At 36.7% G+C, this 576,716-nt stretch overlaps 1 protein-coding gene, 2 long non-coding RNA genes and 1 pseudogene across 6 annotated transcripts; 1 reads left to right on the top strand and 3 right to left on the bottom strand.

Annotated features, from left to right (window-relative positions):
* Positions 1-19,527: 19,527 nt before the first annotated feature.
* On the bottom strand, positions 19,528-36,185 carry LOC118144444 (uncharacterized). Its single transcript, XR_004729257.3, has 3 exons — positions 35,899-36,185; positions 33,575-33,655; positions 19,528-20,567 (listed from the first exon to the last, which is right to left on the bottom strand). It is a non-coding gene; the product is annotated as an uncharacterized LOC118144444 (long non-coding RNA).
* A 77-nt stretch (positions 36,186-36,262) lies between these two features.
* Positions 36,263-41,348, top strand: LOC118144445 (uncharacterized). The gene is made up of 4 exons (XR_004729258.3): positions 36,263-36,503; positions 38,466-38,568; positions 39,729-40,034; positions 41,100-41,348. It is a non-coding gene; the product is annotated as an uncharacterized LOC118144445 (long non-coding RNA).
* A 69,513-nt stretch (positions 41,349-110,861) lies between these two features.
* Positions 110,862-372,378, bottom strand: CPNE8 (copine 8). Of its 4 annotated transcripts, none has more exons than XM_002752370.6 (20): positions 372,224-372,378; positions 339,475-339,515; positions 338,030-338,076; positions 305,030-305,133; positions 295,928-295,967; positions 282,426-282,502; positions 240,721-240,784; positions 225,894-225,997; positions 221,013-221,117; positions 219,759-219,800; positions 189,569-189,644; positions 184,258-184,311; positions 183,188-183,249; positions 162,278-162,324; positions 153,179-153,360; positions 145,127-145,254; positions 137,227-137,329; positions 129,060-129,117; positions 120,558-120,631; positions 110,862-112,567 (listed from the first exon to the last, which is right to left on the bottom strand). In XM_002752370.6, the coding sequence occupies exons 1-20, from the start codon at positions 372,319-372,321 to the stop codon at positions 112,379-112,381; spliced, it is 1,695 nt and encodes a 564-aa protein (XP_002752416.1). In that variant the 5' UTR covers positions 372,322-372,378; the 3' UTR covers positions 110,862-112,378. The 4 variants fall into 4 exon arrangements, with proteins under 4 accessions (XP_002752416.1, XP_054094152.1, XP_035111726.1 ...); XM_054238177.2 differs by lacking the exon at positions 372,224-372,378 and adding an exon at positions 372,067-372,168; XM_035255835.3 differs by lacking the exon at positions 372,224-372,378 and adding an exon at positions 371,682-371,892.
* Positions 372,379-518,586: 146,208 nt separating this feature from the next.
* On the bottom strand, positions 518,587-521,399 carry LOC100389084 (cytoplasmic dynein 1 intermediate chain 2 pseudogene; annotated as a pseudogene).
* Positions 521,400-576,716: the final 55,317 nt, after the last annotated feature.

The raw sequence follows: 576,716 nt of genomic DNA, 5'->3' as shown, positions 1-576,716 counted from the left end.
ATATCTGATCATCCTGAACTGCCTTCAGCAGAAATACCCTTAGATCAGTTTGGCCAGCATTTCCCCTTATCCCTGGTGCTTCCTCTGAGTAATTTTTCATCTACCAAGTCTCAATCTTGCTCCTTGACTGTAAATTATCTTTTGTTGTTGTATTCGGAGCTGAGCCCAATCTCTCTTCCCTACTCCAAAACCTCAGGGTGGTAGTTCTTACACTTATTGTGATAATTCCCCTAAATAAAGACTGCCTTACTGTTCTGTAACAAGTGTCATTGAATATTTTTTCTTTAACATGACCACTTTTAATTAGAGATTGAGAAACTGAGAATTTAAGGTAGACTGGATTTTGACTTTACAGTCAATTAGAAGACTTTTGAGAGAAAAATAAGTACCTGCAAAGGCATTAAAAATCTTATAGAATAAGATGAACTAGCTATAGTGCTTTCCCGTGTTGAGAAGTATTGCATCCAGAAGGTTCAGAATCAAGCCATCTGGGTCCAAATCTTAAAGCTGCCATCTACTAGTAGTAAGTACGTTAGCACTTACTTTATACATAACAAATGCTTGGTCATGATTATATACATTAGGTTGTATTCCAGTTAATACATATTTGGCACCTGTAGCCTTATCTATAGCCATACCATAGCTGAGAAAAGAAGAGGCTGATACCATTCTTATAGACTGGGTGTGAGTAACTTGTTATATTTAAGGAGTTCTAGGAATAAGATGTCTTGTGAAGAGCAACATTTTAGTTGACTTGCCACAGAACTTGAGACCTCCATTTATAGAATTAATTCTTTAATATCAACATGCCATCCACAGTAGTTCTTCATTAAAATACAAATATTCCTTTGAGATAAAACACATTAAGGCAAATTGATTTTCCATTTGAAAGAGCTCACAGGTACCTAGAAACCCCATGTGGGAGTGAAAAAGAAAACAGATAAATTAGTAGGGGGAAGACTTGGTAACTTGACTGCCAAAATTTTTTCACAGATTAAAGTTTCTGGATTGTTACAATAGAGAAATCAATAAAAATTTTTTAGTTATAGCAATGCAGACAACAAATATGAAAATAAAAGAGCAGAAACAAACATAAATAAAATGAAAAGAAAAAGTAGGTGGAGATTAAATCAGAAAAACTATAACCAAGATCCATATATCTGTAGAAACAAAAGTGTATTTCTGACATTCTTCTATTTCATATTCATGTGAGAGTAACTAGAGTTTTTCAACATGTTTAGAAAGTATACCTGGTATGGTCTACCTCAAAGTATAGACTACATGATGTATGAAAACAAATCCATTTGAGAAGCATTGTAGGAATTCTGTCAAAAGATAAGACAGTCATATTCTAGAGTAACAGAACCAAGATATGTGAGACCCATGAGGCGTTATCTGCAGAAAATCAAAGCAAACAACAAACAAAACCAAATAAGACTTTCAAATATGATTCCTAAATCCCAAATATGTTCATGAAGTCCTTGCCTACTCCTATGTCCTGGATGGTTTTGCCTAGATTTCCTTCTAGGGTTTTTATGGTGCCAGGTCTTATGTTTAAGTCTTTAATCCAGCTGGAGTTAATTTTAGTGTAAGGTGTCAGGAAGGGGTCCAGTTTCTGCTTTCTACACATGGCTAGCCAGTTTTCCCAACACCATTTGTTGAACAGGGAGTCCTTTCCCCATTGCTTGTTTTTGTTAAGTTCATTCGACTTCTATAACAAAATATATGAGACTAGGTAATTTGTAAGCAAGATCAGTTTATTTCTCGCAATATTGGAAGCTGGGAAGTCCAAGACCAAGGTACCAGCATGTTCAGTCTCTAGTGAAGGCTGTTCTCTGCTTTCAAGATGATGCCTTCTTGCTGTGTCCTCTGGATGGAAGGAAATCTGTGTCTTCACATGGTGGAAGGAATAGAAAGGAAAAGGGGTAAACACTTCCCTCATACTTCTTTTGTAAAATCACTAGTCTTACTTATGAGGGTTCCAACTGAATGAATAATATCCGCAAAGCCCTATTCCTTAATAGTGTTGTATTAGGGGTTAAGTTTCAACGTGAACTTGAGAGGGGATATACACATTCAAATCATAGCACCAAGATACAAAGATGTATGAAACTGCAGGCATTGGTGTATAGCTAAATTGCTTCTCATGTGGATAAATTTATGAATCATTTATTGGTGGGTTAACAATCATATAATCTTGCTAATAATCAATTTGAAAACCATTTAAGAAATTATATTGATAGCCTATAATGCACATATAGTTTTCAGATTACAATGTATTGTGTCCAGTTTATGTCACTAAAATATTTCATGCATTGCTTATTTATTGCCAAACTTGTTATAAAACTATGTATATACCTTATCAAAATATCTAATGTAATAAATTGAGAATAATTAAGACAGTATTAACATTACACATAGGAATGCTAAATATAAAAGAGGAAAAAAATATACTTAAAACGGAAATCTCTGTTGCAATATTAGGCTATAATGTATGTAGTGTTTTTCTAAGACTTCAAAGAGAAATAAGTAAATGCCCATAGAAATGAAAAATGTTGAATCTAAGATTTTTTATTACTTTTAATGTTTAATTTTGAATGGTTAACTTATATTCATAGTTTGAAAACCAGAAAATGAAAGGCATTTTTTGCCTAACATTTTGTTACAAGTATTTTTCCAGGCCCCTAACACTTCATAAACATGTTTTTTAAATGATTCCAAAATGTAACATATACAGATGTGCATAATTTACTCAGTTGGTCAGGTGCAGTGGCTCATGCCTATAATCTCAGCACTTTGGGACACCACGTCAGGCAGATCACGAAGGTCAAAGGATGGAGACCAGCCTGGCCAACATGGTGAAACTCCGTCTCTACTAAAAATACAAAAATTAGCTGAGCGTGGTGTCATGCACCTGTAGTTCCAGCTACTCAGGAGGCTGACGCAGGAGAATCACTTGAACCTGGGAGGCAGAGGTTGCAGTGAGCCAAAATGCCGCTGCTGCACTGCATCCTGGGAACACAGTAAGACTCTGTCTCAAAAAAGAAAAAAATTTACTCAGTCATTATGGATTAGGTGTTCAGGTGGTTTCTAGTTTTTTATGTTCATAGCAACTCAGCTGATGAGCTCCTGTGCTTGAGATTTTCCTGTGGTTGGATTGCATAATAGTCTTATTTAGTTTATTTATTTCAATATGTTTTCAGGAAACAGGTGCTGTTTGATTACATGGCTAAGTTATTTAGTGGTGATTTCTGAGATTTTGGTGCACAAATCACCTGAGCAGTGTATAGTGTGACCCCACTGTGTAGTCTTTTCTCCCTCACTCTGCAGTTTCAGGATACAAAATTGATGTACATAAATCAGTAGCTCTGCTGTACACCAACAGCAACCAAGCTGAGAATCAAATCAAGAACTCAATCCCCTTTAAAATAATTGCAAAAAACAAAATAAAATACTTAGGAATATAGCTACCCAAGTTCTTTCTTTGAAAGACCTCTACAAGGAAAACTAAAAAACATGGCTGAAAGAAATAGTAGATGACACAAATAAATAGAAACACATCCCATGCTCATGGATGGGTAGAATCAATATTGTGAAAATGGTCATACTGCCGAAAGCAATATACAAATTCAATGCAATTCTCATCAAAATACCACTATTATTCTTCACAGAATGAGAAAAAACAATCTTAAAATTCATATGGAACCAAAAAGAGCCTGCATAGCCAAAGCAAAACTAAACAAAAAGAACAAATCTGGTGGTGTCACATTACCTGACTTCAGACTATAGTATGAGGCCATCATCACTGAAACAGCATGATAGTGGTATGAATTTAAGCACATAGTCCAATGAAACAGAATAGAGAACCCAGAAATAAAGCCAAACACAGCCAAAGATCTTCAACAATGCAAAATAAAAATATGAGGAACTAAGATTTTTAATAGTTCAAATTTGGTCTAATATTTTCATGGGAAAAGAACCTGTTCCAGGCTTGATCTAAGCAAAATCTCTCTGGCCTTAAAATGCCTTCAGAGAGAAGAAAAAATCTCTAGTTTCTCTCACCAGTTGAGCAGAAAGACAGACACTCCCATTCTACCACTGAAGAGCTCACACATGGAGCAATGGACCAGGCAAAGCAAGGCCTTGGAGAGGTGGAATACTTAGTGGCAGCTGAGGAATGAGTAATGGTGGTGCTCTATCAGGGAGAACCCTGGCAGAAATAACCAGCTTCCTTGAAAACAGTAATTAATAAGAGTAGGATGAAGAGTCTAGTTACAAAATTGAGAGTGGAGTTAAAAAAAAGCAATGGAACATGAAGCACACCAGGACTACCAATAGTAGGAAGTAGTAGCCCCAGGAAGGATACCTTTTTTCCCTTCCAGTGAATATTCTACCTAAAGTGAGCAGTATTCTGATGTTATAGATTAGTTTTGTCTGTTTTTGAACTTCATTTAAGTGGGATCATTCAGCATTTACTCTTCCATCTAGATTATTTCGCCAATGTTATGTGTAACAATAGTATTTTTTCTTTTTTATCAGTATGTAATATTTCAATGAATAAAATGCCATCATTTATTTAAAGCAGTGTTAAGAGGGAAATTTACAGCACTAAATGCCCACATGAGAAAGCTAGAAATATCTCAAATAATCACCCTAACATCACAGTTAAAAGAGCTAGAGAGGCAAGAGCAAACTAATCAAACAACTAGCAGAAGATAAAAAATAACTAAAATCGGATCAGAATTAAAGGAGACCCTCCAAAAACTCAATATATCCCAGAGACGGTTTTTTGAAAATGTTAGCAAAATAGACCACTAGCTAGAATAATAAAGAAAAGAGGATAATTAAATAGACATAATAAAATACAAACAAGGCAATATCACCGCTCACCCCACAGAAATAGAAAAGAATACTATAAACACCCGTATGCAATAAACCAGTAAATCTAGAAGAAATGGACAAATTCCTGGACACACACACACTCCCAAGACTAAACCAAGAGAAGTCAAATCCCTGAATAAACCAATAACAAATACTGAAATTGAGGCAGTAATTAATAGCCTACCAACAACAACAACAAAAGGCCAGTACCACAGATTCACAGTCAAATTCTACCAAAGGTAAAAAGAGAAGCTGGTACCATTCCTTCTGAAACTATTCCAAATAACTGAAAAGGAGGGACTTCTCCCTAACTCATTTTATGAACCCAGCACCATCCTTATACCAAAACGTGGCAGAGACACAATAAAAAAAGAAAATATTCAGACCTACATCCCTGATAAGTATCAATGTGAAAATCCTGAATAAAATACTGGCATACTGAATCCAGCAGCACATCAAAAAACTTATCCACTACAATCAAGTTGGCTTCATCCCTGGGATGCAAGGCTTAATCAACATACACAAATCAACAACATAATCTTTCTCATAAACAGAACCAAAGACAAAACCCACATGATTATCTCAACAGATGAAGAGAAGACCTTTGATAAAATTCAACGGCCCTTCATGTTAAAAACTTAATAAACTAGGTGTTGATGGAACATATCTCAAAATAATAAGAGCTATTTACGACAAAGCCATGGCCAATATCATGTTGAATGACCAAAAACTGGAATTATTCCCTTTGAAAACTGGCACAAGACAAGGACGCCATCTCTAACCACTCTTATTTAACATAGTGTTGGAAGTTCTGGCCAGCACAATTAGGCAAGAGAAAGAAATAAAGACTATTCAAATAGGAAGAGAGCAAGTCCAATTGTTTCTGTTTGTATACAACATAACTCTATATTTAGAAAACTTCATCATCTCAGCCTAAAAACTCCTTAAGCTGATAAGCAACTTCAGCAAAGTCTCAGGATACAAAATCAATGTGTAGAAATCACAAGCATTCCTATACACCAATAGCAGAGAAGCAGAGAGCCAAATCATGAATGAACTCCCAAACACAATTGCTACAAAGAGAATAAAATACCTAGGAATACAATTCAGAGAGAACTACAAACCACCACTCAAGGAAATTAGAAAGGATACACAAATGGAAAAACAGTCCATCCTTATCGATAGGAAGAATCAATATTGTGAAAATGGCCATACCTCCCAAAGTAATTCATAGATCCAATGCTATTTCCATCAAAGTACCACTGACATTCTTCACAAAATCAGAAGAAACTGTTTTAAATTTCATATGGAAACAAAGAAGACCCCATATAACCAAGACAATCCTAAGCAAAAAGAACAAAGCTGGAGGCATCATGCTATCTGACTTCAAACTATACTAGAAGGCTACAGTAACCAAACAGTGTGGTACTGGTACCAAAACAAGCATATAGACTGATGGAACAGAACAGAGACCTCAGAAATAACATCACACATATACAACCTTCTGATCTTCAACAAACCTGACAAAAACAAGCAATGGGGAAAGATTCTCCTATTTAATTAAGGGTTCTGGGAAAACTGGCTGACCATATGCAGAAAACTGAAACTGGACACCTTCCTTACACATTATACAAAAACTAACTCAAGATGGATTGAAGACTTAATTGAAAAACCTGAAACCATAAAAGCCTTAGAAGAAAACCTAGGCAATGCTATTCAGGACATATACACGGGCAAACACTTCATGACAAAAATGCCAAAAGCAATTGCAACAAAAGCCAAAATTGACAAATGGAATCTAATTAAAGAGCTTCTACACAGTAAAAGAAACTATCATCAAAGTGAACAAGCAACCTACAGAATAGGAGAAAATTTTTGCAATCTACCCTTCTGACAAATGTCTAATATCCAGAATTTACAATGAACTTAAACAAATTACAGGAAATAAACAACTCCCTCAAAAAGTAGGCAAATGACATGAGCAGACAATTCTCAAAAGAAGACATTTATGCAGCCAACAAACATCCATGTATGTACCTATGCAACAATCCTGCATGTTCTGCACTTGTACCCAGAACCTAAAGTGCAATAAAATATATATGTATATATACATATATATATATATACACATAAAGCTCATCATTAGTCATTAGAGAAATAGAAATCAAAACTACAAGATACCATCTCATGCCAGTCAGAATGGTGATTATTATAAGATCAAGAAACCCCAGATACTGGTGAGGCTGTGGAGCAATAGGAATGTTTTTACACTGTTGGTGGGTATGTAAATTAGTTCAACCATTGTGGAAGACAGTATGGCAATTTTTTAAGGATCTAGAACCAGAAATACCACTTGGCCCTACAATCCAATTACTGGGTATATACCCAAAGGAATATAAATCATTCTACTATAAAGATGATGCACACGTATATTTATTGTAGCACTATTTACAATAGCAAAGTGGTGGAACCAACCCAAATGTCCATTAATGATAGACTGGATAAAGAAAATGTGGTACATATACACAATTCAATACTATACAGCTATCATAAAAAAGAATGAGATTATCTCCTTTGCAGGGATATGGATGAAGCTGGATGCCATCATCCTCAGCAAACTAACACAGGAATAGAAAACCAAACTCCACATGTTCTCAGTCATAAATGGGAATTGAACAATGAGAAAACATGGACACAGGGAGGGGAACAACACAGGGAGGGCCTGTTGAGAGGTAGGGGCGAGGGGAGGGAACTTGGAGGAAGGGTCAGTAGGTGCAGCAAACCACTATGGCACACGTATACATATGTAACAAACCTGCACATTCTGCACATGTATCCTGGAACTTAAAGTAAAATTACAAAAAAGAAAAATATTTATACCCTCAAAGCAGAAAGAGAAAAAAATGAAAAGTGGACATAATTAGTAAGCTATTATCCTACATAAAAGAAAAGAGTAGGTATTATGAATAAAATAAAAAGAAGTAAAGAACATGTAAATAGGATGGTCAGTGAATGAAGCCTATGATTTAAAAGGGTTTGCCTCTTTGAATGGAGGACATACTAGAAAAGACTTAAAGGAAGTGAGGGAGTTAGCCATGTGTAACCAAACCATAGTCCATGCAGAAGAAACTTACCTTAGGCTGGAGTACCCCTGGCCATTATGAGAAACAATGGTGAGGCTAGTTGTGTGCCTAGCACAGAGTGAGTGTGGGTGAGAATGGCCACAGGGATCAGATAAAGTGCTCATAGGCTAATTGTGGTAGATTGAAACTTATCTTTGAGATAGGAATGCTATTTATACAAATAGCATTGAGTCTAAGCTGGAATTTTGGACTTGGTTTTACAAATAGAATGTGGCATAAGTGATGATATCTAAGTTCCAAAGCCTAGGTCAAGAGGCCTTTCTACTTTCATGTTTATACTCCTGAAAGAAGTAGGTATGAGGAAAAAAGTTATAAAGAAGTTTAGAAGGCCATATTAAGAAATGATCCTATTAGAGATTATCCTACTGGAAACCCCATGTAAAAAAGAACTGAGGCATCTGAGCCAGCGACCCTAGAGAACTGCTGTGGATGAACAAGACTATTCTGAAGTCATCAGCCCCAGTTGAATCCCAGACACGTGACTTCTTGCAGCCCCATGGGGCCCTCATGTGAGTCTGGCAGAAGACTAAAACCAGCTAAACTAGCCCAAATTAAAGAATTGTGAAGAAACATATGATTGCTGTTTTAAGCCACTAAATTTTGGGGTGGCTTGTTGCACAGCAATAGATAATAGGCATACCTGTGTAATTACTTTAGACTCTGAGTTTAAAGGGGCACATTTTACAGTTAGATTTAGGAGAATAATGCAGGATCTGACGTTGAGTTTGAAACAGTTATTCTGACTACTTCAAGAATAATAACTAGGGAGGGTCAGGCACATGCATGGGGAGTATTGTGGATGTTACTACAGGAGTTCAGGATAGAGATGGTAGCGAGTTGGATCAGAGTGGAGGAGAATGTTATTGTAGTAATCCAGGACGGAGACAGTGGTAACTTGGACCACAGTGGATAAGTGACAAATAGACATAGAATTTACATTTTGAAGGTAGATAAGATTTATAAAGGATTGTATGTTGGAAATTAGGGAAATGAGAAATCAAGGTTAACACAAAGATATTGGACTTCTCCAACTAAAAATAGTGACACTTATAGAGAACATATTATGATGCAAGTTATTTAAAAGGTGGAAAATATATTTGTGTATGCATGTATATGTTCCTATATTTGCAAAAATAGTATAAGGAAAAACAAAATACACAAGATGGCTAAAATGACTATGTACAGGGAATGAAGGAGAATTGGGTAAATGAGGAAAGGGAAGAAATCATGATTTCTTAGAGCATAGATTGTTTATCATTATGATTTTTGAATCTTCTACATGTAAAACTATTATAAAAATAAAATTAAAACAAGAGGAAAGTCAAGCAATCTTTTTACTTTTGAATGCCTATCGTGTGCCAGGAACTATGCTAAAGCACTTTGTATATGTAATCCATAGCCTCTCTGGCTTTCTCATTTTTAAATGGTGATGATATACGTATCTTGCAAAGCTGGCATATCTGATTGACAGATATTAGACATAACATATCTCAGAAAATGCCCAACATGGAGTAAGCAGTCAGTAATAGGTGGTTGCCATTACTATAGTTTAAGACTGTGGAACAAGTAAATGTTGGAATATAATTCAAACTAGACTTTTCTGATGATAAAGTCTCACTGTCTTTTATGAAAAGAACATAGGCAGAGGCGCTCCACAGTGCTCCATACAAAAGCGAACTGTTATGGGTGCCCTGTTGAACTGGCAAACTGAGACCTGAGAAAGCTGAACTTGAGACTGAACGGGACTTGGACAGTGAGCCAGTGCAGGAAATCCCAGGGACACAGCGTTTGGGGTAGCGCAGTGCAACAAACAAAACGGTGATTCCAAACGCTCCCAGTGAGGAGGTTCCCTTAAAGCGCAGCTCCGTGGGGAGGGGCATCCGCCATTACCAAGGCAATCAGCCCCTACTGAGGTACACACTCATTGCTGACACAGCCTGCCATTGCCAAGGCAACCTGGTACAACAGAGAGACTCCGCTGCAGGGCGTAGCCCATGGCAGCAGGGCGGAGACCACAGCAGAAGGGCAGAGCCTGCAGCAACAGGGCGAACCTCACACCAGCAGGGTGGAGCCTCGGCAGGCAAATAGTGACTAGACTGCCTCCTAGCTGGGTAGGACAGCAAAGCGGACACTCAAAAATAAAGCCCCAACCCCTTCAGAAAGAGCAGCTGGGAAAAAAAAGGGTTTTTTTTTTATGAGTTCTGTTGCAGCAGAATTAAACATAGCAGCCTAACAGCACTGAATGAACAATAGAGCTCACAGCTCAGCAATTGAGCTCCTATAAAGTACAGACTGTCTCCTCAAGCAGCTCCCTGACCCCTCTATATCCAAAAGACTGACATTTGGCAGGCATCATTCTAGGACAAAGATAACAGAAAAAGAAACTGGTAGCACCCCTCATTGTTCTGAAGCTGCTATAGGTGCACCCCAGACAAGCAGAGCCTGGAGTGGACCTCTGCAGTCGTACAGCGAAGGGGCTAGACTGGTAGAAGGAAAACCAAGTAACAGAAATACTTCATCATCAACAATCTGGGTGTCCATTCAGAGACCCAATCGAAAAGTCAGCAACTACACAATGACAGGTGGATAAATACACAAAGATGGGAAAAAACCAGCACAAAAAGGAGGAAAACACCCGAAACCAGAACACCTCACCTCCTAGAAAGGACCCTCACCAGCAAGGGAACAAAGCTGGATGGAGAATGACTGTGACAAAATGACGGAATTAGACTTCAGAAGGTGGATAATGAGAAACTTTTGTGAGCTAAAAGAACATGTATTAAATCAATGCAAAGAAACTAAGAACCTTGAAAAAAGATTTGAGGAAATGATAACAAGAATGGATAACTTTGAGAGGAATATGAATGAATTAAAGGAGATGAAAAACACAATATGAGAACTTTGCGAAACATGCACAAGTTTCAATAGCCGAATTGACCAAGCGGAAGAAAGAATATCAGAAGTCAAAGATCAACTCAATGAAATAAAACGAGAAACCAAGATCAGAAAAAAAAGCGCAAAAAGGAATGAACAAAGTCTCCAAGAAATGTGGAACTATGTGAAGAGACCTAACCTACATTTGATAGGTGTACCAGAATGTGACGAACAGAATGAATCCCAGCTGGAAAATACTATTCAGAACATTATCCAGGAAAATTCTCCCCACCTAGCAAGACAGGCCAACACTCAATTACAGGAAATACAGAGAACATCACAAAGATATTATGCAAGAAGAGCAACCCCAAGGCACATAATCGTCAGATTCAACAAGGTTGAAATAAAGGAGAAAATACTAAGAGCAGCCAGAGAGAAAGGTCGGGTTACCCACAAAGGAAAGCCCATCAGACTCACAGCAGATCTCTTGGCAGAAACTCTACAAGCCAGAAGAGAGTGGGGGCCAATATTCAACATCCTTAAAAAAAAGAATTTTCAACCCAGAATTTCATATCCAGCCAAACTGAGATTCAGAAGCGAAGAAAAAATAAAATTCTTTGCGAACACAGAGATTTTGTCACCACCAGGCCTGCTTTACAAGAGCTCCTAAAAGAGGTACTACACATACAAAGGAATAACCAGTACCAGCCCTTACAAAATCACACTAAACGCTAAAGAGCATCAACATAATGAAGAATCTACAACAACTAACGGGCAAAACAGCCAGCTAGCATCAAAATGGCAGTATCAAATTCACACATAACAATATTAACCCTAAATGTAAATGGACTAAATGCACCAATCAAAAGACAAAGACTGGCAAATTGGATAAAAATCCAAAACCCATCAGTGTGCTGTATCCAGGAAACCCATCTCACATGCAAGGATACACAAAGGCTCAAAATAAAGGGATGGAGGAAGATTTACCAAGCAAATGGACAGCAAAAAAAAGCAGGAGTTGCAATTCTCATCTCTGATAAAATAGACTTTAAAGCAACAAAGATCAAAAGAGACAAAGAAGGCCATTACATAATGGTAAAAGGATCGATACAACAAGAAGAGCTAACGATCCTAAACATATATGGACCCAATACAGGAGCACCCAGATACATAAGGCAAGTTTTAATGACTTACAAAGAGACTTAGACTCCCACACAATAATAGTGGGAGACTTCAACACTCCACTGTCAATATTAGACAGATCACCCAGACAGAAAATCAACAAGGATACCCAGGGCTTGAACTCAGACCTGGAGCAAGCAAACCTCATAGATATTTACAGAACTCTCCACCCCAAATGCACAGAATATACATTCTTCTCAGCACCACATCACACCTACTCTAAAATTGACCACATAATTGGAAGTAAAGCACTGCTCAGCAAATGCAAAACAACTGAAATCATAACAAACAGTCTCTCAGACCATAGTGCAATCAAGTTAGAACTCAGAATTCAGAAACCAACCCAGAACCGCACAGCTTCATGGAAACTGAACAATTGGCTCTTGAATGTTGACTGGATAAACAACGAAATGAAGGCAGAAATAAAGAAGTTCTTTGCAACCAATGAGAACGAAGACACAACATGCCAGAATCTCTGGGACACATTTAAAGCAGTCTCTAGAGGAAAGTATATAGCAATAAGTGCCCATATGAGAAGAATGGAGAGATCCAAAATTGACACCCTATTGTCAAAATTGAAAGAGTGAGAGGAGCAAGATCAAAAAAACTCAAAACCCATCAGAAGACATGAAATAACTAAGATCAGAGCTGAACTGAAGGAGATTGAGACACGAAAAAACCCTCCAAAAAAATCAATAAATCCAAGAGCTGGTTTTTTGAAAAGATCAACAAAATAGACAGACCACTAGCCAGACTGATTAAAAAGAAAAGAGAGAACAACCAAATAGATGCAGTAAAAAATGATAAAGGGGAAATCACCACAGATTCCACAGAAATTCAAACCATCATCAGAGAATATTACAAACAACTCTATACACATAAACTACTAAACCTGGAAGAAATGGATAAATTCCTGGACTCCTGTGTCCCAAGCCTAAACCAGGAGGAAGCTGAAACTATGAATAGACCAATAACAAGGTCAGAAGTCGAGGCAGCAATTAAGAGCCTACCACACAAAAAAAGCCAAGGTCCAGATGGGTTCACAGCCGAATTCTACCAGACACACAAAGAGGAGCTGGTACCATTACTTCTGAAACTATTCCAAATAATCCAAAAAGAAGGAATCCTTCCCAAATCATTCTAAGAGACCAATATCATCCTGATACCAAAACCTGGCAGATACCCAACAAGAAAAGAAAACATCAGGCCGATATCCATGATGAACATAGATGCAAAAATCTTTAATAAAATATTGGCAAGCCGATTGCAACAGCAAATCAAAAAACTTATCCATCATGATGAAGTAGGATTCATCCCGGCGATGCAAGGCTGGTTCAACATACGCAAGTCTATAAACGTAATTCACCACATAAACAGAACCAAAACAAAATCCACATGATTATCTCAATTGACACAGAGAAGGCATTGGACAAAATTCAACAGCCCTTTATGCTAAAAACCCTCAATAAACCCGGTATCAATGGAACATATCTCAAAGTAATAAAAGCTATTTATGACAAACCAACAGCCAATATCATACTTAATGGGCAAAAACTGGAAGCATTCCCTTTGAAATCCGGCATTAGACAAGGATGCCCTCTGTCACCACTCCTATTCAATATAGTACTGGAAGTTCTAGCCAGAGCAATCAGGCAAGAAAAAGAAATAAAGGGTATTCAAATAGGAAAGGTGGAAGCCAAATTGTCTCTATTTGCAGACGACATGGGAGTATACCTAGAAGACCCCATCGCTTCAGGCCAAAAATTCCTGAAACTGATAAGCAACTTCAGCAAAGTCTCAGGATATAAAATCAATGTGCAAAAATCACAAGCCTTCCTCTACACCAATAACAGACTTAAAGAGAGCCAAATCAAGAACGAACTGCCATTCACAATTGCTACAAAAAGAATAAAATACCTTGGAATACAACTCACAAGGAACGTAAGGGACTTCTTCAAGGAAAACTACAAACCACTGCTCAACGAAATCAGAGAGGACACAAACAGATGGAGAAACATTCCATGTTCATGGTTAGGAAGAATTAATATTGTGAATATGGCTATGCTGCCCAAAGTAATTTACAGAATCAATGCTATACCCATCAAGCTACCATTGACTTTCTTCACAGAACTGGAAAAAACCACCATGAACTTCATATGGAACCAAAAGATAGCCCGCATAGCCAAGTCAATTCTAAGCAAAAAGAACACAGTGGGGGGCATCACACTACCGGATTTCAAACTATACTACAAGGCTACAGTAATCAAAACAGCATGGTACTGGTACCAAAACAGAGATATAGACCAATAGAACAGAACAGAGGCATCAGAGGCAACACAACATATCTACAACCATACAATCTTTGATAAACCTGACAAAAACAAGCAATGAGGAAAGGATTCCCTGTTCAACAAATGGTGCTGGGAAAACTGGGTAGTCATGTGCAGAAAGCAGAAACTGGACCCCTTCCTGACACCTTACACCAAAATTAACTCTAGATGGATTAAAGACATAAACATAAGACCTGGCACAATAAAAACCCTAGAAGGAAATCTAGGCAAAACCATCCAGGACAGAGGAGTAGGCAAGGACTTCATGAACAAAACACCAAAAGCATTGGCAACAAAAGCCAAAATAGACAAATGGGACCTAATGAAACTCCACAGCTTCTGCACAGCAAAAGAAACAGTCTCTAGAGTGAATCGGCCACCAACAGAATGGGAAAAAATTTTTGCAGTCTACCCATCTGACAAAGGGCTGATATCCAGAATTTACAAAGAACTCAAACAGATTTACAGGAAAAAAACAAACAAGCCCATTCAAAAGTGGGCAAAGGATATGAAAAGACACTTTACGAAAGAAGACATATATGAGGCCAACAATCATATGAAAAAATGCTCATCATCACTGGTCATCAGAGAGATGCAAATCAAAACCACCTTGAGATACCATCTAACGCCAGTTAGAATGGCGATCATTAAAAAATCTGGAGACAACAGATGCTGGAGAGGATGTGGAGAAAAAGGAACACTTTTACACTGTTGGTGGGAGTGTAAATTAGTTCAACCATTGTGGAAGACAGTGTGGCGATTCCTCAAGGCCTTAGAAATAAAAATTCCATTTGACCCAGCAATCGCATTACTGGGTATATATCCAAAAAACTATAAATCGTTCTACTATAAGGACACATGCACACGAATGTTCATTGCAGCACTGTTTACAATAGCAAAGACCTGGAATCAACCCAAATGCCCATTGATGATAGACTGGATTGGGAAAATGTGGCACATATGCACCATGGAATATTATGCAGCAATCAGAAATGATGAGTTTGTGTCGTTTGTAGGGACATGGATGAATCTGGAGAACATCATTCTCAGCAAACTGACACAAGAACAGAAAATGAAACACTGCATATTCTAACTCATAGGCGGGCGATGAAAAATGAGAACACATGGATACAGGGGAGTACTAAGCACTGGGGTCTATTGGGGGGAAAAGTGGAGGGCCAGTGGGAAGGGGAGGTGGGGAGGGATAGCCTGGGGAGAAATGCCAAATGTGGGTGAAGGGGAGAAGGCAAACAAAACACACTGCCATGTGTGTACCTATGCAACTGTATTGCATGCTCTGCACATGTACCCCAAAACCTAAAATGCAATAAAAAAAAAAGAAAAGTAACATAACAGCTGATGTCTCTGATTTCACTATGCCAGGTGTGTGGGAGTGATGGAATATAGATATGTGGAATGTCAGTCCCAAGAGGACCAGGAATATTCTCAGAACAAATGTTTGGAGCAAACACAGAAGTGATCCAGACCTGAGACTTGCTGGGAGGTCAGTTATAAAGAGGGCAATGAGTTAGGACCCAGCCAAGTGCTCATGTACTAAGTACACACAAACACTGAAGTTTAAGTACAGACAAAAAGTCTGATACCAATCAAGCCAGCAGATCCTGGAGTCAGTGAAATTAAATCCTACTTTAGTATCCACCATAGCCAAATGTTTGCCTTCTCCTGAAACTGGAATCAATCCCCACATTATAGGAAGGCCAGGTTCTGTTCAAAAGTAAGTTTGTGAAGAAGGGGCATCTACTGAGCTAGAGTGCAGTTAAGGAGTAGAATCATCAGTTCCCAAACATTTTTTTAAAAATTGGACTTGACTAGGGGTCTTTGAGAAAGTGTCTTTCTCATTTATATTTTAAACAAATTGAGAAGTAAGACAAATGGCAGGTGGGAAGCTGAAGCATAACCTTGGTGAAGGTCAAGGTGAAGCACATGACATCCAGTGGCCTTTCTAACAGCAGATCCCAGAATCTGACAGACTGCTCACCCAAGTCAATTCTGTTACCACCAGCTCAGAGACAGAGCCTGGCCCCATGAAAAACAGAGCTTCTGTTTCCTATGAGCATTTCATTCCTTGTTAGCAGCTTGCACCCAAGAGGAAAACAGCCACAGTTAACCAAGTATCCTGGGTTTTCTTCCCGAATTTACCACTCACGTAAGTCCCCCCAGCTCCTCAGGAGTAGTGTCCACAAAAAGGCAAGAAGTATCCCCCAGGAAGCTCAAGCAGAAGAGGCTCCACTGGCTCCCAGATTTATTAGTAGTTCTTTTCAGGCGAGGCACACCTGGAGAAGAGATTTCAGTTCTCTTTGCTCATAGTTCTTCAAAAAGAAATCTATCAGATTTCAGAGCTAAATATATCTGTTGATGAGGTCAAATTTCCAATAAAGAAAAGTTTTCTGAAGCACTGACAGGGTGTTTGAGATAACTTGGCAGAACTAGATGCCATTTTTAGAAAAACAATTAAAACTACACTCATCTTTATGTTAAGCAAACAAAACTCCAGGCTTCCTCTCTCCAACATGGACAAGTGGGCAGCAAATACAAGCAGATACAAATGGAATCAAATCAAATATGGGGCATGGCAGTAACTGTCATAAAAGTAGGGGAAGTCAGATATTTATCCAATAAATATGTAGGAAGCACTTACCATGTGACAGGAACAATGCTGTGAATCATAAGAAACTGCATTTGTCCTGTGGGAGCTTATAGTCTTATGAGAGATATAGACAGGTAATCAGACAATTACTATGAAACCACATATACATTATTAGAAATGTGTAGGGTGCTTTGAAAGCAGGAAGGGGGCACCATATCTAGTCTTGGGGCTGGAGGAAAGGATTTCTGGAGAAGATTTTAAAGAACAAGCAGTTGTTTGTCAAGACAGAGGGGCCAGAGGGGAGGAGGTGACAGAGAAATACTAAATAGAGGAGACAACAAACTAGTCTGCAGTTCAGAGAGGATGGTGATTCCAGAGAAGTAAACAGAGTCAAAAATGGATAATAATGGAATATAGGATATAGTGTGTGTGTGTGTGTGTGTGTGTGTGTGTGTGTGTGTGTGTGTGTGTTTGTATGTGTGTGTGTTTTGGGTGGATGAGTAGAAAAGTGGAGGATAATTGATAAATAATAAATCTTGAGATTTAGATACTTGAATATATTAAATATATTTAAGATATGAATAATAAGAATATAGTTATATCATGAATATATGTTAAATATATATTCAAGTATATAAATGTATCAAAGGACAAAGTCATAAAGAGAACTGTAAGCCATGTTGGAATTAATTCCTAGAGCAAAGAGGGCAAATAAGCAGGTGCATGACAATATATCTGTTATCACATCTGTGCTTTTAAAATGTCAGTGGCTACAATGCGGAGCATGTAGGAATGACTGCCTTGAAGTATGTGATCATCACACTACTATCTTGTTTGTTTGTCTGCACTTGTTTGACATGCTGCTGTAGTAACTATTACAATTGGGGCTTACAAAAGGTGAGCCTTCTGTCCACTAATATGTGCACTCATGTGTCTTTGAGTTATAAAAGTCATTGCAATAATTTCTTCTCAACATGGAAGCCATAGACGTTGGACTTCCAGAGGAGAGTCTCCAGTTTTTCTAGATTTAGTCCCAGTCTCCAGCTTCCCTGCCCTCACCCTCTTTATTTTGACGTGGCACTTGTTCTCAGGTGTTAATTGAAATAAACATTCAAGATAGGACTGACATGACAGACATCATCTTGCCCTCAAAACCACATCTCATCTCTTCACCATGGCCCACTGCCCTTTCTTTGACCCATGCTTGTACAACTCAGTTCACTCTTCAGGTTTCAGCATAAATATTATTTCCCTAGGAAAGCATTTTCTGACCTCCTGCCCTAAACTATCTTAGATCGTTTTGTAACATGCTTTTATAATATTCCATAATTCTTTGAAATATTTACTTTACTTGTTCATTGTACATCTTCTCTGAGGGCAGAGGTTATAGCTTTCTAAGCCTAGCACATTGCTACCTAGCTGGTACTCAATAAATATTTGTTTACTGGGTAAATGACCTCTGTGACTAGAAAGACATGATACCTCATGTAACTAGAGCTTTGTTTTTAATGTCTCTCCAAAAGTCCCCTGGCATTCCAAGATATGCCTGAAATCCAGGGTGAACACATCATAAAGTCAAGGCTTTTGCTTTGTGAGGCTTTGAAAGTGGACAGAAGATTCATGTTGCATATCTCACAAAAGGCTTCCTTTCCAAAAGATCATATTATGATCAGGAAAGGTAGTCAACAAATCTACAAGAACATACTATCAAAAAAGTTGAAATTTTTGTTTGATTGCTTGCACTGGGGTAAATCGAGAAATTTTCAGGTAAACATGAAGAATCTGGGCAGCTAAGAAATGAGATAAGGAAAGGAAAACTACAATAAATGACTCCATCACCTCCACAGGTGTTGTTGAGGACCCAGCTGGGTGCTAGCCACTGGAAGAACTGGTGACTCACACCCTTCAGAAGCTCACAGTTTCTAACCTGTAGACCCATGGTTCTATTTTTTAAAAAAATACAGCTGCATTTACCTCTGCTGCTGCTGCTGCCAGTCCACCTTCTGGAATGAGAGGAGGATGTTTCTTTTTACCAAAGCGACAGAAATGCAGTGTTTCTTATCTGTTTATCTGCATGCTGTTTTTCTTATTAACTCCTCCAATAAATATTTATTAAATGTTCACTGTGGGACAATCTCTATGGTAAGTGAAATAAAGTAACAAGATATTGCTTCATTTCTATATCTTGTCCTCTTTCCTTTTCAACGAAGAAAAAGTAATGTCAACATAAATTCATATAAAAGAATAATATTCAATGTCCTGTGCTTTGCTTATCTTCTATTAATAGCGATCTGCCCAGCTGGACTTATTTTTGAACCCCTACTCTATGTCAGGTCTATGTAGTACAGGCACTACAGAAGAACAAAGAAGGAAATTTGTAAACCCTATCCTCCACGAACTTACAACACACTTGAAGAAAGACGATACAATCACTTAAAAAAGAAACCTTTATTCTTGTTCTTATTACTCATTTTTCTAAATCTGATCTAAAAACATTCATTTTCTCTCCAAGAAGCTAAGCAGGCAGTAACATCAAAGAAAATACTTTGCTTTAATATTCTCTTATTCTTCCTTGGTTACAATTTTTATTTCACTGGGTTTTTAGCACATACGAACCTAAACAAATAGTTTCCTTCACTAATCCTCTCTGCCTCTTTCAACTCTCCTACCTTCATTGATGCTGGTTTTGCAAGTACTGAAGACAATTTTTCTAGCAAGCTCTCATCACTGAATCATTCCAATTTTGATCTTTTGAGAGCAACTTGGATTTACAAATGTTTGTTAATCATGGTTTCAATTGAAAGGGAAGAGCTTCTGGTTTTTATTTCTTTGTAAGCTAAGGTTTCCCACTTTCATTTGGCTGCAGTCAGTTTCATAAACAAGACTTACTCATATTTATTATTTTGCTAAAATTAGCAGGATGTTCAGTCACGGGTGTTACCAGAGTCTTAGGGAATTGCACTTTTCACTTTAAGGCAGGATAGCTTTGTGATGGATGGCTCCCTGGGCTCTTTGACTCTGCTTTCTGCTGTTTCTTTCTCCAGCCCATTGCATGCTGCTGTTTGTCTTGCAAAATGTCTGACAACTGAGAGTGGAGATAAAGCACTTAGAGCTAGATGGAGCTGGGGAAAGAGAGAGAGAGTTCAAGTAGATCAACACGTTCCTTGAGATGCAACGAGCTGGTCCTAACTCATGTATCAGATCCTGTACCTAGATGACCTTATTTACTCCTCATTATAGCCATATGAAATAGATGCATGTTATAGATAAGAAACAGACTGGAGGAAGTGAAATATCCTGTTTTAAGTCTTGTGATTCCCAAGGTGCAGAGCCCAGTTTCAATTCCGGGTGAGTCTGGAATGGCCATCTGTCCTCTGTGTTCTCTTACAAGATGCTGCACCCCCATAGAGCCCTTGCCATGGAGGATTGCCACTGTCCTTTTCTTCTCTCTCAGTTAATCTCTGAACTCATAAAGAATGTGGATTCTGTCTTGTCCTCATCCCACGAATCTACTTCAATTCCTGGCACATCGTGGGTGCTCACTATTATCTGTGGACAGAAAAAAAAGAATGAATACATCTGTTTGCTTTGCCTTTCTCAAAGATTGTAACCATCACATATAATGATATATGGGAGACATTTGTAATAATGAAGTACTACATAAAGGTGTATGTTGACATGGGCATATCTTGTATCTTTATTACTAGGTTCTGTCTTTTGAAAAAAAATACTGTATTCTGCTGGTATTTGTGTCTTCTACATTGCCTAGCTGAATCTTAATAGTTGGAGACATTTAATAAATACTAATTGATTCAATAAATTTATGACAGTTTATAAAAGCAAGATATAAAAAGCACATGATTAGCTCTGTGTTTTTAAAAGATCACTGTAGCAAAAGGGAAAGATATTTGGAAGGAGGTAAACATAAAAATAATGGGGAAAACAATCAGAAGATACAGAAGATAAACTACAAAGTCTTAACCTCAAAACATGTCAAAAGGCATCAGTTGAAGCAATGTTCTCTTTATATATCTGTCTAATCTACCAAGATATAAAATTAAAATCTATAGGAATCAGAATAATCATTTATATGTGTGGCAGTATTGAACACTTTTCACATGGTCATCAGTAAATTTAGACCTTTTAAAAAATAAAATCTCTAAAAAGGAACGTGAAAACAATTTTCTCAAAATAGTTATTTTTGTTTCAAAGCTTTTGCAAAAAAAGTCTATCCTAATTAGCATTCAGTTTTGCAATAGTAAGTGGGAATGGCAGGTTGTACCTTTCCCTTTAGGATACAGCTCCTCTGGGACCTTCCCATCTGTTTCTGCTTTGGTTGGAGGCAATTTCTCTATTTCAATTTGTATATGGATTCTACCTCCATGTCATGTTTCACTTGCCCTGTATGCTAAGAAAATGCTAAATGTTAGAACTGAGAAATGAGATGCCATAATGGTAGTACTGCTTCTTGTGTTGTCATAATGTTCTAAATATTGAAGAAGAGGATCTAGCTAAAAATAATTTTCCAGGTATTGATGTCAGTGTTGCTATTAAAGCAGCAAAGTGCTTAAAATATCATTCCACAGTTGACAAACAGATCCACCGTATGGCTTCAGAATATCTTCTTGACTATGTAACAAGAAATATGGATGTTTTTTAATATTAAAGGATTTAATATTAAAAAACATTGTATGAATTTGTAAAACTGAAAAATATGCACAAATGCTCTAATTTTTGCTTAAAGATGTTTTGTCCTAAAGAAAAAAATTCTAGCATGAGTAAGATAAAATCTTAATGATGAATGTAAAAAAAAAAAAAAAGATTCACGTAATAAAGTTGGCGGGACATGAGGGGCAGGGATGAGATTTTCTTCTGTCTATCATATATTAATATCCATACATACCTGTATGTTTTGATATGAGAATAGTCATCTATCACAAAAAATATCTGCCACATGTGTGCTTGATATGAATTAATAATTTTTATTTTGTTTCATTTTGTTTTGTTCTTATTTTGTAAGTGATAGAAATAAAAAGGAGATCTATAATGAAAAAGCTGATTAAGAACATCTCAGCGTTCCTTGTCAATGTTGATGAGGTAACATTTTCATTTTATTGGAGGAAAACTGATGCTCAGAAGGCGGAGGTAATTGTCCAAAGTCACAAAGTATCAAAGCTGAGCATTAAATGTACATTTCGTGCCATCTTTTTTGTGACTCTTTATCCAACGTATTTTGCCTTTTGAGGGAGGCAGAGAAACACAGTAAAAATATCACTAGCCTAGAAGATGAAACAAACAAAACAAAACAACTGTGTTGAGGCTTGGTTTCCTCCCTGACTAAATGGATAACCTTGAGAAATGAATTTGAATTTTCAGAACCCCAGCTTCCTTGCATATGTAGAATGCCTACTGTGGCAAAGTACTCACTGATATATAACATCATTTTTAGATGGTGATTTTCTGCAAAAGGAATTCTAAATTTTCAAAACTCCAAGGCAACATCCTGTAATCATCAATACATAATTATAATACAGATGTAGAGATTTCTACAGTGTTTAAGTGCACGAGACTTCAGAAGAATGAAAGATCACTTATTTCTGTCTAATTTACACCCATTTACTCTTATTCTGAAGAAAAGCTTCCCTCATTTTAGTAAAAACTTGTGGATCAAAATATGCTAAAGATATGAAGGAGAAGTCTCCACTGGAAAATCCACAGAATCTCAAACTTAACATCCTCCAAAATAAACTTGTTATCTTTAAGCTTCTCTTCCTCCACTAATCTTCTAAAAAAATTTTTTTTTAACTAGAGAACTCAGTCATCTTTTATTTTTGCCTCTTCACTTCCCAATTTTAGCCACTCTTCTATCATACTATTTCTATTTCAGGAATTCCGTTTTAACCCTCTCTTACTCTAATAAGTACATAGTCCTCTAGACCATATGCCCTGTCACGCTTTTACCTATTTACTTCATGCCACAATGCACACTCTCTTTAGTTTATCCATGAACTTTTAAAGAGGTTCTTCTGGCTCTCACCCCTAATCATTTCCTCATCATTTTGTATTTCCCATTGTGCTCTATGACAAGTTAAAATCCAAACCCTTTCTCATGATCTAATGAACAGTTACCAATCAGATCGTATGAATTTTTCTGAACTTAGCTCCCCTGCCTTCATCAGCTCACCTTTCCTTTCTTTTCCCTCATCTCCTGAACAACTCTTGCTACATTTCTCATAATTCTTGAACTTCCATATTTTTCATGACTTATGCCTCAGCACATGCCCTCAATGTCCAGGAAGGTTTCCCTTTACTTTTCTGACCCATTATTCATTCTTTAACTTGAGCTATATCATTGTTTTTTTATCCCTTCTTTCTGTATTTGCCTTTTCTTGAGATGTAATTCACATAGGCAATTCATCATTTCAAAGTGTACACATAAGTGGTGTATTAGTGCCCCATTCTACAGGTGCCAATTTACTGTATTAGTTTATTTACATGCTGCTGATAAAGACATACCCAAGACTGGCAATTTACTAAGGAAAGAGGTTTAATGGAGGACTCACAGTTCCACATGGTTGGGGAAGCCTCACAATCATGACAGAATGCAAGGAGGAGCAAGTCACCAGTCTCTGTTCACAGCCAAACCATATCAAGTGATTTTTAGTAGAGTCATTAACTTCTGCAACCATCACCAGAATTTTATTTCAGAAAAATTTTATCACCCCAAAAAGAAACACCATACATACTAGCAGTTACTACCATTCAACTAGTCAGCTCTGGGCAATGACTAATTTACTTTCTGCCTCTATGAATTTGTCTATTTTGGATATTTTATGTAAATGGAATCAGTCCAAATACGGCCTTTGTGTCTAGCTTCTTTTACATAGCATAGCGTGTTCAAGGTTCATTCATGTTGTAGTATGTACTTCATTCCTTTTTGTGGCTGAATAATATTCATTGTATGGATATACAGCATTGTGTTTATTCCTTAATTGATCAACGTTTGTGTTATTTCCACTTTTTGGCTACTATGGATTATGCTTATTGTATTTATTTTCAAAGCATATTTAATTTGTGTTTTAACTATTACTATAAAGCTTCTAAAAAGCAGCTTTCTCAATTCTTGAGCCCCACTTTTTAAGAAAACCATTTTTAATTTTTAGGCCTTTCTTCAGATTTTGCATTCATTTTCAATGTAAGTTATTCATTTTCTTCAATTTTAGACAAATCTATTTATATTCTACCAGAGACAAGAAGAATTTAGGACTTTTCTGTCCTATCTATACTTTCTTCCTTTCTCTCCATATTCTTTAGAAAATTTATTTCAAAAGTTTCTGTTATTTCAATATCCAGCATATAAATTGCTATGTAAACATTGTTCACAGCTAACCTTACTGGATTTGCACATTATTTATGGCCATATAATGCTTACACTTAATGCAGATTATTATTACATATAAATGAATATGAGAGAGAGAGTGTGTGTGTGCATGTGTGTGTGTGCATAGCAAATATCTTGGTCTTTTTTTAGTCTAATGTCTGTAAAAATTTATAGCAGTTATATCAAAGCCTTCTTTTAATTAAAAAAACTAGTTTTCCTCTCTATAAGTTCTTTGAGCTTTGTCTTATCATGTGCCCTTCCTCTTACTATTTTTCTTAAAAACATAGTACTGATAATCAAAACAGATATATGGACCAATGGAACAGAACAGAGGCCTCAGAAATAATACCACACATCTACAACCATCTGATCTTTGACAAACCTGACAAAAACAAGCAATGGGGAAAGGATTCCCTATTTAAAAAATGGTGTTGGTAAAACCAGCTAGCCACATGACATGCAGAAAGCCAAAACTGGATCCCTTTCTTACGCCTTATAGAAAAATTAACTCAAGATGGATTAAAGGCTTAAATTAAGACCATAAAAACCATAAAAAAGAATCTAGGCAATAACATTCAGAACATAGGCACAGGCAAAGACTTCATGACTAAAACACTAAAAGCAATGATAACAAAAGCCAAACTTGACAAATGGGATCTAAATAAACTAAAGAGCCTCTGCACTGCAAAAGAAACTATCAGCAGAGTGAAAAGGCAACCTATATAAGGGGAGAAGATTTTTGCAATCTGTTTATCTGACAAAAGGCTAGGATCTAGAATCTATAAAGAACTTAAACATATTTATAAGAAAAAAAACAGCCCTATCAAAAAGTGGGTGAAGGATATGAACAGACATTTCTAAAAAGAAGACATTTATGTGACCAACAAACATGAAAAAAGCTTGTCATTACAGAAATGCAAATCAAAACCACATTGAGATATCTCTCATGCCAGTTAGAATGGCAATCATTAAAAAGTCAGGAAACAACAGATGCTGGAGAGGATGTGGAGAAATAGGAATGCTTTTACACTGTTGGTGGGAGTATACATTAGTTCAACCATTGTGGAAGACAGTGTGGCAATTCCTCCAGGATCTAGAACTAGAAATACCATTTGACCCAGCAATCCCATTAGTAGGTATATACCCAAGGGATTATACATTGTTCTACTATAAAGACACATGCACACATGTTTATTGCAGCACTGTTCACAATAGCAAAGACTTGGAACCAACTCAAATGCCCATCAGTGATAGACTGGATAAAGACAATGTGTCACATATATACCATGGAATACTATGCAGCCATAAAACAGGTGAATTCATGTTCTTTTCCAGAACATTGATGAAGCTGGAAACCATCATTCTCAGCAAACTAACATAAGAAAAGAAAACCAAATGCCTCATGTTCTCACTCATAAGTAGGAGTTGAACAATGAGAACACATGGACACAGGGAAGGGAATATCACACACCAGAGCCTGTTGGAGGATGGGGGCTAGAGGAGGGATAGCATTAGGAGAAACACCTAATATAGATGATGGGTTGATGGGGGCAGCCAACCACCATGGCACGTGTATACCTATGTAACAAAACTGCACGTTCTGCACATGTACCCCAGACTTAAAGTGTAATAAAAAATAAATTTAAAAAATTATATTCCAGTTTCATTGATGTATTCTCTTTCTCATATTATTTTTCCTATTAATTTTGGTATCATCTGTATTTCTAGAATTTTCTCAGATAATCTGTGGCTGTTCATTCATAACTTTCAGTGAAATAGAAGTCATAAGGTAATCTTTTTGGTTCTGTTTTTTTCTTGAGAACATCTCTCTTGAATAGTACCATATTGCAGCTATTGTCTTGACTGATTATTCTTTGTCTGATGCACTGCTATCATTATGGGAATTTTTGTGAGGGCTCTTTTGTATGCCATGTTTTTCAATTTTGGTTTACTTTATGGGAACAGACTGATAGTACATGCTAAAAAAGGGTTTGTGAGAGGTATCTGTTTGTCATATATACATACAAAAATAGCTTTATTCTTCATTCACAGTTGATGGATGGTTTAACTGGAAATAAAATTCTAGATTGAAAATTATTTTTTACAGAATTCTAAAAGCAATAATTCATCTTCTTTTAGCTTTCACCAATGCTATTATGAATTCCAAGGTCATCTTGATTGCAAATTTGTTTTATATTAACTACTTTTTCTATTTTTTAGAAGCCTGTAGCATTATCTGTCTCCAGCATTTGAAATTTCACCATTATGTATAGTAGGGTGAGCCTATTTTCACCAGTGTGTGTTGATAGACCCTTAAAATATGGAAAACATGCCCTTATTTTTTAGTGATTTTTTTCCTTAATTGCTTTCATAGGTCATATCGTCTAGGTTTCCTTTGCTCTCTCTTTTTGGAAGCCATATTGTTTAAATATGGGGCATCCTGGGTTAATTTTATAATTTAATTCTATTGAGATTTTCACTTCTAGATTTAATTTTTTAAATTCAAAAACAAAAAAGAGAAGAGAAAAGGAAAACACAGAAACAAAAACAAAAACCCAAAACAAATAACTTGAAAGGTAATGGACAAATGGTAATTGTCTCACTGTACCTGAGAAATCTGTTTAATAAGGATTGATAAAAGACATATCCAACTCAGCTGGTACTGAATAATCTCCCTCCCTCATTAGGAATCAGCAGTACCTGGTTTTTGAAAGGGTGAATTAAAGATGGAACTACTTTATTTCGTTAAAATTTTTGGAAACCATTAAATCTCCAGTTCATTCCCCATAAAATAACTCAAATGTTTCCAATTTTAGTGATTTGTTTCACAGTACAACTTAACCCAACTCTTCCAAGTTTCCTTTCTAGAATAGCCCCTGGTCTTTGTGTGGCTTGCTTCTACTTACTTCTTTTAGGCCGTAACTTTCATATTAGTGACTTCTCAGATGTCTGGCCATCCTTGGTTACATGCTCATAGTTAAGAATGTGGGACTGAAATGGTGTTTGTAAAGCTATTGAGTAATAAATGGTTTGGGCTTGTCAGCTATGTGCTTTATTGTAGGAAGATTAGACTGGACTGTTTATAAAATCTTGATGTCTGTATCTTTAATCCTTTTCTATTGGAATGATCGTATTACGTAAATAAGACTTTTTCAGTTTTTTATCTGCCAGGTGAAAGCATGGTTACCATTGCTCTGGCAAAAAAGTTGGAAAAATCTGTGGGTCTCAAAATCCAGTCTGTGCACACTCTTCTAATCCCACCATTTATGGTATAGAAAGTAGGACTTCTGTTGTTTGGTGTCACTAAGTCCAAAACAAATAGGAAACAAAAGGGCCTCTACCTTCTGCAGAAGAAAACTATTCAAGTGTTCTTCTGGATTGTGAGAAATATCTAGACTGTGAAGAGTTAGGGAAGAGATCTGACTGTTCAAGCATTTATTACATTTTTAAGTGATTCACCTTATTTACCCCCCTTCCCTTCATCGCCTCTCACAGTAAAACCTGGTCTTACTCATTTTCTGTTTTTAGGTAAATCTTTATGATTCTGCATAAACCATGCTGAATCTTAGCCTTATTAATCCCTATTAATGAGTCAACATTCTCAAATATGCTTGTCAATTACCATTTACCCATCTGTTTTCCTAGCTTCCAAATTTTTCTTGTGCTTTTTCTCCTTTCCTGTTTTCCCACTATCTATTGGTTTATTTTTCAAAAAATAGAATGTTTTTGTATTTATAGTGGGAGTTTGGTTTGGAGTAAAATTAGATTTGTGTCTTTTCAATCAGCCATTTTACACAGCAGTCTATAGGGCTTTCAATAGGGATTTTCAATGACAACTACCACTTTTCCAAGTAACTTTTTCTACCCCTCCCTTTCTCTTTTCATCAAAACAATGAACTACTTTTTGTCACTTTACATTAGTTTGCAATTTCTAGAATTGTATATGTATGGAGTCACACAACATTTACCCTTTTTGTCTACATTTCACTCAACATAATTATTTTGAGATCTATCCATGTAGTTGCCTATACCAATAGTGTGATCCTTTTTTATTGTAGAGTAGTATTCCACTGCATATTGAATACATATTCATTGAATACATTGAATTTCATTGTGGGAATATAATTATTTATATATTCGCCCATAGATGGACATTTCAGTTGTTTTGTTTTGGACCATTATAAAATAAAGCTACTATGAACATTCATGTATAAGTTTTTTACAGACATATGCTTTTATATCTTTTCTTTAATTATTTAGAAGTAGAATGCCTAGATCATATGTACATGTATGCTTCAGCTTTTTAAAACCACCAAACTGTTTCCTACAGTGGCTATATCATTTTAAATTTTCAACTTCAGTGCTTGAGGGTTCCAGCTCCTCTATATCCTGACCAAAAATTTTTATGGTCAATCCTTTAATTTTAGACATTCCAATTTGAGTGTAAGGGTATCACATGATTTAATCTACATTTCAGTAAAACCTAATGTTTTTGAGCATCTTTTCTTGTGCTGATTTGTCATTTTTATATTTTTAGTTATGTTTGTTCAAATACTTTGCTCATTTTTTATTGTTTATTATTTAAGAGCCCTTTATATATTCTGAGTACAAAATCTTTATTTTATATATATGATTTGCACCTATTTTCTTCTAGTCTATGGCTCTACTACTTCCGTAACTATAGAACAGTTGGCAAGCTACCAATCCCTCTAAGTTGCCTTATCTGTAAAATGAAGAAAATAATTTTTTAGGGATTAAGGATTAAGTATATTAAGTATTATTAAAATAAACATTATGGATGTTTATTAAGTGGTAGCTAGCATATTTATTTAATGCTCAGATACAAAAGTTAAAGCTATACATTTTTTATGACATATAGCTTTGGAAATATTACTAAGAGTATTTTATATTGTGCAATTCACCATTATTTTTGGTAGCACCAAGATGAAAAAAGCGACTCCAGTTAACCTTTGACAGGATGCTTTCTTGTCACTGAAAATGACTTTATGTTTTTTAAAAGAACTCTTTTAGATTTTTAAAATTATCTGTCTCATAGATCAGATAAGCAAAAAGAAATGGTTACATTATTCCTAGAATTTCTGCATATTCAGAGTCTAAATCTTGTAAAATACTTTTATAGTGAGAGCTATTGATGTCCACATTTTTCAACAAAACATTATGCCCTGTGCCACAAAGACTTTAATTAAATAGGCTTATTTAATTAAGTTAATTTAATTAATGATTGATTTGATTAAATTATTTAATTTAATAGATTTCCACAAAGCATTTATTATGAAAAATTTTAAAGATACAGAGAAATTCAAGGAATAGTAGAATGGAAAACTAGCTCTGCTCTCTACCCAGGATTAGTCATTGATAAATCACAACTGTTGCCTGGTTAACAGCAACTTTATAATAATATCAATTTTCAGTAAATTATAATTTTGGAAATGTCTGAAACAAAAAAGTGTTCATTTTTGAATCAAAGAAATACATTCTGTATATTGCAAGTATGTAACATGAGCACATTATATTTATGTGTTTACAGAGTTTATTTATATACCTTCATATTCATTTTTATGAGCATTTTTATCCAGAGATTTTCAACAATATTAAAAATCTGATGGACTGACATGTTAAATGGTAAGTTCTTATCACAACATAGAGCATGATGCAGAATATGGAAAAAACTAAGTTTTGAGGATCCAAATCTAACACAGTTTCCGTTTTCTTGGATCTTTCTGTCTTTCTGAGAGTCAGTGGAACCTCACATATACTGTTAAGGAGAAATTCAGACAACAAAAATTATAAGCCTAAACCTGGCCCAGATTTTGCTGTTTAACCTTAGGCATTGTTCTCATTCTCCTTTTTTGCAGTAGTTTTTACCATCTGCTATGAAAGGACTCTTGCTGCCTATGGTATTGGTTAAACAGAAAGTCATTAAAACTTTCTCCTATCTCCAGGATATCTGACAAAAAACCTACAAACTGCTACCATCACTTAGAAAAGATGTTGGAAAAAATGAAAATACAAGGTATTACTATTCCGGTTCAACAATGAGATACAGAAAATGTGTAAGCTCATGAAACAGCCTATTCTATAGAGGTTTTCAGGCTACCTGAATAGAACCAGATATGCTCAGGACTTGTAGAACTGACTGAAATGTAAGGAGTAGATCACTTTTCAAACAAAGTAAAATTAGATACAATATCTCTCATGAAGGAGAATGAGTCTGTCAGAATGGGGGAGCACTGCAGACCTATTTTCTGTAAAGGGTGTTTGCTTTTACAAACTGAAAACTAAAACCACCTTTCAGCATATAATTTTCAAAATAATGTGTTTTTTTTTTAAACAAGTGGAAGAAAAAAATCAATGTGTATTTATGGTCAAAAAATTCAATTAGGGATTATCAGCAGGCGAGCACCAACTTGTTTTCTGTCAGTGATCTGAGGGTTGATTTTTATTTTTGATTATATTTATGCCTTTAACTGCTTTTCATCCTCAGAATTTCTTTCTGCTTTTGATCTGAGAATTGACATCACAATAATCATTCTATTTATGTCAAGATGGCCCCATTTCTACATTGTCATCAAGTATCACTTGCCTTTTCTTTACAAGTGGCAGGTGGGAAAAAAATCTTCAACTGATCTCTGAAGAGAAGAATAATAGGCCATCAGTGAAAAAATGGAGTAACTCTCCCTGTGGATGTTTCAAGAGAATCTGTCAGGGAACTTTTACTTGTCGAAAGCAGTTTTTGGGTATAATTAGCTACTAGTTCCACCCCAGAATGTTTTTTCCTGCTTTTCTTATTGGAATTTAACTAACAGTTTACCTTTCCTAACTAAAACTCCTTATTGTTTAGTTCTTTAAACCACAGAATGATAGAGATGATTTGAGACTTAGACATTTTCTAGTGCTTTGTTCTATTTGTTCCATGAAGCTTTTTGTGGGGAGTAAGAGAGAGGACCTGGACCCCTTGTCCCCATTCTCTTCTCCTCTTAGTCTGTTTCTTGTTATTTATAGCAGAATACTAAAAATTGGGTAATTTACAAAGAAAAGGAACTTATTTCTCATGATTATGGACACTGGAAAGTCTAAGGTGTAGGGAGGGACTGCATCTGGTGTTGGCCTTTTTGCTGGTAAGGATGCTGTGTAGAGTCTCAAGGCTGCCCAGGGCATTATATGGCAAGGGGGTTGAGTGTGCTAGCTCTGGTCTCTCTGCCTCTTCTTATAAAGCCACCAGTCCCAGTCCCATGTTAACCCTGTAATCCATTTAGCCCTTTAATCCATGAATGGATTAATCCATACATGAATGCAGAACTCTCGAGACTCAGTTACCTCTGAAAGCCTCCATCTCTCAATACTGCCATATTAGGGATTAAATTTCAACATAGTTTTGTAGGGGAAAAACATTCAAACCAGAGTATCTTCCCTCTGATTAATATATTGGTTTATCTGTTTTGTTTTGTTTGAAGAGAGTTTTCCACTAAGATAGTTGTAAAAAGCCCACCCCATCCTCTGACTTTTCTGATTAGCCAACTAGAGACTTTAAAAATGGGTCAAAGCTTATCTAGTCAACACAGAGCTGGAGCCATAACTTAAACCTTCTCACTTCCAGTCAGCAGTTTTTCCACTATGCTGCATTGTCTCTATTTGGGTATGTGACATATATTGAGTCACCTTTGTTTTTCAGATTTTTTTTTTTTTTTTTTACTTTTCTAGGACCTTACTATTGTGAATTTCAGAAAACCCTCTTGAACTGACTTTAGGTGAAAAGAGAGATAATTTATTGGTGGAATTCAAGGGAATCCAAGGAGTAATTGAAAAACTAGAATCCAGGGAGTAATTGAACAACCAGACTAAAGAGGGAAAGAAGCCACTGGACTTCTGGAGCAGCTAGAACACAGGGTCTGAGTGCTGAGGGCTTTTCTCTGTTGTCTGACTTCCTCTCTGTTCCTTTTTTTCTTTTCTCTTTGCTATTCCCTCTACATACTGGAAAACCCCCTGGCCCCGTTTGGATTTCCAAATTACAAATTTCAACTTCAGCTAACAAGAGAGAAACTGGCGGGGGGCGGTGGCTCATGCCTGTAATCCCAGCACTTTGGGAGGCTGAGGCGGGTGGATCACGAGGTCAAGAGATCGAGACTATCCTGGTCAACATGGTGAAACCCCGTCTCTACTAAAAATACAAAAAATTAGCTGGGCATGGTGGCATGTGCCTGTAGTCCCAGCTACTTGGGAGGCTGAGGCAAGAGAATTGCCTGAACCCAGGAAGCAGAGGTTGTGGTGAGCCGAGATCGCGCCGTTGCACTCCAGGCTGGGTAACAAAAGCAAAACTCCGTCTCAAAAAAAAAAAATTAAACGAGAGAAACTGATCTAAATTAACTCTGCCTTTCCTAAGGCCAACATTGCCAGGAAAGAAAGCTACTTGGTAAGCATGGATTAGGTGGCAATTGCTGGCTGAATCAATTTGGCCAAAGAGAACATTTCCTTTGAAGATGGCTGCTCCCATCTTTATAGGAAACTAGCAGACGAAGGTTGTGAAGGAGGAGAAGCAACAATTCCCAGGAATATAAGGGTTTGGACCAAAAGAAGGCCCAGTTTAGTTAAAAAAATTTTTTTTTTTTTTACAGACAGAGTCTCACTACATTGCCTAGGCTGGTTTCAATCTCCTGAACTTAAGAAATTCTCTCAACTCAGCCTCCCAAATAGCTGGGATTACAGACATAGCCACTGCAACTAGCCTGAATGTTTATCTTAAGTTTTGCACACACACACATGCACACATACACAATGTGAATTTTTAAAAACCTTCAATAGTGCTTAAAAATTGACTTAACAGTTTTCATAAAAGTAGAGTGTAGTAATTTTCCTCAATATTTCTCTATGTATGTTCCATGTCTCTAACAAGAAACTAAAAGCACTTAAAGGTCTTTCTTTAAAGAAGAAAAATAAAGCAATATATCCCCCACAGTACTAAGAATAATGTTAGGTGATATAATCGGTGCTGATTTAATATATATTTAATTAAATAACATTAATAAGGAATTCAGTATTCATCTATTTCAAATAAATTATTTATTTGTTTACTGGCCCCATAATGATCTATCCAAATAAGAACTTTGTTCTATAGAAAGGTGATAGTAATAGTACAGTGTTGTGGGAACATACTTACTTTTATTTGAAATCCAGTCTTCAGGATGTCAACCACTAAATTGATACATGAATGTGATCAAGTCAGAGCCTGTTTCCTCATCTGTAAAATGAACCAAGTGATTTTAAAGTTTATTCCAGAAAAAAAGTGCTATTAAAGCCACAAAACATTATTGTATCAAAAGTAGTAAGTGTGTGCCATCTGTTCACACAACAACTAATGTTTCACCTCTATAGTTTTTGATCTAGATGTTTCAAGCTCCTCTTCTATTAATAGAATTTTCTGAGATTATAGTCGACCAAAAATTTAAGTAATGCTTTGTGATTTTCTATCCATTTAAATTGGTGGATCATAAATTGGAAGGGGACATAAAGATCAGACTCAGTTCCTTCCAAATGCAAGAGTCAATTCTAGGGCGTCCCTGAGAGGTGTTCTTGCAGACAGTGATCAGAGACCTGGCATGTAATTGATGTGCCGGTTCAAATGGTGGATAACTCTAATTGTTACAGACATTTTCTTTTACTGAGCTATAATCTGACTTCCTGTAATTACCTCTCATTGTTATTAATTCTGCTCCCTAGAGCAAAACAAAACAAGTCTTTTCGTTCTTCCACAAGACAGCCTTCAAATATTTGACAGTACTTTTTTCTGCCAACTAAATATTCCATTTCGTTCAACTGTTTGTTTGACCAGAATTTCATGTGGCTTTCTTCTGTATATAGTTGTTTGTCACACAGAATTTGTAACAAACCAGTGATGGGATCTCATCAGTGCGAGGAACAGGAGGGCTATTACCGTTTGGAAATTGGACGCAATATTCTAACAAGTGCAGCATGAGATGCCAATCACATCTAAGGGTGCTACTCCCTATTGTTGCATTATTGAAAACGAGAGGAGTAAGAATCCTCAGATTTTTATTAAATTAACTTTTATCATACTGTGTCTTTTGCCCTAGTAAGAATGAATGAATTACTTGTTTTGTTTTTGTTGTTTCTTTTTAAATCCAAATTTAAGACTACGTGTTTACCCCAGTTGAATGCTTGGTCACACTTGGTGCATGTGATAGCTATGTAGATTCTCAGCTTGGGAATAATAGTTGACTGACAGCTTCAGTCCTCCAATCCCCACATCTGGATCTACCAATTCATTTGCATAGTGGTCATGGTACTCCTGGGCTTTGCCCAGTAAATGACTGAACACAGTGGGAAGTACTAGTGCAAGCAACCCTGGCTCAAAAGCTACCCTCCCTCTGGCAAAAACTTTAAACTTTCCTCTAGTCTGAGACACTTCCTCCTTATTTCTTCCTTCCCCTTTCTTTATTAGGTATCAGGTTTATGGTGCATTCTAAAGGTGCTCTCTGCCTATTCCTGCTTCTTAATTTTTATCATTCACAGGTGTGTTTCCCAAGGAAATCCTCATAATCCAATTCCATTTGGCATTTGCTTTGCAAAGAACCTGAATTACACAGACAATACTAAGAGTGGTCCACGAAGCCTGCCAGTCAGATGAAATTTGGAGCCTGGCTCATTCACCACCTACTGTACAAAATGAAAGCCATTCTGACTGGTCAGGGGAATATAGCTGATTCTTGGCTCAGGGCAGCAGCTTGATTCCTGAAGAATTTCATGGATGGTGACCTCAGAAAATATCCACTATAGGAGAACACCACGAAGGATAGAAGAGAGAATATAGCCAAAAAGCACACTTGGGATTTGATGGGACACAGAGTTCCAGAGACTTCTCAGCTAAGACAGGTCAGGGCCCTGATCATGAGTCCTGAAAGATGGGACTGAAATAGCTTGATGATTGCCTCTGGAGATGTTGACTCTGCAAAACACACTAATCTTGCAAATGTTCTGAGGCATCTAATAAGAACTCCAATACCTCTCTTTAGTAACAGCTAGTATTTCTTCAAGCTGGAAGATTCTGCAGAGCCTCCATCCACCCCCACAAGTTGCCAATCCCCCAACATTTCCACATTCTCTCCTGGCTTCCACGCTTATAACTAAAACAAAATCTCAGCATAGCCTAACATACTGTGTGCTGCACCTGATTGAGGAAAAGGAGATTATATGCCCAAGGAACTGCAAGATTTAGGAAGATGTACCAGCAAGGATCCAGGAGAGGTCACAAACCCTAGTTTGAGTTTTAAGGGTGCTTAATCAAGGAGATAATAACACAAATCTGAATACAAAATTATTCATCTCATTGGGGTTATTTACTTGGTACACAAGAATTAACATCCTGGCAAAGATCCCAGGGGGTCCCAGAAGGCAAAGTCACTGCTAGATGGCTATTAGAAGCACAGAGAAAATAATAACTCAAACTGAGTAAAGTAGAAATACCTGAGTTGTACTTATAGCCAGCAGAGAAAGAAATAATAATAAAGCTGACAGCAAAGAGAACGTTGGGATAAATACATTATGTGAATCCAGGAGACTTTCAAGAGGATCATGGTCCATGAGAAGACTCAGAGAATAGGCATTCACCAGGCCGTCAGGAATGCACTGATGAGACTGCCACCAGAATCACTCAGAAGTTCAATGGTGACTGTCCTTTGTAAGCCAGACCTGAGAGTTGGTCACAGAGATCATTACTATCCATGTGGATGATAGGACCACAAAGTAATAGGGACCAGGTGGCAGTTCTTAACTGCCAAAAGCCAGAAGCCAGAAGCCATTATGACACAACAGTCACAATGATAAGCAAGGTAGGAGCAACTGTAAAAATGGAAGCAGCTCCTGGTAGGCCTCTTTGGGGTCTAGAAACAATATGGCCACACCAAGAATTACTTCTGTACCTCATATACCAGATGATATCAAAAGCTGCCAGCTTTGGGTGGTGCTCAAAGCATAACAGGGCTTCTCAGCAAGTCTATACTGTGGTGCAAACAGCCCTGCCACTTGGGTCATACAATCTGGAAGAGCCTATGGTGTTGGAAATATCAATGGTGAGAAAACGTGGTATTTGATTGATATCAATGACAATTCAAGTCCTTGTAATCCTGAAGCAAAGTCATGCCCACTAATCAAGGGACTGATAGGACAAGGGCTGGAAAATATGAGACAGGGTGGATAAGGAGGTCTGGTTAGAGGAATATGGATAGTAATACGGGGGTGAGCATAAAGTGTGACAATGCTTGTGTCTCTAAATGGGCTCTAAAGTTAGTGCCCCACAGAAAGCCTCTACCATTAAAGTGGCACAGAACATCCCACCAGACAAAATGAATCAGGCAACTGACATTAACCAGCTTCAAGGGACTGCATCTTTTGCCTCCAGCCCCAAATTTATATACTAACATTTTAACCTTCAGTGTGATAGTATTAGGAGGTGGGGCCTTTGGAAAGTAATTAAGTCATGAGTGGAGCCCTCATAACAGTATCAATGCGGTTATAAAAGGAACCACAGAGAGTTCTCTTGTCTTCTTTACTATGTGAGGATACCAAGAGAAAACAACTGTCTGCAAACCAGAAGATGGCCTTTATAGACCCCCAACCACTCTAATCTCAGACTTCCAGCTTTTAGAATTATGAAAAGTGTTTATTTTTAATAATCCTGTCTATAGTATTTTGTTACAGCAAGCCAAATAAAGATACCAGCATTAATCACTAGTCACCCCTACTACTGACATAATGAATACTAAAGTGGAATGGGGTCACAGTGATAGAGAAGTCTCTTATTGGCCCAACCATTCATTAGACACTCAAATACTAGAAAAATAACCAGTATGTGATCTATAGAAACAAATGGACTCTATATGAAGTGGTAACAAACTCCCACTACTGATATACCCACTGCTGCCTCTGAATTTCCAACCTGTCAGCAGCAGAGACCACTGCGGAACCCCCAATCTGATGCTACCTCAAAGACCCATGAGTCACTTGGTAATAAGCTGACTGCAATGGACTCCTTGTGATCTGGAAGAGCCAGAGGTTGTTCTTCAGAGACTGATTTATTCCAGATATGGATTTGCTTTTCTTGCCCCAAAAGTATCATCCAACAGTACTATGAAAGGGATTAAGGAATACCTAACTTATAAGTGGGAAATCTGTCCCAACATGGCATCAGAACAGCAAAGGATGTTCAGGGACAGGTCTGTAGTCATGGAATCCTGTGAGTATATCACATGCAATCAGGCAGCCAGCCTCATAGGCAAAGATAAAGTGCCACCTTAGAGAAATACTCGGAAAGGATGGGTTTCTCTCCTTCATGATGAAGTGTATATATTAAATCAGAAAACTTTACATTGCTCTGCTTCCCCTACCCCCACCCTCCCCTAGTAGAAAGAATATATGGATTCAGAAACGAAGAGGTGGAAGTAGGAGTGGCTTACTCTCCATCACTCCCAGTTCCTGTTTCTACAGTTCTGAGTTCTGCAGGGGTATAAGTCTTGGTCCCCTTTCTATAGCATCTTGCTAAATCATTACCAGGTAGTATGGTAAGGGTTCTTTTGAACCACAATCTGTTGCTGCTGCCAGGGTACTTTAAAATTTTTGACAAAAACTATCAGTTGAGAAGAGGTACCACCATCTTGACAGGAATATTTGACACTGATTATCAGGCAGAGGAAGGGCCACTTGTTCACAATAGAGGCAGGAGGGAATACGTGTGGAACTCAGGTGATTTCTGGAGCAATTTTAATGGTGAAAAGATGTACATAAATCACATCCTGAGAGAGGTGCCTCAGATAAGCCATCAATACCTGCTATGGTCACAGCTGAGGGTGAGTAAGTAACTGCAGTGATGGGGCAACAATTCATCTTACTAATCTCCTACTTGTAAGTGTCCCTTTTATAAAGAAGGAAGAACCCTCCTAATTCCCCAAAAAACCATGGAGGAGCTGCCCCTCGAATGGTCATAAACAAATAGATCTGTGCAAGGGATAGACTATAATGACATACGTGCTTTTCAGATCTTTCACTGTGGGAAGTAACTGCCACCCCTCTGGAAACAACTACTGCATTCTCATAAGGCTATACTTTCCCCACGCTGTTCCCAGCCAAAGACTGGACAAGGTGAGAGATACTAGTGCTGGCCTGTTTCTATGGACGCAGGTATCCTCTAACAGGTGACCTTGGTTTGAGGGCTGAAGTCCTGCCTAAAGCCTTTTTGGAAGTGGGCTACAGCCTGAGACCCTTCCTGCCTAATCTTCCATCCTTCTTCCTCTTTGTTCACAGCTGTTACATCTGCATTGCATTCTGAAGGTGCTTTTATTACTGCTTTCTCCTCTTTATTCTTCATAAATTTTCCCAACAAATTATCATGCATAGCTAGGAACCCAAGCCTATTCAATACATTATTTCAATTAAGTCATAGCAGTTTTTGCCATTAAAAGTAATAGTGAAAACCACACTTACATTTGCACCCATTTAATACATAAGACTATTTTGGATGACAACTCTCTTTTAAACCATATTAGCAAATCTTAATATCAATGCAAGTTGTTGGGAATGGCTCTTAACGCCTCTCTTGCAGTTTATATCACCACAGGGGTGATATTTCTTGTTATTGGCTGTAGGTTTTCAGCTGGTTGTAAATCCACTCAAGTGCCATGTCCTGCATTTATTTTATTTTTGCCCAGAAATATCCTAAGTGATTTGTTTAAAAATCTGGAGTCAAAATACAACCTATCTGTAATAGTCCCTTAACAAATCACTGAATTTATTAAAAGAAATGTGGTTAGTTTGGTATAAATTATTCCTTAGTTCACTAATGAGAAGTTCTGTTTATGACTGCATTCTTTCTACATCTTGTAAGTCATGAGTTGTTATATATATACATGTATATTTGCTTTATATTTTCGGTGCTGTGGGGGCTAGTCTTAGCTTATTAATGCTCAAATTCAGGAAGTCTCATAATTCCAAAAGGATAAAGGGTAGAAAGTCTCTCCTATATCTGTTCAGAGTCCATTATTTCCCTTCTCATGAAAAACCAGTTATTAATTTCTGTGTATTCTTCAATAGTAATTAAATGTGTGTCGATGCACAGACAATACACACACACACTCATACCTTGTTCTTTTTATTTATTAAAATTCTATATTTTGGGGAACTTTTCATATCAATATTTGTAAATGTTCCATACTAATTTTTATTATCAAATGGTCTTCTATTAGTTAAATATACCATACTTTATTTAACATATTTTATGTTAATGACATTTTTGTTTTGTCCAGTAATGGGATCTAATTGAACTAAAGAGCTCCTGCACAGCAAAAGAAACTACTCACAAAATGAACAGGCTACCTATAGAATGGGAGAAAATTTTTGCAATCTATCCATCTGACAAATATCCAGAATCTACAGAGAACTTAAACAAATTTCCAAGAAAAAAACCCCATCAAAGAGTGGGTGATGGACATGAACAGACACATCTCAAAAGAAGACATTTATGCAGCCAACAAACATGAAAAAAGAGCTCATCATCACTGCTCATTAGAAAAATGCAAATCAAAACCACAGTGATATACCATCTCACACTGGTAAGAATGGTGATCATTAAAAAGGCAACAACAGATGCTGGAGAGGATATGGAGAAATAGGAATGCTTTTACACTGCTGGTGGGAATGTAAATTAGTTCAAACATTATGGAAGACAGTTCCTCAAGGCTGTAGAACCAGAAATACCATTATTAAGAATTTTTAAAGAAAAAACCTTACATAAACATTATTTTGCATATGTAAGCTATATCTGTAGAAATTTGAAGTAGAACTGCTTTGTCATAAGTTTCACATTTGTAATTTTGATAGATATTGCCAAATTTCCCTTCATAGCAGTTGTGCCAATTCATGACACTTCCGCCAATGTAAGAGAAATCTTGTTTCCTTATACCTCTATGTTTGCAAGAACTTGCCAAACTTTTGAATCTTTATTTTGATAGGTAAAGTATTATACATCAATGTAGTTTTAATTTGCATTTTTCCATGTCGAAAAGTGTTCTTTTTTTATCAGATTGTAGCAACTTTTCATATTTTAAGAAAATTAGACCTTTATTTTTTATATAAACTATGAATATTTTTCCAGATTTTATGTATATTTTTTCATTTGTTGCACTTTTATGGCTTCAAAGTTTTTACTGGATTTTAGCAACTTTTCATATTTTAAGAAAATTAAATCTTTATTATTTATATAAACTATAAATATTTTTCCAGATTTTACATATAATTTTTCATTTGTTTGTATTAACATTTATTACACTTTCATGACTTCAAAGTATTGTGTCATAGAAAAAAAAATCTCTGTTCAGAGATTATAAAATAATTCTCCCACAGTTTAAAAAAAACTCTAATAGTTATATTTTGTACATTTAAATCATGAGCCCATTTGAAATTTTATTCATGTAAAGAATTGGGTATAAATCAAACTATTTTTTTTTTCTGGTAGTTATCCATATGTCCCAACATCATTCATTAAATAACATATTTTCATTTTATGATTTGATATACTGCTACCATATTAAATCCAATGTGTATATTCTTTTGTATTTTCTTCTGTTCCATTGACCTATTAATCAGAATGCTTGTGACATACTGTTTTAATTTTTCAGGATATAAAATATAACATAGAGGCAGAAAAAGATGGTGAAATGGAAGCCTCCACTGATCTTCCATTTCTGCCACACTGCAACCCCTGGCAAGGACACCAAGTTAGCAACTATGTACACAGATATCAGAGGTATTACTGTACTTTCTTCATGTCTAAGGAAGTCTAGGGCTAGCTTGGCTTTTTCATTGTTCATAAGTGATGCCAAAGAATACCATCATTATCTTGGAAGTTCAGCATATTTACCAGTATGTGCCTTCGTTAATTTTCTGGTAAATTTTCATGGAAAACAGTATGTTCCTTCAACACGTAATTCAAATTTTTGTTTATTTTAAAATTATATCTTTAAATATTTGTTTTGTTCAATCTTTCCATTAACTTTGTAAAAGAATAATTATGAGTATTTTAATATAGTTTGCTGATCTCTATAGATCTCTCTATTCTTTGCAAAAGAATAATTATGAGTATTTTAATATATTTTGCTTTTCTCTAATCCTTTTAAACTCTTCTATGATTTTCATTTCAGTTTGTCATCAATGTCTTTAATTGTTTTCTACAGTGTTTATTCTCATTGTGATCCTCAAAATTGATCCTGCTTTTTGTGATGGTTTTATATTTTTTCTTTTCACTTTTTCCAGTTATACCAACTTATTTTAATTTCCTGCTGTTATCATATCATTTTTCTCAAGTACTTATGCTTTTGTTTTATATACTTCTTTTATAGAATGTTTAAATTATTTCTGTATTTTAATAAGTAAAGTCTTGTCAAATGAAAATTTTTACTCTGTTCCATGAGGACATTTTTCCGTTGTGAGTTTGCTTACAGCTGCATGTAGCACTAAAACCCAAAAAGACTATAACACAAATAAAATTTATCCCCAATTCATGTACAAACACACAAAAAATCTTGGTAGCAGGTAGCCTCAAGCTGGTAAGTGTATCACAATATTAACTACGATCTTTCTGACTCACTGTATCGCCTTCTGGCTAGAAATTCAACTGTGGAGAATGAGGGAGGGAAGAAGGGACCATTTTTCCTTTCAAGTAATTCTACAAAAGTTTCACCTAACACTTCTGCTTATATATCTCTTTGACCCAAATTTACTCAAGGAGCCATGTGTATGTTTAAAGGAAATTGGGAGATGTAGTTTCTCAGCTAGATGGGTCGTGAAAACTATCAATTAGGATTCTGTTGCTCACAAAATGGATGAGATTAGGTTTAGGGGACAAGCATAGAAGTTGGAAAGCAACAGCTGCCACAATATCCTTCATCTTCATTTTCTTTTTCTGTTTATTCCACTACTCTGCCTTTTAAATTTATTCTTTATTTGGATACATTTTGTTGTTGTTGTTGTTGTTTTGTTTTTGTTGTCTATTTTTCTGATTTGGCTATTTCAGAATTTTCACCTGAGACAGGGGATACATCCAGTGACCATGATCTGCCTGAGAATTGCTTAGCTGTGAATTCTCTACAACCAACAAGAATAAGTAGCCATGGGTTTTTTCCCTGATAGAAAGACTACACTCTATCATGTTGCTCTTCATATTGTACACTGCGGACTTCGGTTTCACACTTCAGGTTAGGCCTCTTAGTTTAAAAATGGTTTTTTTGCTAGTTCTTGAAATCTACAGTCAAAGCCAGTTCTCCCAATGGGATCCTTGTTGCCTCCACTTTCTTTCAGGGGTCCACCTATTCTATTTCTGTTCATTTGAGCATCATTCCAGCTACTTGAGAATCTGGAGTTTGGGTTGACTTCTAGTTTTCCCCAAAAAATAGATTCTATTTATTTATTTGGGTTTTATAATTTTGTTTCCCTTCTTGATGGTTGTGCATGCTTTCCAGAAAGAGAATAATATTTTGTCACTATATTCAGATGAAGGCCCAAACCATTACTTTTCACAATCTATCCTATAATTGTTTTGTTACAGTGATATCAAGCATTTTCTTGACTTTGACAGTGACTTTGCCTATTTATTTACAGTTTACTGGGGCCATTTTAATTCTTCGTCATTTTCCAGCTTGTTGTTGTGACACTGTTGTTAACAACCAGTGAGGTTTTGCAGATTTGCTCAACGCCCCCTATGTTATTATCCATTAGAACCAGACATCTGAATTCATTAAAAACAGGTTTCCTCTCAATTTCTTGACTAACTTGGATTTCAACTTATGTTTTAAAATATTTGTTCCTTAAATTTTTTTCTGATGTTTCTCTTCTATTATAATATCTTTGCCAGAAAAAAAAGGGTAGAAGCAAGAAGAGAGAGGTCCTTCTTTCTTCCTGCCATCTATTAACACTGTTGTCTTCCTCATGCAGTACACTACTCCTGCCTGCGAAGAATAAAGAAGTACTGATTATAAAACAAAGACCTAGCTGCTGCTTCTTCTTCTTTTTTTTTTTTTTTTAATATTCTCACATTGTTTTCTAGGCACTCTTAAAATATACAGCTTGGAATCAGCGATCTTCCCTAAGTGCTTGTTTATTTTTAGTAAATGCAATAATGAGTATGGTGATTTAATATTTTGTACAGGGAATGAATTTCTCTCTTTAGCACAACATTCTTACCCTAGACCTTTACTTGCACAATCTTTATTATTCATTCTCTTTATCATACCTCCCACTGTCATCTAGTCTCTAACACGCTGGGATTCTTTCTGGACATCAGTGCCTTAAGACCCTAACTGAAACTATAATTCCTGGTACTAACCACATTTAAGTTTCTCTCTGCTACCTAAATTGGAGCTTCAGACTACTAATCTCTGAATCATTGATTTGTATCCCCATAAGGCTGTTATGTGGCTTAACTCATGTTGCTAACCAGCATCATTTTGGCTATCTTTTGCTTTAACTCAAAGCTTGCTAGTTTTATTCTCTTTTCATCCTTATTAAATCTTTAAATCTCAAAAAAAAAGAAAAAAACACGACCATTTCTTCAAAGACAGGCTTAGATGGAAACAAAAATGTAATAAAGCTTTACCTTATTTTAAATATATCTCTCAAAACATATCCGTGAGCATGTTTAGATCTCTTGTCTCATCATAGTGTTAAGAAAGGGAGAAGGAACGGCTACTCCCTCAACAAGGAGAGCAATACAGTGTGAAGGAAAGTCCTGACCAGACAGGAAGGAAAAGCAAAAAAGCCTGTTTCTTCTGACCAAGTAATTTGTGATAAGATGACAGAGACAGAGAGATGGGATACAGAAAAACCTGGGTCTCACTGCCTCTGCAGATATCAGCTTGTAAAGACATATCACATGTTCAATATGTTAGGGAGATGCCTAGGGAAGGGTGCTTTTCCCTAAATTCAGATACACAATTTCGTGTGGAAAGCTCTGCACCTCATAGTGTTCACTCAACATGAGGCAACTTCAGAAGCGTTTAGGCAGAGAGAGCTTCACTCTTGCACAACCGAGCCTTCCTCAGTTCCCCACAAGTCTGCAATTAGAGAAGGAAAACGAGTTGTGTTGGTGATGATCACTACTCCTATTCTAAAACCAGAATGAAGTAACATGTTTCCTGCTCAGATCAAAAAGCATTTCACCTGGCATTCCCCCTGACTTCCTGATTTTTTTTTTTCTATTATAAAATGTGAGTTCTACTCTGTTTTGTACTTCTGTTGTTTCAAATAACTCAGCAAATAATTCATTTCATTCTTGTCCTGATGAATTGCATTTATGTGCCACCTTCTCTAACTTATCAACAGCATGCTTAATTATGAGATTAAGACTCAAAATCATGTTACAAGTTTGTTTTTTTAGTTTCAACATTTAATAAGATCGTACAAAATACCAAAAAAAAAAAAAGCAAAGATCTCACCCACAGAGCTCAAAGATATTGTATTCCCTTTCAATTGGCGCTACCATTCACAGCTTTGGGACAGCAATGTTACCTCCTGATAAAAAGAATGGTTGTGGCGTCAGACACTTGAGTTTAAATTCTGGCTCCACTGCATCCTGTCTGGATCACCATGGACTAATTCCTTACTTTCTCTTATTCTCAGTTATTCTTTTCAAAAAAGACCATCTTCTTGAGATTGTTATGATACCTATTGCAATATTAATTGAAATAATGTACATAAAACCCTAGGAATATACTTGACACAGTTAGGATGCAGAAATATTAGCTCTTATTAACAGAGTATGAGTTGGTTTCTTAAACCCACAGTAGAGAAAAACAACTTTCATGAGCTATTGAAGAGGTATTCCACTGCTTCGTAAAACCCAGAACACAGCCAGTCCTCAGTATTTTAAATAATAGAACATGAATACATAGATTTGGCTTGTGAACCTTCATTTTAGAAAGAAAATAACTTTATGTACTGCCAAATTCACTTAAGTTCTTCTTTTATCACATTTATAAGAACTCAAAGAAATCCTCATGGCTTCATGTCCCCTGCTCTCCCATACTCATTGTTAAGAGGATATATATATATATATATACATACACACACACACACATATATACACTTGCTTTTGGGTAAACACTGCTTTGCCCTCACCCTTGCCCTGTCACTTATAAGCACTTACACACAAAATGGCTTGCCGTCACACAGGCACACCCACATTAGCAGTTTGAACAGCCACTGTGAAAGAGTGAATGGAAATTGGGGAGATTCTGGAGTCTCTCACATATGTATTACCAGGGAAACCATCTGTGTGTTAGCTCACAGTCAGGTTGGTATTATTTTCTGTCTTCAATTTTATATGAGGACAATAGAAGGAACTTAGCTCTCCGAAGCCTGCATCATGAACAATCATTAATTTTTAATTAAAAGAAATTATAAACTTCAATACAGGAATGCAAGTAATAGAAGTACAAGTAGATATTTCAGTACCAACCAAAATGTATTGTAATCCTTGATAAGAGTGCGTTTCAGATTTCTTGTGTGATAGCTAGATAGCTTACAGAGAGCAGAGAGCTCACATGACATCCAAGGGGGGCGTAACTGATTTCTTTTCATTTCTAAAGTGATTGTTACCACGAAGATACTTTTAGATGAGAAATCAAAAGTCAGCAGACTAGTTCTTACCCTGAATTCACCCCTTAATGTTTTGGAGTCTCTGTTACTGTAGTTTTAAAATGAGCATGAGGCTATTTTCTTTGTCTACCTCATAGGGTCATTCAGGATCTCTAGTTGGAAAATGGTTATGACATGCATTGCAAAACTGCTAAATTGCTGTATTAATATGTACATCTATGTAACTTTTAGGATAAAATTTCCCAATTTTATATTTAATTGAAAAATATAAATTATTTTTAAAAGAAATGCATTGAATATTTTAGCCCACATTTTAAAAATGAGAAAAAATTAAGTTATGGGGATGCCTAACACCAAAATTTTCCAACTTTGTGTCTAATGAAACTCTCCAGAACAGAGAGGATTAGGACCTAGAGACATAATAGTCTCCTACCTGTTTCTAATTCAGCTCTTTCCCTGCTGTGGATTATCCTAAATACTGCTAACAGATCATCCTAGCATTGCCTTAATCAATCACTTATGTTCTATATCTCTATGTTCTACCATGCCTACTTTTAACAAACCTTTATAATCTAATCCTAATCTATTAAACCTCACATCTCTTGGTTTTCAACATGTATTCTCTGTTCTTGCCAGTTACATTTTATCTTAGCCTAAACTAAAGTTGTAACCACTTCTACTCCCTTAATTATGAAATGTGCATTTTTTTTTAGTTTTTAGATTAATCACACATAGCAAATACTGTTCAACATTAGAAGGATCTTCAAAAACACTTGTTCAATTCTCTGCTACATTGGCAGCACCTGTTTTCTCAGAATCATTCCTGTTACTACATAATGTGAGGTTATTGTCAATTTGTCAATCAGTATTTTTTAAAAATAAAGATTCCAAAGTTAAAGAAATCTTCGTAGAATTAACACTATGAAATGACAAGATGTATTTTGACCCAAATTCATTGTACCACTGATAATATTCTTTTCTAGTGATATTTTAATCTTCCTGGATAAATAAGGAGTTCTTATTACAAATAACCCTGATGGCAATCATCTTTACTTGCCACATTAACATTTGTTGATAAAGACAATGTTTGTAAAGCTAAACAAAATAAGTTATTATAGAGTAATAGAAAGGATTTGAAATTGTACAAAAGCATGTGTTCAAGTCTTGGTTCTTTCTGTAACAAGATATTTATATTGCCTAGACATATTAATCTAACACTGGAATATATTAATTTTTTTCAGCTTTAGTATATGATACATGATACATATGTGAGGAAATACATGGTAAGCCACAAAATACTGTATGACACCTAGTACATGACCAACAAGTGGTGACAAGTTACTAAAAAGTCTTGAATGTCAAATTTTAATCTCTGAATTTTCATAACACCTGGGAGTATTTTCCTTTGTAGAGAAGACTGGCTCCATTTTTTAAATTCTGTAAAAATAATACAAACTCAGGGTTTTAAAAGATAAAACATAAAGCCCAACTGTTTAGTTCCTGACATCTCAGATAATTTGGAGGAAGGAACCATTTTAATAAACATATCCCATGGTAACTGCACATAAAATGTGTTCTTAGCAAGCCACAGTCATGTATTTTGTTTGTCATATTTCATATGCTTTGTATTTTTAGCTAAAGGCATCCTCAGTTAATGCTAATCTTGAGTTTCTTGAACTTTAATATTTGAGCACTCAAAATTCACCCCCACTAAGGAATTTACCAGATCAGCATACAACAGAAATACTCTCATAGCCAAGTGTTACTATGTTACCTATACCTGATGTATTAGTTTCTTATTTGCTACAATAACAAACAACCACAAATGTCATGGCTTAAAACAACCCAAATTTATTATATATCTTACAGCTCTATAGGTTTGAAGTTTGGCATAGATCTGACTGGGTTACAAAGTCTTAGCAGAGCTGTATTCATTCTGGAAGCTCTAAGGGTGAATCTATTCCATGTTTTTTCCAGCTTTCACTAGATATCTACATACCTTAGATTCTGGCTCCTTTCCTTCATTTTCAAAGCTGGCAACATAGCAACTCTTTCACCCACTTCCACGATCACATCGCTTTCTCTTACCCTTTCTTCTGCCTTCTTCTGCTTTCAAGACTCTTGTGATTACTTTGGGTCCACCCTGGATAGCCCAGGATAACCTCTCTATTTTAAGGTAGGTGTTTGGCAATTATAATTCCTCTACAACCTTAATTTTCTTTTGCTGCATAATCCAACATAATCAGTTTCTGAGGTTTTGGATACAAACATCTTCACAAGCCACTGCTCTATTTCACACAGTTGGTAATGGAAGTATGTTAGCTCCACCCATAAACAACATATGGCTTAAAGGACATCAGGTCAACACCTGTAATACAGGGCACCAGTAATATTAGGAAGATTCCCTTCTGGCCAGGTTCTGCAGCTTTAAGTATGAGCTAAATTGTTATCATATTCCTCTCCATATTTGCCACAAAAGGAAAGTTCTCTATCAAAAAGTATTTACCTTAGCCTTGTCACGTCCTTCTAAAAATATGCTCCCAAAGAATCTTTTTTAGGATCTTCATAGTATGGGTTTAAATTAACCCCCCCAAAAAATGTAGAAAGATTTTCACTGTTGCCTTAAATGATCCAGAAGTGGACCTGTAAGTTCTTTCTAACGCTAAGTAGGGCACAAGTGATCATGATTGTATTTTCCATCTTCTTGACAGAGAAGTAGTATTAAAATTATTATCAATTTCAAAAATTGTGTCGAAACCAGTCTTAATTTTTGTTTAAAAAATCAACCCTACTATATTCAATGGTGCTTGAAAAGATCAAAGAAGAAAAAAGGGAACCTTGGTGTCTGGAAAGAAACCACAAAAAGATTAACAGGGCCTTCATAAAATAAAATACCATATCTGAGAAATACTATTAAAAGAAAGTAATAATGAAGGCATAAATAGCGGTCCTTGGGAGAGTTCTAATATAGTTAACCTCCAGGGGCTGAGAGCTCAAAACAGTAGACTATGTTTGATCTGGGTTGGATAAAATTGGATTGACATAGAGCAGGCAGTCTCAAAGAAAAAAGGAAGATGTTAAGAAGCAGTTAATTTCTGTGTGCTAATATGCAGTCAAGAGCTGGAAAGATAATTTCCCAGGTATATACATTTTTAGTTAAAAAGTGCTTTGATATCTACTGGAAATAATAGCCACTTTGAGTTGAAATGTATTATTCATACCTATCTGTCCATTTAGTAATAGCTACCCAAGAAGTAAAGATAATTATTTTAAATAATAAAAATACCAACCATGTTTAGTAATTCTGTAATAATACAACTATACCATACTACTTCATGTTTCAAATTAACTGACATTGGCCCGATCATCCCTAAGTTTGAATAATTTGACATTAGTATGGACATTCATAAGAAAAACATGAAGCTTAATCATGTCTCCAGAGATAATGTACCATGAAGAACACAATTCAGTATAAATAATAAATACCTGCTTGCACATTTCAACAAAGCTGGGAACACAGTCACACTCCTACTAACTTAATTCAAGGTGTATTACTGCAGAAAAGAAGAACAAGAAACAGCCTTTGAAGCCACACATCCCAATGTCGTAAAACTTTGAAACATTGTTCAGATTAATGTAGTCATTCTAGCAAACCTCTAAACCCAGCGAGCTCCCCGGAAGACCTCTCCTCACTCCTTACCCAAGTGCTACCACCATAATGCTGACCCAAGTGTTACCTGTCGTTGCTTCTGGATACCTTTGCTTTGTCCCACACTGCTATCTTTTAGTGCCTTCTGCTTGTATCTTCAGTCTTTCCTTAATCTGTCTGTATCTTTCATTCATGCTTTCCAAAAGGAACAGAATTTGGGTGTTCAGTTGCTACATACAGCAAAGATGTTCTCTTTTGAGCAAAGCCCATTTCAAGAGCTTCTACTGTAAGCCTTTAGGTCCAATCCACTGCGTCCAGGGGGTAGACTCAAGTGGCACAAAACAAGTAAAAGTGAAAAGTAACCGCTTGTGGCTTTTTTCTTCTAACAGATGGTTAAAACATGGCAGAAACTCAGACAACTTTATCTTTTTTATAAATAACAAATATGCTATGAAATTTGGGGAATTGTAATAACCTCGAATTTTAGAATCCCTAGAATGATTACCCTTAACACTTAAGATTCACATCCTAACCAGGTGGAACCATGACACAATGTGAAGTGAAGTATGTGATTGGAGGGATATTATTAATTCACTAATCCATTATTGGGCATTTATTGAAATCTGAGTACTATTCTTTGTGCTGAGAATATAGTGATGTACTAGGCACATTTTCCAATCTAATGTAAGAGATGGCCCTTACAACTAAATAAATAATAATGTCAGATGTAGTAAGTGCTACTTTCATAAGCTGCCACCATCAAATATACCTAAGCCATCTTCATCTGTACTGTCATTCCTCCTGTTACCATGGATCAATGACTGATAGTACTACTGGACCAATTCTGCTTGTGCACTGGAGGCCACCCTCAACTCAAGGTTACTGCTACTGCAAGTCTCCCTTTGCTCTCCTGACTTATCAGTTCTCCCTCTCAGTTTGAGTATCTTCATCAGTATTAAAAGATGTTATTTCTTTTCCCCAGCTTATAGAAATATATCTTCTAATCCCACATCCCCTTTTAGCTACAGCCTAACTTCTGTGCTCCAATTTATGATAAAATTATTCCAAAGGTTTGTATATATTCACTTTCTAATTCCTCTTTTTTTCATTCTATCTTGCTATGCAGCCAAGCTATTTACCATTTCATGAAACTGTGCTTATGAGGGTCACCAGTGACCTCCATCTTGCCACCTTGTAGGGTCAATTTCAGTTTCCTTTTGTTTTCCTTATCACCAATATCTCTCATAATTGATTGCTTTCCCTCTAAAACAGTTTCTTCACTTTGCCTCTGGCACACAAACTTCTTTTGTTTCTTATACACTAGACCAACCACCTCTCTAGTTAAGATGAAGGATATCTCAGTTATTAGTGAGCCAACTAAATCTTTGTTTATATATTTACATATAGACTTAATTTTTCCCAGAATCACTATGATTTCAACCCCAAAGAAAAAAAGTACATGTGTATATAAACATAGATGAATCGTAAGGAGCTATCTAGACTTCACAAATGATTGTATAGGGAAAACATCAAAGATTTATAGCAGAGCCAAAACAAATATAAGTTTTTATTAGATAATTTGGTTTCCCCAAATCTCCATTTGCCCAGCCACATGAGCTTTATGTTTTTGTTTCTTTGGATTTACTTGTGTTTATTTTTACTCTTTCTCTTCCTCTCTTTACTCAATTCGTTTGTTTGCTCTTCCTTTTCCCTTGACTTCCTCCAAAACTAAAAATTCCGCTTCTCTATTAAGCAAATAAATCAAGTACTCTTGGCTTCTGCCTCCAAAACTTATATTGTTTTTAAAAAATATGAAATGAATCTGAAATTTATACTCATAGAAGATAGTGTACTAATCATATTTTGCTACTTGAACACATTTTCAGTGGCTCACAAGATTAGTTAGGCTTTCAGTATGCTGCCTATAGCAAGAGGATGCACAATAACAGTACTTTAAAGAAGGTATAATTTTTTTTCTTTTCTTATAAGAGAAATTTCTAATATTAATCCCAGACTGGTAGGGTCTGACATGGTTATAGTAAAAAATAATCTCCCAAATCTTATTGCTCTGCCATCCTTTCCTTGGTGCATGGTTCCCTTTACATGTTTCAACATGGTTACTCAAACTGAAGGCATCTGCATTTCAATCAGCAGAAAGGAGAAAGCCCCAAAAGAAAATTGTGACCTCTCTATCCCTCTTTAAGAATGCTTCCAAGAAATTGCACATACAACTTCTACTTAATACTATTTGCCAAAATTTCTTATTTTGCTACATAACAAGCTTCAAAGGAACTTGGAAAATTATTCTGGGCAATCTTGAGTCCAGTTAAAATCTGAAGTTATATTATCAAGAAAGAAAGGAAAGGTCTGGCACTATGGCTCACGTTTGTAATTCCAGCACTTTGGGAGGCTAAGGCAGGTGGATCATGAGGTCAGGAGTTTGAGACCAGCATGGCCAATATAGTGAAACTCCATCTCTACTAAAAATACAAAAAGTACCTGGGTGTGGTGGTGGGCGCCTGTAATCCCGGGTACTTGGGAGGCTGAGGCAGGAGAATCACTTGAACCCAAAAGGTAGAGGTTGTAGTAAGCCAAGATCATGCCAGTACACTCCAGCCTGGGTGACAGAGCTAGATTCCATCAAAAAAAAAAAAGAAAAAAGAAAGAAAGAAAGAAAGAAAGAAAGAAAGAAAGAAAGAAAGAAAGAAAGAAAGAAAGAAAGAAGACAGAGGAAGGAAAGAAAGAAGGAAGGAAGGAAAGAAAGAAAAAGAAAAAGAAAGAAAAAGAAAGAAGAAAGAGAAAGAAGAAAGAAAGAAAGGAAAGAAAAGAAAGAAAGAAAGAAAGAAAGAAAGAAAGAAAGAAGAAAGAAAGAAAGAAAGAAAGAAAGAAAGAAAGAAAGAAAGAAAGAAAGAAAGAAGATATTTGGGGATAATGAACTTACTCTCTGATCATTCACTATCTACCCACAATGGTTTATTAATATTTCCCTTAAAAATGAATGATTTCCTCCACAGGCAGTCTGGTGAATGAAATTTTCTGCAGCCTCTCTATTGCTATCCAGTTTATCTATCTATCCACCTATTCATTCATCTGTCAAGTTAGCTAACCCTTTATCAATTTTTTTTTTTTTTTTTGAGATGGAGTTTCGCTCTTGTTACCCAGTCTGGAGTGCAATGGCGCGATCTCGGCTCACCGCAACCTCCGCCTCCTGGGTTCAGGCAATTCTCCTGCCTCAGCCTCCTGAGTAGCTGGGATTACAGGCACGCGCCACCATGCCCAGCTAATTTTTTGTATTTTTAGTAGAGACGGGGTTTCACCATTTTGACCAGGATGGTCTCGATCTCTTGACCTCATGATCCACCCGCCTCGGCCTCCCAAAGTGCTGGGATTACAGGCTTGAGCCACCGCACAGGGCCCATTTATCAATTTTTAAACGACATCACTGCTTTCTGCTTTTTCTGAGCCAATTTAATTCTAAGATTTTTTTAAAATTATCTACAGCTGGCAACATTGTTTATAATTAATGTAAGAGCAATGTAAACATTAAAAGTGTAAGGAGTATTATAGTTGCTTGACACGTGGAATTAATTAACAAAGCTTTGAAATTGTGTGGCGAAAGCCATGGACTCTTTGTTGCTGTATAATGTGCCTGGTACTAGTCATATAAAGGCTTTTGATAAAGCCAAAGCAGTGCATATGAATCTGATGAAGAAGTATAAGAATATCTCATCAGTACAAGAACAGTTTCCTGATGAGTGGCATCTATTTGCAAAATTTCCACTTTTCAGCTGTGTAAAGAAATTGATTAATCTCCATTATTACTTACAAATTTCATATCTCTTTTTATTTGCATCAAAATATGAGTAATTGGAAGTACACTTCATGGCTTCAGAGTGTGAAAATTTTTCAAAAATTTGCAAGCAAGAGCTGAAAACTTTGTATCTTGCTCATTTGAAATAATAGATACATTGTTATAACTGGATTCCACACATGCTATAATTTTAAACCATAAAATATCAATATAAATGCTAAAGAATGAAGAATATGAGTGGTAATAGTCTGAGTTCAGACATTGAAAGTATTATTAACGGAAGCCTTAAAGTTACTAAAGCTGTTGGCAAGAAGTTGGACTGTTTTAGGGGTTATATCAAGGAGATATCCAGAATGAGGACAGGATGTCCTACACTGTAAGTGAAAACGTCAGAGTATTCAAAGTTGTGCCAGTCTGCACTCATGAGAAGAGGGGAAGAAAAGCTTTTTCAAGATTTCAAAGATTTATTTACCCAGGTATTTTACAAGGTAAGATTTTAACTAGCATACCTCTTTAGAAACTTTTATTATGAGCTGAAGACTAAGAATTAGTTTTAAAACATAATTCAGACATATAACAAATATAAACCCCAAAGAAATGTTAAGAAAATTCTATTTATACTGATTATTTAAATTACCATAAACACATTTTGCAAATTTATTTATAGTTATATAGATATTTGTTCATATACATATATAATCTGTTATATATAAATATATATATAATCTGTTACTTATATTTAGAAATAGATAACTGTTATTTATATAAGTATTGTTAAACTCTTTAATTTTATTTCCAATTAAATGCAATTATCATTTCTTGCTAATTAATTAGTAATATTTTGTAGTAATTAATTAGTAATTCATTTTGTAGTCTCTAACACCAGCTAAAAAGTATTTGAATTGTCTTTATGAAATAGAAGAGTTACCAATTCATAGTCTCCCTGTTCGCCCTTCTATTGATGATGTATGACACAACTGATATTAGCAAATAATTTGTCTTAAAACTTTGCATACAAGAAATTTTGCTTTTATAATTGATATGTAAGAATTCATTCTCTCTTCATTCTGCTGCAATTCTTTATTTAGTATTCCAGAGTAGGAGCTTCCAGTGATTGAACTAAATGAGAAGAGAATTTCTACTATCCTTTTGAATTCACTCCTTCCTAAAGAAAGAGATCCTTTTAATTGGAAAAGAATCAAGCATATAGAGTTCTATCATTCATCTTTTCCTTTTGGACTTGCTAGCCTCCATAAGTGCCATGTTTGGCTCAATTCCTGAGGCAATTTGATAAGTACAATGATATAATGACCCAAGACTTTTCTCTAGAAATATATCTGGGGGAATCTATTTTTCTCTCCCCCTCTACTATCTGATTTAATAGGTATAAGACAGCTGCCTTTAGTAGCCCCAAGATAGAGTATTGCTGTCACTAAGAAGCCTTACATGGCTCCATAACAAAACTACATTGGGTATGCCATTATTATTAGTATTGTTTTCTTTAGTAGCCAAATGCAGAATCAAAGACTTTAGGATCTACTCATAATTTATTTCTTATTTTATGTACATAATCACAAACATTTCCTTTCTCTCCCCTTTCCTTGCTAATTTATGAAAAAGCAATCCAGTAATGGTAAAAAAATTTTATTTCCCAGATTATAGGATATGAGGGTGTAATTGTGACAAATATAGAACAACTAAGCAAGAAACAAATAAAAGGCATTTAAATGAAAAAGAAGTAAAATTGCCCATTTGCTGATGATATGATTTTATATATAGAAAACCCTAAAGGTTCCATTATGACACTATCAGAATGAATGAACAAATTCAGTAAAGTTGCATGATACAAAATCAACATACAAAACTTCGTTGTATTTCTGTACACTAACAATCTGAAAACTACAAATTATTTATGTAAAAAAAGAAGATACAAATGGAAAGATATTCTGTGTTCACAGATAGGCAGATTTAATATTATTGAAATGTCCATACTCCCCAAAGTGATTTTCAGATTCAATGCAACCGCTATCAAAATTCCAATGGCATTTCTTACAGAAAGTTTTTTTTAAAAACTATTCTGAATTGATATGGAAACACAAAAGACCAGTAATAGCCAAATTAGGAATAAGAAATAAGTTGGAAGCCTCATATTTCCTATCTTAAAAACATATTACAGAGCTACAGTAATCCAAACAGTATGATCCTGGCACAAAGACAGACATATAGACCACTGGAACACAATAAGGAGCTCTGAAATAAACCCACACATATAAAGTCAACTGATCTCCAAAAAGAGTGCCAAGAATATATATTGGACATAGGATAATCTCTTCAACAAATGGTATTAGAAAACTGGATATCCACATACGAAAGAATGAAATTCAGTCCTTATTTTGCACCATACACAAATATCAACTCAAAATGGATTAAAAACTTAAACATAAGATCTTAACCTGTACAATTGCTTTTTAAAAGATGAAAACATTCATGACATTGGTCTTGGTAATGATTTCATAGATATGACACCAAAAGCACAGACAAAAGCACATAACCAAAAATAAACAAGTGGAACTTCATCAAACTAAAAATCTCTACACAGTGAATGGAAATGGAAGAAAATATATGCAAACTGTATGTCTCATAAGGGGTTAATTCATAAAATATATAAAAAATTTATACAACTCAATATCAAAAACACTAATAACCTGATTTTAAAATGGGCTAATAACTTGAATAAACCTTTCTCCAAAAAAAAAGAGACATATAAATGGCTAAAAGATGTATTTAAAAATGCTTAACATCAGCAGTCATCAGGGAAATGCAGATCAAACCACGATGAGCTATCACCTCACCTCTGCTAGGATGCCTATTTAAAAAGTCACATGGTAACAAGTATTGGCAAGAATGTGGAGAAATTGGAACACTTGAACCACTGTTAGTAGGACTGCAAATTGTGCAGCCACTATAGAATACAGTATGAAGATTTCCTCCAAAACATTAACAATAAAACTATCATATGATCCAGCAATTCAACTTCTGGCTATTTATCCAGAAAAATAAAAATGGGGATCCTGAAGAGATATTAACACTCCCATGTTACTTACAACACTATTATAGTAGCCAAGATGTAAGAATTATCTAAATTTCCATTGACAGATGAATAGATAAAAAAGATACAGTAGGATATTCATACAGTGGAATATGATGTAGCCTTAAAAAAAAGAAGGAAAATCTGTAATATGTGGCAATATAGATGAACTTTGAGAACATTATGGTTATTGAAATAAGCCACTCACAGAAGTGACACTTCTTGATTCCACCTACAAATAGTACCTAAAATAGTCAAGTTTTCTTTTTTTTCAGTTATACTTTAAATTCTGGTGTACATGTGCAGATCATGCAGGATTGTTACATAGGTATGCACATGCCATGGTGGTTTGCTGCCTCCATCCCCACTTCATCTACATTAGGTTTTTCTCCTACTGTTATCCCTCCCCAATAACCCCACCCCAGCTATCTCTCCCCTAGCTCTCCCACCGCCAACAGTCAAGTTCATATTATGAAAGTGTGGAATGGTTGTTGCCAGAGATGGGAGAAGAGAGAAATGGAGAGTTACTGATATGCTTTGTCTCTGTGTCCCCATCCAAACCTCATCTTGAATTGTACTCCCATAATTCCCAGGTGTTGGGGGAGGGACTCGGTGGGAGATAATTTGAATCATGGGAGTGATTTCCCCCATACTGTTCTTGTGGTAGTGAATAAGCTTCACAAGATTTGATGGTTTTATCAAGGGTTTCTGCTTTTGCATCTTCCTCATTTTCTCTTGCCACAGCCATGTAAGAAGTGTCTTTCACCTCCCACCATGATTCTGATACCTCCTCAGCCATGTGGAACTGTAAGTCCAATTAAACCACTTTCTTCCGAGTCTCAGGTATCTCTTCATCAGCAGCAAGAAAATGGACAAATACAGTTACTAATCAATTGACAGAAAGTTTCAGTTAAGCAAGATGAATAAGCTCCAGAGAGCTGCTGTTCACCATTTTGCCTGTAGTCAACAAAAATATACACTTAAAAATTGAAAAACGTAGGTCTCATTTAAAGTGTTCTTACTACAATAAAATAAAAATTTTAGAAATAAAATTATTGTGTAAAAAGTCGTGAACATCACTCCAATATAGACACAGAGATAGATATAATCTTTCTTATTGGGGATAATGTAAGTTACATGAGGGGTATAATGCATTATGTTAGGTAAGAAGGTTCATATACTTTTATATTTGTCATTCTTCATGTTAGAAACTTTATTGATAGAAATTTATATATGAATACTTACCTAAAAGGGAGTTGACTGTGTTATAAAGTGGAGCACATCCATTTACATTCTTTTTTATGTTTTCCTTTGCATAATTGGAGCTGGTTGACTAATCTTCCCTTACAAATGGAATTCTAGATGTGCTTTGGCTTTGCCAATGAGATTTACTCACCCAATATTGGGAAAGTAAAAAGGAGATGGAGACAGTCTTACTGTGGCTGCCATAAGTAAAGATCATGTTATGATAGCACAAGGGTGTGACTGCATGGGAGGCAGTCATGATGTCAGCAATAGTAGCAGAAGCACCAGTCATAGCTTCCTCACCTCTAGATGACAGCTACAGTTGTGATCTGGAAACCAAGCATCCTTGGTTGGTCTTGTCCAGACTTGCATTTCTTCTACTTTCTCGACAATTTTGTAAGCATCATTATCCATTCTATTCTACTTCTTTCTGCTTAAAACATTTAGTGTGCTTTCTGTTTCCTACATGTAACATTGCTGGATACACCAGGATAGCAGCTACTTGATACTGAAGAAGTCTTCACTCTAAAACTGTGGCTATGACACATTACAAGGTTTTGTGAGAATTAGACAATGTGTTAGAAATGAATATCCAATAAATAATTACTATTTTCACTAACACTTATTAACTGCTTGAATATAAAGTATGTGACCATTAGCTTTGTTTTATTGCCAGATCCAGGAGAATATTACAGACAACCATGTTTTTAGTGTTATAGTGTATTTTATAAATTATCATTAAACAGTTTTATGGTTCCCTGGAATATATTAAGAAGATATTCTCTTTGAGGTTTGTATAATATCTTCCCTTCCCTCTACATATTATGCAATCCTTCCAATTGAAAATCAGGTTAGAGAGATTATAATTTTTTCTGTTTTCACAGGGATTACTGTCCAACTATCCTTTGTTCACAAGAACATTTTGACTGAAAGAAAAAGAGATGAAAGCTATTATGTTATTCACATATTTGGAATTTCTCCCTCTGGTAATGTATGAGACATAGATTTGCCACATTAAATAAAATTGTAGTTGAATTTATGCTTTGATTGTGTGTGCTTGTGTGTGTGTCTTGGATTCCCGTAACAAGAGAATTTTTCTAAATACATTCTCTGCACTTTATTAAAATATAAAGTTGAAAAATATAGCTTCTTCCTCTTTAAAGTAACATTTTCTAAGGAATGGGATATCCACATTCCTCTGTAATAAAGTAAGAAATAAAGAACTCTCGCTGCATGCTGTTGTGACCTTTGACAAGTGTCATAGCTAACTGGTCTTAGCAGTGGCAGGATTTATTTCTTTCACAGAGGTTTGTGTTCTCCCAGGTGGAAATAATCGCTAAAAATAAATGCCTCAGGGTTTTTTCTTAGTGTTTGCTTTTTTTTTTATTGTGCTTACTCTCACTCTGAGCTGTTGATTTGTTGGCTGTCTCACCAAGTCTGAGTAAAAGCGTGAAGGAATATTTTGGGTGAGGTGAACTGTGACTACATCTAGACCTGCTGGTTCACAAATCCATCCACGTCAGTTTTATAAGCAGTCTACCAGAGGTTTCAAGAGCTTACTGGTAAATATGTTTATAATTCTCATTTCAGGGTGTTTTTTTCCTTTGCTCTTACTCTCTTAAAACCACTGATTCTTTAATTTCTGCAAATATTTAATTAAACTAATAATGTTGATTCATCTGAGCATCAGTAAAAATCTGGCGTGCTGTTCTTTAGTTGGAACACATACATTACTGATGAGACCTAGTGGAATCTACATGTCATGATCTACAGATGTATCTATGACTTAACTCACCCCACTATTTACAAAACCTGGTGTTGAAAGTCCCTGATATTTCTGTCATAGAAGTTATATTTTTAGAATCTAACAAAAATTCAAATGTACTACCATTGTTTACCCACAGCAAATACTTGGGTTTTTTGAATATTTATAGTTTCCATAGTGTGTTCATAAATATAAAACAGTAAATAGAATCCTATCTCTCATAAAACAGCCCTTTGAAAGTGAAGGGGAAATTAAGACACTCCCAGAGGAAATTCATTACCACTAGACTTGCCCTTCGATAAATGGTAAAGGGAGTCCTCCAGTTTTAAATAAAAGGACATTATTGTGATTCGTGAGTTTAGGAAAGGAAGAGAGCGCCTTCCGGTCCTAAGTCATTTAGCTCATCTTCTGGCTTTCTCTACTAACCGAGACGTGTGTGTGTGTGTGTGTGTGTGTGTGTGTGTGTGTGTGTGTTGAAAAGGAAAGACAAATGAAGGGAAGGGCAGAAGAGGGGAGAGGAAAAGAAGGGAGAGAAGAAATAGTATTGTAGCACTGCACTTAGTGGAAATGATTTATAATCATGTAATTATTTTAAGGACAAAAAAGGGAAGATATTAATCTGAACACTGAAGGGAAAATCTTGTAAAAAATCAACTTATTTGTCTCCCTCTTTCTATTACTTTTATTTTTATTAAGAATCAGCATTTTAGGAACTTATTTCAGATGCAGTAGAGTACATGAAACTTAAAATACTTGAGTGTGTGAGAAACATTGTTAATAAAAGTCAAATTGGTACACCTATCAAACATAGGTTAGGTCTCCTCACATAGTTCCACATTTCTTGGAGACTTTGTTCATTCCTTTTTGCGCTTTCTTATCTGATCTTGGTTTCTCATTTTATTTCATTGAGTTGATCTTCGACTTCTGATATTCTTTCTTCTGCTTGGTCAATTTGGCTGTTGAAACTTGTGCATGCTTCGCGAAGTTCTCGTATTGTGTTTTTCATCTCCTTTAATTCATTCATATTCCTCTCTAAGTTATCCATTCTTGTTATCATTTCATCGAATCTTTTTTCAAGGTTCTTAGTCTCTTTGTATTGATTTAAAACATGTTCTTTTAGCTCACAAAAGTTTCTCATTATCCACCTTCTGAAGTCTAATTCCGTCATTTCGTCACAGTCATTCTCCGTCCAGCTTTGTTCCCTTGCTGGTGAGGAGTTTTGGTCCTTTCTAGGAGGCAAGGTGTTCTGGTTTCGGGTGTTTTCCTCCTTTTTGCGCTGGTTTCTTCCCATCTTTGTGGATTTATCCACCTGTCATCTGTGTAGTTGCTGACTTTTCGGTTGGGACTCTGAGTGGACACCCAGATTGTTGATGATGAAGTAATTCTGTTACTTGGTTTTGATGAAGAGAATGAATCCAGCTGAAAAATACTCTTCAGGACATTATCCAGGAATATTTCCCCCACCTAGTAAGACAGGCCAACTCTCAAATGCAGGAAATACAGAGAACACCACAAAGATATTCCGCAGGAAGAGCAACCCCAAGGCACATAATCGTCAGATTCAACAAGGTTGAAATAAAGGAGAAAATACTAAGGGCAGCCAGAGAGAAAGGTCGGGTCACCCACAAAGGGAAGCCCATCAGACTCACAGCAGATCTCTCGGCAGAAACACTACAAGCCAGAACAGAGTGGGGGCCAATAGTCAACGTCCTTAAAGAAAAGAACTTTAAACCTAGAATTTCATATCCAGCCAAACTGAGCTTCATAAGTGAAGGAAAAATAAAATCCTTTGCAAACAAGCAAGTACTCAGAGATTTTTGTCACCACCAGGCCTGCTTTACAAGAGCTCCTGAAAGAGGCACTACATATAGAAAGGAACAACGAGTACCAGCCATTCCAAAATCACACTAAATGCTAAAGAGCATCAACATAATGAAGAATCTACAACAACTAACAGGCAAAACAGCCAGCTAGCATCAAAATGGCAGTATCAAATTCACACATAACAATATTAACCCTAAATGTAAATGGACTAAATGGACCAATAAAAGACACAGACTGGCAAATTGGCTAAAAATTCAAAACCCATCAGTGTGCTATATCCAGGAAACCCATCTCACATGCAAGGATACACAAAGGCTCAAAATAAAGGGATGGAGGAAGATTTACCAAGCAAATGGACAGCAAAAAAAAGCAGGAGTTGCAATTCTCATCTCTGATAAAATAGACTTTAAAGCAACAAAGATCAAAAGAGACAAAGAAGGCCATTACATAATGGTAAAAGGATCAATACAGCAAGAAGAGCTAACGATCCTAAACATATATGGACCCAATACAGGAGCACCCAGATACATAAGGCAAGTTTTAATGACTTACAAAGAGACTTAGACTCCCGCACAATAATAGTGGGAGACTTTAACACTCCACTGTCAATATTAGACAGATCAACCAGACAGAAAATCAACAAGGATATCCAGGGCTTGAACTCAGACCTGGAACAAGCAAACCTGATAGATATTTACAGAACTCTCCACCCCAAATCCACAGAATATACATTTTTCTCAGCATCACATCACACCTACTCTAAAATTGACCACATAATTGAAAGTAAAGCACTCCTCAGCAAATGCAAAACAACTGAAATCATAACAAACAGTCTCTCAGACCATAGTGCAATCAAGTTAGAACTCAGAATACAGAAACCAACCCAGAACCGCTCAGCTTCATGGAAACTGAACAACTGGCTCTTGAATGTTGACTGGATAAACAATGAAATGAAGGCATAAATAAAGAAGTACTTCTAAACCAATGAGTATGAAGACACAACATGCCAGAATCTCTGGGACACATTGAAAGCAGTCTCTAGAGGAAAACATATAGCAATAAGTGCCCATATGAGGAGAATGGAGAGATCCAAAATTGACACCCTATCGACAAAATTGAAAGAGCTAGAGGAGCAAGATCAAAAAAACTCAAAACCCAGCAGAAGACAAGAAATAACTAAGATCAGAGCTGCACTGAAGGAGATTGAGACACGAAAAACCCTCCAAAAAATCAATAAATCCAAGAGCTGGTTTTTTGAAAAGATCAACAAAATAGACAGACCAATAGCCAGATTGATTAAAAATAAAAGAGAGAACAACCAAATAGATGCAATAAAAAATGATAAAGGGGAAATCACCACAGATTCCACAGAAATTCAAACCATCATTAGAGAATATTACAAACAACTCTATGCACATAAACTAGTAAACCTGGAAGAAATTGATAAATTCCTGGACTCCTGCATCCTCCCAAGCCTAAACCAGGGGGAAGCTGAAACTATGAATAGACCAATAACAAGGTCAGAAGTCGAGGCAGCAATTAAGAGCCTACCACACAAAAAAAGCCCAGGTCCAGATGGGTTCACAGCCGAATTCTACCAGACACACAAAGAGGAGCTGGTACCATTACTTCTGAAACTATTCCAAATAATGCAAAAAGAGGGAATCCTTCCCAAATCATTTTATGATACCAATATCATCCTGATACCAAAACCCGGCAGAGACCCAACAAGAAAAGAGAACTTCAGGCCAATATCCATGATGAACATAGATGCAAAAATCTTCAGTAAAATATTGGCAAGCCGATTGCAACAGCAAATCAAAAAACTTATCCATCATGATGAAGTAGGATTCATCCCGGGGATGCAAGCCTAGTTCAACATACACAAGTCTATCAACGTAATTCACCACATAAACAGAACCAAAACAAAAACCACATGATTATCTCAATTGATACAGAGAAGGCATTCGACAAAATTCAACAGCCCTTTATGCTAAAAACCCTCAAGAAACCCGGTATCAATGGAACGTATCTCAAAGTAATAAAAGCTATCTATGACAAACCAACAGCTAATATCATACTGAATGGGCAAAAACTGGAAGCATTCCCTTTGAAATCTGGCACTAGACAAGGATGCCCTCTTTCACCACTCCTATTCAATATAGTACTGGAAGTTCTAGCCACAGCAATCAGGCAAGAAAAAGAAATAAAGGGTATTCAAATAGGAAAGGAGGAAGCCAAATTCTCTCTATTTGCAGAAGACATGATAGTATACCTAGAAGACCCCATCGCCTCAGCCCAAAAACTCCTGAAACTGATAAGCAACTTCAGCAAAGTCTCAGGATATAAAATCAATGTGCAAAAATCACAAGCATTCCTCTACACCAATAACAGGCTTAAGGAAAGCCAAATCAAGAGCGAACTGCCATTCACAATTGCTACAAAAAGAATAAAATACCTTGGAATACAACTCACAAGGAATGTAAGGAACCTCTTCAAGGGGAACTACAAACCACTGCTCAACAAAATAAGAGAGGACACAAACAGATGGAGAAACATTCCATGTTCATGGTTAGGAAGAATTAATATCGTGAAAATGGCTATACTGCCCAAAGTAATTTACAGAATCAATGCTATCCCCGTCAAGCTACCATTGACTTTCTTCACAGAAATGGAAAAAAACACTATGAACTTCATATGGAACCAAAAGAGAGCCCGCATAGCCAAGTCAATTCTAAGCAAAAAGAACACAGCGGGGGGCATCGCACTACCGGATTTCAAACTATACTATAAGGCTACAGTAATCAAAACAGCATGGTACTGATACCAAAGCAGAGATATAGACCAATGGAACAAAACAGAGGCATCGGAGGCAACACAACATATCTACAACCATACAATCTTTGATAAACCTGACAAAAAGAAGCAATGGGGAAAGGATTCCCTGTTTAACAATTGGTGTTGGGAAAACTGGCTAGCCATGTGCAGAAAGCAGAAACTGGACCCCTTCCTGACACCTTACACTAAAATTAACTCCAGAATGGATTAAAGACTTAACCATAAGACCTGGCACCATAAAAATCCTAGAAGGAAATCTAGGCAAAACCATCCAGGACATAGGAGTAGGCAAGGACTTTATGAAGAAAACACCAAAAGCATTGGCAACAAAAGCCAAAATAGACAAATGGGACCTAAGAAAACTCCACAGCTTCTGCACGGCAAAAGAAACCGTCTCTAGAGTGAATCGGCAACCAACAGAATGGGAAAAAATCTTTGCAGTTTACCCATCTGACAAAGGGCTGATATCCAGAATTTACAAAGAACTCAAACAGATTTACAGGAAAAAAACAAGCCCATTCAAAAATGGGCAGAGGATATGAACAGACACTTTACGAAAGAAGACATATATGAGGCCAACAATCATATGAAAAAATGCTCATCGTCACTGGTCATCAGAGAGATGCAAATCAAAACCACATTGAGATACCATCTAACGCCAGTTAGAATGGTGATCATTAAAAAATCTGGAGACAACAGATGCTGGAGAGGATGTGGAGAAAAAGGAATACTTTTACACTGTTGGTGGGAGTGTAAATTAGTTCAACCATTGTGGAAGACAGTGTGGCGATTCCTCAAGGCCTTAGAAATAGAAATTACATTTGACCCAGCAATCCCATTACTGGGTATATATTCAAAGGACTATAAATCGTTCTACTATAAGGACACATGCACACGAATGTTCATTGCAGCACTGTTTACAATAGCAAAGACCTGGAATCAACTCAAATGACCACTGATGATGGACTGGATTGGGAAAATGTGGCACATATACACCATGGAATATTATGCAGCAATCAGAAATGATGAGTTTGTGTCATTTGTAGGGACATGGATGAATCTGGAGAACATCATTCTCAGCAAGCTGACACAAGAACAGAAAATGAAACACCACATATTCTCACTCATAGGCGGGTGATGAAAAATGAGAACACATGGACCCAGGGAAGGGAGTACTAAACACTGGGTTCTATTGGGGGAAAAAGGGGAGAGCCAGCGGGGGTGGGAGCCAGGGAGGGATAGCCTGGGGAGAAATGCCAAATGGGTGAAGGGGACAAAAGAAGCAAAATACACTGCCATTGGTGTACCTATGCAACTGTCTTGCATGTTCTACACATGTACTCCAAAACCTAAAATGCAATAAAAAAATTTTAAAAAAATGAGTCAAATTGGAACAAAAGAAATGAATGGACACTAGACAGAAACTTGAAGCCATATGATGATATGAAGATCTTAGTAAAAGTAAATACGTGGGCAGTTATCAAAGCTAACATTACTTTAACTTTTGTTTATAACTCCACATTTTGTTTTCTATATAATTTATGAGATTGGTGTATTAAAAACCAATTACTAGTCCATATTTTTAGATATACAATATATAATGATATAATTTTGTGATATCAATAGCTGAAAGGGAATGCAGCTGGAGATGTATAGGAACATAATTTTTATAGGATTTTGAAGTTAAGCTTGTAAAAATTTAGAGTGCACTAACTTTAGGATTTTAAATATCATACCTATGATAAACACATAAAGTAGCTATAGAATACACAAGAGAAAATGAGAAGGTAACTATAATGCTTACTACAAAAAATTAACTAACAGAAAAGAAGTCAATAATACAGGAAATAAGGGGCAAAAGATATGGAGCATAGAGAAAACGAATAGCAAATAGAAGCAAGTTCTTTTTTTATCAGTAATTACTCTAAATGTAATTGGATTAAATTATCCTATCAAAGACAGAGATTGGCAGAATGGTAAAAAGAAAAAGAAAACAAAAAAAGCTATGCTGTCTGTAAGAGATTCACTCTAGATCCAAAGACACACATAGATTGAAGGTAAAGGTATAGAAAAAGATATTTCATGCAAACAATAATCAAAAGAGAGTAGAGATGGCCATACTATCAGGCAAAATGCATTTTAAAGAAAACTTATAGGAGACAAAGAAAATATTAAATATAATATATTAAATATATTAATAAAAGTTTTAGTAGAGCAAGAAGATATAATGATTATAAACATTCACATGCCTAATAACAAGTCATCAAAATGTAGAAAGCAAAAAGGAGCAGAATTAAAAGGAGAAAGAAATAGTTCTACAGTAATTGTTGGAGGCTTTAATGCCCTGCTCTCAATAATAGATCAACCAGACAGAAGATGCTAGGTTAAAAAAAAAACACAGAGAACATAAGAGAATAAAACTAGAATCTCTAATAGACACGTACAGAACCTTCTAAACAAAAACAAACAAACAAAATGCAAGTGTACGTGAGACATTCCTCAGGACAGACCATATGTTAGGCTGTAAATTAAGTAACAATAGATTTAAAAAGAGATATCATACAGTGTCTTCTACCATAGCAGAATGAAGTTAGAAATCAGTAACAGAGGAAAAACTAGAAAATACACATTTGTGAAAAATAATCAACACACTCTTAATATATGGATCAAAGAAATCACAAGATAAATTAGAAAATATGTGGAGATGAATGAAAATAAAAACACAACATACTAAAACTTATGGACCACAGTGAAAGCAGTACCAAAGGGGGAATTGATAGCAATAAAGGCTTACATTTCTAAAATATCTCAAATCAATAGCCTAGATGTAAAACTTCAGGAAAAATGAAAAGAAAACCAAACTAAATGTAAAGCTAGAAGGAAAGCAATTGCAAAGATCAGAGCAGAGATAAATAAAAGAGAGAACAGAAAAATGATAGAGAAAAATCAATAAAACCAAAATTGGTTCCTAATAGACATTAGTAAAACTAACAAACCTATTGCTAGGTTGACTAAGAAAAAGAGAGAAAGCTCAAATCAGTAATGAATGTGGAGATATGACTATGAATTCTATATAAATATAAAGAATTATGGGAGATAACTTTGTATATGAACAAATCAGATAAACTTAATGAAATGAACATATTCCTGAAAACATAAACCCTACAAAAACTGGGTAACAAAGAAATGGAAAATCTGAATAGACCTATAACTAGTAAGAAGACCTATAACTAATAAGGAGATTTAATCAGAAATCAAAAACTAAAAAGAAAAGCTCTAAATCAAATAGCTTCACTGTGTTTGTATCTCTTGTGCTGCTATAACATAATACCAGAGACTGGATAATTTACAAAGAACAGAAATTTGTCTTCTCACAGTTCTGGAGGCCAAGAAGTCCAAGATCAAGATGCTGGCATCCTGTGAGGGCCTTCTTGATGCCTCACAACCTAGCAGAAGACATCACATGGGCAAGAAGGAGAAAGGGGGCTGAATTCCCTCTTTTATAACAAACCTACTCCTATGATAAAAGCATTAATTAATTCATGAGGGTGGAGCCTTCATGACTTAAATGGCTCTTAAACGTCTCACTACCCAATACCCTACCCCAGGGATCAAGTTTCCAACCCATGAAGTTTGGGGGACATATTCAAACCATAGCATCTAACAAACATTTAAAGTACTAACATCAATCGTTCTCAAATTTTTCCAAAATTTGAAATGGAGGGAACACTTCCCAACTCATTCTGTGAGGTCAATATTGCCCTGATACCAAAGCCTTCAAAATAAGACACTAGAAGTTTTTTAAAAAAAGTCAAACCAATATCCCTGATGAACACTTATACAAAAATCCAAGTGAGGTTTATTTCTAGAATTCAAGGATGGTTCACTTTGGTACAAAAAGTGATTAATGTATCAACCACATTAACAGAATTAAGGATAAAAATATTTATAAAAAAGCCACAGTGAATATTATACTCAGTGTCCAATGGTGGGAAACCAAAATCTTTTCCTCTGAGATGAAGAATAGCCAAGGATGCCTATTCTCACCAGTTCTATTGTTCAACATGGTACTGGAATTCTAGCCAGAGCAATTCTGGAAAAAAAAAAAAAGTAAAACACACCTAAATTTGAAAGGAAACAAAAAAATCATCATTGTACATAGATGGTATGATCTTACATGTAGAATTCCCCAAGGATTACACAAGAAACCTATTAGAAATAATAAACAGGCCAGGCATAGTGGTTCATATCTGTAATCCCATCACGTTGGAGGGGCTGAGGTGGGCAGATCATCAGAGGTCAGGAGTTTAAGACCAGCCTGGCCAACATGGTGAAACTCCTCTACTAAAAAAAAAAAATACAAATATTATCTGGATGTGGTGGCAGACGCCTGTAATCCCAGCTACTAGGGAGGCTGAGGCAGGAATAATTGCTTGAACCCGGCAGGTGGAGGTTGCAGTGAGCCAAGATCATGCCACTGCACTACAGTCTGGGTGTCAGAGAGAGACTCTGTCTCAAATAAAAAAAAAAAGAAAAGAAAGAAAAAAAGATACGATAAACAAATACAGCAAATTAACAATACAAAATCCACATGCAAAAAAAGTTGAATGTCTATGCACTAATAGTAATTGGAGTCTTTAATGCCCTATTCTCAATAGATAGATCAATCAGACAGAAGATACGTTTAAAAATAATAGAGAACAGAATAAAATTAGTATCTCTTACAGACATATACAGAATAAGCAGTCCAAAAAAGAAATTAAGAAAATAATTACATCTACACGAGCATAAAAATAATAAAATAATTAGGATTTAACCTAATCCAGAAGGTTAAAGACTTGTACCCTAGTCTTGACTTTTCTGCAGAGCACAAATTCCAAGACCCCAGTGGTAGCCTGAAAGTGCAGATAGCAATAAACCCTACACACGCACCCATATATACGTATAAACTATGATTTTTTTTCTGTATGTACCTACTCACAATATAAATTAAACACAGTTAAGAGATTAACAATAATAATAAAACATAACAATTATAACACTATGCCAGCATCACTGCTCTTGCATCCTGAGGACATTATGAAGTAAAATAAGGATTACTTTAGTGCAAGCATTGCAATAATGCAGCACTCAGTCTGATAGCTACTAAGTGACTCATGGGCATGTAGTGTATACAGTGTGGATGCACTGGACAAGGGGATAATTCATATCACAGGCAGGACACAAGGATGACACAAGATTTCATTCTGCTACTCTGTAATTTAAAACTCATGAATAGTTTATTTATGAAATTTTTCATTTAATATTTTTGAACCTGTGTGATCTTGGGTAACTGAAATGGCAGAATGGTAAACCACCGAAAATGTGGGGACTACTGTATACTGAAAACTACAAAATGCTCCTGAAAGGAATGAAAAATGATAGATAGATAGATAGGTAGGTAGATAGATAGATAGATAGATAGATAGATAGATAGATAGATGCAATAAAATCCCATGTTTATGTATTGGAAGACAGTATTCTTAAGATATCAATACTATCCAAAGCGATCTATAAATTCAATGGATATCAGAATACCAATCCATAGAATACCAATGGTTCTGTGCATGTGGTGGCAAGGGACAGCAGGTGTGGTGTCCAGAGGCCATTTTCTGATTTCCCAGTCCACAGCAGCAGTGAGACAGGAAATGCTCCAGCCTTCTAGAGACCAGATCCTTCAGGTGTCTATTATAAATAGGTCCAGAGTTTACAGGAAAATATATTCCTGGGTTCTCTATTCTGTTCCATTGGTCTATGTGTCTGTTTTTGTACCAATACCATGCTGTTTTGGTTACTGTATCCCTGTAGCATAATTTGAAGTCAGGTAGTATGATTCCTCCAGCTTTGTTCTTTTTGCTTAGGATTGCCTCGGCTATTAGGGCTCTTTTTTCATTCCATATGAATTTTAAAATAGCTTTTTTCTCTAGTTCTGTAAATCATATCAATAATAGTTTAATAGGAATACCATTGAGTCTATAAATTGCTTTGAGCAGTATCAGCATTTTAATGATATTGATTCTTCCTATCCATACGCATGGAATGTTTTTATTATGTTTGTGCCGTATCTGGTTTCTTTGAGCAGTGTTTTGTAGTTTTCTTTGTAGAGAGCTTTCACCTCCCTGTTTTGACGGGAATGAGGCAGCAAACCTACAACTATCTGATCTTTGACAAATCTGACAAAAACAAGCAGTGGGGAAAGGATTCCCTATTCAATAGATAGTGCTGGGATACTGGGTAGCCATATGTAAAACATTGAAACTGGGCCCCTTCCTTAACTCATATACAAAAATTAACTCAAGCTGGATTAAAGACTTAAATGTAAAAGCCAGAACTGTAAAATCCCTGGAACACAACCTAGACAATACCATTCTGGACACAGGGCTGGGTAAAGATTTCAGTTGCAATGAAAGCAAAAATTGACTAATGGGATCTAATTAAACTGAAGAGCTTCTGCACAGCAAAAGAAACTGTCAACAGAGTGAACAGACAACCTACAGAAAGGGAGAAAAGTTTTACAAACTATGCTTCTGTTAAGAGTTTAATATCCAGCACCTATAAAGAACTTAAATATACAAGAAAAAAACATTAAAAAGTAGACAAACTACATAAATAGATACTTTTCCAAAGAAGACATGCATGCAGCCAACAATCATGTGAAAAATAGCTCAACATCATTGATATTTAGAGAAATGCAAATCAAAACCACAATGAGATAAGAACTCACACCAGTAGGATGGCTATTTTTAAAAAGTCAAAAAATAACAGATTCTGACAAGGTTGTGGAGAAAAAGGAATGCTTATATGCTGTTGGTGGAAGTGTAATAGTTCAATCATTGTGAGAAAAAGTGTAGTGATTCCTCAAAGATCTAAAAACAGAAATACCATTTGACCCAACAATCCCATTACTGGGAATATACCCCCCAAAATATAAATTGTTCTATTATTAAGGCACATGCATGTGTATGTTTACTGCAGCATTATTCACAATACCAAAGACATGGAATCAATTTAAATGCCTATCAATAATAGATTGGATAAAGAATAGTACATATACATCATGGAATACTATGTAGCCATAACAAGAACAAGGTCATGGCCTTTGCAGTAACATGCATGAAACTGGAGGCCATTATCTGTAGCAAGCAAATACAGGAACAGAAAAAGAAATATCACATGTTTTCACTTATAAGTGGGAACTAAATGATGAGAATGTAATGGCCACACAAAGGGGAACAACACACACTGGGGCTAAACAGAGGGTGGAGGGCTTAGGATAGAAGAAGGGAGAGAATCAGGAAAAATAATGACTACCAGGCTTAATACAACAAACCCCCACGACACAAATTTACCTATATAACAAATCTGTACATATACCCCCGAACTTAAAAGTTAAATTTAAAAAAGAAAAATGTAGTCCTAATGAATGGGAAAATGAGGCATCGTAGCAAAAAATTAAAACCATAAAAAATAGCCAGATAAAAATTCTAAATCTAAAAATATAATAAGTGAAGCAAAATTAATTAAACAGCTTAACAGCAAATTGGAGGAAGTAAAATAATCAGTGAAGGTCAATCATACAGAATTAAAAATATTAAATCTAGAGAACTGTGAGGAAAAAGATGGACGAAAAATGAAGAGAATCTCAGTGACCTATGTGATAGTATAATACAATTTAAGACATATGTAATTGGAGCTACAGATGTAAAGGAGAAACAGACGAGCAGAAAATTTACTTTAAAAATTTTATCTTTCTCTTTGAGATTTTTCAGTTTTAGTGAGATGCATACATATGAATGAATGTGTTTTCACTCATCAGGCATTTTTTTTTTTTTTTTTTTTTTTTTTTTTGAGACGGAGTTTTGCTCTTGTTACCCAGGCTGGAGTGCAATGGCGCGATCTCGGCTCACCGCAACCTCCACCTCCTGGGTTCAGGCAATTCTCCTGCCTCAGCCTCCTGAGTAGCTGGGATTACAGGCACGCGCCACCATGCCCAGCTAATTTTTTTGTGTGTGTGTGTATTTTTTTTTTTTTAGTAGAGACGGGGTTTCACCATGTTGACCAGGATGGTCTCGATCTCTTGACCTTGTGATCCACCCACCTCGGCCTCCCAAAGTGCTGGGATTACAGGCCTGAGCCACTGCCTCCGGCCCTCATCAGGCATTTTTAATGTCTTCAGTCTGAAAACTTATAATGTTATTTACTATTAGAAAATTATCAACTATTATCTTCCCTTGACTATGATCTTTCTAAACTTCTTTCTTACTAATTCTGGAATTCCTATTACTATATGTTAGACCTTCGTTTATTCTGTTTCATGTCTGTATTTTCATCTCTTTGTCCCACTATATAAATTACTAAATTGATTGTTTAACATATTACCCCTCTTTAGTTGAATTTACTGTTCTGTATAATCTGTCCTTTGTGTTTCTAATTTGACAATTATATTGTTATTCTTAGAGATTTGATTTGTCTCTGTTCCACATTTAGTCTTTTGTAATTCCCATACCTCTCTCAGTGTGGATTTTATTCCTTCTTGTATGTCTTTAAACTTTAAACAATTAACATTGTTAAACAATGTGAAACATTGACGTTCAATAGTCATATTTGTATTGTTCTTTTATTCCTAACTATTCATATTTTTTCAACATTTGTTGACTCATTTTACATGGTAATTAATTTTCCTGTGGAGTTTAAATTTTTTTATTATATCTCATCTTCAGTGAGGGCAGATTTATATGTGGAAGTCTTAGTTATTGTGGACCAATGTTAAATTATTAACTTCTGGTTCTCTACTACATGGGTGGTAAACATTCGAACCTCACAGCCTGTGATTTGAGATTAGAGTTTTCATTTCTTCAAGGTTATATTTTTTTTCCATTTATGGTTCTGAGCAATTGACATGATTCCTGATCTTTCTGGACCTGTGGATTTTCTAGTCCAGTTTTCATAGACATTGGAGCCAATAGTGACATCTATTTTCTTTTATTTGAAGAGGGTTTCATTCCAGCTAAATCTCTTGTGTGAAGCCAAAAGCACAGCTTTGTTCCAATATGAGTAACAATATCCTGATCTCTCAACTTTCATAACTCCAAGTCACTTCAGTAACAGCTAGAAGTTCTGTTTAACGATTCCCTTTCATTTGCAGCAATGAACAAATCCCTCCTCCCCTTTGATTTCTTTTCAGTGAGTTTGGCTATATAATTTTCTAATGTGTTGTTCCTGAGAATTCAGTAATTTTCCTCTCAAAGTGCAGTATTTTCAGGAGGAGTTTTTGTGGCAGTACAGAGCAGGATCATTTTTTCTGAGTTTGCCATATTTAACCTTCTTTTCATATTTAATAATTAGGATAGACATATTCCTACAACATTGATCTTTCATTGCTCCATTTTTATTGACTGCAGACTAACTATATTTGTATGTCCTAAATTATTCAAGTAAATCCCTACTTTGGGACATCTTGGTTGCTTCCATTTTTCCTCTCTCAAAGACCTTTCCTCATAACGAATATTGCATTATTTAGTTACCTTTTTTTAAGTATCCAGTAGAAAACAGTCAAGGGATGTTCACACACACACACACACACACACACACACACACAGATATTAGAATATTAAAAGTCAAGGCATAAACCACAATTACTTTTGCACCAACCTAATACTAACCAAGCCAAATAAAGCAGAAGGTTCTAGATAGTAACAATAGTCAAGGGAAGAGTTAATAAATAGGTAAGTACCAAAACTCCCATTCCCTATAGCAATGCTTTAGCTATCAAAAACCATTATTTGGGGCCAGGTGTGGTGGCTCACACCTGTAATCTCAACACTGGGAGGTCAAGGCAGGCAGATCACCTAAGGTCTTGAGTTCGAAACCAGCCTGGCCAACATGATAAAATCCTGTCTCTTCCAAAAACAGAAAAATTAGCTAGGTGTGGTGGCACACACCTGTAATTCCAGCTACTTGGGAAGCTGAGGCACGAGAACCACTTGAACATGGAAGGCAGGCGGAGGTTGCAGTAAGCTGAGATAGCTCCACTGCACTCCAGCCTGGATGACAGAGCAAGACTCTGTAATTAAAAAAATAAAAAGCTTTGTTTGTTTGTTTGTTGGAAATAATTTCTTGTGTGTGTGTGTGTGTTTACAGCAATGAATGGTCCATAAAATGAATCTTGTAATAAACCAGAACCAAATTCCTTGGCTGGGACTGTATTGCAGAATGAGACTGCTCATGCTCTCAGAAAAACATTAATGTCATTGGAGCAGATATTGCTTTCTCTATTTCATGCTGGCTGCTTTCTATTTTAAGATGTCTAGTGGAGGGTAACATATAGAATCTTGAGGAGCATCACTTTGTCAGTCTTTGAAAAGAATTAGTAATTGTGATTAGGGCACTTCAGCTGAAACTACTGCAAACTTGTTGGAACTAATCTTCCAAAGTGTTTCCAATAAGACGAATGCTGAAGTTGCTCATCAAAGCTAAGGCAATCTAGCATTCCTTAAAGAAGCCAGAGTCCTCTTCCGTCTCAGAAGAATTCTCTTTCCATTTTAGTTCCATTAAATTGAGTGGACACAGAGATATAACTTAAATATTCCAGAAAAGAAGCAAAATAAACTACTATAAAGTAAAAACACATGACATCAAACTAATTATATGGAAAAAAGCAACACACAAAACCTAAGGATACCATATATACAATTGTGAAAAGAGACAAGGGATGTTAAATTGGATTTCTGGCATGGTTTGACTATTTGTCCCCACCAAATCTCATGTTCAAATGTGATTCTCATTGTTGGAGGTGGGGCCTGGTGGTAGGTGATTGAATCATGAAGGCTGATTCCTCATGAAGGGCTCAGCATCATCCCCTTGGTGATAGTAAGTTCTCAGTTCACACTGAATCTAGTTGTTTAAAAGAATCAGAGATCGCCCCACTGTCTCTCTTGCTTCTACGCTCACTATGTGACAGGCTGGCTCTCCCTTGCCATCTGCCAAGATTATAAGCTTCCCAAGGCCCCCCACCAGAAGCAGACACAAGCACCATGCTTCCTATAAAGCCTGCAAACCTGTGAGCCAATTAAAGCTCTTTCTTTATAAATAACCCAGCTTCAGGTATTTATCATAATGCAAAAATGGACCAGTGTAATTCCTAAATCTAATTTTCATGGTTGATGACATTCACTGGAAACCAATTCCATCATTGTTACAACTAAGGTTTTCTTCGTAAATAGACAATAGAACTAAGGACTTAATAGCATTTTCTTTCTGCTCACTATGGAGAGCAGGTCTTCTAATACATTTTAAGTAGAAGATAATGTACCTATTTTCCATTCAAGTCTTATTTTTGCTCACATAGATAAGAAAAAGCTAAATTGCCTTCAACTCTCAATTGGTTAACTGATTGGATTGGCTTTTACTCCCACAAAATATTCTTTCTGCTCACTTTCAAGTTGACTTAGATCCCTATAGTGTTACATGAAATATAGCACTGCTAAATCCATGGTACAAATACAATCAAACAGAAGTGAGTGTTATAATTTTTGATTAGACAATAAAGGTCAGATAGGTTAAGTGAATTGCTTAAGTGACAGCCAGAACTATGAGGCTGTTCTCCCAGGTTATTCAGGAAAGTTCCCATGCAGGAGGTGAATTCTGACCCATACAGTAAGACATAATTTTAAAGGAAGAGCAGATCATTTAAAAAGAAGAAATAAAATTTCACATTTCTTCAGAATCCAGAATTGTTTTAAAGCATGATAAGCAGTGAAAAAAGGTACTTTCACCTGAGCAGAAAAAATAGCAAGAGAGACACCAAATATCTTCTCACCTGTTGATATGGTTTGGCTCATGTCCCTCTCCCAGATTTCATCTTGAATTGTAATCCCTATACCCTCTTGTCAAGGGTGGGACCAGGTGGAGGTAACTGGATCATGAGGGTGGTTTTCCCCATGCTGTTCTCATGATAATGAGTAAGTCTCACGAGATCTGATGTTTTATAAGTGTCTGGCATTTCCTCTGCTTGTACTCACTGTCTCCTGCTACCTTGTGAGGAAAGTATTTGCTTTTCCTTTGCCTTCTGCTATTGTTGTAAGTTTCCTGAGACCTCCCAGCCAGGAGTAACTGTGAGTTAATTAAACCTCTTTCCTTTGTAAGTTAGCCAGTCTCGGGTATTTTTTCATAACAGTGTGAGAACAGACTAATATACCTGCAAAATGTGAGTTTCAGAGAGTATCTTTGTACATTCCTAAGTATCAAATACATAAAATGTATTGGATATTAAACATTAAATAGAACTCATTTATTGGCACATTTGGAGGAAGTATCATGGAAATTATTATTTTTTGAACTATGTTGGAGATGTATTAAGTTATCATTGCTGCTACAACAAATTACCACCAACTTGAGGCTTAAAATACCACAAATTTACCATCATACATTTACGGGGGGTGGAAATCAAAGACAGGTCTTATACCATAACTGACCAGAAAGAAAACAAAAGGAAGGAGGGATTTGTTCATTGCTGTGAATGAAAGGGCTAAAATAGTAAGTTAGCAGAGCTATGTTTCTTTTGGGGGCTCTAGGGAAGAATTTATTTTCATGCCTTTAACAGCTTCTAGAAGCAATCTTGGTTCTTATTCCCTTTACCATCATCAAAACCTCAACATACTGCACATGGTGTGGCTCACATCTGTAATTCCAGCACTTTGGGAGGCCAAGATGGGAGGATTTCTTGAGCTCAAGAGTTTGAGATCAGCCTGGGCAACATGGCAAAACCCCATCTCTAGAAAAATATACAAAAAATTAGCCAGGCATTGGTGCCCCTATACCTGTCCTCTCAGCTACTCAGAGGTCTAAAGTAGGAGAATTGCCTGAGCCCAGGATGTCAAGGCTTCAGTGAGCCATAATTGTGCTGGTGCACTCAAGCCTGGGTAACAGAATGCTACCTTATCTCAAACAGAAAAAAAAATTAGCAGCATAAAATCTTCAAGTCTGTCTTTCTGACTTTGCTTCTATTGTCACATCTCCTTTTCTCATATAAAAACCCTGTCATTACATTGGACCCACCTGCATAATACATGATCTCCCCATCTCGAGACCGTTAAATTAACCACATCTGGAAAGTCCTGTTCCCACTTGAATAAGGTAGTATATTCAGTTACTTGGTGTGAGGACACAGATGTTTTGGGGGAGCCATTTTTCTGTCTACCACAGAAGAATATGAGAATAGAAAATTTGCATATGGAAAAAGGAGAGGGAAAAACATGCAGCCACCCATCCTTTATTAACATCAGATTTCTACGGGCAGTCATTGCAAAGACCTCCTTTTATCACAATCAAATAACTTTCTCATGAGCCTGTCTGGTAGCTGCTGCTGCTTGCTCTGAATGAAATTACTTGTTCAAAGTCCTCCGTGGGCTTTGGATCTGCTCCTGGAAGTTTCTTTGGATGCCATTCTTGGGAACTGCATACTTTGGGAACCCAGTTAATGTTAGATGTTTAAGGGCTAAGGGATGGTTTTAGGAATAAAACAGGCTATTTCAGGCTTTTTAAAAAAATTGAAACCGAGTCTTTCTCTGTCTTCCAGGCTGGAGTGCAGTGGCACAATCTTGGCTCACTGCAACCTCTGCCTCCCGGGTTCAAGCAATTCTCTGCCTCAGCCTCCTAAGTAGCTGGGATTATAGGCACCTGCCACCACACCTGGCTAAATTTTGTACTTTTAGTAGAATGGAGGTTTCACCGTCTTTGCCAGGATGGTCTTGAATTCTTGACCTCATGATCCACCTGCCTCAGCCTCCCAAAGTGCTGAGATTACAGGTGTGAGCCACAGCGCCCAGCCTCAGGTGTTTCTTTAGCAAAACAATTTTCTCACAAATATAATCATCTCTTTTCTTCAACTAATTTCACAGTTTCTGGCTAGTTCCATGTGTAAGTAACCAAACCCAAATTTCATTAGACATCCTTTATTAGCCTGGAACTTAGTCTTCTACTTACTGAGCTTGGAGCTCTGCCCATTCCCTCTTCTCTCATTTAAATTGAGGATAGCTTGAAGCCATCTAAAATCACAGGTGTGTGTAGGAAGGCAAAATCTTTAATTTGCTTTCGGTTTCTCCCATGTTTAGCAGAGAATTCCTAAAAGAAGCTACTTTAAAAATCAGCTTCATTCTTATCACCTACTAGTGCATTTGCAGCCATCATTTACAACTGTTTCAGTTTGGATACTATGGCTTGAAAATTTGTCCTCCCCAAAACTCATGTTGAAATTTGAATTGTCATTGTAACAATATTGAGAGCTGTGACTTTTCAGATGTGATTAAACTGTGAGGGAAATTAATGCCAGTATAAAACGGCAAGTTCAGCCCCTTTTAGCTTCTCTTTATTCTTCTGCTTCCCACCATATAATGACACAGCAAAAGTCCCTCACCAAATGTCAGCATCTTGATCTGAAACTTTCTAGACTCCAAAATTGTGAGGAAATAATTTTCTTTTCACTCTAAATTAGTAAGTCTCTGATGTTTTATTATAGCAGCACAAAATGGACTGAAACATTGGGGTACACAGTAGTTGGCTTTTTAACCATGTAAAGCCTCAGATTAGAGACTACCCATTAATTTAAATTCTGGCTACAGGTAGAAAGTGCCTATTTTAGCAGTTATATTTGCTCCATGCCCACTTTGTTGAAATCAGAATGAACCATCCAACACAGATGACATATTCTAAGTTTTTCCTGTTATTTGTCGTAATGCCGCAATCACAGTGGGTATATAAACTACCTTTAAGACATCAGTGGCAGCAGTTTAACTACATTTTTAAAAATATTGCCATAGTACAATAAGAGCCACTAGCTTAGCAGTTGGCAACCTCTGTGTCTTTGCTTCTTATATGATAAAAGCAATGTCAAATATTTTAGTTGTGTGGAGCACTCTAACTTGAGGTTAAATTTGTTTTCTTTAGAATTAAGATTATCTATGGTAATTAAAAATAAAAGTGACTTAGAATCAGGATTCTATTACAGCAAAAGGAGAGAGATCAAAAATGTCTACATTTACCCCTGGCTGTTGGGGGAAATTCTAAAAATATCCCACTATAAAATAGCCTAGAATTTACCTCCTGATAAAATTTATCTAGGATCAGGTCTGAACATTAGTACTAAAAACAAATATCAAAAACCTCACCATTGATTCAATTGTGTAGTCATCATAGAGAATCCCTGAATTTCTGTCATTATAGAAGATTTTGTTGAGGTATAACTAAACCCCTTAAAGGATGGATTGAGTTTGGGTTGGTAGATAATGGAATGATAGGATTGAAATTGGGAATTTCAGGTTGGGACCAGGAGAGTATCCATGTCTTTAATGTTTCCTTATGAAAAGCCATGAAAACCATTTATGGATTAAGGAAATATTGCTTCCCCAACATTCTGCTTCCCTCTTTGATGCTGTTTAGATTTTTGTTTTGTTTGTTTTCATTCTGATGGTTTACATACAGATTTCTCCTCTTTTGCTGGCCTTTTATGGAGCAGTCATCTGGACTTCTATATAACTTCTCCCCAAGCTTCTGCCTCAGTTCCTCATACTTCAGTTTTATATATGCATATGTTCAATTAAACCCAGCCAAATATCACAAACCTTTCTACTCAACCTAAGTTCCCATGACTCTACAACTACCACTCCATGTCCTAACTCCCACATCTAGCAAAATGGAATGGAATAGAAAAGGCTTTAACAAAAGCAAAAATCCAATACATAGTTTAAACTGCAGATTATAAGTTGGTTTCCAATTCTTTAGTCGACTTTATTTTTTTTAATATACATTTTGCTTCCAGTTTGTGGTCATCATTCTCCTAAGACATTATTTTACTTTATTTGTACTACCAATCTCCATACTTTTTAAAGGGTCAGCTCCAAATTCCACTTATCAATTAAGTAGTGCAGTACATGTAGATTAGGAGGATGCTGAAGTTGGCAGAGTAGCACCATAAATACACCTTCTAGTTCCCCGGTTGGTAATAAAAGCATCTGTTTATTAGATAGTCTTTGATTTAGGCTCAAAATGCCCCTACGACAACATTAGCTATTTTCTAGAAGTATTTGAATTTTGGTTAATACTTATTTCAAGTAACTTGGTCTCAGAATTACCTTTCTTTAGATTCAGGTCATTTTACATTTATTCTTTTAAAAATATGCTCTACATTAATTCTGAAATTTCTCCTCCAGAGCTTGGCCAAATTATTATGCTGATTGCATTCCCACTTCTTTATTTCCAAAGTGCACCAGGAAATTGTAGAGGTACAGCATAGTCTATGCTAGGTTTAGATTCATTTACTGCACTAATGAAAGGTTTAAGCCTTCGGTATTGGCAGCTTAGTAGCTCTCTCTGTGTATGTGCCTGAATTTTGTAGCATAAAGAAAATTTCTATCACTGGGGCTAAAGTCGTAATCAAAACAGTATTAGTAATCAAAATCAATGGCATTAATTTGTAAAGATTAAGATGCTCACATTTGCTGCTTCTCTTTCAATTGCCACCAGGGATGCAGTCAGTGAAGGAAACTTAATCAGAAAATATTATATTTTATAGGACCAATCAAACACAAAGATATCACATTCCAAATGCAAAAACTTCTAGAATATTTTATATATAGTGAAAATGATGTACAATTTAAATAAAAAGATCTTGCAGGTTAATTATAGAAGTGCTGAATACCAGGAATTATTAAAAAGCAAAACTATCAACTATTTGAACTTTCACGTGCATGTGTTATACCCATGAAGTCAGATTCTGATTTGTGACAGATAGGTGTTTACACTGTACACTCTGAGATTTGTATCCGCATAACAATTGGCCAAAGAAGATACAACTTCCTGTATTGTACTGGCTGAATTCATTCAAAACGTGTAGGAAAATATAATAGTGAAAGTCATAGAAGCAGAAGATACAATAATGGTTGTCAGGGGGTGAGGGGTGGGGGAAATAGAAAGTTGTTCAATGCTTATAAAGTTTTAGTTAGGATAGATGAATAGGTTCTAGAGGTCTGTACAACATAGTGCCTATATTAATAGCACAGATTTATGCACTTTAAATTTTGTTGAGAGAACTCATGTTAACTGTTGTCACCACAATACAAAAACAAAACAAAGGGACACAAGGAAACTTTGGGAGATGCTAGATATGTCTATTACCTTCATTGTGGTGATGGTATCCCGACAGTCTGCATATGGCCAAACTCTACATATTAAATATGTGCATTTTTGATAAATTATACTGCAATAATACCATTTATAAGAGTGTAGGAGACAGAGGCTCTGATGTAAGTCATATAATCACAAATGACAAATCTAGATACATGTTTGTATTTGCTTGTAGGTCTAATCTGCCATTTAAGAGTCTGAAACTTTAAAAAAGTAGTACATCTTTCATCTAGGGTCAGTTTCAACCTCTGCTATCTTTAACCTGATTTTTTAAAAAAAGAAATAAGAAATGGAAAAAAGGGAAAGTGTAATCATACATGATATTTGAGCATATTAAAATGCCACTTCAATTAAAGAAGATTCATACTGATATAGAGAAACACAGAGAAATTAGATAAAAGGAAACAGGCCCAAATATACTATATATAAAATTTGGCATATAAATGTCATTGGGAAAAGATAAAGTATTCAATAAATGTCGTTGTGACAAAGAGTTAACTAGTAAATAAACCTGGTTTCCTTTGTCATCTATTACAGCAAAATAAATTTCACATGCAACAAATATTCAAATGTTATAAACATAAAATTAAAGTACTAGAGAAATCAAAGGCAATGTTTGAGTGCATAAATTCCCTTCTACATGAAAGAAAGAAATCAAATTTACAAAGAAATAATTTATACTTCACATATTCTGTGTAGCCAAACATCATAAAGAAATAAAGTTTAACATCTAGAAAAATCACTTTTCAACATCTGTGAAGAAAGCACAGATTGTTTTCATATGTAAATACCTCTTCTAATTAACAACAGTTCATTAATTTCACCTCTAGAAACTTATCCTATGTATGCAAACATGAATGTACAAACTGACTTCATTGAAGCATTATCTGCTTCAATATTTTCATAGTCTGAAATCTAAATGCCAATTAATAGCACACAGTTTATTAAATTGTGATATAGCCAAACAGCCAAGAAAATATGGTATTGGTAAATAAATTATGGCTCTTCAGCAGGCAAATAAATTGTTTATTTCTGCATGTAGATAAGAGATGTCCAACATATTCATTAATGAAGGTAAGTTTCAGGGAAACAAGTAAAATTAAATGTTTGTAAAAGGGAAGGAGATTTCATATGCTTGTAAAAGAATAGATTTTGTAAAACAATATGAAAGAAACTGCAAATAGAGGTTATCTTCCGAAAAGTAACACAAAGAAAAGAGGTGGAGATGTACTGTGCACTTTAAACCTATCTGAACCAGTTGATTTTATTCAAGTGTTTTTAAAAAGGAATTGATAATCTCTTAGTGGCAAGCAAATACATTGAGATTTTCTGCAATTGCCTGATGCATGATGAAACAGTTTACTTAGATCCTGATTTCTTGGTGACCATTTTCTTTGGCTTTGGAATTGCTTTTAAGTTGCATCCATGAGGGCTGTTTTCATAGAGACTGATCATGACCTTTCCAATTTTATATTTTTATTAATAAGTGAAGTCCAGGCAAATAGCCTGAGATAAAGGTGACCAATCATTCTTCAAAAGGACAAATGCTTTCACCCCTAGTATTTAGTACAAGCCACCATTTGCCAAGCACATTATCACTGCCAAGGCTTTGCCTACTTAGCCAAACCAATAGCTGCTTTCTATCACACTGTTGGCTAACAGTGAGAATTGTCAAGTGTTAGTCCTGGAAAAGGCCATGAAAATAATTTAGTCCAGCCCTTACATCTGGTGCATTAGGAGTCCAAGATCTAGCAATTATCTGGTTACTCAGCTAGGTGAAACTAATATTTAGTTTTCTAACTCCTAGTTGAGTGTTTTTGACACTGGATACAATGGATTTGGAAATCCAATAATTTTCAAAGATGTATAGGGATACCTTTTTTGCTTCTTCCTTCTTTTGGTGTTTATTGACATGCTATCTGAGTGGTTTGGGTGGAATTTTAATTTTCAGATGATAACTTGTAACAGCTACACATGCCTTTTGCCTTCAGAACAACCCATGGATATCCATTTTTTCTGTCGGTGATTCTTTTGAAGCATAATGACTGATTCCAAGGACTCTAGATTTGCACAGTCTAAATTTAAATTCTAACTATATAATTTACCAGCTGTATAATATTAAGTGCATTCACTTCTTGGTATCTCTTTCCTCACATGTAAAATGGGAAAAATAATAATGCTTATTTTATTGGGTGCTGATGAGAAGTAAAATAATATTTAATATTAGGGTTAGAAAAGTGCCTGGCACATGGTAGGTATTCAATAAATACTAGCTATAACTACCACTAATGCTATTATTATTTCCTGGAATTATAATCCATTCTCTTATTGTTAGTGTATGATCCAAACTTTCCTTTAGATTCTTGAAATAACTGCCCCAAATTCTCCTCTAATCACAAGTTTCCTCTTTTTCATCATTTCCGCTGCTGCTAGCATTAACTTTATTTAATATTAAATCTGATATTGTTATTCTCCTTGCAAAACCTTTTAATAGCTCCCTATCATGCAGCTAAAATCTAAACTCTCTGTCAAGGCAAACAAGGCCATTTGTGTTTTGAATTAATAGGTCAGCATCAAATAATGGCCCTTCCCCATCTAATGCATAATAAAATTATAAAGCGGCAAGAGTAGTAGCTTGTTCCAGGTTTTCTATCTTGTTATAGTACAGCCTTTTGATGCTATGATCTTATGGCATTGCAATGTGGTCCTGTGTAAAAGTGGTACTGTATAAAATTGTCAAAGAAATTCACATTTTAGGTTCATAAGTTATTAAAATTATGTGTTTTTCATTTAATTCAGTGTTATTAGATTCAGTAGGTAGGTCTGGAAATACTGTACAGTAATGCTAGTATGATAACACATTTAGTTAGTTAAATGATACATTTTATAACCTCTTTTCACAGTGTAGCTGGCTAATGGTAGCACCAGAAACCCTTACCTGCTGCTCTAGTCATCTCTAGCCCAGAATTTCCTACTGTTTCACACCTTATAGGAGTGGCCTACTGGATATCTGCATATAGGGATATCACAAATATTTTAAACTTGACAGTGAAATATATATTTGACTTCCTTTATTCTCTGGCCAGCCGGTTCTCCCAACCAAAACCTGGAATACATTTGACATTCCTGCTTTTCATTCACTCCTAAAACCCAATCAGTCACAAATTCTTCCTTATTACTTTCAAAACTGTTCTGTCCCTTCCCTTCGAGCAATCATTACTTTCATCACTTCTTTGAGTTCTTATTATTTCTTGTCTAGATGATTACAACGACCTCCCTCCCAAATCTCTCTGCCTCTAGACTTACTCCACTTGAGTTCATGCTATGTACATAATCATTTTACGCCTGCTCAAGATCCCCAGTGGTCCTCCCATAAAGCTTCAGGGACAAAATTCAAATTCCTCAATCTAAGATGTAAAGTCTTTCATAAACGTTCTTCTGCCTACCTCTCTGGACTTAATCCTATTTCTTTAAATATGCCATTTTTTCCCATTCATATCCAAGTACTTGTATTTCCCCAAAAGCTGTGCTGTTTCATGACTGTACCAATTGTACTCTTAATCTCTTTGTCTGGAATGCCCATATCCTTTTCCTCTATTCTCTGTTCATTTGCTAAACTCCTTTCTACATATTTTAAAAATTAACTTCAGTGTCTATTTGTCTTTAGGAAGCCTTACATGACCTACAAGAATTAAAAGACCTTCTGCGCTCTATAAATCCTTCTTAAATTCCCACTTATAATAGACTTTCCTAAAATTATCAGCTTGCTTATTGCTATCACCCTCCTGAATGTGAGCTTCTTGAAGGCAGGAGCAACACGCTGTTTATCTTTGTATGCTGTGACGCATTTACACTGACTGTCATTTAGACTGTAAAGAAATCCAAAGGTCCTCATCACGGGGGCAGCAAGAGTTAGCAACTCTCAAAGGAAAGATAAGCAAGAGCATCCCTTCACTTTAGGGAGAATCCAGGTTTGATTATTTTAAGGAAGGTGTAATATTTCCTTGACACTTGTTTGCTTACAAAGACGCTCAACAAATACATTTTCAATGATTTCATGTATAAACAAATGTCAAGAATTAAGTTCTATTGGAAAAGCTTAAAATATCTCCCTACATAACAGGCCCTTCCCAGAATATGCATTTTCAGATTCTGCAGGTAGAAGGACATCCCAGAGGAATGGTACAATTCTAAATTTATGAAACTACAGACCAGGATCTGTTGTGTCCGTTAATAGGATGTGGATTCTGGTGATTCTAATTATCTACATGGGTGCCTCACTGGCTGCTGCATTTTCAATATTTCTCACAGATGATTGTGGTGAAAAATAGACACAATCTTCTACTGAAGCAAAGAAGGAAATAAGTATTTGTTTAGCAATAAACTACTGTTCTATAGAGGGTCTGCTTATTACATGTTTTTGTGCCTATCCTCTACAAAACCTAGAAGTTTAAAAATTTTTCTAATTAAACAGAGTTAAATGTATCCTATTTTTATTTATACAAGAGGCTTCATAAGGTAAGAGTGCTGCTATAGCAATTACCTAACCCTTGCTTTGGCACAGATAGTCACCTACGTGAAAGAGCAGAAAGAGCTTGCAACTGGGTATTCCACCATAGATTTTCTGTGATACTGGTACTGGTTGCAAAATGCTGTATCTCTTTACGTCTATAAATCCCCCATACTTAGAAAAATGAATGAGCTGTAGTTTTGACGGAATTTATTCACTTAAGGGAAAAAAAAGCAGTAGAGTTTGTGTTAAAATACTAACATAGATGTAATGTTCTATGACACTGACAAAAAAGTACTAGGGTCCTTTTATGTTGAGAATTTATAGTTTCCAAGTAAAAGTTGTTCAGAGCAGGTCCGGGTAAGTCAGACAAAATCTGTACTTTTCTTTCCACAGATTGTCTAGTTAATTCCTTTGTTATTTGCAATCTAATTATTCAAACAGTAATGACTGGGTATCACTGATATTTTTAAATAGATAGGTCAGGGGCCAGTTTTATGAACTTGTTGTTCTCTGTCACTTTTACTAGAAAGTAAGTTCCATGAGATCAGGGACATGCTTTTGTTGTTCACAGCTGAATCTTCCTTATCTTGTGCAGCTTCATGAACATACTGGTAATAGGTTCTTTTTAAATGTTTGACAAATGAACAAACAGCCTCTATTGAGATAGAAGATAGGAAAGTTAGGACAGTGAGAGTCAACCCATCTCATAGGATTAAACACTTAAGGCTTCATTACCTACTCAGCTCATCCAAAAGGTTAAATAGGCAATAGAATAAACAGAACATGCATAGACACTAATATCTGCACAGATGTGATTCTAGATATTTATCTTTATTTTCTAATATATTATGCAGTCCCAAACAGGGCAAGGTTGAATGAGTAGAATTTTAGTAGGATGTTTTACGAGTACTGGGCAGAATAGTCTGGAAAAATGTATTTAATCGGTAATCAGGAAGCAATGAGTATTTTATAACAATAATTTCTGATAAAACGTATTTAATTTAAAAGATATTTTAGCAGAGTTTGAGCAAAGGATGATTCACGAATTGGGCAGCCTCCCAAGCTAGAGTAGGCTCAGAGAAACTCCAGCCCAGCTGTATGATGGAAGAAGATATGTGGACAGAAAAAAGAAAATGATGTCCAGAATATGGAAATGAGGTACAGAAACAGCTGGATTGGTTATAGCTTGGTGTTTGCCTTATTTGAACATGGTTTGAACACTTGGTCCCCCTTGGCCAAAACTTGGTGATTGGCACAAGAGTGGGCTACAGTCTGTTTATACATCCATTTAGGTTATAGTTCACTATGTACAAAGAAAACTTTAAGCTAAACTTAAAATATGTAAGGAGGCCTCTTTAGGCTAAACTTGATCTAACAATTTTCCTCTTTTACTTACCCTCTCAAGTCTGAGGTATTGACCAAAAGTTTACTCATTGATGTCACTGTCACGATAAGAATGTAGTTATTTAGTCTTGAAACTCACTAGAAAATAGCAGGACAGTGGGTTTAGTAACACTTATGTCCCATGGAAAAATACATCGGGTATTACAGAGTTGTAGGGGATTGAAAACAGGCTGCTTGACTGAAGCAAATGGATTCTTTATGTAGTGAATTATTTAAGGTATTTGATTCTGAAGGGTTTGGTTCATGGGGCCTCTGGCTTAGGAGCATACTCCAAACTTTTCACGTAATTCTCCTGATGGCCATAGTAGTCTTCCTGGTGCACCAGATCCTCTCAAAGGTTTTAAATGTTTGCATGCAGCCATCTCTGGAATGTCAAATGGTCTTTCTTCAACTGGAATGGCAAGAGCTCAAGGAAATGTATAATATCGAGGGCACTGTAACCTATGAATGATGTGTTGAGACCAGAAATCCAAAATGATGGTAACAAGAGTGATGCTAAGGCTCTATGCTTTGGTCATACTCTCACCTAAAGTGAGAACATGACCAAAAGGGGAAAATTTTAAAAACAAAATTATGGGAGACCATTGTTTGGACTGAGCTTATGCGCCTGTCCCCAACAGACTAGACCAAACCAAAATGGAATCACTCATGCTAAATGCAACATAATCAAATAAGGCTTTAAGAAAACATATTTTAGAACAGACCAGCTTTTGTTTTTCTTCTGTAAACAGAAGATTCCAATATAGGGAGATACATTGTACTTTAAATCTTACAACAAAAGGGGTAGTCACTTTTGATATGTACTATGGCCTTTGATTGAGTAAGTCTTCACTGAACAACTACTGGGCATAAAGAAGAGTTCTAGGAGGAACAAGAGAGAGCATAAAAAATTACTCTCTACTGGCCCATTAAAGAGAGATTTTGTTCACGTTTCTTGGCTCACCTTTCTTGTCATACATTGAAAATGTTAATCATTTTCTTATTTAAAAATGTTAACTTTGTCTGGGATATTGAAGTGATGCAGCACTTGCTGAAGTCATCACAAAGCTTCACACATTATTGATTTCCATGATCAGGACATTATTAGATAAATCATCATATTTGGAACCCTTTCAAAGCAGAGACTGCGTGATATATGAAAATATGTTATAGCAAATTGAATTTTAAAGTAAAATGTTTTAAAGCAGGATTTTTTTCCATTGGTATTGGTTGTTAATGGAGGCTCTTAATAATCACATTCTCCATAGTTATTTATGAATAAGTCCTCTGGATGTGCAGATAAAATCAATGCCATTTGGCCATAAAGAAGGTAAATTTAATTGTTTTATTAAGTTCAGGACACTATATAAATTATGACAAGCCATCCAACCAACATGGATTCTGAACCTTGAATAAAATCATTTATTTTTTTAATTTTATAAGGGCTTTAAAAAGTCTAATCAGCTGGTATCAGACCTTGACTGGACTCTCTGGTTAAAAGGAAAAAAGGGGGATATTACAATGCAACATATTATAGCAGGGACCTTTAGAAACACTAACAAGGAACTTTGGGAGTACCTAATGGGATGTTGTTCCCTCCTCTCCAACAGAGAGAATAGAAAAAATATGTCACACTCAAGAAATTAAAAGATTGAGTCCATCACAGGCATCGAAAGTGGTATGTGTGTGTGTGTGTGTGTGTGTGTGTGTGTGGTGTGTGAGAAAGGGAATTAGTGAGGAGAGGTAGGATGCATAAATCTTAAAGCTGCAGATGTAAACTGAAACCTGCGTTGATAACACCTGCAGACTTTTTCATAAAAGCCACGGAAAACTAATGAATTTAATGAGGGAGAACCATGTGATCAGACTGTTAGAGATCTCTGGCTGTAGTGTAGACAGAGAAGTGCAGCCACTGACACAGAAGGAAGGGAAGTAAGTTAGGTTGCTGTCAGAGTGCTTTTGGAGATTTAAGTCAGAAATAATGATGGTTTCATACACGATGGTGCTAGTGGAAAATGAGAAAGTTGGTGGACTTGAGAGGTAGTTAAATACTAAAGAGACAGGATGGATTGTGTAACAGGATATGGGGAGAGAAAAGGTTTAAAAGTGACTTCTGGTTTCTGAATTGAACATGTGTATCACTATTTACAGAGCTAGTGATTATTTTCTTAATTTTGGCAATGAGAATAATTTGTTCTGACTCTAAAGTCCCAACTGGGCCTCATCAGGAATGAATTCAAAATGAACAAAGAAGCTTTAGAGTATGCTTTTGTCTATCTTGCAAGTCATTATTCCTGGATATAGGTACTTTGGAACAGTGCTAAGGTATGGCAAATAAATAATTTGGATTTTCAACAAACTATCCTGAGGCATGGTATGTGAAATGGTGGACTTGACTAAGGCAATTAAAAGACAAAGAACAAGGTAAGTTTTGGGGCGAGTGTTTCTATAAACAGTTTCTCATTTAATAGTGTATTTCCAACCTGTCTCAGGGGAATCCCTTAAGAAATTTATATCAATCGGATATTGAAGCACAGACAAATATGTATTGACTTTGCGTATCTAATGTTTTCAAATATCTTAGTATTTTAAGGAATAAAAACTATTGGTTTAACACATGGCTACTTCTGGTTCATTCAATAATTCTATGGTTTGGACATTGAGTTTAAATCTAAAATAGACATTTTCTGTAGCCTTTTAGGCAAAGAGTTGAGCTGAGAAGATGAGAAGGAAATTTGAGATCATTTTATTGGGGTCAGAATGATTATAGCTCTAAAGACATATGGAAAAATGCAGGTTTAGTTAATGCTATTAGAATTATTTTCTAAGACTTTAGGATGACTATTGGGATTTTCATTCCATAAAGTGGCAACTCCGTTCATTCAATTAACTGAGCCAAGCCCAACATATATTCCTTATTCATTTATTCATTTATCTGAAATCCATCCAGTATGAACAAATATTTAATAGCATCTGAGGTTTAGGGCTGGGCGCGGTGGCTCAAGCCTGTAATCCCAGCACTTTGAGAGGCCGAGGCAGGTGGATCATGAGGTCAAGAGAGCGAGACCGTCCTGGTCAACATGGTGAAACCCCGTCTCTACTAAAAATACAAAAAATTAGCTGGGCATGGTGGCACGTGCCTGTAATCCCAGCTACTAAGGAGGCTGAGGCAGGAGAATTGCCTGAATCCAGGAGGCGGAGGTTGCGGTGAGCCGAGATCGCGCCATTGCACTCCAGCCTGGGTAACAAGAGCGAAACTCCATCTCAAAAAAAAAAAAAAAGAAAGAAAAGAAAAGAATAGAATCTGAGGTTTAAAGCCAGATAATCATTGGTATTTCTTTGCAAGAAGCATTAGTGTTATTAGAGGGGAACAGCCACAAACTCAACAATGACATCACTGTATTGTAAATACTGTGATCAAGAAATACAAGAGAATGTAGAATAAAAACACCATGTTTTATTAATGAGTAAGTTTCAATTGGATGAAAGAAGTGAAGAGTGAGAAAGACAAATATGGAAAAATCTGTGGGCTCACAAGCAAGATGTCCAAGGGAACTATAGAAAGCTCCAAATGATGAAAACAAAGGTTGAGCAGGGATGCTGGTAAGAAACGAGCCTGAAGTCACATGCAGGACTTAGACATGTATTGAGAGACTAGTATGCAAGCAAAGGGGTTTTGATTTATCCTGAGAGCTGTGGAGAATTATTGAAGGAATTAAGCAAAGAGGCAACATAATCCCAATTGGCATAATATTACAGAAAGTTGGCAATTCAAACATGAACTGGCATTAACCAGTTTTGGGATATGGAGAGTTGTGCTGTTGAGAATCCAACAATATAATAACATGTGTAGGTTACATTTGATAAATGGCAAACCTTGACGAAAGTGAAGAGTATGCAAAGCACCAGCAGGAATCACTCTGACGGTGGAGCAGATCTATGCCAAAAAAAAAAAGAAAGAAAGAAAAGTCTTTGCAATGGAAAGACAAATGTAAATGGAAAACAGCCTGAGCTACATCCAAGGTTGTAATAAGTAGCTGAAGTAAATGGCTTGAAACTGATTTGGCCAGAAAGTGCTATTAGACTTTAATCCCCAGCAAATGCCCCATGATCTTCTTGTTAATCTCAGACATAGAGGGGGAAAAAATAACTGAATGTATATTGAGGTGTTCATGGGTCATTAAAATTTAATTGCTAGTATGGAACTCTTCCAGACACAATTATTTTCTACTGTAGCTGTCTTGTAACCCAAACACCTAAAGCAGGGAGGCTTTGGTTTCATATAATGTTTAGCTGAGAGATGATGAGACTTTTCAATTACCACGGAAGCGCTTACATATCAAAATGGGGCTGTCGTCTCTATAGGCCGTATGCTTACTCAAAAAATCCTCTAATTCCATGCATTTACTCAGGTAAGTTATAAAATGAAATATTTTGTGAAAAGATTCCCAAATAAAGATAGCTGGCAAAATTGGCTGAAACTGGATTAGAACAAAAAGGGAAATTTATTTAAAATTGTAAATTTCCTACCTTTCATTTATTTAATTTTTCTTTATCTCATTGCTTTTTATTTAAAAATAAATGAATACTTCTGCATTGTTTAGAAAACCAGTGAAAAATAACAATGACAAAGAACTGTGAAATTCCATTAATTAGCCAACATAGCAATACAGGGAAAATTATTACCAGGATTTGGCTGTGGACCAAGCAAGAATCCTGCCAAATTGTTATTTTGACACTCGTTTGCTTTATATCATATATTTGAACTTAAAAAAATGTTCACTAATCTTGTGAATTGCACTTTGTCCCCTAATTCTTTCTGCCCCTAAAATTAGGCTAGCATATGATTCTTTGCCAGAGTCCTGTGCAAATATCCTGGCCAATGCCTCTTTTTGCAAACTTTATCCTGTAGTTATTCAATAATAAGAGTAGTGGGTTAAAGAGGGAGTTTGTGTAAGCTGATGTGTGTTCCAGAAATTTGTTGACCAAAAGTTTGTTGTTGTAAGTGCCACAGAAGAGATCAGGAAGATGCAGCAAACCAAGCGAAGCATGTTTATAGAGCAAGCAGTGTTTTAAATTATCTGTAGTGATTGAGACTTCAGGTTAGAAAGGAAGTAATCCTTTTAGATTAATCTCTCCTAAAATGTTGGCTTCTATGGATTATAGCAGGCAATTTTTCCTCTGGATTTAGAATAAAAATTTATTGAAGTATAATTTATATGCCTTAAAATTCACCCATTGAAAGTGTAAACTTCATTGATTTTAGTAACTTGCAGAGTTTTGTAGCTATTGCCACAATCCAATTTTAGAAGGTCATGTTTTGTTAAGTCTATTATTTCACAAACATTTTAACATGTGTAAGACCATTAATAGTCTAGGCAGTCTGCCCCTAGGCTCAACTAATAGAGCATCATCTGGTTAATGGGTGGATTGAACCACTAAAGTCCAGTTGTTGGAGGTAATGTGGCATCTCCTTGAGGAAAATCATTCTGAAGAAAGAAGCTAGAAACAATTAGTTGTATCAAATAGCAACATACTGGTCAGCAGAGGGGACCCATGGTTCTATGTCCAACATGATGTTTATTATTAGAGATTTATTGCTTGTTCCATTCTTATATTGAATTCATGTCCAGTCACATTTTGCCTGATACATATTATTAGGCACTACATAGATATTTGTTGGCTAAAATATTTATCAAAAAATTAATTGACTTATATAAAGAGATAAATGGGTTTGAGACAATAAAAAGTAACACAATTTGATAAAATTTACTGCAACAGGACAAGGGGAAATTTTCATCCACTCTACAATAGGACTCTGAGTCCGTATGGTGTCTGACAATACCATTGACTGGTCACAGTATGAAATGAAACTATCCAAAGAGATGACGCTACCTATGGACATGGCTAAACCTAAAGAGACGGCTTGGTGAAGAATTGAAAGAGGAGATGTGAAGAGTGTGATATGGCATCTTCCTGAATGTGTCAATGTGATAGATGGATTTCAGGAACCCACAGGGCATGAGACCTCTCTCTCCTTCTTTACCTCCTGAGCCAGTCTTGTCTTTGTGCACTAGGCTCCTGCCACAGTCACCCTTTCTCTGATCTGCTCCCATGACAAAATGTTCCTTCATCAGGGTATTTTCCTAGCTACTCTCTCTTTAAGGAATGTTCTCTGAGCTCTTGAATGGCTGTTTGTCTTCAGATTTCAGCTGATTTCCTGATTGCCCAATCTAAAGTAAGCATCCAAAATATATTAGTCTGTTTCTCATGCTGCTCTGAAGAAATACCCAAGACTGTGTAATTTACAAACAAAAAAGCTTTGACTCACAGTTCCACATGGTTGGGAAAGTAGACATATAATCATGACAGAAGTCACCTCTTCACAAGGCAGTAGGGGAGAGAATGAGAACCAGCAGAGAAATGCCAGAACTTATAAAACCATTAGATCTCATGATAACTTACTCACTATCAAGAGATCAGTATGGGAAAAACTGCTCCCATGATGTAGCTGCCTTGCATGGGATCCCTCCCATGATGTGGAGATTATGGGATTTAAAATTCAAAATGCGATTTGGGTGGGGACACAGCCAAACCATATTACAAACATTTCCAATTATATGACTCAGTCTATTTTCTTCCTCATACTTATCAGTATACAATAACATTTTATTTATTTTTTATATGTTAGAAGAAACATAACTTGAGGGATATAGCAGAACAACTTTACATGAAAACTTTAAGGTTATTGATATGATTTGGCTCTGTCCTCACCCAAATCTCATCTTGAATTATAACTCCCACAATTCCCATGTGTTATGGGAGGGACCCAGTGGATGGTAATTGAATAATGGAAGTGTGCCTTTCCTGTGCTCTTCTTTTTTTTTTTAAATTTAATTTCTGGGGTACATGTGCAGAATGTGCAGGTTTTTATATACGTATACACATGCAATGGTGGTTTTCTGCATCTATCACCCCATCATCTACATTAGATATTTCTCCTAATGCTATCCCTCCCCAATCTCCTCACCACCTGCCGTCCCTCCCCTAGCTCCCCACACACCCAACAAGCCCCAGTGTGTGATGTTCCCTTCCCTGTGTCCATGTGTTCTTATTCAACATCCACTTATGAGTGAGAACATGTGGTGTTTGGTGTTTGGTTTTCTGTCTTGTGTCAGTTTGCTTAGAATTATGGTTTCCAGCTTCATGCATGTCCATGCAAAGGGCATGAACTCATCCCTCTTAATGGCTGCATAGTATTCCATGGTGTATATGTGCCACATTTTCCCTGTCCAGTCCATCATTGATGGACATTTAGGTTGGTTCCAAGTCTTTGCTATTGTGAACAGTGCTGCAATAAACATACTTGTGCATGGGTCTTTATAATAGAATGATTTATAATCCTTTGGGTATATACCCAGTATTGGGATTGCTGGGTCAAATGGAATTTCTATTTCTAGGTTCTTGAGGAATCGCCACACTGTCTTCCACAATGGTTGAACTAGTTTACACTCCCACCAACAGTGTAAAGGTGTTCCTATTTCTCCACATCCTCTCCAGGATCTGTTGTCTCCAGATTTTTTAATGATCACCATTCTAACTGACGTGAGATGGTATCTCAATATAATTTTGATTTGCATTTCTCTAATGACCAGTGATGATGAGCATTTTCTCATATATTTGTTGACCTCATATATGTCTTCTTTTGTAAAGTGTCTGTTCATATCCTTTGTCCACTTTTGAATGGGTTTGTTTGTTTGTTTCCTGTAAATCTGTTTTAGCTTTTTGTAGATTCTGGATATTAGCCCTTTGTAGATTCTGGATATTAGCCCTTTGTCAGATGGGTAGATGGCAAAAATTTTTTATGATTCTGTTGATTGCTGGTTCAGTCTAATGATAGTTTCTTCTTTTTTTTAAATTATAACTTCTGGGGTTAGCCCTCCCCAATCCACATACCTCCTGCTATCCCTCCTCTAGCCCCCCACCCCCTGACAAGACCCAGTTATGTTCCCCTCCCTGTGTCCATGTGTTCTCATTGTTCAACACTCACTTATGAATAAGAACATATGGTGTCTGGTTTTCTGTTGTTATGTCAGTTTGCTGAGAATGACGGTTTCCAGCTTCATCCATGTCCATGCAAAGGACATGAACTCATCCTTTTTTATGGCTGTATAGTATTCCATGGTGTATATGTATGGCACTTTATTCAGTCTATCATTGATGGGCAGTTGGGTTAGTTCCAAGTCTGTGCTATTGTAAGCAGTGCCACAATAAACATACACGTGCATGTGTTTTTGTAATAGAATGATTTATAGTCCTTTGGGTAAATACCCAGTAATAGGATTGCTGGGTTAAACAGTATTTCTATTTCTGGATCCTTAAGGAATTGCCACACTGTCTTCCACAATGGTTGAACTAATTTACACTCCCACGAACAGTGTAAAAGTGTTTCTATTTCTCCATATCCTTTCCAGCATCTGTTGTACCCGGATTTTTTAATGATTGCTGTTCTAACTGGCATGAGATGGGATCTCAATGTGGTTTTGATTTGTATTTCTCTAATGAACAGGGATGATGAGCATTTTTTTCAGATGTTTGTTGACTGCATAAATGTCTTCTTTTGAGAAGTGTCTGTTCAACCTTTGCCCACTTTTTGATGGGATTGTTTTTTTCTTGTAAATTTAAGTTCTTTGTAGATTCTGTTTATTAGCCCTTTGTCAAATTGCAAAAATTGTTTCCCATTCTGTTGGTTGCCGGTTCACTCTAAGGATAGTTTCTTTAGCTATGCAGAGGCTGTTAGTTTAATTAGATCCCATTTGTCTATTTTGGCTTTTGTTGCCATTGCTTTTGGTGTCCTTAAGTCCTTGCCCATGCCCCTGTGTCCTGAATGGTATTCCCTGGTTTTCTTCTAGGATTTTTTATGCTGTTAGGTATTATGTTTAAATCTTTAATTCATCTGGAGTTAGTTTTCATATAAGATGTAAGGAAGGGATCCAGTTTCCGCTTTCTGCATATGGCTAGCCAATTTTCCCAATACCATTCGTTAAATAGGAAATCCTTTCCCCATTGCTTGTTTTTGTCAGATTGGTCAAAGATCAGGCAGTTATAGATGTGCGTCATTATTTCTGAGGCCTCTGTTCTGTTCCATTGGTCTATATATCTGTTTTGGTACCAGTACCATGCTGTTTTGATTACTGTAGCCTCATAGTATAGTTTGAAGTCAGGTAACATCATGCCTCCAGCTTTGGTTTTTTGTTTGTTTTGTTTTTTGCTTAGGATTGGCTTTGCTATGTGGGCATTTTTTTGGTTTTATATAAATTTTAAGGCAGTTTTTTCCAATTCTGTGAAGTAAGTCAATGGTAGCTTGATGGGGATTGCATTTAATCTATAAATTACTTTAGGCAGCATGGCCATTTTCACAATATTGATTCTTCCTAACCATGAGCATGGAATGTTTTTCCATCTGTTTGTGTCCTCTCTTATTTCCTTGAGAAGTGGTTTGTAGTTCTCCTTGAAGAGGTCCTTCACATCCCTTGTTGTATTCCTAGTTATTTTATTCTCTTTGTAGTAATTGTGAATGAGCGTTCACTCATGATTTGGCTCTTTGTCTTTTATTGGTGTATAGGAATGCTTGTGATTTTTGCACATGGATTTTTTTTTTTTTATCCTGAGACTTTGCTGAAGTTTCTTATCAGCTTAAGGAAAGGTTGGGCTGAGATGATGGGGTCTTCTAAATGTACAATCATGTCATTTGCAAATTGAGACAGTTTGACTTTCTCTTTTCTGATTGAATACCCTTTATTTCTTTTTCTTGCTTGATTGCCCTGGCTAGAACTTCCAATACTATGTTGAATAAGAGTGGTGAGAGAGGGCATCCTTGTCTTGTGCCTGTTTTCAAAGAGAATGCTTTCAGTTTTTGCCCATTCAATATGATATTTGCTGTGGGTTTGTCATAAATAACTTTTATTATTTTGAGATACATTCTATCAATCCCGAGTTTATTGAGAGTTTTTAGCATAAAGGGCGGTTGAATTTTGTCAAAGGCCTTCTCTGCATCTATTGAGATAATCATGTGGTTTTTGTCTTTAGTTCTGTTTATGTGATGCATTATGTTTATAGAATTGCATATGTTGAACAAGCCTTGCACCCCAGGATGAAGCCAGCTTGATCCTGATGGTTAAGCTTTTTGATGTGCCATTGGATTCTCTTTGCCAGTATTTGATTGAGGAATTTTGCATCAATGTTCATCATGTATATTGGCCTGAAATTTTCTTTTTTAGTATTGTTTCTGCTAGGTTTTGGTATCGGGATGTTGATCCCATAAGATGAGTTAGGGAGAATTCTCTCTTTTTGTATTATTTGGAATAATTTCATAAGGGATGGTACCAGCTCCTCTTTATACCTCTGGTAGAGTTCTGCTGTGAACCTCTCTGGTTCTGAACTTTTTTTTTGTTGGTAGGCTATTAATTGCTGCCTCAGTTTCAGGCCTTGTTATTGGTATATTCAGGGATTCAACTTCCTCCTGGTTTAGTCTTGGAAGGGTGCAAGGGTCCAGGAATTTTTCAGTTTCTTCTAGAATTACTGGTTTATTTGTATAGAGATGTTTGCAGTAATCTCTGATTGGAGTTTGTATTTCTGTGGGATCAGTGGTGATATCCTCTTTATCATTTTTTATTGTGTCTATTTGATTCTTCTCTCTTTTCTTCTTTATTAATCTGGCTAGCAGTCAACCTATTTTTTTTTTTCCAAAAAACCAGCTCCTGGCTGTGTTGATTTTTTGAAGGGTTCTCTCTCTCTCTCTCTCTCTCTCTCTCTCTCTCTCTGTGTGTGTGTGTGTGTGTGTGTGTGTATCTCCTTCAGTTCTGCTCTGATCTTACTTATTTCTTGTCTTCTATGAGCTTTTGAATTTGTTTGATCTTGCTCCTGTAGTTCTTTTAATCATGACATTAGGGTGTCGATTTTAGATCTTTCCTCTTTTGTGGGCATTTGTGCTCCAGACACTGCTTTAAATGTGTCCCAGAGATTCTGGTGTGTTGTGTGTTCATTCTCATTGGTTTCAAAGAATGTTTTTATTACTGCCTTCATTTCATTATTTATGTAGTAGTTATTAATTAACAGGTTGTTCAGTTTCCATGTGGTTTTGAGTGACTTTCTTAATTCTGAGTTCTAATTTGATGGCACTGTGTTCTGAGAGACTGTTATGCTTTCCATTCTTTTGCATTTGCTGAGGAGTGATTTACTTCCAATTATGTGGTCAATTTTAGAATAAGTGCAATGTGCTGAGAAGAATGTACATTCTATAGATTTGGGGTGGAGAGTTTCTGTAGATGTCTATTAGGTCTGCTTGGTCCAGATCTGAGTTCAAGTCCTGAATTTCCTTGTTAATTTTCTGTCTCATTGATCTGTCTGGAATTGACAGTGAGGTGTTAAATTCTCCCACTATTATTGTGTGGGAGTCTAAGTCTCTTTGTAGGTAATGAAGAATTTGCCTTATGTATCTGTGTGCTCCTTATTGGGTGCATATATATTTTGCATAGTTAGCTCTTCTTGTTGCATTCATTCATTTACCATTATTTAATGCCATTCTTTGTCTCTTTACATCTTTGTTGGTTTAAATTCTGTTTAACCAGAGACTAGGATTGTAACCCCCAGGGTTGAAATGAAGGAAAAAATGCTAAGGGCAGCCATAGAAATAGATCAGGTTACCCACAAAGGGAAGCCCTTTATACTCACAGCAGATCTCTTGGCAGAAACCCTACAAGCTAGAAGAGAGTTGGGGCCAATATTCAACATCCTTAAGGAAAAGAATTTTCAACCCAGAAATTCTTATCTCATGTCTTTGCCCATGAGATGGCTGCTCTCCTTAATACAGCACACTAATGGGTCTTGACTCTTTATCCAATTTGCCAGTTTGCATCTTTTGATTGGGACATTTAGCCCATTTACATTTAAGGTTAATATTGTTAGGTGTGAATTTGATCCTGCCATTTTGATGCTAGCTGGTTGTTTTTCCTGTTAGTTGATACGGTTTCTTTATAGTGTTAATGGTCTTTACAATTTGCCATGTTTTTGTAGTGGCTGGTAATGGTTGTTCCTTTTCATGTAAGGCAGGCCTGGTGGTGATGAAATCTCTCAGCAGTTGCTTGTCCATAAAGGATTTTATTTCTCCTTCATTTATGAAGCTTAGTTTGGCTGGATATGAATTTCTGGGTTGCAAATTTTTTTCTTTAAGGATGTTGAATATTGGCCCCCACTCTCTTCTGGCTTATAGGGTTTCTGCCAAGAGATTTGTGAGTCTGATGGGCTTCCCTTTGTGGGTAACCCGACCTTTCTCTCTGGCTGCCCTTAGCATTTTTTTTTCATTTCAACCCTCATGAATCTGAAAATTGTGTGTCTTGGGTTGCTCTTCTCAAGGAATATCTTTGTGGTGTCTCTGTATTTCCTGAATTTGAATGTTGGCCTACCTTGCTAGATGAGGGAAGTTCACTTGGATAATATCCTCAAGAGTGATTTCAATGAGGTTTCATTCTCTCCATCACTTTCAGGTGCACCAATCAAATGTACATTAGGTCTTTTCACAATCCCATATTTCTTGGTGACTTTGTTCATTTCTTTTCACCTTTAATCTTGCCTTCTCATTTTATTTCATTGAGTTGATCTTCAATCTGTGATATCCTTTCTTCTGCTTGATCAATTCAGCTACTGAAACTTGTGTATGCTTCATGAAGTTCTCGTGCTGTGTTTTTCAGCTCCATCAAGTCATTTATGTTCTTCTTTATGCTGGTTATTCTAGTTAGCATTTATCTAACATTTTTTGAAGTTCTTAGCTTCCTTGCATTGGGTTAGAACATGCTCCTTAAGCTCAGAGAAGTTTGTTATTACCCACCTTCTGAAGTCTGACTCTGTCACTTTGTCAAACTTCTTCTCCATCCAGTTTTCCCTTGCTGGTGAAGAGTTTTGATCCCTTTGGTTTTTTTCAGCCTTTTGGCGCTGGTTTCTTGCCATCTTCATGGATTTATCTGCCTTTGGTCTTTGAAGTTGGTGACTTTTAGATGGGGTCTCTGAATGGACATCCTTTCTGTTGTATTGAAACTTTTCTTTCTGTTTGTTAGTTTTCTTTCTAACAATCAGGCCCCTTTGCTGCAGGTCTGCTGGAGTTTGCTGGAGGTCTATTCCAGACCCTGCTTGCCTGGGAATCACCCACAGGGGCTCTGTTGGAAATGCGGAGATTATCTGCCTTCTGCATCACTCTCACTGGGAACTGTGTGATTGTGAGGACTCCCTAGCCATGTGGCATTGTGCGTCAATTAAATGTCTTATAAGTTACTCAATCTCAGGCATGTCTTTATTAGCAGCATGAAAATAGACTAATACAGTTATACTACAAAAATGTGTTTCTATGACATCCTAGGAGGTCATTCAGTTCTCTTGCTAAATAGGTTTAGTAAGAGAAAAGACTTGCTATCCTTCAGGTCAATCCACTCAGTAGTTGAAGGATTCTAAGATTTTAAAAAAAAGCATTTCTTACATTGATACAAAATATACATTCTTACAACTCTACAACTAATTCTGATTTTTCCATCTAGAGTTGCGTAAAATCTACATACCATATTTATATATTAATTTTCCAATATTTGATGGAATATAGGTTATAGCAGTTTTGATCTTTAGGAATGAGAATATTTTCAGGTTCTGAAGGGATGGGTTCTTTTTTAAAAGCAGTAACAATAGTGTTTTTGTTTTTAAAATTTCAACTTCTTTTAGATTCACTGGTACATGTGTAGGTTTGTTACATAGGTATATTGCATAATGCTGAGGTTTGGGGTACAATTGAACCTGTCACCCAGGTGGTAAGCAGAGCACCCATTAGATAACTTCTCAACCCTGTTCTCCTCTCTCTTTTTTCTCTTTTGTAGTCCCCAGTATCTACTGTTCCCAGAAAGATGGTTTCTTGATAATTTATTAACATATCTAGGAAACAATAGCTAAATAAATAACCTTATAAGAGGAAGCATAAACAAGAATATACTGAAGTTACTAAAATGGTTAATTGGTACTTCATATTGCTTCATAACAATGGGGGGTAGAAGTCCTAGGCATAAGGCAGAGCAGATGCAAACTTAATGAGGTAGTGGCTGGCTGGTGTCTCGTAGGTAAAGGTCTTCATCCACTGAAAGAAGCCTATCAGCTATTCTCCTTAAACCTGTAATAATATTTAATGCCAAGAATATCTTTGTACTGGCTTGATTTTTTACATGGAGAAATGATTTTCATCATAAGACAGGGAAGAAACAGTCTCTGAGCTATTTGCAATACTGATTATGTCAAAAAAGGATCAGGTCATTGAAATCTCTGTTGAGCTTTAGGCTGTTCCTGGTAAAGTTAGAATGGGTGAAATATTGTAAAAGTTTCTTTTGGCTTGGCACAGTGTCTCAGACCTGTAATCTCAGCACTTTGGGAGGCGGAGTGGGTGGGTCTCTTGAGTACAGGAGTTCAAGACCAGTCTTGGCAACATGGCAAAACATCACCTCTATGGAAAAAATTTTAGAAGAAAAAATTAGCTGTGTACCTGTATTCTCAGCTACTTGGGAGACTGAGGTGAGAAGACTGCTTGATTCTGGGAGGCAGAAGTTGCAGTGAGCCAAGATCATGCCACTGCACTCCCGCCTGGGCGATAGACCCTGTCTAATTAAAAAAAAAAAAAATTTTTTTTTGAGTTAAGTTTTATGCACATGGTTCTGGTCCACTTTTATACTTTCTACCCAAGAGATGTTCAGTTCATTTTAACTTATATTTATCGAGTTCTAAATGTGTACTAGGCCATGTGTGCCTGTGGATAGTCAATACAGATTCAGTTCCTATCCTCAGGAAGCTCTCAACATGGTGAGGAAAACAGACGTGTAAATGGGAAATAAGCATGTTAGAAGCACATCTGTGGATGGGAGTAAACATGATTTGTTGTTTATCTGAAATTCAAATTTAACGGAACATGTGTTTTATCTGGTAAACCTAGGTGAACCATTATCACTACAGTTATTCCCAGTGGAGAGTATGACTTGTGGCAGAATCGTCCCCTAATAGCTTCAGAACTAAATAGATTCACCCAACAACGGCACAACTGTAGGCAAGCCTCCCCATTACAAATTTAAACCTGTTCACGGAGAAGCAAAAGTACAAACCCAAGTAAATGCTGCTACCCCAATATAAACCTTAGATACAAGGATAAGAAAAAGTAACAGGAGGTAGAGTTTAGCTATACTAATTTCAGACCAATAAGCTCTAAGGCAGTAAGTGTTTCTAGGTACATATTTAATAGCAGTGGATGTGTATTTTCTAATTAAAAGTCATGTACAACATTAGTCGTAAAGCTTTCTTCATAATATTCAAAGCAGAAAATCCAATGTGCATAAAAGGAGAAAAAAATTGTAATATATTAATACAAAGAAATATACAAAACTAAGAAAAAAACTTGCTATGTACAAGTACTTGGATAAATCTCACAAAATATTGAATGAAATAAGTCAGAAATTAGTACAAATTATATAATTCTATTTATATAAAATTTGAAAATAAGATAAAAAAAACCTACAGTGAGGAACATCAAAAAAGTTATTACTTTAAGGAGGAGTGTGTGATTATGGTGGGACAAAAGCAGGATGCCAGGGCGCTGATCATGTTGTATTTTTGATCTGTGAAATTGTTACATAGATATGTTTCTCTGCAGAAAGTCCTCAAGCAATGTGCTTATAATTTTTATACGTCTAAATATATTTTTTACTTCAATTAAAAAATTACATAAAATAAAGGAGGAAGATCTTATGCAGAGACACCTAAGCAGGACTTTGGAAGCGGTGTAGGAGTGAGAATGTGAAAGAGTTGGCATATGGAATGCACTAAGTATGAAACGGAATGGGGTATTTGTAGAACTCCATGCACCTTAATGCAATTTGCCTTTTCTGTGGTAAGGAGAAGTGAAAGGATAGGAAGCTGGAAATAAAGGTAATGACAACTCAATGTGTGCTTGAAGGTCATGTGTTTCAAGTGCATTTAATGACTCAACTCATTCTCTTAGCCTCAAGTTGCTTTTCAATCATGGCTGGCTTCCATACCAACTTCAACTTCCTTTTTGTAGATGGTATCTTACCTCAATCAGGTACTGCAGTTTTTATTTGTTTGTTTTTAACCTTTTCACCCTGGAAAGGCTCTATTGCCACAGAAACTCAAATGCTCTTTCCTCAAGCCTACACAAACAGCCCAGAAGTGCAGGCAACACTAACCAATAGGATACGGGAACCTAAAGATAAATACTTCCAGTTGGTCCTCATGGGAACAATTTTGAGAAAGGAACATTTATGCTCAGAAGTTGACAGGACAAGTAAGAGCTTTGTTAACCTTCAGTGGTGAGCTTGATAACCTACTCTTATAATGGATTTCCCTGCTTCCTCCCTCTCCGAAGTTCCTTACTCCTGCCCCAGGATATTGCTTTCTTAATAAACTACAGCACTCAAGTCTTGGTCTCAGGCTCTACTCTAAGAGAACACAAACTAAGCCTTGTGGATTCTATCTTGCAAGGTAGCAGAAACTCTAGTCGAGGGGGGCTACACAGAGACAGACAGCATAATGAACAACAAGGCAGGCCGGGGACCCCTGGGAGATTGTTTGGGTCTTTAAGTGTGCAGAGAAATCACCGTTGCTTCTCGGAAGCAATTAAAAAATAGGACAAAGAAGCCATGCATATGGAAGATGAAGCAGGAATTTTATTTCTGACAGAGGTTATATAGGAGAATGTGACTCATATATTTAGGCAGATGGGTTTCCTGTTAATCTGCCTCAATCAGACAGACTGACTCTCAATAGCCTTAGGGCGGTAAGACTTCCCCACTGCAAACAGTGTCCGCCCCTAGAGAGGCAGAGTAGAATGCTTATATACAGCCTGGGGAAAAAAAAAGGATTGTTCCAGTAATCAAGAGAATACAGGAAAGCTTTGTTGAAAAGTAGCATTTGAGCTGAGGCTTGGTGAGTGAGCAGTTTTGACAGGTGAAGACAGAAGGTTACATGCAAGATAGTGCTTTCTACGTGATTAAATGCTAAACCAACAATATTACTATACTGACAATTATAGAAAATAGATTATCTAACGGAGGATGCTGGTAGGATTTGGAGTGTTTATTCATTTCTTCTTAGAAAGTTAAATGGAATTCAGTCTTATCAACTAGTGGGTGGAATTTTGAGCTAAAATAACAATATGTAAGAACTACAGTCCTCCACATTCCTTTCCCACAGTCAAATTCATATTCATTATATCTTTCTCTTTTGTTGCTAAGCAGAGGATGTAAGAATATATTAAAAATCATAAATATCAGCACAGTAGGATATGCAAGTCAACGTGTCCTGCTGTGAACGCAGTAGCTAAGTTCTAACCTTCTGAATTCTTGTCCACATTCTGTGCAGGTCATCAATACTTCCTCCAGGATAAATTATCAGTATCAGAAAAGGCAGTACATGCTTGTAAAGCATTGTCATTTCTTCTGTACCTCTGCCCTTATTTATTATCTCCACATTTACTGATACCTACACATGTATGATGGTACATGCATAAGTGAAGGAATGTATTCACCCCCATACACATACATGCACAATCACAAACTTGGAAGTACACACAGACACAGCTAAAAGGCAAAGGTAAGGATTTAGAATACCTTTCTATTACCTAAATATAAATGATTCCATTTTTAAGGGAGAATGTGGGTCAACATATGCTTAAAAGAGTCTTTTATACTGTTTTGTTTTGCATTGTTTGGTTTAGCATGCTTAGTCAAAGAAAATTTCAGAGCTGACATAAGATCCTGGCATCTTGTGAATACTTCCTCTTCAGTCTGTCATGAGTCAAGACCAATAGGCTATCAGATTGTGTCAACGCTTTATTAATCTCTTCTCTCCTGCTGCTCTGAGCCTTTTGACCATTTTTCTGATAATTAGCCCTGAGAGCAGGTAGAGAGAAGCTGTTGATCTCTTTTTATTCAATTTCACGGTTCTGGTTTAGAAGGAGGGAAAAATAGATATGGGAAAAGTGAGGTTTGGTGCTGCTTTAAAATATTACAAGTCTTCTTAATCTTGATTCGCTGAAATTCAGTCTTAAAATATTAAAATACTGATAATGCAGCATTCTTAATAACCAATATTTTGATTCGATTCACTTTCTCAATTCAATTGATGACCTACTGAGAGCTAGGCCTTGGGTTATGTGTTAGAGACAGATGAGTGAACAAGACTTGCCTCCTCCTTGCTCTCCTCAAGTTCGTGGGCAAAACTGAAATACAGACAGCAAACCAGGAATTACAGATGTGATGAATGACAGGAGGATAAGCGCAGGGTACTGTGGGAATGCAGAACAAGGAGATTGAATCCAGTCCATGTGTAGTTTATAATGGAATCGTGTAAAGGGGAGATTTGACAAACAAGCAGCAGCTAACCAAGTAAAGGGAGTTTGAGTATTTGGGGCAGAGGTCATACAGTCAATCAAGTTCAATTACCTAATAAGAAACACTTGTTTTGTGTAGCCTTGGTATTATTTTCAGGCAAGTCATTAAAGAGAATAGAGAAAACACCTGCTGAGCATCTAGACCATCACTGTGTCCAGAAGCCCTCTTCTGAGTGACACAAGCCTGGGGACACATACAGATGGTCTCAAAGACCTTCACAGAACAGTGGGACTTTGGTATTTTCTCCCATCTTTCCCATATCCTACTGATTCTCAGGTGAAAAGAAATATGGTGAAAATACGAGACTGACTTAGAGTAATGGCTAAGCTAAGAATCTGCCTTGTAAAATAAGAAACAGATCTTGCTGCACAATCTATAAGAAGATACTCTATAGCTCAGTATATTGTTTATTTAATAACCTCCTCTCAGCTCACTAGTAAACAGCCAAGATGCCAGTTGTGCTTCAATTAAAGTTAACCTCCGTCCTTGAGAGAACTGTAGAAAGAGGGTGCTTTAAGGACCCTTGGGAATATCACCATATTATATGAATAGTAAAAATCAAGTTCGATATTTATGTGGTATTTTCCCAAAATTAGAATGCCAAGATGGAAACTCAGTTTTTTTTGACTCTCAGTAGATGACACATGGATGAGTCACACACCTTCCATTGAAGCTTCTAGCAATTTTATAACCAGCTTGTAGAAGATACCAAGCACATATATAACTTCATATTTGGGTTTCAAATTATTGATTGAAATGAGAAGATAGGCTGGGCACAATGGCTCATGCCTCTAATCCCAGCACTTTGGGAGGCCGAGGTAGGCAGATCATGAGGTCAGGAGATCAAAACCATCCTGGTCAACATGGTAAAACCCCATCTCTACTAAAAATTCAAAAATTAGCTGGGCGTGGTGGTGGGTGCCTGTAATCTTAGCTACTTGGGAGGCTGAGGCAGAAGAATTGCTGGAACCCGGGAGGTGGAGGTTGCAGTGAGCCAAGATCATGCCACTGTACTCCAGCCTGGGCAACAGAGTGAGACTCCAAATCAAAAAAAAAAAAAAAAATCCTCAGATAATAAATGAAAGATAAAAGGCATCTGTAATTCATCTTTCAAGACTGTGATCTAATGACCTATCTCAAGATTTGCAAACAGATGTCACAGATTATTTTTTTTTTAAGGGAGATGGGTTAGGTTCATATAATGCTTAGAGATTTAAAAGTTGATACTTGATGACCCAAAGTGGTTTCTAGTGATTGTCATTTCATTTTCTCAGGGATCGCCCACTTTCTTTGAAATCTGGTGAGGAATTGTCATCTAAAGTGTATGTCAAATTTGCCAATGTCTAAATTACAGCATATACCTTTTGCTATGGTTGAAAGTGATAGTGAAATAGTTTGGTGAATTTTAAGCAGATTCTGGTTTAAATACTGTTTTAAAGATTTGAAAGGTGCTTTGTGGCTGTGAGCATTATCTTGTAGAAATTCTAAGGGTTAACAAACTGGTTGTTCTCTGTCAAAATTACTGAATCAGTCTTATAGCTTCTTTTAATTCACATATTTAATAAGGAGAAGATCTTTGAAAAGGTAGGTATTTTAAAGCCAACATTAAGCATATTCCTTCCTTCATCCTTCCCCCTAATTTGTAAGGTCAATGATATCCACCCCTTTGACTGATAGCAAATCCCATCTGTATGAAATCAGCTTATCTAAATACATTAGGAATGCCCAGCAGGCCTGTTTCATGGAAATTAAATCAGTGGATAACTTTGTGGTGAGAAAATCATGAGGTCATGGCTACTATTGCTTCAAAACAAAATGAGCAAAGCTTTAGATCAGTTTGCTTTTGCTTTTTCCATAGACAGAGTTCAGTGTCATCTTCCTTTTAGAGTTTGACATTCAGAAAATCTCTAGAGCTCAGAAAATAAGAGCAAAGTTAGCTAGCTGTTGGGTTGGGGGGCGTGCACTGATGAAGTATGAGGTAAGCAATAACCCTGACGAGGTGTGAATATGTTGCCTCAAATACTGCTCAGAAGTTTGTGATATGAATTAGAACTATTATGTTCCATATTTTGCCTAAAGGTTAAGAAGTAGGATTCTATATAGTAAAATGGTAGCTGGAGGGGTGGATCATATCAATTTAAAGAAAAATAATTTTGTTACAGGCCACTCTGTGTTGGAAAAGTATTTCTATTTGGTATCTCCTTATTCCAGGTTATAAAACCTGAAATTTAGGAGGTGAGCATTGCTAGAATAATCATCTCTCAAGCATTATAAACATAGTTTAGGCAATCACTCATGAAAAAATCCTTGTGTTTGTTGCTTCTCTATTTCCCCTTTCATGTTTCCAAAGGAAGCTCATTAAAACGTGTATGTTCATGATATACCAAGTCTTCCCTTAACAAAATCATATCTTAGTAAAGTATCTGATGAAGAAATGTTTTTAGAAAAAAATTTGGTGCAAAGAATTATGTCAATGTTTTTAAAATGTGCTTATTCTTAAGATCCATGTATCTGATCTCTGCACATCCCTGTATTTTGTAAAATGAAAGGCTTTGCCTATTAAATGACGGTTAGCTATCAGTAGAGCAAATGGAGTGATACTTGGTGGGAAAGTAGGGTAAGGGGAACAGTCATGGTGGGGAGAAGAGGATGTTTTCCAGAACTGTGCTTATTCTAAGAAATAACAAGGAAATGTAAAGATACATTAAATCTCTGTATGCTTTAATGTCCTCTGGGTCATTTGGTGGTATACAGATTTCTGTGAGTAGTGGGATGTTTATAAAGACGGTGATGAAAACGGCAAGAAAATTTTCTTGGGAATTCAATAATGCATTGTTAAAAGATATACATGATTAATGCAAACAAAATTCTCATGAGGACATTCATGTCTCAATTCTCTGGACTTTACTGGCTATAATACATTTGTCATGGAATTGTATGTGAATACTCTTTCAATTTAATTTTAGTATAAATATGCTAGGGAATAGGAAAAAATGAAGTCAGAACCTGCTGTAAGCAGAAGTTATTTAAGAATAATCTCTGTAATGCAGTACTTCCCTACATTTCAAGACACACATTAAAAATAGGAATGTTTGTTAAAATATCCTGAGGTTAGTCAAAGGAGCTCCAGTTACCTGAGGCACTGTGTACCACCCCATACACTGATGAGAAAGCTCTGCGGATGTGTGACATTTTGCAAGTAATTTCCATTTTTTCCATTGTCATGAGGTAATACTCCACATGTACTCAAATGTATCTGATTTGTGCCAATCACAAAATTATTCTTTACTCTGAGTTTTTATGAAGAATCTGATCACTTTGTCTCAATTACAGATATATGTAACACAAAGGCATTAAATAACTAAAAAATTCACACAAGCTGAAAGAAAAAGCATGCTTTTCAGTGAAATCTTTGGCATTTCAGATCCCCTAAGAAATAACCACACCTATCTCATCCTTGTCAGAGGTCTTTATTTTCTAAGCTGATGATGACACAGTAATAAAAAGTACATGAGTCCATCTATTATCTTCCCTGAGCCTGAAGAACAAAATAACCTGTGCTCCAACCCTAATTCCGAATCCCTTCTCTTCCCACTTCACCACCACCAGAGTCATATCTACCTCTTCTTTTCTCTCAGTATTGCATGTTGGAAAAGATAATTTAAAAAGTAGTAACTGAGTCATCCAGTCCTCTTTAACTGCAGCAATTTCACTGGGAAGCTTTTAAAATGTACCTATATCCAGGGGCCATTAAATACTATTCTATAAGGATGGAGAGACAAGATACTCCAGATAAAGTAAAATAGTTTAGAAGTAATGTGAGGCAATTAATATGCTAAAATGCAGTACAAATATGAGCTCATAGAAGGTACTGATTACTGTTAGCACTGAAGTTTTGAAGAACAAGGTTCAGAGGAGTTGGGGCTTGAGTTGGAAAGGGCAAAGGATATTTTCAGGTGAAGACCAGAGGAAAGGGTCTAATGAAAGAATGAAGTATGAACACTGTAGACAGACTCCAGATAAACTCAAAGTGATTGTGGAAAAGAAATGAGGTAGGCCTGGTTAGTTTTAATATTCATTTGAGAAGCAATGGGAATGGGTATTATGTAACCGAGCAAAACCAGATGATGGAGGTACTGAAAATAACACCAGGAGTTCATTCTGGAATTCAAATGATAATTCAAGGCTTTCATTAGAGAGGGAAGAAATGGGATTAGAAAGATAGGATAGTGTCTAAAATCATTGGGGTTCCTGAGGGCACCACTTGAAGACTGACTTTTGCAGCAGGTTTAATGATTTGAGTCTATCACCCCTTCTCAGTACACACCTTTCTCATTGTTCATAACCTTAAATGTGAATATCCCTGATATCCAGTTTGTTTGTATAACTATTAGCATGTGTTTGCCTTTATGGAGCATGTCTGTGGAATTTTTTATTGCATAGCATCTAACAAAATGTAAGTGGTTATAACAAACATTTCCATTAATGAGCTCCTCTCTAGTTATATGGTCTTGAATAAACCACTTAATCCCCCCAATTTTGGTGTCTACATTTTTGTAATGAACACAAAAGATTTAAGTATTTTCTAATCTTACATGTATAATTATGTAAGTTTCTGATTATCATTCTCTGCCACATAAATGATAATATTTGTAAAGAGAAATTGTTTCATTCCTGGGCATTTACTCCCAGGAGTAAATGTTTGAGAAAACTATTATTTATACAAGCAATTGTACAACTTTTGTTTACTCTGGACAGTTCGAAAACATAACTGATGTTTGTCAAAAACATAACTGATGTTTGACAAGAAAAGAATATTGAACTTATTTATTTTTGTGTTTTTGGGTTGATCAATAGAGGTAAATTTTAAAATCTGTAGGTTAATACACTGTACTGGCATAAATATTTAAGATCAGTAAAGGAAACCATCAAACTCCATTGTAATTCATACATAAAATGTACAAAGCAAACAGTCATGATTTAAAGATTTTAATACATAATTAAAAATGGACAATTGAGTATTACATAGTTATGTAACATTGATACTGTTAGATACATGGATGTACATATTGTTCTTTCCAGTAAAATAGTTTCATGCTTATAAAAGTCATTCTAGGTCAACTTGGGACAAAGAAAACAATGTACAGTAGAAATAACCAAGTATTAAATAGGATATATAGGTAAGGAAAAAATATAAAGCAGTTACATACATACACACACATAAATAAATACACTTTTCTATTATTTGAAGGCAATTCACAATCATTTCCAGGAATTCTGTGAGAATTTAAGGCCATTTGTTCTAAAGAAATGCTTTTAGACACAACTTCACAAAACTGTAATTCTTATAAAAACTGTACATGCAAAAACTCTTTACAATTAACTGTGGACAGGCAGGTCAGTATATAGCAGTAGTTTATTTCACAAATGTGTTGTGCACTAAGTCACACAGTTGTATATATTTATTTAACTGGTAATTTCTCAAAAGACTTCCAGCCTGTGCACCCTGCGTGGCAACGTGGAATGGTGATAACCAGAAATCCCAATCAAGAGAGCCAGTATCCCTTTGAATTAAAATATCTAGACAAGGTATAATGGAATAAAAAGTTTAAAACATCTGTGACATGGTTCACAGTTAAATATTCTTGGTTTCAGTCTTTCTAAATCGCATTATTATCTAAGGATGCTACTTTTTACAAAGTATTTTCTGTGCATTTATAGATCACAATGTTTGACTTTTTGTAATTTCTCCTTAGTGTTATAAAACACAAACCAGCTGCAGTCTAAATTTAGAAACCAAACTCCATGAAAAATGCATGTCCAACCAGGAGACACATCTGCCAGGCTTAAACTCCCCAAACTCAGCAAACATTGCTGAGAAACTGATTATTAAGCAGATGTGGCTTCTTAAGACAATCCAGTTACTGAGAAATATAAAAGCATTTTTCCCTTCCCTTATTTGCAACTGTGTTTGTCCAGACAGTCATTCAAAGAGATATTGCTCTTGTGATTATAGCTATTGCAATTTAGAAGACAAAGGATTCAGTATTCAAAACTTTTATTCTTAAGAACAGTTATAAAAGTATTGAAATGTAAAAAGTAGTAACATGTAAACATTGATACAGAGACTGCTTCCCTATACATGTAGCAGTCAAAGACAATATTTGAGTTAAAAACATAGTTTGTGCTTTTTCCCAACAGTGCATTGGAAATTAGCTGTGTCTGTCCAAAAAAAAAAAAATTAGATAAGACATCCATACTCTGCTTCAAGCATTTAAACAATTTTTCTGTTGCTCATGCAACAACCATATTTACAGTTTTGGTTTAGGAAGAGAATTAATTTTGGATCCAAGAAAGCACATTAACCAGTACTGCTGAAACCAAACTGAGAAAAGTATCCCATTGCCTGGTTCATTACAGAGCACCAGGCACAAAGCATTAACTCAGCAGTTCTAACTGATGTGTAGTTGACATTAGCATTTGAGAGTGCAGTCATATTTGAGTCTGTAACACATGTGTAGGTGGGGTGTATGGGGGAGGCGCAGGTGATGGCTTGATTCCTCGGGCTCTCATATAGGAGAGAAACTGCTCAGGGATCTCAGCTAGGACATCTTTAGCCAATCTAGCCATGCTCAATATATGGTTTCCGCTTCTGTCAATATAATCCCTGAATGGCACAAACTAAAACAGAGATGACAAGTTACTTCACAGACTTTAGAGGCTGTGTAATAAACAGAAAAATCAGCACACATACACATTTGGTCACAGGAAAATAAGGGAATCTGAGAATAATAGGGAGATGAATATTATACATTTTAAAAAATATTCAATATACTACAAATAGCTATAAGTGGCTAAACTTATATATACTTTATCTCAAAAGGAATGCAATTGTTTCCTGTTTCTCCCCCGAGAACTCATGCCACTGAATCCTAACAGGCTCATTATGTTGCCAAATGTCTTCTGCAGTTTTGGGTTCTATACCTAGCCTGACTCCCAACAGGATGGAGCATTTAACCTCTTTGGGGCTTGGGTTCCTGTCAAATGGAGTTAATATAAGCCTACTTCAGGTTCTGATAAAAAAAAATACTACCTAATTCTGATTAAGAAACAAGTATTACCCAATTTAGGGTGAAAAATAATAGTGTACATTATTAAGGAGTCCTAAGTACATTAAGCATTTTAATTATCGCTACGACAAAAATCACATGGTCTATGAATATAGAATTCATACTGCTGATATTAATAGGAAACTGAAATATTCCATACATTGAGTTTTGTATCAGATGTTGATTTTTAAATATAATTTGGGAAGACAGAAAAAAAGACCTTGGCATAAAATTTGGGTATATTTCCTAGTGAATTATGTTGGTGCAAAAACTAATTGCAGTTTTGCAGTGGCAAAAACCGCAATTACTTTTGCACCACCTTTAATAAAAATGATTACTCTATCTTTATATGTGTAATTATGTGAGAGCCCTTATCAGCTCAACACCAAATGTTCCTGTAATAGATTGCCTAATTCCATTCTCATTTATAATGGTTATTTAAGTTAATAAACGCTGTGCTGTTTGAGGGCATTAGTTCAATTTTCTCTTAGGGACATAATGATGCTTGAAGTAACTCTGAAGTGATTGGAACTGTTAATGTTGTGATAATTTAAAAGTTAAAAGCACTGTAATGTTAAGTCTTCAGAGAAAAGGCATAGTGAAGATATTTTAATATGTTGAATAATAAGTTTTTTTGTTTAAAGTTATTCAATATGTGCCTTTGGAAAATAATTATTATTAGAAGACAGCATTTAAAATGGTCAAGTTGCTCCAGGTAAACTAAAAACATTTTTAAGAAATCAAAATGTCTTTTATGCAGTAAATGTAGTCTTTTAAAGGGAGAGAAGAAGATCATTCCTTTCTTTTAAAAATAAGACGCACTACAAGAAAGCATATGTATATGACTAAAATTTTACCTTATTTGTCTTTTTTTTTTTAAATGAATGAGAGGTTCTTATGTTGCCCAGGTTGGCTGGCCTCAAATGCACAGCTTTGCCTCCTCAAGCACCAGGACAACTGGCATGAGCCACTGCGGCCACCCCTTATTTGTCTTTACCCTGTTTCCAGGAGGAAAACTCAGAGCAGTTTTTATAAATAGGTATTTAAAAGGTGACATACCACTGCCTGGATTCACTGATTTTTTTGAAGGGTTTTTCTGTGTCTGTCTCCTTCAGTTCTACTCTGATCTTAGTTATTTCTTGTCTTCTGCTAGTTTTTGAATCTGTTTGAAGCTTCTCCTCTAGTCAGGCACAGAATGATGAATACCACGTGTTCTCACTCATATGTGCAAGCTTAAAATACTGATCTTATAAAAATAGGGAGTAGAACAGTGGTTACCATAGGCTGGGAAGGATAGGTGGGGAACGAGGGGTAAGGAGACTTTAGTTAATAGATACAAAATTATAGCTAGATAGAAATACATTCTATTGTTCTCTAGCACTGTAGGGTTACCATAGTTAATGATAATTTATTGCATCTTTTTGAATAGTTAGAAGACAGAATTTTGAATGTCCCCAGCAAAAAAAATAAATGTAGGCTGGGCATGCTGGCTCCTGCCTGTAATTCCAGTGCTCTGGGAGGCCAAGTCGGGCAGATCATGAGGTCAAGAGATCAAGACCATCCTGGCCAACATGGTGAAACCCCGTCCCTACTAAAAATACAATTAGCTGGGCATGGTGGCATGTGCCTGTAGTTACTCAGGAGGTTGAGACAGGAGAATAACTTGAACTGGGGAGAGGGAGATTGCAGTAAGCCAAGATCGTACCACTGCACTCCAGCCTGGTGAGAGTGAGACTCTGTCTCAAAATAATAAAATGTCTGAGATATGGGTATGCTTTCCCTGATTTGATAATTATACATGTAATGAAATATCACACTGTACCCTATAAATATGTATGTCAATAATAAAAATAAGGCTAATTGTACCTATTTCATTGCTTTTGTATTGAATAAGTTAAAACATAAAGTGCTTAAACAGTTCCATTTGTAATATGTATTATATATTAAAGCCATCATAGTCATCATTAATATTTCTATGCATTAATTTACACGTATAGTCAATATAAAACTATTTTGTTAGTAGTTTTCAATTTATATTCATATCAAACATTTAAATATAAGGAAGATTATTATCAATTTTATCTTTCAAATTTGAATACAGTATCAGTTAATCTAAAACATGAATTCCTGGAGTTTTGTTATTTTAAAACACGTGTTGTTTCACCTTTCCAGCAAGTCCTACAAGATATGCTGATTTTTTTTTTAATTGAGGTAAGTTGAATTTCACTTTTAAGAATTTTATGACACTCAGGAAGATCAAAGCTAAGGCTCATAATTATCACTGTTCTTACAATACACACAGTTATACTCATATTTTAAACATGTTTATAAATCCTCAATTTCAACCTAGGATGGGAGTATATATCACATTTAGCTTAGGTTTGTTAGGTGAACAGAGTCTGATATTCCATTTGGACATTAGGGGGCACTGCCCACAGGTTGAGAGCCACCGTCATAGGAAGTCACTGTTAATAACGGAGTATCCTGGATATACGTATCTGGATACTTTCATCCAGATATAAGCATCATCCCACACTTATATCTGGAGTAGGAAAATAAAAGTCACTAGCCTAAACTAAACCTTTCCAAGGGAACATTTACTTCTTCAGTCATGTCACAAGGTACTTTAAGAAAAAGACAAGTGACTTCATTTCCTTATTTATTTCAAATCTTAAAATTTTCATGACAAAAAAATGCCCTCTTTCTTGGAAGACTGTGCATATCCTTTTATCTTTACAGTTTTCCACTCAACTTCTTAGGCCATGCTGTTTATTAATTAGTCCTTCATTTCTGATTCCTGTAGCTGGGAACCTCTTGTACAAAATAATTCCCACACACTGGTGAATGTATGCTGGCCATAAGGTAACTTGGAGCCTTATAATGGTTAATAATGCTTAGTTTAGAAGAATAAATCAATTTTTACTTTGCACTAATTTTTCACATTCATATAAATACCAATAAATGCATTTCGTTCTATAGGAAATATGGTATACTTGTTAACTCTACATCTTTTTTTCAGCATCCACCCAGTATAAGGAAAATGTTCCACAGGGCTGCTCTAACTGCTTGCTTTGCCTATTTGTAAAAACAAATTTGAATTACTTTGGGCAAATGGGCTTTTAGTTGTTGCTCTGCTCAATTTTGCTTGATTGTTCCTACTGTGCAGAGCTCCATTAGTGATTTTCAAGTCTAAGCCCTCAAGGTTATTATTCTCCTTTTAATGGAAAATATGATTTAAATATAATTTTTAAGGAAATGATTGGCTGGCCAGAAGCTACATGCAGCCAGGTGGAATGGCACTGCATTATACACAATGGCCAATCCATAGCATAAACAAACAAATAGAAAGTCTTTATGTATACTGACTTAAGAAAATAAGTCACTTACGTTTAGAGTAACAACCATAGGAACTCATCCTGCTTACTATTTATACTATAGTGATCTGGAATTAAATGCTGAAGCAATGAGACTTAATCACATATAAAACTTAACTAACTTGTCATATGTTAGGGCACATCTATGAAATAATGACAAAACTTTCTTCCCACTGGACTGTGCCAACATACCGTACTGATAAAAATGCATTTATTGAGCAATTAGTAGTTGGGGCATCTTCTGATAGGAGATTTAGCACAATATGTCATTTAATATTCACAAGTATCTTATATACTTTGAGTTTACATAAGAGGAAACTGAAACTTAGAAAGTTTAACATATCCAGGATCAGCTCTGAGTATGTTAAACTATTTGAACTCAAATGGATATGACTTGAACGCATTAGCCACTTCAGTAATATAAAGAGTATAATAGATCTTAATCATTTTCATTAAAATTTCATTTTTTAGGACAGTGTGTTATAGGAATAACACTGGTTTTGGAACCAGAACACTATTGGAAATCTAGATCTACCAACTTACGACCTAAATAACTTTCCAAAAGTTATTTAATTTTGATATGAGACATCAATTTCCTTATCTGTAAATAATTATAAGACAATGACCAGTATTTTTAGGAAGATAGGAAATAGTATGGGAACAAAGTGAAAATTCATCCAGATGTGGCCAGTGAGGTCTTTGGAGAGGATTTTGTGACAGGCTAGATATTGAGAAATTGCAAAGTACAAGATTTCAATCAGCACAGATGAGGAGGAAGAGTATTCCAGGTAAAATGACAAGTGAAAATCAAAGCAAGAACCATGGAGACATGTGATGGGAAGTTAATTTGTTAAGATAAAGTACAGTGTGTTTGTCTGCTTCTGTCTGTACTTAGCTAAAGTAGAGGCTGGAGTCAGGTCATGGAGAATCTTAAATGTCATGTTTAGGTATTAGAATCAAAATTACACTGAATACATGTTAAGAATTTTAGAATCTGACATTTTAGGATTAAATCCTAGTCCACTTCTCATTAGCTGTGTGACTGGACAAGAGGTATTGAGCTAGATTCATTTCCTTTTTTATAAAATGCAGTAATCGAAGTAACTGTTACATGAATTAAGGACTGAGTGATATAGTGCTATAGCTCTTAGCCTGCCTAGCGCATGAAACACTAAAGAATTAAATATCATTATATGAAAATGCATTTAATAATAAAACCCCATCTACTACCCCTAACTTTCTGCTGAACCTCAGCTACCTACTATTATTTGCAACCTTACAGTTTTGTTTGTCCATTTGAGAAATCTGGAATTTCAACTGTGTTGTTTGTGTAAACTGGATTTGCTTCAAATAGTGGGAAATGGAAAGCAGAGACAAGGTGAGAGAGCCTAAAATAGACCCTATTTGGACAATTGGTTTACAGTTGTTTTCTGACCATGGGAAGATTGAAAATACTATCCTGCAGGTATACTTGCAACCCTACTATTCTAAATATTCAACAATGTTTTGCTCCTTTAAAAACTTTTTAGTGACTGGTAGAATCTGGAAAACTCTGATGGTGGAATGTTTAGCCTTATTCAAGGTTCTCACCTTACGCAATGTAAATGATCAATGTGATATGTAAAGGACTAACCACCATTTAGAAACTTCTCTATGAAATTAGAAAAAAGTATATCAAATTTCTAACTCAATGTAGGAATGAAAGTGAAAATGTCACTGTCATTCAGGGTGCTGCTAACTTCCTAGGGACATTTAAATTTCTTGTTCAGTAAATGTTAAGACCTCACTACTCCTCAGTTGGGCTTTATGTGGCAGAATCCCTTGAGTGTTCACCTGTAGCACCAGGCGTGTTCAAAATCTTTGGGATCCCAGCGTTACTTCATGGTGATAGACTGCTCTCAAGGATTGTGACTTTCAAAACAAAAACTGTGTAATTATACTAATATAGCTATGTTATTGATAAGTAACAAAGTACTTAATATCTGTGACTTCATCTGAGACTCACATCATGGGAGGAGCAAAGATGAAAGAATTTAGAGTCTACAGATAATGAAACAAAGACAAATTTTTTTACTTGTTAAAGATGGATGAGAGTGACAAAATTATAGTTTCATAGATCATTCAGGTCCTATCTCAATACTCTGTTCAATGTAGTGTATCATCTGTTGAGTGCTTAGTTTTGTGATCAAAGATAATTTTTATTTTATGAATGCATATAGGTTGTCACTAACATAATCTATTGGTTTTCTTAAAGGAAACCTTAATGATGTGAGCAATCTTAGCTACTTCCTAATGAAGAAATTAATACCAAGCTTCTCTTACACATCATTTAAATGGAACTATGAGATGTGAGGTTGCCTCTGCTAACCTGGTAAAAATGCATTAAAACAGCAACATAACACATTCTAAAGACTTCAAATTCATACTTCCATGGAATAATTTGATTTTTTTGAAACTGTGAACAGATATTATGGAGAGCTTTTAAATAAAGTGTAATTACTTAGATCTATAATTATACTGATGAGGTTAAGGTGAATAATCACGTGTCTAATTATGAAAAAAAAAAAACACATAATGAGCTTCTTAAACAAATGACCATATCACCAGGTTCTTTTTCTCAGCTGTTCTTAACCTAATCATTTATGTGAGTGTAATTTTTACTGTATCAAGTACTGTAGGTTAAAAAGCTTACTTCATAGTCAATTATCTTTTTAAAAAAAACTTATAAAAGTTTTTAAAAGTTAATTTTGCTGACTAATGAATAATATTTTTGATCTTTATCAAATTACTCTTTATATTATCACACCTAATGGATTATATTATTACTTCCTTAATTTATTTCAAGTATTTTTTTGTGGTTATTTTCTCTAAAAGTTCTATTTCAGGAATGTATTTTATATGTATTATCTCACTTAATCTTCAGAGTTCTATTTATTCCCCAAAACACTGAAATCTAGAAAGCTTATAAACTATCATAGTGGAAAAGTCAGAATTAGAACCAAATTCTGTATAATCCCTGAGAGAGCAGGAGCACTGTCATCTCAGACAAATGCTGCCACTCTAAGTTCCAGCTCCCTTTCTAGCCTCATGCATTTTAAGGAAATTACTTCTCTTCTAACTACAAGCAGAAAGAAAGAGCAGAGAGTTAAACACAGATAAGACATTTCAGGCACATAGGGAGAAAATCTCTTGGGTAACTGCCAAACTTAACTCTTATACAATGGACCCCAGAAAAACAGTGGGCCTTAAGAAGCACATTCTTTTTCCTTAAGGTGCAGTAAGGAAGCTAAAAGCAGATATGGGAGGTACACCTGCAGAAAGATGTATGGAAACAGACACACAACTCTCCCTCCACCTCCCAGACAAACACAACCAAGAGACACAGAAGTAGTCCAAGCCTCTAATAAATTCTCCCACCCTGAGTCCTTAAAAACTGTTAGTCTGTAAGTGAGTGTGGTTTCTGACCTAACTCAGCCAAAAGTCCCTCCCAGGTTTGAAATAAGCCTGTTGACTGTGGAGTCACCCTTGGTGTTTCTTTCCTTTCTTTAATTCTTACAATCCCAAATTATTTTCTCTTAACGACTGTATTATGGGTGAATATATGTTAATATTTAGGAAATTATATTAAAGTTCATTGTTTGCTCTCTTAAAATTTTGATAAAATGTGCTTAAATGGTACTGAGACCTTCTTCCTTTTCTGATCCAAAAAGATACACTTCATAGCTTTTTTTCCATTCTGACATCCTAAAAAATCTGGAAATCCTATGCAACTATTTAGTTCATTAATAGTTTGCTTTCAATTATAAATGTTAACTACATTTAATTATGGATTCTTTACATTCACTCCCAAAATAATAGGCTGTAGTTAAGTATTTTTCTTAATTGTAGCATTTTCTATATGTAGATATAGTTTTTTATGTATGACATATTTTAGAATCTATTTCCCTATTTTTTCTAACCATAATCTATGAGGAAAGTATGAAAATACATACAAAGTTTTTGGTACATTTTTACTAAACTTATTTACACTGAATATCTATCAGATTAAAATGGATTTAGTTTTTGATGAGACAAAAAAATAGATAAGCTTCATTTAAAAGTCTGTTATATTTCTACCTTCTAATTTTGTTAAAGTTCCCAATGATATTTTCTAGCAATAGTAAAGTAGGAAAAGGTTTAATTTCTTACCTGAACAATGTCTCTTTCAGCATATTTTCCTCTAGAGGAGACTCTTACATCATCTCCATCCAATTCAACCATTGCTGGAAGAGAAAATATAATCATTTATTCAGTACATTTTAGCCAAATACTGAAACAATGTGGACAATAAGGAAATCAATATCTATGAGGTAGCAAAACATCCTATGAAAAGACAGAAAGCATGTTGATCCCTTCATCTCTACATTCATTTCTCACACAAAACTTGACTAGGTGTATTTTACAGATAAAGAAAGTGAGCCAAGATCTTGTGTGACCCTTTGAAAGGTGAGCAGAGCCAGTCATTGTGAAACTGTCTCTGGGTCTCTCTCTGCATCCTACCAGTTCTAAACTTCTGGGTATATGCTTACATGACTGATTGATGGATTAACATCCCTTGCTCAAATTTTAACTTTTCTAGTTTAAGAAACTTGGCCTTAATAATCATAGAATTTTCAATTACATGTTCAATTTTATTTTCATTGAAACTATCACAAAGCTGTGTGCGCACACACAGACTGCCCAATTTTGTTTCTCTGCTCTTACATGCATTGGATAAAGTATGCTTTTTCTGAAGGATAATCGTTTTGTTAATTAAGAAATAATTTCAACATTTTCTAGATCAGCTGACATTTGGAAATGCTGCGATATAACAGGGCAGCTAGTGATACAGTAATGACATGCTGTAATTAAGAACTTTCCTATAGGTTATTAAGTTTTTAGTGAGAATTCTCTAAATAATTAATTACATGAGGAATACTAATTTGTGCTTAAAGTATAATTCTATTACTGATAATTTATTTTGTATACACTTGACATTCACCAGACTCCAGAGAGCCACTTAACAATAATAATTATGGCCTCATCACCTCTGTCCTCAGCCTCAATACAGCTCAGTCAGCATACAATCCTCTCTTCTTTATGCTTCTCTTCAGTGCTTAATGTATTTGGGCTAAAAACATTGTGTTCAATTTTACCTTCTCACACATGTTCATAAGTCAATGCTTGCCCTGAAATACTGCTAGTATTCATAATTAACAGAGAGCTACTCTTCAATAATTTGCCAAGATGTATAATCTATATACTTATGTAAAATAGGTATATTACTAATAAGATAATTATCTCAACACAAAAGCTATTTTTTAATCTCTCCCACTTCTGGGAGGTGTAAACATAATTCATTACTTACAATATTTTTAGTAATTCCTTTTAAATGTAAATTTGCCTTTACATTTTTCACATTACTTTGGGACATAAATATACACCAATGATAATATCCAGTGGTCACAGACACCTCTCCATTATTCTCTAATATGTTAATAACTTATAACAATTACCCTATACTTGTGCTAAAATGGGAAACAAGGATTAGATGATAATCTAGATCTCACGTTCCACAATTCTCTACAACCCCCATTGGTTTTTGTGAGTGCTTCGTTCCTGTTAATGAAGAAAAGGACAGCCATTCAGGCAATACTGTATTAGCATGAGGTCCTATAAATATCTCCCACTTTTCGGCATGTCCTTTGGTTTAGAACACCGTGTAAACAGCAAGAAATAGAGGCTATGCTTTTGAGAGCAAGAAGAGAGATGATGTGTAAGTGGTGGATGGGTCAGGTCTACTCCAGATTTGTAGACCATCTGGTCCTCAGGCATGTGGAGATTATGAACTCTTACCTCTTCCTGTAAAGGTGTATGAGAGACAGATCTGCATTTCTTTCTAGCCACAGAAGGCACAATGAAGTTAGAAACCCTTCATTTATCCCCTTTGTCTAACTCAGATAAAACCAAATAGTGAGATCCTGCTTTAATTTGACTTTTTGATTGCCTTTTAAGTATAAAGAAATCTTGACTTGAGAAATCTTTCTTCGTAATAAGGGTTCTTTTTTAGGAGTGGACAAAAAAGTCATTAGTATTTTTGTACTCATTATGTTCAAATATTCTCAGTAATTTACTTTGGGATGTAAATATGCACCAATGAGGAAAATTATGTAGTTTTTAAATGGTCTTAAAATACAGAGTTAAATTTAAATACTCAGTATTTTATTCTTATTTGCTCTACCTTCAAGGGACAGATGGCAAAATATTGTATTTCTTGCCCATGGAAACAATGTCTTTCAGGTTAAAAAATGTGCAGATGTTGGATTTATGTGGTTAGCTCAAGAAATCTGTGATATGGTTTGGCTCTGTGTCCCCACCCAAATCTCATCTCAAATTGTGATTCCCGTGGGTTGAGGGAGGGACCAGTAAGCACCACATGTTGAGGGAAGGAAGTGAATGGATTATAGGGGTTGTTCCCCCATGCTGTTCTTGTGTCAGTGAATGAATTCTCACAAGTTCTTATGGTTTTATAAATGGCAGTCTTTCCTTCCCTCTCACATGCTCTTTCTCTCACTCCTGCCACCATGTAAGATGTCTGTTTCCCCTTTCACCATGATTGTAAGCTTTCTGATGCCTCCCTAGTCACACAGAACTGAGTCAATTAAACATCTTTCCTTTATAAATCACCCAGTCTCAGGTATTTATAGCAGTTGAAAATGGACTAATACAATTTGCAAGTTGGATTTTGGTCAGTCAGTTTATATATGTGATACATACACTTACTCTAGAGTAGATTTGGAAGGGCCATGAAAGGCTCCTCTGATAGGAGAGCAGCAATTTGTCTAGTCAGAGATTTCTCTCTATTAAACATGGGTATTCTCTCCTTTTCTTTTTAGCCATGAAGGGATGTGTTTTGAAAGGAAAAAAAGAAAACTACTTTGGAGAAGCATCTATTGTCCCCAGGCAGAATAATCTACTTTTCTAGTACTGGACCTGGAAGTTTTTCTATGTCATTAAAATTTCCATCATGGTGAAAAAAGAAACTGGGTGTTATAGGAGTCTAATATCCTGTTCCTACATTTCCAGAAGAAAATTTCACTCTAATTTCTGGGAAGGCAACATCCCTTTTTATCTACAATCTCATTCACCTTTCTGCATGAAAAGAGGAACAATTTATAGGGTTACTAAGATTAGAAGAAATAACTGAGCTTGAATCACTCCCATTTGGTAGAGCATTATCCTGAGAATGAGTGTAATTTCTCTCTGGCATGCTTAATAGGCAAAACTCTGCCTCTATAAAGAGAAGACCAGGAGATAAGACAGATAATTTAATCTTCACGGGAAATAGTAATGAGAATGTGATTGTCCACACGTTAACCCAAAGTTCTCAAATTCCGCATTGGTAGTAATAAAGCTGACAGATTGATCAGAATGATTCTTGCATACATTTTTTTCCAGTTAGTTCAGGAACTGAGAAAGGGAAATGATGAATTATCATATCTTAAAAGCCTAACAAATTTACTGAGAACTAAAGAAAGGAAGAAAATAAATAGCTGTCGCTATTGGATGAGGGCAGCAGCCAAACAGCTGTGTCTGCTACTCTGTATAGAAATACACACCAGGAAGGGTCAGTGGCTTTGCATTTATGAATCAGGTGTTGGGACTCTCAAAAAAGGAGAATTGATTGAGGTTTACCATCTTCGAGGTGGTATGCCTAATGGTGGACTTCCATAGGAGTCTGAGAGACCTGACATATACCCATGAAAGATACATCCTTCAAAATTCCTGGACACTTACACATGCCCAAGACAAAACCAGGAAAAAGTTGAATCCCTGAATAGATGAGTAACAAGGACTGAAATTGAGGCAGCACGTAGTAGTTTACCAACCAAAAAAAGTCCAGGACCAGACAGGTTCACAGCCGAATTCTACCAGAGGTACAAAGAGGAGCTGGTACCATTCCTTCTGAAACTATTCCAAACAATACAAAAATAGGGAGTCTTCCCTAACTCATTTTATGAGGCCAACATCATCCTGATACCAAAACCTGGTAGAAACACAACTAAAGAAAATTTCAGGCCAATATCCATGATGAACATTGATGTGAAAATCCTCAATAAAATAATGGCAAAGCAAATCTAACGGCACATCATAATGTTTATCCATCACGATCAAGTTGGCTTCATCCCCAGGATGAAAGGCTAGCTCAATATACACAAATCTATAAATGTAGTCTATCACAAACAGAACCAAGACAAAAACCACATGATTATCTCAATAGACACAGAGAAGGCCTTTGACAATATTCAACAAACCTTCATGCTAAAAAACTCTCAACCAACTAGGTATTGATGGAACTTATCTCAAAATAATAAGAGTTATTTATGACAAACCCACAGCCAATATCATACTGAATAGCAAAAACTGGAAGCATTTCCTTTGAAAACTGGGACTAGACAAGGATGCCCTCTCTCACCACTCCTATTCAACACAGTATTGGAAGTTCTGGTGGTGGCAATCAGGCAAGATAAAGAAATAAATGTATTCAATTAGGAAAAGAGGAAGTCAACTTGTCTGTATTTGTAGACAACATGGTTGTATATTTAGGAGACTTAATGGTCCAGCCCAACATCTTATGCTGATAAGCAACTTTGGCAGTCTCAGGATACAAAATCAATGTGCAGAAATCACAAGCATTCCTATACACCAATAACAGACTAAAAGAGAGCCAAATCATGAGTGAACTCCTATTCACAATTATTACAAAGAATAAAATACCTAGGAATGCAACTAACAAGGGACATGAAGGACCTCTTCAAGTAGAACTACAAACCACTGCTCAAGGAAATAAGAGAGGACACAAACAGATTGAGAAACATTCCATGTTCATGGTAAGGAAGAATCAATATCATGAAAATGGCCATACTTTCAAAAGTAATTTATAGATTAAATATAGCATTTATCAAGCTACCATTGACTTGCTTCACAGAATTGGAAAAAATAACTGTAAATTTCATATACAACCAAAAAAGAGCCTGCATAGTGAAGACAATACTAGGCAAACAAACCACACACACACAAAAACAAAGCTGAAGGCATCATGCTACCTGACTTCAAACTATACTACAAGGGTACAGTAATCAAAACAGCATGGTACTGGTACCAAAACAGAGATAGAGACCAATGGAACAGAGGCCTCAGAAATAATGCCACATATCTGCAACCATCTGATCTTTGCCAAACCTGACAAAAACAAGCAATGAGAAAATGATTACCTATTTAACAAATGGTGCTGGGAAAACTGGCTAGCCATATGAAGAAAGCTGAAACTGGATCTCATCCTTACAACTTACCAAAAAAATTAACTCCAGATGTATTAATTAATGATTTAAACATAAGACCTAATACCATAAAAACCCCAGAAGAAAACCTAGGCAATACCATTCGGGACATAGGAATAGGAAGGACTTCATGACTAAAACACTGAAAGCAATGGCAACAAAAGCCAAAATAGACAAATGGGATCTAATTAAACCAAAGAGCTTCTGCACAGCAAAAGAAATTATCATTGCAGGCTGGGCGCAGTGGCTCACACCTGTAATTCCAGCACTCTGGCAGGCCGAGGTGGGTGGATCACGAGGTCAAGAGATCAAGACCATCTTGGTCAACATGGTGAAACTCCATCTCTGCTAAAACTACAAAAATTAGCTGGGCATGCACCTGCAGTCCCAGCTACTCAGGTGGCTGAGGCAGGAGAATTGGTTGAACCCAGGAGGTGGAGGTTTCAGTGAGCCAAGATTGCACCATTGCACTCCAGCCTTGGTGACAAGAGTGAAACTCCATCATCTCAAAAAAAAAAAAAAAAAAATCATTACCGTAAACTAGTAAACAGCAGCATGGGAAAGAAGTTTTGCTATCTACCCATCTGACAAAGGGCTAATATCCAGAATCTACAAAGAACTTAAACAAATTTACAAAAATAAAATAACCCCATCAAAAAGTGGGAGAAGGATATGAACAGACACTTCTCAAGAGAAGACATTTACACAGACAACAAACATATGAAAGAAAGCTCATCATCACTGGTCATTAGAGAAATGCAAATCAAAAGCACATTGAGATACCATCTCATGCCTGTTAGAACAGTGATCATTAAAAAATCTGGAGACAACAGATGCTGGAGGGGATATGGAGAAATGGGAATACTTTTACACTGTTGGTGGGAATGTAAATTAGTTCAACCATTGTGGAAGACAGTGTGGCAATTCCTCAAGGACTTAGAACTAGAAATTCCATTTGACCCAGCAATCCCATTACTGAGTCAAATAAATTTGGTTATAAACCCAAAGTATTATAAATCATTGTATTATAAAGACACATGCACATGTATGTTTATTGCAACACTGTTCACAATAGCAAAGACTTGAAACCAACCCAAATGCCCATCAATGATAGACTGAATAAAGACAATGTGTCACATATACACCATGGAATACTATGCAGCCATAAAAAAGGATGAGTTCATGTCCTTTGTAGGGACATGGATAAAGCTGGAAGCCATCATTCTCAGCAAACTGACAAAAGAACAGAAAACCAAACCCCACATGTTCTCACTCATAAGTGAGTGTTGAACAATGAGAACACATGGACACAGGGAGGGGAACATCACACACTGGGCCTTGCTGGTTGTGGGGGGATAGGGGAGGGATAGCATTAGGAGAAATACCTGAGGTAGACGACGGGGTGATAATGCAGCAAACCACCATGGCATGTATATACCTATGTAACAAACCTGCATGTTCTGCACATTTACCCCAGAACTTAAAGTATAATAAACAAAAAATAAGGATACATCTTTCAAAAGCAAAAACAAATAGTAGCCAAAGAAGAAAGCATGAGTTATTTTAGCCACCAATTGGTGAAGTTTGTGAATCACAGTCTATCACTAATTAATGCAGATTATCAAGTGCACAAAGCATTGACAGGAAAGGTATCTTAGCCTTCCTGTCCCCAGAAAGGTGTCTGAAATTCATGCCTGAAGTGTAACTCAAGTAGATGCAAATAGAGATAGAGAAAATATCAGCAGAATCAGTGTCAGTGAGGGATAAATGCCTTCTGCTTCTGAAACTCTAAGATTATAACGCTAGAAAGAATGACCAGCCAAGCACAGAATCTAGAGAATCCAGGGTCAGCAATACAACTTGCCTGTGGAGCTTTATCTGGGATGGACAGATCTGTATTATCCTTATTGAGGAGAGACTAGTGGTTAAATAAGTATCACCCCAGTGATAATTATATTCTAGGTAGCCACCGATGTGCCCAAGCTAACCAGTAACTTACCAAAGGTTGTTTCAAACATTCTAAAAGCATTCTCATTTCCAAAGCCTCAAGCTACATAAGCTGCCATTATTAATATTAAAATCACCTGAACCAGGTGAATATTACATGGCTGTGCACTTGCTATCCAGCACAGAGTTCTTTTTCAGTCTTGAATTTCATTTATTCAGAAAATATGTTTATAACTTGAAGAGTCAAAACATGGGTATATGAAAAGAGGAATTTACGTGTCTCCAGAAGAAGAAAAGATTGCAAGGGAAATAGTGTCGTTTCTTTTTTTGTTGTTAAAGGCTCTGTGAATTTTTGCTTTTTTTTTTTTTTTGAGACAGAGTTTCACTCTTCTTACCCAGGCTGGAGTGCAGTGGCGCGATCTCGGCTCACCACAACCTCCGCCTCCCGGGTTCAGGCAATTCTCCTGTCTCAGCCTCCTGAGTAGCTGGGATTACAGGCACATGCCACCATGCCCAGCTAATTTTTTGTATTTTTAGTAGAGACGGGGTTTCACCATGTTGACCAGGATGGTCTCGATCTCTCGACCTTGTGATCCACCCGCCTCGGCCTCCCAAAGTGCTGGGATTACAGGCGTGAGCCACCGTGCCCGGCCCGAATTTTTGCTTTTTTTTTTTTCTGTAATTGTACTTTAGGCTCTCTTAAAGGAATTTATCTGATGACTAGGAACACACTATCCTTTAAAAGGTTTACCCGGATCATGTGTTACACAAACGTTGCCTCTTAATTGGCATTTGAACAAGGCCTAAGCCTGAATAAAAACCTACCCAGTATGCCAATGCCGGTCAGCTCCATTTTCATTTTACTTTGCTGTTCCATATGATAAAACTTTTTCATTTATAAGGCTAATGTCTATCAATTAGCTAGGGCCAGAAAACCCATTAAAATAGCATATTATGCTTATGTTAACATTTCTTTTCACAACCTAATGATTTATTAATTTAGCATTCATCCTTGAAGGGTTTTAGTGAACCCAGAGTGTGTTGTGCCTTGGGAACAAAAACTCAATTTATCACTCTGTCAGTCTTAGGAAATATTATTTTGAGTACAAACTAGCTCTAATGAAATGGAAAGCTACATGTTGAAATCATCTATAAACTAGAGAGATAATATCCTAGTCAAAAGACAGGATCTTCTAATTGGCACACCTTAATAGACATAATCACAAGCTATCTATATATGTGTCTATGTATGGACACATGAACATTATATACAATCCCAAATACACAGTCACATCCTTCTACAGAGACAAGAATGGCAGAAACCTAAGAGCATGTCACATCAGATTAAATTCCCCAGAAGTATTATTAAAATTTTATTACTCACCATCAAATTCTGCTGGTCCAACACCTACTATAATTATTGACATTGGAAGTTTTGAGGCCTTCAAAGAGAATACACAATTAGATTTCAGTTAAGAAACTGAGTTCTTGGGGGAGGGGACTCAAGATGGCGCTGTGAGAACAACCCAGGATTGGAGCCCGCGTTGAATTCGCAAACGGTGAGTCAGTGCTGCATTTCCAGACTGATCTTTGTTGCCCACAGAACGGGGAAACTCCCAAGTATAAAAAGACACGGGACGCCAGGCAGTAGGTCTGCCTGGCGAAGCCGGCAGCCGGGGCGGCGGCGGCCGGCCCTACCCAGCAATCCCCACAGGGCGCGCTTGTCCGGGTGCCTTGTTGAACCGGCAACCTGAGACTTGAGAGGGCTGGACTTGAGACTGAACGAGACTTGCACAGTAGCCCAGCCCAGGGGATTGCAGGGACAAATCGCTTGGGATACCCAGTGGGACGAACAAAACCACGATTTCAAACTATCCCGGGCAGACGGTCCGAGACGCTCTGTGGGGGAGGGGCGTCCACCACTACGGAGGCAACCTGCCCCAACTGAGATACACGCCCACTGCTGACGCAGCCAGCCGTTGCCGAGGCAACCCGCCCCAACTGAGATACACGCCCACTGCTGACGCAGCCAGCCGTTGCCGAGGCAACCCGTCCCTACTGAGATACACGCCCACTGCTGACGCAGCCTGCCGTTGCTGAGGCAACACGCTACAACGAAGAGACTCCGCCGCAGGGCGTGGCGGAGACCACAGCAGAGCCGGCAGGAACAGCGCGAATCACACAACAGCAGGGCGGAGCCTCGGCAGCCAAACAGTGGCTAGTCTGCCTTCGAGCTGGGCAGGACACCTGATCGGACATCCAAAAATAAAGCCCAAACCCCTCAACACAGAGCATTTGAGAAAAAAAAAAAGGGTTGTTTAATGAGCTGTGTTGCAGCAGAATCAAACATAGCAGCCTAACAGCCCTGAATGAACAACAGAGTGCACAGCTCAGCAATTAAACCCCTATAAAGTACAAACTGTCTCCTCAAGCAGCTCCCTGACCCCTCTATATCCAAAAGACTGTCATTAGGCAGGCATCATTCTGGGACAAAGAGAGCAGAAAAAGAAACTGGTAGCATCCCTCGCTGTGCCACGGCTACTAGAGGTGCACCCCAGACAAGCAGGGTCTGGAGCGGACCTCAACAGTCGTACAGCGAAGGGGCTAGACTGGTAGAAGGAAAACCAAGCAACAGAAATACTTCATCATCAACATTCTGGGTGTCCACTCAGAGACCCAAACGAAAAGTCAGCAACTACGCAGACGACCAGCGGACAAATCCACAAAGATGGGAAGAAACCAGCGCAAAAAGGAGGAAAACACCCGAAACCAGAACACATCGCCTCCTAGAAAGGACCAAGACTCCTCACCAGCAAGGGAACAAAGCTGGACGGAGAATGACTGTGACGAAATGACGGAATTAGACTTCAGAAGATGGATAATGAGAAACTTTTGTGAGCTAAAAGATCATGTATTAAATCAATGCAAAGAAACTAAGAACCTTGAAAAAAGATTTGAAAAAAGATTCGAGGAAATGATAACAAGAATGGATACCTTAGAGAGGAATATGAATGAATTAAAGGAGCTGAAAAACACAATACGAGAACTTCGCGAAGCAAACGCAAGTTTCAATAGCCGAATTGACCAAGCAGAAGAAAGAATATCTGAAGTCGAAGACCAACTCAATGAAATAAAACGAGAAACCAAGATCAGAGAAAAAAGCGCAAAAAGGAATGAACAAAGTCTCCAAGAAATGTGGGACTATGTGAAAAGACCTAACCTACGTTTGATAGGTGTACCAGAAGGGGACGAAGAGAATGAATCCCAGCTGGAAAATACTCTTCAGGACATCATCCAGGAAAATTTCCCCCACCTAGCAAGACAAGCCAACACTCAATTGCAGGAAATACAGAGAACACCACAAAGATATTCCGCAAGAAGAGCAACCCCAAGGCACATAATCGTCAGATTCAACAGGGTTGAAATAAAGGAGAGAATACTAAGGGCAGCCAGAGAGAAAGGTCGGATCACCCACAAAGGGAAGCCCATCAGACTCACAGCAGATCTCTCGGCAGAAACACTACAAGCCAGAAGAGAGTGGGGGCCAATATTCAACATTCTTAAAGAAAAGAACTTTCAACCCAGAATTTCATATCCAGCCAAACTGAGCTTCAGAAGTGAAGGAAGAATAAAATCCTTTGCGAACAAGCAAGTACTCAGAGATTTTGTCACCACCAGGCCTGCTTTACAAGAGCTCCTAAAAGAGGCACTACACATAGAAAGGATCAATCAGTACCAGCCATTCCAAAATCGCACTGAATGCTAAAGAGCTTCAACATAATGAAGAATCTACAACAACTAACAGGCAAAACAGCCACTTAGAATCAAAATGGCAGTATCAAATTCACACATAACAATATTAACCCTAAATGTAAATGGACTAAATGCACCAATCAAAAGACACAGACTGGCAAATTGGATAAAAATCCAAAACCCATCAGTGTGCTGTATCCAGGAAACCCATCTCACATGCAAGGATACACAAAGGCTCAAAATAAAGGGATGGAGGAAGATTTACCAAGCTAATGGAAAGCAAAAAAAAGCAGGAGTTGCAATTCTCATCTCTGATAAAATAGACTTTAAAGCAACAAAGATCAAAAGAGACAAAGAAGGCCATTACATAATGGTAAAAGGATCGATACAACAAGAAGAGCTAACGATCCTAAACATATATGGACCCAACACAGGAGCACCCAGATACATAAGGCAAGTTCTTAATGACTTACAGAAGGACTTAGACTCCCACACAATAATAGTGGGAGACTTTAACACTCCACTGTCAATACTAGACAGATCAACCAGACAGAAAATCAACAAGGATACCCAGGGCTTGAACTCAGACCTGGAGCAAGCAAACCTGGTGGACATTTACAGAACTCTCCACCCCAAATCCACAGAATACACATTCTTCTCAGCACCACATCACACCTACTCTAAAATTGACCACATAATTGGAAGTAAAGCACTGCTCAACAAATGCAAAACAACTGAAATCATAACAAACAGCCTCTCAGACCATAGTGCAATCAAGTTAGAACTCAGAATTCAGAAACCGACCCAGAACCGCACAGCTTCATGGAAACTGAACAACTGGCTCTTGAATGTTGACTGGGTAAACAACGAAATGAAGGCAGAAATAAAGAAGTTCTTCGAAACCAATGAGAATGAAGACACAACGTGCCAGAACCTCTGGGACACATTTAAAGCAGTCTCTAGAGGAAAGTATATAGCAATAAGTGCCCATATGAGGAGAATGGAGAGATCCAAAATTGACACCCTATCGTCAAAATTGAAAGAGCTAGAGGAGCAAGATCAAAAAAACTCAAAACCCAGCAGAAGACAAGAAATTACTAAGATCAGAGCTGAGCTGAAGGAGATTGAGACACGAAAAACCCTTCAAAAAATCAATAAATCCAAGAGCTGGTTTTTTGAAAAGATCAACAAAATAGACAGACCACTAGCCAGATTGATTAAAAATAAAAGAGAGAACAACCAAATAGATGCAATAAAAAATGATAAAGGGGAAATCACCACAGATTCCACAGAAATTCAAACCATCATCAGAGAATATTACAAACAACTCTATGCACATAAACTAGTAAACCTGGAAGAAATGGATAAATTCCTGGACTCCTGTGTCCTCCCAAGCCTAAACCAGGAGGAAGCTGAAACTATGAATAGACCAATAACAAGGTCTGAAGTTGAGGCAGCAATTAAGAGCCTACCTCACAAAAAAAGCCCAGGTCCAGATGGGTTCACAGCCGAATTCTACCAGACACACAAGGAGGAGCTGGTACCATTCCTTCTAAAACTATTTCAAACAATCCAAAAAGAGGGAATCCTTCCCAAATCATTTTATGAGACCAACATCATCCTGATACCAAAACCCGGCAGAGACCCAACGAGAAAAGAAAACTTCAGGCCAATATCCATGATGAACATAGATGCAAAAATCTTCAATAAAATATTGGCAAGCCGATTGCAACAGCAAATCAAAAAACTTATTCATCATGATCAAGTAGGATTCATCCCAGGGATGCAAGGCTGGTTCAACATACGCAAGTCTATCAACGTAATTCACCACATAAACAGAACCAAAAACAAAAACCACATGATTATCTCAATTGACGCAGAGAAGGCATTTGACAAAATTCAACAGCCCTTTATGCTAAAAACCCTCAATAAACTCGGTATCGATGGAACGTATCTCAAAGTAATAAAAGCTATTTATGACAAACCAACAGCCAATATCATACTGAATGGGCAAAAACTGGAAGCATTCCCTTTGAAATCTGGTACTAGACAAGGATGCCCTCTCTCACCACTCCTATTCAATATAGTACTGGAAGTTCTAGCCAGAGCAATCAGGCAAGAAAAAGAAATAAAGGGTATTCAAATAGGAAAGGTGGAAGCCAAATTGTCTCTATTTGCAGACGACATGATAGTATACCTAGAAGACCCCATCGCCTCAGCCCAAAAACTCCTGAAACTGATAAACAACTTCAGCAAAGTCTCAGGATATAAAATCAATGTGCAAAAATCACAAGCATTCGTCTTCACCAATAACAGACTTAAAGAAAGCCAAATCAAGAGCGAACTGCCATTCGCAATTGCTACAAAAAGAATAAAATACCTTGGAATACAACTCACAAGGAACGTAAGGGACCTCTTCAAGGAGAACTACAAACCACTGCTCAACGAAATCAGAGAGGACACAAACAGATGGAGAAACATTCCATGTTCATGGTTAGGAAGAATTAATATCGTGAAAATGGCTATACTGCCCAAAGTAATTTACAGAATCAATGCTATCCCCATCAAGCTACCATTGACTTTCTTCACAGAACTGGAAAAAACCACCATGAACTTCATATGGAACCAAAAGAGAGCCCGCATAGCCAAGTCAATTCTAAGCAAAAAGAACACAGCGGGGGGCATCACACTACCGGATTTCAAACTATACTACAAGGCTACAGTAATCAAAACAGCATGGTACTGGTACCAAAACAGAGATATAGACCAATGGAACAAAACAGAGGCACCGGAGGCAACACAACATACATACAACTATACAATCTTTGATAAACCTGACAAAAACAAGCAATGGGGCAAGGATTCCATGTTTAACAAATGGTGTTGGGAAAACTGGCTAGCCATGTGCAGAAAGCAGAAACTGGACCCCTTCCTGACACCTTACACTAAAATTAACTCCAGATGGATTAAAGACTTAAACATAAGACCTGGCACCATAAAAACCCTAGAAGGAAATCTAGGCAAAACTATCCAGGACATAGGAGTAGGCAAGGACTTCATGAACAAAACACCAAGAGCATTGGCAACAAAAGCCAAAATAGACAAATGGGACCTAATGAAACTCCACAGCTTCTGCACGGCAAAAGAAACAGTCACTAGAGTGGATCGGCAACCAACAGAATGGGAAAAAATTTTCGCAGTCTACCCATCTGACAAAGGGCTGATATCCAGAATTTACAAACAACTCAAGCAGATTTACAGGAAAAAAACAAACAAGCCCATTCAAAAGTGGGCAAAGGATATGAACAGATACTTTACGAAAGAAGATATATATGAGGCCAACAATCATATGAAAAAATGCTCATCGTCACTGGTCATCAGAGAGATGCAAATCAAAACCACATTGAGATACCATCTCACGCCAGTTAGAATGGCGATCATTAAAAAATCTGGAGACAACAGATGCTGGAGAGGATGTGGAGAAAAAGGAACACTTTTACACTGTTGGTGGGAGTGTAAATTAGTTCAACCATTGTGGAAGACAGTGTGGCGATTCCTCAAGGCCTTAGAAATAGAAATTCCATTTGACCCAGCAATCCCATTACTGGGTATATATCCAAAAGACTATAAATCGTTCTACTATAAGGACACATGTACACGAATGTTCATTGCAGCACTGTTTACAATAGCAAAGACCTGGAATCAGCCCAAATGCCCATTGATGATAGACTGGATTGGAAAAATGTGGCACATATACACCATGGAATATTATGCAGCAATCAGAAATGATGAGTTTGTGTCGTTTGTAGGGACATGGATGAATCTGGAAAACATCATCCTCAGCAAACTGACACAAGAACAGAAAATGAAACACCGCATATTCTCACTCATAGGTGGGTGATGAAAAATGAGAACACATGGACACAGAAAGGGGAGTACTAAACACTGGGGTCTATTGGGGGGAAAAGGGGAGGGCCAGTGGGAGGGGGAGGTGGGGAGGGATAGCCTGGGGAGAAATGCCAAACGTGGGTGAAGGGGAGAAGAAAAGCAAAGCACACTGCCATGTGTGTACCTACGCAACTGTCTTGCATGCTCTGCTCATGTACCCCAAAACCTATAATCCAATAAAAAATTAAAAAAAAAAAAAATAAAATAAAATATAACTTTCCCACAAAAAAAAAAAAAAAAAAAAAAAAAAAAAAAAAGAAACTGAGTTCTTAAGAAAATAATTAGAGCATGCATGATAACTCACACTTGAAATCCCAGAACCTTGGGAGGCCAAAGAAGGAGGATTGCTTGAGGCCAGGAGTTTGAGACCAGCCTGAGCCACGTAGCAAGACCCCATCTATACCAAAAAAGAATTAGCCAGATGTGGTAGTGTGTGCCTGAGGTCCTAGCTACTTGAGTTTGAGGTGAGAGGATCACCTGGGCCTAGGAGTTCGAGGCTGCAGTGAGCTATGATCATGCCACTGCACTCCAGCCTGGGCAACAGGGTGAGATCCTGCCTGAAAAAAAAAAAAAAAATTGAAAAAGGAATAATAAGCAAATATAGCTGGAATTTTATTTAATATTTTTTCACAGATGTTCATTAAACTGTGAGCATAGTCAAAATGATTAATACAGAATAATATACTTGATTCCATTCTTATCCTTTCCAAACTCTCTGTACACATTAATCCTGAGGGACATTCTTCAGAGATGACCAGCCCTGGGTAAGATCAAATAAAAGGTAAGGAGCATCTACTTCCACTTGCTACTCTCAGAAAAAAACTTTCTAAGCTGGCTTTGGGTATCTTTGTCCTCTTTTCATGATTTTTCTCCTCCAAAAATCTTTCAGTTGCTAAAGGGGGAAAGTGGTGCCCTAATCTACCTCATTTATACCCAAAGTTAGAAAAAGCAATTTTCGCAGTGAGTGAACACAAATGATCATTACAGAAAGTCAGTAGTTTATGCACTAAATATCCTTGAGATTTTGAGGGAGACTAAATACTTCATGTTTTCTCCATAAAACATATCACATATCATCACTTAAATAATTTAATGGTAAGACCATGAGATAGATCCAGCAACAGACGCATAGAACGTTAAAACAAGCACATCTTTCTCTATGAAGGTCACTGAATCATGACTAATTATTTCTCAGGGCATCATGTCCTCTTAGTTAAGCCTAAATTACTAAGTCCATATTTTAAAGTGCATATTAATGCAATTCCTTCCTGCAGCCTATTTCATCAAATGTGCACTTCATGCCAAGCATTGCTAAACCTAGAGACTGGTGAGTAAAAACTATTACTTTACAGATTATCATCTAGTAAATACAGATTTTATAGATTAGTAAACAATCTAACCCTAAAAAACCAAACACACAATCAGGAATTATAATGAGCAGGATGGTTTTTTAATCAGTTACTATCCAGTTCTACAGAAACAGTAATTAGCTATTTTAGTTCTCCTCCAACTAGAATGCAAATGTTAAGAAATAATCTGTACAAATCACAAGATTGTATCCAAATAGATCAAACTAGCAGAAGTAAACACACCCATGCCTGTGAAAGTTATGCTATTACCATTTTTTTTTCTTTAGGCAAGATTTTTTTAACTCCAATAGTCATACCCCTTAGATTGATCCTCGTGGATCAATGGTACAGACGTATATGCATTGTCTGGATAAGGTTAAGGATGCAATCTGCTGCAAAGGTGTGGGGATTTTATTTAATTGTTAACTAAAATAGACTCTAGTCTCTAAGTAGTATCATGTTGTCTTGTAGCCTGCCCAATACTGAGTGACCCCTACTTACATTAACTATGGACTCCTTAGTCTGGGCCATATCTGAGATAACACCATCTGTAACAATCAGAAGCACAAAATACTGGGAGCCATCCTTTACAGAAGAAGCATATCTGAAAGGCAACAAAAAGGCAAGGAAAGTAAAACAGTTTTCTATATGCGATGGTTGGTTAATACAATTTGGAAAAGTTACCATTTTTTTTTTTAATTAAAGGCTTTGTTACTTTAAGGTATTGCCAGAATCACGTATGAGGGGTTCAACATATATATATTTTTTTAGACAGAGTCTAGCTCTGTCACCCAAGCTGGAATATAGTGGTGCAATCTCAGCTCACTGCAACCTGTGACTCCTGGGTTCAAGTGATTTTCCTGCCCCAGCCTCCTGAGTAGCTGAGATTACACACCCCTGCCACCAAGCCCAGCTAATTTTTGTCTCTTTATTAGAGACGGGGTTTCACTGTGTTGGCCAGACTGGTCTCGAACTCCTGACCTCATGTGATTTTCCTGCCCCAGCCTCCTGAGTAGCTGAGATTACACGCCTTTGCCACCAAGCCCAGCTAATTTTTGTATCTTTATTAGAGACGGGGTTTCACTGTGTTGGCCAGACTGGTCTCGAACTCCTGACCTCATGATCCACCCGCCTCAGCCTCCCATCCACCGTGCCTGGCCAAACATTTTAATCTCAATAAAATATTTGAACATGTTAGAAGTATATCTTATGCAAATTCTTAAATACACAATTATCTGAAATAACACACTAGAATAACTGCAATGTTAGTGCCTGCTGCTAAAAAAGCTATTGCTTTTATGGCACCTGTTCTACATGCTGGCACATCGTTGTATTTTGCAAGTAAATCTAAATTTTAAATCAATGTTGCACTACCATTTATTCTTCTAATTTAGCCTTTTAAAGTACTACCATGTCATCTAATTTAGTTTTTAATTTAAAAATATTATATATAATTAACATGCTGCAGAAATGGATGAAGTAAAAATTACAAGCTGGCCACACCTCAATCCTTTTTCTAGGACTCATTTGAATCTTTATATTATAAAGGCAGTGATGCTTGCTTCTTAAAAGAACTTGATGGGGAATCCTTTTATAGATTGCATAATTAAGTCTTATTATTAAAAGCCAGCTGTCTTTTTTGAAATATAGCCTATCTATAATTTATATTTTAATATTACTGATATATGTGAGAGAGAGGTTAACTTTGTCAGTGTAGTAGAATTCAAACACATTTCTTTTGCATTTCTTTGAAAGAAGTTTCTGGGATTGTTTTTGTAAAAGCTCATATCTAGTTGGCTCAGATTCGTGGAATAGTCTTTCAGCTCATTATTAGTTCATTAGAATAGAGAGGGCAAGAAAACAAGATAAACTGACTTAGGGATGTTTCATTTAAGTAGTTCAATTATTATTTACACAATGGGCTAAAACTTAACAATGAATAAAGGAATGCATTTAAAGATTTCAACCCAACGTAGCACAGCAAATTTTATGTTACCAAGTGTCACCCCAAACTACTTTTGACTGGGCAATGAAGTGATCACTGCAGGCACAAAGATAGATAGCTTTGTTATACTTTCTTTTGTGTCTTTACCTCTATAGCAGAGATAAAGAGCCTTAAAGATGTAGGGCATCAAAACACAGTGATCTGGAGTAAGATTATTCTGGTTAGAATTTTAGCTCCACCACAAATGACCCCTATGTATCTATTTTATCATCAGCAAAATGGAAATGGCACTACTGTCACCTCTTAGAGTTGTTGTGAAAATGAATAATCCACATTATAGCACTGAATATGTTGCTAAAGATAGATCATGGGCTCCACAAGATTTTACTGTTTTTATTTTATTATTAATTATGCAGATTGAATAAAGCATAATACAGGATTTAATCTGAAAACTAGTTATGAGAATTCCAAGATAAAAAGTTATTTCCTAAAAAATGAAAATTCATTTTGGATAGTGATCTGGCTGTAGAAAGTTCTCAATATCAGAAAAAACAGAAAAAAATTACAAATGGCCAAAAGGTAAAAAACGATAAATTCCCCTTAAAAACTGAAATGTGATAGCCTCAAAACAAGTAACTAATTAGGCATAGGAAGCAAAAAACTAATAGGAAATAATGAATACATTTAAATCAAATAAAGAAATATTTCATGATATCTGAAAAGATATTTGAAATTTTCATTGGTATATTAATTTTTGAAATATCAAACTGGTATACCAACAAATTTATTTCAAATTACTTAAAATTATGAAGAATTCTAGATGAATAGAAATTGTTTTTTACGTAAGTCTAGATGAATAGAAATTTTTTTTTACATAACAGGAATGTAAAAATGATTAACACCATACACAAGAGGAAAACAGACAAATCAGGGGTTGGTTAAAACCCCATTTTTCAAACTGTATTCCACAAAACCATTATTTTTAAAATATTTTTATATTTTGATTAATAATATTTAAACACAGTGTTATAGACATTATAGTATTAAGTTTAAATCTGGAAGGCCCTAAAATTCTTGCTCAGAATTTAAATTTGTTGTCGATATACAACATGATGGCAATGTATTTCTTTGTTTTGGTCAGAAGGATGATAATGCTTACGTGTCAATTAGACTGTAAATCCCACTTATTTAATCAAAGATTGTATATGTGGTTAATATCTACCATCAAATGCCTTTAAAGGAGCTTTATCCAATTAGTTGAAGGCCTTAAGAGCAAAAACTGGTTTCCCAGAAAAAAAGGAATACTGACATAAGACTGCAGTATGAAATCCTGAGTTTCCAATCTACCAACCTGTCCTATAAATTACATTCTTACTATCCCTTACAATTGCACAAGCCAATTCCCTAAAATATATCTCTATATCGTTATGTCCATGTCTATACATCTCCTACTGGTTCTGTTCTCTGGAGAACGCTGGCTGATATGGTAGGTGTTAATCACAATCACATTTCCACAGGTCATTAAGATGGGTTAAGCATTATCATTTAAAAGGGTCTTTAGGCCAGGCCCAGTGGCTCAAACCAGTAATCCCAGCACATAGGAGGCTGAGGCGGGTGGATCACTTGAGCTAGAAGTTGGAGACCAACCAGCCTGGCCAACATGATGAAACGCCATCTCTACTAAAAATACAAAAATTAGCTGGGCATGGCGGTACATGCCTGTAATCCCAGCTCTTCAGGAGGCTGAGGCACGAGAATTGCTTGATGGAGATCGCATCACTGCACTCTAGCCTGCGTGACAAAGACTGTCTCATAAACAAAAAAAGTTCTTTAATTTCCTATTATAACTTTGTTAACTAAAATGAACTTGGCCAGGCACAGTGGCTTATACCTATAATTCCAGCATTTTGGGAGGCCGAGGTAGGTGGATCACCTGATGTCAAGAGCTCAAGACGAGATTGGCCAACATGGCAAAACCCGTCTCTACTAAATATACAAAAATTGGCTGGGCATGGCGGCAGGCACCTGTAAGCCCAGCTACTTGGGAGGCTGAAGCATGAGAACTGCTTTTTGAACCCAGTAGGCAGCAATGCAGTGACCTGAGATCACACCACTGCATTCCAGCCTGGGCGACAGAGCAAACAAACAAAAAACCCTCATATAGTATTCAGATAATTTAATTAAACAAACAGGTACATATATCTCAGTATATCCAAAGTATTGTGGTTTATATTTGCATATGCATATACATGCATTTATATGAATAATTCACAAGGAATAATCGCTCCCTTCAGTGTGGAAAAGATCTACGTGTAACCACAGTAGTGTCAAATTAGTACTAGACATATGCAAGGAATGATATAGGCCAGAAGAAGCAGTGAATCTGTGACTGAACTGCAGTACATTTGGGAGAATGTGGAAATGAGGTTGGATATACTGGTTGAATATTGGATGTTCTAGCATGCAAGCTAAACCGTCTGCACTTAAATTTATGACAAGGCATCAACAGATGTTGAGTAGGATTTTACATCATTTGAAATGCTGTTCTCCAGACAGCTCTGGGAAAGGAGAACTGGAAAGGCAAGAAATCAGAAGCAGGGGCTGGAAAGCCTCAAAAAAGCATATAAAAGCTTCAATTTTGTAAATTTAATGCTTTGAGTCTTGTCTATTTTACACCATTGTTATCTCATTAATATTATCTAGCAAGTCAAACAGATCAGAGATAAATAGATATGAGTCCTAAAAATGAGTTTAAAACTGTTATTCTTAAGAAAAATAAGCATTCTTTAATGTGCTTATTTGCAGACAACATGACTGTATATTTAGAAGACCCCACTGTCTCAGCCCAAAATCTCCTTAAGCTGATAAGCAACTTCAGCAAAATTTCAGGATACAAAAATCAATGTACAAAAATCACAAGCATTTCTATACACTGATAGTAGACAAACAGCCAAATCATGAGTGAACTCCTATTCACAATTGCTACAAAGAGAAAACAATACCTAGGAATACAACTAACAAGGGATGTGAATGACCTCTTCAAGGAGAACTACAAACCACTGCTCAACAAAATAAGAGAGGACACAAACAGATGGAAAAACATTCCATGTTCATCCTTAGGAATAATCAATATCATGAAAATGGCCATACTTCCCAAAGTAATTTATAGATTCAATGCTATCCCCCTCAAGCTACCACTGACTTTCTTCAAATAATTGGAAAAAAACCACCTTAAATTTCATATGGAACCAAAAGAGAGCCCGCATAGCCAATCCTAAGAAAAACAAAACAAAACTGGAGTCATCACACTACCTGACTTCAAACTATACTACAAGGCTACAGTAATCAAAACAGCATGGTACTGGTAAGAAAACAGACACATAGCCCAATGGAACAGAACAGAGGCCTTGGAAATAACACCACACACCTACAACCATCTGATGTTTGATAAACTTGACAAAAACAAGCAATGGGGGAAGAATTCTCTATTTAATAAATGATGTTGGGAAAACTGGCTAGCCAAATGCAGAAAGCTTACACCTTATATAAAAATTAACTCAAGATGGATTAAAAACCTAAATGTAAGACAAAAAACCATAAGAACCCTAGAAGAAAACCTAGGCAATACCATTCAGGACATAGGCATGGGCAAAGACTCCATGACTAAAACACCAAAAGCAATAGCAACAAAAGCCAAAATAGACAAATGGGATCTAATTAAACTAAAGAGTTTCTGCACAGCAAAAGAAACTAACATCAAAGTGAACAGGCAAACTACAGAATGGGAGAAAATGTTTGCAATCTCCCCATCTGAAAAAGTAGTATTCAGAATCTACAAATAACTTAAACAAATTTACAAGAAAAAACCCCATCAAAAGTAGGCAAAGGATACGAACAGACACTTCTAGAAAGGAGACATTTATGCAGCCAACAAACATGAAAAACACCTCATCATCACTGGTCATTAGAGAAATGCAAATCAAAACCACAATGAGATACCATCTCACAGCAGTTAGAATGGGGATCATTAAAAAGTTAGGAGACAACAGATGCTGGAGAGGATGTGGAGAAATAGAAACGCTTTTACACTGTTGGTGGGAGTGTAAATTAGTTCAACCATTGTGAGAGACAGTGCGGTGATTCCTCAAGTATCTACAACTAGAAATACCATTTGACCCAGCAATCCCATTACTGGGTATATACCCAAAGGATTATAAATAGTTTTGTTATAAAGACACATGCACATGTATATTTATTGTGCCACTGTACACAATAGCAAAGATTTGGAACCAATCCAAATACCTATCAGTGATAGACTGGATAAAGAAAATGCAGCACATACACACCATGGAGTACTATGCAGCCATAAAAAAGTTGAGTTTATGTCCTTTGCAGGGAAATGGATGAATCTGGAAACCATAATTCTCAGCAAAGTAACAGAAGAACAGAAAACCAAACAAACACTGCATGTTCTCACTCATAAGTTGATGTTGAACAATCAGAACACATGGACACAGGGAGGGGAACATTATACATTGGGACCTGTTTTGGGTTGGGGGGCTAGGGGAGGGATAGCATTAGGAGAAATACCTAATGTAGGTGATGGGGTGATGGATGCAGCCAGCCACCGTGGCATGTGTATACCCATGTAACAAAACTGCACATTTTGCACATGTACCCTAAAACTTGAAGTATAATTTTAAAAAATAGATACATGGAACTTACTATTGTACTGGAAGGAAAAGACAACTCTTAAGCCATATCTTACTGCTTTTCTTAATTTTTCTTATGTAAAAAATAATAAAGAATTATTGGATCATGGCTAATTTTCAAGGAGTCTTAAAGGTTTTACTAGCAGGTGCTCCTATATTCAAGAACTTACAAAATGCTGTATAAGACATAAGAAATGTCATAGAACACTGTGGAGCATTTGGTTTGAAATGTATATAGAAATGCACCTAGAAATTTTATATCTAACATTTTAACTTTTATAATAGATATATACCAGGAAAAATTATGAAATTAGTTGGTAAGTACTGATAAGGGCCTTCCTAATAATAAGCATGAGTTCCCACAAAATAAGTCCTGTCATTTTTCTCTTTTTATAAAAAAGTGATCTCTATGGTAGTGTGGCAGTCAATTATAATTTATCTTGCATTAACATTGTATTATATTCTGCTATATTTGACTGCCATCAGTATATAGTATATATGACATTACTTACATAGGCTAGTATAATAAGCTAGGATATATCATGAGTGGATTATGAAATCAATTTTGGGGGTTAAGATTGCATTTTTAAAAAAGAGAAATAGAGAACAGGTGCCACAGAAATAAAGATAAAGTACCATTTCATGAATAACTTTTTTGAGGGGGTCATATATGTACAGGGTTAAGATGTATTAATACAATTCATATTTTAGTAGACATTGCAGATGAAAATGTCTAGAAAATTCAAGCCAAAGGGTGACACTCAGACAACAGTCATCAATGTATCACTGTCAACCTGAGTTGGAGTTCCACAGGGAAGCTGTACTGGGGTAAGCCCTGGGTGGAAGGGATATTTTAGCATTTTGTCTATGTCCCAGATAATGAAAAGTAGAGCACACTATAGTTGCCAGTAATATTCATTAGAGAAGGTGGTAAAGTACTAGAACCTTCAGAGAAGTGGGGTTTCACACTGTCTTTATGCTTGATAAACTTGAAAAAAAATCGGTATTTTGATGAGTTCTGGCTACATATTTGAAAGGATAAGAAATTTATAATTATCTCAAAGTAAGTTAGGGAGTCACAGGATTTACATAGGCCAAACTTTCTAGGGATTTAAAAAGTGTTTAATCCATTTATGTACTAATGAAAAAATAGTAAGTATATATAGATTTATTTTTTACATTTTAACATTTTCTTCAGAACATGTACTGGAGTCATAAGCATTATATTCTGGTCTCAGTACTATGTACTATATACAGGTAGAGCTCTGGGAATTTATAAAATTAGCGACTATATTAATTTCAGAAAGGTTAAAATAATGTGCCCTATATATCCCTGAAAGCTTCAAATAGTCATCCAATAGAATTCAGTCTCTTATTACTTCATGCTACTCATTGCGACTATGGAATGTGATATTAGAGATGAATGACTTACACAGCTGATCTCGCCATTGATCACGTTATTTTTCTCACAGATGCCTTTTCAAAGAAAACAGCATTTCCTTAGTTGAACAAAGATAGTTCCTAACATAACCCAGTATATGTTTCTTGAGATTTTAAGGTACTCTTCTCAGCAAAGTATCCCAATTGTTTGATAGAAACTCTAAGGTACATTTTTTTTCTTCACTTTCTTGGAGGCAAATTAAAAGAAAACAACTTTCATTTGTCAATTCATGCTAACAATAATGTTATGAGTTCACCATGGTCCAGTACATCAGAATAAACACCCTGTCTGCTCTCTACTTACCTTGCTACATGATTAATTACAGGAGCAAAGTTGGTGGGCCCATATAGTTGTACAGATTTCAGACTCCTGTAATAAGCTTCCATGACCCCTTCAATGCCATCACAGTAGGGATTCTGAGGGTTCCCATTCTGTAGAAATGTAGGCAAAAACAAAACCACAGTAAAAGAGAAAATCTCCATGAATATCAATTGAAAATGACAAGAGAATAATACATGTTGATACTCATACATATTTTTGGAAGAACATTCATTCATAAATTTACAATAGCAAAACAATACATTACGTGATCAACAACAGATTATGACATATTATGAAGATCATAACATATAATGTGCAATCATTAAAAATCTGTACTCTTAAAAAAATGGCAGCAGAAAATTTTAAATAATATTAAGAGAAGCTGACCACCACAACATTCTAAAATTAATAGTATCTTAATTTACACAGGTTTGTGTAGATGTGGAGATAAACATAGAGAAATCCTAAAAAGAAAACCTAAAACCTAAAACTAAAGTATTAATAGTGGGTACCTCTTGGTGGTTAGATAACTATTAACTTTCTTCGCATCCTCTAACCTGGTCTACGTTTTTCCAATTTTTATGCAGTAAACATGTATTAAAATTAGACAAATGCTGTCAATTCAAAGAGTTTAACCCAATAGCAGGAAAAATGTAAAATATCTGCCACATGAATATTTTCAGGCCACAATTCATAACTCCAAGTAGAGAAGGAGTCAGAGGGAATATAATTTGGTGCAGGAAACATCAAGACAAGGCAAAAGAAAAGGAATAAAAAAAAAATACTCAGGTCATTCAAGGGAAATGGAGCTTGCTGTTGCTGTTAAGAAGCTCTTATTCTGGGAACAGTGCCCAGAAAGGCAACTTTAACGGAACCTCTTATTCTGGGGACAGGACCTGGAAAGGCAACTTTAACCCTGTACACTTAGGCTGGCTTTTTCATACCTTAAATGCTCTGTCATTATTAGGTTTAATTCTCCTCGTCCAAATGATATAAATAACACAAATAAGACCATGTATTAGTTATCTATTGCTATGTAACAAATTACCCCCAAAGTTATACCCTCTGTATAGTGGCTTAAGACAATTAATATTTATTATCTCACACATTTTTGAAGTCTCAGAAATTCAGAAGCAGCTTAGGAGGGTGGTTCCTGAGCAGAATCTCTCATGCAGTTGCAGTGAAGATGCTGACCTGGGCTGCAGACATCTGAAAGCTTGACAGTGGACAGAAGGATCTATTTCCAAAAAGGCTCACTTACATGGCTGTTGGCAGGAGGCCAAATGGATGCTCCACAGGGCTGCTTGAGTATTCTCACAACACAGCAGCTAACTTTCCCCAGATTGAGTAATCCCAAGCAAAGAGCAAGGACAAAGCCCAATGCTTTTTATGAGCCAGTCTCTGAAGTTACACTCCATTACTCCTACTTTAATGCATTTGTTAGAATGAGTTACTGAATCTGTTCACACTTGAGAAAAAGGAGATACCCTCCACTTTTCGAAAGGGAATATCAAAATTATGTGTATATATATATTTTTAGGCACTAGTGATAGTAACTACATTTAAACATGGTTAGCAATAATTTTAGCATACATATTTTTACCTGAACAAGCAATTCTCCTGCGTCCGCCTCCTGAGTAGCAGGGACTACAGGCGCATGCCACAATGCCCAGCTAATTTTTGCATTTTTAATAGAGGCAGGGTTTCACCATGTTGCCCAGGATGATCTCCATTTCTTGACCTTGTGATCCACCCACCTTGGCCTCCCAAAGTGCTGGTTTTATACTAAAATATTTACATATATAACGTTCATAACCCTAAAAATGTAGGACTGCCATTAACCCCACTTTATAGATAAAGAAACTAAGGCAATGAGAACTTAGATACTGTGCCCAAAGTCACACAACACGACTAGGAGAGCTAATATTTGAACCAACGATCTAACTCCAGAGTTCAATTTCTTATGTACCACTATGCCACCAAATTATGAGACGCCAAGCTTTCTACAAGGCTGGAATCTTAGAAAACTGTTCCAAATGTTACCAACTATTTCTATTTTATCATTTGGTAGAGAGGGATTTATATCCATTTTTTTCTTTTAATTTTGTCTTTTCTTCAAACATTTTATTAACCATCATATTAAATAATCAAAGCCCTCTTTACATTATAAAACTGGTTGTATAACTTGGCTGAAAATAGCATGTAAAAGAAAAGTTTAACATTTAGCACAAAGCAGTTAATGTTTAGTTTTGATGTTAATCTGAGGTGGCCTATTTAACCTTCCTTTAAGGTTTTATGGTGCTCTTTTCCCTTGATAAGTTATGAAGCTAATTAAAATTAAAACTCATTACTGATTTTGGGCATATAAAAATGTATTATATATCTATCTTAAGGGAACAGTTACAAATTAGGGTAGTCCTGAGCTACTTTTATTTTTTAGCATGTTGATTGATGGTTTATATTTTGATGAAACTGTATGTTACCACTATTTGTCTGGAACTGAAACTACAAGGTCATCATTTTTCTCTTCTTTGATAGTGGAAAGGCAATCATTAGATGTTCTATTCAGCATCATAGAATGTTTAAAGCACTTATTTCTGAATTAGTCCTAATACTATAATAAGTTGCTCTATGGTTTCCTCATATGTCTTAGATGATAAGAATACCTTACAACATAAAATTATGCCTTCTTTTTAGTATATGCTCTGGATTATGTCAGGATTACTTTCAGTATTTTATGGCTACTAAATGAGATTTTCTTCTTAATGAGAAAGTTGTAATGAGTTATAAAAAGACTTTTAAGTCTGTTACTAGCACACACATTTATAGCAGCACAACTTGCAATTGCAAGAATATGAAACCAGCCTAAATACCCATCAACGAGTAAGTGGATAAAGAAAATTTGGAATGTACACACACACACACACACATTCTACTCAAACATAAAAAGGAAGAAAATAATGGATTCACAGCAACCTGGATAGAGTTGGAGACCATTATTCTAAGGGAAGTAACTCAGGAATGGAAAACCAAAGATTGTATGTTCTCACTTATAAGTGAGAGCTAAGTTATGGGGATGCAGAGGCATAAGAATGATATAATGAACTTGGAGACGAGGGGGAACGGTAGGAGGAGGGGGAAGGACAGAAGACCACATACCGGGTACAGAGTCCACTGCTCAGGTGATGGGTGCATCAGAATCTCAGAAATCACCACTAAAGAACTTACACATGTAAGCAAAAACCACCTGTTCCCCCAAAAGTATTGAAATACATAGATTTTTAAGTGTGTTTAAAAACTCATTTCTTGAAAATGTGATGCAGGAAATTAGTTATTGCTTGTTAAAACAAATTTGAATGAGTCCATTTGTGGCTCTGACACGAAAATAAAATATAAATTTTTTTAGTATGCACATTTAATTTTGTTGCTTATTAATGAAGACGACAATGGATGCCCTATTTCCTATTTCCTTCCTAATTAAACTTTCCATTTATAAAATAACACATGTTAACTTGTCGAACACATAGAAATCATAAAGATCTGACTTTAAAATGATCAATAATCTCACCAGACTCAAGTGGGGAGGGTGTCCAGCGCTCACCCATTCTTCCTCCCATTGAGCTCCCTCAGGGATTGTCCTGAGGGTGTGGATTCAGCATCATGCAAGAAGCCTGTCATCTCTGTTGCCGCCTGCTGCCTGCAGCCTGCGACACTTTTCAGCAGGGCTAACAAGCTGACAAAATACTGAAGAGAAGCTCTTAGGGGCTGTCGCTCCACTCTGAAATGTCACTGTTGCTTACTGTGGGGAAAAGCTGAGAGAGTTCTTCCTTTCATTCAAAAAACAAACACCTATTGAGCTTGTTTTATATATGGTACAGTGTTAAAGGCTTCTTGATTAAATTGCCGGTGTCTACTTGGAAAAAAATACATACACATAAATATTAAATTGCATACATTTGTATAAATAACAAAATAAGTGAAAAGGTATTTAGCAGGAGAAACCACTTGGACAGGTGTTAGCGTTTCTCTATGGGTCCATGTGGAAGACCTGCTTTTAAGGACCACTGGCCACAAGCTCATTAGAAATATACCAGAGCTCCGCATGACTGCATTTTCAGTTATAAGCCCAAAAAGAGTCTTCAAGAATTATAATGAGCGGAGAGCAATGACTCATTCTTTTCATAACCGTAAGTATTGGAATGGTAATATCAGGAAATTCTTCCTTTCCTCCCCCATTCTTTTTTCTTTTCCCATAGTGCGTTTCACATAAGAAGCTGAGGTATACTGAGACCCTTTCAACTGAGCAAAGCTCAAGTTTAACACCTGTGCTAGCCAAAACTTACACACTGGGGGGTATTTAAGTTCTTAAGAAGACTCTCTTGCTATCTAAAAGAATTATGTGAATTTGGTGAAATAAATAGGTTAATTTTAGTAAATATATACCACAAATTTGTACCATGGAAATACGAGGCTTTATTAACACCAGGTAGTTCATGAAAGGCCAGGCTGTCCTGAAACTGAACTTTTTGTATTTGCCTTTTTCAGTACCTGCAGATACATAGTGCAGTGATTTAGGACAAGCTTAGCACAGAATACTTCAGCAAGAATCAAATGCAATACTATCTAACTGAAGACCTACTTAACCATACCTGCCTTATTTATCCAACAAAACAGAAGTGCTTTGAAAAAAATTAGTCATTCGGTAATATTAAAGTTGAGGCATTATCATCAACATAATCATTGTTGTTTTAATCAGTTTGAAAGACTATTTTTCATAGATTAAAGGGGTATGATCTCTATCCCATAAATATTTGAATTGGGCTCAAGGAACAGATTATGGTATAAATAATAAATATATATCATTCCTTAGCAGTAGATACTTTTATAGGTTTGGTTACAAGGGGTAAATGTGGAGGTAGGAAAAGCAGAAAAAAGAAAAGTAGAGGAAGGGAAAAAGGAAAAAATACACACTAGCAGAAGAAGAAATGTACGGAAAGAAAATTAATCAACCTCTCATTTAGCTCAACACAATTATTCCTTTTCTTAGTCTTTAAAATAGCTCATGACCTTTTTCCTGAGGCTCTTTAGATTTAGAATCACATGAGTGATTTTCATGGTTTTATAAGTTTCTGGAGATTTTAATTTTCTAAGACACAACAAAGTCCCAACAGATACTCATTTTTATATGACGTTGGGAGTGCGGCATGTGGGCTATTTCATGGAAGAAAGAATTAAGCCCTCCAGCAACCTCTCTTGAAACTGTGTGGGTGATGAAATAGAAAAGAATAAACACAGAAATAACAATGTAATATTGCTCTTAAAACATATTTGAGAAAGATGAAATCTTACATAAAAGTACATATATCATGGTGTTAATATAAGCATGTATCCAAGAGGTGAGAGTACAGGTGCTTTTTTAAGATGTGTTTTAGCTGTAGTTAAGAGCATGAATTCTAAAATAATACTGACTTGGGTTCAAGTCCTGTCCTTTGGGATAATGGTCAACTTCTGAGCCTGAGTTGAGTTATATAACTGCTGGGAGCACTATTCTCAGCACAAGTAATGAGATTGGCAGTTTCTAGAGCAGTGCAATGTGTCAGCATGAAATATCTATCACATAGGAATTTTGTGAAGATTATATAACATAATGAGTATAAAGTGTGCAACTCAATACTCAGTAAATACTCAGGATTGAGTCAAATACTATTTCACTGAAAACCTACTCAACCCTTGTCTTACCTGAGAAAACAAAAGTGCTTTGAAAAATTTAAAGTAATATAATCATCAGGCAAGACTAAAGTTGAAACATTATCATAAACAACATAATCATTCTTATTTTCATCATTAATGTGGGAGACCATTTTTCATAGGTTTAAAGAAGTCTGACCTCTCTTAGTCTGTTTGTGCTATATGAGAATACCTGACATTCGGTAATTTATAAACAATAGAAACGTATGTCTCCCAGTTTTGGAGGCTAGAAGGTCCAAGATCAAGATGCCAGCAGGTTGAGTTGCCTGCTGAGAGCTGTGTCCTCAAAGGTGAGGAACGCTGTATTCTCACTTCGCAGAAATCAGGACAAGCTGAGTAAAGCTTCTTTTATAAGGGCCTTAATTTCATTCATGAGGGAGGAGCCCTCGCAGACCAACCAGCTCTTAAAGGCCTCACTGAATACTATTACATTAGCAGCACCTGAACTCTGGAAGGAACCATCAAAGCCACGGCAAAATCTATCCTATAAGTGTTTTAATTGGGCTCAAATATCAAATTAATGCCAGGCACAGTGGCTCAAACCTGTAATCCCAGCACTTTGGAAGGCTGAGGCGGATAGATCGCTTGAGCTAAGGAGTTTGAGATCAGCCCGGCCAACACACTGAAAACGCTGTCTCTATTAAAAATACAAAATTTAGCCAGGTATTATGCATGCCTGTAATTCTAGGTACTCAGGAAGCTGAGGCACGAGAATTGCTTGAACTGGGGAGGCAGAGTTGATCTCACCATTGCACTCCCGCCTGGGCAACAGAGCAAGCCTCTGTTGAAGAAAAGAAAATAAAAAAGAAAGAGGAAGGAAGGAAGGAAGAAGGAAGGGAGGGAGGGAGGAAGAAGAAGGAGGAGGAGGAGGTAGAAGAAGGAAGAGGAAGAAGGAGGAAGAAAGAGGAAGAAGAAGAAGAAAGGGGAGGAGGAGGAAGAAGAAGAAAGAAGAAAAAAGGAAGAAGAAGGAGAAGAGGAAGAAGAGGAGGAAGAGGAAGAAGAAAGAAGAAAGAAAGAAGGAGGAGGAGGAGAAGGAGAAAGTAAGGCACAAATACTTCCTTAACACTTGAGGAAGTGTTAAGGATAGGCTGAGTATCCCTCATCTGAAACCAGAGTTTTAGATTCTGAATTTCTTTTTTTGGATTTTAAAATATTTATATAATTACCGATTGACCTTCTGAAATCTGAATATCCAAAATCCAAATTGCTCTGATAAGCATTTCCTTTGAGCATCTTTTTCAGATTTTGGAGCATTTACTTTTCTGATTTGGGATGTTCGACCTGTGTATTTTTATTATAGGTTTGGTTACAAGGAATGAACATAGAGGTAGGAAAGGCAGCAAAGGAGAGAATTACAGAGGCAGAGAAACCTCATTGAGTTTAACACAATTATTTATTTTCTTAGCTTTTAAAAACAATGGTAGATTAAAGATAGCCATACATTCTTTGATACTCTTCCCATTGTGAAGTGAAGGTTAATTCTTCTACCTGGGATGGTCTTAGTAACTTGCTTGACCAATAGGATGTTGCAGAAATCACATTCTATGACTTCTAAGAATATGATATAAACATCCTTGGAGTTTCTGTCCCAGACTTTTAGAATACTCACCCTGGGAAAGCTGGCTGCTGCATAAGAAATCCTACTACAATGAGACCACCACACAATTATGAAGCCCTCTGTAACTACAGAGACAGGCTATATGTAAAGCAAGGGAGAGTTGTCTAGGCAACCCCAGCTTTTCAGCTGTTCCATCTCAGGCCCAAGACATGAATAAACATGAGCAAAGAAGTCATGTTAGGAGACATATCAGCCCCAGAAGACATAACATGGAGAAGATCTAAGGAATTCAACAGCCAGCCAGAACTAAGCTGAAAACTATGACCCCAGTCACCGATTCCAGGCATCTCTAGCCATTCAAATCACCTAAACTAAGACTCTAGATGATACAAAGCAAAAAAAAAAACGCTATCTCCCATTATATTCAGCTTGAATTCCTGAGCCACAAATCATAATAATAATAGAATGATATTGTTTTGTATCTCTTGTTTTAGGAAGGTTTGTTATGCAGCAATAGATAACCGAAATAGACCCCCTATTTGTAAACCAGGTGGGTGCACTTTAGGTAGATTTATGGCTAAGCTGTTTAGCTGTTCTTTTTCCCATTAAGCTCACACTCCAAAGTCAATTACTTACCAAAATTTAGCTACAGTCAGAAAAGCTTGCTATATAACTAAAGAATAAGCACCAAAGCCATATTAAAAGGTCTCCTTTTGATATATTCTTACCAAAGCAAATTCATGAGATATCCTTCCATCTGGAGGCAGTTTTGCACCAAAACCTAGAGCTGGAAACATTTTATCACTGTCATAATCTTGAACAATTTCTCCCACTGCTTTCAGCGCCATACCATAGGCATTCAGCTGGTAAGGATTCATGTAGTGGAGGGAAGTGGGCTGAGCAGGGTTGCCTGATGACAGAACACATATTTCAAGCATAAGCAATTAGGCTACATATATTTAACAAGATTTTTCTTGGTGTCTATTTCAGAATGAAATATTCAAAACTACGTTTTTCTGCGTATATCTACAGTGTGTCAAATTGTTTCTTTTTGGATGGATATTAACATAGAAATATTTGTTACATTACATTAGACATATAGAAAGTTCTAAGATATGCCAAAGCATATGCAGAATTTTTCAGAAATGACTTCAATGCCACAGGCTATTTTTGAGTTTTACTTCTGGAAGTATAAAAGTACTTTTGTTAATCTTATTTTGTTATAAACTTTACTTTTAAACAAAATCATGTGCCTTTAGCTTGAATCCTTATGCCTATGGCAAGATGACCCAATAGACGGATTTCAATAATTATGAAGGCTTTGTAATGTTTTATAACCAATATAAACTGAGTATTTGAGAAATAATTTAGCATTTAAAAAAGGGAAGCATAGTGATTTTCAAGGGCAGGCTGATTAAATATCTACATCTAAAAAATTCTTCACAATTTTCTAACGACATTAAGCTAAGAGCCAGAGGCCAGAGTCAAGTCTTGCAATTTTTATGGCAGCCTCTGTAAAATAAATCCTACCACTGTGTTTACCAGGAGGACAAAATGAGATTACATGTTTAAAATGATTACAAATAATAATGCACCATAGAATTGTAAGTTGAACTGCTACAGTTATTATGGTCTGGGTCATCCACAAGGTTCTTCTGAATGTCAAAAATCTTTATACTGTGTAGGATGCTGCATTTGAATAGTGATGAAATTAAGAGCAAGAGTAATGTATTAATATGTGCTACCACTCAAACACATTGAGATTCACATCAAGTTGCCCTAATTACCAGCAAAACGGCAGCCTGAAAGTCCATTTGGTTTCTTAAGTGAAAATGGAAAGTTAAATGAGACTTGTAACAGCACATAAAGCTCAATTTTACATTAAAGCACTGCCTGAAGAAGAAAAGCCTCAGGGCATAGTTTTTCTGATAAGGAAAAAAAAAAATAACAAAGAACCCTTAAGATCCAGAGAGAAACAAAATAAAGATCTCCCTTTAGGTTATTTGACAGGAAATTATACAGAGAATATTTTTGTCCTAAAAACAATTCATTGCACATTTAAAAAAAAAAAATTTATTTCCAAGAGTTAGCATTCCAGGGCTGGCTCCATATAATAAAATCGCTAAAAAATATCTTCTGACCACTATGGCCTTAATGTTCCCCTCAACTTGACTTAACTTTTAGAGTTTCTTCCTGGGCTGGGTGCTGTGGCTCATGCCTGTAATCCCAGCACTTTGGGAGGCTGAGACAGGTGGATCATGAGGTCAGGAGTTCAAGACCAGCCTGGCCAAGATGGTGAAACCCTGTCTATATTAAAAAAAAAAAAAGAAAGAAGAAAGAAAGAAAGAAAATTTCTTCCTGACTATAAGACCATGACCAGTCTTTTCTTAGACACTCAATTTAGAAAAGTTGCAATTGTAAATTCTTTCTCTGCCTCCTTTGAGATGTAAATCTTCTACAACCAAGGAATATCCTTCTCAAGGACACGGAGGCCATCCCTTTGAAATATAAACACCAAGAAAAACAGCAGCCCTATCTTCCAGTCTCCCTGAGAAGACAGAAGCCTAACTTCAATAAGCACCAATTAGCAAACAGAGATGGCCTAGGCACACAAACCAACCTCTGTGCTAATGTCCTCCAGGACTTTTCCGCAGCTCACCTCAGCAAGCACTAAGACTCCAGCCTTTTGTTTAGGAAGGGATGTGTTCAGTTTTTGTCCTTTATTGTAATAGTCTCGACTCCTTTGCAATGGTCTTAAATAAAGCCTTTCTTGCCTTTTTAAGTTGTCCAGTGTGAATTTTCTTTGACACTTCCTACTAAAGGAGGGACTTTGTCACTTGATCAAAAGGCCAGTGGAATCAGAGATAAAAAACATAATTACAAGACTAAATGGTTATTTAATACAAGTCTCATGCCTGCAATCCTAGCACTCTGGAAGGCTGAGGCAGGTGAGTAACTTAGGCTCAGGAGTTCATGACCAGCCTGGCCAACAAGGTGAAACCCTGCCTTTACAAAAAATACAAAAATTAGCTGGGTGTGATGGCATGTGCCTGTTGTCTCAGCTACTCGGGAAGCTGAGATATGGGAGGATTGCTTGAGCCCAGGAGGTCAAGGGTGCAGTGAACCCCTGATAGTGCCACTGTACTCCAGCCTGAGCAAAAGAGCAAGACCCTGTCTCAAACAAACACCTTCTCCAACTCTCCAACTCGCAACTACAGAAGAGTTTTAACCCAATGGTGATAATACGGTGAAGTTTTACTTCACTATGAAAACTATAAATAAAAAAATATTCTTAATACCACAAAACATTTAAACATTTGAACCTATCATGCATAGCTGGGCCCTTTGTACTCATACAACGATATCATCCATCTCTTTCCAGCATCCTCCTCTACACCAGTCTCTTCGTAGTACTTCTAATGATACTTTCCCTCCCACCTCTCTCTCTCAAGTTGCCATCCTGTCCTGAAATTTACATTCTTCTCAAACTTGTGTCTCACATAAACTAGACAACCCTCTTTGTTTATTCCAGCCCTCACTGTATTTTCTCTTATACTGTTATGGATCTTGTGTTCGGTACCAAAAAAATTGGCAATTTAAAGTATTGAGTCAACTCCTTGAGTCTGTGACAGTGTTTGTATTTCCTGTGTACCTGCCAAAATGCTGATAAACAACAAATTTGTAGGAGATTAATAACATTGGGGCCCAACTAATAGCAATAATAACATGGAACCTAACATGTATTGACCACTTTATGTCATATCTCACTTAATCCTTTCAACAAACTTACAATATGGGTACTTTTATTATACAAGCTTTTCAGATTAAATAACTTGCTTCAAATTATACAATAATAACTAGTAAAACTAGAATATGAATTTAGGCACTCAGCTTTTATAACCCTTTTAGCTATAACTCTTAAAGATTTTGTAATATTTTAAACTCAGAATATTATTGAAATTGTATCTGATTTTGCTTTAGAGATGTACTATGCCTTTGTAAAAAAAAAAAAACCCACAGTTTAATAGAATATTTTTAACAGTTTTTTGAGACATAATCATGTAAGTTACATATTAACCATTTGAAATATATAATTCAGCTGGGCATGGTGGCTCATACCTGTAATCCCAGCAGTTTAGGAGGCCAAGGTGGGTGGATGGCTTTGAGCTCAGGAGTTTGAGACCAGCCCGGGCAACATGGTGAAATCCCATCTTTACAAAAAGCACAAAAATTAGCCAGGAGCTGGTGACATGCACCTGTAGTCCCAGCTACTCTGAGCTGGGAGAATCCAGCTGAGGCTGGAGAATCACTTAAGCCCTGGAAGCAGCAGTTGCAGTGAGCTAAGATTGCTCCATTGCACTCCAACCTGGGCAACAGTGTGAGACCCCATCTCATAAAACAAAACAAAAAACAATTCAATGATTGTTAGTATATTCATAGTTATGTGCATTCATCACTATAGTGAATTTTAGAACATTTTCATCACCTCAAAAAGAAACCGTACCCACTAGTTACCACCCTATCCCTAAACAATGACTAATCAACTTTGTCTCCATTGATTTGTGTATTCTTGACTGTTCGTAAAAACATAATCACCTAATATGTGATCTTTTGTAACTAGCTGCTTTCACATAGCTTAAAGATCTCAACAATCATCTCTCTTGTAGCATGCATGTGTTAATGCTTTCTTTTTGTTGATTGCAGAATAGCATTCCATGGTATGGATATACCACCACATTTTCTTTATCATTTATCATTTGTTAGACATTTGGGTTGCTTCCACATTTGGGATATTATGCTGTTATATAGATTCATGTACAAATTTTTGTGTGACATTTGTTTTTATGTCTCTTCAGTATATATCTAGGAGTGACATTGCTGGGTGATATGGTAACTCTATGTTTAACAATTTGAGGAACTTAGTGAAGTGTTTTTCTAAAGTGATTGCACCATTTTACATTCCCATTGATAGAGTTTGGATGTTTGTCCCCTCCAAAACTCAATGTTGGTGATGGAGCCTGGTGGGAGGTGTTTAGATCATTGGGTAGGATCCCCCGTGAATGGCTTCATGCTGTCTTCATGGTAACAAAGGAATTCTCTCTCTCTCTGTTAGTTCATGTGAGAAGTGGTTGTTAAAAGAGCATGGTACCTCCTCTTCTCTCTCTCTTGCTCCCACCATGTGATGTGATGGCTGCCCCTTTGCTTTCCACCATGACTGAAGGATTCCTGGGCCTAGCCTGGTGCCATCTTTTTACAACCTGCAGAACTGTGAGCTAAATAAACCTACTTTCTTTATAAATTATCTGGCCTCAGGTATTCCTTTACAGCAATGCAAATGAACTAACTTACCCACGAACAATGTTATGAGAATTCTGATTTCCTCATATCCTCACCAGCCCTTGTTATTTGACTGTTTTATTATAGTCATCCTAGTGGGTATGAAATAATATCTCATTATAGTTTTGATTTCCATTTCCTGATGCCTAAATTTGCCAAGAATCATTTCACATGCTTATGGGCCACTTGTACATTCTTCTTTGGAGAATATCTATTTAGATCCTTTGCTCACTTTTAAAATTGGATTATTTTTATTGAATTATAAGTTATTTATATATTCTAGATTCAAGCCCCTCATGAGTGATATAATTTGCAAATATTTCTTTCATTCTCGGGGATGTCTTCATTTTCTTAACAGTGTCTTTTGAAGCATAAAAAGTTTTAATTTTGAAGTTCATTTTATCTATTTTGTTGTTGTTGCTCATGAGTTTGGTGTCATATTTAACAATCAACTGCCAAATCCTAAGTCAGGAAGATGCATCTTTATGTTTTCTTCTGAGAATTATATCACATTACGTCTTACATTTAAGTATGTGATCCACTTTAATGTTTGCATGCGAGGGAAAAGTCCAGCTTCATTCTCTTGCATGTGGCTATCCAGTTGTCCCAGCACCATTTGCTGACAAGACTAGTCTTCTCCCATTGCACTGTTTTGGTATTCTTCTTGAAATTAGTTGACGTTAGACACAGGGGTTTACTTCTGCAAATGTGTTTCAATTTTGTTGAGCTATATAACCCTCTTTAAGCCAGTGGGACACTGCCTTAATTACTGTTGTTTGTAGTAAAGTTTAACAGTGAGAAATGTGACTCTTCCCACTTCAATGTTGTTTTTCAAGTTTGCTTTGGCTCTTCTAGGTCCTTTGCAATTTCACATTAATTTAAATAGAAATTTTCTCCAAAAAATCCTTTCAGACTTTGATAAAGATTGCTTTAAATTAATCTCATATTAATTTATATAATTCATATTACATACATTCATATATTTCTTCCATAAAGTTCTTTCAGATTTTGATACAGATTGCTTTAAATCTGTAGATCAGTTTAGGAAACATTGCCACCTTAACAATGTGGAGTCTTCTAATCAATGAGCATGCTTGTTTTTCTCTTTATTTTGATATTTAATTTATTTCAACAATTTTTTTTTTTTCAGAAAATAGTTTGCACTTATTTTGTTTCAGAGTTTTTGGACTTTATGTTTTGTACTTCTTTTGTTTTCCATTTGTTTAACCATATTTGTTTATTTTATGAACAAGTATTCACAATTTCATAATCAGGATACTATAAAAAGATTTCCATAAAGAAGTTCTTAGTTCACCTAATTCATTAGTGCTAATCACTTTTTGTTAGTTTATTATGTGTACTTCTAATATTTATACATATGTTATATATTTATATTCCTATATAAAAGATGGCACACTGATAATTGATAACTCTGTTCGCTTCTTTGCTCTTTACATTTAACAATATATCTTAGAAGTCTTTCCATAGTAGTAGAAAGAAAGAGTCCATTTTCCTTCCTTCCCTCATTCCCTCCCTCCCTCTCTTCCTTCCTTCCCCCTTCTTTTCTTTTTGTGGCTGCACAGTGTTTCATTCTGTGGCTGAACCACAGTTTATTTCACCAGTACCCAGCTGATATACTCTATGAAGCTTTCTAAACTTTTTTTTTAACTTTTTACAAATTACTATAAATGACCTTATACACTATGGCATTTTCTGTGAGTGCAGGTAAATCTATATTATATATATTTCCAGAAGTAGAATTGCTAGTTAAATTTATTCATAAGGGTATTATTCCTTTTGATACTATGATAAAGGGAAGTGTTTTCTGAATTTCATTTTCTAATTGTTTCTTGGAAATGCATAAAAAAGAATTTTACATATTGATCTTCTATCCTACAAACTTGCTTATTTCTTGGATATGATAGATTTTCGGTGGATTTCTTAGGATTTTCTATATACAAGATCATGTCACCTGCAATAAGGATACTTTTATTTCTCCCTTTCTCATCTGGATATTTTGTATTTAGTTTTCTTCCCTGATAGCTTTGGCAACAACTTCCAGTATAATGTTGAAGAAGTGGGAGCATATATTTCTGTCTTGTTTTTCATCTCAGGAGGAAAATGTCAATGTTTTCACCATGAAGTAGGATGTTAGTTGTAGACTTTCCATAGATTCCCTCATCAGGTTAGGAAGTCTCCATTTCTAGTTTGTTGAGTGTTTTTAACATGAAGGTGGATTGGACTTTGTACAATTGCTTTTTCTGCATCAATTGAGATGATAGTGTGGTTTCTGTGTTTTCTTCTGTCAATAGGATGTTGATATGGTTTGGCTGTGTCCCCACCCAAATTTAATCTTGAATTGTAGCTCCTTTAATTTCCATGTGCCATGGGAGAGCCCCAGTGGGAGGTAATTGAATCATGGAGATGGGTCTTTCCCATGCTGTTCCCATGACAGTGAATAAGTCTCATGAGATCTAATGGTTTTATAAAGGGGATTTCCCTTGCAAATGCTCTCTTGTCTGCCACCATGTAAGACATGACTTTGCTCATCATTTACCTTCTGCCATGATTGTGAGGCCTCCCCAGCCATGTGGCACTGAGTCAATTAAACCCCTATTATTTAAAATTACCTAGTCTTGGATATATCTTTATTAATAGTATGAGAGAAGACTAATACAGGTGTGTTATATTATCTCATTTTAAAATATTAATAATACTCTCATTTCAACTACAAATCTTACTTTGTTAGGCATATAAATCTCTTGGTATGAAGATAATACAGACCTCATAAAATGAGCTGGGAAAGTAACCTTCTTCTTGTATATTTTGGAAGAGTTTGAGAAGAATTGGTATTAATTCTTTAAATATTTGGTAGAATTTACTAGTGAAGCTACCTGGCCTTAGGTTTAGATTAACCTTGTGGGTAGTCTTCTGAAAACCACTAATTCAACATTTTACTTGTTATAGGTCTACTCTGATTATCTGTTTCTTCTCAAATCAATGTCAGAAATGTTTGTCTTTTTATTGAATAAATTCTTGCTTACCTTAGTTGTTGTGCTAACATTCATCAGTGCACAAAATCTAGTATTTTAAAGCAATTGGATTTTAGGTATTATTTCTTTGTTTGCTTTATTTTGTTTTGTTTTTGAGATGGAGTCTTGCTCTGTTGACCAGTCTGCAGTGCAGTGGCACAATCTTGGCTCACTGCAACCTTCACCTCCTGGGTTCAAGTGATTTTCCTGCCTCAGCCTCCTGAGAAGGTAGGACTACAGGTGTGCACCACCACACTTCGCTAATTTTTGCATTTTTAGTAGAGATGGAGTTTCACCACGTTGGCCATGCTGGTCTCAAACTCCTGACGTCAAGTGATCTGGCTGCCTCCACCTCCCAAAGTGCTGGTATTACAGGTGTGAGCCATCATGCCTAGCCTTAACTATTATTTCTATGTGCTATATTATGCTGAATAAAATGAGTAAAAATCATTCATTGGAAGCCATAATGTTGGAAAATGAACGTGACATGCAGTGAAAGCTGAATTAGAGTCTGGTCTTATCTGTAGTTCTGATTCTAAAACTAACAAACCAAGTGTGTTTATTAGTAAAAGGATTCCCTGGATCTGTGTGTCCTTATTTGTATAAGAGGAGGGTTCAATTAAGTGATCTCTAAGGTGCTTTATTCCCTAAAATTTCTATTATTTTGTAAATGTGAATCATTGCAAGATAAAAAATGAAGTAAAAGGAATATAAAGTGATTTCCATAGACATAATAAGCCATTTGAAAGAAAAAATAGACAAATATAAACTAGCGGCAACTTCCGGTAAAAGTTACATAAGGAGGTTCACATTCTGATGTTACACAATAACTAAATTCAAATGATTGTCCTGTTTGAAATAAAATTGCATCAAAATAAAAGCCCACTATATTTTTTTCTTAAAAGCTTTAATATATAAATTATGAATATCTATACATGGACTGTTACATATCAGTCCCTCTGATTAGATATTAATATGTAAACATGAGTAATTATTAAAAATTACTAATTGATTAAAAGTTAACCAACTTTACAAAGAACAGATACTATTGAATTACATTTATATAAATTCATACATACAAAAGTACTATAAAATGAAGATTATAATTTGATATATTTCAGAATTATATACGAGAAAGAACAGCAGGTAGGAGAATGGGTCAGAGATATACAGCGGGCTTCAGTACATCTGAAATTTGTATTCTTTTAAGCACATGTAAAGCAATAATGATAGTATTTTAATATTTAACAAGTCTGACAGAGACTATTAGCATTTTTGTTATATTATTTCTAGTTTTTCGTATATTTGAACTATGTCATATTTAAAAAGTATGTATATTTTATATGCAAAATGTCAGAAATATGTAAATATATAAATAAAATCACCCTCATGAAAATATAAATTTATTTTTCATGTAATTGCTGATGATTTTTGTCTAGAGATAATCAAAACACTCACCGTTTGATGCTGTAAAATCAATAGCCACTGTGAAATTGATTTGTGTCCTAGAATATAAGTAAACAAGAATTGTTATTGATGAAATAATCTCATATCTGGAGTTTGTTTTCCTTTTGGGTTATATTTTTTAACATCACCAATTTTCTCAAATGTTAAGAGCGAATATATTACAGTACATATTGAATAGCATCGGATAGGCAGTTTTACATGGTAAGAACTTGGCAAAAATATATTTATAGTTACATATATTTATAGTCATATAAAATGAATTAGAGTCTGAGGAATAAAAGTAGCTACTACTTTGGAATACGATAACTAAGTAACTGACTCATAACAAAGCAGTCAAACTGCAAATAATTATTTTCCAGCCTCAATGCCATAATTTATTATTAATTTATCTGTATCCAAAATTGTTCTGTAGTAATTGTGAAATTAGCATTCCCCTTAAAAATGTTGCATTACTAAAATCATCTCTAATTATGTCATTTATTAAATTAATTCTTTTTGACAGTCCCCCAAACACAGGATTTTCTTCAGCATCCCTTCCTGATAAAACCCTCAAGAAGCTAGGCATCAAAGGAGCACTCCTCAAAATAATAAGGGCCATCTATGACAAATTCACAGCCAATATCATACTGAATGAGCAAAAACTGCAAACAGTCCCCTCGGGAAGTGGAATAAGTCAAGGACGCCCACTCTCACCACTCCTATTTCACATAGTACTAGAAAAGCTGGCCAGAGCAATCTGGCAAGAGAAAGAAATAAAAGGCATCCAAATGGGAAAATAAGTTAAACTATCTCTCTTCATGGACCATACGATTCTACACCTAGAAAACCTGAATACTCTACAAAAAGGCTCCCAAAACTGATAAACATATTCTGTAAAGTTTTAGGATACAAAATCATGTAGAAGAATCAGTAGCATATTTATACCCCAACAACATTCAAGCTGAGGGCCAAATGAAGAATGCAATCCCATTCACAAGAGCAGCACGCAAAAAATGAAATACCTGGGAATAAATCTAACCAAGGGAGTGAAAGATCTCTAAGCTTCTAGGAGAAGTGTAAAACACTGCCATAAGAGATAATAAAACATACAAAAGAAAAAACATTCCATACTCGTGAATTGGGAGAATCCAAGTAATTAAAATGGCCACACTCCCCAAAACAATCTAAAAATTCAATGATATTCTTATCTAAGTACTAATGTTATTTTTCACGGAATTGGAAAAACACTATTCTAAAGTTCATATGGAACCCAGAAAGAGTCTGAATAGTCAAAGCAATCTTAAGCAAAAAGAACAAAGCCAGAGGCATCACATTACCTGAATTTTTAGTATAATACTACAGTAACCTAAACAGCATAGTACTGGTACAAAAAAAGACACACAGACCAATGGAACAGAATAGAGAGCTGAGAAATAAAGCTGCACACCTAAAGATATCTGATAACTGACAAAAACGTTAACTAAAATAAGCAATGGGGAAATTTATTAAACAACATTTTATTGAATAACTTTTATTTAATAAATGGTGCTAGAATAGCTGACTGGCCACATGCAGAAGAATGAAACTTGACTCCTACCCTTCACCATATATAAAAATTATTAAATCAAGAAGGATTAAAGATTTAAGTATGAGACCTCAAACTGTAATTATGCTAAAAGGGATGGGGACTAGTTTTGCAAAAAACACCTATTGTTGTATAATAATGCCCCAATGATCCTGCTAGTTAAAAATAATTTTTGGCCATTAAAAAAAAAAAGAAAAGAAAATCTTGAAAACACTATTCTGGATTTTGGGCTTGGGAAAAAATTTGTAACTAAGTTCTCAAAAATAATTACAACAAAAACAAAAATTGACAAGTGGGACCTAATTAAACTGAAGAGCTTCTGCACAGCAAAAGAAACTAGCAATAGAGTGAACAGACAACCTAGAGAATAGGAAAAAATATTCACAAACTATGCATCTGACAAAGGTCTAATAGTCAGAATCTACAAAGAACTTCAAACAACCAACAAGCAAAAAAAAAAAAATCCAACTAAAAAATGGGCAAAGAACAGGACCCAGACAACTAGTTCAACCATTGTGGAAGACAGTGTGGCAATTCCTGAAGGACCTAGAAATAGAAATTCCATTTGACCCAGCAATCCCATTACTGGGTATATATCCAAAGGATTATAAATTATTCTACTATAAGGACACATGCACACGTATGTTCATTGTAGCACTGTTTACAATAGCAAAGACCTGGAATCAACCCAAATGCCCATCAGTGATAGACTGGACAGGGAAAATGTGGCACATATACACTATGGAATATTATGCAGCAATCAAAAATGATGAGTTTGTGTCCTTTGTAGGGACATGGATGAACCTGGAGAACATCATTCTCAGCAAACTGACACAAGAACAGAAAATGAAATACCGCATGTTCTCACTCATAGGCGGGTGTTGAACAATGAGAACACATGGACACAGGGAGGGGAGCACTACACACTGGGGTCTGTTGGGGAGAATAGGGGAGGGACAGTGGGGGGTGGGGAGTTGGGGAGAGATAGCATGGGCAGAAATGCCAGAAATAGGTGAAGGGGAGGAAGGCAGCAAATCACACTGCCACGTGTGTACCTATGGAACTATCTTGCATGTTCTTCACATGTACCCCAAAACCTAAAATGCAATAAAAAAAATAAAATATATAAAAAAGAGGACATACAACTAGCCAACATAAATGAAAAAATGCTCCACACCAGTAATCATCAGAAAAATGCAAATGACAAGCACAGTGAGATAACATCTCACTTTAGTCATAATGGCTATTACTAGAAAGTCAAAAAACAACAGATGTGGGCGAGGCTGTGGAAAAAAGGGAATGCTTATACACGATTGGTGAGAATGTAAACTAGTTCTAGCCACTGTAGAAAGCAGTTTGGAGATTTCTCAAAGAACTTAGAACTACCACTGAATCAAGCAATTCTATTATTGGGTATATACCCAAAAGAAAAGAAATCATTTTACCAAAAAGACACATGCACTCCATGTTCATCGCAGCATTATTCGAAATAGCAAAGACTTAGAGCCAACACAGGTGCTCGTCAACAGTGAATTGGATATAGGAAATGTTACACATACACCCCATGGAATACACATAGCCACAAATAAGAAGTCATACCCTTTGCAGCAACATGGATGTAGCTGGAGGCCAATATCCTAGGCAAATTAAATCAGGGACAGAAAGCAAATACCACATATTCTCCCTTAGAAGTGTGACCTAAACATTGGATATTCATGGACATAAAGATGTAAACAACAGACAATGCTAACTACTAGAGGAGAGAGGGAAGAAGGGTGGCAAGGGCTGAAAAATGAACTGTTGGGTACTGTGCTCAGTACCTGGGTTGATGGGATCATTTGTACCATTAACCTCATCATCACCCAATACACCCAGGTAACAAACAGGCACATGTAACTCTTGAATCTAAAATAAAAGTTGAAAAAGAAACACACGGGATTTTCTTTTGTTTTCTTCAGAAATGAAGTATTCCAGACACTAGTGTCCTATTGTTCACAGCATTTCTCTCTGCTTGTGTGTATGCGCATATGTGTGTGTGTGTGTTTGTGTGTGTGTATGTGTATTTACAGATATAGGTAAATACAGATATATAGAGATTGATAAAATATGTTACAAAATGCTCAACTTGCAGTGGGGTTACATCCTGATAAATAAACTGTAAGTTGAAAACATTATAGTCAAAAAATGCATTTAATATACCTAACCTAAGGAAAGTCATAGCTTACTCTAGGCGACCTTATTCTGCTCTGAACACTTCCATTAACCTAGAGTTGGGCAACACAGTACGCTGTAGAGTATCAGTTGTTTACCCAGTGATCCTGTGGCTGACAGGCAGCTCTGGCCACTGTTCAGCATCAGGAAAGAGCATCATACTGCTTTCTTTCTACTGAATGTGTATTGATTTTGCACCGCGGTAAAGAATAATCTTGTTGTAAGTTGGGGGCCATCTGTATACATATTTTTAAATTTCAGCACACAGTTGTTACCCAAAGTTATTTTACTGAATTAGTTTAGTTTCTTTTTCTTTTTTTTCTCCTGATGGAAACTACTGAGGTGGCATTCACATAAATAATTTGCTTTTGAATATATCTATGACTCTATATGTAATTCCACCTTTTTCTTACCAGAGAAAATGTAAAAGCACAAATACATAACAATTCTATAATTACTGTAACAACATGGAATCACATCTAATCTACAAAATATTTTTAATTAAAAAGTAAGTCATCTGAAAACGAGTACTGTGACTACTTTTTAGCAACAAGTTACTTTTGAAACACAGCACAATTGATTTAACACTTCAAAGTTTGGAACTACTGGATAAATAATGATGGAATTTAAATAGCGCAATCTGATTCTGGCACTACAGCATAGGGTTTCTTGCAGTTCTCAAAGTAAAAAGTTTAGGGATATTTTCTTCATTCTCCAAATATGCAGCCTGAAAAGACCTAAATACAATACAGGGACTGAATCAAATTCACACATTTTTTTTTCACCTACAGAAAAACAACCATTCATGCTTACATTTAACAAAAACTAGTATAGATTCCCTTTATATTAATAGTTATATGGTATTTTTTCCTCAAAGTAGAAATCAGGTTTATAGGCTAAGAATATAGGCTAACTTGGAGCATAACACATAACCACTATGAACCTAGGTGAGTACAAACTTTTAGAAAAAGAATATAGGAAGACTTCTGGGAGAACACTTTCAGATAAAAGCCCTTTTGAGGGACTGAAAATAACCATCAGCACACTGCTTCATCATGCTGTGCTAGCGAGAGAAGTGACTGTAATACATGGCAGTAAGGTAGATTAGAAAGGGTGTGGATTTTTAATCTGAATGAAGTGGATTTGAGTCCCAGCAACTCAGTTGGTGACCTTAGCCAAATTTCAGAACTCTTGGAGGGCAAGAGCCTGGCACATAGAAATGAAATGAGAACTGACAGGAAACAACATGAGCTATTACATATATATTTTTTTATTTTATACACATAATATATATACATATATATCACAATATAGTCACATTATATATATCACACATTATATATAATGTGAGGTTACATTGCTTGTACCAGCTAACCACACAAATAATTTTATAGAGAAGACACTATAATCCTCTTTTTGCAAAGAAGGAAATCTATGTCGACCACAAAGACCATAATCATAACCCCTATACTAATATGTTTCTCCAATTAAATATTTGCAAACTTCCTGGCTATAATAGGCACACAATAAAGGATACTAATTACTATGCTGCAAATCTAGAAAAAACACTAGACAGAGGTTCTTAATGATAAAAAGCATCTGGATATAATCTCATGCTTGGGCAAAATTTTCCTTCTATCAAGTATGTTATCAAATACATAAATAATAAAATAATCTGTACATATTCTTTTTTCTGTTATTTTATTCAAATAACATCTCATTAGGAATAAAAAATAACTTTGAGCTTTAAGAACATATGTTTTAGCTTATTATAAAGATCAATTTAGAAGTTCAGTTTTTGGTTCAATCTCTACACTGTAGGGAAAGACACCTCATTATCTTGATTCAACTCTCTCCCATAACAGTGTCGGCAGAATGCTTTCCACATACTGAAACCTCACTGTATTTACTGGGCAAATGGATGCATTTGTTTTAAGGTTGTTTCTAACTTGTTCTATCCAGGGTAGCTCAAGAGATGTAGCCTAACTGCCCACTTCTTAGAAGCATTAATTGCAGATACAAGACTTCATAGTCATAGATGCAAAGTTCCTCTCAAAGCCAAAGCTGTGCCTCCCAAAGCTACAAAGTAAAGTTATGGCTACTAACTAAAGAACCACACATAATAGTAAAAAAGAAGGAGACAGCAGAGGCCAGGCACAGTGTATCACACCTGTAAACACACAGTGTATCACCCAGCACTTTGAGAGGCTGAAGTGGGAGGATCACTTGAAGCCAGGAGTTCAAGACCAGCCTGGGCAACATACTGAGACCCAGTCTGTATGAAAAGTTTAAAAGAATAACTGGATGAGGTGGTACACACTTGTAGTCCCAGCTACTCAGGAGGCTGAGGCATGAGGATCTCCTCAGCCTAGAAATTTGAGGCTGCAGTGAGTTATACTTGCACTAAAGCACTCTAGCTTGTGCAACAAAGTGAGACTCTGTCTCTTAAAAAATAAAAAAGAGCAGATATTTAGAATTAAACTAACTTACTAAAACTCAATAGCCAAACTAAATTCCAAAACCATGTAGACTATGTACATAAGACATAATGAACTATAGAAAGGAAGAAAAGATAAGAAAAAGAGAGAGGAGACAAGGAAGGTAAGAAGGAAGAAAGGGTGAAGAAAGAAAGGAGGACCAAGAGTACTGTTGAAACCCAGGACACTCTAAGCCTAAGTATAAATGGTGGATGCATTCATTTAGCACTAAAAGATAAATAAGAGCATTTGGTAATTATGTTGCAACAGAGACACTCAATGAGGAAAGCAGAATCCTGATGCATATTCAGTGACTGATGACAAGATTTGATTAATTTTTTGTCTCATTCTCCATGTCAGAAAGAATCTCTCGCCTTTATTACTTTGAATTAGCTGTAGCATTCAGCCCAGAAAGAAAAAATTATGGCTTACTAAACAAAGCAGCTCATGGTAGCGATGGTCACTTGGCGTACTACCATACCATTGACATTTTTCTACTTAGAAAACTACAACTCAACAATGATTTCTGGAGCATCTTCCAATTTCCAAGCACTGTGCTATAGGATGAAGAAAAACAGGAGCAAATAAAGCATCCTTATTGTACTCACAGAGCAAAACGACAGCTTTATATTGTTAAAAAACAATGACAAAGATGGCACAGTATTTTATCAGTAAATTCAAAATCAATAGTATAACCTAAAACTCACCTGCACATTTACTGTGAATACCAGTTTATTCAATCTCATGATTCCTAGGAGTTTCCATTCATACTGTAATATATACTTATAAATCAAGTGTCACATTCTATGTATATAGGAAATATTAACTGATAAAAATTTTAAAGAAAGTTCCTAGCAATACTATAACCTCGAGCTATAAAACAGGTTTCTTGAAGACTTCAATGAATAATCTGTCATAAAAGTAAACCAAACAACATTTTAATCAGTAATGTTATTACCCCTTTTCATTTTCTAATATTGCTTGAAGCCTAGTATCAGAGGAAAAAACCAATCGTGTCAAAGTAAAAAAAAAAAAAATCAAATTTATACAAGATTACTCCTGACAGAATATTTATAAAACAATCACATTTAAATCCTAGAAACATTTTGTTTAGGATGTGTTACTTTAGCTGTCATTTTATGTTTCAGAAGCAGACCAGACAGCAGGATTTCATGAAATCCAGTTAGCAGCATTATATTTTGGAATATAAAAGTTATGCCTGCCAAATTACATGAGTTAGTACTAACATCTCATGAGACTTCCCAATACATATGTCCTAGTACTACTAAAATATGCACTTGGAAAATGTCCCTTTTACTCTGCCACATTTCCAAAAGCTGTGGATGACAGAAAAATCGAATGTCAAGATGAAAGTAATTTACTAGCACAGCAAAGATCCTAAGGAAACAAGTATGTATGTGTGTGTCAAAGAAAACTTGACACACACACACACACACACACACACATATATATATATATAGAGAGAGAAATACCATCTTAACATGTGTTTTCTACAGCTGTTATTATGAATTAATTACAGAGAACTAACAACTGTGAGGGGGGTGTGCAGAAGGCTTGTTTTCGTTTCTTCCCAATTTCAAATCCTGTTCACTTGAACAAACTGAACTTTGTAAATTATGAAATGAATTTCTTCCATTCCTCTTTAAATTAATCTTGACAAACAGATTCAGACCCACTAGCTGTTGGTATCTAGAACTTGTAAATGTAGTTGGGATGCTCACCCAACTATAATATTCCTTATATTTCTGCCATGCTGGTACCAGGACTAGGCTTCTGCCTTGATTTACCAATATGCATTCTAGTTCCCACTTTGGTTCTGGAACATGCCCTGAACCCCCAGTACACCTGCCTTAAACACTGTCATCCAACCTAGTCCTTCTTGACTTTCTCTCACTGTGGGCTAAACCTTGAGCCCTTTTCTGTCTTCTCTTTTTGCTTTTCTTAAAAGTGGTTGACCATGCACAGAGATGCCTGATTCCAAACTTCACTGCCTCTTCAAAATTCTGGCATCCCATGCCCATGAACTACTCAGTGAATTAACTGCCCTTGCCAAGTAAGATCTACTAGAATGAGGGCAGGTTTTGAGATGCACAAATGCAAATTTAGATATAAATACTTTCACTTATGATTCATGTGATCTTGAAAAAACTATTCAACCTTTCTGCAGCTCCCTTGTAAAGAATTATAAAACCTTCCTGGGATTGTTGTTGTGAGGACCATAAAAGCACCTGTCCTTTAGAAGGCCCATTAAGTAGCTGATTCCTTATTATCACGATTATTGATACTAGTTTTTCAGACCTGAGTATAGCATACTTCTTTGAATACTGAATTGTATAATTCTCATCAGATTTCTGGGTCTGGGTCATTGCTCAGTATCTGACCCTCCCATGTCAGTAAGATTTCCTTTCCTTCACACCCACTAATAAGGTCCCAAACTGCCCAACCCAAAACTGCAACATGAATTTATGATCTAACTTTATTAGGTGATATCTAGGTACTTCCTCAAACAAAATTACATTGCATGAAGTAATAATAAACTTTGACTTTTTGCCTTATTTTCTAACCTTTATTTCCTTCACACACTCTGGATTCCTGAGGGATCTGTGAAATGTCAAAAGTAAAAATAATAAAAAAACTGGAGACAAGTGATACAATTCCTCAATTCTTTATTCTTTCTCCTTACTGAATCCAGTTTTTACAAATTAATAAAACTTTCTACTTTCTCTAGACTTTGAAGACTGATTTCTATATATTTTTTCACACAGTAAGAGTACTCCAAGTACAACCTCATGAGGCTAGCTTATCTTCCTGCAAGTCAAGAACACCTTATCAAAAAGGTATGCAAACTTTCCAATCTTTTTTCTAACCAATAGTTAGAAAATATATGTGACATAATCAAAATACAAAAAAAAAAAAAAAAAAAAATCAACCCCAAACTGAAAATGTAAGCACTATCCATCAGAATCCTATTTAAAATGAGGTAGGTGCCAGAGAGGTAATGCCTGCCCAGCAGGAAGACAGTGAAGTCTTGGGTCGTATAGACTGGAGTTTGAATCCCAGCATCACCACTAGCTAGCTAGTTGTGACTCCTTGCAAAACTTTAAACTCGCTGGGCCCCAGTTTTCTCATATGACAGAGAGGTAACAACTATTTTGAAGGAGACTTCTAAATGTTAGAAATAAAACTCTAGAGTAACTGCATATAGCAAATACTCCATATTCTGGAGGACAAATTCCTTAAGCAACCCATGCCATTTTCTTCTGGTTCATACTAATCCTTTCCTCTGTTGGGTCAGAAAATTAACACAAATTTATTTTCCATTAGTCTTCCCCCTAATGTGGGTTAGTGATGTCTCAAGGGTGGGGGCAACAAAGATCCAACCAGTGCAGGGAATAGAGGGATACATTGTCTGCACAGAACTTAATAAATATAGTAAAATGTAACTTATGCATATGCAGCCTACATTTTAATATCACCATACACTAGCAGTTCTAAGCAATGTCAGTGATAAATGCTTTCCTACCCTACTATCACCTGCCCTTGGTAAGCTATTGTTATTTATGTATTTCTGTTTGTCCTGCTCCCAGCCCCAACCTTCTAATTGCCCACCACATTGAAACTATTTTAGAAATAGCAAAATGTGTTGTCTACAATAGAACAATTTCATAGAAATAGGTGATAAAATTTTGTTCCTACAAAAGTTTCTTAGTTTCAAAGAAAAGTGATATGTTTATAGAAGAAAATTATTAACATACCATCAGGAGGAAAAGATTTAAAGTTGTTTTTTGAGTATTAATAATAGTCTTGCAAAAATTCACTGCTGTTGCATCACTCAGTTCTTTCAGTTTTCACTGTGCATGGTTAAAAGTGCACACCATAATCAAGGAACGTAACTATGAAGCTGCGCAATACCAACAGAGTGTCAGTATTCGGCAATGTTAGTGCTAGTCCTAATGATGAGGCATTCCTGAAGAGTTTCCTATGATTTGAGATGGAGAGCTCTGAAAAAAAAAATTATCTGCAGCATAACATAAACTGGCAATGAAATCACAATCGTACAGTATGTAACTATACATCTCTAAGCTTTCCAAGTATACATTTTAAACATATAAAAATGAGATTCAAACCTTAACCGAATCAGTGTTTATGAGAGTCTTCTTCATATTCCTAAAAGTTTCTTTCCTAAATATTACTTTGGATGAGTTCAGTTTAGATATGATAATATTCCATGTGAATATATTTATAGAAGGCTGAATTGGGTTGTTTTTATTAGATTTATCCCTATTCAGCACTGCAGGGTTTAGCTTTCCACTGAATGATGAATGCAAAGCACTTGGGCGCCACAACAAGCAGCATTATAAAAAAATCCTAGACGTGTATATTCAGTTTCGAATAAGAAATTGGATTAAGGAAAAAGAAAACACTTTAGAGTGTTGCATGTTCTGGCAAGATGTGCTCCCTGAAGCAACATATCCAATGCAATGACATTTTTTTTTTTTTTTTAAGAAGAGGTCTCGCTCTGTTGCCAGGCTGGCTGGAGTACAGTGGCATAATCATGGCTCACAGCAGCCTCAACCTCCTGGGTTCAACAATCCCCACACCTTAGCCCATAGAGGAGCTGGGAGAACAGGCATGTGTCACCACACCCAACTATTATATTTTTTGATTTTTGTGGAGATGTGGTCACATTATATTGCCCAGGCTGGTCTTGCACTCCCGGGCTAAAAAGATCCACCTGCCTCAGTCTCTCAAAGGGCTGGGATTACAGGTGTGAGCCACAGTGCCCAGCCTGCCACCAATTATATAAAACTAAGTTAAATGTTCTACAGAATCTTTTCAATTGTTTCAAGTATGTTTAAGTTAAAAAAAAATAATCTGTATGGGGCTTGTTTTAAAGGAACTTACTGATATTCAACTAGCCTCTAAAATTAGCATATCAAGAAGCCCATTTTAGGCTTTAAGATTAGCTTATGATAGGTAGATAGCTCTTTTTAAAGGTTTTTCAAACAAGTTTTAGATTTAGGGTCGAGTTTGGGTTGGAACGAACATGATTGTCTGGAATGAAAGAAATATACTGGAGTTATCCTCAAATAGAAATAAATTACAAGAAAGTAACTTTTTCTGGCTTTTAAAATTTGAATACATATTTTTTTCTTCATCTCTCTCATAACTGGGGCAATTACTACAACAATATGATGACAAAATGAGCTTAGACATATTAGAACTTTGAGATTTTTCATAAAAGTAGCTAGCATTAATTGACGGTTAACTATACGAAATTTAGTTAACCCTCACAGCTACTCTATGAAATAGGCATTGTTATTTATATTTCTATTTCACAGAAATGAAAAAAGGTTATGCTAACGAGAGGCAGATCTAGGATTTGCACTGTACAATAAATGCCAGAACCCAAATTCTTGGCCACTACTGTACAATGTCTTAATTATCAGCAACCACTTCTTTGCAATTGGGCTGACTTTTCCCTATTTATTCCTTACCAAGTTTCTTCCCTAGAAGTTACTACCCATTCACTGTCTTTCCTGTTACCTTCTCTCACACTCCCTTTCATTTAAGATATGGAGAAAACAAGCAGTTTGTGCTTCTAATCTTGATTTTGCCTTTCTTCCAAGTAACTACAATGAAGATAGTAAGTTCAGGTGAGACAAATTCTGGTAGAGGCAATACAAAAGCATGTTCTTTTTCCAGAAAGCCTGGCATCTGCTTTACTTGATTGCTGTATGACTCATGGAGAGAGTAAAAGCCTAAATTGATAAAGTCTGAGAGAGACAGATGTGAGGGTTTCTATTCCAGTTTGTCAAAGTTTTATTGTTCATTATGTTTTAATTTTGCTAAAAAATCAGGGAGAAAAAAAGAGTGGAAAATCATGCTTCCAATGACTAATTACTCTGTATTCAATGGCCACTCTGTGTTCAGACCTATAAAAATATTTTAAAATTATGTCTCTTTGAATTAACAAATCATACAAATAAAAATTTAAATGACACCCAGGGAAATTTGTGTCAGCTCACGTGGACTGGTTGGATGAGAGTTTGGCCTTTCTTCAAAGGAAAAAAAGAGTCTGTAGACCTCCAAGTTTCTAACACACTCAATTTTCTGACAAAAGCATAGACCAGGATTTCATGTTGACATGAAATTCCAGTGGCTTAGCAGGGACTCACTGTGCAACAAACCTTAGGATCTGTTTTCCCCCTTCATCTGCCAATCAAAGAGATGTGGAAAACTTTATAGATATTTGTTCCTTAGTTATGGTGATGGGAAACCGGAGTTTCATAACACTTGAGAGACACAGAGGACTAAAAGGCAGAAGAACCAAATTGAAATGTATGATTCTGTCTTCAGATAACTTACAGTGTGAGCTACTGGGAATATGGAAATATATATTCTCCAAGTTTGCAAAAGTGAATTAACCCAATTCACAAATAATTATGATGCTACCTAAGAAATTATCTTAGATTTCATAACAGTATATAATTTGAAGTGAATTGGATATTGTCCTTATTAATGATAAAGTATTCAATGCCAAAAGTTAGAGATTATGAAACATTTTAAGTAGTCAATTGTGTTCAAATTTTAATATCTAAAATTACTTTTAATAAGTAAGAAGAAATAAATTAACTACAGGGATAAAAGTACAGAGTATGATTAAAAATGATGACACCAAGGTCAATAATCCAGAAGAGACTGTCAGTGTTTATTACATTATAACAAAGTTCCTTTATGAATATTCTTCTTCTGTTTAGAAAATAAAACTTTTTACTATTTCAAATCATACAATGTATCTCATACTCCAGAAAAAACACGGCACTGCTTATAAAAAAAAATCTAAAAATTAGGTTTGGATTTCAGGTAATATTTGCATAGAAATTGGATTTTGGCTGATTTAGTATGTATCTGTCTCACCTTCTCACTGTGCACCTGAATCCATAAATCTGTCTACTGCAGCTAAACATAATATTTTAGGGACTGAGACAATGAATGAAAAGTAACAAACTAACAATCTGGCTTCACAAACAATCGAGCTTGTATTTTCATGTAAATATCTGTATCAATAATAACTAAACTAGTGGCAGTGTATAATATTGCACACTAAAAACCAGGCCTAAAAAGAAGTTCCTTTGAAGGAAATGATATTAAAAGGCTAGTAAAACATTTTGTTTTAGTATTTAAATGTGTCTTTTCTTAACTCTGCATAATTTCTAATTGGATTCATGAGAAACAAAACAACTTAAAATTGTTATAATTTTATATTTCATTATTTTTTGTGAGAAAATAGAAGAGATAAAATTTCAGATTTTATCTGCTGCAATTTAGTTCTTTCTGTGAGTTTAACTATAAGTTTTGACTCAGCAAAATTGATAAACAATTCTTGACAGTTGCCTGTTTAACGCTTTCTCCATACCCATGCTCCCTTGCATCTGGCGTAAGAGAAATGTTTATAAAATTAATGTAAAGGCACAAAAAAAATCACAAAAGCTCAACTACATATTTTAAATGAACCAGAGCTAGCTAAAGAATCAATATAATTATTGTTAATGATATCTTACCTCATGATTTTTCACCTTTTTGATGACCTCAGGCTTTACTTGTCAATTCAGATTCAACATGAGCATAACCCAACAACGGAAAGGTTATGGCAAATAGTCCTCTAAATTGATGCAGGGACCGTTTAAACATATGCAAGTTAATCAATGTGATACCTCTCATAACCAGAATTTAGAAAAACACATAATCATCTAAATAGACGCAGAAAAGATGTTTAATGAAATCCAGCATGGCTTTATGATAAAAACCCTCAATAAAACAGGCATACAAAGGACTTATCTCAAAGTAATAAAAGCCATATATAACAAGCCCATAGCCAAAATCATAATGAATGGGGAAAAGTTGAAAGTATTCCCCCTGAGAACTTGATCAAGACATGAATGCCCACTTTCAGCACTTCTATTCAACATAGTACTGGAAGTCCTAGCCAGAGCAATCAGACAAGAGAAAGCCATAAAGGCATCCAAATTGGAAAAGAGGAAGGCAAACTGTGGCTGTTTGCCAATGATATAATTGTATATGTAGAAATCCTTAAAAACTTATCTAAAAAGCTCCGAGATCTGATAAATTCAGTAACGTCTCAGGTTACAAAATCAATGTACACAACTCAGTAGCACTGCTATTCACCAAGCTCAGAATCAAATCAAGAACTCAATCCCTTTTACAACAGCTGCAAAAAAGAAATAAAATACCTAGGAATATACTTCAGCAGGGAGGTAAAAGATCTCTACAAGGAAAACTACAAAATACTGCTGAAAGGAATCATAGATGACACAAACAAATGGAAACACATCCCATGCTCATGGATGAAAAGAATCAATATTGTGAAATGACCACACTGCGCAAAGCAATCTACAGACTCAAGTGCAATTCCCATCAATATCAGCATCATTCTTGATAGAACTAGTAAAAATCCTAAAAATCATATGCAACCAAAGAAAGAGCTCGCATCATTAAATAAACACTAAGTAAAAAGAAACAAATCTAGAAGCATCACATTACCTGACTTCAAATTATACCATAAGGCTATAATTACCAAAACAGTATGGTACTGGCAAAAAGTTGGCACATAGACCAAGGAACAGAATAGAGAACCCAGATATACAGCCAAATACAACTAACTGATCTTTAACAAAGCACACAAAAATAAAAACTAGGGAAAGAATACCCTATTCAAATAAATGATGCTGGGAAAACTGGCAAGCCACATGTAGAAAAATCAAACTGAATTTCCATTTCTCCCCTAATAGAAACATCAACTCAAGATGGATGAAAGATTTAAATTGAAGGCCTGAACCATAAGAATTCTAGAAGATAACATCAGAAAAACTCTCTGGGCATTGGCTTAGGCAAAGAATTCAAGACTAAGAACCCCAAACCAAATGCAACAAAAACAAAAATAAACAAATCAGACCTAATTAAACCAAAAAGCTTCTGCACAGCCAAAGAAATGATCAGCAGAGTCAACAGATAACCCACACAGTGGGAGAAAATATTCGCAAGCTACGCATCTGACAAAGGACAGGTGTCCAGAATGTATAAGGAACACCAACCAATCAGCAAGGAAAAAACAATGACCCCATCAAAAAGTGTGGAAAGGACATGAATAGACAATTCTCAAAAGAAGATATCCAAAAAGCCAGCAAACATATGAAGAAATGCTCAACATCACTAATTATCAGAGAAATTCAAATTAAAAGCACAATGAGATACTACCTTTTTCCTGCAAGAATGGCCATAATTTTAAAAAGTCAAAAAACAATAGATGTTGGCATGGATGTGGTGAAAAGACAACAATTTTACCCTGCTGGTGGGAATGCAAATTAGTGCAACTGCTATGGAAAACAGTATGGAAATGCCTTATAGAACTATAAGCAGAAATACCATTTGATCCGGCAATCCCACTACTGGGCATCTACCTAGAGGAAAAGACGTCATTACATGAAAAAAGCACTTGTACACACGTTTATGGCAGCACAATTTGCAATTACAAATATATGGAACCAACCTATGTGCCTATCAACCAACAAGTGAACAAAGAAAGTGTGGTATATACACACCACGGAATACTACTCAGTCGTTAAAAGAAACAAAACAATGTCTTTTACAGCAAATTGGGTAATGGTGGAGGCCATTATTCTAAGTAAAGTTACTCAGGAATGGAAAAGCAAACATCATATGTTTTCACTTATACATGGAAGGTAAGCTATGAGGATGCAAAGGCATAAGAGTGATACAATGAACTTTGGGGGACTTGAGGGGTGAAGGTTGGATGAGGGTGGTGAGGGATTAAAGATTACATATTGGGTACAGTGTATATTGCTTAGGTAATAAGTGCACTAAAATTTCATTGCCACTAAAGAACCTATCCATGTAACCAAAATCCACCTGTACCCCAACAAAACTATAAAGAAATAAGCCTTGAAGTCAGAAAAGAAAAAAGATCCCTGAGGCTGGGCGCGGTGGCTCACGAGGTGAAGAGATCGAGACCATCCTGGTAAACATGGTGAAACCCCGTCTCTACTAAAAATACAAAAACTTAGCTGGGCATGGTGGCACGTGCCTGTAATCCCAGCTACTCGGGAGGCTGAGGCAGGAGAATTGCTTGAACCCAGGAGGCAGAGGTTGCAGTGAGCCGAGATCAAGCCATTGCACTCCAGCCTGGGTAACAAGAGCGAAACTCCAACTCAAAAAAAAAAAAGATCCCTGAATTGATGATGCCACATTAAGGTAAGGGTAAGGACATTATAAACATCCTGCACAGATTTGGAAAGTATAAATTCTTAGAGTCTTTTAGAAATACAATTTATAAAATCTAACAAGTTGTGAAATACATATATCATTAAATCCAATAACATTATTTCTAGGAAGGGAATCTGCATACATGCTTGCATATCTATACACACATGCACTAATGAAGTGTACAAAATGCCATGTACCATGTATTTATATTGCAGCTTTGTTTATGATAAAAAATGGATGTAAGTAAAGCATGTATTAACGGGAAATTTTTTAATTAAATGATGTACAGTCACATAATGGAAAATGGTTTACAAAAAGGTAGTAGTGATGTACTAGAATATACACACAGTACATTTAATGAACAAAACATACAATGCAGTGTATTGCACATAATGTGATCCCACTATTATAAAAAATAATGAAAATAGCAGATGTTAGCTATTATCATACACAAATTACATCTGAGAGTAAGTTGATAGGCTGGGGTAAGCCTTTGGTAAAAATGCAAACTCTATCAGTGTGATAGAGTTAAGACTGTCATTGCTTAGGTACTGTAGAAACCCATCTGCTCTGGTTAGCCCTAAGAATTTTCAACAAGAGAATGAGAACAAACAATAAAAATGACTTACTGGTACCAGATTCTGAAAATGTTTCGTACTGGTAGACTCACACCCACATACTGCTAGATTTGCACTGATGACCAAATACATTAGACATCTCTTATATATACATATACATACTCTTCACATGCTTATACACCAAAAGACAAAAACCGAAAGCAATTGGTAACATTTCAATACCACAAATCAGTATTTCTATATGTAAAATATAACGAAATATACCAAGTACTTTCAAGTTATAAAGGTGCTTAGCGATGTCCATTTACTTACCTCATTTCTTTAACAACTATGGATGGCAGCAGCTACTCCAGAGAGCCTGCGACTGCCATCACGCTGGCTGCAGCAGGGAGGCATGGCCAGGGCTGCATGCTCCATGGAGTGTGTGGGAGTCACAGACAAGTGGGAGCCCAGCCTTTTCTGAGTTGGGGCAGGAGCTCCCCTGGTGCGCTGCAGCCATTCAAAACACAGCTACAGACCGGGGCCACCCAGGCCACACCTGCTCCATGGAGCAGGCAGGAGCTGCTGCCTCCCATTTCCCCACACAGCTGCAGTTGTGCAAACCATGGCTGCTCACTCAGGCATCCCTGCCCCCTTCTGAGCCCCTGCCCTCTCAGTCTCAGAAGTGCCTGCTCCCACTTCCTGGCTTCTTCCTGCTGTTGGCACCCACTCTGATCTTGCAGCAAAGTCGAGGCTGAGCCTGGGTGCCATGAACAGCAGCGGGAGACAGACAGATTCCTGAGCAGAAGGGGATGGATGCCTGTTGAGGATGGAGATGACCAGCAGCAGAGAGGAGCTACCCATTCTAGGGCCTCCTTTCTGCTGTGCACTTTAGAGACTCGCAGGGACATCAAGACTACCAGCTGCAGAAAGGAGCAACCCACAGCGGGGCCTCCTCTCTGCTAGGAGCTGGGGAGATAATGAGAGGGCCTGCCTGCAGAGAAGAGCAACCCATTCCAAGGCCTCCTATCTGTTGGGAGCTGGGAATTTGACAGGACAACCTGCCTGCAGAGAGGAACTTCCCACTCCAGGGTCTCCCCTTTGCTAGGAGCTAAACACTTGGGACACCCTGACTGCAAAAAGGAGGTACCCCTGTGGGTCTCCTGTGAGCCATTCTATTGCTCAATAAAACTCTTCATGTTGGCTCACCCTCCACTTCTCGGTGTACCTCATTAGTCCTGGTCACAGAAGAACTTGGGACCTGCCAAACGGCAAAGGTAAAAGAGCTATAACACAAACATGGCTGAAAAATGACCATTGTTCACCATGTTGCAGTCAAAGGAAAGAATAGCTGCAGCCCCATGGGAAACCCAGGCCTGGGAGCTCCCTCAACCAGGGCTGTGACTTCATCTTTGGGGTCCTGCAGTGTCCAGCATCTTCAAGCTGCTGGGTGCCACAGAATTCCTGGTGCCAGCCAGGGAAGCTGCTTGTGGTGTGTCTGGACCAGCCACAGCCTCACAGAGAGTTGGCACCTGTGCCAGCACCCAGAGCTGCCTGCCCTGCTTCAGTAGCCAGCACATCTTACTGCACGGTGGCTGGATCCCATGCTCACACAACCCTTGCCGCTCCATGCCTGATTTGCCCTTGGCAAGCGTGGGATCCAGGCTGGTAACATGAGAAAAGTGCAGCCTGCCAGGCCAAGTGGGTGGAATGAGCCCAGCAGGAACAAGAAAACTCAGGAAAAGGTGCCACCTGCCAGAGGTTTCAGGTCAGAAAAACAACACTCTAAAGATCCTGTAACACTATTACCTACAACTATTAAGGAATTTTTATAGAAATAAAATATATTTTTATGTCAAATTCAGCATTCTATTTTTCCATCTTCTAAAAATAAAAATAGGCACAGACACAGAAATACTAAGAGTTGGCAAACTTTTTTTCTATTTTGCACTTCTAACTTTATTGAAACAACCACTGTTGCTTCTGAGTCTGCAGCTACTCTGCATGTTGGATGTGCATATATAGCAAGGATTACTCATTTAAGTAGGTATTTTGTTTGTTGGTTTGCCTTGTTTCCTTAACTAAGAGCAATAAGAGGCAAGTTCCCTGGATTCTGTGAAGCTATCTTTGTTCCTTTGGCCCCCTCCCATTTGCTCATCCCTTTCTTCAGCCTGAGGACATTCTACCAGTGAGTCTGTATGGGTTGGGGGTGGGGGCACTTGCTGAATCATAATTAGGAAGAGGTTTATATGAGTAATATCTCTGTTTGTTATTCATCACAAAGTCACTAAACACATTCAAATTTGCTTCACTCCATTATTACATATGGAAAATACAAGGTGAAGGCAAACAGAATATGTAGACATTTTATACTGCAAGACAATGAATGCTTATTATAAATCTCTGGAGATGGTTTTGTCTGGCTCTGTGTCCCCACCCAGATCTCATCTCAAATTGCAATCCCCACAATGCCAATGTGTTGAGGGAGGGACCTGGTGGGAGGTGATTGGATTATGGGGGTGGCTTCCTTCATGCTGTTCTCATGTTAGTGAGTTCTCACGAGATCTGATGGTTTTATGTGTTTGACAGGTCCTCCTTCACAGGCACTCTCTTGCCTGCTGCCATGTAAGACATGCCTTGCTTCCCCTTGGCTGTCAGCCATCCACCATGATTATAACTCTCCTGAGTCCTTCTCAGACATGCTGAACTGTGAATAAATTAAACCTCTTCCCTTTATAAGTTACCCAGCCTCGGGTAGCTTCTTTATAGCATTGTGAGAACAGTGTAATACAGGGGATACTTGGTCAGGTTAAGAAAATGAAGAAATTGGTTAAAATGAGAGGGAAAATTGAAAAGACTTCCCTATTTATGACGGTATAAGAACTTACAATACACTACCAATACAGGATCTGTGTGGGTTTTGAAAAATTTCAAAAATGATTACAACTATTTTTTTTCCTGAAAAGTATTCCTATCTGAGAGCTCTGGGACCAAGTAAATGACTACACCATCTATTTCTGCATTCTGATTTAATGACAAGGTACATTCCTGTTATATTATTATTATTATTATTTAAGATGGAATCTTGCTCTGTTGTTAGGCTGGAGTGCAGTGGCGTGATCTCATCTCACTGCAACCTCCACCTCTTGGGTTCAAGTGATTCCCTGGCCTCAGGCTCCCAAGTAGCTGAGACTACAGGCATGTGCCACCATGCCTGGCTATTTTTTTGCATTTTAGCAGAGACGGGGGTTTCACTATGTTGGCCAGGATGGCCTTGATCTCCTGACCTTGTGATCTGCCCACCTCGGCCTCCCAAAGTGCTGAGATTACAGGTGTGAGCCACTGTGCCTGGCTCTCCTTTAATAATCTTAACCTAGTATACACATTTAAATCAAGCCCCAAGCTTTTCACCTACATTACACATAATAAATAGTGTATGTAAAGTTTCCTATATATTAGGCAAACAAAAACATCTTATTAAAGTACACATAATAACCTTATCTATAACTATCAATCATACAATAAAGTATTTTCTCTTGGTTAAAGAAAAGTTACAATTTTCCCCAGAAGTAGTAGCTCTAGGTAGGCAAGTTTTTTTCTTTATATCCGAAACAAAAATATTCTTTTTTTTCTTTTTTTTCAATAGGCTTGCCATCAAAATATAATAAAGGTGATTATTTCAGTTCCAGGTACCTCAAGGTAGTGCTTGTTATACACATTTAAAAGAAATGCCTAAACAACGAAGCAATTTCAGAGAATGACTTACCCTCCCTTAATGTAGTCAAGGAATGAAACTTCTGTTTCTACCAAGAAAGAGAGTAAAGTTACCTGAAACAGAAAAAGACAAAATTACCTTCTAGTTGTTTGTAACCCCAAATAGACTCTTCTCTATTAGGGAGAAAATCATATTTCTTTGCATTTTGAAAATCACTAAAGATGTTATTTTTTATTAACATCTGCTAGGACTGATTGTTCTTACATTTAAAATTATCTGAAGGAAAGGGACCAAAAAAAATTAACCAATGTCTTTCCATGACCAGTTTACTTCCTTTGAAGAACAGCATGAAAATTATCTACAAGGACATTGTGTTATTTCCCATTGTAGATAAAAGGAAAGATGAAAGGGAGTTAAAACCAAAAAACCAAAGTCAGTGAGCAAAGCTTCAAGAGGAAATGTGTGTTTTCAGTCATGTTTCTGTAACAAGCCCATCTAATATTTTAATTGTCTTGCTTTATAGAGATCTTTAAAAGAAAACAGAAAAAACTTAGATTTTGCTTCTCCCCAAAAAAACTTAACCTGAAGTAAAAACTCTGCAGTACATTTTTTCTTAAAGTATTGACTTTTTTACAATTGTTTGATATTTCCATCTTTCTACCCTTCTGCACTGATTTAGTACGTCATTCCCACAGAGTTGTCAATTATAATGACAACTTTTTTGAATGAGCACATACACATACCATGAAATGAGTCTTACTTATCAAGTACAGCCTGTAAAAAGTAAAGTATTTCTTACTTCCACTCATATTTTTTATGTCTCCCTGATTCACTCTACTCTGATTCCACTGAATGAAGGGTTCATAATACAACCTTCAGCCTCCCTCAGAGGCCTTGCAGCCCCTAGAAGAATCTATAAGAAGCCAAGTCACTATCTTGTATCAGGTATTCACTACAATCAGTCCCCTGGGAAGTTGATTTTTCTATTATGTTCCTTCATATTAAAACACTAAGTGGAACAGCTCAGATTTTCAATTGCTTCCAGTAGGATTAAAGATGACATAGATATATGTGTATTCATTTATTTTAATCTTTAAAAAATAACATAAAATTTGACTTACTGTTCCAGAATTAGTGTATTTTTTCTTTTTTCCTTTCTTTTTGGGATTCACCACCTTAAAAAGCAGACAAAACAATTGAAATGTGTTAGGGTTTATACTGACTTTTCAAACATTTGTAGTTCAACTTGTGGCCTTCACTTCTTAGGCATGTATTCATTAGCAAATGCTTTCAGCCTGACTTTGGACAGTCATTCAGCCAAAACTTCTCTGCACAGGTTAATAGTGACTATCTTTAAAAAAAAGTTTTATCTGTAATATTCTTCTCACCTGTACATATTGATTACCCTTAACTATGGTCACCTTCTTGATATGATAGAGACCTTTAACATCTAGTCCTAACTGATGAGTGCTTTATAGAAAAATGATGGGTTGTTAAAGTATATTCAAGTGACATAACTTTAAAAATTAGATTAAATACATGAACACAGCAAATCATCCAATGTGTGAATATTTAAAGGATCTATTGACCTAACTATTGCTTTATAATGATAGTAATTTCCACCAGTTACCAATGCTACATAGTAATTGGTAAATGTCTGGATTGTGGACATAAGATTGGCCTTTTGACTATTTGTTCACTGAGTTAATTCGATTGCACTTCTATATTTCATAAAACATTAGGGGATATTGGGAATATTAAGATGAGTAAGAAGACCTGCCAATCTAATAGGATAAATATAATACATAATTGCCTGAAGAGAGACTTCTTCAGATCATCTCAATCCGAAATATGGGGAAAGCATTTGACAGGGAAAGAAGATAAAATAATTTGTGAACAAGTATTAATTGAACCATAATTTATTACTTTAACTAGGGCTTCCATTGAAAAAAAAAATCAATAAATACACCATTCTAGAAAGAAGAAAAAACAACTGATCCAAGTTGGCCGGGGTAGAGAGCCCACACAACCAGGTCAGAAGTGAATCTGAAAACATAAGCTGAGGCCATGTTAAGATCCTTAATCCTGGGCCAGGGAGTTTGGGTGTTACTTAGTTGATGTTTAACAGGAGAATGATACAATAGGTCTACAGCAGCAGTCCCCAACCTTTTTGGCACCAGGGACTGGCTTCATGGAAGACAGTATTGAATATTTGGACAGGGCTGAGGAGGATGGTTTTGGGATGAAACTGCTACCTCAGATCGTCAGGCAGTAGATTCTCATAAGGAGCATACAGGAGGTAGAGCTCAGGCCCTAATGCTCCCTTGCTTGCAGCTCACTTTCTGCTGTGTGGCCCAGTCCCTACAAGTCCACAGGCCTGTACTAGTCTGTGTTCTGAGGGATGGGAACCCCTTGTCTACAGGATAGAGTTGTAAGGGGAGAAAATGGAGGCAACAGTTAGGGTCCTATTTTAAATAGTCTATGCAAGAAGTAATGAAGCATTAAATACGGCAGCCCCATTGAAAATTGCTTGCAGAGAAAAATTAAGACACCAGAATAACGTACATTTGGCAGGTTAAAGTAGAAAATCTAAAGAAGAAATGGTCATCCATCCCATGTATTACTTACTGTATATTTCAGAAAGCCCTAAATAAACACATTCTATAGGAAAACATGCATCAGTAAGGATGGTGGGTATCACCAGTAAGATCACACATTTTTCAGATAGTTCAGTGGTTAAGTTTGGAAAAGGTTGTTTGGAGGAAAAAGGTAATGTTTGATCTTGAGGTTTGAAGAATTACTCAATTCTTCCAGATAATTTGAGGAACACACAGCTCTCAACAATATATAGGAAACCAGTGAATAAAATTCATTCAATCAAAAGTTTGAAAATAAAGAGTTCAGTGATACACTTTTTTTGAAAAACTGTATTTCAGCATTTTTCTACCTAAAAATCATTCACCTAGCATTATGTCTTTGGTTTAGAAGAGGTTTTCCTAAATTTTAGGAGCCACTTTATAATTTCATAAGTATCTTTCAGTTCTTATTAGTCTTTTGCCTGTCAGCACATTATAATGTACTATTGTCACAGAAAAATTTTCTCAGATTATTTGGTTTTAAATTACATAATTAAATTTAATTACATAATTTTTTTGTTTAATCATGCAGGATTATTTCAATCACCAATAATACATCTGATATAACAATAATAAAGTTATGTAATATATAAATAAAGTAGCATTTGTCACTTCTAAACTGAATTATGGACTATTAAACTAACTTTAGAATGATGGAATAAAGTGCTCTGAAAAATTGTGTGTCCATAAAGACAATGAGAACATTAGCAAACATTGCCAAAATCAAATTTTTTCATGAATCTGGAAGTTAACAAAGGCTTGCAACAATCAATGATCACTCATTCAAGAAAAAGAGTAAATCTCACTATGTCATTTTAATTTTCTTTACTCTAGTCCTACTTTTCTCAGCTCTGTAATAGCACTGAAAACAGTCAGCTTAGCAACTACAGTAGCTGTGTAAACCAACAGTCTAAAAGCCACTGGAGGGGACAGAATGGGTATGAACTTCTTCAAAAAGTATCTGAGGTAATGAATGTGAAAATTACCCTGATCTGATCATTACACAATGTATATATATATTGAAACACCATACTGTACACCATTAATATTTACAATTATCATGTGTCAATTAAAAACATAACTTAGAAGAATGTGTTTTTATAGAGAACTGTCATTAACTGACCTATATGGAAGCTTTCTGGAAAAGCTCCATTCATAGGGCTTGGGCTTGTCATTAATTGACTTAAAGCCTGCTCAGAAGGAGAACCCCTATCTCCAGGACTTTTGTGAAAAGCAGTCAGCGGCAGGTTTTTAACAGCATACCTGCTGGAGGTGATGATTTAATGTGGGCCAAGTAAGAGTCTAACTCAAAAAACAAAAAGGAAGATCTAGGGAATGGGATGTTTATAGAGGGCTATTAAAAGCTCTGGGTTATTGCTGGAAATCTGGAAGGCCACAGCCTTTGAAGTGCTATACACCTGCCCAGGAAAGATCTACAGAATTCTCATCTCCATCCAACCTCAAGTCTCTACTCCAACAAGTGAAAGCTAAGTCAGGATTTGACATTGTTGGAGCACATAAGGAGTGCCCAAATGTACACAAATCTCTATCAAATCATCTGCTGATCACAAATCTAACCAAGCAAACACTTAAGTAACCCACACAACAGAAAGTAATGATTTTGTAGAATTTGTCCTTGAAAAATCACTAAACAAAGAGCAAAAAACGAAGACCTTGGAGAAGGTGGAGAATCTAATTTCCAATATAATCCATTATATTACTTAAAGTTTCCAGCATTCGACAACAACAAAAATATTTTCAAAGAAACAGGAAAGTATGGACCACACTTTTCTATACATAGAGAAAAGTAGTTGACAGAAATTGTTCCTGGGGACTTGCAGACATGCAAACAAAGTTTTTAAATCAGCCATTACAGATATATTGAAAGAAGGAAATCATGTCTAAACGATTAAGTATGAAACAATTCCTTACCAAATGAAAAATATAAAAAAATGGATCAAAATTATACAAAAAGGAACCAAACAGAAATTCTCAACTGGAAAAGTACAACTGCAATGAAAAATTCACCAGGAGGGTTCAACAGAATATTTGAGCTGGCAGGAGAAATAAGCGGTAATTTTGAAGATTTGTCAATTGAGATTTTCCTGCTTGAAAACAAAACAAAAAAAGGAAAAAAAAAAAAAACAGAGACTAAAAGAGCCATGGGACACCATTAAGCAGAAGAACACAAGGAGAATGGTAGTACCAAAAAGAGAGAGGAGAAAGAGAAAGTGGCAGAAATAATTATTTGAAGGACTAATGGCTGGAAATTTTTTCAGTTGCCTTGATAAACCTGAACCCCTTGCACAAGTACAGGTAATGAAGTTTACAATGTATTGGACCAGACTGTCCACTGAAACCCTAAAATTACTTGTACATAATTCATAATGGTCTCCTACATTTTCTTCAGACTGATCTCTTCTTTTGAAAATACGTATGTATAATAAGAAGACATTTATATTTGAAGTCATGGTCTTACAGGTATTTAGGGAGAAATAAACATTAAGCTTCCTTGTCATCTCATCAGATGTGGCACCAGTCTTGTCATTTAGCAAGCTTTATTGGACAAGGGAGTTGGAGACGGACTGAAACCAATGATGAGAAAATGGCATAAAAGCTAGAGAAAGTAAAAGTGGTTAATCTCTGGAGTATTATTTGTTGATCAGCAGAACTAGTGTGCACGTGCTGTTTTTCCTCAGCCTTGACACTAGGCAGACAAAATAGGTATGTATCTAATTACAACATGTCTTACATGACTTATTTCCTGTTTAGAGCCATAAAAATCTTTACATGAAAGACCCAGATAGATTGGTGCATTACTTTATCTTTGTCTCTGACTGAGAAATTTTACTGAACTGAGTTTGGCCCCTCTGTAATAATTTCATAGTGCAGTAAGTATACCACAATATAGAGCACATATCAATCTACACAAAACATATTTTATACAAAACATATTTTATATCTGTCTCTCCCATAAGACACTGAAATTTGTATTCATCTCTGTATCCCCAGGGCCTAACACAAAACATGAAATATAGAAACTACTTACTAAAATTTCTTATGAATGAATAAATGATGATGGAATAAAGTAATAGAAGGAGATTTCTTCACTCTCTACTTAATAGAGGCCGATTTTAACATCAACCTGGCAGAGAAGTATTACCATTCTTGATGAAACACTGAGATATTTTCTTTCAGTACCCACATATATTAAAATTATAGGAAATGTACAGATACCATACCTCAAGGAATAACAGTGCTAGAACATAGTATATGCTCAACAAATATCTGGTGAGTAACTGGCACAGTGGTTTTAGGCAGAAATAACTATAATGTGTCTGCTTTAACAACTTGGATTTATTTAATGACTGCATTTCCCTCAGTCTCCACCTCAACAGTAGTGAAGGTACTTAGATATATATGCAGACCACAGCTCATTTTATAATGACACATTGACACAATTAAAATGCCTAGTTTTCTTCTTTATTAAGAAGGGGTGGAAGAGGAAGTTGGTAGAAAGTCAAAACATAAAGGCTGAAGCTTAAGAAATAATAAACTCATATCCATATTTTTAAAGTAAAATGCTTTATACACAAGAATTAAAAACCAAAGACATTTAAATGTGACTTGAAGAAGTAATATCACTGAATCTAAAAATGCTCAACAACTTCAAAGATTCTGACACACACTGGCACTTAGTTAACCCTTGGCAATTACATTTTGAGGAATCCCTACTTTTGAAGCACAGATTTATTTATTCTAGAAAAAAACAACTGTAAAATAAAATGCCTCTTACCTCATATACGTTGAATTGTGATTGACCTCTAGAAAGTTCCCTATAGCTTGTTGTAAATTCCCCAATGAAATCATGACTAAAATTAAAGGAAAAAAGTTTTTAGAAAGGTTTAGTAATTATAAAAAATACTTGATATTATTATGAATATAACAATAACATAAGATATTTAAAAGGACTAATACATAATTACATTGTTCATTAATCTAAAATTATGTATACTGGACAATTATATTTTATTAATATTCAAATATTTATTCCACCAGTATTAACATTTCAAACACGTATACTAGTTTTAACAACTGATATCTCAAAACAGTTAAATCACCTGTTATTCAAACAATTAATTAGGATGAAAGTTAGAAACTATATTAATAAATTGATTATTGTCCATATCAATGGATATCTATTTTTAAAATATAATATTTAAAAAATCTTCAAAGTTTCCTATGGCCAGAGTGTATTAGGATGCTATTTTTAAAAAGCATAACACATTAACATGGATATTAGTCACTAAACTTTCTTTTCTATATTAATAGTTAATAAATATTTTATCAATCCCAACATGTTAATTCAGATTTCTTCACCTTAAAGTGATCATCACTACCTTCTCAGGTGCATTCTTGGTTTAGGTGAGGAGGGGTAAGGATTGAGTAAACATGTATTAGTTCTCACTAAAAAGCTTTTATCAACTAAGATTGACCTGTGCAACTACAAAAAACATGCTAAGCATTCGGCAGTTCAGAGCAGACTCTTGCTCTACTCCTTTGAGTTAATTTAATGGCCAATGCTAAGTTGAACATGTACTGCTGAGAAATAAGTGCAAACTACTGGTATTCAGTGCAACAGTGAAATGTACTATGTTAGAAAAAGATACAGACTGTAGGAGCTAAAGCAGTATAACAAAGATAAGAGATGTCACAGTAGCCATTTATATAATAGAATTTAAGTTCTGCCAATTTGTTTGGCAAATGCAAGCTATTCCACACCATAAAAATAATGTTCCCTCAAATCCCATCAGATTTAATATTTAGCCATGAATCGCTTAAAATCCATGAAACTTTCATGGACCTGGCAATCAGTAACAAGTAATACACAAGTTGTGTTTAACCAATAAAAATATCGATTGTTAAAGACAGGATATGGTGGGGTAAAAAAGCTAGCTGTCATTGATTTTAGTAGAGTTTTTATGGTAAAAAGAAATGTTTTTAAAGAACTTCTTTGAGATAAAACTCACTTAAGTATACAGTCCTCTATTCTCCCTAGAATCCCTACTATATATTAATATCTCATGGTATTTTATGTGAAACATTACTCTTTATATCTGTATCACCTTGACCTCTTCTAGATTTAAATTTCAGAAGCAGATTAGTATGAATACGTGAAAAGCAGAGAATTGTAGGCGGTGACATATTCCTATTTATGAACCCAGACTTTTAGAACTTGCTTTCAAGTTACCCAGAAAAAAAAATTCACAAAACAGCCCTTTAGTGTTACATAGTAATTTTGTAGTAGTACAATTCGTATAAAATCTGGTAATACTGGTTTAATCAGAACAAATAAAATAATTATCTTTGACCTTCAAAAGTTTAAGCTTATAGTCATGATTTATTTCACTGCAATTTTAAAATTCTCTGAGTTACGAAGGTTTTGTTTAGAATTCATCCTCCCCCATTCTTATGTAAGTTTCAGGTATCTTAATAACCATTGAGATAAAAGGTTCTGTTAGAGCACTTCAAACACAACCTTTCGATATCGATGGGTATAGAGGAGCCTTATATAAACAGGGCTCACCACAGCAGTGGTAGGAACCTAATATACAGGCCTTAAAAATGCCCGAATCACTTAAGCCCTTATGATCATTTTCTAACTGTGCCAAACTTACCCATGCTTGGTTCATTATTTCAATCCAATGTTCAACTCTTAATTGTTAACACTTAAATTCCTGCCACACTATGCTTATCAAAAACATTGCAGAAAGAAGTGATAATTCCCTGGTCTCAAGTAAATCGTTTCTCATCCATCTGGATAAAGTCAGTCTGACAGAATAACAAACCTAGACCCAATTGCAATGGTCAAGTTTACCAAACTACACATTGATATGCCTGTGTTGAAGTTATTGGGAAACTTTAAAAGTAGCAGTTCTCTGATATTTGGTTCTCTTTTGTTCTAGTTAAATTTGTAAGTCTCTACAGATTTGAGTAATGAACAATGGGTATAGGACAATCTCTTTGGTATCAGGACTAGGAATCTTGTGTGCTGCCCACATAAGCTTTCTGTTCTGAAAGGACCCTGTTTATCATGAAAGGGAGAGAGCTTTCTCCTCTGCATTAGTGGTTGGAGAGCTTACAGCTAAAGTCTCTAGCAAGACATGTCTTTGTGACATGCTGTCCCCTGCAGACTTTTCACATTTCTCCCCCTATATTATCCTTTGGTTTCAATGTCCCCAGCCAGTTTAGTTTACTCTCATAGCACAAGCATCTCTATAAGTTTTCTTGGATCCTTTTCAGAAGAAGATAGGTCATAAATAAATACAACAACGAATAAAATGTTAGTCCTGCTTTCTAAATCTTGTTCAAGATGATTATTTTGAATAAAACACTGAATTTACATGTCATGTAAATGCAATGCTATCTATGTATCGTAGAGGAGAACGTATGATCATATATTGCATTTCAGCCTCCAACACATTTCTGTAAGACTAAGAAAATATATTGTTGTATCCATTCAGCATCTAGAGAAGTAGATGATCCAGAAGTGAGGATTTGCCAAAAGTCATAAACATAAGGCAATATATGGAGATAACAATAAAATAGCCAGCCCTAGATATAAGATGTTTTGTCTCAAGAATATATCTGAAGAATCTGGGTTGATAAGTGGATAGATTCTCAGGCCAATTTTGTTACAGATCTCTTTTAATACATGGATATTTTTATAATTTTCAACCTTTATAACCTGTCTGACTTCAAACACTGTATGTTAAATCACAGGTAAGTACTCTGAAGAGAATATTAAAGGTATTTTTCACTGATTTTTATTATCTTTTACCCTATCATTAACTATTCCTAGATTTTGCTAAGATTAAAAAAATACAGTGTACACTGATATTTTATCTGTTCATGATGCTCAATACTATAATATTGAAACAACTGTCACTATCTTGAGAAACATGATGAAAAATACTTTGATAATAAATCACAAGCAATAATTTCCTTGTGATTCAATAACACTGTTTTGCTATTTCCTGTTAATTTAATTCTAACTAAAATAGTTACTCTATGTAATAAGTCCCAAGCTCTCTGACTGCATTTACAAAATAAAGTTTACTCCAGTGCCATTTATCTGGCTTTTGTCTGTTTACATCTTGATTTTTTCCCCTACCTTTTATTACATATATGTGTTATTTAAAGTCTGAGGGAATGAATTCAAGAGACATTTTCAGCAAATTGATTGCTACTATAGCTGGTAATTTGGCTTTAAAAGTCCTTAAGTGATTAAACTGTTGAATAAAATCTATTTATTATGATCATTTCTATGCTTCATTAATAGTGGGAAAATGGTCTAATGCATAGTCACATTTACACCTGAAACCTGTGGGACAGTCTATAAACTTATCCATTCTCCCCTACTTGTAGTGTATTACTCCCCTATATCACTTATCTTTTACTCTACAGCTCAGCTACGATCTCCTCCAAGAAGGCTTTTCTGCTTCATTCCCTTCTGTTTTGCTCTCAAAAACATAAAACAAGCAAATAACCGGTATCTCTCATCACACTTCCTATATTGTGTTAAACCCATCTATTCATGTATTGCCTTTCTTCACCTATGTTTTGAAAGCAAGAAAGGTGATAACTTCATCTCAGGATTCCCAGCATCCCCCTCCATACCCCGCTACACAATTGACACAGCTGAATGTTGCAAACATACTTAGGGCAATAGCACAGTCATGCTGTGATCTTACCTTGCCAGTGATATGAAAAACGTTGCCTCACATCAACTATATTCAGCCAAAAAGAATGGCACAGGTGCCAATCATAATAAACATATTAACCTTCTCTATCAGCTTAAAACAACTCTGGAAGTAATGCAGACAACTATGATTTTCCATGAAAATGCCCCCACATAATTACAACAAAGCTATATAAAAAAGAGAATATTGTCTTTTTTTGGCACATCTGAATATTTTCCTGAAGGCCGCCTGTCAATAGATAATGCTTATTTTCCTACATTTATCTTGTTTTGCATATAATGTGGACCATTGGCAAATACAAGCCTAACCCATCTCATCTGTTTCGCTACCACCATGTTGTCTTGAGTCAATCAGTCAACCTCGGGCTCCGTAAGCCTTTACCTCAAAATTGGAGGTAATGGCTACTTCCTATTTCAAACATCAACCCAGAGAATTCATTTGATTCTTTCTATGAAACGCATCTAATTTATCAAAAATACACTTCTAGAATACAATCTAATTATGAAGATATAATTCCAGACATTGATACATCTTGTCAATAAACAAGCTACAATCAAAATAATTTGTAAAGAAGTGATAGGCGTCCGAATGGATGTGTATTGTATCAAAATATTTTGGAGTCACATACACATGTGGCTTATATCACTCCCATGCAGGTATGTTTAACTCACAAGGACACATCTCTCTTTTGGAGTATACCACAGTGTGACATGTTTCAGGTATGTATTAAAGGATATCTCGGACTCAAGATGGCGCTATGAGAACAACCCAGGATTGGAGCTCGCATTGGATCCACAAACGGTGAGTCAGAGCTGCATTTCCAGACTGATCGTTGTTGCCCACAGAACGGGGAAACTCCCAAGTATAAAAAAGACACGGGACACCAGGCAGTAGGTCTTCCTGGCGAAGCCGGCAGCCGGGGTGGCGGCGGCCGGCCATACCCAGCAATCCCCACAGGGCGCGCTTGTCCGGGTGCCCTGTTGAACCGGCAACCTGAGACTTGAGAGGGCTGGACTTGAGACTGAACGAGACTTAGACAGTAGGCCAGCCCAGGGGATTGCAGGAACAGATCATTTGGGATACACAGTGGGACGAACAAAACCGCGATTTCAAACTATCCCGAGCAGACGGTCCAAGACGCTCTGTGGGGGAGGGGCGTCCACCACTACCGAGGAAACCCGCCCCAACTGAGATACACGCCCACGGCTGACGCAGCCAGCCGTTGCCGAGGCAACCTGTCCCTACTGAGATACACGCCCACTGCTGACGCAGCCTGCCCTTGCTGAGGCAACACGCTACAACAAAGAGACTCCGCCGCAGGGCGTGGCGGAGAGCACAGCAGAGCCTGCAGGAACAGGGCGAATCACACAACAGCAGGGCGGAGCCTCGGCAGCCAAACAGTGGCTAGTTAGCCTTCTAGCTGGGCAGGACACCTCATCGAACATCCAAAAATAAAGCCCAAACCCCTCAACACAGAGCATTTGAGAAAAAAAAAAAAAGGGTTTTTTAATGAGCTCTGTTGCAGCAGAATCAAACATAGCAGCCTAACAGCCCTGAATGAACAACAGAGCTCACAGCTCAGCAATTAAGCCCATATAAAGTACAAACTGTCTCCTCAAGCAGCTACCTGACCCCTCTATATCCAAAAGACTGACATTAGGCAGGCATCATCCTGGGACAAAGATAGCCGAAAAAGAAACTGGTAGCATCCCTTGCTGGTGCACCCCAGACAAGCAGGGTCTGGAGCGGACCTCAGCAGTCGTACAGTGAAGGGGCTAGACTGGTAGAAGGAAAACCAAGCAACAGAAATACTTCATCATCAACATTCTGGGTGTCCACTCAGAGACCCAATCGAAAAGTCAGCAACTACGCAGACGACCAGCGGACAAATCCACAAAGATGGGAAGAAACCAGCGCAAAAAGGAGGAAAACACCCGAAACCATAACACCTCGCCTCCTAGAAAGGACCAAATCTCCTCACCAGCAAGGGAACAAAGCTGGACGGAGAATGACTGTGACGAAATGACGGAATTAGACTTCAGAAGATGGAAAATGAGAAACTTTTGTGAGCTAAAAGATCATGTATTAAATCAATGCAAAGAAACTAAGAACCTTGAAAATAGATTTGAAAAAAGATTCGAGGAAATGATAACAAGAATGAATAACTTAGAGAGGAATATGAATGAATTAAAGGAGCTGAAAAACACAATACGAGAACTTCGCGAAGCAAACACAAGTTTCAATAGCCGAATTGACCAAGCAGAGGAAAGAATATCTGAAGTCGAAGACCAACTCAATGAAATAAAACGAGAAACCAAGATCAGAGAAAAAAGCGCAAAAAGGAATGAACAAAGTCTCCAAGAAATGTGGGACTATGTGAAAAGACCTAACCTACGTTTGATAGGTGTACCAGAAGGGGACGAAGAGAATGAATCCCAGCTGGAAAATACTCTTCAGGACATCATCCAGGAAAATTTCCCCCACCTAGCAAGACAGGCCAACACTCAATTGCAGGAAATACAGAGAACACCACAAAGATATTCCGCAAGAAGAGCAACCGCAAGGCACATAATCATCAGATTCAACAGGGCTGAAATAAAGGAGAGAATACTAAGGGCAGCCAGAGAGAAAGGTCGGGTCACCCACAAAGGGAAGCCCATCAGACTCACAGCAGATCTCTCAGCAGAAACACTACAAGCCAGAAGAGAGTGGGGGCCAATATTCAACATTCTTAAAGAAAAGATCTTTCAACCCAGAATTTCATATCCACCCAAACTGAGCTTCAGAAGTGAAGGAAAAATAAAATCCTTTGCGAACAAGCAAGTACTCAGAGATTTTGTCACCACCAGGCCTGCTTTACAAGAGCTCCTGAAAGAGGCACTACACATAGAAAGGATCAACCAGTACCAGCCATTCCAAAATCACACTGAATGCTAAAGAGCTTCAACATAATGAAGAATCTACAAGAACTAACAGGCAAAACAGCCACATAGCATCAAAATGGCAGTATCAAATTCACACATAACAATATTAACCCTAAATGTAAATGGACTAAATGCACAATCAAAAGACACAGACTGGCAAATTGGATAAAAATCCAAAACCCATCAGTGTGCTGTATCCAGGAAACCCATCTCACATGCAAGGATACACAAAGGCTCAAAATAAAGGGATGGAGGAAGATTTACCAAGCTAATGGAAAGCAAAAAAAAGCAGGAGTTGCAATTCTCATCTCTGATAAAATAGACTTTAAAGCAACAAAGATCAAAAGAGACAAAGAAGGCCATGACATAATGGTAAAAGGATCAATACAACAAGAAGAGCTAACGATCCTAAACATATATGGACCCAATGCAGGAGCACCCAGATACATAAGGCAAGTTCTTAATGACTTACAAAAGGACTTAGACTCCCACACAATAATAGTGGGAGACTTTAACACTCCACTGTCAATACTAGACAGATCAACCAGACAGAAAATCAACAAGGATATCCAGGGCTTGAACTCAGACCTGGAGCAAGCAAACCTGATAGACATTTACAGAACTCTCCACCCCAAATCCACAGAATACACATTCTTCTCAGCACCACATCACACCTACTCTAAAATTGACCACATAATTGGAAGTAAAGCACTGCTCAACAAATGCAAAACAACTGAAATCATAACAAACAGCCTCTCAGACCATAGTGCAATCAAGTTAGAACTCAGAATTCAGAAACCGACCCAGAACCGCACAGCTTCATGGAAACTGAACAACTGGCTCTTGAATGCTGACTGGGTAAACAACGAAATGAAGGCAGAAATAAAGAAGTTCTTCGAAACCAATGAGAATGAAGACACAACGTGCCAGAACCTCTGGGACACATTTAAAGCAGTCTCTAGAGGAAAGTATATAGCAATAAGTGCCCATATGAGGAGAATGGAGAGATCCAAAATTGACACCCTATCGTCAAAATTGAAAGAGCTAGAGGAGCAAGATCAAAAAGCTCAAAACCCAACAGAAGACAAGAAATAACTAAGATCAGAGCTGAGCTGAAGGAGATTGAGACACGAAAAACCCTTCAAAAAATCAATAAATCCAAGAGCTGGTTTTTTGAAAAGATAAACAAAATAGACAGACCACTAGCCAGATTGATTAAAAAGAAAAGAGAGAACAACCAAATAGATGCAATAAAAAATGATAAAGGGGAAGTCACCACAGATTCCACAGAAATTCAAAACCATCATCAGAGAATATTACAAACAACTCTATGCACATAAACTAGTAAACCTGGAAGAAATGGATAAATTCCTGGACTCCTGTGTCCTCCCAAGCCTAAACCAGGAGGAAGCTGAAACTATGAATAGACCAATAACAAGGTCTGAAGTTGAGGCAGCAATTAACAGCCTACCACACAAAAAAAGCCCAGGTCAAGACGGGTTCACAGCCGAATTCTACCAGACACACAAGGAGGAGCTGGTACCATTCCTTCTAAAACTATTTCAAACAATCCAAAAAGAGGGAATCCTTCCCAAATCATTTTATGAGACCAACATCATCCTGATACCAAAATCCGGCAGAGACCCAACGAGAAAAGAAAACTTCAGGCCAATATCCATGATAAACATAGATGCAAAAATCTTCAATAAAATATTGGCAAGCCGATTGCAACAGCAAATCAAAAAACTTATTCATCATGATCAAGTAGGATTCATCCCAGTGATGCAAGGCTGGTTCAACATACGCAAGTCTATCAACGTAATTCACCACATAAACAGAACCAAAACATTTTATGTTCATGGTTAGGAAGAATTAATATCGTGAAAATGGCTATACTGCCCAAAGTAATTTACAGAATCAACGCTATCCCCATCAAGCTACAATTGACTTTCTTCACAGAACTGGAAAAATCCACCATGAACTTCATATGGAACCAAAAGAGAGCCCGCATAGCCAAGTCAATTCTAAGCAAAAAGAACACAGCGGGGGGCATCACACTACCGGATTTCAAACTATACTACAAGGCTACAGTAATCAAAACAGCATGGTACTGGTACCAAAACAGAGATATAGACCAATGGAACAAAACAGAGGCACCGGAGGCAACACAACATACATACAACTATATAATCTTTGATAAACCTGACAAAAACAAGCAATGGGGCAAGGATTCCATGTTTAACAAATGGTGTTGGGAAAACTGGCTAGCCATGTGCAGAAAGCAGAAACTGGACCCCTTCCTGACACCTTACACTAAAATTAACTCTAGATGGATTAAAGACTTAAACATAAGACCTGGCACGATAAAAACCCTAGAAGGAAATCTAGGCAAAACTATCCAGGACATAGGAGTAGGCAAGGACTTCATGAACAAAACACCAAAAGCATTGGCAACAAAAGACAAAATAGACAAATGGGACCTAATGAAACTCCACAGCTTCTGCACGGCAAAAGAAACAGTCACTAGAGTGGATCGGCAACCAACAGAATGGGAAAAAATTTTCGCAGTCGACCCATCTGACAAAGGGCTGATATCCAGAATTTACAAAGAACTCAAACAGATTTACAGGAAGAAAACAAACAAGCCCATTCAAAAGTGGGCAAAGGACATGAACAGATACTTTATGAAAGAAGACATATATGAGGCCAACAATCATATGAAAAAATTCTCATCGTCACTGGTCATCAGAGAGATGCAAATCAAAACCACATTGAGATACCATCTCACACCAGTTAGAATGGCGATCATTAAAAAATCTGGAGACAACAGATGCTGGAGAGGATGTGGAGAAAAAGGAACACTTTTACACTGTTGGTGGGAGTGTAAATTAGTTCAACCATTGTGGAAGACAGTGTGGCGATTCCTCAAGGCCTTAGAAATAGAAATTCCATTTGACCCAGCAATCCCATTACTGGGTATATATCCAAAAGACTATAAATCGTTCTACTATAAGGACACATGTACACGAATGTTCATTGCAGCACTGTTTACAATAGCAAAGACCTGGAATCAACCCAAATGCCCATTGATAATAGACTGGATTGGAAAAATGTGGCACATATACACCATGCAATATTATGCAGCAATCAGAAATGATGAGTTTGTGTCGTTTGTAGGGACATGGATGAATCTGGAGAACATCATCCTCAGCAAACTGACACAAGAACAGAAAATGAAACACTGCATATTCTCACTCATAGGTGGGTGATGAAAAATGAGAACACATGGACATAGAAAGGGGAGTACTAAACACTGGGGTCTATTGGGGGGAAAAGGGGAGGGCCAGTGGGAGGGGGAGGTGGGGAGGGATAGCCTGGGGAGAAATGCCAAATGTGGGTGAAGGGGAGAAGGAAAGCAAAGCACACTGCCATGTGTGTACCTACGCAACTGTCTTGCATGCTCTGCTCATGTACCCCAAAACCTATAATCTAATAAAAAATTTAAAAAAAATAAATAAATAAAGGATATCTCAAATGAGGATTTATAAACAAATTGTATATGAAAGACAATTTATCTAATTTGGATGCTGAAGGGATTTTGGAACAAAAATTGGCATGATGGTTCTTATGGGAACAACACCCTCGGTTTTTGTCCCTCATTTGTACTATAGCGCAGTGATTTCCCATGTTTTCCTGTCTTGCAAATCTGTTCAAGTCCTGGAATGCACATCAAGATTTTTCAAAATAGCGAGTTTGAAAATGGAGCACTCACCAAAATGAAAGACCTTTTTGAATGAAATGTAGTTATGGAGACCTTAATTAAATGTATGGGTCTCAGTCATTTTTAATTTTAAACCTGTATTTGTGGTCAGAGAGCAGCAGAGTGTTTTAGAGGTGACCTAAACCAAGACTTTAATTCCATGATTACAAGTAAAATGCACCATGAGACTTGTGCTTTCCTACTATCACCACAAAAAGCCATCTTCATAGGTCCAGATAACAATTCAATAGCTCTCCCTAATTTTGCTAACTTTCTTTGCTTTTGTTCTAGGCAGTGTTGGACAAACTTTTCAGCATCTAAGAATGATTTCTTTACATGACAACATTAACAGCTTTCACTGATACTTAAAGTAGTTAAAACATCAACAAGATTAAGCCTTTTTATCCTTTTAACTTCTTCAAATCCTGATAATTTAGCTTATTACAAAGGTAATAAATATGACCTTTCAGCATTCCTAGATTATGAGCTGATCCATGTCTAAATCTGCAGAACTAGCATGATTTTTAATTAATTGCCCCAGTAAACACAAATTATAAGCATATTTTGACCAAAATAATTTTTTCTTCATAAAGTCGTGATTCATGTTTTTACTGTTAACAGTATAAATTATTATATATAAGATATATACCAATATTTTCAATGTAGAAGTGATCATTTATATCCAGCTTTGTTGACATTTTAAATCATTTTAAGAGGTTTACATTTTCTTTTTCTTTGTTTGTTTTAAATGAGATGGAGTCTCCCTCTGTCACCAGGCTGGAGTGCAATGGGGCAATATTGGCTCACTGCACCCTCCACCTCCTGGGTTCAAGTGATTCTCCTGCCTCAGCCTCCCAAGTAGCTGGGACTACAGGCATATGCTACCACACCCATCTAATTTTTGCATTTTTAGTAGAGATGGGGTTTCACCATGTTGGCCAGGATGGTTTGAACTCCTGACCTCGTGATCCACCCGCCTCGGCCTCCCAAAGTGCTGGGATTACAGGTGTGAGCCACCGCACCCAGCCGAGGTTTACATTACAATAGTACTCTGGGTCTCCAAGAAAGAAATAGGTGAAATCACTCTCAGAAATTAAAAGTACATCAGAAGAACTAGGCTAATTTTATCAGTCTTATCCACACCTGCTCATTAATCCATTTCTAATACAGATAGAATTTTTAAATGATATAAATATCTTTTTATTCATATATAATAAGTTCTATGCCCTGATGTGTATGTATGTGTGTGTAAAATAATATTACATTTCTATAATCCTAAATTTTAGTATGTTTAAATTTCATCTATTATGATTATTGAATATTCTATTAATTTGATGTTTATCTCTTTCTTATATCCACACAAAGATACACAAAGACTAGAACAAACTGTATTTTCTAAGATGAAGATATTTTTATTGTGGTTTACATTGGTATAGTAAGTGTATATGCCATAGTTAAGTATATGTTATTGATAGTGATTTATCACATTCAAGCCAAAATTTTATGCCTACTTAGTTATGCCAAATTATTTTTAAAAAACAGGATATAGACATATTTTAAAGTATATTTATAATTTTAGTTCATTTAAATTGCATGTGTATCTATTAGGCATAATTTAAATTTTAACTTGACATAAGGTATAACTTTTAAAATATAAATATCTTTAATTCTGTTTTTATTGCTTCTAACAAGCTGAATGCACCAGCAAATTGTCAAACAAAAGCTCCCCATTCAATTTAAAATTTGCCTATACAAATAGAAAGCATATGATAGTTAAGATAAAAAAAATTTTAATAGGAAATAACTTTTATCTAGCAATAATTTCACAAATTAATACATTAAAAAGTAGAATGGAGTTTTTTTATCCAGTTATGACCTTGGATACTTATCTAGAATTACATAAATTAGAAACTTTACTGTGATCATGACTGAGGTTAAAATCTTGTCCAGTTTCATGGTTTTTAAATTTTTATGTCCTTCTTGTCACATACTTTTTCTCTGTATATGATTAAATTCAGTTTTTAGCTTGAATGGTAATCTCTAGAAAAGGAAGTCTGCATGACTCAGTATCGTGTTTCAGAAGTTTAAATCATAAGCCAGTAAGTTATATATTTTTTTCACAGTAATGGGAATTAATAACAGTAATAACAATAATTACCATTATTATAAGCAAAACAAAAAATAGCAGATTATAAAATGACAACAAATTCAATGCTGAACAAAGACTGAGGTTAAAAAAAACTGTGCTACTAAATCTGTATTCTTGTATCTTTTTCTTTTTATGTCATTGGTCTATAGCTAAATAATTGCAATTTAAGGTAATCACTTACTTTTTCACATACTAATAACAGATACCTTTACTCAGGAACAAATATACACATATACTTCATTCATATGTAGGCAAAACAAATTAAATTTGTAGTTTGAAAAATTTTACTTTATGTAGCACAGCAATTCAATAAATTTTACTTTATGTAGCATATACTTTTAAAGCCTACTCATTTACATACTGGAATCATTCTGGGCCAGTGCTAAATATAGATTAGTACTTTTTATTTTAACTTTTTTCACTTGAATTTGCCTGAGTTAAGTAAAGTTCAACATAATCATCTCCCTAGATTTGATATTATATTGCTAGCTTTGTTTTTTCTCTGTCAGTCATCACTGCCACCATGTCACTGAAAGATAGTAATTTCATTTCACTTTCTCTCAATTTTTACAGAGATTAAGCCATAGGGAGTCCATAACTTTTTGAACTAAGGTTCATATTTTGATAAGAAAGCACAAAGAAAAAAAAATCTGCCAGGAATAGTACATACTCATTCTCTCTCTCTCCTGTATATACGTATATAACACAAAACCCCCAGCCTGAAGTAGCAAATGTTGGTAAGTTGTACTCTATAGTCCACTGCTACCCAAGGGTAGGGTCTTTTCAATGGCAAACAGTCCCTTCTTTGCCTCTAGCGTATCCTCTGCACTCTGTATTTCGGGACACCACTTCCCACAGTCGTGCCAGAGTTGCCAGCAGGCCTCATAAGTGTTCTAGCTCACTTGCCATTCTTGCTTGTGGAGCTGGTTACCAGTTTTCATGCTTTCTCTGGCCACTGGTCTCCATACTGTTCATTATCTTCCTGACAGACTGAGGGACTCCAAAAAACGGATCAACTGCAAAGGCTAAGTCACAAAGAGGAGGAGACTGAAGTAAATTTGCTATTGAAATTCTTTCAAACCTATGGGGGGAAATGTATTTTGGAGTCATGTATTTTGGAGAAATGTATTTTGACATCCTTTGGTCATGTCAGGGTTTTAGATTTAATAGACTTGCAAACCCCAAAAACATATGTCTACCCAGTATAAAGTTATATAAATTGTTCCTATTGTCATTTTCAATCAATCAATATGTGGAAATAATTTAGATAATTCAAGTCCCAAAATCACTCATCCCAGCTCCACCACATTGCCTAGAATATTTGCCTCACTCAAATAAGTAATTCACAAATTTTAATTTTATTTTGTGCTGTACAGACAAGGGATAGTTAGTAAAAAAATGTACATTATAAAATTTTAAAAGACCATCCCACCATATTGGTGAAATTTTGTATTTAGAGCTGACAGTGTACTGTAGTCTGTGACATAGATTTTATTTGGCAAATCAGGCCTTTCAGATTTGAAAGAATTTTCAGCCAGTGGGGGATTGTGTACTTATTTTAATACTAACTTAAAAGTAATAACTACTTATTACCATTCAGCACTTATAAAGCTGTCTTTAGATTCTTACATTATTACTCTTTTCACCTCTCAAAATTAAAATTTATTTTATTTTATTTTTTATTTTTGAGACAGGGTCTTGCTCTGTTGCCCAGACTGGAATGTTTGGCATGATCTTGGCTCACTGCAGCCTCCAACTCTCCAGTTCAAGGGATCCTCCCACTTCAGCCTCCCAAGTAGCTAGGTCCACAAGTGCATAGCACCATACCCAGATAATTTTTTGTCTTTTTTTTAGAGATGGGGCTTTGCCATGTCAGCCAGGCTGGTCTTGAACTCCTGGGCTCAAGAGATTGCCCACCTTGGCTTCCCAAAGTGCCTGGACTACAGGTGTTCCTGTCCCATGCCAAGCCTAAAATTACTTTCTTAAACTATTTATGGTGAAACAAATGTCTCAGATTTTGTGAGAGGCTTTAATAATTCCTTATATTTTTTTTTATGAAAATGCTTTTAACAATACAAATGTTCTCAAAACATTAATATATAAAAATACTACAGGTTCACCTCATAAAAAACTTTTTTGTTAGAAGTTTGCATATGTTATATACTTTTTTAACCAAATGAGGCTCCAGGAAACTATGAAGTAAAATTTCAGAATTAATGAGTTCCCCAGAGACATTAAATCTAAGGATTAAAGAAGTTGAGTGAACTGCTGCTTGGATGGTATAATATCCGTATGTGGAAACTCTTCCTTTTAAGTATGCATAGTAGGTAACTTGTTCCTAAAATACATTATAACAACCTTTAAATGTTCTATTAAAATGAAAGAAATATCCTTGCAGTCCTGCAAAAATAATGCCTGGCTGTCTGTTCTACCTTTGGGTTCTACTGACTTTGAGTTACTTAGTAGCCTTTCTAATAATTTTTTCACCCCCTTAAAACCATAAAATACATTTTCCTATTCACTTTTTAAAAGCTGATATAATTTATTAGGAAATAACAAAATTTTGTTTTGGTTTCTTTGAAGAAAAGTATCTTAGAAAATAATGCAGCCCTGATATTAATATATGCTAAAATTAATTTTAGAGATTAAAATTTACATTTTAATACATGTATTCCGATGGCTTGATTTATTTAGTCTCTACTATAATATATTGAGAACTAGTTTGTGCTCTGAAGTAGATATAATGAGATAAGGTAGACTCTACAATATTGTAGATTCTTTCTGTATATGTCATATTCTTTACCTTTAGGAAACATAACACTAGGGAAATGATTAGATAATAATGACTTCAAAGAGGCATTGTCAATGTGTGAAGACTTAAATATAAGGATATTTTTCTATAGATCTAAACATAAATCCCACTATGAATTCATTTAAAAACATAAACCATAGGAAGAATGCCATATCAGAAATATCTTCTCGTTTGCTATGTTTATTTTGTTCTATGTACAACGCAATGTAAAAGCAAAAATTGTAAGTTAACAAGTTTGCATCTCCATCCTAGAGTTGTAATCATAGTGTAATACAAGCAAAATCAGCAATATAAGTAGCACGATCCATAAACATTTTTTATGTTTATAATATTTTATTCCATGTATGCATCAATATAGAAATTTAGAATATTTGGCCTCTGAAGGAAAAGGTTGTCTAAATAATTCTAAAACACTTTTTAGCATAGCATATACAATACTAATTAATATATTTAATTTGTATTTAACTAATACACAATTTAACTGAAAATCTAAAACCTCACTTTGATATTCTTAAAGGACACTGTATCATAAATATCAATCATAGAATTATGATACTGAAAAAAATGCAAACTCTTCATGACCTTACTTGTTAGTCAGAAAGCATTTGCTATTTCCTCTTCCCGAATTTTAATGCCAAATAATGTTATTATCACCATTAAAAATGAACATGAAATAGATTTAGTAAGTAGAAGGAAATGGGTTAGTCTCTTAAATTTCTTTGATGATGTCAAAGTCTGTAAAATGCCAAAGATTTGATGTGGTGTTTGCTTTATATTAATATGTTCTAATTTTCAGTAGCATAAATCTTAATGTAGACTATATTATCTAGTTAAAATGATAATGCAAAAATGATTAAAAATATTTTGAAAGATCTTATGCCATGAAAAAAGTATGGCTTCCCTTTGTAATGATGTGAGATAATTGAGGCAATTACTTAGATCATGGAATTTTATATTTCCATGATCTATTTTAAATAAAACTATTTGAAGACTTTATTTTCCTTCTCTCATATGTTGACACAAATTAAAAATTATGAGTATCTAAAACTATGTGCACCTGCAGGCTGGAACTAAGAATACCATAGTTGAACTCCAGAGACTAAATTTTAAAAGAAAATACAAAATTCTTGATTTAGGGTGAAAACCAAACTTCAGGCCATGAAGTAATATTTAGGGTACATTAGGAGATATATAAAGTATTGCCAGTATACTGGAGAAGCATGTGTCAGTCATCCAGTCAAAAAAAAAAATTAAAAATAAGTAAAAGCAGCACCGAAATATATCTGAGTATTTATTAAAGCTAATTTTTTTTTGGCAGTGACAATATACTACAGGTCTTTATTTCTGCCAGATAAACAACCATAAATTTTCCATTCCAGGCAATGATTTGACTATAAGATGAATAAATAGCTAAACATATTTTTGTTTAAATTATCTCAGATTGTATCTATAATAGCATCAAACGCTAAAGGTTAAGAATCTGTGCTTTCAAGAAAAGATTCTGGACTTCTGAATATAAGAAGAAATATCCAATTTTCAGATAAAGGGAATCAGAGTAAAAACATAGGGAGGTCTTAGAAACATCTGTGTCTTAGAAAGCATGAACTAAATCTTACATAAGAAGGCACAATAGATTCAGGCTGGTGTAATCTGAAATATTTTCATTCCTCTGGCATGAAGTAATCACAGATTTCAGTATTGTCTGGATTGTAACTATCTGCTAGGTTTATATTTGGGAGTCTCTTCATCAAAATTAAAGAAAAGCTAACATTAGAATTTAAAATTCACCCATTCAATATCTAAGTCCATTATATCAACCCCTCTATCCCCCCAAACTGACAAGTTAGCAACTCCTTATTCTCCTATTCCCACCAATAATACTATACATGCTTCTTTGTCAACTACATTTAGAATCTGAGAATCGGGGTTTACATTGGTCTTCAATGAAAATAATGTAGCTGTTATACTATCCAACTTCATGTGATATGGAGAAATGAAAACTCAGAAATGTGAAATCTGAAGGCTCCACATTCTGAAGCCGTCACCTAAGTAAACTTGGGCAAGAAACTTAACCTCAATCCATTTATCCACAAAAGCACAAAGACCATAGGTTATGCAGGCCTATTAAGATTTTTGCAAGGTTCAAATGGAAAAATATGTAAAAAAGTACTTTGTAAACTGAAAAGCTCTACGCATATTCAAAGTGTAGTTTAGATGGCATTCCTAAAAATGGTTTTATTATTTTTCTTACCTTTGCTACCAACGAAATACAGGTTTTCATTACTCTCTTACTGACCTCCATAACTTCCAACTAGTCCTTGCACTTTTGTATCTGTCTGATTCCAGTTCATCCTACAGATATTTTCCCACATCTTTGGTCATGCTAAAATATACCTGACTCAGAGTCAAAAAGTTTCTCAAAGATTTCAAAATTTCAATGGGATTCAATCCATAATCCCCAATCTGTCTGCATTTCTATGTCTTTCTATGTCTGCATTTCTCATTAATTCCTTCTAATTCATTATAACCTACTCAGAACCACATGGCCAGAGCAGACCTCTTCACTCACAATATCCCTCCTTTTTTGATTCCTACACTCCTTTCAGATAAATCACATCATACTTTATCATGAACACCTCTGGGATACTTCAACACAGATGTGAACTATCCTTTCCTAAATTCCAGCATCACATTATGTCTCTTTCAGGAAACATCCATGCTCTGCCTGGTATTTTGTTCCTGGAATTTTATTGCACACTTTGCAGGAACATAACCTTCTTCAATTCATAGGCTGGATAGCAATTATTTTTAAATTCCCCTGCAGTAACTAGTATAGTGACCGATACTTAATAGATGTTCAGAAAACATTTGTTAAAACGTAACAGTTTAACCAAGTGAGGTTATTAAGTTTGTATGTTTGAGACAGAGTCTTCCTCTGTCTCCCAGGCTGGAGTGCAGTGGTGTGATCACAGCTCACTGCAGCCTGGACTCCGTGGGCTCAAGCGATCCTCCTACCTCAGCCTATCAAGTAGCCAGGACCACAGGGGTACATCACCATGGTGGGCTAATTAGACAAAATTATTTGTAGAGATAAGGTCTCATTATGTTACCCAGGCTGGTCTCAAACTCCTGGGATCAAGCAATTCTGCCTCAACCTCCCAAAGTGCTGGGATTACCTGCGTGAGCCACAGAACCCCATAGATTTTTTATTATGCTATTCGAGAGTGAATTTCTAGCAATGGCTCTTAATCCAAATCTGAGTCAGATGGACCTGGAGAGTTTTTTTTTTTTGTTTTTTTTTTTTTTCAAATACTCACAGACCACATCCTGAACATCCTGAAGCAGCATCTGGAGAAGTGATATTTCAATAAGAGCTCTCCAGGTGATTCTCATGCATACCTCCAGTTGAAACCACTAATTAAAGAGGCACACAATATATATTTCTGGCAACCAGTAAGACAATTTCAATATATTTTGCTCTTGATTACAAAAAGAGGTCAAAATATTCTATTTCACAGGATGGAGATGACAGCGTCATCACAGAGATATTCAAAATACTCTTCAATACAAACGAAGGTTAAAAAAAAAAACCTTTTGAACACAGATCAAAAATATTTTAGGATGTATATGGTTATTTTACCTGAAGTCACGAATATGCTTATCAATGAAGTATTTTATGCAGTAATTAGGTGGTCAAAAGGATAACCATGAATGGGGGAAAGAGTCAGGCTTTCACTTTTTTCCTTTGGAAACCTAAGTATGTTTCTCATGCATGTTATAATACAAATAACTATATTTTTCCAGACTAATTTTTTCTGAAGTTACAAATTATAAGGTAGACACTGTAAGATGATAGCAAAATTGACAATAACAGACAATGCTAAGGTGCTTCAGAGTTGAATGACTAAATATCATTTTGACACAAGTGTTGGTTTCTCAACATGATAGTGAGAACTTTGCTTTCTTTCTTTAAGAGACTGTTTTCGCTGAAATCATCTTCATAAGAAATCATTCATAAATGTTTTGATTAAAACAGAAACAAATATTTTCAGTTTAAGGACAAAAAATAACACACCTTAGAGATGGTAACAGGAATTTGAATCAAAATCATCGGCTGTAAAGCAGATACAGAGAATTTTTTATAGAGAATATAAAGTGCAATTAAAAGTTTACTCTTTGTTACTGCTTAACTTTAAAACAGGAACTAAACTCCTATATACAAAAAAATCATTGAATTTGCACAGGACTTAAATGGTCTTCATCTCCTGAACTAAAAAGATTGGAGTGTAATATATCTTAATTAAATGAATCATAATCCATAAAAAAAGGCTGGCTCTGGCAATGAAAAGGCCTCCCAGGATTCTGTTGCTTCACAGTGTGTTAGCCCCAACCTTGGCAACTTCCACATGGTGTTGACCCTGTAGGTGTACAGATGTCAAGAACTGAGGTTTGGGAACCTCTGCCTAGATTTCAAAAGATGTATGGAAACCCCTGGATGCCCAGGCAAAAGTTTGCTACTGGGGCAGGGCCCTCATGGGGAATCTCTGCTAGGGCAGTGCAGAAGGGAAATGTGGATTCTGGCTGCCACACAAAGTCCCTACTGGGGCACCTCCTAGTAGAGTTGTGAGATTGAGAAGCGGGCCATAGTCCTCCAGACCCCAGAATGGTAGATTCACTGACAGCTTGCACCGTACACCTGGAAACACAGCAGACACTCAAAGTCAGCTGGTGAAAGCAATCAGCAATGGGGCTATACCCTGCAAAGCTACGTGGAGTTGCCTAAGACCATGATGAACCCACCTCTGACAGCAGCGTGACCTGGATGTGGGACATCGAGTTAAAGGACATCATTTTGGAGCTTTAAGATTTGACTGCCCTGCTGGATTTTAGACTTGCATGGGGCCTGTAGCCCCTTTGTTTTGGCCAGTGTTTCCCTTTTGGAATGGCTGTATTTATCCAATGCCTGTACCTCCATTGTATCTAGGAAGTAATTAACTTGCTTTTGATTTTACAGGCTCATAGGCAGAAGAGACGTCCCTTGTCTCAGATGAGATTTTGGACTGTGGACTTTTGAGTTAATGCTGAAATTAGTTAAAATTTTGGGGGACTGTTGGGAAGGCAGGATTGGTTTTGAAATGTGAGGACATGGGATTTGGGAGAGGGCAGGAGTGGAATGATAGGGTTTGGCTGTATCCCACCCAAATTTCATCCTGAATTCCCATGTGTTGTGGGAGGGACCTGGTGGAAGATAACTGAATCATGGAGGCAGCTCTTTCCCATGTTGTTCTCATGATATGAATAGGTCTCATGCAATCTAATGGTTTTGAAAAACGGGAGTCTCCTTGCACGAGTTATCTCTTAGCCTGCTGCCATCCATGTAAGATGTGACTTGCTCCTTCTTGCCTTCCGCCATGATTGTGATGCTTCCCCAGCCACTCGGAACTATATGTCCTATTAAACCTCTTTCTTCTGCAAATTGCCCAGTCTCAGGTATGTCTTTATAAGCAGCATGAAAACAGATTAACACAGTAAATTCTCAGATATGGGCATTTTCTTACTGTACTGGATCTCTTTACACATGAAAGAAATCTTATTTTACTATGTATGTTGCAATTTATTTTTAATCATCTTTTGCCTTTTTATTGTATGATATTTTTACCTATAAAGCTTCATGTATTTAAATCTGTGGACTTCACATAGCAATTCTCAGCTTGAGTTGCTGTGGGATGTTGGGTTAGAAAGCTAGGAATTTTAATATTATATCATGCCGACAGGCCAAATTAAAAACTAGCACTTTCAGATAACTTGAGTTCATTTCAGTGATAGAGTTAATCCTAATTCAGCAATAGTGGCACTGGAGATAAAAAATTATTTATTTTGGAAAGTTGGATTTGTAACTCAGATGTTTCTGACAGACATTTATAAAACCTCAGGTTCACCCACTTGCCCTTATTCCAGAGCTTCTTATTTTGTGCAATTCACAATGGTCCCTTATAATGTCACTTTTTGCCATTTCTATTATTCATGCTCTCTTTAGTTCTGATTTGTTTTCTTTTTCCCCAGGCTGCATTGTAAAAACTTTTTTCTACCGCTATTCTCTTCTCTTTACTACTCTTTTATTTCAGTATCTGTTTACTTAAAAAAAAATCATGCTCAGTATTTTGTTGTATAAATTGCCCTGTTGCAAAATAAATTCAGCCTGGTAACAAATATTTATACTCTTTTCATAAACATCTGTGTTGATTCCATCTTTTTATGTCATAAAAGCTATAAACAATTACATAATTAACTTCAGGAAATTAATTCATTCATTCTAGTTACAATGGGGGCAACATTTAATTATTTATTTCTAACAGATGCAAGAGTTGGCAATTGATTGGATTTAATGGATGAGAGCGAGGACAGGGTTAATATGACTACAATCTTTCCAGTCTGCAAGGCTGGCATTATAGTAATGCCTAGGCCATACATTCAAGGGGTAATGCCTAGGCCTTACATTCAAGGGGTAAAGCCAAAGTAAATAAAAAAATACAAAGATATCTATCTACCCTCCCGTTGACAATTAGTCACTGCTCATCATTTCCTGTGTGCCTGGCTACTACCTCATCTTCCCAGAAACTTCCCCTGGGCTCCCTGGGCCACCACATAATCCAGCAATTAAAAGGCTGGCTCTGGTAATGAAAAGGCCTCCCAGGACTCTATTCCCATTGTACAGCTCCCATCTATTTTGATGGCAGATAAACATTTTCACTATCAACTCTGGTAATCTCACAACAGAATAAAACTTGAGAGAGGAAAGGCGGATTTAGTGGTGAAATTAATAACTCATTCAGGATCAAATATCAAGAAATATGCTCAATCTCTTCTTGGTAAACAAAGCGTTAACCCTAAAGGCCTCTTCTAGCCCTAAGATTCTAATATCACCTTATACCAGAATTAGAAATTAATTTATATTCCAAATTTGACTCATGACATTCTAATGGAGATGAATTTAAATAGTAACGTGATTAAAAATAAAAAATTATAATGTAAATGTATTTGATGATTTGAACTTGAGCATTCTCCTGTTGGTGAAAGTTATCTGTATTTAGATATGAAATAAAGCAGTAATTAATTTGCATGACAAGAAAGATGATAGATTCCTGAATATAAAATCTAAGATACCTGCAAATTGTGAAAACAAGACTAAGGAACTGACATCTCAATTAATTACTCACTATCTGAAGTTTCCCTAGAGAAATAAAAGCTGTAATATCATTTAAGGTAATTTCATAATTTAAAATAAAGGGGAAATAAGCTTTGATGGAAGACTGAGTGTTGATATAGATAGATATCAGAGCTGGCCAGTCGCATTGGCTCATGTACATAATCCTAGCGCTTTGGGAGGCCAAGACGGGTGGATCACTTGAGCTCAGGAGTTCAAGACAAGCCTGGTCAACATGGCGAAACCCTGTCTCTAACAAAAACACAAAAATTAGCCAGGCATAGTGGCAGATATCTGTAATCCCAGCTACTTAGGAGGCTGAGACAGGAGAATTGCTTGAATCTGGGAAGCGAGGTTACAGTGAGCCAAGGTCACGCCACTGCACTCCAGCCTGGGTAACAGAGTGAGACTCCATTTCAAAAAAAAAAAAAAAAAGAAAAAGAAAGATATCAGAGCAATTTTAAATCTTCTCTTCTGTAATACTAATGTAACATAGCAAGACTCTACTACATTAAATGCACTATAATCTACATTGTAAGGAATAATATGACAAAACTTAGTCCTCGATTTCAGGTAGTTTATAATTAAAGAAGTCTCCCCTGACCCTGACCCCTAATCCATGATTTTACTTTTTGGGGTTTCAGATGCCTGCTGTCAACCACAACCTCTAAATTAGGTGAGTACAGTACAATAAGATATTCTGAGAGATGACATTCACATAACTTTTATTACAGTATATTATAATTTTTCTATTTTATTATTGTTCATCTCTTACTGTGCCTAAAGTATAAACTAAACTTTATCATAAGTATGGATGTATAGGAAAAAACCAAGTATATAAAGGGTTCCATACTATTCACAGTTTCAGGAATCCACTGGAGGTACTGGAACATATTCCCCCACAGGTAAGAAAGGATTACTGTGATATGAAGGGCAAAGCAGAAACAAATAACTTCGAAATAAGTCGTAACGCTTTGGATGTGCTGATAAATATTCCAAAGTGGCAAAGTAAATACGCAGAGGAGGGGGATTAAATTACTTTCAATATATAAGGAAATCTTTCATACGAATGACAGCATTGAAATCAGACCTGAACAGAAAATCAACAGGCAAAATGATCGCAGAAGGACTTTCCAAATGGTGAGGCCAAGCATATATGTAGGATAAAACAGCACAGGACAAACACCAAAACCGCAGAGTGAAACTGGCTGGAGCAGCTCTTTCCAAAATCCTGCAAATATCTTCTAGTAAAGGGCTGCTATTAAATGTTTATATAATTTTTAAAAAAATGTTATTGAAAATGAGAAAAGGCCTTTTCCTTTGAAAAGGCAGGAGGCTGTAAAAAACACATTAAATAAAATTAAAATATTGTTGTATAAAGATTGAAATTTTTAGTTAACTCGTATCACCTGGCAAACAGCTGAACACATAGTAAGTGCTCAATAACAATTTCTTCATAAATTAAATAATTAATTTGGGGTCATAAATAAATGAAGATTTACAGAAGTTAAAAACTGATTAGCACTTCAGGTATATTAGATACATGTATAATTAAATCAGTCTTTCTTGAGAGCCAGAATTATAAAGTGCATGGTGACAAAAAAATTCACAAGCTACAGCTGAGAAAAATCATTACATATATTTTTAGCAGGTGGAAGAATAGATTGCCAATTAATCATATATAGATTATGAAATTCCATTTATCAACATTTTTAAGTTTCAAGAAGTGATATGTAAGAGAATAAGAAAAAGAGGCTGAATCTTGCCTATTAAATACAGGTCTAGGATATTCAGGATTAAATGCAAGCAAATTGCAGGTGACAGTTAAGGGAAGATTTCATAGAGGAAGTGAGGAAACAAAATGAGAAAAATATGAAAGATTTACAAATGTTTCTTCTACATGAGTTCTAATGTTTTAGACAACACACAATTACATTCTTAAGCACGAGGCAAGGAATCAGTTGGTCATGATGATGCATAATCCTGCATGAAAACATCAGATGCATTTATCAAATATTATCTTCAAAGGTAACAAGAGAAAATGACAATGTAAATATGGCATTTTGCAGACAAATGAAGTTTGCATTTAATTATAATAAATATCATTATTTGAAATGACTACATTTAATAAAATGCAGAGTGGTAAAAATGAAACTTTTACTCTCCCTGTTCACAAACGGGGATTTTATGATGGACAGTTCACTAACTTAGCCTTTTCATTTTTCTGGTAGGCAGCAATCTACTTGGTGGCCCTTTACAATCAGTCCCACATCACAACCATGTGGTACTAATGCAGCTCTCTTCCACTAATGCTCCCTGAATTTTGAGTTCAGCTACAATTTCAGCTGAAGAAACTTCAAGCAATTGAAGCTCTTCAAGTATACCGCCAATGATTGCTTTGCAACCAGGACAAGGCAGTTTCTCAGCACTTTAGCTCTTCAATTGTTAAAATGAGCTTTAAATATTCTTCCTTCACATCTTTTAAAGAAATAGTGATCTGCCTATCTCAAAAAAGAAAAAAAAGAAAGAAATAGTGAGAAGTATAGTAATGATTTTAGTATTATGGTTTAACTTGTTGAAAATTAAGTACATTTCAACTGATTATTAATACCAAGGTCAAGTCATGCCTCTGTAATTCTCAGACCCTTCTCAATGTGTTTCAATAAAAGAACAGATAACTATATTTCTTCTATCCTAGATTAGCTTGAGATACCTAATTTAACGCCAACTGGTTACATACTCTACAGCATGACCACGTTTTTGTATGCTTCATAGATTCACAAGGTGTATCCAACAATTAATTTCAGTTGATGAATTTAGCAAAAAAGGCTCTGCATTCTCATGCAAAAGGACACTAGTTCCTGAAGTTCCCAATCTGTGACTATTATTAGCACAATTGTCTGAAAGACTCCAGCTAGTAAAACAAAATGTGATTGTAAGCAAATAAAGCATTTTTCACTTTATTTTTTTTTACTTTTTTTTTAGATAGGTGTCACACTCTGTCACCCAGGCTAGAGTACAGTGGCATGATCATAGCTAAGTGAAGCCTCAACCTCCTGGGCTCAAGCTATCTTCCTGTGTCAGCTTCCCAATGTCAAGGACTATAGGCACATGCCACCATGCCCTGCTAATGTTTTTATTTTTTTTCATAGCATCTTGCTTTGTTACCCTGGCTGCCACTTTAATATTTGACTGACATATTCTCTCTAGATTGAAGAGCACACTGCCTTATTGGTTTTGTATGACTAAATTTATACACAAAATAATACAGATATCTGGGTAGCTCTTCCGCATTTTGTAAGGAGATGATTCCAGACTTCTATAAATGTAGACAAACATTTCATCTGATATAAAGTTACTTATGATGCATATTACATGGACTTCATTAAAATATATGTAGCACCATCCAATATGTCAGCCCCAAGCCACATGCTGCTATAACTTCAAATGTAGTTAGTATGAATTGAGATGTAAACCTAAAAGATATACTACATTTCAAACTTAGTATTTTTTAAAAGTAAAAATCTTTCTTAGTGGTTTTATATTAATTCTATATTAAAATGATAATATTCTGGAAACAGAATTAAATAAAATATATTACTATATTAATCTCACTGGTTTATTTTTTCTTTGTAATGTTATCACTAGAAAATTTAAAATTATATGTGCCTTGCATTATATTTCCATCAGACAATGTTAGTTCAAGCTGTCAACAACAACAAAAAAAATCCACTGAGCAAATTATGGTTTTTAATAAGAAGAATTAAAAGTTCTGGATCAACAAATAAAGTAAAAAATAACACATGAACAGGATTTAGGACAAATATCAATGATGACAGGAACACAAAAATAGGACACAGTCTCTGTTGATCATTATATCATGAAATATAATGAGTTCTATCATAGTCACTGATTTTGAAAAAAAAATCTACATTAGACAATTTTGTCTAATTAAAAAACATGTAAAAAGTATAATAACTGTGTTATTAGACTACACATAATCATAAGCATCATATCAATTTGTATAAATATCCACACAGTGATCATTATTATTTAATTATAAAATTAATTTCAGGATTTTATAAAACTGTTATGCATTATATTTTATTGGAGACTAATGTGCCTTTCAAGTTTCATACATAAGACATTATTAAACTGAAAGGGTTATCAAGAATTAATTTTTATGTTAATGTTGCTTTTTATATGGCATCTACAAAGTGATCATTTTGCTAACATTGAAAAAGGTTTCTTGGTGAAAATGGATTTTACAGAATTATACACTGAATTTTTTACATTAAAATATAGATCATTTTTGGAGTAATAAAAGAGCACTTTACTCAAACATTAAAAAGGTATTAAACTTACATTTACAAAATTACAATCCTTTCCCCTAATGATTCTACTAATCATATAATTCCTTTCCAAGGAATATTTAAATTTCACCAATATTTCCCCTTCCAATCCCATCTCTTTATTTTCAAATGGGCTTTAACTTTTGAACATGCTGTTAACAATGGTATTATAAAATGAGTATTTCAAAATAAATCAGAACATCCTACACCACCGCCAATCTTCCCCCCAAGCCATTGACGACCCAATGACAAAATATGCTTATAAAATCTCAATATCTAAATAGTTTCTTTGCTTCTAAATCTGATGTCTCAAAAGTGAATTACTATTTCTTGTTGAAAAATACTTTTCCTATCTAATGGCCCAAATCCTCTGTAAATAAACCCTGGCTTTCTCTTGCTATTCTTGCTCTTATTCTAGCTCTCATTCTCTTAATCTAAGCCAACTGTCTTTCACATATTGCTGGCCCTTTCAATGTCTATTAGGATTCTTTCAGAATCTGTAACAATGATTTCTTCCTACTTAACTTCTAGTTACATAAAAGCTGTTACCAAGAAATGCTTTATCCACTTTTCCAGGCAATATACAATTTCAGATAATAAAATAAATTATGTTAGATTGTTTCTTAAATTTTCCTTGTATTTTTCACAACTATCGCATTAGCAATTATCAGAGTATCACAGGGTAAGTTCGATGTCCAGGTTGAAGCCTTTCACTTAATGCCAGGAATTACAATGCTATAAAAACACAGTGCATTTGTCATGAAAATACTATTGGAAGTGACTGCCAGGGTTCAAGCCCTGGTTCCACCACTGATTAGTTTTATGACTTTAGGCAAGTTACTTCTTTGCCTCAGTTTCTTTATCTGCAAAAGGTAATTAAGGTAGTACCTATCATTTATTGTGAAAATTAAATAAGGAATAACATTAAAATTGCTTACAGAATACCTGGCATGCTAGAGACCTTCAATAAATCATATTAGGAATAGGAATACTCAGAGTCCTCAAAGTCAGAAAAAAAGATCATTAAATTCTAAGATAATTCTGATCAAAGCTACTCAAAATTCCTGTGGCTCAGAAGTAGATTGGAGACAACAGGAAAGTCACAGAAACTCACCATTTGAAGGAAGACAATATATTATCTATGTTTTCTGCAAATTTTGGATTTTTATGGATGCAGATAAAAACGAAATTTATACCCCCTATATATAAGTGGTTAAATTAAAACCATTTCCCAGAGTTTTAAACCATTTCCCATGTGCCCCCAAATCTAATTCTAATGTAGTACCACATACATTTCTGTTACGTTAGGATTAGACACAAGTTCTGTTTAGAAATGACTCCAAAAACAGTTTTTATATTTTCACACTGAAAATCAGTCAGATTTGTTTCAGCCTCAAGGATCTTGTGTTTATGTAAAATTAAATAAGCTCTGGCAGTGAGCTGCACTTTTTGTTTCTAAATGGGAAATGGGTTACTAGGGAAAAGCCATCACTTTTGCCTATTTGCAATGAAAATATAGAATAAGTTATAAGATACAGGGCATAAAGTCCTTTACTGAGATTGGCATTACTTCCTCTACTATTATTTTGAGCAACAAAACTCATTTTCTCAGTGAATCAAGTTTAATGAAGCAATGGAGCCTAAGTCCCTATGGAAAAATAGAAGGTTTTCTGTAAGAGTTCAGAATGCGCGTAGAACTAAATAATAAATTAACCAAATGAATACCTGGCAGAAATGTAAAGATTGGTAGCAAAGCATGGATTATTATGAAGTTATCTCTAAGAGAAAACTTCAAATCAGTGTTATAACTCTTTTGCATAATAATGTTTGGGATACAACCTAAAGATTGAGATCTTTGAGTCTTATATACTTACTTGGTAGCAGCTAAACTGTGGGATAATAATCTCCACTTCTCTCCCCAGCTTCTCTTTTTTTTTCTTAAAAAAAAAATACTATTTGCATCAAATTCCAGGACACTTCTGGCACCATGTGTGTGGGTAAGCTTACAGGCAAATATCATACACATGCCGGCATGTGGCTCTCCAATGAGAATCTTCCTGCTTATGCAGCAGACGGGATGAGAAGGGGCTGCCCCCTCAGCACAGGCCAGCCTTCTTGAACTTGTGCCTGTATTCCAAGAGTGTTCAGGTATCTAGAAATTTTTATCTCTTTGGTGTTGGTTGCTGGCTTGTACATAATGCAGAGAGAAAAGCATTACTTAGCTTTAACCTCATGTTCCAGCTCCATTTCTCAGTGAGCTACGGATTCGAGTTTAGGACATGCAACAAGTGAAAAATGAGAAGTACTCTCTGCTTTTCCATTTATCATTCTCCTTTGATATCTGCATATTCAGCCCTTTCAGGGAGCACCTAGAGAGGCAGTTGTCTAGGGCAAAATGGAATTTGAGCATTGTCGGGTCCCTCGGCTTAAGATCATTTTACAAACATCATCATACCATGTAGAACAGTAGAAACAAAATATGCTTAAAAAAGAAAAAGTAGTGTGTTTCCTCTCTTTACATCTTTAATACCTACTTTGATATGCAGAGGTCTACAGTGATTGCAGAGCTCTAAACAACTGTTTGGTCTGGCAATCCCCAGACACAATTCTCTTAAAGTTTTGTTGTGTGGTTTTTTTTTTGTCAGAGGTTGGTGGGGAATGTAATGCTTGCTTGTGTTCCCTAGAACAGTATGGAATATCAATGTTATAGAAATCTTTGGAGAGATTAGGAGATGCAGAAATTTGATACTCACTTCAGCTATAAAATTAGACATCCAGAATCATCAGATCCAAGTTGAAAATCTTTACTAGTTACGGGAAATAAGAAAAACCTCTATTTTCACCACGAGGTTGAAGAAAATACACTCATTCTTAAAATTTCATGTAAATGCATCAGTTACATTTAGAAAAACAAAACCAATATGTAATCTAAAAATTACAATGAAAAAAATGTGGTTATTTCAATGTGTGTGCCTCTTAAAGTATACCCAGTTCGAGAGTAAGAAGATAAGAAAAGTCTTACCTCCCATCTCGATCCCAGTCATACACCTCCACTTTGATTGTTCTGTACATGGAAAAAAACATATACTTAAAGTTATTTAGTAAGATCAAAATAAGGTATGGCCGAGAATTTAAAAATAAGTTGATTTTCTTAGATAAAATAGTGTATGCTCGTAGGTTTTACATATAAATTTGATGTTAATTTTGCTAATCTCATTACTACAATCCAATTCACATCTTAAAAGAGGCTTCTAAAATCTTCATTGATTACTTAAAGAGAGTAAGAAGAGTCTACAGGGGAAGCATGTGCAGTTTGATAGAGCTCCTAGAAGGGATGGTATGAACCCACTTCTCCACTCTTGAAAATCACTGTCTTAAAGCAGTGTTTCTCAAACTTGGCATAGATTGGAATCATATGGGGGTGCACTTGTGAAAACATGGATTATTGGACCCTTTCCTGGAGTTTCTGATTAAGTAGGTCTGGACTGAAGCCAGATAATCTGAATTTCTATGAGATCAGCAGGTGATGCTGACTGATGCTGCTAATCAGGAAGAACATTATGAGAACCACTTTCTTAGGAAAAAAAGAGTCCAGCTAAATATAGAAATGCTCTTGCTAAATGAATAGAATATAAAGTGACATTATAAATTTCAAAGTAAACTTAATAACATATTGCTAATCAATAGTTCCATGATAAAGGTTAATTAAATAGACTTTTTCTATCATACGTAACAAAATAAAGATTGGAATTTTTACTTTTTATTTGCCTTTCTTTTGGGATGGGTGAGGTTTTTATATTATAATCATACAATAAAGTTTCATAAGAAAAAAAAACTTTGATATTAAAGTCTTCAGGTATATTATGGGAAAATCCTCAGGACCACCCCAGGTAATTGTAAAACATTAAAATCTCCTGTGCTACAACTATGGAAATTTTGTGAGTTAGCAATCATTAGTTCTACCAAATAACATTTTCAAGAGTATTTCAGGGTTGATAATATATCTAAGCACAGTGTTGAAACTTTCGTGTTTCTACTTGTTTCACTCTAGAAGCACAGTACTATAGAAAAGGCTAAGGCAATGAAGATGCTGAAATAACTTTTGAATAATAAATTAAAATTTAAAATGAATAATGTATTTTTTGCATTTGCACATTTTCATTTTTTGAAAATAAGTTTAACCAAATTTTAATTAGCCAACTTATCCCTCTTCCCCAAATCTTTGTAATTTTTAAAAAAGTTATTTGAAGATTTTTGAATAAACGGTCTTTCTTACCTGTCATAGTCTCCATTACATAATGCTCTGACTGAGATCTTGAATGCTTGCCATACCGGATTCAGAGTGTTTTTGACAACTTCTGTTTTATGACAAATTGTAAAACTGTAAAGAGAAAAGTTTTCAGTTATTTGTATGATTTGATTATTTTAACTCATCTATTGTTTTAGTAGTCATTACTCTATTTACTTTTTTGTTGAAAATAGTCACGCTGTTGCTGCTACATGAATTCATGAAAAGAGATATGTGATTTTAAAACCTGAAACATCAGCTCAACATAATCTACTTTGCGATAAATTTACCAAAGGCAATCTGAAAATTCAATAAATCCTAAAGCTATTTTGTAAACAATCTCTGTAAGCATTGTGGTGACATGCTGATGGAGTGAGAAATATCCTTGGGTCCCTAAGAAAACGAAGCTCACCAGCAACTTTGAGAAGAACAGCTGTGTTAGATTGCTGGGAAGAAAAACCTGGTTAGAATGGGTTTAAGAAAGAGAAGAGAAACTGAGGTATGGTGTGTGAACATTTTTTTTAGTCTGGCTGTGAAGAAAAACAGAAGAATTAAAGGGAAAAAAATGGATTAACCACAGGAAAGGTTTTGTTGTTATTACTTTCAATATTTATTTTCAAGATGGAAGAAATAACAGCAAGCTTGTCTGTTAAAGGAAAAGATCTGGTAGAAAGGAAACCACTTCTGATGCATGAGAGAAAGGTGGGAGCAATGCCTTTTAAGCAGATGAGACTAGATGGGATCCTGAACATCAGTGGAGGAGCTGCCGTTGAGAGGCCAGTCATTCTTCAAGAACATTCAGGAAGGCAGAGTACATGGGTTGACACTGTGTTAAGATTATGAGGAAGCTCTCCAATTGCCACCATTTTCTTATGAAAGAGGATGCATGATAATGAGCAAAAGAGGAAGATGAAGCATAAGTGATAAGTGTCTGGGATAAAGAAATGTTCATAGATTAAGGAAAAGGAGTAGAATTCTCAGGGAGCCCCAAGAGCCCATTTAAGTTTAAAATCACATCATGAATCTGTAGAAAGATCATTCAGTGTATGGTTCTTTCTTTATCTAAACTGTTGGTTCTATATATCTGAAGAATTCCCAAGGGAAGGAAGACAGCAATTCACAATAAGGGGCAGAATTCATGGAGCCTTACGCTCGGTTTTCTAATTCAAATTCTAGTGTCGTTTCTACAAAACCATTCAATCTTAAGACATCAATCAGCTCCTGGATATATGTTCTTCCTTTGTGTAAATTGATGCAGCAGTTCCTGAGCTAGAAACATTTAGAGTGATCTTCATTGAAACAATACATAAACAGCCTTCTCAAAAACCTAGGCCATGAAGTGTTTCAAATGCAAGTATCTAACAGTCATGGAACATGAAAACATTAATAAATTTCATAGTGAATACATTCCCCCTAACCCCTACAAAGAAATATCCCCCCTTTGTTAAATCTTTAAGCTCACTTACCTACTCTCAAGCAAGAGGGATTTATTTCTATTAAGAGATAAGATGGAACATAATATTTTATATGAGGATCAAATTTTTATTATAAGACTGATGGTATTAGTGCCTTCTCATTCCGGGTAGTATCCTCTCCCATCTGTGGAAACTCATGTTATTAAATTGACAGAGCCCAGGAAAATGTATCTGTGTTCAAAAGTTCTCAGAGGTGACTCACCTGAAGCAATTAGAAGTCACTGGGGGAACAGGCATTACAAGTAAGACAGAGGGGCAGACAGAGAAGACTCCTGGAAAGGTAATGAAGATGTCTAAAGCAGAGGAAGAAAATCAAAGTGGATAGGAGAAGCTGGAGGAGGGCTGTGGGGGCTCAGAACAGAGGGAAACAAATCAAACAAGGCAAAGGTACCAAAAGTTGTCAAGAAATATTCATAGAAAACAAATGACAGAGGGAAGGCAGAGCTGTATGTTGGTTTGTTTCAGAAACAAACAATATATTCATTAAGATCCATTCATAAAAATACAATACATTCTTAAAGATCTACAAAGGGAATTTCTCTTTTTTCATATTCTAATAAATAGCAAGTCTTTGATATGTTGATAAATATAAATAGCTTGAAAGATAATAGCTAGATAGATAACAGGGAGAGAGAAAAAGAGAAAGAGAGAGAGAGACTGAGAGACCAGCTGACCATCTTCAGACCAACATGTCCAACCATTTACTGACTTTTTGGCCTCTCTGCTTACAGTTAAATCAAAATTTCTTTTATATTCCCAGTGTTACCAGCTGCAGTAATTAAATACTTTTGATACTTGCAACATTTCCTCTGAAGGAAGGGACGTCTTTCTTACTGAGATATTTATGAGGCAGGTAGTCATTTATTGCCTATTAATCATTCTCATTTCTAATGCATTAATGTGATATATACAGCAAATCCTCACTGGTAAGGATTCCAGTCCTGGTATAACCAATAAAAATGCTTCCAGGAGTCCAATGTAGCTTTTCCTAACATTCACAAGTATTTCTATATAATGTGTGTATGTATTACAAATAGTATTATAAGAAAATATATTTTTACTAAAAACCTGTATTATGATACTTTAAGTGAGGCCATTCACCAAAAATAACGATTCCAAAGGAAAAGTATTACCCAATCATAAATCAATGTTTTGTTACTAAATAAATGTCAAAGCAAGATATGACTATGAGATCATATAGTATTAAGGTTTTTAATTAATACAGTAGAAGTTAAGTTTTTCTCTTTCTTATGAAATAAGCCACAAACATACTAGGTATTAGGCAATTTTTAAAATGGCTTCTTATTAAAAATAAAGGTAGAATCTTTGCAGTTAAAAATAGAGACAAAAAATATGGCATAAAAGCATCTGTATATATTCAAAATACAACATGTCCATATATACATAAAATATCTGGATCAAGCTGGCAAACTAGGTTTCTGTGTGTAAATGAAAAGATTTCTGAAATGAGACTCGCTAACTTTTAAAAAGTTTTTTCAAATTATTTGATATTTTTTGATGAGTTGTATTTTTCTTAATGTTTAGATTTTATTTAAATGAGTATAATTTTTAAAAGCATAATACATTCTCTAATGAAAGTATCACTGGTAGCATTAGATGTGATAAAGTGAAATTTTACAACTGTACAACTAATCTTTATAGAGAAACTAATAATAATAAAAACAGAAAATTCAGGGAGCAAGTAGTTCATGAGAAGATTTTCATTCAAGAAATTCTGAATCATTCTTGAGGTTTTTCTCTATTTTTGAAATGCCTGGCCAAATGTTATTTTCTTCACTCTCCAACATTTTTCATATGAATAAAATTAGTGTTCAGATGCATATGACATGCTGACATTTTTATCACCAAAAAAGAAGGGAAATACACAAAATCTAATAGTATAACACTAAAGCAAATATATCTAACAGTTGCTCAGCAGCTGCATCAACAAACATCTCCCAATAAGTAAACCATCATTTTAAAAGGCCAGTGCATTCATTTTAAACAGCAAACTTTCTATATTATGTAGCATTTAATACTTACTACATAACACATTGAATAGTTTCATATATAAGTGTAGCAGTAGTGATAGTTTTTTTTCCATTCTACTCCCCTAAATTTTAGTTTCCAAATAACATGGTCTCTTTAGCTGTTATGTTACAGATAGTTTTAAAAAAAGAAAACAGTAACTATAACATAGTAACAATATTAGCTAATACTTATGTGTTGGACAAACTTAGAAATTTTTTTGTATAGTAACTAATTTAATCTGATCAACAACTCTGTGAGGTACCTATGATTACTACCCCATTTTACAGGTGAGGAGAAAATGGAAATCTCACATAGGTTAAAAACTTGCCTTAGTTTTATAGCTATTAAATAGCAAGGTTATTATTTAAATCTAGACAACAGAAATTAGCCATATTATTAACAGCTAAACATTCTCACAAATATTAATAGTACAATATGAATCACAAAAAAGCAGTCAAATATATTTAATAGTAGATCCATACATATTAAATTATGGTGTATAACTCATAAAGACATATTCAAAATTTATAGAAACTAGTCTAATCATAACTGGCAAAAGTATTCAAAGTACTAGAATATAATGAACTAGAACATAATGAAAAGTACTAATCATAACTGGCAAAAGTATTCAAAGTACTAGAATATAATGAAAGTTAGATATTACAGGAAAAAAAGGCAACCCATAAGCTCCACACCCTTCTCTAAGAAAATGGTTTAGATTTAAATATATTTGTTAGGTTAAAATATATTTGTTTCAGCATTCAGGTTTTCACCAAATATAATTCTTCTATACTATTAAGTCAATGTTATTATTATTTTTTTTTTTATTTTTTTGAGACGGAGTCTTGTTCTGTCGCCCAGGCTGAAGTGCAGTGGCGTGATCTTGGCTCACTGCAACCTCCACATCCTGGGTTCAAGCGATTCTCCTGCCTCAGCCTCCTAAGTACCTGGGATTACAGACCCACACCACCACGTCTGGCTAATTTTTTTTTTTGTATTTTTAGTAGAGACGGGGTTTCACCATGTTGCCCAGGCTGGTCTTGAACTCCTGACCTTGTGATCCACCCACTTTGGCCTCTCAAAGTGCTGGGAATACAGAAGTGAGCCACCATACTCAGTTGTTATAATTTCATAAAAAGTAAAGAGGAAATATTTCCATGAAACTAGAAATTATTCATTTTAAGTATCAAAACATATAAAATGTTTATAAAGTTGCACAATGAGATGCAAAAATCCCATTAATTTTTAAAATCTCAAACTATTTTACTCCATTTATCAATTTAATGAGCTTCTCTCAGAAAAATAATTATAATTCAAGTATCATTATTACCATATAGTTAAAATGAATAAAAGATAAATCTACCTGCCATCTTCATTACTTCGATAAAATACAAGGAAAGGATCTGATTTTCCAAAGAAGTCCTTCTTGTCCAATTTGTTTGCACAAAATTGCATCAAAACAGCATCCTAGAAACAAAATTAATAAAATAGTTCAAAACCTGGGCTATAAATAATTGGAAACTGCAGATCACAAACAAGACTTGACAAGAAAACAAATTTACCATTTTAATGCAAATGGCCAAGTGTGGGAGAATCCCAGACAACACAAAATTGCTTTTTAAAGGAGTACATGACTTTAAAAATTTTGCTGGTAATTTTCATTCTAGTTATAAAACTATTACTTTTCAAAAACTTTTAACATTTTCCCCTTGAAAAGTGATATTAAGCTAGGTGATGACAGGTACCCAGTGTTATATATATATAGGATCCTCATTCATGTATTCAGTTATGCAGGTACATATTTTTAAAACAAAGTTAAAAAATTTCTATTCATTAAAAAAATCACTAGGTATCTACAAGATATCTACTATGCATCAAATGTTGAAATGTACTAGATGATTAGGTGGGGAATAAGAAAGATAAACACTGACCACATAGTTTATAATCTGGGGACAGGTAAGTTCCTTCTTAATCATATACAAGTGTACTATAATAAATCGATAACTACATTTAAAAACAATTTTTATGATATTGGGCTTCAAGAAAAAAAGCACCTTCATTTTCTTCTGTAACTTGAATTACATATTTGTATGGTAATTGTTATGTCAAATCTGTTATTTTTATCAATTTGTGTTCTCAAACACTCTCAGCTACATGATTTAAAGGTAAACAAGCTAGGCTAACACAACACATTGTTGATAACCATTGTTGTAGAAAATGTATTGTTAAAATTAAAATCAATACTTTTGTAAGGTTTTTTTGTGTCTTTTAACTGAACGGGAAAGCTTAAAATGTTGAAAAGAGGTGTGATAAAGTGATTCAGATTAAATAAAGAGGTTACAATTTTGAATATTACATGATAAAATGCTTACAAATGTCTAAAAAAGCATTCTCTTATTCATCACTTCTTTATCTTACAGGTCTGTCTATACTTATTAAGTATACACCTACATTTTTTATTATTTCCTTTCAGTAATGCCAGAAGAGTATATAAAACATGATGCTATCTTTATCATTCATTAATTCACTCATTTACTTACTTAGCAAATATTTCTCAAGCAATAGTCAAGCTAGAATCTTGGAATAAGGTAATGAAAAAGGCAGTCCCTATCCTTAGAAAGGTCAGATTTCTTAATTTCTCATTTTTTGAAGTATTGGTATAGTGTTATTTGACTTGACTTTTAGCATATAGCTGTGATAACTTCTATCAGAGGAACATTTCTAACAGAGCAGGGAATATATTCTAGCCAGGCATAGTGACAATATACATTTTGAAGAAAAGTAAAAAAAGCACAGAGGTAAGGACAATATGGACATCACTATCACCTCAAACCTCTTTAGCATATCATGTTTCTTTTCAGATTTGAGGTTTAAAGATCAAAAAATTCTATCTATTAAAGAAGCAGTGAAATAATCATTCTGGAAGCTCAAATTTTAAAATCCAGAGCAGCATTGAAAAGGATGAGCTGTTTGGTTTGATTTGTTTATTTTGAATGCCCTTTCATTTCCATATATATTAAAATGCTGTTGGGAGAGAATGGCTTTCTAAGACCCTGGGGACATTCTAAAGACATTGTTCTTGTAGAAAAACATTATTCTTTACCACATTCTCCCAAAGCACCTGGACCAAAATATAAACTTCCAAGAAACATTCTGTATACTTAAGATGCATAATAGAAAATGAAATATGTTTATTTCAAACAGACTGTGAATAAAACGTCAGACATGTATTATTACTAAACTATGAACTTTTATTGGCTCATTGGTAAATGTAATACTAAATTTAATTTTTCAAACTATATTCCTTAAGGCTTGTAAAATGAATAACTGGTTCAAAATAAAGATTTATTACAATGCAGAATATATAACCTTAGAAAAATAATGCTCTTGTAATTACAAGTGGTACATCTGTTTCAAGCACGAAGTAAATCTTGTTTGGAAGGAAAGGTATTTACTTACTTTTAGAAATACACAGCATCACTGCAAAGTTTTGTTTCGTTTTTATGCCTTATGCTTAATGTCACCTGATACATTTTTAAAACCTCTTTAATACTCTACATATAAGGAACATTATATTGAATAAAGCCACTTAGACATTTCACAGGCTCTTCTAACAGGTTCAAATATAAATATCTAATGTCTGTCCAGAAACTTGCTTCTCCTATAATTTTCCCAGCTCATTAGTGGTGTTGTCATTTACTCAAGTGCACAAGGAGGCCATTCTTAACTCTTCTCTTTCCCTGACCCTTTATCCAATACACCACAAGTTGCACCATTTACTTCTAAAATTTTACTCAACTCTTTACTTGGGCTCCACTGCCACCGCCTCAATCCAGTTTCAATCTTATTTCTCATCCAGACATGGACGGTGACATTTATTCATTACTCTCACTTCCATTCTTTGATGTATTCAATCCATTCTTCATTCAGCAGACAGAGTAAGATTCTTAAAACATGAAAATTTCATGTTGCTCACAACTTAAAATGCTTTAAGGCTTTCTCTTGCATTTAGGAAAACTGCAGAACCTTTAACATGGTCTACAAAGGCCAACATCAAATGGGCTCTGACCAGCCTTTTCCACCTTCATCTGGAAAAGTTTGAAGTGGAAAGTTTGAAGATGACCTCAGTCATCTTCCACTGCTCATCCGTGGCCATCTCACATCAGACCCACACATGTCTTTCCCAGCTCAGGACCTTATATGGCTGTGTCTGCTGGAATTCTTATCCTTGGGCTGGCAAAAAACTACTCCTTTAGGACTTAGCTTAAGTGTCACTTTCTCAAAGAGGCCCAGTGACCCCGTGAGGCTTAATATAAATTATATCCCTACCGTACTCTCTCATAATGTATTTGAATCACTTGACACATATCATGACATATTTTACCTGCATACTCAGCTGACTAATGTCTCGCTTTCCCACAAATCATGTGTTCATCAAAAGCAAGGACCAGGGTTGAAGTTTGTGCTGTTGTGTTTTATGTTGCTTTTTTTCTTGCCATTCTATTCTAAGCATTCATTCCAAGGACACTATAACATTTTGTAAACACTGTTGAATCAATCAATCAGAAAAAAACAAAAATATTCTTTGTGAAACGTTTCAAGCTACTTTTAAAATACTACATGAAAATCCAGGCAAAGTGGCTCATGCCTGTAACCCAAGCACTTTGGGAGGTCAAGTGGAGGTTGGATCACTTGAGTCTGGGAGTTCAAGACTAGAATGGACAACACAGCAAGAACAAATCTCTACCAAAAAAAATTTTTTTTAATTAGCCAGGTGTGGTGGTACATGCCTATGGTCCCAGCTAGTAGGGAGACTAGGTGGTAGAATCATTTGAGCCAAGGAGTACAAAGCCTGCAGTGAGTCATAATTGTGCCACTGAACTTAAGCCTGGGTGATAGAGTGAGACCTCGTCTTAAAAAAAAAAAAAAAAATACTGGCCAGGTGCAGGGGCTCAAGCCTGTAATCCGAGCACTTTGGGAGGCCGAGGCGGGTGGATCACAAGGTCAAGAGATCAAGACCATCCTGGTCAACATGGTGAAACCCCATCTCTACTAAAAAAAATACAGAGAATTAGCTGGGCACAGTGGCACCTGCCTGTAATCACAGCTACTCAGGAGGCTGAGATGGGAGAATTGCCTGAACCAAGGAGGCGGAGGTTGCGATGAGCTGAGATTGTGCCATTGCACTCCAGCCTGGGTAACAAGAGTGAAACTGCCTATCAAAAAAAAAAAAAAACTCCTATAAAGAACAGACTGTCTCCTCAAGCAGCTCCCTGACCCCTGTATATCCAGAGTCACCTCAAAAAGGACTGATCAGACTGACATTTGGCGGGCATCATTCTGGGACAAAAAATAGCAGAAGAAGAAACTGGTAGCAAACTTTACTGTTCTGCAGCTGCTGCAGGTGATCCCCAGGCAAGCAGGGCCTGGAGAGGACCACAGCTGTCCTACAGCAAAGGGGCCAGACTGTCAGAAGGAAAACTAAGAAACAGAAATAACTTCACCATCAACAATCTGGACGTCCACTCAGAGACCCAATCTGAAAATCAGCAACTACACAGATGACAGGTGGATAAATCCACAAAGATAAGAAGAAACCAGCACAAAAAGGAGGAAAACATCCGAAATCAGAACACCTCACCTCCTACAAGGGATCACAAATCCTCACAAGCAAGGGAACAAAGCTGGACGGAGAATGAGTGTGATGAAATGACGGAATCAGACTTTAGAAGGTGGGTAATGAGAAACTTTCGTGAGCTAAAAGAACATGTTCTAACACAATGCAAAGAAACTAAGAATGTTGAAAAAAGATTTGAGGAAATAATAACAAGAATGGACAACTTAGAGAGGAATATGAGTGAACTGATGGAGCTGAAAAACACAACCTGAGAACTTCGCGAAGCATGCAAAAGTTTCGACAGCCGAATTGACCAAGCAGAAGAAAGGATATCAGAGGTCGAAGATCAACTCAATGAAATAAAACAAAAAGGCAAGATTAGAGAAAAAAGCACAAAAACAAATGAACAAAGCCTCCAAGAAATGTGGGACTATGTGAAGAGACCTAATCTATGTTTGATAGGTGTACCTGAATGTGACGATGACAATGAATTCAAGCTGGAAAATATTCTTCAGGAATATTATCCAGGAAAACTTCCCCAACGTAGCAAGGCAGGCCAATATTAGAATACAGGAAATACAGAGACCACCACAAAGATATTCTTCAAGAAGAGTAATCGCAAGGCACATAATTGTCAGATGCACCAGGGTTGAAATGAAGAAGAAAATGCTAAGGAAAGCAAGAGAAAGGGCAGGTCACCCACAAAGGGAAGCCCATTAGACTCACAGCAGATCTCTTGGCAGAAACCCTACAAGCCAGAAGAGAGTGGGGGCCAATATTCAACATCCTTAAAGAAAGGAGCTTTCAACCCAGAATTTCATATACAGCCAAACTGAGCTTCATAAGTGAAGGAAAAATAAAAACCTTTGCAAACAAGCAAGGACTCAGAGATTCTGTCACCACCAGGCCTGCTTTACAAGAGCTCCTGAATGAGGCACAACCAGCCATTTCAAAAACACACCAAATGCTAAAGAGCATCAACAAAATGAAGAATCTGCATCAACTAACGAGCAAAACAGTCAGCTAGCATCAAAACAGCAGTATCAAATTCACACATAAGAATATTAACCCTAAATGTAAATGGGCTAAATGCACCAATCAAAAGACACAGACTGGCAAATTGGATAAAAAGACAAAACCCATCGGTGTGCTGTATCCAGGAAACCCATCTCACATGCAAGGATACACAAAGACTCAAAATAAAGGGATGGAGGAAGATTTACCAAGCAAATGGAGAGCAAAAAAAAGCAGGAGTTGCAATTCTCATCACTGATAAAATAGACTTTAAAGCAACAAAGATCTAAAGAGACAAAGAAGGACATTACATAATGGTAAAGGGATTGATGCAACAAGAAGAGCTAATGATCCTAAATATATATGGACCCAATTCAGGAGCACCCAGATATATAAGGCAAGTTTTAATGACTTACAAAGAGACGTAGACTCCCACACAATGACAGTGGGAGGCCTTAACACTCCACTGTCAATATTAGACAGATCAACCAGACAGAAAATTAACAAGGATATCCAGGGCTTGAACTCAGACCTGGAACAAGCTAACCTGATAGACATTTGCAGAACTCTCCACCCCAAATCCACAGAATACACATTCTTCTCAGCACCACATCATACCTACTCGAAAATTGACCACATAATTGGAAGTAAATCACTCCTCAGCAAATGCAAAAGAAAGGAAATCATAACAAACAGTCTCTCAGACCACAGTGCAATCAAGTTAGAACTCAGAATTCAGAAACTAACTCAGAACCACACAGCTCCATGGAAACTGAACTGGCTCTTGAATGTTGACTGGATAAACAATGAAATGAAGGCAGAAATAAAGAAGTTCTTCAAAACCAATGAGAACGAAGACACAACATGCCAGAACCTCTGGGACACATTTAAAGCAGTCTCTAGAGGAAAATATATAGCAATAAGTGACCACATGAGAAGAGTGGAGAGATCCAAAACTGACACCCTATCGTCAAAATTGAAAGAGCAAGAGGAGCAAAATCTAAAAGAGTCAAAACCTAGCAGAAGACAAGAAATAACTAAGATCAGAGCAGAACTGAGGGAGATAGAGACACAAAAAACCCTTCAAAATATCAATAAATCCAAGAGCTGGTTTTTTGAAAAGATCAACAAAATAGGCCACTAGCCACTCTGAAAAAAAAGAAAAGAGAGAACAACCAAATAGATGCAATAAAAAATGATAAAGGGGATATCAAGACAGATTCCACAGAAATTCAAACCATCATCAGAGAATATTACAAACAACTCTACGCACATAAACTAGTAAACCTGAAAGAAATGGATAAATTCCTGGACAGTTGTGTCCTCCAAAGCCTAAACCAGGAAGAAGCTGAAACTATGAATAGACCAATAACAAGATCTGAAGTTGAGGCAGCAATTAAGAGCCTACCACACAAAAAAAGCCGAGGTCCAGATGGGTTCACAGCCGAATTCTACCAGACACACAAAGAGGAACTGTTACCATTCCTTCTGAAACTATTCCAAATAATCCAAAAAGAGGGAATCCTTCCCAAATCATTTTATGAGACCAACATTGTCCTGATACCAAAACCCGGCAGAGATTCAACAAGAAAAGAAAACGTCAGGCCAATATCCATGATGAACATAGATGCAAAAATCTTCAATAAAATACTGGCAAGCCGATTGAAACAGCACATCAGAAAGCTTATCCACCATGATCAAGTAGGATTCATCCCAGGGATGCAAGGCTGGTTCAACATACGCAAGTCTATAAATGTAATTCACCACATAAACAGAACCATAAACAAAAATCACATGATTATCTCAATTGACTCAGAGAAGGCATTTGACAAAATTCAACAGCCCTTTATGCTAAAAACCCTCAATAAACGTGGTATTGACTAACATATCTCAAAACAATAAAAGCTATTTATGACAAACCAACAGCCAATATCATACTGAATGGGCAAAAAGTGGAAGCATTCCCTTTGAAATCTGGCACTAGACAAGGATGCCCTCTCTCAAAACCCCTATTCGATATAGTACTGGAAGTTCTAGCCAGGGCAATCAGGCAAGAAAAATAAATAAAGGGTATTCGAATAGGAAAGGAGGAAGCCAAAATGTCTCTATTTGCAGACGACATGATAGTATATCTAGAAGACCCCATCACCTCAGCCCAAAAACTCCTGAAACTGATAAGCAACTTCAGCAAAGTCTCAGGATATAAAATCAATGTGCAAAAATCACAAGCATTCCTCTACACCAATAACAGACTTAAAGAAAGCCAAATCAAGAATGAACTGACATTCACAATTGCTACAAAGAGAATAAAATACCTAGGAATACAACTAACAAGAAATGTAAAGGACATCTTCAAGGAGAACTACAAACAACTGCTCAACAAAATAAGAGAGGACACAAACAGATGGAGAAACATTCCATGTTCATGGTTAGGAAGAATCAGTATCATAAAAATGGCCATACTGCCCAAAGTAATTTACAGATTCAATGTTATCCCCATCAAGCTACCAATGACCTCTTCACAGAACTAGAAAAAGCCACCTTAAACTTCATATGGAACCAAAAGAGAGCCTGCATAGCCAAGTCAATTCTAAGCAAAAAGAACACAGCAGGAGGCATCACAATACCAGATTGCAAACTATACTACAAGGCTACAGTAATCAAAACAGCATGGTACTGGTACCAAAACAGAGATATAGACCAATGGAACAGAACAGAGGCATCGGCAGCAACACAACATATCTACAACCATACAATCTTGGATAAACCTGACAAAAACAAGCAATGGGGAAAGGATTCCCTGTTTAATAAATGGTGTTGGGAAAACTGGCTAGCCATGTGCAGAAAGCAGAAACTGTACCCTTCCTGACACCTTATACTAAAATTAACTCCAGATGGATTAAAGACTTAAACATAAGACCTGGCACCATAAAAACCCTAGAAGAAAATCTAGGCAAAACCATTCAGCACATAGGAGTAGGCAAGGACTTCATGACCAAAAGCATTGGCATCAAAAGCCAAAATAGACAAATGGGACCTAATCAAACTCCACAGCTTCTGCATGGCAAAAGAAACAGTCATTAGAGTGAATCGGCAACCAACAGAATGGGAAAAAATCTTTGCAGTTTACCCATCTGACAAAGGGCTGATATCCAGAATTTACAAAGAACTCAAACAGATTTACAAGAAAAAAACAAACAAGCCCATTCAATAGTGGGCAAAGGATATGAACAGACACTTTACAGAAGAAGACATACATGAGGCCAACAAACATATGAAAAAATGCTCATCATCACTGGTCATTAGAGAGATGCAAATCAAAACTACATTGAGATACCATCTCATGCCAGTTAGAATGGCGATCATTAAAAAATCTGGAGACAGCAGATGCTGGAGAGGATGTGGAGAAATAGGAACACTTTTACACTGCTGGTGGGAGTGTAAATTAGTTCAACCATTGTGGAAGACAGTGTGGCGATTCCTCAAGGACCTAGAAATAGAAATTCCATTTGACCCAGCAATTCCATTACTGAGTATATATCCAAAGGACTTTAAATCGTTCTACCAACAGAACACATGCACACAAATGTTCATTGCAGCACTGTTTACAATAGCAAAGACCCGGAACCAACCCAAATGCCCATCAATGATAGAATGGACTGGGAAAATGTGGCACATATATACCATGAAATATTATGCAGCAATCAAAAATGATGAGTTCGTGTCCTTTGTAGGGACATGGATGAATCTGGAGAACATCATTCTCAGCAAACTGACACAAGAACAGAAAATGAAATACCGCATGTTCTCACTCATGGGCGGGTGATAAACAATGAGAACACATGGACACAGGGAGGGGAGAACTACACACTGGGGTCTATTGGGGGGCATGGGGGGGGACAGCATTGGGGGGAGTTCGGGAGGGATAGCATGGGGAGAAATGCCAGATGTGGGTGAAGGGGAGGAAGGCAGCAAATCACACTGCCACGTGTGGACCTATGCAACTATCATGCATGTTCTGCACATGTACCCCAAACCTAAAATGCAATAAAATAAATTAATTTTAAAAAAAGAAAAAGAAAAAAAAAACTGAGTGAAGATATATTCCCACCAAAACTTCTAAACTATATTAATTTTTGCTATGGCATTCAATGAAGTATAAAATTAGCATTTGAATAAAAGTATGTCAAAATAAGTTGTGATATTTAGGATTATTACACTACAAATAAATATTTGTTTAAATTTATGACTTATATACATCTCTTAAATGCTACCATTTCTGTGGCATCAGTCACATCAGTGTCCTTGTTCAGGTCCCAGCTGTGAGGGGCATCGAGTTGGGATAACCACCTGAGACGCTGATCACCACCTATGAAGTTCTGTCCTGCAGACCCTGACTTAATCACCGGATGAATGAATGCACTCACACACACTAGAACACTGAATCTGAGTGGGCTAGGGATGGGCGCCAGCTGCTTTTAGAGGGTATTTGCAGCTAAGTGAGGACGACTCCCTGTCCTTCTCACATTTATTCAGTATAGATGTAGTAACAGAGGTTCTAAGTCAACACACTTGTAGATAATTAATATGGTTAAAAGAGTGATTTTACAAATGATAAAAGGTCTTGGTTCTGCAGCCCAGAGTAAACACCATTAACAGGTAATTCGCCTTTGACCTTCCCCTGAGAGGACCATCCAGCACAAAGTTTAAATGAGTAAACAGAGACAAAGGAATGTGGGGTAAACAGACTTAACCTGCAAAGCTTTATTATCCTAATCGGACCATATGACTTAAAATTCTAATGTAATGAACTGGCTGTGTTCAGCCTGTTCCATTAAAACCTTTCAGCCTTCCAAAAGGTTTGAGACCACAATCTTCCAACTTTCTCTAATATTTCCCTAATATTTTGCCAGCCACACTGAGTGAATCCTAACACATTCCTTTCCTGGAGAGTATCCATCTAAGGGAAGTATTAATAACATTCACACTTCTAGAGGAAAACACAGAGTCTTGTGATATTGGCTTTGCATATTATTTCTTGTATATGATACTAAAAGCATAGGCCACAAAAGTATAAATACACATGGGACTGCATCTAACTATGAAGTTTCTGCTCAGCAAAGAAAATTATCAATAGAATGAAAAGGCAACCTACAGAATGAGAGAAAATATTCTGTGGTTGCTATGGCTTGTTTATCCCCTCCAAAGCTCATGTCAAGATTTGATCACCAAAGTAACAATACCAGGAGGTGGAGCCCCATGGAAGGTGTTTGGGTTATGGGTGTGGATCCCTCATGAATAGGTTAGTGCTGCTTTCACAGTCTTGAGTGAGACTGGATTAATTCTCTCGGAATGAGTTCATTCTCTTGTGAGTGGGTTATTATAAAGCTAGGGTGCTTCTCAGGTTTTCCTCTGTTCACAAACGTCTGCTTCCACTTTCACCTTCTCTGCCACATTGTGAAACAGCATAAAAGCCCTTACCACAAGCAAGTACCATGCTCTTGAGCTTCTCAGCTAGTACAACAGTGAGCTAAATAAATTTCTTTTTAAAAATAAATTACCTAGTCTCAGATATTCTTTTATAGCAACACAAAATGGACTAAGATACTGTATACCATAAAGGTTAATTTCCAAAACATAGAAACAACTCCTACAAACTCAATAGCAAAGAAATTAAAATAAATAAAAACGAAAATAGAAAGCCAACCCAATTTATAAATGGGCTAAGAAACTGACTAAGCATATCTCTAAGAACATAAAAATGACCAAAACATATATGAAAGGTGTTCAACATCACCAATCATCAGAGAAATGCAAATCGATACAAAAGATTAGCTGACATCTTTAGAATGCCTGTTATCATAAAACAAACACAAAGGTAAGAAGTGCTAGTGATGTTGTAGGGAAAAGGAAACTCTTGTACATTGTTGGTAGCAATGGAAATTAGTGCAGCCACTATGGAAAATAGTAGGAGGTTCCTCAAAAATTAAAAGCAGCACTACCATATGATCCAGCCATCCCACTTCTGGGTATATATCCAAAGAAAGAGACTGATATCAGTATCTTGAAGAGTTATCTGCACTCCCATGTTCATTCTAGCATTATTCAGAAATAAATCAAGATATTGAAGCAAACGAAGTGCCCATCAAGTGATGGATGGATACAGAAAAAGTTACACACACACACACACACACACACATATATAATTTATACACACACACACATATAAAACAATGGAATATTATTCAGCCTTAAAAATTAAGAATATCCTTCTATTTGCAACAAGATAGATGAGTCTAGAAGATACTGTATAACTGAAATAAGCTAAACACCAAAAGACAAATACTGCATGTTTCAACTTACATGAAGATTCTAAAATAATCAAAATCATAGAAGCAGGAAGTAGAATGATGGTTTCCAAGAATTAAGGGGAAGAAGAGACTAGAAAGCATTATCAAATAGCACAAAATTTCAGTTATATGAGATGAATAAGTCATAGAAAGCTACTATATACAATATAGTACTTATGGTTAACAATACTGCACTGTATATTTAAAAATAGAGGGTAAACCTTATATTGTTTATTATCACAAAAATATTAAGAATAAATAAATAAGCATTGTAGGAGGAACCACTGGTAGTGACTAATATATTTATGACATAGATTGGGGTGATGGTTTCCTAGGTATATATCTATCTCCAGACTTGCCATGTTGTATACATTAAATATGTGCAACTATTTGTATGCCAATTATACCTTAATAAACTGGTTTTAAAAACATATTGTCATTTTACCAATGCATATATTAAATCTCTAACAATATAACCTCACTCAGCTGACTAGTAAAAAAGGCAAGACTAAAATTTAGGTGTCTTGACTCCAAAGCCTATGTTCATTGCACAAGTTAATAACTGACAACTTGTTTTAAAGAAAAAAATATGTAGATTTTTATGATGTTGTGGGTGAGTTAAAATCATGACATTCAACATTCTAAATAATAATGCCCCATACTTTTAATGTTCACTAAAGTATAAATTTAAAAAGCATCAATTCTTCTGAAGAAACTATGAACATTGCTTTGAATACACTTGTGCATTCTACTATACTAATATAGGAATGAAATACTAAGTTTATTATTATTAATGGTGATGCTGATGCTCAATAAGGCTGTAGCTAAGAATCAGGACATAGAAAACATAAGATGAACTGACACCAAGATTTTAAGCAACACTGATAAAATATTAATCTATAATTTCTAATTATAAAAAATACGTGTCGACTCACTGAAAGATAATTCCAGATGTTCTTATAGAATTAATAGTAAAAAGAGGGATAAAAATACCTAGACCACTAAAAGACACATTCCGTTTCACTTACTAGGAACTGGTAAAATAATTTTCCAGGCTCTTTCAACAAGAGAATAGAACATCTTCTACTTCTGAAAGTAGAAGATATTTAGGATGTTCTATTCTGAAGTATTTCAGAATACTTCTGAAAGTAGAAGATATTTAGGATGCAACCTGTCCATACTCAACCTGTGCGCATGGTATCTTGGTTCTATTTTGAAATAGAACTGATAATATTGTATTCATGGCATATTTACACAAAATCTGCTTAATAAATTCAAGATTTTGACAAAAAAGCATGTTAATATCACCATAAAGAACATGTATCTTATTGACTGTGAACTTCTCTTTTTCTTTCCTCTTTCATCATGCAAAACATATATTATCTCAAACATCTACAAATTGAGACAAGAAGTATAAACAATGATTAGTTAATATAATTGAAAAAAATCATCGTATCATTTTTAACTAAAAGACCAGGATGATAGGTAATATCTCTGCCTTTAAATAGTTATGTTAGATTTTCTAAGGCATTATAGTTTATGCAGACTACTTATATATATATTATATTATCAAACTTAATGTTATGGTGGTTGATTGCCAGGACTGGAAGATTTTTTTAAATAGTCTAGTGATTAGTTCACATTTTTTTGTTTTTTGCCCTTCAAATATGAAAAGTAAAACTCAGAGGAGTCAAGGGTCTTGATAAGACAAAGTACAAATGAGCAGCAAAACCAGAACTTAACTCGAGTCTGATGGTCTTTAACAGCATTATATGTGGGCATGTTTGGGTATTTATAGATGAGAAAACTGAGGCTGATATGACTGTGACATGCCCAGGGGGGACGAGAACAATGAGAAGAATAGGAAGGTTTCAATGTACATATTACTTATAATGACTTAAATTTTAATATTAGTGTTTAATTACTTCTACTCACCTGTTTGCAGTTCCTATTGTTATCTCACTGTTCTACTCCCACCCCCAGAATCCCAAAGGTATGTAATAAATTAGAATATCCAGTTTATAACATTTCCTGACAAGTAATATCATATGATTTCCTGAGCATACTGTCTCAGCTATATATCTGTCATCTATCTATATTTGAGAGATACAGAATACATCCATATATACACACATACATACATACATGAATGAGACTGGGTCTTGCTCTGTTGCCCGGGCTGGAGTGCAGTAGCACAACCATAGCTCACTGTAGCCTTGAACTCAAGGGATCCTCCCACCTTGGCCACCCAAAGTGCTGAGATTACAGGCATAAGCCACCATGTCTGACCAGAAATGTATTTGTATAAGAAAGCCACAGAGTTTATCTAAAAGTTAAAAAGGCAACTTCTTGAGATAATAAAATAAGCTATGGTCTCTATATAAAAACTATGGTCAATATCAACATGTTAAGCTTTTGGTATTTGGGGTGAGTTTCTGTTCCTGTAATTAAAGATAAACAGCACTAGAAGTATAATCTAGGGAAAAATTTTTTCCTCTGGAAATACCAATTCCCAGAGATCTGCTGGCCCACGTTAAACAGATGATATTGACTTCAGATTCAGCTAGCCACCATTACTTTCAGTGTGGAGTGTCACAGCTATCACCCCATTTCTTGACAACAGTGAAATCATTACACATGAGTCAATGGGTTCATCAGCAAATCACAACTAAAAGTAGCAATCTTCTAAAAATACAGAGTATGCACTCTATGCAATCATACTGCCAGCTGGAGTGGCAGCTAATCATTTCTCCAAATGTGGACTTCCCAAGCTAACAAGAGATGGAACCAATATGAATTCTGAATTAATTAGATCAGAAAAATTGGGGAAAATATGTTATACAAAAGGGCTAAATTCAAATGACAAGAAATATTCCTTCAAAATTATGTACAAATCTTCAATGGTTTTACAGTAATTAAACTGGTTGGTATAACTGATAATTCCTTATACTAATGCTTAAAAAGCAGTATTGATATTAGGTTTTAATACTTTTAATTTTTTAAAAAGATGATTAAAATAATTCATTATACTTTTCAGATTATGAAAAACTCTCTCTGGTCACAAGACTACGTATCTAAAATGATATGTTATGGATTATGAAATTGTATAATACTTCTACAATTACTTAAAAATTAATTAGTTAAGTACAATTTTAGATATAGCATTTGAAGTATGAAAATTTTTCTAAACCAAAGAAATATTTACTTACCCTGCAACAGTTTAATTCTTCTGCTGTAAGTATGATTGTACCACATTTCTTCCCTGGAATTCCTCTAAAACAACAAAAATATATTGATATACATTATTATGTTATGTTAATACTATATAAATTTATATATCATGTTTATTTTTACCTAATCTAATAAAGAGCATATAATAATAAAAGGGTTCCTCCCTAACAAAATATATTTTGAGTAGGTAGGATTACAGGCCTGACTAAATTCTGTATTTTTTTTAGTAGTGATAAAAAGTATAGTATAGAAAATACATAACAGGGGTCCAAAGTGTCTCCGGCCAGATGTCGTGGCGCTTGCAAAGGCGAGGTCATGAGTTCAAGGCTAACCTGAGCAACCTTACAAGCTCACACTGATTGGCAAAAAAAAGAAAATACATAACATAGTTGTATTATGTAACATAGTTGATGTTTATTATATGGACTGTACATAGATACATTCCCTTCGGCTGCCCAAAGTGCTGGGATTACAGGCATAAGGTACCACACCCGGCCCCCAATGAGGCTAAATTTTAACATAACTTTAAACATGTCCATCCTCTCCTCAAGAGTCTTCAATATCTCCATGATGTCTAATATGTATTATGCATCACCTAATTATGCTTCAATAAACGACAGATTGCATACACATGGGTGGCCCCATAAGATTACAATGGAGATAAAAACTTTCTACTGCCTAATGATGTAGTATCAGCACAGAGCCTTACTCATGTGTTGGGTCATGTGTTGGTTCATGTGTTGGCGTGATGCTGTGCAAACAAATCTACCAGTCATACCAAGTATCTATGTACGGTCCATATAGTAAACATCAACTATGTTACATAACACAACTATGTTATGTATTTTCTATAGTATACTTTTTATCATTATTTCAAAGTGTATTTCTTCTACTCAAAAAGAAAAGAAAAGAAAAATCTAACTGTAAAAATAGCCTCAGTTAGGTCCTGCAAAAGATCTTCCAAAAGAAGGCACTGTTGGCCAGGCACGGTGGCTTACTCCTGTAATCTCAACATTTTGGGAGGTCAAGGCGGGCAGATCACCTGAGGTCAGGAGTTCAAGACCAGCCTGGCCAACTTGGTGAAACCCCAGCTCTATTAAAAATACAAAAATTAGTCAGGCGTGGTGGCAGGCATCTGTAATCCCAGTTACTCAAGAAGCTGAGGCTGAGAATCACTTGAACCTGGGAGGCAGAGGTTGCAGTGAGCCGAGGTCACACCATTGCACTCCAGCCTGGGGAACAAGAGCGAGACTTCATCTCAAAAATAAAAAAAGAAAGAAAGAAGGCACCATTATTACAGGAGTTGGCAGCTCCAAGCATGTTATTGCCCCCAAAGACCTTCCAGTGGGACAAGATGTGGATGTGGAAGACAGGGATACTGAGGGTCCCGACCCTGCGTAGACCTAGGTATGTGTTTGTGTCTTAGTTTTTAACAAAAAAAGTTTAAAAAGTAAAAATAAATTAATAATTTAAAAACAGAAAAAAGATGATTGAATAAGGATATAAAGAAAGAAAACATTTTTGTACAGCTGTACAATGTGTTTGTGTTTTAGATATTATTATTAAAACATTTTTTAAAGTTTAAAATATTATAAAGTAAAAACATTATAGTAAGTTAAGGTTAATTTATTAACAAAGAAAGACAAATAGTTTTAAAAATATTTAGTATAGCCTAACTATACAGTGTTTATAAAATCTACAGGCATATAAGGTCCTAGCTCCTCACATCCACTCACTGCTTGCTCAGAATCACCCAGAGCAATTTCCACTACTGTAAGCTCTATTTATGGTAAGTACCCTATACAGGTATACTATTTTATAACCTTTATATCATATTTTGTACTGTGTCTCTTCTATGCTTACTTACATTTAGATAAACAAATACCTATATTACAATTGCTTAGAGTATTCAGAAGGTAACATGCTTTACATATTTGTAGCCTAGGAACAAGAGATAATACATACCATATAGCCTAGGTATGTAGTAGCCAGACCAGGGGTCATCAACCCCAGGGCTGCACAGCAGGAGGTGAGCTGAGCCTCATCTATATTTACAGTGGCTCCCCATCACTGGCATTACTACCCAAGCTCTGCCTCTTGTCAGGTCAGTAGCAGCATTAGATTCTCATAAGAGCATGAACCCTATTGTGAACTGTGAAGGATCTATGCTGTACACTTCTTAGGAGAATCTAATGCATGATGATTTGTCACTGTTTCCTATCACCCCCAGGTAGGACCGCCTAACTGCAGGAACAGAAGCTCAGGGGTCCCACTGATTTTTACATTATGGTGAGTTGTATAATTATTTCATTGCATATTATAATATAATAATAATAGAAATAAAGTGCACCATAAATGTAATGCTGAATTTCGGGATGCACCTGAATCTTCCCAAAACTATCCCCAACCCCTCAGTGTGTGGAAAATTATCTTCCACAGAACTGCTCCTTGGTGCCGAAAAGGTTGGGGACTGCTGGGTTAGACCATCTAGGTTTGTGTAAATGCACTCTATGATGGTTGCACAAGAATGAAATCACCTAAGGAAACATTTCTCAGAACATATCCCTGTTGTTAAATAGTGCGTGACTATTTAACAAAGTGTTCCTATGGTTTCTGTTTTCTACTATGTTATTAAAACCTATCTAAAACCTTGGGTTCACTGTTTTCCTCTCCTTTCATCAAGTTGGGGACATTTTGTGCTTATTTCTTCTTTGTGCTCATTCCCAAGCCTTGACATACTATAGCTTGTTACTTGTGCCCAATTTGCTTCAGACTTTCCATATCCCCAGATGAAGTTCCATTTGTTTCAAGAAAACCTTATCCTAGGCAGCCTTACACAAAGCCCAGCCTTTTCTGTATTCCTATTGATGTTAAAGTCAGTACAGTAAGGTTAAGCACTTAATTATTCTTTAACTATTAAAATCACAAATTGTTAACCTTTCTTTTCTCAAGTTGATTAGGCTTACTATAAGAGCAATTTTCATGACATAAACCTCTTGTAAGTACAGGTTAAATGTCTGTATACAGCAGGTGTTTTGTCTATAAGTAAGTATATAATATACAGTCATCACTGCTTAATGCTTGTTTCCACCATATCTTTACTCTTAACCAGGGTAATTGCACGTGTCAAGATCTTCCATTTTCTCTAGGTCCTTATGACTAAAAACTCCATTCATATAACATTGCACATTTTGTTTTATATTACCTCATTATCATTTTCAGCATCTTTCCAGCATCTTTAATCAGTTATTTTTTTCTAGTCAAGCTGTACCTTTCTCTTCTTCTTTCCATTTGTGAACTGAGTTTAATAGTTTCCATTTGTGAACTATGGAAAACTAAAAATCCTATCAACCTGAACACACTTTAAAATGCTGAATCAAATATGCAAAGATCTTTATAAATGCTGGGATAACTTGGCCAGAAAGTAAAGATCAATCAGAAGCTGAAAGTGAAGTCGGAAAGATAAACTGAACACTTTATCTTTTATAAAGTGAACTGAACACTGAATAATTTGACCTTAGGCTTCTGCTTTGCATGGTTGCTTAGGGCATAAAACTTAGAAAAACAAGAGGAGGTAGGACTCACAAGGTGGGAAATTCAATTAAAAAGTCAATCCACAGCATTAAAGCTTATATCTCATTAACCAGATTGCCTGATTGTAGCATGACGTACATATAAACATCCACTTTATGGGCCTAAAAAATACATCACTGCCTTAAAACGTGGTGATGAATGAAAGAGAAAAAAATGTGTCCTAATAATTTAGGGCTCAACCAGGCTTGCTGCCTTAATTGACCACTTGAGTAGTTACCAAAACTTCAAACCAAGAATTACATTTAATTCAAGCAGCCATGGGTGCCTAGTAAATGCAAATCCTCTCTAGAAGAGTTTGGCTTCAAATTACATCTCAAAATATCTCACATTTAAAGTTTTAAAAGTAAATATGAAGCTCATTTTACAATATCAAAAAAAAAAAACACACAAGAAAAAATGCACCCACCAAGAATTAGAATCTCCAAAACAGGTTGCAGAATCAAACACAGATTTAGAATGTCGTAAATATTATGAATAGTATACAAAATATAAGTATTTATAATATATTTAAAATGTAAAGAGGAAATGGAAATAAGAAAAACTGGCAAAGGATTATAAATAGCAAACCAGAATATTTGCAACAGAATAAAGAGCCCAGAAGTAAATCCAAGCAGTCACTGCCAGTGCTTATGTCCAGGCACTTTTCCCCTATGTTCTCTTCTAGGAGCTTTATTGTTTCTCATCTTATGTTTATGTCTTTTACTCATTTTGAGTCAATTTCTGTGTACGGTGTAAATTAAGGGTCCAATTGAAATATTTTGCATGTGGAAATCCAGTTTTCTCAGCACTGTTTATTAAAGAGACTATCTGCTCCCCATACTGTCCTCCTGGTGCTCTTGCAAAAAATTAGTTGACGATATATGTTTGGATTAGACAGAGGAGAAGAGAGAATCAGTAAACTGAAAGACAGATATAAATAAATTATCCATAATGTAGCATGGAGAATCAGACATGGGAACTATTATGAAGAGGTTTGGAGTCATGGAGTACAAAGGCAAAAGCTCTAATATATGTTTCATCAGATCTAATAGAAGAAGGACTAAATAGAGCAGATGCAATATTTGAAGAGATAATGACTGGGAAACTTCTAGAAACGGTCAAACATCTCAATTTCTAAATTCAGAAAGCTTAATGAATCCCAATCAGTGTAAACAAAAATAAATTTATACTTGGGCACATGATAGGAGCATGGAAAAACATGAGAGATGAAGAATATATCTCTAGAGGAACCAGAAAGAAAAGACAGATGATGTACAAAGATATAATCTACAAAGATTTAACTAAGAGCTGACTAGGTGGAAGCAACACTGGAAACCGAAAGATAATTGAAGCAATATCTTCAATGGTTTGAAAGAAAATAATTATAAATATAAGACTGTAAAGAGTAAAGATCTATTCTAAGAACACGCATAAACCACAGATATTTTGAAACAATTAAGAAATAATACATGTATATCCAAGGATCCTTCCTGGAGAAGTTTCTAAACAATGAACTTCAAATTGAAGTAAATGATCACAGATGAAAGATCTAAGATGAAAAAAAAAAAATGAGAGAAGCCAAGGAAATAGTAAATATGTGTTAATCTTAAATCAGTAACACTAATGTTAAAAACTTAAATAACGAACACAAATAATAATGATAGCATTAATCAGCAGAATGATAATTTAAGTTAAAACCTCATGATCTCTAATTGTTCAGGAAGAAATTATATACAATGAGAAAATAGAATTTCATAAAAAATGAGTGAATATGTGTAAAAACTTTGAGGAAACTACAATTATTCAAGTACTTTATAATTTTAAGGTTAAAAAACAAAATTGTGAAATGATGCTTCTAAAATGCAATCAATTCAAAGTTGCTGACAGAAATAAGCCTAGAGAAATAGTTACCAAAGTAAATGTAAATGAACTAAATGCTCCAGATTAAATGCAAATATTATATGTAATTCTATAAAAATTAAATTCAGCCATTAACTATTTAAAATTGAAAACAAAATTTGAGTCAGAAAATTCAAAAGAAAAGAATGGAAAGATATCTCAGAAAAAAAAACTAATTCTAACAAAAATCATTGTACCTAAATTAATTGCATACATACAGATTTTAAATTGAAAAGGGTTGCAAGAAATAGTTACTGTGTAATGACAAAGCATTCAATTAATTGGAAAGATATAGTAACCTCAATACTGCATGCATCTACTATTATAGCTCCAAAATACATAAAGTAAAATTGATACAACTACAGAAAGATACATACACCAGTATGCTGAACAATTTCATGGCACACACCCTTGGCAAAGTGATCAAGATTAATATCACCACTGATAAGTCATATTAATATGTATTTCTGATAGGATGTAAGGAGAAATGAATTTCACTCCTGTGGTCTTCTCCCCAAATCCTTAACTCCAACCTAACCATGAGAAAAACATCATACAAATCCAAATTTAGAGACATTCTACAAAGTATCTAATACTTCCTCAAAACTATCAAGGTCATACAAAACAAGGGAAGACCAAGAAATTTTCACATATCAGATCAAAAGAAAATTTATATCCTGAAATGAATTCTGGAATATAAAAAGAACATTAGTGAAACAATGAATAAAATTCAAGTAAAATATCAAATGCAGCTAATAGTAATATACACATATATACCACTGTTGCCTTTCTAGTTGTGACAAATGTATTAATGCCATGGTAACACAAGATGTTAATGTCAAAAAAAAAACTGGTGTGACAGGAATACAGGAACTTTCTTTACTATTGTTGTAACTCTTCTACAAACATAAGACTATTCTAAAATAAAAAGTTTACTGAAACAATGCAAAGTCAATAAAAAGACAAAGACAGGCTAAGAAATTATTTCAGGGTAAAAGAAACTAGAATTAAAACAACTAATCTCAATTGTGATTTTTTAAAAATTATGATTCTTAATTAAATTTCAGAAGAGAAAAAAATACCTATAATGACATTATTGGTACGATTGCTGAAATGTGAGTGATGCATAGGTTAGATAATATTATTGTATCATTGTGAAATTTCCTGATTTTGAGCATCATATTGTGGTTATGTAAAAAAACATTCTTATTAAGAAATGCACTTTCAAGTATTTAGAGGATAGAAGGCACAATTTTTCCAACAATGTCTCCAACTTACTCTCAAATGACTCAGGAAAAAAAAAATCTAGAATATGAAGCAAAAAGAGAATGAGAAAGAGGGTAAAAGAGTGAATAGAATAAAGTTAGCTCCTGACGAAAGAAAACAGGAGGTTCTGAACTACAGGTACAATGTTTTTTTTTTTTTTTTTTTTTTTGAGACAGGGTCTCACCGTGTCACTCAGGTTGGAGTACAGTGGAGTGATCGTAGCTCACTTCAGCCTCAAATTCCTGGGCTTAAGCAATCTTCCAACCTCAGCCTTCCAAGTAGCTAGGAATACACATATGTGCCACCATGCTCAGCTAATGTTTTTTCATTTTTTTAGAGACAGGGTCTCACTATGTTGCCCTGGCTCTTCTCAAATTGCTGGGCTCAAGCAGTCCTCCCGAACTGGCCTCTCAAAGTGCAGGAATTGCAGGCATCAATCCCACCTTGCCTATTCTTGCAACTTTTACATGCAATTAAAATTATATCAAAAGAGAAAGTTACCAAAAAAGATCTATTTTAAAGATCATTTCTCATAAGTGTATTCTTACATTTTGTGAGACATAGAAAGAATAATAAAACTCATCCACGTTACAGTTTAACTTAATCTGAAGAGAATTATTAGAGATGTGTAATCCTTAAAATTTAGTACATAGGTAAGACTGGTGGAAGGTGGAGCAAGATGATGAAATAGAGGGCTCCACTAATCATGCCTCCTGCAAGGACAACTATATTTTAATGACTATCTACACATACACACAAAAGCACCTTCATAAGAACCAAAATCATGTGTGCATTCACAGTACCTAGCTTTAACTTCATATCATTGAAAAAGGCACTAAAGAGGTAGGTAGGAAAATCAGTCTTGAATCACCAACATCACCCCTCTCTAAACCCCTGAAGCTACACTGCGGCACTGAGAACATTTCTGTCTGCTGCGGAGAGGTGAGTGCAGCAACTGTTAGGCATTGAACTCAGTGCTGCCCTGTTACAGCAGAAAGAAAAACCAGCCCAAATTCAGCTGATGCCCACCAACAGAGGGAGCTTTAAAACCAGCCCTAGCACAGTCACACAGTCCTAGTGATGACAGGCAAAGAAGGGCTTGTGTCACTGCATCACAAGCTTCAGGTGGCTCAGAACAGAAAAAGATTATTCATCATGATCAAGTGAGATTTATCCTTGGAATGCAAGGATGGCTCAACATATGCAAATCAATAAATGTGATACATCAGATCAACGAAATAAAGACGAAACCATATCATTTCAATTGATGCTGAAAAAGCATCTGATAAAATAGAACATCTCTTTATCATAAATACCTTTAAAAATTTGGTGTAAAAGAAACATACTTCAACACAGTAAAAACCATTTATGATAGACCCACAGCTGGTATCATCCTGAATGGGGAAATACTGAAAGGCTTTCCTCTAAGATTTGGAACACAAGTACAAATGCCCACTTTTATCACTGCTACTCCACACAGTAGTGGAAGTTCTAGCTAGAGCAATCAGACAAGAGAAAGGTACAGAAGGCATCCAAATCAAAATGAAAGAAGTCAAATTATACTTGTTTGCAGATGATATGATCTTATATTTAGAAAAACCTGAAGATGCCACTAAAAAAAAACTATTAAAATTGATAATTCAGTAAATTACAAGATATAAAATCAATATAAAAATCATTAGGATTTCACTGGGTGTGGTGGTGGGCACCTGTAATCCCAGCTACGCTGGAGGCTGAGGCAAGAGAATTGTTTGAACCTGGGAAGCAGAGGTTGCAGTGAGCCAAGATCATGTCACAGCATTCTCCAGCCTGGGTGAAAGGGTGAGACTCCTTCTCAAAAGAAAAACAAAAACAAAACAGTGGAATTTATGTATGCCAAAGTGAATAATATGAAAAAGAAATTAAAAAGTAACCTCATTTACAATAGCCACAAATAAAATTAAATACCTAGGAATTAACCAAAGAAGTAAAAGATCATTATAACAAAAACTACAGAATATTGATGAAAGAAAATTAAAGAGGACATCAAAAACTGAGAAGACAGTCCATGTTCATATATTGGAAGAATTAACAGTGTTAAAATGTTCATCCTACCCTAGCATTCTACAGTTTCAGTGCACTCGCTAAGAAAATACCAATGGCATCTGAGTCACAGCACCAAAAAAGAAAAAAAAGAAAAAGAAAATACCAATGGTATTCCTCACATAAATAGGAAAAACACTCCTAAAATGTATATGGAACCAGAATAGGAAAAGCTATCCTAAGCAAAAAGAATCGAACTGGAGGAATTACATTCCCTTACTTTGAATTATGCTATAGAGCTATAGTAACCAAAATAGCATGGTACTGGCATAAAAATAGACACATAGCCCAATGGAACAAAATAGAGAATCCAGAAACAAACCCATACACCTACAGTGAACTCATTTTCAACAGAGATGCCAAGAACACATACTGAGGAAGACAGTCTGTTCAACAAATGGGAGTGGGAAAACTGTATATCCATATGCAAAAGAATGAAACTAGATCCCTATCTTTTGCTATATACAAAAATCAAATCAGAATAATTACATACTTAAACAAAATACCTCAAATTATGAAAAAAAAAAAGAAAACTTTTGGAAAAATCTCCAGGACATTGGTCTGAACAAAAATTTCTTAGGTAATGCCCCATAGGTACAGGCAATAAAAGCAAAAATGGACAAATTAGATCATATCAAGTTAAAAAGCTTCTACACAGTAGAGGAAACAGTCAACTCAGGGAAGACAGAATCCACAGAATAAGAGAAAATATTTGCAAACCACCCATCTGACAAGGAATTAATAACCAGAAGACATACGTAGCTCAACCAACTCTATAGAAAAAAAAAATAGTCTGATTGAAAAATGGTCAAAAAATCTGAATAAACATTTCTCAAAAGACATACAAATAGGAAACAGACATATGGGTGTTCAACATCACTGATCAGAGAAATGCAAGTCAAAACTGCAATGAGATATCACATCACCCAGTTCAAATGGCTTGTATTTGAATGGCAGGCAATACAAATGCTAGCGAGAATGTGAAGAAAAAGAAACTCTTGGACTCTCTTAGTGGAAATGTAAATTAGTACCACCATTATGGAGAACACTCAAAAAACTAAAGATAGAGCTATTGTAAAATCCAGCAATTCCACTGCTAGGTATACACACAAAAGAAATAAAATCAGTATATCAAAGAGATATCTGTACCCCATGTTTGTTACAGGACTGTTCACAAAGCCAAGATTTGAAAGAAACCTACCTTTCCATTAACAGATGAATACATCCAGAAAATGTGGTACTTATCATAAGGGAGTATTACTCAGCCATAAAAGAGAATGAGATCCTGTCATTTACAATATGGATGGAACTGAAGGTCATTATGTTAAGTAAAGTAAGCCAGGCACAGAAAGGCAAACATTGCATGGTCTCACTTATTTGTGGGATCTAAAAATCAAAACAATTGAACTCATAAAACAGAGAGTAGAAAGATGGTTACTAGAAGCTGAGAAGGGTACTGGGTGCTTGGGGTAATACAGAGATATTTAATGGGAATAGAAAAACAATAGGTCGAAATAATGAAATGAGATCTAGTATTTGATAGCAGAGCAGGATGACTCTAGTCAATAAAAATTTAATTGTATATTTCAAAATAACTAAAATAGTATAACTGGATTGTTTCTAACATAAAGAATAAATGCTGGAGGAGATGGACACCATATTTTCCATGATGTGATTATTATACATTACATGCCTGTATTGAATCATCTCACATACACCTTAAATAAATACACTACTATATATCCACAAAAATAAAAAATAAAAAAATTTAAAAACAATAACAAACAAACAAAATGGAGTAAATGAAGAATAAATGAACTTTAAGAGACTGGGTCATTTGTTTATTTGTGAGTCAGTTTGTGTTGCCCTGTACTGATTGTTGCAGTTTGTTTTTTGTAACATTCTCCCTATCTCTTACTATTTCTCCATTATATCTGCCACTGCTTTAGCTAATACCTTTATATTTTGCTTCAATTCCTGAAGTTTTCTTCTTCCACAGTGGTCTCATTTAATTTATACTCTCCATTAAAGGCCAAATTGATCTGGCAATAAATTTTAACTATGTACACTTCCATCTTCCAGTGTCTCTATATAGATCACACAATAATTTTAAACTTACTAAGATGTAACATCCTTCATAAAATACAGCCATTGCTAAATGTCTAGTTTCATCTTTCCCACCACCTTACTAAAGAGTCACCTGAATTCAGAACAATGTTTCATTTCTCCCAAACGTTACCTAAAATATTGACCCTACTAACTACTCAGTGACCTTTTCTCATCTCAGTTATTTCTTCTTCTTCTTCTTCTTCAAATTTAGCTTCAACTTAGGAAACACAGATGAAAATTGACATGTCATAGAATAGTTCGTTATTAAAATATACCATACTTACTAACCAAAAACTTGAGTTAGACATTTATGGCTAAGGTAATTATTAAAACATTTCTGAAAAACTTATTTGTTAAAGAAAAGGAATAAAAATATGGAAAACTATTTAGAATTGCACGATAATAAAAATAATACTTCTAACATTCTACTACTTTGTTAAGTGTGTAAAAAATCTAAAAAAAATCATTAAAGAAAAATCCTGAAATGTGCTAACAAAAGATATAGAGCAGAAACAAAATAATATGAGACTTCAATACCACGTCTTTAATAATGTATAGAACAACCAGACAAAAGATCAACAAGGAAATAGAATATCTGAACAACACTATAAACCAAATCGACTTAAAGGACATATACAGAACATGTCACTCAGTAACAATAAATATACATTTTTTTCAAGTGAACATAAAACTATCTCCAGGATAGACCACACTTTTGGTTACAAAACAAGTCTTTCAAATTCACAAGGCTTGAAATTAGGCAAAGCATTTTTTCCAATTACAATGGAATGAAATTTAAAATCAACAGCAGAGGAAAACTGAAAATTCAGAAATAAGTAGAAATTAACACATTCTTCACCTACCAATGGGTCAAAGAGATTTTAAGGAAAATTTTTTTAACAAACTTTGAGACAATTAGAAATAAAAATAGAACATCCCAAAATTTATGATATAGTTAAAGTAGTACTAACAACAAAATTTATAGCTGTAAACATATAAATTTACAAAAAACAAATACAAAAAAACCTCAAGTCAACAACCTAACTTTATACTTCAAAGAACTAATAAAAACAAGAACAAACTAAACCCAAGGCCAGGAAAAGGTAGGAGTAATAAAATTTAGAGCACACAAAAATAAAACAGATAAAATAAAAACAATAGAAAAATATCAATAAAACTAAGAGTTGATTTTTTTGAAAAGATTGACAAGACTAAAAATCTCTTAGCAAGATTGACTATGAAAAAGAGAAAGAAGACTCAAAATAACTAAGTCAGATGAAAGAGGAGACAATACAACCGATGTCAAAAAGTATGATTTTAAAAAGTATAAGAGAATACTATAAACAACTGTAGGCCAAAAATTGAATAATTTAGAAGTAAATGACACATTCTTGGAAATATACAATCTATCAAGACTAGATCATAAAAAAATAAAAAATCTCAACAGACTAATAACTAGAAAACAAGTTTAATCAAGAATCAAAAACCGCCGGGTGTGGTGGCTCATGCCTGTAATCCCAGCATTTTGAGAGGCTGAGGCAGGCAGATAATGAGGTCAGGAGTTCAAGACCAGACTGGCCAACATGGTGAAACCCTGTCTCTACTAAAAAGTACAAAAATTAGCTGGGCATGGTAGCTCATGCCTGTAATCCCAGTTACTTGGGAGGCTGATATAGGAGAATTGCTTGAGCCAGGACCCTGGAGGCAGAGGATGCAATGAGCCAAGACTGCACCACTGCACTCCAGCTGGTGCTACAGAACGAGACTCCATCTCAAAAATAATAAATAAGAATCAAAAAACCATACAACAAGATTAAAGCATAAGTCCCAATGGTTCAACTAGAGAATCTGATCAAATATTTAAAGAAGAATAAGCACCAGTCTTCCTGAAATGCTTGAGAAAAATTAAAGAGGAAAGAATACTTCCACATTCATTCTGTGAGACCAGAATTACCCTAACACCAAAACCATGAAAAACACCACACAAAGAAAGAGAAAGTTATGGATCAATAGCCTTGATGAATATTGATGTAAAAATCCTCAACAAAATACTTTCAAACTAAAATCAATGGCACATTAAAAGAATTATACTTCATAACCAACTGGTATTTATGTTAGGGGTATAAGGATAATTCAACATATGAAAAGCAATCAATGTATTGTACCACAGTAACAGAATAAGGAACAGAAAAGCCCCACATGATCATCCTAGCTGATTTAGAAAAAGCATTTGACAAAATTTCAACAGCCTTTTATGACAAAAACTAGAAACAAAAGAAAATTATTTCAACATAAATAAGGTAATATATAAAAAGTCCACAGCAAACATTATAGTCAATGGTGAAAGATTGAAAGACTTTCCTCAAAAGTCAAGAGGAAGGCAAGTATACCCACTCTCCCAATATTACATTCAACATAATATTGGATGTACTAACCAGTGCAATTAGGCAAGAATAATAAAAAGTCATCAAAATGGAAAATGAAGAAATAAAATGATCCATGTTTACAGAAGAGCTCATCCAATATGTAGAAAACCCCCATAATCACACACACACACAAAATGTAGAAAACCCTAAAAAAATCACACACACGCACACACACACACAGAATAAACAAATTCAAATTTTCAGGATACAAAATCAGTATTAAAAATCAGTTGTGTTTTTATATGCTAACAATAATAAAAAGGAAACTAAGACAATTTCATTTACCATAGCATTAAAATGAACAAAATCCTTAGAAATAAACCTAACCAAGCACTAAAAAACATTTACAATTAAAACCAAAAACACTGCTGAAAGAAATTAACAAATAAATGTTAAGACAGCCCATGTTCATGGATTGGAAGCCTTAATGTTGTTAAGATGTCCATATTACCCAAAGTGGGTACAGATTTAATATAATTTCTACTAAAATGCCAATGGCATTTTTTTGCAGAAATAAATAGAAAAAAATCATTTTATAATTCACATAGAACCTCAAGAGACTCCAAATTGTCAAAGCAATTTTGAAATAATATTATGAATTAGAAAACTCACACTTAAAGATTTCAAAGCATATTACAAGCTAATCAACATAGTATGTTACTAGCATAAAGACAGACAAATAGACCAATGACATGTAAGAGAGAGCTCAGAAATACACCCCAATGTACATGATCAGAAGGTCTTTAATGAGAATTCCAAGACTTTTTAATAAGGAAAGAATAGTTTCTTCAACAAATGGTGGTGGGAAAAGTAGATATCTACATGCAGAATGATGTTCTGGATGCTTATCTTACACTATACACAAAAATAAACTCAAATGAATTAAAGACTTAAATATAATTTCCCAAAAGAAAATACAGGAGGAAAGCTTCCTGAAATTAAGTCTTGCCAATGATTTCTTGGATAGGACACTAAAAGTATAGACAGCAAAAAGCAAAAATAGACAAATGGGGCTGCATTAAATTTAAGAACTTTAGTGTATCAAAGGACACAATAGAATGAAAAAGCAATTTATGGAATGGGAGAATATATTTGTAAATTATAAATCTGATAGTTAATATCCAAAATATATACAGAATTCCTTTAAATATTCAGATTGAAAAGTGAGCATAGGTCTTGAGTAGACCTTTTCCAAAAATTACATACAAATTGCCTAATAAGTATATATCTAATAGAGAGTTAATAATATATAAGAACTGCATAAAGGACTCCTCCCAATAACCTGATTTAAAAATGAGCATAGGACTTGAGTAAGCATTTTTCCAAAGCTGATATACAAATGGCCAAATATATAAAAAGATGTTCAACATGACTAATCACTAGAGAAATGGAAATCAGAATCACAATTAAATATCACCTCATAGCCATTAGGATAACTATTTAAAAAAAACACACAACAGAACACAAGTGTTGGTGATGATACGGAAAAACTGAAACTCTTGTGCACTATTGGTGGGATTATAAAAGTGCAACTGCTACAGAAAACAGTATTGATGTAATGGTTAATACCGTCAACTTGATTGGATTGAAGAATACAAAGTATTGTTCCTGGGAGTGTCTGTGAGGGTGCTGCCAAAGGAGATTAACACTTGAGTCCGTGTACTAGGAGAGGCAGACCCACGCTTAATGTGGGTGAGCAGAATCCAATCAACTGCCAGTAGGGCTAGAATAAAGCAGGCAGGAGAAAGTGGGAGAAGCTTACTTGCTGAGTCTTCTGGGTTTCATCTGCCTCCCATACTGAGTGCTTCCTGTCCTCAAACATCAGACTACAAGTTTTTCAGCTTTTGGACTCTTAGACTTATACCAGTTGCTCTTGGGCCTTCTGCCACAAACTGAAGGCTGTATTGTTGGCTTCCCTACTTTTGAGGTTTCAGGATTCAGACTGAGCCACTACTAGCTTTTTTGCTCCTCAACCTTCAGAGCGTCTATCATGCAACTTCATCTTGTGATTGGGTGAATCGATTCTCCTTAGTAAACTTCCTTTTATATATACATATACATCCTATTAGTTCTGTCCCTCTAGAGAACACTGATTAATACAATGGACTTCCCTTAAAAAATTAAAGGTAGATCTACCATGTGATCCAGCAATCTCTTTCCCATGTGTGTATTCAAAATAATTGAAAACAGGGTCTTGAAGAGATATTTGTACACCTATGTTAATAGCACTACTATTTGAGATATCTAAGAAGTGGAAACAACCCAAAAATCTATCAACAGATGAATGAATAAGCAAAATGTGGTATATGCATAGGACAGAATGTCTTTAAAATGGCAGAAATCCTATAACATACTACAAGAATGAATCTTGAAGACATTATGCTAAGTGAAATAAGCCAGTCACAAAAAATATTGTATAATGCCACATATATGAGACATCTAAAGTAATCAAATTTATAGAAAGAGAGAGTAGAATGGTAATCACCAGCACTAGGGGGAAGAGGAAGAGGGGTGTTGTTAATGGATATAGAGTTTCAGTTTTGTAAGATGAAAAAGTTCTAGAGATTTGTCTCATGGCAATGTGAATATATTTAACACTACTAAACTGTACATTTAAAATGGTAAATATATAGTAGACAGATAGATAAAAGATAGGTAATACAACATCACCAGTTAAGGTTATTCTGAGAATACAAGACTACGTAACACTTTAAAATCGTGAACTTAGGCCAGGCACAGTGGCTCACACCTGTAAGACCACTTGAGATCAGAAGTTCAAGGCCAGCCTAGCCAGCAGGGTGAAACCCCACCTCTGCCAAAAATATCAAAAATTTGCTGGGTGTGATTGTACATGCCTGTAATCCTAGCTACTTGGGAGGCTGAGGCAAAAGAATCACTTGAACCCGGGAGGCAGAAGTTGCAGTGAGCCAAAATCGTGCCACTGCACTCCAGCTTGGGAGACAGAGTGGAACCCCATCTCGAAAGAAAGAAAAGAAATTGAACTTAAAATTAAAAGACAACATTTTTATAAAATAATGCAAATTTAGAATAAAAGTTTAACAAGTCATAAAAATGAAAATGATAAAAGATCGACAACTTGACATTAAAATTAAGAATTCCTATTCATCGAAGCACACTATATAAAAAACAGAAGGAAAAAATCATACTCTGGGAGATGTTTTCAAAATAGTAGAACAGCAATAAAAAATCGTATCGAGAATATATAAAAATTATTAAAAATCAGCAAGAAAATTTTGGTAAATCACCTAACAGAAAAAAAAGGGCAAAGTTATGAACAAATATTTTATAGAATAATTGTTCTTTCCACAAACAGGCAATAAATATACAGAAAGATATTCAAGCATACTAGTAAAGAGGGAAATGTTAATTAAAATATATAACATATTGAAAAAATTTAAGTCTAAAAATGTCAAGTTTTGACAAAAAGTAAAAACAAGTGGAATTCTTTTATACTGCTGTGAAAGGTAAATTGGGTATGACCATTTGGAAAACAATTTGGTAATCTAATACATTTCAAGCTGCTTAAATTAGTTTTCTATAACTGCCAAAATAAATTATCTCAAGTTTAGCAGCTAAGATAATGTTTTCTCACAGTTATGAAGTCAGAAGTCTAGGAAGCTCAGCTGAGAATTCTGCTTAGGATCTCACAGTGCTGAAATCACAAGGGGTCAGCCAGCTTGAGTTCTTATCTGGAGGCTCAGGTTGATAGTAAACATAATTTAATTCCTTTTTATGGTTTCCATGTGGCCTGCATGTCTTCAAGACAGCAATAAGTAGGTTGTGTGGCTCTCACTATACAAGTCTCTAACTTTCTCTTGCATTGCATCTCTTCTGCCTTTAAAGGGTCACATGATTATATTAGGTGCACCTACACAGTCTAAGATAATCTTCCTATCTTAAGGTCAGCTAATAAGCATAAGTAATTTTAGTTATACCTGCAAAGTTCCTTTTGCTGCAAAATATAACGTAACTAGTTGTGACATCAGAGAGTGAGGCTCGTGGAAGCAGAATTTTGCTTCTACACTTCACCCTTTGGCCCTCATGATCCACGGTCCTCCTTTATAAAAACACATTCACTCCCTCCCCAGGTCCCTGAAGATATCATCACATTATAACATAAACTCAGTTCGAAAATCTTCCCTAGATCTTACCAGCTTAAATGTTCCAAATCTCATCGTCTAAATCCTTTAAATCCGGTATGGTTGGGGCTCTATATATTATCTACCATGGGGACATAGCTCCCTCCATCAGGGACCTGTGGCTCTAAAGAAACAAATTATCTGCTCCCAACATATGAGGGGTCAGGCATGGGATAACAGTTATAGACATTCCAGTTCAAACAGGGAGGAAATAAAAGGTAAAATGGAGTCATGAGCCCAAAATAAATTTCAAAATCCAGCTGAGCAAACTCCATTAAGTTTTTTCATGGTTCACAGCTCCACCAACTGAGTCATTCTTCCTTTTCAGTAAAAGTGTAGCAAGAGATTGCAACTGAGTAGTTTTATCAGCCTGTTTCCTACCAGAAGAAGTTGGAGAGTCTGACAATATACTTTCACTTGTACTCTCCCTCTCTCTCTTTCAGCCCAAGTTGGCAGTGTTTATGCTGACAAAAAAATCCTCAAGATCTTTATGAGTCTCGTGCATGTGTCATGAGAACTCAATCCACCAGACAATGCATCCTCTGCAGATCTTTCTTAGATAATACTATCTCTATTTTCTGCTGAGATAACTGAGAGTGTCTAGGAATCACATATTTAGTCTCTTCAAAGAGGCGTTTGTGTTACTGAATACTCTAATTTTATATCTCCCTGAAGTTTTAGCAGGAGCATTAGAGTCACAAGGTGCTGCTTCTTTCTGGAATACACTTTCCTGACACTGAATCTCTTCATTTGAGTCTTTGGGCCATTGGGGTAGGCTAAGGGTTCCCAGTGCATCATGTCTATTCAAAGCTCTCTAGGTTTCTTCTAACATGTTCTTCAAAATTCTCTCATTCCCCACCCATGTCAATCCAATGGGAGTAGGTAGAGGATAAATGCTGTCTTATTGCCATAACAAATTACCAAAAACTTAGTGGCTAAAACAATATCCATTCATTATTGGAAAGATCTGTACATCAAAATTTCAGCAGGATCAGCTAGGTATTCTGTTTAGGATTTCAAAGGCTGAAATCAAAGTGTCAAGTGTTCTATGTTCTTATCTAGCGGATCTGAGAGAGACTTAACTTCCAAGTCCATTCAGGTTGTTGGCAGAATTCATTTTCTTCTCATGTTTCCATGTGGCTCCCTACATCTTCCAGCCAGCAGAAAAAGAACAAATCCTTCTCATTTCAGTCTCTTGGAATTCCCCCATCTACTGCATCTCACTGTCTTCCTCATCTGCCTTTCTCCTCTGTTTGAAGGGCTCATGTGAGTATATTCAGCCTACCTAGTCATTGCATGATAAACCCCTCATCTTAAGCTCAACTTATTAGTGACCTGAACTATACCCATCAACTTCCTCCAGCCGTGTAAAGTAGCCTAACTATGGGTGTGACACCACATAGCTAAGATCATGAGAGCCAAAATTCTCTTTTCTACCCGGTACATACCCCTCACAATTCCATTCCTAGGCATGTAAGACATTGAAGTTTCATTGCAGTATTGCTTAAAATTGATATAGCATTTAAAAAATGAATAAATTATAGCTTCACACATTACATGGATGATTCTTACAAATTATTTTGAGCAAGAAATCAAGTCACAAAAATATATACAGTAAGATTTCAGTTATATAAGTTGAAAAACATAAAAAATAAAACATCACACTTAGGTTTCATAATAAATTGTTTTAAAAACATGTATTGGCCAGGCATGGTGGCTCACATTTGAAGTCCCAGCACTTTCAGAGACTGAGGCAGGAGGATGACTTGAGGCCAGGAGCTCAAGATCAGCTTAGGCAACATAGTAAGAACCTGTCTCTACAAGAAAAAAACAGGTTTTAAATTAGCTAGGTGTGATGGTGCACACCTATAGTCCTAGCTGTTTGGGAGGCTGAGGCAGGAAGGGCTCTTAAACCCAGGAGTTCAAGGCTTCAGCGAGCTATGACTGTGCCACTGCACTTTAGCCTGGGTAACAAGACTCCATCTCTTTAAAAAAGGTATATAGGGCTTTTCCTTTCATAGACATTATGTCAGTTGGTGAGGTCACAAAGTTGAAGAAATATGGTCGCTAGACTAAAGGGTCTCTTGGGAAGAAAAGGAAATAAGCACATAGCCATGATGTCATAACCGATGATGCTGTAACAACGAAGGATAATGAGCAGAATAACTGAAGCACAACAGAGGCAACTGAGCACCAAAAATAGGGAAATAGTCCCGGTCTGGCAGAGAGAAAGAAGATTTAGCACAGAAAGTGACAGAAACTGGGTCTACTGAAAAGGTGAGTACAAACAGGCAAGTTGAACAGGTACAGAAATACTCCTATGATTTGAATGTGTCCCAAATTCATGTGTTGGAAACTTCACCCCAATGGCACAGTATTGGTGTATTAATTTGTTCTCATGCTGCTTATATAGACATACCCGAGACAGGGTAATTTATAAAGGAAGAGGTTTAATTGACTCACAGTTCAGCATGGCTGGAGAAACCTTAGTAAACTTACAATTATGGCAGAAGGAGAAGCAAACACATTTTTCATCACATGACAGCAGGAAGAAATGCCAAGCAAAAGTGAGAAAAGCCCCTTATAAAACCATCAGATCTCATGAGAACTCATTCACTATCAGGAGAACAGCAGCATTGAGGTAACCACCCCCATTATTCAATCTCGCACTGGGTCCCTCCCATGACATGTGGGGATTATGGGAACTACAGTGAGATCTGACTGCGGACATAGCCAAACCGTATCAATTGAGAAGTGGAGCCTCTGGGGAGGCATTTAAGTCATGAAGGCTCCACCCCCATGAATGAATTAATGCCACTACTAAAAAGCATTTATGGAAGTGGCTTCTCATTCTTCTGCTCTTTGGCCATGCAACGATAGAGTGTGCCCCTTTCTTGCCCTTCTGCCTTCTTCCATGTAAAGATGGGGCAAGAAAGCCCTTAGCATGCTGGTGCATTGATCTTGGATTTTGCAGCCTCCAAAACTGTGAAAGAATCAACTTCTGTTCTTTATAAATTACCCAGTCTCAGGTATTCTGTTATAGCAGTACAAAACAGACTAAGAGAACTACCTGTCAGACATAGGGAACAGATACACTGTTGTGAGAATACAGCCCACTAGAGAAAACATAATTAGTTGAGAGCATAATGTGTGTTTAGGAATATGAGAGTAAACTGCTTGGTCTTAAGTGCTATCATAAACAGTTGAGATATTTTTCTTCAAAGTGTATGGAAAAGAATTGGAGGATTTCAAACAAGGAAACGGGGCTGAATTTTATATCTTACTCCAGAAAAAACAATTAGGAGCTGCTACACGCAGACAGGACTGACACACACTGAGGCCACACATCACAAACCAGTAGTGGGAGATGCATAATCATCATAGTAAGAAGGGTTGCTCTACAAGGGCAATGGAGGCGAAGATGAACAGCAGAGTCTCAAAAGGCCAGTCACTAATTGGGAAAGGGAAAGAGGAAGAAAGGCTGGAATATGAATTCCAGCTCTCTAACCTAGAAAACTGTCTAGTGATGCTATCACGGAAATATAACAGAGTGGGAGGAGTTTTGACGTAAAAATGATAAATTCAGTTTGGGGTTAATTAAGTTTGAGATTTCTTTGGGACATCTAAGTTCAGTGACAGCTGTGCCAAGGGGAGAAATATAATTGATATAAGACATGAACACTGATGGCATAAAGTAGACCACTGAAATCAGGGGCATGTAGGAGATCACTCGGGTTAATATACACTATAGGCAATAGGCTTAAACTTCGTTGATTCACAAACACAACTGAGACTCTATTAAGAGCTAGGGAGATTTTCAGGAAAAGATATTCACCCAGAATTCTGCATAAAATTCCAGGTCGTTCTTAGGCCTGTGAAGGTCAGCGTGAAGACTATTAAGGAAGCCAGAAGAAAAACTCAGAGATGGTGTCATTAAAGCACAGAAAAAGGATATTCAAGGAAGAAGAGGTCAAGATTTCCAAAAGCCACAGAGAGGTCGAATGTAACAACTGCAAGTACCTAGGGGTACATGACACAGAGGAGGTCTGTGACCCCAAGCAAGACCCTGGAGTGGAATCATGAAGAATGAGTTGAAGGAGGAGCAGGTAGCTGAGTAGCTGGACAACAAGAGACTTTGAGGATAGAAAGAATGGAGTGACAGCTGCGGCATGAGGTAGAACCAGAACGGTGGGTCTGGGGGCGGGTAGGGAGGAAGGAGAAGATGCAGGCAAGGTCTCCAGAGAGGTCTGTGTGTACTGAAATCCAGAGCTCTGACAGATGCAACTGCTTAGGGGAAGAAGAGAAACATGCTCAACTAAGACAGGAGAAGAGATAAAATATATCTCAACTGTAGTGAGACCAAAAACTAAAGAACATTTAAGGAGCCAGGCCTGACTTAAAAACCAGTCCTGGAGAGGAAGAAGATGGTGGTGTGGTAGGAACAACTCAGGATTGCAGCTCTCAGTGAAGGCGCAGAGGGGGAGTCCAAGCCGCATTTCCAGACAGATCTTTCTAGCCCACAGAACGGGGAAATTCCCAGGTGTAGGAGAGACACAGGACGCCAGCACAGCCCTTTCGGCTGGCGCAGCTGTTGTGGCCGGCGCAGCAGCTCAGCGGCACTCCACACAAAACGCACTGGTCTGGGTGCCCTGTTAAACCAGCAATCTGAGATTTGGGAGGGCAGATTAGCATATCCATCTCATTAATCGGGACTTGGACGGTGAGCCAGACCAGGAGATTCCCAGGAAGCGACATTTGAGCCAGCGCAGTGGGTTGCGGCATGGGAAATCACACAGATCCCGGTGCCCTATCAGCAGGTGACTGAAACACCTGGGAGAGAGTCAATCCTTCAACTTAAAAAAAAAAAAGTAAAAGGGTTCTGAGGCAGGGAGCCAGGTGATCAGGCTTGGCAGGTCCCACCCCTACAGGGACAAACAAAACGGCGATTCGAAATGCTCGGAGTTGAGAGTTACACTGCGATCACAGCTGAATCCAGGACGGTGCAGCTTGGTAGGGGAGAGGCATCCGCCATTTCCGAGGAATTCCGCCCCTACTGAGGTACACTCCCATTGCTGATGCAGCCTGCCATTGCCGAGGCAACCCGCCATAACAGAGAGACTCCGCCAACAGGGTGGAGCCCACAACAACAGGGCAGAGCCCACGGCAGCAGGGCAGAGCCCACGGCAACAAGACGAACCCCGTGGTAGTGGGGCGGAGCCTCGGCAGGCAAATAGTGACTAGACTGCCTCCTAGCTGGGCAGGACAGTACAACAGATACTCATAAAGAAAGCCCTAACTCCCCAAGACAGAGCATCTGAGGAAAAAAAGGAGTTTTATAAGTTCTGCTGTAGCAGACTTAAACTAACCTACCCAACAGCCCTGAATGAACAATGGAGCTCACAGCTCAGCACTTGAGCTCCTATAAAGTACAGACAGTCTCCTCAAGCAGCTCCCTGACCCCTGTATATCCAGAGTCACTTCAAAAAGGACTAATCAGACTGACATTTGGCAAGCATCATTCTGGGACAAAGACAGCAGAAGAAGAAACTGGTAGCATCCCTCACTGTTCCGCAGCTGCTACAGGTGTATGCCAGACAAGCAGGGCCTGGAGTGGACCTCAGCAGTCGTATAGCAGAGGGGCTAGACTGCCAGAAGGAAAACTAAGTAACAGAAATACTTCATCATCAACAATCTGGGTGTCCACTCAGAGACCCAATCGAAAAGTCAGCAACTACTCATATGACAGGTGGAAATCCACAAAGATGGGAAGAAACCAGCACAAAAAGGAGGAAAACACCCAAAACCAAAAAACCTCACCTCCTACAAAGGACCAAAACTCCTCACCAGCAAGGGAACAAAGCTGGATGGAGAATGAGTGTGATGAAATGACGGAAACACACTTCAGAAGGTGGATAATGAGAAACTCCCATGAGCTAAAAGACCATGTTCTAAATCAATGCAAAGAAACTAAGAACTTTGAAAAAGATTCAAGGAAATGATAACAAGAATGGACAACATAGAGAGGAATATGAATGAATTGAAGGAGCTGAAAAACACAACACGAGAACTTCATTAAGCATGTGCAAGTTTCAACAGCCGAATTGACCAAGCAGAAGAAAGAATATCAGAAGTCGAAGATCAACTCAATGAAATAAAATGAGCAACCAAGATTAGAGAAAAAAGTGCAAAAAGAAATGAAAAAAGTCTCCAAGAAACGTGAGACTATGTGAAGAGACCTAATCTATGTTTGATAGGTGTACAAGAATGTGACAAAGAGAATGAATCCAAGCTGGAAAATACTCTTCAGGATTTTATCCAGGAAAATTTCCCCAACCTAGCAAGGCAGGCCAATATACAAGTCCAGGAAACACAGAGAACATCACAAAGATATTCTGCAAGGAGAGCAACCCCAAGGCACATAATCATCAGATTCACCAGGGTTGAAATAAAGGAGAAAATACTAAGGGCAGCCAGAGAGAAATGTCAGGTCACAAACAAAGGGAAGCCCATCAGACACACAGCAGATCTCTCAGCAGAAACTCTACAAGCCAGAAGAGAGTGGGGGCCAATATTCAACATCCTTAAAGAAAAGAACTATCAACCCAGAATTTCATATCCAGCCAAACTGAGCTTCATAAGTAAAAGTAAAATAAAATCCTTTGCAAACAAGCAAGAACTCAGAGATTTTGTCACCACCAGGCCTGCTTTACAAGAGCTCCTGAAAGAGGCACTACACATAGAAAGGAAGAACCAGTACCAGCCATTCCAAAAACATACCAAATGCTAAGGAGCATCAACAAAATGAAGAATCTGCATCAACTAATGGGCAAAACAGCCAGCTAGCATCAAAATGGCAGTATCAAATACACACATAACAATATTAGCCCTAAATGTAAATGGGCTAAATGCACCAATCAAAAGACACAGACTGGCAAATTAAATAAAAAACCAAAACCCATCAGTGTGCTGTATCCAGAAAACCCATCTCACATGCAAGGATACACAAAGGCTCAGAATAAAGGGATGGAGGAAGATTTACCAAGCAAATGGACAGCAAAAAAAAGCAGGAATTGCAATTATCGTCTCTGATAAAATAATAACTTTAAAGCAACAAAGATCAAAAGAGACAAAGAAGGTCATTACATAATGGTAAAAGGATTGCTACAATAAGAAGAGCTAACCATCCTAGATATATATGAACCAAATACAGGAGCACCCAGATATATAAGGCAAGTTATTAATGACTTACAAAGAGACTTAAACTCCCACACAATAATAGTGGGAGGCCTTAATACTCCACTATCAATATCAGACAGATCAACCAGACAGAAAATTAACAAGGATATCCAGGGCTTGAACTCAGACCTGGAACAAGCAAACCTGATAGACATTTACAGAACTCTCCACCCCAAACGCACAGAATATACATTCTTCTCAGCACCACATCACACCTACTCTAAAACTGACCACATAATTGGAAGTAAAGCACTCCTCGGCAAATGCAAAACAATTGAAATCATAACAAACAGTCTCTCAGACCATAGTGCTATCAAGTTAGAACTCAGAATTCAGAAACTAACTCAGAAGCGCACAGCTTCATGGAAACTGAACAACTGGCCCTTGAATGTTGACTGGATAAACAATGATGAAGGCAGAAATAAAGAAGTTCTTCGAAACCAACAAGAACAAAGACACAACATACCAGAATCTCGGGGACACATTTAAAGCAGTCTCTAGAGGAAAATATATAGCAATAAGTGCCCACATGAGAAGAGTGGTGAGACCCAAAATTGACACCCTATCGTCAAAATTGAAAGAGCTAGAGGAGCAAGATCAAAAAAACTCAAAACCCAGCAGAAGACAAGAAATAACTAAGATCAGAGCAGAACCGAAGGATATAGATACACGAAAAACCCTTCAAAAAATCAATAAATCCAAGAGCTGGGTTTTAGAAACGATCAACAAAATAGACCACTAGCCAGACTGATAAAAAAGAAAAGAGAGAACAACCAGATAGATACAATAAAAAATGATAAAGGGACAATCACCAAAGATTCCACAGAAATTCAAACCATCATCAGAGAATATTACAAATAACTCTATGCACATAAACTAGTAAAACTGGAAGAAATGGATAAATTCTGGACACCTATGTCCTCCCAAGCCTAAACGAGGAGGAAGCCAAAACTATGAATAGACCAATAACAAGGTCTGACTGAAGTCGAGGCAGCAATTAAGAGCCTACCACACAACAAAAGCCCAGATCCAGATGGGTTCAGAGCCGAATTCTAGCAGACACACAAAGAGGAGCTGGTACCATTCCTTCTCAAATTATTACAAATAATCCAAAAAGAGGGAATCCTTCCCAAATGATTTTATGAGACCAACATCATCCTGATACCAAAACCCGGCAGAGACCCAACAAGAAAAGAAAACTTCAGGCCAATATCCATGATGAACATAGATGCAAAAATCTTCAATAAAATACTGACAAACCGATTGCAACAGCATATCAAAAAACTTATTCATCATGATCAAGTAGGATTCATCCCGGGGATGCATGGCTGCTTGAACATACGCAAGTCTATAAATATAATTCACCACATAAACAGAACCAAAAACAAAAACCGCATTATCTCAATTGATGCAGAGAAGGCATTTGACAAAATTCAACAGCCCTTTATGCTAAAAACCCTCAATAAACTCGGTATCGATGAAACATATCTCAAAATAATAAAAGCTATTTATGACAAGCCAACAGCCAATATCATACTGAATGGGTAAAAACTGGAAGCATTCCCTTTGAAATCTGGCACTAGACAAGGAGGCCCTCTCTCAACACTTCTATTCAATACAGTACTGGAAGTTCTAGCCAGAGCAATCAGGCAAGAAAAAGAAATAAAGGGTATTCAAATAGGAAAGGTGGAAGCCAAATTGTCTCTATTTGCAGACGACATGATAGTATACCCAGAAGACCCCATTGCCTCAGCCCAAAAACTCCTGAAACTGATAAGCAACTTCAGCAAAGTCTCAGGATATAAAATCAATGTGCAAAAATCACAAGCATTCCTCTACACCAATAACAGACTAAAAGAAAGCCAAATCAAGAACGAACTGCCATTCACAATTGCTACAAAAAGAATAAAATACCTAGGAATACAACTCACAAGGAACATAAGTGACCTCTTCAAGAAAAACTACAAACCACTGCTCAACGAAATAAGAGAGGACACAAACAGATGGAGAAACATTCCATGTTCATGGTTAGGAAGAATTAATATCGTGAAAATGGCTATAGTGCCCAAAGTAATTTACCGAATCAATGCTGTCCCCATCAAGCTACCATTGACTTTCTTCACAGAACTGGAAAAAACCACCATGAACTTCATATGGAACCAAAAGAGAGCCCGCATAGCCAAGTCAATTCTAAGCAAAAAGAACACAGTGGGAGGCATCACACTACCAGACTTCAAACTATACTACAAGGCTACAGTAATCAAAACAGCATGGTACTGGTACCAAAACAGAGATATAGACCAATGGAACAGAGCAGAGGCATCGGAGGCAACACAACATATCTACAACCATACAATCTTGGATCAACCTGCCAAAAACAAGCAATGGGGAAAGGACTCCATGTTTAATAAATGGTGTTGGGAAAACTGGCTAGCCATGTGCAGAAAGCAGAAACTGGACCCCTTCCTGACACCTTATACTAAAATTAACTCCAGATGGATTAAAGACTTAAACATAAGACCTGGCACCATAAAAAAAAATCTAGGCAAAACCATTCAGGACATAGGAGTAGGCAAGGACTTCATGACCAAAACACCAAAAGCATTGGCAACAAAAGACAAAATAGACAAATGGGACCTAATGAAACTCCACAGCTTGTGCACGGCAAAAGAAACAGTCACTAGAGTGAATCGGCAACCAACAGAATGGGAAAACATTTTTGCAGTTTACCCATCTCACAAAGGGCTGATATCCAGAATTTACAAAGAACTCAAACAGATTTACAGGAAAAAAGCAAACAAGCGCATTCAAAAATGGGCAAAGGATATGAACAGACACTTTACAAAAGAAGACATACATGAGGCCAACAAACATATGAAAAAATGCTCATCATCACCGGTCATTAGAGAGATGCAAATCAAAACCACATTGAGATACCGTCCCATGCCAGTTAGAATGGCGATCATTAAAAAATCTGGAGACAACAGATGCTGGAGAGGATGTGGAGAAATAGAACACTTTTACACTGCTGGTGGGAGTGTAAATTAGTTCAACCATTGTGGAAGACAGTGTGGCGATTCCTCAAGGCCTTAGAAATAGAAATTCCATTTGACCCAGCAATCCCATTACTGGGTATATATCCAAAGGACTATAAACCATTCTACTATAAGGACACATGCACACGAATGTTCATTGCAGCACAGTTTACAATAGCAAAGACCTGGAACCAACCCAAATGCCCATCGATGATAGACTGGACTGGGAAAATGTGGCACATATACACCATGGAATATTATGCAGCAATCAAAAATGATGAATTCGTGTCGTTTGTAGGGACATGGATGAATCTGAAGAACATCATTCTAAGCAAACTAACACAAGAACAGAAAATGAAATATCGCATATTCTCACTCATAGGCGGGTGAGGAAAAATGAGAACACATGGACACAGGGAAGGGAGTACTACACACTGGGGTCTATTGGAGGGAATAGGGGAGGGACAGTGAGGGGGGCGGAGCTGGGGAGGATAGCCTGGGGAGAAATGCCAAATGTAGGTGAAGGGGAGGAAGGCAGCAAAACACACTGCCATGTGTGTACCTATGCAACTGTCTTGCATGTTCGGCACATGTACCCCAAAACCTAAAATGCAATTAAAAAAAAAAAAGAAAGATACAAAGTACAAAAACTGAAGGCATAATCTGAATAGTGGTATATACATTAAAAATGTGAAATTCATAGTTTAAAAATCTTTCAGAAAATAAAGATTCAGGCTTAAAAAAAAAAAAAAAAAAAAAAAACAGTCCTGCTCCTGACTTGCTTCCTCTCTTGATTTAGGGTGGGCTACTTATGCAGCTTTTATTTTTCTTTGCTTAACAATGGAATTTGAGATCTTATGGCTAAATATCCATCTATAGGCCTACATCTTATTCTTCGAGGCAGTCTAAAATATTCTGTATATATCTATTAATAGATAGCATTTCATATTGCGTACTAGGTTATAAACTAGAGTAACACTAATTATACCTGTCAGCAAGTAATATAACTTTTTATTTCTTGTTTAGTTTCCTCTTAGAAATCTCTGTAGATTCATCACGGACCCCACTGAAACACTTATATTTCGCTAGCGAATATGTCAACAATTTTAACTTCATTTTTCAAGTTAGCCAAATGAGACCTGCAATACCTTATGTATGATACTTTCTGCTTTGGTCACACATTTCATTAAACTTATTGTCACATCTTCAACACCCTTTCACACTGACCTCATCCTTCTATGGTGTTGTCAACCCCAACTATGTGCCTTCTCTGCACACCGGTAGAACCATGTGATGTGAGCACTGCGGGATCCTAGCACAGAACCACACAGGCTGGTGCCACCACTGGGTCCTGGGATCCAGCCATAGCTCCATCTGCAATGTGCTGTGACCCTCACAAGCACATTTTCCTTTTCTGCTCAGTAGCTTCTCCAAGCGTTATGAGTAACCTTTTTCAAGCCCTCCATCACTCACCCTTTCCTCTTCCCACTACTCCTAGCCATTTGTTCTTATAATCTCACCTTTTACTCTCAGAGTAGATAATATCATATTGAATATTAGTTGTCATATTTATTATTTAATCATCTATCACATTGTACCCAAGAGCTTTTCACATGTCATTCAATCTTTCCTCAACTAAAAATTAAAGATGTATGCAAGTATAGGTTTTTAAAACTAATGATGCATTTAATTTAAAGCAGATGCATTTATCTTTCTATGCAACATTTTTTATTTCTAAATTTTTAATAAAATGTCATTTCTAAGATTTTAATAAATCAGCTGTCACACATGAAATATACTATGTTCACTATTAAAATATATCATATGCCAGAAACTAAAATTGCAACTTTTGGTTAAAATTTAAAACACTATGCTCTCATCAAGAAATCCATCTGTTACCCAGTAATTTTTAACATTGTAATTAGATTAAATGGGATCTCATTTTATAGTTAGAATGTAAATGTTGACATTAAAAGGAAAGCAAGATAGTTATTACCATGGTAAGGAATCATAAAGAGTACAATAAATTGTGTGATAACATAGTTTTTCAGTAACAAAAACAAAGTAAACTGCTCAATCTCTGGAGATTCAGATTTTGTTTTTAAAAATAAACAATTACTGAATAGAGTAGCATATTCCTAGCTCTTATATACCACATACATCAAAAATGTTTCAAGAAATTGTTGTGCTCTGATAAGCTAGGTCTATCAATCCATCTACAGAAATATGAGGTTTCTAAAATTACTAAGATCATACTTTGTATTTACAATGTGGTAAGATACACATGTAGCAAGGCTATTATAATTTTAAAATTCTGTTCCTAGTCCTGGGAAACAAGTGCGAAGTTACAATGTGCAGGAGAGATCCTTAAAATACTCAAGAGAAAAAGAAGAATCATATAAATGTGACTAATATCCTGGAAAATTCAGTGCAATAAACATTTATCGAACTCTTTTCACAAGACACAAAGGTCCCTACAATATAGGGAACATAATGTTTTCTTTTTAAGTCTTTTCACAATAGTTCTATAAAGAAAGAAATGGGGGAAATTCAGCCTATTGACTGAGTTTTAGAAGTCTGTTCAGGTACTTTGATCCAGTATGCTGTGGAATTCCTGTGACATAGTATATTGAAGAATTAATAAAAACATAACAGGAATAACTACTGGAGGTTCTTTGTTTTATTTTGTTGTTGTTTAAGCAGACCTGCTTAAGAAAGAAAAATTGATAATTTAAGACAAATAAAAATAGTATGAAAGTAAGGGGAGAAAGAATCATCAACCTAATGCTAGGAGAAGCTAACGATTCACAGTTAGCTAGAAATTGTATGTTTATTTTAAGAACTGGGATACATTCCAGCTAATGATTAAAAACATATACTGGAATGTAACTGTATTTGTAAATGTCTACTTACTAAACTGTTCATGTTTAGAATCTTTCATCAGAGTTACCTCAAACTGTGAAAGAATCGAGAGCCAGTTGATCTATCTCCACAATTACTGGGAGGATCCAATAACTATTGTTGTTATCAAAGGAAACAGTGAAATGCCAAGATTATTGGAATTTTTACTTACTGGCATTTGTTCTCAGGGCAGCCTGATGCACTGAGTCTACCTCATTGGAAAATGATGGCACTGCCCGATCAAGGCAAAATATTCAAAAGCTTTTTAAATAAATGAATGAAAGAATACAAACACTAACAGTATGTCTAATCTCTCCCCTTCCCTTTCTCCAAGGAATATGTGAGCCATTCAAGAAGAAACTTTTGTAAGGATAGAAAGCCCTAAGAAGCTCTGTATAGTTAGAGATTGGGCAAGTCTCACTGAATAGAAAAAAATCACCAGGAAGGATGATAACCTCGTGCAATTTCCTTGTTACCACATTGTCAGTTCAAAACAATGATTTTCCAGATAAGGGGGGGGAAAAAAACAGAAGTACTTATTTATTTCTAAAACTAGAATTGAATTTATTTTTAATCCTTTTAATAGCTTTCCTATATTTAGACTGTGCTGGAAAACAGTTGGGCCCTGTTTATCTCAGAAAAAGGCGGGCCATTGAACTGTGCTTGAGGAAGATTTGCATAGGTAACAGACACCAGGAAGGAACCTCATACTTGTAATGACCTAAATCAGAATGGGTGTTCCCTGGAAGCTCTTCTCACATCTAGAGATATTCTTTACTTTTCGGTCAATGATTCTACAGTACTAAAGTAAAACAAAATTTTTTAATTTCTTTCAAAGTTACACATTAATTTATTCATTTTCTTTGAAAGGCAAAATAATGCTGTAGTTAAGCCAAACACCCTGTACTTGAACTTGGGTTTTTTTCAGAAATCTTTGTCTCAGTTTCTTCTTCTGGTGAAATGGGATAATAACAATACCTGCCTAGCTCAGATGTCTGTTGGCCACATAAATGTCTTCTTTTGAGAAGTGTCTGTTCATATCTTTTGCCCACTTTTTGATGGGGTTGTTTGTTTTTTCTTGTAAATTTAATTTCTTTGTAGATTCTGGATATTAGCCCTTTGTCAGATGGACAGATTGCAAAAATTTCTCCCATTCTGTAGGTTGCCTGTTCACTCTGATGATAGTTTCTTTTGCTGTGCAGATATTCTTTAGTTTAATTAGATTCCATTTGTCAATTTTGGCTTTTGTTGTAATTGCTTTTGGTGTTTTAGTCATGATGTCCTTGCCTATGCCTGTGTCCTGAATGGTGCTGCTTAGGTTTTCTTCTAGGGTTTTTATAGTTTAAGGCTTTATGTTTAAGTCTTTAATCTATCTTGAGTTAATTTTTGTATAAGGTGTAAGAAAAAGGTCCAGTTTCAGTTTTCTGCCTATAGCTAGCCATAACTGACTTCTTATAATGCAATCAAGTTAGCCAATGCTATTATTTAAAATAACAATTCACAACTTCCTTCCATTTGCTTTGATAACTAAGATCCAACTGAGTGTAAGTTTAAGAGCAGAGATAATTCCCAAATGCTTCTTCCAAACACTCATTTTACTAGTGCGTTGTAACTCAGACCAAGATAAGAATGATACTTATGTTCCAAGGTTGGTCTATAAAGGTCTTTCCTCACCTACTAGTTTTCTTAACTACAGAACTAATATTTTTAGCCTGTATTTTGAATCCTAGATTTATTAAATTATGCCATACATAAGAGATAAAAAAGAAAGGAACAATACATTTCACAGTAGAGGAAATTGTAGGTTCTCTGAAAGATTTTATCACAATGTAACTTCTAAACACTTCCTATACAAAAGGCAACCATTTAGAAACTCATTTGAATAGGGTGAATGTGGTGGCTAACACCTGTAATCCCAGCACTTTGGGAGGCCAAGGTGAGTGGATCACAGGGTCATGAGTTCGAGACAAGCCTAGCCAACATGGTGACACTCCATCTCTACTAAAAATACAAAAATTTGCTAGGCATCTATGGTGGTATGTGCCTGTAATCCCAGCTAATCAGAAGGCTGAGGCAGGAGAATCACTTGAATCCAGGAGGCAGAAGTTGCAGTGAGCTAACATTGTTCGATTGCACTCCAGCCTGGGTGACAAACTGAGACCCTGTCTCAAAAACACACACACACACACACACACACAAACTCATCTGAACAAATTAGTTTTATTTAGCACACTAAGAATATTTTCAGTTTCATTCAAATAAAACTATCAAAACTAGTTTTATTTATGTATTACCTTTATTTGAGTGAAACTGAGAATGTTCGCTGAATCGATAAAGGTGGTACTATTAGAACTCACACTCCAAAATAACATAGATGATGTCTTATCATTTGTTTCCTTCAGTTATAATGTTTCCAACAGGTTTTCAATCCCATCCAATGAGGTTAGACAAAAATAAACAAAAACATCTTGCTGTTGAAACTCTGGGTGAATACTAGCACCTGAAACACATGAACAGAATGGCCCATCTACTACTAAAGCTCACCAATCTGTGTGGCAACCTCAAAAATGGATGATCTTCCTTTTATCAGCACATATCTTCCTTACATCCACTGTGTCATGCAAGAAATCTGAAGTTCCTTGAAATCTTCTTTAATCTAGATCATAAACCTTTCATCAATCCTTGTGAAATCAACCTTCAGAACATATTTTTCATCTGCCCATTTTTCCTCATCTTCTTAATCTAAACAACTATCTGTTAACAACATACAACCATTCTCTAAACAGAAAAGTCAATGAACCTCTTTGAACAAAAATCATAAATTTTACCATTGCATTTATGATAAAATTTAAATACTAAAAATGACCTACATATTGTAGGTTAAGCTAATATTCTAATGTTCAAAGGGCCTGTATCAATATGTAATTATACTTATTTCTGTGATTATTTAATGAATAAATCGTAAAATTAATAAAGACAGGAACAACTTGGCATTTCCATCATCGTATGCTTAGTAACTAACAGTTTCTGATCCATAATCAATTTCTAGTAAAGATTTGTTGAATAAATTATTTTTTAAAAATACAACCCCTAAAACCTCTATTAGACTCCATCTACCAGAATCTGCCAGTAAATTATTTGCTCTATAAAGTTACCATTAGTAAAATAACTTTTCCTTTTGTTTTTCTCTTAAACTGAATGCCCAAAGCACTTACTTGTACACAAGTCTCATAAGAACAGGACACATGTCACACCAAGTCAGAACAATGAACCAACCATCCTGGGGCTTGTCTCTGACAATGACAGTAAGGGCTATTTTGTGAAAAACTCATTCATTTTACCTGTATTTCTCATGACTGGTCACATCCTTTACAATCCTTTCTATACAGAAGAGTTCTTCATCTATGCGACTTTAGTTGTCACTACTGGAATTTCTGAGTAAAGCAGAGAATCATGGGAATCTGCAGAAATACATAATCTGCCTATTTAGAGTAAACTGTTTATCTCCCTGGAGATCATTCCAGAGCATGAGCTCACATTCAAAAATGAATGTAAGAAAGTGGCTCAACTCAAAATTTATTAAACTTTGATTACATATAAACTCAGAAGCTTGTGTATGATAAGTAAATGTTCTACAATTCCCTCTACCTTTGGCCTTTAAAAAGAACATGCCATTTTTCAGATAGGCTTTCCCAGAAGTAGATAAAAGCTATACTCTAGGCTGGTGAAGTATCTACTATCTATCTGAAAGGCAGTCAGTGGTTTTATTTTTCATGTGTTGAATCATATGATGATTACAAACATGTATATACATCTGTGTAGTCTTTGCAGATAAAATATAACTAATTCTTAACTGACATCGAACTCTAGATTATTTTTTGCAATTACATATGAACATGAGAAATTCAGGATGTTTCCAAAACTATCTTATAGAACCCAAACTAATGAAAAGTACAAATCTAACTCAGTTCCCCTATTTGATTGTTCAGTTACATACTGAAAACAGATAAATAGTTTTTAATATTTACATTTGGATAATACTTAACATTTTACATAAATGTAATCAAGTTTGGTTTAACATGGTCCTTTCATTAAACTTACTGAATTCCTAGTTAAACACTTCTCTAAGAAAAATAAAGAAAGATGAAGAAAGGAAGGAAAGATACTGGCTATTTTTAATAAAAACAATATTAGTAATAGTCATCATTTGAGCATTTATTAAATTCTAATGCACTCCACTACAAATGAATTATATAAAGTATTGATATTACTTATCAATAATATTCTTATTATTGATAGTAATTCATATTCTTAATATGAATATTATTCAGATATTTTAGATGAGGAAGCTGGGCCTCTGAACTTTAAGCTCTTTGCTCAAATTACATACCCAATCAATTAAAACAGCCAGGTATGACTGCTCCCAAAGCTCATGCACTATCGACTCCATTACAGTGGCTGTTCATTTATCTCTACACCAAATTCTTATTACAAATGTGACCCACAGACATAAAAACATAGTGTAGATGTAAAAACAGCCTAATGTTGCATAGCAAGTAGTAGCAGAGATGGGACTAAAAACACCATCTTCTGGGTCCAGCTCCATATTCTTTCCACTAAAGTAAATTACAGAGTATAACAATATCAATCTAATTAATAAAGATTACTTTGAGCCTCAAAATTTCCCCAAATGTTGATTAAATTTTTACAAGCAAAAGGCTGCATGCTAAAAACATGCCCAGTTTTATGGTAAATTTGTGTGTTTCCCACCTTTATGACTACATATTCTCCTATTCCTCTTCTTGCTCTTCCTTCTCACAGACATTTGATCTCTAAGTGCATTCACAGTCAAAACCTAGCTTTCAGGATAAGTCCACATTTGAGCCAAATCTTTAAGCCAACCCTCTAAGTCTCTGCCTCAAGACCCCTAAAGCCCCATTCTTCTATTTTAATCTTCTTCCTTATTCTGAAGCTTCCTTGCTGCTTTGTTCCCCTCCCTGCTTTCATCTTGTTGCACTTCAGCACCTGTCTCTGTCCTTAAACCCTAAGTCATATTTGAGATCCCCACATCCATCAGACAATTACAACCTGGTCTTTCAATTCACACTTGCCTCCAAGTCCCTGTCCCTGTCCTCTTCACCTGTTAGGACACTCACTCATCCATCTAGGAACCTTCCCTTAATCCTCCACCCACTAACAACTGCCAAGATCACAAAGTACTATTGCCAGCCTACAAAAAACAGTCTTTGCCCTCCTAAGTGTCCTTTAGTCAAAACAGCTGCCGACACCATTACCACTGGTACTGCTTCTTGACATTGTACTTTGTATCCTGCTTCTCCCTAGAGTAAGAATCTAGTTTCTAATTATTACCAGTCTCTGCCTTTTTGCCTGATCCTTTTATATGGAACCAGCCATGCCTGGCTGAGAGTGACGAGAACAAACAGGCCTATTACTTGAGGAACACAATAAATATTTTCCTCCTGGAGGAGAGAATCACAATCTTTCTTAAACCAATGCTGATTCTTGCACTTTGGAAGGCTTTGCTGAATCCATCACTGAGAGCCCTAAAGATAGAAGACATACGACTCTTTGACAGCATCACACAGAAAATTGGATACAATCTCACAGCATGAGAAAACACACTGCTGAGTGAGTATAATGCTAAATAATAATGGGATGATTTAAAGAGAGGAGCCAATGAGTCATAGGAAGCACAGTAAATGTTTCAGTCAAATTAAGTAGCACAAGACTCATTTTAGGAGGGTTTCAGGAAAGGACCAAAAGTGTAGGATGGAATTCAGATAAGAAACGTGTTTGCTTAAAGCTTAAATCCAACAGAACAGACTACTGAAATTGCAAAAATCTTGTGCGCTATTAAAATGTAAACTAAAAGTTATTGAACATCAATTTCAAATTATGTCATCATTATGCATATAAAATATTTAAAATAAAATTTTTTTCTAATGAAATGAGAAAATCATTTTATAAATGACAACAATAACCAAAACACAGAAAGTAAAAAGCCTGAGGTTAAGTTCAAATCCTCATTATTGAATGAGGCAAGAGGCTACATACAAGAAATCACTTTACCTTCATAATAATCCTTAGTTGTCAAAAGTTTGATTAATATTAAATAATTTCAAATACTAATTTGTCTCCTTTAAAACTCCCAATTTTACAGTTATCATAAATTTAAAAAGACTACCTCTGAGGAGATATTACAACACAATCGCAATTAAAAAGCTAGAAGAAATTATTATGAGTATCTTATCAGAAAATAATTTAAATTAGGCCATTTAAAGGAAAGAAAAAAAAACAAGAAGTATTCTTAATAACTTAGAATATAAATGGGAGACTAATTGGAAAATAAATCTCTAATCTAAAAAAAATTAATAAATAAGAGGTACTTGGCTAATGCTACTTAAATAGCATTTTGGACACACGAAGACTTTAAACTCATGATAAATTAATTGTGTGTTACTTGGGAGTGGACACCTGCCTCTGGAGGTGTCCTACGCTGCAATTCAGAAGCCAGTACCCATCCAGACAGGGAAAATCCTAACCCCTTACCAACATGATTGCAGAAGGTAATGGCTGTAGCAGCAGAAGCATGCAAATTCTATTTGTATCCCCAGTCATGAGGAACAGACCATGAAAAACAGAAGGATGTTTAGCGGCTGTCCTACAATGTTATCTTTAATCAGGCAGCTAAAGATACCTGACCAGGGCAGGTTCACACAGGAAGACAGCAGGAGGGAGTGGAAACTATGAAGACTAGATGGAAGAGCTACACCTAAAATACTTATTATTTCTCCATTGTGAATTTCCCCATTTTTTGGTCATAAATTTGTAAATTTTACTACTTTTATTTATTTGTGTGAAAACATGGAGGCTGAGAAGTTGTGTTTGTCACCAAGCTTTCTGTCATGAGAAGAAAACACTTCCTGACGTTGCATCACCTCCAATATCTTCCCTGGTTTCATCCTTTTTTCCAACGCCATTCTCTCTTCCACTGTGTTCTCATCTCTTCCCACTATTTGCTTATTAGATTGATTTGGGGAAAAAATTAAAGTGCATGGAAAAGCAGGAGCCAGCAAGGATGAATGTGGAATTTAGGAGTCCATGGAGTGGACCTGCTGCTCTGATGGGCTACTTCGGCATCATTGGCAGATAAAGCTTCCATGCAAACAGCATTTTGCTCTTCCTCAACCCAACCGCACTTTTTCAAACAAAAAGTATGAATGGTTTTGATTGTTTTTCATTTGAGGTACAATGCTATTTGCATAGAAGCTGCATCTTCTCTTAAAGTACCTGAACTTAACACTTAGCCGATGGACCTTTATCTTCAGTCCACATGTTCTCCCACAAGACACGTGACTTTCTCACAGCTAGAGTTTTTCATTAAACCCAATCTTTTCTCATGCAAGAGGATGGGTGACTACTAAATGGTTTTTCCAATCCATTGATCACCTGCGTTGGAACATCTGATCCACTGATAGCACATGTCACTAGATGCCTTAATAAATAAAACCAAAATGTCCTTCCACTAGCAAACTAATCATATTCACTTTTACTCTCCCATTTTTAATCTCTCCTATTTCATTTCCCCCCTCATCTCTTTCCTCTATTCTGCTTATCTAAGTATCTAGTCCAATTCACTCATGTTTAATGAATGTAATTGCCACCATTCTGCAATTCCTAAAGTTTTGTTTCTTTGCTTTTTTCTTTTGTACCCCATCTCTTTGCAACACTCAAGCTTTACATTTTATTACCCACTTACTACTAAAACTTGTCTAGCTAAGCTTTCTTAGAAAAATTTAAAAATCTTCCACTGCTCAAACAAAAATCTTACCTTTAAACTATTTTCTTCATGGTTATTTGCCTGAGAAAATTGTCCAAGGAGATGAAGGGCTGAATAAAAATTTAGTTATATAAACTTAGTAAATCAAATGAATTGTTCCTTTTTCTGTAAGAAAGATAGAACCTGGGGGCCTTCAATAAAGTTATCTAAATTTCAGAATACTCTATAGATGAAGCACAACATGTGGTTACTATAGATCCATGATGGATGAACAAGTTTTCAAGGCTTTCTCTCATTACACTACATGAAATATATAGATGTTATACTCCATCCTCAGCAAGAGCTAAGAAAAATCTAAGGTGTCTCTTCCTTTCTGAGGACATAAAATGATTATGACTCAACCCCCAGCAAATTCTCCCAATATCTGCATATTCTTTTATTTGGAGATGGAGTCTTGCTCTGTCACCCAGGCTGCAGTATAGTGGTGCAATCTCAGCTCACTGTAACCTTTGCCTCTTGGGTAGAAGCGATTCTCCTGCCTCAGCATCCTCAGTAGCTGAGATTACAGGCTTGTGCTAATTTTTCTATTTTTAGTAAAAATGGGATTTCACTGTTGGCTAGGCTGGTCTCAAACTCTTGACCTCAAGTGATCCTCCCGCCTTGGCCTCCCAAAGTGCTGGGATTATAGGAGTGAGCCATCATGCCTGCCAACATCTGCAAATTCTATCAGTCTATCCTAGGTATCTTCACCTCTTCGCATGAATATGTTTTTGTTGGTCTTACCTAGTGGGAATTGTTGTTGAATTAGTGAAGAAGAACCATTATCTTGTGCTATGTTCTATTCACCACATACCCCAATCAATACATTATAATAGTATCAAATTTTTAACATGTTCCAAGATGAATGTAAATAGAATTTTCTATTGGGAAATTTTTTTATATCTTAATAATTTAAGTTTTCTGAAATTAGAATTATGATTTCCTTATGTTGAGAAAAAACAGATATAAATTTCCAATAAATGACTAATTTTAAAATATGTATACCACATAGCCAACAAGCATAGGAAAAGATGTTCAACATCACTAATCATTAGAGACATGCAAATAAAAACCATAATCAGATACCATCTCAGAACAGTCAGAGTGGCCATTATTAATAAGTGAAAAAGCAACAGATGTTGGTGAGGTTGCAGAGAAAAGGGAACACTTACATGCTGCTGGTGGAAATGTAAATGAGTGCAGCCATTGTATAAAGCAATTTGGTGATTTCTCAAATGACTTAAAACAGAATTACCATTTGACCCCGCAATCCCATTACTGGGTACATAGCCAAAAGAATATAAATCATTCTACTATAAAGACATTCATGTGTACATTCATTGCAGCACTACTCACAATAGCAAAGACATGGACTCAACCTAAATGTCCACCAATGGCAGACTGGATAAACAAAATGTGGTAAATATGTAACATGGAATATTAGACAGACATAAAAAGTCTGAGATCTTATCTTTTGTAGCAACAGGAGTGAAACTAGAGGCCATTATCCTAGGCAAATTGACACAGGAACAGAAAACCAAATACCACATGTTCTCGCTTATAAGTGGGAGACAAACTTTGAGTAGTCATGGAAGAACAGACACTGGAGCCTATTTGAGGGTGGAGAAAGGGAGGAAAGTGAGGACTGAAAAGCTGCCTATCAAGTAGTATAATTATTACCTGGGTGATGAAATCATCTGTATGCCAAATCCCTGAGATGCACAATTTACCTATTATATAACAAACCTGCACAAGTACCTCTGAACCTAAAATAAAAGTTAACAAATAAATAAATAAATAAGTGTACCAATTTATAAAAATCTCTATTCTGTTATTTAGAAATAAAAATTCTGTATTTTAATTGCATTTGTTTTCTCTTGAAGAATGTTAAAGGCATCTTTAAGGTGGTATTGTACATATTATTGATTCTTTTTGTGGCAAAAAACAAAAGGTACATTTAGTGATCCTTGGAATCACTGTGAGCATGAGTCACTGGACTAGAAAATGCAATTAGAATTACATGCACTCAACACAATATTTGCATTTGCCTTACAGATTGCTTACTACTTACTAAAGTGAGCATAAATATATTTTAGTGATAAGTTTCCAAGTCTTATAATTATGTGAAAATAAACACTTAAAGAATTTAAAATGGTAGTTGATATATGAAAGTTTTCAAACTGACATTCAGTACTAATTTTCTAAGAAAATCAAATTAAATTTCAAAAAATTGGAATTTATAGAATTCTTATTAGCCTAATAATTTCTTGCATAGCACTGAACACACTAAATAAAAGTTTAATTTTATATACAAAATGTGAGAACAATGCCTCACCATTTTAAGTATTTGTTTTATGTCCAAGATAAACAGATTTAAGGAGTATTAACATATTTATTTTTTAAGTTTGAGATTCTTAAAAGATTGTTGAAGATAAAGACTTCAAGATTCCCTAAAGCTTTGGACATTGTGGTTAGCTCTGCAAATGTGCTATTCTTTCTAGATCTTCTGAATTTCATATACAGTTAAGTCAATCCAAATAATCAAGATTAAGAAGGAAAGAAAGAGGAAAGGAGAATAAAGCCATGAAAAATTTCTAAAATTTGCTCTGTGCCTTATTTGGAACTGAACAAAACAGAATCAACTCATGCAATTGACCTGAAATCTAAACATGAGTCTAGAATTGAAGGTGAAGACGGAAGATATCATTCTTAGCCATTACCCTTCCTCAATATTTACCTACTTACAGCTTTCTCTAACCAGCCACTTCCATGGTAAAAATTATTATTAAAATTTCAATAACCAAAAATGAGTTTATGAAATACATGGCATTAACACTAGCTTACTTCTTATAGTTACTAACCCCAAAGAGTAGACTCTCTTTCAAAAAGTACTAAATATAACAATTAATAGTACAACCAACTTCCTTCTTTAAATTTTCTCATTTCATCTTGCGAAAATTTTTCAGCATAGCCTGTGACAGGTGACAAAGAAATTATTCTTTAAAAATATGTCAAAAGTATTTGTTGGAAGAAAAAACTCAAACAAGATTTTAAAACCCCTTTTGGTCCACAACCATGCATTCACCAATTCCAAACTGACAAAATAGAAAACTGTTAAGAGTGGGCATTTCATTGTCTGAATTTAAAAATACTTACATTATTGTTTTTTCCAGGCGACTTCCCTGTGAACCAACAATCTCTCCCAATGTACAAAACACTTGTCCCAGAAAGTCCTGCAATAGATAAAAAGATTAAAGCTCATAAGTTTCCAAACTATCTTTACAGTATATGTTTTGTATATTACACATCTGCAATGTTTTCTTTGCGGAAAATACTGACATATCTAACTTCCAATAATAGGTAAAATAAGCTCAATATCCATTAATTTTACCACGTGACTTTCACATGTTTGCACAGCATTTTGTGCTTTTAATCACAGAGCAGTTTTGTTATTTTGAGTTCACAGGCATTGCATTTGTTTTCTTTTTATGTTTTAAGCTAAAACAGAAGTAGGAAAAAGTTGGAGGTTTTGAATGCGCAATTAGCTTAACTTCAGATGCCTCTGAAATTACTGCAACTGTTGGCTGAGGAGACAAAATGAGAAAGCACATAGCTAAATTAATTAAGCTCTGTAGTTTGATCTTCTCTGTAATGTATTAGTATCCCCTCACAGAATTGCTCTGAGGGTTCAATTAGTTATTGCATGAGTTAATACTAGCATATCGTAAGTGCCTAAAAATGGATTAAGTAAAATACACCATGACATTCATTAACATACACCTACCTGATTCTTATTTTCAAGACTCAGAATAACACTGAAAATGAAGTCTGATAGTAACACTGCATTTCACATATAAAGAAACTAAGTGCTTATGTCACATTGTATGCCTATATCAAAACACCTCATGTGTGTCATAAATACATACACCTACTATGTACCCACAAAAATTTTAAAATTAAAGAAATTTAATTTAACTTAATCTTTAAAAAAGAAACTAAAACTCTAGAAGATTGATTTTCTATAAATAGTAGAGCCAGGATAGACTCCGATGTTCTGATTCCAGATTGTTATGCCATATAAGAACTGAACTCCCATAAATACAATGCAACTTCATATGTCCATAAAATAAGGGCACCAACACCATCTGGATATGTACGTCAAGAAAATGTGAAGCTGTTCCAGGGAAAGACACGTGCCTTCTAGGTTAGCCTGTATATGATTCAAAGAATTGCCCTGTTCTAAACAAGGTGAGAGATCTCTCTAAATTGTTTGTGTAGTGAACTGGACCAAGAAAATCCTTAAGAAAGATGAACAGAGAGAGCATTAATGGCAAACAAAATGTGTTCAGTACTACTAGGCATTGTACTAGTAGTATTAGAGAGAAATGGCTGTTCTCAAATGGAAGAAGAAAGCTAGCTCATGGTTAGGAATTACTATCAGCCCCATTTCTCAGATAAGGGAACTGAGGCAGAGAGAAAGTAATTGCTTAGAGCTACAATGTAGACCCAAGTCTAAACCCAAGACTTACCACTCACTTAGCCACTATGTCAAGCCATGCTGCCTCTCTGCTTCTAACGAAAGAAATGACACCTGGCCACATATAAGCTTACCAAGCCACAAAAGTAAAAAGTATGTTCTTCAGTGTTAAGGAGGAAAAGTGGGGGTGGAGAAGTACACTGATTAAAAAGAGGAGGAAAAGACCTCTGCGGACTAGGATAGCCAAGGGAACACTTTCCCAAAAAAATTAACTTTCTTGAGAGCCAGTAAGAAATCAGATCAGATCTTGCTTGGAGAGAAGATAATTGGACATTCTAGATTGAGAGAACAGATTAGACTGAAAGGCAAGAGAATAATGAGCAAAGAGAAGGACAAAAGTAAAAGGTAGAAATGGAGATGAGGAGCCAAGCCTAGAGAGGGTCCTCACAGGCAGACACAAAAGTTGTCTTAGGGTAATCAGAAGCAACCAGAAGCCTTTCGCCAATTCAGGGACACCATTAGAGCGGTGCATTCAGAAGATTACTCAAGTGCCTATTTGCAGAATGAGTTGAGGAATGAGGAAAATAACTAGAAGCCAGATCAATCAGAAGGCTATTGCAGTTAATAAGAGGCAAAGTGTTAAGGCCCCAAACAGTACTGCACAGAAAAATCACAAGATTTGGTGAAAGCCATATCTGCACATGAGACAAAAATAACTGCACATCTTATATTTGGATACTGCCAGCAGGGACACACCTCCATTAAACTACAAATCATTTTAAATTTGCTTTCAAATGCATCAAGAGAAGTTAAGATAAAGCTTTCACATATTTAAATTAATTATCTTTCATAACGGCCCTTCTTTATCAATGTCAAAACAGATTTTATAAATGTTTATGGAATTTTAATAAACCTAAATTTCTTTAAGTCTCATGACAGCTAGAAAGAGCTAAATACCGAAGATCTGAAATGTATCACTGCTCTTCTGAGTCAGCAGCAAAACCAACATACAAGGGGGATTCCAGAATTCTTTTCTAAGGATAGTTATGCTAATGGGCACCTGCAAATGCTACATATTAAATAGACTTTGCCAATGGAATAGCAAGTCTCAGTAAAATCCATCTGTGCTGAAATTACTCAAAAGAATAAAACATAAATATTGATCAGGATCATACTAATGTGGAGACATACTAACAAACACAAGAGAACATATGAACATCATCTTGGCTGAACAAAATCAACAAAATGTGCACCAAAAAGTTATGATGCGAATCTGTGTATGTCTGTGTCAAAGGCTACACACACGCTGCTGTCAACAGCTCTGGCCAGTCCTAGCTGAGTGGCCAGAACTCCACTACACTGGTTTGATAAACCCCTGAACTAAAAACACCTGAGTGCTGCTAGGTAACGAGAACTATTTCATACCTACGAGAAGCATAAGAAAGTGTATATGGCTTGACAACACTATGACATACACCATGGGACTCTACAGAAAAAGCCCAAGGAGAAAACTAGGTCAGAAGTCATTTCCTTTCCCAGCTCCACCAGTGCAGAGAAATGCAATCAGCCAATTAGCTCAACTGGGACTGCTGAAGAATCAACACAGGCGCAGAATGACACATGTGAAAAGCACAGGCATCAGCTGAGAAGGAAAACAGAGTCCTGTGGCCACAAGCTGGACATACAGCCATACAGGGCAGTATTGCCAGATCACTTCCCAGGCCTTTCCCTTAAAGGCAAATCTGGGAAGTATAAGGCTATAGAAGACCTCTTGCCTGTTGGTCTCCAAATTCAGGAAAGTATAATGCACATACGACTTGAATGGAGGCCTCTACAAGTACTGTACATTTTGCCTCCACATTTAATGGCATCTGTGTATTTTTTTTTTACAATTCTGTGTTTGTGTATTCCCTATCAAAATAACACATATATTAGTCATGCAAAAATTAGCATATAATACTTTTCCATTACTCGCTGTGTTGAAAAGTTCTACCAAATCCATCTTTTAGTCATCTTAATGGTTCACATTTGCTAAGTATTTTACATAATACTAAAGGTACAGTGTTGTTTAGCAGACATTTCTAGATATTTTGGTTTGATAAAGATGAAAATAAAACATAGCTATATTATGAACTGTTTTGTCATTTCTTATTCTGGTATTGTGTTTCAGTTGATGCGTCATTAAATCTAGGTAACAGTAGTGTTTCCAGTAATAAATCCAGGCACCTTTCCACAATTCTAACCCACACATAAACCAAATCTAGCTTAGAGTGCCTACCAGCTGAGAAATGCTTCAGTTTATTCAATTATTTTAACTATTGGCCTCTTGCCAAACTGGCCATGAGATCAATGAATATTTATTGAATGAGTGAATTATTACTTTACAATCTAACAGATTGATGGAACCTAGTTTTGGAATCTGTTTAAATGTACGTGAACCATATTGTTTGTACACAGGATGCATTCTAACACTTAAAAACATCCGGTTGGGCATAGTAGCTCACACCTGAAATCTCAGCACTTTGGCACTTAGGGAGTCCTGGTCAGGCAGATCATGAGGTCAAGAGATCAAGACCATCCTGGCCAACATGGTGAAACTCTGTCTCTACTAAAAATACAAAAATTAGCTGGGTATGGTGGTGCATGCCTGTAGTCCCAGCTACTCAGGAGGAGGAGACAGGAGAACCACTTGAACCTGGAAGGAGGAGGTTGCAGTGAGCAGAGATCATGCCACTGCACTCCAGCCTAGTGATAGAGTGAGACTCTGCCCCCAAAAAAGAAAAAAAAAATCCAAATTCAATGTGCTGGTATTAAAGAAGAAAGACTTGAGTTAGAAATGAGGGAGACAAGAGAAAACTAGAGAGTAGAGCAATGCAAAGCACTCCAGAAATAACATGAGCTTCACATTGCACAGGTAGTTTTCAAACAACTAACCAGATAATAAGAGGGAATGCATTTGGATTATCCCTGTAACAACCTAATCTAGATTTATTACTCATATATGGCTCAAAATTCAAGGAGGCATTGCTCTGCTATCAGGTTTCAGCCGATTAGTATATAAATACATTTATGTTTCTCTTGACTTTCATGCTAATATTCAGGGGAATGTTGAACTATACGCATGAGCATAATCCTGTTCCTTCAAAGTTATTACCTTATTTCTTATGTGCCAATGTTTACAGATCAATCCCTCCAACTACATTTTATTTTATAATGTAGCTTGCTACCAGTCCGTATTCATGAAACTTACATGAGTACTACTGGCTGTAGTAATGCTACACACATAAATTGGAAATTTACTTTGTAGCCAAAGATCTGGTTTGCAGTTCTATGCTGCCTGCGTGTATGTCAGGACTGAACCATTTACTAATGTCTCTGTGTCCGTTTCATCATATATAAAATGGACACAAGGAATAATACTGATCTTACAAACTGCACAGAAGACTAAATAAGATAATATATATAGATAATATATGCAAAGTTCTTAAAACAGGTGCTTAGAATGATAAACATCTAACAATCTATGTCTCCCTAATCCTTCCTACTCCTTTAATTTAAAAGAGTATTACTATATATTCAAAACCTGTTACTTGCTACTGGATTCCAATACTGAAGATACTATAATTAGCTTAATAAGATAATTTACTTTCTTTTTCAAAACTAATTTGCAATCATGGTCAATACACGTTTGTTTAAAAAAAGGCTTATTATAAAATCTATTACAAAATAAGACACATATACATTTGAATTACATTTTACAAACTAAGAAATAGTAAACCAGAAGGCATTAACTGTAAGTGAAATTTCTAATCTTTATACTACTATGAAGTAATCAACACGTTATCATAAACCATTTCATAAACATTCAGTAGTGTGCATCCTTCTCCTAATGGTCTACTAAACATCGCGGTGGCTCAAGCCTGTAATCCCAGCACTTTGGGAGGCCGAGGCTGGTGATCACGAGGTCAAGAGATTGAGACCATCCTGGTCAACATGGTGAAACCCCATCTCTACTGAAAATACAAAAAATTAGCTGGGCATGGTGGCGCATGCCTGTAATCCCAGCTACTCAGGAGGCTGAGGCAAGAGAATTGCCTGAACCCAGGAGGCGGAGGTTGCGGTGAGCCGAGATTGCGCCATTGCACTCCAGCCTGTGTAACAAGAGTAAAACTCCGTCTCAAAAAAAAAAAAAAAGATAATATTTCAATGACTTTTCTGTTTTATGAAGTAATCAATGAGCATCTGAAAATATAGTTTCCCTAATTAATAATTTAGATAAAAAGACATTAGGTAGGTTTACTGATAGTTGCATTGTAATACAGCATAGTAATTGGGTGCAGTCAACTGTTTAGGAGGTAATCATTTGATTTCTTCATAAGAACCTGATTTGCTTTAGTCTATTGCTCCTACCCATTCTTGGTCATTTAACTGATTTTTGGCACATTCATACAATGGCAGTCAAATTAAGAGAAAATTAAGTGCTACAAAATTTCTTGCTTTTGCAATATTTTAACTGTTGTGTTAAAAGATTGGTAAGAAATAAAAACTCACATTACCTGTGAAAACTGTACTGTTGATATTACCTGGTAATATTTTATTGCTGGTACTTCCTGATGATATTTCTCACTTATTTTGTATTTCGTTAATTCATACAATCACATTACCATAAAAATTAGGTATGACTTAGTTATGTTTTGCACAATGTACTAACATGGCAATCATTTTTAATAAACGAACATGACACTTTTTTGCCCCAGTAGTTACTCCTATTTTTTTTAATACGTGTTAGCACATCTATATGCTGTTTGGAGATAAGGCAAACTCAACATGGAACAATTTGATTATATTTTGGGTTTTTTTTTTTTTTTTTTTTGAGACAGGGTCTCACTTTGTTGCTCAGGCTGGACTACAATGGCATAATCTCAGCTCACTGCAGCCTCTGCCTCCTGGGTTCAAGGGATTCTCATGCCTCCCAAGTAGCTGAGATTTCTGGAGTATAATCTCACCACTCCCAGTTAATTTTCGTATTTTTACTAGAAGCAGGGTTTCACCATGTTGGCCAGGCTGGTCTCAAACTCCTGAACTTAGGTGGTCCACCTGCCTTGGCCTCCCTAACAGTTGAGATTATAGGCATGAGCCACTACGCAAGCCTCAATTCAATACTTTAGTCAAAACAACTTCTCACATTTTAACATTATAATAGTACAACTTTTTTCCAAAGCGAAGATTTGTCTTTTTAATGGATAGATCCATCTACAAACCAAAATGCTAAATCCAACTTCCAAGAGATAATACAAAGTTCTAAACTTAAATTACAAATACGATTTCTAAAATTATACCCTATCCCTGAATGTATGCATCTATTTTACCCTAGTTTCAAGATATTTTTAGCTAGGCGAGGAGCTGTGGCTCACGCCTGTAATCCCAGCATTTTGGGAGGCCAAGGCAGGAGGATCACTTGAGGCCAGGAAATCAAGACCAGTCAGGCCAACATGGTAAAACCCTATCTCTAGTACAAATATAAAAATTAGCTGGGTATGGAGGTGTGTACCTGTGGTCCCAGCTCCTCGGGAGGCTAAAGCAGTAGAATCACTTGAACCCAGAGGCAGAGGTTGCAGTGAGCCAAAATCTCACCACAGCACTCCAGCCTGGGAAATAGAGTGAGACCCTATCTCAAAAAATATGCATGTATTTTTGGCTAAGAGTCCAAATGAAGGCAGTTAAATAAGACATTGAAAGAAAATTAAGCTTTCAACAAGTAGATATTCAGTGACTAAAATTAACCAAATTTTAAAAATTATACACACATTGGCCAGGCCTGGTGGCTCACACCTGTAATCCCAGCACTTTGGAGACAGAGGCCAGCAGATCACTTGAGGTCAGGAGTCAAGACCAGCCTGGCCAACATGGTGAAACCCTGTCTTTACTAAAAATACGAAAATTAGCCAGGTGTGGTGGCACTGGCCTGTGATCCCAGCTACTTGGTAGGCTGAGGCAGGAGAATAGCTTGAATCCAGGAGGCAGAAGTTGCAGTGAGCCAAGATTGGGCCACTGCACTCCAGCCAGGGTGACAGAGTGAGACTTTGTCTCGAAAAAAAAATAAAAATCCACATATATATTCAATATTTGCAAACATATACAACATACAGTTTTCATAATAAAGCTATGCTATAATGAAATAACATCCTACCATAGTTTGTTAATATTTATATTCACCAATATAACAAATCTATGGAAAATATTTACATTGTGACAGCACATCACTTTTGACAGAACACTAGTTCTCTTCAATAACAAAGTTCAAAATGTAATATGTTAACAGGAAATGGGTAAACATTCTCACTGCTAGTAAACATGGTGACACAGCTGCTATGCCAAATAACTAGGAAACTTAATGTTATGATTAAATATCTGAAATATATTATAACATTATTAAATAATATTAAATATGACATTATACTATGACACAGTATCATTATTAAATACTAACTCCTGAGTAAGGGTCAGTTTTACGTGCAAACAATCCCACCTAATATAACTCAGTGAGTGCTGAAGTTACTATACTCAAACCCACTGCAGGCATTATCCCTATCTCTACGTCTAAGGCAGATTCTAGAAGACCCTACTGAAAATGCAAATGGGAAAAACAGGCATTTATAGTAACAGTCATAAACACTTTAGCTTGTATATGTGTATAAAGCTACCTCTCATCATCTAATAAGAACCAGAAAGAAGGCTACAGCAAAAAAAGAAGTTTTTATTGAAAAAGCATCAGAGCATAACATGAAGAGCTCTTTGACACAGGGCAGTCAGGTAAGGCCTCGCAGAAGATACCTGAATAATGTGAGGGAGGGAACCATGTGAATGGTTCCCAGAAGCATTACAAATAGAAGAAAAGGCAAGAACAAAGTCCCTGACACAAGTACTTGGGTGCTAAAGGAAAAGAAAGGGAGACAATAGGTGAAAGCAGGGTGAGCAATAATGAAAATGGCAGGAGAGGAGGTAACCAGGGGCTACATCAAAGACTGATTTCTATCCTAAGTGTGGAAGAAAGCCATTGTGCAGTTTAAACTGGGAAGTGACACGTCCTAGCTGGCTTTTAAAATTATCATTCTAGCTACTCTTCCTCCCTCAAGATTGTATTTTCTTTCTTTTTTATTGTATTCTCCATTTGGATTTTCTTTAGATAACTGGGTTGCAACGTAATTGGCTGATGGTTACTAAATCTATATCATAGTCTTCAAACACTGCCTAATCAATATCTCCCTTTGGATGCATACTGGGGGTCTCAAGTTTAACATGAACTTGGTCTTACCATGGGTCTCTCAATCCCCACCCCTCCACCTCGATCTCCTTCTTCCCAGTGTACCTCATTATGTAAACCATATTACTATTTACCCAATTGTTCTTATCAGGAACCTAATAACCACTCTAACTTCTCTTATTTTGACAGTGGACATCCAATTCATCATCAGTCACACTATTGACATATATTCCACATCTGACCATGTCTTACCACTTCAATGGTTTTAACCACCAGCCGTTGCTCACCAAGTTAAACTACAACTGCCTTATAACTGATCTGCTTAATTCCAGTCTTGCTGCCCCAACCCCATTCTCCACTGCCACTGTCACATTCAGCATTTAAGTGCATGAATCAGATCACATCATCCTCCAGTGACATCCATCAAAGAAAAATCCAAACTCCTTTTTAACTGTGGCCTATACATCTCTCCATCATCTGATTCCTATGGATCTTTCCAAACTATTTCAGCCCACTCCCCTCAACACTCATAATATCCTACGTACGATAGCCATCTTTCTGTCACACCACCATTCCAAACTCTTTCTTGACTCAAGGCCACTATAGTGTTCTTCCTTTTGCCTGGGATGCTGTTCTCCTAGATTTTCAGTCATTCCTTCCTCCTCAATAATTATATACCCAAGGTGATATATGGCATAGAACCATGCTGGCTGGTTTTGGGGAACCTCAGCTTCTAACTATTGGTGCTTCTCCAGTCACTCTCTCCCAGTATCAATATCTTATTAGTTTAAGGGCCACAAAGAAAGTAAAGTATCTTAATCATTTATTGCATTCGTGTTCATAGAGAAAATCTGCCCACCTCACCTCTTCAACTACAAAATATAAGCTGCTTGAGAAGAGAGGCCTTGTTTGTCTTATTCATTGCTATACTCCCCAGCATGACAAGTGTCTGCCCTAGATTTATTGTCTGTCTGCCTATATGAATATATATTAATACTTTAGAATTCAGTTCAGCTATATATAGGTTAAATTAGCTTTATATTCTAATGAAAGAATCTTGCCCCACTTAAAAATCTGTTTCTACAAGAAACTGCATTTCATGGTCCAAACAATATTCCAATAAAATTTTTAAATATAACTGATCTGTATGTGAAAGTTTACATAGATAATATTTAGAAAGTGTGTTAAAAAATACACATCTTCACTGAACCCTAGTGTCTAGTGGACAAAATAATCCACGGAGCCATGAATACGTCTGAAACAAAAATTTTAGTGGTGCCTTCTGCAACCAACCAAGTGGATAAATGTATTTTAGATTGCCTTGTGGGTATGAAAACTTAGTATACAGTCTACAGTTTCTATGCCATCTAGTCCAACACACCAAGCAGAATCCTATACACACTAATTATGAGCCTGTCATAAATCCTTTCATTAATGATTTGGCTCATGCAATTTAATTATGCAAATTAAAGTATGCAATGTGGTTCTGCTAATGGTATTAAGATGAGTAGGTTCACTAGCACCTTAGAGCAGCAACTCAGAATTCAAAATGCCATGTTTTATTCACAGAACCTCAAACTATATGGAAAAGTATTTGTAAAGATATTTTCTCAGAGAATCATAAACAGAATAAATCTTCTAAAGAAAGATGTCTCTAGATTACATAAGTCTTTTCCTGGCATGCAATGATTTTCACTAATACACTTTTACACCACAAATAGAATCAATTATGATCCTTTATGTCTTATGTCAAATTTATCTGCCATGTTAGAAGCCTAAGGTGTGGTGCTATATTCTATCTCCATTTCTCTAACAGTATCAAAAAATAGGAATTTGACCCAAGCATACACCAAATAAAGTCTCCCTGAAAGAAAATTCTTTCAAAATTATCAGAAATGAGAATGAATATATATAATAATATATAACATTATATATTATATTATTACTAATTCAAGGGGTTCTCTTTTGCTACAAAATCTCTTTTGTAAAAAAGTAAGTGCCTTTATGCCACATACAACCTAGGAACTTAGCAGTCTTTCCTAAAAGGTTCCAGTTTATTTCACTTTGCAATATTGGCAGGTAGACAACAGTCTTAAAGTATCATATCCTCAGGGAACACACCTATCTTGTTTATTGGTTCTATCTGATCTTCAAAAAACCTCAGGAATTCCTTTTGGGTTGAATGAGTTATATGCTCCTTTACCTAAAATCTGTACTTAGATGCTTTTAACTAAGAAAGGGCTTTTGCTGTTAATTTCTAACAGAAATTCTAGATAGTCATCTCTAACAGTTCTTATAACAATTTGAAAGCACATTTTTCTTCTCTTTCGGCATGCTTCATCCACTTATAAGCTCAGGCACTTATTAACTCATCTGTACAGTTGACTAAATGTATTTTAAAAATATAACACAGACACAAATATAAAGGATAGCTTAAAATGTGAAATAATATAAATCATGGGACCTATAGGAGATGACGCAATACATCAGTAGAAAAATAATGAGAATCTGAACTAAGGCAGTTTGAGCAAGAAGGGAAAGAAGACAGAAAAGGCAGGGCATGGTGGCTCATGCCTATAATCCCAGCACTTTGGGAGGCTGAGGCAGGTGGATCACAAGGTTTCACCATATTGGCCAGGCTGATCTAGAACTCCTGGAAGTTAGAGATGAACATTTCAAGAATGGGGTAATCAATTCTATTTGGGAAAAAAAAGAGGAGGGGGAGATTAAGAGGTAAAGAGTGAAGAGAGGCCACGCAATCTTGATCTAGCCCATGTTGGAGTAGTGTAAGTGAAAATTTGACGAGGAGATAGTAAAAGAGGTATAATGAGGGTAAAGCAGTGTCAACATAGAATTTCTTAGGATGAGGGAGACATGAAACTTTTCTCATGAAAATAAAAGCATTTCTACAAAAGAGAAAGATTTAAAAGGAAATATACATGTATGGTTCCTAGGAGGAATCTCTCTTACATAATAATATTTAGTCATTAGTGACTATTTAAGGGAAAAGAATTAGTCATGTTTGAGATACCTTCCTAACCTATACATTTCTCTCTGCCCTGTACTCAAGGCAACTATACTGATAGGAACCACATGTTCCCAACATAGTCTTAAAATATCCAATCCCATGGAAATGTCCTTACCTGCCCAGTTATTATGCCCTTTGAAGAGTAGTTTGAACTAAAAAACACAGAAAATATAAGCAGGGAGAGTGGTACTTGGAAGTCTACGTCCAGTCAGAATTAGTGAGGTCATTTCCCAATGTGTACAATGATGAATAAACAGAGAAACTTGGTCTTCAGAGAGAGGCAGAAGCTCAGAGAAAAGACAGGGTAAAAAGAGTATGTGGCCTGAGAGAGAGAAAGAGAAATGGAGAAAATCGCTTCTCACTCACAACTCACCATCCTGTTTCCAGTGCCAGTTCCCATAAGGCCAAGCTATACTTCACATTTATGACATGCCCATAATCCCTTTAATCAACCACTTATGTGTGAGAAGTGAATGCGTTTCTTTTCTTACAGCTCAACAATTTTGACTATAAAATGCAGTTTCTTTGCTTACTCTTTTAGGACATCTGAAAAACTTCCAATATAAAGCTATGCAAATAAATTGTAAATGTCTAGTCACAAAGTTATAAACCTTAATCATGAGCAGGAGAGGGGCATGGCAACCACAATGAACTTTACTTATGGAGCGCAATAAGCTTGTTGCAACATTTTTTTCCTTTTGTAAAGAGGTCAGTCACGTAGACTGTTCCTGAATACTTCTTCACGTGATTCTGCTATATGCTTCATAGCACAAATGAATCTCACACTTCAGTCAGTGAAGGAGGCAGCAGTAAATTGTGATTTTTTACCACCATACATATCCAGGCTCCCAGATTTTCCAAATCTATTTCTTAGCTTATAATCCCCCTTTCTGTCTCATCTCTTTTCTGAATTATTACACTCCCCCTCTCCAAACTTCATGGGAAATCATCTATTCTAGTTTGACAGCCTATAACAATGGAAAAGTAAAAAAAATCTCACCCTCCTAGGTTTCTGGGCATTGTTAGCCAGCCAGCCTCCTAACCCTGGCACAGCTGCTAATTCTACATTTGTGTACCCAGATTTCACTTGGCACCTCAGTTACCACCTTTCAGAATGCTGTTTTCACCCTCATGCACCCTTCCTACTGGGGGTAGCCTACTTCCAATTTCACAGGTCAATAAACAAGTGGATGGATTAGCACAAAGTTTCACTGGAGTATCTCAATCTCATTCCTCCCTTCCCATCTGCACCTCTTTTTCCATCTCGCTCTGATGCCCAACCACTCCTGGACTCAGACAGTTCCCCAGGTAACACTTGTTGCCTAGTGACTAGAGCTCGAGAAAAGAGGAATAAGTTGAAGGAGACCCAAAAAAGAAAACAAAGCTATAAGTGAATTGAGGTAAGAGACTATGTCTATCTTGCCCATATTATGCCCTCTGAAACTAGCACAGTGCCTGGCATATACAGGCAGTTAGGAAATATTGGTAAACAAATGAACCACCAAAAAACCAGACTAACAAATCACTCTGCCTATACCCAACTACTTCCCATTCTCTCCCAAGTTAAACCTTGCAAAAAGACCCAGGCTCATTATTTCATCTTGCTTAAACAAAGCCAATTTCAAACATCACAGGAAACTGTAATCGTCATTTATTTAAAAAATAAAAATTAAAAATTAAAAAGATTAGTCCATTTTACTTACTAAAGGTAACATTCTTTTAATAGTCTCCTCCAAAATGTTTTCCTGGGGATCTTTTAAAATGTTACTTATTTTCTATGGCAATCATGTTACATGAAAAATAATAGACATATAACTTTAATAATAAATCAGCATACATATTAATCATAAATCATATAATGTTATAAAAACATAAAAATATGAACTTACATGTTTGGATAAGTTAGGGCTCTTTGAATCAACATCATACCTAAAAGATGGAAATACAAAACTCAAATTATTTCCACAAAATACAGCTAGAGAAAAACACCAGTATTTTCCAAAACACATAAATTATAATAAAATGAAATCCAAAACAATACCAATCGGAAGAAAAACTTAGCAAATTTTAAAGTTTCACAAAATCTATGGCTTACTGTCAATGGTAGAATTCACGATCCTTGAGTTCTTTCATTTCTAAAGACCTAACAAGTCTTAATATTGTCTCAATAATCAATTCTGCTGTTTGATAAGTGTAAACTTTCTCTTTTCTGTGCAGCAGTATCCTAGTACTGTTCAACTTACTTCAAAATTCCTTAAAAACTGAAAAGCCCTCTTCTCTAGATATCATTTAAAAGGGTAAGATGAGGTATCCTTGAGGTAATAGAAATGTTCTATATGTTGCCAGAATAAATGTCAATATCCTATTTGTGATACTGCAAGATATTGCTACTGAGGGAACCTAAGTAAAGGATACACACGTCTCTCTGCATAAGTTCTGTATGATTTTTTACAACTGCATATGAATGAATGTATGTTTATCTCAAAATAGAATATTTTACTTTAAAATATCAAATTAATTAACAAACAGATCCTGGTAATGGGCTGTCCTTAGCATACATTTTAATTCTTAATATCTTAAATGCTATTGTTAAATTGGCTGGAGTAATGAGACATTATTTTTCCCTAATCAGAGGACTTAAAACATACATTTTATGGAAACAGAAACATATTTCATGAGACTACCATATGTTCTGGTTTTAACCAGTTGGTACTGGACATTAATCAGTTCTTGGAGAGATTCTAGAATAAGATCATTCATCATCACTTTATTCCCTGGCGCTACAGAGTTTGTAGAAGTAGAGAGGACACTGATAGTCAAAATTACCTTCCATTTGCCAAATTCTTGTATAAGAAAATATTTGTGCTGACTATAGACTGTCTCCCAAATCATATTCATTTCACATTTCTTGTGAATAGCTTCCTACCAAAAATTAACTGCCTTTTTAAAGGTTAATTAAAGTCTCCTCTCTCACACAACAATAATGTTTTCACAATTAAAGAAAGCACCTCAATCAATAAAAGTTCGCTGAGTATATGGATACTGGGGAGAAGGGCATTCACTCACTAGCAAAGAATGTATACCATAAACCAGCTTTAAAATTGCAGTGGCTCCAGGCAGTAATCATCCAAGGATACTAAGGCTTTGAGGTAAAAGGAAAAGGACTTTTCTTTTTTCTTTTTGAGATGGAGTTTCGCTCTTGCCCAAGCTAGAGTGCAATGGCAAGATCTTGGCTCACCACCACCTCCACCTCCCAGGTTTAAGCAATTCTCCTGCCTCAGCCTCCTGAGTAGCTGGAATTACAGACACATATTACCGCACCTGGCTAATTTTGTATTTTTAGTAGAGACTGGGTTTCTCCATGTTGGTCAGGCTGGTCTCCAACTCCTGACCTCAGGTGATCTGCTGGACTTGGCCACCCAAAGTGCTAGGGTTACAGACGTGAGCCACTGTTCCCAGCCAGGACAAAGACTTCTCTAATGAATAGAGACAGACAGCACCGGAACCCATGGATCAATCTTAGCATCACTCCAACTGATGGGACGTGAGAGATAACACACAGAGTCACTCTATAGAGATGGAATTTCTTGCCTCACCTTCTCTTTTAAAAAATATTCTGATTCTCATAGCAGATAACTAGTATTAAGAAGGGGAAGGAGAGTATTATAGAATATAGGAGACAAAGGACAAAAATACAATGTCTGACTCTTGTTTGGAGCCTGACTTAAACTAATCAGTTTAAGTCTATCAGAGAAATTTTTTAAGACTATCAAGAAACTTTCAACTGCTCTGAAAACTAGCTGCCATTAAGTACTTATTTGGCCTAAGGTTGGAGAATAGTAAACGGGAGGGTCATATATAAGCATCCTTATCTGTGAGAGCTTTATTTTGAAGTATTGGTAGGTGAGATGATAATAATCTGTAGGCGACCAGGCCCAGTGGCTCACGCCTGTAATCCCAGAACTTTGGGAAGCCAAGGAAGGTGGATCATGAGGTCAGGAGTTCAAGACCAGCCTGACCAACATGGTGAAACCCCATCTCCACTAAAAATACAAAGCTGGGTATGGTAGTGTGCACCTGTTATCCAAGCTACTCAGGCCGCTGAGGCAGGAGAATTGCTTCAACCTAGGAGGCGGAGGTTGCAGTGAGCCAAGATCATGCCACTGCACACCAGCGTGGGTGACAGAGCGAGACTCAGCCTCAAAATAAATAAATAAATAAATAGTCTGAAGGGAAACCAAACTGGCAATATGCATATGCTACTTTTGAATATGCTTCAAAATGTCCATGATTAAGTTAAAATATTTAGAGCTTTTGCTGTTTTCATCAAAATAGTCTCTCCTCTAGAAGTCCTGTGGCATCCTTTCTATAGGAGAAGCAGAAAGATGAAGGATTAAACATAGAGAATATGACTTCTTGTTATTATTTTTTCAATAAGGAGCAAGTTATTTTTTAAATCAGGAGTAAGTTAATTGTCTCTCTCTTCCAACAGCACATACTCATTATGACCTGTTTACCTATATAAATGAATTAATTTTCATAATTTTATAATGAAATTTTACAACAGCAAAAAAAAAAAAAAGGCATCATGTAAAAATCTGCATCAGAAGAATTACAAATTACTCTCCTTCTCATCAAGGCATTCTGAGCACTTTCAAAAGCTATAGCCTGGAATTGTAAAACAGAAAATTGCCAACATCTACTGTAGAACTAAAGTTGCTAGTACCAAAAAAAAAAAAAAAAAAAAGTCTTTTATTCAAGAAATGTTTCTTATGTAAGAAAAATTTTTTAAAGGTAAGGTTGAAATTAGCAACTTAATGTCAGAGATTAAACATAATTGTGCTAACTCCTCAAAAATCAACTCTGGAAACTATCTTCTAAAAAGAACCAAGTGTGGACTGGGGAGAAATCAAATGTTCAGTTAAAAAGGAAAAGGAAAATGTTTTCATCACAAAAAGCTTATGTATCTTCAAATACAGTCCTCTTTCACTGTATTTTACAAAGCTTTTTTAATGCCATTATCTCATAGGTAATAGACATCACACCCCTGAATAAAATATGTTAGATTATAAAGCACTAGAAATTACCATTTTTCTTTTCTTTTCTTGGATAGACTCTCACTCTGTTGCCCAGGCTGGAGCACCCTGGTGGGACCTCGGCTCACTACAGGCTTACTGCAACCTCCACCTCCCATGTTCAAGCAATTCTCCTGCCTCAGCCTCCAGTGTAGCTGGGATCACACAGGTACCAGCCACCACACCCAGCTAATTTTTGCATTTTTAATCGAGATGGGGTTTCACCATGTTAGCCAGGCTGGTTTTTTTGAACTACTGACCTCAAGTAATCCACCCCCATCAGCCTCCCAAAGTGCTGGGATTACATGTGTGAGCTACGAGACCAAGCCTAAAATTACCATCTTTCTTTTAAAACAATTTTTCTTCTAACTTTTCTAAACATATCAAGACTTCTCTAGTCCTCACTCTCACAGGTCATAACATAAACACTACATCCTAACTGGTTACAATGTAAACATGCACCTATGTATCTGTTAGTGAGTTCCACACTTTCTTTAAGGAAGAGAGAATATACGATCATATAGGAAGCTTGGTAGTTTTTCCTAAGAGGATGCATCCCCTGTGCCTGAATTTAGTAACAAATTTTGTAAACAACTTCATCCTGCCATTGAAACCTTATTACTACAGTAATAAATTGGCAGTAGCTGGCTTGAGTGCACCTTAAGGATTATGTTTTTGATTCAAGAGTAACAGATGTTGATGGGAATTTTTCTTTTATTTCTGGAATTCCAACTAATGCCCAGAGAGAAAAAAAAAAATGTGATCATGCTTAGCTCAGAGCTACTGAGTCAATCACATAAGGGTCTCATACTTTCTCCCCAAAGCTCAGGGGACCAGTCCATGGCCAGGTGATGAACAGGTTATTCATAAGTGAGGACTTTTTCCCTCGCTGTTGGGGGACGAAAAAAATGAGGTTCTTTCCACTCCCCAAAGCCAAGTAAAGTATGGCTCCAAAATCTGGGATGCCTGCAAGAAGGAGAGCGCAGCATCTGGCTCATCAGTAAGATACAGAGTCCTGCTGCAGGTCCACCCTGGGGCAGTCGAGGGAAGGGAAACTCACTGGGAAGTTCTAGAAAGTGCTTTCTGTGAGATAAAAAACATAGACCAATGTCCTTTTTAGCTCATCCTCCATCATGACAAGACCAGCAGGTGCTTAAAATGTGTCCCCTGAGGCTGACCCCACACAAAGTCTAGGTTTTTGGGATGGCAGGAGACCCACAACTCTGCCTCCCAACACTGTCTACCCTTTTGTGTTCCCACCTCTCTTCTGTCCTGCAAGGAGCTGGGCAGTAGCTCCAGCTTAAGGGAGAGGAAGTGAAAAGTCTTAAATTAAGTTTGAGATTAAAGTTTTAAAATAAAAAATCCTTAACAATTAATAGAGCAAGATGCTTCTGAGAAACTAACGTGACTGAAAAGGCATGAAATTAGACTTTGACATGATTAAGGGAGCCCTTGACCAATCGGAAAAACCAGAGTTGACATGGTGGTGGGACAACTACTAGAAGTAAAAAAAACACTTATTTTCCCTCAGAGTGTTGAGATTCATCTAAAATATTTTACAATAACATTCATTATATGTTTCTTAATTATTACCATTTCATTTATCAAGAAAGAAAATAATTCTCTGGGTAAATCATATCTAGACTCAGGAGTCACTTTTCAGTGTCCCAGTCTGAATGGAAAAAAGCAAATGAGAAGTGTAATTTCTAAATTCTCCTATATCTGGTACATACTATGAAGTGATAAAGCTATACACACTTCCTGCTCAAACACATTTTGGTAAAGCTACTCTATGAATAATAAAGTTTCAGTCATGACAACAAAGTGAATTTATTAAGAATATGTATTATCATCAGTGTGATAATTATAATAAAAATAAATAAATGTCAAACTTTATGACTTTCTCTGTGATATATAAAGAGCCTGATGACAGAAACCATGTCTCTTGAATGAAAAAGTACATACTGGATCAAAAAGGCAAGGAATTTTAGGATTCATAGCTGATAAACTAATCTTGAAAATATATCTCAGACATATCATAGTAACTAATAAAAATTAACATGGGTTAACTATTATATTACTTACAAGAATATGGGTCAGTGGTAGCAGAAATACATTGTCTCTATCTCTTTTTCTCCCACTGTCATTATAATTATTTAAGCACTGATTTTTTTTTAAGTTTATAAAAGCCATTTCTAAAACCTCTTATAATATACAGTTCAGGTAAAATATGTTCAAAGCTTTTTTAATTTTTTTAGAATTTTATAAAATCCATAGGCTTAAGTAAATCCAAAACAATTCTGAAAACCATTCACATCTGTTGGTCAAGTTACACTAGCGCATCTTTCAGCATGCTGCTCCCTCAGGAAACTATGTTACTCCAGTGAAAACTGATCACACAAAATGGGGCCATTTTTGTCATACCCAATTAAAACACAGTCAGGTCTGAAAATGCAGCAGAGCCATGGGGAAAATCACTCAGGAGTCACCAACACCTCACAAGCGCAATCCAAAACCTCAAGGACCTGCTGTGATTTTGAGTCAAGTGTAACCTAGTAATTGCCACCCCTTACCAATCAGGAAGCAGCACCAGCTTCTGTAAGACACAACCAGCACCAGTAAACTTTCTTTCAAAACAACCTATGTAATTTCTCTCCTTTCCCAGTGAAACTCTAGCCTTTCCTTTTGTTCTCTAAACACAACACAATCCATTCTGGTATGTGTGTGTATGTGTCTAAACTGCAATTCTAATTATTGTGTATTATCGACAAATAAACCCTTTTCTTAGAGATTAATCTCTGTATATATTTACTTAAGGTTGATATAGCCAATACGTCAGAATATCTGCAGTAGTTGTCTGGGTGGCAGAGGTTGGGACTACTGGTAATTTGTATTGCTTACTTTATCCCTTATTTTCCAATTTTTTACCATAAATATATGTTTCTTTTACTAGGAATAACACATTGCTAAGATAAATTTTAAAAACCAATCACAGGTATAATACACACAACTAGTGAGCTATTATACTATTTCCATAAATATGTATGTAGATATCCTAAGATATCACAATAAAATAAAAATAATAATAATAAGTCTGTTTTTCAGGTTAAATATATGTGAGTATTCTAAAAAATGGAAAATTAAAAGGAATTAAAGTGATAGCAAAGATGCTACATGAACTAAGAGGATAGACTTGTTACTCTTCTCGATAATCTTCTGCGGGTAACCCTTTCTAGCCCTAATTGTTTGAATTTTTCAGCAACCATACAAAATGGAGATGTTCTTAACCAAATACATGCAAAAGGTAAAACGATAGTTATTTAATTCCATTTTGTAATATGCTTTCACATTTCAAACATTATACTGTTTCTGTAAAAATTGCTTCAACTTCAATTAGGAAGTTGAGGAAGTTAAAATACATTCATTTACTTAACATTCATTTATGTTACTTTATATTTTCCTGTCACACTGAAATAAATGTTCCTGGAACAGACAAGTTATGAGTATCAGGTAATGAATGAAGAGCAGGACATGAATATAAAAATCAGAGCTAAATAACTGAAAAGGAGCTCAGAGAAGGAGCTCAGGGGAGTAACAAAGCTTATAGAATCTCCAATGTTGAAATCAAATTAAAATATAGAGATGAATCTCTAAATTAAATATTTCATCTGGAAATCATAGAATTGCAATTCAGGGCATATACACAGACCATGGTGATCTTCATTCAATATGTACAAAAAACAAAGAGAAGTTTGGGAGATTTATCAGAAAGAGAAATGCTATATATTGTTTTGAAAGAAAACTCATTGGCACTAGAGAAACATTTGGGAGCTCGCGAAAGTGGCAATTGGTGTGTGATGGTGGTAGATAGAACTAGTCTTAGAGTCATGGCCGGTCATAATTGGTCTTTAGGATTACAGTAAACAGTTTCAGCAACTGGCCTTGTAGAAAATTCAATTCATGGAGCAGGTGCTATTACTGCTTTTTCCCCCTGGCCTCTTGACTCTGAATTAGTTGGGTATGACGCGAATGACCCAATTCATATAATCAACTTTCACACCAAGTTATGTCAAAGATTTAGAACCAGACAGTGAGCAGTCCTGTCCACATCCTATAATCTTAAAAATTAACTCTGAGTAATTTGTCCTCTGAAAATGCAAAGTATATATAAATATATATTACAAAAAGATTTGCAACCAAGGAAACTCACTGCAGCATAGACATAGTTGGAAAAATGGAATCAGCCAAATGCCCATCAGTAAGTGTTTGTTTAAATAAATGACAGTTCTTTTGAACAAAAGAAATTATATAACCTTTAAAATGAATGTGGTATATGTATAGTTAGTGGCATAAAAGGATATCGGCAAAATAGAAGGTGAAGGAAAATACATATATTGCAATTCCTGTATGCATATGTGTATGCTTAAAGAAAAAAAGATTTCCCAGCATATACATTGAATCATTTGCAGGTTTGGGAGGTCTTTTTTGTATTAGGATAACAGGAAACTTTCATTTTAAATATCTGTATCAGTTAAAGTTTATAATAAATATTTATTACTTTTGACAGTGCAAACAATGCAGATGCATGAGAAAGGAAGAAAAAGAAAAAAAAAACAGAGGGAACAAGGAATCATAAATGAAACAGAGGCTGGTTTTATTGTAAAGATAAGTCTGGGATTAAGGAGAAAAAATCAAGAGTCCCATGCTGGTGTAAAAGAAAATTCTTAAGCAATTGCTAAGAAGGCCCAGAATAACGGGAGAATTCAGCCACATAGTACATGATTTATATCTGTTTTTGAATGGCAACAACATGTGCAGCCTCTTACAATAAACATAATCAGGAAGTCATTACATTCCATTTCAGTTTCTCTTCTTATGAGCCTCACTTTTATTATTTGGAAAGGGGTTTCTAAAAAGTACAAACCAAATGTGGATGTAATAAATTTTGTTTGATAAATATGACAAATAGTACTCCTGAAGAAAGAAGCTAGGATGTTTTTTAAACACAAACACCTGCAGGTTATTTTACTGTGTATATTTAAGAGGAAAATGAGAAAGATCATTTACAGTAAAGAGCTCTTAGTTTTTACTTTCTGAAGCAAATTATGACTTTTTACAATCAGATATTGATAGTAAAAAGTATTTATAAATTGTAAAAGTATGGTACATCATGATTTTTTCAGCTATTTAAAATAAGACATTTATCTTTTTAGTGTTCATAAATTTCCCTTAATTATTTTAATATTTTAAACATACTTTAGCCACCTCACCACAACAGATTTCCGTTTGACCATATCCAGATACTTCAACAACCACTGCAGTTCGCTTTTGTGGAACAAAATCTCTATAATAATTTAAACAGACTGACTCTAGGTTCTCTGTGGCCAGCAAGTTGGATTTGACAATAATGTTTTAATATGCCAGATTCAGTATCAAAGTAACAAGAATACTTAAAATATTTAAAATGCTGACTCCATTATCCTGGCCCTTGCAAAAATACAAGTCTACCAAGGGATGAAAGGAAGCCATAGTTAGGCAGAGATCCATGTGCTATGCTAAGAAGCTGCTGAGACAAACTTAAAGATCTGAGAGACATCAGCCATCGGAGTAGATGTGATAACTTTGGAGTATACATAGTACTTGTAGGAAATCCACTGAAGCATGGGACACTTGGAAAGAATGTCCGCATACACCGTCCTGCATGGCTAAACTTCTCAATTATTCATTCCACATTTATTCAGACCTACAAAATGCAAAGCACAGGGCTTGCTCGGGACATACTCTGAACAGAATTATGTGGTTTCCTGCTAATATAACCTAGTACTCAGTGCAACCATAGTATGTTAGTTATATTATGTTAGTAATACTGGCTTTAAAAGTCAAATTTTTCTAAATGCAAATTTTAGTAAAACTTACAAGTCAAAACGAAGATTTTCTCTTTCTTCAAAAAAGTAGTCCAGAATAAACTTTCTTACAAAATCAGGGTTTAAAGTATTATCAATTACTTCAGTTCTTCCAAACTGTGGAAAGAAAGAGAATTTAAAATTAAACTCTGTATGGCTTCTTATTAAATGTACAGTACATAACATCACACAGTTCCTTTAAAAAATAAGCAATAAATATTCAAATAATAGAAACGTGTTTAGAGATCAAATCAGCTTTCTTATTTATTCAGGGAAATCAGAAAATAAGCCTTGAGTTCATTCAAAAATCAGCTTCTCCCCAAAATTCATATGACAAACAATAATGCTTCTCCCTCTCCTCTCCCTACTTGACAGTTAAATCCTCTTTTAATGAAAAGAGGCTATTTCTACCTAAAATTTAAACATATTATAAATTATTTTCCTAACCTTGTATATAAGAAAGCCAGGCAATACATATTCTTATAATTGAAGAAATTAGAGTATTCATAACCCTCTTCCACTTTTTATACTAAACAGCCCTATATGCAATACAGTTTATTAGCCATGTTTTGGGGAGAATGCTCTGAAAATCTCCTACATACATATGTCACAACAATCCGTTGTTTCTGATTAATCATGTTTTAATTCTTACTATATCTAGACAGCTAAAATAAGACCTGTTATTCTTGCATGTTTTTAAGCAATGTACTGTGCTTTCGCTTAGAAAAACTACGTTGCTCCATCTTAGGGCAAATGGAAAACAGGAAAAAATATTCCACTTCTAGTCCTCCCTCCTTTCACTGTGAAAGAAGGCCATTAGGCACTTCTCCCAAGGATAGAACACAAATATTAACTTTACATCTCTTTTCTGTCCTTGGCTTACATTCTTCCCTTCCAACTGCCATGGAATTCTAATGAGAGAATTTTAACCTTAGTTCTGAGCAACAGTAAAGCATGCTGTCTTATCAAAGAACCAACTTCTATTAAAGTTCAATTAAATATTATCTTTTTAATAGGAGAATGGAAGAACTGGATTAATCCATTAAAATGTGAAGCTTTCTTAAACTGTAATAATAAAACTATAGTACAAAATATTGATGACACAGGATTTACTAAGGCTACTGTTAACTGATCACCCCTAAAAAGAACTAATTTTCAGAGGCCTATGCCATTGGACAATGTTTTATATCATAGACCAATTGTCATACAGATAAATTATAAGCCAGGTCACTGGGTTATAATAACCTATATTATATTCAAATATAATATAGGAGGCACCTGCCTCCTATTTCAACACTTCAATAATATTGAGATTTACTTTAAACAATGATATTAATTACAGCCACCAATTATTGAGTATTTACTTTGTTTCAAGCACTTTTCACACACTTTAAACATTTACTATAATTCTTCAGGGTAGAACTAGCCCCATCTTAGAGATAAGAAAACTAAGGCAAAGAGTTTCAACCTAAATCACTTTGGCTACAAAATCTGCATTCTTTCTAAGACTCTCCTCTAAGCATAAAACACAGGCCCTGAAGATCCAACAATGAGCCTATCCATTTTAATTTTCTAATTTGAAGGGAGTGGGAATAAGGGAATATACCCAAATTTCCAGGAGCTGGCAGTGCTCACGTACTTCAAGAGAACTGCACAGAGGTCAGTAAGTCAAAGTATAAATCAGAGGGACCCAGCACCCTCCCATTCTTCCTACCGCTGGGAGGAAAGATGGGTTCCAGACCAGAACAGAGAGCACCAAAGCGGTCAATGCACAACACTCTCAAAAGCAGCTCAGCCAGTACCCATGTTCCCAAGTATTTGAATTTTTAACCCAAAGTCACATTCAGAGAGAATTTTTAAAAACGAAGTAAAATTTCCCAGGGTGGGCCCCATTGAGGTACAGCCGGAAACTGCCCAGAGTCTATGAGCCCTTAAAACATACACACACCTGTTTTTAATAGAATGCTGGATCCTCAGCAATAGGAGTGGCTGAGTATACCCTGCTTTCTCTAATGAAGATAAATTTGCAGCCATTAAAATCCTGGTTTTAGCAAATCACCTATAAATGACCATGTCCGTTATGTCTTCTAACACACAGCCCTGAAATCGTAGTTGCTGATATCACCAGTATTGCTAAATACAGTGGTCACTTCTGGCCCTAATCTTGCCAGACCTCTCAGTAGCATGTGACACAGCTGTCCACTCATTCTTTTTGGAAGCCATCTTTCCTGGCTTTTGACACCACATTCCTCTGTGTTTCTCCTATTCTCAGACTCTCAAGCATTTAACATCTCCTTGGCAGAGCTCAGTTCCAGGCACTCTTGTTCTCTCTACAATCACTTTTCTCAAGGGTTTTTTTCACCTGTTCCTGCTATAGTTGGAATGTATCCCTTCCAAAATTCAGTTGTTACCAATGTGACAGTATTAAGAGGTAGAGCATTTAAGAAGTGATTAGGCCATGAGGGCACCTTTCTCATGAATGAAATGAAGGCCCTTATGAAAGAGGCTTCAGATGGCATTCGGCCATCCTTTGTCATTCTGCCTTCCACCATTCCACCATGTGAGGAAACAGCAAGAATGCCCTCACCAGATGCCAGTGCCTTGATCTTGGGCTTCCCAGACTTCAGAACTGTGAGAAAATAAATTTCTCTTCTTTATAAATTACTGGACTCAGGTATTGTGTTATAGCAGCACAAAACAGACCAGGATAATTTCTTTGGCTTTAAATCTCATCTACATGATAACTTTCAAAGATATGTCATCAGCCCCTAGACTGACTTCTAAGTACAGACTCAAATATACAACTGCTTTCTTAACTTAAATATATCCCTCAAAAGTATCATCCAAACATAAACTAATTATTTTATACACAACCATCACCCAAATACTGTGCTTACCAGGTCTACTTCTTGTCAATAAATGCTACCACTATTCACTTGATTTATCAGGCTGTAAATGAAAGTCATCAATCTCAAGTCTTTCTTTTTAATCTGCCAACTCCTATTCATTACTACCTCATAAGTTATCAATTCTAACTCCAAAACATGCCTTACAGCTGTTTACTTCTCTCCATAGCTCCTATCATCAGCCTAATTCAAGCTTTTCATTTCTCTCATGGTCTACCCCAAGGGCCTCCCAACATACATCTCTGCTTCTTCTCTTGTTCTCCTTCCAATTCATCTTCTATCTGATATCCAGAGTGATCTTCTGAATAATATAAACATGGCCATGTCATTTCACCAGGCTAAAAAATTTTAATGGCTTCCCATAGTACTTACAATAAAATCTCTTTTCTTTGGTCCACAAGAGCTGGCTCCTATCTTCCTCTGTAACCTCATCATAAGTGGTATCCCTTCTTTCTCTCTGCTCCAGCCTCCCGGCCTCCTTGTAGGCCCTTTACACAGCAAACCCTTTCCCACCTCATGGCCTTTGCACCTGCTATTTCCTCTTACCAAAATATTCTTAACCCCATTCTCGAATGGCTTTTTCTCATCCATTAAGCCTCTATTTAAATGTCAGCACTCCAACTCTAAACATCAATCTGAAAGTGATGTTTCGTTTCGCTTTGCTTTTTTGAGACAAAGTCTTGCTTTGTCACCCAGGCTGGAGTGCAGTGGCATGATCTTGGCTCACTGCAACCTCTGCCTCCCAGATTCAAGTGATTCTCCTGCCTCAGCCTCCTGAGTAGCTGGGATTACAGGCATGCATGCCATCATGCCTGGCTAATTTTTGTATTTTTAGTAGAGACAGGGTTTTAGCATGTTGGTTAGGCTGGTCTTCAACTCCTCATCTGCACAACTTGGCCTCCCAAAGTTCTGAGATTACAGGTGTGAGGCACAGAGCCCAGCCAGGTTCTCTATTCTTAAAGTTAGTCTCTCTAACAGCACCTGTCTTTCCCCTTAATAAAACTTATATTTTAGAACTGTACATTTAAGTGTTTATGTTTCCCCCACTAGACAGTAAGCTTCATGAATGTACAGGACACAGATATGTTTCATTTACACCTGAATAAAATTGAACAAATGGTTAAATAAGGGAGATCTGAGATACATTGTTCAAAAAATAATGAAGGAATTTTGGTAAATGTATAGTATAATACCAATTTGATTAAAATATAAGCATATATATGCTTATATATACATAGATAAAAATAAAAAATGGTGTACCAGAATGTAACAATTATCTAATTTTTTTTAAATGTGTTATACATTTCTGGGTTTTCCCAATTTCTTGCAATGAATACAATTTACTTTTAAAATCAGAAACAAACTTTCAGCCAATGTTCCTGTTTTTAATTCATTTTATTATAAAAAGTGAAAACTAGAAATAATAAGAAATCTACAGATATGTTATGGCTAGTTCACCTCATGAGAAATACATTGGTTATTTCCCAGAGACTGGAATATACAACCTATCAACCAAGTTATTATTTTTGACTTGAAATACAATTTATATCTTAGCTAATATCTTACACTGCTCAATAAATAATTTCTAATTCTTTGGAAAGTGTGAAGTTGTATATCATTCTATACCCATCAGAGAGGTGTAAAATTTTGAGGAAAGGCAATTATTAATAATATTTGTTGATGTTATACACCCAGAAACAGCTACATTTTAAAAGAATTTTAACTTGCATCCTAAAAGTTGTGTTCTGAATATCAATAATACTAGATTATCAAAAGTACCTATGAACCTAATTACAATACCCTCTGGCACAGTGTATATATACAAATACATGGATAGCCAAGCACTTTTACATAATGATACTGTATTAAGTTTTCATGGTCTTATAATTAAAAAACTATTCTTTAATTCACCAAGTATGAAAATTTCAGTTATTTGAAAAAAAAAGTATTAACTTAAATTTGTTAAAACCATAAAACACTTTTCCTTTTAAAACTCCAAGCAAAAAAAGAAAAACAATTCACAATCAAGTCTTTCAAAGTTTTCCTTTGTCTTATGCTTGAGCTAATTGGATAAATAGCTACTTTTCCAATTTAGGAACAAATCTTGCAGAAAATGATAGAATAGAAATACTCCTCATTTCCAAATCAACTAATTATTAAACTACTTCAGAGAAGCAGTACTGGAAAGAACATTCAGTAACTTCATCTATTTATGGCACCAAGCAGATGAACTCTGTTTTGATAAAAATGTTCACAAAGTTTTAATATATTAGAAGGCCCAGCACAACTACCCAGTCTCACATTCAGTTGCCAACTGAAGTGAAGTGATGAAGGAAAAAGGTCATCTGAACCACTGCACATCTTTAATTCAATTATTTTGTTATAATTAAATCTCAGTGGCCATGATACACAGGCCATCATTTCCAGAGATTAGACAAGAATAAATTACACGAGTACAGCAGGCAGAATATTCTGACATAATATTAAGATAAATTTAATCTAAAAGCTCAATTTAGGACTATAAATATCCATCTTACATGAAGGATACCAAGCACACGAATACACATAGCCACGCACAGAAAGAAGGTTTAGATTTTCAGACTCTTCCTCTTGGAAATGAAACACTGGCCTCATCAAAACATCCACAGCTCTCTTCTAAGAGCAACAGATTCAGTTCTGTTATATAATTCATTATGCAAGCCATTTTTTTCACAATTCAATAATCTGAAACTTACTTTATTATAACAAGTAGAATACCTGAAGGCTTTATCTAGATCTTATATTATTACAGATCAATGAGATATAGCTATAGATATAAAAATACATGTACATACTACAGAGAAAGAGAGAGAGAGAGAGAAGTTAAATGACTTCCTTCTGATCTTCTTGGTTAAGACAAAATATTTCACATAAGGGACTGCCATTTAATTTTTAGGATCTTCTGATTTTAGGAACTTACCTAAATCATTAACCACCAACAAATGAATACCTACATCATGTCTCTATAATTTTCACACACAAAATATAGAAAGAACTGCAGTCTACCAGCATTTAAAATTATATTATAGTGTTTTAGAACTTTTCTGAAGGAAAATAAAAACCGATTCAGTTTATCCAACAGATCCTTATTGGGAACTATGAATTAAATTTATAACATATCAGTTAGATGTTCTTGTATATGAGACAAAATATATTTAAATGAACTGGGCAGACTATTCTAAGTTAGATGGTTATCTAAATCCAATTGAAAATAAACTTGAAAAAACATAATGTATTCACACCAAACCTGAAGTATTTGAACATCTCAAAACAGTTCACACAGATGCTCTATAAATTTTGTTAAGTAGCATTCATTACCAAGTAAACAACAATGAATTTCATAAAATCAAAACAAACTTTTGATGGATTATCTTTAAAAATCTTCCAAGCAATAATTCTTAGATTTTCTAGAATTATTAAATTCCATTGTTCCCTTTGTCAAAGTTTTTATAATACTGTCTCTTTTTCCTGAAAGTACTGCATAAAATATAATCTTTAGGCATAGTTTGAGCACTAATATTTTCAAATTATCAATGCTTATTTTTGTTAGCTTTATTTAATTTTGTACTAAGAATTTTGCAGAAAAACAAGAAACACTGCAAAACGAAGCCTGAAAATTATTTTCATTCATGAGTGATCAGAACAAACTTTTTTACTCTGCCAATGACAAATTAGGTTGTTTTACACCAACTCTTCCCCTGAGAACAATTGGAAAAGGTGGACAAAATAGTGTTAAAAATCATTTTGGGGGCCAGGCACGGTGGCTCACGCCTGTAATCCCAGCACTTTGGGAGGCCGAGGCGGGTGGCACACGAGGTCAAGAGATCGAGACCATCCTGGTCAACACAGTGAAACCCCGTCTCTACTAAAAATACAAAAAATTAGCTGGGCACAGTGGCGCGAGCCTGTAATCCCAGCTACTCAGGAGGCTGAGGCAGGAGAATTTGCCTGAACCCAGGAGGCGGAGGTTGCGGTGAGCCGAGATCGCGCCATTGCACTCCAGCCTGGGTAACAAGAGTGAAACTCCACCTCAAAAAAAAAAAAAAAAATCATTTTAGAAGCACTAGAGACTTAACAAAAGGTTATAATTTATGGAACAAAAAAACATGAAGAAAAGAGAGTCAGTAGAGGCTCTTTTTGAAAAAATAAAAAGGCCAAACTACGCAGAGGTTTTAAAAGTGTACATGCATTTTCACTCTATATTTCTTTCCCTCCATTTTTTAATATGGCTAAACCTTTTAAAAATGAGAGAGAAAAATTAAAAAACAAAAAATAAATCAACAAAGGGCTGGGATCCCAAAGGGCTAGAACTGAGATGGATGAATCAGAACAACCCTTAGGAGCAATGAAAACCAGATTAGAGTCATTCAAATGTTTAAGGAATTAAGATGACTTTTTACTAGCCTTTCTAAATCTTCAGAAGTAAAAGTAAATCCACTCTAGAAAAATACAAAATCATTCAAACCTTTAAATTACCCCTAATTTGTCATGCACCATATGCAGCAATTATCATCAGAAATGAGAATTTCTGCTTCCAGCTCTATGTAGTAGATCACAGTAGCATGTGGCAGACCAAGGTCTCAAATAAACTTAACATTATACCTCAAATAACTAAAAGAAAAAGAAAAAACTAAGACCAAAGTCTGTAGAAAAAAAAAAGAAAGATCAGAGAAGAATAAACAAGAGTAGAAAGAAGAAAAGATCAATAGAAAGAAAAGATCAATAAAATTAAGAACTGATTTTTTGAAAAGGTAAACAAACTTGACAAACCTTTAGTCAGACAGAAAAAAAAGAGAAGACAAATACGTAAATTCAGAAATGAAAGAGGAGACATTATAACTGATACCACAGAAATACAATCATAAAAGACTACTATAAACAATTAGGTACCTACAAATTTGATAACCTAGGTAAAATGAATATATTCACAGAAACATACAACCCACAAAGACTGAATAAAAAAAAAGATAGAAAACCTAAACAAGCAAATAATGAGTAAAAAGTTTAAATCAATAATAATAATAAATCCCATCAAAGGGAAAACAAGGCTTACATAGAATTCTACCAAATATTTAACGAAAAAATACAGGTTGATTATCCCATATCTGAAATGCTTGGAACAAGAAGTGTTTCACATTTCAGAATTTTTCAAATTTTGGAATATTGCATATACATATTAAGATATCTTGGGAATGGGACCCAAGTTTAAACATGAATCGCCTTCGTTTTATGCTTTAGTATGTGTCTTACTTATGCGTCAGTGTATGTCTTATACACATATGCTGAAGGCAATCTTATACAATATCTTTAATAATTTTGTTCATGAAACAAAGTTTTGATTGCATTTTACGGTGACCCATCAGATGAGGTCACATGTAAAATTTTCCACTTGTGGCATTATGCCAACCCTCAGAAAGTTTCAAATTTTGGAGTATTTTGGATTTTGAGCTTTCAGATTAGGGAGAATCAGTATGTAATACCAATCCTTCTCAAACTCTTCCAAAAATTGACGAAAAGGGAATGCTTCCAAACTCTTTACAAGTCCAGCATTACCCTGTGTGGTGGGTTAATACTGAATGTCAACTCGGTTGGATTGAAAGATCCAAAGTATTATTTCTGGGTGTGTCTGTGAGGGTGTTGCCAAAGGAGATTAACATTTGAGTCAGTGAACTGGGAGAAGCAGGCTCACCCTCAATCTGGGTGAACACCATCTAATCAGCTACCAGCACTGCTAGAATAAAGCAGGCAGGAGAAGATGGAAAAGCAGACCTGCTGAGTCTTCCGGCCTTCATCTTTTTCTCATGTTGGATGATTCCTCCTCTCAAACATCAGACTCCAAGTTCTTCAGTTTTTGGACTCTTGTACTTACACCAGTGGTATGCCAGGGGCTCTCAGCACTGTTGGTTTCCCTACTTTTGAAGTTTTGGGACTTGGACTGGCCTCCTTGCTCCTCAGCTCGCAGGTGGCCATTTGTGGGACTTCACCTGGTGACTGTGTAAGTCAATACTCTTTAAGAAACTCCCCTACATACATACATCTATCCTATCAGTTCTGTTCCCCTAGAGAATCCTGACTTATATACCCTGATACCAAAGCCAGATAAAAATATTATAAGAAAACTACAGGCAGCTATCTCTGATGATCACAGGTGCAAAAATCTTTAACAATGTACTATCAGCGTGAATTCAAGGATCATTAAAAGGATCATTTATCATAATAAATGGGATTTATCCCAGGGATGTAAGGATGGTTCAACATACACAACTCCATAAGGATGATACACTACATTAACACAATTAAATATAAAAACCATATGATCACCTCAATGGATGCCAAAAAGCTTTTAACAAAATTCAAGAATGTTTCCAGATAAAAATTCAAAACAAGTTTTAAAGGAATATACAATAAAAGACATATATGAAAAGCCCACGGCTAACATCATACTGAAAGCTTTTCCTCTAATTTAGGAACAAGACAAGGATGCTCAATCTCACACTTCTACTCATCATAGGACTGCAAACTCTAGCTAGAGCAATTAGACAAGAAAAAGAAAAAAAAGGCATGCAAATTGGAATGGAAGAAGTGAAACTGTTTCTATTTGCTAGTGATGCGATCTTATATAGAGAAAGTTCTAAAGACTCCACCAATAAACTGATTCAACTGATAAAGTCAGTAAAGTTACGGGATACAAAATTACACAAAAATCAACAGTGCTTCTTTACATTAACAACAAATTATCTGAAAAAGAAATTAAGAAAATCCCATTCACAATAATATGAAGAAAAAACAGCACACAAAATACTTAGGAGTAAATTTAACCAAAAAGGTGAAAAATCCAACAAAACACTAATGAAAGAAATAATTATGACACAAATAAATGGTAAACTATTCTACGTTCATGGACTGAAAATGCAATATAGTTAAAATAGTCATATTAGCTAAGTGATGCAATCTCTATCAAAATTCCAAGTCATTTTTCACAGAAATAGAAAATAGAATCCTAAATTTCATATAGAACCACAAAAGATCCCATATAGCCAAAGTAACATTGAGACAAAAAAGAACAAAGCTGAAGGCATCACACCACTTGACTTCAAAATCAAGTAAAATGCTATAGTTACCAACACAACATGTTATTGGCATAAAAACAGATAATGACCCATGAAGTGGGAGAGTCCAGAAATAAATCCATGCATTTACAATACAGAATGCGGAAAGGGGAGATGTTGACCTAAGTGTGCAAAATCTCAGTTAGACAGGAGGAATAAGTTTTAATGATCTACCATAGGAAAAGGTGACTATAATAATGGTATCTCTTCTGATAAGCTTGTATTGACCTAATTTGGTTTATGATGTGTCAGAGCTAATTCATGTTCAGGGTAAGCTGTTGTACCTACCAACAGATTTCCTGGTTGGGTATGCAAATGGTTATTTTCTTTTTATTGTTGTTAATTGGGACTTTCTGTTAATGAAAAGCACTATTTCCAAGATTAATAGTGTTCTATGCACAATAAAGCACCTAAAAACACTGCTTGATGTTATAAATTTTCACACAGAAGTGAAAATTTAGCCATGGTTTTGTGTGGCATCATAGTTATGTCCGTAAAGTTTATTTAGGTCATAGAATATCCTAAAGTATCGCATAGTTAAATTTTTCAGTCAATGAAGACTGGGAGGGAATGTCAGTGAATTGGCTTGAATGTTCTGTGGCAATCCACAAGTCTAGCCAAATATTGAAATAGGAGTTTAGGGTATAATTTGCCTTGTGATGTTTGGCAGTCACTGTTTATACTTTAAAGGTTATATTTTAAGCTATTTGGGATTACTGTTGGGAGGATCACTAGATTTATGGAGGAATTAGTCACAAATGACTTATAGAGAATACTGTCTTATAGTTCATTTCATCATTTTCTGTTGCAGGAAGCCACTCCACCACAGAATGCTAATATGCCAGTGGTACCCAGTACCTTTTGTATATAGGTTATTGCAAATATTGTTCTGAAATGCTTAACTTCAGAATTACCTTTTTTAAAGTAAATGATTGTTCTAAATCTATTTTGTAAAAATATAAAGTACAATAGAATTTCTGGAGTACAGATTAAACTATTTGCACTAACACACGTAATGTGCATGATTTAATAAAATAACTTTACTCTCCCTAAAAAAAAAAAAAAATTGCTGAGAAGATTTTAAATGTTTTCACCACAAAAAGAATAAGTAAGTGAGTTGCTGGATTTCCTAAACAACTTGATTTAATTATTCCATTATGTAAACATATCAAAATATCACATTGCATCCCATAAATATATAATATACAATTATTATTTGTCAATTAAAAGCTAACACAAAAACTCCAAAATTCAATGAAACAACTAAAAAGGAAAGAGGTAAAAGGGGACCAAAGAACAAACAAAACAACTGCCAAGCCCTTATCTAAAATGATTTTTAAAAAAGAGAAATCACAAATAAATAAAATCATAAATAAAAGAGAAAGCATTATAAGTGATGCTACAGAAATAAAAAAGATCGTAAGGAACTATTATGAACAACTTTAGCCAACAAATTGAATAACCTAGAAAAAATGGAAAAATTCCTAGAAACGTATAAACCTACGAAGACTGAATCATGAAAAGACAGGAAACTTGAACAGACCAATAATGAATAAGAGATTGAAGCAGTAATCAACAACCTCAAAAGCAGTAATCAAAAAGAAAAGCCTAGGACTTGATGGCTTCTCTGATGAATGCTACCAAACATTTAAATAAGAATCAATATCAATCTTTCTGAAACTCTTCCCAAGATATTAAGAAAAAGAAACACCTTCGGACTCATTTTATGAAGCCAGCATTATCATCATACCAAAGCCAGACAAGAGCACAACTAGAAAAGAAAATTATAGGCCAACATCCTTGATCCATGCGGATGTAAAAATCCTCAACAAATAAACCAAATAAAACAAATAAACCAAATTCAACAGCACGTTAAAAGGATCATCCTGGTCTATAATCCTCACTAGCTATACACGTGATGTCACCAACTAATGGCAGAATCTTAGATTTTTCTTAGTTTTCCTATAATATTATGAATTGATAAAATAAATTTGACAGTAATGTTTTAAAATTTTTCAAAATGCCTACTTAAAATTGAAGTTTTTATAATGCCCATAAAATAAAAATACAAGTAAGTTGGACATTGTTCTGTACTTCATGTTCCACTGCAAGAAACTGATCATCACATTTAAAACTTGGGAGAAGACAGCTACTGTATCAATGATTAACAGTAGAATAAAATTTTATGCTACAGTTTTTCAATATACATGTACTATCACAAAATCTAATGTTGTGATGTATCTTTATTTAAAACTTTAAATGCATCACATTTAAGGGAAATTGTGACTGCCTCAGGTTTCTAACTGGACTATACTATGAGTATCAGGGTTTTATATTATGGTAAAAATAAATGACTTTTATTTGGAAATAAATTATGAGAGAAGATATTTACCTTAATCTTATTATCTTTTTCTTAATTTTTGAAATAATGGGCTAGCAAACCTGTATCGGCAATCTTCAAATTTTTCCTTCAAATGTTACTGATTCATATAGCAAAACCCTGCCAAACACTGATTTAACATATATAAATGTTAACAAAATATATCAGTATTATTCATGCCAATGAAGCCTTTCCACAAGAAAAAGATATACCTAATTAAAGTCATGGATACAACTCAAATAATTCATATTTTATTTTGTAATATATTCAGCAGTACATAAATATATTGACTATAAATAAACCATAGATTGCAGTCACTGTTTATTGATTGGCTTAAGGATGGATGGGACTTTCACTTCCAGAAAGATGGAGCTGTTTCTCTATTTTTTTTTTTTTTCCCGAGATAGAGTTTCGCTCTTGTTACCCCGGCTGGAGTGCAATTGCATGACCTTGGCTCACCGCAACCTCTGCCTCCTGGGTTCAGGCAATTCTCCTGACTCAGCCTCCTGAGTAGCTGGGATTACAGGACACACCACCATGCCCAGCTAATTTTTTGTATTTTTAGTAGAGACGGGGCGGTGGCTCACGCCTGTAATCCCAGCACTTTGGGAGGCTGAGGCGAGTAGATCCCGAGGGCAAGAGATCGAGACCATCCTGGTCAACATGTGTCTCTATTTTTATAGTTATTTCTTTACATTATCAATATAGATATTCTGGTTGTAATAATGTACTAGAGTTTTTACGATATTACCATTCGTGGAAAGTAAGTAAACAGGACATAGAATTTCTCTCTATTATTTCTTGTGTAAGGACAAATACAAATAAAAAATTAAAAATAAGAGGCTTAATTCTCCCTGTTGATAATAAGATAAAATATTTCACTCCCTCCTTTTATTCAGAGCATTTACTTTGGGAAACATGTAATTACAAGTTGTTTCTCTCTTTGAAATGTATATAAATCCTTTTGAAAACTCTGGCCAGGAATGTCTTTCTCAAGAACATAGGAGCCATCTTTATATAATGTAAACATCAAAATAAACTGCACCTCTGTCTCTCAGTTTCTGTGGGAAAGTAGGAGCCTAATGTTGGTACAGTCATTGTTACAAGCTGCAAAACTATGTCTTGTCCTAAAGACAGGAAGTTTGTTTTTCTTTGACATATAGCCAATTACCTAACATAGATGGTTATGATGCAGGTCAGGAGAGCCTCCAAACTGGGGCTTAGCCTAGGAGGGTTCTTGGCTTCACCCAGAAAAGAATGCAAGGGCAAGCTGGTGATGTTAAACAGCAACTTTTATTGAAGTGTCAGTGTACAGCAGCAGCAGAGTTACTGCTCTTTCCAAGCAGGGCTACCCCATAGGCAGTGTGCCAAAGTAGCAGCCGAAAGGTCGTTCATTTTTAACTACATGCAAATTAAGGAGAAGGTTATGCAGAAATTTCTAGGAAAAGGTTGGAAACGTCTAGATCATGAGGCTGCAGCCATGTAAAGGGGAAATAAATTCTAGGTGTTCTCATGGCAATGGTAAACAGACATGGCACACTGGTAGACATCTTATGTAAAGCTGCTTCCACACCAGCCCTGTTTTTGCTAGTCCTTAATTTGGTCTGGTGTCCAAGCCCTACCTCTGGAGTCAAGTCCCAACTCCCACCTCAGTTACACTATGAGCAAATGATATTTTTTCCTGTGATACAAGAATGATTCAAAAAAAGCAAATCAATTAATACAATATACAATAAAACAGATTAAAAGATAAAATAACAGCACCATCTCAACAGACACAGAAAAAGTACTGAACAAAATTCTATAACCTTTCATGAGGAAAATACTTAATAAAAAAAAAATAGAAAGGCTCTACCTAAACAAAATAAAAGCCATATAAATAAAGCGTACAGCTAACATTATACTCAATGGTGAAGAACTGAAAGCTTTTCTCCCAAAAGCAGGAAAAAGGCAAGAATGACAATTATCACAACTTCGAATCAACATGGTATAAAAACCCTAGCCAGAGCAATTAGGCATGAAAAAGAAATAAAAGGTTTCCAAATCAAAACGGAGGAAGTAAAATTATCTTTGTTTCCAAGTGACCTTAAACTTAAAAAAAATCTCAAAGCCTCCACAAAAACTGTTAGAAATAATAAACACATTCATAAGTTACAGATACAAACTCTATATACAAAAACCAGTTATGCTTTTATACATCAGCAATGAACCATTCAAAAGGAAACCTAGGAAACAATTTCCAATAGAATAAAAAAAAATAAAATACTCGGTAACAAACTTAACTAAGAAGGTAAAAGACCTGTACACTGAATACAAATCATTGACAAAAGGAATAAGAAAGGCAAAAAGAAATGGAAAAATCTCTCATGTTAATGGATTGAAAGATACAATATAATCAAAATAATCATACCACACAAAGTGATCTTGATCTTTGATTTGATGTAATAATTATCAAAATCCTAATGACATATTTTACAAAAATAGACAAAACAATTTTAAAATTTATATGGAACCACAAAAGATCCTGAACAGCTAAAGCAATGTTAAAAAGGAACAGAGCTAAAGGTATCACACTTCTTGATTTCAAAATGTACTAAAAAGTTATAGTCATTAAAATAGCACAGTACTGATACAACAACAGCCAAATGGATCTTTGGAATAGAAGAAAAAGCACATAAATAAATTTACACATAGATGTTTAACTGCTCTTCAACATGAGTGTCAATGCAGAAAAGATAATTTATTCAACAGATGGCATAGAAAAAATGTGATATTCATATACAAATGAACGAAACTGGCCACCTATCCTACACCATACCCAAAAGACTAATCAAAGTGAATTAAAGAAAAAAATGTAAGATGTGGAACTGTAAAACTCCTAGAAGGTGTAAAAGTTTCATGAAATTTGTCTTGAGCCATAAATTTTTTATCATAGCACCAAAAGCACAAGCAGCAAAACCAAAATTAGACAAGTGGGATTAACTCAAATTAAAAAGCTTTTATAGAGCAAAGGAAAGCAGAATCAAAAAGCAACATAAAGAAGGAAAAAATATTCGAGCCCATCTGATAAAGGATTAATAACCAAAATATACAAAGAAATCTGAAACTCAGCAGCAAAAAACCAAATAAGTCAATTAAAAAATAGGCCAAAAAATTTTTCAATGAATATTTCTCCAAAGAAGATACACAAATATTCAAAAGTATATGAAAAGACGTTCAACATCACTCGTCACTGGAGAATTATAAATTGAAGCTTCACTGAGATATTGCCTCATTCCTGTTAGAATGGCTATTAAAAAACAAAAGAATTGTTGTTGAGGATATGGAGAAATTATTATGCACTATTAGTGGAATTGTAAAATGGTGCAGCAATTATGGAGAACAGTATGAAAGTTCCTAAAAACTTAAAAATATTATTATGTGGTCCAGCAATCCCACTTTTGAGTATGTATCTAAAATAACTGAAATAATAATCTTGTAGATACATCTGCACTCCTGTGTTCATTGCAGCATTATTCACCATAGTGTACATACCATGGGACATGATTCAGCCTTTAAAAGGAAGGAAATCCTGCCATTTGTAACAATGTGGTTGCATCTGGAAGACATTATACCAAGTGAAATAAACTAGACACAGAAGGAGAGATACTACATAACACCACTTGTATGATGAACTTAAAATAATCAAATTCATAGAAGAAAAAAATAGAAGAGTAGTTGTCAGCAGCTGAAGGGAGGGGAACCTGGGAATAATCAGTCAAAAGGTATTAAGTTTCAGTTATGAAAAATGAGTAAGTCCCAGAGATCTACTGTACAGCATGGTGCCTATGGTTAACTATACTGTATCCCATACTTAAAAATCTACTAAAAGGGTAGATATTATGTTAAGTGTTCTTATTACAAAAAATTATGTGGCATATATACAATGGAGTAATATTCAGCCTTACAAAAGGAGGTAATTCCGCCATATGCAGCAACATGAATAAACCTGGAGGACATTATATTAACTGAAACAAACAAGTCACAGAAGGACAAATACTGTATAATTCCAATTATATGAGGCATCTAAAATAGTCAAACTTATAGAAACAGCACAGAATGATGGATGGCATCAACTGGTGGGGAGAGAAAAACGGAGGGTTGCTGTTCAATGGGTATAAAGTTTCAGTTATGCAAGATGAGTTAAGTTCTATGCCAATAGTTAATAATACTGTATTGTACACTTAAAATTTTTAAAGGGCATACATTAAGTGTTCTTATCACAAAAAAATCAAAGCAAATCAGAAGGAATATTAAAAACTACTTATTAAACTTTCAAACACAAAAAAATTTGAAACAAAGAACACATGACATATTCAGAATATCAATCTTGAATGACTAATACCATAATACAGTCTAGTAAAAGTACTTAGTATCATTAAAACAAGAAAAATAATCCACTAGTCATTCATGCAGAATGAGTACCTGACTTAAAATTATATTTTCCATCAAACTTTTTGTCAGATATGCTTTTTGACAGAATAAAAGTGCAATAATATATTAAATATATGCAAGGAAGGAAAATGTGATCAAAATATTTTATGTTCTTCAAATATAAAGGACACAAATTGTTATCAACATACAATAACTAGGGAAATATTGTTCCTATGAACTTTTCTAAGGAATCTATTAAAGATTGAATTTTTAACCCAGTTACTAGAGAAATATTGATATATAGAGTAGTGATGAACATTACTTATAGAACTATGACTAAATTATGGCTGAAAGAGATAAAATGAAGGATGTATGGCAATATAATCTGCTCATGTTGGTATAGCATACCATTATTCCAACGAATACATGAAAATCTCCAGTGATCTAGGCACTAAGCATCAAAGAATACTAACATCACAAAAGAGTGAAGATGACATCCTAGCATCAAAATTGAAAGAGCCAAAGGAGCAAGATCGAAAAAACTCAAAACCTAGCAGAAGACAAGATATAACAAAGATCAGAGCAGAACTGAAGGAGATAAGAGACACAAAAAACCCTTCAAAATATCAATAAATCCAGGAGCTGGTTTTTCGAAAAGATCAACAAAATAGAGAGACCACTAGCCAGATTAATTAAAAAGAAAAGAGACAATAACCAAATAGATGCAATAAAAAATGATAAAGGGGATATCACCACAGATTTGACAAAAATTCAAACCATCATCAGAGATTATTACAAACAACTCTATGCACATAAACTAGTAAACCTGGAAGAAATGGATAAATTCCTGGACACTTGCATTCTCCCAAGCCTAAACCAGGAAGAAGTTGAAACCATGAATAGACTAATAACTCGGTCTGAAGTTGAGGTAGCAATTAAGAGCCTACCACCCAAAAAAAGTCCAGGTCCAGATGGGCTCACAGCTGAATTCTACCAGACATACAAAGAGGAACCAGTATCATTCCTTCTGAAACTATTCCAAATAATCCAAAAAGAGGGAATCCTTCCCAAATCATTTTATGAGACCAATATCATCCTGATACCGAAACCCGGAAGAGACTCAGCAAGAAAAGAAAACTTCAGGCCAATATCCATGATGAACATAGATGCAAAAATCTTCAATAAAATACTGGCAAGCTGATTGCCACAGCACATCAAAAATCCACAGCACAGCATTATCCACAATGATCAAGTAGGATTCATCCCAGGGATGCAAGGCTGGTTCAACATACGCAAGTCTATAAATGTAATTCACCACATAAACAGAACCAAAGACAAAAACCACATGATTATCTCAATTGATGCAGAGTAGGCCTTTAACAAAAATTCAACAGCCCTTTATGCTAAAAACCCTCAATAAACTAGGTATTGACGGAACGTATCTCAAAATAATACAAGCTGTTTATGACAAACCAACAGCCAATATCATACTGAATGGGCAAAAACTGGAAGCATTCCCTTTGAAATTTGGCACTAGACAAGGATGCCCTCTCTCACCACTCCTATTCAATATAGTACTGGAAGTTCTAGCCCGAGCAATAAGGCAAGAAAAAGAAATAAAGGGTATTCAAATAGGAAAGGAGAAAGCCAAATTGTCTCTATTTGCAGACGACATGATTGTGTATCTAGAAGACCCCATCATCTCAGCCCAAAATCTCCTGAAACTGATAAGCAACTTCAGCAAAGTCTCAGGACACAAAATCAATGTGCAAAAATCACAAGCATTCCTATACACCAACAACAGAATTAAAGAAATCCAAATCAAGAACGAACTGCCATTCACAATTGCTACAAAGAGAATAAAATACCTAGGAAGACAACTAACAAGGAACATAAAGGATCTCTTCAAGGAGAACTACAAACCACTGCTCAACGAAATCAGAGAGGACACAAACAGATGAAGAAACATTCCATGTTCATGGTTAGGAAGAATCAGTATCCTGAAAATGGCCATACTGCCCCAGGTAATTTACAGATTCAACACTATCCCCATCAGGCTACCAATGACCTACTTCACAGAACTGGAAAAAACCACCTTAAACTTCATATGGAACCAAAAGAGAGCCCGCATAGCCAAGTCAATTCTAAGCAAAAAGAACAAAGCGGGAGGCATCACACTACTGGACTTCAAACTATACTACAAGGCTACAGTAATCAAAAAAGCATGGTACTGGTGCCAAAACAGAGATATAGACCAGTGGAACAGAACAGCAGCCTTGGAGGCAACATAACATATATACAACCATCCAATCTTTGACAAAGCTTACAAAAACAAGCAATGGGGAAAGGACTCCATGTTTAATAAATGGTGTTGGGAAAACTGGCTATCCATGTGCAGAAAGCAGAAACTGGACCCCTTCCTGACACCTTACACTAAAATTAACTCCAGATGAATTAAAGACTTAAACATAAGACCTAACACCATAAAAACCCTAGAAGAGGCCGGGCTTGGTGGCTCACGCCTGTAATCCCAGCACTTTGGGAGGCCGAGGCAGGTGGATCAAGAGGTCAAGATTTCAAACCATCCTGGTCAACATGGTGAAACCCCATCTCTACTAAAAATACAAAAATTAGCTGGGCATGTTGGTGCATGCCTGTAATCCCAGCTACTCAGGAGGCTGAGGCAGGAGAATTGCCTGAACCCAGGAGGCGGAGGTTACCGTGAGCCAAGATTGCGCCATTGCACTCCAGCCTGGGTAACAAGGGTGAAACTCCATCTCAAAAAAAAAAACCCTATAAGAAAATTAGGCAAAACCATTCAGGACATAGGTGTAGGCAAGGACTTCATGACAAAAACACCAAAAGCATTGGCAACAAAAGACAAAATAGACAAATGGGACCTAATCAAACTCCACAGCTTCTGCACGGCAAAAGAAACAGTCATTAAACTGGCAACCAGCAGAATGGGAAAAAGTTTTTGCAGTCTACCCATCTGACAAAGGGCTGATATCCAGAATTTACAAAGAATTAAAACAGATTTAGAAGAAAAAAACAAACAAGCCCATTCAAAAGTGGGCAAAGGATATGAACTGACACTTTACAAAAGAAGACATACATGATGCCAACAAACATATGAAAAAATGCTCATCATCACTGGTCATCAGAGAGATGCAAATCAAAACTACATTGAGATACCATCTCACGCCAGTTAGAATGGCGATCATTAAAAAATCTGGAGACAACAGATGCTGGAGAGGATGTGGAGAAACAGAAACACTTCTACACTGCTGGTGGGAGTGTAAATTAGTTCAACCATTGTAGAAGACAGTGTGGCAATTCCTCAAGGACCTAGAAATAGAAATTCCATTTGACCCAGCAATCCCATTACTGGGTATATATCTAAAGGATTATAAATTGTTCTACCATCAGGACACATGTACACGAATGTTCATTACAGCACAGTTCACAATAGCAAAGACCTGGAATCAACCCAAATGCCCACTGATGATAGACAGGACAGGGAAAATATGACACATACACACCATGGAATATTATGCAGCCATCAAAAATGATGATTTCGTGTCCTTTTCAGGGACATGGATGAACCTGGAAACCATCATTCTCAGCAAACTGACACAAGAACAGAAAATCAAACACTACATGTTCTCACTCATAGGTGAGTGTTGAACAAGGGGAACACATAGACACAGGGAGGGGAACATCACACACTGGGGTCTGTTGGGGGAAAATATGGGAGGGACAGCAGGGGTCAGGAGTTGGGGAGAGATAGCATGGGGAGAAATGCCAGATATAGGTGAAGGGGAGGAAGGCAGCAAATCACACTGCCATGTGTGTACTTATGCAATAATCTTGCATGTTCTTCACATGTACCCCAAAATGCAATTTAAAAAAGACATCGTTTGCTTTCTAATAAAAAAGTTCATACAACCATCAATAGATTTGTTAAAGGAACTGAATCTCTATCCAACCTTCAGATTCAATTTGACAAACTGCAGAAATGCAAAGAACAGAAAAAAACATAATGAAATCCACTGTAAGCACACAGTCAACAAGATCCTGACTGTGTAACTATAGGTCAGACTGGATTGTTAGCATTGTATATATATAAGCTATTAATATATGCTATGTAAATATATATTTATATGTAAATTATATATTTATAAGCATTATATATTTATCCCATATAATCCTGAGGATTAGATGGGTAGAAACGTATCAATTTAATTCCCTGATTCTGGTTATTATGGCTATGAAGGAGCATATATTTTACATAAATAAAGCATTCACATTGTCATTGGGTATCATGACAGCACTTATTCTCAAACAGTTTCCAGGAAAAAAATCCTTTATACTAAATTTGCTCATTTTCTGTAAATTTGTCATCATTCCAAATTAAAAAAAAACAACTTTAAATCTGGAAGGTACCTAACAGAAGCATAACACAACAAACTTGGATATAATTAAAGCCTCTCAAAAGAGAATTTTTAGCCTAAAATTCATATATTAGAAAAGTGACTGACAATAACTGTTAAGCTGTTGTTCTCAAGAACTTAGAAGAGTAAGGCTGGGTGCAATGGTAAAGTACTTATAATCCCAGCACTTTGGAAGGCCGAGGCAGGTGGATCACTTGAGGTCAGAAGTTCAAGACCAGCCTGACTAACATGGCAAAACAATGTCTCTACCAAAAATACAAAAATTAGCCAGGCCTGGTAGCACACACTTGTAGTCCCAACTACTTGGTAGGCTGAGCAATGAGAATCACTTCAACCCAGGAGGTGGAGGCTGCAGTGAGCCGAGACCATGCCACTGCACTCCAGCTGGGACTCTGTCTCAAAAAAGAAATAAAAAATCTAATTAAATCCAAAAATGAGAAAAAAAATTAGTTGCAGTAATCAATGACAAGTTTTTAATTAGAGATAACCATCAAAGGCAAAAATTGATTCTTGAAAAGTCTAATAATTAATAAACCTTTACCAAGAAGGACCAAAAAAAAACCCCCACAAATTATCAATATAAGAAGGTAAAAAGTGGACATAATTAGAGATCCTACAGAAATTACACATAATATAAGTGTGTATTACAAGCAGCATTATGCCAATGAATTGAAAATTTAGGGGAAATGGACAAATTCCTGAAAAATCATGGCACACAAAACTGACAGAAGAAGAAATTAAAATTCTAAGTAGACATGTATATAACAAAGATATTGAATCTGATATTAAAACCCCTTATAATATTCCTTCAAAGAGAAAAGAGAAAATACTTTCAAACATAAGTAATAAGGCTTGCCTAATCTTAACAAAAGCTACAAGTTTATAACAAAGAAGGAAATTTATAGGTCAGTATTATTTGTAACAGAAACAAAATTCTAACAAATAGTAGCAAAGCCTGGCAAACAATCTATTTGAAAGATAATATACTATTATTGAGTGGAAAACATTACAGAAATATGTGTTTTAGCACTGAAAATCAAGCACGTATTTCACCTTACTGACAAAATTAAAATCATATAATTATCTGAATAAAGGCAAACACATGAAAATTTTACCAATGGGATCAATAACAAGAATGCCTCCTGTCACCACTTTTACTTAACACTATACAAGAGACCCTGTCAGTACAGCAAGTATCATATTAGAAGAGAAAAAACTTTTAGCTTATGAAAAAAAAATTAAATCCACGACTGTTGTTTTTTTTTGAGACAGAGTCTTGCTCTGTCGCGAGGCACCAGGCTAGAGTGCAGTGGCACAGTCTTGGCTCATTGCAACTTCTGCCTTCTGGTTTCAAGCAATTCTGCCTCAGCCTCCCGAGTAGCTGTGACCACAGGCATGTGCCACCATGTCCAGCCAATTTTTCTATTTTTTAGTGGAGACTGGGTTTCACCATGGTCTTGATCTCTTGATCTCATGATCTGCCTGCCTCGGCCTCCCAAAGCACTGGGATTACAGTCCTGAGCCACTGTGCATGGCCCACCAACTATTTTTAGTAAATAAATTGTGCAAAGTCATTTCAGACTTACTATCCAAAAAATAAATTATATTTTATATACCACAATAAAAGTTAAAAATGATGTTACATCAGCATTAAAAATGTCATAACTGGGGTAAATACAAATGTAGACATACAAGACTTCTACACAGAAAATTATAAAAAATTACTGACAAAAACTAAAGAAAATTTAAATAAGTAGAGGAACATCCATATCCATGAATTACAAGGCACGTTTTTTTACAGATTTCAGTTCTCTTCAGTTGATCTATAGTTTCAATGCAATTTCAGATCTCATAGTGTGTATGTGGATGTGTGTGGATGTGTATGTATAAATTGAGAAACAGATTCTAAAATTTCTGTGGAGCTGTGCTAAGATATCCTAGAAACAGAGTTCGAGAACTATGGCCCATAGGCCAAATCTGGCCTGCTGCTGGTTTTTGCAAGTTTCACTGAAGCATAGCCCTATCATCATCCATTTATGTACTATTGATGGCTGCTTTTATGCTACAGTAGCTACAGAGACTATTAGGCCCATCTACCCTAAAATCTTTGCCCTGGCTCCTATTTACATTTAACCCTTTACAGAAAAAAAGATAGGCCCCTAGCCTAGAATATCCTAAAGGAGAAGAAAAAAAAAAAAAAACTACAAAGTTCAGACAGCCAGAACTAGTTATTAAAACATCATGGAATTACCCAATAGAATACTCAACAAGGTGTTCACATATATAGTTATTTTATTTGTTTTTTTTTTAAATAAAGGAGAGAAGGAAAGAAAGAAAAAAAGGAGTGAAGGAGAGAAAGAAAGAGGAAGAAAGAGAGAACAGGAATGTTGCTTTATTCTAAAAATGGGTATTGAAAACCTCTTTTATGCCAATAATTGTGCTTAATAATGGCCGATCCATATTTCATTTAAACCTATGAGTAGGTGTGATGTGGTGCTAACAAGAATGTATATTTTCTGTATTTAAAGTGGAGAGCTCTCTAAATATTTATTAAGTTTACTTGTTCCGGATCTGAGTTCAAGTCCTAGATATCATTATTAATTTTCTGTCTTGTTGATCTATCTAATATTGATGTTGAAGTCTTTCATTATTATTGTGTGAGAGTCTAGGGAGTCTAAGTCTCTTTATAGGTCTTACGTATCTGGGTGTTAAGATCGTTAGCTCTTATTGTTGCATTGATCCTTTTACCACTATATCTTTGTTCCTTTAAAATCTATTTTATCAGATGCGAGAATTGCAACTCCTGCTATTTATTTATTTATTTACTTGTGCTCTCCATTTGGTTGGTCAATATTTCTCCATCCCTTTGTTTTGAGTCTTTGTGTATCCTTGCATGTGAAATGGGTCTGGATTTAGCATACCGTTGGGTTTTGGCTATATCTTTTGTTTAGGGAATTTAGTCGATTTAAATTTAGGGTTACTGCCATTGATGTTAACTGGCTGTTTTGCTCATTTGTTGATGTAAATTCTTCATTATGTTGATGCTCTTTACTTTTTGGTATATTTTTAGAAAGGCTAATACTGGTTGTTCCTTTCTATGTGTAATGCTTCTTTCAGAAGCTCTTGTAAAGCAGGCCTAGTGGTAATAAAATCTCTGAGTACTTGCTTGTTCATAAAAAATTTTATTTTTCCTTCAGTTGTGAAGCTTAGTTTGGCTGGATATGAAATTCTGGGCTGAAAGTTCTGTTCTTTAAGGATGTTGAATATTGGCCCCCGCTCTCTTCTGGCTTGTAAGGTTTCTGCTGAGAGATCTGCTGTAAGTCTGATAGGCTTCCCTTTGTGGGTAACCTGACCTTTCTCCCTGGCTGCCCTTAGTATTTTCTCCTTCATTTCAACCCTGGTGAATCTAACGATTATGTGCCTTGGGGTTGCTGTTCTTGAGAAATATCTTTGTGGTGTTCTCTGTATTACCTGGGGTTGAATATTGTCCTGCTTTGCTAGGTTGGGAAAGTTTTCTGGAATAATATCCTAAAGAGTATTTTCCAGCTTGGATTCATTCTCTCCGTCACATTCAGGTACACCTATCAAACGTAAATTAGGTCTTTTCACATTGTCCCATATTTCTTGGAGACTTTGCTCATTCCTTTTTATCCTTTTTTCTCTATTCTTGTCTTCTCCTTTTATTTCATTAAGTTGGTCTTCAACCTCTGATATCCTTTATTCTGCTTGATCAATTCGGCTATTAAAACTTGTGCATATTTCGCTAAGTTCTCGTGTTGTGTTTTTCAACTCCGTTAATTCACTTATGTTCCTCTCTATATTGTCTATTCTTGTTAGCATTTCGTCAAACCTTTTTTCAAAAGGTTTTCTTACATTGGGCTAGAACAAGTTCTTTTAACTCCCAGAAGTTTCTTATCAGCCACCTTTTGAAGCCTACTTCTGTTAATGGAACACAGTCCTTCTCCATCAGGCCTTGTTCCGTTGCTGATGAGGAACTGTAATCCCCTGTAGAGGGAGAGGGGTTCTGATGTTGGGTATTCTCAGCCTTTTTAGGCTGGTTTCTTCCCTTCGTTATAAATTTATCCATCTGTCATCTTTGCAATTACCACCTTTCTAATTAAGTTTCTGAGTGGACGTCCAATTTATTGATTCCCAGTACCGGAATCTGAGCAACCCACTGCGCTGGCCAAAACAGCGGCGTTAAGACTGAGCAACCCACTGCGCTGGCCAAAACAGTGGCGTTAAGACTGATGGTGCTGTTCTGCCTGGGAATCTCTGGTCTGACTTCCTTCTTGAGTCCCTAATAGGTGACTCTGCGTTCCCGGAGCTCCAAACGTCGGTCAGAGGGGAACCAGTCCCGTTTACTCTGCACCAAGAGCTGCCATGCCGAAGTGCCGGCAAAACCACTGCACTGGCCACAAGAGTCGTGCTGGCGACCCATGGGGCTCCTCCACTGGGAATCTTCTGGTCCGTGAGCGACAAAAATTCGTCTGAAAGTGTGGCATCCTCTCATTCTCTGAGCTTTCACTGGGAGCTACAATCCCGAGCTGTTAGCGATCAGCCATCTTGGATCTCTCTCCTATTTTATTTGTAATAAAGGTGATATAATTGTGCAGTGGAGAAAGACAATCCCATCAACAAATGTTTCTGAGTCAATTAGACATTATATGGCATCAAAGTAAATTCATCTCAAACTATATACAAAAGTTAATTCCAGAGGAACTGTAGGTCTAAACATGGAAGATAAAACAATAAAATGTCTAAAAGATAACACTGGGAAATATCATCATGGCCTTCAAAGAAAGATTTTCTTAAAGAGAACAAAAGCACAGATCATAAAGGATCTGTTATGATTACTGTTATGATTATAAAGGATCATACTGCTATGTTGGATTAAATTAAAATTGTGAACTTTTGTTCATCAAAATACACTATCTGGAGAACGGAAAGCCACACTCGACAAGGAGAGAAGATATTTGCAAGATATGCAAACAACAAGGAATTCCTGTCCTGAAAATTAGTAAGAAAATAGACAACACTTCTTAAAAGAGCATAGCCAAATGGCCATTAAACCTACCTAAGGGTTCTGAACCATATTAATCATCAGGAAGTTAAAAAAAAAAAACAGCACTAGAATGGAAATATTTTTTTAACTGACAATACAAAGTATTGGCGAGTAAGCACAGCAGGTGGCAGATGGAAAGTTCTGGAAAACCATTTGGCAGTATCTACTGAAGATGAAAATATGCATTCCCCCTATGGCTCAGAAATTTCACTCTTACATATATTAGGAATAAGTGAATGTAAGACCCAAAAACTACGTTCAAGAACATTCTAAACAGATAATAATATTCAATAACTGGGAACAAGCCAAAAATCTGTCCAAAGTACAACGGATAAGTAAATTAGGGCATATTCACAAAATGGAGAACCATGCAGCAACAGACATGAACAACCTGTTGCCACAGGCATGGATAGAGCTCACTGAAAGAAATGACACAATTAAGTATATACTATATGATTCGATGTATTTAAGGCTTAAAAATAGGCAAAACTATTCAATAAGGTTAGAAGTCAGAATGATACATCAGTTTAAGAGGAGGGAAGGAGCACAATCAAAATTCCTGGACTTCTAGCAATGTTCTCTTTCTTGATCTAGATGGTGGTTACATGGATGTGTTTACTTCTAATTCATTATGCTATATAATTTGTGCCCTTCATTTGGATGTTTTATTTTGATTTTTAAAAAGTATATTAGAAATGGGACAGGAAAAATAATTTAAGAGATCAAAATATTCTGGATTTGCTTCTCAGCTAACAACCAGAAAAGTTCTTTCTAAAGTGTGTTTCTTGTTCAATTGAACACACGATATGCAGCACTAATAGATTTCAACTGAGCTTTATAAACTACAGGTAACTTTTGTTAAACCACAACTTCTACTTATCTATATCCAGGAATATTTGTAAAAACTATTTTATGTCCTTTTCTGAACAGAAAGATTCCAATGCCAATCTGCAGATCTCTTTCCAAAACTGATTTGCTGACATTGGAAATCCAAATGGATCAATATGGTATTTGTCTTAGTAACACACAACATATTTTTGCTAAAATATTAATGGCCACATATTTCATAGAATATTTTGGCTTTACTAAGTTCTTTCAACCACATGACACACAACTGTTTTTACAAAAACACAGCAAATGTCTTCTGTTTTAAAGTCCCCTTAATCAATCACAGAAAGTCTTTGCACATATTGTGAGACTCCTTCCAACATCTACTAAAAAAAAACGCAACTGCTGTAGATAGAATGCACAGTAGTATAGTATAGTACAATTCAAATCTTTTCTAAAAGAGAGAAAAGAAAACAAAATCAGTTGCTCTGCAACATGCACTCAATAGTGAAGTATCAGTAGCTATGCAGAACCCTTAACGGATTAGCAAGTGATGGCCTAAAAATTCTAAAAGCTTCCTCTCTCCTGTATCAATAGCTTTATATGTTTCATCATAATATTTCTCTAAAACAAAAATGAAAAAATGTAATGAATATCCCTAAGCCTTAAGAGAGATGTAACATGTTTTGGAATTGATGTCATAATTCAAATTCCAAAACATGTAGTTCAGCTTATAACAAAGAGCAGCAGAACAAGTCTTGGCCTCTCATAACTAGTTAGCATGACACATACATGTTCTCACATTTAATATAAAAAAATGTAGCCTACAAAGCAAATTATCTCTATGGAGTCTTCCAACACATAAATTTTGAAACCATGAACATTAAACCATGTGTGCCTGTGTTGAGAGGCTACATTTGGATGTCCCTAAATTTGAGTGTTCAATCAAATATTAATTGAACACTTTTTTTTTTTTTTTGAGACGGAGTTTCGCTCTTGTTACCCAGGCTGGAGTGCAATGGCGCGATCTCGGCTCACCGCTACCTCCGCCTCCTGGGTTCAGGCAATTCTCCTGCCTCAGCCTCCTGAGTAGCTGAGATTACAGACACACGCCACCATGCCCAGCTAATTTTTTGTATTTTTAGTAGAGACGGGGTTTCACCATGTTGACCAGTATGGTCTCGATCTCTTGACCTCGTGTTCCACCCGCCTCGGCCTCCCAAAGTGCTGGGATTACAGGCGTGAGCCACCGCGCCCGGCCCCACTTTTTTTTTTTTTTTTGAGATGGAGTCTCGCTCTGTCACCCCGGCTGGAGTGCAATGGTGTGACACCGCAACCTCTACCTCCTGAATTCAAGAAATTCTCCTGCCTCAGCCTCCTGAGTAGCTAGGATTACAAGCACCTACCACCATGCCCAGATAATATTTGTATTTTTACTACAAATGAGGTTTCACTATGTTGGCCAGGCTGTTCTCAAACTCCTTACCTAAGATGATCCACCCACCTTGGTCTCTTAAAGTGCTGAGTTACAGGTGTCAGCCACCGCACTTAGCCCTAAACATCTTTTAAGAACAAAGAAAGCCATATTCTAAATGCTGTACAGAAAGCACAAAGCTAAACAGTGAAGCTAAGACATGTAAGAGAGGAAGTTTACAAAAAGTCCTGGATGTGAGTGTGTGTGTGTGTGTGTGTGTGTGTGTGTGAGAGAGAGAGAGAGAGAGAGAGAGAGAGAGAGAGAGCGTGCTACATAAACAAGTATAATTCAGTATGGAGATGAATAAATGTTAAAATAGCTCAGTGTCAATGGAATGGAGCAGAGCAGAGATAATGTCAAACCGTAGTAATCAGCATTTGAAAGCAGATTTGTTTGCCTCTATGCTATAATTGATGTAGTTCATAAACAACTTCAGCTTGCCTTCTTTCACCATATACTAACTTAGGGAATCTAAAACAAATTCTGTAATTTTAAATGTTTAAAAGTAATTCACAAAATGAATTGCCTATGGATAACTAAAATCTGGCTTCAAGAAATTAGTTGGAACATGTTCCCAACCCTCACTAAAATGGACATTCGTAGAGATGTTACTTTGTGATTTCTACTAGCCACTAGGAGGTTTCCATAGTTTCATAATTCATGGTGCTTAAACATCATTTCTAGATCTGAAATTACTATACACTAAAAATAATTTTAGTTTTACAGTATCAATTACTTCAAGAGTTTTTCATAATTCACAATCATTAGATGTAATTTATCAATGATCCAGTGGTAATTATAATTGTGTTAGAGATAATTTTTAAATTGCAAATTTTAACTACAGATTAATTTTAAATAATTTTATATTTCTTTATTTGGAGCATTTGTTTCAACCATTTTTAAGCTTTATTTTTTCACTTGTTCCCCTTCTTTAAAAGTGATTCATCTCAGAACATAAATTCATATTGCTTGTTACTACATATTTTTCCAAAATACCTGAATTTAAATACAAACACAACCACTATATTATTGAGATAATGCTGATACCTCCCCTCCATCAATAAATTGACTTTACGGATGGATGTGGCAAAAATTGCTGAGAAAATGCTCCAATTATATTGCATGCTCCCTGAGGCAGAAACACTATCTATTTTTAAGTTTTATCTACCACTATGTAATTGGCATCCAATAAATATTGGTCAAATTAATAAATAAAGGATATATTTAAAAACCATTAATAAAATATCTAAATTTTCCCAGTCTGATTTCAAATAATTCTAACAATAATTATTAGAGTAGTTTTGCTCTTTTTCATCCATATAAAATAGTGTTCAATACTTAAAAGATACTGGGTAGAATTAATAAAATTACTAGGAAATGCTTTGAGCTCCATAGCCTCATAAGAATCAAAAACTTGCAAGGAAATAGAGCTAATCAAGTTCAACTTCTTTCCTGATGAATCAGTGCAGCCTCCAATTCAATATTTCCTGTAACAGGAAATGCACTACACTTTCAGGATACGGTTCCGGGAAACCTACTACTGTGGGATACTTTAAGTGTTATGAAGGTTTTCTTCATGGTGGACTAAATTGTGTCTATTCGTCTCTCCAACCTTTGGTCAAAATTTTTTGTCTTCTCTTGTACATCAAGTATACTCCCATTTTCAAATGAAAGTATTTTAAGAGTCTGAAGAAAGTACTGTGAATTATTCAGTCTTTGCATTTTTTCAGATTAAATATTATTTTATTCATATGGTATAGCTTCTATCCCTTTCTTGAAAATGGTAGCCCTCTTCAAATACAGATTTGGCTTTTCAATGGTTTGAAATGTAGGTAAAAAAGCAATTTTCCATTGGAGCAAAGTGCAACAATATTCAGTTGAATCACATGAACCTGCCAATATTCAATTACTGCTGACCTATAAAAAATGACAATTTCGTATGGTTCAACATAATAGCATTATGTTTCTTGATGTAAGCACTGAACATCCATCAGTGGATCCTCAGATTGCACTAGCTTTTTAGCAGCTGTCTAACACCACAGCTTCATATTAGGTTTGAGGCCAAGTAAATCCCGTAGGTCATTTTCCCATCAACTGTTGGGCTTGTGCAAAGAATTTTACAGTTTTTTATAAAGCCGGAATTTACCTACCTGCCACTTTCTAGTTTTGTTATCCTTTTACAAGTTGTCTAATGTCTTAAAATTATAATGTATCCTTAATTGTACAGTACTTCTTATGTGCCAGATACTGTTACAAGTCATTCACATTTAATCCTCCTAACAGCTATATTAGCCAGAATCATTATTATTATTCTCATGTTGCAAATGAGGAAACAGAGTCACTGAAAGATCAAGTGCACACCCTCAACCACAACATTACACTGGCTCTCAAAATTATCTTCCCAAATGGTTTTGTGGGGATTAGTAACACACATAGTGTCTTTTTTTAGTCTCGTTTCATTATCCTGCAAGTTCATTAGTTGCTTAATGTTCCAAAATGCTTGTCTCTTGTATCTGGCACTTCCTTTCTATTCTTCCAGACCATTCTCTTTCTTCAATACTTTTCACTCTTTCGAAATTATGTTGAAAATGCCTCTTAATTTGTATTTCCCCATCTTCAGCTATCTATAGCTCCCACCTACTCTACATAATTATGGGTCTTACCTCATTATTTTCTCCATTTTCATTTTGTTTTCAAACCCTTTTTCATCATTATTCCATCTTACCAGTATTTTCAACTACTTCAAAAATAAAATATAAGCCTATTATTCTATTTATTTCGGTTTTATTTTAATATTAGGCCATTTCTCGTAAATTGTAGGCTTCCTCTTTCTACTTGTCTTTCTTTCTGAGTCAAGCATAAAAAAATAATAATAAAGCCCTAAACATTGACTGGTAAAGTTTATTTCCCTTTATAAAATAAGAACATGAAGGTTGGCATCAGACAAGAATTCTGCATAGCAAGATGGTCTAATAGCAAGGGCTGTGGAATCAGATGGCCTGGGTAGGCATTCCCACTGTCATTTACAACTGTAACGTTGGTCTAGTCATTTAACCTTTCTACATTTCATTTTTCTCATATCAAAATGGATTTTCTCGTATATCAACTTTTCTTGTATAATCCATTTAACAAAAGGATTATAATACAACCGACCTCTTAAAATTGCTGTGAAAACTAGTGAATATTTATAAAGGGCTTTTATCATTATAGAAAAGTTGTAAATTAAGTAAGAAATTTATATTTCATTGCTTAGGCAATAGGAAAGCATGAGAAATTTTTTAAGGAAGGGAGATTTTGAGCTGAGGCTGCCCTTAAGCTAGTCAATACCACTTAGTCAGTATCCACTTAAGAATTAACTCCCAGAATCCTGGTTTAAGTCCAAAATTTTTTGTTGGTGTACTTCTTCAAACTCCCTTTATCCAATAAAGTTTCAAATTTCCTCATTTTAGGCATTTGCATTGGCCCAGATGATGAGTTTACATTTAATATATAGAGCTTGAGGTAAATATTGAACTAAATAGAAATGTGCAGAAGCAATTAGATATTAGAAACATGTTCATCAGACCACTGACCACCAGCCCATTATCAGTAGGGACAAGTTTTGAGCTATCTACCTCAGGTTTCAAGAATACATTAAAGGATTTATTCTTACTTTCTACTCAAAATTGAGACACAGTGGTAAAATGACTGACAAATACACTCTGTGGCAACAAATAGCACAAACCTCACTAGGGAAAGCTAGCCAGAAACTGTAACCTCATTAAAACAATGCACTGACTTCCTGAGATAACTGGCAACTAGAGAAAGATGAAAACGCCTTTTATTTAATATGCTCTCCACCTTCCAGTGATCATCCACCCATCTGAATGTGGAGACACTCCAGAAAACAAATTAAAGTCACAATGCAGTCTCTTCACTGTTGCTTCATTAAGCAACATACATTTGTATTAAGAAGCTGAATTTCCACATTATTATTAAATAAGTTGCAAAAAGCAAGTAATATTTGGCATTAAGCAGCACAATTAAAATATTTTAAAGTGGCATTTTATAAACATCAGCAGTTGATCTCTAAAAATAAGACTAAATCCAGAAACTTAAATTATGTAAGAAATCACATTAAATTTATGTTTGAATAAAGGAAGTACAAGTTTCAGGCCTAGAATATTCCAAAAGAAGGTCATAAGTCAGCTAACATTCACTGTTACTAAAAACAAAACACGAAGGTAACATTCCTAAGATAAAAACAACTCAATCTTTAGGTCGAAAAACAGGAAGTATCATCTTGATCAAGTTATAACGAACTATATCTTCAAGCCCAGTAATTTTTTAAAAGTTTTAATCTTACCTCTCTCCATTCTTTATTTCCAACTCCTTGTACATATAAGACACAAACTACAAAAGATAAAAAATTAACACATGAATAAATGTCTTTTATGAAAATCGTGAATATACACAATTTGTTTTTCAGCTGTCCAAAAGCTACATGAAAATTAAATACCTAATTCCTAGTCTTACCTTTGTAAAACAAAACAAAAAAAGGCTAGTAAATCATCAAATGATTAAATATTAATTTAAATAAACAGAAAACAAACTATGCCAGATGTTTAGAATTTAATATGCAATGTACTTGACACATAAAATAATAAGTATTTGCTAAGGTCTTCATAGATAAATGTTAAAACCGCAGTTTAAACAATTTGAAATATTTCATTATGTTGTGAAACACAAGTCAAGTTCTTCCTAAGGCATAATAGGAAGGAAAACCCGGGACAAGTCACGCTCTACATTAAATATTTACAGTTTACACCCTGAATATTTGTAAATAGGTAAGAAATTGTGTCAATGAGAAAGGAATTCTCAAAAGGGAGATTAAGGGCTTTGGGTAAAGATTAAGGGATAAGAAGTGCCCCACCCACTTGTTAAATGAGCCCCAGGAATTTTTAATACCCACAATTGCAACACCTTTACCCAATGACTACTTCAAGAATTCTGACAACTGACAAAAACCTTTCCTCTGCAATTCAACCACATTTGTTTACACATTCGTAGAGATAGAGAACTGTTGCATATCCATTTCTAAATATTACAAGATTCAGAAGCACATAGATTTTTATAGTTCATTCTGTTCTTTTCGAATTCAAATTACTCTTTTCACTTTACAAGTTATTGCCAATTTTCAATACCTCTAATTAGTAATCAAAAACTTTGGTTCATATCAGATGTTACATATTTCACTTGGTTATAAATTTTATACACCACTTTTATTTTATTTTTCTTTTCTCTCTTTTTTTTTTAAGAGACTGGGGGTGGGGGTCTCACTATGTAGCCCAGGCTGGTCTAAAAGTCCTGGGCTCAGGCAATCCTCCTGCTTGGGCCTCCCAAAGTGCTGGGATTATAGGCATGAACCACCTTGTCTGACCACCTTTTTTATTTTAAGAAAAAGAAAGAAAAGTATTACTCTGTGACAAAACAACTTTAAATTATGGCATTACAGTTTTCTTTCAAATGTAATGATCTCTACCAAAAGGCCATAGCATGAGGTTTTAATTTCAAAGTGAACTGTCCCACACTGGAGTCATCTGTATTAGTCTCAAAGTGCTCAGCAAGTGCCTCTTTAGCCATAATACTGCCCGGGCTGATGAGTATGTAGGGCTTGGGAGCAGTCCCCTGATGCTTTCAAGGCTTTAAGACAAACTTTCAAACAAGAACTATGAGTTTCATACAACTTTTGCAAAATCAAATGAGTAAAAAATAAGTAGATTTTTCAAAAGGCAGGAAATACATACTTACTCGGATCAGATTTAGAAAATGTGTCTCTGTCAAGAAGATTTCTGTTGAATAAAACAGAAAATGTTAGAGATAAAAGCAAAATATTTATATTTATACAGACATATTACAATGTATATATACATAATTGTATATATATATATATATATATATATATATAAAAACATACACATATATATGACAAATATAGGACAAATATATGTCCTAAGGTTCTGTTTGTATTTATTCAGACTGAACATCTCTGGACTTCGAAAGTAAGAGAAAGTTTTTATTTCCTCAGACTTGCATTGCAGTTAACCAATAGCATGACTCCTTACACCCTAAGATTAAAATCTCTTTGAAAGAATTAACTGTTTTACGTTTCCATTTAATCCTTCATTAAGAATATAAAGATGCTCAGAAATGCTTCCTGAATTGAATTGTGAGCTGTTAATAATGCAAAATTGTTTGCAGTTCAGAGCACATGATGACATTAGTCCATACAATTAGAACGCAATTGTGAAGCAGCATCTATTGACATTTGTGTTACATCAACCCTGATGAATTTTATGTTGCTATTACGGTTTAGGAATTTAAGCTGAATATATAGACCTTGCCTGAAGACTCTTTTCAGGAAAGATTATAAAGGTACACAAGTGGCCGGGCGCGGTGGCTCACGCCTGTAATCCCAGCACTTTAGGAGGCCAAGGCAGGCGGATCACGAGGTCAAGAGATCAAGACCACCCTAGCCAACATGGTGAAACCCTGTCTCTACTAAAAATACAAAAAAAAATAGCTGGGTGTGGTGGCGTACGCCTGTAGTCCCAGCTACTTGGGAGGCTGAGGCAGGAGAATTGCTTGAACCTGGTGCCTGGTGATGGAGTGAGACTCTGTTTCAAAAAAATTAAAAAAAGGTACACAAGCTGGGCATGGTGACTCATGTCTGTAATCCTAGCACTTTGGGAGGCCGAGGCAGGTGGCTTGCCTGAGTTCAGGAGTTCGAGACCAGCCAGAGCAACACAGTGGAACTCCATCTTTACTAAAATACAATAAATTAGCTGAGCATGGTGGTGCATGCCTGTAATCCCAGCTACTTGGGAGGCTGACACAGCAGAATCACTTGATCCTGGGAGGCGGAGGATGCAGTAAGCCGAGATTGCACCATTGCACTCCAGCCTGGGCAACAGAGCAACACTCCATCTCAAAAAAAAAACGTACACAAGGCCATATTAGCACTTTTTTTAAAAAACAGATATTTCTAAAACAGAGTAACAGTGGACACTTAGAAAGCAGGAAAGCCTGGGTTCCTCGGATATCAGCATATTGCTACCCTCTATGGCAGTAATGCAGTCCTATACTTTATACTCATAACAATAACCCTGAGTTCTCACTAAAAAGTCCAATTCAGTAAGCTCTGATTCACAAGGCAGAAAATTATTGAAAAATTTTCCATATAAAATTGGTTTTTGTAAAATTATGATTTAAACCTATATCTTTTTCTGAAAAGCTTATCTAGAATGATGACTTGAGGGTTCCGAAAGTTCAAATTTATGTTTAATATTCATCTTCCATTAATTGGTAATAATTTGGAATAGCTGCATTACATTTCTATTTGTAATGCTCATAATGAATAAAAATCTCATGTTCAAGCTGTCTTATTTTCCACAAAGACTACTATTCACGTGCATTTATTTGTACTGGCCTTGGTATTTGAAAAGTCCCTTTTTCATATTAATCTCGTATCCTTTCTTATTTTATGTTCTCAAAAGCGATCGCCTCTATTGAATCACTACACACTGAAAAAATAAATACATATTTGACAAAACAGTGCAGCACAATGAAATTAGATCATGTCTTGAAATATTCCTAGAAAGAAGAGAAACATCAAACATATTCATATTTGGAATTAAATCAAATTCGAAGACCACTAGTCAGTAATCAAATTAAATTAATCCTTTCTGTCCCCTGAGCAGACACCATGACTCCAGCAGTGGTTAGCAAACAGTAAATTAAAACATTTCCATTTGAGAAATTACTGTGATATTACAGTTATTATATAAAGGGAGTTCTCCAAGTAAGTGGGAACTCTCCCAATCCTTCCTATGACTCCAGCTTTTGCTCATTAGGTATCCTAGGAAAATGTTATGCTGCTTCTTTCAGAATTCACAGAAAAAAAAAAAAACAGAGATGACAATGCACAATATTGTGATGTAGCTGGGACTCAAAAATTATACTATATATGTATTTAAAAGAAAATAACATTTCAATGCCTTGGTAATGTAAAAAAAAAAACTACAAGTTTTAACCACAAGTATAAAAATAAAGCACTTCTATAAACCACAGGGCAGAGAGTACTAGTTTTTTGTTGTTGTTTTTGAGATGGAGTTTCACTCTTGTTGCCCAGGCTTGAGGGCGGTGGTGAGATCTTGGCTCACCACAGCCTCCGCCTTTTGGGTTCAAGCAATTCTCCTGCCACAGCCTCCTGAGTAACTGGGATTACAGGCATGTGCCACCATGCCTGGCTAATTTTGTATTTTTTGTAGAGATGGGGTTTTTCCATGTTGGTGAGGCTTGTCTCAAACTTCTGTCCTCAGGTGATCTGCCTGCCTCCGTATCTCAAAGTGCTGGGATTACAGGCATGAGCCACTATGCCCAGCCGAGATTAGTCTTCTTAATCATAAACTTCACTTGTTACATATTTCATTCAGCCATTGTGATCCATAACACATAATGGTAAGATCAAAAATAAATAAGCCAACAAAAAACCCTTTGTATAATGAAAATTAAAACTATAAATTATTCATAATAGTCTGAAATTTGCAATTTAACTTTCCAATTATATTTGGCAATAATTTTACCTGTACTTTGGTCATATAAATATAATAGAATAGACTATCTCTGACAGATTGAATTCCCAAAAGACTACTTTAGTCAAGCATATATGATTGCAGAGTTGGAAAAAGCAAATATTCTTAGTGATATATGCACCACAAAAGACCAGTGATTGCTAAAATGCATCATTCAGTTCGGATTTATTTTAGGAATAAGAATTTTATCTTTCCAAGATCCTATTAGAAACAAAGCCCATTCATATTAAGTAAAATAAGATAGGTATTATTGTGAAGGCCATTTCATAAATTCCGAAACTAAGCTGGGGCTCAGAGAAAGTGAGTGAATGAGTCAGTGTACACAGCATGGTACAGAATAATCTAATGGTACCAACCTTTCTGAATCTGATTCCTCTGTTCTTTACAAAATACCTCAGCTTCCAGAGAAGTCCAGAAGACTTCTTATTTTCTATGAGTATTGAAAATGTCAAAGGCTTCCAATTTTACCTACCACCAGAATATAAAGGAAAATAAATTCCTGTTCACAGACTAGTATAAAGAGAGATGCTGTTTATAGAATGAGGAGAAAAATAACAGAATGAGAGGTCAAACCCACTGTACTTCTTATAGAAAAAAAAAATCTTTAATATATGATGCACTTTTTAAAATTAACACACACACACATCCCTACATGACCAGATTTTATATGGGAAGGCTACTCTTCCCTCCATGGACGTGTCATCTGCTTAAGCTAGGATGCCTGTAACTTTGTTCCTACCATTTTATAACATGATGTTGAACACCAGCACTAGGTGAAAAATCCTGAATGTGTGTTTCTATTCTTTAAATCTAGATGCAGCTAATAAGAAAGAACAAATTCTACAAAAGAAATTTTAGAAAAATACAGTATACAAATTGGAAAAATTACCTGATAAAATACCTAATCAAAAATATAACCTGGCCGGGCGCGGTGGCTCACGCCTGTAATCCCAGCACTTTGGGAGGCCGAGGCGGGTGGATCACGAGGTCAACAGATCGAGACCATCCTGGTCAACATGGTGAAACCCTATCTCTACTAAAAATACAAAAAATTAGCTGGGCACGGTGGCGTGTGCCTGTAATCCCAGCTACTCAGGAGGCTGAGGCAGAAGAATTGCCTGAACCCAGGCGGTGGAGGTTGCTGTGAGCCAAGATCGCGCCATCGCACTCCAGCCTGGGTAACAAGAGTGAAACTCCGTCTCAAAAAAAAAAAGTATAACCTATAAACTGCCTGACTTGCTCTAGTATCCACTCATCCTCAAAGGTCATTAAAATTCCTGGGCTATGAGCTTAAATGGGGATAACTAAAACAGCATAAAGCCGAGGCCCAGCTAATTTAATTCTAACCTGTAGGAAGAAATACTGTCAGAGGTGCTGGAACCAGTGCAACTCCATCTTGAATAATGGCAGGGTAAAATAAGGCTGAGACCTACTAGGCTGCATTTCCAGGAGGTTAAAGCATCCTTAGTCACAGTATAAGGAGGTTGGCACAAAATACAGGTCATAAAGACCTTCTGATAAAACAGGTTGCAGTAAAGATGCCGGTCAAAACCCAGAAAAACCAAGACGGTGATGAGAGTGTCCTTTGTCTTCCTCACTGCTACACTCCCAGCAAGGCCATGGCATTTGTAAAATGCCATGGCAATGTCAGGATGTACCTTATACGTTCTAAATAAGGGTAGGCATAAATAATCCACACCTTGTGGATACAATCAAGAAATAACCATAAAAATGGGCAAGCCGCACCCCTTTGGCATTCCTCTGCCTATGGAGCAGTCATTCTTTCATTCCTTTTCTTTCTTAATAAACTTGCTTTCACTTTATTGACTCACCTCAAATTCTTGGACAAGATCCAAGAACCTTTACTTGGGGTCTGGATAGGGACACCTTTCTGGTAACATCACTGGGTTAACTGGAGAGGTGTATTTTACATGAAATGTAACATTAAAAAGTAGATAAGCAGGAATTTAACAACACCTTTCCAAAACCATCCAAGAGAAAGAATTCCCAGATTCCTCCACCTTCCTAGTCAATTCTCATGCATATTCATCCTTGAGAACAGACACTGAAGCCAGGCTACCTTCCCTTAAAGACATCAGTCAGTTAGCTCATCTGATAACCCAGCCTGCCCTGATTTTATGCTCAACAAGCCACCTTCCAATTTTAAAATAATTTCCCATATAGTGGTTACTGAGTAGCCAATATGAATATAATGCTTGTCTTTACTTGTGTAGTTTTTATTGTCAACTGGCATTCGGGGACCCGAACGGAACAGCCAGCTAGCCTTTTAAAACGGTATCTCAGGCTTGTCTTTCTCAACCTGGAAAATAGCAATTATCTTTCAACTTCAAAGCAAATCTGCAAGTATTTTTCAAGCAACTAATCTATGGCCAAAACCTAACTAAGCACTATCAAAAATACAATCAGTATTAAAGGCTTATTTCAAGAAGCCTGAATTTTACTTACAGAAATAACTAAATAGCAATACAGGATGGTATATAAAATAACAGTTTATTATGAGAAGAAAGAACAGTAACCTAAAAACAGTGTTAAATCGATCAGCTACAACAACAAAAGCCAGGGGCAGTAATTAGCTCTTATTCCAAATATTTTTCAAACAGTCGATAGATCATATATATAATTTAAGTGATGTAAATAGACATATATCCTGAAATAAGTACCATATTGAGACAGCCAGATGGGAGGGGGTCCCTGGCAAAACTCCAACCACGCCTGTGCACTGGGAATGCACACCAGGGTGGAGCCACCGTTGTTTGTCCCATTTACGGCAGGGAGAACCCTGGCCACTCCTCTTCCTGCGTGGAACCTGAGATGGAAACTGCCAGGGGTGGGTCATGAGGTCAAGCGATTCAGACCATCCTGGCCAAGATGGAGAAACGCATTCTCTACTAAAACTACAAAAATTAGTTGGGCGTGGTGTTGCACACCTGTAGTCCCAGCTACTTGGCAGGCTGAAGCAGGAAAATGGCTTGAACCCGGGGAGGAGGAGGAAGAAGTTGCAGTGAGCCGAGATGGCGCCACTGCACTCCAGCCTGGCGACAGAGCAAGACTCTGTCTCAAAACAAAACAAACAAACAAACAAACAAAAAACTGCCAGGCAGGAAGCACCCCAGCAGGGACTGGCTTTGTGGATAGTCTCTGTTTCCCCGATTTTTGCCTTTTTGCTGCATACATCCCATATTTCTCACTCCTCAAATTGTCTGTGAGGCTAAATTTTTGTGGTCATGGGACAAGAACCCTGTCTGTAGGTTAACTAAGGAGAAAATCCTGCAACATTATTTTTTAAAAGCTAAGTACTTTTTCTATTATATTTATATGTAATAAGGATTTAATATTGGAAAATAAAAACTGAATCTTCATAGGTAAAATGAGCATAACATGATGTATTTAAAGTAAAAAGTGACTTGTGAGTTAATCCTAAAGTTGCAGGCATGCTACTCACTCTTTTCTACTCAGCAGATAAAATCACCTAGTAAATGTTTTTGTTAAAAAATCATTTAAAAGGGAAACAGGCCAGGCGTGATGGCTCACGCCTATAATCCCAGCACTTTGGGAGACCGAAATGGGTGAATCAATGAGGTCAGGAGCTGGAGACTAGCCTGGTCAGCATTGTGAAACTCTGTCTCTATTAAAAATACAAAAAATTCGCTGGACATGGTGGCACGAGCCTGTAGTCCCAGCTACTTGGAAGGGTGAGGCAGGAAAATCACTTAAACCTGGGAGGCGGAGGTTGCAGTGAGCTGAGATTGTGCCACTGCACTCCAGCCTGGCGCCTGGTGATGGAGTGAGACTCTGTATCAAAAATTTAAAAAAAAAGAAAACAAATATCATTATAATTCCACAGATCATACTTGAAAAACACAACCTACTTGATATGTGTATGAATTTTAAAGTTAATAGTTCAGAGTAAAGGCAATTTTGCTATCTGTGACCTTCTTAAAGTTCTAATAAAAAAAAAACATACAAGACACTTCATTTAGGAGATAAGTACTCAACTTAGAGACATAAAATTCCAAAAAGCACTGTGACCAGCAGAGGTGAAACAACACATAAAGGAATCTACTGCTGTACCTTGAGTGCAATTTTTCTATTTAATTTTCAACAAGAATGGAAATATGGCTTATAAATAGAGCCCAACAAAAAAAATTTAATTTTATATAGGGACAAAAATACAGTTCATAAATAGAGCCAAACAATGCTTTATCTTTTTGCAAACACTGTCCTGCATAAATTTTCCACATGTGGACCAAGACCAATATCTCTAAATCATAGTGTCCCCTGCAAATTGCCCTGTGTCAATAAGCAGAATGATTCTGGTTTTAATTAAAATTTTAGAGATTATTAAGGGCCTTTTATTTACCTATTTTTAAGTGTAGTCTCTGGACCACTGGGAGCCTGCAAAGTCTTTACCAAATATTGCTTAGGCAGCTACAGAAACTAGCACAAGCTTGCACATAAGTGGGACTCAACAAATGTCTGCTGAATGAATGAGGAGTTTTAGTCTCCAATCTAAAGCATCACCTTTTTTCACTTTAGGTAAGGTTGGGTGTTTTATTATAGAAAACAGAGTAGAAGGGGATTCTAGCATTTGAGGCCTTTGCCCTAATAGGTAATCCATTAACTGAAAACCCTCGAGAGTGACAGGATCACTGGAATTGTAAACAAGCCCCATGTCACTGAACCATGCCCATGGCCTTGATTTAGGGCATTATATTATATTATGGACTTTTTAATGTACAAATGCACAAAATAGCTTTCAGAATTTTTTTATGAAGACAAGGAAATCAAAACATTTTGAGCAACTGAAAGCAAATTTACTCAATCTTTGGAAGTGATTTGAATGCAGTGTTTAATTCTCTCTGATTTATTCATTCATTCTTCTATTTCATTGAATAAACAATATCCCAAGAAATTTAGCATACGAATTTCAGGAAAAGATATTTTTCCCAAAACTACAATTTCTATAGCAAGGGGAGCCAGATGGTATACAGGCAACAAGTAAAGGTTTAACAATGAAAAACAAAAGAAATATTTTAAAACTGAAACTTACTGAAAAGCCAAAGTCAGCTAGAACCTAAGCTACCAAGTAATTGTGAAGGATGGGGTCATTGAAAAATACTTAACAAGATTATCTGTTGAAGAAAGTAAAAACCGACTTTCAGATTTGAAGCTGCACAAATAGACTAAAAAATTTAGATCAACAGCTTCCTCTGGTAGTCTGAACATACACTAAGGACTTTATATAAATGACAGATATTACGCAACAGGCACTAGGAATAAGAGAAACTTCAAGTTATTTTTCAGTTTTTGCTGAAATTCAAAGTACTTATTAGTACTGTTAAGCTGAAAAGGGCAGTTACAAAATTTTAGTTTCCACCTTTGCATAGGTGAATTTGGGTTAGATACTAACAGAAATTTGAGGGAAAGAGAATTAACAGTATTATTTTTTATATTCCTTCTGAGGTATTCAACTGTGATTGATAACCCTGAAATTACTTAAAAAGAAATCTATGCTTTGTCAGAAGTGGACATGTCAGAGCTCTGGTTAGCCTGAGATAAAAAGAAGAATCTATAGGTTTGAAGTAATGAAGGGTTAACTCAGGGTAATACAAGCTTTCAGAAAAAGATACAAAATGCAATTCCTGATTTCACCTGGAAAAGGAAAACATAACAATTATTCTTTAAAAAATGCGGGAAAAAAACAGATTGAGAGCAGGATATGGGTCTTCTTAAAAACCCGAATCTCAGGTACAAAACTAATTTCATTATCTTTTCCCCAATCTTATGGCTCCCGTATTTTTTGTCCTAGTAAGTTACAACTATGAAAGAAAAATAGTGGACACCCAAACATACCAAATCCCTGGAACCTGTAAATGTTGTAAATGTGACCTGTTTTGAAGAAGAGGTCTTTGCAGATGTGATTAAACTATAAATCCTGAGATGAGTGGGTTACCCTGGGTTATCTGGGAGGCCCACAAATTCAATCCCATATCTCATATATAAAAGGAAGGCAGAGAGAGGTTTGACACTTACAGAAGAGACAAAACAGTGATATGAACACAGCACAAAGAGATTTGTAGATTTTGGCCTTTAAGATTAGAAAGATGCAGTCACAAGCCAAAACATGCTAGCAGCAACCACCAGGAGCTGGAAAAGGTAAAGAATGGATTGTCCAATAGGGCATCTGGAGGGACATTAGCCCTGACAACACCTTGATTTCAGCCTGGCAATACTGATTTAGGACTTCTGGCCTCCAGGCCTGTAAGAAAATAAATATCTGTTCTTTTAAGCCAACAAGGTTGTAGGAATTTATTACAACAGCCACAGGAAACTAATACAGCAACACTGTCCAACCTTTCTTCCAAACAAGACACCTCAGTAACAGGTCTTCTTGTCTCCCATACCCCAGTTCATTCACCAAGATGCCTCCAGAAGAAACTTCTCTACTGTAAATACTTGAGCAAATGCCTTGCTTGTATAATACCCGTTCCCTCCAGAAATTCCAAACTCTATAACCTTGCACTCAACATCCACCACATTCTGACCTCTATGTCTCCAGCTGCACCTCTAACCATGTAATTTCTTACAGACTTTGCTTCCAGATATTTCAGATTCTTTGCAGTCCCTTAAACTCATCCCGCCTCACACTTCTCTACACTTATATTTTACCCACAGCATTCTCTTTCCCAAGATTTCTTCACCAACCCCCTTCCTGCTAGGAAACGAGAATTCCTCCTTCTGCCTCCCTCCATGACTCTGTCCTAGCATGTAGTACTGATTATTTCCCCCCAGGTGTCCCATTGTACTCAACAGGAATCTATATCACAAAATTGCACACCTACTGTATTTACTGAGTCAAGTGCCAGGCACTGAGCTGGGCACTTAAATAAATCACTTAACCCTCACTATAATCCTGCCAACTAGCAATTATTAGCAGAATCTATGTTCCAAAGAAGTTAATCAAATTCAGAGAGATTAAGTGGCCAAGGTCACAGAAAAGGCAAATACTTGGAGACTTTTTTGAAAATTTCCTATTGATTTTTGAATTTAATTTTGATCTTTGATGTCTATATTTGTTACACTGACTATTCATCTATATTATTGAGAACAAAATGAAATGAGCTGCAAATAATGTTATTATTTAGCATCATTTCAGAGGCTCTATGTAGAAAGATATAAAATAAAAATTAGCCAGTATTAGAAATAGAAAAATTAAATTATCTTTACTTGCAGAAGATTTAATTTTGTACAGAGAAAAAAGAAAGCAAGAAAATTAACAAATAAAAGCTTTTTAAATTAATAAGATAATTCAGTAGAGTGATTGTGAACATGATGAATACGTAAGAGTCAATAATCTTCTTGGGTATCAACTGTTAATAATTGTTCTATCCCATTAGGCTTTTTGGTAGTTGTCTGTTGCCTTTAACTGCTGAGTATGTGAACTCTGCAGCTCTCATTATAACCTCACTCCAAAACAGTATGTTACCAAGAAAGGAAGTCTTAGATTAAATTGTGCCAAAGTGACAAATATTCATTACCGAGAAGAACTCGGAACAGTCATACAATGTACTCCATAAGTTTAATCAACTTCCAGCTCCCTGTCCTTTCAGATACTCTAAACACACGTTCAGGCAGATGTGACAATATTCTGTTGACAGTATCTAACTTTCTGGTCAGAAAAGAGTAGAGAATTATCTAAACATTGATACCCATGACCTAAGGTGTCCCTAGGCCTAAGACACCACTCTAAAGGGCATAACCCCCTGAGTTACTAAGCATGTATGTCCCAGTCACTTGTGTAATATTTCTAGCTAATCCACATCTTTTTTTATAACAGCTTTATTCAGTTATAAATGACATACTATAAAATTAGCCCTTTTAAAGTGTACAGTCCAGCAGTTTACAGTATATTCACAGAGTTGTGCAACTATCACCACTATTTAATTTTTAAATATTTTCCTCTCTTCTCCCACAAAAAGCACCCTGAACCCATGAAAAGTCACACCCTATTCCATTTCCCCCAGCCCCTGGTAACCACGAATCTTTCTGTCTCCATGTATTTGCCTATTCTGAGCATTTCATGGAAATAGAATTATAATCATATACAATATGTGCTCTTTTGTGACCAGCTTCTTTCAATTACATGATGGTTTGAAGATTCAGCCATGCAGTATGCATTAGAACTTCATTCCATTTTATTATTCGGTTGTATGGCTATACCACTGTGGTTCATCAATTCATAGATACTTGGGTTTTTTCTATTTTTTGGCTTTTATGAATAATACGGTGATGAAGATTTGTACAAGAGTTTTTTTTTTTTGAGACGGAGTTTCGCTCTTGTTACCCAGGCTGGAGTGCAATGGCGCAATCTCGGCTCACCGCAACCTCCGCCTCCTGGGCTCAGGCAATTCTCCTGCCTCAGCCTCCCGAGTAGCTGGGATTACAGGCACGCGCCACCATGCCCAGCTAATTTTTTGTATTTTTAGTAGAGACGGGGTTTCACCATGTTGACCTGGATGGTCTCAATCTCTTGACCTTGTGATCCACCCGTCTCGGCCTCCCAAAGTGCTGGGATTACAGGCGTGAGCCACCACGCCCGGCCCTGTACAAGAGTTTTTATGTGGACATATGGTTTCATTTCTCTGGGGTATATACCTAACAGAATTGCTGGGTCCTGTGGTAACACTATTTTTAAAAGCTGAAAAAATTACATTCCTACCAGCAACAAATAACAATTCCAATTTTTCCATCTGCTCTCCAATTTTATTGCCAGTCTTTTTTTTATAACCATCTAGTGGTATGAAGTGGTCAGTCCACATATCTGATCACCATACATTTTACCAGTTTTTTCTCAAGTCTAATATCCATGGTAATTACAAAACGCTCTGGTGTTGATAAAAGGTCAAGATAGTATAACAGTTAGGAGTAGACACTTCCAGAGCAGGAGCTACTGATTAAACTGCTAACTCACCACACCCAAAGTATGTAGAACTGGTTAGGATCCTCGAGATTTAACTCTGCAGTCTAACACACACATCTATATGACACTATCTGCTGAAATACTTTAAAGCAAATTACAGAAAAGGATATTATCAACCAGAATCAACTGAAAAAAAAAACTGGAAGAAAGTGTAACATACTATTTTTAAATATTGGCATAAAGGATACCTTCTAAGCTTTATACAAAGCCTAGAGAAAAGATTAATTTAAATGATAATGAATGTATTTGAAACTTATATACAGAAAATGATATAATAAACTCAAGATATATTTGTTACATGTATCATATATAAAAATGTTAAGACTATAAATATACAAAGATTTCCCTAAATTGATGAGAAAAACTTATAAGCATCCCAAAAGTAAAATGAGTTAAAGAAGTGAATTGGCATTTTATAGGAAGAAGAAATACCCTTGGTCACACACATTTTAAATAAGTTCATCCTGAATAATAAGCAATGACATGCAAATAAAATAAATATTAAGATAATGCTTTACTATGAAATAGACAAATAGCTGCATGAATAGAACCCATTTAAGTTACAGAAAAAAGGGAAGTTTATGGCAAAAATACATATATTTTATAGAGCCCAGACTCAGGCAGGTAGCTGACCCTGTGAGAAGAACAAAAACAAGGGCAGAAAGATCAAAACTCTTTTTCTGCGTGCATGTATTATCTACTTCAATCTTTTTTTTTAACTGCTTCCTCTATTTCTCTGAACTATGTGGTAGGAAACATAGATGCTGATACTGTTTTGTTCTATGTCCCCACCCAAATCTCATGTAGAATTGTAATCCTCAACGTTGCAGAAGGGGCAAGGTGGGAGGTGATTGGATCATGGAGGCCTTCCATCCTCCTCCTGGCTGTTCTTGTGATAGTGAGTGGGTTCTCAGGAGATCTGGTTGTTTCAAAGTGTGTAGCACTTTCTCTCTCTCTCTCTCTCTCTCCTCTCTCTCCTCTCTCTCTCTCTCTCTCTCTCTCTCTCTCTCTCTCTGTCACCTGACCCACCATGTGAAGATGTGCCTGCTTCCCCCTGTGCCTTCCACCACGAATGAAAGTTCCAGAGGCCTCCCCAGCTATGCTACCTGTACAGCCTACAGAATCATGAGCCAATAAAATCTCATTTCTTCATAAATTACCCAGTCTCAGGTACTTTTTTATAGCAATGGGAGAACAGAGTAATATAGATGTCTGGGGTTGTTAGCTTCATATTTTATAATTCTGGGACCCAGGAAGAGACTGCTTTTACCCCCTTCATTACAATCACCAGATCTCAGGGACTTGTTGTCACCTGGTAGGATGCCACCTCTGAACAGTCATTACTACTGGGAACCACCAGTACTAGCTGTGTAAAGTAAAACTCTCTAGGCTTCAGTTTTCTTAACTGTAAGAGAGGAGATGACCATAGCATCCTCCTCATAGAGTTGTCTGAGGAGTAAGTTAGTAAATAAAAAGCACTTAGAGCAAAATATTTCTAAAACAGTCAATATTAGAAAAACTCTCTAGAGGCAAAGGCAAATAGAATAATGTAGGGTGGGTGTGCAATGCCCTAAATTATGATTAAGGAAAAAGGCCAGATTCATTCAAAAACATTTCATTCATTCTTTCAACACAGATTTATTGAGCATGTATTATGTGGTAGGCATTGTTTTAGGCACTAAATATAGTGTATGGGAATAGTTAAGCCTTGATCTCAAGTCCACTTTGTAGAAGAGAGATGTAATGTGAGCCTCAGAGGCTCCTGAGGAACCTGCTCCTTCAAGTTCCTTTGGCTTCCATAAAATTAAAAGTGACTGAAGAGCCTCCTGGTAAAATGAAAAATGAATGCTGTTTATACCGTTGGCCCAGCTGGGGTCTGGTGGAAAGAATATATAATAGGAACCTCTGAGAGAAGTTTCTTGACAAAAGAAGGTGGAGCTCAGATGGGACACCCAGATTCAGAGACAAAGACATGACCCACACAGTCTGGAGCCTGGAACTATAGGGTGTGTGCCCACAGAGCAAAAAAAGTTGTGAATATATAGATTTAAAGAAATGACACCCAGGAAATCTTTACTAAGGAGAACTCCTGACAGAGGGTTGAACCTACTGGGACCACATAGAACCACAAAGATCTGGTAAATCAAGAGAGACAAGCACCAGGAGGCCATGAGCAGACTTACAGGGTTACAGGGACAGCAGGCAGAAAGGCCTCATGCCAGGTCCTGTAGCAATAGGGCATTACTGAAACTTCCCAGCGGCACTATCAACAGTGATGTTTTAACAAAAGCAGTGAAGGCTCCATGGCCTTCATGGAGGCAGACAGATAGGAAGAGAGGTGTATTGAGACCATAACTGAGGTCATTCCTTTGTAGAGATACTCTCCAGGCAGGGAGAACTGGGCCTCCAAAGCAGCAGCTAAGTTCAGGTATTAATATCTGAAGCCAAAAATCAAGAAAAAAACTTGAGGATTGTGTGAGATAATATTAATAAAGTGTTTTGAAAGTTTCATCTTACCTAAGTCATTGTAAAATAAATATGAATGGAAATATGCTTTATATACCTCTTAATAAATGCACAAAGGGATAACTGCTTGGCCTGACCTATTGCTGGGTAAGGAAGTTGAGGTGATTTGTACTTTCTCCTTTGCTCTTTTTCAACATAGTTTGGTTAGTTGTTTTTGTATATTTTTACAACTTTATCTTCATGAAGTGATCCACTGTTTTCCAAACATTTCAGTTGGAAATACGTATAAAAGCTGTATAAAAACAAGAATACCTTGCTAAGGGACAGAACTTTCAAAACACTTTATTAAAGTTATCTCACACAATCCTCAAATAACTGTATCGGAAGGAATTTCTATTCCCATCTATAAACAGAAACACAAAGAGACTAACTTATCTGAACTCTCATAGTTGACAAAGTATGGAGCTGCCATTTAAATCCAGACCTTTCTGGCTCTAAACTTCTGCTAAGCCTGTAATACATTACACCAACCTCATTATGCTACAACAATTAGGATTATATATCATTATTTTTCTCAGTGTCTCCTCCTGCCCACTCTAAAAGCAGTAAACACATTTCAGCCCACTTGCTAACAGCTAAGTGAACAATGAACTTCCAAATATTTTACACAATTAGCTAAATTAATAGTCTTTTAGGGTTTATTGCTTTTCCCAGAGTCAATGCAATGGATCACTCATCCAAGAAGCAAGAGCTGATGACTGTGATGTATCCACAAACCCCCACTAAGTAGAAAGCTGGAGGCTAACATTACTCTACCCAATATCAGCTCAGATACTGCTGCCTTTCAAGCACCACTCCCAAAATATATTTATCATATGATTGGATTTTCCAATATTTTGTTTCTTTGCCTATTAGCTGTTGAACAATATGTTCCTTCTATAAGGGAGGAAAGCCATGGATATTCAGGATCAACATTTCAAAAGAAAATCTTTACATGCAAGGTTGTCTCGAGTCAGCTCTCTTTAAGATTCATAAATCAATACATAGGCTATGACAATGAAAACCATAGCATGCTTATAAATGTGAGGCTAGATTGGCAGGGTTTTTTTTTCTTTCTCCCGATTTTAAGCAGTATCTTCTGTAATTTCTTTGGGCCAACGAACAATTCAAAAGTACCTAGGAGTAATCTGAGATTTGCAGACTCAATAACAGAATTTAAACAAAAGAAGGAACTAATTTGGAATGGGAGTATGTGGGTCAGCATAAATGACAGCTGAATGGGAATATGTGGGGCAGCATAAATGACCGTATGGGAGAATGAAAATAACTTCCTAATATGTGCCTTTCATCCTCATCACAAGTGAGTAGAACAGAAGTATACCCTGACTCAAAGGCTCTCATCTAGGCCCCAAAACCAACAAAAGCAATGGAAACAAAATCTCAGTAGCAACCCATCCCACCTACAGTTCTACAAGTCCTAAAGAAAATCACTGAATGAAACAGGCATTTGAATGAAGCAATTACCATAGCTAAGGCAATTGCTTAGCTATGTCTCCTTCAACCTGCCATTCATTCATTCATTCATTCATTTATTTTAAGACAGAGTCTTGCTCTGTTGCCCAGGTTGGAGTGCAGTGGCATGGTCTTGGGTCACTGCAACCTCCACCTCCCAGGTTCAAGCCATTCTCCTGCCTCAGCCTCCCAAGTAGCTGGGATTGCAGGAACCTGCCATGACTCCTGGCTAATTTTGTATTTTTAGTAGAGCCAGGGTTCTGTCATGTAGGCCAGGCTGGTATCGAACTGTTGACCTCATGTGATTCACCCACCTCAGCCTCCCAAAATTCTGGGATTACAAGCGTGAGCCACTGCTCCCAGCCCACCCTGCCTTTTTACAATTAATTTTTTTCAACTCAATTAATACTATACTCTCTCTTGCCTTTATGCCTTCCAGCTGTGGTTCCTGTTCATATGTGATGTTCCTTTCTTTCACTAGCTTTCCTTTCTTCAACTATATATTGAATAAATAATTATTAAGCATGTTCTCTGTGTAAGACATTGGACTAGAAGCTAAGTGGAATGCAAAGCTAAATAAGACATGATTCTTATTCTATGAGAGTTTATAGTTTAATAGCTGTCTGATACTCATTCAGATGTTTATTCAACCAGCACTAGGTTATTAAGTGTCAGACAAAGGATTTGGTGTTAGAGACCATGATATGAACACATTGGGCTCCAGGCCCTAGATTATTTATATTTCATTAAGGAGAATGATTTATAAACAAATATGTACAGTGAAATATGGAATATGTATAATAAATTCATCACAAATGAGAGAAAGATAGGAGTGGACAATTCAATCTGAAGGATCAGAAAAAGTCTTCATAGTAAGAGATGCTTGAACTATCAGCAGAGTCCATCAGGTAAGATAACGTGAGGCCGACTGTTCCTACCAGATAGAACCATAGTGTGAACACCATGATTTTCTTGAGAAATGCAGGTGTCTGAAGTGACTTAGAGTTTAGGAAAGAGGTTAGAGGCAAAAGTGGAGAAGGCAGGGGTGGGGGGACATGGAGAGAAAGAGATGAGGCTAAAAATTTAATAGGGTTTAGAACATCCTCATGACTGTTTAAACAGGCAACTAGAGGGTTTTTAAAAAGAGTAACAGTATGGTGTTAATTGCCCTTTTGAGTATAACTCTACCAGCTCAATGTACAAGATTACTGGTGAGGAGAAGGAGGTTGGCCAGAGAGGATGTGAGCTTGGAAAAATCAGGGAACTTGTACATAGTCTCTGCATGGGTCAGACTTCCCTGGACCTAGTTAGCAAAATGGTCAGCCATGTTAAAAAGACGATATGGAAGCAGAAGGAACAGGAGCGTGAGGCCTGAGGCTCAACTGACAGAAGTTTTACTGGGGTATTGGAGGCGTAGAGAAAATGATGGGGAGGACTCCGTCCCTTGTAAGGAAAGCAACCTAGAGTTTTCAGGAGTGTCCATAAATAGTTAGCAAAACCTCTGAAGTAATTTTGATGATGCCCCTTGTTGACAACAGGTGTTTTGGACCATGCTGTCAAAATGAAAATGATATAACCACACAATAATTGCATTTCCAAAGTCACAGCATTTTATGTGCATGCTGGAAATTGTTCATCAGTCATCATCATCATCACTTTGTATTACCATTTATTGACCTCATGGAAACAAGGTGCCTTTATAATTTTCTTTTTTTTTTTTTTCTAATTTTATAGTTATAGCCACTAATGAGGTCTGTTTCTCTGGAAAGACTTGATATAATCAGGCATGACAACATTTTAGGCTAAATATAATCAACTGAGCACTCAGATACTTCAGCGGGTACAAGCACTTAGGACATTACTTAGGCAATCCAAGACACGTTATAGCCAGACAAGTGTAGGAAAGACATGATTTACAGATAGTGACTTAAGTAAACTTGCTCATTTTTAACTTGAACATGTGTAAACAAGTTCTGCCTTTTCCTTTTTACGTAGAAAGCATTGTTTTCTCTTCCATCTTCTCATCCTTGACACTTCAGTTGGATTTTGGCTTTTCTAACATTTTGCTTTGCATTTTGTGGCAGAAAACTTAAATTGGTGATTAAAAAATACAGAGTCTGGAAGAAGTACACTAGCACATAAGCAAATTTTTGCTGCCTCAAGTGGCCAGGCCACCAAACAGCTCTTCTTACCCTAGATTATACCCAGCTGAACCCATCATGGGCTGCTGCACTTGATTAGTTCACCAAGTACTTTAAGAAACATTTTTCCCCAAGACAAAAATCTTCCTCGAGGAAAATATATGTTCACTTATTTTTCTACTTGGGTATTTTATATGGGATATCACACATGCAAATTCTTCTATTTTTTTGCATAATATTCATCCCCAAATTAAGCAAATTATCTGTCAACATGTTTTTTATTTTTTATTTTTTTGAGAGTCTCACTTTGTCCCCCAAGTTGGAGTCCAGTGGCATAGCTTCGGCCCACTGCAACCTCTGCCTCCTGGGTTGAAGAGATGCTCCTGACTTACCCTCCCAAGTAACTGGGGTTATAGGCATCCACCACCACACTTGGCTAATTTTTGTATTTTTTAGTAGAGGTGGGTTTTTACCATGTTGTCTAGACTGATTTCAAACTCCCAACCTCAAATGATCTGCCCACCTTGGCCTCCCAAAGTGCTGGAATCACAGGTGCGAGCCACCGCATCTGGCCAAATTATCTGTCAATATTTAGAAAGTACTGTAGCCACTTCTAAATTAGCTTTGCTCTGCTTGAGAATAATGTACGTTAATTTAAATTTGTTTCTCATTTCTTCACAAATAAAACGCTGTAGAACATTATATAAACAAAGATTAAATATTTATATTTTTATTGAATAGCAAAATCAGGCACTTTAATGTCACTATGTGTATAAACTAATATTTTTAAGGGTATAAACATATTCAAATTCATAGATGTCCACATTCATTACTCCAGTCTATCAAGTGGAAAGCATTTATTGAAATCCTTTTATGTGCAAAGCACAAAATCAGGTTTTGTAATAATGATAAAACAAATAGGTATTTTTAAACTTGGTTAGGGATACAGGTGTGCAAAAACCTAAAATTTTAAGTCAAAATAAATTTTAAAAAAAGATATACAAGAAATGTGCTCTGGGAACTCCAAGGAAGCAAAAATCAATTTCAGTTTCAAGAATTTAGTAAAATATCTCAAATTGCACTGAGTGAGGTACATCTTGACAACCAGGCAAGGAGAACCACAAATGGGAAAAGGCTTCTAAACCTGTAGGAACGTATCAACAAGGGTGGAAAAGGGAAGATACAAGGAATGTGGGGATTAACACAGTCCACTTTGGATGGTGCCCATGTCTGAGATGAGACTGGGAAGGATGATATCTGGGCAGGATGAGTAACTTCTCTAAACACATGCTAGCGGGCTTGGACTTTACTCTGTAAACAAAGGAGACAAGCTGAAACAGTGGAAGTTTCTACAAAGAAAAACATATAATTCAACCTTTACAAAGCTAACTACACAATATGTGAAGAAGAGGGAAAATGACTACTTGAGCCAGAGCAGAGACAGCAGAAATGGAAAGGAGGAGACCGATACTTTGGAGAATGGAATACACAAGTCTTCGTGACTGATAAGGTAATTTTTAAAGTACTGAAACCATTCATAAGGTTTATGAAATATAGTAAGTCAAGTATAATGATAGGGAAGTAAGAGCATACGTGATTCATAATGTTGGCTTATTTCATTTTGAAAGTCAACTCCTCCAGGAAGCCCAGGTAGCGCACGCTCAGTGACAACTGATCAGAGGAAGCACACAGGACTGATCCCATCTGACATCTTTACTACAAACTCTCTGTTTGCCAAAGAGGCATAAATGATTTTTTTATAGTAACATATTATAAAAGTAAAATACTGAAAAGGCACAGATATCTATTCATATTAAACACTGTTCATTTCCATGAATACAGTTTGTTACAGATTCCTGTTGAGAAAAAATACTAGAACAGCAACAGCAGAACTTGCCAACTCTTGGGGACAATATTAAGGAAAATGTGGACATTGCAATACCAAGTAGTTGGTATTATAAATTATCATAATATTCCCTTAAAACAAAAACCCTTAGACAGTAGGATTAGAGCCTCCATTTTCAAAACCTCCTGGTCACACAAACGTTTAAGAGCCTATGTCTAGAAAATCAAGTGTAATATGGCAGCAAAGTTAAACTGTTTGGGGGAAATTAAGATTTTCTAAATATATATTAATACTGTCAGAGGTGTTTGAACCAGAGCAACTCCATCTTGAATAGGGGCTGGAGATTGAGACCTGCTGGGCTGCATTCCTAGGAGGTTAAGGCATCTAGTCACATAGTAAGTTAGAGGTCAGCACAACATACACATCATAAAGACCTTGCTGATAAAACAGGCTGCCACAAAGAAGCTGACCAAAGCCCAGCAAAACCAAGATCGGGATGGGCATGGCCTCTGGTCATCCTCTCTGCTATACTCCCATAGTCTACAAATGCCACGGCAACATCAGAAAGTTACCCTATTCGTTCTAAAAAGAGGAGGCATGAATAATCCTCCATTTGTTTAGCATATAATTAAGAAATAACAATAAGAATGGGTAATCAGCAGCCCTGGGGCTGCTCTGCCTATGGAGTAGTCCTTCTTTTATTCCTTTACTTTCTTAATACAATTGCTTTCACTTTACTATATAGACTTGCCCTTAATTCTTTCTTGCAGGAGATCCAAGAACCTTCTCTTGGTGTCTGGGTCTGGATCCATTTCTGGTAACAATACTATTCCTGTCCCTATTACTTTTTCTTCACAACCATTTTTTTTATTTAAAAAAACTCAAAGATAAATTTTACTCTATATCTGTACTTTTTAAGTTGTTGTGATTAAAATTAAAATGTATGGCTGGGTGTGGTGGCTCACGCCTGTAATCCTAGCACTTTGGGAGGCCAAGGCAGGTGGTTCAACTGACGTCAGGAGTTTCATACTAGCCTGGCCAACATGGCAAAACGCCATCTCTACTAAAAATAGAAAAAATTAGCCGGGCGTGGTGTCACATGCCTGTAATCCCAGCTACTGGGGAGGGTGATACAAGAGAATCGCTTGAACCTGGGAGGTGGAGGTTGCAGTGAGTGGAGATCGTGCCACTGCACTCCAGCATGGGCGTCAGAGGGAGACTGCCTCAGGAAAAAAAATATATATATTCATATATCAATATCATTTTAAATACACTAGAGGAATTGTCTGTTTAAAGACATTCTGAGATAAATATTTTGAAAGTAAAATATCCTTTTTGATTTATTAAACATAAATTATCTTGCTGGTGCAGTGGCTCACACCTGTAATCCCAGCACTTTGCGAGGTTGAGGCAGGCTGATCACCTGAAGTCAGGAGTTCTAGACCAGCCTGGACAACATGGTGAAACTCCATCTCTACTAAAAATACAAAAATAAGCCAGGTGTGGTGGTGCATGCCTGTAGTCCCAGCTACTCGGGAGGCTGAGGCAAGGGAATCGCTTAAACTCAGGAGGCAAAGGTTGGAGTGAGCTGAGATCACATCATTGCACGCCAGCCTGGGCAACAGAGCAAGACTCCGTTTCAAACAAAAAAAAAAAAACACCATAAATTTTGACCACCTGGTTTACAAAAAGCATTGACAATCACATTATTTTCTTAAACTAGATTATGTCTCCATTTTATTTCAAGGTCCTGCTTGTCTAATCATAAAATTATGAAGCTCCAAGTAATATCATAGGTCATCTTGATCAGAGACCCAACTTCCTTATAGGATCTGAGGTCCAGAGAAGTGGCATTATTGTCAAAGGTCACAGAGCTAGTTCCAGAAACAGAACAGAAGTTCAAGGATCTTTGCTGAAGTGTTCCACAAGGAAGCAAGATGCCATGTATGTGACATTCCAATGGCACAGTGATTTAAGTGAAACAAAGAAACTGAAACCATTATAAGACACATCTTAAGCTAAAAAATCAATCATATTTTAGGTAGTATATTTTAAACTTTTCCCCAAAAAATTTTTTAAATTTACTAATGCAAATTATCAATTAAGAGAGAAGTTCACTAGTAACTTGATATTGATTATGGCTCCTTTCCCCAATGCCTACAAGAGACTTTGGATGAAACCACTGGCATAAAAATCAATTGTAATCAACTTTCTAATATATCTGCTTCCATCATTAATTTGAGAGTGGAGATACCAAGATAAGTCAGATAATAAGGTCTGCCAAAAATGGTAGATAATTTAGATAGGTTCAGCAAATAAATTTCTTATTCTGGTGTAGTTCTCAAGTATCCCTCTGTCTTGCTAGCTCTCATTCTAGCGCTCTCTCTCTCACTCTTACGCTGGCGCTCTCTCTCTCTCTCTCTCTCTCTCTCTCTCTCTCTCTCTCTCTCTCTCATATTCTTTGCTTATATCTGGGAAACACAAAAACCTATTAAAACATTAAAGAAAAATGACTGAGTTACTTTCAATTACCTAAAAAATCCACAAATAGTGTGATATTCCCTTTATAGGAGTACACTTAGACACAAGAGGTTCATAGGAATGCTCAGAGTTATAGAAGTTAGATGCAATTAAGAGGGAGCTGCAGACAATGAGAAACAATTACTTTGATCAAAATGATGATAAAACCACTATTAAGCTAAGGCAGAGAAATGTGTTGGCCTCAACCAGTTATGGCAATTATAATCATATCTCTGGTTCATTACACTCTCTGACATTTGAGATTGCTCTTAATAAAATTAATGTGTCACTTGTTACTTATTTTACATATATATAGAGAGAGAGAGTGAAGCTAATTAGCAAGGTAAAAAAAACCTGACTTTTACAAACTCATGTCACAATTCATATAGCTCAGAATACTGTACTGACATTTTTAATATCTAAGTAGTTATTTTATTTACATGAAATTCTGAAGAATGAATTTGCCATGAAGGCAAACTCTGGAATTAAGTATTACTGAAAAGCTAGCAAGTTAAACAGTGACTTCTCCATTACTAAGAAAGCACTGGACTGAAATGGCAGGGCCTGAGGTCATTCTCAACTCCACTGTTAAATTTGAATGTCACATAGTCAATTCAATTAATTTTTCTTTTCATTTGCCCAGTCCATCGCCTCTCTCCAGCAGTTAATTTTCATCTCACCCTGCCTGCTGATTTCTAGCTAAATAGTCTTCTCATTACTTAATTTCCCACATCTTCATTAGGTAACTTAGCATCAGAAAAAGAATCAATACTGGAAATAAAGCATCATGTGGTTAAAGTTTATGCCACTGTTCTGAATTGCTGTACTCAAATCTCTCAGCAATAGGGAACAGAAAAACAGGAAATAATTTTGAATTTTGCATCCTCAGAGAAATATATCTCTGTGGTAGACTAGTGTTGATATCACCTATTATAATTGCAACTCCTAAACTTTATAATTTATTCAGTTAGTAATACACTGATATTGATAGAAAAGAGCTCCTCTCTTCAAGCCTACAAGAAAGAATTTATGGAAGAACAACATAATATAGCTAATGGTCATAAGCATATGCTTAGGAATTAGACATATGGATTAGGAACTCAACTTTGCCACTTATTAGATGGGTGACTTCAACAAATTACTTACACTCTCTCTAAACCTCAATTTCCTCACTTGTAAAACAAGACATAACATCACCTCTTTTATAGAATTGCAAGGATTGAACGAATTAGCCCACATTAACCACATTAAACACTGTCTGACAAAGAGTTAGATTTTGACATTAATCTAAAGAAAATAAATGGCAAATATGCAAAAGTTGAATATTTCTTGGCTTCACTAAAACAGCTTATACTTGAATTCCTTTACTGTCTAATAGAAATATTTGCCGGGGACTATCAGTGATCTTTTGGTTCTTTAGAGTTTCAGAAAATCAGCTGATGATTCCCTCAGAACATCTGGAGCATTATTCTTCACAGAATAAACATGACCAAAAAACAAAACAAAACAAAACAAAAAAACCCTACAATTTGAACAAGAATGTCTGGTAGCTAATAGTCTTGGTTAGAGAGACATTAACACTGAAAGTTGTCATTAAGTTTGCCAATATTATGGTATTGTGAATCAGGACATTGGTCCCTGTGGCAGGCACCTTTTAAATACATCTTATTTTATTATAGGCAATAAATACTTGCCTTCCCACAGCCTGTACTGGCATCTACTGCAATTATCTGTTTTCTCATGTCCAACACAAAAGAGATGTCATAAATATCAGCCCACTGATTTTATTTGACAGATACAAGAACATGTTAGAATGTTCTTTGGTTCTAAAACTTGGTTAATATAGCAGACTACCTGCTACCTGTCAAATTCCACATGACTGATTGTGTCTTGGCAGAAGTGGGGATTTGGGGTGGAATCTGTAGAAACTGAGTGTGCATTTACAAATCCACACTATTCTAACCACTGTTTTATTCCACTCTCTCCACATTGAATTAATCAGCATGAGAACACATTCAGCTTCATCACTGTCACCTTGGTTCTATGTTTCTATGGCTTCTCAAATGGACTAAATTTTTCCCAGGTACAGATATCTTCTTCTGTGTTGCTTGTGTGCCACACAGTAAAATGCTGAAGAAACTGGGATAAGACTAACAGTCACTTCTTGTTTTCTTGTGCCAGGCTGGGCATTGTACATTCTTTATTTCATTTACTTACCCAACAATCTGAAACTTTGGTTTTTAAATCATTTCTATGTTACACATTAGGAAATGAGGTTCCAAAAGTTGAAACAGGTTACCCAAAATAACATTCCAAAAGGGGATAAAAATGAGATTTAAAGACATCTGTCTGATTTCTAATTCCATTTTCTTGCTGCTATACTCTGCTGCCTCAAATTCTCATTAATCTCTAAATGCAACTTTCTATGGTAATCAAAGTATTTAGAAAAGTGCAGCCAGTAGCTTAGCCTTGATTCTGCATATTTAAATAGGAATGGGGTGGAAATAAGCTACTAAAATCCCTTTGAGAAGATAGCTTATTAATCATTTCAGTTCTAGAAAACTATCTCCAGGAAAATAATAATCAGAGATGATATATGTTTGTGACAGGGAATACTTATTTTTAACACTGTTTTGAATAGCAACTTTTTGAAATAAATTTTGGAAAACCAGAGTTAAGGTAAACAAATATAGTATACCCGTATAATAGAATACTACACAGACATGGAAGGTTATATTTCCAAAGACTAGTAACAACAACTATTCATGATATATTAATAGAAAAGTACAGAAAAAAATATTGTATAGATCATATAATTATATTCTATATTATATACACACTATTAATATATTACATATTATATGATATATGTGTGTATATATTAATATTATACACAGAGAGAGAATATAAATGTGATGCTATCCATGGGACAAAAATGAACTCATCTGCTCATGGCTTGATGGAATTGTGAAGGATTTTTTTTATTATCCTTTTGTAATCATCAAGTATTTAACAAATGTCACAAGCAGTGTTTTATCTCACTGACATGTATTAACTTATTGAATCCTCAAAGCAAATATAAGAAGTAGAGGCTATTATTATCCCCACTTTGCAAATGAGAAAACTGAGGAACAGAGAGATTAGGTAACTTTCCAATGTTTCAGAGATGATAGTAGAGCTAATCTAGCCCCACACCATGTTCTTCAACCCTAAGCAACACTGGCTCTCAAACAGGCTAAGAGCTAGATGAAATCTCTTTGAGAGGAATTATGTTTCTTCTCTGCCTTGAGTAAACTCAAATAGGAGATGTAGACTTCTGCTCACAAATAACAGACCTGAAGGAGCACAGCTGTTACCACACTCTCCTGCAGGATGCTGTCCTGTAAACTGCTTCTAGACCAGCATTCTCTACATACCAGGGCTGTTTTAGAACCGCTCAGGCCCCAAATGCTATAAAATACAGGCGGACCAAAATATTGGTGGAACAACAATGTTGAATAAGGAGTTTCTCTGAAAAAAAATATACCGGGGCAATTCTCACATTAAGACTTCAATGCCACAGTTCAGAAATGTCCCCAGTACAAATTTAACTGAAAAGCTGGGGCTAAGACAAACCTAAATACAATCCAAAAAGGCTCTACAGGGTGACTACAATCTTGAACCACAGGATCTCAGGAGCTGCAGAAACACAGTATGATGCTATGGTCTATAACAACTTTACTCTCCATTTACCTGTCATATGTCTCATTAACAGCACAACAGGCAGTCTAATATCCCTAGCTAATATAACTTAACAATTAACAACATCACTGGAAAACCTATTTGCTTCAAATTTTCTGACTCAAGAAAAGTGTGCTAAGAGATGAACCAATGTGGACTAAGGTGGAGCCTCCAACTTCTGTGTTCAAACTGTTGATTCCTTTCACCACAGATCATTAGAGCAGCACAGGTATCCACTTCAAACCGCCAATTCCAAAAAGGGTCAGGTGCTCTCCCTTGGAATCTAACTTTGCTTTCGCAGGAGGTCAGTTAATCACTAGGCATAGCTGGTACTGTAACATGTAAACTTGCAAAGGATACGTGTGCCACCAGTGGATGGAGAAACAGAGAAATAAAAATACAACTTCAAAGTAAGAGAAGAATAAAGATGTAGAGAGAACCACTTGAAAAGGAAAGGGAGAAATTTAAAAGTATATAAGTTCCTCACTGCAATACACTGGCTATCACAACTTTCGTGGATGATAAAAATCACAAAATCCCACTTATTCCAGTAGAGAAGGAAGACCAGAGATAGTGGACTTGACACTACCACTTCTAATACTGACAGTCTAACAACAGTGTTACAAAATGAATATTTGTGTCCCCCCAAAATTCACGTGTTGAAATCCTAACCCCCAATGTGATGAAATTAGGAGGCAGGGCCTTTGGGAGATGATTAGGTCATGATGATGGTTCCCTCATGAACGGGAATAGTGTCCTAATAAAAGGAATTCCAGAGAGCTCTCTCATTCTCTGTTGGCCATGTCAAAGTACAGTGAGAAGTTGGCAGCCTGTAGTCTGAAAAAAACCTCTCACCAGAACCTGACCATGTTGGCACCCTGATTCCCTGATCACAGGCGTCCATCCTAGAACTGTGAGAAATAAATGTTTGATGCTAATAAGCCACCCCATCCCTGGTATTTTGTTATAGTAGCCATAACTGAACCAGGCAAACAATAAGAATTTTCTTTTATATAAGCCTTTACCTTTTGCAAAAAGTCCATCAACAGTGATGTGCAAGCATATATTTTAAAAGAAGATCTCCAAAAAGAAGCTGAATGTGTGTGTGTACAAAATTTATTTTTGGCTCATATATAGAGTATGTAGCTTAGCACACAATCTACAAATAATAAGTTACATGTGGTACTTTTTATTATAAACTCCATAGAGGCAACTGATTCCCACAGAAGGCTTTCTTAAGTGTTAGATGACAAAACAGTAAGTCAAGCAGATCTGCAGTGTTTGCCAATTTCCATGGTGTAAATATTCCTACTATGTCTGATTTCAAGCTGCCAAGGTAGCATACATGAATTGGGAAGAGAACAGTAGCACACCACTGCAGAATATTTTTCAATGCACAGATTAAAAAATAGAGACTAGATGATTATTTAAAAAACACAGATGACAGTAAAATGTAGTAAAACAATTAGGATGTTATAAGCTTTGAGCATTTCTTAAATTTACTTTTAATATAATTTAAGTTTATGTAATTCAATTTTTGATAGTCACCTTAACAACTGGCTTACAGATTTTTTGGTGCTCAAACTCATTTAAGGCAGCTCCAGCACACCATCAACTATTATCTTCCTAACACCCCAGTAGGGTAGGTGTTGCTAACTCAGATCAAGGAACTATTGTCAGTCATTTAATCATGAAACCAGCAAATTAAATAATTTAGTGTGTATAACCAGCACATGGTGGACTTGTTAAAAGCTCACATGCCTGAGTCCCATCCCTAGAGATTTGAACTCAGAAGATCTGCTATGGGACCTAGGAGTAATATTTTAACAGGAGAAATCCCTCTCCCCACATTGGACAATTTGGCTACAGAACTACAGCATCAAATACTTAGTAACTATATATTCTGTGCCAAGCTCGTAATACAGTACATGAACATGAAAGAGACACAACTTGTCCTCAAGGAAAGTAGAAAGGCCAAGAGTTTTAATATACCTATGACACTGACACACTCCAGTACTTTGGGACTAACCCAGCTTGGGAGAGGGGTTGTGAAAGAAGATGATGTTTTACCTGAGTCTTGAAAAAAACCACCGCCTAATCCAGAAAACAAGGGGGAGAGAGGAAGGGATGCTCAGGGCAAAGAGCAGCACCTGTGTAGCCATATAAGCATGAGGAATTTGGGTGGTGAGGAGGAACGCTCGCACTTTGGGGATTGTACCTTTTATGAGTATTTCCTAGCTGTATATATCTGGCATGCATTTTGGCCAGATGGTAAGCACCTCTTTATCAGACTATATTTAGTTGCTAGGTTCATGCAAGGAGTGATGGGAGATGAGGCAGCAGACTTACGCCAGGTCAGGAAGGGCTTTTTAGAATGGCTAGCACAAAGTAGGCACTCAATCAAGTTCCACTTCAGTCTTCCTTCCACTTGAATGCTTAAAGTCAGTATTGGTTCAGGGCGGTGGCTCAGGCCTGTAATCCCAGCACTTTGGGAAGCCAACGTGGGTGGATCACTTAAAGTTAGGAGTTCTAGACCAGCTGGCCAACATGGCAAAATCCCCTCTCTACTAAAAATACAAAAATTAGCTGGGCGTGGTGGTGGGGTGCCTGTAATCTCAGCTACTTGGGAGGCTACAGCAGGACAATCATTTGAACCTGGGAGATGGAGGTTGTAGTTAGCAGAGATCACACCACTGCCCTCCAGCCTGGCCCCCAGAGTGAGACTCCATCTCAAATAAATAAATAGTATTATCACCACTGTAGGATTATTTCTGTGAGAGGATGTACACTGGATAGCTAACGTACAAAGTCTAGAAATACACAAAGTTCTCACTGCTTTTATAATTGATACGCTAACTTCTAAATCAGAAAACAACAAAAAATCACTGAAATAGTGCAACAAACCAAGGACCCAAGGAAAACAGGTGATTACTATATATTATTTTTCCCAGTGAGTTTACCTCATTCTATAGTAATAAGCTTTCAGAATAAAATGGAAATATTACCTTAGTTTATCTCTCAAGGTTATATCATTGCAGCTACAGGCATGTTTAGTTAATTAAGCTAATTAATTTAAAAATCTACATATTTATACACTAAAGGAAATTGAATACAAGAAGAGCTAGGCAATGGGTAGAAGAGGAAGTCAAATAGCAGGAGCTTGCCTCTACATAAATACATCTAGAAAAGTGTACCTCTCACCACCCTAACACACCAAATTTATAGCCACTACAAAAGTTCCATGTACACTGTCCCTTCTTTAATCCAAACCATGCCTATCCATCTTGTCTCTGCCCAAGCCCCATCTCCCCTTTGTAATATATTCCAAGTACTCTATTCCACAATGATCCTTTCCCTTCTTGCATATGAGCCTCATCTTTGAATTTAGACCTATGTTACCATGTCTTATGTAATGTTTATCTCCCAATCAGATTTTACATTTTCAGAGAAAAGAACTTCTTTTGCATTTCTCATGGACCATAGCATAAACATAGACATATAAAAGATACTCTGATACTTGGTGAGTGAACAGACTAATGTATTTCCATGAATTATATGCAAGCTTCAACTGTTGATCTTTTTCACCTCCCCCAAAATGAAGATAAAAACTTTGTCATAAAGCTTTTAATGATAGGGGCAGTGAAAGGAGGTGAAAGACGGGGAAGGGAAAGGGAGAAAGGAGGAAAGAGAAAAAGAAAGAAAGAAAAAGAGAAAGAGAGAGGAAGGAAGGAGAAAGAGAGAGAAAGAGAAAGGCAAAGGAAGAGTTTGTTCAAATCTGAGCTGCTTTTAAGTGTTAGTAAATCCCCAGAAGTCTCTTGTATAGTAAGGAAAGGGAATTCCTTACTCTGCCTGCCCACAGTAAGGCTCAGAGGCCTACAGCTGTGCCTTGTTGCTAAGGGAAATCCCCATAAACTTTCAAGAAAACATGTTCTTTATGCACATCAAAGAGGAGAGAGAAAGAAGGAACAGGTATCTCAATGCTGGTTCTATCCTTGTGTTCTTTCACCAACCTATTGAAGTTCAAAAGAGAAGGACTATTTACAGAATTCCATACCTGAATCATATATAACACATTTATTCAACAATGTTATATATATTCAACAATTATTTTAATCATAGCTAACATTTTTGAAAACATGTTTTTGTTTCAGGCATTGTGTAAGTGCTTTCACACATCACCTTGATAACATTCTATATAAGGTAAATAACACAATTATTCTCATTTTTGGAGATGAGGACGCTTAGACTAAATAAGAACCTACTCCAAGGTAGCAAGAACAAGTCACAAAGCCAGAATTTGTACTCAAGTCTCTGAAGCCAGAGCCCAAACGACACCACCTCCTATTGTCACAAGATCCAAGTCTCCACAATACTCAAATATTTTTATATTTAAATTTTAATGTATTTAAAAATAAAATTAACCCACTTTTTCAGGAACTGTAAACCTATTCCAAAGGCACTAACTTGGATATTTAATTATGTTTCTGTTTGCCGGAAAGATGTTTTTAACATCAAACTAAACGTAAATAGTAAGCTGAGTCAGGAGCAACCCGAAGAATAGGCTAAGCACCAGTGGCCCTGGTAGTAATGCTTGACACCAAGTATTTGGGATCTCTTTCAGGATTTTTTTTTTCCTATTAGAAATCTTAAAAATTAAAAACAAAATGTCAAAGCAATGTTATGAAAAAAAGCTGGAACAAGGGATTTCCAGGTTTGGAGGCAGCAAGCTGAAACAAATCGCCTTAAGCTAATTGACTTCAGTATGCCCAACACACTCACAGAAAACATGCATCAAAGAAGGGGCTGCATTAAATGTGGGCCCTACTAGCAGAATGACCAGTTAAGGTATTATTTCCCCTAAAACGCTCATGGGAATATTCAGATTTGATTTACAATATTCTTTTATATTCATTCCAAGTAGAGGCCACACGTCATTCAGACTTTGCAGACTGTTGAGTAGAGGATAAGAACTCTAGTAAAGCTGTTATTGGACTTTTGGCTATTAATTATCTGTATGTATCAATAACTTCCTTCTAACATCCAAAGCCAGCTTCAAAGAAAAGAAAAAGACCTAGGAATTGTCTAAAGAGTTTCCCATACAGCTTCACCTGTTCCACTGACAGAAAAATCTCAAGCAGCCCGTAAAGCCATGAGGGCAGTAAGACAACGGCTTCATATTACCTATCAGTATCAGCATGATTATTTCCACGTCCAAGATCAGTCCTGAGAGGCGGCAATCAGGTGATACAGTTTTAATGCTAGATTACCCTCAAAGATTACTTCTACCAGGGTTGCTGGTGCTCAAAGTTCCACCCTAAGCAAAGAATTCCTTTTGCTTTAGGCTCAGTTTGTGAAAATATAAAGTCAAGATTAATGGAATATTAAACTTATTTACATCAAGATTACCCAAATTTATTTGATTTTTTCAAGCCAAGTTTGTTAAGGAAAGGGATGATTTGAGGGCATAAAAACAATCTTAGGGCAATGGATAAATAAGGAGAGAAAGTTCCAGTGAGACAGACCCAATTATGCAAACACAGGAGTGGGCTCCAGGTTAGTACTATTAATTCACAAATTAGTGACCAGTACCAATTTAGCACCGTCCACTCATGTTCTTCTCAAAAATCGTCTGCGATTCTGAGCAGACGTAGCTATTCTGTTGCTATAACCGAAAGAACGCCACGACGAGTTTGCAATTTACAGTCCCTCGACAGGGTGGAGAATCAGTTCTTTTTTTCTTCCCCCCCCCCCCCCCGAGATGGAGTCTTGCTCTGTCACCCAGGCTGCAGTGCAGTGATATGACCTCGCCTCACTGCAACCTCCGCCTCCCGGGTTCAAGCGATTCTCCTGTCTCAGCCTCCCGCGTAGCTAGTACTACAGGCGCGTACCACCACGCCCAACTAATTTTTATATTTTTAGTAGAGACGTGGTTTCACCATATTGGTCAGGCTGGTCTCGAACTCCTGACCTCGTAATCCGCCCTCCCCAGCCTCCCAAAGTTCTAGGATTACAGGCGTGAGCCACCGCGCCCGGCCGGCCGAAAGCCAGTTCTTAACAAGCACTCAAATGTGCTAGGGCCCGGGGAAAAAAAAAATGACTTCTCAGATCTTAGGTAAGGCATAGATTTGTCTGCAAGGAAGGCCGACACCTCTACCTACCAAGCAAAAGGCAAAAAGCCCAGAAGGGTGGAGTAGAAGCAAGCTGGAGGGCTCCAGGAAGTGGGTGGGGAGGAAGCTGCCGAGGTTGGAGCCAACCCAGGCAACAGCGGGTTTGCACACGCCTAGCAGACGGAGTCCCAGGCCGATGCGTACAGCGGTCACGAGAGCTTTTGGCAGTGCTGTCCCCTTCGATTCCGGTCGTCACCCAACCATCCAGCCCCGGTTTGGGACGGAAACCGGGCTTGTAAAGTGGGCGGCGGCCAGGGCTCCCGCAGCTGAGTCACAGCCCAGCCAACTTTTACAGCGTTGCCCAGAAAGAAAATAAAAAGTATCAGTCCCTGGGCCCACCACGCGCTTCTAATTCCCGCTCCCCTCTCAGTGTCACCTGACCCGGGGCAACTCCAGCCCCACTGCTGAGATGTTTTCCACTCATGGCGCAACTTCTCGCTCGCGCAAAGCCTCGTGGTACCCCGAGCGCTCTCCAAGTGCTACCAACCCCGCAGATGGGAGGGCAGGAGGGAGGGGAAGGGCTGCGTCCTCACCTGCAGGACACGGACACCTCCACCCGCGTGGCCGGGATGGCGGCGCTCAGCTGGTTCAAGTCCCCGATGCCCGCAGTGCTGGTGTAGCGGCTGTCCATATCGGGAGGAGGCGCCTTGGACTTGTCCAGCTCCCACAACCGGAGCTCGGGCGGACTGAGGGCTAGCTCCCGTCAGGCGGGGATGGGGGTTGAGGGTGGAGGCAGAGGAAGGAGGCGGAGGCAGCGCGCGGGATGGCGGAGGGAAGGGAGGAGGCGGACCTCCGCGCAGAGCCGCGAGGGAACCGTGAGCCAGTCCTGGGTGAAACTGACGCTGCCGGAGAAGTGGCGCTCGGGGCTCCCGGCCTCCCCGCCCCCTCCCGGCAGGCAGCAGCCGGGGCGGGGGACACACTCGGTGATCCCCTCCTGGCTGGGGGTGTCAGGCTTGGTGGACCCAGCAGGCAGCTGGGTGGAGTAGGTGGCACCAGAAGACGCAGACCCCTACCGTCCAGGAGGGCAAGCCCTGGAGGCTCTGCGTGCTTTTAGGTTCTGTCTCCACCTCTGCACACGCACACTCGCCTCCTGGGCCGCGACAGCTTCCTCCTGTCAATCAGGTGTGGACAGGAAGGTCTCGAAGTTTCCTCGCCTGAGTTAGAAGCTGGAGGTGGGGGCGCCTCTGTCCGTTCCTAACTGCCCCGTTATAAGGCCCCTCTCCCCACCACTGGTTTTCATCTCACCCTCGGAGCTCTGGAGGGTCCCTCCTATTGTGCCCTCCGGCAAATGAGTCTGGTCCCAGCTTCTGGACTGCCCACCGTCGGCCACTTGAGAGTTGGGAACAGTGGGGCACTGTGACGCTTTCCAACCTGGGAAAGCGGTGGTGAAGTGGCCGATCCGATCGATATATGGGACATGTGGGGGTGGGGTGGACTCTTAAGGTGGAAAAAACAATACTACTTGGGATTTACGGGAGCAATCTGTATTCTGTCTCATCTCGGTTCTTTGGAACTTAGAGGTCTAACGGCTACAATCCTCCTACAGTCAGGGCTCTTCTGGATCCCTCGTTTCCAAAGGCATGAAAGTTCTGCCTTGAAAACGGGGGGCAGGGGATGTCACAACCATATAACGCAGCTTCTTCACCCGACTCCCTCCCGCAAGACCTGGGACGTGACGGATAAAAGCGTAGAGAAGCCGGAGTGAGCTCAGCGTTTGGGAAACTACATTCCAGGGCAGCAAGACTGGTGCCAAGATGCAGTCGCATCAAAAGCAACTGGAGGTAGCCGCAGCGCCCCTCCAGTGCAGAGACGCTTGTTCCCCGCGCCTTCCCTCCGGCCTCGCCCGAGCGCCTTTTGGGTCCCGAGCGCTTGCCACCAGGCGGCGACAGAGAACAGGACGCGGCGCTGCTGGAAGGCGGAGGGTGGAGAGGGGGCGGATGTCCGCCCGATTTAACGCTCCAAGCACGGAGTTTCCAGCTGGTTGGGCTAACTCAGGGAGGAACAGTTTTTGTGGTGGAGGACATGCCTTGCGTTGTAACATTTTAATCCACTCGCAGCCACCTGCCTAGAGAATCTATAGAGGCGGGTGAGAATGTGTAGGTGCAGCCTTGCCACTTCCCCTGCCGAGTGCACTTCCCGTTTCTTCTCGGTTTCCTTTCCTGATTTCCCCACCCACCGATTCTTGTTTTATTTTCCTTCCTCTTGTCCTATTACGAATTAAAATGTAGTTTACTGCGATTTGGAAATGTCCTAAAACTCCAGGCATTTCTGTTATGCTGCTCAAAATTAATTTGGCAAAGAGATCTAGATTTTTTTAAAGCTCACCAAAATTTTACTTTACAGAAGCCTACTGAAGAAAGTTGAGAAACTGTAATAGTCAACATGTGGGATACTTACTTCTAGTTTTTTTTCCACTTGAGTGAGGTATAACTGATATATAATAAACTGCACATAATTAAAGTGCATCCATCATTCCATAAATGTCGACACATGTATCTCCCTGTGAAGCCATCACCAAAATCAAAATAATGAATCATTCCATCACACCAAAAGTTTTCTTATGTGGTAATCAGCACCTCCTTTCATCACTGAAACGACCTTCTAGGCGGCCACTGAATCTTTAAGTCACTATAGATTAGTTTGTATTTTAAAAAGTTATGTGTGTGAAATCATTCAGCAGGTAGTATTTTTGGTCTGGCTTCTTCCACTAAGCAAAATTCCTTTGAGATTCATCTGTATTACTGAGTGCATCAATAGTTCGTTCTTTTTTTTTTTTTAACTGAACAGTATTTTGTTGTATATATGTGCTATAAATTGTTGTTCATTTACCTACTGATGGACAATTTGGTTCTTCCAACTTTGGGCAATTGCAAATAAAAGTGATATGAACATATATGTACAACTCTTTCTGTGAACATATGTTTCCACTACTTCTGTTTATGTACCTAGGAATTTCCATAGCCGGATCATATGGAATGCTTATGTTTAACTTTTTAAGACTCTATTAAACTTTTTTCCAAAATAGTTTTAATACTTTTCTTTTTCACAAGAGTATATAAGAGATCCGGTCAAACACATACTTGTCAACATTTATTATGGTCTTTTAAATTTTAGCTAATCTAACAGATGTGTAGTAAGCCATATTTCATGTGACTTAATGAATAATGATGTTGAAAGTATTTTCATATCTTTTTCCTATGTATATGCGTATCTTCTTTGATGAAGTGTCTTCATATATTTTACTTATTTTTTTATTAGGTTGTTGGTTTTCTTATTTCTGAGTTGTGAGAATTCATTATCTATTCTGTATCCAAAATCTTTATCACAAGACCTTTATCACAAAATATTTTCTGACAGTCTGTGGTTTGTGTTTTCATTCTCTTAAATGTCTATCAAAGAGCAGAAGTTTCCAATTTTGATGAATCTAGTTCTTCAACTTTATCTATTATAAATCATAATACTGATGTCAAAACTAAGAAATACTTGGCTAATGTGAGATCACAAAAATTATCTTCTCTATTTTCCCCTAGAAATTTCATGGTTTCAGGTATTCCATTTATCTCTACAATTTATTCTGGTTTTTCTAATCCAAGTTCTCATTTTTACGCAGTGTCATCAGATTTTTCCAGCACCATTTGTTGAATATACTAATCTTTTTCATTGAAAAATTTTTGCATCCTTTGCCAAAAATTAATTTAACATATATGTATGCGTCCATTTTTATACTCTATCCTATTCCATTAAACTATTTGTCTTTCTTTAAACCAATGCCACCGAGTCTTGATTACTGAAGCTTTAAAAATAACTCTTAAAGTCAGATAGTATAACTTTTCCAACTTTGATCCTCTTCAAAAATATTTTTTTCATTTTAATCCTTCTTATTTTCATATAAATTTCAGAATAAGCTAGACAAGGTCCACAAAATGTCTTGTTGAGATTTTCACTGGGGTTGCATTGATTTTATTGACCCATTAGAGAATAATTGGCATCTGATACAATAATTTGTATTTCTTCTGATCTATGAACATTCTATATCTTTCCATTTATTTAGGTTTTCCTTAATATCTGTCAGCAATGGACTGTTTGTGCTTAAGGAGAGAGAGACTTGGAAAAATACAGACAGAGAGAAAGGCCATGTGAAGACAGGGGCAGAGATTGGAGTTGTGCCACCAAAAGCAAAGAATATCAAGTATTGTCAGTAACCACAGGAAGCTGGAAGAGGCCAGGAAAGATTTTTCTTAGAGACTTTGGAAGGAGCTTGACTCTGGAACACCTTGATTTCAGACTTCTGGCCCCCAACAATGTGAAAGAATAAATTTCTGTTGTTTTAAGCAATTTGGTTTGCAGTAATTTGTTACAGCAGCCCTAGGAAAAGTAATACATATCAATAACATTTATTATTTCCATTTTGCTGACTTCCAAGTTCAGTGCTTATAAATTTGTCATAGTGAACAAAGCTTTAAAGGATGAAACTTTGAAAGTATACTCAAATTCTATTAATATAGTTAGCACAATACAGAAGGGAATGTAATTTTTTAAAAAATTAATAATATAAATTATGACACATCTAACTTTTATTTTGGAGGGTTTATAATGAAAAGTTTATATTTATTAAAATTAATTTAAATTAATAGTATAAACCTCTTATAATATGATAAAAATCAAAGATAAGATACACTTACTATAACATAAAAAACCATTACTCACTGAATCAGTGATTTAACCAACATTAATTGAATGTCTGCTATGCACTAGGTACGTACTAGATCTAAGAGCTAAAGCTCCTTCTGGCACTTACTGACCAAGTAGAAGTTAGCAAGGAGGTACATTATTAGGTAAAGATTATACTGCCTGAATCACTGAGCTCTGTCTTTTAATAGTTTCTACTTTTATTTTGGATCTCTGGGGTACATGTGCAGGTTTACTAAATGGATAGATAGATTGTGTAATGCTGATGTTTGGGATGCAAATCATCCTATCACCGAGATAGTGAGCATAATTCCCCAAAGTTAGTTTTTCAACCTTTGCCTCCATCCTTCCCATTCCCCTCTCTTAGTCCACCGTGTCTGTTGTTGCCATCTTTATGTCCATGTCATACATTTAACACTTAACATGTAAAATGAGAGGAGTGATGTTGATTATAATGATGACCATAATTTGGTAGTGATAGTTTACACCCTCTGGCTCTATTGTCTTACGTAAGCTTCCCAGAGGAGCATTCCAAGTGTCACCTATCTCCCACGTAATCATTTAAAATTACTCATGTGGCTTATGTGACTGAGAGGCATCTACATTCACTACAGTTCTGCCACACAGCTTCCCTGAACTATTCTAATTTACTTTACCCCTCTCCTTCTCAAAGCTTTTAAACTGTACTTCTTTTTAATTCTGTCTTACTTGGCCAACTCCTATTCGGTCCTCATGGCATATCTAAAATGTCATTTCCTCATAAAAGTGTTCAATAAATACTCTCATTTGCATTGATGTTTAAATAATGAACCTAGCAAGACAACTTAATGCATAGAGAAGAGAGAAATGAAATTTGAGGATTCTTTTTTTTTTTTTTTGAGATGGAGTTTTGCTCTTGTTACCCAGGCTGGAGTGCAATGGCGCGATCTCGGCTCACTGTAACCTCCGCCTCCCGGGTTCAGGCAACTCTCCTGCCTCAGCCTCCTGAGTAGCTGGGATTACAGGCACGCGCCACCATGCCCAGCTAATTTTTTGTATTTTTAGTAGAGACAGGGTTTCACCATGTTGACCAGGATGGTCTCGATCTCTTGGCCTCGTGATCCACCTGCCTCGGTCTCCCAAAGTGCTGGGATTACAGGCTTGAACCACCACGCCTGGCCTGAGGATCCTTTTATCAAAGAAAATGGCATTATATTTTTTCTAGAGTTGTAGACATTTATTTGATACATAGTTAACATTGGGAGACTTCCTAGAATAAAGCCTTACTCCTTGGAATCCAGATGTCTTTAAAAGCAGCCTGTCCATAAGAATTTTACAGGACATTTTTTCCTGGTTATTAAGCACAGAACAAGACTTACTTTTTATAAATATTTTCAGACTCTAAATTTATAAAAAATATCTTCTAAGTAGCTTTTCACTAAATCTGCTAATTCAGAGAGTTTGATTTTTCAGGGCTGCCAAAAGAAATCCATTTGTAAGAATGAATCAGAAGAGGCAGGCCTAAAGAATTCTGAAACTTATCAAAAGAATACAAGAAAAGTTACATTCTTGTAAAAGGAGTATGAAGTCTAAAATAGTTGGTTCCTACAGAAACCTTTCTAAATGTCCAAAATAAATGATAACTTTTAAACTATCATAATTAGAATAAGTATTGTTTGACTGTTTGCTTAATACCTATTTCCCCTGCTAGACTTTGAGCCTCAAGGGGTCCATCTGTCTTACTCACTGATTGTCCCCTGGACTCAGTGTACACCGATGTGAGTGAGGTGCTATTTAGCCAAGGACCATTGAAAGTACTTAAATTTGCTTTGATATGTTGACTTCAGCGAGAGCTGAGCACCAAGATGGAATGTCCAACAGGCATTTGGGGTTGGTGAGGGCACAGGATTGTTGACATTGGAATCAGTAGCTTAAAATTAGTAGTTGATGCTAAGCATTTTGGTTAGTACTCCAGGAAAGAAAGGAAAAGAAGAAAAATGAGGATCAACTCTAACGAGTATCTGGCCTTGGGAGAGAAAGACAAAAAAATGGTCCCACCAAGGAAACAAGTTGGGAAGAAGCACGTGGACAAATAGGAAAAGAAAACCAAACAAACAAAAAACAGCATCAAGGCATTAAATAAAAAGAAGACGCTATGACGAGGAAAGATGCCAATGGGATCACTGCGATCTTTGCGGTAGAAGCTGCCAAGGCCACGTTCCAGCCTTGTTTCTGTTGTCCCTGTGGGTTGACTCATTCTTTTTCTTGGGCAGTTACCAATGATACAGAAACCTCTAAAGATTTTCTGTTATCATCCCAGGACTGTCTTTCAGATTCTTCTGCCAAAATGTCCTAGAAGCCCACCTGTAGCTTCCACTGTGCTGTCTTGAGAATAAAGCCCACCCTACTTCAGATGCCATGAATGCAGAAAATGGCTCTTAAGTAAGCAATTGCATTGCTGAGGACCTCACACAGGAACAACCCCCTCTGACTTACTATGGGCAGATGTACGAGGAACTAATGCTTCATTTCCAAACCTGATTTAGATCACTGCTAGAGCAGGGCAGATAAGCATTAATTAGTATGTGGTCAGAGTCTGCTCTGGTTTCTTTCCTGCTTGGACAATTAGAACATGCAACCATGCAAAAAAGTAAGAGTTTTGTTGGAAACTAGGGAAATAGAGACAGAAAGAAAAAGAATATAAACCTTGGGTATTTAGTAACTTGTTATTTTTGACATTCTTATGCGCTAACCTAGCCTTTTGGGTATATTTGAAAATAATTATTTTAAAAAGAAAATGTTAAAATACTATAGGACCTTTCTCTAACTGTCAAAGAGATTCAGGCAAAACTTGTAATTCACAAAACTGTTTTTCATATTTATGTTAATTTCTGTTAAATTTACCATGATTTTGTCACAATAGATGTAATATTCTTTATTGAAAGTTCAGATAATTAAATTGTTTCACAAATGAGTCCCTTAGAAAGTTGTAAGGTTTGGCTGGACATGAAGGCTCTCACCTATAATTCCAGTACTTTGGGAGGCTGAGGCAGGCAGATCACTTGAAGCCAGAAGTTTGAGACCAGCCCAGCCAACATGGTGAAACCTCATCTCTACTAAAAATACAAAAATTAGCCGGGCATGGTCGTGGATGCCTGTAATCCTCACTATTTGGAAGGCTGAGGCAAAAAAGTCTGATACATAAAAGAGCAAACTGATGTACTGAACTTCATCGAAATTAAAACGTTTTGTTATTTGAAAGACATTCTTAAGAGAGTAACGACAAATCACATAGGAGAGGAAATATATTGCAAAACATGCATCTGATCAATGATGAGAATATATAAAGAACTCAAAATTAAATAACAAACATAACCCAATTTGAAAAATTTAAAAAAACCATTTGAACACATGCTTCACCAAAGAAGATATACAGACAGCAAATAAATACTTCAAAAAAATGCTCAATATCATTAATAGTTAGAAAAGTACAAATTCAAATCACAATGAGATACTAGAGCACACATATTAGGATGGCTAAAATAAAAACAATTGACCATACCAAATACGGGTGAGGATATGGAGTAACTGGAACTTTGCATACTGCTGGTGGAAATGTAAAATGATTCTGCTACTTTGGAAAACAGTCTGGAAGTCTGGACATTTGTAAAAGGTTAAACATACACTGATCATATGATGTATGATTTTAACGTACACTCATCATATGTCATATGATGTAGCCATTCAACCATGAGGTATTTACCCAAGTAAACATATATTCATACAAGGATATATACATGAACGTACATAGCAGCTTTATTTGTAATAGTGAAAAAGCAAAACAGTGGGGAGTGACGGCTATAATCATAATCTTGATTGTGGTGGTGCTTTCATAGTTAAATACATATGTCATAATGTATCAGGATGAACAATTTAATTACATATAGTTTATTGTATGTCAATAAAACCTTAATAAACCTTTTTTAAAAGAATGCACATATCATTTAACCTGGAATTTCCAATTCAGGAATCTATTCTACAGAAATGTTTGCAAATGTGTGAAATTATATTTGCCTAAGATTAACTAATACACCAGTTAACAATGTCAAAAGACTGGAAACCAATTAAGTGTTCATCAGTAGGAGATTTGATAAATAAATCACGTTTCACAGTTGAATATTAGGCAGGCATAATAAAGAACAAATTCTTTATCTACTGCTAGAGGACAATCTCCAATATTCAAGTAATAAAAACCAGATTTAGAATAGTGTATATATCATGCTAACTTTTGTATTTAAAAAAATGAAGCATATATACAGTTATGTTTGCAAAAGGTAGAAAATACCTCTTGGAGAGTCCACATGAAATTGATAATAATTATTGGTTTCTGTTCTAGAATGTGGATGGTTTGAAGATAAAAAGCATGAGAGAGAATGTTTGTTGTAAAATTACTGATTTCTTTTGAATGTTGTTTATGTCTTTTTCAGAGAAAGTAAAATTACATTACTTCTTATCATATTGCATAACACTACTAAAACCCAAAGAGCTGAAGTTGAGCAGAACTTTAATTAGTGTTGCTTTAAATGTTGTTTGCAATGCTTCTCCTGAATACTCTCATTCTGTAAATCTTTTCATGTTGTTAGGCTGTAGCTAAATGAAGCAATAATGAAGAAACAGAAATACTTAGGTCTATTAAAAATTAAAATGGGCGGGCCGTGGTGGCTCAGGCCTGTAATCCCAGCACTTTGGAAGGCCGAGGCAGGCAGATCACGAGGTCAGGATATCGAGACCATCCTGGCCAATATGGTGAAACCCTGTCTCTACTAAAAAATACAAAAAAATTAGCCGGTCGTGGTAGCACGTGCCTGTAGTCCCAGAGCTGAGGCAAGGGAATCACTTGAACTCAGGCAGGGGAGGATGCAGTGAGTGAAGATCGTGCCTCTGCACTACAACCTGGGCAACAGAGAAAGACTCTGTCTCAAAAAAAAAAAAAAATTAAATGGTAGCTTCATGACATCAGAAGATTGCATGCTCCAAAACATGAATAAGCTGATCATTGTGTGATCATGTCACTCAATTAAGGGAAGACAGTTTTTACTCTCAAATCTTTGTTACGATACATACAGTTAGCTAAAACTCTTAACTTTAAACATTTGATAAATATTTCTTAGAGCTTTGAGAAAAGATTCAAGCAATTATTGTACCAACTATTGCTTGTTTTTTACTCCAACTGTGATCCTTTCCAACCTACTGACCACAAGCTGACCCTAGAAGCATCTTACTTGCAGGTGTGTGTTCTCTCACTTTCCTTCCTACCATTCCTTCTTACTGCTTCCTTCTGTTTTCTTTTCGTAAACTATTAGTATCATACTGTGCCACAGATTTGTAGTGGCCTCTGGAATACTACATTTTTGGTATAGTAGATCTCTAGTGGTAGAGAGAAAAAGACTGATTTCTATGCATTCTGTCTGGTGTTTACAGAATCCCAATGTATCTCTGTTAGGAGCTTTTAAAATCAGTATAAGAAAACTCATGCTTATCCCAGCATGAGTCAACATGTCAAAGAATGTCAACAAACATAAAAAAAAATTAAAGAGTCTATTCATTAATTCCACGTATTTTTAGAATGGTTTACCTTTAAGAGGCCACTAAAACCATTTTCCACTAAATCTTAGGTTTTGGTGATGGTGGTGGTGGTTGCTATGCTTGTTTTAAGAAGTATTTCTAGTGTGACTCATTGTATGAGCTGGGAAGTTAATTGTTCTGATTGCCAAGATGGACAACTATATTGGATTTAAACTTTTTTTTAAATTTGGTGGCTGGGTGCAGTGGCTCACACCTGTAATCCTAGCACTTTGTGAGGCCAAGGTGGACAATTAGTTGAGGTCAGAAGATTGAGACCATTCTGGCCCACATGGTGAAACACCATCTCTACTAAAAATACAAAAATTACCAGGGCATGGTGGCACACGCCTCTAGGTTGCAGTGAGCCGAGATCGTGCCACTGCACTCCAGCCTGGGCGATACAGTAAGACTCTGTATTAAAAAAAAAAAAAAAAAAGGTATATTTTCTTTCTTCATAATGTACTAGCATTCAAAGAATTACAGTTGGAAGGACACAATAATCTTATTCTTTACAAAGGACTTTTCCCTACCACTTTCTTTTTATTGTGACCATAGCCAAAAATAATGGGATATTATGTAACGTCAATATTTAGAATGCTAGATACTTCTTCAGTACAAATCCGTTTTCATAAACCTGCTTTTTTTCCACACAAACGGTAGCTGCATGACTCCAGCATTTGCAAGTGAACGATAAAGTTCCAGATGGTTGTTTAACAACAGTATAAAAGGTCCACATAAATAGATTTGGTTAAGGAAGCAAAAAGTTGTATGTAGTCCAATACACATAGTCAAACCATTGGGGAAGAAAACTAAACAACATTAAAAACTTCAAATAAGCTCTCTTTTTGTTTCTGGTTGCAACTGATCTCTACCTGGCCTTTCACAATTGCAAAAACAAAACATGTTTTCAACCAAAACAAAATGGCCCACAAAAAATAATTAAGTCAGCTTCCAAGAGACTGTGGCCACCCATCAGCTGAGAGTGAGCCAAGACACCTGACTGCTGAGGCCGGGACCTGGCACACAGTGACTTATGGTAAACAGGTGACAAATGGATTAAAAATGGGAGGGTTTTTTTTTTTGTTTGTTTGTTTTTAATGTGAAGGAAAATTGGCAGAGTTAACTGGGAGGCAGTATGATTTTTCAATCCAGAGACTTTTTAAAATCTAGAATTCTAATGATAAAGATGTTTTATTTCCTTGTACATATGTATTACAGGCTATGAACGGCATTTTAAAATGTATACATTAAGCATTTCAGAATCTCTAATGAAATTCTCTGTATCAGATCACTCATGAGGCAGTGAGAGCCACAGCTGATGTATATTAAATAAGGTCAATAACTAATTCTCATCAAAACTTTGTGAAGTATTATTTAAAATAGATATTATTAATTCCCATTTGCATGTAAGAAAATGTAGACTTAGGGATGCTCAGTGACTTAAAGGTCACATGTCTAGAGCAAGTGGCAATGGCTCCAATCAAATAGCTCTAAAGGTTCAATTCTCCTCACTGTAGCACTTAGCTTTCCTTCTCTCATAGCCAATCTGTTCCTCCTTTGTATGTCCATAGCATTTACAATTGCTCAGAATCATTTAGCTCTCCTGACACAGCCTGTAATTGTGTATCATTTTATCAGTTTTTTTTGTAAATTTCCGTTCTTTTTATTTTGCTCTTTTCTTATATGGCTTTTGTCTTCACTTTGTTTTCATTTTTTTCTGACTTGCTAAGTTTAATGCTTAGTTTTTCACAGCCTTTTTTTGTATTATAATACAATGATTTAAAGCTATGAATTTCCCTATAGTACTGCTTTAGCTGCATTCCACGAGTTTTGCTATAGAGTACAATTACCCCTCAGTATCCATGGGGGCTTGGCTCCAGGACCCATATGGACACCAAAATGCTCAAGTCTCTGATAAAAAATGGCATAGTATTTCCATATAACCTCTGCACATCCACTGGTATATTTTAAAGCATCTCTAGATTATTTATAATAGTATAATAACAGTGTAAATGTTATGTAAATAGTTGTTATGCTGTAGTTTTTAGGGAATAATGGCAAGGAAAAAATCTGTACATGTTCAGTACAGATGAAAGGTTTTTAAAAATGTTCTTGATCTATGTTTGGTTGAATCCACAGATGTGAAACCCACAGATACAGAGGGCTAACTGTTACTTTGACTGCAGCTTTATTCCAAATATTTTACAAATTTCATTTTAACCAGTTGATTTTTATGGCATCATCTTTTTTTCCCGAAAGACGATCTTATCGTCTTTTTATTAGTAGTTAATAATCTAATTACAATGTCTGATAGATGGATTACATAACACTTTTGAGTACTTAAAGACTTCTTTTATGATGTTGTCCATGTTCAGTTCAAGTAATTGTTCGTAAATCCTCAAACATCATCATAAGAGGTCTTGAGAAGCCACTTAGTGTTTATGTCCTTCTCAGACTATGAAAGATAGATAAATAGCTAAGTCCTAGCCCAAGGATTATTTCTATAATTTGATTAAAAATTATCTAATGATATATATGCTTTGGTGGAAAAAGAGATTCAGTAAATAGGGAAAACAACAACATCAAAGCTAACGTTTATGCTTGTGCAGCAAATAGATCTCAGTTTAAATATATAACTACATAGATTCATAAATTAAATCTATGGGCATGGAGAGTTATGCTACAATATAAATACCTCCTTTTCGAAGAGTAGATAGAAAATAGATGAAGAGAGAGAGAGAGAGAGAGAGAGAGAGAGAAACTCTCAACAGGTTTTGCTTTATAAAAATATATCCACACTCCAGGCTCCCAACTCATGCATGTAACATACTGAGAATATTCACAGCTCAAACTCTCTGACCAGCAGGTGGCACATGCCTACTTGCTAGGGAGTACAAATAACCAGTAACTGACTTTCTTACAATAACTTTTCTTCCTGCTGTTTTGAATGGCTGTGACTGCTCAGATTCAAATTTTTTTTCTTACTTTTAACTAAATTCTTTTTTGCCCTTTCTTCTGCTTAAAGTACTACTTCAATAAAATAGAAATAGAACCCTGTTTTAAAAAGAATTAACGGCATTTATTCTTTAATGTATTATGCTTCCTCAAACTCTCTTCCTAAGATACTCAATGGAATAAGATTATTTATAATAAGTTAAGTTTATATTCTTAAATAAGAAATTAAATCAATACTATAATAATATAAATTTAAATTGATTGGCTGAAAATTTGCATTTCTTTTTGTAGATTAAAGATGTTTAACATGATAACCAAAGATCCTAAAAGAGGATTAATGAGGTCAGGGTCGGTGGCTCACACCTGTCATCCCAGCACTTTGGGAAGCCAAGGCGGGCAGATTGCGAGGTCAGGAGTTCAAGACCAGCCTGGCCAACATAGTATTCTACTAAAAATACAAAATTAGCTAGGTGTGGTGGCATGCACTTGTAGTCCTAGCTACTCAGGGGACTGAGGCAGAAGAACTGCTTAAACCCAGAGGGTGGAGGTGGCAATGAGCCGAGACCACGCCATTGCACTCCAGCCTGAGTGACAGAGTAAGACTCCATCCCAAAAACAAAACAAAAAATAGAATTAATGAAGGGACTTCAAAGGGCCCATGAATCCCATAAAATTACATACAAAATGTTGTTTGTGGGAATGTTTTTTCTGATAAGAGGTATAACTTTTATCGTTAAATTTTTCAGAACAAAAAGTAAGTTAAAAAACAAAAAAAAGATATAATGGTAGATATATTTAAATTACTGTAAATTATAATATAAATACACATAAAGAATTTGGAAATTTTCTGTTCTTTTCTCTTGTACATGTGTAGTGCCTCTCTAAAATGTTATCTTTTTTATTTTATATGAGCTTATGATATAATGAAGTTAATTTCAAGAAGCATGAATTATTTAGCATTTTCCAAACAGGTAATTCTCACTGATCCTTTTTGTAACAAATATACAGTAGTTTAGTTTTTTTTAACTTGTATTAAACTTAGTCACCTCAAAATTTCCAGGTACATAGCATTAAATTAAGGGTCTTTTCTAGTTTTACTTAAGTAGTCTTTCTTTTTGCTTTCTCCTCTCTCACACTGAGTGAAAACCTTGATTAAAAATAAGATTTTATAAGCCACTTAAGATTTTTTTTAAATGAGAGGATCTCCCCGCAAGAAGAAACCCCAGAAGATATCATATTATATCAAAACATCTACTGAAGAAAAGAGTAATCTAGTATTTGGGGAAGTAATTTGAAGTACCCCTAAATTAATTATATATATATATGTATAATTTTATATATATTATATATACACATGTATATACATATATATATTTTTTTATTTCAGTGTATTTTTTTATTTTCTTCTTTTACTGAAGAAAAGTTTTTTTGTGGGTATAACCTAGATATGGGGAGGAAATTCCAAGGCTCATATCTAAAGGAAGAATGTACTCAGAGAGGAATGAAGACATCTTTGTTGTCAGGAAAACTGATAAAACTTCTCCCTGACCCCACATACCTTTCTCTCAGAGGAAGACTTCAAATTAACAGGTCTTATAAGTCAAGCTAATTAATTGCAAGCAACCAAAGCTGACTCTGGTTTATTTAAGCAGAAAATTGATAAAATTAATTACGTATTGGGTTGCTCCCAGAATCACTAGAGTTCAGGAGAACCAGGCTCAAAGTCAATGAAGTTAAGACAATGAAGTTAAACTGCCCCCAAATCACATCTCAGGACTGGTCTAATGAGGACTCTTCCTTCTACCAATGAATATTAGATATTGCCCTTATATTGTTGTTATTACTAGAGTAGCTACTCAATACTGCCCCTAGTACCACTTTCATTATTGGCCTTGGAAAATGGACTCACATGCAGCACCACAGCCCACACTGCCATTTTTGCTGCCATTGTCATCATTTTTATCACCTTAACTGCCATTTCGTCACCATTGCCACCACTACCTATGCCAATTACATCACTGCCATCACTAGTGAAGACAAACTAACCTATTTATCTTGGGACATTTGGTCAAGAGCAGGTGTCTATTCCTCAGGTGCAAGGAAAGTTGGAAAATTGAATATAGAGTTTGTTCCCATTTATAGTGAGAGTTAGGGTATGTCTCCCACCAAAACTCACAAAGTAAAAATAATTCAAAGGTAGAATAGAATTATAGCACTTGACATACAAAAAAAATATCTAGTTCTTTTCCTATTAACACTTCCAAATATATATTTGGATGTACAAAACTACCTGTGTGATCACATGTGGCACATATCTATGCCTTGCACATCAAATATACACTCATTTCTTCCACAAAGATGTATCAGTTACCACAGTCAGTTTCAATATCTCTAGGGAATGCTCATTCCATTTTTTTATTCCAACATAATTCTGTATCAATAATCTTTAAAGCATGAACAAAATAATATGAGAGGAAATACAGTAATTATCAGAGAAATAATTATCAGAGAGAATGTGTGTGTGCACGTACATATGACTGCAGGAAAAAAATGCAGATATACTCTACTTTGTATCTATAACTGGTATAAGGCTATCGTTGGTATTGATAATTTCCATATCTCATTAATTATCTCATTTACTTGTTTCCTTTTCCTTTAGCTAACATCTAATCTGGCCTGAGTTTATTGCCTAAATTTATGGCCTACAACTTCATTTCTTAGAATCCAACTCCTGGAAGTCCTGCCTCTGTGATATTGCTTTTTATTCTGCTGTATAAACATAATGTACCAGAGATATCCTGGGCTCTATCCACACTCTTTTCTTCCTGCTTGTAGTAGCAAACCTGTTTCCTGTTGAGAGTCAGGCTAGAAATCACCCAAGCCACCACCACAATCCTGAGTATTTTTGTCTTTCATGAAATGCATTTGGAGCCTAGAATTATCTGGTAGCAATCTCAGATTCCAAGTCAATGGAATTCTTACAGAATCTCTAGTCAAAGCATTCCTCCACGGATTCTCAAATATGTAGGCAAGAAGATCCAGAGTTGTGTAAAAAGAAGCAAATACTGTGACTATGAAAGAAAATGCACCATTTAATGAGTTCCAAGAATATTAGGCATCCTACAGGAGCACACCTCATCCACACAAGAATTTATCTCCAGGCTCGCAGTGTGATTGAGTCTTCTACTATTTTATAATACAACAGCCTCTCAATATTGCAAACCTACAATACTGAGACTTCAGAAAACCTCATCTCGTGCAAATTAGCCTATTCTACAAACCTGTATCTACTGAATACCAGCTAACTGAATGGCCTCAAAATGTCAGATAAGAATTATCTGTCCAGGCCCAGCATGTTGGCTCATGCCTGTAATCCCAGCACTTTGGGAAGCTGAGGAGGGTGGATCACCTGAGGTCAAGAGTTTTGGACCAGCCTGGACAACATGGTGAAACACCGTCTCTGCTAAAAATACAAAAATTAGCCAGGCATAGTGTCACGCACCTGTAGTCCCAGCTATTTGGGAGTCTGAGGCAGGAGAATCGCTTAAGTCCAGGAGGCAGAGGTTGCAGTGAGCCGAGATTGCGCCATTGCACTCCCGCCTAGGTGACAAGAGCAAAACTCGTTTTGAAAAGAAAAATAAATAAATAAAAAGGAATTAGTTGTCCAGCTGGTAGTCACACCTTCTAATCTAACAGATCCATTCCTTTGTTGACTAGTTAAAAGTTGACTGCTTTGAGTACTAACACACTGAACCTTCATGACTGTCATGGTACATCACATAAAATTGCTTCTGTCCAAGGAACTTACCTTACAGGAGAGAAAAGAATGAAGTAGAGGCCAGAGACAGACAGAGGGATACACAGCAAACATAAATGCATTCTTAGTTTTAACTGTAATAACAGATCTTAGACTTGTGTTGTTATGTGAATCTCAAGAAAATTAAATGCCTAGGGAAATAGAACAGTATAAGAATAACCATAGATTGGGGCTGGGCATGGTGGCTCATGCCTGTAATCCCAGTACTTTGGGAGGCCGAGGTGGGTGGATCATGAGGTCAAGAGATCGAGACCATCCTGGTCAACATGGTGAAACCCCGTCTCTACTAAAAATACAAAAAATTAGCTGGGCATGGTGGTGCACGCCTGTAATCCTAGCTATTCAGTAGGCTGAGGCAGGAGAATTGCCTGAACCCATGAGGCGGAGTTTGCGGTGAGCCGAGATTGCGCCATTACACTCCAGCCTGGGTAACAAGAGCGAAACTCCGTCTCAAAAAAAAAAAAAAAGAATAACCATAGATTGATCGAGTTTACCCTAAATTTATAAAATCAGATTGCCCACCACTGAGCAGAATAGAAACTAAGTTCAGTTACAGAAAAAATAAAGCTGTCTTTGGAACATAAGTTTTGTTGAGTGAGAAATTTGTTCCTTCTCTATATTAGCAGTTTAGAATATGATGCCTTCTTAAAAAACAGAATTTCTCCCAATAATGCTTACGTGCACAGTCAGTTGCAAACACCACATTTAAAGAACCGATAATGTAAAACCTCTCCTGGATATAAGGGTGATATTTAACTTCCACTAAACTGTATTAATTTCTGGAGACCAAGCACTAGACTGTGTTTTAGTCACTTCTTTATTTACTGTTAGCACCTGCAATAGTACCCTTAGCATAGAATAAATTCTTTAAAAATGTTTAATGAATGAATGAACCAGGAAGAAACACCCTAGCAGAATGATTTTGTTAGCTGTCCACACCGAAAGTAATGAAGTGTTCCGCCCACCCCGTTATCTTACACACATAACTTGAGAGAAAATTAAGCTTATTTGAAGTAAGAGCATTTCTTGAATTAAATCAAAAGTCAGTAGGATTCCTTTTCCCTAGTTCCTAAGTCACCCTTTATCAAGTCTGGAATTTAGGCAGGAAAATATAACCATATGCATTACTTGACAGAAAGGCTAATATTGTAAGTCCAGTGTCTTAAAATGGTAGCCTAATGACACATAAATGCTGACGCTTGGGACACCCACTTGATATTTTCTTTACAAGACAAAATGAATTTCTTACTTCCTGCTTTGATTTTGGCATTAAGTAGCGCTATGCAACGATGCCTAAAATTAGACGGAAAATGAGTGCCTTATTCCAAGACTTGGTTTTATTGCAAGACGGTGTCTTGAAAAGTTTTACTCATCATGCCTTATTACATAGTTTCTACCAAGGAATTGTAGGATATTACAAAAGTCATTCTCTCTATTTTGAATAGCAGGAAATGTTAACACAGAGGTTTACATGGAGAATATTTCTGTTCCATGTTATGACACTTATTCCACTTATTATCAGAAGGAAATTGAAATAAAATTAATGTTTGAATCAAAAGAGCTATTTGTATGTGAACACGTGTTTGTAAGGTAATGTACTAAACGGTAGTTGGAGAAATATTGTGTAAATGCCTTAGTGGTTCTGTAGATGACAAGGTAGCATCACAAAAAATAGACTCAAATTGCTGATTTCTCACCCGCCTTAAAATACAAAAGCCTGTTTCTTCCAGAGCCGGCAAGCAACCTACAATTCTCTGGAATAAGTAGACACAGCACATTTAAGAATATGAGAAGTCGATTTTTAAAGCCTTGCATTGTTCTAGGTTTCAATGGTATAATTGAACTCAACTACCACAGGATGTAAATATCAATCACACCCCCACAGCCTCCTTCTCTGTTTCCACTGGAAGTCATTAATTAACACATCTCAGAGATCTTTTATGACTCAGAATCTAAGGAGAGTCCTAAAAACTATTATTTGGTGGAAGAACTAAGAAAATCCAACAGTTGTCATGGTAAGAAGGATTAGTAATCCATCCATTTATAGAAAAAAAAATCTAAACAAGTAATAAATTTAAGTCTTGTCTACTCTCCTTTGGCTTGTATCATTCCCTGCATCTGAAATGCCTATATTCATCTACCAAAATCTTATCCTTTTATCCTCCATCTCAAATACCACCTTCTTCATACTTTTCCTAGTGCTAATAAAGACTTAGGTACAGACATATCTTAGAAATATACTGTCAGCTGTCCTAACACTTTATTTTTACATTTGACATGATACTTATTATGCATTCGATCTTGTTTTTTTTAGTTATTTGGGTAATATCTTGAAGCCTTCTTATGAATCAGAGATTCTCAAACTGTTTATCATCTGGGTCACCTATACAAGATTCATATTGTTGGGGGGGGGCCTTGGAATCTGCCCTTTCAGTATGCTCCCTTTGTTCTACTCTTTACTATTCTTGAAGTCCAAAACTTTTCCTCTTTTATCCATAGCCAAATCATAAGCTCTCTATTAAAAACATTTGGCTATATTCCAGTGGTTTAAAAAGTTTTGCTATGTTCTCCATTCTATCATCTATCATTTTGGTCAATTTGAATATTAATAAGAATGAATAGACTGCAGTAACAAATAATTCTTCAAATCTCAGTAACTTAACACAGTAAAGTTTTACTTTCCCCTCATACCACAATCCTGTGCAAATCAGATATCCCACCTCTATATTTTATCCATGCCATCTGAAACACACAACTTACAAGTTTCTTATGGAATGGGCATATGTCTCTTCTCTCTTTTTTTTTTTTTTTTTTTTTTTTTGATACGGAGTTTCGCTCGTTACCCAGGCTGGAGTGCAATGGCGCGATCTCGGCTCACCGCAGCCTCCGCCTCCTGGGTTCAGGCAATTCTCCTGCCTCAGCCTCCTGAGTAGCTGGGATTACAGGCACGCACCACCGTGCCCAGCTATTGTTTTGTATTTTTAGTAGAGACGGGGTTTCTCCATGTTGACCAGGATGGTCTCGATCTCTTGACCTCGTAATCCACCTGCCTCGGCCTCCCAAAGTGCTGGGATTACAGGCGTGAGCCACCGCGCCCGGCGTCTCTTCTTATATTTCATTGGCCAGAACTAATTCTATGGTGGAAACCTACTGCAAGGAAGGTGAGAAAATATAGGATAGATGCTGGGCACTAAGAATCTTTGCCCAGATTAAAATGCCAGTTGCTTGGCTTTTAAAAATACCCTACAACTAGTCAACTCCAAATGTCTGAAAGAAGATTGACCTGCATGATAATCATCATAATAGCTATCCTTCCAAGAGCCTTTACTACATACATTATCACGGTAAGTGCAATGCAAGATTATCTAATTTAATTCATACAACAACCTGCATGGTGGATATTATTAGCTACAATTTTTGAAAGGCACTGAAATTTAGAAAGCAATATAACTTGCCCTAGTGTACAAATCTTGTAAGTTGTTAAACCAGCTATTAAACAAAGCCTCTATCTCAAAAACGAATTTTCCTAAGGGATTGCTCTCTATTTCCTTGGAAACCACCCTCCCATAGTGATCTTTATAAGTCACAAATCTGATATTACTACCCATTGATTTTAGAACACAGTCTAAAATGTCCTACGTGGCACAAAAAGCCTTGCCTGACATGTTTTTTTTCTTTTTTTAACTCTCTGTCTTACTGTATTATAATCACATCTCTTTAGCAATTTTATTTCAGCCATACTAAGCAATGTGCACTTCTATTCTAGCTGGAGTGCAATGGCACCATGTTGGCTCACTGCAATCTCCACCTCCTGGGTTCAAGCCACTCTCCTGCTGCAGCCTCCTGGGTAGCTGGGATTATAGGTGCACGCCACCACACCCAGCTAATTTTTGTATTTTTAGTAGAGACAGGGTTTCACCATGTTAGCCAGGCTTATCTTGAACTCCTGGCCTCAAGCAATCCACCCACCTCGGCCTCCCAAAGTGCTGGGATTACAGGCATGAGCCATCACTCCCAGCCTTGCTGTATGTACCCTTTATCTAGGTAATTCCCATATACATATCAGGTCTTACTTCAGATATTACACTTACAGAAAAATATGAAGATGTAAAGAAGAGTTGTAAAAATTGAAGAGAAATCAACATGATGAATCACTAGTTTCAGTCAACAAAACATCCAGCACTCAACAACATTCATAGGAAAAACTGAATGAGCAGAAGAATATATTTAAATACATTAAAAAATAATGTCTTCAAAGAAATCATAAAAAGCTATTACAATCACAAAACATTAATGACATTTTAGGAAAGGGAGTTTAGGGAACTATAAAAAGTGATCGTTAAAATAGAAGAAATTCAACAAACTGACTTAATAGCAATATAATTATCACTAAAGATTACATTCTTAAGATGCAAGATGCGTAAAAGGAATCCCCCCAGAATGCACTGTAAAAAATAACTTCAATTTCATTATATCATTTGAAAAACAAAAATCGGCTGGGAGCTGTGACTCACATCTGTAATCTAGCACTTTGGGAGGCTTAGATGGGTTGATCACTTGAGTTCAGGAGTTCCCGACCAACCTGGGCAACATGGTGAAACCCCATCTCTACTGAAAATACAAAATTAGCTGAGCATGGTGTTACACACCAGCTACTCAGGAGACTGAGGTACCAAGATGGCACCACTGCGCTCCAGCCTGGGTAATGAAGTAAGATCCTGTCTAAAAAAAAAAGGAATGACAATTTTCATATATTATCTCATTTCTAGTTAACCACTGTCTTTTTTTCCTTTGGTTCGCTGGAATCAGGAACAGAATGGTGTTTTAGTTGTTTGATAAGCCTCTTAAGTCTCTTGTGTTCTATACTTTTCCTTGCTATATTTTCTCTTGTGATTTTTTTTTCTTGTGGGGAGGGGAGCTCCTGCTATTGAAAGAACTGGGTTGTTTGTCCTGTAGAGTTTTTCACAGGGTTTGTTTCATTAAATGCATCTGTGCTTTATCTGTTAAAATATTCTCTGTCCCTGTATTCTTTATAAATTCATAGTTGCATCTAGTAGCTTGATCAGATTCACTTTCATTTTTCATTTTTATGGTAAGTGTACCTGGTAAGTGATATTGTAGATTTCCTCTAGGATACACATGTCTGTTCTTATGCTAGCAAACAATGATTACAACCACTCCAACTCTAAATGTCCAAAAGATGTACTTGCATGATAATTATTATAATAGCTATCATTCCTTGACCATTTACATTACCCACTGTATTTAATTTAAAAAATTTTTCAAAATGGCAATAATTTTTTTGTTACTGAAAGTATGTATATAAATAAATGCATACATAAATAAAGAAAACAATCCTATATCAAATATTTGATTACCCTACTGTACAGTTAAATAGAAAAGGTATGATAAATGCTTGATTTTTTTTCTCTTCATTTGCCAGTTTTTTTCAAATAATGAGTTCCTTAGGAATCTCCAAAGTTAATAAGTAATTTTCTATGTGTCACTATATACACAGGGAATGAAACATTCTCAATTCAATCTACTGAAGACACTGGCTTTATAACTGCTTTTTCTCATCGTTTGCCTAGGTGTTTATTCAACTTGTCTTCTGAGTTCTTTTTGACATGACTCTAGTAGTCTTTGATGGTTTCTTTGCTTTCTAGTCTGAAAACTTGTTTTAGGTTCATCTTACACATTTTCCTTTCCCAGAACTAAAAGGAATATGATAAGAACCATCTAATAGCTATGGGAATAAAACTATCAAATCTGGCCGAAAGGTGTAAAAGAAGCCCCAACTAAATAGATACATTTTACTTTTGCCAATAAATTAAAATAAAATTTTTGAAATTACTCTATGAATCCAGTGAAATTTTAATAAAATACCAGCAGGGACTTGTGATTCTAAATTTCACAAAGAAGAGGAAATGTGCATGAATACCTAAGCCTTATAAAAATTATTCACAAAATGTACATTACTTGTATTATTGTTATATGTATAATACATACCAATAATAAGTGACAATGTTTATGAAGCCTCTGCTAATTAAAGCTAACAAAAAACATTGTGTTGGCAAAAGTATTGGATTTAAAAAAATCTGTCTTACTGAAAATAGTTTATGTTTAAATTAACAATTTGAATCAATAAGGAAAAGATCGTTTATTTAATAAATGCTACTGGCAGGGCACAGTGCCTCACGCCTGTAATCCCAGCACTTGGGGAGGCCAAGGCAGGAGAATCACAAGATCAAGAGATTGAGACCATTTGGCCAACATAGTAAAACCACATCTCTACTAAAAATACAAAAATTAGCTGGGTGTGGTGGCATGTGCCTGTAGTCCCAGCTACTCAGGAGGCTGAGGCAGGAGAATTCGCTTAACCCAGGAGGTAGAGGTTGCAGTGAGATGGGATCATGCCACTGTACTCCAGCCTGTTGACAGAGCGAGAACTCAATCTCAAAAACATAAAAACAAAATGCTATTAAAAGAATTAGCAATCAAGTTGGAAAAAAAATCCCTACTTTATACCCTATTCAAAAAATAAATTGTAAATTGTTCATAGGTCAAATGTATTTAAAAATCTATCTATATGTATATATACATTTTTTAAAAAATTTGATGTGCAGAAAGACTTTCTTAATGAGAAACACTACAGAACAACAACTAAACAATTCCATAAAAATGATTCCTGTATGTCAAAGTTTATTACAATTAAAATTAAACAGGGCTGCTGGCAAGATGGCCAAATAGGAACAGCTCTGGTGGACAGCTCCCAGTGAGAGCGACACAGAAGGCAGGTGATCTCTGCATTTCCTACTGAGTTACATGGTTTATCTCATTGGAACTGGTTGGACAGTGGGTGCAACCCAAGGAGAGTGAGCCAAAGCAGGGTGGGGCATTGCCTGACCTGGGAAGTGAGAGGCTGGGGAACTCACTCTCCTAGCCAAGGGAAGCCATTAGGGACTGTTCCCAGCACTAAGGCCTGATACTGTGCTTTTCCCATGGTCTTCACAACCTGTAGACCAGGAGATTCCCTCTGGTGCCTACAACACCAGGGCCCCAGGTTTCCACAAGAGTGGGCGGCTGTTTGGGAAGACACCAAGCTAGCCACAGCACTTTTTTCATACCCCAGTGGCACCTGGAATGTCAGCGAGACAGAACCTTTTACTTTCCTAAAAAAGAGGGCTGAAACCAGGGAGCCAAGTTATCTGGCTCAGTGGGTCCCACCCCCATGAAGACCAGCAAGCTAAGATCCACTGGCTTAAAATTCTCGCAGCCACCACAGCAGTCTGAGCTTGACTTGGGACATTCAACCTCAGTGAGGGGAGGGGCGTCCACCATTGCTGAGGCTCAAGTAGGCATTTTTAACCTCATCTGTGTAAACAAATTCACCAGGAAATTTGAACAGGGCAGCACCCACAGCAGCTTGGCAAGGCCTCTGCAGGCAGACTGTGTCACTAGACTCCCTCCTTGCTGGGCAGGGCCTCTCTGAAAAAGGCAGCAGCCCATCTGGGACTTGTAAATAAATCCCCACCTTCCTGGGACAGTGCACCTGGGAAAAGGGGTGGTTGTGCATACAGCTTCAGCAGATTTAAACATCCCTGCCAGACAGCTTTAAAGAGAGCAGCGGATATCCCAGCACAGCATTCAGGCTCCAGTAAGAATCAGACTGCTTCCTCAAGTGACTCCCTGACCCTCGTGTATCCCGAGTGGGAGCCACCTCCTAGTAGGGGTCGACAGACACCTCATACCAAAGAGCTCTGGTGGGCATCTGGTGGGTACCCCTCTAAGACTATGCTACCAGAGGAAGAAAAGAGCAGTTTTCTGTTCCACAGCCCCTGCTGGTGATTCCCAGGCAAGCAGCGTCTGGAGTGGACCTCCAGCAAACTCCAGAAGACCTACAGCAGAGGGGCCTGACTGTTAGAAGGAAAACTAACAAACAGAAAGAAATAGCTTCAACATCAATAGAAAGGACATCCACTCGGAAACCCCATCCAAAGGTCACCAACTTCAAAGACCAAAGGCAGATAAACCCATGGAAATGGGAAGAAACCAGGGCAAAAAGGCTGAAAATTCCAAAAACGAGAATGTCCTCTTCTCCTCCAAGGTATCACAACTCCTCATCAGCAAGGGAACAAAAATGGAAGGAGAATGAGTTTGATGAATTGACAGAAGCAGCCATCAGGAAGTGGATAAAAACAAATTCTCTGAGCTAAAGGAGCAAGATCTAACCCAAAAGGAAGCTAAGAACCTTGAAAAAAGGCTAGACAAAATGCTAACTAGAATACCCAATGTAGAGAAGATTATAAACAACTTGCTGGAGCTGAAAAACACAGCAGGAGAACTTCGTGAAGCATACACAAGTTTCAATAGCTGAATCAATCGAGCAAAAGAAGGATATCAGAGATTGAAGATCAACTCAATGAAATCAAATGAGAAGGCAAGATTAGAGAAACTAGTGAAAAGAAATGAATAAAGCCTTCAAGAAATATGAGATTATGTGAAAATACCAAATCTACATTTAATCGGTGTACCTGAAAGTGATGGGGAGAATGAAACCAAGATGGAAATCACTCTTCAGGACATTATCCAGGAGAACTTCCCCAACCTAGCAAGGCAGGCCAACATTCAAACCTAGAAAACACTCCTCAAGATACTCCTCAAGAAGAGCAATGACAAGACACATGATTGTCATATCCACCAGTGTTGAAATAAAGGAAAAATATCCTAAGAGCAGCCAGAGAGAAAGGTCAGGTTACCCAAAAAGGAAAACCCATCAGACTTACAGAGTATTTCTCAGCAGAAACCCTACAAGCCAGAAGAGAGTGGGGACCAATATTCAACATTCTTTAAAGAAAAGAATTTTCAACTCAGAATTTCATATCCAGTCAAACAAAGCTTCATAAGTGAAGGAGAAATAAAATCCTTTACAGACAAACAACAGCTCAGAGATTTTGTCACCACCAGGCCTGCCTTATAAGAGCTCTTGAAGGAAGCACAAAACATGGAAAGAAACAACCATTACCAGCCACCACAAAAACATACCAAATTGTAAAGACCATCAGTGTTATGAAGAAACTGCATCAACTAATGGGCAAAACAACTAGCTAGCATCATAATGGCAGAATCAAATTCACACATAACAATATTAACCTTAAATGTAAATGGGCTAAATGACCCAATTAAAAGCCACAGACTGGCAAATTGGATAAAGGGTCAAGATCCATCAGTGTGCTGTATTCAGGATACTCATCTCATGTGCAAAGACACACATAGACTCAAAACAGAGGGATTAAGGAAGATTTATCAAGCAAATGGAAAGCAAAAAAGCAGGTGTTGCAATCCTAGTCTCTGATAAAATAGACATTAAACTAACAAAGATCAAAAGAGGCACAGAAGGGCATTACATAATGGTAAAGGGGTCAATGCAACAAGAAGAGCTAACTATCCTAAATATATATGCACCCAATACAGGAGCACTCAGATATATAAAGCCAGTTCTTAATGACCTACAAAAATACTTAGACTCACACACAGTGATAGTGGGAGACTAACACCCCACTGTCAATATTAGACACATGAATGAGACAGAAAATTAACAAGAATATTCAAGACTTGAACTCAGATCTGGACCAAGCCAACCTAATAGACATCTACAGAACTCTCCACCCCATGTCAACAGAATATACCTTCTTCTTAGCACCACATCACACTTATTCTAAAATTGACCACACAACTGGAAGTAAAACACTCCTCAGCAAATGCAAAAGAATGGAAATCCTAACAGTCTCTCAGACCACAGTGCCATCAAATTAGAACTCAGGATTAAGAAACCAAATCAAAACCACACAACTACATGGAAATTGAACAACCTGCTCCTGAATGACAACTGGATAAATGACTATGAAAATGAAGGCAGAAATGAAGATGTTCTTTGAAATCAATGATAACAAAGACACAATGTACCAGAATCTCTGGGACACATTTAAAGCAGTGAGTAGAGGAAAATTTATAGCACTAATTGCCCACAAGCCAAAGGAGGAACGATCTAAAATTGACACCCTAATGTCATGATTAAAAGAACTAGAGGAGCAAGATCAAACAAATTCAAAAGCTGGCAGAAGACAAGAAACAACTAAGATCAGAGCAAACTGATAGAGACATGAGACATGAGACAGGAGATAGAGACGTGAAAAACCCTTCCAAAAAATTAATGAATCCAGGAGCTGAGTTTTTGAAAAGATCAACAAAATATACGGACTGCTACCCAGACTAATAAAGAAGAAAAGAAAGAAGAATCAAATAGATGCAATAAAAAAGTTATTAAAAAAGATATCATCACTGATCCCACAGAAACACAAACTACTATCAGAGAATACTGTAAACACCTCTATGCAAATAAACTAGAAAATTGAGAAGAAATAGATAAATTCCTGGACACTTACATCCTCCCAAGACTAAACCAGTAAGAAGTTGATCCCTGAAAAGACCATTAACAAGTTCTGAAATTGAAGCAGTTTCAATTGAAGTAGGCTATTAAATTGAAATTAATAGCCTACCAACCAAAAAAAGTACAGGACCAGACAGGTTCATAGCTGAATTCTACCAGAAGTCCAAAGACGAGTTGGTACTATTCCTTCTGAAACTATTCGAAACAATACAAAAAAAGGGAATCCTCCCTAACTCATTTTATAAGACCAACATCATACTGATACCAAAGCATGGCAGAAACACCACTAAAAACGAAAATTTCAGGCCAATATCCATGATGAACATGGATGCAAAAATCCTCAATAAAATACTGGCAGACTAAATCTAACAGCACATGAAAAGCTTACTCATCACAATCAAGTGGGCTTTATCCCAGGGATGCAAAGCTGGTTCAACATACACAAATCAATAAACGTAATCCAACACATAAACAGAATCAAAGACAAAAACCACATGATTATCTCAGTAGATGCAGAGAAGGCCTTTGACAAAATTCAACAGCCCTTTATGCTAAAAACTCTCAATAAACTAGGTATCGATGGAATGTATCTCAGAATAATAAGAACTGTTTATGATAAACCCAAAGACATTTTCATACTGAATGGGCAAAAACTGGAAGTAGTCCCTTTGAAAACTGGCAGAAGACAAGGATGCCCTCTCTCACCATTCCTATTGAACACAGTACTGGAAGTTCTAGCTGGGGCAATCAAGCAAGACAAAGAAATAAAGGGTGTTCGATTAGGAAAAGAGCAAGTCAAATTTTCTCTATTTGCAGATGACATGATTGTATATTTAGAAGACCTCATTGTCTCAGTCTAAAATCTCCTTAAGCTGATAAACAATTTCAGCAGTCTCAGGATGAAATATCAATGTGCAAAAATCATAAGCATTCCTACACACCAGTAACAGACAAACAGAGAGACAAATCATGAGTGAACTCCCATTCACAATTGCTACAATGAGAATAAAATACCTAGGAATACAACTAGCAAGGGATGTGAAGGATCTCTTCAAGGAGAACTGCAAACCACTGCTCAGGGAAATAAGAGAGGACACAAACAGATGGAAAAACATTCCATGCTCATGGTTAGGAAGAATCAATGTCATGAAAATGGTCATACTGCCCAAAGTGAGCTTTAGATTCAATGCTACCCCCATCAAGCTACCATTGACTTTCTTCACAGAATTGGAAAAAAACACCTTAAACTTTATATACAAACAAAAAGGAGCCCACATAGCCAAGACAATTCTAAGCAAAAAACAAACAAACAAACAAAAACAAAGCTGGAGGCATGATGCTACCGGACTTCAAACTATACTACAAGGTGACAGTAATTACAGCAGCACGGGAGTGGTGCCGAAACAGAGATATAGACAAATGGAACAGAACACAGACCTCAGAAATAATGCCACACATCTGCAACCATCTGATCTTTGACAAACATGACAAAAACAAGCAATGGGGAAAGGATTCCCTATTTGATAAATGGTATTGGGAAAATTGGCTAGCCATATGCAGAAAGCTGAAACTGGATCACTTCCTTACATCTTATACAAAAATGAACTCCAGATAGATTAAAGATTTAAATGCAAGACTTAACACCATAAAACCCTAGAATAAAACCTAGGTAATACCATTCAGGACATAGGCATAGGCAAGGACTTCATGACTAAATCACCAAAATCATTGGCAACAAAAGCCAAACTAGACAAGTGGGATCTAATTAAACTCCAGAGCTTCTGCACAGCAAAAGAAACAATCATTAGAGTGAACCAGCAACCAACAGAATGGGAAAAAAATTTTGCAATGTATCCATCTGACAAGGGCTAACATCCAGAATCTCCCAGGAACTTAAACAAATTTACAAGAAAAAACAAACAACCCCATCAAAAAGTGGGTGAAGGATATGAACAGACACTTCTTAAAAGAAGACATTTATGTGGCCAACAAATATATGAAGGAAAGCTCATCATCTCTGGTCATTAGAGAAATGCAAATAAAAACCACATTGAGATACCATTCTCAATGTGAAATACACCATTCTCACACCAGTTAGAATGGTGATCATTAAAAAATCAGGAGACAACAGATACTGGAGAGAATGTGGAGAAATAGGAAAACTTTTACACTGTTGGTGGGAGTATAAACTAGTTCAACCATTTTGGAAGACAGTGTGGTGATTACTCAAGGATCTAGAACTAGCAATACCATTTGACCCAGTAATCTTATTACTGGGTATATATCCAAAGGATTATAAATCATTCTATTATAAAAACACATGCACTAGTATGTTCATTGCAAATAAAGTAAAATAAACACAAGCAAAGAACTGAAAAAGATATCTGAAGTTAACGTAATAGAAGAACAATATTGGTTGTATAGAAAGTGTGTCTACAAAAAAGTTTTTAATATATATAGAAGACAGAAATTCATAGAAGAAATACAATGATTCATAAGTCTGTAAATAGCATTCAAACTGACTAGTAATCAAAAAAATATGACTAATGACATTTTATACATAAAATTGAATTAAATAAATTGATAAAAACCATTATTACCATAAATATAGGGGAATGTGTTCTGAAATTCATTGCTGGTGAGCAAGCATTTCATACAGCTTTTCAGAGGGCAATTTAGTAGTATTGAATATAATTTTGAATAAGACAATTGACCCAGTAATTTCACTCAGGGCAATTTTTCTATATAAGAAGATATTTGTCCAACAGAAATACTTTTACATGCCACAAAGTTTCACATGCAAGGATGTGTGCCACTATACTTTGTAATACCAACACTAAAAACGAACATCAGTATGAATATAGTTAGAATATACTGCATTCATACTATTCACTGAAACAAAGTGGTTAAACAATGAAGTAATCTACATAAGTTTGCAAAGAATTTTATGCTTATAATTGTTGCTAAGAGAAAGAAAGTCACAGGAGAAAAATACAAGATGTTCCATTTATGTATTTTTAAAAGCATATATATGTGAAAACACAAAGATGTGTAAATCCATAGCAATTTCTGAATGAATAAAAATAAACTGTAAATAGTGGATATTCTGAAGGAAATGCTTTTCCAGAGAAATAAGATGTCCTTTTTGCTCTCTATACTTATTATTGGAGGGTTTATTGACAGAATCACGTATTTCTTGAATAATTAGAAATAAAAACAAAACTTTCTTTTTGATAAGAATGTTCAGAGATGAAGCTTGCAATTATTTTACACCTTCAATTTGGTCAAGACTAAAGGTACAAAAGGTATATACTTTATCATTTATAGTAAATCAATTGAAAATCGCCTTTATACACAAGAATAATCATTCAATGAAAATTATAAGAAATAAAGTGTAATGTCCTTCGAACGACTGCACCATGGATTACACCAGAGTCAAGCCATGGTGACCCCTGTGACCCACACATACAACTCCAGATGGTTTCCAGGAGCCAGAAAGTCTAAGGTAATGGGAAAACCACAAAAGAAGAAGAATAGCTAGCTCCTGCACTGCCTGATTAACCAACCTTGCAACATACCACCATTGTTCCTGCCTCAATGGTTCCTGCTTCAACTGATAAGCCAACCTTGTGACACTGGACTTTGTGACTCTCCCCCCACCCCGGCCACATCCCCTGGCTTGCAAAAACCACCCTGAACTGTAACTTTCCACTGCTTACCCCAAACCTATAAAGCAGCTCCTATCACATCATCCTCTGCTGACTCTCTTTTTGGATTCATATTGTTTACACCTGAGTGAATAAACAGCCTTGTTGCTCACACAAAGCCTGTTTAGGTGGTCTCTTCATTTACAGCACGCTTAGTATTTGGTGCCAAAACCCAGGACAGGGGTATTCTTTTGGGAGACCAGTCCCCTGTTCCCATTCTCCCCCTGTGAAGAGACCCACCTGTGGTGTCAATGCATCAGACCAGCCTAACAAACCTCTTGCCACTTTCAGATTGAGTAAGCAGTCTCTCCCACTCTTTTCCTTTAACTCCTTCTCCTTCTAAGTAGAGACAAAGGAGACATTCTTTATTCTTGCACTCAAAACCTCCAACATTGGTCATGGACTCCGGAAGACAGTCTTCCCTTGGTGTCTGATCAATAGTGGGGATGCCTGCCTTGACCACTCACCCATGGTATAGTCCAGGATTCAGTCAAAGACGCCTACTGCAAACCCTGGTAGCTGCTCTCCTCTCATTCTCCTTGTTTCTACTCCTTTCCTTAAAACTTATCTCCTTCGCCATGGGCAATATTCCACCCTCTATTCCTCTGTCTTTGCCTCTAGCCTGTGTCCTAAAAAACCTAAAAGCTCTTCAACTGTCCCCCATCTGAAACCTAAGTGGCTCATTTTTTTTCTGCAATACAGCCTGGCCCCAGTACAAATTAGCCAGTAGTTCCCAATGGCCAGGAAAGAGCACTTTCAATTTTTCTGTTCTGCAGGACCTAAATAATTTTTGTCAACAAATGGGCAAATAGTCTGAAGTACTATACATTCAGGCATTTTTTACACTCCACTTCCTCCCTAATCTCTGCTCTCAATCAACACATCCCAAATTTTCTTTCTCTCCCTTCTGTCTTCCCCTCCTGCCTCTGCTAGTAACTGAGAATCCTCCTTGTTCATCAAACTTTCTAAACTTTCTCCTCCCCTCCTGTCCAAATCAGACCCCAATCCAGACCCTAGCTGACCCCAGAGCCTTCCTCCTCTTCCTCTGCCCAAAACCCACCTCCTTATGCCCCTCCTATCACCTCCCACCTGATACCTGGTCCAGCTTAGAGTTTAGTCCCACAGCTAACTCACCCTGTCCCTGTCCAACAATTTCCCCTTCGCGAAGTGGTTGGAGCTGAAGGAATAGTCCACGGGCACATTCCTTTTTCTCTGACTAACCTCTCCCAAATCAGTCAGTGTCTAGGCTCTTTCCCGTCAGACTCCACCAGATATGTACAAGAATTTCAATACTTAACCCAGTCTTATAATCTCACTTGTAGTAAGTTAAATGTCATACTTCTACTCTTACCTCTGAAAAATGCTTAATATGCATTTTATCACCCAATCAGCCCCTGACATTAAAAAAAAGCTACAGAAATTAAAATCTGGCTCTAAAATCCCACAACAGCAATTAATCAACCGCACCTTCAAGGTGTTCAACAATAGGAAGAAAGGTACCCAGTGGCAGCACATCTCAGACTTACAGATGCTTGCCTCTGCCAGAAGACAAACCCCAGCCACACCACCGGCTCACAAAGACTTCAAAGTGCCCAGCCTACAGTGTCCAGCTGCCCTGCCCAGACCTTGCTTCAGGTGTTGGACATCTAGCCACTAGGCAAAGGAATGCCTGTAGCTCAGGATTCCCCTAAGCCCTGTACAGACTGGAAGCCAGCCTGTCTGAATCACATCACTGCTTCCAGAGCTCCTGGACCTCCAACCCAAAGCTCCTTGAGTGAATTCTTCCCAGATCTCCCTGGCTTGGTGGCTGAAGACATGCTGCCCAAACATCTCAGAGGTCCCCTGGACCATCACAGATGCTGAGTTTCGGGTAACCCTTATGGTGCAGAGTTAAGTCCATCCCCATCTTAATCAACATGGGAGCCACCCACCCCACGCTGCCTTCTTTTTAAGGACCTGTCTCCTTGACCTCCATAACTTTGGTGACAGTTGACAGTAAGGCTTCCAGGCCTCTCAAAACTCCCCAAGTCTGGTGTCAGTTAGGCCAGCACTCCTTTCCACACTATTTCCTAATCATCCTCACTTGTCTTGTTCCCCTGTTAGGCCGAGATATCCTAGCAAAATTGTCTCCTTAACTATTCCTGGGCTACGCCACACCTCATTGCCACCCTCCTCCCCGAGCCTGTATCTCCCTCAATAGTTTCCCTTACGTCCCCCTACCTTAACCCTGGGATGTGGAACACCACCTCTCCATCCATTTCTGATTGTTTACAGCACCCTAACCGCTGTCCACTTCCAAGATCCACCCTCAGTGGGTAAAGCTGTGTCCACTGCTCCAGGGTAAAGCTGTGTCCACCAGACGAGCAGCCTAACTCTTCCACCCTCTCTTGGAAGTCACACGTATTCTCCCCAACTTCTCTAAAACTTACCTGAGTTCCTGAAGAAACTTAAATGCCCTGCTCCTGACTATCTTGCTGCTTCACCCTCTTCCTCCATTCTGTTTGCCAAGACATTTCCTGGTTCCACCCAGTTACTCAGGCTGCCACCCTTAACTGTCTGCTAGAGTAAATAAATAACCTTCTTTTCCAAGGTGCCCTGTGTAATTTCTCCCCCAAAGAAGTACAACTGTTTACTTTCCTCCTCATTCTTTGCCTGCCTATTCCTCCTGCTCCCTTGGCTGCCCCACATAATTGTACCTCCCCTTCCTATTATTCTCAACTACCTCTACAAAACCCTTAACTTAAACCATTCTTTGCTAAACCTATCCAACCCAACCCTAGCAAAAAGTTGCTGGTTTTGCATCTTTCTATCAGCTACAACTTATACTGCCATTCCCATCCTTGCAAAGTCTTGGGTTCTTACTCGCCTAACCTATCACCCTCACTATAAAGGAAAAAGCCTGTTCCAACTTCTAAATATGCAGTCACTAGCTGAGTTCTCCATCACTGACATAACCAAACATACCCTGACAGGACACGCAGTACAGCATCTGCACTCCTGCATTTCCAATCTCACTCCATACACAGGTAATAACAAACCCATACATGCTTCTGTAACCACAAATAGTATCTTAACTTTTCAGGACCCTTTGTGCTTCCAACAAAATCTATCCTCATGCCTACCCCTTGGCCACTTACTACCCCATCAATACAACATGACCTTATAATTCCAAGCCCCAACCAACTATCAAAACTTTCTAATCACCCAAACTGTCTCATTTAGACAAACTGTCTGCTTTACAGGACTCCCAAAAGTCAGCACCACCTCTTTGCTTAACAAACAATCAGGGTTTTGTGTTGGCAGACATACCCCTTGCATGACTGTTTACCCCTGGGCCCATTGTAACACAGCTCCCACAACTAATAAACACCTTCTTATACCCCCTTTTAATTACTCCTCTAAATGGATCCTAGTAAATACAAAACAGTACCTCCTTTGGTGGGAAAACAAAACAAATGGAGTCATTCACATTACCCAACCACTGCTTTCCAGTCACTCACCAGGGCCATCTTAGCAGGAATCCTGGGCATATGAGAACATGAAAATAAACTCACATGCCTCTTCAATATATACAACCAGTTCTGCTCACCTAGCCAAGGAATATTTTTCTTGTGCAGAACCTCAACTTACCAGCATCTGCACCCTAGCCTTTTTAAGCCCTAAAATAGACATTGCCCCAAGGAACCAAAGTTTACCAGTCCCTGTTAAAGCCCAGGTCCATCAGTGTAGAGCCCTAGAGCTAATCCCCCTGCTAATAGGACTGGGAATTGCCACTGCTACAGGGACAGGAATAGCAGGGCTGTCCACATCCCTGTCTCCCTACCATGCTCTTTCTAAAGCTCTTTCAGACAATCTAGAGAACATAGCAAAATCCATCCTTGCTTTCCAATCTCAAATAAACTCTTTAACAGCAGTTACACTTCAAATCTGTCAAGATTTAAACTTTGTCACCACCAAAAAAGGCGGGCTATGTACCTTTGTAGGAGAAGAGTGATATTTTTACACTCACCAGTCTGCCCTGGAATGAGATGCCACCCAACAATTAACTAAAAATGCCTCTAATATAAGGCCATGCCTTTCAGACTCCTGGAGTCATCTTTGGAGCTGGGAACCATGGCTCCTCCTCCTGGCAGGTCCCCTTGTTTCTATCATTCTCCTTTTCTTATTTGGACCTTGCCTTTTCCAACTAATCTCTCAATTCCTACAAAAGCATATCCAAGCTATAACCAATCAGTCAACATGGCAAACGCCCCTCCTAACAACCCCACAGTATCAATCTTTGCCTGAAAACCTCTCGGCAGTCTAAAGTCTCTCCCAATTTTAGGTTTCCATGCCATCCCTAATCCTACTTGAAGAAGCCCTGAGAAAATCACCCATCACCCTATCACTGCCCCCCTACCATCCCCAAAATTTCACTGCTCTACCTTTTTATTATCTTTACCTTTATATTATTAATATAAATATACAGGAATATAAGGTCCTTTGAACTGACTGCACCATGGACTACACCAGAGTCAAGCCATGGTGACACCTGTGACTTGCACATACAACTCTAGATAGTCTCCAGGAGCCAAAAAGTCTAAAGTAACAGGAAAACCACAAAAGAAGAATAGCTAGCTCCTGCAGTACCTGATTAACCAACCTTGCAACATACCACCATTGTTCCTACCTCAACGGTTCCTGCTTCAACCGATAAGCCAACTGTGTGACACTGGACTTTGTGACTCTGCCCCCACCCTGGCCACACCCCCTGGCTTGCAAAAACCACCCTGAGCTGTAACTTTCCACTGCCTACCCCAAACCTATAAAACCAGCTCCTATCCCACCACCCTCTGATGACTCTCTTTTGGGACTAGCCTGTCTGCGCCCAAGTGAATAAAAAGCCTTGTTGCTCACAAAAAGCTTGTTTAGGTGGCCTCTTCATTCAGAGCATGCTTAACATAGAGTATATGTACTGTACAGTTGTGTATCAGATTCTACATTTCTTTGAAATTACAATAAAAAAGTTTTTTCATAGGGAGTAAAATACACAAGGACATGCACACAGAGATGTTTATTGTAGGAATGTGAAATTAAAAATATAAGAAACTGCAAGTTTTCAACTCAGTGTGGCTTAAACCTATCTCTCTAAGCCTCCATTTCTGAGAGAGACCGAGTGAGAGAGAGAGAGAAAGAAAGAAAGAAAAGGATTAGGAAGAAGAGAAGAAGAAAATAAAGGAATTGGGTATTATTTTAAATTTAAGGTTCTATTATAAAAATTTAAATATATAAACAACAGTACAATAAAAACCCCTATATCCGCAACCTTTTTAATGTAATTATCTACTCAAAACCATCTTGTTTCCCTATACCGCACTCCATTCCACCCTTCTCCCAGATTATTTTGAAGAAAATGCCAGACACCGTATCATTTCAACCATAACATAATACCTTGGCAGGTAGATCTAAAAGATGAAGTTCTGGCGTGGAGCAAGATGGCTGAGCAGAAACCTCTACTGGACATCCACCCCACAGAAAGACCAAATTAAACAATTTATCCACACAAAAAAGTACCTCATAAGAACCAACAATCAGGTTAGCAATCACAGTAACTGGTTTCAACTTCATATCATTGAAAGAGGCACTGAAGAGGGTAGGACAGACAGTCTTGAATTGCTGATACCATCCCAAGCCCCCCAAGCCCCGGCAGTGGCTGCATGGTGAGGAGGGAGGAAGAGCACAGTGATTGTGGGACATTGCCTTGGAACTCAGTGCCGCTCTTCAGAGTGGAAAGCAGCACCAGGCAGGGCTCAGGTGGCACCAGAGAAGGAGCATTTACACCAGCCCTAGCCAGACAGGAATTGCCCATCCTAGCAGTTGGATCCTGAGTTAAGGCAAGTCTTGCCACTATGGGCTAAAAAAACTCTGGGGTCCTAAATAAACTTGAAAGGCAGTCAAGGCCACAAGGATTGCAAGTCCTGATGTTGTACTGGGCTTAGATCAACTGGACTTGGGGGGCATGCAGCCTAGTGAGGCACCAACAGAGGTGGTCAAGAAAGTGTTCCTGCCACCCCTCCACCAACCCCACACAGCACAGCTGGGAGGTCTAGGGGAGACTCCTTACCCCTCTTGAGGAGAAGAGAGAGAAGAGGAAAGAGGACTTTGTCTTACAACTTGGATGCCAGCTCAGCCACAGCAGGATAGGTCATTGGGCAGCGTCCTGGGGCACCTATACCAGGCTCTAGCCCTGCACAACATTTCTAGAAGAGAATTTACTTCTTTGAAGGGAAGGACCTAGACCTCAAACGTTTTATTACCTGCCAGCTACAGAGCACTTGAGCCTTGAATAATCAGCAGCAGTACGCAGGCAGTACTTGCATTGGGACTTGGTGGAGACTCAGAGACATGCTGGCTTCAGGTGTCATCCAGCACATTCCTAGCTCTGGTGGCTATGAGAAGAGAGTACTTCTGTTTGAGAAAGGAGAGGAAAGAGTAAAGGGGACTTTGTCTTCTAGTATAGGCAATAGCTTGGCCAGAGAGAGCTAGAGAACCAAGCAGGCTCTTGGCATCCCTGATTCCAGGCTTTGGCTCTTGGAAGGCATTTTTGGACCTGCCTTGGGCCAGAGGAGAGCCCAGTGACCAGAAGGGAGAGTCCTAGACCTGGCCGCATTCACCACAGACAGACTAAGGAGCCCTTGTACCTCGAATGAACATCAGCAGTAGCCTGGCAGTATTTGCTGGGGGCTTGGGTGGTGATACCCACAGGGAGAGACTCTTCTGCCTGTGGAAATGGGAGGAAGAATGGCAAGGACTTTGTCTTGTGGCTTGGGTGGCAGCTCAGCCACAGAAGAATAGAGTAACAGATAGATGCCTAAGGTTTCCAACATCAGGCCCTGGCTTCTGGATAGCATTTCTGGACATGCCAGAGATCAGAGGGAACTTGCCACCCTGAAGGGAAGGACACAAGTCTGGCTGGCTTTGACACCTGCTGGTTACAGAGCTCTAAGGCCTTGAGTGAACATAGTAAGTAGTGAGGCAGTGCTTACGGTGGGCCTTGGTCAAGACTCAGTGCTTGCAGGCTTTAGATCTGATCCCATGCATTTCCAATGGTGGTGGCCACAGGGAAGCTTGTGTCACCCATCTCCCAGATCCAGGCAGCTCAGAACAGAGAAAGAGATTCCATTTGTTTAGGAGAAAGTAAGGGAAGAGAACAAGAGTCTCTGCCTGGTAATACACAGAATTCTGGATCTTATCCAAGACTACCAAAGCAGTACCTCTACGAGTCTGCAAGATCCACAGTGTTACTTGGCTTGGAGTACTCACTAATGTGACACGGATACAGTGATCTAAAACTTAAATTACAACAGATGTCCCTTTGAATACTTGGAAAGCCTTCCCAAAATTAATGGGTGCAATACAGTCACTACAATAAATACCTAACTCTTCAATCCCTAGCCTGATTGCACCCAGGTGAATAAACAGCCTTTTTGCTCACAAAAAAAAAGCCTGTTTAGGTGGTCTCTTCATTCAGAGCACACTTAATATAAAGTATATGTACAATATGGCTACAAATAAAATCAAATATCTAGGAATTAATCAAAGAATTGAAAGATATCTATGACAATATTTTTGTGCCCATTAACCAGCCTCACTTCCCCACTCACTGCTCTTCCCAGACTCTGGTAACTATCCTTCTACTAGCTCCATGAGTTCCATTGTTTTAATGTTGAGCTCCCATGAATAACTGAGAAGATGTGAAGTTTTTCTTTCTGTTCCTGGCTTATCTCACTAACATATTGACCTCCAGTTCCATTCTTGTTGTTGCAAATGAAAGGATGGCATTCCTTTTTATGGCTAAACAGTACTGCATTGTGTAAATGTACCTACCACTTTAAAAAACGTATTTGTCTGTTGATGGACATTTACGTTGCTTTCAAGCCTTGGCTATTGTGAATAGCGCTGCAGTAAACCTGAGAGTGCAAATATGTTTTTGATATACTAATTGCCTTTCTTTTTTGTATATACCTAGCAATGAGACTGCTAGAGCATATGATAGCTCTATTTTTAGTTTTTTGAACAACCTCCAAACTGTTCTCCATAGTGGCTGTACTGATTTACATACCCACCTAGAGTGTACAGGGTTCTTTTTTATTCACATCTTTGTCAGCATTTTTTATTGCCTGTCTTTGGGATAAACGCCACTTTACCTGGGGTGAGATGATATCTCATTTAGTTTTGATTTGTGTTTCTATGTTTGTGTATCTATGACAAAACAGTAAAACATCAATGAAAGAAATTGAAGAGGACACAAAAGAATGGAAAGCTATTTCATGGTCATGTATTACAAAAATCAATATTATGCAAATGCTCATACTACTTTGTGCAATATACAGATTTAATGTCAACTCAATCAGAATATCAAAAACATTCTTCACAGAAATAGAAAAGGCAACCCTAATATTTATATGGAACCATAAAATACCCAGAATAACAAAAGCTATCTTAAGCAAAAGAACAAAACTGGAGGAATCATATTACCTGACTTCAAATTATACTACAGAGCTATACTTATCAAAATAGTATGGTCCTGACATAAAACAGACACATAGACCAATGAAACAGAATAGAGAACCCCAAAACAAATACAAACACTTTCAGTGAACTCATTTTTGACTAAGATACCAAGAATATACATTGGGGAAAGAGGAGCCTCTTCAATAAATGTTGCTGGAAAAACTGAATATATATATTCAAAAGAATAAAACTAGTCCCCTATTTACACAAAACTTAAATCAAATGGATTAAAGACCTCAATCTAAGACGTCAAACTATAAAACTACTACAAGAAAGCATTGGAGAAAATCCTTCAGGACATTGGAATGAGCAAAGATTTCTTGATTAATACCCCGCAAGCACAGACAACCAAAGCATAAATGGACACGTGGAATCGCAGTCAACTTAACAAGCTCTGCACAGCAAAGGAAACAATCAAAAAAGGGAACAGACAACCAACAGAGGAGGAGAAAATATTTGCCACCTCCCCATCTGACAAGGGATTAACAACCAGAATATATAAGGAGCTCAAACACCTCTGAAGGAAAAATTCCAATCATCCAATAAAAAATAGGCAAAAAATGCCTATTCAATGCCTGAAGAGGCATTTCTTAAAAGAAGACACAGGAATGAAAAAAAGGTATATGAAAAGGTGTTCAACAGCATTGGTCATTAGAGAAACACAAATCAAAACTAAATGAGATATCATCTCACCCCAGGTAAAGTGGCGTTTATCCCAAAGACAGGCAATAAAAAATGCTGACAAGGATGTGAATAAAAAAGAACCCTGTACACTCTAGGTGGGTATGTAAATCAGTACAGCCACTATGGAGAACAGTTTGGAGGTTGTTCAAAAAACTAAAAATAGAGCTATCATATGCTCTAGCAGTCTCATTGCTAGGTATATACAAAAAAGAAAGGAAATTAGTATATCAAAAACATATTTGCACTCTCAGGTTTACTGCAGCGCTATTCACAATAGCCAAGGCTTGAAAGCAGCGTAAATGTCCATCAACAGACAAATACGTTTTTTAAAGTGGTAGGTGCATTTACACAATGCAGTACTGTTTAGCCCTAAAAAGGAATGCCATCCTTTCATTTGCAACAACAAGAATGGAACTGGAGGTCAATATGTTAGTGAGATAAGCCAGGAACAGAAAGAAAAACTTCACATCTTCTCAGTTATTCATGGGAGCTCAACATTAAAACAATGGAACTCATGGAGCTAGTAGAAGGATAGTTACCAGAGGCTGGGAAGAGCAGTGAGTGGGGAAGTGAGGCTGGTTAATGGGCACAAAAATATAGTTAGATAGAATGAAAAAGTTCTGGTATTTGATAGCACAGCAGGTGAATAGCCTCTTTCATGATTCTAGTGGCCATAAATCTTCATTGCCTAGACTCTTGAGAGATTTATAGTTTTTTTTTTTTAGTCTGTTTGGGCTGCTATAACAAAGTAACTTCTAAACAATAGAGTAAGTAATTTATAAACATTAGAAATTTATTGCTCACAATTCTGAAGCTGGAGAAATCCAATGTAAGGATGCCAGCAGATCTCCTCATAAATGACACCTTCTATGTGTCCTCACGTGACAGATGGGCAAGACAGCCCTCCGAGGTCTCTTTTATAAAGACACTAATCCCGTTCACGGGGCAGAGCCCTCATGACTTAGTCACCTCCCAAAGGTCCCTTTTTTTATACCAACACATTGGGGATTAAATTTCAATACATGAATTTAGGGGTTTCTGGGAAGACAAACATTCAGACGACAACAAGTTTTGAAAAGATTTAACCTGTCATGCCATGGAATTTACTCTTATAAGTTGGCCAGCTTTGTAAAAGTGTCTACATTGTACTGAGGAAATAATTACATTTATGGGAATGTAGAGTCATAATGAACCCAAAGAATTCATCCAGCTCATGAATACAGAAAAAGGTGATTATGCCATCCCACTCTACTCCCTTGATACATTTATTTTTATTTTTTTTTATTTTGGAAAATAAAATTGTCTGCATTCATTTAGGTATGAAATTTTCTGCCTCATTCCCAAATTAATTTCCTGGTGAAGATGGTAGGGGGACTGGGGACATGATACAGGTAAAAATATATGCACAGGCAATTTCTACTGTGCATGTACATGTGTTTATTCTTATATCCCATTATGCCATACTTATTGGCAACAACAATAGCAAGCATAAGGGACAAAACAAAAGAGAGAAAAACACCCTACAGCTGTGTCTGTTTCAACCTGGTTTCAGTGTTGGACAGAGCAAAGCTATACAATCTCTGAAAAGCAGCTGCAAATATTTGGAGCATATTGGAAAAAAATGTATTTTTTCCATTTAAACCATGTTGGAATTGACACATAGAAAGGGACTTAACTAAGATCTACCACTCATCAAAACAGAGTGATAAACATAATTGCCCACTTTGCAACATGATTTTAATTTTCATTTACTTATTCTGTGCCTAACAAATATTTATTGAGAATCAGTATGTAGTGGACATTTTAAGGAAAATTTAGTTATGTAGTAAGCAAAAATATCTGTCTAGAAAGTGAGACAATTAAATAACACAAGTAAATATAAAATTGTAAGAAGGAGAGGTACTTGATGTTTTAAGTGAATACAATAGAAGGACTTAACCTAGACTGGAAGATCAGAAGCTATTTTCCTGGAAGAGAGAGAAGCCAAATTGGCATGAATTACAGAATGAGTAGAAATTGTGAAATTGTGGCTAGAGTGTTTTTAAATGATGAGAATGGAATTGAGATGAGACAGGAAAGTTAGAGAGTAACAGGATCAATAGGATCACAGGATAGTATGTTGTCTGGCCATATGCTCCAGCTTTCCCAGGGTAGTTCAGGTTTATGCCAGTTGTCCTAACACATCTACTAATAGTTCCCCTTTATACTTTCTAAAGTGCCTCATTCTGAACTATAAGTTATATAGTCACCCTTTCTACAAGCCATTTTATAAAAATTATCCCAAGATGAACTCATTGAAATTTTAACCAAAGAAGTCATAATTAGACTTATTGTAAAAAATTAAAAGTAACTCTGGTTACATCAATGTACAGTAGGCGGTGGGAGGTTGTAGCAACTGCTTAGATGATTTTGAATACGTTCAGGATAAGAGTGACGTCTTACACATAGAAAGAAGTGGATCCACTGGAGAGCTTGAGAGAAGTTGAGGGTATTTTGGAATGCATGTCAGAGATAAGGGAGAAGGGCAAGAGGTATTAGGAATGATACCCAGATTTGTCTGTGTGTGTGTTGAGTAATGGCACGAGTTGTGGTGCAGAAATAGAACAAGCAGATCATGGAGTCATCTAGATCTGCATGTTTTCCAAACTGGTAAAATGAACAATCTGGAGAACAAGGATGTTAGGGACGTTAGCGTGTTACTTAACCATGCCATCCAAGCTGAATAGGACCAGAAAGAAAAGCATTTTGGATAAAGCAGAGGGATCAGTGGTCTGTATGATGCCAAAGCAAGATCATAATTGGACAACTTAATCCAGAAAGCTGGACTGTTAAAAACTTTTGGTTGTAGAACAAGTTTTGATATAAAGATGACAAGATAGGAAGGTATAACCTCAGGAGTATATGACCAAGAGGACAAACTCCTCCACTTTCTCACTCTAAGCTAAAGCTCTGCTATGTCTCTCCTGGCCTCATGCAATATTCTCACTGTTCTCCTTGCTTCCCCTCATATAATTTTTAGCTGTCATCTCAGAGAATACCCTATTCTCTGTACATCAACCAGAGTAATCTTTTATTTTTTATTTATTTTGGGATAGAGTCTTGCTCTGTCACTGAGGCTGGAGTGCAATGGCATGGTCTTGGCTCACTCCAACTTCCACCTCCCAGGCTCAAGCCATTCTCCTGCCTCGACCTCCTTAGTAGCTGGGATTACAGGCATGTGCCACCACATCAGGCTTATTTTTGTATTTTTAGTAGAGACGGGGTTTCATTATGTTGGCCAGTCTGGTCTCGAACTCCTGACCTAGTGATCCATCTGCCTTAGCCTCCCAAAGTGCTGGGATTGCAAGTGTGAGCCACTCACTGCACCCAGCCTGGAGTAATCTTTTTAAAGTACAAGTCATCTAATATCTGCTCCTGTTCAGAAACCTTCAATGACTTTTTAGAATTAAATTCAAAATTTATTTTACAAAAGTTGTCATATGTACCCGGCTTCTAGCCTCTTTTCCAGGTTCATTTTCCTCCAGTCCAGGCAGTGAGCTTCTTGCTCTTTCTCCAACTTAACAAACAAACGTGACCTTGGGGAGGATACTCTTGCTGTTCTATCAGTTCTCAAGATGTTGCATAGATCATCTTTAGGTCATCACAATCTTTGCTTAAACATCACACTCTTCAGAATCCTTTCCTGACTGCTAAAATAGCATTATTTAAGGCAATGTTTTATTATTTAATTTTGCATTAATTTCATGGCACTTCATTACCTGACATTGTATTACACAGTTATTTATTATTTTCCAAGTATTTTCCAGTGGAATGTAAGCCCCTTGCAGCTAGAAAAAAATTATTTTGGTATTCTGCAGTAGGTAATAACTAGAAGTTTGATTAACCATTTTGGTTTACTGCAATAAGCAATGACTAGGAGTTTGATAACTATTTTATATAATCGTTAGTAGGAGCTCATGGGATCAAGGAACTGAAATGGTTGACCACATGGATGCTGAGGTCTCCTAGGGGCTGGACAAAAGTTGTGGTTTTATTAATGTATTTATTTTTATTAATGTATTTATTTTTATAGAGATGAGGTCTCAGGGTTGCTCAGGCTGGTTGAGAACTCCTGAGCTCAAGTGATCTTCCTGCTTTGGCCTTCCAAAGTGCTAGGATTACAAGTGTGAGCCACCACACCCAACCTGGACAAAAGTTGTCAGTTATGTGGTGGTGATAGGGACATAGATAAAAGACAGCAATTAGGAAGACAATATTTTTATATCCATGTTCGTTATTAGTTAATTCAGTAGTCAAGAAAAATCTTGTAAAATCTAATGTACTTGTATTTTCCTCCTATAAATGATTCACATTTTTGTTGAAAATTAAGTTGTTGTTTTTTTTCTTGGCTTTTTGGGTTTTTTTTTGAGATAGAGTCTTGCTCTGTCACCCAGGCTGGAGTGCAATGGCGCTATCTCGGCTCACTGCAACCTCCGCCTCCCGGGTTTATGTGATTCTCCTGCCTCAGGCTTCCAAGTAGCTGGGATTACACGCATGTGCAACCACACCTGGCTAATTTTTGTATTTTTAGTAGAGACAGGGTTTCACCATGTTGGCCAGGCTAGTCTCAAATTCCTGACCTGAAGTGATCCGTCCACCTCGACCTCCCAAAGTGCTGAGATTACAGGCCTGAGCCACAGCACCTGGCCCAAAATTAAGTTTAAATACATATTTGTTTTGACTATCATTTACTACACATCACTTCCTCAAATGGAGCTCCTTAAATATTAAGGAAATTTTCATACAAAAGGATTCTCCAAAGAATTTGGAGGATTTCTCCAATCCTTTGGAGAGGAGAAACAAAAGCTATAGGTATTTTATGAATAGAGCTTAAATTTTTTTTTAAAGGCTGACACTGAAGTTTTCCTTTATTACATATATATTTTATGTTGTTCTATTAATATACAAAGTTTCTCAGTCGATGCCAGAAACTGCATATAGTGCCAAATTCTGTATATGTGTTTTTACTATACATCAAACCTATGATAAAGTTTAATTTATAAATGAGGCACAGTAAGAGATTTATAAGTGCTGATAACAAAATGAAACAATTACAACCATATACTGCAGTAAAACAGATGCGAATGTTGTCTCCCTCTCTCTCAGTATCTAATTGTAATGTATTTTTTTCAGACTGCTAAAACAATTTTCAGAATACTATTGACCAAAACTGTGGAAAGTAAAGCCAGGGATAAAGGAGGACTACTATATTCACTTTAAAATAGTTGGCTGTATAGGTTAGAACTGGTTTTGACTATAACAGAATACTTAGTTGATTGATTTAAAAACCTTATTAAATAAAAAACTAAAAAGTCCCAGGAATAGTATTTGATTTTTTAAAGCAGAGCTTGAGCCAGGATTCAAATGATTATCTTCTTTCCTTCTTTTGATTTCATTATACTCCATCGGTTCTGGTCTCACATCATTAGGAATACCAGCAGCTACGCTGGAGGAGAAAACTTGCCTCTCTCCCGGTGAACATGGTAAAAATGTATCTCACCACATTTCATTAGGTGTGAGTGAGGCCCATGCACAACCTTGATTTAATCACGGTGGCAGGGAGCTGTGATGCTATCTTCCCACCCCACTCCTCCCTCTTTCAAGCAAACTCCTGACAATGGGGTTGAGGCATTTCCCTAAAGAATAACAGTACTATTACCAGAAAGGTGCAGCAGAGGTGCTGAATAACAAAACTCCCAGCCCATTGGGAAGTCTTCCAAACACAGCTGTAGTCTTTGGTGATAGATTCATATATAATAAAAACATTTACTATTCTGAGAGTTCCTTACATTTAAAATACTGGGATTAAATGGAAGAAATTCTGTCAACCAATGATAAAATTATTCATTAATCTGCTATGTGATAGAAATGTATACAAAATTTAAACTTATGGTAGAATGTATGAGACTATATGGACTTTGAATGAAAGAACTATGGACTTTGAACCAGGAGATCCTGATTTATTTCTCTGTTCTAATGCCTATCGAACTCATCTAGACCTGAATTTCTTTTCTTCCTGAATATTTGATGATGCATTCCTTACCCACAATGTATTAGTTACAGTTCTCTAAAGGGACAAAACAAATAGGATAGATGTATATGTAACAGGGAGTTTATTAAGGAGTATTGACTCACAAACACATGGAGAGGTCCCACAATAGGCCATCTGAAAGCTGAGGAGCAAGGGAGCCAGTTCAAGTACCAAAGCCTCAAAAGTAGGGAAGCCACCAGTGCAGCCTTCAGTCTGCGGTGGAAGGTCCAAGAGTCCCAAAGCTGAGGAACTTAGAGTCTGATGTTCAGGGGCAGGAAGCATTCAGCACAGTAGAAAGATACAGGGCTGGAAACTAAGCCAGTCTAGTCTTTTGACATTCTTTCACCAGCTTGCTTTTATTCTGGTCATGCTGGCAGCTGATAAGACCCACTCAGCTTAAGGGTGAGTCTGCCTTTCCCAGTCCAGCGACTCCAATGTTACTCTCCTTTGGCAACACCCTCACAGGCATATCCAGGAACAATACTTTGCATCCTTCAAACCAATCAAGCCGACACTCAATATTAACCATCACACCTATTTCACTTTTCACTGTTTTGACCCTTTATTTATGCTATTAGAATTTTGATAAACATTACATTATAGCTTCAATTTTGAAAGAATGTAAATATATCATTAGCTTGTATGACCCAAGAGCTATTTCTCTTCATTTGTTCCAATTATTCTTCCACATTTGGTAATAAGAATGTTTCATTTTCTTCACGCAATTCTTTCCGTTAATTAATTCCTTGATGCTGTGCAGTTAACTCACCCTTGGTTCTAAGTTTGGGTTTTTTGCCACAGGTGCTTTCACAGGCTATTACTAATACATAGGAGAGTTAGTAATTTTTATATTTTTATATACAATATACTTTTCTAGTCACTTTAATGGACTTCGAGTAATTTTAATGTTTTTATGGAATTCCATAGTGGATTCCTGGAATAAAATTATGTGATATCTAAATAGTAATTTTAGTCCCTTTTTGTTCTATCTGTTTTGTACTTTATTTTCTTGGCTAGAGTTTCCAAAAACAACAGTGTTTGTCAGTGTTTGGTTAGAAAAACAAGTAATTGAGTAGGAAGGGATTTCACACCACCACATATGTTTATTAAAAGACAATTCACCATGGCATTTCTATATATCTTGTATCAGTTCTTGTTCTGGACTTTCATCCCAAGGTTGTTCAATAGCAAATAGCCTTGAAATATAGCAATAGTGTTTCCTTCTGTGGCAAAGAACAGATGTGTTTCCTGATCAGGATAACAAAGATAATGTCCTTCCCCTATACAAAGTTTGCTCAAGTTTTCTAGCAGCTGCATTTTAAGATTGAGGAATCCTAAATTCAGCATTTCTCAACTATGACACAAAGTCACTATCCTTCATTGCTTCACATCACTCCTATGGGACTTGAGCAAGTGGACCTGATGTAAATATGGAACTCATGCTGCTCAATGTGCCATGAATAATAAAGTTCTTTGTCTTTGACCCAGCAGTTCATGTCTTCTGCCAGAATTTATGAACCTATCATAGGCTAACTTGATGCAAGCAGAATAAGACCTCCAACCCTTCACTGCTCTTGACATTGCTGTCTGTTGATCTTCATAAATATTCTGGCAGCTGCTACTAGAGAATGATGGCTTTTCATTCTCTCCTTATGAATTTTTCATGATTGCCTCACATTGCAGAATCTAACCAGAGCCCTGTAGGCAAAAGTAACACAAATTCCCATAAAATACCATGTCCATTTGTGGATAATGGTTATCATCTTTTTAGCAGTCATGATCTCTTTTTGACACTCTTTAAATCAACTATAGAATTAGAATTGCCAGATGCAGTGGCTCACACTTGTAATCCCAGCACTTTGTGAGGCCGAGGCAGGTGGATCACTTGAGGTCAGGAGTTCGAGACAAGCCTGGCCAACATGGTGAAACTCCATCTCTACTAAAAATACAAAATTAGCTGGGCATAGTGGCATATGCCTATAATCCCAGGTACTCAGGAGATTGAGGCAGGAGTATCACTTGAACCTGAAAGTTGGAGGTTGCAGTGAGCCAAGATGGCACCACGACACCATAGCCTGAGTGACAGAGTGAGACTCTGTCTAAAAAATAATAAAAATAAAAATAAAAATCACCAACACATCCTATATAAAGGTAGGAGAGTGAAGAGGAAAATAATAACATATACAAATATATAATAAACCAAGGTAGAAAATATCTGTAGCTTTACAGTCCTAATTCTGTAACTAATTGTGAAGCCATTTTGATATGCATTGTTCCCTTCTAATACCTGTTACCTGTTCCTTCAATTAATCATAATTTACTTTAGTTTTGTTTGTTTCACCATGTTTCTTTACCCAAAACTTTATTCCAAATGGATCTGTCATTAATGCTCCTAACTGCATTAGACTGATACCATCTTTCTGTTCTATCATTGTATGGAAATTATAAAAAGTACCCAAGGGTATAGAATCTTCTCACTTCCACACTTCCAATCTCCACTGTGTAGCATCAGCCCTCTTTTTCAATGACAATTGGAACCAGTCACTTTATCCAGTATAATTCTCCTTTCCTTTTCCTATGTCCCTCAGAAACAACTCTTCTAAACTAATAGAGCATAAATTTGAGGGTATTAAAGCACAAAAAAACTCACTCTCTTTTCCATCCTCAGTTCCCAGACCCATATATACTGAATATGGGAGGTAAAACACCATAAACTGGATACTGGTTTAGAGTACCTAATGAATCTTTGGGACAGCATATTAACCCTTCACGGTCCATTACTAAATCTGCAATCTAAGTCAGTTTTTAATACATTATTCACAGTTATGTCATGTTAGCAGCTTCTGCTGACAATGCATGTGGTAATACTTTTGATTCTCATGAATACAAGACTAAGAGAAGAGCTTTAGTTATTTTGCTATAAAACTAGTTCTTTGATTAGAAGTAATGTTGTCATTGGATACCAGAATATTTAATGAAGCACCCAGTGAAAGTTAAATTTCTGCCATTTCCATAATGGAAGGAGAAATGGTTAGATGATTCTGTAGAAAATGGTGCCATATCAGATACTCAGTGTAGGTCTTTGCTGCTGGCAAGAATGTTATTCATCAACTGCTGAATCATCTACCCCAATTATGAATTCAGAAACTTGGGAAATAACTCTAGAGTAAACTCATGGACCTAGGGACTTATTTTGAAAGGAACTTAAGCCAAAACCTCACTTATTTTCTGGCCTCCATAAATCCCCACTCTAATGAAGCATGAAGGCATTTTAGGACTTACGGAATTCATGTCAGTTCAGAGCCAGTGAGTAGTTATCCCTGAAAATGCCTAGACATTTCTCCTTCTGCATTGCATGGTCACCTGGATACATGGCTAACGTTATTTTGATGAAGGCCAGGAAGAAGGTTTTACTTGCGTCACTGTTGAAAGGTGTTTCCTCAAGTGGACCACAAATGGATCTCAAATGTTTACTCAAGATGTAGTCATGTGACCTAGATTTCACCAATGATACATGTATGCATGTGTCCTGGATGTGAAAATGTGCATTATGTAGCCATAGTTGTGTTTAGGGGAATTGCTTTTCTCCTAGTGTGATGCAGGCACTGGTTTGTGGAAAAAAGCACTATCAGAGTTTCTGATGATCAGTTCTGAGTGTCATAGAAACCACACGGCAATAGGACGTGACATTTTAGCTACCTCTGTCTACAATATGGTTGGAGATTTTTTTTCTGGCTGTTTAGCTTCTCTGCCTCATCAGAATATCTGCCTCATCAGAAGATTTTGTGATCTACCTAATATCTTTTTTTTTTTTTGAGATGGATTCTCACTCTGTTGCCCAGGCTGGAGTGCAGTGGCACAATCTTGGCTCACTACAACCTCTGCCTCCTGGCATCAAGCGATCCTCCCACCTCAGTCTCCCAAGGAACTGAGATTACAAGCATGTACCACCATGTCTGGCTAATTTTTGTATTTTTAATAGAGATGGGATTTCACCATGTCGATCAGGCTGGTCTTGAACTCCTGACCTCAAGTAATCCACCTGCCTTGGCCTCCCTAAGTGCTGGGATTATAAGCATGAGCCACCATGCCTGGCCTACCTAATATCATTTAAATAAATTCTTTTTTTGTGGAGGTGTTAGGAGTATATTCTGTTGTTGGGGTAAAAATAACTTACTGACTCATTTATATGGAACACTGCAGGAAATTAGAAGTGCTCAGGAACAGAGTTTAGCCCAGATCTGAACGAGTATTCTCTATAAGTACAGGAAGATTAGGAGGACATAATGATCAATACATAATACCATGCAAAGCAGAGATCAGTCAAAGATTTATTATCTCTAGACAAGTGCAATTACTGAGCTCATAGCAAATCAGTATCATCATGCCCTCTCAGTGGAGGAGAGTGAGGGCTGAATGAGAGCTGAAGATCTGAGGCTAAATCATGGCCCCAAACACTTACTAGCTGTGAAACCTTTGAAAAATTGCTTGATCTATTGTAGTCAACTTTCATATCTTTCAAGTGGGATTGGTAACACTTGACTTGCAGAGTCATTAGGGTTTAATGAGAAAATGAAAATGCCTACCATAGAGGTTGATACACAATTGATGTTCTATAACTATGAATTTCTTTACTCCATTCTTCTTTGCTCACCCAAAAACCACTATCTTAAAATTTGGCATATAATTAGAGATGGTAAGGCTGTTATAAAATATGGAAACACAAATCTGATTAATTTCTGTATGAATTATTACTTTGAACTTTAAAAACCTAGAATAAATTCGTCACATTTTATAGAATAGAAATTCCTTCAGCTGGAAGCTATTAATTCATTCACTGTATTGACTCTGATTTACCAGCAAGTTATATAAATGCTATCAAAGTTCTTTCTTACCACAAGTGGTTTAGCACCTACTCAGAGTAATGTAATCAAATCATGGCAATATATTCTAACCATCTGTAAAGTGAAATACCATCAGTATATGCTAAAAGAATAATTATTTTTTTTCTTCTTTTTTTAGTAAAGATGAGGTTTCCTTATGTTGCCCAGGCTGGTTTCAAACACCTGGCCTCAAGTGATCCTCCTACCTCAGACTCCCAAAGTGCTAGAAGGTGGAAGCCATTGTACCCAACCTAAGCCTAAAAGAATAGTTATAACTAATTCTGTGAACCTATTGTAAACTGATAGAATAAATCAACAACAAGAACAAAGTATAGGCATCTTTCACATAATATTCTCAGTTAATGCTTTTTTTAAAATCACATTTTATTTTGAAATAGCTTTGGATTTATAAGAAGTTGCCAAAAAATAGTACAGAGGCCATTCTTTATTCTGCTTCCCCCATGGAAATCAACTTATAATATATTGTCAAAACCAGGAAATCAATACTGGTACAACAATATTGATGTTATACTTTGGCACAATACCATTAACTCAAATATAAATCCTTATTCACATTTCACCTACTTTTTCACACTTCTTAGTTTTTAGTATCCAAATGTATACTAGGCAAGTATCTATCAATCCCTGATTTACTGGACAATATTTATTTAGAAAGAGTGCTGTAATTTCTTCCAAATTCAATTCAACATTAAACAAAAGGAACTGCAAAAAACTTTAAATTACACTCTGTATACAATTGCATACATTGTTGGGACCATCTGCTAGACATTTGAAGAAGATACTGAGTGAATATGCATTTAAACTCCCCTCCATTTATAAGTTTTATTTATCACAGAAAAGTTTCCTGTTTTTTTATTATTTTTGTACACATTATTTCTAATAAATTGTTTTTTCCTGCATGTTTACCAGAGTACAGCATGCAAAATCTACATGCTACTGTATAAAAAGTAAAAGTTGTGTTTTTTAAAAACAATGGCTGATGGTCTGTAGAAGCTATGTTTAAAGCACTATAGCTGGGCGCGGTGGCTCATGCCTGTAATCCCAGCATTTTGGGAGGCTGAGGCAGGTGGATCATGAGAACAAGAGATCGAGACCATCCTGGTCAACATGGTGAAACCCCATCTCTATTAAAAATGCAAAAAATTAGCTGGGCACAGTGGTGCATGCCTGTAATCCCAGCTACTCAGGAGGCTGAGGCAGGAGAATTGCCTGAACCCAGGAGGCAGAGGCTGCGATGAGCCGAGATGGCACCCTGGCACTCCAGCCTGGGTAACAAGAGCGAAACTCCGTCTTAAATAAATAAATAAATAAATAAATAAAGCAGTATAGATCCTAACACTGCAGTATCCTGTTATATTTGTATTTACTAAATTTAGTTGAATTTCAGAAAATCTGCTGGTGAATTTGGGATGAAGTATAATGCATTACAGTTTTTTCTTTAAAATAATGAATTTTGGTTAGGCTCTTGGTTAGGTTTTTGTTTTTTTGAGATGATGTCTTGTTCCTGTTGCCCAGGCTGGAGTGCAATGGCATGATGTCAGCTCACTGCAATCGCCGCCTCCCAGGTTCAAGCAATTCTCCTGCCTCAGCCTCCTGAGTAACCGGGATTACAGTCATTCACCATCATGCCTGGCTAATTTTTGTATTTTTAGTGGAGACAGGGTTTCTCTATGTTGGCCAGGTTAGTCTCGAACTCTTGACCTAAAGTTATACACCTGCCTTGGCCTCCCAAAGTGCTGAGATTACAGGTGTGAACCACCATGCCTAGCCCACACTCTTGGTTAGTTTTCTTGGACAAAACCTTTGATTTCGATAAACAGATTACTAACATGTGCAACATGCTATTAACAGCATTTAGTATTGTAGAGATTCTCTAAAGCAAATGGACAAATATGTGCAATAGCATAATTTAGACATCACATTGGATAAACTGGTCCATCAAAGAAGTTAAAATATGATTAAAATAATACTAAAAATCCGTGAGAAAGGAAGATTTTATTCAATAACATGATACTGAGGAATAAGTTCCTGAAAACCAAGAACTTTACATCTTAGCCTGCAGTCTTTGTTTTTACTCATTCTCTGCCCTTTCCTGGAAACTTTATTTTTCCTGTTCTCTAACTTTTAATAGACTCCTCTTCTCTCAAGATAATTCCACTGGTCCCTCCTTATCTCTTTCTTTTCCTCACTATCGCTACTCTGTAGAAAATAAGAACAAATAAAAAGTTCCTCTTCAAAGCTTTCCTCTTAGTTCATTACAAATAAATAATAGTTTCTTCAAAGCTTAATTTACTTTAAAGCTTTTGCTAATATTTTTAAAGTAGCTGTTAGTCATAATAAAGAAATAAGTGCATCCCGTGTTCTTAGTTCTTCCACTTTAACCCAGATATTCACCCTGACATGCCTGGACAAGCCCAGGCAAGTGTTAGGCCATGGCTTATTCCTCTTCCTTATTTGGAAATATTATTCCAATGCTTAGAGAAGCATTTTCTCACTTATTTCCTCTTTTCCTTTGTTCTTCTCTGCCTTTACCTCTTTAGAAAAGGAACACCAGCAAGACAGAACTGTTCATTCCCCTGAAAAAAAAGGGGGGCTGAAGCCAGGGAGTCAAGTGATCCAGCTAGGCACAATCCACACCCATGAAGACCAGCAAGCTAAGATCCACTGGCTTGAAATTCTCACAGCCAGCACAGCAACCTGGGACATTTGAGCTCAGTGTAGGGAGGGATGCCTGCCATTACTGGGGCATGGGTAGGTGATTCTAACTTTGCCTGTGTAAACAAAGTCTCTGGGAAGTTTACACAGCAACTGGGCAGAACCCGCAGCAGCTTAGCAAGGCCTCTTCAGGTACACTGTGACTAGACTCCCTTCTTGCTGGGCAGGGTATCTCTGAAAAAAGACTTATAAATAAAGCCACCACCTTCCTCATACAGAAGCTCTGGGATAAAGGGGCTATATTGTAGGTTCAGATTCGGCAGATTTTAACATCCCTACCCAACAGCTTTGAAGGGAGCAACAGATCTCCCAGCACAGCACTTGAGCTCTGATAAGAAACAGACTGCCTCTTCAAGTGGCTCCTTGACCTCCATTTAACCTAATAGACACCTTATACAGGTGAACTGTGGCTGACATTGGGCAGATACCCCTCTAGGACAAAGCTACCAGAGGAAGGAACAGGCAGCAATCTTTACCGTTCTGCAGCCCCCATGGGTGATTCCCAGGCAAGCAGGGTCTGGAGTGGACCTCCAGCAGAGGGGCCTGACTGTCAGAAGGAAAATGAAAAAACAGAAAGAAATAGCTTTAACATCAACAGAAAGGATGTCCACTCAGAGACCCCATTTGAAGTCACCAACTTCAAAAATCAAAGGCAGATTAATCCACGAAGATGGGAAGAACAAAAAGGCTGAAATCACCAAAAATCAGAATGCCTCTTCTCCTCCAAGGGATCACAACTTCTCACCAGCAAGGGAACAAAACTGGATGGAGAATGAGTTTGACAAATTGACAGAAGCAGGTTTCAGAAGTCAGGTAATAACAAACTTCTCTGAGCTAAAGGAGCATGTTCTAACCCAATACAAGGAAATGAAGAACATTGAAAAAGCTTAGATGAAATGCTAACTAGAATAACAAGTGTAGAAAGAACATAAATGACTTCATGGAGCCGAAAAACACAGCATGAGAACTTTGTGAAGCATACCTAGGTTTCAATAGCTGAATTGATCAAGCGGAAGACAGGCTATCAGAGATTGAAGATCAACTCAATGAAATGAAGTGAGAAGGCAAGATTAGAGAAAAAAGAGTGAAAAGAAATGAATACAGTCTCCAAGAATATGGGATTATGTGAAAAGACCAAATCTATATTTAATTGGTGTACCTCAATGTGACAGGGAGAATGAAACCAAGCTGGAAAACACTCTTCAGGATATTATTCAGGAGAATGTCCCCAACCTAGCAAGGCAGGCCAACATTCAAATTCAGGAAATACAGAGAACACCACAAAGATATTCCTTGAGAAGAGCAACTCCAAGGCACATAATCATCAGAATCACCAGGGAGGAAATGAAGGAAAAAATGCTAAGGGCAGCCAGAGAGAAAGGTCAGGTTACCCACAAAGGGAAGCCCATTAGACTCACAGCAGATCTCTCTGCAGAAACCCTACAAGCCAGAAGAGAGTAGGGGGGTGCCAATATTCAACATCCTTAAAGAAAATAACTTTCAACCCAGAATTTCATATCTAGCCAAACTAAGCTTCATAAGTGACAGAGAAAAAAAATCCCTTACAGTCAAGTAATTGCTGAGAGATTTTTGTCACCACCAGGCCTGCCTTACAAGAACTCCTGAAGGAAGCACTTAAACATGGAAAGGAACAACCAGTACCAACCACTGCAAACATACCAAATTTTAAAGACCATCAACACTATGAAGAAGCTGCATCCACTAATGAGCAAAACAACCAGCTAGCATCATCATGGCAGAATCAAATTCACCTATAACAATAGTAAGCTTAAATGTAAATGGGCTAAATGCCCCAATCAAAAGACACAGACTGGCAAATTGGATAAAGGGTCAAGACCCATTGGTGTGCTGCATTCGGGAAACCCATCTCACATGCAAAGACACATAGACTTAAAATAAAGGGATGGAGGAAGATTTACCAAGCAAATGAAGATCCAAAAAAGGCAGGGTTTAAAATCCTAGTCTCTGATAAAACAGACTTTAAACCAACAAAGATCAAAAGAGACAAAGAAGGGCATTACATGATAATAAAGAGATCAATACAACAAGAAGAACTAACTGTCCAAAATATACATGCATCCAATGCATAAAATAAGTTCCTAATGACTACAAAGAGACTTAGACTCCCACACAGTAATAGGGGAATACTTTAACACTCTATTGTCAATATTAGACAAATCAATGAGACAGAAAATTAACAAGGATATCCAGGACTTCAATTCAGATCTGAACCAAGCAGACCTAATAGACATTTACAGAACCCTCCACCCAAAATCCACAGAATATACATTCTTCTCAGCACTACAAAGCACTTACTCTAAAATTGACCACATAATTGGAAGTAAATCACTCCTCAGTAAATACAAAAGAACAGAAATCATAACAAAGAGTCTCTCAGACACAGGGCAATCAAATTAGAACTGAGGATTAAGAAACTCACTCAAAACCACACAACTACATGGAAACTGAACAACCTGCTCCTGAATGACTGCTGGATAAATAAATGAAATGAAGGCAGAAATAAAGATGTCTTTCAAAACCCATGAGAACAAAGACACAACATACCAGAATCTCAGGGACACATTTAAAGCAGTGTCTACAGGGAAATTTATAGCACTAACTGCCCATATGAGAAGTGAGGAAAGATCCTGGCACTCTATTCAACCCTCTTCTCCTGTCTCCATCAAGTTCCAATAGTGTCATTACTTATCTCCTTTTCAGATTTTCCTCATTGCAATGATGCCATGACTTCTCTCGGTACAGATTTGTACCTTTATACAAAGCCTAAGATATAGATTGCTTAAAACTATAGATAAATAGACTGCCTCAAATTAAGAGCATCTTTGTATCCTCAACTTGAGAAATCCTATTTCTGCCCTATTTTTAATTATGCCTAAAAAGATCCAGATAAATTATCTTTATTTCTATAAGATATTGGTTATGTGATTCATCCAAACTTGTAGATGAAAGCAAAACTGCATTTGAGTTTGGTGTTGAAATAAAAATCAAGGCTCTGAGGAGAAAAGGTTTTTATTTGTAGGTTATTTTTATCCCATAAGCATCTTTGTCTGGTAGCATTTAAATCAAATAATTTAAATGTTAATGCAGTTTTGTATTTCTCTTTCAATAATATTTTTTCTTTAGAAAATTCTGATTATGTTATTTGCAGTTATAACAGCCTAAAATTCATGCTTCAAAATTTGCAATCAAATGATTTTACTCAGAAATGGTGGTTAGAGTACATGAATGCACAATATCTCATTTGATTATCCTTCTTTTCAAGAGATTAACACATTTCGTGAGTTATTAGAGTTATTTTAATAAGTCCATCTGCTTAGTATCACCTTTGTAAGTTTTATTCAGCATTCGTTGTGAGAGAACACTGAGTGTTCTGTATTTACTGACAAAAATCCATGTGAAAGGGATCTGGCATCTGTGTGTGTATGTGCGTGTGTGTGTGTGTGTGTGTGTGTGTGTGTGTGTGAGATTCTGATTAAAATAGATGACTTGTTATTCACAAACAATAAAGGATTGAAATACTGTTCTTGGCTTCTAACTTGGTTTGTTTCCTTCAAATAAATTCAATATTTTTAGGTTTTGCCAGAAAATTGTCAAAAAATGAAAACAAAAACCCTTTCTAGCCAGAAAATTGTCAAAAAACAAAAACAAAAACCCTTTCTAGCAGTTTTGTTTTTTCCTAAATGAAGAATGTGGGGATACTTGGAGTTGAATTAATTATTAGTTTTGTCACAGTGGATTCATATTAAACATTACAAACTGCAAATTCAGCATTGCCTGTTCTGAACAATACCCAGAATGCCATTATTTTGCTCTTAGGTAAGATCATTGGAGAGTTTATTTAACTCTTGCAAAAGGAGAATTTGAATATCTGAGCTTTTATCTGTTTATAAAAAGAGCAAGTGTATGCACATGCAGATGTCTCTTGTCTTCCCTCTTTTCTCCTCCACCAACACTGCTCAGAAGAAGCTTTCTCAGCCCACTCAGCTTCCTCTTCCTTAGGAGAGTTTTAGGTATTAGTCTTTGGGCTTTTGTGATGGCAAGATGGAGAATTGGTAAGGAAAGTCTAGAGATGTGAGCAAATGGGGGAGGCAACGAAGGAAAGACCAGGACAGTTCTGGTTTCTTGAGGGTGTCTGGGAAGTTGGAGCACTGAAGTTACCTACAAGTTCAGCTGCGGAGGGTGACAGAATTCAATTTTAGAAAGAGCTATTATGGATTATAAATTATACTTTTTAATGGTAATTGAAAAAAATGAAGGCATTTTATAATTAGATTAGAATTGACTGGTGGATTAGACTAGTAGATTAGTAGGTAAGAACTCAATTTCTCTAGTATTTAATTTCTTTCACTCTAGCAATTTGGAGCTGCTTTAATAGAAATATAGGGCAGCTCTCTCCTCTCTGTTCCTCTGCCCTGCACATTTTATCTGCCTTGGCTTCCTCAGACTCCAAACTCTTCTCTTAAACTGTGGAGTCAACTGGGCTATTCCTGGGTTCCCTCTCTGCACCATGGCCTGGGAGCTCTCTCCAGACAGAAAACTGGGAAGTGCTCTCGCCTCATTCGTTTCAGTCTCTCATTGCCCTGTGCTTTTCACTACCTGTTATCCACTGCCAGAAAACTCTTGCTTCTTATGTTTTTTATTTCTATATTTGTTGTTGTTGCTGCTGTTGTTCTTGTTTGTTTTTGTTTTAGTTGTTTAAGGTGGGAGCTTAAATGCAATCCTGGTGATCATATTCTATCCAGAAACAATCTTGTTTTTTATTCACCTTCAGGAGAAGAGGAATGCCTTCATCGCACTTTAATCTAGTTTGAAATGCTGCTCCTAAGAGGCAGCATTTACCATGAGCAGATGACAGACTCACTCTTGAACTCACTCCCATGCTTAGTCCATGCTGTGATACTTCTTCACCAGGATGCAGCTTTGAGCGTAGTGAGAAGACAACTTTGGTTATTTCCCTACTTTCTTTTTTCTTTCTTTTTTTTTCTTTTTGAGACAGAGTCTCCCTCTGTCACCCAGGCTGGAGTGCAGTGGCGCAATCTCGGCTCACTGCAACCTCCACCTTCTGGGTTCAAACGATTCTCCTGCCTCCACCTCCTGAGTTGCTAGGACTACAGGTGCGCACCACCACGCCTGGTTAATTTTTTGTATTTTTAGTAGAGACAGGTTTTCACCATTGTTAGCCAGGACCTCATGATCCACCCATTTCGGCCTCCCAAAATGTTGGGATTACAGATGTGAGCCTCCACACCCGGCCTTATTTCCCTACTTTCTATTTTACATAATACTTTCCATTTTGCTTTATGTTCACACCTACATTATCTTTTTTAGAGAATCTACAAGTTAAAAGTACATACTTATTTAGTCTCCTAGATATATCACTGAATATATAGATATATATAGATATATCACTGAATACCTGCATTTGTGTGCGTATTGTGTGACGGGGGAGTGAATTGTTTGTGTATGTAGCTCTATACTCCCATATGCCTGCAAAGACACATATACGTAGGCATACCTCCACCATAAACAATGTCCTGGACTCCCTTGTTTCTTTTTCTTCTCTATGGTCAGCCAATTTCCCTCCTTTTGAAAAGCTTTTTAATGCTTTTCACTTTGAATCTAAGAAAGGCATTTTGAGGGGACACACAACGACACCCACTTTGTGTATCCTGTCAAAATACCTTTCTTAGGTTGAACAAGATTGCTTTCTTTCTTTATTTGGAAACTTCTGAAATCTTTGTTATGTACAAAATCTTCCACCAACCAGTGGAGCACCTTTATATTAACTTAGACTTCCACAAAAACCTGCATGCTCCCTCAAGAAATGTTGCCTTCTATAGAATATGAATATTTCTTTTCATGTTTATTTGCTCAGTGTTAGGGAGCTTCTTCACTTGTACGTCTGTAAGTCACCTACAAGCTCATTTACACATGTCTGAGGATTGTAGGCTGCTACTACTAACATTATTGTGTCTGCCTAGTTCTGAACGCTCTACTACCACATACAAGAAAGCACATAAAGATTAAAACTGTGAAGCCCTTGATGATGACAACCCATTCACAGTTAGGTTTTCTCTTGTACATAATTAACACCTTAAGAAATAATCTATTTTAACATGTACAGAATTCTCACAGAAAAAAAAAAGACAGATGGAATGGGGAATGCAAACGGAAAAATGTGATGGTACAATGAACCCTCCAGCATGCATTTTAAGTAATTTACACAAATATGCTCTAATTTGTGAGCCAGAATTAAAATAGCACCATTTGAAAATAAAAGTTAAAACTTTTCTGAAAATTATAAGCCTTGATTTATACATCACATTGTTAGATTTTCCATTATTAAGCATACCATAAGGGCAGCAATCTAATATAAACATGTCCCTTTTCACAGCTGCACAATCGTCTTAATTGGCACTAATTTCCTTCCAATTTCAGTATCATTTGTTTTCCTGGTGTGGAAAAGCTGAGTGACTTTGCTTTCTGTATCAATACACTGAGGAAAGTAACAAGAGGGCTTTGTTTTGCTTGCAAATAAGAAAAACTGATTCCTAATTAATATATGAAATACATTTTGTGAGAAAGCCCCCATCTTGCCCACTTGTTACATATGCTGAGGCTGAAACTGGAGTGCGGTAATATTATTTTGATATCTGCTTTGTTTGAGTCTACATTTTCTGTTAGAAATAGGCAGAAATTTGGTCTTTATATCATGTTTGAAAATAACTGCATGTTTCCCAAGTACATCAGAATTGACAACTATAATATCTTCATTGAACTTTGTTTTGCATATTGTTTATTCTGATAAAATAATTCTGCTAGCCTTATATACGATGACGAATTAAAAAGCCAAGGAAATTATATATAGCTTTTTAATTTTTTTAATGCTTAATTTTTATTTTTTGTAGAGATGGGGTCTCTCTATGCTGCCCAGGCTGGTTTCAAATTCCCAGCTTCAAGCAATCCTCCCGGTCTCCCAGGGTGCTGGGATTACAGGCAGGAGCTATCATGCTTGGTCCGATTTATAGCTTTTTGTCATTGGATGCTGCATGAAGGATTTTGTGTCTCAGTTCTAAAAGACCTCAGGTTTTAAAAAGTTCAAGATATTGGTTTAAGAAAGTGTGAATGGGCCGGGCACAGTGGCTCATGGCTGTAATCCCAACACTTTGGGAGGCCGATGGGGGTGGATCACGAGGTCGGGAGTTCAAGGCCATCCTGGCCAACATGGTGAAAACCCATCCTACTAAAAGTACAAAATATTACTTGGATGTGGTGGCATGCACCTGTAATCCCAGCTACTCGGGAGGCTGAGGCAGGAGAATTGCTTGAACCCAGGAGGCAGAGGTTCCAGTGAGCCAAGATGGAGCACTCCAGCCTGGTGACAGAGCAAACTCTGTCTCAAAAAAAAAAAAAGAAAGAAAGATAAAAGAAGACAAATTGTTAAGGAATATCTTAAAGGTGACAGTCAAGTGATTAGTTTCAATATGTTTTGACATCATTCTCTTTATAAAATCACATGTATTCTTAAAACTACCACATGAAAGACCCTGGATAGTCTCAAAGAGCTAGGAATTCAAGGGAGTCACTTGAAAGATCCTTACCACAGAGAAGGCCCATTGGCAGAGAGAGTCATGACATTTGGATGGGGTGGGACACACTGCCATGTAATGAGAGCTGTCTCTCCTGAAAAGAAACACTTGTTCTATGTAGCTAAAAGTTCATCTGAAAATTTAAAACATCTCTGGGGGTCAAGTTATAGGGTAAGACGTTCCTCAACAGTGAGAAATGTTTTATGCCTCTTCCTTTGTTGGTTAAAAACAAAGAGTACAGTTTTGGAAAAATCTACTGTCTCTCCTGATCTGCAGGAATGCCTTCAAGGAGCTTTGGGACATTTTATTCTGTCCAATGGAGATAGACGTAGGGATGTAGGCTCATTATCAACATTCAAGATTTTTAAACAGTTTAGCTAGATGCTTGGTCTTTGCCGCAAGTTACTCTCTCTTTCCCAGTTGTCCCTGACATAGCTTCTTAAAGAAGGATATCAGTGTCAGAGGCCTGAGATGATGTTTTGCTCCTTCATGGCATCCCCAGCGGGTAGCACAATGCTTGTCACACAGGAAGCCCACAACAGACATTTATTCAATAAAGATATGAATTTATTTGTCTCATGCTGATAACACTAGGGGTCACAAACTGTGAAAATCATTAAGTATATCCACATGATATTTATTGCATCTCTCTAATCCTGAGTCAACCATAAATTTAAGACTGGGAGCGATATGGATTTTAATAACATTTTCATTAGAATAGTGTAAACGGCTGCAAGCTCTTGAATTAAAAAGATAATTATATTCCCATATTTGTTTTACAGCATGTCCAGGGTTAAGATAACCAGCCCGTTTGTTCCAAGTACCATATTGGTATCACAGCAACTTTCTTTGGAGGAAGTCATAATGAATGGGAAGTTGAAATGGTGGTGACCTGAAAAGATAATATAACAGTGACTGCAATAACGCCTGCTGGGAAGGCAATGTTAAATTTCAGGCAAAAATATGGACCCTTATGAAGCTCCATATGCTTTCTTTTTCATAAACTTTTTTACGTTAGAACCATTTTAGACCTAACAGAAAAGTTTCAAGGATAGTACAGAGTTTCCATACAGCTTGCATCTACTTTCTCCTATCGTTAACATCTTGGTAACAAGATGTTAACATATTGATGTGGCATATTTCTCAATAATTAATGAATAAATATTAACACATAATTATAAACTAAATTCAACACTTCATTCAGATTTAATTGGATTTTCTTTTCCATAATGGCCTTTTTCTGATCCAGGATCCTGTCCAAGGTACTATATTACATTTAACCATCATACCTCCTCAGGTTCCTATGAACATAACAGTTTTTCAAGCATTCCTTGATTTCAATAACTTGGATAATTTTTAAGGGTATTGGTCAGGTAGTTTGTAGAATATCCTTCCATTTGATTTTGTCTGATGTTTTTCTCATTATTAGACTAGGGTTATGACTTTTTTGGTGGCACATGCCACCATGCTCAGCTAATTTTTGTTATTTTTAGTAGAGACGGGGTTTCACCATGTTGGCCAGGATGATCTCAATCTCTTGACCTTGTGATCTGTGTGCCTTGGCCCCCAAAAGTCTTGGGATTACAGGCATGAGCTACTGTGCCCAGCCTAGATATTTATTTTATCCTCAGGGTAAAATCCGACTCCAGCTTCAGCCACTGGGAGCTCTTTATGTTGGCTCCTGTGTCCCTTTGACATATTCCCATCATGTCATTTTTGAACACTTCCATAAATTTTGGAACTATATTGTGCTCCAGGCTCATCTTGTATATTTTCTGTCTCATCCCTAAAAGCCATTTCTCCAGGGATCATTGACCTCGTTCCATATATTGGAGAATGTTTTTAAGACACCAAGATCTGAGTGCTAATTTTGCTTGTTGCTACTGGAGTGTTGTTGCTATATATATATTCACCTATTGAAGGGCATCTTCGTTGCGTCCAGCTTTTAGCAATTGTGAATAATCCACTATAAATACTTGTGTGCTCTTTTTGTGTGGGCATAAGTTATGGTAAGTCTATGTTTACTTTTATGAAAAACTGTTAACTGTCTTCCAAAGTGGCTGTACCATTTTGCAATTCTGAATTTGAGTTCCTATTATCCTGCATCCTCACCACCACTTGGTATTTGTCAGGTTTTTAGAAGATTTTAGCCATTCTAATAGGTGTACAGTGGGGTTTGACTCAGTCTTTTCAAGGTCAAACAGAGTACCCCTAAACGTAGATACTAGACATCACCAAATTATTGCCTACGCTTTATTTTTAAGTCATACAAAAAAGAACCCACAACCAAACATACGCATACACATACATACACATACACATACACATACACATACACATACACATACACATACACATACACATACACATTTATGGGTGATAGTCAGTGAACAGACACTGCTTACATAAAGCTAATTTCCAGAATCCCATTCCTCTACTGCTAACTTCCCAACCTTCTCCCTCTCTCCAGCAATTCCTCCAGCTCACTGAGACTTTCAAGCTATTGACCCTATCAATTTTTTTCTGTCCCTCACACCCTTTTTTTTTTTTTTTCTTGCTCAGCTCAAATTCCATGTTCCATTATTATAATTATTTTCTTTCATCCTTCCATTTCTTTTCTACTCTCTCCTTCCTTTTTATTCCCATGGCCAAATTCCCAACTTGACTAAATTCTACTCTCCATCTAATTCCCACTTTCACCAAAACAGCTGAATCTGGCTGGAGAAATCACAAATCATGCTAACTGATGTAACTTTTAAGTGGGCCCTTAGTGCTAAATAAAAATCTCATTAATCTTTCTCATCAGTTAATTTTTCTTCTCTCATTTTCTTCTCTTTCCTCAGATGTCTAACACGTCTTATCCTCATTCTCAGATAATATTATTTATTTCACTGAAAAAAGACAGGCAATTAAATAGGAAACTCCATCTTTCCAAAACAAAATTTGCAAATAAGCCCTGATCTCTACCAATACACATCTATTTTCTCTCCCATTGGGATGTATGAACTCTCTGTGCTTTTATCTAATGCCAGATCTTTATTTGTGCATTAGATTCCTTCCACTCACACTTTAAGGAATTAGTCCCTGAAGTTTTTACCTCTCTTATCTCTGTCAATTGTATCGGTATTTATCCATCTTATTTTTCATACTAGCCATGCTGTAAAATCTCTCCTCTTAAAACAAAAACAAAGCAAGGCAAATTTTAACTCTGTACTCACATTTCCTTGAACAACTGCCCAATCTCTCTTCCACCTTACAGCTAAGTTTCACTAAAGAGTGTTCTCTAGTCACTCCTGTTCCCCATTCTCTGTTAGAACTACTCCAGTTCACATTATCCCCTCTGGTCATGTTCATTAACAACACTCACGCTGACCAACCTGATGGGTCACTTCTCAGTGTCTATTTACTTGACCCATCCATAGCATTTTAACCAGAGGTCTATTCTCTCCTCCATGAAAGACTTTCTTCACGTGGTTCTTGGACTCTCACTTGCTCTTGGTTTCCTCCTGCTTCATGGCCACTCCTCAATACTGTAGTCATCATTCAATAGTTATTCTGCTGCAATAAATACTTAAGCCAGTATTCTGAAGAAATAAATAAATCCTTTCTTTAAATGCCTGAATCTCACTAGGAAACTTGGACTCAGAGATATCTCTGATCACAAAAGTCAGAAATTGTGTTTTATTATTTTACCCCTAAGAAAAAATTCAGCTAATATGAGAATATGTTCCAATTTTTTTTTAAAAAAGCATTTTCTACTGAAAAGTTAGTGCAAAATGCTTTTTGCCACAGATCTACCAAGTTTTATTGGGTTCATAAGACTTCTACTGAACTAAAAACTTTCCAGTGTACTTTTTAGAGGCTTGCTTTGAGAACCAAGAAACAATCTTATTTATCAGCACAGCATTTCAACATATATTAGTTCTTACAAGGCAGAGAAAGTTTATTTAGCATTTTTTCCAGGTTTGTAAGAGATACTCTCAGATAATTTGAGTAATAAACACAGACAACACGGGTTAAATTATTTTAATCGTATTGGTATTTAAACAATTTCCATATTATTCAAATAATTTGTAGCTATTATAAATAACTTATAGATAATTTTTCACTACCATTTTGGTTATTATTTTGAAAACTTTCAAACTAATGAAATAAAACGGTCAGCTCTTGGGAAAGGGGTGCAAATATCTATAAAATAATTTTCTGTTACGGAAGAGAAAGGAAATAAATTAATGAAAGTAAACTGACATAAAGAAATTTAATTAAAGTTGAAATCATCAGAATTAACTTATGATGACATAAAGACAATGAAATGTTATCAAGAGCCAAGGGAAAACTTTTACTCATTTATATGTAATAATGTGTATATGGTACAATATATCATATATATAAAATGCATAGGTATTCAGACACACACACACACACAAACACATTTGACTAAATTACTTACAGACCCTAAGATGATAAGTCTATGGACCCCTCCAATTCAATAGCTTATTTCATTAGAAAGTGACTTTTGTAATCTACAGATCTTTGTCAAGTTTTTCCTTTTTTTTTAAATTCAAGATCAGCCACACACATACAGGAAAAAAAGTTTGTGAAACTAATTTCCCAGAAGAAGTATGGTTTTTTTCTTGACCTGAACAACCACCTTTAGTTTGTCAGGTAGCTTAGAAAAGAGAAAGAACACAGAGAGAGCAGGGAGGGCAGACAAAGTTTCCTTCCACTCCATTACTAACTACAGGATCATTCAAGACAGCATTTCTTCCTTTCTAAAATCTGCATAATGATGTCAGCTATGCAGATCTATCTCCCAGGGGCATGCTGAGAACCAAATAGAGTCATGTTGCTAAAAATCCTTTGTAAATTATAAAACTTCAAGTAAAGAATTATTGTTATGATTAAGACATCAAACTTGCTAAAAAAAAATCCCAATTAGAGAGAAATGAATTTAGTTAGAGAAGGGTACATTTTGAATAGATTATAAGTCAAATGACCTTGTTATCAATTATTTTTTAATTAGAAAAAAGCAAATCTAGTATTTTGAGCTCCATGCCATTTCTCTATATTTATAAAGACAATTATGTTGTATTGTGTAACAAGTTATTAGACACAGGGACTTCAGAGACTCTAAAATCTCTAGATCTCCTTATATTGTAGGGAAGTGGTGTCTATTCAGCATGCTATTCATTGAGTTTGTCCAGAGTGGGAACCATGATGTATCTATAGCATAGCTTTCAAGTTCTCAGTAGCAGCTCACTAAATATGCTTAATTTCCAGATAGAAGGAAAGAGGCATGAGCTGTCAGGAGTTTCATGATCAGGACTCAGTATTGTTATTTATTAAGAATATATGACCTTGATATATTCTTTACCTCCCTGAGTGCTCAGTTAAATGAATATCTGTTAAATGAAGAAATTGAAATACAGTCCCTCCAAACCTTTCACTTTCAATTTTCTATCAACTTAATTTCCATTTATTTTAGATCCTCATTTATCCTCCCTTAATGTTATAGAGAATGTACCAGCCTTGCACGATACTGTCTATGACATTTAATCCAACAAAGTTTCTAATCCTGATATGGGAACAGTTCCTCTATCTGGAAACATAACTCTATGCTTATCTTGTGCTTCAGAAATGTGCAATATGTTATTTAAGAAGTGTGATTTACTGTGGCTTTTGCAAAGAGGTGGTATTCGGGGAAAATTCAATTATTGGCACTTACAACTTAATTAAGGAAATTTTGCCATTTAAGTCAATAGTGTTCAAACTGTACCCTATTATTAGACTTATACTGTAGTCTGTTGCTTCTAGATTTAAAGAAATACTATTTGGCTTTGACGTCAGACCAAGGATCTGAACTGTGCCATATGCCAGCCTGTTGATTCCAAGGCAGACATTTTTAATCACAGTGGTTTTCAGCATTCTCTGTTGTTACAGAGGGGAGATAAACATTTTTAAACAAATGATGACATACACAGAAATGTACAATGAAACACAATTTGGAGAACTACCAATACTTTGAAACACTTATTTTTAAGATCTCTTGGTATATATTTCTCTTCAGAAAAATGAACTATTATGTTACAAATACTGAATGCTTTAACTTACATCACTGAATGTGTATTGGACATAGAAGTACTCCCTTCTTTCAACAGAATCTGGAAAACAAACTTTAACTTTAGAAAATAAAGGTCAATGTTATTGTTACTTTTTTAAATTTAGATTTTCATCAACTAAGCTCCAAGTCCAAATGTCTTGACCTAGGTTGTTTACTTAGAATCCTCTGGGGGAAATTTTTTTGAATTGATCACTGGCCTCCAGCATACATTTTTCATGATGCTCTTTGGGAAATAAAAAACAAAGTTAATCTGGTAAAGCAGACTTTATCCTTTTACCATGCCTTCCACTTTTTCCTCATTTTCTTCCTTTATTTTATAAGATAAAATAAGAGAAAAGGAGCTTTGTTTTAGACATGTTTTCAACACTTTTACTTAGCAAGGAGGGATACAGCGTAATGACATTGTGGACCACTTCCTCCTGATTTCTCTATGTTTTCCATATACGTAAACATGCAATCACAGACCAACAACGGCATCTCTCTCTCCCACTACCAATATTCTTCTGATTTCAATTCTTGCCTCTCAAATTCAGAAACAATCTCTTTCAAGTGTTAGATATTTAATCAGTTAATCCTGAGATAATTCACCGAGAGAAAAGAAAATTAAAAGGGACCTAAAAGATTTCTGATTCTCATGAAAATCCAGGCCCTGGGGGACTTCTATATCTTCCCTTAATTTCTAACCAGAAGCAACCAGCCATCTTATCTATATGTAAGATTAGGAGAGTTATCTTCCTATTTGGCTTCACATTCTCTTGTTCTAATGAGGCGAGAAATTAAGGAACGAAAGAAAATTAAAATCAAAAAGAGAAAAAGACATTATCTGTGTTAGGCTGAAGGTAGTTAACAGGTGGGGCCCAGGCCCAGGGAGAAAACCTTGAAAATACGTTATCTTAGAAGCCAGAGCTTGGAGAAATGTACTCTAGAAACTTTCCCAGGACTCCCTCAATGTAAGGCGGAAAACATAAATTTTCCTTATACCCTTACCCTGATCATATGAGTAAACTTAGCAATTTATAGGTAACTGCTTCCTGTGTGTTATAACTTCATGAAGTCTGTTTTGTATTTAAGTAACACAGAGAAGGCCATGAGAAACGACTAAGCAGACCAAAACTGCAGACACCACGGTGCCAGGGAAAAGGCTAAGAGAAAAGTTCACGCACGGCTCTGCCCAAACCGGCCTGAGCCTAAGATAAAGGACACCTGGCCCACATACCAAGAGTCATATATAAGCCCGTCACTGTTTTGATTAACTGCTTTTGTTCTCGCTTCAGTAAGCCTGCTTCCTGCTTCGTGTTTTCAACCCCTTGGGTGCACAAAACATACTGCTCTCTTTGTCCGGTGCTCAGATTTTCTGGATATGAATCCACTAGGCTGGTGTACACCTGAAATAAACCCTCCTGTAACCTCTATGGTCTCTCCAGTTCTCTGATTTCTCACAACATTTTCTGGGGGCTGGCCCAGGATAGGAAATAGCAGATTTACTGTCTCCTTTGCCTATGGGACTGGAGCCCTGGGCCAGCGGAGATCCAAGACCCTTGGCGCCAATGGGAGAACTTCAGCCTGGAGAAGGGTTCTAAGTGAGGCGGAATGGTCTTCTTTCAATGTCAGGTGGTCAGCAGAGGAACAATCAATAGGAAAACAATTGGCTGTGTATATAGGGTAGTGACCGGGGTCGGAGGACAGCTTCCATACAGACCAGGTTCCATACATCAACTCCTGGATAACTGTGGTCCAGACGCACCCAAAATGGATTCAGCCTTGTAAGACCTTAGTGGCTCAGACTGAGCCTAAAGTAATGAGAGTGCCAACGTTGCCTGGGTCCCTGGAGGAAAACAGGAAGCAGCAGGGGAGCCAGGAAAAGCCAGTCCTACAAGTACCTCCCAAGGAAAGAGAGATCCCACCCACCCCCCCCACCATGTACCACTTATGTTCCAATATACCCATCCTTGACAGGATTAGAACAGGATGCCAAGCAAATGGTCCTTGAAGAGTCAGACTTGGAAGGAAGTGAGCCTAAAACATCACCCCACAGAGGAGAACCAAGACCTCTGCCCATGGAAGTCAGGGTAGAAAACAAGACAATGCAGTGAACCACCTCCGATCTGGCCACACCCAAGCCTTACAAAATGACCCTCCATGAAACTTGGGCACAAATTTACCATGATAAACGGGGCCAAGTTTGGGGAAGGCAGCAATTTTTTGTCTATTAGCATTTCTCCAGTACAGACTTCCTAAAGTGGAAACAACATACTCCTTCCCACACAGAGAAGCCCCAGGCTTCTATAGACTTGATGCCGTCCATAATTTTGACTCATACCCCTACCTAGCCAGACTGCCAACAGCTCTTTTTAATGCAGTTCAATATAGAGGAGCACTGGAGAGTGACCCAAGCAGCTCTCCAATTGTTAGAGAGCAACAGCCTGAAGGCACAAATAATGTCAGGCAATATGCCCAGGAGCAGTTCCCAGAGACAGATCCTAACTGGGACCCAAATGAGGCAGGAGAGCTTCAACACCTACAAAGGTATTGAGAGGCACTCCTAAATGGGATAAAGGCCGGTGGGAAAAAGGCAATGAATATAGGAATGATTTCAGAGATACTCCAAAAGGCCGATGAGGGCCCAAGTCAGTTCTATGAAAGGCTCTGTGAGACATACTGGCTGTACATGCCATTTGACCTTGAGGCTACTGAGAATCAGTGCATGGTAAATACATCATTTGTTGGTCGGGCACAGGGAGACATTAAGCGAAAACTTCAGAAACTGGAAGGTTTTGCAAGTATGAATGCCATCCAGCTAACAGAAATAGCTACAAAAGTGTATGTCACTCATGAGCAAGAGGAAAAGAAAGAGGCTTGAATGGAGGCTTAAGAAAAAGTCGGAACTGCTGGTGGTAGCCCTTGCTGAAAGAAAGACTGGTATTGTGAGGGGAGAAGGATGTGGTCATGGTTGTGGAAGAGGTCAAGGTAGACTGGGATATGAGAGCCAAACTAGGCTTGAGAGGGACCAGTGTGCACAATGCAAAAAGAGGACACTGGAGGGATGAATGTTCAGAAAAGGGTGAAGGCAGTAGTCATCGCAGAGAGGCTTGGCCAAAGCCTCTGGACACAAGTTGTTGCACCTTAGAGAAGCAGGACTCTGACTTGATCGCCTTGGCAAAGGCTGAGGGCTATGACGACTGAGACAGACCGGGCTCCATCTCTTAGGCCCCCAGGAGCCTGTGGTCACAGTAGAGATTGGAGGCCAACAGACGGACTTCATGATAGATACTGGAGCAGAACACTCAGTGGTAACCCAACCCCTTGGGCTGTTACCTAAAAATTATATTACTATTATTGAGGCAATTGGAGTTTCAGAGAAAAGACTTTTTGCCAGTCAAGAGGTGCCCAAGTCAGTTCTATGAAAGGCTCCTGAATTTATTAGAGGATGAGGAGTGCAGCATGAATTATTCTACCTCCCAAACTACCCAGTACCTTTGCTAGGAAGACACTTATTCCAAAAATTGCAGGTACAAATCACCTTTGGGCTGCAAGAAAACATGACTCTCGATCTAAGTCAGCCTAAGTCTATGGTGTTAATCTTCACCCTTCCAAGGGCTGAGGAATGGAGACTGTATGCAGAAGTACCACCTGAGCCAGGAATTCTTGAAATGTTTGAATTACTTATCAAAATTCCTAAAATATGGGCAGAAGATAACCCACCTGGGCTAGCTATAAATCAGGCACTGATGTTAGTGGAATTAAAACCAGGAGCATCTCCTGTACAGGTCCACCAATATCCATTATTTAATGAGGCTATGCAGGGTGTTCAAAAGCACACAGACCGACTCTTCAAGCCTGGCATTATAGTTAAATGTAAATCACCTTGGAACACCTTTGTTGCTTAATCCAGAAGAGTGCCAGAGATAAGGAGAATTCCATGTTTCTGTACAGTGATGTTGAAGAAAGCAGAATCTTGCTATGATGTTCATTCTATCATTCTTACTCTGTTGGCCTAGGTCTCCAATATTTAATGTGAAATAAAGTCATATTGAAATCCAGAATTTCAACTATTGTGCTGTTAGTCTGCTTAGCAATAGAATCACCATCATCTCAGAAAAGGGAGCCAGATGCTTCTTTCTGTTTGTCTAGAGCAATTATGAGGCCAAAGGGATTCAGATGGCTATAGAAGAAGAGTGAAAATTGATATTAATTTTCTTTCATAAATGCATAGTTTCAGAGTTAGAAATGTCTGTCTCCAGTCATCTTATAGAACTATGCAGAAAATTGTTGAGTTCTTTCTGAAACATCATTACCCAATCTTCACTTACCATCTTTACCAAATGTTCAAGCTAATCTTTGAATACCTCCAGTGAAAAGAAACTTAAAATATCCCTAAGCAACCTATTCTACCTCTGAATAGCTCAATCAGAAAAAAAAAAAAAAAGTTGTAGCAATGGCACAGACCTCTTATCAAATCCAATTATCAAAGAGCCTTCCACTGGAAAAAAGAGGAAAGGTTTTTATGATGAGCAAAATGATGTAATTATTATACCATGCTGATTGAGGGCATTATCCCTCAGTTTCTTAGGCTTATCTACCACAAAGAGAAAGTTGCCCCAAAGTTGTTGGATTAGAGATCCTGGATGCTGATTTTAAGATATGAACAATGGAATTATAGGGAGAATGAGGCTTGAATAACTTAGTAAGTCTGCAAAATGGGGAACTTTATTAATATCTCAGGAGCAAAAATGCCAGAATCCATGAGCCCCATTTTTGTCATTTCACATTGGAGACAGGACTCAAAAATTTGATTTTTAACCACTTGACAACAGAACCGTGCATAACAAGAAAAGAACTACACAATGCAAGTGATTAAACAAATTTACTTTTGGTGAACTTGAGTTACAGTGAGAATTCCTTAAGAAACATGTTTTGGTTTTATATAAAATAAACTTATGTCAATATATGTTTCCTATTGAAATGACAGTTAGACATGAGACCTATTCTTCTTGGCAATGAATAATATAATAACTTGAAGTTCAGATGTATTTATTATTCAAGTTAGTCTTTAGAAACTATGGATCCGGGCCAAGTGAGGTGGTTCATGCCTGTAATCCCAGCACCTTGGGAGGCCAAGGAGGGCGGATCACTTGAGGTTGGGAGTTTGAGACCAGCCTGACCAACATGGAGAAACCCTGTCTCTACTAAAAATACAAAATTAGTGAGGTGTGGTGGCACATGCCTGTAATTCCAGCTACTCGAGAGGCTGAGGCAGGGGAATTGCTTGAACCCAGAAGGCTGAGGTTGCTGTGAGTCGAAATCTGAAATTACATTCCAGCCTGGGCAACAAGAGTGAAACTCCATCAGAGAGAGAAAGATGTATAATTTTAACTAATTTTCAATTTTTAATTAATGTTGATTAAAAGTCCTGAGTTGCTATTATGTATCTTTGATGTAAAATAAAAGTATGAGCGAATTATTGCTTTTTAAAAAATCTGTTTATTTGCTTGACAAAGTCTTTGATTATATGGTATCTATGCAGCAAAAATGATTAATTCAATATAACCTAAGTGGAAATAAAAGCTCTGGGACCTGCCCTAGTCTTTATATAAAACCTTGGAGAGAATTAGTTTATCTGAAATCACTAGTAACTTAAAAGTGATGATGGGAATATATTTAGAGAAGGATAGCTTGAAACTGAATCACATGTTCAAGCAGACCGCTATCTACTGACCTCTCTCATTCCTTGTTTCTTTTCTTCCTCTTTGCTTTCTCTCTCTTTCACACACTTACACACACACATATGCAGAGACACATGTATGAACTCACATAGAGAACTAATTGAACTGGTGACAGCACCAATCTCCTGTTGCTGGCCCCCTATTCACAACAGCCCCTCCTTGGACACTTCCCAAGCAGGAGGGTTGATGCTGCTGCCTGTGAAGTCTCCCAACAGGATGTGACAGGATGTGCCTATTACCTCAGCCTTGTTGTTCTGGCTGGAAAGTGTGTAAGCAGAATGTATCCTCCATGAATGAAAGGAGGAATTAGATTTAGAGGAGCAGGAACTTCAATAAACTTCTTTTGCCAAGAAGGTGATATTTGACCCCCCAGTATAGAACAAGCCAGAGTTAACTGTTCCAATTATATAACTGGTAAGAAGTCATGCATTTCAAGAGACATGGGAAGTTGAAATCTAAACTTCTGCTTAAATTCCACAAAGGATCTATAGAATTCACTAACAGCAAGGATAATTTGAAATGTCTAATTCACTGCATAAAAAAAAACTTACAAACTTCAATATGTAAAACACATAACAGTAGCATTTATTATAATAGCATATACTTATTTCAAAATTTTAACTTTATAATCACACTTCATATTAAAAAGTGTTAAAATTTAATATAATAATAACTATAGTTAGTCATAACCAATTGGTAATTTAAAAATAGGTCATGGCTGGGCATAGTGGCTCAGGCTTGTAATCCCAGCACTTTGGGAGGCCGAGGCAAGTGGATCACCTGAGGTCAGGAGTTCAAGAGCAGCCTGGTCAACATGGTAAGACCCCATCTCTACTAAAAATATAATTAGCCAGCCATGGTGGCTCACAGCCACTCTGGAGGCTGAGGCACCAGAATCACTTGAATCCAGGAGGCGGAGGTTGCATTGAGATGAAATCACACCACTGCACTCCAGCCTGGGTAACAGAATGAGACTCGATCTCAAAAAACAACAAAAAATATAGGTCACATATCTTTGTTTCCAATCTGAGATTATTTCTACATTTATAGTCAAAACTCATTCCCATAAAAATTTGTTGAAACATTTCTGGGAAAGATTAGCCAATGTTCATCAAACTGCACTAAAAGAATGGGGGAAATGAACTCATTAGTTCAAATGATGGTTCTGTCACAGAGATGACACATTGCTTCTCTCTCACAGTCCACACCCTGCTTGATCATCACAACTATAACTCCCACTGCCTAAGAGACTAGGTATATCTTGGATGAAAAGATGAGTTGAATCAATAATATGATATTTGGGGGATAATTTGAGCTACAAAATGTGGAAAAAACCTGCCACTTATCACAGAAGCACAAAGGCTATATAAATATAAAAGTCTCATGTTAATGGAACTGATAGAGAGTCCTGACTGGAAGTTGTGCAGGTTCTTGGTGATTTGAACAAAGAATTGTACAAAACACCCAGTAAAGCAATGAAAGAATGAAGCAACAAAAGACCCAAAGCAGGGATTTATTAAAAATGAAAGTTCACTCCATAGTGTGGGAGCGGACTGAACAGAGGCTCAAGGGCCCCAGTGCAGAATCTTCTTGGGTTCAAATGCCCCCTAGAAGTTTCCTGTTGGCCACTTTATGCTCATCTCATGTAAATGAAGTGGTAGCCCTCAATCAATCTGATTGGTTGCAGAAAGCTGACAGAGGCTGAAGTGAAGTTACAAAGGTCACACTCCTGTGCAAACATCTGATAGGTTGCAAAAAGCAACCAATCAGAGGTGAAGTTACAAAGTTATACTTCTAAGCAAATGAAGACTCCACCCTAATCAGTTGGATTAGTTGTGGGCAGCAACCATTCAGAGGCTGGAGTGAAGTTACAACGTTGCAAACAAAGACTGGACTTGCAATCAGTCTGATTTGATGTGGACAGCTGATTTTCCATCTGCCAACAGATAAGGTCAAAGGGAGAAGCTTCTGGTCCTTTTGTTACTTAGGCATAGAAAAGTAGGGTTCTCCTTTCAATTTAGTTCTAGGAAGTCAGCATGAAACTGCTGTAGTTTCCCTGCCTCCAGACCCTATTGGCCTGCCTCACTAAGCCCAAATAGTTCATGACAAGCTGAGGCCCCTTTGGAAGACAGTTATTAGTAAAATCAAACAGTCCAATGGAATGCAAAGCCCTCAGAATGGCACAAAACCAGGCTGTAACTTCACCAACCCTTGCGATTGACCCTGGATTTCTGCATAAAATTCAGCACTATCATAGTTACTGTTCTTGAATTTCCATGAAATTTCTTTGGTCAGTTGATCTATATCCTACTACAAACCTCATACTCAAGCTAGCTATAATGGTTTTCTGTGTTTCTGCAAGAAAAAGTACCTGTCTTATGGATTATATGTAATCTCTATTACACTCTACTATAAAGAAACCTCATTGCAGGGATTCGTTTGCTCTTAAGAATTTATTTATTTATTTTAGAAATGGGGTCTCACTGTGTTATCCAGGCTGAGTTCAGTGGCATGATCATAGCTCATTAGCAGCCTCAAACACCTGAGCCTCATAAGGAGCTAGGACTAAAGGTGCATGCCACCATGCCTGTCTAATGTTGGGTTTTTGTTTTGTTTTGTTTGTAGACTCAGGATCTCACTATATTGCCTAGGCTGGTCATGAATTCCTGGCCTCAAGCCATCCTCTTGCCTTGACCTCAGAGTCATTGGGATGACAAGCATGAGCCACTGTGTGTGGCCCCATTTGCTCTTAAGGATTTAAATGTTTGCATGTAATAAGTAAGTCCAGACTGCTTCTTAAAAAAATTATCACATCTTTTATCTTAAATATTTGCTAATCTATATATGGCCAATTCCACTATTTTAAGAAAAGTAAACCATTCTAAACATAGGACTTCACAAAGAACCAAGTCATCAGAATTATACAAACCAAGACTCTAGAAGTCATATGAAAACAATAAAAAAACCCAATGTAAAAAGTTTACATTTTTTTCCAAAAATAGAAAGCACATACTGTATAAAAGTCAAACCAAATTGCTTCAGGAAAATACACATACACAGATCTTTCCCCTTTGGAAAAAAGGAAATATTTGACTTATAAAATTATTTTGTTGAATTAAAATATTCCAGTTAAAATGCATTAGACTGTATACATATTTAATCTTATATTAGTTAACATTCAAACTAAATCCCAGTGAACTCACAGAATATTATGCAGTAGGGCTGGAGAATCTACATGAAACATTAATGTTCTATCAGAAAATATATTTTATGTCTAGATTATGGAATTTTAGTGTATAATATGCATAGTGTTTTCTAAAAATACCTAATTGAATTTGCTATATATCAAAATATCAATGTCTCATTGTAATGTAGATATAGATTATTAAATACCATGCAATTACTTTGTGGCATTTTAACTCAATGACAATTGTCATATAGTTATGAAAAAAATGTAATATATGAAATGCTTATTGATATAGTTTGAATGTTTGTCCCTTCCAAATTTCATGTTCGAATGTGATCCTTAATATCGGAGGTGGGGCTTAGTGGGAGATGTTTGGGTTGCAGGGGAAGAGCCTTCAGGAATGGACAGGCCACCTGAATCAGGCCACACTGATGGGTGAGAAGACTCCTACACAAGTCCAGTTACATGAAGACTAAGAAGGATGACTGTCTGTCTGATGTGTAGATACCAACACAAAAAGTTTAAAAAAAAAAAAAAAAGAAAGAAACAGAAAAGAAAGAGAGAAACATGTTTTAAAGAACAAGATAAATTTCCAGAAACCAACCCTAATAAAATAGGAGATCTGCCTGACAGAGATTTAAAATAAACTTTATAAAGAGGCTCACCAAGATCAGGAGAATAATACAAGAAGAAAGTGAGAATTTCAACAAAGAAATAAAAAACATAAAAAGTACCAAATAGAAATAATAAAGTTGGAGAACATTAGAACTATTATTAGTAAATATTGGAAATGTTCACTAAAGGAGTTCAATAGTAGACTATATGAAGCAGAAGAAAGAATTAGTAAATACGAAGACAGAATTGTAAAATATTCAATCAGAGAAGCAAAGAATGAGAAAGAGTGAAGAAAGCTTAAGAGACTTAGGGAATATTATCAGGCAACCAATATACACATGATGTGAGTCTAAGAAGTATGAGAAGGAATGGACGAGAAACCATGATCAAAAAATTAATTGCTGATACTTCTTATCTGGGAAAAAAAGCAGAAATGTAGCTCCGGGAAGCCTAAAGATTCCCAAAGAAGGTGAACCTAAAGTAACCCACATCAAGACACTTTATAATGAAATTATGAAAAGTCAAGAGCAGAAGACTGTAAACAGCAAGAGAAAAGCAACTTGCCACATATAAGGGAATACCTATAAAAATTAGCAGATTTTTCAGCAGAAACCTTGTAGCCCAAAAAGGAGTGGAATGATCTATTTAAACTACTGAAAGAAAAAAAAATTAAAATCAATAATAGTATATCAAAACCCATTCTTCAAAAAATAAAGGAGAAGGGAGGACTCAAGATGGTGCTGTGAGAACAACCCAGGATTGAAGCTCTCGGTGAATGTGCGGAGAGGTGAGTCAGAGCCGCATTTCCAGACTGATCTTTTTTGCCCACAGAACGGGGAAATTCCCAGGTATAAAGGAGATGTGGGACGCCAGGCAGAGGTTTTGGCTGGTGCAGCCGGCAGCCGGGGTGGCGGCGGCCAGCCCTACATAGCGCTCCGCACAGGGCACGCTTGTCTGGGTGCCCCGTTGAACTGGCAACCTGAGACTTGAAAGGGCTGAACTTGAGACTGAACGGGACATGGACAGTGGGCCAGCCCAGGGGATTGAAGGGACACAGCGTTTGGGGTAGCACAGTGGGACAGACAAAACGGCGATTCCAAATGCTCCTGGTGGAGACGGTCCCTGAAAGCGCAGCTCGGTGGGGGAGGGTGTCCACCATTACTGAGGCAATCACCCCTACTGAGATACACGCCCATTGCTGACACAGCCTGCCATTGCTGAGGCAACCCAATACAACAGAGAGACTCTGCCGCAAGGCGTAGCCCATGGCAGCAGGTTGGAGACCGCAGCAGAAGGGCAGAGCCTGCAGCAACAGGGCGAACCTCACACCAGCAGGGCAGAGCCTCGGCAGGCAAAGAGTGACTAGACTGCCTCCTAGCTGGGCAGGACAGCACAACAGACATTCGAAAATAAAGCCCCAAACCCTCCAGATAGAGCATCTGAGAAAAAAAGGTTTTTTTAATGAGTTCTGTTGGAGCAGAATTAAATATAGCAGCCTAACAGCCCTGAATGAACAACAGAGCTCACAGCTCAGCAATTGAGGTCCTATAAAGTACAGACTGTCTCCTCAAGCAGCTCCCTGATCTCTCTATATCCAAAAAACTGACATTTGGCAGGCATCATCCTGGGACAAAGATAGCAGAAAAAGAAACTGGTAGCATCCCTCACTGTTCCGCAGCTGCTATAGGTGCACCCCAGACAAGCAGGGCCTGGAGTGGACCTCAGCAGTCGTACAGTGAAGGGGCTAGACTGGTAGAAGGAAAACCAAGTAACAGAAATACTTCATCATCAACAATCTGGGTGTTCACTCAGAGACCCAATCGAAAAGTCAGCAACTACACAGACGACAGGTGGATAAATCCAAAAAGATGGGAAGAAACCAGCACAAAAAGGAGGAAAACACCCGAAACCAGAACACCTCACCTCCTAGAAAGGACCAAAACTCCTCACCAGCAAGGGAACAAAGCTGGACGGAGAATGACTGTGACGAAATGATGGAATTAGACTTCAGAAGGTAGATAATGAGAAACTTTTGTGAGCTAAAAGAACATGTATTAAATCAATGCAAAGAAACTAAGAACCTTGAAAAAGCATACGAGGAAATGATAACAAGAATGGATACCTTAGAGAGGAATATGAATGAATTAAAGGAGCTGAAAAACACAATACAAGAACTTCGCGAAGCATGCACAAGTTTCAGTAGCCGAATTGACCAAGCAGAAGAAAGAATAACTGAAGTCGAAGATCAACTCAATGAAATAAAATGAGAAACCAAGATCAGAGAAAAAAGCATAAGAAGGAATGAACAAAGTCTCCAAGAAATGTGGGACTATGTGAAGAGACCTAACCTATGTTTGATAGGTGTACCAGAATGTGACAAAGCGAATGAATCCAAGCTGGAAAATACTCTTCAGGACACCATCCAGGAAAATTTCCCCCACCTAGAAAGACAGGCCAAAACTCAAATGCAGAAAATACAGAGAATACCGCAAAGATATTCCGCAAGAAGAGCAACCCCAAGGCACATAATCGTCAGATTCAACAAGGTTGAAATAAAGGAGAAAATACTAACGGCAACCAGAGAGAAAGATTGGGTCACCCACAAAGGGAAGCCCATCAGACTCACAGCAGATCTCTTGGCAGAAACACTACAAGCCAGAAGAGAGTGGGGGCCAATATTCAACATTCTTAAAGAAAAGAACTTTCAACCCAGAATTTCATATCCAGACAAACTGAGCTTCAGAAGTGAAGGAAAATGAAATCCTTTGCGAACAAGCAAGTACTCAGAGATTTGTCACCACCAGCCCTGCTTTACAAGAGCTCCTGAAAGAGGCACTACACATAGAAAGGAACAACCAGTACCAGCCATTCCAAAATCACACTAAATCCTAAAGAGCATCAACATAATGAAGAATCTACAACAACTAACGGGCAAAACAGCCACGTAGCATCAAAATGGCAGTATCAAATTCACACATAAGAATATTAACCCTAAATGTAAATAAACTAAATGCACAAATCAAAAGACACAGACTGGCAAATTGGATAAAAATCCAAAACCCATCAGTGTGCTGTATCCAGGAAACCCATCTCACATGCAAGAATACACAAAGGCTCAAAATAAAGGGATGGAGGAAGATTTACCAAGTGAATGGAGAGCAAAAAAAAGCAGGAGTTGCAAGTCTCATCTCTGATAAAATAGACTTTAAAGCAAAAAAGATCAAAAGAGACAAAGAAGGCCATTACATAATGGTAAAAGGATCGATACAACAAGAAGAGCTAATGATCCTAAACATATATGGACCCAGTAGGGGAGCACCCAGATACATAAGGCAACTACTTAATGACTTACAAAGAGACTTAGACTTCCACACAATAATAGCGGAGACTTTAACACTCCACTGTCAATATTAGACAGATGAACCAGACAAAAAATCAACAAGGATATCCAGGGCTTGAACTCAGACCTGGAGCAAGCAAGCCTGATAGACATTTACAGAACTCTCCACCCCAAATCCAAAGAATATACATTCTTCTCAGCACCACATCACACCTACTCAAAAATTGACCACATAATTGGAAGTAAAGCACTGCTCAGCAAATGCAAAACAACTGAAATCATAACAAACAGCCTCTCAGACCACAGTGCAATCAAGTTAGAACTCAGAATTCAGAAACCAACCCAGAACCACACAGCTTCATGGAAACTGAACAACTGGCTCTTGAATGTTGACTGGATAAACAATGAAATGACGGCAGAAATAAAGAAGTTCTTCGAAACCAATGAGAACAAAGACACAACCTGCCAGAATCTCTGGGACACATTTAAAGCAGTCGCTAGAGGAAAGTATATAGCAATAAGTGCCCATATGAGGAGAATGGAGAGATCCAAACTGACACCCTAGTGTCAAAATTGAAAGAGCTGGAGGAGCAAGATCAAAAAAACTCAAAACCCAGCAGAAGACAAGAAATAACTAAGATCAGAGCTGAACTGAAGGAGATTGAGAAATGAAAAACCCTTCAAAAAATCAATAAATCCAAGAGCTGGTTTTCTGAAAAGATTAACAAAATAGACAGACCACTAGCCAGATTGATTAAAAAGAAAAGAGAGAACAACCAAATAGATGCAATAAAAAATGATAAAGGGGAAACCACCACAGATTCCACAGAAATTCAAACCATCATCAGAGAATATTACAGACAACTCTATGCACATAAACTAGTAAACCTGGAAGAAATGGATAAATTCCTGGACTCCTGTGTCCTCCCAAGCCTAAACCAGGAGGAAGCTGAAACTATGAATAGACCAATAACAAGGTCAGAAGTTGAGGCAGCAATTAAGAGCCTACCACACAAAAAAAGCCCAGGTTCAGACGGGTTCACAGCCGAATTCTACCAGACACACAAGGAGGAGCTGGTACCATTCCTTCTAAAACTATTCCAAATAATCCAGAAAGAGGGAATTCTTTCTAAATCATTTTGAGACCAACATCATCCTGATACCAAAACCCGGCAGAGACCCAACAAGAAAAGAAAACTTCAGGCCAATATCCATGATGAACATAGATGCAAAAATCTTCAATAAAACATTGGCAAGCCAATTGCAACAGCAAATCAAAAAACTTATTCATCATGATCAAGTAGGATTCATCCCGGGGATGCAAGGCTGGTTCAACATACGCAAGTCTATCAACATAATTCACCACATAAACAGAACCAAAAACAAAAACCGCATGATTATCTCAATTGACACAGAGAAGGCATTTGACAAAATTCAACAGCCCTTTATGCTAAAAACCCTCAATAAACTCGGTATTGATGGAACGTATCTCAAAGTAATAAAAGCTATTTATGACAAATCAACAGCCAATATCATACTGAATGGGCAAAAACTGGAAGCATTCCCTTTGAAATCCAGCACTAGTCAAGGATGCCCTCTCTCACCACTTCTATTCAATATAGTACTGGAAGTTCTAGCCAGAACAATCAGGCAAGAAAAAGAAATAAAGGGCATTCAAATAGGAAAGGTGGAAGCCAAATTGTCTCTATTTGCAGACGACATGATAGTATACCTAGAAGACCTCATCGCCTTAGCCCAAAAACTCCTGAAACTGATAAGCAACTTCCGCAAAGTCTCAGGATATAAAATCAATGTGCAAAAATCACAAGCATTCCTCTACACCAATGACAGACTTAAAAAAAGCCAAATCAAGATCGAACTGCCATTCACAATTGCTACAAAAAGAATGAAATACCTTGGAATACAACTCACAAGGAACGTAAGGGACCTCTTCAAGGAAAACTGCAAGCCATTGCTCAATGAAATCAGAGAGGACACAAACAGATGGAGAAACATTCCATGTTCATGGTTAGGAAGAATCAATATCCTGAAAATGGCTATACTGCCCAAAGTAATTTACAGAATCAACGCTATCCCCATCAAGCTACCATTGACTTTCTTCACAGAACTGGAAAAATCACCATGAACTTCATATGGAACCAAAAGAGAGCCCACATAGCCAAGTCAATTCTAAGCAAAAAGAACACAGCAGGGGGCATCACCCTACCGGATTTCAATCTGTACTACAAGGCTACAGTAATCAAAACAGCATGGTACTGGTACCAAAACAGAGATATAGACCAATGGAACAAAACTGAGGCACCGGAGGCAACACAACATATCTACAACCATACAATCTTTGATAAACCTGACAAAAACAAGCAATGGGGAAAGGATTTCCTGTTTAACAAATGGTGGGAAAACTGGCTAGCCATGTGCAGAAAGCAGAAACTGGACCCCTTCCTGACACCTTACACTAAAATTAACTCCAGATGGATTAAAGACTTAAACATAAGACCTGGCACGATAAAAACCCTAGAAGCAAATCTAGGCAAAACTATCCAGGACATAGGAGTAGGCAAGGACTTCATGAACAAAACACCAAAAGCATTGGCAACAAAAGCCAAAATAGACAAATGGGACCTAATGAAACTCCACAGCTTCAGCACAGCAAAAGAAACAGTCAGCAGAGTGAATCGGCAACCAACAGAATGGGAAAAAATTTTTGCAGTTTACCCATCTGACAAAGGGCTGATATCCAGAATTTACAAAGAACTCAAACAGATTTACAGGAAAAAAACAAACAAGCCCATTCAAAAGTGGGCAAAGGATATGAACAGACACTTTACGAAAGAAGACATATATGAGCCCAACAATCATATGAAAAAATGCTCATCGTCACTGGTCATCAGAGAGATACAAATCAAAACCACATTGAGATACCATCTCACGCCAGTTAGAATGGCGATCATTAAAAAATCTGGAGACAACAGATGCTGGAGAGGATGTGGAGAAAAAGGAACACTTTTACACTGTTGGTGGGAGTGTAAATTAGTTCAACCATTGTGGAAGACAGTATGGCGATTCCTCAAGGCCTTCGAAATAGAATTTCCATTTGACCCAGCAATCCCATTACTGGGTGTATATCCAAAGGACTATAAATCGTTCTACTATAAGGACACATGCACACGAATGTTTATTGCAGCACTGTTTACAATAGCAAAGACCTGGAATCAACACAAATGCCCATTGATGATAGACTGGATTGGAAAAATGTGGCACATATACACCATGGAATATTATGCAGCAATCAGAAATGATGAGTTTGTGTCGTTTATAGGGATGTGGATGAAGCTGGAGAACATCATTCTCAGCAAACTGACACAAGAACAGAAAATGAAACACCGCATATTTTCACTCATAGGCGGGTGATGAAAAATGAGAACACATGGACACAGGGAGGGGAGTATAAACACTGGGGTCTATTGGGGGGAAAAGGGGAGGGCCAGTGGGGCGGGGAGGTGGGGAGGGATAGCCTGGGGAGAAATGCCAAATGTGGGTGAAGGGGAGAAAGGAAGCAAAACACACTGCCATGTGTGTACCTACGCAACTGTCTTGCATGTTCTGCTCATGTACCCCAAAACCTAAAATGCAATAAAAAATTTAAAAAAACAAAAAATAAATAAAGGAGACATAGACTCTTTCATATAAACAAAAGACGAGGAAATTCACCACCACTAGGTCTGCCTTACAAGAAATGCTAAAGAAAGATCTTCTAGTTGATATGAAAGGACACTGAAAAGCAACACTGCATTATAAATTATAAAACTTGTCAGTAAAAGCAAATAAATAGACAAGTACAAAAAACTACTATTGTAATGGTGTCGGGCAAATTACTTATTAGTAAAAGAATCAAGAGACAAAAGTATTAAAAATAATTATAACTAGAAAGTATGTTTATGCCTACACAATATAAATAAATATAAACTAATATCAGTAACATGCAATTTGGGTGGGAAGTAATAAAAACAGACTTTTTTATGGGCATGAAGTTGTTAGCTTAAAATATATTATTATCATTATATTTTATTTAAGCCCTATGATAATCAAAAGTAAAATACCTATATAAGTAATAAATAAAGGAAGGGGGAGAGAGAGAGAGAAAATAATTTTTTTAAATAATCACAAAAAATCAATGAAGCACAAAGAAAGATCCCAAGAAAAACAAAGAGGGACAAAACAACTCTAAGACAAACAAAAAATGTATTAAGATGTCAATAGTAAATCCTTCCCTATTGATAGTTACTTTATATGTAAATGAATTAAATTCCCCAATCAGAAGACAGACTGTGGCTGAATAAATAAAGGAACAAGACCCAACTATATGCTAGCTACAAGAAACTTACTTTAGATTTAAGGAAATCAATTAAAGATTAAAAACGAGGGGATGGAAAAAGATATTCCATACAAATGGCAAGAAAAAGAGTGCAGAGGTAGCTATACTTATATCAGACAAAATAGACTTTGAAGTCAAAAACTCTCACAAGAGACAAAGAAGAACATTATATAATGGTAAAAAGTCAATTAACTAGTAAAATATAACAATTATATATGCATTCACAATGAGAACATCATAATAAATAAAGCAAACACTGAGAGAACTGAAGGGAGAAATAGCAATATAATAATAGAAGACTTCAATACCCACACTTTTCATAATATGTAGAACAATTAGACAGAAAATCAACAAAGAAACAAAAAAGTTTAACAATATTATAGACCACATGTACCTAACAGACATATACAGAACGTTCTACCCACCAGCTGGAGAATATTCATTATTCTCAACTATACATAGAGCATTCTCTAGGATAGATTACGTGTTAGGTTATGAAAGAAATAGTAACAAATTTAAGAAGATTGAAATTATACCACATCTTAAGATATCTTCTAACTTGCCCTTTGATTTTTTTATTTGACCCACTGAGTGTTAAAAAATGTATAGTTTCATTTTCACATATTTATAATTTTCCAATTTTCCTTCTGCTATTAATTTCTAGTTTCATTCCACTGTGGCACAAAAAGACACCCGGTGCAATATCAATCTTCTTAAATTTGTTAATACTTGTTCCGTGACCCAACATGATCTATACTCTCCTTTGTAATTAAATATGGGTGAGACAACCATCTGGAGGAGAAGGAAAGAGCAAAATTGAACCAATTTGGCTTTGGCTTTGTTTAGGAAAGGCTAAATGAAGCTGCTGATGTTCTTCACATAGGCTTCCTTGCTATTAAATGGGCATAAGTAAAAAAGGACTTCTACCTTCATTCTTTTTAATGCAGTATATACTTAGGATCAATATTCTACATCTGTGAATTATCTTGAGACCAATCTCAGAATTTCTGAATAACAGAAATATATCTTTTATTTTTGTTCACATTTACTTAATGTGAAATATATTTGACATGAGGCAAAATTGTCATTGTTTTCAAATATAAGGTAAAATGCATTTATGAGGTAAGTGCATTGTTTTCAAATATAAGAACAAAAATAATATAAGAAAAATAGGGAAGTGTGATAAGCCTAGACTGGCTGTAAGTAAAAAAAAAAAAAAAAAAAATGGCCACTGTGTAAATTGCTTTAAATAACTATATTGTGATAATATAAAATTCTAGTACTTACCTTTTCAAGAAATGGAGCAATCTCCAAAGCTGACCCCCAGAGAAACGCTCTGTTGATTTCATGTGTTTTAGGATCTGATGGAAATCTAGACTTTTTAGAGTGAAAACCCATTACTTTAATCAAACTTACATCTTTGAATAAATAATTAAAGTTTTACTCAATCAACTTTTGTTCATAGTGATCAATACCAAAATGACCAAAAAGGTAACACCAGGCAAAGGTTTGGGGTACAAGCAGTGTTTTAGAAATAAAAATCTAGTCAGCAAGTGAAGTAATTGGCATAAGTTGTCTTCCCTTACCCAACAATTATTGGTTATTAAACCTAAGTTCAAAATAGTGTCACGTAATCAAATTGTCTTTTTGTTGCTGTTGTTGCTCCTTTTTGCATTCTGAACATCCTTCAAGTATTGAGCATGAATTCCCCCGTTCTTCACAGAGCTCTTCCTATTTCTTGCTGTTCCTATTTCTCTCATGTTAACTTTACCTTTCTTTGAATTTTTATTGCATTCTATTAGCTTGAGTCACATACTCGAGATATAAATGTATATTGTTCTATAGTGTAATCACTTTTTTTAATTTGTTGTAATCCTCCCAGTTCTCTATGAAGAAGAATCATTTCATCCTTTTTATATGTTACACACACTATTCAGACAACAAGATACAGCCTTCCCTTTTTGATAACTGATTGTTTTCTTAACTAAATTCTCCAAACTTGTAAATCATTTCTAATCATAGTCATAAAGGAGACAAACTGATTTTTTTTTAATCTCCAAAACAATTGCCTTAGTAGAAAAACTCCGACTTACAGGATCTCAATGGTAGAAAGTATAAGACCTGAATAACTATTAAATATTACGAACCCATGCATCAATCCTCTGACCACTGTATGTCCCCTGACATGAGAATAGTGTTTAAGTAAGGCAGGAATAGGTATCTAATCCTTAATGCGGAACAAGAAATTGCAGCAAACTCCTCTCCAAACACTCCAGGGTCTTGTTACTATTAATAAGAAACATTTTAACACACTTATTAACTAAAGTGTGAATTTGTAAAGCATTTTTTCCTTTTGGGGGTGTTAAGGAGAAGCAGATAATTTTTGAATATTATTTCTCTCTACTTGAAACCCTTTCACCAAGGTACACTATTACAGTTGTTTATCAATGAAATGTACATTAGATGTACTCAATAAAGTTCATATATTATAGTGTGTAGTATATAATCTATATGCCCAGCTCCCAGCAAAGCCTCAAATAATTCTCGATGGAAGACCATTACTATAACTTCTCTTTAAGCGAGTGGGTGATTTCACAGGCACTTGATTGAGAAATAATTCTGCCTTCAGACTGAAGAGAGAATCTTGCACAAGATCAAACTATAATCTTCCTGCCATCAAAATTAAGTCTTGTAATTTGGTCAATTACTGATCTACTAAGGATAATTTCAAATATCATACATTTGTATGCTGCTACCTAGGTCATCAAGCAAAAAATTTTTGACAGGTTATTTAAAATGATGTAATATACTCCCTCTCTTAGAAATTATGAACAATGCATTTTCAAAAACGATTTTAGAAAAGCTATTTCTCCAAGATGTATTTCTTGGCATTCTCTCTTAATAAAATGAATGACATGTAAATTGTTTTTTCAAAAAATAATCACATATTTTTGAAACCTGTCAAAGAACAGTTTGATTTTTATTTATATTTTAATGATTTCATACATTTTTTCTAAACCAAGTTTCTAATTACAGATTAGTATCAAGCATGGTAGATAGTTATTTTAAATTGACTGTTAGTTGTCTTAGTTCCAATAGCCTTACTGTTTCTGGAAAGGGGATAAAAGGCCCCAAGTTGCATCCAATGCCGGGAAAGTTCACAGTTGTCTCGTCATTAAACCTGTATATATATATATATATGCTCCATCCTGGGGAAAAATATATTGACTTCAAAATATATCCGTTATTATTTTGTCATGTAAGCCACTCTGAAGTCTTTCAGGTTACACTACTTTGAATTGACAAATATGTTTAAGCCCACAAGGATATTGATATCATATTCAGGAAGAATCTGACAGTGTAAATGTGTTCTTTGAGAAGAGCATATGAAATAAAATAGTAACAAGTCCCACTTATCCAGCCTTGATTGAAAGAAAACTGTGGGCTACATCGTGGTATAAGCAAGGAGCCTTTTGGGTAATCAAATTTACATAAAAATGCTTATTTTCAAGTGCAGTGTTGTAAACATCCTGTATCAATATAAATTAAAAGACACAAAATGTTCATAATATATTTAGCTAATCCAGGAGGCTTAGGAGTCAACTACTCCATCTGGGACAAAAGGGCATGGGATTATTGCACCTGACTATGCTCTCTTTGTAAATCATAAATTATAGATACTTTGCTTCCTCACATCTAATGATGGGCTCTCTCAGTGCTCAAATTGTTTTATTTCAGAGCTCTTCTTGTTCTCTCAGAAAGGTAACCTTTAACCCCAAAGCTGTGGTTAATGTCAAGGCTTGTAGGTTAAAAAGTCATGAAGAAGTACAGTATGGAGGCATACAATATGTTGATTGTAATAAAAATGTTAGCTCTTCAAACCACAGTGGTTGTACTATATACTCCACTAAAGTATAAGGCCCTCCCTGGAGAAAAAACAGTTCATGTTACCTTTCTCTCTGAAGCTGCTTATTAAAAGTTTGGCTTCTGTCAGTTTCTGATCCAGACACTACTTAAAGCTTTATTTCCTTTTCAATATTTAGTAATTCTTCCTTGAATGTAGCTAATTCATCATTTGAACAATAAATATAATTCTTACTAAATATTAGAGTAGATAATTATGTTTGCAGCTTTCCAAAATAAGGCAAATAATGCTATATACTTTTATTTTAAAATGTCATTGAGATACGGAAAAATTGCTAGGATAAAACATTCTAATTTAGTAACATAGCAGCAAATTATTTAATAGTTTGATTATTTATCTAGAACAAACACTAAATTTCAGAGTAGACAATCGTATTTGTAGCTTTCTAAAATAAGGCAAATAATGTTCTATAGTTTTTGTTTTAAAATGTCATTGAGATATGAAAAAACTGCTAATGATAAAATGTTCTAATTTGGTAACATAGCAGGAAATTATTTAATAGTTCAATTGTTTATTTATCACTAGGGATCAGATAAAGGAGTATCTTACGGTGCATTTGGAGCATTTTGTTAGCTTCTTTGCATTTCCTCCTTTCATAGGAGATGGAGAAACCCTGGCATGAATTTTCTATCCAAATGATCCATCCCTTCTTTTCTCTCCATTATCTGTGAGTTTTATAACAACAGGTTGTAGAAGAGTCATGGATATGGTAGCGGATAAAATGAGTGGCAGAAAAAATAAACTTCACCAGTTTTACCACAACCAAGTACCTTAGTGACTTAAGACATAAAGAACAAAAATTAATTTAGAAAGATGTGGTACTCCTGAGATCTACATAGGTTAAGAGAATTTCTACAGTGACAAAATGAAGTGCATTATTTGCAACTTCCTGAAAATATGTAATCTACTTGTTTAATTTTAAAACTTACATATGGAAATCCAAAGAAGTTAAATTCTAGCATTCCAATGATTGACAAATGCACGTCTCTCCAACATGAGAAGCTATCACCCAGCTAATGGTCAGGGTATTTACCACTCTCAACAAATGATGAACAACTCAAAACAAATGCTCACTTTTTTGTAGCATTCTAAGAAGCACTGGAGGAAACATCAGAAAAGCTGTCTTCGGTATTATTCTAAAATGATCCTTTTTTTTTTTAATTAAAGAAACACATGGTTTTAAAATATATTAATGAGACCCTAATAGTCATGTAATTCCAATATTTTCTCAAAAGTGTAAATTGGTACAAATATGAAATAGAGTAAATAAAGTTAATAAAAAAGAAGCTATCATTTTTAAGGTATTATACATATTTTATGGGAAAAAAGGCTGTTAAAAGCCAATGCTAATTATCCAAATCAAATTTTCTTGCACTAAACTCTTGTGAGTTATCCTATAGTTCAAGAATTTTCAACCATGGCTTTATATGAAAAACAAAATAGAACAATGCCAAGGCTCCATTTCTAATCAATTAAATCAAAACATCTAGGACTGGGACTTGGAAATCAGCATTTTAAAAAATTCTGTGATTCCAATATGGCTACCATGTTGTCTGTCATAGTAATGTTGGAAATGCTAGTACTTTTCTTTTGATAATTGATTATGTTTACCCAGTAATTCTTTACATGTATATGAAAAAGAATGTTTACCTATTTTTAGAAGAATTATTTTATTACAAGTGTTTGCTTTGGTTATTTTTTGTTTGAATTTAACTCGTATATTTGGTCATTTCCTAATCAAACCTATAAATCAAGAAAAAATGGAAATGGGCATTGCAATCTACAGATCCAGTTTAAACTTCACTGTCTCTTCCATGAAAAATATTTGTAACTTTCAGCAAGTTACTTAACTACTGTAAAATGCAGCTAATAGTACTTAACTTCACAGGACTGTTGTAATGTTTAAAAGAACATATATATCACAACAGTACTTAACAAGTAAATTGTGCTGAGCAGTTAAAGCTGCAAATCTGTTTCATTCCAGCTAAACAACTTGAATATTATTTTTAGCCACTATTTACCCAGAACTTCAGGACCAATTATTCTGTCTCTCAAGGATAAAATAATGAGAAAAAAAGAAAAGTTGAATTGATTGATGACAATGAATGATAGAAGCCCTACTAATAAATTCAGTAGATACTCCTATTGCCTTATCAAGGTGAATCTTGCTAGTGCTTCCACTAAAAATGGGTATGTCCTTCAGGAAAAATTTTTATTGTTTGATTTTAGTGAAGTTCAGAATTTGGAAGTTATGTTCACTTTATCTCGGCAATATGAAAAGTGTTCAGATAGATATCTTTCAACACTGGGAAGGAATACATGTCTAAATTTCTTCCTCCTGTTTCCCGCCCCTTCCCATTCTCCCCCTTGCTCAAATTTCTTTATGAGTTAGACAAAAGTAGCAGTTTCTTGGGCAACCTAGGTATGTGTGGTACATTCTAAATTCTGAAGAACTAATTAGACACCTAGAATCCTTATTAAAATAGGAAATATAAACCTAAAATAGCTATAAAGCACTTTCTGTTTTATAGCCTTGACATATGATTCTATTTTTTTTAATGTATTGTTACTTTTATATTTAAAGGTAACTTCTTTTTTACCAGTCCATGAGTAATATTTTTGGCAGATATATTTAATTGCCATATTTAAAAAATTTGTATTAAGAACTTTCTCTATCAAGTATACTAGATAGTTTGTTCAGCTGGTTTTTGATCAAATCAAAACCTAAGAATTTTTCAGTAGTAGTCAAGAGAGCCCAAACGTCTCATGTTCATCTTTAGCTCGGTAATTACCTATTATTTTCACCAAACAAATTTCATTACATTTCCTGAACGTAATGGTCTAGAAAAAGGACTCTATTCCAAAACATTAATACGGTATATACTTGGATGTGACCTAAATAAGCACTTCTATCTTGATTCTCATACCTTAAAAACTGGTATTTCTGAGAACTCACTCTGTAAATTAGACAGGCTGATTCTATCAATCATATATATTTTACCCATGTTTATGATATCTTGTCAAAGTACTGTAATAAACCTGAATTGAAATGAAGACCTGTTTTAAGCAGACAAGGATGCAGTAAATGGAAACACAGTCTTCTATTCCTGAGCCCATAAACCTATTTCTACTAATGCAGGCTAGGAGTGTCTCCTAATAGACACACACAGAAAAAGACAGAAATAATGCAGCACAGTAAACGCTCATTAGAGGAACAGCATGAATCAGGTGGTCACTGAGAAGGTACATCAAGATCTGGAATTGTTAACTCTAGGAGAGAAAAGCTTTTATCTGCCAGGCTTGGGGTATACTGCACTCAGTGTAACAACATAGGTAAATCCTGACTTATGACTCTAATGGTAGGGACTTTACACATCAATATTTAATCAGGTTTTAAAATGGCTCTATTCAGAGCTAACAGCATAAGAGACAATTTAGTCGAAGCAAGATAAAGGCAACATTAGTGCACACAACCTTTAAAACTGCAGCATTTGTTAACAATGACATTCTACATTATAAAATTGTTCCAGAATTCTGTTTTCTCCAACATAGATCTGAAATCTTGATTTGATTTTTTTCCTGTCTTAGACAAGTTTTTATGCTTCTACTAAGGCCATTTTACTCTGCTTTTGTGCTGTTTCAGTGGGTTATTAGAAATACTTGTAAAATCAGCAAGATAAAACCTTAGAAAAGGAAGATTGTATACTAGTCCCTTACAAATTAAGAACTTATATAACAAAATGTAACATCTGCTGTAAACAGTTTTCTCCTGTTTCTTAAATGATATTTTAATAATAATTTTGGGGTATTAAAACATCAAAAACATTTCAAGAAGATTTACAAGCCATGCACTAAAAGTAGGTGCTGCTTGTGACCAGCCAAACAGAGAATGTGTGGCCTAATGATATCCCAGGTAAGTCTTGGAATCAGGGCATAATGTTTTCTGAGCCAAAAGTCTAAGCTGTGATATCTAAAGATTAAATAAAATAAATATTCATTCTTAACATAATTTAAATATCATTGTATTTTATTCGCCTATTTGCATGTTAGTCACCCCCACTAGTCTATGAGCTCTTTGGAGATATTAAACGTCTCTTTCATTAATGAAAACAGTGTTACCTTGATATGACAAAAATTTTAAATTGTATCTTTTTTTTTTTTTTTGAGATGCAGTCTTGCTCTGTCAGCAGGCTGGATCAGTGGCTCCATCTCGGCTCACTGGAACCTCCGTCTCCCTGGTTCAAGCAACCCCCCTGCCTCAGCCTCCTGAGCAGCTGGGACTACAGGCGCGCCACCACGTCTCTATTTTAGTAGAGACGGGGTTTCACCATGTTGGCGAGAATGGTCTCGATCTCTTTCCTGACCTTGTGATTTGCCTGCCTTGGCCTCCCAAAGTACTGGAATTACAGGCATGAGCCACCACACCTGGCCTAAATTGTATCTTGAACTTGAGACATAGGTGGATATTAATATCAAGACCGAGGTGCATTTGTCTCAGAAATATAAAACTAATTTATCATTTAAAAAGTCAAGCAACATGATTAATATATTAATATATTTTAAAAGAATATAATTATCTCAAGAGATATAAAAATGATAAATTCAACTTCATTATTGATAAAAAAAATTCTTATAAATAATAAAATAAAATTTCTTACCCTCATTAAGGTTATCAACAAAAACATCTATAGTATATTTCACACATAACCGTGAAATATTAAAAATGCTTCAGCCATGTGGAGTGGCTCATGCCTGTAATCTCAACACTAGGATGCCAAGATGGGAGAATTTCTTGAGCCCAGGAATTCAAGACTTCAGTTAGCTATAATTGCTCCACTGTACTTGTGACTAGGCCCTCCTTGTCTCTAAAATTTAAACAAAACAAAACAAAAAACAGTTAATTGAGATTGGGGACAAGAGGGTGCCTGCTGTTGCCACTTTTATTCAATCCTGAACTGGAGTTATCATCTAGGAATAACTCAAGGAAAAAGAAACCAACATTAAAAAAATCAGAATGGGAACCAGTGCCATGGATAATTCACACCTAAGATTATCTACACAGAAAATCCTAAATGTCAAAAGATAAATTATGAGAATTAATATGATAGTATAGCAAGTTTTCCAGGTAAAAATTCAATATAAAAACTCAGTTACATTCCATAAATCAGCAACAAATAGTAAGTAAAAAGCCTTAAAAGAGGGAATTTAAAATAACATCAAAAATATAGAGAACCTAGAAATATGGTCGACCAAATGAGTTGAAAACTTCATAAAGAAATTACAAACTTCTATGAAAAGTAATTTTAAAGACAAATACAGGATGAACAATACCACAGCTGTGGAAACTGTATTAGGAAGATACTGATTCTTTCCAAATTGTTATATGGATTTAATGGCAACAACAGTCAAAATACTCTTACAGAAGGCCAAGATGAGAAGACTTATCTTCCACCTGATTTGACGGCTTATTATAAATCAATAGAAAAAAAGGCAGTGGCAAATTGCTGAAGGGAAAGAAAAATGAACCAATGAACAGTAAATGTCCAGCAGCAACACATAGTATAAATGGGTATCTGCCACTAGAAAAAGTAAGTAGTGCAGATCACCGGGGGAAAAGGACAGACTTTCCATTGGTTCTGGGACAATTCTTTCTCCATACAGAAAAAACTGAATCTAGATTGTTATCACATACTTGTCAGAATCAACTTGAAGTTGATTAAAGCTCCAACTGTAGAAGGGTAAAACTATGAAATATTTTTAAAGTAATATATCTGTATGACCACAGCTTCAAAAATATTGTTACAAGGAAAGGATTGGTAAATTGGGCAACATTTTAGTTAAGAACCAGTGTTCAACAACAGATACTAAAAAGAGTGTGAAAACATAAGCCAGAAATTATTAATTATCTGGGATATTTTAATACATATAACAAAAAAATCAGTACAATAAAGCTCATGTTCTGATAGAAAAACAGGTAAAACCCTTGAACCAACCAATGAAACCTAAAAAGCTAACAAAGAGGGAAAATGCTTAGTCTCATTTATAATCAGAGATATGCAAATTAAATACATAATGAATTGACATTTCACACTCATCACTTTGATCAAAATTGAGATGACTGAGCAACCAGTTAACATCCAACCTTGCATTTGTTTCCTTTTCTTCCCAGCCTCATTTCCCTCTCTTCCTTAACCTTGTACTTAGCATTGATTCCCTCCCCATCAAAATAGCATTTGCCAGATACACTTCCTCAGTATTTGTCTTCTAAAGAGTCCATGCTGTGATATCCTCTGCCACGTTTGAAGGTAAAGCCTTAAGAAAGAATGCCCTTTCCTTTTTCAGTTGCTACTAATAAATTTTGCTTTTTCCCATTTTTAAAAATTTCATTAATTACTGGAGATTCTGAGTATAGTTTTATTTTGCCATTATCACCTGGAAATCTCTGATTATATTTGGCTATATGTTTACATCTTGATCACCTTCACTAGACTGTCAGCTTTCTAGAGACAGCTGTCTTTTAGGTATGTACATCCTGCCCCATTGATAGAGAGGGTAGATGGGTGGTGTCTAGCATCTTGTACTGTGCATAACAGATAGCAAATGATCAAGAAATATTTTCCAAATGAATGATTCTTTAGCAAGCCTATAAAGGATTCTTACACATAGCACAATAACTAGGAAATTATCTCCATTCCTACAAATAGCTGAATGAGAGAAAATAGGTGTATAGTACACAAAGATTAGGTTAAGCCTAAGAAAAATATTACCAGACCAAATAATGATTTTCTTCCTGAAAATTTTAAAGAATAGAAGACTTTGCAGCTGTAGAAAAAAATTAGAGCATTGTTATTGCTAAGTAGGAAAAAATGCTAGGTGCCATTAATGTTTCCTTCCTGCCATAAGAATCTTTGCTTCTGCATACACAGAGAAGAAAATAAAGGTTTTATCTACTGTTGGCAGAACCTGGAACTTTCTGGAAAGGAGAGATTAGGGCACGAAGGGACTTCTCCCTCTAAATTAACTGAGTGTTGAAACAAATAAGATAAAGGATTGGAGATTAATCCTTGCTTCCTAAAAACTATTCACAGTAGGGATTAACCCATCCCCTTCTGCTTTGCCATTTCTTTCAGAAGTGAAAGGAATGTAAATAATCAAGAATAGTGCCTTGTACCCTGTGGGCATAGCACCTTCCAAAATATATGTATTTTTTGTAATATCATAACGAATCACACACACAAAAATACAATTCCTATCTCTGAAACATATTTGCATACACAGCTGAAGTAAGATGAGTAAGAAAAACATTGCTGCATAAAAGTCTAAAACATGAAAAGTAGGATAATGATTCAGAAAGGTTATAAAAGATACACTCTGTAAGAATAGATCCTTCAAAGTCCTTATAAAAAGAAAGCTATTTTTAAATGTAGCAACTTTTATCATTTTATTTAAGTTTAGAGAAAACTTTGCCTTTGATTGAAAAATTATTTTTCCCTATGCCTTAGGCTGTATAGTGACTGTAAAGCAAAGGGAAGCCTGAAAAGGATTCGTCTTTTTGTCCTGCTTTATAATCTTCTACATTATTTGAATAAAATAAAATGGCAATGAGTTAGAGAGGTTTTCAAACTGACTACAGATTACAGACAAATGCAAGACTGGCGTGTGTGTACCTCTCTGCCAGCTTGTGTTGAATTCTGTCAAACAAACTCCAAAGATGAAAATTCCGTTTCAAGGGTCAGCTTTAAACCTGAGCTCTTACTAATGTGGCATTTCTACTCACCTTGGACCTCCAGTTCTAAGTCAACGGGTGAATACACTGCACTATGAGCAGCAAAGAATGCTGGTAAAAGCCCAGATCTGCCTAGATCTGAGCTTAAGTCATGGCACAGCCACTTACTAATACTGTGACCTTGAGTAAGGTACTTCATGAGCTTCGGTTTCTTTATATGGAAAATGGCTCTAGCAATTCTTACTTCAGTGGTATTTTGTGAGAATTAAATGAAATAATTAGTAGAAATAATGGGTCTTTTCATATTATTACTTAATAGTTTATATTATTAATAAACATTTATATTTATATTAAAGATAAATAGTAATAATTATTTTATATGACATAAAATATTTTCTACTTTACAGTCTTGTACAATGTAGACCTTTAAGTATAGTTTCAACCTACCTACCAGGACTCTATTTATTTGTTCATCCTAAAATTATAAAGTCTAACCTTGAGGCATTTATTGCAACTTGAAGGGAAGCTGCTGTGCACATCTAGCTGGAGAACTAATAAGATCAGTCCTGGAGCGACATAAATCTGTACTAGAAAGTAAACATGAAGCATGAAGAAATCATTTAGGAAATTATTAACCTGTGTTTCATTTTAGCAGTATGTTTTCTCCCCATTGTTTCAAGATGTTCCCTTTATTTCAACAGATGCCTTGTGAAGGCTTTCTGAAAAGCAGTAGGTCTCAGCAGACTAATTTATTTTCAAGTTTTACCTCCAGAAATCCAATCTTTTAAAGGAAATTATGTGAGGGCGTAAAAGAAAGGTGCTTGTGGGCCGGGCGCGGTGGCTCATGCCTGTAATCCCAGTGCTTTGGGAGGCTGAGGCGGGTGGATCACGAGGTCAAGAGATCGAGACCATTCTGGCCAACATGGTGAAACCCCATCTCTACTTAAAATACAAAAAATTAGCCGGGCATGGTGGCACATGCCTGTAATCCCAGCTACCTCGGTGGCTGAGGCAGGAGAATTGCTTGAACCCAGGAGGCGGAGGTTGCAGTGAGCTAAGATTGCGCCATTGCACTCCAGCTTGGGCAACAAGAGCAAAACTCTGCCTCAAAAAAAAAAAAAAAAAGAAAGAAAGAAAGGTGCTTGTAAATGAAGGCAATGAGGGAAAAGAGGCAAATTCACCAAGGCTAGAGTAGGGGATATTAGTTTTAAGGTACTAGGAGGGGAGAGAGATTTGGTATTCAGCATGAGTCTACACTCAAATACCCTAGAGAAAAAAAAATGACATTTAAAGGAAAATGAGTATGAAGAGCACCTCAAGGGGCAATCTCTATCTGTAGACTTCAAAGTTCCTGAGCCCTGCAAAGATCTCCCATATGCATACAAAGAAATAATAAAAGAACAAGAATTTGGTCAGACTTTGGGCTTGAAAAATTGGCCTTTCATCTCCACAGAAACAAAAGACCAAACCTCTTTCTCAAATAGCTTTCCTCTGCCTGGAACACTTAGGGTTTTTGAATGACACTGAAAGTAGAAAGGTCACTGAGAAAGGTTTTTCCACCTGAGAAGGGGGCTAACATTTGATTTGTTTTAAAGGAAATAAAGTAATGCAATACTTCCCATATAGTTATGATTTAGATTAAACAGAGTTTGATGAGTGAGAAAGTGATCAGACTTAGTAGGAAAAGAATGAGGAGGAGTTTGGTAAAAATTATCAAATCCAAATAATGTGGTAAGCTGGTTGAGAAAAGGTTTGTACACAATTTGGAACCAAAGTAAGAATAAAGTCTACTGAGTCAAAATTAAACAAAACAAGACTAGATGGTAATAAAGCTTCGTGGTCATGGTGTAGTATGCAGAACAATAATTTTCAAAATTGTTTTTACCCAAGCCTTGGAATCTGTGAATGTTACCTCTATGGCAAAAGGAATTTTGCAGATGTGATAAAGATTAAGAACTTTGATAAACACTGCATGTTCTCATTCACATACTAAAGCTAAGAAAAGGTTGATTTCACAGAAGTAAAAAGTAAAACAGAAGTTACTAGAGGCTGAGAAGAGGAGGAGGAAGTAGGGGATAGGCAGAGATTTATTAAAGGACACAAAATTACAGCTAGATAGGAGGAATGGGTCCTAGTGTTTCATAACACTGTAGGATGACTAGAGTTAACAATAATATATTATATATTTTCAAACAGCTGGAAAGGCATATTGAGTGTTTCCAATACAAGGAAATGATACATGTTTGAGATGATGGATATGCTAATTATGCTGATCTAATCACTACACATTGTAAGTGTTAAAATATCACTTTATACCCTATAAATATGTACAATTATTACATGTCAATTAAAAAAATTAAGACCTTTGAGATAGGAAGAAAATACTGGATTAGGTGGGTCCAATCCAAAAACATGAATCCTTAAAAGAATGAAACCTTTCCCAGTTACATTCAGAAAGATGTAAAGCTGGAAGAAGGTCAGAGAGACATACAAAAAACATTGCTGGCATTGAAGACAGAGGAAAGGGACCATAAGCAAAGGAATGTGGGAGCTGGCAAGGAGAGTAAAGGGTTTCTCCCCTAGAGCTTCCAGAAAGGAAGACAGTTCTCCCAATACTTTGATTTTCACCCAGTGAGACCTGTGTTAGATTCCTAACTTGCACAACTGTATGATGATAATAAATTCATAATGTTTCTCAGCCACTACATTTGTGGTAATTTGCTATGGCAGCAACAGGAAATTAACCTGCATGATTAACCTGCAAGAGTTCTAAGTATTCCTACTGATGTAATCCCTAGTCATTCCCACTAATGAGTTCTAAATATTCGTACTGCGTAATCAACAAGAATTCTAAGTATTCTTACTGATAGCATGGTATCAATTATGGAGCAAGTGAGAAGTAGCTCATGGTTGCCCCCTCTCAGAGTTAGGAAGCACCCTGAGTTCTCAAGTGAAAAAGAACCTGGATGACATTGTGCTAACTGAAATGACAGGCACAGGAAAATAAATACCACATGATTTCACTTTAAAGCGGACTCTTAAAACGTCAAACTCATAGAAGGAGAGAACAGAACAGTGATTCCCAGAGGTTGGTGGGGAAATTGAGATGTTTTTGATACAAAATTTTAGTTAGAGAAGAATAAATTCAGGAAATCTATTGTAGAACATGCCGAATATAAATCTACTTGAAATTACTGAGAGTTTAAATGTTTTAATTACAAAAAATAAGTATGTGAGGTAATGGATATGTTAATTACTGTGGCTTAGTTATTCCACAATGTATAGATGTATCAAAACATCATGCTCTGTACCATAAACATATGCTATTTTAAGTTGTCCATAAAAAATTTGAAAAAAAGCTCTGCATTCAGTGTAACTTTCTAATGACTAGTTTGCTAAACATACAAAGACGTACTATTTTCTCTGGCACTTAATAGTATTACCTTATACAGGTATACCTTATTTTATTGCACTTTGCTTTGTAGATACTGCATTTTTTACAAATTGAATGTTTATGGCCACCCTGCATGGAGCAAGTCTGCTAGCGCCATTTTTCCAACAGCATGTGCTCACTTCATGTCTCTGTCACATTTTGGTAATTCTCATGATATTTCAAACATTTTCATTATTATTATATCTGTTATGGTGATTTGTGATCAGGGATCTTTGATGTTTGTATTGTAATTATTTGGGAGTGCCACAAGCTATGCCCATATAAGACAGCAAACTTATTCAATAAATGTTGTGGATGTTCTGACCCACTGACAGCTGTTCCCCCTTCTCTCTCCTTCCCATTAGGTCTCCCTATTCCTTGAGACACAACAATATTGAAGTTTGGCAAATTAGTGCCCCTAAAATGGTCTCTAAATGTTCAAGTGGAAGGAAGAGTCACGTCTCTCATTTTATATAAAAAGCTGGAAATGACTTAGCTTCGTAAGGAAGGGAAGTCAAATGCCAATACAGGCCAAAAGCTAGGCCCCTTTTGCCAAACAGTTAGCCAAGGTGTTAATGCAAAGGAAAAGTTCATGAAGGAAATTAAAATTTCTACTCCAATGAACACATGAATGATAAGCAAGCAAAACAGCCTTATTGTTGATATTTGAGAATGTTTGAGAAATCTGGATAGAAGATCAGAGCAGCCACAACATTCCCTTAAGCCAAAGCCTATTCCAGAGCAAGGCCCTAACTCTCCTCAATTCTCTGAAGGCTGAGAGAGGTGAAGAAGCTGCAGAAGAAAAGTTTGAAGCCAGCAGAGTGTGGTTCATAAGGCTTAAGGAAGTAAGTAATCGTCATACCATAGAAGTATAAGGTGAAGTATCAGGTGCTGATGGAGAAGCTGCAGCAAGGTATACAGAAGATATACCTAAGGTAATTGATAAAGGTAGATTCATCAAACAGCAGATTTTCAGTCTTTTATTTTCCAATTTTCTATTGAAAGATGTTACCTAGGACTTTCATAGCTGAAGAGGAGACATCAATGCTTGGCCTAGAAACTTCAAAGGACAGGCTGACTCTTGTTAGGACTTAATGCAGCTGGTGAGTTTAAGTTAAAGCTAATGTTTATTTCCCATTTCAAAAATCCTAGGGCCCTTAAGAATTTTGCTAAATCTACTCTATGCTAAATCTGCTCTGTAAATGGAACAACAAAGCCTGGATGACAGCACATCTGTTTACAACATGACTTACTATTTTAAACTCGTTGTTGAGACCAACTTCTCACAAAAAAAAGATTTTTTTTAAAAATATTACTCCTCATTGATAATGCATCTGGTCACCCAAGACCTCTGATGAAGATGTACAAGATTAATGTTGTTTCATGCCTGCTAACACATCTATTCTTAAGCCCATGGATCAAGAAGTCATTTTAACTCTCAAATCTTCTTACTACTGGATACTAAGATGTACTGTAAAATGTACATCTATGAAATGTACTACATTTACAGTACATCTTAGTATCCAGTAGTAAGATGTACTGTAGAAGTACATTTCATGGTTACCGCTGCTATAAATTGTGATTCCTCTTATGGATCTCAGCAAAGTAAACTGAAAGGCATTTGGAAAGGATTCACCATTCTAGATGCCATTAAGAATATTGGTGATTCATGGGGAAAGGTCGTTATCAACATTAACAGGAGTTCGGAATAAGTTGATTCCAATCCTCACAGATGACGTTGAGGGGTTCAAGACCTCAGGGGCAGAAATACCCACAGATGTGGTGCTAATAACAAGAGCTAGAATGAGAAGTGGAGCCTGAAGCTGTGACTGAATTGCTGCAATCTCATGATCAAACTTGAATGGATGAGATTTGCTTCTGATGGATGAGCGAAAAAAGTGATTTCTTGAAATGTAATCTACTCTTGGTGAAGGTGTTGGGAACATTGTTGGCATGATAGGAAAGGACTGAGAATAATTATTACATAAACCTAGTTAACAAAGCAGTAGCAGGGTTTCAGAGGGTTGGTTACTCCAACTTTGAAAGAAGTTCTAATGTGGGTAAAATGCTATCAAATAGTATCACAGGTTACAGAGAAATCTTTTGTGAAAGGAAGAATGAATTAATACGGCAAACGTCATTGTTGCCTTATTTAAGACACTGCCGTAGCCACTCCAACCTTCAGCAATCAGCACCCCGATCAGTCAGCAGCCATCAACATTGAAGCAAGACCAGCAAAAAGATTATAACTCGATGAAGGTTCAGATGATAGCACTTTTTTTTTAGCAATAAAGTATTTTTAATTAACCATTTACATTTTGAGACATAATGCTATTACATACTTAACCTATAGTGTAGTACAAACATAACTTTGGTATGCTCTGGAAAACAAAAAAAGTTCATGTAGCTCTCTTTATTGTGATATTTGCTTTATTGCAGTGGTTTGGAACCTAACCCACAATATCTCCAAGGTCTATCTGTATTTCATGAACTATTGCTTAGTATATGTCCAGTGTCCCTAACTGCTGTCTTTTTTCTGAAGTTGAAATTCAACTCCTCTTCATAATAACTCCCCATTCTCCATCTCTGTGCTAAACACTTGGAGTGAGTTGAATGTGTATTAAATTACACATGGGATGAAATAATATTTCTCTAGGATCTTAATCACACTATAGCATCCTACTATACACAAGGTTTTAAAATATGAAGACATTTCTTATCATATATTTTCAACAGTTCTCAAGATTACTTTGGGTATATCAACTGCAACATTGGAAAGGAGAGGCCACGGAAAGACCAAGATGAAAATGTATGTTAGGCTGGATGTGGTGGCTCACACCTGTAATCCCAGCAGGTAGGGCAGGTGAGTCTCAGTTGGGTGGATCTCTTGAGCCTAGGAGTTCTAGACCAGCCTGGGCAGTAGGGTGAAACCCCATCTCTACAAAAAGAAAAAAAAAAAAAAAAAAAAAATATATATATATATATATACACACACACACACACACACACACACACACACACACACACACAATAGTTAGCTAGGTGTGGTGGCATATGGGCCTGTGGGCCTTTGGGCCTGTGGTCTCACTTACTCAGGAGGTTGAGGTGGGAAGATTATTTGAGCTCAAGAAATTGAGGCTGCAGTGAGCTATGATCATGCCACTGCACTCCAGCCTGTGTGACAGAATAAAACTCTGTCTCAAAAAAAAAAAAAATGTTCTGTGTTAAAAGCCATAAAACATTCAGCATTGAAGCAAAAGTTGTGACCTCTGGTCAAACACTTGTCTTTCAACAGACCCACTCTTACATTGCAGCTGAAGAGGTCAAGTAGTATGTGTGCCTAGAGATGATATACCTCCAGCAGCTATGCTGCTGGGAAGGCACAAGCTGTGGACATGTGCCTAATGTTCAAACAAGGGTAGCAGAATTCCAAAAGCCTCTCATCCACATATCTCCTTTGTACCTACATCCAAAGATTCCCAATGTTAAATCATATCTCTCAAAACATATCCAATACATATGACAAAAGCTTGATTTAAAACAAGTCTACTCAAAGGCATCTCTTGATACACCATTTTTAATGTGTTCCATCGTAGGAATTCACACTGGAAGCTTCCCTCCCCTTATTTTTCTGTAATTTCTTGGCCTTTTTCCTCTGAATCATGAATTTCAGATTTTATGACTTTTTAAACTCCATCTTGTTCAACACGGCAACAAGGATTAGAGTCTCATAGACAAGGAAATCTAATTCTAGTACTAGTTTTGTTGCCTTGAAATGTTTCCCTTTCTTTTAGACATGTATCAGTAAAATTGAGACATTAATATCATTTTAAGCTGAATTTATGATACATTTTGAAGACATATAAGATCATAAATGCCAAAGGGCTCATCTCCTGGAAAGGGGAGAAGGGAGAATTTTGTCCATTTCAAGCATTACTCTTTCTACCATAAACTTTTTCCCCAACCTGTTAAAATTTAGAAGAGAACATATTTCTAAAGAGCTGTAGGGCTTCTTGACATTTGACTTTCAAATCTACATATTTGAGAATAAGTCTATTGAAACTCCCCATGATTTTTGATATGTAAAGAACACCTGGATCACCTTACCTTGGCTATTGGTTACGGCTTAAATTTAACTACATACTTAGTTCATGTTAAAGCCATTTGTAGTACTTGTAAAACCATGACACAGGTATCTAGACATTGTGTAATAATGTTCTTACCCCCAGCAGATGAAGGCAGCTACCTCATCATATTATTCCACTTCTGAGAAAACATTTTTCCCACTAACTATATCATAATAGAGCCACCCTGATCAGCCAGGAAGAAAAAAGTTACAAATGTAGATAATTACCCTCTAAAATACAGTGGGTAATTATAGAACTCCTGTACTTTAACCAGAATGTAACTCCTAATTATCTAAAATGCCTAACTTTATACAATCAGAAACAGTTACCAATCAGAGATTACACAAAACAGTAAAAACCTCAGACTGTTGAATTGTAAAAGAGATAAAAAGAAATTTAATATTGTTTAAAAATAGCACAGGGAATAAAGAATATTCACTGGATGCTGCATCAGGCCTTCATAGTCTTTAGGCTCAGTATATTCGTAACGTTCACCCTGACTGCAAAAAGATTTCTTCAGAACTTTTTACAATAATCTGTTTTAGAAATAATGCATCTGAGAGCTTAACTGGCCCTGTTTCTTTCTTCCATGTTCCAAGTTGGCATTAACATTCTCTTCTTTGATTCATTCTCTCTCCTTTTTTTTTTTTTTTAAAGTATCACATGGTTATAGACTTGTTCCTTAAAAGAATATAAAACAGAAATAAGGTAGCTAAGAACCAGACCACCGGTTGTGAAAAAATTATTCTAGTCAGGGCAAAAATGAGGACTTGCTTTGTTAGACAATTCTGTCTTCATACTCTGGAGAATGAAGACAAGGAGAATTGTTATAATAACCATCAGATATATTAGTGGCTTATTTGTGGTGTTTTTCCAAGTATCTGGAGTTACATGCAAGTCCTCCCAAATTGTTTATAATAGATACAGTCATAGCTATCTTATGTACATCTACTGCATGTCACTCACTCACTTTACTTACATATAATATGTTAAATCCTTAACTTGCAAATGGTATTCATATTCCGTATTCTACAGTCAAAAGAAGTGAAAGACCTTCTCTGAATTTATGAGCCAAGAAAGTGCTTGAGCCAGGACTTGGAGCCACTGTGACACTAACATCCACGCTTGTTCTCTGCATCATATTGTCATGTTCCGGTGTCATGCAAGCTGAATGTTTCTATACCACTGTGTACCATAGGACACAGATGTCTTATTGCTGAAGTTATTGTGTGTGACTTCATGGACTCCCTGACATTTTGATCAAATGCAGTTCAGAGACTAACATTGACATTTTCATTCCCAAAAACCTAAATTTCCTTATCTCTATTCTTCCTCATTCTTTGCTTCAAGAATGCAAACTTCAAATGAATTCTCAATACCGCCTGAGGATCCCACTATGCTGCTTTCAAAAACTCACTTTGCCATCCTCTGATATGATTGCGGCATATCTCCTTCATATTTTTCTCTCTCTTCAAATGTCTTACTCCCAAAATTCAATCACATTTCCCATATCCCTCCCACTGATGAACGAATATTAAAAACTGAATCCTTCCATATATATACATCTGTACACATTATCTTCTTCTTCCAGCAACAATAAGAACCTATGTCTCTACTTCCTCACTTTTCTCTCACTTTCTAACTGACTTCAGTTTGATATCTATTCCCACTACTCCATTGAAACTAACATTGTCAATCTTTATATCGCTGAACTCTACACACAGTCTCCACTCATTGTATTTGACTATTTGGCAGCATCTGATAGAAATGACTATGCAGTCTTCTCAGCTGAGTCACATATTCCTGCCACTCTTCCTCCCTATCCAATTGCTTCTTTGGTTTTCTTAGCTGTATATTTTATTCTTTACAAAGTCTTACTGTTGGGGTGCAGGTTCACTTAGAACTCAGAGTTGGGAGGCCCACTTGTTGATTTAACTTTTTATGCTCTGTCATTCTTAGTATATTGAATCATCCTTCCCTGTGGGTTTAAATGCCATTTTTATGCATCTAATTCCCAGTGGTTTTTTTTTTCTCTCAAACCCATATGACTTCTCTCCAGACTTACATATTTTGCTTCCTACTTGATATTTTCATTTAGATATTTCAAAGATAAAAGAGGAAATAACTATTGCATGCCATTTCTTTTGCCTAATAAGTAAAATGTGGAGGAGAGAGGGGTCAGTGTCTTCAGGATTCAAGGAAGATAAGCAGAACTTTATGAACCACCAGTTCTCTGAACTGAATTTTATCCTATTTTGCTTTTCTCTTTTTTTAAGGTTTCACTGAGAATTGAGTCACTGCAGTTGAAATGGCTATAATTGCAAAGGAAATGTAAATGAAGGACTATAAACACTCAAAGTTGAGATCCTCAGCCAAGGGTAAGCCTCTTTTACTCTGACTGCAAAACTCTACTTCTCAATTGAATTTTCACGACTTTTCCATCTTGTAGCATTTTTTATTGTAGATTAGTTACAGAAATAGCAAAAAGTGTGGAAACTATAAAGTGAACATGTCTTGTAGCCAAAGGGAAGAATTTAGTCATCTAAGAGTCAGATGCAACATCAGAACCTGCCTGCTTGGAAGAATAGTCTATGAAGAGACTCTCTGACTCTTTCCTCGAAAAGTAAGGACACAATTCTGACATTCCAGGGCCTTCCCACTGAAGGAGTGCAGTAGGTACTCATACATATTCTTAGTTTTTGGGATTATTTTTAGATTGGTAAGCTACGGACTACTTATTTGTACATTGGTGAGTTTATATTTTCCTAAGATAAACTGACATCAGTAAGGAGACTTTCTTATAGGACGTGAAAATGCTTCAAAACCATTTGGCATTTTCAGCATATTTACCAGGTACATAAGGTGGGTAGTTTAGAGTATTCTCTTCACATCTTGGTTGCTGGCCTGTCCCAAAATTGGCTGGTTCATTCATATCCTTACATAAAAATAGAAACTCAATGAGTAATAATGGGTACAGTTTTCTTACTTTCCATCCAGGTAGCAGAACACAAAGATCATTCATTCAACAGATATATTTTGAGGATCTAAATGTGCGAGATGGTAAATTTTTACAAATTTTAGTTAAGGAACACTCTTTGAAACATGATACCAAAGGCAGAAACCACAAAGAAGAAAACCGATTTGACTATGAAAAAATCTAAAACTATTTATCAAAAGTGAGAATACACTGCTTAGAAACCAGAATTCATATTTTGCAAATCTATAAGAAAAGGAAGAATTCCACAGTAGGAAATTGACAAAAAGTGTAGTGATTTTTCACAGTGAAACAGAAGCAGCAAGAAACATCATGAAAAAAATGCTTAACCTCACTTATAATAGAAAAACAGCAGTTAAGACAAGAAAACACCTTCCACCTTTTTGGTTGCCTGTGTGGGTCAATGAGTAAAGAGGCTTATTTGGGAAGAGTTCAAATTGGTACATTTTGAGGACATTGAGAAAATGACTTTATAGATTTGGGATGTATATTTTTAAATATAATTATTTCATTAAAATACATTATATGGAAACACAAAAAACATATATATAATACTCTGTAATAAATGTTTACTGCAACATTCATATTGATAGTATAATATTAAGATACTAGAAACAAGAAAATGTTCATTATTAGGGATTGGTTAAACTAGTTTTCTTACGTGAGAACAATGGAATGTCTTGTAACTATTTAAAAAGATGAGATATTGTAGTAACATGAAAATATATATGTATAATATTGTTACAGTTTTAAAGGTTTAAATGACATATGGTTTATTTCCCATTTAAAAATATAATCATATATATTAAAAATCTGGAGGAATATTCACTATAATGATAAAAGTGATATTTTAGAGAGTTAAGGATAAAGAAGGACTGTCACTTTCTACTTTTGAAAAATCAGTATTACATGATACTTTTTACAATGTTGTACTAATTTGATACACAGGCAAAAGCATTAAGGGTATTTCCATTGTGCAAAAGAAAAAGTTAAAAACTTCTTTTTGCTTAATACGTATTTTATATGTCTCATTACTCAATCTATAAAAACCTAAATTTCCAATATAATATCAATTAACATCCATGATTTTACCATAATTATAAAAGAGTGCTTTTTCAAAAGATATTACACAGTGTACTAATATTTCTTTTGAATTTCTTGGCAATTCTCTGTGATTTAAATATTTCTTTAAAAGTTTTATTATGTAGGCCAATGCTCCAAATACTCAGGAGTTAACCCAGCTGGAGAAGCCTTATGAAATTTTCTTGAACTGAACTCAGGCAATATCAGTTCACTGAGACCCTGTGAATTGCACTTGTTTATCAAATATTCAACACAGAGAGGAGGCTGTCATCTATTCTTTAACCTGCTTACCTTGCCAGTAGCTGACATGATTCCATCAAAGTTATTGACCCAAATTCCCATTTCCTGTTCAAGCTCACAGGGCTTATAAGTACCTTGTGGTTTCTCTTTGGTCAAAAAGGGATCCTGCAAATTCCCAAGAATATTGTCACTGGTAAGAGTCTGTCTGATAATTGATATTTAAGTGTAAACATTACAGAAATGTTTAAAATGAGAGTCTCTAATGTTCATATAAACAATGGTTAATATTGTACACTTTAAGATCTTCCCACCTATTCAGTATAGGTACAAACATAAGAACTATATCTACAAAATTTTTTAGTGCTACAAAATGTGAACCCAAGCAATGTTAATTTAACCATGGAATCAGTTGCTTCTAATTAAAATATCCAATTTTTTTACTAAAAATGGTATAGGAGCAGGAGGCAGAACAAGATGGCTGAATAGAAACCTTCAATGATTATCCTCTCTGCAGGAACACAAAATTGAACAACCATCCACACCAAAAAGAACCTTCATAAGAACCAAAAATTAGGTAAGTGATGACAGTACTTGGTTTTAGCTTCCTGTTACAGAAAGAGGCACTGAAGAGGGTAGGAAAGACAGTCTTGAATTCCTAACACCAACCCTTTCCCATCCCCCAGCAGTGACCTGGCACTGAGAGAGAATGTGTGGGTCTTTGCATTGTGACTCTGCTGCCCTATCACAGTGGAAAGCAACACCGGACAGAACTCAGCTGGAACCCAGAGGGAGCATTTAGACCAGCCCTAGCCAGAATCATCCATCCCAGCTGTTGGTACTTGAGTTCCAGCAAACCTAAGCCCTGCAGACAAAAGTGCTCTGGGGTCTTAAACAAACTTAAAAGTCTGCCTAGGTCACAAGGACTGCAATTCCTAGGCAATTCTTGGTGCTGTGCTAGGCTCAGAGCCAGCAGATTTGGGGAGAATGCAGACTAGTAAGATACCAGCTGAGGTGGTCAAAAAAGTGCTGACATCACACATCCCCCAATCCCAGGCAGTGCAGCTCACAGTTCCAAGACAGTCTCCTCCCAGCTTGAGGAGAGGAGAGGAGAGGAAAGAGTAAAGAGAACATTGTATTGCAACTTGGATCTGAGCTCAACCACAGTAGGATAGGGCACTGGACAGAGTCCTGAGGCACCCATTTTAGGCTCTAGCTTCCAGACATTTCTAGACAAACCTAGGGCCTAAAGGGAACTCATTGCCTTGAAGGGGAAGACCCACTACTGGAAGGATTCATCACCTACTGACTAAGCATTGCTTGGCCCAGAATTATCAGCAGTGGTGCCAAGGCAGTACTTGCCCTGGGACTTGGGTAAGACTCAGAGATGTGCTGGTTTCAGGTGTGACCTAGGACATTCCCAGCTGTAGTGGCTATGGTGAGAGACTGCTTTTGAGAAAAAGAGAGGGAAGAGTAAAAGAGACTGTCTTGCAGCTTAGTCACTAGCTCTGCTACAGTGGGGTAGAGCTCCAAGTAGGTTCTTAGGGCCCTGATTCTAGACTTTGGTTCTTGAACAGCACTTCTGGACCTGCCCTGGGCAAGAGAGGAGTAACTTCACTTGAGAAAAGGTCCCAGTCCTGGCAGCATTTACCACAGGTTGACTGAAGAGCCCTTAGGCCTTGATTGAACATCAGTCATACCCAGGCTATACTCGCTGTGGGCCTGGGGTGGTGACGGTCACCAGGAGAGAGACCCCTCGCTTAAGGAAAGGGAAGAGTAGGAAGGACTTTGTCTTATGGCTGGAGTGCTGGTTTAGCCACAGTAGGAGCACCAGGTATATTCCCAAGGTTGCTAACTCCAGGCCCTGGCCCCCAGAGGGCATCTCTAGACACATCCAGAGCTGGTAGAAGCTCACCACCCTAAGGGAAGAACATAAGCCCCTCTGGCTTTAACACCTACTAACAGTAGAACCCCAGGGTGTTGAGTGAGCATTGGTGGTACCTAGGTGGTGGTTATAGTAGGCATTGGGCAAGACCCAGCACCATAGTGATTTCAGTTCTGAGGCTACATAGTCCTAGTGATGGTGGCCACAGGGGACTTGCATGACCCCTTCTCCAGCTCCAGGCAGCTCAGCAGAGAGGGGGGTGGGGAGGGAGGTGGAGACTGGGAAAAAATAAGGAAAATGAACACGAGTCTTTGCCTTGTAATCCAGAGAATTCTTCTGGATCTTATCCTAGACAAGCAAGGTGGTACTTTTATGAGTCAGCAAGAGCCACACTGTTACTGGGCTTGGGGTGCCTCCTAATGCAGATTCAACTGCAGAGATCAAAACTGCAGATTATACCACCCAAATCCCTTCAAATACCTGGAAATCCTTCTCAGGAAGGATGGGTACAAAACAGCTCAAACTACGAAGACTATGATAAACCTAACTCTTCGATGCCCTGACACTCACAAACATCCACAAGCATCAAGATTATCTATAATTTCACAAAATGAACAAAATAAGCTACCAAGTACACACCCTGGAGAGACAGAGACACATGAGTTTTCAAACAGAGAATTCAAAATAGCTATTTGAGGAAATTTGGAGAAACTCAAGATAACACAGAAAATGAATTGAGATTTCTACCAGACATTTTTTTTTTTTTTTTTTTGAGATGGAGTCTTCCTCTATCCCCCAGGCTGGAGCACAGTGGCCCGATCTCAGCTCATGGCAACCTCCGCCTCCTGGGTTCAAGTGATTCTCATGTCTCAGCCTCCCAAGTAGCTGGGACTACAGGTGCATGTCACCATGCCCAGTAATTTTTTGTGGTTTTTTTTTTTTTTGTATTTTTAGTAGAGACAAGGTTTCACTATTTTGGCCAGGATGGTCTCAGTCTCTTGACCTTGTGATCCACCCACCTCAGCCTCCCAAAGTGCTGGGTTTCCAAGCGTGAACCATCAAGCCTGGCCAGTCCTATCAGACAAATTTTAAAAAGATATTGAAATAATGAAAGACCAAAAATTCTGGAGTTAAACAATGCAATTGACATACTAAAGAATGTATCAGGGTCTCCTAACAGCGGAATTGATCAAGCAGAATAAAGAATTAGTGATCTTGAAGACATGTTTGAAGAGACAGTCAGAGGAAACAAAAGAAAAAAGAATGAAGCATGTATACAGGATCTAGAAAATAGCCTCTAAAGGTCAAATCTAAGTAAATGGCCCAAAGAGAAGGTAGAGAGAGAGACAGGGGTAGAAAGTTTATTCAAATGGATAATAACAGAGAACATCTCAAACTTAAAGAAAGTTATCAATATTCAAGTATAAGAAGGTCATAGAATACTGAGCAGATTTAATCCACATAAGACTGCCTCAAGACATTCAAACTCTCAAAGGTCAAGGATAAAGAAAAATTCCTAAAAGTAGCAAGGGAAAAGAAAATAATAACATACAATGGCAGCTTCAATACGTCTAGCAGCAGACTTCTCAGTGGAAACTTTACAGGCCAGAAGAATGGCATGACATATTTAAAGTGCTGAAGAAAAAAAAAAACTTATTCTAGAATAGTATTTCCAGTGAAAATATCCTTCAGATGTAAAAAAAGAAAGTTTTTTTTATGGAGTGTTGGAGTGCTGGTTCAGCCACAGTAGGTTAGAGGCTATTTTCTAGTTTTCCCTTTGCCCGTTTGTTCATGCAATCAGTTTCAACTTGTCATCTGTTTGAAAAAATGAGTTACAAGGTATTATTTGCGAGCTTCTTGCCAAGTTCACTCAAAAATATATACAACAGATATACTAAAAATAAAAAGCAAGAAATTAAACATACCACCAGAGAAAAATCACATTCACTAAAAGGAAGACAGGAAGGAAGGAAAGAAGAGAAGACAACAGAACAGCTGGAAAACAACAAATTGACAGAAGTAAGTCATTACTGATCAATAGTAACACTGAATGTAAATGGATTAAACTGTTTAATCATAAGAGAATGATTGAATGGATTAAAACAATCCGTTGCCTACAAGAAACAGACACTAGAGTGAAAAGAAAGAAATAGAAAAAGATAGTCCATGCAAATGGAAACAAGCTATACTTACATCGGACAAAACGGATTTAAAGAAAAAAAAACTATAAAAGTAGACAAAGAAGATGATTATATCATAATAAAGGGTTTATTCAGCAAGAGTACACAATAATTACAAATATATAGGCACCCAACACTGCAGCACTCCACATATACAGCAAATGTTATTAGAGCTAAAGGAGGAGGAGACCCCAATACAATAACAGCTGGAGACTTCAACACCATACTTTCATCACTGAACAGGTCATCCAGACAGGAAATCAACAAAGAAACACCAGACATAGTCTGAACCATAGACCAAATGTTATTAGAGCTAAAGGAGGAGGAGACCCCAATACAATAACAGCTGGAGACTTCAACACCATACTTTCATCACTGAACAGGTCATCCAGACAGGAAATCAACAAAGAAACACCAGACATAGTCTGAACCATAGACCAAATGTTATTAGAGCTAAAGGAGGAGGAGACCCCAATACAATAACAGCTGGAGACTTCAACACCATACTTTCATCACTGAACAGGTCATCCAGACAGGAAATCAACAAAGAAACACCAGACATAGTCTGAACCATAGACCAAATGTTATTAGAGCTAAAGGAGGAGGAGACCCCAATACAATAACAGCTGGAGACTTCAACACCATACTTTCATCACTGAACAGGTCATCCAGACAGGAAATCAACAAAGAAACACCAGACATAGTCTGAACCATAGACCAAATGTTATTAGAGCTAAAGGAGGAGGAGACCCCAATACAATAACAGCTGGAGACTTCAACACCATACTTTCATCACTGAACAGGTCATCCAGACAGGAAATCAACAAAGAAACACCAGACATAAACTGAACCATAGACCAAATGGATGCAATAGATATTTACAGAACATTTCACTCTACGGCTGTAGAATTTACATTTTCTACTCAGCACATGAATTACTCTCAAGAATAGACCCTATGTTATGCCAAGCAATAGCCTTAAAATTAAAAAAATATGTATTGTCAAGTATCTTTTCTGACTACAACACAATCAAACTAAAAATCAGTAACAACAAGAATTTGGGAAACTATACAAATACATGGAAATTAAACTACATAATTTTGAATGACCAGTGGGTCAGTGAAAAAATTAAGAAGGAAATTGATTTTTTTTCTCAAAACAATAATAATGGAAACATGGCATGCCAAAACTGATGGAATACAGTGAAAGCAGAAATGAGAGTTAAGTATAGCTATAAAAGCCTACATTAAAAAAGTGTAAAAACTTCATGTAAACAACCGAATAATGCATTTTAAAGAAGTAGAAAAGAAAGAGCAAACCAAATTCCAAATTGGTAGAAGAAAGAAAAAATAAATATCTGAGCAGAAATTAATAAAATCAAAATATAAAACAAAAAAAATCAATGACAGGAAAAGTTGGTGTTTTGAAAAGATAAACAAAATCAACAAACTTTTAGCCAGACTGAAAAAAAGAGAGAAAAGCCAAATCAGAGATAAATAAGGAGACATTACAACCAATACTGCATAAATTCAAAGAATCGTTAGAGGCTACCATGAGCAACTATATGCCAATAAACTGGAATAACTAGCAGAAATAAATAAATTCCTAGAAACACACAACCTACCAAGACTGAACCACAAAGAAATCCAAAACCTGAACAGACAAGTAATGAGATCAAAGTTGTAATACAACATCTCCCAGTAAGCAAAAGTCTAGAACCTGATGGATTCACTACTGAATTTTACCAAACACTTAAAGAAGAACTAATACCAATCTTACTTATATTAGAAGAGAAAGAAATACTTCCAGACTTGTTCTATGAGACAAGTACTACCCAATATCAAAACCAGACAGACAAAGATGCACCACAAACAAACAAACAAAAACTACAGGCCAATATCCCTATGACCATTGATGCTCATATCCTCAACAAAATACTGTCAAACCAAATTTGACCACATATTAACATAGTCATTCATAAACAAGTGGGATCTATCCCTGGGAAGTGAAGAAGATTCAACATACATATATCAATCAATGTGATACATCATATCAACAGAGTGAAGGGCAATAACCATATGATCATTTATATTGATGCTCAAAAACATCTGATAAAATTCAACATCCTTCCTGATAAAAACCCTCAGAAAACTGGATATAGAAGAAACATATGTCAACATAAAAAAAGCCATATATAACAGACCCACAGCTAATGTCATGCTGAATGGGAGAAAACTGAAAGCCTTTCTAAGATCTGATACACAACAAGCATATCCACTTTAATCAATGGTTTTCAACATAGTACTGGAAGTCCTAGCTAGAGCAATCAGAAAAGAGAAATAAATATATATTGGAAAGGAAGAAGTCAAATTTCCCTTGTTTGCAGATGATATGATTTTATATTGGGAAAAACCTAAAGATTCCACCAAACATCTATTAGAACTAATACACAGGTTCAGTAAATTTGTAGATACAAAATCAACATATGAAAATTAGTAGCATGTCTATATATCAACAGCTAACAATCTGAAAAAGAAATCAAGGAATTAATCCTATTTACCATAGCCACAAATAAAATAAAGTTACCCCAAGAAGTGAAGTTACCCAAAAGGAATTAAGTTACCCAAAGAAGTGAAGATCTATACAAATAAAACTATAAAACATTGATGAAAGGAACTGAAGAGGATACAAAAGAATGGAATGATATTCTATGTTCATGGAACAGAAAAATCAATATTGTTTAAATGTCCCTACTACTGAAAGCATTCTACAGTTTCAATGGAAACTCTATCATAATACCAATGAGATTCTTCATAGAAATGGAAAAAACAATTCTAAAACTTATATGGAACAACAAAATACACAGAATAGTCAAAGCTATTCTGAGCAAAAAGAACAAAGCTGGAGGAATCACTTTACCTGACTTCAAATTATGCTACTGAGCCATCATAACCAAAACAGCATGGTACTGTCATAAACACAGGCATATGGACCACTGGAACAGAATACAGAACCCAGAAACAAATCTATACATCTACAGTGAACTCATTTTTGACAAAGGTGCCAAGAACATTGGGGAAAAGACTGTCTCTTCAATCAATGGTGTTGGAAAAACTGATTATCTGTATGTAGAAGAATTGAACTAGACCATTATCTCATGCCATATACAAAAATCAAGCTGAATTGAATTAAATACTTTAATCTATGATGTGAATCTCTGAAACTACTAGAAGAAAGCATTGGAGAAACTCTCCAGGACATTCGAGTAGGCAAAGGTTTCTTGAGTGACATTCCACAAACATAGGCAACAAAAGCAAAAATGGACAAATCAGATCTCATCAAGTTAAAAAGCTTCTGCAGAGAAGATGAAACAATCAACAAAGTAAAGAGGCAACCCACAGAATGGGAGAAAATATTTTCAAACTACCCATCTCACAAGGGATTAATAACCAGAATATATAAGGAACTCAAACAATGCTGCAGGAAAAATCGAATTAAAAATGGGCAAAAAGTCTGAATAAACATTTCTCGAAAGAACCTACAAATGGCAAACAAGTATATAAAAAAAGTGCACAGTATTTATCATCAGAGAAAGGCAAATCAAAAATATAATGAGATATCATCTCATCCATGTTAAAAAGTTTTATATCCAAAAGACAGGAAATAATAAATGCTAGTGAGGATATGGAGAAACAGAAACTCTCACACATAGTTGGTGGGAATGTAAATTAGTACAACCATGATGGAACAAGTTAGAGGTCTTCAAAAAACTAAAAATAGAGCTACTATGTGATCCAGCAATCCCACTGTTGTGTACACACCCAAAAGAAAGGAAATAAGTTTGTTGAAGAGATATCTGCAATCTCTTCAATATTATAGCACTTTTGGAAGCAGCCTAAGTAGTATCAACAAATGAATAGATAATTAAAATAGAGTACTTAGACTTCATGAAGATGGAATACTATTCAGCCATAAGAAAAGTGAATGAGATTCTGTTATTTGTAACAACATGGATGAAACTGGAGACCATTATGTAATGCAAAACAAGCCAGGCACAGAAAGATGGAGATCACATGTTGCCACTTATTCGTGGGTGCTAAACATTGAAACAATTCAACTCACGGAGATAAAAATAGGAAAAAAAAATCATCAGCGGCTCAGGAATATAGTGGGGGGGAGGTGGTGGGAAGTGGTGGGAAGTTAATGGGTACAAAAAATAGAAAGAGCTGGACATGGTGGCTCTTGCCTGTAATTCCAGCACTTTGGAAGGCTGAGGCAGGCAGATCACCTGAGGTTTGGAGTTCAAGACCAGCCTGACCAACATGGAGAAAGCCCATCTTAACTAAAAATACAAAATTAGCCAGCCATGGTGGCACATTCGTGTAATTTCAGCTACTCAGGAGTCTGAGGCAGGAGAATCGCTTGAACCCAGGAGGCAGAGGTTGTGGTAAGCCAAGATCATGCCATTGCACTCTAGCCTGGGCAACAAGAACAAAACTCCATATCAAGAAAGAAAGAGAGAAAGAGAGAAAGGAAGAAAGAGAAAAAGAAAGAAAGAAGGAAGGAAGGAAGGAAGGAAGGAAGGAAGGAAAGAAAAGAAAAGGGAAAAGAAAAGAAAGAAAGAAGCATAACTAGTATTTGATAATACAATAGGATGACCATAGTCAATAATAATTGAATTGTGCATTTAAAAATAAAGAGTATAATTGGATTGTTTGTAACACAAAAGATAAATGTTTGAGGCGATGGATACCTCATTTACCCTAAAGGGATTATTACATATTGCATGCCTGTATCAAAACATCTCATGTACCTCATAAATATATACACCTACTATGTACCCACAAAAATTTTAAATAAATGTTTTGACAGTTATATGAATAGATGAAGGAAATACTCTTGCTATTTTGGCATGCAACCTTTTCTGTTTTTTTGTTTGTTACTTCTTATTTGAGATAAAGTTGTGAAATAGTGTAAAAAACCTCTATGGGGAAATCAACGTTAACTTTCTTTTAGAAAGAACACTGAGTTTTAAAAACTTAATTTATTCATCACTTGGTGACATGTATATGTCATTAATAACATAAAATGTAAATAAAATCTATCATCATTTAATAGGACTTCTACTTTTTGATAAATTAATTGTAATATATATACTTTTAGAAATACTTAGAAAATATTAATTAAAATATTTTGTTTGATCTTCAAAAGAAATTTACCAAAACAATAACATAATGCATCCCACCATTTTTCGGTTCCTTAATGTATTCAAGCAGCAAAGTTGTCTTCATCATATGTGAAGTCCATCAGACATTCCGTGAAGTCAATATCACAATTCTGAACATCTTTTACCAGGGAGCAACACAGATATGACATTCCAGCATCAGAAAAACAGACAAACAAATATTGTTGAAGAATCACAAGTAGCTTGTAAGTGACTGCATTCTATAAGAAATTTAAATATTCATGTGAGTTTTGGGTTATTTTGTAAGAAAAAGAATGAAAGTGATTATTTTATTGGAACTGAGAATATATGAAAATGATTCCACTTACATGTCTCTCTCTCTCTCTCACACACACATCCACATACATATATATAACCATATAATTACTATACTTTCTGATTTCCTTGTTCCTCTCAATTCCTTCCATACTGTTTGAGTACACTTACATGAGAAATATCATATTGTATTAAATGTCCAACTGTGGTTTTCAGCATATCTAGGCTATTAAAACCCCATCGACACAGCTGAAATCCCAGAGACCAGTATGGAGGCAAATAGGGATGCCCAGTAGCCTATGGAAAAAATCATTAAGTCCAGAAACGTTATTTAAATGTTGGCAAATGTCGATGTTTAGGACTGGATAACATAATGCTTTAGTCAGCAAGCAGTTTAAATTTTCCATACTGTGTTGAGCCTCTAACATTGTAAGTTGCCATGGTAGCAACCAAAGAAACAATGATTAAAATCTGGGGGCTCAAGAACTCCATTGAGAAACTAAGAAAAGTAATAGAATTTCTTCCCAAGTCAACATAGCTATAAAGGCAATTCTTTCAGTTTTTGAGTGGGGGATTATGTTCTGCCTCTGTCCTCTGCTAATTTATTCCACCAGAAAATTATGTAATAGAGTTTTAAAGGGCCCCTAAGTCAGAAAAACTTGGGTTTACATCTCAGTTCAGCCTCTTAACATCTGTGGAATTAGAAAAAATTATTTAATTTTTACGGTCTTGGTTTCCTCATTTTAAAAATGGAATAAAAAGTAATGCACAATTCATTCATTAACAAGTATTTATTGAATACCCACTATGCACCATCTTAGAACCAAGTTTCTGACTCTTGGTGCTTAAATTTTAGTAGAGAAAAAGAAATAATAAATAAGTAAACAAAGTCACCTACCTTTTTCAAATAAAATGTGTGGAGGTGGTGGGGATGGGAAGCTTTACAGGGAAGCAGAAGAGAGATAGGGAAATGTTAGGGGAATCATCTCTGGCAGTAAGACTTAAATAAGCCAGTTCTGTGAAGTGTCCCAGGCAGAGGGATCAGAAGGTGTGAATGCTTGAAGTGTTCAGAAAAAGAAAGCAGGTGGGTGTGGCTCAACTACCAACCAAAAGAGAGTTAAAGGAAAGGCCAGGGACTCAGACAAATATTCAACCCTCTTGGGCCATGGCCAAGGGCTAGAAACTGTCCTTCATCTTTATATGAATTAATAAAAATTGTTTAACATATATAAAAGTAGAACAAAATTAATTATAATCCCTTAAAATGCTCAAATACTCATTCAAATTTCCCTAATAATCTCAAAAATGTCTTTTTAGAGTTGATTTGTTTAAAGGAGATGGATTATATTCAAATTGCAATTGACACCATTAAAGTGAGCAACATAATCTGATTTTTTAAAATCAGTCTGACAAATCTGTCAAATAGATTGCTGGAAGGCAAAGGTGATAGCAATGACACCACTTAGATGCCTGACGAGCACTGTCGAGTCAAAAATGAAAGTAGCTTGAACAAAAGGGATAACCTGATGATGTCAAGAAGTGGTCATAGTGGAATACTTTTTGGATATCTTGCTAACAGAACTTCCTGACAGATTTGATATGGTTGAATGAAGAAAGGAATGGAAGTTGGTACTTAGGTTTTGCAGCTGAAAAGCAGGACAATTAATTTTATTCATTGAGTTGGATAAGATTGAAGGAGGAGAAAGAATAGGTTTGTGCAGAGAGTTCAGGATATAAGAAAGGTTGATATATACACCTGCTGGTTACTTCTTAGTAGACTAATTATGTTAATAGTCTATCGCTTGATAGTTGTGGAAGCAGAAGAGACGACAAGAGTTCTGATAGAGACAAAAGGAGGGCCTACGACTAATTTCTGGGAGGCTCAACATTGGAGGACATGAACAAAGGAGACTAAAAGTAAGTTATTGGTTATGTAAGGGAATAACCAAGACAATGCGGTAGATACCAAAGGAAGAGAAAAGAGTGTTCCTAGACGTGATTGCCTATGTTCAAATGCCATCTGGAGGCTGATGTAGAGGAGAACAGAGACTTGACCACTGTCTCTTCCGATCTGATAAGACATTTACAGGGAGTGTATATATGTGTGTGTGTAGTTTAAGGAGAACAAGACATATTTAGAAAATATACAGATATAATTAAGGACTCAACTGGAATGTGGTGAGGTGAGGCAGTAGGGGCAGCCCATACGGATACTTTCAAGAAGTTTTACAGAGAAGCAGAAGGGAGATGAGATTCAGAGCTGAAGGAAGCTGTAGGTTCCTTGGATGGTAGTCTTGTTTAGTTTTTCTCAGGTCAGTGCCGTTAGTGCTTATTTGTTGATGGGAAAGATCTGGCAAACAGGGATAAATTGATGACTCAGGTGAGAGTGCAGACAATTGTATAAGTGCTTTGATAGCTGAAAACACAAGTAGATTTAGAACACGGAAAGAATTGATGATAGACTGGATTGGAAAAATGTGGCACATATACACCATGGAATATTATGCAGCAATCAGAAATGATGAGTTTGTGTCGTTTGTAGGGACATGGATGAATCTGGAGAAAAACATTCTCAGCAAACTGACACAAGAACAGAAAATGAAACACTGCATATTCTCACTCATAGGCGGGTGATGAAAAATGAGAACACATGGACACAGGGAGGGGAATACTAAACACTGGGGTCTATTGGGGGAAAAAGGGGAGGGCCAGTGGGAGGGGGAGGTGGGAAGGGATAGCCTGGGGAGAAATGCCAAATGTGGGTGAAGGGGAGAAAGGAAGCAAAACACACTGCCATGTGTGTACCTACGCAACTGTCTTGCATGTTCTGCTCATGTGCCCCAAAACCTAAAATGCAATAAAAAATTAAAAAAAAAAAGAATTAGACTTACTAATGAGCAGGAACAGCCATAACAGAAAGGCAAAACATTTGGGTACGTATGTTGGTAAACTGATAAATGTGACATTTCAAAAAAAAAAATGATTCTTTGTTAATTGCTTCTGATTTTCTAAGTAAAATAAACAATGTCAGTAACTGATAGTTGACTGGAGGTGATGTTGGAGGTTTTGGAAACAGTGCGAAATAGTAGTTTCTGCAAGCAAAATTTTTTAAATCACTCAACTAGCACATTTAGTAAAGTTACCAGTCAGTGACATGTGCTTGAGATTAAATTAAAGAAAAACTGGTAAGCCCACAAGCAGGTGATTTTTTGCCAGAAGCTTCCAGCTGCTCAGGTGCAGGAACTGAGTTGATCAGTCAATCAGCTCAAAGTTCCTGTCTGCTCTGCTGTATACAGAGCTGATGTCAAAAGCCATGAACAAGTTTGCTATTCAGGTTTATAGTTTTACTTCAAATTTTCTTCCTACAATCCTCTTTACAATGGGTACTGTAACTTGCTTCTCTCTTTGACATATCATAATGTCTAACAAAATATGAATGCCACAAATGTTTATGGCATAAATGAATAAAGAGCAGATGATATCATCCATGTTCCATAGATAGGTAGGCTAGAAGAATATTTTGAGACTTGCCTGATTTTGTAGTACATGAAAGAATAAAACCAGGACTGATTAGAGAAAATCATTTAGGGAGCAATTAAAACTATGTACTTCTCCAGGGACCACCATAGAATAATTCAATCAGGATTTCTAAGGATTTAGCACAGGTATCTGTATTTTTAAAGGCCTTTGGGTGATTGGTACAGAATGAGGTGTGAGAATTACTACACTCTATCATGAGTTCTTGGGGAGCAGGCACTATGCTTTGCGCTGTAACTCCATCTCCAGACCCAAGCTTGTCTTATCTTCAGTTCTTCCCAATACCTTTTTGACTGAATCTCTTAATCCTTAGCCAACTGATTCTTGTACCGCTACATTTAAAGTTAGTCTCAGCTGCTCTCTTTGAAATTCATTTTCTTTCATTATTACCTTGTAATAAGAGATGAATGTTTTATCTCCACCTTCTCAACCGCACAGCAAACACCTCCCCTAAAAGACAGCAGAGAAACTAAAGGAGAAGGAGGCAGCTGGGATACAAGGCCTGATAACAAGAAAATATCCTTTAGGGATGACAAACCACAGCCATGCAAAACATGGACTTCAGACTGGCGGTGAAGCTTAAATAAAAAGGAAGAAAAACAACACACTGACAGTATAAAGCTGCACAGAACATCTAAGTGTTATACTAGACCGAGCATAGAAAGTCAACACCAAGACAAAAGTATGCCAAATTGCCGGGTTTATTGCCGGTGACCACGGAGGACTCATGTCTCTCCAACCCGTGGCCCTGTAAAAGAGGGTGACAAGACCTTTTATACCCATAAAAATCACCTTGGGGGTGAGGGGAGGGGATGGGATGAGGGGCTTCAGACATTCTGAGGGCTAGTGGATTCAAATCACCTTCTGGGTGGAGATGAGGGTGAGAGGGTTCTGGACATTCGGAGGACCAGGGGACTATTTGACATTCTGATCGTCACTTAAGCGGTTCACAAATGCTAAGATTAGCACTCGTTTACACATCCTCTGGGTAGGGGTGGGATCCACAGATTTTTAGTTACTTGGCGCTAGGATGGAATTATCTGGGGGTGCTTATTCTGGTTATTACTGGTAAACAAAGGCCAGCAATTCTGGCCGTTACAGATAAGAGAAGGTATGCAGCTTTACCTCTTTGCATTCTGCAAAGTAAACTAGCAGTTTTACAGAAGTCAAGGTTAACAGTCATTGTGAGGAGAATGGAAACAGTGTAGTCTTTTATAAAATGGCATTGTTCAGGTTCTAACTCTAGGCCAGCTATATCACATAAGGAAATGTGGATTTCATTTTTCCATAGTAGCTGAAATTATGTGTACCAGCCTCCCTGTCCCATAAGTTCTAATATATGTCCAGAAACATCCTTCATACTAAACTAAGGATTAGAACAGCCACACTACCTTGTACTTTTCCAGAATTCTCTAGACAATGTGAAAGTTGTCAGAATAAAAATGGAGTCGCTTGTATTTAAAACCCTGACAAATAGAGGTAGGAAGTCTGTGAAGGGAGGATTCTCATGTACAAATGCCAGATAACAAGAACTATCATAGAAGACTAGCAAAAACCACAACCTTGCACAAAGACCATCACAACCTTATGCCAAAAAATTACTTCTAGGAGGACATCTGCCCAGAAACCGCCTGTCCAGCCTCTAACTGTTATTGCTCTTTGTAGTCAAGGACAATTGTTTCAAAACAATTATGTAATTCTTCTCATCGAAAGAAGAGAAAAAAAACCTTTGGCCTTATCTTTTTGAATATGCACATAGCTTTCTATGGTACACATACTCCCATTGCAATGCCTATACCCAAATAAACATCATTTTCTTTTAGAGAGCCTCTCTGTTTGTTATTTAGATTGACAGCCTCTAGGGCTTGAAATTTAAATCATGCCACCATAATTAACATTATTATAAATAATATTTTTACTTGGGATATAATATGTAACGAACACTAAATAAAATTATTAAATCCATTAGCCGTATGCAATAAATATTGACCTAGCAAATGACAACCCTAAAATTATTCAAAATTTACTTCAAGGCATATTCTAGCTCTTTAGTCCTATTATGTTTCTTCATTGGTAGTTTGGTAATAGAGAAAGTAGTGGCATCTCTATTATCGAATAATATAATGAAACATACAATGTATACACAATGTATAATGTATACACAATGTATGTACAATGTATGTTTCATTACGTTATTTGATAATAGAAATGCCACTACTTTCTCTATTACCAAACTACCAATTACCAAACTACTACTACTACAAGTATGTATGATGTTTCTTTATAATATTTAATCTTTCCAGCAATACTGTATGGTGAATAGAAGGAATGTTATCATCCTGGTTTTATTGTGAGTAAATCTGTAGCCCAAGATCGTAAGTACCAAGCTAAAGAAAATAGCAGGTGGCGGAACTATAGCTCAAACAGATCTTCTAAGTCTAATAAATTTCAATACCATTGAAGTCATTCTGTATTTTCAAATATTTCTTCATTGATGTCTGATGAGAATTGCTGAGAAAGTAAGGGATAAAATTCTTTCCTTTATGGTCCTTTATGCTATACGGTTCCATACTCTCAGAATGCCATCATATAAGAATAAGGTTTATTCAATCTATTGTTATCCTGAAAAATTCTACATTTTTTTTTCCAAGAGTTGAATGGCTTTCCTAAAATAGATATTGTTGACAGAGAGAAGAGGGATTTAAGTTCCTCCTCATGTCTGAAAAGACTATACAAACACGATATTTCTTCAGCAGGCAGATGAAACAAATCCACTGAGGATTACAAATTACCACTTTCACCCATTTTATAGGATAGGGCCAGAATAAATTTCCTTGCCCTTATTACTTCCTGCTACAAATAATTACAATTCCTGCAGCCTAAGGAGTGAAGGAAAGTCAGTCTTACATAAGAAAATTTTATACATTTCCCCTAATTGCATTTGCTTATTATTTGGCTTCGGGTTCTCGACCATTTGCAAATAAAGTAGCTTTGTACAGGAATGACAAGGATAGGAAAAGTGTGTCTCAACATAGGAGTTTTCTCCTTTAGCACCACTTACCAGGTGCTTTTCTCTGCTGCCCACTGGCTTCAAAACAAGTCAGCCATGAAGCAAATGAGTGACCGCAGAAAGCTCATTTCAGCACTAGGGATTTAAAATTCATAAACTTGAAAACTCAATGAGGTATCAAAAATGCACCTCGGAATCTCTATATTCACCTTTTTATAGAGTATAAATAAAAGCCAAAAAGTATTTTTTAAATGGTGAACATTTTATTAATAACTATGGTTATAATTTTTTAGTGGTTACTATGTCCAAGGTGCTATGCAAAGAGCTAGATGAAAGAATGTATGTAATACATTAACTAACCTCCAAGCAATCCTAAGATTTAGGTATTGTCTTCATTTTGATTATGAGAAAGTGGTGGTTTGCAATTTAAAAGTGTCAGCACTCACATTTCTCCAAGTGTCAGATTTCAAAGCTCTTGCTCTTATTCATTCTATTATCCAGGCATAGCTTGTGTTATTGCACATTGCATTATTGCCCTTCCCAGATACTGCATTTTTATAAATTGAAGATTTGTGGTAATACTGCATCAGGTGAGTCAATTTGTGCCTTTTTTTCTAATGGTGTATGCTCACTCTGTGTCTCTGTTTCAGCATTTTGTAGCAATAAAGTATTTTTAAGTGAAGGTATGCACATTGGTTTTTTTAGACATATGCTATTAAACAACAGTATACTGTAAACATAACCTGTATATGCACTAGGAAACCACAAACAGTGTAACTCAGTTTATTGCAATATTTATTTCAGTGGTCTGAAACGGAACCAGAAATAACTGAGACGTACCTGCTCTGCATAACAACAAGCAATATATGTGTGATTTATATTGATACATGGTTTATTGATCATTATTTTTAAGAGGCAGTATTTTGTAAAGTTAGTGTCATTTCCCACTTTGTGTTATTTACAGTTCTAATGATTGATTAAGATCATTTGCAAGAAGTTTGAGGCAGATTAGGGCATTTTACATTTTTTTTTAATCTCTGAAGGTTTAAAGTACAGTCTTGCACTACAAAATGACATTCTGGCCACTGATGGACCACATAGACAATGATGGTCCCATAAGATTATAACGGAGATGAAATATTATTATTGCCTAGTGATGTGGTAGCTGTCCTAACATCATAGCGCCACACTTTACCCACTTGTTTGTCGTGATGTTGGTGCGAACAAACCTACTTCCCTGTCCATTATATAAAGGGATAGCACATACAATTCTGTACAGAATACTTGATAATGGTAATAATTGGCTGTTACTGGTTTATATATTTTATATACTATACTTGTTATGGTTATTTTAGAGTATACTCCTTCTACTTAAAAAAAAAGTTAACTGTAAACTGCCTCAGACAGGTCCTTTAGGAGGTATTCTAGAAAAAAAAAGCATTGTTCTCACAGGAGATGACAGCTCTATGCATGTTATCACCCCTGAAGACCTTCCAATGGGACAAGATGTGGAGGTGGAAGAGACAGGCATATTGATGTTTCTGACTGACTGTGTAGGCCTAGGCTGGTGTGTGTGTTTGTGTCTTAGCTTTAAACAGAAAAGCGTAAAAGGTTAAAAATAAAAATAACAACTTAAAAAACAGAAAAAAGTTTATAGAATAGGATATAAGGAAAATATTTTTGTATAGCTGTTCATTGCGCTTGTGTTTTAAGCTGTTATTACAAGAGTCAAAAGGTTTATAAAATTTAGAAGTTTATAAGGTAAAAAATGTTACAGTCAGCTACGGCTTATTGAAGAAATAATTTTTAAAATAAATTAATGTAAGCTTAGTGTACAGTGTTCATATATAAAGTTTACAATAGTTGACAATGTCCTAGGCCTTTACATTCACTTGCCACTCACTCACTGATTCACTCAGAGCAATTTCTAGCCCTGTAAACTCCACGTAAGTGCCCTGTAGGGTGTATCATTTTTTATCTCTTACAGTGTATTTTTACTGAAGCTTTTCTATGTTTAGATACATGAATACCACTGTAATACAGTTGCCTGCAGTATTTAGTACAGTTGCATGCTATACAGGTTTGTAGCCTAGAAGCAATAGGTATACCATTTAAATGGTATGTCATATAGCTTAGGGCTGTAGTAGGCTATACCACCCAGGTTTGTGTAAGGACCCTCGGTGATGTTTGCACAACAATGAAATCACCTAATGATGCATTTCCCAGAGCATATCACCACCATTAAATGACATGTGATTTTATTTAAATCTCAAACCATATATGGTGCTTTTGTCATGTAATGACTTAGCTAGGTAAACTACATTTCCCAGAATTCTCCATTAGACCATAATGGAGATTTTTATGGGATAATTGGAGAGCCAAGAAGCTTACATATATGGACATGGTAAAGTCCCTGTAACAAGTATATATCTCTTACTGATTCTGACGGAACCTTAATTAATCCCATAAAATTGATTGAATACAATGGGTTGAATTCTGTAAATTATTTATTATACATAAGAACTAGACCTCTATTACCAGGTTCCATTTTATTCCAATAAGGATGACTCATAGTTGGACCAAAATTTGGGTGAATAAATCAAAATGGTCAATGAGGAAGAGAGATAATACAAATCTTTGTTCAATTAACTATGTTAATTTTCTCTGATGCTAATAGGCAGTATCAAAGAGTTTGGTTATGGGTTTTTGACAAAATATTTTTTCCCTAAGGAAGAAAAATTGACTTGTTGCTTAACATACTGAAGCTTTGCATTAGTGAATTATTCTCTATAAATATATATCTGAAATGTTTTACTTTATTAAAGTATATTTTGCTTTAAACATAATTACAATTACAGACAACTGTAAGAATAAATCTAGCCACCAAAGAAAGGTATTTATCTTCTAAAATGGCCAGATACTTATCATTTACTGTACATAAAATGACAACATAACAATGTTTGCTTTTTAGGATTTTAGAAATCGCTTTGAATAAATTATCTTAATATTCTATTTTTTTTTCTTTGGGCATAATCAGAAAAAAACAGAAGAGACAATAAAGTGGGTCTGGGGAAAGATTCTGAATCAATTTTTCGAGGGATATGGGATTGTAAAAAAAAAAAGAATTTTGAATATTATTCAATATATTTCCTAATCAGGACTTATTTTGAGAAATAGCTGTTCTCAAAATAAAACAGCCATAGAAGGGAAGAGAGAACCAGTTCTTGTGCAGCCTCCAACTTCTAATACTAGTCAGAAGATCCTGGCCTTTCAGGAAGTTTTGAGAAATTCTCATCTAGATACCAAAAAATCCCTGTAAAACCACTTGACACCTAGTTTGAAAGGACGTTATTTCTAAAATTGGTCTGCTTTTTGCAAAATTAATTCAGAAGGGCATAAAGAACAGAGGACGCATTAAGAAAGTGCCATTGCTATAGCAACTGAAGGGAGAATTATAATTAATTATTTTTATCTCATATGTATATTCTGTGGGAACTTTGAAAGGAAAGAAGTAGAACTCAAGAAGCTAAGTAATGGATTGGAAGTCACATGTGACTCGAAAGCTTTCTTCATGTTTTCTGAATCTATAAAGACTCCACTATCGCCTCTCCATCAATTCCTCCTTCTCACCAACAGGATTTTCTGGCCAATTCATTGGATTTCTTGTGGAAGTTCCAATAGACTAATGGACTCCAAAAGAAAAGTTGGTTCCAACTGAGATTTTTCACAAAATGTTTCATGGTAAGAATAGGTCTTATTGTCATACATTATAAACTCATCAAGGTCTTAAACTTGATGGCAAAATCATCATCTGAGCTATTTCAAGACATTCTCTTATGAAACAACAAAAACAAAAACAAAATCTGAACAGACACTGAATTCTAAATAAACTGAAGGCACACAGCTTGGAACTCTAACTGCTTTCCTTTCTACTAACAGATACTTTCACGCTTGCCCAGTTCTGAATCCAATGAAGATTCAGTAAAACATTTTATTTCATTTATTAATGACATAAAGGAAAAAAGAGAAAGACTTTTGGTGCATCCTCTGTACACCAAATTTAACAGAAAGTAAGTCTTAAGTTAAATTGTAATGACTGAACTTTCCAAACAAAACCATGTTGTCTTCCAGGCTCACCCTGTGTATGTATATTGGCCTGCCCAGGACCAGTATTTATTATGAGCTATTTGAATTTCAGTCATTTATTCATATCCCTTATGTCAGGCTCTCATTAAAATTTATTCACAATCAAGTGGTAGGTAATACTGGCAATCCAGTGTGTATCTCCCACCTTTAACCAGATACTAAACCACAGTGATTGTTCACTCTTACTAAGTTGCACTTAGTTCTGTGGGTGAGGTCAGAAACTTGCTTTACATAATTTTTTTACAACATAGAAAGTAAGTATCATTCTCTGATGTGCAAATTGCACTAATAAGGTGACTCTCTGAGGTTAAGTTCATGCCCTGAGCAAACTAATTTTCCCCTTATAGTATGTACAAAAAATTAACAGCCAGGTGGTAGAGGTAGCAGCACCAGTGTGTGCAGTACCCTAGTATCTAGAGCCAAGATACTAGGATTATAAAAACCTCTCAGCTTTGATAGGGTCGGTGCTACTTGCTCCCACTGTGGGTACATACTATCTTCCTGCTCTCCTAATGCTCAAAGGTGGAGTCCACTCTGAACCTTGTCCTTATAAGGTCCCACCCACTGGATCCAATGCAGAATGTAACCTAAGCAGGCTTTGGAAAGTAAGATATCACATTCCAATATTGAAGGAAAGAACTGTGTATCTTTAGTTCTATAACTGTAAAATGTCCACAACTGAACTTCAAACTTCCTAACCTTATTTCAAGCTTACGCAGTGGGACAGGTCTGGGACAACCCAGCATCCAACTTGAGAGGCCATTAATCATTTTAAGGATCTGTGTTTCTTTTGAATTACCTTACCTTGCATTTTTTTTTACTCTAGAGTAAAAACCTCAAACAGGGGTAATGGATCTCTATTTTCCTGAGAGGTGAAGGTTGTCTGGGACTGCTGCCAAAGAAGCTCTGAAGAGAAAGGCCATGTCAACTATGCTGAACAGAAAGACTGAACTATGCTGTAAAATCATCAAGAGACCCAAATAAAATGATACAGAGAGTCTTCGGGAGGGATTAAAAAGCCCTTTACCTTAGAATCCCTGCCTATGGGCCTGGGAAGCTTTCTTTGTTGTTCTCAATTACTCTCGGCTATTTCTTTTTCTTACCTGTCCTGAGATAAAGCAGGGACCCCCTCTTTTTTTTAGGGTCCTGTGGACCTCCAAAGATGGAAATAAAGTAAAATCCTGAATTCCTTCAAGGGAAATTCCAGGTACCTAGCTAGCTAATCACAGAAGCAAATAAGTGACTTGTTACAGCCAGATGGTAGAAGTTGTGCTGCTATCTCTACCAACTGGCTGTAACAGGGCTGGGCAAGGTGGCTGTCATCACAGCACCTCGGGAGGCTTAGGTGGGTGGATCACCTGAGGTCAGGAGTTTCACCATGTTGACCAGCCTGGTGAACATGGTGAAATCTTGTCTCTAATAAAAATACGAAAATTAGCCAGGCATGGTGGCAGTTGCCTGTAATCCCAGCTACTTGGGAGACTGAGGCAGGAGAATTGCTTGAACCCAGGAGGTGGAGGTTGCAGTGAGACATGCCTATACCATTGCACTCCAGCCTGGGCAACATGAGTGAAACTCTGTCTCAAAAAAAAAAAGGTAATAGTAGCATAAAACTATAACCAAGGAAGTTAGAGTTCACAGATTTTTGTTTTCCTTATAGAAACTAAAAATAATATTTTCACATATGTCCCTGAGTTGTTTTCCAGAGACTCACACCCCTGATGAGGATGCCCATCAAATGGATCCACTGGCCTGTAGACCTCAGATAAGGGAAAACTGAAGACTGAACTCTGACCATCATTCTTCCAGAGGGGCTTGGAGAAAATCGCACCCCTCAGCTAGTTAGTGCTTTTCTGCTGATTCCAAATTTTAGAACAAAGTCCTCTCCCTTAACCAATTGTAAATCAGAAAATCTTTGAAACTACCTATGACATATAAGCCCCTGCTTCAAGATACACCACTTTTTAGGCCAAAACCAATCTGGAACCTCCATGTACTGATTTATTATTTTAACAGTAGCTTCTGCTTTCCCGAAATTTACCCCTACCTTTCAGGATTTGAGTGTTTAGCTGCCTGGTCCTCCTTGCCTGGTGCTCTGGAAATGCCTTTCATTTATTTATTTATTTATTTATTATTTATTTAGAGATGGAGTCTTAACTCTTGTTGCGCAGGCTGGAGTGCAGTGGCATGGCCTCGGCTTACTGCAACCTCCACCTCCTGAGTTCAAGATTCTTCTGCCTCAGACTCCCAAAAACCTGGGATTATAGGTGCCTGCCCTACCACACCCGGCTAATTTTTGTATTTTTAGTAGAAACGAGGTTTCGCCATGTTCGTCAGGCTGGACTTGAACTCCTGACCTCAGGTAATCTGCTTGCTTCAGCCTCCAAAAGTGATGGAATTACATGGATGAGCCACTGTACCCAGCCATGCCTTTCTTTCTATTGCTGCAAAACCTTGGTGAAGGCATCTAGTTTTACAGCACCAGGTGAGTGGACCCCAGTTCAGTTCTGTAACAGTGCCACAGTTACCAAACTCCATATGTTTCACAAATTTCCTGTCTCAAGATTCCTAAGCATGTTGTTTCCTTTTCCTAAAAGGCTCTTTTCCTCAGCATAAACATATCCAGACACCTTAGTTCTTCTAAAGCACAGGTCATATGTGGCTTCCTCTAGAGAACCCTCCATCTATCCTAGCCTTCTCTTATGCTTCAAACCTCAACCTTACTGTCAATTTATCTTCTTCCTGTCTGTTCCTTCTGAGAAATAAAAGCATTCTGAGGAATAAAAAAGAATATTGAAAGCTTGCCATCACTACCTACCTGTCATGCTCTCCTTATTATCCACTGAATTATATTTTTATATTAGAATAATTTTCCCTTATTGAATTTCAAAAATCTTTTCTCGGGCAACCATCTGAACGATATTCAATAAGAAGTTGGCCAGGTGCAGTGGCTCACACCTGCTATCCCAGCACTTTGGGAGGCCAAAGTCAGAAGATTGCTTGAGTCTAGGAGTTGTAGACTAGCCTGAGCCACATATTGAGACCCTGTCTCTACAAAAAAGTTTTAAAAAAATTAGCTGAGCTTGGTAGTATATACCTGTAGTCTCAGCTGCTTGAGAGGCTGAAGTGGGAGAATCACTTGAGCCCAGGAGGTTGAGGCTGCAGTGAGCTGTGGTTGTGCCACTGCACTCCAGCCTGAGTGACAGAGGGAGACCCTATCTTAAAAAAATCAAAACAATAAAATAAAATAAGAAGTTTATATCAGTTTAACAGATAATAAACTAAAGCTCAGTGAACATATGTAACTTTCTGAAGATCACTCAATCAACAAGAGATAGAAACAGCTACTCTGATTCCAAATCTATTATTCTTTTCAATGCACCATGATGCTTTCATCACATGAGATTAACATGCGATTTCAAATTTACCAATGAGCTTCATTCAAGTTACTTCTTAAGATTAATCTTTAAACTAGAACCACAGTCCTACATTATGAACAGAAGTAAAAATTGGGGGGAAAAAGCCTCTAATATGTTTAGAAAAATTCGTATGCCCAAACTTCCGTGAGCCAGATCCATAAATAATTAGTAAATAAGGAGCTGACAACCCCTAGTGATGATAGTAACACATTACCTGCCTAGCAGTCAGTTGCCATGAGGTGTATTTTGCTCTTATGATTTTGCATGTATTAATTAGAAAGGAAAAACTGCCTTGTCCACCAAGAAGCTCATTAGCACTAAGCAAAAAGTTGGGTACCAAGCAAGGGCTCGGCTAATTCTCCTTACTCTTAAACAAATCGTTAGATTCTTTATTCTATCCAAAGACAGTCAGTAAGATGTTCTTAATGCAGAGGTTAAATAAGTCAGTTCTGGAGAACAGGAAGAATTAATTTGCTTTTCATACATCAACAAATTTATTTTTAGGTTGACACGGTTTTTTCAACATAGTTGTTCACTCAGGTGGATATTTCCTTTTTCTTGACTCAATTTGATAACGATTTGAGATATTTAATTACCTTTCTCTATCTGTGTTTGGATTTCAAAAAAACCCAAGTTTCACAGCAGGAAGACTTATGTCACATCTCCATTCTCCAACATTTCCCCAATAATCTAATAGACTGCTCTTGGTTGGAAAATGAAATATCCAAACAGGCAAAATTCTTCTATTTCTTGACTTTCTTAAGGTTCTTTCTTCTATTTCTTGACTTTCTTCTATTTCTTGACTTTCTCTATTTCTTGCACATGGAGAAGCAAAGCATGTAGGAGGTGCCATGAAGTAGTAGAAGGGGTCTTACTGTGCTGGAGACTTGTACTCTGGTTCCAGCTCTTGCACCCAAGGACCAGCAGTGTGATTTTAAGAAGGCTAGCCAATCTCTGCCAATCTCTGCAAAGTTCACTTAACAAAATGTCTGGACAAAGATTCTTACTAAACTCCTCTCTCCTCTATGATTGGTTCATATGAATTGTGTGTAGGCCTTGGCAGGGCAATGCCTTTTGATTCAAAACTCAAAAGCTCAGTAAGTGGCTTTTGCTTTTTCAGCCTAATACATCTCAGGAAGCATTTTATATACATATATGGATTCACCCTGAAATTTCTTTGAAATGTTAGAACTCCCTAATGAGACACATACTTCGTGACTAAAGATGTGATATTTGTCTATTTTTTTTTTCTTAGTAACAATGTAGGAGGAAGCTATAAAAATCTGAGTGGGAAAAACGTTCTTAAATTAGCTGCTGTAGTGATACGGGTTAGTTACAAGAAATGTAAATTACATAGGAGCTCGAGACTTCGCCCTATGTATTTGTCAAAACTGAACAGAGGAAAAGGCTGATTGATTGCTTTCTCATCATATAATGTAAACCATAGATTCAGGTTCAGTATGCAGGAATCAAATTAAAAGAGAACCAGAGTTTAGGTAGAAGATGGAAAATTAGTTTGCAAGTAGCTTTGAAGCAGAACAAAAGGGTCTATGGAAAAAAATCACAAGAGAGTAAAAGACATCAAAAAATTCAGAGTGAAACGTGATATAACCAAAGAATTCAATTCCTACCAATATCAGAATGCTGCTGTTAAATATTTATTATTACTGCCTAGCTTATTAAATCATATGTTCAATGACAGAAGAAATTGGAATGCAAGAAAATTGATTCCATACACACATCTGTGTTTAGCTTCAGCTGAGATAACTGACAATTCAGCCTGTTTAAATTGCAAAGGAAAATGCCTATGTAACGTAATAGTTTCCCTGTCTATACAAGATGGACAAACTTCTTAGCTGTCAGATTTTAAGACAAAGGTATAAAATACTACTACCTCACATTTACTATTCTTCACAGCTTTTCAGATAATTTTTAAACGTCTTTAAAATGTATGAGATGCTCACAGGAACTCTGTGATTAGACAGACGCAGTATCCTCACTTCTCTGTGCACAAGGGAAATCTACAGCACAGAAAGGTTAAGGGACTTGGCCAGGTTCATACTGTTGTAGGCAGAGATAGGACTCCATTGGACTCATGCCCTCTGGGTATGAAACCCTTCTATTCTAATTTTCCAAAAATGATTTGACTAGAATATGTCTTTTAAGATCTACTTATAGGGCTGCCTTGTTTTACATTTTCTGTATGGGCATAATAATTAGCTATAGTTTTCCGAGGTTCAATCTCTTTTTTAAAAAAAGATTTAATAGGCCGGGCGTGGTGGCTCAAGCCTGTAATCCCAGCACTTTGGGAGGCCGAAACGGTTGGATCACGAGGTCAAGAGATCGAGACCATCCTGGTCAACAGTGTGAAACCCCATCTCTACTAAAAATACAAAAAAAAAAAATTAGCTGGGCATGGTGGCACATGCCTGTAATCATAGCTACTCAGGAGGCTGAGGCAGGAGAATTGCCCGAATCCAGGAGGTGGAGGTTGCGGTGAGCTGAGATTGAACCATTGCACTCCAGCCTGGGTAACAAGAGTGAAACTCAGTCTTGAAAAAAAAAAATTTAATAATGACCAAAAGGGACAACGCTTCCCTGAACCACTTCCCTTTCAGGTGACATCACTTTCTTTTCCATCCATTCAAAAAAGACAGTATTAAGGGCCGGGTACAGTGACTCACGCCTGTAATCTCAGCATTTTGGGAAGCCAAGACAGGTGGGTCACTTGAGGTCAGGAGTTTCAGACCAGGCTGGCCAATATGCCGAAACCCCATCTCAACTAAAACTACAAAAATTAGCTGGGCGTGGTCGCTCATGCAGGTAGTCCCAGCTACTTGAGAGGCTGAGGCAGGAGAATTGCTTGAACCTGGGAGGCAGAGGTTGCAATGAGCCAAGATCATGCCACTGCACTCCAGCCTGGGCAACAGAGCAAGACTTCATTGCAAAATTAAAAAAAAAAAAGAACTCCCTGAATTCCCTGGTAATTGGTCTCTAAAAATTGAAACAAGAGCTCCTCTTCCAGCTTTACCCCCTGATTTTTGTATAAGCTTGATTTTTCTCTAAACATTCATTCCATTGTTCCTACAGTGTCTGTGTGTGCTGGGTGACAGGATCATTTTAAAAGATTTCCTTTCACAGGCAAACTCATCAGTCCAGATAACAAAATTAAATTATTTACTGGTGGACATAGTTTGCACAGTGCCTGTTCACTGAAGCAGGCAAAAGGTAAAGCTGCTGATGTCGCCCATGCTGCGTCACAGGCAGCTTATTTCCTAGGAAACTCCCAGGCAAGAAAGGAAGCAGCTTATTAGAGACAGGCAAAGCTCATTGTTTAAATGAGAGTTTTCTAATCCTTTCCCTTCCTCCCACTCCTAATCTCAAAAGCACTGGCAAGCATTGGTTATAAAATGTCACTGGCACTTTGCTGCTAATCTATTTGATAACGCCTATTTGTGGCTCCTGCTTTAGAGCATTTCAGGACAAGAGCACTACTAACTTTTCAAAATATCTTAACTAGAATCTACTTTGAAAGAGAGAATTTAAAGAAGCAACCTAATTAAATGGGTCCAGTCTCAAACTGATCACTAGCTGAGATTCAAAGGCAGCACTGACATTGAACAGCATAGAAGCTGTATTGCACAGATGGTAGATACATGATTTTTGCTGTTATCTCATTTATCTGGATGGTCTGCAACTCTTGGGATTTAACTGGCAGGACGACCCCACTGCCACAGGCCAAGATCTGACAAAATCTCTGAATGTGTTTGAACAGAAATCTTGATAAAGCTTGGCTCAATTTCATACAGATGACAACCTTACATTTAGAAGTTCCGCCCTTATTAAGCATGCAAAAGCCTACCAAGGGAATTAGAAAGAAAACAACATTCAGGGCCTGTGTTTCCAATTTCAGTTGGGTAAATAAGAAAAAATTGTAAAAGATTTTAGATCAAGAATTTGAATTGAATATCCATGTTTCTCTTTTCTCCATACTCAAATTCCATTAAAAACGCAATTTAAAAATTTAGAATGGTGTCTATTCACTAATACTACTAAGAAAGGGGTGACAAATTACCAAGCTCATTATTTAAAGTATTTTGTAATCCATAAAACACATTGAATTTAGTTATTATTCTGAACAGTCAAGGGAGGTATTACTCAGAAAGCACATGGAATAACGCAGTAAGAGATGCTGAGAGATTTTTCTCTGACTGAGTTCTCAGGAACTCAATCTCAAGGTATTTCTCTGAGGTAATCTCAAGATTATTTCCATAATCTCCATTATGGAAATGGAGAAATGTAGTGGAATGGAAATAAAAATATTTAATTGGGAAGAGTTAGCAGAAAAGTTGTATAATTTCAGCCGCCCATGCCCCACCTTCCTTTCTTGAACAGCAACAGAGATTGCGCCTAACACAGACACTTGATCTCTAAAGGAATGGTGTCTGGTCCCCAGGAAAAGACTCTCAGAACTCCCCAACTGTGTGTGCCATGAATGGGTCATGGGTAGTGTGACCATATAACTTATTGTTTAAATCTAAAGACTTTTGAGAGTGAAGGGAGTGTTGTTAATAACTATTCTAGGACAACAGGTGTAAACAGACTGTCATAGGCAAATGTGCAAGTATAGACTTGCTAGTTATGTGTGTCCTGAGATACTGACCTTTCAGTTCTTGGCTAAGCTGAGGCAACCAGTGGTCCCAGGCCAGACTGAGCAACCTCAATCTATTACCACAATGTGCCACCAAGTATTTCCTCTGTGTTATGAAAAAGAGAGAGAGAGAGAGAGAAGAAAGAAAAGGAATGAAAGAAAGAGAAAGAAAGAAAGAAAGAAAGAAAGAAAGAAAGAAAGAAAGAAAGAGAGAGAGAGAGAAAGAAAGAAAGGAAGAAAAAGAAAGAAAAAGAAAGAAAGAAAAGAAAAAAGAAAGAGAAAAAAGATTGGGAGCACTGTGTTGAAGGAGAAGTCACATACCCATGGCCCTTTTCATAAGTTCCATTTGGCTACTGACAGTTTTTAAAAGATGGGCTCAAAATTTAGCAATCAGAAGTTGCATATAAAAATCTGCATTTGCCATTCAATAGGGTATATCCATCCATACTATATCCACATTCTTTTCTGGAAACAATCCAGTGGGGGCAGATTATTATGTATAAGTTAGTCTCCTAGTTCATAAAATGAGGTCATGGTGAAAATAAAAAATGTTAACATAAAAAAGCAATTGGCTGTGCCTTACACATTAAGTGCTCAATAAATATCAGTTACTTTAATAATTATATTTTGTATGCTTCTATATGTTTAAATAATTTGAATGTCTGAAATACATGGTAGGTCATCATCTTTTCTAGGATCATTCATTACCCACCACCTACATCCCAGGAACTGTAATGAACCCTAGGGAGATAAATAAAAATAAAACAAGGAGATAAACTGTGGACATGAGATATTTAGCTCTATGTTCTTCATTATCTCATATGCCTCAGATTCCTAAGAGTGAAAATGACAGATGGTGAATAGCTAAAGCTACTCTGAGTACAGATTTGTGACTGCCACACAACTCTTTGATTTTGTTTATATGCTTCCTTCTCAATCTCTCCTTTTATTGGATAAATGAGTATTAAGAAGTCACTTGACAGTTTTGCATCAGCCTGTAAGTATAAATTAATTTTATAATGTTAGTCTCACACTCCGCTTCTGTCAGATCTCAGGCAACAAAGTCAGGATAAGTTTAGAAAAAAAATCGAAAAAGAATTGCTGGAAGGCATTGGAAGATGTGCTGCCCCAGGAATAGCAATTAAAAAGAAAAAGTCAACCAAAAAAATTAGGAGCTTCCTATAAGCAAATGGTTTCTTTGTGCTACACAAAAACAAAATAGTATATAGGCATTCACTAATAAGTGTTATTATTTTCAAAAATCTAGCCTCATACTCAGTATATTTCTATTCCTCAATAATTTATCTTCTATAAAATAGAAATAGTGAGCTCTGATATGATGGACTTCCTGAAGCCACTATATCACACTCCAATTCTCTCAAAATTAAATCTATTTTTTATAAATTAAATTTATCAGTTGAAAAATTACAAGGTGTGCCCTTGGTAAACAACAACCAAAGAGAAATACTGGAAAAAGAGAAAGCAGAGGAATTCAATTCAAGTGGCAAACAAATGCATAGTAGGAGCCCCTGTAAAAAGTGGAAGTGGCTCTGAGCGCACTCTGAGTGTGGACAGTCAGATATTGGGCTCTGGCACCAGCAACAAAGGGACTCACTAGTTGGATACTCCAGTGATAGCAGCAGGTAGATTGACTTTTCCACATCTCTGCCCCTTATGACAAAAGCACCACACATCAGCAACAGGGCCTCTTGTTGCCAGTTGGGAATATAGGTAGAAGATGTCAGGTTCCAGGTGACTGGGGACATTCAGAAGAAATGAGGAACCTATATGCCTCAAAGAATAGTATAAATAACTAACAGAGTATCGCATTCAGGAACGCTTTCTTCCTGGCCCCACCCCATCCTCTCATTCTTGGCAGGAATATTTACTGTCCAATTTGCCATAGTCTCTACCACCCACTCTATTTGTTTATTTTAGCAGTCCAGTCCTATAGGCATTTGAGTTGTGCCCAGAAAACTACTGGCCATTCTTTGTATAGTCTTGAGAGGAGTAGTGAAGTAAAATAGGCTCTAACAAAAACGTCACATTTGTGCTGATCAGGTGACAGCCTGAACTGCAAAAAGCCCCACTTGATAAAATAACTGGCCTTAACTGTAGGGCTTTACTAAACCAATAATTTGATTTGCTGGGTCCAAAAATAACTGTGTGAACCATCTAGTAAGAAAGAATTATGTAGGAGGATTTTCAGAGCCTCTGCAACGATAGGTTGATCTATCTCCTGAAGGAGCTTGTAGACCGAATAGAATATGTTATTAAACTGAAAGGACTTTAAGTTGTAGGAAATGAGATCTGGGATGTTTTAAAGGCCCTGTTGGCCGGGCACAGTGGCTCACATCTATAATCCCAGCACTTGGGAGGCCGAGCAGGCAGATCACCTGAGGTCAGGGGTTCAAGACCAGCCTGGCTAACATGGTGAAACCCCATTGCTACCAAAAATACAAAAAATTACCTACGTATGGTGGCATGGGTATAATCCCAGCTACTCAGGAGGCTGAGACTGGAGAATCACTTGAACCTGAGAGGCAGAGGTTACAGTGAGCCAAAATCACTCCACTGTACTCCAGCCTGGGCTCCAACAGTGAAACTCCATCTCAAAAAACTAAAATTAAAATTAAAAAGCCGTGTTATCTAACCCCCCCTTTCCCTCTTTGTTTCTGTGCTCAAATGGTTTCTGAGCAATGACTTATCAACTGAAGGGCACTCTTTCAACAAATTATTATAAATGGTTATGTGTATAAGAGATAAAATCTTATTTCAAACTCAAATGGTAACGAAATATGAGAAAGCCCCTGCAAGCCGGCTTTACAGAACCAGCGCTGAGAATTCTGTAAACAGTAGCCAAGTATCTTGTGATCTAGAGACTAATAACTAGACAGACTCAAAGTAAATCAAATAAATGAAATAATATTCTGCAATTATGCCCAAATTAGAACACTACACAGGAAATATACAAATGTTTGATTTTTGAGTTATTTCATACACTTAAAGAGTCTATACCTGGCCATGCGCAGTGGCTCACGTCTATAATCCCAGAACTTTGGGATGCTAAGGGAGGTGGATCATCTGAGGTCAGGAGTTTGAGACCAGCTTGACCAACAAGGTGAAACCCCAACCCTACTAAATATACAAAAATTAGCCAGACATAGTGGCAGGTGTAGTGGCAGCCAGACATAGTGGCAGGGAGACTGAGACAGAAGAATTGCTTGAACACCCGGGAGGTGGAGGTTGCAGGGAGCTGAGATTGTGCCACTAAACTCCAACCTAGGCAAAGAGCGAGACTTCGTCTTAAAAAAAAAAAAAAAAAAAAAAAGAGTGTAAAGTAACATAAAGATCACAAAACTTAAAGAACAGGAATCATTTCCTTAAAATTGTTTAATGGCTTTGTCCACAAAGGTGAATACTAATACAGTGTAAGTAACCATGCAAATTCTTTTTTTTTTTTTTGAAAAGCAAAGTATCCCTTTTATTATAATTTCTTTTTACATAACCTTTTCAACCTACGTTCAGGTAACTACCTGTCTCTCCCATGAAAGGAGAAGGATCCTGCACATTACAACAGGCAAAAAAGGCTTTTAGGAAATCAAATATTTTAAATTGATCCACTACATTTGTTCAATTTTCTTGAGTACATTGGAAAGTGGGAAAAACACAAAAGGAGAAAAAAATGGTGTTTCAAACAACCAGACTATAATAACCTTAGACTGATAGTATACGCTTTATACTTTTTCCCCAAACAGGTACAAAGGAGGTTTAAGTGCTCTACGTGGATGCTTTTCTATACCTTAACATTTTTATTTCACTCCCAGTACTCCCATGGCCATGGCCAGCGTTTGCTTAAACTCTCTGAAGCATATCAAGGAGTCTCAATTATGCAAAAGAACCCTGGGCAACCACAAACAAGAGGGTAGACATCCCCAAAAATATTAAATAGTTTTATCTCGACTACAATTTCAGAATTTAGAACTGCCAATTCAAGATGGAAATATGCAGTGGGAAGAGTTATTAAAAAGGTAACAAAATTTGACTAAAAGTATGAAATGTAGAACTTTAAGATTAAAAGAGCTCCTTGGAAGGACAATGAGGCATATGGAGCAGAAAGGAAAGCAGGAAAAGGGCCGAGATAGTTTAATTACACCAGCTCTTTACTATGCAGCATCCCTTTATCAAAAGGAAAAACATAAAGTCCAAAAAATATTTTAGTATTGCAAACTGCTGCAATAATTCATTGTGTGCAAACGGCAGCTATGAAGAGGGCCCTTGTCCCCTAAAAGAAAAGGGAAAGGACAGCAAGTTTCTAATTAGTAGAACTAGCTGGGTTTTTTTTGTGGGGAGGGGAGAGTGGTATAGGAAAGAAGAATACATTTTTTCCCGTCTCAGAAAGATCTTAAAAAATGCAGTTTGCTTTTGTGTAGGTGGCTAAAATATCTGATGACTAACCACTGCAAATGAAACTTAAGGAGACAAAGGATAAGTGTGGCAAAGGAAAAGGCTAAGAGTGGACTATAAATGCTAGCTAGTCAAACAGTATAAAAGGGATTGGAGATCAGGACAACGTTTTTGTAGACTCATCCAATCAGTCTTGTATTTTCAAAACTACTCAATATACCAAATTAGACAAGCATATTCTTAACTATACTTAGTTAAGCAAATTCTTAACTAAGGGCAAAAAATTAAGTCACTGTTGATGTTGTACAAAAGAAAAATTTCATTTTACTTGAGGCCAACGTGGCTTTAGAATAAAGAATACTCTTTGCAATTTATATTTTAGAAGTACCTAGAATACATTCACATCCCAATTATGTGAAGATTTTTAATGCATATTTCCAAGAGATTTGCTTATAAAAACTTCAAGCAATGAAACTGCTTCTTAGTCAAGATTCAATGCTACATGTCTAAAGAACTAAAACTTAATTAAAATATTTTCAAAGATATAACCTGTGTAGATTGTATATGCAATTGTTCCTCAGTATTCAAGGGGACTTGGTTCCTCCCTGTGGATTGGTCCTCCCTGTGGCTACCAAAATCCACAGATGCTCAAATCCTTGATATAAAATGGTGTAGTTATTTGTATATAACCTACATACATCCTCCATATACTGTAAACTATCTCTACATAATTTATAATACTTAGTGCAATGTAAATGCCATGTAAATAGTTTGATACTGAATTATTTCAGGAATAATAAAAAAGTCTGTACATGTGTAGTACAGATACAATCATCCTTTTTCTCAAATATTTTCAATTTGCAGTTGGTTGAATCCATGGATGCTGAACGCTTTGGATATGAAGAGCTGACGGTATACAAATGTAAGTTTCCTTGAGGGAAAGTTACCTTGAGGAAGATTCCTTCAGAAAGGGATTAAAATGGTAAAACTAAAAGAATGTATTGGAATAGCTAGAAAATACTTATCATTTACTAGCAGCATTTCATATCTAGAAAATGTGACATAATCATAATGATACAAATAACCACAATGGGGAAGTAAATGTCATAATTTTGTAGCTTGTTTCTGTCTTGCGTTCCTGGGTAAATTGATTCAATTTCTTTAAGCTTTAGTTTTCTCACTTTTAAAATTGGGATGATAATGTCTGTTCTGAATCTCTTTCAAATTTTATAATAAATAACTGATAAAATACATGTAAAAGTATCTGGAAAATGCGAGTTGGATCATTCCCGTAATTTCGATAATACACACTCATCTTTCCAATCCATGCATTAATATCATTGGCCTCTCAAAACCTAATATACATTTTGATATTCTAGGGAAATTCAGAAGTCTTTATTCTTTTCCCCCCAAACTGCCACTCCTGCCTGAGAGTTAGAGTTGTCTCTGCCCATGAGGCAATTTTATAATAGTCCATTTATTGAGTATCTAGAATGTGCCAGGATAAATACATACTTACAAAGTTGGTTCTTTTTTTTTTTTTTTTGAGATGCAGTTTTCCTCTCATTGCCCAGGCTAGAGTGCAATGGCACGGTCTCAGCTCATTGTAACCTCCACCTCGAAGGTTCAAAGCCCTAAAGTGATTAAGATAAAATTTATTAAAATTTGAAATTTTGCAAAGCAATGCAGTAATTCTCTATTAAGAAAATAGGACCACTGACATATACCTATGAGGGTGTCATATTTTCTAACATGTTTACAGTTTTTATTCTAAATTTTCAATCTTTCTGTATTCTTCTCATTTTTTGATGTATGAGGAGCTTAAGTGGATTCATTCACAGATTTCCTTGCCAGATCAATTTTGAATAAATCCTACATCTTTGCAAATTTGTTCTTAGGCAACGTGGCTTTCTGGTTTTCCTACTGCTAGGAAATAAGGCAACTACTAAAAAAAATGATGAGTTAACTCTCCTAGCAGATTGGCTAAATATTGACTACTATTATACCACTCAAATTCTCCCTTGATTTAAAAAAAATCACAAAAAAGGGGCAGTTTGATGTTTTAGGATTCAAGGTCACATGATATCTTTTCTCTTTGGAGAAGTTAGTAAATTTCCTACTACATTCATTACATTCTTCACAAAGGAAGTCAGTTATTTAACAGAGAGCTTCAGGCATATGAGAGAACTACTTGAGAATAAGTATTATTATGCAATTATTGAGCTTAATTTAGAAAACAAAAATGTTTGCTAAATTTCCCTTGACATTACAAAATGGAGGAAAAAGAAATGTAACAGGTGATACTTTGACAACTATGTTTTCAAAGTGGCTGACAATGTTGTGAAAGGAAATTATTTTGTGGCCCCCAAATCAGTAAGGAAAACTCAAGCTGGAAACAGGGCAAACCTGCCTCCCATTCTATTCAAAGTTATCCCTCTGCTCACTGACATATGTGATTGCCTCCTTTGCAAAGGCTAATCAGAAACTCAAAAGAATGGAACAATTTGTGTCTCACCTGTTTGTGACCTGGAAACTCCCTCTGTACTTGGAGCCTTCCTGCCTTTGCTTCAAGTTTTCCCACCTTTTCAGACCAAACCAATGCACTTCTTACATATACTGATTGATGTCTCCTGTCTCCCTAAAGCATGCAAAACCAAGCTGTGCCCCAACTGCCTTGGGCACACGTCATCAGGATTTCCTGAGGCTGTGTCACAGGCACATCCTCAATTTTAGTGAAATAAACTTTCTAAATTAACTGAGACCTGTCTTAGATTTTCTGGGCTTACAACACCTTATGGAAAAAACTTTCTATGGTCATAAAAAAATTAAAATTGCCCCCACAGAAACTTTAAACCTGAAGCAGAAATTCCTCCTCCCCTCTAATCAGTACTCTTATTCTTCCTGGTGTGTGAATGCAGAAGCAGCATCAGGGATCAGCCTAAGCTGATCATATATAGCATGGTCCAACAGAAACACAATGCAAGCCATAACTATGAGACACATATGGAATTTAAAATTTTCTAGTACCACATTTTAAAAAGTAAAAGATATAGTTTATTTACATTAGTGATATATTTTAACTCAATATATCTAAAATACTATCATTCTCACATGTAATCCAGATAAAACAGTATCTGCTTTTAATTCCATTAATATAACAATATCATTAATGCAACATTAAATTAAGGTATAATATATAACTATAAAATATGATGTTAATAATATATTAATTATTGATTTTACTTTTTTTTTTAGACAGAGTCTCTCTCTGTTGCTAGGCTGGAGTGTAGTGGTGCTATCTCGGCTCACTGTAACCTGCACCTCCTAGGTTCAAGTGATTCTCCTGCCTCAGTCTCCCAAGTAGCTGGGATACAGGCATGCATCACCAGGTCCAGCTAATTTTTGTATTATTAGTAGAGATGGGGTTTCACCATGTTGGTGTTAGAAGCAAATGCTTGTTCCTCGGTGCTAAAAAGAAGAACTAGCACTCAAAGAATTTTCTCAGCAAGGCAATTTAACTTTCTGTAGAAAGGGTGCTTCTTGGAAACCTGATTGTTATGAGAGCTCATTGAACAAAGAAAAGCAGAGGTTTTTTTTATTCCTGACACATAGGATCCTCACTGCTGTGTCCTACCTTCATTGGCTGGAGCTGGACCACACAATCTAGACTGATCCTGACTGGCTAAAAACTTAAAACTTTCCTAAATAGGTAAACCTGTGATGGAGAACAAAGAAAGGAAGAGGGTTGTTTACGGGAAACCAAGAGTATAATAAGGATTGACATCAATCAATATATGTAAGAAGTACATTGGTTTGGTCTGAAAAGGTGGGACAACTTGAAGCAAAAGCAGGAAGATTCCAAGTGCAGAGGGAGTTTCCAGGTCACAGGCAGGTGAGACACAAATGGTTCCATTCTTTTGAGTTTCTGATTAGCCTTTCCAAAGGAGGCAATCAGATATGCACCTATGTCCAAATAAGGAAGAGATATAAGCTGTAAGCCAGGAAATGCCTGGGCATGTTCAGACATGTCTGAGCAGAACAAATAACTTGGTTAAATTGCAAGGACATAGAATGCACTTATTCCCTTATTATATTTAACAGCTACATAGGGCTTAACAAAGAGTTATTAGCAAATAGCAAGGAAGCTTGAAGGAAGCCAGTTTTCAAAATGGTTTCTTTTAAAATAAGCCATTATTTCTAACACTTATTATTTATTCTTTAACAAAAAGGGAAACTTTGAAGAGGAACTTTTTTACTTTTCACATTGGCCAGCATGGTCTTGATCTCCTGACCTTGTAATCTGCATACCTTGGTCTCCCAAAGTGCTGGGATTACAGGCATGAGCCACTGCACCTGGCCATTGATACTATTTTTTGCTTTTGTGCTAAGTCTTCGAGCATGTTTCAAAGCAAGCTGGATACATTTCAAGAATTCAGTGGCCACATGGAGCTAGTGGCCACCATATTGGAGGGCACAGGACTTGAATAGTGGTCCTCTAACCATCCTGCCCTTCCCTATCCCACTTCCACCCACCCTCCATTTCCCCAGTCATTTTCAAAACCAGAAAAATCCAATGAACAGCAACACTGAAGAACCAAATGCCATTCCTTAGTAGTTTTCCTCTCGGTTTCAGAATTCTGGTTTGAACACCCTTTCATTTTATTCGACTTTGAAATGAGTATTTGAAAGGGAGAAAGAAAATAGGTATATACAGTTGTCCCACTAATCACTTTCTCACTGTTCAGCAAAACCTGGAATCAGGTTTTGCCTCACAGCTGATTTTATCTCCACCACCTCACAGTACAACTCTATTTAAGCCAGACATTTACAATGGTAAAAGTAATGTTGGTTAAAAAAAAAGTTAACTTAGTCACAGCTTGATGGCTATTTTGGCACAGGCTTGGGAAATAAAACTCTTTTATATGGAAAACTCTTCCTGTGAATACTGAGAAATGGGTTAGTCTGGCAACACAGAATTTTCTCCAAAATACTTGTCAAGTGGATTTCTGCGATGCTTTGTCCCTCCACCTCACCTCTTCTGGCATTCTAACTGATTGTCTGCTGCCTGCCTGGAATTCCAACTAGCCTTAGACACCCAGTCAAGAGCTGGTCTCTGAGCCAAAGTAGTATTCAGGCAGCAGAGCACCAAATACAGTTCTGGCTCCTGAGAAGGTGAGTGGATCTTGAAGATCTTAGCTTTTCTGAGTTCAGCTCCATTCTAAAGGAATTTCAGCAAGCAGAAGATTTATCAGATTGATTTAGAAATGCAGCTTTCATAAACTGCATGTTAAGCATGTTAAATTCTGTTACATACTTGAAAGCCAAGACTATAAACTAGAATCAGGCCTCGTCCTCTGATTGCTCCCCTAGCCAGGGCCCCTATGGGTCGGCCTAACCGTGCCTGGATGTTACTCTTACCCAGGCGCTGCTTTAAGCTCTTCTGCTTAAGTTTTAATGCTGCCCGGACAGAGGGTCTATTCTCCATCTGCTGGGCCAGTCTTTTGTTTCTGTTGTTGCTGCATCGAAGCCCGAATATTCACTGGCATCAGCTGTTTGTTCTTCAGCATATTAATAAAGCTTCAAGGTTGAACAAAATGGATGTTTAAATAAAAGCTTTATTACAAACATTTATTGGCATTTTCATGGCTTGCTAGACCAGGAGTTTCAGATTGCACGAACTTGTAAAAAAGTGGTACACTTAGATCAAGGCTGATGTGGGTTAAAGACTCCTCTGTTTCCATAAACTTGCAAGAATCAGAAACTTAGAAATGCAGCTAGGTGCAGCACATTCAACTGAAAGTTTTGTTCCATTGGTCTATATCTCTGTTTTGGTACCAGTACCATGCTGTTTTGATTACTGTAGCCTTGTAGTATAGTTTGAAATCCAGTAGTGTGATGCCCCCCACTGTGTTCTTTTTGCTTAGAATTGACTTGGCTATGCGGGCTCTCTTTTGGTTCCATATGAAGTTCATGGTGGTTTTTTCCAGTTCTGTGAAGGAAGTCAATGGTAGCTTGATGGGGATAGCGTTGATTCTGTAAATTACTTCGGGCAGTATAGCCATTTTCATTATATTGGTTCTTCCTAACCATGAACATGGAATGTTTCTTTATCTGTTTGTGTCCTCTCTTATTTCGTTGAGCAGTGGTTTGTAGTTTTCCTTGAAGAGGTCCCTTACGTTCCTTGTGAGTTGTATTCCTAGGTATTTTATTCCTTTTGTAGCAATTGTGAATGGCAGTTTGTTCTTGATTTGGCTTTCTTTAAGTCTGTTATTGGTGTATAGGAATGCTTGTGATTTTTGCACATTGATTTTATATCCTGAGACTTTGCTGAAGTTGCTTATCAGTTTCAGGAGTTTTTGGGCTGAGGCGATGGCATCTTCTAGATATACTATCATGTCGTCTGCAAATAGTGATAATTTGGCTTCCACCTTTCCTATTTGAATGCCCTTTATTTCTTTTTCTTGCCCGATTTCTCTGGCTAGAACTTCCAGTACTATATTGAATAGGAGTGATGAAAGAGGGCATCCTTGTCTAGTGCCGGATTTCAAAGGGAATGCTTCCAGTTTTTGCCCAACATCATTTTGGGGAATGGCGATCTGCTGTCCCACATCATATATAACAATCTGTCCTTCAGAATCACCAACAGCAATCTCTCTGCCAGAATGGGTCCATCTCACAAGATTAAGAGCAGGATTACCCTCCACAGAAATGCTGGCAGTTGGTACCTCTGTGTCATTATTGAGATTCCACAAATCCAATCTTCCCATGCCATCCACACAGGCAAACAAGGCTGGGTGAGTGGGTGACCACATAACATCATAAACATAGTCTGAATTATCTTCAAATGAATACAAAGGCTTGTTATTCTTAGTTGTCCAAAGTTTTACTGTCCAGTCAAATGATGAAGTGACAAAAAAAAGTAAGAAGTCTACTGCTCCAACAGCTGCATGACAATGGATGCCAGTGATTGGTCCTTGATGCCCCTCAAACATCTCACTGATTCCAGCTTTGCTGCCATGGCAGCATGCTGTGTACACTGAAACTTCTTCACTCCCAACAACAAAGTTGTTGACATCTCCAACAGGGAAGGACATGGATGTCACAGCTACTGCCTTTGATTGTTTATGAACCAACTCCATGCTATCCTGTGGATGGGAAAGCATGTCCAGACTCCATGAACAAATTTTTCCATCAGTAGAGATGCTAATCAGATTGTGAGCATTTTGTGTTCCAACAACATTTACACAATATACAGGGTGTGTGTGTGCAGCTGCTGACAGTGGAGTTCTTTGCACTGGAGTTCTTTCATTGCTACGGTTATCCCAAAGCACAATCCGGCCTGAATATGTACCACCAACAACAAGATTTGGATGAAATTTTGCAAATGTGGCAGACATCACAGCTAACTGGCAGTGAAACACATACCCTGGGGTAGTTTTTTTGTATTTCATATTCCAAACAAGGGCCACACCATCGGGCTCATGAGAGGCATCTTCATTGTTATTATAGGAAGCCACGAGTAACTCTGGATACTGAGATGACCAATCCAAACAACTAACAACTCGATGTTTTGACCATCTTTCATCAAAAAATTGTCAATTTATTGACAGTTTAGCACCTGCTTGAATCTCTCCTTCTTTGTCTTCCAAATCTCTCCCACTGTAGTCAAAGAAGATGTTAATCTGCTCAGAAAGAGCTCTTTCTACAATTCTTGTAGAATGGTCAAAGAAACTTAAAAATTCCTCAGAGTGTAAGATTTGTTGCTTTTATTCTTCAGTCAGCTCATGAGGGGGAGCTTTACTATCATTTTCCTCTTCTTTCTTCAAAGTTTTCTCTTCTTTGGGTTCAATAGGTGGTTTAGGAGCCACTACATCATCATTTTCCTCTTCATCTTCTTTGGGTTGAGGCATAACTGGAGTCTGAGTTTCCATTGTATATGTGAAAATTTCTCAAGGAGGAAAATCGACTTGAGTGATTTTAGCCATTCCAAGTTTAATAGGTCCTCTTCCCAAATCGGAATCTGAGTGAAGCTGAAGAACTGATGGATCTGTATCCCAATGCAGCATCCTAGATCCCATGGCACCATCTCCAGAGTCCTGGCTTCCAGTTTCACTTGGAGTGCTCACAGATTTGGAAGATGGAGACATAGGAGGAGGGACAATGGGGGATTCCGGAGTTAGCCCCATGCTTGGAAGCAATGCTTCAGCTTCTTTTCTTTTTTTCTCAAGATCTGATTCTTCTTGCACAGGAGCAACAGCTTCCTTCTTCTGATCAATTTCTTTTTTTTCCCTTTCTTCTTCTTTTCTTTTCTTTTCTCTCTGATTTGGGCCAGTCACTGCTTCTTACGTTCCAACTCAGCCTTGGATGAATGCTATTGCATTAGCATTTTTTAGAGGTAGCATGTTAAAGGACCCAGGAAGACAGGAGACTAAGTGCCATGTCACAGAGCTAAGCAGACCATCAGAAAGGAGAGTAGAAACCAATTCCTCAGATGCCTGACCCAGTGCTCTTGCCACAAATTATACTACCTTAAGGTAGTCCTTTTTTTTTTTTAAAGAGGGCATTGGGAATATCGATTAAAATTTCAAATAGACTTATTCTTGACTCCCTTACTGACTCACTCATTTCACTTATAAGAATATATCCTACAAAAACACAGACATGTACAGAGACATTTGAATAAGAATGCTTGTTGCAACATTCTTTATGACATTGAAACACTGAAATCAACTTAAATGTCACTTGGTACATACACTTGAAAAGAATGATGTAGATTTGTACATACTGAACACTGGAAATTTGTACATATTTCCCTCACAGAAATAAATTAAAAATTCATCATGCAAAAGTAGTTCTAGCTTGATTCCATTTCTACAGAAAGGAAAAAACACAAATATATGTGTGTAAATTCATAGTAAATATTTGAAAGAATATTTGCAAAGTTGTTAAAAGTGATTGTTTCTGCTAAATGCAGGGGACTTTGGGGATGTGCTTTTAAATCATTTGACACTGTTACTGGGAAACAAATTTCCAAAGTACATATGATATTAAACATAAACATATCCAGAAAACTATTTTCTAACCTCATTATAAATAAGCCAGAATATTCACAAAGGGCATGCTTATTTAGAAATGTAGATGTGCTTTTAAATAATAATAAATAAAGATTTTTTTAAGTCTCATTATGCTAAGAACTTGCTTACAAGTCATTTGTGAACAGCTGAAAAATAAAAAAATAAACTAAAGAATGATCAGCAAGTTAATTAATTAAAATTATTCATGCTTTTCTCAAGGTTAATTCTGTTGAGTGTTTAGTGCTACAAAAGAAATGAAAAACAACTATGGATAATATAACTTCAAGAGGCTCTGAATGTTTACTTTTTTGTTGTTATGAATACATTCTCTTTAATATTGCTTAAAATAAGAAAAAATCAGCAATAATCGTTTAGCCAACAATGGGTTCTGTAAATTGCAGTGCATCAGTATGCTAGAATACCATGTAGCCATTAATAAGTCATGGTGCAGAAATATATTTATTGGCATGTTTAGGTTTTAATGATGTAATTTTTTTGCATTTTTTTATTATTATACTTTAAGTTCTGGGGTACATGTGCAGAACATGCAGGTTTGTTACATAGGTATACACATGCCATGGTGGTTTGCTGCCTCCATCCCCCCATCACCTACATTAGTTATTTCTCCTAATGTTATCCCTCACCAATTTCCCCACCCCCTGATATCCTTCCCCTAGTCATCCACCCTCCAACAGACCCCAATGTGTGACATTCCCCTCCCTGTGTCCGTGTGTTCTCATTGTTCAACACCTGCCTGTGAGTGAGAACATGCGGTGTTTGATTTTCTGTTCCCGTGTCAGTTTGCTGAGAATGATGGTTTCCAGATTCATCCGTGTTCCTGCAAAGGATATGAACTCATCCTTTCTTATGGCTGCATAGTATTCCATGGTGTATATGTGCCACATTTTCTTTATCCAGTCTATCCTTGATGGACATTTGGGTTGGTTCCAAGTCTCAGCTATTGTGAACAGTACCACAGTGAACATATGTGTGCATAACAGAATGATTTATAATTCTTTGGGTATATATCAGTAATGGAATTGCTGGGTGAAATGATATTTTTATTTCAAGACCTTGAGGAATTGCCACACTGTCTTTCACAGTGTACTAATTTACACTCCCACCAGCAGTGTGAAAGCATTCCTAATTCTCTACATCATCTTCAGTTGTCTCCAGATTTTTTAATGATCACCCTTCTAACTCGTGTGAGATGGTATCTCAGAGTGGTTTTGATTTGCATTTCTCTAATGACCAGTGACGATAAGCATTTTTTCATGTGTTTGTTGGCCACATAAATGTCCTCTTTTGAAAAGTGCCTGTTCATATCGTTTGCCCACTTTTTGATGGGGTTGTCTGTTTTTTTCTTGTAAATTTGTCTAAGTTGTTTGCAGATTCTGGATATTAGCCCTTTGTCAGATGGGTAGCTTGCAAAAATTTTTTCCCATTCTGTTGGTTGCCAGTTCATGCTAATGATTGTTTCTTTTGCTGTGCAGAAGCACTTAACTTTAATTAGATCCTATTTATCTATTTTGGCTTTTGTTGCCCTTGCTTTTGGTGTTTTAGTCATAAAATTCTTGCCTATGCCTATGTCTTAAATGGCATTGCCTAGGTATTTTTCTAGAGGATTTTTTTTTAATCTTTAGAAGGTTCTAAGTGAATATATGTCAAGTTGATTGGCTTTATCTGCTGCATAATATTCTCTCTTAGGAATGACCTCCTATTTATTTATTTATTTTAGAAAAAGGAAAAAAAAAAGAATGAAGGAGAGGAAGAAAGAGGAAGAGAAAGAGGGAGAGAAAATGGGAGTGTTGCCTTATTGCCCAGACTAGAATGCAGTCTAAAAGTGGGTATTAAACACCTCTTTTTTTTTTAAATTTTTTATTGGATTTTAGGTTTTGGGGTACATGAGCAGAGCATGCAAGACAGTTGCGTAGGTACACACATGGCAGTGTGCTTTGCTTTCCTTCTCCCCTTCACCCACATTTGGTATTTCTCCCCAAGCTATCCCTCCCCACCTCCCCCTCCCACTGGCCCTCTCCTTTTCCCCCCAATAGACCCCAGTGTTTAGTACTCCCCTTTCTGTGTCCATGTGTTCTCATTTTTCATCACCCGCCTATGAGTGAGAATATGCAGTGTTTCATTTTCTGTTCTTGTGTCAGTTTGCTGAGGATGATGTTTTCCAGATTATCCATGTCCCTACAAACGACACAAACTCATCATTTCTGATTGCTGCTTAATATTCCATGGTGTATATGTGCCACATTTTTCCAATCCAGTCTATTATCAATGGGCATTTGGGTTGATTCCAGGTCTTTGCTATTGTAAACAGTGCTGCAATGAACATTCGTGTACATGTGTCCTTATAGTAGAACGATTTATAGTCTTTTGGATATATACCCAGTAATGGGATTGCTGGGTCAAATGGAATTTCTATTTCTAAGGCCTTGAGGAATCGCCACACTGTCTTCCACAATGGTTGAACTAATTTACACTCCCACCAACAGTGTAAAAGTGTTCCTTTTTCTCCACACCCTCTCCAGCATCTGTTGTCTCCAGATTTTTTAATGATCGCCATTCTAACTGGCGTGAGATGGTATCTCAACGTGGTTTTGATTTGCATCTCTCTGATGACCAGTGATGATGAGCATTTTTTCATATGATTGTTGGCCTCATATATGTCTTCTTTCGTAAAGTGTCTGTTCATATCCTTTGCCCACTTTTGAATGGGCTTGTTTGTTTTATTCCTGTAAATCTGTTTGAGTTCTTTGTAAATTCTGGATATCAGCCCTTTGTCAGATGGGTAAACTGCAAAGATTTTTTCCAATTCTGTTGGTTGCCGATCCACTCTACTGACTGTTTCTTTTGCCGTGCAGAAGCTGTGGAGTTTCATTAGGTCCCATTTGTCTATTTTGGCTTTTGTTGCCAATGCTTTTGGTGTTTTGTTCATGAAGACCTTGCCTACTCCTATGTCCTGGATAGTTTTGCCTAGATTTCCTTCTAGGGTTTTTATTGTGCCAGGTCTTATGTTTAAGTCTTTAATCCATCTGGAGTTAATTTTAGTATAAGGTGTCAGGAAGGGGTCCAGTTTATGCTTTCTGCACATGGCTAGCCAGTTTTCCCAACACCATTTGTTAAACAGAGAATAAAAACATTGCTTGTTTTTGTCAGGTTTATCAAAGATTGTATAGTTGTAGATATGTTGTATTGCCTCCTGTGCCTCTGTTTTGTTCCATTGGTCTGTATCTCTGTTTTGGTACCAGTATCATGCTGTTTTGATTACTGTAGCCTTGTAGTATAGTTTGAAATTCGGTAGTGTTATGCCCCCCACTGTGTTCTTTTTGCTTAGAATTGACTTGGCTATGCGGGCTCTCCTTTGGTTCCATATGAAGTTCATGGTGGTTTTTTCCAGTTCTGTGAAGAAAGTCAATGGTAGCTTGATGGGGATAGCATTGATTCTGTAAATTACTTTGGGCAGTATAGCCATTTTCATGATATTAATTTTTCCTAACCATGAACATGGAATGTTTCTCCATCTGTTTGTGTCCTCTCTTATTTTGTTGAGGAGTGGTTTGTAGTTCTCCTTGAAGAGGTCCCTTACGTTCCTTGTGAGTTGTATTCCAAGGTATTTTATTCTTTTTCTAGCAATTGTGAATGGCAGTTCGTTCTTGATTTGGCTTTCTTTAAGTCTGTTATTGGTGTAGACGAATGCTTGTGATTTTTGCACATTGATTTTATATCCTGAGACTTTTCTGAAGTTGCTTATCAGTTTCAGGAGTTTTTGGGCTGAGGCGATGGGGTCTCTAGGTATACTATCATGTCGTCTGCAAATAGAGACAATTTGGCTTCCACCTTTCCTATTTGAATACCCTTTATTTCTTTTTCTTGCCTGATTGCTCTGGCTAGAACTTCCAGTACTATATTGAATAGGAGTGATGAAAGAGGGCATCCTTGTCTAGTGCCAGATTTCAAAGGGAATGCTTCCAGTTTTTGCCCATTCAGTATGATATTGGCTGTTGGTTTGTCATAAATAGCTTTTATTACTTTGAGATACGTTCCATCGATACCGAGTTTATTGAGGGTTTTTAGCATAAAGGGCTGTTGAATTTTGTCAGATGCCTTCTCTGCATCAATTGAGATAATCATGTGGTTTTTGTTTTTGGTTCTGTTTATGTGGTGAATTACGTTGATAGACTTGCGTATGTTGAACCAGCCTTGCATCCCCGGGATGAATCCTACTTGATCATGATGAATAAGTTTTTTGATTTGCTGTTGCAATCGGCTTGCCAATATTTTATTGAAGATTTTTGCATCTATGTTCACCATGGATATTGGCCTGAAGTTTTCTTTTCTTGTTGGGTCTCTGCCGGGTTTTGGTATCAGGATGATGTTGGTCTCATATAATGATTTGGGAAGCCTTCCCTCTTTTTGGATTTTTTGAAATAGTTTTAGAAGGAATGGTACCAGCTCCTCTTTGATTGTCTGGTAGAATTCGGCTGTGAACCCGTCTGGACCTGGGCTTTTTTTTGAGTGGTAGGCTCTTAATTGCTGCCTCGACTTCTGACCTTGTTATTGGTCTATTCATAGTTTCAGCTTCCTCCTGGTTTAGGCTTGGGAGGACACAGGAGTCCAGGAATTTATCCATTTCTTCCAGGTTTACTAGTTTATGTGCATAGAGTTGTTTGTAATATTCTCTGATGATGGTTTGAATTTCTGTGGAATCTGTGGTGATTTCCCCTTTATCATTTTCTATTGCATCTATTTGGTTGTTCTCTCTTTTCTTTTTAATCAGTCTGGCTAGTGGTATGTCTATTTTGTTGATCTTTTCAAAAAACCAGCTCTTGGATTTATTGATTTTTTGAAGGGTTTTTCGTGTCTCAATCTCCTTCAGTTCAGCTCTGATCTTAGTTATTTCTTGTCTTCTGCTGGGTTTTGAGTTTTTTTGATCTTGCTCCTCTAGCTCTTTCAATTTTGACGATAGGGTGTCAATTTTGGATCTCTCCATTCTCCTCATATGGGCACTTATTGCTATATACTTTCCTCTAGAGACTGCTTTAAATGTGTCCCAGAGGTTCTGGCATGTTGTGTCTTCGTTCTCATTGGTTTCGAAGAACTTCTTTATTTCTGTCTTCATTTCATTGTTTACCCAGTCAACATTCAAGACCCAGTTGTTCAGTTTCCATGAAGCTGTGCGGTTCTGGGTTGGTTTCTGTATTCTGAGTTCTAACTTGATTGCACTATGGTCTGAGAGGCTGTTTGTTATGATTTCAGTTGTTTTGCATTTGTTGAGCAGTGCTTTACTTCCAATCATGTGGTCAATTTTAGAGTAGGTGTGATGTGGTGCTGAGAAGAATGTGTATTCTGTGGATTTGGGGTGGAAAGTTCTGTAAATGTCTATCAGGGTTGCTTACTCCAGGTCTGAGTTCAAGCCCTGGATATCCTTGTTGATTTTCCGTCTGGTTGATCTGTCTAATATTGACAGTGGAGTATTAAAGTCTCCTGCTATTATTGTGTGGGAGTCTAAGTCTCTTTGTAAGTTATTAAGAACTTGCCTTATGTATCTGGGTGCTCCTGCATTGGGTCCATATATGTTTAGGATCGTTAGCTCTTCTTGTTGTATCAATCCTTTTACCATTATGTAATGGCCTTCTTTGTCTCTTTTGATCTTTGTTGCTTTAAAGTCTATTTTATCAGAGATGAGAATTGCAACTCCTCCTTTTTTTTGCTCTCCATTTGCTTGGTAAATCTTCCTCCATCCTTTTATTTTGAGCCTTTGTGTATCCTTGCATGTGAGATGGGTTTCCTGGATACAGCATACTGATGGGTTTTGGATTTTTATCCAATTTGCCAGTCTGTGTCTTTTGATTGGTGCATTTAGTCCATTTATATTTAGGGTTAATACTGTTATGTGTGAATTTGATACTGCCATTTTGATGCTAAGTGGCTTTTTTGCCCATTAGTTGTTGTAGATTCTTCATTATGTTGATGCTCTTTAGCATTTAGTGTGATTTTGGAATGGCTGGTACTGGTTGTTCCTTTCTATGTGTAGTGCCTCTTTTAGGAGCTCTTGTAAAGCAGGCCTGGTGGTGACAAAATCTCTGAGTACTTGCTTGTTCGCAAAGGATTTTATTTTTCCTTCACTTCTGAAGCTCAGTTTGTCTGGATATGAAATTCTGGGTTGAAAGTTCTTTTCTTTAAGAATGTTGAATATTGGTCCCCACTCTCTTCTGGTTTGTAGTGTTTCTGCCGAGAGATCTGCTGTGAGTCTGATGGGCTTCCCTTTGTGGGTGATCCGACCTTTCTCTCTGGCTGCCCTTAGTATTTTCTCCTTTATTTCAACCTTGTTGAATCTGACGATTATGTGCCTTGGGGTTGCTCTTCTTGCAGAATATCTTTGTGGTGTTCTCTGTATTTCCTGTATTTGAGTGTTGGCCTGTCTTGCTAGGTGGGGGAAATTTTCCTGGATGATGTCCTGAAGAGTATTTTCTAGCTTGGATTCATTCTCTTTGTCCTCTTCTGGTACACCTATAAAACGTAGGTTAGGTCTTTTCACATAGTCCCACATTTCTTGGAGACTTTGTTCATTCCTTTTTGTGCTTTTTTCTCTAATCTTGGTTTCTCGTTTTATTTCATTCAGTTGGTCTTCGACTTCAGATATTCTTTCTTCTGCTTGGTCAATTTGGCTATTGAAACTTGCGCATGCTTTGCGAAGTTCTCGTATTGTGTTTTTCAGCTCCTTTAATTCATTCATATTCCTCTCTAAGTTATCCATTCTTGTTATCATTTCCCCATATCTTTTTTCAAGTTCCTTAATTACTTTGCATTGATTTAATACATGTTCTTTTAGCTCACAAAAGTTTCTCATTATCCACCTTCTGAAGTCTAATTCCGTCATTTTGTCACAGTCATTCTCCGTCCAGCTTTGCTCCCTTGCTGGAGGAGTTTTGCTCCTTTGTACTAGGTGAGGTGTTCTGGTTTCGGGTGTTTTCCTTCTTTTTTCGCTGGTTTCTTCCCATCTTGTGGATTTATCCGCTTGTCATCTGCATAGTTGCTGACTTTTCGATTGGGTCTCTGAGTGGACACCCAGATTGTTGATGATGAAGTATTTCTGTTACTTTGTTTTTCTTCTACCAGTCTAGCCCCTTTGTTGTACAACTGCTGAGGTCCACTCCAGGCTCTGCTGGTCTGGGGTGCACCTCTAGCAGCTGTGGCACAGTGAGGGATGCTACCAGTTTCTTTTTCTGCTATCTTTGTCCCAGGATGATGCCTGCCAAATGTCAGTCTTTTGGATTTAGAGGGGTCAGGGAGCTGCTTGAGGAGACAGTCCATACTTTATAGGAGCTCAATTGCTGAGCTGTGAGCTCTGTTGTTCATTCAGGGCTGTTAGGCTGCTATGTTTGATTCTGCTGCAACAGAGCTCATTTAAAAAACACTTTTTTTCTCAAATGGTCTGTGTTGGGGGGTTCGGGCTTTATTTTTGGATGTCCGCTGAGGTGTTCTGCCCAGCTAGGAGGCAGACTAGCCACTGTTTGCTTCACGAGGCTCCACCCTGCTGTTGTGTGGTTCTCCCTGATGCTGCAGGCTCTGCTGTTCTGCTGTGGTCTCCGCCACACCCTGCGGTGGAGTCTCTTCATTGTAGCGGGTTGCCTCAGCAACGGCAGGCTGCGTCAGCAGTGGGCGTGTATCTCAGTAGGGACAGGTTGCCTCGGCAACGACTGGCTGCGTCAGTAGTGGGAGTGTATCTCAGTTGGGGCGGGTTGCCTTGGTAATGGTGGACGCCCCTCCCCCTCAGAGCGTCTCGGACTGCCTGCCAGGGGATTGTTTGAAATTGCGGTTTTGTTCGTCCCACTGCGCTACCCCGAATGCTCTGTCCCTGCAATCCCCTGGGCTGGTCCCCTGTCCAAGTCTCGTTCAGTCTCAAGTCCAGCCCTCTCAAGTCTCAGGTTGCTGGTTCAACAGGGCACCTGGACAAGCGCGCCCTGTGGGTAGCCCTGGGGTGGCCGGCCGCCGCCACCCTGGCTGCCGGCTTCGCCAGGCAGAGGTACTCCCTGGCATCCCGCGTCTGCTTTATACTTGGGGGTTTCCCCGTTCTGTGGGCAACAAAGATCAGTCTGGAAATGCAGCTCCGACTCACCTCTCCGCGGATTCAACGGGAGCTCCAATCCTGGGTTGTTCTCACAGCGCCATCTTGAGTCCTCCTAAACACCTCTTTTATGCCAATAACTGTGCTTAATAATAGAGACAGAAAAAAATGAGGGAAGAAAAAAACAAACAAGTAGTCAATCAATATTTCATTTAAACCTGTGAGTAGGTGTGATGTGGTACTGATAAGAGTGTATATTTTGTGTATTTAAAGTGGAGAGTTCTTCAAATGTTTATTACTTGTTCCGGATCTGAGTTCAAGTCCTGGATATCCTTATTCATTTTTTGTCTCGTTGATCTAATATTGATGATGAAGTCTCCCACTATTATTGTGTAGGAGTCTAAGTCTCTTTATAAGTCTTATGTATCTGGGTGTTCCTGTATTGGGTGCATATATATTTAGGATCATTAGCTCTTCTTGTTGCATTGATCCTTTTACCATTATGTAATGACCTTCTTTGCCTCTTTTGATTTTTGTTGCTTTAAAATCTATTTTATCAGAGATGAGAATTACAACTCCTGCTTTTTATTTATTTGTTTATTTTTGCTCTTCATTTGGTTGGTAAATCTTTCCCATCCCTTTGTTTTTAGTCTTTGTGTATTTTTCTAGAGTTTTTATGGTATTAGGTCTTATGTTGAAATCTTTAATCTATCTGGAGTTAATTTTTGTATAAGGTGTAAAGAAGGTGTCCAGTTTCACCTTTCTGCATATGGCTAGCCAGTTTTCCCAACACCATTTCTTAAATAGGGAATTCTTTCCCCATTGCTTGTTTCAGGTGTGTCAAAGATCAGATGGTTGTAGATGTGTGGTATTACTTCTGAGGCCTCTGTTTTATTCCATTGGTCTATATCTCTGTTTTGGTACCAGTACCGTGCTGTTTTGATTACTGTAGCCTCGTAGTGTAGTTTAAGTCAGGTAGCATGCTGCCTCCAGTTTTGTCCTTTTTGCTTAGGATTGTCTTGGCTATGAGGGCTCTTTTCTGGTTCCATATGAAGTTTAAGGTGGTTTTTTCCAGTTCTGTGAAGAATGACAATGGAAACTTGGTGGGGATAGCATTGAATCTATAAATTACTTTGGGTAGAATGGCCATTTTCACAATATTGACTCTTCCTAACCATGAGCATGGAATGTTTTTCCATCTGTTTGTGTCCCCTCTTATTTACTTGAATAGTGGTTTGTACTTCTTGAAGAGGTCTTTCATGTCCTTTGTTAATTGTATTCCTAGGTATTTTATTCTCTTTGAGCAATTGTGAATGGGACTTCACTCATGATTTGGCTCTCCGTTTGTCTGTTATTGGTGTTTAGGAATGCTTGTAATTTTTTTCACACTGATTTTGTATCCTGAGACTTTGCTGAAGTTGCTTATCAGTTTAAGGAGATTTTGGGTTGAGACAATGGGGTCTTCTAAATATACAATCATGTCATCTGCAAGTGGAGACAATTTGACTTCCTCCTTTCCTAACTGAATACACTTTGTTTCTCTTTCTGGCCTGATTGCTCTTGTTAGAAATTCCAATACTATGTTGAATAGGAATGAAGAGAGAGGGCACCCTTGTCTAGTGTCAGTTTTTAAAGAGAATGCTTCCAGTTTTTGCTGATTCAGTATGCTATTGGCTGTGGGTTTGTCATAAATAGCTTTTATTATTTTGAGATACATTCCATTGATACCTACTTTATTGAGAGTTATCATGAAGGACTGTTGAATTTTGTCAAAGACCTTCTCTGCATCTATTGAGATAATCATGTAGTTTCTGTCTTTGGTTCTGTTTATGTGATGTATTATGTTTATTGATTTGTGTATGTTGAACCATGCTTGCATCCCTGGGATGAAGCCTACTGGATCACAATGGATAAGCTGTTTGATGTGCTGTTGCATTTGATTTGCTAGTATTTTATTGAAGACTTGCATGTCGATGTCCATCATAGATATTGGCCTGAATTTTTTTTTTTAGTTGTGTCTCTTCCAGGTTCTGGTAGGAGGATGATGTTGGTCTCATAAAATGGGTTAGGGAGGATTCCCTCTTTTTGTATCATTTGGAATAGTTTCAGAAGGAATGGTACTGGCTCCTCTTTGTACATCTCATAGAACCCAGCTGTGAATCCAACTGGACCTGTAGTTTTTTTGTTTGGTAGGCTACTAATTGCTACCGCAATTTCAGACCTTGTTATTGGTCTATTCAGGGATTCAACTTTTTCCTGGTTTAGTCTTGGGAGTGGGTAAATGTCCAGGAGTTTATCCATTTCTTCTAGATTTACTGGCTTATGAGCATAGAGTTGTTTGTAGTAATCTCTGATGGTAGTTTGTATTTCTGCAGAATTGGTGGTGACATCCTCTTTATTGTTTTTAATTGCATCTATTTGATTCTTCTCTCTTTTCTTTTTTATTAGTCTGGCTAGCAGTCTATCTATTTTGTTGATCTTTTTAAAAAAAAACCAGCTTCTGGATTCATTGATTTTTTGAAGGGCTTTTTGTGTCTCTCTGTCTCCTTCAGTTCTGCTCTGATTTTAGTTATTTCTTGTCTTCTGCTAGCTTTTGAATTTGTTTGATCTTACTCCTCTAGTTCTTTTAATTGTGACAATAGGGTGTCGATTTTAGATCTTTTCCCAATTCTCACATGGACAGTTAGTGCTATAAATTTCCCTGTAGACACTGCTTTAAATGTGTCCCAGAGAGTCTGGTATGTTGTGTCTTTGTTCTCATTGGTTTTGAAGAACATTTTTAGTTCGGCTTTTGTTTCATTATTTATCCAGTAGTCATTCAGGAGCAGGTTGTTTAGTTTACATGTAGTTGTGTGGTTCTGAGTGAGTTTCTTAATCTGAGTTCTAATTTGATGGCACTGTGTTCTGAGAGACTGTTATGATTTCCGTTCTTTTGCATTTGCTGAGGAGCAATTTACTTCCAATTATGTGGTCAATTTTAGAGTAAGTGTGATGTGGTGCTGAGAAGAATGTACATTCTGTGGATTTTGGGTGGAAAGTTCTGTAGATGTCTATTAGGTTTGCTTGGTCCAGATCTGAGTTGAAGTCCTGGATATTCTTGTTAATTTTCTGACTCATTGATCTGTCTAATATTGACAGTGGAGTGTTAAAGTCTCCCACTATTAATGTGTGGGAGTCTAAGTCTCTTTGTAGGTCATTAGGAACTTGCTTTATGTATCTGGGTGCTCCAGTATTGGTGCATATATATTTAGAATAGTTAGCTCTTCTTGTTGCATTGATCCCTTTACCATTATGTAATGCCCTTCTTTTTCTCTTTTGATCTTTGTTGGTTTAACATCCATTTTATCAGAGACTAGGATTGCATCCCCTGCTCTTTTTTCGCTCTCCATTTGCTTGGTAAATCTTCCTCCATCCCTTTATTTTGGGTCTATGTGTGTTTTTGCATGTGAGATGGGTCTCATGAACACAGCACACCTATGGGTCTTGACTTTTTATCCAATTTGCCAGTCTGTGTCTTTTGATTGGGGCATTTGGCCCATTTACGTTTAATGTTAATATTGTTATGTATGAATTTGATCCTACCATTATGATACTAGCTGATTGTTTTGCCTGTTAGTTGACACAGTTTCTTCATTATGTTGATGATCTTTACCATTTGGTATGTTTTTGGAGTGGCTCAGACTTGTTCCTTTTTAAGTTCAGTGTTTCCTTCGGGAGCTCTTGTAAGGCAGGCCTGGTGGTGACAAAATCTCTCAATGATTGCTTGTCTGTAAGGATTTTATTTCTCCTTCACTTATGAAGCTTAGTTTGTCTGGATATAAAATTTCTCTTTTTTAAGGATGTTGAATATTGGCCCCCACTCTCTTGGCTTGTAGGATTTCTGCCAAGAGATCCACTGTGAGTCTGATGGGCTTCCCTTTGTGGGTAACCCAACCTTTCTCTCCGAAAAAATGCTGCCCTTAGCATTTTTCCTTCATTTCACCCCTGGTGAATCTGACGATTATGTGCCTTGGGTTTACTCTTCTTGAGGAATATCTTTGTGATGTTCTCTGTATTTCCTGGATTTGATCATTGGCCTACCTTGCTAGGTTGTGGAATTTCTCCTGGATAATATCCTGAAGAGTGTTTTCCAGCTTGGATTCACTCTCCCGTCATATTCAATATACCAATCAAATGTAGATTAGCTCTTTTCACATAATCCCATATTTCTTGGAGACTTTGTTCATTTCGTTTCATTCTTTTTTCTCTAATCTTGCCTTCTCATTTTATTTCATTGAGTTGACCTTCAATCTCTGATATCTTTTCTTCTGCTTGATTAATTTGGCTATTGAAACTTGTGTATCCTTCACGAAGTTCTCGTGCTGTGTTTTTCAGCTCCATCAAGTCATTTATGTTCTTCTTTACACTGGTTATTCTAGTTAGCATTTCATCTAATCTTTTTTCAAGGTTCTTAGTTTCTTTGCATTGGGTTAAGACATGTTCCTCTAGCTCAGATAAGTTTGTTATTACCCACCTTCTGAAGCCTGTTTCTGTTAATTTGTCAAACTCATTCTCCATCCAGTTTTGTTTCCTTTCTGGTGAGGAACTGTGATCCTTTGAAGGAGGAGAAGTGTTCTGGTTTTTGGTGATTTCATCCTTTTTGCACTGGTTTTGCCCCATCTTTTTGGATTTATCTACCTTTGGTCTTTGAAGTTGGTGACTTTCAGATGGGTTCTCTGAGTAGATGTCCTTTCTGTTGAGGTTGAAGCTTTTTCTTTTATAGTTTTCCTTCTAACACTCAGGCCCCTCTGCTGCAAGACTGCTGGAAGTGCACCCTAGTTCCTGCTTGCCTGGTAATCATCTGCAGGAGCTGCAGAGCAGCAAGGGTTGCTGCCTGTTCCTTTCTCTGGTAACTTCATCCCAGAGGGGAACTGCCAGATGTCAGCCAGAGCTCCCCTGTTTGAGGCGTCTCTTTGGATATACTGGGGTCAGGGAGCTGCTTGAGGAGGTAGTCTGTCTTTTAGCAGAGCTCAAGTGCCATGCTGAGAGCTCTGCTGCTCCCTTCAGAGCTACTGGGCTGGGATGTTTAAGTCTGCTGCAGTGGAATTCACAACTACCCCTTTTCCCAAGTGCTCTGTTCTGGGAAGGTAGAGCTTTATTTATAAGTCCCTGATGGGCTGCTGCCTTTTGTCAGAGATGCCCTGCCCAGCAAGGAGGGAGTCTAGTCACAGTCTGCTTGCAGAGGTGTTGCTGAGCTGCCACTGGCTCTGCCCAGCTGCTGTGTAAACTTGCTTGTGATTTTGTTTCAACAGGTAATGTTAGAACTGCCTCAGTAATGGCACATTGCCTTGGTAATGGTGGACTGCCTGGGCAGTGTCTGACTGCCTCGGTAATGGCAGATGCCCTTCCCCCACCAAGCTTGACCATTCCCAGTAGAGCTCAAACTGCTGTGCTGGCTGTAAAAATCCCTAGCCAGTGGGATTCAGTTTGCTGGTCTCCATGGGGGTGACCCACTGAGCCAGATCACCTGGCTTTCTGCCTTCAGCCCCCTTTCTCTCAGGAGTATGTGTGGCTCTGTCTTGAGGGCACTCCGGGTGCCACGGCTGCTCAGATTTGCACTGGAAACCCACAGTGCCAGTTGGCCAGTGGGAATCTCCTGATTTGTGGGCTGCAAAGACTACAGGAGAAGTGCAGCATCTGAACGGGAGCACTGGAGTGGTTGGAAAGGTCCCTGATGGCCTCCACTGGGTAGGAGGCAGGGGCCCTCCAGCTGTTTTACTTCCCAGGTGAGGCAGTGCCCCACCCTGCCTTGGTTTGCTTTCCTTGGGCTATACCCACTATCCAACCAGTCCCATTAAGATGAACCTGGTACCTGGAATGTTTACATTTTCAAAAGTAGGCTTATAAATTATAGTTAAAATAATAAAAATAAATTGTTCAGAGTGTGGGTTAAAGAAATAAAATATGATTCAAATGTCATCTCCTTATGCCAACTGATGATACATTTCACAATATCTTATTTTGTAGAATCCAAGGCAGGACTCATATTCACCTGTGACTAGTTGGAAAAGTAGAACCAGGAGTTCATGGGCCAAAAAAAAAAAAACAAAGTTCCATTCACACCATATATGAACTGGGACACGTACAAGAAAAGTGGGCATCTGGGTCTTCAGTAGTACAACTTGGAAAGACTTTGCAGATAAAGTAGTGTAAAGAACAATTAGGTCACCAAGTAGAGAAGATGGGGCACTCTCCCAAGTAAAGGCAATAATATGTGCAAAAGCATGGACACTAAGAACTTAGCAGATCTTGAAAAATTTCAGCAGAGCTAGGACATAATGTTTGTAGAGAAGTTGATTGGAGATGATGCTGAAGATGGGGAATAGAAGCAGATACTCAAAGGCCCACACAAACCAGGTAAATGAATTTTGGACATTTTATATATTAGTCCTGTGCAGACCAGTATGGGAGCCATGAGCCACATGTGGCAATGAGCACTTAAAATGTGGGTAACCTGAATTAAGATGTGCTATAAATGTAAAGTAATAGACACCAGATCTCAAAAGCTTACTATGAAAAAAATCTGGAAGACACTTCATTACATTTTTTACTGATTATGCTTTGAAAAGATAATATCTTAGATGTATTGAGCTAAGTAAAATATGCTGTATTGTTAACATGAATTTCATCCATCTTTACTTGTTTTAACTGACTACTAAAAAATTTAAAATTACGTATGTGGCTAGAATTATATTTCTACTTGAAAATGCTGCTTTAGAGTTACATGTTATAACAGAGTAGCGAAAAGTTGGGATTTGCATTTTACAACTATCCTCCTGGAAAAATGTAAAGGATCGTTTGTAGGAAAACCAAATAGGGGCAGGAAAGATGGTTCTCAGCTATTCTAACAGTCCAAGGAGAGATGATGAAAGCTTCTCAAAAGCTCTGGAAACAAAATAAAGAAATGGATTTCATCTCTGGGCTATAGTGGATGAACGGTTGAAAAGAAGATAAATTTTATGCTTCTTGTTTGGATGTCTTGGTTCCTGATGATTTTATCCAATTAGAAGATAATGACAACAGGAAGATCTAGTTTGTATGACGTTTAGGTAAAGATGATTACATTTTTAAAGAATATGTTGTGGTGCATGTGGTACCCAAAATATACACTTTCTAATAGACAAAAAAATGTGGGTGTTACAATAAAAGCTTTTGATTGGATGGAGAGATGTGTGATTCATTAATGCATGCATGCATAGTAGGCAATGTCATAAGGATAGATACCATTGCCAGGTAGCTGCCCTTTTTGAAAAGAATACAGAACTCTGAGAAATACCAACATTTATGGGGAGAGTAAAACATCTGTCAGGAGATTAGGAAAAAGCAGCCAGAGGGACTGGAAGAGAACAAGGAAATACTGTTCCAGAAGCCTAGCAAGAGGTATTCAAGGAGGGAGCAGTCACCAAGCCATAGAAAAGTCCATTCCAATAAGAAAAGTGTCCATAGCATAGAATTCAGTGCAGCTTAAAGGGTGACTTAAATGCATTGTAAGTTTATTATCTCATTTAATTATCACAGCAACCTTGTGAGATAGGTGCTATAATTATCTTGAACAAGTTACTTGAACAAGTTACTTAACCTTCTGGTTAACTTGATCTTGAACAAGTTACTTAACCTTCTGGTATCTCACATTTTCCTGAGGAAATAACTTATTCAAGATCACACAACAAGTAAGGGGAAGAAACAGGATTCAAACCCAGGTCTCCTAGTACCCATATTCTTAATTGAAATCCCAATTATTCACATGTATAGAACCAGCTCATCATCTCCCCTGAAATACTAAAGGAACTAAGAGAAGTTTGTATTATCAACAAGATTAAAATAAGAAACAATTTATTTGTTTAAGCTGCTAGCTTTGGATCAGTTGTACAGGGCAATGAGGAAGGACAAGGTAAATGGGAATAACTTTTGCTTGACCTCTGTCACCACTCTTTGCTGGCTATTCTAAAGGATTTTAGAATCAAACAAGCCTGTCCCAGCCAGAGGTGCTTGGTGGGTGAGGACACCCGATCCCCTATTCCCCTGCGGTAGATGTCAGCAGTAGGCAAGGAACAGGAAGGATTGACTCAGAAAGCAACAAGATTCAGGAGAATGGCTGTCGGTCCACCTTTATCTAGCCGTCTCTGCAACCTCCTCATGTCCCCACTCTCAGTTCCGTCTTTTCTAAACCCTGCGTAGAAGCTTCTGTAGACTTTGGGGAGGTGAGACAATGCACCTGTTATAGAACCCCTGGAAGCCACAGGATTTGATGTAGGCCTTGTTTCTAGCTCAACTCGGCAACCTTCATCAGCAACCTCTAGTGTCTAAGAGAACTAATCTCCCATTAGGAAAGGTGGTTTTCCTCTTCGCATAATTATTACAACAGAGGCTTTGGGCATTATGTTTTTGCTTTTTTGAGACAAAATTTCACCCTTGTTACACAGGCTGGAGTGCAATGACACAATCTTGGCTCACTGCAACCTCCATCTCCTGGGTTCAAGTGATTCTCCTGCCTCAGCCTTCCAAGTAGCAGGAATTACATCATGCCCAGCTAATTTTTGTATTTTTAGTAGAGACGGGGTTTCACCATGTTGTCCGGATTGGTCTCGAACTCCTGGCCTCAGGTTATTCACACACCTTGGCCTGCCAAAGTGCTGGGATTACAGGCAGGAGCCCCCGTGCCAGGCCTTGGCATTATGTTTTGATGACAAAATTTTGACCAGTCAGATTCAGTGAGAATCTAACAAAAGTCATTTTAGTAATTATTATTTAATAGCTCTGCCAAGGTCTGCCCCTGGCCCAAAACATTTCTCCTTTCTCACTCACCTAGAAAAAAGCCTGTAATAATTTTTGCTAGAGAGTTTTTCATTTGAATCTCCAAGTGTCTTATTTTGAACAAAATTCCTGTGAATTTGAGTATCTGACTAACTCGCCTGAGATAAAAAGAGATAATTATAGAATGATAGTTTGATGGGGAATGGGGACTACAGTAGCGGCATATTGTGGGTACTATCTGTGTACAGAATGCCTAATAGATATACAGGAGGTTCACAAGGCGGGGAAAGTTCCCTAAGAAAACACTTAGAAATTGCGTAGGAAAAGAGACAAGCACAGGGAATAAACCACAGTCACTACTGCATTTTCCATGAGTTCTTTCCCATCAGAAGGTTGTCCTCCAAACACTGACTCTTCAAATCTCAGTTCTAATGGGCCTTGCTGAACTGACCGGCTGGGATTTGAATTTTTGGGGGAGAATTTTCAAGTGCCACAGAACATGACAGACCAGAAGTAATAAAACCGAGAACTGTGGCTATGACTAGAGGGGAAAAAATGCTTCCGTCTAGAATACTTTTCAAAGGTATAATTTTATTTCAGGGAAATTCTGGCTACATTATACCAACAGGATTTAAAAACCTTATTTAATAAAGTTACAACCAAGTCAGGAGCCTTGGCCTCAATGTAGACACAATTAGCCTTGAGATTAGAAGGCTGAAAGATGGGTAATTTATAGACTCACCAATCACTTCTCCCTCATCTGAACAAGGGCAATGGAAATGTGAGCGTTATCTACAGTACTGTACTCATATTTTCAGGAATGGGGTCAAGAAACATGTAGAAGTGAAGAATTCCTCCAAATAGTCTGGAATGTTAAAAAAAGGATATGGGCTGAGAGTGGTTTCTGAGGAGAACAAAGCAAAGTACAAAATAAGCACCAACGAAATCAGTGCAAAGATTACTATTAATATTTCTAACATTGGTACGCTACCTAGGCTGGCTGCCTAATTAGTCTCTACTCAGAGCTGTGATAACCTCTAAGTATGTGCCAGGATTTCCCAGTTCCGTGTGTTCACAACTTTCTTTTTCAAAGAGCTCATGGTCAGTTACTTACTGCACTTATGCACTGAAGGGGTTAAAATATGCCTTTTAAGGGCACTTGAAAAAAAGAAGGTGCAAAAAGATCACTCTGACCTTTGTCTTATTTCTTAAAAACTTGGAATCCCCATGTGAAAGATGCCCACCCTATGCTAGAAAGATGCAACATTGTCATCAACAACAGAACGTTGAGACTAAGAAAATACTGTGCAGATTTTGTTAAAATAATTCTTGTCCTTTAAGCTTCCCCACATAATTTAATTATTTTCTTCACAATTTACTATTCTTTGTCCAATTCAGTATATAAGTATCTGACTCTAACTGCTTCTTCAGGTCTTTTAATGAGGGCTCCCATGCTATGTTAAACTTGTATTAAATAAATCTGTATACTTTTCTCCTATTAGTCTATCTTGGACCAATTTAATTATCAAACCAAGCTGGAAGCATAAGATAATGGAGGTGGAATTTTTCCAGACACACACACACACACACAAACACTTGCACACGCGCACCACCAAGAAAGGAAGTTAGTTTAAAGTCAAGCACACAATTAAGGAAAGCCACTGCAAAAGCAATGCGTTTCAAATATTTCTAGACTAATTTAATGTGGAAATGTGGCCTTGGCAATGTTTAATTTGTTGAGATAATAAGGCAGAGCCAGAGACCTTACATTACCATGAAATTTCTAACACTGATTGTTCAAGTGGCTTCTGATTTCTCTAGCTATGTGTCTTAATGATATTTTGCAATATATTCGAATGAATGTATATTTTTCATATAACAAATTCCATTTTGAAACCAAAATGTCAAATTATAGACAATCTCTTACTCTATTTGCTTATAATTAATAAGTATTTTTAAAGGAGAAAAGACAAAATTTACATTTAAATTGTGTATTTGCTTCTTTATAATTTAACCAGACAATAACATTACCCTGGGCATTGGAATTCAGAAGAACACCATGAGCATTAAAATCATTCCCTATGCACATATAAAAAGGATGAACTCCACAGAGATTGCTAAATGACTGCAATAGCAAGAAGAAATACTATGCTTTCTGATGGTTTGGTATCATTTTCTTATTCTACTAAAAGAGACACAGTAGCAATTAATGACATGCCAAAAATGTAAAATTTCTATTGTGAGTGTAAAAGGAAAACCAGTGATAACTTGAGTAGATGTAAAATTTTGAACTTGTCTTTATAACTAAGTACAAACCAATATGATTTCTGAGAGTAAATCATATTTACAGTTATAGAGTAAATAACATATATATATTCTAATGATAGAGTAATTCATATTTACATTTATGAGTGTAAATCATATGTATATTTATAGGATCTTATGGAAACTCATTATTATTCATGGTCCCTGCTTCTTTCAGCAAACAGATTTCTAGTATTAGGAATCTATACCTGCATATTACTGTTGGTGAGTGAACTCTGGAAAACATTTCATATTTAACAAATTTCATATCATGCTTGAAGGATAGGTGTTCATGTTCAACAGATCCATAGATTGAAGTAGATGGGACTGTAGTTGTCACTTGTATAAACTGGTTCAAAAACATCAGGTCTCCAAGAATCATTTCCTGCCTGTTCCAGACAAGAAGAAGATAGTAACTGGGCAGCTCTTACTGAGAAAGTCATTTTCCATTAGATTCTGGTTTAATAAGTCCTGTAAAGTTAGCTCAAAAAGAGAATGACAAACCAAAAACAGGTGTGAAGGGATCTGAGGGAACAGTAGGAAATTCATGTCCATTGAGTATTTACTAAACGCTGGCTCATAAACTAATTATAAATTCTATGGCGTTTCATTCAATCTTATAATGACCCTGTGGGAAAGTGTTATTATTCCATTTTATAAAAGAAGAAATGAGACTCGGAAGGAGTAAAGTTCCATAACTTGCCTCAAATTTTACAAATAATAGTGCCAAAATTCGGTGAGTTTTGCTTGCTCAAATTTTAGCAAAGCAACTTGTCTGTTGAGTTGGAAGTAGAGCTTTCTTGAAATAAAAGTAGTGTGTGTTCAAATAGAAGTTGAAAAATATTGGGTTACCCAAATCTAGCTAGATTCCTTTTTCAGAATTCTTAATGAGGAACATTATGATTCTCCAAGATTGCTTGATTCTTGCAAGCATAATGGTTCTCCAAGAGGTGACTCTCACATATGACATTTTAAAAGGTAATAGATTATAGAAACCTATATAGAATGCTTGTGGATTGTGGAATCTGTCTTAAATCACTTCAGGGAAAGGGGGAGAACAGCGGTGGTATTGGTGAGAGTACAGCAGTCACAGTAATGGCAGCCCCCATGCTGCTGCCCAACCCATACTTCACACCACCTCTATTGTGGTTCAATGCCTGATCCTAGTCCACAAGACAGACAGGTACACCTAAAGTCCACTGCTAGAGTTGCTCACAAACTTGAGGAGACTGCCACTAAATAACAGCATGGTATGTCCAGTGCTGTTACTTAATATGTTTGGTAGAAGTCGTTGCTTTTAGCCTCTCCACATTCAAGGACATTTTTCCAAGTGCCATGAACTATCCTGGGCACTTGAGGAATACACAGAGGAATATACAGCAGGAACAATGGATCATTATAATGCAATGGGCTATGTGGAGATAAACATGCACTGGTTGATAAGGGCAAAGAACGGGCACATGCATATCATAGCCTGAGAAGGTAAAATATCAGGGGAAGCTATTATGAGCAGGTCAGGTACTTTATATGAATAGAAACAATCTATATCAACTGTTTTCCACACGAAAAAGCTTTTATTAACTTTTCTCATGTTCTTAGTTGGATACAGGTTTCTCAGACCCTAATAAACAACAAAACTCATTTTATCTTTCAAGTCATCAGGAGCCTCTGAGAAGATTTATCTTTCATTTTTTTCTCTGACAAATATCCAAGCCTCTATGTATAACTTTTTAATAATTCATTAAAAAGTCACTTAGCCAAAAAGACCAGAAATAAAGACCAAAATGCTACGGGAGTCCTTTCTGATTAATTAATAACATTAACAGTAATTGTTTGCCTCAAAGATTAAGTATACACACACACACACACACACACACACACACGAATTCTGATTGGTCAGCCTGTGCTGAGCTAATTTTTAATAATTTGAATATAACCCCTTTGTATACCTTTTATGAATGATTTCTCTGAAGCTCAAACTCAAGGTAATTTCCTAAGTACTATTGATATTCTTAAACAATCTTTGAGACAGATGCTTAAATAAGAGCACATCTTTCTCGCATTTATATACATATATTATATATTATACATGTATATGTGTGTGTGTATATATATATTTGATACAGTATATCACTCTGGCCCAGGTTGGAGAGCAGTGATGTGATTACTGCTCACCACAGCCTCAACCTCCCAGGTTCAGGCAATCCTCCCATCTCAACCTCTCAAAGTAGCTGGGACTACAGGTGTGTACCATCACGTCTGGCTAATTTTTTTAAAAAAAATTTGTAGTGACAGGGTCTCACTATGTTACTTAGGCTGGTTTCAAATTCCTGGACTCAAGCAATCCTTCTGCCTCCAGCTTCCCAAAGCACAGGAATTACAGGTGTGAGCTACCACTCTGGTTCATGGATATTAATGAGAGAAAGACATGCTCTTATTAAAGTATCCGTCTCAAAGATTGTATAAGAATATCAATAGTACTTAAGAAGTTACCTTGGAGCTCTAAGGAAATCATTCATAAAGGGTGTACAAAAGGGTAATATTCAAAATAATGAAAATTAGCTCAGCGTATGCCGATCAATCGGAATCCATATGGGCCACAGCCTGAAGCAGGAACCTGAAGACTCCAGGAGCTGACAGGCATTGGCCCTGTGCCAGAATGAGATTTCAGGTATTGGCCCTTTGCTGGAACTCAGGAAGCTGTAAAGTGGCTGAGGGGCTGCAGGACAACAATGCAGGGGGGAGACGTGGGACTGGCCTAGGGCGGCAGTTACTCAATGTTGTGGAAGTATTTTAACATGTTAACAACCGCTATGACCATGCTTGTTTCTGCCTCTAAGAATGGTCACCATGCCTCTAAGAAATTATTTTATAATTCAATTTACTTCTAAAGCTTGAAGATAACTTTAGCTCACAGAAAATGTCTTTTAAGAGAAAACTTTTGGCCTTTACTTTTCTATGTAAAGAATAGTATCAATTAAGCTTTAGTAATACACCATCAATGATCCTTCATAAAGCAATTTATGCTCCTGCTTATAGAAGAACCTGGTTTCCTTGGAATTGTCTCAAGTGTCATATACTTACGTAAAGCAAGCAGAACCAACGACAACATGCTATGTGTCGCATTAGCTTGAACCACAAACTTGAAATGCATCCTCGTAGATGTATATTGTTAAGTGCACACTTTTGGACTCTACTTTCCCTAGCAGAAAATGAATCGAATCATTATCCATAAAATTCACATTCGTTGTTCTGGAGCCACTGGGTTGCCTTAGTTTGTGGTACGTTGTGAGTTGTGATTGCCAGTTCACTAGGGAATAATTGTTATAAAGGCATAAGCTGTGTCTGTCCTCTCTCTCTCGCTTGCTTCTTTTTATAATGTCCAATGTTCTCAAATGGTTAGCACCATTACAGAGAGTCCACAGCTGAGATTTTCCTAAGCCATACTGACAAATATTCTCTATTTCTCCTCTCATTTCATGAATACTCATTGTATACAAAGAAAAGAAAATCACACAAAGGAAAGGAAAAAATTCTTGAATAAGAAACCAAATTTCATTATTTTGAAATTACCTCCATTGGACATTAAAAAATGAGGCTTTATCAGTGTACAAACTAGACACTAATAAGAGAAAAAAATAGCAGGATGTCAACAGTGCTGAGTTTTAAAATAATATTCAAATAAAGCATTCTCATAGTTCAAGCGAAACGAAAATTATTGAAGTGCAATTAAAATAATAGCACATAAAAATAATTCCACATTACTTTTCTCTTAAGTATTTTATAAGTGAAATAAAATTAACTAGATCAGATGAAATTTATGTATTACAATGAAAACTGTCTTAGTATTTTACTTATTGTTTCAAAAAAGATAACTGTCTATATGCATTAATTATTATAAGGAATTCTCCATATTTATCTATCTCTCTTTTCAACTAAGCAGATGTGCACATACTGCAGCTTACATAAATAAATACTATCTTTTTAGAATGTGAGGGGAGAAGGGTTGGTCTAGCCAAACTATATCTTTTGTATATATGAATAGATGATGAATTCTAACACATGCATTCCAACATTCATTATATGAACTGTGAACTGACGGAAATTATAAAAGCATTTTGAATTTCCTCCTTTTGCTTCCTGTCATACTACTCCTTTTATAACCACAAAATGCCTACAGTCTTTTTCTTCTTTTGTGCCTTTCTTACGTAATACCTCAGTGCAAATCTCTCCTCCCTGAACTCTTATCTAATTCTTGTCAGAATTAAAATCTTCTGCATCCCTCACATCTCCATTTGACTTTTTTCTTTCATTCTCTTAGCTGTCCTAGTTAGCCCTCTTGAGAACAGGTAGTATATCCTTTATTTTTTCTTATTCCCAATAATAAACACCAGGTGAATATTGAGAAAATGTTATTTTTCCATATACTTAGAGAAAACACAAGGTGTAACATAATTTGTTAAATGTCTATTTAAGAATGATGTCATACATAGTATTAGAAAACTCAGCTCTTCCACTCTCGACTTTAGGTACATGGTAATTCACAAATCACTGGAGAAAGCCCTATAAATCTGCCTAATGGGAGCGGGTGATGAGACAGAAGACGTATTAACCAAGATTCCCGAACTGCAGCACACACAGGAGCATTGATTGGATGTGAGAGCAAACACGACTCCACAGGCTCGCCCTCAGTCAAGGCATGTCAAGAGGATGTCAAGGCAACACCCATACCTCAGCCTTAACCACCAGACCTCCAGGCAGCTGAAATATTTTCCTTAAAGGGCAAAAGTCATCTTGGATGATGTAATACAGGGGAAATGCCTTCTGAGCAGAAAGTGAGCCAATAAGAGTTCTAGTCTCATTTCTACTTTCAGTTGATACAGACAAGTTTCTTCAGGTTTCTGACTTGTTTCTCTAAAAAGACAGGCTGAAAAGGATGGAACCCTGTTACCTTTCCTAGCCCTTCACTCTCACTGTATAATAACCCCTCCGTGTGTTGCTAAGTCATTTGAAAATAACTTGGTTATAAACACAGCTCAGCCGCGAAGTTGACTGTTTCTATGCCCATGTGCTCCAACTTGACCTTTTCATCTGTTCTAGTGAATGAACTGCCTGAGCTCCTGAAATGAGCTCTTCCAGCAATTCACTGGACTCAAGCCTTTCTCCCCTTTTTCTTATACCATCTTTCATATCATCCATACAACACGCATTTTTATCTCATCTTCAAAAAAATAACAACTTACATTCCTTCTTTTGACCTCGTTTCACTCTATTTCTCTCTTCCTTAAATCAGCTCCTCCAAAAGAATTGTTTACACCCAATCTTTTTCATTTCTTCTCTGCTGTCTCTGGAAGATACTCATCTCAGGCCTTAACCTCCACAAAACCCTACTGGAACTGCTCTTATCAAGATGAACAAAGAACTGCATGTGGCTCTAAACCATGTTCAATTCTGAGTGCTCGTCTTATTTAATCTACAGCCCAGTTGATGGAATTTTTTCACATCCTCCTTTTTGAGACACTTCCTGCATTCTTTTCAGTTTAGGTGAAGAAACTTCATATTTCTATCATTTCAATCCAATTGTGTCTTGCTATTTCTTTGCATCCCAAAAACGTATTTACAGAGCAATGAACAAGTACTCACTGGTATTTACTTATTGAATATTGATTATGCTTAGAGATGTGAAACATGCAAAACTGAGCCAGACATTAATTTTGCTATAAGGAGGTTAAAATACGGAGGGAGAAATAAAAGAGTGAAGTGAATGAACACATTGCAAGACAGAAAATGTCCTTTTCTTAATAGAATGGTAAATATTTATATTGTAAATGTAAATACTATTTTATAATTTTTAAATACACATTATACATATCTATAAATAAGACTTTAAAGGAAATTATATATTTGGTGCTCCTGAAGTTCAGAAGAAAGAGAGATTATTTCCAAGTATGGCTTTCATCAGGCTTCATGAAGAACGTAGATTAAGGATTAGGAGAATCTGGACATGCAGAGACAGCAGAGAAGGGCATTCAAGAAATGGAAGAGAGAGGAAACAGTTTGAATAAATGTGGAAAGGAGGAAAAGTATAAAACAGACCCCAGAAACAGCAGGGCATTAGTCTAGTCTGGAAGTAGATTGTACAAAGAACACAGGGAAATTTGGATGGGATATGGGGTATAAATTAAATTTTTGATATGTAAAGTTGAAGGACTAGCAGGACAATAAGTGGAGTTGTCCAATAGGGAGCTGAAAGTTTGAAAGTGGAGCAAGTCAAACCTTCAGATGGAGATGTAAAGATCGGCAGAATAGGGGTGTCCAGGAAAGTCACAGCATGCAAGGGAGAAGTACAGAAAGAAGAGAGGAAGAGCAAAGGTGAAATTATAAAGGATTGTTTTAATGTGTGGCTTTCTCAACACGCATGAGTAAGAAAATCTAAGCAAATTCAAGTTCACAATTAGCAAATATTTACTGACCCATATGTTGGGGGTGCTGAAACAAAACTTGAGTCCTTGCCATGATGGATCATTTGTTCTAATAGAAGATAATAAACACATAAAACAACCAAAAACATTCACAAGAAATTTTCAAGTATTGATAAGAAGACAGAATATGTACCTGTAACACAGAGTGAAGGAGAGCAAATACAATAATAACTATAATCTATGGAGAACACAGCTTTGCCTGCATTGTTTCACTCAACCCTAATGAAAACCAATTTTACAGAAAAAGGAGCTACACTTCGAGATTTTTAATTACTTCCCCAAGTTAACACAGCAACCCAAAAACAGCAAAACAGAAATTTGGATTCAAGTTCCTCTGAACCAAAGACTACACGGTTATTCCTGGGTATCCAGAGGTTCCACATCCACAGATTCAACCATCCTTGGATGAAAATATTGTATTTGCAGGGGGTAAGGGAGTGGTCCTGAAACCAATTCCCCACAGATACCTAGGGATGACTGTACACTTGACTATGGTGAATTTCTTCTGTCTGAATGTCTGAATATTTATTTAATCCCTAAGAAGATTATATTACCACTTCCATGTTCTGTAAAACGTGCTTTAAGCTTCCTTTCCTTCCATGATGATAAACTTGCTACCGACTGCATTCTCTTTTACCCTGCCCACTGTGACCAAGGACACATAGCTGAAAGACAGATGATCAATGTTTTTGTATCAATTTTCTATTGCTATGCATCATATCACCCCAAAACTTAGTAAATTTGAATATCAGAATATCAACCCTGCAATTCCTTACAATGCCCTGTGTGGTTCTTCTGCTGATCTTGCCTGGGATTATATATGCGGCTACAGTCAGCTGATGACTAGGGTGGCAGCTCAGCTAAGTTGGCTGGACCAGGTGGGCTAACTGATCTTCTCTTATCACATGACCTTTCATCCCAAACTTCTGCACGTGAAACAGAAGCATTCCAAGGACATCAGATGGAACCTGTCAGGCCTCTTGAGGCTGGGGCTCAGAAATCATACATTTCTTCTGTCACATTTTATTGTTCTAGAAAGTGATAGGGCCAGCTCAAAGTCCAGGGATGATAAATTGGACTCCACCTTTTAGTAGGAGGAAATGAAAAGGATTTGTTAGCCATTTTTAATTCACTATAGATTATTCTCTGTATACAAATTATTTGCATTCCTTCCACATGCAAATTTAGTTGCTTCCTCCTAAAATCCTTAAAAAGAATCAACCCATAACATCTAGTTAAACATTCACAATCTCATGGTCTCCTCAGGCCCAGTCATCTTGACCCAAAGGTGAAATATCTGCCGCTGCATACCCAACATACACAAAGGTTGAACAAGAATAGGGGAATTGCAATCATCATTCCCAATTAAAAAGAGAAACGATAGGAAATACATAGCAATATCTGGTCCACAGCAATTCTGAAATCCACCCAGCACATGTTGTCAGGGTCCCCTACTCTGGAGGACCCTTTAAAATTGATCCCTAATCCATTGTTCTTTTACTCTTTGCTCCCCTTTATGGCTCCAGGTTTCATTTTTTAGAGGTCCTTCCTTTCTCAGAAAAAAAAAAAATGGTCAATGATCACAGCTGAGTAGCTTTCTAATCCTACTTGCTGGCCATAGAGAGTGGAATCTCAGAGGCTGTAATGTAATGCCCTTAAAGTCTTGTAAATATTTTATAAATATGATTGAAATACATTCTATGCTCCAAAAGCCTTCATAATTATTATTGATATAGAGGTCCCTTCCTGGTGTTTAGGGTACTGTAAGAAAATGACCTTAAGATTTTTTAAAGCCCTTTTGTCTGGTTTAGAAGGCCTATCAGACACCATGGTAAATTATTCCGTGGTCTCAACAAAGGTTTTCATAGCCACACACTTGTTGATCTTTACCTACAGCCGTGTCTTTCTTGGGAAATATTTTGCTGGCTGGAGAGACTAAGGTTGAGAAATGGTTTGATATTCCAACTCAGCCAGTCCAAGACCTTCTGTTTGCTTTCTAAATTCTTTTGTTTTTCACTCTAATTTTCCTTTGGTTTTTTTCTCTTCTATAACAGTATACACAATTTAAAGAAAATTTTCAGTATTCCGCCCAGACATCTCCTTTGTCAGCTATGCAGTTTCATTAGGTACATTTTCTACCTTCCAAATTATTGTAGGCAATAGTATAAAACATGAGTGGCCATCTCCCTAGCTTCCATTAACAATTTGTTGTTAACCATCCCACTAACTTTTATTAACTTTTTACTATTTTTACAGCCTCTGCCCATCACTGGGTCTTAAAGGCAAAGATAAATGATTTAATTTTTATTTATTTTTATTACTGTTACTTTTTGAGACAGAGTTTCACTCTTGTTGCCCAGACTGAGTGCAATGGCATGATCTTGGCTCAATGCAACCTCTGCTTCCTGGGTTCAAGTGATTCTCCCGCCTCAGCCTCCCCAGTAGCTGGGATTACAGGCATGCATCACCATGCCCAACTAATTTTGTATTTTTAGTAGAGATGGGGTTTCTCCACATTAGTCAGGCTGGTCTCAAACTCCAGACCTCAGGTGGTCTGAATGCCTGAGCCTCTCAAAGTGCTGGGATTACAGGCATGAGCCACCATGCCCCACCAATAAATGATTTATGTTTATGATACAAATGGCATTGCATTTCTAAAATGTGCCATTGTAACGCATTTTATATATTAGTTATTAGTTTATGCATACCAAAAACACTCAACAATTTAGTGGTTTAAAAAGTATTATTTCTCATGATTGTGTGAGCTGATTGGCAGTGATTCTGGTCTTACCACTAATACAAGCATAAATTAGGATTGCTGCACCTAGGGGTGCATTTCTAGGGGTCAGAAAGGAACCAGCTGTCAGCTATGCTGTTGCTGGATGGTCCAACAGGCCTCACTTTTTCTCTAGAAATTTACCTGGGATGACTGGAACAAGTGACATGACTAGACCTCTCTTTCTGTGTAGACTTTTATCTCAGGCTTCTTTACATGATGGCCAAAGTGGTCCAAGAGGATGAAAGAGGAAGGTGAAAAGCCTTTGAGACCAGCTTTGCAAGCCACAGGTCATGTCCTTTGCATTTTATTCGTTAAAGCATTATGCAGGGCCAGCCCAAATTCAAGGGATGAGGAAGTAGACACCCCACCTCTTGATGGGAGGAACTACAAAGTATTTATGGCCATTTTTAATCTATCACAGTTAGAAACTCAGTGTAGCCCCATGGAGCAAAGATGGCTAAGTGAGCAGCATAAACACTGACAGCTATGTGGCACTGACTATTAGAACCAGAAGCTGATCATCTGAGTTATTAAACCAAGCAGAGCTTTACTTTCTATATAGCCATAACCATATTATAATTCAAATACATACTGAAAGAAACTGGGTGGTCATAATTGTCTAGATAAACTTAGAAATCCTAAGCAAAAATTGACATGATATTTTTTGAATTACTAAGCATGTGTTTTCAATGACCACAATGGTCAAGAATATCATCACTGATTAATAATATAACAGTGCAATAATAACAGTTGACACTTATTGAACATGTGTCATGTACCAGTTCAATTAAAATTGAAAAGAAACACAGAATTTTAAAACAGAATGACAACCATTTTTACAACTCAATTCTTCTGAGTACACCATTTAACAAGAAGCTAAATGAAAAAGTTTTCCCACTCACCATATAGTTTTAAAGTTAACACATTTCTAAGTTTGCTAGTTCCAAAACCTCCATAACTTCTCCAGGCACGTGCTGTTTCTAAGGACAAAAATAAAATTATATTAGCACAAATTATACTTACAAAACTGTCTTTATCTTTTTTTCTTATAACTCTGAATTGAGAGAGCCTGTCATTTACCAGTTCCATGTGATATTTTGTATCAGCAGCCTCATTTAAGGGAAAATCAATATTGAGTGGAACTTCAAATAATTTATTACCGGAATCATAATCTAAAACATATTAGAAGAGCAAAAATTGTATTAATTTTTTTTAAATGATCTAATTCTAATGTTATGTACAGTTTTAATGTTACCAATAAGTAAAATGAAAAATTTGTAGTTACTGCCAAAATAAGATATCATGAGGTACTTAATCAAATGATGTTATATTTGAAATCTTCCATTAAGAAACACTGTATTCATACAAAATATAGACCATCAGTTCAACCTACCTTAAATTGGAGATGATTTGAATTATGAAATTCTATATCCTATTGCAACTGGGGAAATATCATTTTCAAACAGAGATTTAGTATCACATTTACTTAATATTATTGTATAAGATAAACTGATTTTATTAGCTCAAATGAAACATATTTATTTTTACAAATGAATGTAGTTCCTCAGGTTAAAAGAACGTGGATAAACAGAGAAATAAACAATTTATTCTAATGAGGAAAAGAAAATCAAAACAAAAATGTCCAAGTAAAAGCAAAAACATTGAGGATTGGATGTTAGATATTGCAGTGGTAATAAGAAACAGCTACTAATTCCCTTCACAGTATATCTCTAGGAATAGGAAAAACCACAACAATTTTAAAAATGATTGTCTAACTCTGACTTAGTTGATCACAATACAGTCTTTTCTGCAGTAGAATGGAATAATAAACAGGGGGCTTTCCTCTAGTCATATTCAGTCAGCTGACAACGACTTCTAAAACCTTGCCCTGGAAGTCATCAGTGGGCGGCCTCAGGTGATCGCTGAAGCTCCAGGCACAGCTTCTCTCTTCCGAATGCTAACCTCCTTCCTCACCCTGCACAACTGTCTGTGAAACGGTCACTCACATCTCAGCTGCTTGAACCTCCAATCAACACCACCATCACCACCACCCACATACCCACTCCAACCAGGCTTCCAATTTCAGGTTCAAGGACAGAGGCCCATTTCCTCAGGTATAGTATTAATCAGGGCCACAATTTTTAGTCTAGTGTGGCGAAGCTCCTCTTATATTGTTTTGCTCTGGAAGATTCTTTCCAAAGACCTGATTCACAAGGAATCCATTACGATTTGGGAGCTGTCTAAAATCAGTAAACAAAATGATCCAATGGTAAAATTGGGACATAATGAGATTTCCCATACCCAGAACTAAGTGCTGGTCTAGGTGCTCATTACAAATAAGACAAAGACAGCTCAGACAATGAAGACACTAACAATTCATCTTAGTGAATTGCTCCAAGTTCTCCCATCTCTTAGGCAATTCTGTTCCATTTAACCTCTGTTCCCAGACAGAATTTAATTTGCTAATGATTTAACTTACCTGATTTTTATTTATTTTATAGTTTACTGCTCTTACTTTTCCTGAAATCTTTCTTTTTAACTTCAGATTTTAATCAGTATTCAAAATGTTTCCCATAATGGTCTTTGCTAAAACCTGTAAAAACTCAAACCAATGGCAAATTTAGAGTAACAGAAAATAGCATATAATATAAGTTAGCTCAATCAAATTCTATTTTCTTGCCTGTAAAATAGGCTGGTTTCCTCAAAGCAGAGGACTTTCAAGGTCCAGAAGCAATAAAAATGAAATGTAATGATATTTTTCTTCCCTTCTTTGAATTTGAAATTCACTGTATTTCTGAGACTACCCTGTTCTATCCTATTATAAATCAGCTCCTCTGAATCCAGATTTTACTCTTCTGCTTCTTGCTTGTGTCACTATAGTCATTTTTTGCCTTTGTCCCTAAAGAGGACGGTACTCCAAATCTTTTCTCCTAAGCATTATCGTTCAATTTTACATTACTTCACAGTAAGAAGTGTTAACTAAAAACCAGATTTTGACACAGTTCTCAAGCCCTGGTCATGCAATGTAAAGAGAAAATAGCTCATGAATTCTAAATAGAAACTGAAGTAAAGTTAGCTTTCAGAATACTCTGCTCAGTTCCAACTAAGTAAATGCCACAATTGTATACATTCCATACATTTCCCAGAAAATATCCAACACTTCAAAATCAGGAATCTAGTCTCAAAAAATCGGTGCATGGACAAATGTTTTAAGTGACATTTGACATTAAATCTGGATTTTCTCTTGAGAATCTTAACAAAAAAATCTTTTTTCCTTACAAAAGTTAAGCATATTTGTAATTGAGTTATTTTTGTACTTATTTATACTCTGATTACTTTAGAGTATGTTTTTAGATGTTATAAAATAGTTGCTGTTAAGGATAGTTATTCATTCTTAAGTTTTCATGTCATTTCACTGAAAATTAAATGCTGTCTCATGCTTCACAAAAATATGCAAAGCAAAAAAAAGCTTTTTTTCAAAAGGTTCACATGATACCATAAATGACAAGAATTTTACCTTAGCCCAACTTCTTTGCAATGAATCATCTCTCTACACAAAATAATGAGTATTTCAGGCTATTTCTCAGGGCCCATGCAACTGATTGAGAAGGGAGAAAAAGTGTAACGTCCTCTTCAACAATGGAGTTGACAATGATTTAGAAGTACAAATGATTAGGAAGCAAAAAGCCATGCGTATTTGGCTTTTTCATTCACTGTGAAGGCTCTGAGTTCCCAGGACATGGCAAATCAAAATAGAACGTAATCTCTGAAGATGACAGGTCATCCTGTACCAAATAAACACACGAGCATAGATCAGAAATTTTAGATGAGAGAAATGATTATGTAAAGTTTCAGAAAATATATACCTCCATACTAGATCTGTCTTTTCAGGTTGGTCATTTATATGGTGCAGCCACATGAACCATCCGCTGGGTAAAAGCATCAAAGAATGTCAACAGTGGTTGTGGAACACCAGAAGCAGCCTTTAGCTTCACAGCTTTCTCGAGAAGCTCCTGGTTAAGGGTGGAAATCGATGTGTTTCTGAAAGGGAAACCACATGGCACAAGTGGCCTCTTGTTTGGAATTAAAGAAGCAAAATGGAACCTTATTGTCAGCAACATAGCAATGACATCCACACTTCGTATAGGAAACTTCATTTGCCCCTGACTCTGGATAACAGTCAATTCATTCAGAGGTTGCTACCACAGAGCATGAGTCAATTTTCTCAAAAAGCCATGAGATGCCTGGCATTTTAGATGGAGAGCAGCAGCAATTCCTGGTCAAACATCGTCTTGGGAAACTCCAGGATCAGGGTGACAGTCCTTGTGCCATTGGGCAGCTAGAGATGCTGAGCATGAACTTGAACTAACTGGCTGGACTAGAATTGAACCAAGAAGGAAAACAGGGCAGCCTAAGTGAAAAGATAACCTGAAAACATTGTAATCAAGATACATGTAGAACTTAAAAAACAAAGTATCCCTCAAAATGCTTAGACTGCAAGTGTAATAGCTGGTGGATATGAAACAATTGCTGTAAATTTGTCAGCCTAAGTAAAATAAAAACCTGTCCATTAAAAATGTAGCACAAACACTTATTATTTAGTCACTTGTAATATTTTCAGCACCTGCATATTTTATGGTTCTTCAATCTTAGTTTTCTATTCATTATCATCTTCTAAATGTTACCAAATGGATCTCACAAAAGTCAACATAACTATTTCTTTCCTGTTTGCTATGCCTTCCTTCATTTACAGATTGGATACCAGTTATCAGATTACCAATAATAATACTGCCAAAATGTCTATACATGCTTTCTCTAAGTTAACAGATACCATACCTTCAAAAAAGCCTTAACACTGGTATATTTGTTCATCCCCTTTCTTCTGTGGCTTCTACTTTTTAAAAATCCTATGTTTGTGCTGTCAATGCAGATTATTTTCTCTCTTTGATATTTGGGGGAGTTTTATTCTATTAATGTAATCAATTTCATGGTTACTAATCCTTGTCCCCTATAAATTGAATATGTTGGAATACAGATGCAGTTCACTTATGCTCCAAGATCACAAATTGAATACAGTTTAATCAATATTTTAATAGCAGTCACAAGCAACATTTTGATCTCTTTTGGGTTCTTTTATAAATGATTTCTAAACTGCATTTCTGCAAGTAAGGTCCATGAAACACCTGCTTCAGAATTGGATATCAAATTGATCAACATATCTTTTTGGGAAACAGGCACTCCCACATGTACATTGCTGATGGAGATAAAATATTGCACGATCCCTATTAAGGGGAATTTAACAGTATCTATCAAACTACATATAACACACATACCCATAAATATTTACAAGTTCCACAAAGCTGTCTATACCCAACTACCCCTAGGAAAAATATTATATATATGCAGGAGTATGAAAATTGGAGTAAAAAGACCACTGCTCCATACCACATGATTGATTTAATTGGGAATGCTAACTCTTAAAATACTCCAAAAACAAAACGCCAACTCTAATTAATAGAAAACTTCATTCTCCCACTTCTGTTTATTAATATTCAAATCAACCAAATACTATCATTAAATGAATAGCTTCATGCATAAACATCTGGTTCTCATCCTAACTTACCCTTATTACTTTATCAGTTCAGTCTGTACTCAAGTTACTATGTTTTTTTTTCTTTTTCTTTTTTTTTTTTTTTTATTGAGACGGAGTTTCCTGCTTGTTACCCAGGCTGGAGTGCAACGGCTCGATCTCGGCTCACTGCAACCTCTGCCCCCTGGGTTTAGGCAATTCTCCTGCCTCAGCCTCCCGAGTAGCTGGGATTACAGGCACGCGCCACCATGCCCAGCTAATTTTTTGTAATTTTTTTTTTTTAGTAGAGACGGGGTTTCACCACGTTGACCAGGATGGTCTCGATCTGTTGACCTCGTGATCCACCCGCCTCGGCCTCCCAAAGTGCTGGGATTACAGGCTTGAGCCACCGCACCTGGCCTACTATGTTTTCTATTCTTTGCTCACATGAGCTTCTCATTCAATTTCTCCTACGTGTTACCAAAGGTCTTATCAGTGCCATTTTCCAGTTCTCCTTCCTTATTATGCACCAACTGTAGGGATGTGTTCCTGGGGTCAACATGGCTCTGGGACTTAAAAGCTGCATGACTTTAGATAAGCCACTCAAACTTAAGTTTAGTTCCATCATATTTAAAACAGCAATAGTAAAGCTTAGCTTATAAGTTTGATTATTGTCTAAGTAATGTGAAATAAATCGTACATGAAAGACTAAATGTTAGATCAGTGATTTACCAGTTCTTTTAAATTTGGTACTAATTTTGATTTTAAAAGTGTTAAAAATTATCAAAACATAAATTACTCACCTGCCAGGACCATGGAACAAAAATGGAGGAGTCTTATGGCCTTCATCATCCCAGGAAAGTGACATTTGTTCATGGAATACAATGTATTTATACAGAACAAGTCGAATTGATTATTTTGGCATTGAATTTTTTCTACAAAGCAATGAGGTATAACCCAGGCAAAGAAGGACTCCCTGAAGGTCTCACAGGATTACCAGTGACTAGAACTACCACATAGTAGAAAGACATGAGATTAGCATATAGGTGGCCTAGGGTTTAATCTAGCTCTCCCTTGGCTGTGGCAGTCTGGGTGTGTCATTTAATCTCTATGAGTCAAGGATTGTTCATCTGTAAAATGGATATAATACCTGCCCTGTCTATTTCAGGGGTGTGGGGTGAGGATCACTGTTATAACAATAACCTAAGATTATTATTCATTGATAACTACATATAACACACATACCCATAAATGTTTAAGAGCTCTACAAAGCTGTCTGTACTCACCATTGTCATCAATGAGTAATAAGGCACTTTTTCATCTGACATGATCTAGGTCCCTTGAGCTACTAAGGGAATTAAGATCTAGGTGAGAGAAGTTGCAAATGAATTATAATTTTTTCTTGCAAAACCTTTGAAAATTCCAATTCTTAGGGTATTTTAAGCTATTTCTTGTTGACAATTCAGTTACCATACTTTGGCTGGGAATGTGGGAGCAATATAGTTAGGGTTGGGTGAGTTTACTTAGAGGACCACTCAAGGTAACCAAAGTCACAAGATGATAGGTTTTTTTTTTTTTAATTTTTATTTGTTTTTGTTTTTGTCTTCCCATGTCCTTCCATCACACTAACAAGCCATAGCATAAAATGTTTTCTCCCAACCAGGAAGTCTCAGCTTTAGGATTACAAGGACTAGGAGTTGCATTTTAGTGGAAGTAACTTTTAAATTAAGAAAGGGAAAAGGAAAAGTTTAAATTTTTTCCTAAGTGGAAAGGAAGGATCTTGGGAGAAGTAAAAGGATCCTCTGTTAGTTCATCCACACCAGCTGATTGCCTCTGTTAATGACCTGCACAGGAAGCATGAGATCTGGTCATGAGGGAAGGGAAGGGGGCATTTAACATCAAACATTGGTGAAAAGTACAAGAGAACTTTTTCAAAGACAAACGTGTTGTCTCTCAGAATTTTACATAAAAATCTCTTCATCACCTTAAGTGGGAAACTGAGCCTCTTAGCAAGTGCACTGCCACTTCCACCAGTAGCTTCCTGAGAACTTGGTCCCTTGTACAAAATTCTGCCTGGACATAGCAGAATTCAGAATGGAATAAAGAAGCTAGAATCCCAGTGCAGACAGCAGGGCTGGAGTCTGAACCATAACCGAACCACACATCTATGATTTAAATGGGGTTTAGGGTAGAGATATCTTAAAATTCAGTAAGTAGAGCACCAAATTTATCATCCTGTTAAATATTATTGCTGGCAAGCCAGTCGTTTTTGTTTTATCATCTGAATGACCCAACGAGGGCTCTTGAAAGGCAAGGCCCACATGTGTATCATACAATGCCAGTTTACAGCACTACTTTTCAAGTGGATAGTGTGAAAGGGCCATGTAAATAGTACAAATAAAATAAGCTTGATTTTAGCCACTGTTCAATTAGATAAACTTGGAAATACAATAAACTATTTACATGAAAAAGTGTTCTACGTATTTTAAAACTTGTCAAGCTTATATATCTATGGTACCCATATTTTTTTATGAAAATGTGAGATATAACATATAACAAATTAACTTGCTATTATGGGGAAAATGAGATAGAATATTTAAGATTCAGGCAGAATGGGAAAATCTTAGATACAAGAAAATCTTGGGCCGGGCGCGGTGGCTCATCCCAGCACTTTGGGAGGCCGAGGCGGGTGGATCACCAGGTCAAGAGATCGAGACCATCCTGGTCAACATGGTGAAACCCCATCTCTACAAAAAAAAAAAAAAGAAAGAAAGAAAATCTTGGATGATTTATACACAGCGTGACAAAGTAGGAAGTGGCCAGGAACATTAATTACACAACTATTGACAGCACATATTTTATTAAAAGTTTAAATATGTTTTAGGGTCAGATTCAGTGTGTTTTCAAAAAAGAATTTTTGAAAGTTTTCATCATTTGCTGAAAGTTAGGAATATTCCTAGAAATGTGCTTTTATATATGATGTTACACATGTAATTACAATTTTTAAGTTAAAATAAGAGAGGACTTGCAATAACAGTTTGTTTGAATTTCCTGTTATAAACTTAACATTTTCATAAATGTCTAGCTCCCATGCTGTTTCCCACTGGATAAGAAAAATTTACATAAATACACTTATACTAATTTATCTATATCCTAGATGCATGCTTAACATTCCCAGCTGTATTTGTACATTTTAATTATTTATTTTGTATTTACTCAATACATTCAGAGAAAGAAACAGATGCATAAAAAGAAATTTATACTGTGATCCACCTTAATTAGTTGCAATACCCTCTCTAATTCCTCAGGATAAAGAATTATACAGTTTTACAATCTTTGTAGACTGTGTTATATCACTGTTGATAATATGAAACCCTAAGGACAAATCATATTCCTCCTCAAAAGTTTATTAAAATAATTTGTCTTAAAACTCCAATTACAATAAAAATGTAATTTCTTAAATATTCACTGTGGTACATATTTACTAAGTTGATTATAATCACCCCCTTTTGACAATCTCATTAGCAGATTATGCAGATTATAGAAGGTACAATATTTTTCATACATGTTAACAGTGAACGGCTATTTTGAGCTTATATAAACAGAAATCCTAATATGCTCTGTCTCTCATTTTTCACATTGACATATAGATCACAAACATCCATCAATTTCTAAAGTTCAGCGTATTTAAGTAGAAAATCTGTTTGTGAGAGCATTCTGGATATTAAATCCAAATAAGAAAGATATTGAAATGGAATATTCAAGAGGCAGTCTAATAAGGAAAATGGCTGGATCTCAGTACAACGGATGTAGGGAAAGAAGGTCAGAGCTAAATCACTAATTGCTTCAATGTCATCCTTAATATACCAGTGATTTTTTGATGGAGAAATGGTGAGGCATACAGGCAACAGGTATTTTTTATTTATCATGTGTATTTGAACAATATAATAAATCTGGGAGGGATGTGTATGCACGCACATACACACACAAACATGCATGCATACCCATAAGTTTCTCTTTTTCCAGATCCTTACATAATTCAAAAAACTTTTTTATAACATTTATATATACTTCCATTATAGATATTTCTTAATGATAATTTCTGCTCAGAAAATAGATTTTTAAAAGGTAATAAATCTATTCATTGAATAGTAATTCAATGAATAGAAATAAATTTATTCATTGAAAGGTAATAAATTTATTCATTGAATAAATATGTACTGAGCACTACCTATGGACGAGATGCTGACTAGGTACTGGACACGCAACATGTGCAGGACAGACACAAATCCTGCCCTCTCAGACAAAGCAGGGTGATTGACAAGTGTCATCAACAGGAATACCTAGGGAGCAGTGGCAGGACACAGGAGATCCATGCCCCCAGCTACAGCTGTGCCAAGCCACAGGGGTTTAATTGGGTTATAGCAACATGAAATCAGTGCATTTCTAGCCAGACTCAAATTTCATTTCATGCCTGGGAGTTTCCTTTTACCTCTGCATCTAATAGTAGGCTAAAGCTGTTGGTATTAAATATTGGTGGAATTCTTTTCAAAAAAAGTAACTAAGTCATCGTTTGCCAATTCCCAATGAAATAAGGAACTATATTTCTGTGACGTGGTAAAAAGCCCCATAAACCTGCATACCTCAACCATACCTTGGCTTTCTGTTGAAACTGCTCTCTGTAACCCAAATGTGACAGGCAAGCAGATTAACCCCACGCCATCTTGGCCCCTGCGACTTGTAATTTCCACCCTACCCAGACAATGTGTAAACAAATGCTTATCTTGACTTTTGTGAACCACTTAAGTAACAATCAGAATGTCAAAAGTCCCCTGGCCCTCAGATTATCCAGAGCCCCCCACCCTCATCTTCGCCCAGGAATCCACTGGAATGTCCGGAGCCCCTCACCTTCATCTCCTCCCGGGAGGTGATTTACAGAATCTACTAGCCCTCAGAATGTCTGAAGCCCCTCACCCCACCCCTGCCCCTCACCCTCACTCCCGAGGTGGTTTTACAGGTATGAAAGGTCTTGACACCCTCCTTTCAGGGCCAGGGGTTGGAGAGACGTGAGTCCTCTGTGGCCGCCGGCAATAAAGACCCTGCAATTTGGCATATGTCTTGGTGTTGACTTTCTATGCTCGTTCCACTACAACATTTCAACATAAATTATAACTTCCATTATAAATTTCCAATGTGGGGGAAAAAGATAGAGGAATAGATATATCAGAACATGCTTAGAAGCATGTGTAAAAGTATACCCTACTAAAGAGAACAGATAATCTACAAAATCTAACTTCCAATGAAGCATGTGTAAAAGTATACCCTACTAAAGAGAACAGATAATCTACAAAATCTAACTTCCAATGAAGAATCCACCGTAATATTTGATGGTTTTTTTTCTTTTAATGCTTTTTTTGAAGCATAACCTAAGTCAGCTCCTCTCACCTTCCCAGGTGAGAGCATAACCAGAAGTCCATAGATTCAGGGGTCTTCAGTAAGTATAGCAAATTCAACAGCAGCCTAGCCTCAGTACTTACATCCTCCCACCCTCACCCCCAATCCCCATTGCTGCTTAGTGATAAGTGATGAGCAGCTCTTTATGCTGGAGACTGAGAAAGCCTATGTCCCCATAAATTCCACCTTCTGAGAGCAGTCAAAGATAAAGGTGTCAACTTAACACTTTATTGAACTTATATATTTTACCTAAAGAAATAATCAAACTGAAAAAATGACTTAACTCTCCACTGACTCACACTCACACTTCAATACATGGGGGTATTGACAAAGGAAGGAAGGGAGGAAGGAAGGAGGAGCAAGGGGAGGGACCTCAAACTGCTTTAATCACCACCAAGGCTTAGGCTCTTTTGAAAATTGTCCTGCAGGATCTCAGTAAACAGGTTTTACTTCACTTCTCCAAATTTAGCAATGTTCTTTCCAGGCTTACCTTTCAATATACTGTCTAATCTTCTCTGGCCACTACATTTGTTTTAATTGATTTTTAACTGACAAATAACTGTATATATTTATGGGGTACAATGTGATCAACAATGGGATATCACCCGACACGTGTTTGAACAACCATTATCAAAAAGATAAAAGATAACAAAGGTTGGTGAGGATGTGGAGAAAAAGGGACCCTTATGCACTGCTGGTGCATTTCTCCTGGGAAAGTGTGAAATGTAAATTAATACAGCCTTTACAGAAAACAATAGGAAGGTTCCTCAGAAAACCAAAAATAGAATTACTATGTGATCCAGTAATTTCCCTTTTGGGTATATATTCGAATGCATTGAAATCAGTATACCATAAAGATATCTGAACTCCTAAGTATACCAAAGATATATTCACTGCAACGTTATTCACAACAGCTAAGATAGGAAAGCCACCTATGTGTCCATCCTTGGAGGAATAGATAAAGATTCAGGGATATAACCACGATGGAATACTGCTGAACCTTAAACATGGGGGAAATCTCGTCATTTGTGGTACCGCAGTGGATGCTGGAGGACATGATGTTAAGTGAAATAAGCCAGGCCAGCCCAGAAAGGCAAATTTTTCTTAATGGATCTTTTATTCTACTCTTCAATCACAGATATAAATAGCAAACTTTCCTCAAGTCAAACTTTAACCAACAATTCTGGTTAAGGCAAATTATTCACAGAACTCATTGGGAGTCATTCCCCAAATAATACTTTATTTATGGGGTTTTTGGTTTTGTTTTTGTTTGTTTTGAGATGGAGCCTCACTCTGTCACCCAGGCTGGAGTACAGTGACTCAATCTCAGCTCTATGCAACCTCTGCCTCCTGGGTTCAAGCAATTCTTCTGCCTCAGCCTTGCAAGTAGCTGGGACTACAGGTGCATGTCACCACACCTGGCTAATTTTTGTATTTTTAGTAGAAACAGGGTTTCACCATACAGGACAGGCTGGTCTAGAACTCCTGACCTCATCATCCACCTGCCTCGGCCTCCCATAGTGCTGGAATTACAGGAGTGAGGCACCGCCACTGACCAATAATACTTTAGATAACAAGGAATCAAAACCTTTTTTTGAGTCAAAATATAAATTCAATGATGCCAGGACCAATAAGGTAAAAACACCCAGTTGACTGTATTCCTCTTAACAAAGCTACTTTGCACCTTCTTCATAATCTATATGGTTGCAAACTGAGTTTATATGTAATTTCTTAAATATATATGTAATTATATACACTTATATATAATTTATATATTTGTAAATTATATAAATGTAAAATAATATATATGGCATTTCTTATAAAATAATGACACATGTATTATTTCACATATAATATATATGTTTATTTATTTGATCCATTTAGGCTGTTATAACAAAATGACTTAGACTAGCTAATTTATTAAAAACAGATTTATTGCTCAGTTCTGGAGATAAGAAAACCAAGATCGAGGTGCCAGCAAACTTGATGTCTGGTAAGGGCTCACTCTCTGCTTCATAGATGGGGCCCTGTTGCTACATACTCACATGAGGAAGGAGCGAGGGACCTCTGTGGAACCTCTTTCGTAAGGGCAAACTCCAACTCACTTGACTAGAGGGAGGAGCCCTTGTGACTTAAAAGCCCCACTATCACACTGGGTTTAGGCACCAAAGTACGAATTTTGATAAGACAACATTCAGAGCATAGCTACCACTGGACAAAACGAACAAATATTTACTACCACTGGCAAGATGACCTAATCTTAAAAATTAATCAGGGCCATACTATTACCAACTTACAATATTAAAAGTTACTAATGTTTAACTTAAAAGCCTGCTTGATTTTCCAATCATTCACATCATGGTCTTTATTATGAGGTGATTTATTTGTACGTGTGATTTATGATGTACATTTATTTTCCAAAAGTGTTCCTCTAATCCTCCATTTCAGTCATTTAGTTCTCCTGTGTCTACCTAAAGTCCCAATTTGAGGATATAATTGACCTATCTACCTTGGGGCAACCTATGTTCCAGAACTTTCTACCAGCCATATTTACCAGTTCCATGTCCTGCTGCCTCATTCTTGCTAGGAAGTAATAAGAGATAGATGGCTAAATGATTTCTTGCAAAATAACAAATGAGTCTGAATAGGTATATGTAGGATGACTCTCAATAACATTTGACCTTAAACCATTGAAGTACTAGCTTTCTTATAACTATTACATATTGTAATATTACAACATTACATACTGCAGTTACATATTGTAACTACAATTATAATTAGAAACACTCTCTCCCATTCCCACAAATAGCGCACATTGCAGGTTGTTCTTTTGTTTACCTCAGTAAAGAGACTGTAAAGAAATGCTTTCATTTTTGTTACAACATTAATTAGGAGAGTAAAAAAAATAGCTAAATACTTCCTGGGCTCAGGTGATCCTCTTCTCTCAGCCTTCTGAATAGCTCTCATCTCAGTCACTACAGACAAAACCCACCAAGTCCAGTTACTTTTTTTTTTAATTTTTAGTAGTGGCGAGCTCTCACTATGTTGCTTAGGTTGGCCTGGAACCCTTGAGCTCAGATGATTCTCCCTCCTCGGCCTCCCAAAGCATGGAGATTACAAATGTGAACCACGGCACGTGGCCTGAACATTTTTAATAATATGGAAAAATATTTATAATACATTGTGAAATACAGCATCTCAAATTCGTAAATTGGTGTGTGATTTTCACTGAGTGCACTATTTTTCTTTTTTGCTACTTTGTCACCCAGGCTGGATTGCAGTGGCACAATTGTAGTTCATTATAACCCAACTCCTGAGTTCCAGTGATTTTCCCACCTCAGCCTTCCTAGTAGCTAGGACTACAGGTACACACCACCATGCCATCCTTATTTTATTTTTATTTTTTAGAGATGTTGTCTCACTGTGCTGTCCTGGCTTCTCAAACTTCTGGCCTCGAGCAATCCTCCTGCCTCAACCTCCCCAAGTATTGGGATTACAGGTGTGAGCCACTGTGCCCAGCCCAAATGCCCATTTAAAAAACATATTAGTGAGTATATATTTCTGATTTCTAATCAGAAAAAATGGAAAGGAAGACTTTCTGTTTAGAAAGTTACTTTGTTTTATATTTCTTTGACAATCTTTAATTAGAAATCCTAGAAGCAGCATTAACTGTCACTATATATAAAGTGCAATTTGAATCACAAAACAATCCCTGGTTAAAAGAAAAAGGACTTGACAAAGGCTTTTATATAAATGACCTTTACCCAGGAACTATAAAGACAAAGACTTTTAAATGGAGGACTTATTTATCAAGGAGAAAGGGTTCCAGTGCAAAAACAAAGTTATTTTCTAGCCTTATTAACGGTCTAACAACAGGCAATGTTTTACAAAAAGAAACTGCCATTGGCAGCTTCATGAATTAAGCACTTCATTAGTTTAAGTGAGAACTTGATACTTCAGGGGACATCATTCAGTGAAAATTCTCACTTGGGTAGGTCCTCGTTAGCAATCAAAACTGTGGCAACTCACTCCTATATGTGAAAGTTGAGCTTGTCACTGTTTAATTAGGTGAAACAGAGTGGCAGTAAACTGAGGAGACCTCAATCCAAACCAAAGACACTTTATTAGTTTAGCTAAGCAAATACAGCAACCATACAAGCTGATTCTTGTGATTAAAATAGTATTTGCCTAAGTAGAAAAGCTGAAAGTTTCTCGGAGCTCATGCTATGACTGTAAATTGAGGTACATGTAAAGTTATTTCTTTTTCATGATGTTTAATATACCATATCTAAAAGTTTCTAGAGGATCGGTTTTCTTAAAATACTCCTAAACCTTTAGGCACTTCTTGCAGACAAAACCATATTATTATATTTTATTATTTATATATGTATATGTGTGTGTGTGTGTGTGTGTGTGTGTGTGTGTGTGTGTGTGTGTGTAAAACAGAGAAAAGAAAGGGCAACTTGGGAGGGCCAACTTCTACATTCCTTCTTAAAGATGACTTAGTTCATGGATCTCTATCTTCCCAAATGAACTTGAGAGGGTCTTTATTAAGCTCTTCAAAAATCCAACAGAAACGTTTATAATCACACTTAATTTATAGATTAATTTGGGGAGAAGTAACATTTTTATAATATTGTCATTCCATCTAAGTGCACGGAATGTCACTCCATTTTTCCAGATTGTTGTCCACGTTCTTGATTAGAATTTCAAATTTGCATGTCTAAAGTATTTGTGTATTTTTCATCGTCAATGCCTGTATACATTATGGTCTTATTAAGATTATCCTTACATAAAATTAAATTTTATGACTCATTTTAAAACACATTTTGAAAAATATTTCTAAAGTGAGGACTGTAGGCTTTTTAAAAATAACATTTATGTTCAAGTAATGCATTGTGGTTACAGAAAGTATTTATTCCCATATAACCCAAACAACTCCCAAATCATCTATTAACAATACACTTTTTTGAGCTTGGCATGTTGGCTCACACCTGTAATCCTAGCGCTTTGGGAGGCTAAGGCAGGCAAATCACAAGATCAGGAGATTGAGACCACCCTGGCTAACACGGTGAAACCCCTTCTCTACTAAAAATACAAAAAATTAGCCGGGCATGGTGACATGCACCTGTAATCCCAGCTACGTGGGAGGCCGAGGAAGGAAAACCCAGGAGGCGGAGGTTGCAGTTAGCCAAGATGGCACCCCTGCAGTCCATCCTGGGTGACAGAGCAAGACTCCATCTCCAAAAAAAAAAAAGACACTTTCTGTTTTTAGCATTATTTTTTGAAGTGTAGAGATTTCTTGAAGTTTAAATACTTTGATCTGATGGATGCAAGATACAGATCTGGGAAATATCCTTTTTAGGTAAATTTAAAGAATTATCACTTTGTCGGTCTTCATTGTTTTTTTTTTCCATTTTAGCATCTGTATTCCTGTGCTTCTGACTTGAATTAGTAACCATTCGTGATTATAAATTAAACAATATATGAGAATTTAAAAGTTAAAAACTTTAAAATACTATTGCGACTCTTTAGCTTAGTGGTCACTTGGACCATCCTAGTCCTCGGCATGCCACTTCCTCTCCCCCAATCTTGATTTCCTTCCAACTCATGATGTACATTTACTTAATACAGAGACTTTCGCATTGTTCCAATTTAAAGTGGTACAAAATTATTAGCAATTTGTTTATTTGTTCATTTTTATTACCAGAAATTAAGTAGATGCTATTGTTACCTTTAATTCATGAACCAATGGGAACGCCTTTTTATACCCTTGTGGATTTATGAATCACCAAATGAAAATGCTAAGGCTTCCTGATGTTCACAGACATCACTTTACATGTTAGGGCCTTTGAGTCTGCTAACGACAGGGCTTAGGCTTGGGCCTCAGGTGGGAAATAGGTGTCTTGACTTTGGTGAATTATCCAAACTCAGAATTTGTAATTCAATTTGCAGAAATCCCGTCAATTAGTACAATTCAGAATTTGGGCACTATAAAAGTGATACATTCACATTGCAAGAATATTGCAAAATAAAAGCTTTATATTATTTGGTTTGTGAGATGATAAATGATGTATTTATTATTAATTATTTTAACAACAGTAACTTTTAACAACAGTAACTTGCAAGCATTTCAAGAATGCACAGGGAGGTAATGGATTCAATATATATGCTATTCAATCAATCTGATATATTGGTGGTATTACATATGGTGAAAGGCTCTTATCTAATTTAAGTGCTACAAAAATAGAAGGTTAAAAAATAGCCAATAGAAGTAAACATGCAGTCTCAAGTGTATAGTTCTAATTGAATATTGCTAAATAAATGTTATTAAACCTTGCTTATGTAGCACTCAAAATCTAGGCATTTGTTTACTGTCCATCCTTTTCAAACTATTCTTCATGGTTATTAATCTTGTGAGTACATTTTCTCTTCCAGGAATGGCCTGCAAGTTTATTAGCATGTTTCACACTGCTATAAAGCAATACCAGAGACCGGGTAAATTACAAAGGAAAGAGTTTTAATAGACTCACAGTTCTGCATGGCTGGGGAGGCCTCAGGAAACTTACATAAGATGGAAGATGAAAGGAAAGCAGGCACCTTCTTCACAAGGCAACAGGAGAGAGAAGCAGAGAAGCGCGAGTTAAGTAGAAACTACCAAACACTTAAGCCATCAGATCCCATGAGAGTCCTTCACTTTTATGAGAACAGCATGGGGGAAATCGCTCCCATAATTCAAGCACCTCCCACCAGGTCCCTCTCTCAACATGCAGGAATTACAATTTAAGAAGAGATTTGGGTGGAGACACAGAGCTAAACCATATCAACAAGATACTAAGGAAACCTCAGAACTATGAAATTCTATAAAGAAAAGAACTCTCTCATTCTGTCTCCTCTCCTCTCTTTCTTTCCCATTCCTCCATTCTTTCGTTATCCCATCCTACCCCCCCTTCTAATCTCTCCCTCTCTCTCTCTGTCTCCCCTAAAAAGAAAAAAGTTAACTAATTGACCTCTAGCTTTTGATGTCTCATTTTTTTCCCCGAAATCCTAACATAATAAACCAGAAAAAAAATTTTAAGTGATGGGCTCTACTACCACAAAGTGGCAAGGATGTGAAGCAACAGGTTATCGATGTTAAGAATTTTTTTCTATACCTCTCAGCAATTTGTATGTCTTTTATCTGAGAAATATTTATTCAGGCCTTTTTTCTCATTCTAAAATCAAATTATTTGCTATTTGCTATTGAGTTGTTTGAATTTCTTTTATATTCTGGATATTAACTCCTAGTCAAATGCATAACTTGCAAATATTTTCTCCCATTTTTAGGTTGTCTGTTCATTCTCTTGACTTTCTTTTGTTGTGCAGAAACTTTCTCATTTAATTTAATCCCATTTGTCTATTATTTTTGTTGCTGCCTTTGTTTTTAAATTCTCATCCAAAATAATCCTTACCCAGATCGATGTCATGAAGCATTACCTCTATGTTTTTTGTTTTCTTCTAGTAGTTTTATAGTTTTGGGTCATACATTTAAGTCTTTAATCCATTTTGAGTTGATTTTTGTAGATAGTGAGAAATAGGAATCTAGCTTCATTCTTTTACTGATGGATATTTAGGTTTTTTTTAAGCAACACTTATCAAAGAGACTATCTTTTCCTCAATGTGTTTTCTTGGTGACTTCATCAAAAATCAATTGGCTATAAGTGAGTGGGTTTATTTCTGAGTGTTCTCTCCTGCTCTATTGATCTATGTATCTATTTTTATGTTTATAGCAGGATGTATGGTTGCTATAGCTTTGTAGTATATTTGATATCGGGTAGTATGACGCCTCCAGTTTTTTCTCCTGTTGCCTAACGTTACTTTGGCAATTTGGAGTCCTTTGTGTTTTCCTATAAATTTTTTTCTGTTTCCATTAAGAATGTCATTGGTATTTTGATAGATACTACATTGAATCTGTAGATTATTTGGGTTGTATAGACATTTTAGCAATATTAATTCTTACAATTCTTGTACATAAAATATCTTTTCACTTATTTTGTGCCCTATTCAATTTCTTTCAGCAATGTTTCATAGTTTTCATTGTAGAGATCTTTCACCTCCTTGGTTACATTTATTCCTATGTATTTTTTATAGGTGTTATAAATGGGATTGCTTTCCTGCTTTCTTTTTTATATAGTTTACTATTGGTGTATAAAACACTACTGATTTTTGTGTGTTGACTTTGTATCCTGCATGTTTACTATATTTGTTAGTTCTAATGGTTTTTTGGAAGAGTCTTCTGGGTTTTCTTTTTATAATAGTATGTTGTTTGCAAACAGGGACAATCTGACTTCCTCCTTTCCAGTTTGGATGCCCTTTCTTTCTTATTGCTTTGGCTAAGGCTTCCAGTACCATGTTGAATGACAGTGGTGAAAGTACGTATCTTTGTCTTGTTCTAAGTCTTAGAGGTATAGTTTTCAACTTTTCCCTCTTCAATATGATGTTAGCTATGGTACTGTGTTGAGGTACATATTTTTCTATAACTAATTTGTTGAGCATTCTTATCATAAAGAAAGATTGAATTTTCCCAAATGCTTTTTCTGTGTCTATTAACCACATGGGTTTTGGGTTTGATTTTTTTAATAATATGATATATCAAGTTTATTGGTTTCAATATTTTTTTTTTTTGAAACAGAGTTTCACTCTTGTTGCTCAGGCTGCAGTGCAACAGCACAGTCTCAGCTCACCATAACCTCCATTTCCCAGGTTCAAGTGATTCTCCTTCTTCAGCCTCCTGAGTAACTGGGATTCTAAGCATGCACTACCACACCTGGCTAATTTTGTATTTTTAGTAGAGATGGGGTTTCTCCATGTAGGTCATGCTGGTCTCTAACTCTCAACCTCAGGTGACCCGCCCACCTCAGCCTCCCAAAGTGCTGGAATTACAGGTGTGAGCCACTGCGTCTGGCCCAGGTATTCTTGAATCATTCTTGCATACTTGGGATGAATCCTACTTGATCATGGTTAATGGTATTTTTAATGTGCTGTTGAATTTGGCTTGCTAATATTTTGTTGATATGTTTGCATCTAATTGCATCAGGGATATTGGCCTGTAGTTTTCTTCTTTGGTTGTGTCCTTGTCTGATTTTGTATTAGAGTAATACTGTCCTCATAGAATGAGTTTAGAAGTATTCTCTCCTTTCAATTTTTGGAATCATTTACAGAGTATTGGTATTAACTCTTTAAATGTTTGAAAGAATTTGGCAGTGAAGGCATCAAGTCCTGGGCTTTTCTTTGAAGGGAGGCATTTTATTACTCATTTGATTTTGTTACTGGATATTGATCTGTTCAGATTGTTCTTCTTTAGATGTCTGATAGAATTCAGCAGTGAAGGCTTCACATCCTGGGGTTTTCTTTGATGGGAGACATTTTGTTACTGATTCAATTTTGTTACTTGATATTAATCTGTTCAGATTTTCTGTTTGTTCATGATTCAATTTTGGTAGCTTGTATGTATCCAGGAATTTATCAATTTTTTTCTAGGTTTTCCAATTAGTTGGCTTATAGTTGTTCATGATAGGGCATCTCAATGGCAAGGCAGCCTGTGTGTTGTTTTATGTTTGGAGTAGGGGAACAGGGAAAAATTGCAGTGTGTGACAACTCCATACTTTTTGCTTAATTTCACTGTAAACCTAAAACCACTCTATTCTAGTAATTTAAAAAGGAAATGGGCTGAACCGCAAAACTCTAAAGCCTCTGAAGTATATACAGAAAACACTGGCTAACACACCCTATTAACTAAACAAGCCTGACAGCAATGTGAAATAGGCTTACACCAGTGACAGCAAACACATACCAGTTACTTCATTTTTAAAATAACCAAAATACTGCATGTGTACCCAAAACCAAAACCACAAAAAATGTTTAACATGCTAATAAACTATAAACAAAATTCAGAAATAACCTAAGAAACTCAGAGAGTAAATCAGGTTAAAGCCAATCCACAATATCAAAGAGAAGCCATTACAGTGCTTTTGCATTTTAGTGCTAATTTCTCTAGGAGTATTCTTCTGATGTTTATCAACTGGAAACCGTATCAGATAGAAATATAATTTTTGATAGCAAAAATAGATGTTGTTTACCTCACTCAGGACATTTTAAAAATAAAGACAAGTGGCCTTTTTTTTTACATGAAAGAGCAAAATGCATTTTCTGTATAAGACTATTGACAGTCTCTATTTTTCATGAAGTTCTGCTTAACTCAGCCATACCCAACGGTGCCTCTGAGCATTACTTCTCCAGCTTGTTTCTTTTCTTTTTCCAGAGAAAGGAAAGTACATGCTGACTCTTAGTCATAACTCAATTCATATTTCTATTCTTCCTGTACATCCCTTGGAGTATAGAGGAAAGTCTTTTATTTCTTTGGAGAAAATAAAAATGTTTTCTGATTTCTAAGCCAGTGTCATCTAACAGCTTTGTGAGGTGGCAAGCTGTATTAAATGTATGAGGGGACACAAAAGAGACATATAAATAAGATAAAAGTCAATTAAAGAAATTCTAAATAAAAATGTGGAACATGAAAGTAGCCCATGTAATTTTAAAAAAGCATTTTATTCAAAGCTTAGAAAAATAAAAGAAAGAAAAGCTCTTGACTAGCCAATCTAGATATAAATCTGTGCTTTAGCACACTAAGAGATAAAAGGAGCAATTGTCATGGCTTTGGGAATTTATGGAACTTTTAAGACTTTTGAACCAATTCAAGTCAGTTCTTTGAAATTAAACAAGAACATATTGAGGTCACAGAGGAGACTTGCTGAAGGAGATTCATAAAAATCAAATTTATTCACTCAACAAGTAACTTATTGAGCATATTTTATATTCTAGGCTGTTAGAAATCATCAGTGAACAAAACAGACCATCCGTCTTTCTCCTAAATCTCTGCCATGGTGGAGGTGATGTTCTATTTCATGGAAGACAGAAAATTAACATTAAATATAAAAGCAATTGTATGTCAGAATTTTAAAATGTAATAGGAAACAATGGAGCAGGGTAATTGTGATTGTGATATAGGTATTGGGGTGAGAGAAGGAAGGTGTGTCAGGATCTGCTTGCATTTCTATAAAGGAATACTTGACACTCGGTAATTTATCAAGAAAAGAGGTTTGATTATTGGCTTATGTTCCTATAGGCCATGCAAGCAAGGTGGTGGCATTGCTCAGCTTCTGGGGAGGCCTCAGGGAACTTTTACTAGTGGCAGAAGGTGAAGCAGAAGCAGGCACATTAAATGGCAAGAGTGGGAACAAGAGAGAGAGAAGTGGGAAATGACACTTTCAAATAACTAGACCTCCAGAGAACTCTCATCACCAAGGGGATGGCACTAAGCTATTTATCAGGGTTATGCCACATAACCCAAACACCTCCCATCAGGCCCCACCTTCAACACTGGTGATTACATTTCAACATGAGATTTGGAGGGGACATCAGAAGTGTATCAGAAAGGTTGCAATTTAAATAGGTGTGCCCAGGACACCTATGAAGGATACATTTGAACACAGATCTGAAGCAAAGAAGAAGGGAGGCTTTATAAGCAGCCCATGCAGGAGTCCGGGGTTGGAGCATTCCTGCTGTGTGCCAGGAGAGTCACAGTTCAGAACGTTTACTGCTACTGAAAAGGCCAAGCTTTCAATCTGAAAATAAGAGAGCAAGAAAAGACTAAATGCAAAAACAAAATGATAAATTCTCAAAAAGAAGTGAAAGAAAGCATAAATCTCAGTAGATTTCTGAAAGCACTGAGGAAGAGATAAGAGTTTAAATGGGCCTTGAAATGTTTTTGAGGTTTTCTTCCCATGAGAATAAATTTAGTGATCATAAGTGCTTACAAAAGTTACAAAGCAGTTACAAAGATGAGCAATCACATTACACCAAATGCTTAAGAAAAAAATGTGAGGTGATTCTCAAGTCTGCGAGACATTTTCAAATAATTCAGCCTGCTTACATGCACCCTTTTCTAGTATTTGCCCCCCTCATCTCTCTCACAAAGAACGAGCTGCCTCTATTTCTTTTCTACCATGCCTCAGCCAACTAAATGTTAGCTTAATAATCCCCATGGGTCCACAACGACTGTTCTCGTCTTTCTTGCAAATACTCTGCATACATTTCAATTGTTTTATCTTGTTTACTTTTTGCATTTGATGCCATTAAACATGGCCGCCTTTCAATTTTTCTCTCCTTTGTTTGCCTCTTCCTTCTCTCCTATCATTTTGTTCTCTCTTCCGCCATCAGCTCCATAAACACTAGGTCATGTTCTCAACTCTCAGTTTTCTTCAATACTCATTGCCTTCAACGTCTCTTTTCTCATTCATTCTTACAGCCACTTAATCAGGTTCTCGCCCCCACCTTTCCACCTAAGTTACAAGGTAGCCAACAGTTCCCAGTCTCCCCCAACAATCTGAGTTATTCCAGAGGTCACACTTCCTAATGCTAGATCCCCCCTTCCTTTTCACATGTGTTATCCCTATTTAGAGGATAAAATATATGGTCTACCTATCTGTGAATCCGGCTGCAAAACCCCATGGTCGATTCTCAGCATCTCAGTTCTCCTTCTAGGTTCCAAGGCTCCCTAAATAGCCAGCAAACTCACTGGACCCTTGGGATATTTTAAAATTTCAAAGAAAACATATCTGTCAAATTCTGCACAAACTACCAACTCGAGTTAGCTCACATTTACAATGTTAGATTGCACGGCATTCCTTTCAATGATATCATACTGTTGGAGATCTGAGTTTCAGGTGTTTGCTGTGTGTAATAAAAAGTTAAGGTCTGTACAAAAGCCAGTGTGGAACAGAAAACGAACTTGGCAGTTCCCAAAGAGGCTCCAAGGTTTAGAAGTTGTGCATATTCAACAGGTACACACATCATTAGAAAGTAATAACAGTTATTTTAGAATGAAATTAAGTATTCATTTTTTTTCCTTTAAATCTGTATGTTTTAGGTTTCTAAATGGCTAAAATTTTTAAATGTAATAGGAAAAAATGGAGCAGGGTAATAGTGATTGTGATATAGGTATTGGGGTGAGAGAAGGAAGGTGTGTCAGGTTTTGTTGATAGGACAAAAACACTTATGAAATGTTTGGGGCAAGGCCACTTAATAAACAAAATTGTTATGTATTTCTTATGACCTAGGAGACCAGTAAAAAAAACTACCGAGCAAGTCAGGATGATATAAACCAAGAAAAATGGGGAACGTCTGCTTTAGTCCTTAAGTATAAGTGACGGATCAGGAGCATTTGACACATCCCTTTTCTGCTTCCTCCACTCAGCTTCCAGGACCCCACTGGTTCAGTTTTCTTTCTACCTCCCTGGTCACACCTTCTCAATCTCTTTTTCTGTTTTCCACTTCTCTCTTCAAGCTCTTAACATTAGAGCACCCCAGGACTCGTGCCTGAGCTCTCTTCTTTTCTCAGTCCATAATATATCTTTAGGGGTCTCATCCAGTATCGTGGCATTAAATAACATCTACGTATTGATAATTTTCTAATTTGTAACTTGAGAACAGACTCCTTTCCTGAATTCAAACTCAAACAATCCAACTACCTTTACCACATTGGCACTTCAGTATGCACTGGACATGCAAATTTAACATATCAAAAATAAGCTTCCCTTACTTCCCTGTCTCTGCATCCCCCACCCCCGCTGAAACCGAAAAGAAAACAAAAAGAGAAATCTGCTCCATTTCAGTACAAGCCAACTCCATCCTTCTCGAAGCTAAGGCTGAAAAGTTTGGTCTCATGTTCCACTCTTCCCTTTCTTTTAAACTCTACCAATCCAGCAACAAATCCTCCTGGCTCTACCTTTCAAAATATATGCAGAATTCTATTACTTCTCTCCCTTACAGCAGTCAGCAAGTGGATTCAAGCTACCACCATCCATCTCCCTTCTGGAACTCTGAAATAGCCTTCTATCCTGTCTTTCTGCTTCAGCATTTGCCCCATTGCAGTTTATGTTCTCAACAAAGCAGCCAGAGCGATGCAATTAAGACATAAGGCAGAGCCTATCATCACTCTCTACTTAAAATCCCCAATTACATCACATTTGACTCAAAGTCAAAGTCCTCAGCCTATATGGAGCCCTGAGGTGAACAGCAACCCTACTATGAATTCTCTGACTTAATCTACCATCACTCTTCTCATTCTTCTCACTCATGCTGCTCAAGCCACACTGACCACCTGGTAAACACATCTCAGTCATAAACCCTTGCAGTGCCTGCTCCCTCTGTTTGGAATGCTCTTCACTGAGACAAGTCCTTGTGGTCTCCCTCCCTCCTTCAAATCATTTTTACCTGACTGTCTTGTAAAACAGTGCAGTCTGCACCTTACCCCAATCCAGATCTCCCAATTCCTCTTATCCTAGTTAACTTTGTCTAACTCTACATCATTTATTCCAGCATTCTGTATAATATACTTACATATCACAGTTATCATATACAGTCTTTCTCCAAGTTCTAGAAGCTCAGGGTTCACTGTTTTATTCACTCTCTAAGTGCCCAGAATTTCCGGAATATGATAAGTATTTGTTAGTTATTTGCTAAATAGATGAAGGAATCATCCTGTTCACTGGGAACCTTCATAACCATTTTAAAGGTTTCTACTACTGTGTGTATTTCCTAGTAACTTCCAAAATTATATCTCCAACCCAGAACTGTCCTAACTCAAAGACATACATTCATCTGCTTACTGGACATCTTTCCTTAGTTGTTCCAAAAGAACTTGTGATTGATTCAAATGTTTCATAAAGACATCTCACCCTTAAACTTGCCACAAACCCTGTGTATTAGTCAGGTCCTGCTGTCATAACAAGATAGCACAGACTGGGTGACTTTATTATAAACATTTCTTTATCATAATTCAGAAAGCTTGAGGTCCAAGATCAAGGTGTCAGCATATAGCCTTTACTCTGAGGAGAGAGAAAGAGAGGAGGTGTTGGAGGGAGAACAAGGTAAAGAAAGAGGGAAAGAGAAAGATCTGGTATCTCTTCCTTTTATATGTCCTATTAGATTAGGAGCCCACACTGACCATCTCATTTAACCTTAGTTTCC

Source organism: Callithrix jacchus, chromosome 9 (assembly GCF_049354715.1).
Source record: "Callithrix jacchus isolate 240 chromosome 9, calJac240_pri, whole genome shotgun sequence".
Lineage (NCBI taxonomy): Eukaryota > Metazoa > Chordata > Mammalia > Primates > Cebidae > Callithrix > Callithrix jacchus.
This window is presented reverse-complemented; position numbering and strand designations above follow the sequence as displayed.

Coding starts and splice junctions, on each gene's coding strand:
- CPNE8 (XM_002752370.6), bottom strand. CDS start 372,321: ATGGACAGCCGCTACACCAGCACTGCGGGCATCGGGGACTTGAACCAG. Junction 240,785..282,425: donor CGCCTGGAAAAAACAATAAT/GTAAGTATTTTT, acceptor TTGTTGTTTTAG/AGGAATTCCAGGGAAGAAAT. Junction 153,361..162,277: donor TGATTTTACAGCATCAAACG/GTGAGTGTTTTG, acceptor TTCTGTCATCAG/GCAACCCTGCTCAGCCCACT.